The sequence below is a fragment of the Chiloscyllium plagiosum genome, unplaced genomic scaffold, assembly GCF_037043375.1.
Source record: "Chiloscyllium plagiosum isolate Xiang-an unplaced genomic scaffold, Cpla_swu_hap1 HiC_scaffold_13, whole genome shotgun sequence".
Classification (NCBI taxonomy): domain Eukaryota; kingdom Metazoa; phylum Chordata; class Chondrichthyes; order Orectolobiformes; family Hemiscylliidae; genus Chiloscyllium; species Chiloscyllium plagiosum.
The window spans coordinates 53,519,795-54,045,434 of NW_028270151.1; the positions used below are offsets into that span (position 1 = coordinate 53,519,795).

At 42.7% G+C, this 525,640-nt stretch overlaps 5 protein-coding genes across 19 annotated transcripts; 2 read left to right on the forward strand and 3 right to left on the reverse strand.

Moving 5' to 3' along the window:
- Window positions 1–9,129: 9,129 nt before the first annotated feature.
- ccnl1a (cyclin L1a) lies at window positions 9,130–30,982 on the reverse strand. The gene is made up of 11 exons (XM_087993602.1): window positions 30,482–30,982; window positions 30,284–30,358; window positions 29,008–29,117; window positions 21,870–21,990; window positions 21,699–21,763; window positions 17,629–17,728; window positions 17,124–17,228; window positions 16,856–16,997; window positions 16,058–16,169; window positions 15,649–15,741; window positions 9,130–9,825 (listed from the first exon to the last, which is right to left on the reverse strand). Exons 1-11 carry the CDS (start codon window positions 30,683–30,685, stop codon window positions 9,471–9,473), a joined length of 1,482 nt encoding a protein of 493 aa, XP_087849728.1. The 5' UTR covers window positions 30,686–30,982; the 3' UTR covers window positions 9,130–9,470.
- Window positions 30,983–36,894: 5,912 nt separating this feature from the next.
- On the reverse strand, window positions 36,895–89,201 carry ankrd67 (ankyrin repeat domain 67). The gene is made up of 4 exons (XM_087993603.1): window positions 89,109–89,201; window positions 75,768–76,014; window positions 73,158–73,734; window positions 36,895–40,251 (listed from the first exon to the last, which is right to left on the reverse strand). Exons 2-4 carry the CDS (start codon window positions 76,004–76,006, stop codon window positions 39,820–39,822), a joined length of 1,248 nt encoding a protein of 415 aa, XP_087849729.1. The 5' UTR covers window positions 76,007–76,014; window positions 89,109–89,201; the 3' UTR covers window positions 36,895–39,819.
- A 54,832-nt stretch (window positions 89,202–144,033) lies between these two features.
- On the reverse strand, window positions 144,034–459,296 carry veph1 (ventricular zone expressed PH domain-containing 1). 8 transcript variants are annotated; one of them, XR_015759192.1, is made up of 15 exons: window positions 435,700–435,996; window positions 430,939–431,245; window positions 419,505–419,720; window positions 408,415–408,610; window positions 349,528–349,691; window positions 334,204–334,413; window positions 280,946–281,166; window positions 248,732–248,941; window positions 246,575–246,966; window positions 230,980–231,119; window positions 200,247–200,378; window positions 173,413–173,530; window positions 154,244–154,380; window positions 151,720–152,011; window positions 144,034–144,191 (listed from the first exon to the last, which is right to left on the reverse strand). XR_015759192.1 is itself a non-coding variant. In XM_087993605.1 (15 exons), exons 3-15 carry the CDS (start codon window positions 431,074–431,076, stop codon window positions 151,775–151,777), a joined length of 2,511 nt encoding a protein of 836 aa, XP_087849731.1. In that variant the 5' UTR covers window positions 431,077–431,245; window positions 435,700–435,853; window positions 459,220–459,296; the 3' UTR covers window positions 144,034–151,774. The 8 variants fall into 8 exon arrangements, 7 of the variants coding, with proteins under 7 accessions (XP_087849731.1, XP_087849732.1, XP_087849733.1 ...); XM_087993605.1 differs by adding an exon at window positions 459,220–459,296 and having other exon boundaries at window positions 144,034–152,011; window positions 435,700–435,853; XM_087993606.1 differs by lacking the exon at window positions 435,700–435,996 and adding an exon at window positions 459,220–459,296 and having other exon boundaries at window positions 144,034–152,011.
- Window positions 353,005–365,522, forward strand: ptx3a (pentraxin 3, long a). Its single transcript, XM_043702175.2, has 3 exons — window positions 353,005–353,229; window positions 354,174–354,704; window positions 364,142–365,522. Exons 1-3 carry the CDS (start codon window positions 353,112–353,114, stop codon window positions 364,756–364,758), a joined length of 1,266 nt encoding a protein of 421 aa, XP_043558110.1. The 5' UTR covers window positions 353,005–353,111; the 3' UTR covers window positions 364,759–365,522.
- A 9,656-nt stretch (window positions 459,297–468,952) lies between the features above and the next one.
- LOC122555908 (lysosomal amino acid transporter 1 homolog) lies at window positions 468,953–517,914 on the forward strand. 8 transcript variants are annotated; one of them, XM_087993246.1, is made up of 11 exons: window positions 468,953–469,112; window positions 474,332–474,450; window positions 479,563–479,649; window positions 483,718–484,049; window positions 490,976–491,105; window positions 494,863–494,971; window positions 507,207–507,245; window positions 510,154–510,272; window positions 510,558–510,653; window positions 511,466–511,651; window positions 516,858–517,914. In XM_087993246.1, exons 4-11 carry the CDS (start codon window positions 483,859–483,861, stop codon window positions 516,987–516,989), a joined length of 1,002 nt encoding a protein of 333 aa, XP_087849372.1. In that variant the 5' UTR covers window positions 468,953–469,112; window positions 474,332–474,450; window positions 479,563–479,649; window positions 483,718–483,858; the 3' UTR covers window positions 516,990–517,914. The 8 variants fall into 8 exon arrangements, with proteins under 8 accessions (XP_087849372.1, XP_087849371.1, XP_087849370.1 ...); XM_087993245.1 differs by lacking the exon at window positions 474,332–474,450 and having other exon boundaries at window positions 479,563–479,676; XM_087993244.1 differs by lacking the exon at window positions 474,332–474,450.
- Window positions 517,915–525,640: the final 7,726 nt, after the last annotated feature.

Below are 525,640 nucleotides of genomic sequence, written 5' to 3' on the forward strand. Positions count from 1 at the left end.
CTATTTCACTCAACCTTACAGCATGATCCCTTTCTGAGTTTTCTGCCTCATTGATACAGTTGTCTTTCTCGACTTCCCTTGTTCTAACTTTCCCTTCAATTTCCTTCTTAAACATCCAGTTTGTCCCCTCCCCTGCTACTTAGTTTAAACGTAGCTGTGTTGCAGTAGCAAACCTGCCTGCCAGAATGCTGGTCCCTAACCTTTTAAGATGCAAACCGTCTCTCTTGTATAATTTATGCTTACCACAAAACATACCCCAGTGATTCAAGAATTTAAATCCTTGCTTCCTGCATCAGTTCCTCAGCCACATGTTCAAGTCCATTATCTCCCTGTTTCTGGCCTCACCAGCCCGAGGAACTGGAAGCAACCGGAGATAACCACCTTGGACGTCCTGCTTTTCAGCCTTCTTCCTAGTTCTCCGAAGTCCCGCTGTAGTATGTTCCTCTTCTTCTTCCCGACATCATTTGTGCCAACATGTACCACCACCTCTGGCTCTTCACCTTCGTCATTGAGGATGTCCTGCACTCTGTGATGTCTTTAACCCTGGCACCAGGAAGGCAACACACCATCCTTAAGTCCCGTCTGCTGCCACAAAAACCCCAATCAGTTCCTCTCACTATGGAGTCCCCTATTACCACGGCTCTGTGCGATGTCCGACTCTTCCGTTCTGCCTCCGCGCCAACCTTTGATTAACAGACCTGGCCGCCTCGCGGACTGGCAGTGTCATCTATCTCTACTGTTTCCAAAAGATTCAACTTGTTCCTGACAGGTACTTCCCCCGGGGTCTCTTGCAACTGTCTCCCCTCTGCCTTTCTCATTGTCTGCTCTCTTCTGGTATGATTGGTGTAGTAACCTCGCTGAAGGTCTTGTCCAGAAAGATCTCGTTCTCTCGGATGAGCCTCAGGTCCTCGAGTTCTTTCATCAGTGCTGCAATATGCTCTGTCAGTAGCTGAACGTGCACACACTTTCCACACTTATACGAGCCAGACACACCAGAGTCGTTGACCTCCCACATCAAGCACATAGCACACTGAACCAGCTTGGCAGTCATGTCTTCATCCTCTTCAACTGTGGCGTAATCACTTCACTCAACCTCCTTGTCAAAGACTCCTGAGCTAAAGCCTCACTCTTCAATCCACAGGAACTTCCTTGGACCCTCTTTTTGGGGCAAGTCTGTGGATTTTTAATTTAGGTTAGAGGAGGCCCTACTTTGTAGGACCTGGGGTCTAGAACACACCCACTCAAATAACAATCACTTACCTTCCCGACCAGCTTTGTGCTCTGCCTTCACTTCCGCCCAGCTCATATTCATATCAATAATTCTAAACAGAGGAGAGATTTGTAGCTCAGGTTGAGGTTCTGGATGTAAGTTTGCTCGCTGAGCTGGAATGTTCATTTTCAGACATTTCATCACCATACTAAGTAAAACATCAGTGAGCGTCCAGTGTAATGGCCTGCTTTCTCTTTATGTGTTTAGGTTTCCTTGGGCTGGGGATGTCATTTATTGTGATGATGCCATTTCCTGTGTTAGTGATGTCATTTCCTGTTCTTTCTCTCAGAGGGTGATAAATGGGATCCAAATTGATGTATTTGGTAATAGAGTTCCGGTTGGAATTCCATGCCTCTAGGAATTCTCGTGCGTGGCATCATCCTTGTAAATCTTTTCTGAAACGTTTCAAACTTCACACCATCCCTCTGATAGGAGGGAGATCAGAACTACACGCAATATTCCAAACATGGCCTACAATGTACTTTACAGCCACAACATAACCTCCCAACTCCTATACTCACTGCTCTGACCAATAGAGGAAAGCATACCAAAGGCCTTCTTCGCTATCTTATCTACCTGCAACTCCACTTTCATTGAATTATGAACCTATACTCTAAGATCTCTAGTTCAGCAACACTCCCAAGGACCTTATCATTAAGGATATACATCCTGCTCTGATTTGCTTTTTCAGAATGCAGTACCTTGCATTTTTCTAAATTAAACTCTATCAGCCACTCCTCAGCCCATTGGCCCATCTGATCAAAATCCCATTGTAGTCTGAGGTAACCTTCTTTGCTGTCCACTACACCTCCAATTTTGGTGGCATCTGCAAACTTACTAACAATACCTTCTATGTTCACATTCAAGTCATTTAAATAGCACTGATCTTTGTGGCACACCACTGGTCACAGGCCTCCAGTCTAAAAAGCAACCTTCCATCACCACTCTCTATCTTTTACTTTCAAACCAGTTCTGTTCTGTATCCAAATGGCTAGTTTTCTGTGTATTCCATGAGATTTAATCTTGCTAACCAGTCTTTCATGTCGAATGCCTTACTGAAGTCTATATAGATCATGTCCACTGCTCTGCCCTCATCAATCTTCTTCGCTACTTCTTCAAAAAACTCCCAGTCAACTTTGAGACACGATTTCCCACGCACAAAGCCATGCTGACTATCCTGAATCAGTCCTTGCCTTTCCAAATACATGTAAATCCTGTCCCTCAGGATTCCCTTCAATAATTTGCCCATCACCGATGTCACTGGTCTATATTTCTCTGGCTTTTCCTTACCATTTTTCTTAAATAGTGACACTATGTCAGCCAACCTCCAGTCTCCTGGCACCTCACCAAGGGGCCCAGTAATCACTTCTCTAGCTTCCCACAGAGATCACCTGATCAGATCCCAGACATTTATCCACTTTTATGTATTTCAAGATATCAAGCATCTCCTCCTCTGTAATATGGACATTTTTTTCAAGATGTCACCATTTATTCCCCCAAATTGACAAAAGGTTCCACTATATCGAGTTCAGGAGTGTTGACACAAAAGTCAACACCAAGTTATGTCCTTGACTTGATTACAGGCTCAAGAAAAAATGCTTAACCTATCTTGGTTGTGCTGTTCTGTCAAGTCTGGCAAGCTACTGAAAAACTTCATTGATATATAGGAAAGTTAGTTGTGAAGAATACATACATTGATATAGATAGGCTAAGTGTGTGGATAAATATATAGCATATGGAGTATCATGTGGGAAAATGTGAAATTATCAATTTTGGCAGAAAGAATAAAAAAAACATTATCTACTTGGTGAGAGGTCACAGCTCTCAGATGCAGAGATCTGGGTGTCCTAGCACATGAATCACTGTAGGTTCATTTTCAGGTTTTGATGTAGGTTTAACAGGGAAAGCTAATAGAACATTCTGTCTTATTGTGAGGGGAATTGAATATAAAAGTAGAGAAGTTATGCGTCAATTATACAGGGCATTGACAAGACTGCATCTGATATACTGTGTACAGTATTAGTTACCATACTTGTGGAAGAATGTTAATGCATTGGAAACAGTTCAGAAAAGGTTCACTAGACTAATGCCTGGAATAAACTGATTGACTAGCTAGGCCAGAACCCCTGGAGTTGAGAAGAGTCGGGGTGACTTAATTGAAATATATGAAATCCTGACAAGACTTGACTGGGAGAATGTAGAACTAGGGGGCCATGGTTTAAGGGGGTCACCTACTTAAGAGACGAGAAAATTGTTCTGTGGATGCAGAATTTTAAAATATTTTTAAACCAGAGGGAGATAGATTCTTAGCTACTAAGGGGTGAAAGTAAATGTGGACTATGCAGAAATGTAGAATTGAGGTTAAAATCAGATCTAATTAAACGGCAGAGCAAGTGACCTACTCTTGTTCCTTGTTTGTATGTTTTTAGACATTGAGAAATCTTTCCACAGAATTTAATAAGGTCATTAGACCATCATTTCTAAAAACCTGCACTCAAGTTGAAGTAACAGCAGGTTATCAGCGGGTTGCAGAGCCCTCTTCTCTGAGGGCTCCGCTTCAATTTTCTCAAATGCTACTTTTTAATTTCCAGGGTCTCAGTCTTCAGTCTCATTAATTAGGTAATACAGCCACTTAGTAACACTACATTATGTATTTGTGTCAATGCATGGGGAATTTGGTCATACACAAAAACAGAATTAGAACATTAGTATCCCAATAATCTTCATGGCTCTATCCAATATCTATCTACAGTATTTAAAAAAAAACACTCCCCCTTACTCACAGCACATTACTTCATCATCAAACTACTATGAACTTTCTAAAGGCACAGTATCCTCCTCCACAATAGACGGCAACATCTACATTGGATAAAAGATTTTTATTTCATACTCTCCGGTCTGATGAAACCTTTCCAGAATCTAGAGACTTCTTGATCAACTAGCTTATGAATCACATCTTTCAAGACCCTAAGATGATGTCCACCAGCACCTCAGGATTTGTCAGCTGCAACTGACATCAATTTGTATAGTACTACTTCTCTGGGGATTGTAATTTCAAGTTCCTCTCTCTACCACATGACTTTTAGCTATAAATGTTTTTTGCATCCTGCATAAGGAAAGCAAAAGCAAAATACTTTTTTCCCCTGTTAAACTCCTCAGTCTCCTGAAAGGATCAGCACACTAATTATTCTTCCTTTTTTAAAATGTTAATAGAAACTTGTTTTTACAAGTCTAGCTGGCTTCTTCTCATGCTCCCAATTTCTTTGATTGTCCTTTTTGCTTACATATATTCTTCTGAGTTATCTGATCTCACACTTAACTTCACGTGAATGTTTTTTCCTTATGCTTAATGTTTTCCTTAACTTTAGTCAAGCACAGATAGCAAGCCCATCCCTAGAATTTATTTTTATAGCAAGAAGATACTTAGCCTGAAATACACTCTTAAATCTACCTGATGCACTATCGAGTTTGCAGGGAGTTCAAAATACTATTTCACTGCAGCTAGTATTGCAGTTGCTGCTGTGTAGAGGTACCTTTACTGAGATAATTAATTCAATGTCATTACACAAGTCTAACATAACCCACTTTTCATAGTTTCTCATACACCTTCAGCAGGTGCACTATTCTGGCAACAATATGTGTAGCTAACTAGAACCTCCCACTCCTACTGCAAGTTTTGGTCCAGGGCAGACCTCCAAAACCCTTGCAACACAGTTGCCTGGATTCATGTCCAAAAACAGTGTCAATCCCAATCACCACATAATACCTTACCATGACATCCCTTTTTGCCTCTAATTTTATAGATGAGTTCCTTCACCATAGTACCAGTCAGTTAGCCCATTAATCCTATACCTTATATACATCCTTAAGCTGGAAAAACCACTAAATTGTTGAGACGATTCCAAAAGTCAAGACTCCTCCGCTCTCGGTCTCCTCATCTGCAGCTGCATCCTGTTTCTGGCCAATCAGATGACTTGAAGGGGTGTGAGCACATCCTGGTTTTAAGTGTTCAAGTAACTACGTCATAGAGGTGTACAGCATGAAAACAGACCCTGCCACCCAACCCGTCCATGCCGACCAGATATCCCAACCCAATCTAGTCCCACCTGCCAGTACCAGGCCCATACCCCTCCAAACCCTTCCTATTCATATACCCATCCAAATGCCTCTTAAATGTTGCAATTGTACCAGCCTCCACCACATCCTCTAGCAGCTCATTCCATACACGTACCACCCTCTGTTTGAAAAGGTTGCCCCTTAGGTCTCTCATATCTTTCTCTCTCACCCTAAACCTATGCCCACTATTCTGGACTCCCTGTCCCCAGGGAAAAGACTTTGCCTATTTACCCTATCGATGACCCTCATAATTTTGTAAACCTCTATAAGGTCATCCCTCAGCCTCTGATGCTCCAGGGAAAACAGCCCTAACCTGTTCAGCCTCTCCCTACAGCTCAAATCCTCCAACCCTGGCAACATCCATATAAATCTTTTCTGAACCCTTTCAAATTTCACAACATCTTTCCAATAGGAAGACCAGAATTGCACGCAATATTCTAACAGTGACCTCACCAATGTCCTGTACAGCCGCAACATGACCTCCAAACTCCCATACTCAGTACTCTGACCAATAAAGGAAAGCATACCAAATGCCTTCTCCACTATGCTATCTACCTGCGACTCCACTTTCAAGGAGCTATGAACCTGCACTCCAAGGTCTCTTTGTTCAGCAACACTCCCTAGGACCTTACCATTAAGTGTATAAGTCCTGTAGAAAGAACATTACAGCACAGCAACAGGCCCTTCAGCCCTCGAAGCCTGCATTGATCCATATAGTCATATAGATGTACAGCATGGAAACAGACCCTTCGGTCCAACTCGTCCATACCAACCAGATATCCCAAGACAATCTAGTCACACCTGCCAACACCCTGCCCATATGCCTCCAAACCTTTTCTATTCATATACCCATCCAAATACCTTTTAAATGTTGCAATTGTACTAGCCTCCATCACTTCCTCTAGCAGCTCACTCCATACATGTACCACCCCCTGTGAAACAGTTGCCCTTTGGGTCTCTTTTATATCTTTCCCCTCTCACCCGAAACCTATGCCCTCTAGTTCTGGACTCCCACCCCAGGGAAAATAATTTTATCCTATCAATCCTCTATCTAAATCTGCTACTTGGCGAGTTTTGAGATTTGCAGCTCAGGTTGAGGTTCTGGATGCAGGTTTGCTCGCTGAGCTGGAAAGTTCATTTCTAGATGTTTCGTCAGCTTACTCAGTAATATCTTCAGTAGGCCTCAGGCGAAGCACTGCTGATAAGTCCTGCTTTCTATTTATAGGTTTTGGTTTCTTTGAGTTGGTGATGTCATTTCCTGTGGAGGAGTCATTTCCTGTTCTTTTTCTCACGAGTGGTAGATGGGGTCTAACTCAATGTTTCATCTACCACTTGGGAAGAACTGGAAGTGACTTCACCACAGGAAATGACATCACCAACCCAAAAATATAAATAGAAAGCAGGATTTATCACCAGTACTTCACCTTAGGCCCACAGAAGATGTTATGTAGTCAGATGATGAAATATCTGGAAATGAACCTTCCAGCTCAGTGAGCAAACCCTACATCTAAAATCTGCTGCTTGTTTAAGGATTTGTATCCCTTCGCTCCCTACTCATTCATGGATCTGTCTAGATACATCTTAAATGAGACTTATCATTCCTGTCCCCACCATGTCCTTTGACAATGCATTCCAGGCACTCACCATCCTCTGTATAAGAACTTTCCATATATATCTCCCCTAAACAGTGGGTCTTCAGCCCAATGACTGAGCTAAAACTCATGCCTTCGGCGACAGTGATCATAATGGAATTTACTCTACGATTTGAAAGGGAGAAGATAAAATCATAGGTAATAGTATTTACAACTGAATAAAGGCAACTACAGAGGGATGAGGAGCTGGTTAGAATCAGGAAAGACAGTGGAACAGCAATGGCAGGAGCTTCTAAGATTAATTCAGGATACAGCAGAGATTCATCCCAAGTGAGGCTGAAGCAACCAGGGCTAGCAGAAAAGCAAAAGAGAAAGCATAGAATGTGGTGAAGGGCAGAGGATTGGGAAGCTTCACAAAGACCAACACAGGGCAAAAAAAAAAGAGGGAGAAGATTAAATCAGGGTAAGTTTGCCAGTAATATAAAGGAACACTAATTGTTTTTTAGATATATAAAAGGCAAAAGAGGCAAAAATGGACATTGGACCACTAGAAAATGACACTGGAGAGATAATAGCAGGAAACAAGAAAATGGCTGAGGAACTGAATAATTATTTTGTGTGAGTCTTCATGGTGGAAGACAAGTTATATCCCAAAATTAAAGAGTGAGAGTGAGGGGGCAAAGCTCAGTATGGTGGCCATCACTAAGGAGAAGGTACTGGATAAATCATCTCTATGAGATGGACTGCACCAGAGTCCCAAGCAACATAGCTAAAGAGATAGTGGAGACACTAGCAGTGATCTTTAAGCAATCACTAGAATCAGGGAGGGTCCCAGAGGACTAGAAAACCACTAACGTGGCATCCATTTAAAAAGGGAATAATGCAAAAGATGGAAAATCACAGATCTCTTAGCCTAACCTCAGTTGTGGATAAGATCCTAGAATCCATTGTGAAGGATGAGATTGCTGAATACTTGGAAGTGTATGGTAAAATAGGGCAAAGTCAGCATGGTTTCATCAAGGAGAGGTCATGTCTGACAAATCTGCTTGAATTCTTTGAGGAAGTAACGAGCAAGGTAGACCAAGGAAAGCCAATGGACATTATCTACCTGGGCTTCAAGAAGGCCTTTGACAGGGTGCTGCACAGGAGGCGACTTGAATAAGGTTCCATGGTGTCGGAGGCAAGGTGCTAGATTGAATAGATGCTTTTTGCCAAACAGCCAAGCTGAGTGTGGGGATAAAAGAGCCCTTCTCAAGACGGCAACAGTGACAAATGGTGTTCCACAAGGCTCAGTTTTAGGATGAGATTGAGATGAAGGAACTGAGGGCACTCTGAGGTAGCATTGTGGAGAAGGGAAGGTTGCAGGAGGATCTAGACAGGTTAGGAGAGTGGACATAAGTGACAGATAGAGTACAATATGGAAAAGTGAGAGTGTGCACTTTGGTAGGAAGAATAGGGACATGAGCTATTTTCTAAAAAGGGGAGAAAATTCAGAAGTCTGAAGTGCCATGGGAGTTGTAGTCCGAAATTGTCTCAATGTAAACTTGCAGGTTGAGTCGAGTTAGGAAGGCAAATGCAATGATGGCATTTATTTTGAGGACTTTAATATAAAAGCAGTCATGTACTTCTGAGACTCTAGTCAGAACACATGTAGAATACTGTGTCCAGTTTTAGGCCTCATTACCAAGGATGTACTGGCCCTGAAGCGTGTTCAGAGGAGGTTCATGAAAATTAACCCAGAAATGGAAAGACTAACATATGAGGAATGTTTGAGGACTCTGGGTTTACACTCGGAGTTCAGAAGGATTGGGGGGGACCTAATTGAAACATACAGAATACTAAATGGCCTGGACAGAGTAACTTTGGGAAGTTGTTGTTAAAATAAACTACTCCAAACAGAAGGTTTGATACAAAATTCAAAAGAATGCACAATTCTCAAAATTTAAAGAACGGGAGCAAGGAATTACATTTCAAAAGGGACCACGAAATTATAAGTTTTTGTTCTGTCAATTTGAGTGACTAAGTTAACCAAACTTGTTTAAACTAGTTTAGACTTCAACTAAATCCAAATAACACACAAGCTTTTCATTTTTTTTATTTTCTGTAAAAAAATGTATGACCACATGCAGACTAAAAACCAGTCTAACAAAGTAATCACCACAGTTTTAATAAATGAACTCATATTTAAATATACCCGGTGTCCATTTTCATTGTATAAAAATAAGGTATACATCTACAGCAAACTCCTTTCAAATTCTGTAGAATAGAGAAAAGCTCTGCATACATAAATTTGTCCATGGTTAATTATACAGTCAAATAAAGTATTTTTGAAAATATGCAAAAATTTTTCCATTTGTTTTCCCATTAATGATCTTTGCATAAACCAAGTAACCTTTTAAACAAACCACTTATAAAAAGCATCATTTACAAGTCAATATTCTATACACTGAAAGTAATTACATTTAGGTATTGTAATTAAATTAACTTAGTATTTACCGACGATGCCTGCTATGTCCTGAGTGACTACTGCTATGATGTTTACTTTTATGGGATCTTTCATAAGAATGCGACCGCTCATGTCTGTCCCTATGATGCTCTTTTTCATGACGTCGTTTCTTTACAAGATCACAACGCTCCCTGGACTTACTACGGCTATGGGATCTACTATGTGATTTCTTCCTCTTGTGACCATGCCTTATAGAAATTTTTGTTTCCTCACTGCGATGAGATTTTGATTTGATGTGTGGTGATACATGATTGTGACGTCGACGAGGGGACATGCTGTGACTATGGGATCTGCTCCTTGATCGGGAACTGTAAGTCCCAGATCTACTTCTTCTATTATAGCTAAAAGAAATTGGAAAAAAAATTAAGAACATTGCAAAACCATATAACCAGCGCCATTGAAAATATAGACTCAGCTTCATTAAGAGAAGAAAATATACTTCTAAATCCATCAAGAACAAGTGTAAACACACAACAACAGAATTTCTATTAGGTCTTCCGTAGCAATATATCTGGCCTCAACTAACTTAGACTTAAATAGGCAACAATCAAGAAAGGTTACAGATCACTACCATCTTCACACTTCAGATGCACATTAACTGGGTACTGACAAGGAGCTGTGATGCTCCTGCAAATCCTTTATCCGATGTTTCTATGAAAGTGATTTTAAATACTTAAGTATGAACACTGCCTGCTGAAAGTTATCCAAGCATGACACACAATACAAAAACGTGGATGACAGCCAAGAAGTGGGCGTGTTTTGGGAACGGGACCAGGAGGAATTATCCAGATTACTTAGTCAAAAAGGCATGGGATATTTGGTTACTACCACCACTGTTACTCCAACCTTTGTTTATAATTTGATAAAACAATTAAAAGAATATTGGGGGCAGAAGTTTAGAGATTAGATTCCCTACAGTATGGAAACAGACCTGTCGGCCCAACAAGTCCACACTGACCCTCCGAAGAATAACCCACCCAGACCCATTTCCCTACCCTATACTTATCCTGACTAATGCACCTAACATAATGGACAATTTAGAATGGACAATTTAGAATGGACAATTTAGAATGGACAATTTAGAATGGACAATTTAGAATGGACAATTTAGAATGGACAATTTAGAATGGACAATTTAGAATGGACAATTTAGAATGGACAATTTAGAATGGACAATTTAGAATGGACAATTTAGAATGGACAATTTAGAATGGACAATTTAGAATGGACAATTTAGAATGGACAATTTAGAATGGACAATTTAGAATGGACAATTTAGAATGGACAATTTAGAATGGACAATTTAGAATGGACAATTTAGAATGGACAATTTAGAATGGACAATTTAGAATGGACAATTTAGAATGGACAATTTAGAATGGACAATTTAGAATGGACAATTTAGAATGGACAATTTAGAATGGACAATTTAGAATGGACAATTTAGAATGGACAATTTAGAATGGACAATTTAGAATGGACAATTTAGAATGGACAATTTAGAATGGACAATTTAGAATGGACAATTTAGAATGGACAATTTAGAATGGACAATTTAGAATGGACAATTTAGAATGGACAATTTAGAATGGACAATTTAGAATGGACAATTTAGAATGGACAATTTAGAATGGACAATTTAGAATGGACAATTTAGAATGGACAATTTAGAATGGACAATTTAGAATGGACAATTTAGAATGGACAATTTAGAATGGACAATTTAGAATGGACAATTTAGAATGGACAATTTAGAATGGACAATTTAGAATGGACAATTTAGAATGGACAATTTAGAATGGACAATTTAGAATGGACAATTTAGAATGGACAATTTAGAATGGACAATTTAGAATGGACAATTTAGAATGGACAATTTAGAATGGACAATTTAGAATGGACAATTTAGAATGGACAATTTAGAATGGACAATTTAGAATGGACAATTTAGAATGGACAATTTAGAATGGACAATTTAGAATGGACAATTTAGAATGGACAATTTAGAATGGACAATTTAGAATGGACAATTTAGAATGGACAATTTAGAATGGACAATTTAGAATGGACAATTTAGAATGGACAATTTAGAATGGACAATTTAGAATGGACAGTTTAGAATGGACAGTTTAGAATGGACAGTTTAGAATGGACAGTTTAGAATGGACAGTTTAGAATGGACAGTTTAGAATGGACAGTTTAGAATGGACAGTTTAGAATGGACAGTTTAGAATGGACAGTTTAGAATGGACAGTTTAGAATGGACAGTTTAGAATGGACAGTTTAGAATGGACAGTTTAGAATGGACAGTTTAGAATGGACAATTTAGAATGGACAATTTAGAATGGACAATTTAGAATGGACAATTTAGAATGGACAATTTAGAATGGACAATTTAGAATGGACAATTCACCTGACCTGCACATCTTTGTGGGAGGAAATCGGAGCACCCAGAGGAAACCCACACAGACACGGGGAGAATGTGCAAACTCCACACAGACAGTTGCCCAAGGCTGGAATCAAACCCGGGTCCCTGGTGCTGTGTGGCAGTAGTGCTAACCACTGAGCCACCCCACAGATCTTGTACTAGATTTTTTTTTTAAAAAGAGGAAACAGGAAATAAAAAGAATAAGGCAGTGCTTTCCTTTACCTCGCACCCATAACTCGAATCTTTTCCCATCTCAATAACTCAGGATACTCAAGCCTCACTTTCGCCATAGCCTTGGAGAGGGCTAGGAACAGATAGTATGGGAAGGTATTTAATTGGGGGAGGGGAATTATACTTCCATTAGACATGAGCTGTGGAATATAAATTGGGAACAATTGTTCTACAGGAGGCGAACAAAAGCACAGAGGCTGTTTCAGGAGCACTTGTTGCGAATGTTGGATAGCTTTGTGCCACTGATTCAGGCAAGGAATGGTAACGTAAAGGAACCTTGGATGACAAGAGGAGCTTCTTTGGAAAAAGGAAGCTTACGAAGAAGGATCTGACACAGCTTTAGAGGATTACAGGGTAGCTAGGAAAGAACACAAAAATGGACTAATGAAAGCTGGGAAGGGCATTAAAAAGCCTTGGCAGAAAGAATTATGGAAAACCCAAAGGCATTCTACACTTATCTGAGGAATAAGAACGATCAGGGTAGGGTCCCTGGAGTCTTAAGAGGTAGGGGAGGTTCACTAGAAAGGGGGACCATGTTGATAGCGAGGACACAGTGGACCAGATTAATAGGCTTGAACAGATTGATATTAAAAAAGTGGATATGCTGGAAATTCTAGGAAGCTTAGGGTGTAGGTTTGATATCCAGACGTTTCATTACCTGGCTAGGTAACATCATCAGTGGCGACCTCCAAGTGAAGCAAAGCTGTTGTCTCCTGCTTTCTATTTATATATTTGTCCTGGATGGGGTTCCTGGGGTTTGTGGTGATATCATTTCCTGTTCGTTTTGAGGGGTTGATAGATGGCATCTAGATCTATCTGCTTGTTTATGGCGTTGTGGTTGGAGTGCCAGGCCTCCAGGAATTCTCTGGCATGTCTTTGCTTAGCCTGTCCCAGGATAGATGTGTTGTCCCAGTCGAAATGGTGTTTTTTCCATCTGTGTGTATGGCTACCAGGGAGAGGGTCGTGTCTTTTTGTGACTAGCTGGTGTTCGTGTATCTTGTTGGCTAACTTTCTTCCTGTTTGTCCTACGTAGTGTTTGTGGCAGCCCTTGCATGGAATTTTGTAGATGACGTTGGTTTTGTCCATGGGTTGTACTGGGTCTTTTAAGTTTGTTAGTTTTTGTTTGAGTGTTGGTGGGTTTGTGTGCTACTAGGATTCAGAGGGGTCTTAGTAGTCTGGCTGTCATTTCTGAAACTTCTTTGATGTATGGTAAGGTGGTTAGGGTTTCTGGTTGTGTTTGGTCTGCTTGTCGTGGTTTGTTCTTGAGAAATCTATGCACTGTATCTTTTGAGTATCCGTTCTTCTTGAATACGTTGTATAGGTGGTTCTCCTCTGTTTTCCAAAGTTCGTCTGTGCTGCAGTGTGTGGTGGCTCATTGGAATAGTGTTCTGATACAGTTTTGTTTGTGTGTGTGTGTTGGGATGGTTGCTGGTGTAGTTAAGTATTTGGTCAGTGTTGGTCCAACCTCAAACTGAGCTACAAACCTTCGCAAACCTTGCAATTCTAGGAAGCATCAAGCTAGATAAGCCCCCAGGACTGGACCAGATATATCCAAGAATACTAAGGCAAATGAGGAATGAGATTGCCGCGCCTCTGGTGATGATCTTTGCATCCTCACTCTCCACGGGAGTAGTACCGGATGACTGGAAGGAGGCGAATGTTCTCCCTCTGTTCAAGAAAGGGAATAGTGAAATCCCTGGGAGTGAGATACCAGTTAGTCTTATGTCTGTGGTAAGCAGTGTACTAGAAAGAATTCTGAGAGATAGGATTCATGACAATTTGGAAAAACATAGTTTGAATAAAGATAGTGAGCATGTCTTTGAAGGGGGCAGGTCGTGCCTCTCAAGCCTATTGAGTTCTTTGAGGGTGTGACGAGACAAGTTGATGAAAATCGAGCAGTGGAAAATCTTTATGGATTTCTGTAAGGTATTTGATAAGATTCCCCATGGTAGGCTCATTCGGAAAGTTAGGAGGTATGGGATATAGGGAAATTTTGGCTGTCTGGACACAGAATTGGCTGACCGCAAGACGATAGTGAGTGGTAGTGGATGGAAAGTATTCCACTTGGAGGTCAGTGACCAGTAGTGTCCCACAGGGATCTGTTCTTGGGCCTCTGCTTTTTGTAGTTTTTATACAGGAATTGGGATAATAGGTGGAAGGGTGGGTTAGTAAGTTTGCTGATGACACAAAGATTGGTAGTGTTGTAGATAGTGTCAAGGACGGTTGCAGACTTCAACTCGACAGTATGCAGAACTGGGCTGAGAAGTGGCAGATGGAATTCAATTTGGATAAATGCAAAGTGATTCATTTTGGAAGGTCGAATTTGAGTGCTGAATACAAGGTTAAAGACAGGATTCTTGGCAGCGTGGAGTAACAGCAGGATCTTGGGGTCCACGTCCATAGATTCCTGAAAAGTTGCCACCCAAGTTGAGAGGGTTGTTAAGAGTACATATGGTGTTTTAGCTTTCATTAACAGGGAATTGAGTTTAAGAACTGCAAGATTTTGCCGCAGCTCTTTTAAAACCCTGGTTAGACCACACTTGGAATATTGCATTCAGTTCTGGTCACCTCATTGTAGGAAGGATGTAGATGCTGTAGAGATGGTACAGGAGATTTACTAGGATGCTGCCTGGACTGGAGGGCTTGTGTTATGGAGACAGGTTGAATGAGCTAAGGCTTTTCACACTGGAGAGAAGGAAGAGAGGTGACTTAATAGAGATGTACAAGGTAATGAGAGGCATAGATAAAGTAGATAGCTGGAGACTTTTCCCCAGGGTAGAAATGGTTATCATGAGGGGCCATAATTTTAAGGTGATTGCAGGAAGGTAGAGGGGAGTAGTAGAGTCAGAAACATTAGGGACATTTAAACAAATGCTGGACAAGCACATGGACAGCAGCAAATTGAGGGGCATGTAGGTTAGGCTGACCTTAGATTAAGATAAATGGTCAGCACAACATCATGGGCCAAAGGGCCTGTACTGTTCTATGTTCTAAGCAATGTATCACGAGACTAACTCGTAATGCATTAAATTTCTGACATTCTACATTTCCTGTCAGTATTTTGTGCTACACAGCAGAAATGTAACAAGTAGCCCATAACTGTTATTACCACTACCAATATGTTTGTGTAAAAGAGTAACACTGGAGATTTTGACATTAGAGCACATTTACATGAATGATGGAAGCTTAATTAGGCAAGCAGAATACAACTTCAAAATAAGAAGCAAAATACATGAAGCAACTAGGTCCAATTATTCTCACTATCCCTGATTGGTTCTATATAAAATTATTTCCCTAGCACTGGATTACAGATTACTTTTCTATATAATGAATGCCAAAAAGTCATGGTATAACATATTAGCAATTAGATTCATACATTTTAGATTCCATTTCTTAATCGTTTATTTCCAGTAGAGTTATAAAATGCTAGCCTTGGATGAAGGATTCTGCCAATATTACAAGCTACAAATCACTTACATCCACTAAATCAGGTACAAGTACTTACTGCCTTCGTGGTGAACGGGACCTTGATCTTGTTCGTGACCTTGAACGACTGGCACTCCTACTGTTTCGGCTTGGTTTACTTTCTTTTCTCAGCCTATATATTTTAGGCAACAAGATTTTTGAAGTATTATGCTGACTTGATTGTGCTGATATCACATCTATAAATATGACAATTTTGAGTAACAGCACCTCAATAACCAAAATTTGCAATAGTATGTAAACAGTAGGGAGGAGTGACACTAATCAATTAGCTCCTTCAAAGAATTGGGACTTATCCTCCAAGTCCTCCACTTATCCTCCTCCACTTATCCTCCAAGATTGAGATTGAGAATCGATCTCTCTCACTTTGGTCAACTTTTAATATTTAAAACCCCATTTCTAAATAGAGAGTGAAATACTTGATTACTAACCCGTTGTATGGACTTTTAGAGTTCAACTGACGGTCTTCAGGCTCCTTTTTGATTGCTTTAGCATTCTGAATTCCAGGCGTCTTGTCTTCGGACTTAGCTTCTCTGGGTGAACCTAAACACAAAATCTGACTTCATTTGAAATTCTAAGCATTTTAGACAGCACATTAACTCTGAAGCATTTTTAGGACTATGAATAACTTCAAATGCAAAATAAAGTCTAAATATTTATTTGAAACTTAAAACAACAAATGGACACCCATGTAAGTAAACTGGAGCAACTGCAAGTCAGCAGATCCAACAGAAAAGCCTGGGACTAGACAATTAGCCTGCCAGAATTCATTAAACAATATTTGGATATTGCATCAATGCCCAGTATCTTAATACAGAAATCTGCCAGAGGGTCAACTGATCCAAGTCTCTCTCCTGTATGGTATTAACACTCTGCAATGTAACTAAAGTGCCCTCTCCAGGTCTCCCCATGAGGATGCACAGCCAATTGAAAGATGGTGTATTGTGTGGCAGGAAGAAGGGTTTGGAGGGATATGGGCCATGTGCCGGCAGGTGGGACTAGATTGCGTTGGGATAACTGGTCGGCATGGACCAAAGAGTCTGTTTCCGCGCTGTACATTTCTATGACTCTAAGAACGTATACATTCAGTTTACTTTGCTTCTCACGTTGCTCTAGCAAACTGAAAGTGAGAAGCAAACGGATACCAAAACAGCAAGCATGAAAAATTAGCATGTTTTGTATAAAAGACATACGACGCATAAACACTCCATTACATTTCATACACTTACAAGGTTTAGAACCTGGAGAGAAGCCTCCCAAAGTGGAAAGTGCAGGAGTTCCATCAGGGTTCAATCCTTTGGCTTTTAATTTAGCTTCCTGTAATGCAACTTTCCTCTTCTCTACTTCTTTCTCCACATGCTCATAGTTAGGCTGTGAAGACATAATTTGCCACATTTTGAGAGAAACTAAAAGCTATCAGATTCAACACTATACAATGGAGACCTCATTTTTACCAATTATACCATTTTCTCAATACTAAAGTAGTGTTTAACTGACCTTCTTTCGGGTATAAAGTTTCAAAGTCGTGATGCAAATATCCTGGATTTCCTCTTCTTTTGCACCAAAAAGCACAAACCAATGAGGGCGATTTGGTAAAACAATCTGAGTAAAGAAAAAAATAAACTCAGGAATATAAAATACATTAACACATACAACACTGAATTACAAGTGTCTACTAGTGAAATTATTTACTGCAAACCATGGAGATTCTAACCATCTTATAATTTCCTTTACCCCAGGGAAAAACATCAAAGAGAAACATTTAGATTTATCAAGTTCCCATCTGGAAAGTATTAAGACTGAAAATAGGTACTTCTTTGCCTTCAGATTAGTGTGCAAAGTATCAGTATTTCATCAGGCACTCATTCAATTGGGTGTTCGAACTAGAGAGCTCGGATTCAAAATACTGTAGGCTGATTAAGCTTTAACCATCTAAATAATTTGGAGAATAAAGTATGACTACTTCCAGATGCTCTCTTTTATTTAGTCTCTCTGCACTCACTTGTAAAGCTCTAGCTGCAAGGTAGATGCATGCACATGCTATGGTTTCTGGCTTAAACCGGACAAATACACTTGTGCGCAGACTGTCATTCATGTAATTCCTGAAAGACATTAGAGACAAAATTTATTAGAAATTAATCAACTCCAAGTTTATAGAAGAAAGGAGACTTGTGGCATTGTTCTTTTTTCTTAGTTGAAACAATATGCCCTCTGATATATTAGAAGTCTGCGCTGAAGGTATTGAAATATGAAATAAAACTAAACAAACATTAAAGGTATTATTTGAAATATAGAACATACAATATAGACCATTATAAAGCCACATTTTGATTCTGTAAATACAACTTGAACAAATATTGTATGGAATTTTCCAAAATAGTCGATTGACATTCTCTGGCAGCTATCAAGGAAGAGCAATATTTAAACTAAGGTGAACCTCAAGAATACAAGCATTCTGGAAATTGAACAATAAAAAAACATAAAATGTGCTCACACTCCATGGCTTCCCAGTGGAACAATGAATTATAACTACAAAATAAACCCCATGTTAAAAGGGACCAACTTGCACAACATTCACTACTTATTGAAGATGCATAATGGAACATCAAGATTAACTCACATTTTTCTCAAGTTTCTTCAGTGGTAAAATGCATGTGAGACAACAGGGCACCATGCAAAGCACAAACAATCAGTCAATCCTCAGTGTGGGGCTGTCAGAAGCAATTTAAGAAATGCAAAGAGCCTCTCCAACACAAAATTATGTTCAGTGCTCCTACTCCAATCCCTTACTGGAAAGATAAATAATTACAAAGCTCCATTGAGATTATGACCTTGATGTTTATAATATATACTGCACAAATTCAAATTTTCAAAAATGTTCACTGGCCTTCGTGCCTGCCACTTGAGACCAAAGGGGTTTTCAGTTAATCATGCACTACAGTTGTGGGTATTATACCAATCCAGAAAGGACTACAGAGTTCGAAAGGCCTTCACTTTATCTCCAAAAGCGTACTATTGTAAAAGATAAAAACGCCATCAAGACTCATCTAGCAGATCTATTGCAAGTATTCATTAGAAACTGTGGTATAACAAGACTTGTAAAGTGACCAGCTTTAACAAACTAGGCCATAAGCTTCGGTCATTGCAATTACCCAGAGTATACAATAAAAGCAGAGGGGATGAAGATGCTGACTACATCACAGCTATAGAACTGAAAGGCCTTGTTCTAAACATTTTAAAAGCAGAAGACAACTGCTAGCTTTGGTCTGATATGACAACACAGACAGGAAGCTCTCTGTTTCAATGTCCACAACTTTGTCCCACAATCTATGTTTAGCCTTATACTGCACAAGCCCATTTCTTACATTTCACATTGTCTAAGCACAGGTTGTCTTTTAAGACTACCACTTTACCTGCTACTCAATGCTCATGTTAACCATTGATCATGGCTGTGACCTGAACATGTATTGTTTGTTACATCGGTGCAATGTAAATCTGCAGTATGCATTCTGCCTACAGAAAGTTGACATGGCTTGATTAGCTTAAATTATGGATTGAGATTATCGTAATAATATTAAATTTAACTTTTAAATATTAATTAATTTGTATTGTTTACAATGATCATAATGGCAACACTTGCGACCTCAAGCAAAACTTTATTAATTGAAAATACACCTTCAATCAATTGGGATCAATCAAACCAAGGGAAAGGTTAAATCACAATTTATTACCTGAATTACCATTTAGGAAAGTGTAGCAGCAAAAACAAAAGGTCTGTTAAGATTGAGAGAATGCTGTTCACCAGCATACATTTTTTATACTACATTCAACACTAATGCTGGGCAAATTGTACATAATTGGGGGGGTAGGGGGAATTGATCACTTTGCTGCGCAGAACATGATTTTTGTCAGAAAGTCATGACCATAAAGCTTTTCATTTTGTATACATCAGGACAGATAAAATACCAACTGGAGTAACGATTTAAGGGTAGCACAAGTTTTAGTGGTTAGTAGTGCCTCAGTGCCAGGGATTCAGGTTCAATTCCAGCCTTGGGTGACCGTCTGAATGGAGTTTGTAAGCTTACCACACCTGCGTGGGCTTTTGCCAGTTGCTCTAGTTCCCTGACTGCCCAAAGTAGTGCAGATTAGGAAGACTGGACTGGGTAAATGCAGCATTGCCGGTATAGACCAGGGCACTGGGTTTGAAGGAGTACCATTCAGACGGTCAAATGGCCTTGTTCCACACTGCAGGGATTCTATGATACTGTCAAATAGGTTGTTAAGCAATTGGCAAATGAACCTATTGGTTGAGGTACTGCCCTGTAGAATGCACCAGGGGACTGTAATCATCACTTAGTTTACATTCAGATGGTCAAACCCTGCATATAAACTTATGTAGTTTCAAGCAAATATAGGTGAGCCATATTGCTTGTGGAATTCAATATGTAATTGGTTGTTAATGCAATTCTTGACACACTTAGGATTGATGTGTTGCCCAAATGGATAATCACATCTTAAGTTGGACACTATTCAGTTTTGCAAGCACACGCTGGTGGAGTATGGTCAATAGTCTACTGAAGGGGTGCGCTGCTTGATACGATCTACCTGTAATTGATATACCTGATCCATGTAACTGGCATCATACCGAAACTCAATTTTCCTTGTGCTAGGCAAAACATTTCTGACTTGACAGCAGTATGCTGTTAGAGAATATCACTCATATCGATATTACGTAAAATGACTAACATCACCTGTCAGTTACACCTGCTTCAAGTTTCTCATCCGCACAGAGTAATTTGACGTAGACTTGACAAGTCTAAAACACAGCAGCCAGAATCGCAGTCATTAACTTGCATGATACTCAGTGAGCAATTATCTCACTGTGATAAACGAAGACTGTTTTAAAGTATCCAAGTTTCAACATCAAATAATCATGGTAAGCAAATGGCTTATTCTCCATTTGGAAGGTTTTGATAAGGCCAACTTTACAACATATGCCATACGTTGTCTCACGGTGTAAATGGCTATTCCCTTTGAAATTTTGTTATCTTTTGTTGAATGCAAGACAAGTAGCTTCGATAGCACCTCCCATTTGTCAGACAAGGAAACTAGTGAAGAAATAATTTATCAACTTACAAACTATGTTAAATAATTAAAAGGTGACAGATGAATTAAAAACATTAGGAGCAATTGTATTAGAAATTTCATTTGTCAAACTCCCATAGCCATATGGGCTTCCCCTCCACCCAGACATAGCTCAAGCAGTGAGCTAAATTTACATTCATATAGGAAACAACCAGAATTCTTGGTTGGAAGGTCTAATCAAGTTTAGATTGCAGCCTGTAAACAGTTTAAAACTAGCAGTAATAAGAATGCGGTCAAATCTTTCTATCTGTACCAGTTAAATATTTTGAGTATGCTGTAGCATATAACGTGATTTAGGTCCTTCCCTTCAACATGCTTTAAAATTTCACATTCTAATACTCAAGACTAGAAACATTAGATATATAATCTAAATTACTGAAAGTACGTAATGAATATCCAGAAGTCAATACAAATCCTTCAAAACCCCGCCAGAACTAGAAGACGTTGCCAGATGTTTTGTGACTACTTCAGTGAATAGCTGTCTCGGATGAGAGCTTGCACTGGATTGGCTGAAGGGGTAGCCAATCAAAGGCCATCCTTAGGTCATGAAGTTGAGAAGCAGTTCAGAGGGCAGAGTTCTTTGAGTTCTATGACTTACCATCATGGACTACCCTTTAATTAAAAAGAGTAGAAAAAAGAACAAAGTTAAATTGAGCTCTCCTTTGTGACACTGAACAAACAAGCCATGAAAACAGTATGCAGAAATTATGGTACCATGTTCATAAATTTATAGTACAAATGTTCACCATTGAAAATATGATTCGTTACACTGAATTATGCACCCAGTTCTGTATAGATACAAAAGTTAGAATACCAACTGTAAACATTTTAGCTTTTTAAATTTGATATACATTACAAATCTTAAACACATTATTTCAATTCCACATACAGTTTCCATGGCTCTACAAAGTCAAAGAAGCAACTTACCAAGCTGTTTGCACAAGTGTTTGATTCCTTTCACACTCAAGCACTTGAAGATACATAAAGATTATCTAGAAAGAAGGGGAGGGGGGGGGGGGGGGGGGGAGAGAAGTTATTTTTTTTTAAATCTTACACTTCTAGTTGTATTAAAGAAAAATTAAATATCTACCAGTTTACCTTGTGTGGATGCTTTACATGAACGCAAAATCCCAATTCCTTTAGTACTCGTCTTTCTGCTTTGATCACTTGGTTTTTGGTGTTAATGTAGTTTTGGTCAAGTATCAGTGGTGTTGGAGTCCTGGTTTAAAAAAATTAAAACTATTTGCAGTCTAAAACAGAAACACTTGCAATTAGTTTGTACTTCTAATACTCCTTAAAAACAAAAGGGACTTTTTCCTTTCCAACCAACCATCAGAAGAAACTCCTGTAACTGCCTCCAAAGCCTTGGTCTTGTGCTGTCCATTTCAAACTGAAAATTACGCAGCAAATATGCTGAACAGCCTGATTTGCTGTTACCACCAGCAACGAGGGAAATAATATGCTCAAGTAGTAGGGCCTACCTAATAAAATAATACTATTAAAATTGATTGGTGGTTAGTAATTTTTGTAATCAATTACTGAGAATTACACAGTATATCTAAATAAATTCAAAACTAAACCACTTGCATTTTCTTAATTTTCATATTTTAATCAACACCATACTCTCATATGGTACAATAAATATCAAATCATTGAAGACCTGCCAATTAGAATGCAATTCAAGTGCACAATGCAGACGTCATCCTGATCATAATCTCTTTACTTAACTTTATGCTGCTGTTCTTTCTTCTGATGCCAATCTGCTCAAAAAATACACAACCAGAAATCTTTTTTTCCAATGTTGTCATCTTAAACAGCAGAAAATACATATTTGTAAAACACTTCAAATTGAGAATGCTGTTTTTATTTTGTTTGCACACGATGTGCTGCATCATTCACTCCATGGTTGCTCCCAAGAAAATCAACTGTGTATTTTTTGACCAAATGTTTCCAAGTCACTTTTTAAAAATGTATCTGTTCACCTACAAGCTGTACCTGCCTAACTTCAAATTTACATGATGTAGAGATGCATTTGTTGACTTTAAGGCTTATTGTCATACTATTATAAAGTTAGTTTAAAACAGTTAACAGCAAGTACCATTATACCAAATAGAGCTCCACACTGACGCAATACACTAGCCATGGGCCAAATAGCTTATGTTTGGTTTTTTAAGGAAGTTAACTTAAAACTGTGTTTGAATCAATTGAGTTTGCAGACAAGGCATGCTCAATTTAAGTACCATGGCAATTCAACATGTGGCTATGGTAAAGCTCAGGATTTATTCAAAGACTCAAATATATCTGCTCTGAGGTCAACATTCCAGGCCTTAAATTGCAACAACCACATTTTATACCCGTCTTAGCCCCACAGATCTATTAGGTGCATCACTACTTTGGATGTAATTTTAGCATCTTATTTCCTGCAGATTCTGTAACACTATCAGCCTTCTACCTCTAAACAAAGAATCTTCACAGTCTTGTGAGGAATTTTAATGCTAGGATGTATTCGTATGCACTAAAATCTTAAATCAGTACCAAACTAATTTTAAAGTTACAAGTTGAATGGTCAGTGAATCTAAACTGACTTTTCCAGGCTAGCATATTAGGAAGAATAATCAGCAGCCAAATAGCATTAGCAGATTTCAGAGAAGTCTCATTAATGCACTCTGTCCAAGCAGCAACATTTCGGTTGGTAACGAAATATTACAGGTCAGGAAAATTACATTTTATAAACTTATGCCCAAAATCTACATGAGGAGATAAAGTAAAAAGTATCAAGACACGACATTCAAAGGCACTCAGGAAAGTTATTAAACAGAAATAGCCACCAAAAAGATTACATACATTAGCAAGTTAGAAATCCAGGCCTTAGAAAGTTGTTCTCACTGAAACATTTGTTAATACTGAATTTTTTTTTAATGCTTATGATGTAATGACCCATACATTTCTACATTATATATAACTCCTCTGCAGGTTGCTTCTTCTATCCCTGAAATATGACTCAGTCTCTTCTGCCCCAGCTGAAATTATAAGGAGGCAGAGGTGAGTACTGCTATTAACACTTGTCAAAATGAGTTTCTAACCGCTATTTAGGGATACTCAGACTAGCTATTCTATTTAATTCTAAGCACTCCGAGTCAGTAACTTGTAAAAGAAATAATTCGGTGAAGAGCAATCTTAATAGAATATGCAGTTGGTCCCATTGACATTAGTTTGGACTTTTAGAAGTTTAACTTAGATTCACTTTCCAAATATTCACTTATCAATTATTTAAGTTCATAAAGACAAGTGTTTGAACAAGTTTCAGATACAAACTGTTAAACTGCAACAAAGTTTATCACAATTTAACTTTTCAAGATGAACAGTTTCACTACAGACTTGTTTCGAACAGTTCAACATTTACACAGGTCAATACGCAATTTTCCAAGTAGTACTGTCACTTAATTATTTCTCAGTCACCAATATGGAGCTGATATTCCAGATTTCCATAATCAATCTGCACCAGACTGATGAGTTTACATTATTTCTTCCTGACTAAATTAATGTGTCTAATGTTGAAGACAGATGAAAACTACTACGTGTGCGCAACATTGAGAAATACACACCAGCAGCCCTGTGGTGTAATTCTAGTCTGAGCTCAGTAAGACAGCATTTGCAACAAATAGATTTGGTAGAAAAGCAAGAGGAAAAACAAAAGTATCAGCTTGGTTGAGTTCCTTTTTCTGATTATAGATTAATGTTTACAAATGTCTCACTTGTCTCCATAGCCAATTCATCAAAAATCACTACCTGAAGATGATCTGGCTTGGAGATATTATTCACAGATTCACTCCCCAAAAACTGAAGTAAGAAAATGAAAAATTCACAGCAAATATGCAACAGAAAGCTTTAAAACCAACTTTAAATAACAGTTGCACATTCACCCATCTAATAGTCACTATCTTAACAGCTTGCTTTGTCTTGCCAGTGCAAAGTTTTCCATTTATACAAATTTGGAATGTGCAATCTATAATGGAAGCTAAGCTGCTGCACAGTAATTGCAACCTCCCACAATTGGTGGGACACGTGTAACTTTTAATTTCTGTGTGCTTTTAATGTACATTGCAAATGATTTCCAATATCGTGTCTTAAAACTGTTATACATTCAAGTAGATTTAAATACACCTAAAGAGCATGGAAAATACATCTATACATATACTTGTCTTATCCCCCAACCTTTTCCAAAACAGTCAGTTTGCCAAATGGTCCTGAGAAACCAACAGAAAAAATGCTGACACTTAAAATGCTGTTTACATTCTTGTGTTGGATTAGAAATATTAAGATTTTTTTTCTAAATCCATGCAACATGTCTGTGCTGATGTATAGACATTACTAAAATCCAAGTCTAAAGATAATGCATTTAAATAAAACTGGTAATGAAGGACACTACAAACTGACTCACCACAAATACTATTTTACCAATGAATACTGAGAATGTTAGATACTCTGGGAAAATAATCTTCCAAAATAGAGACAAGATTGGCATCATAGTTCATTAAATTTTGGTCGGAACTAGTTTAGTGACATTCCTATCTTCAGCCGTTTAAGTTTCTATACCATTACTTACCACCATTTTCAGGAGAATAGGTTAAGTTGTTCCCACAATACTAATATAGCACTTCATTGCTCCCACTCTACCTATCCTATTGATAGGATCTTCCATACACTGGCTTACCAATTTGAAATTAAGCACTGTTTGATTTAGCACCATTTCTTCATTGGCTCAGTTAAGATTTTATCAACAATCGGAGATGCAATACTAAGTACAAATCTTTAAGATAATACAATTCAGGTATTATTCAGCAAATTCTGGTATACCTCTCCACATTATGGGTTTTCATTGCTGGACAGCCTTTCTGCACTTCTGACACTTTGTAAATTTGGTGGCAGTGTAAGATAACTTAATTACTCACACATAGTAGGAAACATTTGTTCTACATCCACGATCAGGTCTATTTGGTACCTATATACCTCAAAGTTACTCCTCATACTTCTATATTCCAGTGAAAACAATGGATTTGGAGATACCGGTGTTGGACTGGAGTGTACAAAGTCAAAAATCACAACACCAGGTTAAACCTGTTGGACTATAACCGGATGTTGTGATTTTTAACCAGTGAAAACAAGGCTAGTTGCTTCAATCTTTTCCTGTAAGAGGGCCCACTACTTACAATATCAATCTGAACAAACTTCTTCTGAAGCACTACCGTGCATTCACACTTGCTCTTAAAAAGACCGAAATTCCATAATATGGATGTTGTGGTCTTATCAATGTCCTATACAACTGTAATATAACAGCCTTACTTTTACGCTCAATTGCTCTTGCAATAAAGAACAGCTTTTCACTCACCTTCTTTATCACATGCTGTACCTACAAACTAACTTTTGAGGTACTGCACCTCTGAATTCTGCAGTTATTCACTATTTAAGTAATGTCATGCTTTATTCTTCCTGCCAAACTACTTCACATTTTTCCAGATTATACCCCAACTGCTCACTCATTAAATCCTGGCCCACCTGCATCTTTCTGATGACCTCACAGCTGCTTAACTCAGTGCGTCACCTACTACTATCCCTTCACTTCCCTTATCCAAATCATTGATATCAATTGTAAAAACAGAGGCCCCTGCACAGATCCCTGCTGGACCCTCTCTACTTGTCAAAACTTGCCAGTTGGCATTAAATATACAAGCCAATTACAGTAAAGAATCTTCACAAGATTAACATTCCAAGCACAATCCACTTGCCATATTTTGGACACTTTTTGCTTCAATCATAAAGCAAGATGAACCCATCTACAGAAGTGCAAAAGCTAGAGCACATGTATGATGAATGACAGAACTGTCAAATTCTTATCTGTCTACAATTTCAATCTTTACTCTCAAAAGCAAGCACTAAAACCCTAGTGTGTAAAGCAAGCACATTGGTCTGACTTCACTAAATCAGTCTTTCATAGGCCATTTTAAGAAGTTAGTAGAAAAGGTGTTTCCAAGCTTTATATTTCTGAAGCATACTAACCTCCCTCTCATTCAGAATATATAACTAAAAAACCAAGGCAAAAATGTGATGGTACCACCTGGACAGCAAAGACAAAAAGCTGAGAACCAAGTACAGGAGTTCCTAGGTTTTAATGGTGTTGTGCCCAACCTTCCAAAGCCCCCGATTCCAGTGACCCGTTCAAAGAGCACTGGTTCTCCATCGGGACCAAACGGCACTTCTTATTTTCACTGTTGCCATGTCGACAGCTTCATCTTTACGTACCATTCCACATCACCCAGTCTTTGGTAAATGTAGTTGGTCGCTGTTAGGTTGGTTGCAAGGGAAAAAAGAATAAAAGTCAATATTGCATTTTAACTTCATGCACATTAGTAAAAACGATCACAGTAAGAAGTAATCCGAGAACAATTTTCACATTCATGTTACTCAAGACAAATTTTCTACAATAGCCTTTTGCTTAAAGCTACAGTGAAATTGTGGTTAATCACTTTTTTTGACTAAACGAAGAATTCATTCCGCTACATCACTTAGTCAATAAACGTGGTGAAAAGGGAATTCACTTTCCCATCCCCGCAAAGTGACATAACAGTTGTAAAATTTAAACTTCTGATCAAATGTAGCCTTTCAATTTCAACTATACAAGACATCACTTGTTCCATTTACACAGTGCTACAGAATTAAAAATGTGAGGAGAAAGTGAGGTCTGCAGATGCTGGAGATCAGAGCTGAAAATGTGTTGCTGGAAAAGCGCAGCAGGTCAGGCAGCATCCAGGGAACAGGAGAATCCTGAAGGGCTTATGCCCGAAACGTCGATTCTCCTGTTCCCTGGATGCTGCCTGACCTGCTGCGCTTTTCCATGAACACATTTTCAGAATTAAAAATGTCACTAGCTTCAATTATACAGATATACAAATTCGCACAATGCAGCATTATTTCTTACAGCTCTTCACACTTGAGAAAGTCAATATTTGTAAATTATTTTTTGTTTTTCTGATACATGGGCAGAGGAGTACAGTGGTAATGCATTCAGAGCAACTTTAAATAGACTCAAGTCTGATACCCTTCTGCACCCAGACTCATACTGCCCATTTTCTAGTTGTGCTCCTTTTTGCCAGTGTCTCCAGGCTGCCTTCTTCAGAGATGGGAAATAGCATCAGAATATTGCATCATGACTTATGAACACTTCAATGAAATCCAGACTTATCAGTTTGTTTCACTGGACTTCCTCTCATCTATTTGGCCAATTCTCAAAACGGTCATATTTCAGCCAGCAATTTTGCAAGCTAAGTGAAGGTACCTTTATATCTGGTGTTTCAGTCTCGGTTACAAAGAAACCAATGTCTGTCTGTTCCCTCCTTGCACTCACATTGTTATAACAAAATTCAAGGTCCCAGTGGCAGAACCCATACTTTAGATTTGGAACTGTTGATACTATACAAAAAGAGTGCAATCTTCAGAAGGAAACCCAGTCTCCCTCCAACAGCAACACTCCCATATAGTGCTAAAAGCAATTATACCTAATCACAATAGAACAAAGTTCAATTCACAACGATACATCATTCTTGCCCAACTTATTTCAGAATATTATGGCAAAAGATAAATATCCCCCTTTAACTTCAATTGATGTGCAGCAGCTATGAACTTAACATGCAGTACAAATGTAAAATCTATTATGACTTCCCAGCTTATACTTTCTCATTTGTACTAAATGTGCTAATATTTTATTCCCAATCCAAAATTACAAAATTTCCTTTGACCAGACAAACCATTGTTATTTTTGTTCTGAGTTCATGCTTGCTCCAATTTGTGTTCAAGGATTACAGAAATCACTTGCACTACACAAGTAACTATGCGTTACCCACAGCTCAGGTAACAATCATTAGCAAGCTACTTGCCCGTAATCTTAATGCCAGTCCCAAACATACTCCAACAGGAATAACTGGACAGTAATAAGTTCTTCCTGTTCATCCTTCCCCAAAACTTGTCACTGTGATCAAGTATAGTAACAATGACATAGGACCTGCTCTTTCAGCACCGACTCTGCTGATATGTATGACTGATTACATCACTACTTTCCCCACTTGGTCAACACTGAAGAAAATCAGATACAAAGTGATTAGGAGGTACCCTGAAAGCTTGGTTAAGCTAAGGAATGCTTTTTGAACATTAAAAAATACTGGACTTGAAGAAAAGGGCTTACCTTTTGCCTCTTAGCTGACGCAAATGGTGGAATACATTTATCACATCTCTCACACGACGAGGTGCTTCTTCTATTTTAGATGCAAGATTGATACAAGCCATTGCAACAATCTGAAAAGAAATCATTTTGCTTATCAGCTAAATTGTCCAGGATATTAATTTCTCAGTCAGTGGATTACTTTGCAATAGAAATTGCATATCACTGAAAATGATCCTTTTAGGCCATCTCTCAAAGGCAAATGGATGTTTAGGCATCCAGATATCAACTAGTACATTTTGCTCTCTTCACAACATAAGGCAATGTGAACCTTTTTCTTAAACCACAAAACTGGACGTTTGAGGAAGTGGACAAAGGCATCTATAAATACTCGTAGTTTACTGAAGCCAGTGCTTAGCTCAGCATCAGAAGAGTGAAGAACAAATTAGCCTCTTCCAATGAGAGGTAAAGTGCAGACAAACATTTTCTACTGTCTACATTGAGATTTTATGATTAAAATCAGAGGATCAATGATTAATGCAGAGATCATTAGCTCACTAACAGCAATTCAGCTTGTCTCATACCCTAGTTGTTACCTTTGGCATGAAAATTGAATCTATCCTCATCACCCCCTCAAGCAGAGTGCATTTTCCCCCTTTCAGCTCTATTCCTAACTTAGGTGTCCAGAAGTGAATTTAGGGCAGGAAAGCATGAGATTAGAAGCACCTCTTCACAAATTGTGATGGAAAATTTAAACTCAGTAAAACCCACTCCAAGTAACTAATGTAGACATCAATTGAAAATTGCAGAAACACAATTTGCCAGATAAGACCGCTGAGGTTACGTTATGAAGGCAATAAAGAGTTAAGCAAGCTCACAATCAAATTTAACTGCATCGCTAATAATCATTGCTGACGCTTAAAACAAGAGTAACAGAATTTGAAGCGTTAAACATATTTCACCTCAAGCCTAACCTTAACACAGAGTCCAACTCCACACATTTTCGGATAACGTTTGGAATTTGAAATAGTGATCCAATTGGGGGGGGGGGATGGTGCCTCTCCCCGTTGAACGGCAAATCACTTCCATTTTGGAGGAAATGACTGGCCTCCATTTCCCACAGGGTTCGCTCGGAGCTGGGCTGAAACGATCGAATTCAAACCAAAGAGCGGAAGTGATCGGAGCGGCCCGGCCTGGCCCGGCCCGGCCTGGCCCAGCCCGACCCGGCCCAGCCCGGCCCGAGCGGACCCCCCCCCCACCCACCCACCCACAGGCCAAGGGGCCCGCCCGCGGGACTCACCTCGAAACTGTGTTTGACGAAGGACTTGGAGAAGAAGAAACGCTGGAAGAGAACCTGAGCTGTCGCCATGGCCACCTGCGGGCGGGGAGAACACAGAAAACGGGAGAGCGTTAGCGACCGGAGACGGGGATAAAGCGCGGCCTCCGCGTCGCGGCCTGAGCCTGAGCCCGAGGCCGCATTACCCAGCCGGCCACCCACCTGCGGTAAACGCAGCAGGATCCCGGCCGACTGGATCAGTTCACAGCCCAGGATCCGCAGGTCAGTCTCCACCTCCAGGTCCAGGCCATCCTGCATAGACGGCGTGGGTGAGAGCTTCTCCTCGGGGATGAGGGAGTTGTCGATGGTGAGGAAGACGGCCGAATAAACCTTGTCTCCGATCAGAATCCCCTCACCCGCCGCCATCTTGTCTCGAACAAAAAAATAAAATGGGGAAGAAAAGGAGCAGGCGCAGTGCGCGGCGCCCAACACCACCTCCGGACAGGACAAAGTGCTGTATCAACGATCCTCGGAATATAGATCTCCACAAAACACCTAAAACCAACCAGGAAGACGCCTTGAAATCCACCTCATAGACGCCCAACTGACGGGATCGCGCTTCTGATTTGTTCCATTTATCACAAATTCCAACTACATGAGGTGACTCTCCAGGTTTCGCAATAGTGACGGGGAAATGCCGTGACGTAATTTCGGGAAAGTCTCTGATCACTTCACCACTGCGGAGGGAGCGAGGCCCGGGACTCATTTCGCCAGCGCGCGCCGCCGGGCTGACGTCAGCGACAGCTCCTCCATTGTGACGCACTGGTCGATGCGTATTGGCTGGCGCGCTGCGAAATGACACTAGCACGTGTTTTCCTGGAATCCAGAGACTGTTGCCCGCTGCCTGCGGGTGTATCAATGGAACTATATGGTCCTATAAATGAACGCCTAGTAATGCAGGCTAACTCCAGTCACTGAAAACAAGATCAAGCACAGTGTTAACAGTGCTTTAATTCATTTCCTGCATGAATGAATACGTTGCAAACCAAAATTTGAGACCCAACAGAAATCAAGACCCGTTGCAAATAATAGTGGAGTACCTTTTATTTGATTGGCTCTTTTTTCGATGAAAGTAAAACGAAACTGCTGGGAACACTGAAAAAGTCAGTCAACATCTGCACAGAATCTGCTCCTCATCTTCAGACAGCCAATGCAGAAGCGGCTGTAGGCCTTTTGCATGTGGTTTGCCTATGGTGCCCATCAACAAGCCCAGCTTTGGTATGGCCCAAGGGTGTACGAATTGTGCTTGCCTGCCTCACTTTTGCAGCTTAGTCTGTGCCCAAGGCACCGTGTGCAAGTGAGGCTTTTCACAAGTCGACACCTGTTCCCAGCATAGCAGCTGTCTGACTCCTAGAACAAATCAATTACACATTTGATTAATCAAACTCAAAATGCCAAAGTTCTCATATTTCAGCATTAGAATGGTCTGTTTCTAGTAAACAGTTGGGAAAATAGTTTACTAAATCAGATCAAGAATTTTATGTTTGTCTTCTCTCTGCTGGTTTGTCATAATTATGTATCATTTTCCAGTTTTACTGGGTTTTCCATCCAGGTAGGATCAAATATTCTAAGTTATAAAGATAGATTGATGAAACCTCAGCAATTTAATTTCAACAATATTCTTCATTGAACTATTCCATTGTCATGGATGCTTTCATACCTCTGTCACTTCTTTGTCAGATTGTAATGTGCAGGTGGGGAATGAGACATACTGGTCCAACTCACCTTGTATACTTAAAAATGGAGGACCGATATGGTTATGCTGATTTCCAAGTATTACTGTTTATTAACTGGTTTGCCCCTTGGTAGGGATCAGCCTTGTGGTTCTGCCAATCTGTAGGGCTTGAATGTCTCCTTTGTGCTCTGCAATTGATACTGGATGGCAATATAACAAATTGATATTATACAGTAATTTTAATATAATAAAACATCTCTTAAGTTCACAGGCTCTCTTCACTCCAAGTTGATGTTGTAGCCATTTTGCTTCAATCCCCAGACTCCTCTCAAAAAGCCACATTACAACAGAGAACATCTCCCCAAAAAGCTATAAATTAGAAATTTAATCTTAAAAGCAACCTCAAGTATACCTGAATATCAGTGTACTGATTTTAAATTTTTTCAAAGTCCCCATAGGAAACGATGACATGCACAGTATAGTCACTAAGGGAAAATGTTGTGACTTCAGACTGAAAAGTAGATCATTTCAAAGTAACTATGCTGGTTGTTTTTTGCTTGTTTCCTAACCATGTACCTAGCATTGGCCATTTTAGCAGGTGCTGTGTCCAACCTTTGTTGAGGACAGGTTAATGAGGCCAACAGGCATTTTCCCGTCTTTCTCCAGTGCAACCGAGGATAAATCAACAGATTTAAGGTGGGAACCCAGAAGCAGGCTGCAATAGCTGCTCCAGAGGGCTACACAGGCCCTCCTTTAATTCAAGTCATAGAGATGACTTGAAACTGGGGAGTTAAAACAGAAATATCCTGGTATTTTCCCAGATTGTGGTAACCATATCCCTCTATGATAAGTCACAGCGTGAAGTGAGAAATAAAGAGGAAATGAAGGAGTTAAGGTTCAGTTAGCAGATACTCTATTTGATGTAATGGATCAGGAAAAACCTGAACAGGCAGACAGTCAGACAAAAGTGTTCATTCCTGAAAGGCTAAGAGACTTGCAACAGCAAAACAAGACAATAAAATATATATATGCGGATGCGTACTCTAAAAAGGAGGCAGAGAATATTCCGGAGGGTTATCATCTGAAAGATAGAATTCTAAGACAGAAATGGAGACCATGGCAGATTAGTGCAGAGGAGAAATGGGCCAAAGTGCACCAGATTGTGTTGCCGCTAGCACACAGACAGAAGGTGTTATGGGTAGCACATGCACTACCTGTAGGAGGTCACCTTGGGGTATGAAAGACTCACGTAAGGTACAGAAACATTTTTGTTGGCCTGGAATGCACAAGGATGCTGTGCCGAATGTGTCATACATGCCAAATGATAGGTAAGCTAGAGGCAGTAATAAAACCAGCATCTTTGTTGCCAATTCCCTCATTTGAAGAACCTTTTATGCAGGTTATAATTGACTGTGTAGGTCCCCTCCTGAGAACTAAAAGTGGGAACCAGACTTGTTAACCATAATGGATATTTCTAGCAGATTTCCGGAGGCAATTCCATTCTGGAGTATCAAGGTAAAAAAAGTAGGAGAAAACTTAGTAGCTTTCTTCACTCAGTATGGGCTACCCAGAGAGATTCAGTCGGATCAAGGGTCAAATTTTACTGCTAGGCTGTTTAAGGAGGTGATGGATAGCTTAGGTATACAGCACTTTAAATCCAATCATCCCAGGCAGCTTTAGAGAGGTGGCATTAGACCTTGAAGACCACATTGAGAGCATACTGTCAGGATTACCTGAATGAGTGGAATAAATGTATTCCATTTGTATTGTTTGGGATTAGAGATGTCCCAAGTGAATCTATACAGTTCAGTCCCTTCGAGTTAATATTCAGGTATGAAGTGAGAGGCCATTTGAAATTAATTAAAGAAAAATTGACAGGACCAAAGTTGGAGATTTCACACTTAGATTATGTATCAGAGGTGAGGGAGAGATTGAATAGTGTAGGTGAGTTAGCTAAACAGCACCTAAAGAGGGCACAGTGTAGAATGAAGCAGATGGCAGGTAAAAACTCTGAGACTCGGATGTTTTCCTGAGGGGGATAACGTGTTAGTATTGTTACCAGTAATAGGAGATCCCTCCAAAGCCAGGTTTAGTAGTCCCTATCAAATTGAGAAAAAGTTGAGTCAGGTGAACTATCTAGTAAAGATACTAGATAGGAAAAAAGGTATCAGGTATATCATGTGCACATGTTGAAGCCATTTTATACTAGAGAGAAAGAACTGGAGAAACAGCTGTTAGTTACTGCCCTGCAGAGTGAGGAATCAAGTCCAGGTGATGTGGATTTTGAGGTACCTCAAAATAGATTAACAAAGTCCATGAGGAGTGGGATAGGTTAGTAAGCTATCTGTCTCAGCAGCAAAGAATGCAGTTGAAAGATTTTTTACTGCAGTATAAGGACATACATAAGAATCCGGATAGGGAGGACTAATGCTATTGTACATGAAGTAGATATAGGGAATACTGCTCCGATAAAACAATACCCCTATTGGCTTAATCATTTCAAAGCCAGACAGGTCCAGATGGAGCTGGAGGCCATGCATCATCGAACCAAACCAGAGTGAGTGAAGTTTGCCGATCATCTTAGTTCCCAAACCAGACGGGACTCAATGATTCTGTGTGGATTATTGAAAGATTAACGCTGTTACAAAATCAGACTCATATCCAGTTCCTAGATTGGAGGACCATATCGAGAAAGTCGGATAAGCTAGTTACATCACCAAGTCGACTTAATGTGTGGTTGCTGGCAGGCACCTTTATCAGAGATGGCAAAAGAAATTTCTGCATTTGTAACTCCAAATGGGTGATATCAGTTTAAAGTGATGCCCTTTGGAATGAAGAATACACCCACCACATGCCAAAGACTCATGAACAGAGTTTTGGCTGGATTAACAAACCGTGCAGTCAATTTGGACGATGTAGTGATCTTTAGTGAGTCCAGGAAAGATCACAAGGTACAGCTGGCAGAGCTCTTTGAATGACTACAAGAAGCAAACGTAAATAAAACTGAATTTGTGAAAGCAGAGGTGACGTTCTTAGGACATAACATCGGTCATGGAAGGATGACCCCACGGAATGCAAAGACTAAGGCCATCGAGGAATTTCCACCACCAACCTCAAAGAAAGAGGTGCTTCGATTCTTAGGACTCAGCGGATTTTATCGGAAGTTTGTTCCAAACTTCAGCAGTGTAGTGGCACTGTTAACTGATTTGCTGAAGAAGAACACAAAGTTTCATTGGATAGAACAATGCCAGGAGGCATTCGACCATTTGGAATCAATATTAACCACCAAACCAGTTTTAGCTACACCAAACTTTTCAAATCCTTTTAAAGTCACCATCAATGCTAGTGACATTGGGGTTGGAGCTGTACTCCGACAGGGAGATGAGGATGGGATTGAACTGCCAGTTGGTTACTTTTCAAAGAAGATCAACATCCACCAAAGGAAATACTCCACGATCGAAAAGGAACTATTGAGTTTGGTACTGGCCTTACAACATTGTACTGTGTATGTCACGAACAATGCGTCGGAGACGGTTGTGTACGCGGATCACAATCCTCTTACATTCTTAGAACGCTTTAAAGACAAGAATATGAGACTGTTTTGTTGGAGTCTTATGTTACAGACTTCTAATTTAAAAATCGTACATGTTACGGATCGTAAGAATGTAATCGCAGATGCATTATCGTGGATTTAATGGATAAAGTTTAGATGAGATTTATATTTAATGTTGTATAGATATATACAGTTAGATGGGACGAAGTTAAAGTGAACTTAGGTTAAAGTTATCGGTATATTAGGGTACTGTGTTTAAAGAATTGAAAAAAAAAGAAAGCTTTTCATTCTGATGGTTCATTTTTTTCTTAAGCAGGGAGGTGTTATGAAGATGTAAGGTGTACTGTACCTTTAAGAGAGTTAAAAGCTAGCAGAACTATCTGACAGTACCATGTGTTCTAAACAAGATACAATGAAACCTTTTAGACCAGCAGCTAGAGTAGCTGGTTGCCTGGAGACAAAAACAAATTTGAATGCGGCCAATCAGTTTAAATTATATCCCCCAAAAAATCTACTGACAATATTAAAAGCCAATAACACAATCCAATGCTTTGGGTATATATGACGGGGAAAATTGAATAGTTGAGGGAGGCCTGCCAAGCCACCAACATATGCAGACTGCCCAGAGAATATCTTTCTTAAAGGTACCTTTATCGATCAGTGACCTGTGAAACAGAAATCCCTAAGAAGAAGAAAAGAAGACAAAGGAAGATATAAAGAGAACATTCGACAGCTGGCCAGTTTTGAAATTTGAATTTTTGGTAAATCTTAATTGGGGGTTTTATTAGACTATTATTGTAGAAGGGGAAGATAAAAGATAGGTGAGAGAAAGGAGTTGTAAATAGTTGTTAGTTAATTATCCTTTGTTATTCCTTAAGAAACGAAGTTGTTAATTTTTTACTTTAAATAGTGACCTTTGGGATAGTTCTTGAGCTTGAATTTTCACAGATTACTGTATGGATAAATCTTTTTTGTGTTGCTGGTTTAAATTAAGTGGGGGCGGGTTTACCCGGTGTTGTAACACACAACCTAAACATTCATACCAATATTCAAATACTGTACATAGTTATTCTAATCTGACCACCAGGTGGCTCTCCCTCGTCACCAAAAATGCTTTCTGCAATTTGTTTTGTTTGAAATATTTTGATTCAATTTTTCTCTCAATAATTGATTTTTTTAATGAACACATTAAATGCTTAAATAAATGAGTATCTGTTGAAAATTACTGGAATTATTAGCTTCTGAGGAACCACTTTCGTAATCAGCACCACATCTATAGTAGGCAGGAAATGTGAAGCATGCAAGTCATGTGTGAAGAGCACACAGCTTTCCTGTGTGCTCTTTAGTAATTGAACTCCATACTGAAACTTTTTGGTCTCTCCTACTGAAAATGTCAAAGAAATGATCTTCTGTTGTGCAGGCCTTGGCATAACATTTACAGACTTTGTCTGTTTATAGACAAAACAATAAAACGCATGAAGTACAGGTTTGATATGGAAAAACATTGGTGTGAAGATATCTATAATTTTGAAATTATTTATTAATCTTATTAAAGTTCTATAGTCTCATTCTATATGTAAATACTTCACACATTTTTACCATTCTAAGCAAGTTACTGTAAATGAGACAGCATCTTTTGTATTTTGGTGTTCTTGACCAAACCCTCCATCACTTGTTCAGTTTCTGCCCTTGTTCCACAGGAAACTATCATCAGCAACACATGCAACCTTTACTTGTACATCTCCAAATGTAACCTGATGATACCTGTTACCTTGCTGAGATGAGTATTGGTTAAAACCCCTCTTAAAACTAGCAAAGCATGTTGGTAAATGGTAATATCATTGAATCTCAGGGGCAACCGTCTTAGGAGATGATCATTGCCTGACACCTACTCAGCAGTGGGATGGTTACGCTAATGTTAGCAATCAGATCCTGAAAACCTTAATAGATGGAAAGATGCACTTCAAATGCTAAAATAATCCAAGGGACTGTGGGAGCTGGAGATCTGAAACAAAACCAGAAATTGCTGCAAAACCTCCGCAGGTCTGGCAGCATTTGTGAGAAGAAAGCAGAGTTAACATTTTGGCTCCATTGATTCTTCACCAGAACCCAAATGCTAAGGCCTAGAAAATAGTCCATATTTATTCTATTTGTTTTATTTCATATTGCAGTCACAAGTACAATCTGGCTTTCCATCAAGGTGGGGACTTGAGTGATTCTTATTACTTGTCAGACAAGGATCTTCTGCAGATTGTAGTGAAGCTATTGTGAGCTTTAATGATAATTGCAGTGAAGCACATGATTGCTCATGCTGAAAATGAGGGCTGTTGACTTAAGCATCATACTTATTGGTTGCCACAAATGTACCTCGGGAGATAACAGGGGTCAAGGGGTTCTGGCTCCACATTGCTACAGCCATGTGAAGCCGTCACAGTTGGTTCTGTGGGAAATTAGCACCTTCTCACTCACTCTCCATTCCTTTATTTCTCTCACATACAGAAACAGAAATTGCTGGAGAAACTCAGCAGGCCTGCGAGCATTCAGAGAGAGAGAACAACAGTTGGACAGACAAAGGAATGGGTAAAGGTCAGCCTGGGAATATCAAATAGCTGCAAATGGGGACTCATTAGTGTTTGGCAATGGGTTGTTTGTGGGAGCAGCCTATGTGATGACAAGGCCTGTTATGTGGGGGACACTTGCTGGGGGTTAGAGCTGAAGAGCAGGAGATGGGTTGGACATAGCTGACGGTCCTGTCAATTACAGTGATGGGGAAGTTGAGGAAGAAAGTGGACATTTCAGAGGCCCCCTTATAGAAGCTGGCATCATCAGAACAGATGTAATAGAGATGGAGAAACTGGGAGAATGGAATAGAATCTTTACAGGGAGCAGGTTGTGAGGATCTAACTGTAGGAGTTAGTGGGTTTGTACTGATTATTGGTGGCCAACCTATGATTGGAACAGGAAACACATGTGGAGGAAGGGAAGGGAAGAGTCAGAGATGGACCACGTGAAGATGAGAATGGGTGAGAAAATTGGAAGCAAACTTGATAAACTTTTTCAATTCAGGATGAGAGAGGGAAACAGCACCAACGATGTCATCGATATACTGGAGTGAGATTTGTGGATGGGGACCAGAGTCCAACTGGAACAAGGAATGTTCCATGTATCCCACAAAGAGACAGGCAAAACCGGGGCCCATGTGGGTACTCATGGCCACTCCTTTGCCATGAAGAAAGTGAGGGGAATTAAAGACAAAGTTGTTCAAAATGACAAGTTTGGCCAGATGGAGGAGGGGGTGGGATGGAGTGGGATGGGGGAGGTGGATGGGCATGGTACAGGACTTTTTTTCCAGGAAGAAGCAGTGAGCCCTGAGACTATCCTGATGGGAGACAGATGTTTAAAGTGATTGCATGTTCATGGTAAAGAGGAAGCGCTGGAGTCTCAAACTGGAAATTCTGAAACTGGCATAAAGCGCCAGAAGACACATGGATGTAAGTGGGAAGGGACTGGACACGGGTGGGGGGTGAAAATTGAGTCGATGTGGCAAGAGATGGAGTTCTGTGGACCAGGAGCAGACAGAAGCAATGGGTCTGCCAATGCATTCGTATTTGTGGATTCTTGGAAAGAAGTAGAAGTGAGCTGTGCAGGATTGGGAGACTATAAATTTGGAGGCAATCGGGGGAGATGACCAGATGAGATGAGATTGGTGACTGTTGTGGACACAGTGGCCTGGTGTTCCATCGTAGGGTCATGGTCCAAAGGGAGATAGGAGGAAGTATCTGAGAGCTGGTGCTTAGCCTCCATAATGCAGAGGTCAGAATGCCAGACAACAACAGTACCACTCTTGTCAGAAGACTTAATAACAAGGTCAAGATTGGATCTGAGGGCATGGAGTTCACTCAATTCAGAGGAAAATAGAGGGATATTAGTTCATAAATTCAGGACTGGATTTTGCATTGACTTACTGACTATCTTCACTATCCTCTTTGCCTTTGCTATCCTCAGTCTCCAAAAGACAGAGGATCCATTTCCTTTCCCTTCATCAAGTTTGACCTTTTATTCTGACCCTTACTGTTGTGGATGGGTTTTACAGAAAGGACGAATAAAGTTAACATGACCCCCTCTCCCAGTAGCAACAAGACAGAGAGTGGGGTTTGAAAATTGTACAACATGCTGGTGTTGGGGATGCCACAGCAACTCTAAATATGAATATGCCATTTATTTCTATTTGTAAAAAATAGCCCATTCACTTCATAATCTAAATATGCATTCTTATTGTTTTATACTTTGTTGTCTCAGGACATTAACAACCTTTTGGTGATTTCTCTCCATGGCGAGATTGGCTGTTGTTTCATTCCACTTGGTTTTGGCTAGCATATCAGCCCCATTACTAATCAATAGCCGTACAATATGACAGTGGCCTTTCTCTGCAGCCAGATGTAAAGGAGTCTTATCCATCCAGTTTCTGGCATGGACATCAGCGCCATGTTCAATTAGAGCTCCAGCCACTGTCACATGACCTTGGAAAGCAGCATGATGCAGAGGGGTCATTTGTAGTAGATCTCTACTGTCAACGAAAGCACCAAACTGCAACAACAATTGAGCAGCAACTGTTCCACTATCTGCAGCTCTGTGCAAAGGTGTGAGCTGGTTTCTATCTGAAGCATCCACTGTGGCATTTTGGTTTAGTAGCAGCTGCAAGATCTAAATGAAGACAAGCAAAGAAATAATCGTTAAATGCACATAATGTTACCAGGTGTCTCTTAGAAAATACAGATCACAGATATTTTAACACTTGACATTCAAGTGTTGCTTCCTTATTCAAATAATCAAACAGAATTAAAACACTTCAGTATTTTTGAGCAGAGCACTGAAGAGCCAAGATATACTTAAACTTACATCTGAAATAAGTTGGGGTGTTTGGTGGAATTTTGTTTTCGTCTCCTTTGTATGGTAACTACTGCATAACATTTGGAATGCTGGTTTTGAAAAGAATCACAGACTATCTTGCAGAACATCGTTATGAGCTATCGAGACCATAATTTCCACACTTCACAAAAATGTTTTAAAACTTATCTTCTTATAAAGTATTTCTTTTGCTTATTATAGTGTATAATTGGAATCCACAGTACTATTTAAATAAAAGTGAAGATAGCAATCAATTTTCAGCATATTTTTAAGTATTAATCTCTCATAATTGATTACACAAAAGATTAATTTTTTTTGCAATGGAAATGCAGCAAATGCGATGTTGAACTGTCACGCTGCTTTTCAGCCTGCATACAGTATTTAACAGACATCGCTGTTGACAGGCATAGCAGCTGAATGGTGATTTTATATTCGTATAGATTCCCATAGAAACATTTGCAAGCAGTGAAGCAGGGAGATCAGTCCAGACACCATCACCACAGCTCTTGAATCAGGTTCTGTTCTATATCCATTTACAGCTGGTACAAGAGCATTAAATGTCTACGGTGAACTTTCAGCTTTGCACTGCCTCCTGACTATTATTGATCAACAATTAATATTGTGCTTTGATAGAAATCAAAAAAATCTGCATTTATAATTCCTGATTTAATTTACATTGAAAAGAGGGGTATTCAGTCAGATTTTCCGAGGAGTGGCAATCTCACATGGATTCATGTGAGAAGTGAGCTTACTATTTCTGTGAGGAGATTCTGATTGGGTATCCCTCAGAAGTGTGGAAGAGAGCCTTCATTCTGACAGTTCTCTTGTAACAGACTGTAAGAGGAAGGCACACCATGGCTCCTTCTGCAAGCAACCAGCTGCCATGGTTTTAAATTTGAAATTTGAAGATCCTGGTAGCAACATTGACAGCTGCTGTCAAAGGGTAAGTATATAAGAATGGAAGGGACCCTCATGGTTCAGTGGTAGTGTCCCTGTCTGTGACCAGGAGAGCTAGGTTCAAGTCCCATCTACTCCTGTGTTGTGTCATAACATGACTGAAAGGATTTGATTTTTTAAAAATCTAGAAGTCTATTTGGACGGAAGGGTCCGAGATGGGTCACACATAGGTGCCCAGAAGAGTAGGTTGACAGGTGGGTAGGGTGCCAGAGCACCTGGTAAGTAGGGTGCAGGCTGAGGTAGGGGAACTGTGCAGTGTGTCTGGGAGCAGGTAGGATGTGGTGGGCTGGAAAAATTGGGTCCTGGGCAGAATGGGTACAGGTCTAAGGTATTTGAATCCAGCCGAAAGGTTTGTTGGGTTTGGGTTTTATCATGTCAGGTCAGGGTCTGTTGTAGTTGGGTGTGTGTGAGTTAAGTATGGGGTTAATTGAATATATACTCAGGAGTTAGTCTATGCATCTAATGGTCAAACATTTTTTGAGTCAGTATTTTACTTTATTTCAACAGAGCCATCCAAAGTCTTTGATTTTTATGGAGACTTTCAGACAGTTCCAGGCATTGAGGAATTGTCCACAGGAAAAGTCAGTTTCCAGGGAAATTATTTTGGAATTTCCTATGATGGGAATTCCACAGGATCCCCATGTGCAGTATCTTAATGCACTTACGTGGTGACTTTTGGTACATTCTCATTATTGTACACTTTTCACAGACTGTGTATTTGAAGAGATGCACATTGCAATGAATATTCTGTTCCTGTAACAGTTACCAGACATTTTTTTTTGTGTAACTTTATATAAGCAATAATCATTATAAAAGAGTGGACTAGATTAAATTAGGTTATTTAATATTAGCTGCTGATACACAGTTTTGGAATGGTCAAAACCTCTACTTTTTGTCATTTACATAAATGATTTGGATGTGAGCATAAGAGGTACAGTTAGTAAGTTTGCAGATGACACCAAAATTGGAGGTGTAGTGGACAGCGAAGAAGGTTACCTCAGATTACAATAGGATCTTGATCAGATGGACCAATGGGCTGAGAAGTGACAGATGGAGTTTAATTCAAATAAATGCGAGGTGCTGCATTTTGGGAAAGCAAATCTTAGCAGGACTTATACACTTAATGGTAAGGTATAATGGGAGTGTTGCTGACAAAGAGACCTTGGAGTGCAGGTTCATAGCTCCTTGAAAGTGGAATCACAGGTAGATAGAATAGCGAAGAAGGTGTTTGGAATGCTTTCTTTTATTGGTCAGAGGATTGAATACAGGAGTTGGGAGGTCATGTTGCGGCTGTACAGGACATTGGTTAGGCTACTTTTCGAATATTGCATGCAATTCTGGTCTCCTTCCTATCGGAAAGATGTTGTGAAACTTGAAAGGGTTCAGAAAAGATTTACAAGGATGTTACCAGGGTTGGAGAATTTGAGCTATAGGGAGAGGCTGAACAAGCTGGGGCGGTTTTCCCTGGAACATCGGAGGTTGAGGGGTGACCTTATAGAGGTTTACAAAATCATGAGGGGCATGGATAGGATAAATAGACAAGGACTTTTCCCTGGGGTGGGGGAGTCCAGAACTGGAGGGCATAGGTTTAGGGTGAGAGGGGAAAGATATAAAAGAGACCTAAGGGGCAACTTTCACACAGAGGGTGGTACATATATGGAATGAGCTGCCAGAGGAAGTGGTGGAGGCTGGTACAGTTGCAACATTTAAGAGGCATTTGGTTGGGCATATGAATAGAAAGGGTTTGGAGGGATATGGGCCGGGTGCTGGCAGTTGGGACTAGATTGGGTTGGGATATCTGGTCGGCATGGATGTGTTGGACCGAAGGGTCTGTTTCCATGCTGTACATCTCTATGACTCTACGTAGATGTTCCAATTTCTTAAACTGCTGCATAAACAAAATAAATAATATAATTTGGAATTCGGGGAAGACTATAGAGTAAATACCTGGAAATCTATGCATATTGTCAGTACATATGGGTATAGATCAGCAGATCTAGACAATTCATTCCCTGTCTTTTTGAAGTCTGTTTTTTGACTTATCTAATTTCCAGGGATCAGAGTTGCTGAAGCCAAAAGAAGTCTGAAAATTATAGGACAAAGACATAAAGATCAGAAATATTTTGTGATCATTATAGCATGAAGAGCAAAGTGTAAAGAGCTGAAAATAATATCTACTATAATTGCAGTGAAATGCCAATCCTTAAAATTTTTAATAAAATTGGGTGTAACTATGAAACTTTAAATGATTAAAGAGATTAGAATAACTGTCTTTGTCTATTTTCTATTATTGTAAAGTCTGTAGTCCAATGCATTTGTAGAATGTCCTCAGCATTTCAACATTTCAACTTTTCACGCAAGGAGTATATTTAATATTGGATGAAGTCTGTTCTCACAGTAGAGCATAATCTTACTGGATTATCTACTTTAGACGCAGAGAAGTCTCCTTAGCAGGGCAGATGTCACCACTCATGAGTTAAGTTTGCTTTCAGAAGTTTCTGTTCATTACCTGTCCCAATCATTCTAAGCAGCTAACATCCCAGGATACACACTCTTCTTTAGTTCCTTCAAATTTTATCTTTAATTTTGATTCTGAAGACAACTTCCAATTTGCATTAATAAATTAAGATCAAATTTCAACTTTTTAGTACAATGAATCAGAAATCAGATTGTCAGACATGCATAAAAATAAGTTTATTTTGTGTATATAACAGGGCACATGAAGTCTGGACATTTGATCATCTTCATTGTTAAAAATCACACAACACCAGGTTATAGTCCAACAGGTTTATTTGAAGCATTAACTTTCAGAGTGCTGCTCCTTCATTAGGTGGTTGTCTTCTTCATACTTGTCATTGCATTCCCATCCACTACCATCACAACTTTATTTACTTCAAGGTAACAATCAACATCCCAAAGATTTCACAGTCTATTCACTAGTCTCACAAGACAGGACATTCCCAGGTTAAATTGTTGATCTCTGCTGAACTGATTGATCTTGGCTGATAATGACAGAATTATGCTGCAGCCCACGATCAGCACTTTCAAATGTTAGTTTGATGCAACCATAGAAATGACTAGAGTTATATCCCATATCATCCTACTTATAATTTTAAATATCATTAGGCACATGACAATCCAATGTTTTAAAGATTCCGAAACTGAGAAAGACATACATCAGGATGGTGCCTTGACACGTAAGAGTCATAGAGTCATGGAGTCATATAGATGTACAGCATGGAAACAGACCCTTCGGTCAAACCTGTCCATGCCGACCAGATATCCCAACCCAATCTAGTCCCACCTGCCAACACCCGGCCCATATCCTTCCAAACCCTTCCTATTCATATACCCATCCAAATGCCTCTTAAATGTGGGCGGCACAGTGGCGCAGTGGTTAGCACTGCTGCCTCACAGCGCCAGAGACCCGGGTTCAATTCCCGACTCAGGCGACTGACTGTTTGGAGTTTGCACATTCTCCCCGTGTCTGCGTGGGTTTCCTCCGGGTGCTCCGATGTGCGGGTTAGGTGAATTGGCCATGCTAAATTGCCTGTAGTGTTAGGTTAAAAAGGGTTAAATGTAGGGGTATGGGTGGGTTGCGCGTTCGGTGGGTCGGTGTGGACTCGTTGGGCCGAAGGGCGTGTTTCCACACTGTAAGTAATCTAATCTAATCTAAAAAAAATGTTGCAATTGTACCAGCCTCCACCACTTCCTCTGGCAGCTCATTCCATATATGTACCACCCTCTGTGTGAAATAATTGCCCCTTAGGTCTCTTTTATATCTTTCCCCTCTCACCCTAAACCTATGCCCTCTAGTTCTGGACTCTCCCACCCCAGGGAAAAGACTTTCTGATAGGAAGAAGACCAGAATTGCATGCAATATTCCAACAGTGGCCTAACCAATGTCCTGGATAGCTGCAACATGACCTCCCAACTCCTGTACTCAATACTCTGACCAATAAAGGAAAGCATACCAAACGCCTTCTTCACTATCCTATCTACCTGTGACTCCACTTTCAAGGAACTATGAACCTGCACACCAAGGTCTCTTTGTTCAGCAATACTCCTAGGACCTTACCATTAAGTGTATAAGTCCAGCTAAGATTTGCTTTTACAAAATGTAGTACCTCGCATTTATCTGAATTAAACACCATCTGCCACTTCACAGCCCATTGGCCCATCTGGTCAAGATTCTGTTGTAATCTGAGGTAACCTTCTTCGCTGTCTGGAGTGCCGGTTCATAGCTCCTTGAAAGTGGAGTCACAGGTAGATAGGACAGTGAAGAAGGCGTTTGGTATGCTTTCCTTTATTGGTCAGAGTATTGAGTACAGGAGTTGGGAGGTCATGTTGCGGCTGTACAGGACATTGGTTAGGCCACTGTTGGAATATTGCACACAATTCTGGTCTTCCTATTGGAAAGATGTGTCTGGACCACTTTCCCATTTCTGGGCCAAGAGCACCCAGCACATCTCAGAGTAAAGCAGTCCCAACACAGACCCATTTATTCCTAGTCCCAAAATCAACTGTCACCCACATCCCATCCCCATACTTACTCTAACCCACATCCCGTCCCCATACAGACTCTCACCCACACTCCATCCCCATACAGACTCTCACCCACACCCCGTCCCCATACAGACTCTCACCCACACCCCATCCCCATACAGGCTCTCACCCACACCCCGTCTCCATACAGACTCTCACCCACACCCTGCCCCCATATGGACTGTCACCCACACCCCATCCTCTTACAGATTCTCACCCACACTCCATTCCCATACAGACTCACACGCACACTCCGTCCCCATACAGACTCACACGCACACCCCGTCCCGATACAAATTCACACCCACACCCCATCCCCATAGAGACTCATACACACACCCCGTCCCCATACAGACTCTCACTCACACCGTGTTCCCATACAGACTCTCACCAACACCCCATCCCTATACAGACACTCACCCACACCACGTCCCCATACAGACTCGCACCCACACCACGACCCCATACAGACTCTCACCCACATCCCGTCCCCATGCTGACTCACACCCACACCCCATCTCCATACAGACTCTCACACACAGCTCGTCCCCATACGGACTCTCACCCACATCCCGTCCCCATACAGACTCTCACCCACACCCCACCCAATACAGACACTCACCCACACACCATCCCCATACAGACTCTTACCCCCCCACCTCCCTCCTCCATCTCGATATGGACCCTCACCCACACCCCATCAACTTACAGACTTTCACCCACACCCCAAGCCCATACAGACTCACAGCCATACCCTGTCCCGATACGGACTCACACCCACACCCCATCCCCAGACAGATTCTCACCCACACCTCGTCCCATACGGCTCTCACCCACAACCCACCCCACACAGTCTCTCACCCACACCCCGCCCCATATAGACTCTCACCCACACCCCGCCCCATAAAGACTCTCACCCACACCCCGTTCCCACACAAGCTCTCACCCACACCCAGTCCCCGTACGGACTCTCACCCACACCCAGTCCCCGTACGGACTCTCACCCACACCACGTCCCCAAGCGGACTCTCACCCACACCACGTCCCCAAGCGGACTCTCACCCACACCCCGTCCCCATACAGACTCTCAACCACACCCCATCCCCATACAGACTCACACCCACACTCCATCCCCAAACAGACTCTCACTCACACTCCGTCCCCATACAGACTCTCACCCACACGCCACCCCATACAAACTCTTACCCACAGACCATCCCCATACAGACTCTTACCACCCCACCCCCCCCAACTCGATATGGACTCTCACCCACACCCCATCCCCATACAGACTCTCACCCACACCACGTCCCCATACGGACTCTCACCCACACCACGTCCCCATACGGACTCTCACCCACACCCTGTCCCCATACTGATGCTCACCCACATCACGTCCCCTTACTGACTCACCCACACCCCGTCCCAATGCTGACTTACACCCACATCCCATCCCCATACAGACTCTCACCCACACCCCATCCCCATATGGACTCTCACCCACACCCCGTCACCACATGACTCTCACCCACACCCCATCCCCATACTGAATCTCACCCACACCACGTCTCTGTACAGACTCTCACCCACACCCCATCCCCATACAGACTCTCACACACACCTCGTCCCCATACGGACTCTCACCCACACCCCGTCACCATGCTGACTCACACTCACACCACATCCCCATACTGAATCTCACCCACACACCATCCCCATACAGACTCTCACTCACACCCCATCTCCATACGGACTCTTACCCACACCCCATCCCCATACTGAATCTCACCCACACCCCATCCCCATACAGACTCTCACCCACACCCCATCCCCATACAGACTCTCACCCACAGCCCATCCCCATACGGACTCACATCACACTCCGTCCCCATACTGACTCTCACACACACCACATCCCCATACAGACACTCACCCACACACCATCCCCATACAGACTCTTACCCCCCCCACCTCCCTCCCCCATCTCGATATGGACCCTCACCCACACCCCATCACCTTACAGACTTTCACCCACACCCCAAGCCCATACAGACTCACAGCCACACCCTGTCCCGATACGGACTCACACCCCCACCCCATCCCCAGACAGATTCTCACCCACACCTCGTCCCATACGGCTCTCACCCACAACCCACCCCACACAGTCTCTCACCCACACCACATCTCCATACAGACTCTCATCCACACCCCTTCCCCATACAAACTCTCACCCACACCCTGTCCCCATACAGACTCTCACCCACACCCCGTCCCCATACTGACTCTCAACCACACCCCATCCCCATACAGACTCACACCCACACCCCATCGCCATACAGACTCTCACTCACACTCCGTCCACAAACAGTCTCTCACCCACACCCGACCCCATACAAACTCTCACCCACACCCCATCCCCATACAGACTCTCACCCAAACCACGTCTCCATACGGACTCGTAACCTCACCCTGTCCCCATGTTGACTCACACCCACTCCCCATCCCCATACAGACTCTCACCCACACCACGTCCCCATACAGACTCTCAACCACACCCTGTCCCCATGTTGACTCACACCCACACCTCATCCCAATACAGACTCTCACCCACACCCCATCCCCATACAGACTCACACCCACACCCCAACCCTATACCGACTCACACCCACACTCCATTCCCATACTGACTCACACCCACAGTCCATCCCCATACAGACACTCACCCACACCCCGTCCCCATACAGACTCTCACTCACACCCCATCTCCATCGAGACTCTTACCCACACCCCATCCCCATACACACTCACACCCACACCCCATCCCCATACAGACTCTCACCCACACCCCGTCCCCATACAGACTCTCACTCACACCCCGTCCCCATACAGACTCTCACTTACACCCCGTCCCCATACAGACTCTCACCCACACCCTGTCCCCATACAGACTCTCACTCACACCCTGTCCCCATACTGACTCTCACCCACACCCCGTCCCCATACAGACTCTCACTTACACCCCGTCCCCATACAGACTTTCACCCACACTCCATTCCCATACTGACTCACACCCACATTCCATCCCCATACTGAATCTCACCCACACCACATCTCCATACGGACTCTCACCCACACGCCGTCCCCATACAGACTCTCACTCACACCCTGTCCCAATACAGACTCGCACCCACACCCCATCTCCATACAGACTCACACCCACACCTCATCCCCATACCGACTCTCACCCACACCCCATCCCCAGACAGACTCTCACACACACCTCGTCCCCATACGGACTCTCACCCACAACCCACCCCACACAGTCTCTCACCCACACCCCATCCCAATAAAGAATCTCACTCATACCCCGTCCCCACACAGACTCTCACCCACACCCTGTCCCCATAGAGACTCTCACTCACATTCCGTCCGCATACTGACTCACACCCACATTCCATCCCCATACAGAATCTCACCCACACCCCGTCCCCATACTAAATCTCACCCACACCACATCTCCATACAGACTCTCACCCACACCCTGTCCCCATACAGACTCTCTCCCACACCCCGTCCCCATACAGACTCTCACCGACACCCTGTCCCCATACTGATGCTCACCCACATCACGTCCCCTTACTGACTCACCCACACCCCATCCGTATGCTGACTCACGCCCACATCCCATCCCCATACAGACTCTCACCTACACCCCATCCCCATACGGATTCTCACCCACACCCCATCCCCTTACAGACTCTCACCCCCACCCAGTCCCCATATGACTCGCACCCACACCTCATCCCCATACTGAATCTCACCCACACCACATCTCCATTAAGAGTCACACCCCCACCCAGTCCCCATATGACTCGCACCCACACCTCATCCCCATACTGAATCTCACCATGTCTCCGTACAGACTCTCACCCACACCCCATCCCCATACAGACTCTCACCCACATCCCGTCCACATACAGACTCTCACTCACACCACATCTCCATATGGACTCTTACCCACACCGCATCCCCATACAGACTCTCACCCACAGAGCGTTCCCACACTGACTCTCACCCACAGCCCACCCCATACAGACTCTCACCCACACCCCATCCCCATACAGACTCTCACCCACACCCCATCCCCATACAGACTCTCACTCAAACCCAGTCCCCATACGGACTCTCACCCACACCACGTCTCCATACGGACTCTCACCCACACCCCGTCCCCATACAGACTCTCAACCACACCCCATCTCCATACGGACTCACACCCACACCACGTCCCCATATGGACTCTCAACCACATCCCATCCCCATACAGACTCACACCCACACCCCATCGCCATACAGACTCTCACTCACACTCCGTCCCCATACAGACTCTCACCCACACCCCACCCCATACAAACTCTTACCCACACACCATCCCCATACAGAATCTTACCACCCCCCCCCGCCCGTCTCGATATGGACTCTCACCCACACCCCATCCCCATACAGACTCTCACCCACATTCCGTCCCCAAAATGACTCTCACCCACAGTCCATCCCCATACAGAATCTCACTCACACCCCGTCCCCATACCGACTCACACCCACACTCCATTCCCATCCTGACTCACACCCACATTCCTTCCCCATACTGAATCTCACCCACACCCCGTCCCCATACTGAATCTCACCCACACCACATCTCCATACAGACTCTCACCCACACCACGTCTCCATACGGACTCTCACCCATACGCCGTCCCCATGCTGACTCACACTCACACCCCGTCCCAATACAGACTCTCACCCACACTCCATCCCCAAACTCACTCTCACCCACACGCCGTCCCCATACAGACTCGCACCCACATCCCATCCCCATACAGACTCATACCCACACCCCATCCCAATAAAGAATCTCACCCACACCTCGTCCACATATGACTCTCACCCAGACCCCATCCCCATACAGACTCTCACCCACACTCCATCCCCATACAGACTCTCACTCACACCCCATCTCCATACAGACTCTCACCCACACCCCGTCCCCATACGGACTCTCACCCACACCCCGTCCCCATACAGACTCTCACCCACACCCCATCCCCATACTGACTCTCACCCACACCCCGCCCCATACAGACTCTCACCCACACCCCACCCCATACAGACTCTCACCCACACCCCGCCCCATACAGACTCTCACCCACACCCCGCCCCATACAGACTCTCACCCACACCCCACCCCATACAGACTCTCACCCACACTCCGTCCCCATACTGACTCTCAACCCACCACCCATCGCCATACGGACTCTCAACCACACCCTGTCCCCATGCTGACTCACACCCACACCCAGTCCTCATACTGACTCTCATCCACACCACATCCCCATATAGATTCTCACCCACACCCCATCCCTTACACACACTCTCACCCCCACCCAGTCCCCATATGACTCTCACCCACACCCCATCCCCATACTGAATCTCACTCACACCACATCGCCATTAAGACTCTCACCCACATCCCGTCCCCATACAGACTCTCACACACACCCTGTCACCATACTGATGCTCACACACATCACGTCCGCTTACTGACTCACCCACAACCCGTCCCCATGCTGACTCACATCCACATCCCATCCCCATACAGACTCTCACCCACACCACGTCTCCGTACAGACTCTCACCCAGACCCCATCCCCATACAGACTCTCACCCACAGCCCATCCCCATACGGACTCACACCCACACCCTGTCACCATGCTGACTCACACCCACACCCCATCCCCATACAGACTCTCACCCACACCCCGTCTCCATACGGACTCTCACCCACAACACGTCCCCATACAGACTCTCACCCACACCCCATCCCCATACAGACACTCACCCACATCCCGTCCCCATACAGATTCTCACTCAGATCTCATCCCCACACAGAATCTCACCCACACCCCATACCCATACAGACTCTCACCCACACTCCATCCCCATATAGAATCTCACTCACACACCGTCCCCATACTGACTCACACCCACACCCCATCACCATACAGACTCTCACCCACACCCCGTCCCCATACGGACTCTTACCCACACCCCATCACCATACGGACTCTCACCACATCCCGTCTCCATACAGACTCTCACTCACACCCCATCCCCATACAGACTCACACCCACACCCCATCCCCATACAGACTCTCACCCACACCCCATCCCCATATGGACTCTCACCCACACCCCGTCACCATGCTGACTCACACCCACACCCCGTCCACATATGACTCTCACCTACACCCCATCCCCATACTGAATCTCACCCACACCACGTCTCCGTACAGACTCTCACCCAGACCCCATCCCCATACAGACACTCACCCACACCCGGTCCCCATACGGACTCTCACTCACACCCCATCTCTATACGGACTCTCACCCACACCCCATCCCCATACAGACTCTCACCCACACCCCATCCCCATACAGACTCTCACCCACACCCCATCCCCATACAGACTCTCACCCACACCCCATCCCCATACAGACTCTCACTCACACCCCATCTCTATACGGACTCTTACCCACACCCCATCCCCATACAGACTCACACCCACACCCCATCCCCATACAGACTCTCACCCACACCCCATCCCCATACAGACTCTCACCCACACCCCATCCCTATACTGAATCTCACCCACACCCCATCCCCATACAGACTCACACCCACACCCCATCCCCATACAGACTCACACCCACACCCTGTCACCATGCTGACTCACACCCACACCCCATCCCCATACTGAATCTCACCCACACCACGTCTCCGTACAGACTCTCACCCAGACCCCATCCCCATACAGACACTCACCCACACCCGGTCCCCATACAGACTCTCACTCACACCCCATCTCTATACGGACTCTTACCCACACCCCATCCCCATACAGACTCACACCCACACCCCATCCCCATACAGACTCTCACCCACACCCCATCCCCATACAGACTCTCACTCACACCCAGTCCCCATACGGACTCTCACCCACAACACGTCCCCATACAGACTCTCACCCACACCCCATCCCCATACAGACACTCACCCACATCCCGTCCCCATACAGATTCTCACTCAGATCTCATCCCCACACAGAATCTCACCCACACCCCATACCCATACAGACTCTCACCCACACTCCATCCCCATATAGAATCTCACTCACACACCGTCCCCATACTGACTCACACCCACACCCCATCACCATACAGACTCTCACCCACACCCCGTCCCCATACGGACTCTTACCCACACCCCATCACCATACGGACTCTCACCCACATCCCGTCTCCATACAGACTCTCACTCACACCCCATCCCCATACAGACTCACACCCACACCCCATCCCCATACAGACTCTCACCCACACCCCATCCCCATATGGACTCTCACCCACACCCCGTCACCATGCTGACTCACTCCCACACCCCGTCCACATATGACTCTCATCTACACCCCATCCCCATACTGAATCTCACCCACACCACGTCTCCGTACAGACTCTCACCCAGACCCCATCCCCATACAGACACTCACCCACACCCGGTCCCCATACGGACTCTCACTCACACCCCATCTCTATACGGACTCTTACCCACACCCCATCCCCATACAGACTCACACCCACACCCCATCCCCATACAGACTCTCACCTACACCCCATCCCCATACAGACTCTCACCCACACCCCATCCCCATACAGACTCTCACCCACACCCCATCCCCATACAGACTCTCACTCACACCCCATCTCTATACGGACTCTTACCCACACCCCATCCCCATACAGACTCACACCCACACCCCATCCCCATACAGACTCTCACCCACACCCCATCCCCATACAGACTCTCACCCACACCCCATCCCTATACTGAATCTCACCCACACCCCATCCCCATACAGACTCACACCCACACCCCATCCCCATACAGACTCACACCCACACCCTGTCACCATGCTGACTCACACCCACACCCCATCCCCATACTGAATCTCACCCACACCACGTCTCCGTACAGACTCTCACCCAGACCCCATCCCCATACAGACACTCACCCACACCCGGTCCCCATACAGACTCTCACTCACACCCCATCTCTATACGGACTCTTACCCACACCCCATCCCCATACAGACTCACACCCACACTCCATCCCCATACAGACTCTCACCCACACCCCATCCCCATACAGACTCTCACCCACATCCCGTCCCCATACAGACTCTCACTCACACCCAGTCCCCATACGGACTCTCACCCACACCACGTCCCCATACTGACTCTCACTCACACACTGGCCCCATACAGACTCTCACCCACACCCCGTCCCATACAGACTCTCAACCACACCTCATTCCCATACAGATTCTCACTCAGATCTCATCCCCACACAGAATCTCACCCACACCCCATACCCATACAGACTCTCACCCACACTCCATCCCCATATAGAATCTCACTCACACCCCGTCCCCATACTGACTCACACCCACACTCCATCCCCATACAGACTCACACCCACACCCCGTCCCCATACTGACTCACTCCCACAGGAGAAAGTGAGGGCTGCAGATGCTGGAGATCAGAGCTGAAAATGTGTTGCTGGAAAAGCGCAGCTGGTCAGGCAGCATCCAAGGAACAGGAGAATCGACATTTCGGGCATAAGCCCTTCTTCAGGAATCATTCCTGAAGAAGGGTTTATGCCTGAAACGTCGATTCAGTACCTTGGATGCTGCCTGACCAGCTGCGCTTTTCCAGCAACACATTTTCAGCTCTGACTCACACCCACACTCCATCCCCTACAGACTCTCATCCACAGAGCGTCCTATACTGACTCTCACCCACAGCCCACCCCATACAGACTCTCACCCACACCCAGTCCCCATGCGGACTCTCACCCACACCACGGCCCCATGCGGACTCTCACCCACACCACGGCCCCATGCGGACTCTCACCCACACCACGTCCCCATGCGGACTCTCACCCACACCCTGTTCCCATACCAACTCACACCCACACCCCATCCCCATATGGACTCACCCACACCCCATCCCCATACAGACTCTCACCCACACCCCGTCCCCATACGGACTCACACTCACACTCCGTCCAATACAGACTCTCACCCACACTCCGTCCCCATACTGACTCTCAACCCACACCCCGTCCCCATACAGACTCTCAGCCACACCACGTCCCCATACGGACTCGTAACCACACCCTGTCCCCATGTTGACTCTCACCCACATCTCATCCCCATATGGACTCTCACCCACATCCCGTCCCCATACAGACTCTCACTCACACCCCATCTCCATACGGACTCTTACCCACACCGCATCCCCATACAGACTCTCACCCACAGAGCGTTCCCATTCTGACTCTCACCCACAGCCCACCCCATACAGACTCTAACCCATACCCCACCCCATACAGAATCTCACCCACACCCCATCCCCACACAGACTCTCACTCACACTTCGTCCCAATACAGACTCACACCCATAATCCATCCCCATACGGACTCTCACCCACATCCTGTCCCCATACGGACTCACACCCACACCCCGTCCCCATACGGACTCTCACCCACACCCTGTCCCCATACGGACTCTCACCCACATCCCGTCCCCATATGACTCTCACCCACACCCCATCCCCATACAGACTCTCACCCACACCCCGTCCCCATACGGACTCTCACCCACACCCCGTCCCCATGCTGACTCACACTCACACCCCGTCCAATACAGACTCTCACCCACACTTCGCCCCCCATACTGACTCTCAACCCACACCCCGTCCCCATACAGACTCTCAACCACACCCTGTCCCCATATTGACTCACACCCACACCTCATCCCAATACAGACTCTCACCCACACCCCATCCCCATATGGACTCTCACCCACACCCCATCCCCATACAGACTGTAACCCACACCCCACCCCATACAGACTCTCACCCACACCCCACCCCATACAGACTCTCACCCACACCCCATCCCCATATGGACTCTCACCCACACCCCATCCCCATACAGACTGTAACCCACACCCCACCCCATACAGACTCTCACCCACACCCCACCCCATACAGACTCTCACCCACATCCCATCCCCATACGGACTCTCACTCACACCCTGTCACCATGCTGACTCTCACCCACACCCCATCCCCATACTGAATCTCACCCACATCACGCCTCCGTGCAGACTCTCACCCACACCCCATCCCCATACAGACTCTCACCCACAGAGCGTTACCATTCTGACTCTCACCCACAGCCCACCCCATACAGACTCTCACCCATACCCCATCCCCATACAGACTCTCACCCATACCCCATCCCATACAGACTCTCACCCACACCCCATCCCCATACAGACGCTCACTCACACCCCGTCCCCATACAGACTCTCACCCATACCCCATCCCCATACAGACTCTCACTCACACCCTGTCCCCATACAGACTCTCACCCACATCCCGTCCCCATACGGACTCTCACCCACACCCCGTCCCCATACTGACTCTCAACCACACCCCATCCCATACAGACTCTCACCCACACCCCATCCCCATACAGACTCTCACTCACACCCTGTCCCCATACAGACTCTCACCCACATCCCGTCCCCATACGTACTCTCACCCACACCCCGTCCCCATACTGACTCTCAACCACACCCCATCTCCATACGGACTCACACCCACACCACGTGCCCATATGGACTCTCAACCACATCCCCCATCCCCATACAGACTCACACCCACACCACATCTCCATACCGACTCTCACCCACACCCCATCCCCACACAGACTCTCACACAGACCTCGTCCCCATATGGACTCTCACCCACAACCCACCCCACACAGTCTCTCACCCACACCCCATCCCAATAAAGAATCTCACTCATACCCCGTCCCCATACTGACTCACACCCACACTCCATCCCCATACAGACTCTCACCCACACCCTGTCCCCATACAGACTCTCACCCACACCCTGTCCCCATGCTCACCCACATCACGTCCCCTTACTGACGCACACACACCCCGTCCCTATGCTGACTCACACCCACATCCCATCCCCATACGGACTCACACCCACACCCCGTCCCCATATGACTCTCACCCACATCCCATCCCCATACTGAATCTCACCCACACCACGTCTCTGTACAGACTCTCACCCACACCCCGTCCCCATACAGACTCTGACTCACACCCCATCTCTATACGGACTCTTACCCACACCCCATCCCCATACAGACTCTCACACACAGAGCGTTCCCATACTGACTCTCACCCACAGCCCACCCCATACAGACTCTCACCCACAGCCCACCCCATACAGACTCTCACCCACAGCCCACCCCGTACAGACTCTCACCCACACCCCATCCCCATACAGACTCTCACTCACACCCAGTCCCCATACAGACTCTCACCCACACCACGTCCGAATACAGACTCTCACTCACACCCAGTCCCCATACTGACTCTCACCCACACCATGTCCCCATACAGACTCTCACTCACACCCAGTCCCCATACAGACTCTCACCCACACCCCGTCCCCATACAGACTCTCACTCACACCCCATTCCCATACAGACTCTCAACCACACCCCATCCCCATACAGATTCTCACTCAGATCCCATCCCCATACAGACTCACACCCACACTCCATCCCCATACAGACTCTCACCCACACCCCGTCCCCATACTGACTCGCTCCCACAGGAGAAAGTGAGGGCTGCAGATTCTGAAGATCAGAGCTGAAAATGTGTTGCTGGAAAAGCGCAGCTGGTCAGGCAGTATCCAAGGAACAGGAGAATCGACGTTTCGGGCATAAGCCCTTCTTCAGGAATCATTCCTGAACAAGGGCTTATGCCCGAAACGTCGATTCTCCTGTACCTTGGATGTTGCCTGACCAGCTGCGCTTTTCCAGCAACACATTTTCAGCTCTGACTCACACCCACACCCCACCCCATACAAACTCTTACCCACACACCATCCCCATACAGACTCTTACCACTCCCCCTCCGCCCGTCTCGATATGGACTCTCACCCACACCCCATCCCCATAAAGACTCTCACCCACACCCCAAGCCCATACAGACTCACACCCACACACTGTCCAGATACGGACTCACACCCACACCCCATCCCCATGCGGACTCTCACCCACACCCTATCCCCATACCGAATCTCACTCATACCCCGTCCCCATACAGACTCTCACCCACACCCCGTCCCCATACAGACTCTCACCCACACCACGTCCCCATACAGACTCTCACCCACACCCCGTCCCCATACAGACTCTCACCCACACCACGTCCCCATACGGACTCTCACCCACACCCCGTCCCCATACAGACTCTCACCCACACCCCGTCCCCATACAGACTCTCACCCACACCCCATCACCATGCTGACTCACACCCACACCCCGTCCCATATGACTCTTACCCACACCCCATCCCCATACAGACTCTCACACACAGCCCACCCCATACAGACTCTCATTCACACCCAGTCCCCATACGGACTCTCACCCACACCACGTCCCCATACAGACTCTCACCCACACCCCATCCCCATACAGACTATCACCCACACCCAGTCCCCATACGGACTCTCACCCACACCCCATCCCCATACAGACTATCACCCACACCACGTCCCCATACGGACTCTCACCCACACCCCGTCCCCATACTGACTCTCACTCACACCCTGTCCCCATACAGACTCTCACCCACACCCTGTCCCCATACAGACTCTCACTCACACCCTGTCCCCATACAGACTCTCACTCACACCCTGTCCCCATACTGACTCTCACTCACACCCTGTCCCCATACAGACTCTCACTCACACCCTGTCCCCATACAGACTCTCACCCATACCCCACCCCATACAGACTCTTACCACTCCCCCTCCGCCCGTCTCGATATGGACTCTCACCCACACCCCATCCCCATACAGACTCTCACCCACACCCCAAGCCCATACAGACTCACACCCACACACTGTCCCAATACGGACTCACACCCACACCCCATCCCCATACAGGCACTCACCCACACCCCATCCCCATACAGACTCACACCCACACACTGTCCCGATACGGACTCACACTCACACCCCATCCCCAGACAGACTCTCACACACACCTCGTCCCCATACGGACTCTCACCCACAACCCACCCCATACAGTCTCTCACCCACACCCCATCCCAATAAAGAATCTCACTCATACCCCGTCCGCATACAGACTCTCACCCACACTCCATCCCCATACTAAATCTCACTCACACCACATCTCCATTAAGACTCTCACCCACACCCCGTCCCCATACAGACTCTCACCCACACCCCGTCCCCATACAGACTCTCACCCACACCCTGTCCCCATACTGATGCTCACCAATATCACGTCCCCTTACTGACTCATCCACACCCCGTCCCAATGCTGACTCACACCCACATCCCATCCCCATACAGACCCTCACCCACACCCCATCCCCATACGGACTCTCACCCACACCCCATCCCCTTACTGAATCTCACCCACACCCTGTCCCCATACTGAATCTCACCCACACCAAGTCTCCATACAGACTCTCACCCATACCCCATCCCCATACAGACTCTCACCCACATCCCGTCCCCATACAGACTCTCACTCACACCCCATCTCCATACGGACTCTTACCCACACCCCATCACCATACAGACTCTCACCCACAGAGCGTTCGCATACTGACTCTCACCCACAGCCCACCCCATACAGACTCTCACCCACACCCCATCCCCATACGGACTCTTACTCACACCCCATCCCCATACAGACTCTCACCCACACCCCATCCCCATACGGACTCTTACTCACACCCCATCCCCATACAGACTCTCACCCACATCCCGTCCCCATACAGACTCTCACTCACACCCCATCTCCATACGGACTCTTACCCACACCCCATCACCATACAGACTCTCACCCACAGAGCGTTCGCATACAGACTCTCACCCACACCCCACCCCATGCAGACTCTCACCCACACCCCATCCCCATACAGACTCTCACCCACACCCCGTCTCCATACGGACTCTTACTCACACCCCATCCCCATACAGACTCTCACCCACACCCCACCCCATATAGAATCTCACTCACACCCCATCCTCATACTGACACACACCCACACCCCGTCCCCATACAGACTCACACCCACACTCCATCCCCATACAGACTCTCACCCACACCCCGTCCCCATACAGACTCACTCCCACAGGAGAAGGTGAGGGCTGCAGATGCTGGAGATCAGAGCTGAAAATGTGTTGCTGGAAAAGCGCAGCTGGTCAGGCAGCATCCAAGGAACAGGAGAATCGACATTTCGGGCATAAGCCCTTCTTCAGCAACACATTTTCAGCTCTGACTCACACCCACACTCCATCCCCGTACAGACTCTCATCCACAGAGCGTTCCCATACTGACTCTCACCCACAGCCCACCCCATACAGACTCTCACCCACACCCCACCCCATACAGACTCTCACTCACACCCCGTCCCCATACAGACTCTCACTCACACCCCATCTCTATACGGACTCACACCCACACCCCATCCCCATACAGACTCTCACCCACACCCCATCCCCATACAGACTCTCACCCACACTCTGTCCCCATACTGAATCTCACCCACACCAAATCTCCATACAGACTCTCACACACACCCCATCACCATACAGACTCTCACCCACAGAGCATTCCCATACAGACTCTCACCCACACCCCATCCCCATACAGACTCTCACCCACACCCCATTCCCATACAGACTCTCACCCACACCCCATCCCCATACAGACTCTCATTCACACCACGTCCCCATACAGACTCTCACCCACACCCCATCCCCATACAGACTCTCACCCACACCCCATCCCCATACAGACTCTCACCCACACTCTGTCCCCATACTGAATCTCACCCACACCAAATCTCCATACAGACTCTCACACACACCCCATCCCCATACAGACTCTCACCCACACCCCATCCCCATACAGACTCTCACCCACACTCTGTCCCCATACTGAATCTCACCCACACCAAATCTCCATACTGACTCTCACCCACACCCCATTCCCATACAGACTCTCACCCACACCCCATCCCCATACAGACTCTCATTCACACCACGTCCCCATACAGACTCTCACTCACACCCTGTCCCCATACGGACTCTCACCCACACCACGTTCCCATGCCGACTCTCACCCACACCCCGTCCCCATACTGACTCTCACTCACACCCTGTCCCCAAACAGACTCTCACCCACACCACATCCCCATACAGACTCACACCCACACCCTGTCCCTATACCGACTCTCACCCACACCCTGTCCCCATACTGTCTCTCACCCACACCACTTCCCCATACAGACTCACACCCACACCACTTCCCCATACAGACTCACACCCACACTCCGTCCCCATACTGACTCTCACCCACACCACGTCCCTATACAGACTCTCACCCACACCCTGTTCCCATGCTGACTCTCACCCACAGCATGTCCCCATACAGACTCTCACTCACACCCCGTCCCCATACGGAGTCTCACTCACACCCTGTTGCAGTACAGACAGTACAGAGTCTCACCTACGCTCTGTTACATTAGAGGCAGTGCACGACTCTTCAGCCTGTCCACAATCTTATTTGATCTTGGGCTTTCAGTTGTCTCTTTGTTGCTCCTTTTTCTCAATCAGCTTCTTGGCTTTGGTGTTCTGGAGGTTGGCAAATCACTGGGACTGTTTATCAAGGGTTGGGTCAGAGTGAATGAATAGGGGCACAGTTGTCTTTTTCATGTCAAGTGGATCAGCCAGAGTAACTGCATCAGTCTCCAAAGATAAGTTCTCTCTCTCCTACCTTTGATACTCCTCCAATGAAAGAATCTTCACAGAATCTCATTATTTAACATTAACTGTGGAGGTGGACCTCAAATCCCAGGAGATGTTAGAGACCGGAACAAAAGCAGCACCATACTTCACCAAAGCTGTCTCGAAGCATAAGTTTAAGGTGAGAGGAGAAAGGTATAAAAGAAATCTGAGGGGCAACTTTTTCACACAGAGGGTGGTGCATGTACGGAATAAGCTGCCAGAGGAAATGGTAGAGGTAGGTCCAATTACATCATTTAAAAGTCATTTGGCTGTGTATATGAATAAGAAAGGTTTAGAGGGATATGGGTCAAATGCTGGCAAATGGGACTAGTTAAGTGTAAGCTACCTGGTTGGCATGGATGAGTTGGACTGAAGTGTCTGTTTCTATGCTGTATGACTGTGAGATCTATTGCAGGGTTTGTTTGAAAATAGACAATAGACAATAGACAATAGGTGCAGGAGTAGGCCATTCAGCCCTTCATGATTCATGGCTGATCATTCCTAATCAGTATCCTCTTCCTGCCTTATCTCCATAACCCTTGATTCCACTATCTTTGAGAGCTCTATCCAACTCCTTCTTAAATGAATCCAGAGACTGGGCTTCCACTGCCCTCTGGGGCAGAGCATTCCACACAGCCACCACTCTCTGGGTGAAGAAGTTTCTCTTCATCTCTGTCCTAAATGGTCTACCCCGTATTTTTAAGCTGTGTTCTCTGGTTCGGCACTCACCCATCAGCGGAAACATGTTTCCTGCTGCCAGAGTGTCCAATCCTTTCATAATCTTATATGTCTCAATCAGATCCCCGCTCAGTCTTCGAAACTCAAGGGTATACAAGCCCAGTCGCTTCAGTCTTTCAGTGGAAGGTAATCCCGCCATTCCAGGAATTGACCTCGTGAACCTACGCTGCACTCCCTCAATAGCCAGAACGTCTTTCCTCAAATTTGGAGACCAGAACTGCACATAGTACTCCAGGTGTGGTCTCACCAGGGCCCTGTACAGCTGCAGAAGCACCTCTTTGCTTCTATACTCAATTCCTCTTGTTATGAAGGCCAGTATGCTATTAGCCTTCTTCACTACCTGCTTTACCTGCATGCTTGCCTTCATTGACTGGTGTACAAGAACACCCAGATCTCTCTGTATTGTCCCTTTACCTAAATTGATTCCATTGTATTAACAATCTTGAAATAAAAGGAGTGGTTATGCAGGCTGCTTTTTAGCATGATGTGACAGTTGTCCAAGAGTGATCTGGGGATGTTAGCTTAGCAGTTCTAACAATAACAATAGAGGAAGGAGTTAAGGGGAAGTGAAAGCCAGTTAAGATAGTTGAGCCATGGGAACCAGCAGACCAGAAGTTGAAAGTTAGATAATATAGAACATCTGCTGTGCCTGGATAGTTCAGTTTACTTATCAGTTTGTAAAACTCACCATGTAGTGTCATGCTGGAATAATGTGGTCAATGATTCTGGCCTTGTAGTAAACTAGGAAGCTATGAACTACAAATAAATGTTGCAAATTCTGTATCAATATTCTTCAGGTGACTGAGATTGTGTCTGAATCTGGGTGTACACTCCATCATTAAAGTCATGGATACGTTTATTCACTGGCTAGATGAGAGACCAAAGAAACTTGACCTCCTCCAGGTGCCCCAACCCCTCAAGGGGTGAAGGGGTGTGCCATTGTGCACAGAAAGGGGATAGAAGTGATAGATAGGTATTGTGGGACTGTCATCTCAGGGCGGTCTAGGGGTGACCTACTATACCACCTCCCAACTGCTGGGGACGTGTGAGGTGGCACCTCCCAAATTTCTCCAACAGGGTGGCACAATGGCTCAGTAAAACCTAAGGAAGGGCTTATGCCTGAAACATCGATTCTCCTGCTCCTCAGATGCTGCCTGACCTGCTGTGCTTTTCCAGTTTTACACCCTTCACTCTGGCTCAGTGATTAGCATTGCTGCCTTGCAGCGCCAGGGTCCTGAGTTCAATTCTAGCCTTGGACGACTGTGTGGAGTTTGCACATTCTTCCTGTGCATACATGACTAGGCCAGTATATATTGCCCATTCCAGAAGGCAGCTAAGAGTCAACCACATTGCTGTGTAGGCTAGACCAGGTAGTAATGGTGAATTCTTTCCTTAAAGGACATCAGTGAACCAAATGGGTCTTTCCCAACAATCAGCGTTGGTTTCATGGTCATCATTAGACTCTTAATTCCACATTTTTAAACTGCGCTCAAATCCCACCATCTGCTGTGGCGGGATTCAAACCCAGGTCCCCAGAACATTACGTGGGGCTTCGGATTAATAGTTTAGCAATAATCCCTAGGCCATCACTTCCCTTTACTGAATATTTAACTTTTCATTGTAAACTACCAGAGGAGGGATAGATCATCCTACACACTCACACGTGGAGCAGTGCAAAGTGCATGGAGGTATCACTCTCTGGTGCATTCTTGGAGGAACATACCCTCTGGAAAGTGAGAAATTAAGCTAGAGGCTTAGATTGTGAGTCATATAAACACAACCTCCATGTAACCTGGCACAATTCTGTGCTGATGCTCTGACCAGAAAACTGAACAAGAGAATATTGATGCTAAGGGAACCAATTAAAATACAATTAATAGCAATCACAGTAACTTAGTGTTTTGATGGTAGAAAGCAAGCATTCCCTTGAGGGTAGAAACTCCTCTCCATTTTAATTGGCTCATAGTTCTAATTATCCACATTTAGAGTCAGAGAGGTCTGCAGCAGAGAAAAAGACCCTTCGGCCCATTTAGTTTGTGTCTGTCAAAACCAGCCATCTTATTATTCTAATCTCATTTCTCATTGGCCCACGGCTTTGGCATCACAAGTGCACACCTGAATACATCTTAACTGAAGATTTCTGCCCTTTATCACCCTTGCAGTGAGTCCCAGATTTCCACCACTGTCCGGGTGAATAAGATTGCTCTCACTTCACCTTTAAACCTTCTGCCCCTTAGTTTAAATCTATGTCCCTGGTCTATGATCCCACCCTTAAGGGGAAGAAATTTCTTCCTGTTTATCCCATCATTTAAATATCTCAACCATGTCCCTTCTTACCCTCCTCTGTTCCAAGGAAAACAATCTCAGCCTGTTCCCTTCATATCTAAAACTCTCCTGCCCTCTCACTATCCTGGTAAATCCCCTCTGCATCCTCTCCAGTGCTATCACATCCCTCCAATAATGTGGATTCCAGAACTACACACAATAATACAAAGTCATTTGCCCTCAAATCTAGCCACTACCAGGTTCTCCTGAGGTTGACTGTCTCATCTCAATACTGCTCAAGTTTCTTCAGTAACCTCTTAAATAATTCCACAGAGGCCAGTATCCTGTCACCAAGTGACCTTTTATTTACACATGAACAATCACTGGCTTTAGTACGGCTTCATTCATAGCCAGCTTTCAGAGTGCTGGTATCTCTGACAGAGCCAGGACTGCCTGATTGAACCAGATGAATAGTTCCAATCAGGGAACTCATATTCCATGAGATCTAGCTGGCTGACCTTGTTACAATCACTACATCATCATCGGCAATCATTCCCGCAGCACTGCATTTGACATCCCTTCTTTCTCACCTAAGAAAACAGATGACTCCTCAGCCATCTGTGGGCGGCACGGTGGCACAGTGGTTAGCACTGCTGCCTCACAGCGCCTGAGACCCGGGTTCAATTCCTGCCTCAGGCGTTTGACTGTGTGGAGTTTGCACGTTCTCCCCGTGTCTGCGTGGGTTTCCTCCGGGTGCTCCGGTTTCCTCCCACAGTCCAAAAGATGTGCAGGGTCAGGTGAATTGGCCATGCTAAATTGCCCGTAGTGTTAGGTAAGTGGTAAATGTAGGGGTATGGGTGGGCTTCGCTTCGGCAGGTCGGTGTGGACTTGTTGGGCCGAAGGGCCTGTTTCCACACTGTAATGTAATGTAATGTAATCTAATCCATTTTTAAGTTCTCACCTTGTCACTGAGCTAGTTGTGTCATCACAATAACTATTCCGGAGCCTGTGTTTAGTGAAAAAATGAAATGGATAAGTTACATGTTTACCAATAAAAATAGCAAGCATGACTTTGGCACTGTTATTTCTGACTAATAGCAAAACTAGGTGGCAAGTATTCTCAGAAGTAAAGATACAACAATTGGGTACTGAGGAATATTTGAAAATTCTATTAAAATTTATAGACAGAATTTATATGAAAGGTGACTTCTAAACTTACATGAGATATGGTCTGATTTTAAACATTTAGAAAGCTCGATGGACATTCTCTCGGAGAGTATTTGTGATGAAATTTAACAGACCATATGTAAGATTACAAAACTTCTATTATGAGATTCCTAATTCAGTGTTTCCCTTTAAATTGTTGAACTGTGCCAAGATGTTGAACACGGACAGACTCCTAATATTAACTTAAGTTTAACTTTCAGTAAGAAAAACTCTTGGAATATATATTAGAGGCTTATGGTAATGAGCATAGCAGCAGAAAATTCCTTTCATGATGGTGCGTGTAAAATAAACCATGCAGTAAGAGATGAAATGCTTCATAAAATCCGAGCAGACCAACCAAGTTGCAAATTAACATTTGCCCAGCATGATCCATACGAAGGACTCACTGCAAACTGTTGGAGGCTACAGACTGTATCAATTGCTTTTTTGGAAGAAATCCAAAAATTCCTTTGGTAATGAATGATCATTCCCTGGCTTGTGGAGTGACTACAATTAGCTCCATGGTTTTCAGCCCTTATAATGCCCAGCAAGCAGAAAATATGCACTCCCTAATGCTGAGGGTTAGGAGAAATTACACAGAGTCTTACAGCATTCTATAAGGCCATTGTAAATACATTTGAATCAGGGACCATGATATATATAAAAGAGAATGGTAGAAAAAGTGAAAAGAGCTGGGTAGGATTGTAGGCAGTGATGGAAAAACAGCAATTTCATAGCATGGCAACTGAACTCGAAGGGTGCATTCTTTGAGTTTAATTGGCCTTGATCACACACTTACAGAACTGGAACAAGTCATAGAAAGTAATGAGGCAAAATGCACTGCACATAAACATATTTTGGATAATTATGAAGACCAGATTATGGCAAATGAAAGGCTAACTGAATATTAATAACGTGATATAAAGTCACAGGACAAAGCTATTTGTCCCAACGATAAGCAACTGGAAATTGGCACCAAAATAACATGTACTATTGAAGGGACCAGTGAAAGGAGGAATGCCACTATCACAGGGAGAGCAGGGAAAGCCCCTGGCAAATACAAATATCAGTTAATTGTGCAAGGTGAGGGACAGGATCTATGAGATAAGCGATTTAGATTGGCAAAATGAGGTAAGGATGTGAAAGGCCAGAAAACGCAGTACAAGACCTGGAAGCGAGCATGGCCCTATGGGAGAAAGAAACCTATCCTACGCTAGTTGGTCTCACTCATCTCATGTAAATCAATTAATATAAAAATTACATTTCTGCAAAGTTTAAAGTTTGAAAGAGAAGTAATTTTGAAACCACCTAACAAAATATACGAAAGGAAGCTGTGGAAATTAAAACTTGTTCATGGGTTGAATAATGCAACTAGGGTATTTCTTCTAAATTAGGTCTATTTTGCTGAAAGTTGGTTGCATTCAACTTAAGGCGGACTGTGTAATGTTCGATATGTATCAGAAAGACTGGCAGCAACTTTCGTGATACATGTCAATGATTTTCTGTTGGAAGGTTCCACAGGCTTTGAGGGCCTCAGAATAAATAGGGTTAGATAGTAACTGGAATAAGTAAGAAGTAACTTTAAATCCACAGTCTTCCTTGGAAAGTATTAAACACATCTTGATAAATCATTTAGATTCTTACAGAAACATAATTTTGCATCCAGAGAAGAAACCAACCAGTTAAGAAGCTTGATTGGACAATTAAACAGGTTGTGCATCAAACTTCTCTTAATGACTATCGTTGCATTTTGGAACTGAGTACATGTCACTTTTGGGAAGGTCTTGAGAGCAAATAAAATATAAAAATATATTAAATTCAGAAAAAGTACACAGTCAAGTTTTTAGCTGTTGGTTATCCCGAAGATAGGCAGGGTGGTGAGGGAAACAACATGAGGGAAAAACAAACTTGATCTCATCCTCACAAATCTACTTGCCACTGATACATCTGACTATGACAGTATTGGGAAAAGTGATTAACACATAGATCCTGTGCAGATAAATTCTTATCTTCACATTGAGAATACATGTCATCTGTTGCAGGGCACTACCAGCATATTAAATAGACGAGACTGCAAACAGATATAGTAACTCAAAACTGGGCATCTGTGAAGTACTGTGGGTCAGCAGCAGTGGAATTGCACACCCACCCAATCTGCAGCCACATGACCCAAAAAGTCTGCAACTCTACCATTACCATCAAGCTAGGGACTCATCACTTATTCAATGAAGATTGCAGGAGGGTGTGCTAGGAGCAGCACCAGCCTTATCGAAAGATCAGATGTCAACCCAGTGAAGCTACAACACAGGCAAACAGCATTAACAGCAAGTGATAGACAGAACTAAGTGATTCCACAATCAATGAATCAGATCTAAGCTCTGCAGTCCTGCCACATCTGGTCATCATAGTGATGATCAATAAACAACTCATTGTGGAGCAGACTCCACAAATATCCCCATCATCAATGATGGGAGAGCCCAGCACAGGGTAAAAGGTAAGGCTGAAGCATTTGCAACAATCTTCTGTCGGAAGTGCAGATGGGATGGTCCATCTTGGTCTCCTCCAGAGGACCCCAGCATCACAGAAACCAGTCTCCAACTAATTCAATTCACTCCACTTGATATCAAGAAATGGCTGAAGAGTATGACCCTTGACAACATTTTGGCAATAGTACTGAAGACGTGTTCCAGAACTTGCCATATACCTGGCCAAACTCTTCCAGTATAGCTACAATATTGACATTTACACGATAATGTGGAAAAATGCCCAGGTATGTGCTGTACACAAAAGGAAGGACAAAGTTAACCTGGGAAATTGCTCCCCAACCCATGGTCTACTCTCGATCATCAGTAAAGTGATGGAGGATGTCATCTAAAATGTGATAAAGCAGCACTTGCTTAGCCATTACCTGTTCACTGACACTCAGTTTAGGTTCTGCCTGGGCCACGTAGTTCCTAACCTCATTACAGTCTTGGTTCATAATGTGAACAAAAGAGCTGAATTCCAGAGTTGAGGTGTGAGTGACAGCCCTTGACATCATGGCTGCATTCAACTTAGTGTGGCACCAAGCAGGTCAGTCATCTCAGCTCCAGGACATCTCCTCAGGGTAGTGTCCTGGGTCCAACCATCTTCAGCTACTTCATTAATGACATCCCTCCATCATTAGGTTAGAAGTGGGGATGTTTGCTCATGATTGCACAATGTTCAGCACCATTCGTGACTCCTTGGATCTTGAGGCATTCTGCGTTCAAATGCAGCAACATATGGACAATATCCAGGTTTGGGCTGACAAGTAGCAAGTAACATTAATGACACACAAGTGCCAGATAATGACCATAACCAAGAAGAGGGAATCTAATCATCACTCCTTAACATTCAACGACATTGCCATCATTATCAACATCCTGGGGTTACCATTGACAACAAACTGAATTGGACTATATAAACGCAGTGGCTATAAGAACAGGTCAGACGCTAGGAATACTGACTCTCCATAGCCTGTCCACTATCTACAAGGCACAAGTAGTGTGATGGAATACTCCCTACTTGTTTGACTGATTGCAGCTCCAACAAACTTCAAGATACTTGACACCATTCAGGACAAAACAGCCCACTTGTTTGGGACCACATCCACAAACGTTCATTCTCTTTACCATCAGCAGTCAACAGCAATAGTGAGTACTATCTACAAGATGCAGTGTAGAGATCCACCAAGGCTCCTAAGACAGCACCTTCTAAACCCATGAGCATTATAATCTAGAAGGACAAAAGTGTAATATGCATGAGAACACTACTAGTTGCAGGTTTCCAACCAAAACATTCTCCATCCTGACTTGGAAATATATCACTGTCTCTTAAGTTTCACTGGGTCAAAATCCAGTCTACCTACACCATATGGATTGCAGTGGTTCAGGAGTCTGGCTGAATGATGCCTTGGAGTCCTGAATGCCACATGCATGCAGTCAATGGCCCTTTGTGCCTGAAGGAATCCAGCAGTGGCTGCAAATCTGATGATTCCGGTACAGCGGTCAACTGGGTGAATGACAAACTGGTCAAATTGTATTGCTTTCCTGTAAAGGAACTCACATATACATCAGTGGACTGCTGATTGGGGGATGCCACACATCAAGCAAGGAAATACTGATCTGTGAAGATATGTCAGGATTTTGTTCCTTTATCAGGCTGCATGTGTTGGGTTAAAAACTGTCCAACAGCCACCTCTACAATGTGAGGTCCATCTTCCACCATTCATGGTTTTCCACTTCCTCATTCTGCTACGTGCAAGATTTTAACCTTGATCTTGACATTGCATTCCATGTATGTGACAATTAGTTCAAACAATTAGCTCTAATTCTTGGCAGCCTTCATTATCCTCTGTGATCCACCCCAACTTTGGAAACTACAGCTTGTGTAATGCTTTTATGAACAAAAATAGTATCTAATTCTCTTTTTCAAAGTTACTAGAATCTGCTTCCAGAAAATTTTCAGTCCAAACTCCAGCACAGAGACTACCTTTCTCTTTCTGTTTGTTTCTATACAATGATGTGGAAGTGCCGGTGTTGGACTGGAGTGGGCAAAGTTAAAAATCAACTAGGCAGAAGTTGGTACAGCAGATGCTGGAGATTAGAGTCAAAATTAGAATGATGCTGAAAAAGTGACTAACACATAGATTCTGTGCAGATAAATTCTTATCTTCACATTGAGAATACATGTCATCTGTTGCAGGGCACTACCAGTGTATTAAATAGACTAGACAAAATTAGAATGATGCTGAAAAAGCACAGCAGGTCAGGCAGCATCCGAGGAGCAGGAGAATCGACATTTCGGGCAAAAGCCCTTCATCAGGAAAGGGTTTCTTGAAAGTTAAAAATCACGCAATATCAGGTTATAGTCCAACAAGTTTATTTGGAAGTACAAGCTTTCAGAGCACTGGTCCTTCAGCAGCTACCTGACAAAGGAGCAGTGCTCTGAAAGCTTGCAGTTTCAATTAAACTTGTTGGACGATAACCTGGTGTTGTGTGATTTTTAATTTTCTATATAACAGCACCACCTTCAGGCAAACTCTGCTCACAGCAACCTTTCCAGAAGCTGTAAATTCACGTCAACACAAGACCATTTTTTAAATGGTTGTTCTGTACCTTAACCATATTCATTTGCTTTTGTTCTTTATCCCATGATAGATTTACTTAACAAAATCCGATTAATCTCATTCATGAAACTTTCAGTTGGCTCTGACACTTGGAGGACTGATATCCATGTTTGGGCTGATGAGCCATCAGCATCTCCACCAAAAGAGGTACATTGTACCTCAAGGTACATTGCATCTTGATATTCAATGGCATAACCATCACTGAATTTCCCACTGTCTAAATCCTGGGGGTTACCATTGGCCAGAAACTGAACTGGACAACAAATATAAATACTATGGCTACAATTCTCCAGTTTCCTCATTTCCCCTCCCCCCACCTTGTCTCAGTCAAATCCCTCGAACTCAGCACCGCCTTCCTAACCTGCAATCTTCTCCCTGATCTCTCTGCCCCACCCCCACTCCGGCCTATCACCCTCACCTTGACCTCCTTCCACCTATCGCATTTCCAACGCCCCTCCCCAAGTCCCTCCTCCCTACCTTTTATCTTAGCCTGCTGGACACACTTTCCTCATTCCTGAAGAAGGGCTTACGCCCGAAACGCGATTCTCCTGGTCCTTGGATGCTGCCTGACCTGCTGTGCTTTTCCAGCAACACATTATCAGCTCTGATCTACAGCATCTGCAGTCCTCACTTTCCCCTACAATTGCAGAGTAGACCAGAATCTGAGAATTCTGTAGCGAGGAACCCAACTCCCAAAGTATGTCCACTATCTACGAAGCACAAGTCAGGAGTGTGATGGAATACTCTCCACTTGCCTGTTTGAGAGCAGCTCCAACAACACCCATTCTGGATAAAGTGAGCTGCTTTACTGGCACTATGTCTCCAAACATCCACATTCTCCACCACTAAAGCTCAACAGCAGCAGTGTGTGCTATTTATAACATGTACTACTGAAATTCACAAAGATACCTTGGATAGAACCTTCCAAACCCAAGACCACTAAGATCTAGAAGAGCAAAGGCAGAAGATACATGGCAACACCACGAACACCTGTAAGTTCCCCTCCAAGGCATTCACATTCTGACTTGGAAATATGACACTGTCCTTTCAAAGTCACTTGGTCAAAATCCTGGAACATTCTTTTCAATGGCACTGTGAACCTATCTACATCGAATAGACTGCACCTCATCAACACCTTCTCTAGGGCCACAGCCCATGAGTGAATAAAATAAGTTAAATTGCTTTACAATGTTTTGAAAATGGATTACACCACTCCTCAATCTTTTGAGTACAGGGGAAAAAATCCATATTCATCCAATCTGTTTTTTAAACTCAACCCTTTGAGACATTGAGCAAAACTGCTAAAGTTGCGCTGCATGCCATTCTATTTCAATCTATCTTTCTCAATGCTTGGTGTCTTGTACCCATCATGTTCAAGAGCTCTTCACAAAATTTCCATTTTTACATAATTAAGCTTAATTATGTAAAAATGGGAAACATAAGAGTTTTTTTATTAGATTCTATTGAGTTTCAGATAAAGAAAACTCTATAAATAAATCAAAAAATATTTTCAGCAGGAATTATGTCTATCTTACTTACTTCAAGTTCAGAACATGAATTCATTTCTGGTCTAATTTATTGCAAGGTTGAATTGTACCTAGGAACAATTTGAGCTGCCCTTATCTTAATTAAGTAGACATTGTACTATTAACATGATATAGCTGTGTGAACAAGTACATTTTCTCCCTTCCTATTCTCTGTCCTAATACTTTTAATTCATTCTGCAGCATTGTCTACAGGTATAGAAGTCTCTTTTTCATTGCTCAACACTATCAGACTTATCCATCTGCCTCTTACCTCCTTATTTCCATTTGCAGCAGCTTTGTGCAGAGCGGTTTGATTATTTTCATCCTTGGCATCTATGTCGGCTCCTTTCTTCAGTAAATAGGCGGTGGCCTTGACATTTCCAGCCTCAACTGCTAGTTGTAGTGGAGTCATACCATAGTCTGTCTTCTCATCCACGGAAGATCCCTCCTTCAGTAGCAGTTCAATGAGGTCTATATGCCCATTCAAGCAGGCCCAGTGTAATGGGGTCCACTTATTGTTATCTTTAATGTCTGCAGAGGCTCCATATTTTATTAAGAGCTGAGCAGTGCTTAAGTGACCTGTAGCTGCACTGCAGTGAAGTGGGCTTGCTCCACAGCGAGTTTGGGGCTCAAGAAGGGCACCACGGTGTAAGAGGTAATCCACTGCTTCGGTGTGTCCATTATCAGCAGCCCGATGCAGTGCTGTATAATAATACTTACTCCTGCTATTGATAGCAGCACGTCTATGAAGAAGATACTCAATCAAAGAAATATTTCCACAGAATGCAGCATGATGTAGTGGAGTCCAGCCCGAATTATCCATGCAATCATCATTCAAAACAGTAGTCCTATGACAATTAAATTAATATCAGTATTTACTATGAAAGTCATTATACCCCCAAAAAACATGTGAATATTAACTTGAATGCATAAAAGGCTATAATCTGGAAGTAAAGATACCAAATAGATACCATAAACAATTAATATTAATCTATGAAAGTAAATCGAGGTAGTACATCCTGGCTAAATCACAATGAACTACAATTAGTATTCTCCATTATTACTAATATCAATCTCATGAACATACAAACATATGAATCTGCAGTAGGCCATTTGGCCCATTGAGGCTACTCCACCACTCAAATAGATCATGGCTGATCTGATTACTCCACACTCCCAGCTACCTATGGTCATCGTTCACCTCCCTGCCTATAAAAAGTCAAGTTGCCTCTGCCTTAAAAATAGTCTCTCTCCTGAGGAAACAATTTTTCCACATCGATGCTGACAAGACCTTAGATGTTTCAATCAAGACACCTCTTACCTTTCTAAACACCAGCTGATACAAGCCTAGCCTTCCCAATCTTTCCTCATACCATACCAGGTATTAATCTGGTGAACCTTCTCTAAATGTTTCCAACACATTTATATCCTTAGGTAAAGAGATCAATACTATACGCAGCATTCCAGACACCTTTTTTAAACTATGACCTCTAGTTCCAGCCTCTCACATAAGTGGAAACATGTTTACAACAGCCACCCAGTCAAGTTCCCGCAAGATCTTATATTTTTCAATTAAGTCACCTCTAACTCTTCTAAGCTTCAGACAATATGCACCTAGCCTGTCTAACCTTTCCTCAGAAAGCAATTTACCTGGTAAAACTCCTTTGAATTGCTTTCAAAGCATTAACATTCTTCTGCAAGTATGGTGACCAGTGCTTTACACAGGATTCCAGGTGTATCTCATCAATATCCTGAAGCATAACTTCCCTACTTTTGTATTCAATTGCTCCTGCAACAAGCAATAACATGCTAGTAGCCTTTTCTAATTACTTGTGGTAGCTACATAATAATCTTTTGCAATTCATGCACTAGGACACCCAGAAAACTGTATCTCAGAGCTCTGTTATCTCTCACTCTTTAGATATTATGCTTCTTTTTCATACTTCATGTCAGAAAAGAAAACTTTACATTTTCACACATTATATTCCATTTGCCAAATCTTTGCCCTATTACTTGACCAATCCTTTTGCAATCTAATGTCAATTCATGACTTACTTTCCTTTCTATTTTTGTGCTATCAGCAAATTTAGCAACCATACCTTGTATCCCTTTATTCAAGTTGTGAACATATATTGTATTAAGTTGAAGCCCCAGCACTGATCCCTGTTACAGACTACTTTGTTACATCTTGACAATCAGAAAATACCCATTTATGCCTCCTGTTTCTATTAGCTCGCCAAACTCCTAATCATGCCAAATATGTTACCCCACATCATGAGCTTTTATTTTCCACAATTCTCTTTGATGGGGATCCTTATCAATGCCTTCTGAAAGTTTGAATATAGGGCAACTCCCTTTAGCTACTTCTTCAAAGAACGCAAGTACACCAGTTAAACATGATTTTTCCTGGCAAAAACCTTGTTGACTCTGCTTGGGTTCCTTAACTTTCTCTAAGTGCCCTGCTACATCATGTATAGCTTTTAACATCCTCCTTATGACAGCTATTATGCTAAATGGCCTGCAGTTTCCTGCTTTCTATCTCCATGCCTTTTTTGAATAACACAATTACATGAACAGTTTTCCAATTGAATAGAAACTTTCCGAATCATGTTGATCAAGTAGAGTTGGAGAATTGCGATTACACATAATCAGAGCTTCCTTATATAGAATACAGAATAAAATTATGGTGATGGTTCAAAAAGTACCTTCCTACATTGGCCTGCGAATGAGCCACAATTAACAGGCAAGTTTCAGAAGGTTAACTGGAAATGGGACTCAGTTATCCTATTGGGAATCTAACGTCTGGTATGTTATTATTAAGAAAGTTAGATGCTGTGGTAATTCAGTGACACATTATCTGTTTGAAGAGAGTACAACATACTTAGCAGAAAGTTGACATTGAGCTGTTGTGTCATGTTCTTCTTCCTGGGTTGCAACAGAAGTTTCTGCTTTCTGCATAGACATTGGTGCCATGGTTGAGCAGGAAGGGATATATTGCTCCTGCTGAGGTTGATTCACATCTGCAGGTTTTACATTCATGTTCATCCTGACCGAGCTGCAGGAGGAAACTGAATCGTGTAACTCCATCCATTTCCACGTCATTTCTGAAAGGGCTGACATGGCAGATTCTGTAAAAAGAAATACTGCCTGATAATCAAGTATTAGCAAGAAAGCAAGTAAGCAATAAAATGATTAGATTTGGGTTGGTTTAAAGAGATTTAATGAAAAAAAGTCAGGTGGCCTGAAATGTAAAGTTAATTAATTGGAGTATAGTCTTTTAATGCCAATTAATCACTTCTTTTTTTTATATACTTCAATTTTTTACTCTTGTAAAAAAGAAAAGAAAAAGTTATAAAAGTACAAAAATACAGAAAACTAGAAATAATACCACATTATTTTAATTACAGCAATGTTCACAATAAACAACCTGCTACTCTTCAAGATACAATTGTCTCATATTTATTTAACTAAACCTGACTTAAAATAAACTCAACTTAAATGAAATAGTATTAAATTAAATTGCAGTTCAGTAAAATTAAATTACATTCCATTACACTCCACTACTCCACTCACTGCACCTCCACTGATGTTCCCAACCAAAGGAGTAACAGTTTCTTTACTTGCATTTACTAGGCCTCCTTCCCCCCGGAGTCCCCAGACCACCATGTACAGCCCTTGTAGCTATATAAAGACCCTAACCAGTACTGCCGATAGGTCTGTGTCTATGTAATTTATAAAATTGCTCTGTTCCATGGTGCACCACACTCGTCAAATAATCTTGGGGATGTGCTCCATCACAAATCTGTACCACCCTGCAACACCCAGAGGTTTTTCTGATATCCAATTGATAAGAATGGTTTTGCTCATACAGTGTGTAAGAATGTTAAATAACATCTTCCCGTGCTCATCCAGAGAGGGCATGTCCGGTAGGTCCAAAAGAATGGACGCTAGATCCGCCTTAACTTCAATTCCCAGGATCTTCTTCAGCTCATTCACTATGGCACCCCAATATCCTTGACTCTTGGCCAAAAGCAATGTGTGAGGGTGCCTATGCTGATTTTACATTTGGGACATTCCAGAGAAACTCCTTTGTTAAACTTTGCTAACCTCTCTGGTGCCATATGGGCCCTGTGAAGGATCTTCAATTGCATCGCTTGTGCTTTATTGCATATTGAAATTTCCTTCACATTTCCTCATTTGTTCTCCCATGTTTCCGATAATGTTTCTTCCCCTAACTCCTGAATCCATATCCCTTGAAGTCTCTCAATAACCCTCAAGGGTTCCCCTCTGCAGATGATATATGATACTAACCGAGAGAGCACTCCCACACCGAGCACTCTTCTTTCTATAACCAACTTGTAAGACTGAGCCAAGAGTGTGGTCTTCTTCTGTATATAATCCCTAACCTGGAAGTATTGGAAAAGATCCCTATTATGAATCCCGTATTTAATTGGTTGAAAGACATCAAGACCTCTCCCTCGAATAAATCTCCCAAACAGGAGATTCCCTTACTCTCACATGCTCTAAAGTTGGAGCTCATTGACCCCAGTCTAAATCCTGGGGTCTCCCACTAATGGGGTGAACAGCAAAGTCTTAAGCAAATTGCCTTCACCCTCCCATTATCCTCCATGCTTTCACTGTATTTAAGATAATTGGGTTCTCCCAGTACTCAGCTACAGATCTCACATTACCATAAACAGTAAGTTGATGACGGCACATCTCGCCTGTGAGGCCTCAACATCAAGCCACATCGATCTTGAGTCCTTATGCATCCATTCACCCACATAGCTAGCGGGGCATCTATTTGACATCTCTTCAGATCAGAGAAGTCCACCCCTCCATATCCTGTGGAATTTGCAACTTGGTAAATTTAATTAGGGGGCGCCTATGGCACCAAATAAAGGATCCAAGCCAACCGGTAAACCTCCCAGCACCTGTTTGGGTAATAACAATGGGAGCATCCTCATAGGGTATAATAACAGAGAAGGAACATTCATTTTAATCAAGGCTATAAGGCCTAACCATGATATTGGTTGCCCCTTTCACTGTTGCAAGTCCTGCTTTATTCTCTCAAACAATTGTACAAAGTTAGCTCTGTACAGCTGACGGAAGATTGGGATAATAAAAATTGCAAGGTAGAGAAAACCTTTCTGTGATCACCGAAAAGGAAACTGTGTTCCATCCTTCAGTTCCAGTATTTCTACCAATTCCTCTACGGGCATGACTTCCGACTTTGCAAGATTTATCCTGTATCCCGAGAAACTGCCGAATAATTTATTTTGTTGTATTAGCCGAGGTATGGACATTTCCAGGTTAGCCAAAAACAAAAGGACAACATCCACATAAAGAGTAATTTAGTGTTCCCCAATACCTTCCTTGGTGTCACTATTCCAGGGTCCTTTCGGATGGCTTCTGCCAACGGCTCAATTACCAAGGTAAATGGCAGTGGCGAGAGAAGACATCCCTTTCGACTGCCTCTCCCCACACGAAAATTGCTCGACTTGACACCATTCGTGATAACCACCATCTTGGGGTCTCTATATAACACTGCCACTCACCTGGCGAAGGGCCTCCCTAGACCAAAGCAATCCAGAACATCAAAGAGATATGACCATTCCACCGGTCAAAAGCCTTTTCTGCATCCAGGAAGACCACCAAGCCGGAATCAATCTCTGCTGACATACTTGCAGCCCTTGATAAAACCCAACTGGTCCTCTTTTATAATAATGGGCAACACCGTTTCCAACCTCAGAGCCAGAACCTTAGTTAAAATCTTGAATGAGATAGGTCTGCATGGCGTGCAATCCTTGGAGTCTTTCCCTTTCTTTATAATAAGGGAGATATTGGTCTCCCTGTGAGAGGGCAGAAGGCAGTCCTGGCTATACGAGTGATTATACATCTGCAGAAGTGGTTCAGCTAACATGTGTGTAAACCCCTGGTAAAATTCACTTGGGAGCCCATATGGACCGGGTGCCTTGCATCCTTGGAGCTGCCTTACTGCCTCTTGCACCTCCTATCGTTAAGGATGCATTTAAAAGGGAGGCCTGATCTGGGTTTATACTGGGGAGGTTCAGATTTTCAAAACAGGATCCCACTCTCACTACTCCATCCCCACATCCCTCTGACCGGTATCACTTTGCATAGAATTTCTGAAATCTGGCTTTAATTTTTTCCAACTCGTGAGTGATGTTGCCAGTTCTCTCCCTAATAGACGCAATGGACTGTGGAGCACTTTTCTTCCTAGCAAGACAAAACAGGTATCTACTTTGCTTATCCTTATATTTGAACAGCATTGGCTTTGCAAAGGAGATCCCTCTCTTCGCCGCTTGTGTGAGCACTGAGTCCAGAGCAGCCCAGAGATCCGTGACCCATTGTAATTTAACCACAGATGGCCTGGTATAATATGCCGACTCGGCTGCCTTCAGCTGGGCCTCAAGCATCCGCTACTGTTCTTCTCTCTGCCTCTTTCTCGTTGTAGGGTATGAAATAATCAGACCCCTTAAGTATGCCTTGCTGGTCTCCTAGAGCACCGATGGATTACTGGCCATATCCCAATTGATGTCCCAAGAAGTCCTGAACACCCTTGTAATATACTCTACAAAGTTGCCATCCCTGAGCAGAAATGGATCCATGAGCCGTGTGTCTGCTCCACTACCTTTCGTCTTAACATCCAAGTACACTGCTGCATGGTCTGAAATAATTGTGTTCCCAATCCTACATGCCAACACCAAGTCCAAATAAACTGACAGAACAAAGAACAAGTAAACTCTTGTGTGACACTTGTGCGGGTTACAGTAAAAGGTAAAATCCCTCCTGTTAGGTTGGAGACCCCTCCACTCATCCACTAGCCCCAACTCTTCACACAAGTCCTTTAACTGTCCAGACTGCAGAGGTGTACCAGACAGACCCCTTGGCATCCTGTCTACCCCAGGGTCCATGAGATGATTAAAGTTTCCTCCTATAAACATATGGCACACCTCAAAAGCCATTAATTTAGAGACTATGTCAACAGGATATTTGAGAGGGTTAAAATCAAAGATTCAAAAACACCAGCAACGGTTCTCCATCAAGATCCTCCGCTCCACGCTTGCAGCAATGCGCCGGTACCTAACCTCTCTACAGTCTGCCCTGCCTCAGCTGAGGGCCACACTCTCTCAGAATTGCAAAGGACCCACTCTGTACTACATCCTCAGGAGAATTCATACTCTCAACAAACAGTATTTCAATTCCATCTCAAACATCAAAAACTGTAAGTACAACAAACTTTTATCTATCCACCTCCATAACCAGCGCTCCTCGAACATTCCAGAAGATTCTCCTGGCCTCGGAAACACCATTAGCCATGTGGCTGATGCAGCTACCACCCCCACGCTGATTGATGATGTCACTTCTGCCCCCATCATGGCCACTCCCACAGCCACTTCCGCCCCTCACATCATCGCTGATGCCATACGCTCAGTGACTTCCGCCACCCCTACTGCCGTGTCTGCCACCACTTCCGCCCCCACCAATGCCACTCACCTGCATTCTGCTGACATGCCCCCCACAGACCCCACTGTCACTATCCCCACCCCCCAGAACCCCGAGGGGAACACTACCCCTGCTCATGACTCTACCCCCATTCCCCCCACCATCACACCCACTCCAGGTACTGGCTCCGACCCCACTCCCAGCTCGACACCCACACCAGCTCCCAGCTCCCAGCCCTGCCGAATTTTCACCATCCCCCCAGACCTCCCCCTCACTGAGGACGAACAATCAGTCCTCACCAAAGGACTCACCTTCGTCCCCCTCCATCCACGCATCAATGAATTTAATACACGCCGTGACATTGAACAATTCTTCCGTCGCCTCCGAGCTTACTTTCACAATCAGGACTCCTGCCCACCTTCCGAGGACCCCTTCGCCCACCTCAAACACACTGCATCCACCTGGACACCCCGCGCTGGCCTATTACCTGCCCTTGACCTCTTCATTTCCAACTGACGCCGGGACATTAACCGCCTCAACCTGTCGACCCCCCTCTCCCACTCCAACCTCTCACCCTCACAACGCGCAGCCCTCCAATCCCTCTGCTCCAATCCTGACCTCACCATCAAGCCAGCGGACAAAGGGGGTGCAGTGGTAGTCTGGCGCACTGACCTCTACATCGCTGAAGCCAAACACCAACTCGAGGACACCTCTTCCTACCACCCCCTTGACCATGACCCCACCCCCCATCACCAAACCATCATCTCCCAGACTATACAGAACCTCATCACCTCAGGAGATCTCCCACCCACAGCTTCCAACCTCATAGTCCGGGAACCCCGCACTGCCCGGTTCTACCTCCTTCCCAAGATCCACAAGCCTGACCACCCTGGCCGACCCATTGTCTCAGCATGCTTCTGCCCCACTGAACTCATCTCTACCTACCTCGACACTGTCCTATCCCCCCTAGTCCAGGAACTCCCCACATACGTTCGAGACACCACCCATGCCCTCCACCTCCTCCAAGACTTCCGTTTCCCCGGCCCCCAACGCCTCATCTTCACCATGGATATCCAATCCCTCTACACCTCCATCCGCCATGACCAGGGCCTCCAAGCCCTCAGTTTTTTCCTCTCCAGACGTTCCCAACAGTACCCCTCCACCGACACTCTCATTCGTTTGGCCGAACTGGTCCTCACCCTTAACAATTTCTCCTTTGAATCCTCCCACTTCCTCCAGACCAAAGGGGTAGCCATGGGCACACGTATGCGCCCCAGCTATGCCTGTCTCTTTGTTGGCTACGTAGAGCAGTTGATCTTCCGTAATTACACCGGCACCACTCCCCACCTCTTCCTCCGCTACATTGATGACTGCATTGGCGCCACCTCGTGCTCCCGCGAGGAGGTTGAGCAATTCATCAACTTCACCAACACATTCCACCCTGACCTTAAATTTACCTGGACCATCTCTGACACCTCCCTCCCCTTCCTGGACCTCTCCATCTCCATCAGTGACGACCGACTTGACACTGACATTTTCTACAAACCCACCGACTCCCACAGCTACCTGGATTACACCTCTTCCCACCCTACCTCTTGCAAAAATGCCATCCCAATTCCTCCGCCTACACCGTATCTGCTCCCAGGAGGAGCAGTTCCACCATAGAACACACCAGATGGCCTCCTTCTTTAGAGACTGCAATTTCCCTTCCCACGTGGTTAAAGATGCCCTCCAACGCATCTCGTCCACATCCCGCACCTCCGCCCTCAGACCCAACCCCTCCAACCGCAACAAGGACAGAACGCCCCTGGTGCTCACCTTCCACCCTACCAACCTTCGCATAAACCAAATCATCCGCCGACATTTCCGCCACCTCCAAACAGACCCCACCACCAGGGATATATTTCCCTCCCCACCCCTCTCCGCCTTCCGCAAAGACCGTTCCCTCCGTGACTACCTGGTCAGGTCCACGCCCCTCTACGATCCACCCTCCCATCCTGGCACTTTCCCCTGCCATCGCAGGAACTGTAAAACCTGGGCCCACACCTCCTCCCTCACCTCCATCCAAGGCCCTAAAGGAGCCTACCACATCCTTCAAAGTTTTACCTGCACATCCACTAATATCATTTATTGTATCCGTTGCTCCCGATGCGGTCTCCTCTACATTGGGGAGACTGGGCGCCTCCTAGCAGGGCACTTTAGGGAACATCTCCGAGACACCCGCACCAATCAACCAAACTGCCCGGTGGCTCAACATTTCAACTTCCCCTCCCACTCTGCCGAGGACATGGAGGTCCTGGGCCTCCTTCACCGCCGCTCCCTCACCACCAGACGCCTGGAGGAAGAACGCCTCATCTTCTGCCTCGGAACACTTCAACCCCAGGGCATCAATGTGGATTTCAACAGCTTCCTCATTTCCCCTTCCCCCACCTCATCCTAGTTTCTAACCTCCAGCAACACGATCCCCTTGACTTGTCCGGACTTGTCTGACCTGCCCAGCTCCTTTTCCACCTATCCACTCCATCCTCTCCTCCCTGACCTATCACCTTCATCTCCTCCCCCACTGACCTATTGTACTCTATGCTACTCTATCCCCACCCCCACCCTCCTCTAGCTTATCTCTCCACGCTTCAGGCTCTCTGCCTTTATTCCTGATGAAGGGCTTTTGCCCGAAACGTCGATTTTGCCTGTCCTCGGATGCTGCCTGAATTGCTGTGCTCTTCCAGCACCACTGATCCAGGATATTTGAGAGGATGAGCTGGGGGACAGTAAACGTTCAGGATGTCATATTCTTCTCCGTGTAGCAGAGCCTTGAGAATGATGAACTGCCCATACTCATCCTTGATTTGATCTATCACCTGAAATGGGAGGTTCCTTCATACCAGTATGGCCACTCTTCTGCTTTTGGAGTTGAAGCAGAAGAAGAATACCCTATCGTATTCCCCCCTGCTGTAACTTCAGATGTTCCTGATTGGTTAAATGCATCTCTTGCAATACAGCGATGTCAACACTTTCCTTCTTAAGATTTGCAAGCACCTTTTTCCTTTTAATGGGGGAATAGCTTCCCTTTGTATTCCAGGTGCATCACCTGAACAGATCACTAGCCATGACTGCACACTACAGCCTGCGGTCCCCCCGAGAGAAAGAAGCCCATTCAATGTGTGGCGAGTGGAAAAACACAAACTTTATCAAATCTGAAAACTATTCTTACAAACACTACTAAAACTATTAAAACTGAGCAACTAACCACTACTCCTAACTTGAACAAATAAACACAGAAACCACAAATCTCGAGAGATCTGTGGCAGCACAGTGGCTCAGTGGATAGCACTGCTGCCCTCACAGCACCAGGGCCCAGGTTCGATTGCAGCCTCGGGTGACTGGAAATTGAACATTCTCCCTGTGTCTGCGTCGGTTTCTTCCGGGTGCTCCGGTTTCATCCCACAATCCAAAGTGTGCAGGTTAGGTGAACTAGCCATGCTAAATTGCCCATAGTTTTCTGGGATGTGTAGGTTAGGGGTAAATGTAGACGAATGGGTTTTGGGTGGGTTACCTTTCAGAGGGTCAGTGTGGACTTGTAGGTCTGAAGGGCCTAGGGGGCATTCACTCCCAACCTTGTAGCCGTCCTGGCACCTTTCAGTTAAGGCCATGCCCCAAACCCAGGCAATGGAAAAAAACCCTGTTATTTACACTCCTGCAAGTTGGCAATGGATTCCCTCCCCTCCCCCACCATAGCTCAACCACCCCTCACCCAGAAAAACAGAACAGTAAAATAACAGATAACTAACAAACAGATAAAACATGAAACAAACCATGTTTTACACCAAGCCTATAAGGTCAGAAACTATGAAAGGGAAAGAACAAAGAAAGAGGAGATTAAAAAAGGATGGATCTTGGTACATGAAAACACTGGTGAATATATTCAGTAAATATGCTCATTCAGATGATCTACAAACATTTCTAACGAGGGTGACAAGAAGCATTTCAGAAAATGAGGAAGCTGAAGGTGTGTACAAGCAGATTCCTGGTTCCTTCAACTTCCTTTGCAAACAGTTTTACTTTTATAACAAGGAGAAGCAGTGACTTTTTTGGATTATAAACAAGTGAATATGTACTTTCATCTTGGCCTAATTCACTTTGAAAATTCTCAACTATCTCAGTGCCCTGGTTTGAAAAGGAATTAATTATCACTGAGTGCTGATCAATCGCTGTCATTCTAGTTGTATATTTGTATTACAGCTAATAGAATTTGTATCAGATTTGTGTAATTCAAGAAAAGGATTAGAAATTAATATCAAACATTCAATGATTGATTTATGTGTGGATGACATTGCACAATTGAGGTACTAACCAGCATTGACAAAATCTGTTCTTTGTGCTAACGTACATACAATGTAAAACTTTGCTTTGGATCAAATCACTCTGCTTGAAAGAATATTTAAATTATCTTAGAGACATCTTAATTGTTATTTTGGGGAGTGACAGAAAGCAAGATAGGTTTCAACATCTAAAAGTTACTTGTATCGATGAGAGAACAGTTGAATTCACATAAACAAATATTTCTGCTTCAAAACATCTGGGACAACTTAAGACCGTGGCATGAGGCTATGGTTTTTGATAAATTTTGCCCTATTCTAATCCTGTTGGATAATGAATGAAGAGAATTGCATTTAATTAGCACCTTTTGTCTACTATGTCCCATTCAAGATTTGGGAATTGTACAGAAACCATTTAGATGTGTCTGAGTTAGCTGATCGTAGCTAGAGTAGCAGGGTGCTACTTTTGGAATTAGCCTGAGGAGCGAACGTAGGAACTCTGTATTTATGTTCCCATCTCTGATTTCTAATGATGGTTCTTACTCGGAAGTTGAATGACGACATGATTGGGCTATTTGTGATGCCTTTCATGTTTGAGTAGCTTGCTGTCTACATTAGTCATTAAATAAGTCAGCTGGACAAGTTAACAGAATGTGATTGGCACCTAAGAAACTGTCCTAAGGAACTGTAGTCAATATAGAGTTAGTGCCCTCAGGAGGGGGAGAGAAAGGCACAATGCCAAAGTAAATCACTGTTGGTAACAATTGTCTGATATTTTAATCCCAGGCTTGTAAAATATTTAGTATTTCATAGCCTGAAAAGTTTGTTATTACATTATCGCAAATGCAATCATGAATGGTGTATTTTTATTTCAAAATAAAAATATGTCTTAAAAAATCAATAAAAAAGAATTTAAAAAAAAAAAATCATGTTGCAGTTGTATAGGACTCTGGTGCGGCCACATCTGGAGTATTGTGTGCAGTTTTGGTCGCCATACTATAGGAAGGATGTGGAGGCACTGGAACAAGTGCATAGGAGGTTTACCAGGATGTTGTCTGGTATGGTAGAAAGATCGTATGAGGAAAGGCTGAGGCACTTGGGGTTGTTTTCATTGGAGAAAAGAAGGTTTAGGGGTGACTTGATAGAAGTGTACAAGATGATTAGGGGTTTAGATAGGGTCGACAGTGAGAATCTTTTTCCACGTATGGAGTCAGCTATTACAAGGGGGCATAGCTTTAAATTAAGGGGGGGTAGGTGTAGGACAGATGTTAGGGGTAGGTTCTTTACTCAGCGAGTCGTGAGTTCATGGAATGCCCTGCCAGTAGCAGTGGTGGACTCTCCCTCATTATGGGCATTTAAGCGGGCATTGGATAGGCATATGGAGGATAGTGGGCTAGTGTAGGTTAGGTGGGCTTGGATCGGCGCAACATCGAGGGCCGAAGGGCCTGTACTGCGCTGTATTCTTCTATGTTCTATGTTCTAAAAAAATTATGCCATTGTTCACAAACATCTTTTCCCCTCGGTCCAAGTCTATTATTTCAGTGAGTTCACAAATTCTTTTACTTTTTCCGCTGAGTCAAAGTTATAGACAGACCCTCCATAATTAGAATGTAGTACTGCCGGGTACCTCAGAGAATATTGAATATTTAACTCTGGATGTAGGTTTGCTCACTGAGCTGAAGGACCGTTTCCAAAATGAACCTTCCAGCTCAGTGAGCAACTTACATCCAGAACCTCAACCTGAGCTAAAAATCTTCTCAAAACTCACTAATATTTAAGTGTCTTAATTTTTTCTTAACATCATCAAAAGCCTTCCTCTTCTTAATTATGGCCCCAGAAAAATCTTGAAAAAACATTATTCTCGAACCTTTATATATATACAGGTTTCTTCCCAGTCTTCTGAATGTTTCTATTATTAACTGCTTTTCTTTATAGAGCTGGAGTTGCACTGGGACGGGGTGTAGGCGCTGCTCCAACCCAGACTTGTGCATCGTGATCCAGTGGGCCCGCTCCACACTCACCAGGCCTGATTTGATTTCCAGGCCCAGCAACTCCGGGAGCCACTTCTCCAGGAACTCGGCCAGGTTCTCGCCTTCTTCGCACTCCAGAAGACTGACCACATGTAAGTTTTTTCTCCGACCTCGATTTACGAGGTCATCAACCTGCTCCAACAAGGCCTGAACCTGGTCCTCCAAGGTTTGGATCCGCCCTTCAGAGTTCTCCGTCACGGTCTTCGAAGCCGTGGTCCACTGCTTGACACCTTCCATGCGTCGATCCAATGACTGAATCTTCTCCTCGTGCTTTTTCAGCATGGCAGAGATTGGTTCCAGCACCATTTCAATTTTTTGACAGAGTTTTGTGACCTCAGGTAGTAGATGCTGCTGCTCCTCTGAGCTCAGAGGCACCGCCACGGGGGTCGAAGCAGCGGCTGCAGGTGTACCTCACACAGTATGGGAGTGCCCTTCCTGCTGTGCTCCTCTTGCTCCCTTTCCCTTATTTGTCTTCATGTCGACTCCAAAGTCTCCAAATCCAAATTAAAAAGTTTCTAGGTGTTCTGCCTACTTTACAGTGATAATGGTGGGGTGACAGAAGCCCACCTTGCCTCGGGTATGGCACAGAGCCCAATGCAGCAGGCTTTTCAGACAGCTACCATCTTGAATCTCCCAATCATTTCTTAAATATGTAGACTAATCATGTTGCTATGAGGTGAACACGTTATTGAACATTGAACGATAGATTTATGACAGATACTTAAAGATATACAATTACAATATATAGTTCATTCATGCTTGTCAAGAAAATATTTGCCTAGATAGTTAGCATCTTAAAAAAAGGAAATCTTGATAGTTTCTATATTGGAAGACCATGAATAATAATTGTGTTGTAATTCCCAGTTATTTCTGCAAGTTAGATCACTATCCATGAGGATTGTTGATAAATACATGATTTGAAAATAAGATGAACAATCACAAACCCCAACATAAATTGCGCTGTGCATTGTGTGAGTGTGCTCAACAATACTAGCTGAACCCAGAGATGTCTTTTGTGGAGGAGGAGCTGTTCAGCACATCATCATGCCTGGCCGAGTGCCATTCATTAATACTATCACTTCCCAGTACTTAACTGTTAATGACAGTAACTTTTTTTAAGTCTTTATTTCCGATATAGTGATAGAAGTGGGAAAAGGTGTCTAGGAGCTCTTGGTGCAGCACTAACGAATTGCATTTTAAGGAGCAGCAGCACAGGGCTGACTTCAATATTCCCTCTGAAGGCCATCAGAACAGCGAATGAGTGAGCCAGATGACTTATAGGGAATTGGTTAATCAACTCAATTCCTTCAACACTGGATATAATATCTGAAATATTAACTGACTCTACAGGAACAACAAGGTAGAATTACACAGCTCTGGCTTCCTTTGTTTCCAATATTTAACATTAATTTGATATTTTTACAAACCTTTCTTTCTGAAAAGAACCTACATCTTGAAACCCCTTTTATAAGCTTCTAAACTTTTGAATTTAAAAAATACCTAAAACAGACAGGTCGCCACTTTGGAATATTGTGTGCAATACTGGTCTCCTTCCTATTGGAAGGATATTGTGAAAATTGAAAGGGTTCAGAAAAGATTTACAAGGACGTTGCCAGTGTTGGAGGATTTGAGCTACAGGGAGAGGCCGAATAGGCTGAGGCTGTTTTCTCTGGACTGTCAGAGGCTGAGGGTGATCTTATAGAGGTTTATAAAATCATGAGTAGCACTGATAGTGTAAATATATGATGTATTTTCCCTAGGGTGGGGGAGTCCAGAACAAGAGGGCATAGGTTTAGGTTGAAAGGGGAAAAATTTAAAAGGGACCGAAAGGGCAACTTTTCTATGCCGAGGGTGGTACATGTATGGAATAAGCTGCCAGAAGAAGTGGTGGAGGCTGGTACAATTACAACATTTAAAAGGCATCTGGATGTGTTTATGAATAGGAAGGATTTATGGTCCAAGTGCTGACAAATGGGACTCCATTAGATGGGGATATCTGGTCGGTATGGAAGAGTTGGACCGAAAAGTCTGTTTCTGTGCTGTACATCTCTATTACGCTATGACTATTGTGAAGGGTGCTCTGAGGCCTTGCCTGTGGTTACATTGATGGGAGGCAGCTCAAGGCCTGCCCCCTGGAACTTTGGGCACCTGGTCAGCAGGAGGACACTTTTAGGCAGCTGCCCTAGCTCTGAGGCCTTCAAAGGCTTGCAGGCCAATTGGAAAGTTGCAGTCAGCCTCTGACATTTAGCTATAACTGGCCATTTACTCAGCTTAAGTGGCTACTAAACACTTGCAGGGTGATGCTGGCAAACCAGCTCACTAGCCAAATGTTTGCACCCACCCTGCTATGTGCTTGTCTCCATACGGGGATAATTATCCTGACCTTGGAATCATTTGGGAATATACCTTTTGTCTTCAATTGTTGCAAATTATGTCGAAGATCCTTTGGATACTGCAGTTTACCAAGTCAGGAGTGGAAACCAGCTCAACAGAATGTGGGAATTCCTGAAAATCATCAATGTTGGAACAATTGTAAACAAAGAAGCATCTTTAGTTAGGTTCGCTTGAGTTTAAAATCTCAGTATGAGAATTATGTGTAAACATCCTACAGTTTAAGGAGGAGGTTAACTAAATCTGGATAAAATATACTGAGGAAAAGAAATAGATGCTGTTTGTCAAGAGGAAATGATGATTCAAGTGCAGAAAAATCAAAAATTGCTGGAAAAACTGAGCAGGTCTGGCAGCATTTGTGGAGAGAAACCAGAGTTAACGTTTCCAGTCCAATAACCCTTCTTCAGAACTGGTGGTGGCTGGGAAAAGTCTGGTGTCTATGCAGAAGGTAGTGTGGGGGAGGAGTAAGCAATAGGTGGAGATAGAGCCCAAAGTGAGAGAAAAACAGTTGGACAGAAAAAGGAATGGGTAATCATCAGCCTAGGACAATCAATAGTTATTAATGGGGACCACTGGAGGCTGACAATGGATTATGTTTGATAGCAGCCCATATAATGACAAAGCCTGGTGTGTGGGGGTTGAGGTAAGGACATAGAAGAAGGTTCTCAAGCCCTAGAATTGTTGAACAATACTAAATCCTGAAGGCTACAGAGTTCCCAAACAGACAAAGAGGTGTTATTCTTCCAACTTGAGCAGAGCTTCACTGGAGCACTGCAGCAAGCCTAAGACAGACATGCTGGCCAGGGAACAGGATGGTGCATTGAAGTGGTAGGCAGCTCAGGGTCTTTTCTTTGCAGACAGATGTAAGTGTTCTGCAAAGTGGTCACCCAGTCTGTGCTTCATTTCCCCAATTTAGAGGAGATTACATTGTGAGCAGCGAATGCAGTCGACTAGATTGAGCGGTGCAGGTAAAATGCTGCTTCACCTGGAAGGTGTGTTTGGGGCTTTTGGTAGTGAGGAGGGAGGAAGATATTACACATTCTCCGATTGCAAGGGAAGGTGTCACGGGGGTTTTAGGAGTGAAGGAGGAGTGGACCAGGGTGTCCCGGGAGAATGGTCCCTGCGGATTCCTGATGAAGGGCTTATGCTAGAAATGTCGACTCTCCTGCTCCTCGGATGCTGGCTGACCGCTGTGCTTTTCCAGCACCACACTTTTTGACAAGGGAGGGAAGGGGAATGTGTGTCTGGTGGTGGCATCTTCCTGGACATTGTGGAAATGGCAGCTAATGATCCTCTGGATGTGGATGCTGGTGAGATGATAGATGAGGATAAGAAAGACCCTATTGCTGTTGTGGAAAGGAAGAGAGGGGGTGAGGACAGAAGTGTGAGAGATGGGTCAGACCCAGCTGAGATCCCTGTCAACTATGGTGCTAGGGAATCCAGAGGAAGAAGGTGGACATTTTGGAGGCCCCCTTGCCATGGGTTTTTAGTGGATAATGGGGGTAGGCTATTGTTTACTTCTGTCTCATCCCCCCACCCAATCTTCTGCATAAAACAAACCTTTTCCTAGCTACAATGTGAGGAGGGGTCATTGAGCCTGAAACAATAATGCTGATTTCTCTCCACAGATGCTGCCAGACTTACTGTGTTTTTCCAGCAATTTCTGTTTTTGTTTCTGATGTCCAGCATCCAGTTTTTTTGTTTTTTTGTTTAGTGCTGACTTTGTCTGGCAGGTACTAAAAAGCAGATATCTACATGTCAGCTAAAGATAGTGATACAGTGGTGAGAAATCTTGAACATCACACACCATTATAGGGCAGTGTTCACTTAATTAGAAAAAGTGTAACATAAGCCATTTTGAAAGAAGGCATTTGAGAAAAGCAGATAGAAGTCACAGTTCATATTGAAAGTAAGGGAAATATGAATTCTTGCAAAAGATTGGTTTAATGGTGTGCAATTCTTTAATTTAAGTAATCTTACGATTCACTTGGTACTATGTTGCAGGCCCATTAGTGAGGCAGACATGACACATCAACATTTGGATCAAGAACAAGTGCAGAAGGAAGGACATTATTTGTAGGACATCAGGAAGGTGGAAACAGTGCATAAGTCATGAAACTGAATTGGATCCATTGTCTCCATAGGGAATTACCTGGGATCTATTGAAGTAAGAAATGAGAGAGTTCAAGCTTAAGCTTTTACTTGCTTGAAGAAAAATCGTTGATATTTTATGGCAGAGATTCATTAAGAAAACTATAATGGAAAGTATAAATTGAAATCATTTTACACAAATTGTGAGACACAAATCAAATGTGTGAATCAATTTGTGATTTCTGAACACAAATCAAAATAAATGGTCATGGAACTCATAAATGGGCTGCAGTACTAAACTTGTTACCATGCAATAATTAGATTAACTCTGGTGAGTAACGTCAAAGTAAAAGGAAAACTAATGTAAAACCAGCCAAAATGCAAGGGATTTTCAAGTAATCCTCAATGATGGAAATAGAGAAAACTAAAAGTTTTAATTTCTGGATGGCAGATTTTGATGGGGATGGAACTAAGAAATATGCTTTAGCATTCATCATTAGATAGGAAGGTACAAATGGAATATAATTAAGGGCCTCACAGCGCCAGAGACCCGGGTCCAATTCCCTGTGTGTTTGTGTGGAGTTTGCACATTCTCCCCGTGTCTGCGTGGGTTTCCTCCGGGTGCTCCAGTTTCCTCCCGTAGTCCAAAAATGTGCAGGTTAGCTGAATTGGCCGTGCTAAATTGCCCGTAGTGTTAGATGAAGGGGCAAATGTAGGGGAATGGGTGGGTTGCTCTTCGGAGTGTCGGTGTGGACTTGTTGGGCCGAAGGTCCTGTTTCCACACTGTAAATAATCTAATCTAATCAAACTGCAGAACAAGCATTCCATCAGATATTAGATGAGCTAGTAAATGAGTTTGAGCAACAGAAAATGATGAGGCGAAAGGACTAAAATAATCCTTCATTAAGTTTAAAGGCACAGATACAATTAGAAACAACACCACCAGCATTTTATTTATATCGTGCTTTAAATGCAATAAAATGTCCCAAAGCACTTCACATTGTGATAACCCAATGTTGAACCCCATAAGGACATATTAGGTCAGGTGACCAAACGTTTGGTCAAACAGGCAAAAAAGTCTCTTAAAAGGTGGAAAGTGAGGTAAGGAGGCAGAGAGATGTAGGGAGAGAATTCCAGAGCTTGGCATGCCGGGCCAGCAATGGCAGAGAATTTAGAATTGGAAATGGGCATGAGGCCAGAATTAGTACAGATCCTAAACCCCCTCCTCCCTTCCCCTCCAATCCCACACCACACCCACACCATATTCACATTATTCTTATGAGGGCAAATTCCTCGATATAAGTTGTTTCAATATACATTGTACTTTTTACCAAGGGTCCTCTGTATATGCTATATTGAATGGGTCTGGAAGTGGAATTCATAACAAGTAGGATGAGTAGATTATGTGGCCCATTGACCTTGCTCTCCATTCACTGCAATTCAGGCTGATCCTAAGCTTCAACTCTATGTCTCCACATGTTCCACATGTCCCTTGATTCCCTGAGAGACCAAAAGTCTACTCATCTTAATTTTAAATATATTCAACAATTATATGTAACTCTCTTGGATAGAGAATTCCAAGGATTGGCAACAATTTCAGTGAAGAAGCCTCTAACATCTTGGTTCTAAACAAACAACCCTTTATACCGAAACTCTACCCTCATATTAATGATTCCTCAGCCAGGCTAAACTATCTCCCCCTGTCTAGTTGTCAAGTTCTTTCAGATCTTGTATGTTTTAATTAAATCATGTTTAATTCGTCTAAACTTCAGTTAATATGTATCCAATTTAGTCAGCTTCAAATCATTGGACAACTTTATCACCTCAAGGATCTACTGAAACATTGCTTTAAAACATCAAATGCAAATGTATCCTTCCTTTTAAACACCAAAACTGTTCACAGTATTCCAGTTGTGGTCAAAGCTCTATACAATTGTAACAAGACTTCTTTATTCCTACATTCCAATCTCCTTACAATGCAGAGCAACATACCTTTTGCCCTCCTAAGTGCGTGCTAACTTCTTGTGCTCCACATACGAGTACACCCAAGTTTCTTTGAACATCAATACTGACAAGTTTCACACCTTTAAAAAAAAGTATTCTGCTTTTCTATTCTTACAACCAAAGTGAATAACCTCACACTTAGTCATATACTCCAGCCGATAATTTGTATGGTTATTTTTGATATTTCTGTCATCTTATTTTCTTAGCAATCATTGTAAATAATTACTTATCTAATAATAGAACATTGCAAATTAATTTTTGAAACTTAAAGAACTAAAGATACAGTTCACTGTGTGTTTCTAGTAAAAGTATGCCATTTCCATTTTGTATATTGTACATTTCTTTTCCATTACATGGTTAAATTCAGTGGGAAATAATCAAGCTAATTTGTCCATTATGTCAACGTAAAATATCAGATCTCAGCTGGTATTATTACTTTCTGTCAATTGACTTCATCTTGTTTTCAGTTTTAGCACAATCGAGAAAGGAAGACGTAGTTTTGCAACTCTCGATATTTACCTACACTTATCCTTGTTCCAAAAATCCAATTTAACACACAGGGAACAAGTCAAATTGTAATGATACTAGTGAATGAACATTTACTTACCAATATATACGATTTTTCAAATAACAAGCTGTGCAAGTAAATTCTAGCTTCCTGTTACTAACACTTCCTTTTAAAAGAGATGGGTAACAAAACCTCAAAACATAATTGCAACACAAAAGAGCAGTCTAAATTGACACCAAACTTAAAAAAAAAATGAGCTTAGTACTTGGAGGGAGGCTGAAAATGTACTAAAAGTCTTTGACCTTTAGCACAAGGCTCGTGAACTTGGAAAGTGGATCAGTGCCCATTATGGTATATGAAATCAGTGGAACAATCATTGATACTTTCTGTAAAACAATGAACAGTGTGCTTCATTGGCTTACAGTCCAGGTAGTAAGGACAGAAATTTTCCCTCTCAAGTTCCCAGTCCAGAACTCTGCAACAGACAATTTTTCACTGCATTTATTTTCTGTAGTTCGAAGAGCATTTACGATGCAGTATTTCTTAAATTTTTTCCCACCGTGATCCTATTTCGATGCTTGAAAATTGTTGTAATCTTTTTTGAGAACTGTGAAAATGGGGCCAGATGTGTGGGTGGGGAGAACACCTGTGAGACCTGGATAGGGATGGGGCTGGACCTGATTGGGGGAAACAGAGTTCCATGGTGGCCATCGCTGCCTTGGGACCCTATAACTGCAACTCATAACCCCATTTGGTTTCCCAAGCTTCACTTTGGGAAGCTCTGTTTTGAGGTTCAAGCTTCTACTCTTAACTATAGTTGTCTCAATGTTTGTCTCTTGGAAAGTTGTATTTGAAATCAAGAAAGCATTCATTTTAGAATTATCCAATTGGCTTCCCTTCAACTTGAAATGTAAACATAGAGCATTGCTACCTTATATTTTGAAATGCCTTCAATACTAATACCTAATTTTGTGAACTAAAGTGTCCTCTAAATTGCTGAATGGCCTGAACAAAATGAATGGCAGGATTTTCCAATCTGTGCGATGGTTAGAGAATGGCGTGGTGGTGGTGGTGGGGGGTGCTTGGTGAACCTTATTGGGTGAGAAGCCACAAAGCAGATCCCCATTGTCGACATAAACCTTGTAGATTAGGTTTTCCCCTTTTAATGGTGGATTGAGGATGTCATCATGAGGCTAACTGTATGCACTTACAACTCATTCCTTCCACAACCTCCTGGAATTTGCTTCATTTTCCCAATAAATTTCAACCCATTCGAGAAACTCAGTGCTTCAGAGAACTGGCAGCAAAACACAGGGATGGAGCAGGTGAGTAGCACTTCATCCATCTCTGGGAATCCATTTGCTGCTTTCTTCCATATAGCAGTGTGACTTTAATTGATGCTTGTAGCCACTTGTATTCTCATTTCTCTAAGTACAATCAATGCATCTAAATGAATCCAGGCACACTGCCTACTTATCTGTAAGCCTTATTGGCTCATGGCAAATGGGGTACAATTTACAACTCAAGGGCAGACTTTAATATATAGCAAATGGGACTGCTTATAGCTGACAGCATGGAACCAAACAAGTTGTGAACAGGAAGTCCAAATGTCATCAAATTGAAAAAGAAGGGAAATGGAGGTAGGTTATGCTTCAGTGTCTCTGAGTGTTGTGTCATGCGGTGATTCTAGGGTGCTGCAGGGACTGTTGCCCATACTGAAGTTGACTTCTATCTGGAGATCAGTCTGAGGGCTGGGGAACTGGAGGGAATGATAACATATTTTACATGAAAGGTGAGGAACGAGGAGCATACAGTCATGTAAGAGGGGTTAAAGAATATGGAAACAGGCCCTTCGGCCCAACAAGTCCATACTGCTCTTCCCAAGAGCATCCCGCGCAGAGCCATTCCCCTCTATTTACCCCTGACTCATGCACCTAACCTGTACATCCCTGAACACTATGGAAAGTTTAATGTGGCTAGTTCACCTAACCTGCACATCTTTGGACGGTGGGAGGAAACCAGAGCACCCAAAGGAAACCCACTCAAACATAGAGAATGTGTAAACTCCACACAGACAGTCGCCTGAGGCTGGAATCGAACCTGGGTCCCTGCTGCTGTGAGGCAGTAGTGCTAACCACTGAGCCACTGTGAATACAGTATGCTCAGCAGAGGCATTAGGACTTCATTGTCTGGGGCTCCAGGGGAAAGGCTGGGGACATCATTGGTGACAATAAATGCTTTGCATTGAGGAGTGGAGGATGTTGGGTCTGAGGAGCAGGGTGGTACTTAAATGGCCCAATGAAGGAGGACAATGCTTTAATTTTTGCCAGAAAATAATGTAGATACATTGCAAGTAAATCAGGCTACATCAAACATCAGAACAGTGAAAGTATGCTGAGCTGTATGATATTTATTTCTTTAACTTAAACTCTTGTGCTTTCAAAAGGATTTCTTCCTCCATTGCCTACCACTCCATCGAGATCAGGCCTGACATCTGCAATGGGGTTGGGGCAGGCCTGATGACTGGTGTGCGCTGGTGACTGTAAAGAAATTGCTGGGCATCATCTTGGCATCAGGGCTCAGTCTCCTTGGCTTGATGTGTAGCTGATAATATGCTCACTGGCAGAAGGGAATTAGAGAGGCTGGGCATGGCTGGAATGTGCTGAGCTGAAGTTTCCCAGGGTGCCTGCTCATCACTTCTCCTCCAGCCTTCTAGCACCATCCTGCCTCCCTGAGAGGAAGGGGCAACTGGAGAAGTGAAGCTGAACAGTGAGAGCTAGAGCAATGGAGTACAGGTCTGTGCCTACACCTGGCAAGCACTGACTCCAAGGTAGCCACCACCCTTTCCATTGAGGAAGCCAAGCACTTGCAATCAAGAGCTACCACTCTCAACAGGAGATGGACAGATTCTTCTAACCTTTGCTTCAAATTAGCAAGAGCCTCTGGCATTCCTGCCTGATGATCCCCAGCCTGTCACTGCAGGTTGAGAATGTCAGTTATGGCAAGGGGAAGGGGCTGTGCAGGGGCCTGGTTTCTGGCAGACATTGAGTATCTGAAACCTTGAGTATTTCCTGCCCTTCTGGCTACAGACATACTCACCAGACAGTGCTAAAGGTACTCACAGAGGTGACCATCTCTGTGGTGATGGAGGGTGCAGCAGAACACCTTGCTGAGATGTCAAAGGCTTCATACGTGGAGGGGCTTGTGTCCCACAGTCCAAAGATGCGCAGGTTGGATGGACTGACCATGCTAAATTGCCACATTGTGTTAAGCGATGTACATGCTAGGGAGGTTAACTATGGTAAATGTGGGATTACGGGGATAGAGTGGGATCCTTTTCAGAGGGTCAGTGCAGACTTGATGGGGACGAATAGAGTCATAGTGTTTCTATGATTCTGATTCAAAGGACAAGGCTCCCAGCAGGAGATGAGCGGAGTTGGGTAGTATTATAAAAGGTGGATATAGGCAATCTTAATGATGGTTCAGAAATGTAGTCACAATGTAAATTGTGTGTCAAAAACTACATCCAGGTTATGAACAGTCTTTTTATGTTAATTGTTTTACAATCTTTCCTTCCTGGCAGGATACATTTCTTCAGTTGAATTTATCGTTAGGCTCAAACCTCAACAAGGAGAGATTTTAAAAGATTCCAGCGCCTATAGCTTAGACTTGGTCATAAAATGAAATGTCATTCTCCCTCAGAGTTTTCAAAATAAAATATATCTACAAAGGTATATTATAACAGAAACAACTCACTTGAATTAACCAATACAAAGAATCTGATTTACAATTGCAGAATATTTTTAGTTATTTGTTTTGTGGTTCAGATTTTGGGACACTGAATGTCAGCCAATAACATTTTAATAATTGCTTGGTATAATTTTATGCTAAGAATCCATTACCTGGATTACATTATAGTAATAGTTAAAATGTCATAAAGTACAGGCTAATTATAATCAATTCCTTAAGATTAACGATTATACTAATGAATCCACCCAGATAATGCTGATCATATACATTTCATCTGGAGAGAAATGTAAGGCAACAATTTCTATTTAGAAATGTAACACAATTTTCTAAGCCACACAGAAGTAGCTATTCAGAATATTCAATTTTACCTAGAAACACTGAAGTATTCAAATCCAACTAGAAATAGACTCAAAGAATATAAACAATCCTTTAAAAAACATATAATCCCAATATAAACTTAAAAACTGATACAAGACACAAAAAATCTATATGAAAAGATGGCCGATCAAGTAATAGAGTCTTAGAGATGTACAGCACAGAAGCAGACGCTTTGGTCCAACCCTTGCCGACCAGACATCCTAAATTAATCTAGTCCCATTTGCCAACATTTGGCCCATATCCCTCTACTCTTCCTATTCATATACCTATCCAGATGCCTTTTAAATGTAGTATTTGTACCAGCCTCCACCACTTCCTCTGGCAACTCATTCCATACATTCACCATCCTCTGCATGAAAAAAGTACCCTTTGGGTCCCTTTTAAATCTTACCCCTCTCACCTTAAACCTATGCCCTCTAGTTCTGGACTCCTCCACCCACGGAAAAGACCTTGGCTATTCACCCCATCCATGCCCCTCATGATTTTATAAACATCTATAAGGTCACCCCTCAGTTTCCGATGCTTCAGTGAAAACAGCCCCAACCTATTCAGCCTCACCCGATAGCTCAAATCCTCCAACTCTGGCAACATCATTGTATTCTTTTCTGAACCATTTCAAGTTTCACAACATCCTTCCTATAGGAGAGAGACCAGAACTGCTTGCAGTATTCCAAAAGTGGCCAAATCAATGCCATGTACAGCTGCAACATGACATCCAACTCCTATACTTAATGCAGTGACTAATAAAGGAAAGTATACCAAATGCTTTCTTCACTATCCTATCTACTTTCAAGGAACTATGAACCTGCATTCCAAGGTCTCTTTGTTCAGCAACACTCCCCAGAACCCTACCATTAAGTGTATGAGTCCTGCCCTGACTTGCCTTTCCAAAATGCAGCACTCACATTTATCTAAATTAAACTCCATCTGCCACTCCTTGGCCCATTGGTCCATCTGATCAAGATCCCATTGTACTCTGAGCTAACCTTCTTCGCTGTCTACTACACCTCCAATTTTGTTGTCATCTCCAAACTTACTAACTATACCTCTAATGTTCACATCCAAATAATTTATATAAACGATGAAAGGACCTGGCATCGATCCTTGTGGTACACCACTCAGCACAGGCCTCATGTCTGAAAAGCAACCCTCCATCACTACTGCCCTCTGTCTTCTACCTTTGAACCAGTTCTGAATCCAAATAGCTACCTCTCTCTCTATTCCATGAGATCTAACCTTGTTAACTAGTCTACCGTAAGGAATTTTGTCGAACGCCTTACTGAAGTCCATTTATGTCACATCCACTGCTCTGCCATCATCAATTCTCTTTGTTACTACTTCAAAAATCTCAATCAAGTTCATGACACATGATTTCCAACACACAAAGCCGTGTTGACTATCCTAATCAGTTGTTGCCTTTCCAAATATACGTAAATCCTGTCCTCAAGATTCCCTCCAACAACTTGACAGGCTCACCTAGTCTATAGTTCCCTGGCTTTTCCTTCCCACCTTTTTTAGATAGTGGCACCAATTTAACCAATCTCCAATCTTCAGGCATCTCGCCAGTGATTAATGATGCAAATATCTCAGCAAGAGGCCCAGCAATCACTTCCCAAGCTTCCCACAGAGTTCTAGGGTACGCCTGATCAGGTCCTGGGGATTTATCCACTTTTATGCATTTCTAATTTAAAAGCTGGCATTAATTAACTCCTATATCTTATGGTTTTGTGTCACTTTGAAAAGACATCAGAACGTTCCATCAGAATCACTCCAAAGAAGAGTCGCTGGACCTGAAATGTTAATTCTACTTTTTATCCTCAGAGGCTGCCAGACCTGTTGAGTTTCTCCAGCAATTTCTGTTTTTACATCAGATCTTTGTTTATTGTGAGTTATGTGTGAATAAATCCATTGAAGAACTAACATCTGCTGCTGTCTTATTTGTTCTCAAGGTTCTTCTATTTATCTTTCCTGCACTTGTTTCCAAGTTCTGGGTTTGGCAAAGATTCAAATTCTGTGTTTGCTGGGTTTTTTTCAAAGTGTGATCTCAATACTAATTTTCTTTAAGTTAACCACCTTTTACAAAAAAAATCACAAACAGATTAAAATTAATGTTGCTACACTTCGAAGTGCATCTTTAACGACTGTTGTAAAAGCACATTAAACTGCCCAGCGAAGTTGGCTGCTATGACCAGTGTCTGGACTTGGCAGTAACCTTCCAACATTTTCTCAAAAATCAAAGTCATAGAGTCATAGAAAGTTTTGATAAGATTTGTAGCTCAGGTTGAGGTTCTGGATGTAGGTTTGCTCGCTGAGCTGGAAGATTGATTTCCAGACGTTTCATCACCCTACTAGGTAACATCTTCAGTCTCCCATGGGGAACCTTGTCAAACGCCTTACTGAAGTCCATATAGTTGACATCTACCGCTCTGCCCTTATCAATCCTTTGTTACTTCTTCAAAAAACTCAATCAAGTTTGTGAGACATGATTTCCCACACATAAAGCCATGTTGACCAGCCCTAATCAGTCCTTGCCTTTCCAAATACATGTACAACAATCTGGAGGGTGGCATGGTGGCTCAGTGCGAGCACCGCAGCCTCACAGCACCATGGACCTAGGTTCAATTCCAGCCTTGGGCGACTGTTTGTGGAGTTTGCACATTCTCCCCGTGTCTGCATGGGTTTCCTCCGTGTGCTCTGGTTTCCTCCCACAATCCAAAGAAGTGCAGGTCAGGTGAATTGGCCGTGTTAAATTGCCCCAGTGTTCCATACATTAGTCAGATGGAAATGGGTCTGAGTGGGTTGCTTTTTCGAGGACTGGTTGTGCCAAAGGGCCTGTTTCCACACTGTAGGGAATCTAATTAAAAAAACTTACCCACCACCGACCTCCGGCTCTCTGATCTATAGTTCCCTAGCTTGTCCTTACCACCCTTCTTAAACAGTAGCATTGAGTCAGCCAAACTCCAGTGTTCTGGCACCTTAGCTGTGACTATAAATGATACAAATATCTCAGTAAGAGGCCCAGCAATCAGTTCCCTAGCTTCCTACAGAGTTCTAGTGTACACCTGATCAGGTCCTAGGGATTTATCCACTTTTATGCTTTTCAAGACATCCAGCACTTCCTCCTCTGTAATATGGACATTTTTCAAGATGTCACCATCTATTTCCCTACATTCTATATCTTCCAGGTCCTTTTCCACAGTAAATATTGATGCAAAATACTGATCTTTAAGGGGTCCTATTCTCTCCCTAGTTACCTTTTTATCCTTAATGTATTTGTAAAAAAAACCCTTTGGATCCTCCTTAACTGTACTTGCCAAAGCTATCTCATGTCCCCTTTTTGCCTTCCTGATTTCTCTCTTAATAATACTCCTACTGCCTTTATCCCTTTCTAAGGATTCACTCGATCTATGCTGTCTATACCTGGCATATGCTTCCTTCTTTTTCTTAACCAAACCCTCAATTTCTTTAGTCATCCAGCATTCCCTGTACCTACCAGCCTTTCCTTTCACCCTAACAGGAATATACTTTCTCTGGATTCCCGTTATCTCATTTCTAATGGCTTCCCATTTTCTAACCGCCCTTGTATCTGTGGACATCCGTCCCCAATCAGCTTTTGAAAGTTTTTGCTTAATACCGTGAAAATTGGCCTTCCTCCAATTTAGAACTTCAACTTTTAGATCTGGTCTATCCTTTTCCATCATTATTTTAAAACGAATAGAATTATGGTCGCTAGCCCCAAAGTGCTCCCCTACCGACACCTCAGTCACCTGCCCTGCCTTATTTCCCAAGAGTAGGTCAAGTTTTGCACCTTCTCTGGTAGGTACATCCACACAATCAATGCCTCCATGTAAACTGAGAATGGGACTGGAATGTCAGCTGTGGTGTTATAAACTTCCACAGAGACAGAATGTTTCTAAGGAAACTCTCTACTCCACCTCGCCCTCAAAATAAATTGCAACATTATTCCTATCCTGCAGGGAGGCAAGTTAATGGCTCCATTTAACCTCTAAGTTGCTTCATAGACAGTTGGTTATCTGCAATTCAAGCCTTGGTCTTAATGGTAACTTCCAAACCACCCCCCCCCGCCCCCCGCCTTGGAGGCTTAGTCACTGAGTGCTGAACTTGACTGTCTTTTATCCATACAACTTTTAAATAGTAGCAATCAGTTTAAGGGTCAGGGCTGCTTCACAGAACATCTACTGATGATACAAAAACCCCTATGTTAGGGTTGTAAAGGAAAAGCCTGTAAAAAAGCAGCAATCATCCTGCATTCTGCTCTCGGCAAGAAATCAACCTTCTTCTGTTGCAACAGGAAAGCAGAAGTGACATTTCAGCAATATTCTTCTGAGGAAATTTTAAAGAGAAGATACTATCTATGACCCTTGAATGGCTAGGCAGCCAACTAAACAGCTAACTACAATTTTTAACTTTTGGTCTCCATCTTAAAAGCAAGTACATTCATAAACTGGTATCCCTCAACAGTTTTGTACTTAAGTTGTTACGAATTGAATAATTTCTTTATTCTTATGGATTTGAACTCTCCTTAGTGCACCACTGTGTGTGAGATAAAGCCATGTCTAGTTTAACTTTATAACACCGTCATTGAGGTACTCACAAGGTCATAAACTGTGGAAAATACACCGTAATGTTTAGAAAGAGTAGAAATTAAATTCTTGATATGTTTTTAGGATAGATGGTGAAAATATGGAGGGAGATTAATTTTAAAACTCTCAAATCTGTCTGTAATGCATTAGCTGTTGCATTCAATTGATTTTCTACTTCACAGGGACAGCAATAGGGGGTAGAGGAAAATGGCTTTAGCTTTCTGAATATTTCATTGTGAGAAATTTCTTGGATGTTGGGAAAGTAATTTTGTAATCGTGGAGGAGTTGACAGAAGTGGTGATAAGGGAGAGCAAGGTGTCAGTTGTTTATACATGTCAACTAACATAGTCCTTTTCGGACGTGTTGCTTTGAATAGCAATGAAGGGATGGATGATTGACGGGCACCAAGGGAAATGGTGTGGGAGCTGGAAGTGAAATCATTGTCAGTTATTCTGTCTCCGATCAGATCAATAAGAATGGAACCTGGTGAATGCAATGCTATTTATCTCCTGGCATCAATCAGCAGCCATTGACACACATCAACCCTGGATCAATTGACAAACTCTATCACCGCTCCCCCTACTTCCCCCAATTACTGAGCCCACCCTCAATTACTGTCCTCTCTCCCTCAAACAGTTGCTGAACTATCCTTCTGATCAATAGACAGTTCCTCTGGTCCAGTGATAGCGTCCTTCTTTCTGAGCCAGGACACCTGGTTCAAGTAAGTGAAACAAAGACCTGTGAGTGGTGGAGATCTCAAAAACAAAACAAGGACAGAAATTGCCGGAGAAATTCAGCAGGCCTGGCAGCAACTCTGGAGAGAAAACAGAGTTAACATTTTGAGTCCAGTGAGCCTTCTTCAGAACTCGAAGCAGCTAGGAAAAGGCACTAATGACAGTGGAATGGTGGAGAAGAGGAGTGAGTGAAAAACTGGAGGCCCCACCTGCTTTAGAGGGGTTGATAACATCTCTAAGCAGATTGATTAGAAAGCCACTTCTTCTGATCAATAACTGGCCTCTCCCTGAGGTCAACTACATACCTCTTACCCAGAAGAGAAAGGGAGGTGGGGAGGGGGAAGGATGAGGGGACAAGTTTCTGTCAGAGCACATTGTATCTACTCAGCAAAACATGAATGTTGAATATACGAAAAAACATCAAGAATAAGCCACCCTGCCATTCAATAAGATCATGGCTGATCTGATTTAGGAGAAAGTGAGGACTGCAGATGCTGGAGATCAGAGCTGAAAATGTGTTGCTGGAAAAGCGCAGCAGATCAGGCAGCATCCAGGGAACAGGAGAATCGACGTTTCGGGCATGAGCCCTTCTTCAGGAATGAGAAAAGTGTGTCAAGCAGGCTAAGATAAAAAGGTAGGGAGGAGGGACTTTGGAGAGGGGCGTTGGAAGTGCGATAGGTGGAAGGAGGTTAAGGTGAGAATGATAGGCCGGAGTAGGGGTGGGAGCGGAGAGGTCAGGAAGAAGATTGCAGGTTAGGAAGGTGATGCTGAGTTCGAGGGTTGGGACTGAGACAAGGTGGGGGGAGGGGAAATGAGGAAACTGGAGAAATCTGAGTTCATCCCTTGTGGTTGGAGGGTTCCTAGGCAGAAGATGAGGCGTTCTTCCTCCAACTGTCGTGTTGCTATGGTCTGGCAATGGAGGAGTCCAAGGACCTGCATGTCCTTGGTGGAGTGGGAGGGGGAGTTGAAGTGTTGAGCCACGGGGTGGTTGGGTTGGTTGGTTGTGGCCTCCTCTATATTGGGGAGACAGGCCGCCTACTTGCGGAACGTTTCAGAGAACACCTCTGGGACACCCGGACCAACCAACGCATCCACCCCGTGGCTGAACACTTCAACTCCCCCTCCCACTTCACCAAGGACATGCAGGTCCTTGGACTCCTCCATCACCAGACCATAGCAACACGACAGCTGGAGGAAGAGTGCCTCATCTTCCACCTAGGAACCCTCCAACCACAAGGGATGAACTCAGATTTCTCCAGTTTCCTCATTTCCCCTCCCCCCACCTTGTCTCAGTCCCAACTCTCGAACTCAGCACCACCTTCCTAACCTGTAATCTTCTTCCTGACCTCTCCGCCCCCACCCCCACTCCGACCTATCATCCTCACCTTAACCTCCATCCACCTATCGCACTTCCAACGCCCCTCCCCCAAGTCCCTCCTCCCTACCTTTTATCTTAGTCTGCTTGGCACACTCTCCTCATTCCTGAAGAAGGGCTCATGCCTGGAGCGTTGATTCTCCTGCTCCTTGGATGCTGCCTGATCTGATTTAACCTCAGCTCTACATTCCTGCACAGCTCCAATAATTTTCATCCCCATGATTATCAAGAATCTACCCCTGCCTTAACAATATTTAATAATTCTCTATCCCTGCAATTTGAGGAAGGGAATTCCAAAGATTCACAACCCTCTGAGGAAAACAATGTTTTCTCATCTCTGTTTTAAATGAAAATCCCCTTATTTTTAAACTATGACCCCTACTTCTAGAACCTTGCACAAGAGGAAGCATTGATTTGACATCCACCTGGTCAAGTCTCCTGAGGATCTTATATGTTTCAATTAAGTCATTTCTGACATTTCTACATTCCATAGGATACAGGCCTAGCCTGTTTGGCCATTTCTCATGAGCCTTTGAGGTGGATGATGCACAAAGCCGACTACTCTTGAAGAGCAGAAAAAGGTGCTTTCAGCCTTTTGAATTGCATTGCACATGATTGGAAAGGAGATTGTAGGAGTTGATCTCTAATATGATGTCTCAGACCCATGGAAAGAAAGGACAACTGTATGAGCAGCAGGCTGAACAGTTGACTGAGTGAATGCTGGCTTTCATCAATGATCTGGATATTCTGAATGAAGTTTGAAGCAGGATTAAATACAGCCTCAGTTTGTCTGTTCAGCATCTTATGGATGTGGAGCAATACACTGCTTAGCTCTTTGATAGCCAGGAAAAAAGGCTTGGCCAGGAGAGTGAAGATTGATAAACTGCTCAAGGACATGGGATCACAGATACCACTTTTAAGTCCCCACTTTGTCCTCAATCAGAGCCTCACAGGTTGCCTCCTGTCCCATTGTCCATGTCTACCCCTGTGCAGGTAGTATTGACAGGCACATCATGGCTCCAAACTCCATAGGTGCCAGCCAACAGCATCTCAGCAGGCAAAGCAGGGGATTGAGAACCTTCTAAAGCCAATGTGGCTGCAGTACATTGGAGAATAAGGAGGGGGAAAGGAAGGACTTGCAGTTATGCAAGAGTGTCACATTTCTGTTTAATATTTATCAGCCATAAACTTGATTTCAAACCAGCATTGCTCCATTGTCTCCATTGTTGCTGTTTGTCTTGTAAAAGCATGGTATGACAAGAACAAAACAGAGAGTGATGGAGGTTAGTGAGAGGGATGAATTTGCTGACAGAGGGATTGCTTTGTGTTGTGGACTGGGAGACAAAGTGTGCTCAGAATTAGTGTGTATGATGGCTGTATTGTCTTAGATTAGCTGAAAGGTATCTGAATGAATCCATCTTGGGCATTCTAGGCATCTTAGTTAGAGCTAAAGGTACCCTTTCATCTGTCTCCTTTCCCTGCTCTTCCAAAGATGCAGAATGGTCATCCCCTTTCTTCTCTCACAGTTCCAGTGCTCATAGGTTAGCACAATTTGAGAAAATGTTGCTGGTGCATACTGAAAAACATCCCAGGTGTCTTCAGTTTAGGAAACTGAACTGCATTTGGCAGTATCCTGATGGCTTACTCAATGAACACTTATTTGCCCATTTAATTTACTTGTACCCTGTCTTCATGTCCTGCTTACTCTCCATAACCCTTTAGCCCATTACTAATTAAAAATCTATCTCATCCTTAATTTTACTCCATGGTCTAGCACCACGTCTGGATAGTGAATTCCATAGAGCCACAGTTCTTAAGACAAGTAATGTCTCCTCATCTCTGTTTTAAACCTACTACCCTAATCCTAAAACTATGACCATTCTTTATAGATTGCTACACAAGGAAACAGCCCTCTATGTCTACTTTGTCAAGCCCCTTTAACATCTTATATACCACAATTAAGTTTCCTTCTTCTAAGCTCGAGACTAATATAGAGTTGAAAAGCGTGGCGCTGAAAAAGCACAGCATGTCAGGCAGCATCTGAGGAGCAAGAGAGTTAACATTTTGGGCATAATCCCTTCATCACGAAGGGCATATGCCCGAAATGTTGACTGTCCTGCTCCTTGGATGCTGCCTGACCTGCTTTGCTTTTCCAGCACCACACTCTCGACTCTGATATCCAGCATCTGCAGTCCTCACTTTCTTCTGGACAATATACGCTGAAACTGTTCAATCTCTCTTCATAAGCCAAACTCATCTCTGGAATCAACCTCTGCTGATTTCTCCAATGCAACTACATCCCTCCTCAAGTAAAAGTGCTAAAACTGTATGCAACACTCCAAGTGCAGTCTCCGTAATGCCTTGTACAGTTGCAGCAACAATTCTCTACCTTTAAATCCTATTCCTTTAGCAATAAATGTCAAAATTCCATTTGCCGTCCTCATCATTTACTGTAACTGAAAATTAGTTTTCTACGATTCATACATGAGCGCACCCAGATTCTGCTGCGCTGAAGTACTCTGACGTTTCTCTCCATTGTGTTAGAAAATTATCCATGTATTCGTCTGACTGAATTGAGTATCTCACACTTAATCACGTTAAACTCAATTTGGCCTGTTCATCTAACCTATCCATATCCAGTTGTAAATTTCTTATTTCTTTACTGCAACTTACTTCCCCACCTATTTTGGCGTCATCTCCCAAATTGGCTTTGGCACCTTTTTATCCCTGCATCCAAGTAATTAATATAGATTGCAAATAGTTGGATTCTGAGGACTGAACTCCATCAGTCCTGCCATTGGAGAGTAGCTCTTGTCTTCAAGAGGTCATTGTTGACTCGGTGTTGACGTGCAAAGATCATTGTAGGTGTGGACTGATAGGCGGTGAAGGAATCTGGGTAATGGAGGATACCCAGGTCTTCCAGGCTCACCATCACCTTCCCATGGACAATTAAGAATGGCCTTATGAAGGAGTCTGATGAAAAAATACTAAAAGAGAATATTGCTGATGTGCGTGATGATGTTTTGTTGTTTGGATAGTAGCTGAACATAAATGGAGTGAAATCGCTATTGTTTTAAACACAGCTGGGCCATCAAGGAGGAGGAGGGGGGATTGCTTTGGTCATCACTTGTGTGCAGTCTATGACTCCCAGCAAATTCATTAACTGCAGCAAATACAAGGGTCCTCTCATTCTGACTGATCTCATCAGAGAATTTAAGTGAAAAGCCTGGCAAACATGGCATCCATCACCAAGGAGATGTAATTTGACACATCAGGTTGTGAGTAACTATAAATATACAACCACCTGATGAAGGCAGCACTCCTAAAGCTTGTGCTTCCAAATAAACCTGTTGGACTATCACCTGGTATTGTGTGATTTTTAACTTTGTCCACCGCAGTCCAACACCAGTACCTTCAAGTCATTATAAATATCAGATTCTTGGAAGGAGCCAGAGGCAAAGAAATTCAGGGCACACTGATCTTGACAGCAAGAGGCTGCAAATGTCAGCAAGCACCTGACAGAAACGTCTTCAGCTCCTGAGGGACTGCTGCTCAGCCATGTCTAGAAAGCTAATCCTCTGTCCTTATATCCTCTGTAAGGCACATCCTTCCTACAAACCTCAGCTCCGTGTTCATTTCCCAAGTCCAGTGGAACAGCAGGTATTTGTGGAGAAATCTGCTTGTGCTGTTCCTGTTGCTGTTACTGAGGCTTCTCCTCTTGTCCCCCATCTGAGTTTGAAGGTAGAGTGGCACATATGGTCCCATAGTGCTCTGAATGCTAACAACTAGGAAATGCAAATCTCTTCCAAACCAATTACAACACTTTCTCACAACAGATTTTGAATGATCTCAGGATAATGGTAACTGCACGTTTTTGGGGCTCCAAAATGCATGCCTAACTATTTGACAGAATTTTCCAGTTTGTGAGTCACACTGAAATCCATGAAGGGTGTATAGATCAGCTTTTCAGAAGGCCTGCCTTCATTCTCCAACACAGTTGGAATTTTCTAATCTTCCAGGACACCTCCATACTCTCACACATCTCTCATGCCATCCCATGCACCCTCTGACACTCCATGCTAACTCTATCCCTTCTAAGTATCATCTGTAGTCACTTAACAGTGTATACTTTTACATTGCTTTATCAATGGGACTTAGAATCATGGAATTACTACACTGTGGAAAGAGGCCATTTGGCCCATTGACTCAGTACTGATCCTCTAAAGAGCATCCCACCCAGATCCAGCCAACCACCCTGTGCCTGTAACCCCACATTTACTGTGGCTAACTCGCTTAACCTTCACATTCCTTGACACATTGGAACAATTTAGCATGGCCAATCCACCTAGCCTGCACATCTTTGGACTGTGGGAGGAAACTGGAACATCCCGTTGAAACCCACATGGACATGGGAAGAAAGTGCAGCCTCCAAACAGCCAATTGCCCCAGGTTGGGTTCGAACCAAGGTCTCTAACACTGTGAGGCATCTGTGCTAACCACTGAGATACCGCACTGTTTATTTAAAAATCATTTGAAAATAAAAATTAAATGTCTAAAAATGTAATAAGTCAAATACATGGTAAATGATACTACAAATAAATTACTCCAGTACATAATGAGGTAATTGTTTAAATGCCTATTTGTTTATAAACCTAATAAGAAACTAAATCAAACACACATTCTGTTATTGCAGCCTTATTAAAAGTTTCAATTGTTTTTGAATCAATAGACCACTTACAGAGCTGAAGCCATTATATTTATTTGAAACATTCATAATGGTGACAGCTGTCATAGCAAAAGCTTCCAGCTGCATTGCCGGAAACTGAGAGAATAGAATGATGTCACCTTCCACTTCTGAGCTAAGTGATCGTCAGTTAGTGGAGGGGATAAAGCACAGAGATTTTGTTCAACTTTCAAAAGCAGATTATTTTAGAATATTCAAAGCCAATCAATTTAAATCACATCACAACACAGCAGAGAACGACAGGACATTTCTTTCACTTATTTTAATACATTATGGAACTTTTGACAATTGAAATAGTACAGTAACGTATGACAATGGTTACATAATGTTAGTCCATGCAAGAGTCAGCTTATCTTTGCAGGACAGATCCATGATGAATCACTGCATTATAAAAACACTTACATTATAATAGCGATTAATAATAATATACAAAGTTGTTTAAACTTTTTATACTTATGTTTTGGAATGTTCTTGATTTCTCAGTCTGTTTCCCTTGTGGTCACACAGTCACCAGAAATGTGCAGTTGTAGGACTTACTAAAACCCACAGCAATACGTGAAAATAAAGTGTGGGAGGACACACAACTTTTCTGTGGTCCTTATAATGGGTAGGCTCCTGACTTTAGAAGAGGCTCATGTGCAGGTGTTCCCAATCTGCTTAAAGGCCTCATGAAAGCAGAACAGGGTTGGAAAGGCACAGGAAAATTGTTCTATCGGTGAAAACCAAAACTAATTTCTGTGTTTTGTGACTTTATGCACACCGTCACTGTGAAACAAACTGCAGTCTTAAGGTCCAGAGCAATGCTGTCTAATGTCAGAGTCTATCTACTCTGCATACTCTTTGTGCAGTCCTAATGTTTATGCTAACAGCTTCACTGAACTGACATCCATCTGAAGTGTTCATGTGATTCACAAATACCAATTTTCACCTAAAACTGCAACCAAATTGAATTTTGCATCCTAGATCTGTAATGGGTCTTATTTTGGCAGTGACATTTTGACCTCTTCTTCAAATGTAAATAAATTGGTCACAGTTGGAGAATGGAGATGGAGTGTAATGTGAAGATACAATGTTAAACTATAACTTGTGTCTGTGATCATATTATATTATGATAATTGGCAAGTGAGCCATTCCAGTTCAAGAAAGAGGTATGCCCGGAAGAGACAGGAAATTGCAGTAAGCTGAGACGCAAAGAACCTTGGCTGAACCCAATTATTTAAAAGGATGATATTTGTAGACATTTATATGCAAGTAACACTTGGTGCAATCTAAACAGCTGATGCTGCACATCTGACATTACTTTGTAAGAACTCACTGACAAAGATAAGTCTCATTCTCTTCAAATGACAGTGCAACTCTGAGGACGATATCAAAAGTTTATTTTTTAGCTGCTGATAGTCAAAAACATTTTCAGAAAATACATTATACATTTAAAAAATAATAAAACAAAAGACTTGCTGTTTGGAGTGTTTGCGCTAGATAGCATTTAGTCAATACTCATACTCCAACACAAACACTGCACAACAGGACCTTGCTGGAACTGTGCCTATTAATCTCTCTGTGCACACAGAATCTGGGAAACAGAATTTAAAAGTCTTTATGTTCACAAGGTTGTTGAGAAAATTGCTTTAACAAAAGTACACTTAAAAATTGCCTTACTCTAAAAGATTGAGTTTTTCATGTATCTTATAAAAAATTTCCTTTGCAATAAAATACCAAGCTTAGAAATGGAATGATGTTTACATCATATGTATATTGCACAGCATTATGCTGGCCACTAAGACTAATTCATTCAAAATGAAATGAAAGTTAAAAAACAATTCAAATTTTCAAAATGAAAGCAAATACCAGCACCATGAATAAAAGTAGTTTCTAAATTAGCAGTATTTTCTCTATTACTGCTGAAATAACTCAACACAATAATGGATATCACTTTTCCAATCTTGAATGTTACCAGCAAGTTTATATGCAAACAGAAAGCAAAGTATGTAAACAAAGTTTTTTCTAGAAACAATTTGTAATGGCACTTTTCTGTAATGTTATCCCTGTACCCTGACACTGTAATGCAGCTCAAATGGAGAAGAAACAAAATCCTCAGATGGCTATAAAGGTCAGGAGTTTCAGGGTATCACCATTCACTTAGTATGAGTCCATATTCTATTGCAAGCTGCTCATTTTATTAAAAATTCAACACCCAAAATAATCTGGCATATTGCAATGCATTGAAGACCTGATTATCTGGAATGATGTCAGCATATCCATCCTATGAGTTCTTCACAGCCCGGTTGTCTTTAAAATCTTTGCCCTCAATTCCACCTTAATGGTACGTGTGGAAGGAGATGCCAGAGGAAGTGGTGGAGGCTGGTACAATTGCAACATTTGGATGGGAATATGAGTAGGAAGGGTTTGGAGGGATATGGGCCGGGTACTGGCAGGTGGGACTATATTGGGTTGGGGTATCTGGTCAGCATGGACTGGTTGGTCCGAAGGGTCTGTTTCCATGCTGTACATTTCTATGACTCTAATTACTACCAGCAACATTTGATGCTCAAAGAGGCCAGCAAAACCAATGTGGAGATGTTGGCATGGTATCTTGGGCCAATCCCAGGGGTGTAACAGGGTCAATAGCTGATTGTTTCTGATTTTGGTACAAGTTGGCTTTTTCTTTGAATTGGGCATCCAGATATGGTCATCTCTGGTGAGCTCTTTCACCTTCCCCACTGCTGGAAGGCCCTGGTGCAATTACTCCAGCATCTAGCATTGTACCTTTCCCCATAACAGACAGTCAATCTGTACCAACCACTTCCACTTCTGGGACATGTATGGCTTGAGTTCCTGGTGGCTTCTGCTAGTCCTCCCTTTCAGAACCAAATCCACCACCTGGTTTAAAATGGGGCCATTTCTGGTGTCATTTTTCACTTGTGTTGCATCACCAGCATACTTTCTCATTGGGTGAATTATGAAACTTTTAACCCACTGCTGGATTGCCCTTCCCTCAAGGGCAGACGTAGGCCTATGTTTACGTGTTGCTCTGACTGCGTACAAGTGCGCCAAGAGGAGTGGGGCCCATGTCTGAAGCTGACTCACCACCATTGATGGGATCCCAGTGTATGGATTGAAAATTGATGCAAGGGGACAGTGGTCTGTTAGCAGAATGGAGTGGAAACTGTATTTGTAGTGATAACATTTCCTCACACTAAGAAGGCTGCTGATGATTCCTTCTTCAATTTTGATGGGTTACACATTCAATTTAGGCATAACCCAAAATCTATGCATTCACCCTGAACTGCTAGGACATTCAACATAAATTCCTCATCGGAGATGTTTGATTCACTAACAACATCCACATCTTCCCTGTGGCCTCCAGTATGGGCCTTCGACCTTGGGCTTAGTTGATCTTCCTTTGGCAGGGATTTTTGTATACTGTTCTGTTTCTCCAGCTGGCTGTAGCAATGTGGCCTGTTCACTTAGCGTTCTTGAAGTGGGCCTTCCTGACCAGTAGTCAGTCTCAGAGGTTCATGATCTGCCAGTCCTGTGGCATTCCTGCTGCTGCCGGAGTTTTTTTTTGTGTGGCTGCCATTTTATGTACTTGGGTGCTAGGCCATAGCTGTGTAGCTTCTTTGGCTGCTATCACCATTCACAGTAAAGAAGGCTTTTAGCATGCTTGCCTTCACACAGTACCATCATGTTATGGCTGTACAGGACATTGGTGAGGCTACTTTTGGAGTACTGTGTACAATTCACCCTTCTATAGAAAGGATATTATTAGATAGGGCAGTCGGTCGGCATGGTGGCTCAGCGGTTAACAATGCTGTCTCACAGCAGTGGAGTTCCAGGTTCAATTCCAGCCTCAGATGACTGTCTGTGTGGAGTTTGCACTTTCTCTCTGTATCTGCGAAGGTTTCGTCCGGATGCTCTGGTTTCCTCCCACAGTTCAAAGATGTGCAGGTCAGGTGATTTGGCCATGCTAAATTGCCCATAGAGTTATGTGCATTAGTGAGAGGGAAATGGGTCTGGGTGGGTTACTCTTCGGAAGGTTGGTGTTGACTTGTTGCGCCGAAGAGCTTGTTTCCACACTGTAGGGAATCTAATCGAGATTGGAAACAGTCCAGAAATGCTTCACAAGGATGTTACCAGGACAGGAGGGTTTGAGTTATAAGGAGAGGCTAGATAGGCTGGGACATTTCTTTTCCCTGGACAGTAAGAGGTTGAGGAGTGATCTTACAGAGATTTATATAATCATTAAGGGTATAGTTTAGGTGAATTGAAAAGGTATTTTCCCCAGGGTGGGGTAGTTCAAAACTAGAGTGCATAAGTTTAAAGTGAGAGGTGAAAGATTTGAAAGGGACCTGAGAGGCAATTTCTTTCACATAGAGGGTAGTGTGTATGGGCAATGAACTGCCGGAGAAAGTAGTAGACGCAGGTATAGTTACAACATTTAAAAGTCATTTGGACAGGTACATGAATAGGAAAGCTTTCAAGGGATATGGGTCAAATGCAGACAATTGGGATTAGTTTAGTTTGGGAAACCTGGTCAGCATTAATGAGTTGGGCTGTATGATTCTATTTAGAATTTTCTCAGTCAGTATGCATTATTGGATAGTGTTATTTTGTAGGCCTCATCTAAAACATTTCCAAACTCAGTGTTCTGTGAGGTGCTGAAGAGGCACGATGAATTGAGCCACTAATTCCGCTTCCAGTTGATTCCTCTTGTGAAATCTGAATCTTTCTGTGATTTGTAGGGGTTTTAGGGCATAGCGGTCCTCTAAAATATCAATTAACTCCTGGTGCATTTTGTTTCCAAGTTGGTCTAGCTAGCTGGGCAAAATAAATTGAAGGCTTTACTACCTACATCGCTGAGGAATACTGGTACTACCAATTCAACTGCAATTCTAGCCTATGGTGCAATTCCTTCTAGCCTTTAGTGTGAGTGAAAGAAAATTCAGTAAGAAACAAGAAACAAAAAACAAAGAACTGCAGATGGTGGAATTCTGAAACAAAAACAGAAATTGCTAGAGAAACTCAGCAGGTCTGGCAGCATCTTTGGCAAGAAAGCCAAGTTAATGTTTTGGGTTCAATGACCCTGATTGTAGCTAGGAAAAAGTGGTAAAAATGCTGAAGATGGAGTCAGGGGAGGGGGTGGGGGAATTAAACGATAGGTAGAAATGGAGCTCAGAGAGAGGGAACAGCAGTTGGGCAGGTAAAGGAATGGGTAAAGGTCAATCTGGGGGAATCAATAGCTGCTAATGGGGACCATCAATAGATGAAAGTGGGTTGGCTGTGCTGAAAGCAGCCCATGTGATGACAGGTCCTGGGGTGGATGGGTGGGTAAAGGATGTGGAAAGTGGTGTTTAGATTCTAAAATTATTGAACTTCATATTGAGTCTTGAAGGCTGCAGGGTCCCCGAGTGGACAATGAGATGTCGTTCTTCCAGCTTGCTCTGAGTTTTGCTGCAGCACTGCAGCAAGGCAGAAACAGAGATGTTAGCCAGGGAACATGGTGGTGTGTTGAAGTGGCAGACAAATGGAAGCTCGTGCTCATTTCTGCAGATGGAACATAGCTGTTCTCCAAAGCAGTCACCCAGTCTATGCTTCGTTTCCTCAAAGTAGAGGAGAACACATTGTGAGCAGCGAATACAGTAGACTAGATTGAATAAAGTGCAGGAAAAGTGCTGCTTCACCTGGAAGGTATGTCTGAGACCTTGGATAGTGAGAAGGGAGGAGGTAAACAGACAGGTGGTACACCACTTATGGCTGCAGGGTAAGGTGTCAAGGGGCAATGGGCGAGGGGTCGGGGCTTGTTGGGAATGGAGGAGGAGTGGACTAGGGTGTTCCAGAGGGAACATTCTTTGCAGAAGGCTCATAAGGGAGGAGAGGGGGATCTGAGTTTAGTGGTGGTATCCTGCTGGAAGTGACGGAAATGGTGGCTCATGATCCTTTGGAGGTGGACACTGGTGGGATGGTAGGTGAGGACCAGGGAGGCCCCTATTATTAATTTCCTTCAATAAACAATGGAACACAATTACCATGAATTGAAATTTGGGGCCCATCTGAAATGTACTCACTGTCCACAACAGAAAATCCACAGCATTGATATTTTTAGAGTACTATTGCAGTTTACTGCTTTTCTCTTGATTCAGTATCAAAACAAATCCTGTAACTCTGCAAAACCAGCCTACAACTTCTAATGGAAAAGAGGGGTCACCTATTAGGTTCTCTGAGATATCAGAACTTAAGAAGCGTTCTGCAGATCAAGACGTAAGGGCTGTAAAAATGTTTAAAATTACAACCTTTCTGTTCTATATAAGCATTATTCAAATCCAGCAGGGGGAAGCAAAACCTAAAAGATGCTTTCTGGAATTTTTCTGAATGTCAAAATATGGGTAACTGGAGCATTAGTTGATTAAAGTTTTATTTTGGCAGAATTTCATTCAGGGTTTGCATTGTTAAGGAAGTAAACAGGTTAAACTTTCTCAAACTTGAAGCAAACCCACTTTGAATTTGCCTTCTGTTAGTTTTGATGTAGACTGAAGAGGAGGACTGATTAGGATAGGTGCTGAGAAGTTGTTTCTCCTTGTGAGAGAGTCTAGGACCACAGGGCATAATCTCAGAATAAGGTACCACACATTTAAGACAGAGATGAGGAGACATTTCTTCTCTAACAGAGTTATAAATCTGTGGAATTCTTTCTTAGAGGGTTGTTAAGGGCAGGTCATTAAGTATTTACAAGGCTGAGGTAGTTTTTAGATTAGTAAGTAAATCAAGGGTTTTAGGAAAAAGGCAGGAAAGTTAAATTGACAATTATCAGACCAGCCCTGATCTCATTGAATAGCCTAGCAATGTCAATAGGCTGAATGGCCTCCATCTGCTCCTATAACTTATGGTTTATGGGAAAGAGAGACTGATGAGCCTGTTCCTTGGAAGTGGGTCAGTTATGCAGTCTTATAATTAAATGAATCATGTTGTATCTTTCTTCCAGCTTTAATCCTGATGGCCAATTCTCAGGCTTGGAAAATCTAGCAGCAAAATGCAAGTTAGGATACCCATATAGAATAACTCAGTGATTCTCCAGCACTGCTTCCCTCCAGACCCCTCAAACAAATCCATTCACCTCCCATGTGATTGGATCCAACCCTGCAATTCAATGCCCTCCTGCTTTAACTGACAGCTCACAATCTCCCTCTCTCTCTACCACATCCTTCACTATACCTATCAATCTTCCATTCTCCTCTGATCTCCTTCACCTTTTCCACAATTCTTTCCTTTTCTCCCCTTATTCCAAACCTTCCTTTCTGCTCCTCTTTACTCTTCACTGTGTTTTGATGCTAATGCCTTAACTAGTTTGGTTGGTTCTCATTGGGAAATACTTTCCAAAAGTGCTAAACAGCAGCTGCTGTTAAAATTATCAGGATCTGAGGAGATCCCATTTTTCTGAATTACCTTACTGCAGCTTCCTGCCTGTAGCCACCACCTCTTCCCCATCTTCTATGGGATCTTGGTGTCAGAGTATTTGATACTTTATGGTATTGTGATGTTGGCTGTGTAAGGGAATTGATCAAATTAATGTAAAAATTAAGGTGTTAACTAAATTAATAGAAGCTGATTTCAATTAACTGCGCCATATCCAGAATTTGAATAAGGAAAAAGAAGAATGATATGGAAAAGTACATAATGTCCAGAATCTTGGGGTGTGGGGAATGGGGCGGGGAAAGGACAGCCTAACACGTGTGATAGAAATCAGAGGGAGAGTGCAGAATTATTTGAACCTGAACAATTCATGAAATGCACTTTTATTGACCGAATTACATCTGAATGTTCTTACACATATTTGGTTACTTGTCAACTTGTTCAAATCAAAAATAAATTTTATTCATGAAGAAGTCATAAGTACATACAAATGTTCAAAATCAGTTCTGTACAGCGTTTGCAGAGAAAAACACAAACAAAACATTGGAATTTTGACATTTCTCAGAGCTTCTCTACAGTTGCAAAAACCAAAACCATCTTCTATTTATGCTTGAAACTTTTTTTGTTCACTCTGAGGCAACAAGAGAATCTGATAATTTATTGGGCTCCTGTTATACTTTGGCTGAAAGACCTGGGATAGTGGTCTTTCCCCACTGCACCTTGGTGGCAGCTGCCCTCAGCTTTAGTTCCTCAACACGTAGCCCTGGACCTTGGAATGTGCCAGTCCACAACACTTGGCTGAGGTTAACTCTTTGTGCTGGAAGACCAACAGGTTTTGGACAGACCAAAGAATGTTTTCCACAGAATTGATGGTCCTCCAGGCATAGTAAATGTTTGTTCGGTGTACATCTCAGGGAAAAGCAGTAGAGCACAATAGAGCTGCTGCGTCATCGAGCTGTTTGGCATGAAACTTGACAAAAACCACTGCGTCTCTCTTCAGACTTCCTTTGCAAAAGCACATTCCAGCAGGTGTTGTGTGACAGTCTGTCCTCCCCGCAGTCACTTCGAGGGCAGTGTGCGGTGGCGTAGAGAGTCCGGGCATACATGATGATCTGATGGCCCTTCTCATCAACAGCCAAGTGACATCTTACTGCCTGTTGCAAAGTTCTGGTGGAGGCATTCTGCCAAATGACTTTGACAGTCTGCAAAGGGAACAACCCCACTGAACTCACCATTTGTGTTTCCTCCAGGGTCTTGAGGATGCAATGGTGCTGACCACTACCTGACGGACATGTGGTCAAAGGTGTGTTTCTTTGCAAATTTCTCCTTGAAGGCCAGGTGAACAAAGTGAGTCTGCCTTTTTCTGCCATGGAGACATTACAAGGCAGCAACACAGATATGCTGACAGACCCTGTGACCTTAGGACACAGCAGGGTCCAGTTTTTACTAAAACTTCCCTTCAAGGAATTAAGAAGTCAATGTGAATCATTTATATTGCATGATGATTTTAGTTTTCTTCAAATGTATTTGATTGAATATCCAGTTATTTTTAAGATGCTTTCCAACACTGGATGAAACTTATTGATGAAAGTGAGGACTGCACATGCTGGAGATCAGAGTCGAGAGAGTGGTGCTGGAAAAGCACAACAGGTCAGGCAGCATCCGAGGAGCAGGAAAATCAACGTTTCGGGCATAAGCCCTTCATCAGGAATTTGAAACATCGATTTTCCTGCTTTTTGGATGCTGCCTGACCTGCTGTGCTTTTGATTCTGAAACTTATAGGTGCCTGAGTGAGGTGGGCTATGGCGAGATTCATAACAGAATCAGGCAAGAGCTGTATTGATGCTGGAAACAATTTTCTGCATCTTTAATGTAGATGCAGAACGTCAAGGCAATTTTCACAGTAGGCAACAGTGAGTTGCCATTTAAGCAGGATTAAGGCTGGTTATATACGTTATTAATACCACAACTTGCTTTAACAATATTCAGCTTCCTATCTTACAAGATGGATTTTAAGAGTTCTCGACATGAAGGTAAGATCAGGTTCCTGGTGATTTTAGCAGCCTCCATATTGATTAAACAGCATCTCAGGGACTCTCACAGTCACCAGTCACACACACCCCTTGTATGTAGATACTGGCATCTAACATTTGCCAATTCCTCATGACCATTATGGCATTTTTCTGACTTACAGGCCATTTAGGAAGCACACTTGCATTTCAGCCAACAGCCATTATAAGGCTACAACAAGGAAACTCTGCACAGACACAGACATGCAGTGGAAATATTAGAATGGGCTGCTCTCTTAATGCTTGATCACTTAGTGCCTACCTGCATGCTCACAGCATCCATACCATGCCTCACAATGCTGAGCTCAGCCATGCCTGTTAATGCTGTTACACAATCAAGACAGTTTTCCTTGCTGCTCCACAGTCCTCATTAAAGGGGGCATATATCTTGCTGTACGGCAATGTGTATGTCAATGTCACACCTACACCAAGTACCAGCAGGTTACACAGTATGCACATCAAGCAAGAAACTATGTCTCAAAGTATTAGTGGACTAGTCCTCACCAGAGTCCATGGAATAACTACTTGAGAAGGTCACTGGCACTGACCAGTGGAGTTACTGGGTACCAGGCTGGACATATCTGATGGGATGACCTCATGGTGCTATCCCCAGGGAAGAGAATATCCTTTCTATCAGTGACCCTATCCAAGCCCAGTTGTAATGGTTTACTGAATTGTGATCCCTGTTTTTGGTCCTTAGGGGGCATTTTTCTCTGTTAGGGGTGACAACCATTGGCTCCAGGGATGTTCTTGGGAAGATCCTGGCTTGCAGTGTCTGAAGTAGCTGGTCTTTAAATATGTGCCAGTGCCTTCAACCAGAGACAGTCCCGTCAGGAGCAAAAATGTCTTTCTCACTTGCTATGTGTGAGTTACTGTGTCATTGACACAACATCTTACTTGCATAGCCAATGAGTCACAAAGCATGTCATAGCACAAGATAACTCACTCCAGGTATTGGTGGGTATGATACCATCTAAGTATCTTGACATCATATTTTAACTCCATATGGAAACATTTTAGAATATTCACATTATATTCTATCTGCCATTTTGCTGCCTATTCTCTTTACCTGTTCAAGTTCCCCAGAAGACCCTTTGCATCTTGCTAAAAAATTAATGTTTACACCTAGCTGTGTGTATCGTCAGCAAGGTTGGAAATATTAGAATTAGTTGAATTAATTTTGTCAACACTGTCCTGTATAAATACTTGTTAATCTATATTAAGAAATGTTAAATATAATTAATGTTAAATGTTTGTCTTATGTTTAGGGCCATTCGGGTCTGATTGTTTGTTAAATGTATGAGGACATTTTAATTACAATCTTTTATATACAGGGTTACTATTCATTCATTCATGGATTTATACAAGCTGAGAGTCTTCTCCATGAGATCAGTCTCTAGACCTCTTGCCTTGTGACCGTATATCTAAATGACCTCATGAAGTTTTAGATTCATGCTGTTAACACATTACATCACAAAACAAAAATTCTACCATATCAAATAATATAAAAATTATTGACCAAAGCTCCTTAGGTGGCACCTTCTAAACCCATGACCACTACCACCTAGGATCCAAGGACATTGGAACACCACTATCTGCCAGTAACTCTCCAAACAACTCACCATCCTGACCTGGAAAAAGTTTGCCATTCCATCAATGTCACTGGATCAAATTCCTGGAGGTCCCTCTCTAACTGCATTTTCAGGATACCTATGCCAAATGGACTGCAGCAGTTCAAGAAGACAGCTCAACATCACAATTACAAATGGGTAATAAATGCTGGCTCAGCCAGTAAACCCACATTCTCTGAATGAATTTAAAAGATGCAGACAAAGAAAATGAAGCCAGCACTGCACCTAAATCAGAAGGATTTCAATAGTTTAAACTGTGGGGCCAATAGTTGACAGATGCATTTAATTGTGGCTACATGTTAAATAGCTGGAACCAAAAGAGGAAGTATGTGTTAAGTGGTACAACATGTTGATCTCAAAGGAGATCTTGGAGTTATGCAGAATAACTACAAAGCTGTCACTATAGCTCCCAGTTCCAGTTTTCTTTGAAAAAATTGCAAATGAAGTTTGAAATGAGATCTGGGTCATATTTGTAGGATAGAACATACATGTAAGGAATCTGTAATGATATTCTATATGGCACTGCTCAAGCTCCATCTAAAATAATATTATGTATTCTAGACAGCTCAGCCTGGGAAGGATATTACAACTTATTAGAGACTAGAAATGGATACAAAAAAGAATGTTCTGGATATCTGTAATTTAAGTAAAGAAGGAAAAATTAAGAAAGTTAAGCTTGCATTGTTTAATAAAAATCTGACATGGGTATTTTAAACAAAGTAAAGTTGCCATAGTCCCGGATGAACATGAGCTGTTCTCTCATTAGAGAGAGACAACTAATGATGAGCTTAACCTGAGAGTCACCAGGCCTCAGGCAAGGGGTGAGGTTGAGAAGGCAAGATGATCTCAGCCACACTGGCTGGAATGAGTTGTCTCATGCTATGACATGCCTTCTGACTAAGGGGCTGTGCAAGCAAGACGTGCCTGTAACTCAGTGACTCACATGTGGCAAGTGATAAGAACATTTTTGCTCCTGATGGGACCATTTGTGGTTGAAGGCACTGGCACATATTTAAAGGCCAGCTGGATCCTACTTCAGTCACTGCAAGCCAAGAACTTCCAATGAACGTTCTAAGAGTGTCTAGTTGTCACCCCTAACAAAATGAAGTGCCCCCTAAGAAGCAGAAACTTGGCTCCCAATTCAGTGATGCTTCATCATAACTGCTCTTGGATGGGGTCACTGATAGAAAGGATTACCTCTTCTCTGGGGATAGCACCAGAAGATTATCCCAACAAATATAACCAGCTGTTCGCTGTGTAAGTCAGTGGCAGTAGCCCTCACAAACAAATACCACCATGGATTTTGGTAAGGATGACTGTCCTCAAAGTTTGAGATGTAGCTGCTTGCTTGCTGCACATGCTGTGTGTTTCCTGTGTTATTGGTACAGCTGTGAGATTGACATAGCAAGACGTACACTGCTTTGATAGAGGACTACTGCCCACAAGGCAAGCTGTCTGATTGTGTGACTGCACTAAGGGGCATGGCCCAGCACTACAAGGCAAAACATGGCATGGATGCTGCAAACATGCACTAAGTGATTGAATATTAAGTGAAGAAGTGAGCAGCTCTAAGATGCACCTTGGTTTAATCTTTTCACGGGGAATTCAACCAGCAAGGTTGGGTGCTAATGTGCATCACAAACCAACTGTCCAACCAACTGAGCTAATTGACCCCCTTTACTGACACTAGCATTGATGGATATGTTGGATATGAGCAGTTGATCTATGAAAAGACCCAAATAATATGGCTCTGCTGCTCTTCTATTCATGAGGGTTGTTTAAATATAAGTTTTATCTGATAATGCAGAACTGGACAGATGAAAATGCTTTTTATATTTTAATCAGTCATAGAACTAGAATCTTGCAAATGTAGCACTGAAAACAACTCATGACAGAGTGAATAGAAGCTCCTGAAGTTGTCAGAGAAATAGACTCTGTGGATTCAAATCAAGCAGCCGATATGTTCTCAACCCTGCTTTCTGGGAATGTCCTCAGAAGTGTGAATGAGCTGGGGAGCCGGCTCAATGCCATATTGAGTCAGAACTTCATCAAAATCAGCTTGTAATGCTATGTTTGCTTGTTGCTGGTGTAAGGGAAGGAATGTTGGAGCTTGCAAATATCATGGAATATTGCATTCTTTTCATATTTAGTAATGCTAATCTTTAGTCTTTTCCTGGAGAAAGTGAGGTCTGCAGATGCTGGAGATCAGAGCTGAAAATGTGTTGCTGGAAAAGCGGGTGCAGAGGATGGGTGCACCTGGACACCCCGTGCTGGCCTCCTACCTGCCCTCGACCTCTTCATAGCCAACTGCCGCCGTGATATTAACCGCCACCTGAACTCCCCCACCCCTCTCACCCACTCCAACCTCTCACCCTCGGAACGCACAGCCCTCCACTCCCTCCGTTGCAACCCCAACCTCACTATCAAACAAGCAGACAAGGGAGGCGCGGTAGTAGTTTGGCGCACCGACCTTTACACCGCTAAGGCCAAACGCCAGCTCGCAGATACCTCCTCCTACTGCCCCCTTGACCATGGTCCCACCCCTCACCACCAAACCATCTTCTCCCAGACCACCCATAACATCATAACCTCGGGGGATCTCCCATCCACCGCCTCCAACCTCATAGTCCCACAACCCCGCACCGCCCGCTTCTACCTCCTGCCCAAAATCCGCAAACCTGACTGCCCCGGCCGACCCATTGTCTCAGCCTGCTCCTGCCCCACCGAACCCATCTCTGCATACCTCGACACGGTCCTGTCCCCCTTAGTCCAAGAACTCCCCACCTACGTTCGGGACACCACCCATGCCCTCCACCTCCTCCATGATTTTCGCTTCCCCGGTCCCCAACGCCTTATCTTCACCATGGACATCCAGTCCCTGTACACCTCCATCCCCCATCACGAAGGACTCAAAGCCCTCTGCTTCTTCCTTTCCCGCCGTACCAACCAGCACCCTTCCACTGACACCCTCCTTTGACTGACTGAACTGGTCCTCACCCTGAACAACAACTCTTTCCAATCCTCCCACTTCCTCCAAACCAAAGGAGTAGCCATGGGCACCCGCATGGGCCCCAGCTATGCCTGCCTCTTTGTAGGATATGTGGAACAATCCATCTTCCGCAACTACACTGGCCCCACCCCCCACCTTTTCCTCTGCTACATCGATGACTGTATTGGCGCCGCCTCGTGCTCCACGAGGAGGTTGAACAGTTCATCCACTTCACCAACACCTTCCACCCCGACCTCAAATTCACCTGGACAGTCTCAGATTCCTCCCTCCCCTTCCTCGACCTTTCTATTTCTATCTCAGGTGACCGAATCAACACGGACATCTACTACAAACCGACCGACTCCCACAGCTACCTGGACTACACCTCCTCCCACCCTGCCCCCTGTAAAAACGCCATCCCATTCTCCCAATTCTTTCGTCTCCGCCGCATCTGCTCCCAGGAGGACCAGTTCCAAAAACGTACAACCCAGATGGCCTCCTTCTTCAAGGACCGCAATTTCCCCCCCGACGTGGTCGACGATGCTCTCCACTGCATCTCTTCCACTTCCCGCTCCTCCGCCCTTGAGCCCCGCCCCTCCAACCGCCACCAGGACAGAACCCCACTGGTCCTCACCTACCACCCCACCAATCTCCATGTACAGCGTATCATCCGCCGTCATTTCCGCCACCTCCAAATGGACCCCACCACCAAGGATATATTTCCCTCCCCTCCCCTATCAGCATTCCGTAAAGACCCACTCCCTCCATGACTCCCTCATCAGATCCACACCTCCACCAACCCAACCTCCACTCCCGGCACCTTCCCCTGCAACCGCAGGAGGTGCAAGACTTGCGCCCACACCTCCCCCCTCACCTCCCTCCAAGGCCCCAAAGGAAACTTCCATATCCGCCACAAATTCACCTGCACCTCCACACACATCATCTATTGCATCCTCTGCACCTGATGTGGCCTCCTCTATATTGGGGAGACAGGCCGCCTACTTGCGGAGCATTTCAGAGAACACCTCTGGGACACCCGGACCAACCAACCCAACCAGCCTGTGGTTCAAAACTTCAACTCCCCCTCCCACTCCACCAAGGATATGCAGGTCTTTGGACTCCTCCATCGCCAGACCACAACAACACGACGGTTGGAGGAAGAGTGCCTCATCTTCCGCCTAGGAACCCTCCAACCACAAGGGATCAACTCAGATTCCAGTTTCCTCATTTCCCCTCCCCCCCACCTTGTCTCAGTCAAATCCATCGAACTCTCAGCACCACCTTCCTAACCTGCAATCTTCTTCCTGACCTCTCCGCCCCCACCCCAGTCTGACCTATCACCCTCATCTTGACCTCTTTCCACCTATCGCATTTCCAACGCCTCTCCCCCAAGTCCCTCCTCCCTACCTTTTATCTTAGCCTGCTGGACACATTTTCCTCATTCCTGAAGAAGGGCTTATGCCCGAAACGTCGATTCTCCTGTTCCCTGGATGCTGCCTGACCTGCTGCGCTGTTCCAGCAACACATTTCCAGCTTTAGTCTTTTCCTGTTGAGCAGAGATATAGGTCAATATAACTTACCAATGGCATTCGGTTAGGGCTGATGATCAGCAATGGTTAGCAGCTTCAGTATGAACAAATAAGAGGTTTAATTAAATGGTGTTGTACTTTGGTTCTTCAAGTTACAAAGAACTCTAATAATTTGATAGCAATGTGGGAAAACAGCTTTGTGAAGGAAAACATCTGGGTAAACATGTTTTTCAATTGGTATGAATTCCATAGGAACAAAGGTAGACTTAGTTAAAAGTCTAATTTAATAGAACCATAATTAACTGCAACAAAAATGAAACTATCAAAATGTTTGTAAACTACAGAAGTTATGGCTACACATTGGATAAAGCACTCAACGAGTAAGGAAAAGAGAAGCTATTTATCTTGCATAAGCCAACCAAATTCCCATTACATGGAGTTGTACTGAAATTTCTACACTATCTTATGAATTGTATGAATTAGTGCATGGGAGAGTATAAAAGAAAGACATGAAGCATTTGTATTGAGTATTTAGATTCATAATGGCCGAAGAAGCTGAGCTCAGAACTGAAGCACTTTTAACTTTATGTGTAAAGATCTAAGCTACACTGTACAATGTTGCTTTTCTTTGTATGTGAATTACTGAAGTTGTTGCATAGAAGTGTATTTGTTCACATCAAATACAAGTGCAGTTTCCCAAATTGTACATATCACAAAGATTCACTTGTATGTAGTCATATTATTTGAAGTTCATCCAAAAGCTGTGATGACTAAGCCACAAAGCTTATAAAGGAGATACACATTTCAGAAAGAATGGTGTGCCCCTTATGATATGACCTTTTCTGTTTTATTAGTTTTGGAGATGACAAGCAGGCTGTTGTTCAATAATTAGTTTTTTCCGATGTATGGATAGGAATTTAAGAAAATGATCCATTGAAAGAGAAAGAAAACATTCTTTGCAATGCCATCTGTTATGGCAATGTTAACTTTTCCACCACAGAGGTCAACTTTAAGAATGTGTGGTTTGTGAACTCCAGTCTTCAGCACTTGGTTCCAGTACATTGATTGGCAGGATCGTGGGTCTGCAAAGAGGTCAGTGTTACTAAAACACAGCCAAGATATTTGTGAAATTTAACCTCTTATCAAAATAATTTAACTATTTCCAAAACTGATGTCATGAGTAAGATCACTTGAAGAACAGGCTTCTTTAGCTCCTCATGGAGGACTACTAGAAAATGTACCAAAGAAAAGGAACAATTCTGCTTGAGGTTATTTGTTTTCAGTGAGAAAAGCTTGCATTTTCATAGGATTTTTAGTCAAGAACAATATTCCAAAGTGAACCCATAAATCCCATTATGTTATTAAAGAGAGGGAAAAAAAACAGATGTGTCAGTTTAACAACAGTTGTGGGGATGTTGCTGAAGCTATCATCTGTCAGAGTAATTGAGTGCATGGAGGAGTATCAGTTGTTTCAAAAGAGTCAGCATGGTGTCATGAAGAACGTAAGAAATATTGCGGAAGGAGGTCATTTGGACTGTTATGCCTGCTGTGGCATTCAATAAGATTAAGGCTGATCGGATTGTATCTATAAGACTATAAAATAAAGGAATAGAATCAGGCCATTCAGCCCATCAGGTCTGCTCAACCAGTCGATTCTGGCTGATATGTTTCTCATCCCCATTCTCCTGCCTTCTCCCATAACCTTTGATCCCCTTACCAATCAAGAACCTGTACATTTCTGTCTTAAACACACTCAATGACCTGATTGCCATAGACTGATGTGGTAATGAGTTTCACAGGTTCACGTCCCTCAGGTGGAAGAAATTCCTCCTTATCTCAGTTCTAAAGGGTCATCGCTTCACTCCAAGGTTGTGTCCTTCAGTGCTAGTCTCTCTTATTAGTGAAAATATCTCCTTCATGTCCACTCTATTCAGGCCTCTCAGTATTTTGTAAGTTTCAATCAGATTCCTTCATTCTTTTAAATTCCATCGAGTACAGACCCAGAGTCCTCATGTGACAAGACCTTCTTCCCTGGGATTATTCTTGTAAACCTCCTCTGGGCTCCCTCCAATGCCAGCACATCTTTCCTTAGGTACCTGGCCAAAAACTGCTCCGAATATTCCAAATGTGAGTCAAGATTAGAGTGGGTGCTAGAAAAGCACAGCAGGGCAGGCAGCATCCAAGGAGCAAGAAAATCGCCATTTCGGGCAAAAGCCCTTCATCAAGAATGAAGCAGGGAGCCTAAGAGGTGGAAAGATAAATGGGAAGGGGGTGGGGCTGAGGGAAAGGTAGCTGAGAGTGCAATAGGTGGATGGAGGTGGGGGTAAAGGTGATAGGTCAGAGAGGAGGGTGGAATGAATAGGTGGGAAGGAAGATTGACAGGTGGGACAGGTCATGAGGTCGGTGCTGAGCTGGAAGATTGGAACTGGGGTAAGGTCAGGGGAGGGGAAATGAGGAAACTGGTGAAGTCCACATTGATACCATGGGGTTGAAGGGTCCCTAGGTGGAAGATGAGGGGTTCTTCCTCCAGCCGTTGAGTGGTGAGGGAGTGGCGATGGAGGAGGCCCAGGACCTGCATGTCCTCAGCAGAATGGGAGAGGGAGTTGAAATGTTCGGCCATGGGCCAGTGGGTTTGATTGGCATGGGTGTCCTGGAGATGTTCTCTGAAGCACTCTGCGAGAAGGCGTCCAGTCTCCCCAAGGTAGAGGAGTCAGATGCCAACTCAAAGACAACTCCTCCTACAACCCTTTGACCATGACCTTACTCCCATCATTCAAAACATCATCTCCTAGACCATCCACAACCTCATCACCTCAGGGGATCTCCAACCCACCCACATCTCCCTTCCAACCTCAGAATTCAGGATCCCCGCACTGCCTGATTCTACCTCCTTCCCAAGATTCACAAGTCTAACTACCCCGCCGACCCATGCCTGAAACATCGATTCTCCTGCTCCTTGGATGCTGCCTGACCTGCTGCACTTTTCCAGCAACACATATTTTCAGCTCAGCCTACTCCTGCCCCAACGAATTCATCTCCACCTACCTCGATACTGTCCTATTCTCCCCTAGTCCAGGTACTCCCCACATACGTTCGGGACACCACCCTTGCCCTCCACTTCCTCCAAGACTTCCATTTCCCTGGCCCCCAACATCTCAAACTCACCATGGACATCCAATCCCTCTACACCTCCATCTGCCATGACCAGGGCCTCCAAGCCCTCCATTTCTTCCTCCCCCGACGTCCCCACCAGTACCCTTCCACTGACACTTTCATTCGTTTGTCTGAACTGGTCCTCACCCTTAACAATTTCTTCTGCGAATCCTCTCACTTCCTGCAGATGAAAGGGGTAGCCATGGCCACCCACATGGGCCCCAGCTATGCCTGTCTCTTTGTTGGCTGTGTAGAACAGTCCATCTTCCATAGTTACACTGGCACCACTCCCCACCTTTTCCTCCGCCACATTGATGACTGCATCGGCGGCACCTCTGCTCTCACGAGGAGGTTGAACAGTTCATCAGCTTCACCAACACATTCCACCTCAACCTTAAATTCACCTGGACCATCTCTGACACCTCCCTCCCCTTCCTGGACCTCTTCATCTCCATCAATGATGACTGACTCAACACTGACATCTTTTACAAACCCTCATCTTCTGCCTCGGGACCCTCAACCCCATGGCATCAATGTGGACTTCACCAGTTTCCTCATTTCCCCTCCCCACCTTACTCCAGTTCCAATCTTCCAGCTCGGCACCGACCTCATGACCTGTACCACCTGTCATTCTTCCTTCTCACCTATCCGCTCCACCCTCCTCTCCGACCTATCACCTTTACCCCCACCTCCATCCACCTATTGCACTCTCAGCAACCTTCCTCCCAGCCCCACTCCCTTCCCAATTATCTCTCCACCCCTTAAGCTCCCTGTTTCATTCCTGATGAAGGGCTTTTGCATGAAAAGTCGTTTCTCCTGCTCCTCGGATGCTGCCTGACCTGCTGTGCTTTTCCAGTATCACTCTAATCTTGACTCTAATTGTCAGCATCTGCAGTACCACATCTGCCTATATTTGAAATGTGGTCTGACCAGAGCCTTGAACCATCTCAATAGTACATCTCTGCTCTGTGATTCTAGCTCTCTTGAATTGAATGCTAATATCGTATTTGCCTTCCTACCTGCCAACTAAACCTACATATTAACCTTAAGAAAACCCTGAACTAAGACTTGTAAATTCCCTTGTGGTTTAGATTTTCAAATCTTTCCCTGTTTAAAAAATAGTCCGGCGCCTCTAATCTTTCAACCAAAGTGCGTAACCTCATACCTTCTGATATTGAATTCTATCTGCCATGTCTTTGCCTAACCTCCTAGCCTATCCAAATCCTTCTGCCTCCTTTCTTCCTCTAACAGTACTTGTCCCTCTACCTTTCTTTGTGTCAAACTTAACAACAATGCCCTCAGTTTCTTTATCCAGATTGTTAATATGTAAAGCAGTGGTGTGACCCCAACATGGACCTCAGTGGAACCCAACACGTCACCAGCTGCCATCCTGAAAAAGACCCCCTTCTCTCTAAACTCTACCTTTTGCCAGTCAGCCAATCAGCCAAACTGCAGAATAAATTCTATTATATCATAGTCAGTGCCCCCTAAGGACTCATTCACCTTAAGCTCCCTTATCAAGTCCACCTCATTACACATCACCAAATCCAGAATTATCTGCTCCATAGTGGACTCTGCCACAAACTGCTCCAAAATGTTTGCATAGAGATCCCACAAATTTAGTTTTGTGGGATCCGCTATCAACCTGATTTTCCTAGCCCACCTGCATATTGAAGTCCCCATGATTATTATAATAGACCCTTTCTTACATATGTTTTCTATCTCCTGATTTCATTTCTGCACCTCATCCTGACTGATACTAGGAGGCCTCTACTTAGATCCCATGGTCCTTTACCTTTGCAGTTCGGAGTTGAAAAGTGTGGCACTGGAAAAGCACAGCAGGTCAGGCAGCAGCTGGGCAGCAGGAGGATTGATGTTTCAGGCATGCGTCCTTCATCAGGAATGTGGGGATTCGAGAAATAGGGGGCTGAGAGATAAATACGATGGTGGGTGTGGGGCTGGGGGGAAAGTAGCTGTGAAGGTGAGAGGTAGGTGCAGGTGGGAGGTGATGGTGATAGGTAGGTGGGGAGGGTGGAGTGGATAGGTAGGAAGGAAGATGGACAGATAGGACAGTTCAAGTGGGTGGTGCAGAGTTGGAGAATTTGATCTGGGATACGGTGACAGGAAGAGAGATGAGGAAACTGGTGAAATCAACATTGATGCTATGTGTTTCGAGGGTCCCAAGGTGGAAAATGAGGCATTCTTCCTCCAGATGTCAGGTGGCTTGGATTTAGCAGTGGAGGAGACCCAGACCTTGCATGTCCTTGGTGGAGTGGGAGGGGGAGTTGAAGTGCGTAGGATTTATACCTCTTGCAGCGGTAAGGGAATATGCTGGGTGTGGAGGGTGAATTAGTGGGGGGGGATGTAAACCTAATGAGGGAGTTGCGGATGGAATGGTCTCTGCACAATGCTGAAGGCGTGAGGAGAGAAACATCTCTCTAGTGGTGGGGTCTGACTGTAGCTGGTGGAAATGACGGATAGATAATGCGCTATATCCAGAGATTAGTGGGGTGGAAGGTGAGGACTGAGGTGTAGTCCAGGTAGCTGTGGGAGTTGGTGGCTTTGAAGAAGATGTCCATGTTGAGTCGGTCGCTGGAGATGGAGACGGAGAGGTCCAGGAAGGGGAGGGAGGTGTCCGAGATGGTCCAGGTGAACTTAAGAACCTATGCGTTCTGCCTTTATATCACTTCTTGCTATTGACTTAATTTAATTTCTTTTAACAAGGCAAACCTACTCCCTCTGCCCATTTGCCTGTCCTATCAATAAGATGTGTAGCCTGGGATATGTGGTTCTCAGTCCTGATCCCCTTGCAGCTATGTCTCTGTGATGCTCACAACATCATTCCCACCAAGTTCAATCTGCGCTACAAGCTTGTTACCTTGTTTCGTATACTACATGCATTTAACTACAACACCCTCAGTCCTGTATTGACTACCCTATATTCTCATAGTTGTCTCCTTACCTGCTGTGCCTTAAGTTAGATTCCATTCTCTGTCCTCTAATTGTTCTAAAAACTTTAATAACCTCTGCTGAGCCCTTCCCCCCCTTAAGTTGTTTCCAGTATTTTCCATGTAACTGACTCCAACCTTACTTTCTAGTTTAAAACACGATTCACAGCCCTAGTTATGTGATTCACCAGAAATCTAGTCCCAGCATAATTCAGGTGGAGCCCAACACAAATAGGAAGAGCTCCCTCACTCTCCAGTGCTGGTGCCAACATCCCACTAATTCAAACCTGTTTCTCCAAAACCAATCTTTGAGCCAGGCATTTAACTCTATTAATCTCATTGATCCTATGCCATCCTTAGCTCATGGCTCAGGCAGTCTGGATATTATCACCTTTTTGGTTCTTTTTAAAAAAATTTTAACCCTTTGCTGTTCAAATTCCCTCAGCAGAATCTCTTTCCTCTTTCTGCCTATATTGTGGTACCTATGTGGATCATGAAGGGTATGTAAGTTAGTCGAAGACAGAAAGGCCTGTCTGTCCTATACTGCTCTATGTTCTATGATAACTGGATCTTCCATTCCGAGTTCCTCTGCAGCCCAGATGAGATATCTTGTTTCTGGGCATGAGGCAGGCAACACATTCTTCGAGACTCTCGATCCCTACAGAGAACAGAATCTATTCCCCTGATGAAGAGCTCATGCTCAAAATGTCGATTCTCCTGCTCCTTGGATGCTGCCTGACTGGCTGAGCTTTTCCAGCACCACACTTTTCAACTCTGATCTCTAGCATCTGCAATCCTCACTTTCTCCTCTTTGTTCCCCTGACCATATTATTAATGCACAATTTTCCTAACTACACCCCATAACCCTTTGCAAGCAGCTACCATACAACTGAGCCGACATGAACTGCATATGAAATGGCTTAAGGGATGGAAGTGGTGATGGTGTTGGGAGTAGCCCACAAAAGAAAACATGGAGGCTATAATCTAAAGGAAAACAGGATGTGTTGAATAAAAGCAATGTATAAATATGCAAAAACCTAAAAGGACAAGTACAAATCTTAGACCCTCAGGAGTCTGTAAGGCCAAGCTTCAAGAACTAATAAAAATGTTACAAACAATGTAATTGTGTACAAAATGTGACTAGTTGCTTGGAGACCTCAGATGTGTCAACTGAGATAATGTCTAATAGTCTTACCAAAAGACAGAAGACAAAGGAACTAGTTATCGCACATGGTCAAAATCGAGAGATAAGACCCTCCAAAACAAGCAGTGCCAACTGACCATGGGTGTTGTGATATAAACATGATGCCTACTAGTGGCTAAATGACCAAACACTGAGAACTGGACAATGAAGAGGTGCCATAAGCAGAAATAACACTTCATAATAGTGGAAGATTTATTGGCCCAGATTTTCCACTGGTCAGGTAGTCATTATTCCAACATAGATAGGAGGTGCAAATGGGGACCCTGTGAAATTCCCATTGTAAAACGTGCCAAAAAAAAGTGCCTGGGAAAATGAATTTTCTGTTTGGCGATTCCTCTATATCTGGAACCCTCTGAAAGGGTCTGTTTAAATCAGTGACTTTGGTAGGTCTGATAAAATTAAATAAGATAGTCATTAAACATTTAATAATATTAAATATGTAGTTTAACTGCTGGAATAACAACTAATGTGACCCCCAGACAGACCACACACACGCTCAACTATACCTTCCCAGAACCCTGCAAATTCTCTAGACCCTGACCTTATACCCACCCAGGGTCTCCCCAAAGTCAAAGCATCGAGATATCCTACAGAACTCCATGAGAGTCATCAATGTATTACAAATCCCAGAGCAAAGGGCACAACAATCAGTGTGATGGCCAATGGAAAGACATAGAGTGTTACATTTCATTTTGCCAAATGTGTATCGTAATGATTTCCTCAAGGTTTCTATGGGAAAGGCTTAAAATGGGTTCGTTCAATTTTAGAAGGAAACTGTATTTAATTCAAGTTAAGGTGGATTGAAGTGGCAGATTATCTTTTAATCACAGCTGACTCAATGGTCATGACCCTGAAAAAGGATTGCTGCGATACACAGTTTCCTGGAAGAATTAGCACTGGACTTCAGTTTGCGAATCTGGATTTCAGGGAGTTCTCTTTGGAGGTAGGCAACAACCAGTCATTGAGCAATGTGTGCACGCAAGGAATCGTTAATGTGGAGGGGGTTAAAAACAGATATATCAGTTTTAGAACACAACCACAGGCCATATCCAATCTCTCATGACTGGAAGGAGGTGGAACATCTTGAGCAAAACCACAGCAAAAAAGCAGCAAGAGGTGTTACATCTACAAAGATGGGGTATAAACTCAATAAACGTTACAGCCAGAAAGTCCAGTTAAGAAACAGGAAATCAGAGATCATGGTCATCAGAGAAACAGATCAACCAAGTTCGTTTATTGTCAGAAAACCTGAAGGGATTTCAGGACGAGTGGGATAGTGGCAATCTTACTCAAGCCAAGAAGTGAGGCAGAGCAAGGTTATCAAGGGAATTGGAACAGATTTGCCTGTACATCATTGGATAATACAACTATACCAGACATAGTACAACACCATCACCATGATTTTGAACTAAAAAAGAAAGAATTTAATGTTTGGTTAGAGTTCCTGACTGTCTCAACCTGTGAGATTTGAACTTTGGGGTTGGAAGGGAGGAAGTGATGGTGATAATAGTGATAATAATGATAATGGCGCCTATCATGATGTCAATATTTTTAAATACGCATGAAAATAAAAGTAAACTACTGGAATAATACAGCTCAATTAGATTGAAGCTTGAGGTGGTATGTGGTATTGTGGAATTCATGGCAATTACATTGATGCAACTGATCACATAATTCTGACATATGTAAGAGAAATGACACCATTCGAGAGTATGTGAAGAGAGATATTACACAAGAGGGCTGTATTTGATAGCCTATACGTACTGATGTAAGTAAAGGAATGTTACAGTACCTCAGGAGTTAAAGCATCTTACTTCAAAATAAAGGGCCAACTCCATCAGGAACAATGTATATGCTGGTGGCCTCATCCCAAAAACACCGCAGACTGTTATCTCAGTGTAGGCAACTGTATTAGTCTAAAGTACAGGATAAAGCAGTTTTGATTTCTATAGAGAAGGAAAGATATATTTAGCCTGAAGAGGATGGAAGGGCCACATGGAGTGTAACAAAGGCTCACATGCTGAACTCTTTAGAGAAATAAAAGTGATACTCATTGAAGCCCATAAGATTTTGAGAGCCTCAATGGCGTAAATAACTGAAAAGTTATTTTCTATGTCTGGGGAGTTTATAGGATAGATTGCATATCTTTGGTTATTTCAGACTAATGTTAGGAGAAAATTCTTCTCTCAAAAGATTGCGAATCTTTGGAATTCTATAACCCTAGAGAGTTGCGAATGCTTTGCTGTTGAGTATTCAGGAGAAAGTGAATATGCAGCTTGATTCAATTGGGAAGGTGGTGGTTTAATCGTAATGTCATTGGACTAGTAATCCAGAGCTCCACACTACTATCCTGGCCTCCTGGGTTTGAATCCAACTATAGCAGATTGTGAAATTTGAATTCAATAGAACCTGGAATTAAAGAAGCTAGTCTAATGGTGACAATGTAAGCTTTGTTTGCTATTTTTTAAAAGAAAAAAATGTCTTGTTCACTAATGTCCTGAGGGAAGGAAATCTTTGCTGCCCAGACTGGCCTACATCTGACTCCAGAGCCACAGAAATGTACTTGACTCTTGACTACCCTCTGTAGTGGCAGAGAGAGCCAATCAGCTCACAGCTCAAGTGCAGTTTAGGATCAGCAAAAAAATGCTGGTACTGTTTAATTGACAATCCACATAATGTACCTGTCAAATAAAAGCAAAATACCGTGGAAGCTGGAAATATGAAATAAAAACAAAGTGCTGGAGAAACTGAGCAGTCTGAAAGCATCCATTGAAAGAGGAACAGAGATAACGTTTCGAGTGGGCGGCACGGTGGCACAGTGGTTAGCACTGTTGCCTCACAGCGCCAGAGACCCGGGTTCAATTCCCGCCTCAGGCGACTGACTGTGTGGAGTTTGCACGTTCTCCCCGTGTCTGCGTGGGTTTCCTCCGCGTGCTCCGGTTTCCTCCCACAATCCAAAAAATGTGTGCAGGTTAGGCAAATTGGCCATGATAAATTGCCCATAGTGTTAGATGAAGGGGTAAATATAGGGGAATGGGTCTGGGTGGGTTACGCTTCGGCGGGTCGGTGTGGACTTGTTGGGCCGAAGGGCCTGTTTCCACACTGTAAGTAATCTAATCCAGTTTAAATTGGCTAAGGAAATGAAAGGAGCTGAATAATGACTTTTTTTGTGCTGTTAACAGAGGGAGAAGAGATTGAGTGGAATAGTTTGTGAGCATGCACAGAGCAAAAGGCAAAAGCAGTGATAATGGTGGTAAAAAAGAGTTAGAGATATATAATAGGTGTAAATATTAGTTGTGAGAAGGAGAAACGCATTCACTCTGCCAAGAGCAAAACCAACAAGATATAAACAAGATATGACTGGAGGTGAAGAGAGTGGGAAATGCAGAAAAATGGAGGACAGACACAGATACTGCCAGACCTGTTGAGTTTCTCCAGCACTTTGTTTTTATCTGTCCTTTAGCTGTACTTACCAACATCCCATCTTTCAACCCTCTCTAAGACTCTGCTATTCTTTCCCTACAGCCCCATGTAGCTTAGCGTTTTATCATTGTTCAGTGCAGGACCATCACGTACAGGAAAGAATTCAGTTGTCTCAAAAAATTCAGTTTTATTTACAAACACCAAAAGAGAACAATATTTTAGTAGCTGCTTTTGAGCAACAGAGCAAAGAGAAAGAACGAAAATTGGTTTCTGAACAAGAGCAGGAAATCTCTCTCTCCTGGCCCTGTCAGCCTCTCTGAAGATGGGATTCGGTGAAAAGTGAGTTCAGGAAACAACTTCAACAAGAACTCAAAGATATCTAAAAGCTTCACCACGTCTGAGGCTGCAAGTCCAGCATTAAAAAAAACTACTGTCTCAGCATAAATTAATGTCTCAGCATATATTAGATTAGATTACATTACAGTATGGAAACAGGCCCTTCGGCCCAACAAGTCCACACCGACCCGCCGAAGCGCAACCCACCCATACCCTTACATTTACCCCTATACCCAACACTACGAGCAATTTAGTATGGTCAATTCACCTGACCTGCACATCTTTGGACTGTGGGAGGAAACCGGAGCACCCGGAGGAAACCCACGCAGACACAGGGAGAACGTGCAAACTCCACACAGTCAGTCGCCTGAGGCGGGAATTGAACCCGGGTCTCTGGCGCTGTGAGGCAGCAGTGCTAGCCACTGTGCCACCGTGCCGCTCATCTGAAAGTCTCGAAGGATCTATAAACTACATAACCTTCATTCTTCCTGTCTGACCTACTTTCTCCATTTGAAACTTACTACTTATGATTCTGTGTGCAATTGATGCGATTTTATTAATTTTTGTGGGGTTAATTGGTAATAAATTTCCTTTTTCTTTCATTCAAGAAAATCTTGAAATTGAATCATTTATTTTAATCCAGTAACTTCATTTCTTATTGACACGTTAAATAGCTACTTGCTAAAAAGAAGTCAAAGTATTTGTTGTGACTGACCACGAGGAGATTAAAAAGGGAATCGAATCACCTTCCTCTCCTGCATGTAGCTAACGGCACAAATGATCCTTGTATACAATCTTGAAGAGATTGTCTGCTGGATACATTTGGAACACTTTTCCTTTTCCATTCTTCCAGGTTCTGCCAAATGTAACATTGACAATTTGTTCTACAGTTCTAATTAATTAATCGAGTCAGTTATCAAACCAAAACCTATTAAAAAACATGACTCATGTTCAAATACATGCTCTGTGTTCAGTTCAAGCTGCTGAGTTCCAAATTTTTGATTATTTCTTTAAAGTTGATAAACAAGCCAGCTTTAAAGTAATTAAAACAGACAACTTCACTGGAACACAGACTCTTTGGCACCTTTAAGACAACGTAGAACAGTAAAACCAATTCTGTTAAGTTAATCGGCTAGCAGGAATTCAAATTGAACTTCTATAAAGATAGCAAAAGCAAAATCTTAAATTGTTCCTTCAAACCAACATTGTACCTAAAAGTTAATTGCCTCATCAAAATCTAACAAGGTGCAAAAGCAGCTTGGCAGAACGCCTGTCTCAGTGCACCAACACTCTGTTCAAATAAAACAAAAGACAAAGAAACAGCTAGGGACTGGCAATAAATGCTGGCCCAAGGATATGCATGTCCCACAAGCGAATCAAGACAAAAATATGTAACTTCAGGTTTCAGATTTGTTTTTCAGCGCTTGGTTATTTGACTATTCACTAGGAGACTCTTAACCTCAGTTCAATCAAGATTTATTTTAAATTCGACCGCAAATTTGTTTTTTCACTTTTGTTTGAATTATTTCTGAAGAGTAGGAGTTGCACAATCAGGGAAAAGAGCTCTGCAAATGCAATGTCAGTCAGCTGCTATACCTCACTGGGACACACTCAAAATCAAGCTTAACTATGTTCCAGTAAAAAATCACACAACACCAGGTTATAGAGCAACAGGTTTATTTGGAAGCACTAGCTTTTGGAGTGCTGATTCTTAATCTTATTCTCCACAACCACCTGATGATGGAGCAGTGCTCAGAAAGGTAGTGCTTCCAAATAAACCTGTTGGACTATAACCTGGTGTTGTGTGATTTTTAGCTTTGTACACCCCAGTCCAACACTGACGTCTCCAAATCATAACTATTTCACAGTTGTCACAAATGTTAACAATATTAACAAAGTTTACATAATTCCTCAACTTACCTGTCTTTTAGATCCAGGTATCTGTACTTGATGAGAATGACAATTTATTACAAAATAATTCTAACTACAGAAAAAAAATTAACACAGAACTCTACCAGTAAGTTTCTAACTCACTTATAAAACTCTATACCACACACATACAGACAGACACAAAAAATGGCTGTTATTGGTAGAGGGAAAGATGTGGAAGGCAGTTAAGTGGGACATCCTTTTACTGATCAGAAGCAGCTTCTCCAGACACATTCACTTGCCTGCAGGTGAGATAAAGTGACTGACTGGTTCACTCTTATGATGATATCTGACTTATTAATTAAAAGTCATCATTTACTGTAACTTACTGAGATATTTGATAGTCACAGGTGAGGTGCCGGAAGACTGGAGGTTGGCAAACATGGTGCCACTGTTTAAGAAGGGCAGTAAAGACAAGCCAGGGAACTATAGACCGGTGAGCCTGATGTCGGTGGTGGGCAAGTTGTTGGAGGGAATCCTGAGGGACAGGATGTATATGTATTTGGAAAAGCAAGGAATGATTCGGTATAGTCAACATGGCTTTGTGCATGGGAAATCATGTCTCACAAACTTGATTGAGTTTTTTGAAGAAGTAACAAAGAAGATTGATGAGGGCAGAGCAGTAGATGTGATCTATATGGACTTCAGTAAGGCGTTCGACAAAGTTCCCCATGGGAGACTGATTAGCAAGGTTAGATCTCATGGAATACAGGGAGAACTAGCCATTTGGATACAGAACTGGCTCAAAGGTAGAAGACAGAGGGTGGTGGTGAAGGGTTGTTTTTCAGACTAGAGGCCTGTGACCAGTGGAGTGCCACAAGGATCGGTGCTGGGCCCTCTACTTTTTGTCATTTACATCAATGATTTGGATGCGAGCATAAGAGGTACAGTTAGTAAGTTTGCAGATGACACCAAAATTGGAGGTGTAGTGGACAGCGAAGACGGTTACCTCAGATTACAACAGGATCTGGACCAGATGGGCCAATGGGCTGAGAGATGGCAGATGGAGTTTAGTTCAGATAAATGAGAAGTGCTGCATTTTAGGAAAGCAAATCTTAGCAGAACTTATACACTTAATGGTAAGGTCCTAGGGACCTGAACAAAGAGACCTTGGAGTGCAGGTTCATAGCTCCTTGAAAATGGAATTGCAGGTGGATAGGATAGTGAAGAAGGTTTTTGGTATGCTTTCCTTTATTGGTCAGAGTATTGAGTACAGGAGTTGGGAGGTCATGTTGCGGCTGTACAGGACATTGGTTAGGCCACTGTTGGAATATTGCATGCAATTCTGGTCTCCTTCGTATCGGAAAGATGTTGTGAAACTTGAAAGGGTTCAGAAAAGATTGATAAGGATGATGCCAGGGTTGGAGGATCTGAGCTATAGGGAGAGGCTGAACAAGCTGGGGCTGTTTTCCCTGGAGCGTTGGAGGCTGACGGGTGACCTTATAGAGGATTACAAAATTATGAGGGGCATGGATAGGATAAATAGACAAAGTCTTTTCCCTGGGGTCAGGAAGTTCAGAACTAGAAGGCATAGGTTTAGGGTGAGAGGGGAAAGGTATAAAAGAGACCTCAGGGGCAACTTTTTCACGCAGAGGGTGGTACGTGTATGGGAATGAGTTGCAAGAGGAAGTGATGGAGGCTGGTAATTTGCAACATTTAAGAGGCATTTGGATGGGTATATGAATAGGAAGGGTTTGGAGGGATATGGTCTGGGTGCTGGTAGGTGGGACTAGATTGGGTTGGTATATCTGGTCGGTATGGATGTGTTGGATCAAAGGGTCTGTTTCCATGCTGTACATCTCTATGACTCTATGATGAGAGGAAACAAACTGGATATCTTCATTCTGCAGAAGAGTTTCTTTATTTCTGGAGGTCTAACTGGCTCTGGCCATTTTGTTCATACCTACAAGTTGTTCAGCTACCTGGGAGGTAATCACCTGACAGGTTAGAGACTTAAACAGTAGAGTTATATGTCAAGCTAGAATTTGTTTGTAATAGATAGTCATTCTTATTAATTACAGAAACCTGGTCTGTGCTTTCTGTCAAGGGGGTAGGGAGAAGGTCAGCACTCCACAGATCAATCAGCTATATGTTGCTGGTTGAACCTCCTTTGCATAAATTCCCTGGAGGCCAGTCTATCTGCAACTAAACATCTGCCACAACTGTTCAACCAATGACGTAAACAGAACTTAAATTAAATATTATCAGTTTGTTTTCAAGAAGTGCAGCAATCCTTCCACAATCTTTGGTTTTTAAAATACTCCCTTTTCTATTTCAGTCCACAGTGACTAATATATAAAAAGTAAAATCTTTATACGTCTTTACTGGAAATGGACCCGCAACTGCAAAATGTATCTACTATCAATCATGTTGATGAGGAAAAGACATACATTCTGTAATTTCTACAAGACCTTGCATTCCAAAAACATCCATTTGAGTCTGTCTATACCTCATTGATGGAGGAGGTTAAGAAAATGCTATCTAAATGCAAGCACTTCCTTCTTACAGACAAAAGGAGTGGATTGGAGGCAGAGGGAAGAAATTTACGTATTTTACCTGGGTGTAAACACTTTTGTCATGTTTCCATCTTGTCAGTCTAATCGGAGTTAGAGAATAGCGTATAATGGTTCTTTTCCTTCCATTCCCATGTCATTACATTTGCTGTCAGACCTTGGTCTATTGTTGACCCCTTCCTATTTCCCATCTACATGCTGTACCACAATGAAATCATCTGAAAGTTTCTATACATAAAAACATTAATGACAGCATTCAGTTCTCACAATTAACACTTTCAACCCAACTACTGTCTCTAAACTGTCTGACTGAAATTGCCTCCAACTAAGTAATAAAGGATCTGAACTATTGCCTTTAGACACCACCATACTCTCTGTTCTCCAGCCAAGCTCCATCATCTTCCTCGCAATTGCTCAGCCAGATTGTTTGCTGCCTTGTCAGTGAAATGACTGTTTGACCACTTATCTACAAAACCACTGATCTACAACACCACTGATCTACAACACCACTGACACCATCAATTTCCATTTCTCAAACATCATTTGACTCAACTCTGCCTCAGCCCACCTGCTGTTGCAAGCCCCTGGTCTTGCCTTTGTTACCTCAAATCTTGACTCTTCCAAGGCATTCCTGGCCAGCATTTCCTCTGATTTTCTAACCATCTGAATGAAGCCTGTCCATGGCAGTGACGTTTGGATCCATGTGCACAGAACATTGCAGCAACTGCACATGCATACTGCTTGGAGGGAATGTAGCTCCGAGCCGACCTCTCAAATTTTGTCTTATGTAACTTTGAGTTGATCCAATACTCCACAGCCTTTGTCCTAACTTACATCTACTCCTGCTCATCGATCACTTGTTTTTGCTAAATGCACATTGACTATTAAGCTGTGCCTCAATTTAAAAACTGAGTTGCGGATTCTAAGAGATTTTTGCACAATTATTATTATTACTTGGTGCTCTATTATTACTTAACTAATCCTTCTTGAATAAATGCTGTTATATTACCCACTTTCCCTCACATAATTTGCTTATTTAAGGACAGTCAAAAAACGTGCCAAAGCTTCTGTTAACTCTTTTTTGATTTCTTTCAGCAGCCTCAGGCTTAGTGACTTATCCACTAAGTCCCATTCATCTACATGCCTTTTGTTCATGTTATCATGTTAAGCTGTCCAGTGTAAGCCATTGAAGTACTGTTTATCAATCTAGTGTCGAACTCCTTAAATGCATGTTACAAAATCTTAAATACAATTCTATCTTTGTCAGAGAATATGAATGTTATTTTTGGCTCTTTTCCCAACCTTTCTTGAAGTTGTTCTACCCATTCTGTACAGTCGATCATCCTTATTCCAGCGAGCAAACACATTTGCAACTTACAATTATTGCTCAATGCTTCACTGTCCACCTCAGACCCGTCTAACATTATTTTATTTCTGCACCTGAGAACTCCATGTCCTCTGCTGCCAAGATTCTAAGCTTTGGAAATTCATCCACTTCTCTACCTGTCTTAAGCTACTCCTTGAAAATGATCTATGATCAAGTATTTGGTCATCCGACTTCTGGAAATTTGGCATGTCCATAAGGACCTTCACTAACTTTTACAGACGTACCATAGAAAACATTCTATTTGGGTGCATAATGGCCTGGTATGACAACTACTCTGCTCAGGACCATAAGAAACTACAGAAGGTTGTGTGCATAGCCCAGACCATCACAGAAGCCAACATCCCATCCATGGACTCTACTTACATTGCTCACTGCCACAGAAAGGCTGCCAACATCAAAGACCCCTCCAAGCCTGGTAACGCGGTCTTCCAACTTCTTCCATCAGGCGGACGATACAGAAGCTTGAACACATGCACCAAGAAGTACAGCTTCTTCCCTGATGTTATTAGACTGCTGAATGGATTCTCTAACTTTGAGTAATGCTAAAAATCACACAGCACCAAGTTATAATCCAACAGGTTTATTTGGAAGTACAAGCTTTTGAAGCACTGCTCCTTCATCAGGTAGCTGGGGGTGGGGTGGAGGGACAGGGCAGAATCATAGGACACAGAATTTATAGTAAAAAATTAAAGTGTCATATAACTGATGTGGTGCATTGAACAAACCTAAATTGCTGTTAAGTCTTAATCATTTACAATGGGTTGCAGGTTTCGATTCATTAATATGTAAATCCCAGAGCGTCTTTCAAGTCACATTCCTGAGATAACTTAAGGTTTTATTAAACAAAAGTGACATTTCAGGACAGACAATGTATTAAAGGTGTAAGGTTAGAGTCTGTCTGTAATCGAACCTTGAGTCGGACTTTGGTTCTATTTCCAAAGTAGGAATTTATAAAATGTCACATGGACTGACTGCCTACAGATTGTGTGCTTTTTGCACAAAATAGAATGTATCTGCAAATACAAATCTGCAAATGCAAATTCACCACATAGACTTGGGGGTGTGCGTGTGTGTGCACGCACATGCATGTATGTGGAAGAGAGGGAGTGTGTGTATACTTGATAGAGCGTGACGGAGTATATGCCTGTGAGAAGGTACATGCACACACACTCACTCCCTCCCTCACATGCTTGCATACATATACACACATTATATATATCTGTGGGTGAATTTGCATTGCAGATACATTCTATTTGACCTTGCTACTGCTGATCTTGCTTCTGTGCACCTCCTGTTCAGCCGTAACCTTGTATGTCTTTCACTCTGTCTAAGCATCCTATGATCTGTATGCCCTTGTTTGCTATGATTTGCCTATACTGCTCGTAAAACAAAGCTTTTCATTGTACTTAGTTACATGTAAATACAATAAATCAAATCAAATTATTTGACATTGAGATTTATGAAGAGGATGGATCTTGTGGAAATTTGGAGCTCAGCATATATGTGGAAGTTACCCATAACAATGTAAATAATCTCACTGAGGGGTGTTACGTAGGTCAGGAAGTGGAAAGAACCAAGGTTAAACACTTACTGACTCCAAGAGCTGCTTGTGTATAGGTGGTCAGAAAAGTCATTGGTGGAGTTGTGCTGGTTGTACATGATCAGGTGAGCTGGAATCACGTGGTGGACTTCCCAACAGCTGAACAATCAAAATAATTGTTGAAAGAAACTTGCTAAAAAGTAACGACGACATGACTTTAGCCATTTTCAGTCTTAGGCAGATGTCAGACTGAAACGACAGGAATGGCATCTCCCAGGAGAGATGGGCACTGAAGTGGACGGTGATAAAATATTCAAATACATCAGATGAAAAATAACCTCACTAAAAGTTGTGTTTATGTATTCATATTTGGTAGCAGTTACTTGAAAACAACATTAATTTTATCAACCATGTTTTAATCAAGTTATTTCTACTAGCTCTGAAGTGAAATTTACCAGCATTGTATTGAGATAGAAGTGAGAGTTCCTTTGACAAAGAAATGATTGTTCTTTCTTTAAGTAGGTCAGTGTGAAACATACCTCATCTCTGCCTGTTTCCCTTCATTCCAACTCAGAAGAGTGTTTTTATTATGTATGGCAGTAGTTTTAGAATTCCTTCTTTCATATAAAAGAATACATCACAAAGAGGAACTTGAGTCAATGATGTAAATAAACTCAAAACTCTGTTGTTTACCAAGTACAGCTACTGTAGTAATTTTTTTATTGAATTTCACAGTGAAAATGATGATCTTTGGGATCTGTTTGATAGACTTACAAATAATAGACCTTTAGAAGTTATACGTGCATTCCAGAGACTGTGCCACGCTGGGGGAGAAGGAATCTCTCTGGGGGTCTGAAGTAACAAATAAATTAGAACATTACAGCATTTATATTTTATTACTGTGCAGTTCCACAATTGCAAAACCAGGACAGTGTTGACCCATTTCAAATATAATTCATTACTGTAATATAAATATCAAGGGAACAATATTCAGTCCAATAAATGACTAAGTTGGCATTGATGTCAGAAAGTAAAAAGTGATCAACGTAGGAAAAGAACATTGGGGTATATTACTGGAGACAATCCGCTCCAAATCATTTGTTATTTGGCTGGATGACATACAACTAAAACATTAACTTCCTCATTTATTTCTTTCTGGAAATCTTGTGACTATATGAAATAGTACATTAGTACATTTGGGGAATTAAAAAGGCTGGCGAGTTATTCACGGATAAAAGGTTTTTGGTAGACAGTCGATGTCAGGATGCAATTAAGGCCCACAAGTTCTAAAAACCCTGGTCCCAACTGATAAATCTGGATGAATATTTTACTTCTTGTTAGATCTTTGTTCTACAAAGGATCTGAAATGAATTACTTCCAGTGTTCTGTTCTAAGAGGATATCATAATTACTGTTAATTTAAAAAATAGTTGACAGGGTGGTTTGTTTGAGAAATGGGGACCCGAAACAGTCCTTATTTCAGGTTTTAGTGTTAGTCTCAGGTTGACAGACGGAAATAATAAATATTTACCATCTTACTTGATGAACAGCTCATAACCAATATTTTCGAAAATATTCAATCTCTTTTCTGATAATGAACTGTCAAAACCTAAAACTGTTTCAGATGCCTAAAAAGGCACTGTAGCTTTTGCAACATAAGTTATGTTTAGATGTAGAGATTCCAAGGAGGGCAACATCAAAAATATTAGGTAGCATGCTTACATCATTGCACAACAACAAATTTTTTGAATTTGAATTAGGGAATTTTATTATAAGTATTACTCTGCACTTCCACCTTCCCAATGGAAAAAGCAGTTTAATAATTCGCACTGTATTTCACCTCATATAATGTTAATAGGATTCAAATAGGCTGAAGAAGTGAATGTGCAAACATTACATATATCTGGGTAGTCACAAATGAAAAATCTTCCATGAACCAGTATAATTGAACAATGTAACGGAGGGTACTCTTTCCTATGAAAAATGTACATTCATTTTAAGCTTGGAACCAAGTGCAGTATTATTAATAAAATTAAAAGTAAGCTTGTAACAAAAAGGCAATCCTCCACCTACAGTGTTCAGATATTAAAATATTCCATAAAAATAATTTATAAAGTATGGGAACAATTTCATAGTTTTTTAATAAGTAAAACATTTTTAAAATTAAATAACTTTTAAAACATGCCTTCTGATGTCTGTTTTCTGGAAAAAAAAATGAATGCAATTTGAAAAGCCTTTTGGAGCCAGAGCAATTAGAGAACTGCTAAATTTTCAGGTCTGCGTTAAACATTTCCCAATCTTTTCTGTTACTTCAACCAATTCCATTCAGATTCTATTGATATAACTTATGGCAACAAAGTGGAAACACAACCTCAAGATGTTTGGATTGCTTATGGGAGTGATTAATGTCATTGACCCCAGGACGATGTTTGGAACAGATTTGCATTTGTAACTCCCAACCAGTACAAATAAATCAATGACTTTAGACAATCTGTTGTCAGATGACTTTGGAATGATGGTTCTTTTTTTCCTATATTGATTTTAATGCATATTTAAGTTTTACATTTATAAAAACAAGTAAAGTCAATGATATAAGCAATATGGTTCATATTAAATTTGATACAATTGGTAATGAAGATTATTTTACTGACAGTCAATGTTCTGGCCAATTCATACCTGAGGCTGTTATCTTTCAGAGTCATGTAACAAACCGGCAATGGACTAAATTTTCTATTAAATCAATGAAATGCTTTATATGAAAAAAAAATTTAAAAGCCCTAGGGCATATTACATTATACTTTATCAATTGAGCAATGTATAACTAACTGGGCAAGAAATGTTATGGTTGAACTACAATATATTACTAACTGGCTTTGTAAACTCCAAATATAATTTATGAAATTCATAAATCTCTATAATGACAACCCATCAGTAATGCTAATAATACTTGTCCATAAGCATCTGTGAGTAGCACACTGGGGTAAATTCATGCAATTTGCCATTGATAGCAGTAAATTACAAAGAATTCTAAAATCCTGAATTATCAATGCAAATATATTTTAAAGTTAACATCCCTCAAAGACAGTGTGATAATTCCAACATGATCTTATTATGGTCAAGGATTTGATGCTGAGTTTTTTTTAAAGAGATGATTATATGTAAAGTTTTGAAAGGCAAATGCTTGTTGGGAAAGAACATTTACAAGCATGTTGCTAAGTGTATTTTCATATCCTGACCACAACACTGAAAGAACAGTATGTCATGAGGTAAGGAACCATTATTGAACCATGCCAATACTAACTTTCTTCAGTTATGACATTACTTTGTTTTGCACAGACACACACTATCAATCACACAGGCAGACATCACTGGTGTGATTCAAATTACAATCTTATTCAACCGCAAAAGTGACTTAAGTGAAGTTTAGCCAAGTACAATGTGGCTGTTAGAAAAACAAATGTTTGTATATAAATAAAATTTAAAAATCTACATTTACTTGACCTGTATTTTGTAAATCAAAGCACATGAGCACATTTCATCTAACATTTCTAAGATATTAAGCATAGCACTGATTTCTTATTAATCATACAATCCCGACAGTGCAGAAGCAGGCCATTCAGCCTATCAAGTGCACAATGATCCTGCAAAGAGCATCCCACCCAGAACCATCTACCCCACCAAACCTTATTTCTTGTAATCCTGCATTCCTCATGACTAATCCACCTAACCTATACTTCCCTGGGCACTATGGGAAACTTAGCATGGTCAATCCATCTAACCTGCATATCTTTGGACTGTGGGAGGAAACTGGATCACCCGGAAGGAACTCACACAGAAAGAAGGAGAACATGCAAACGCCACACAGATAGTCCCTCAAGGATGGAATTGAACCCAGATCCCTGATGCTGTCAGGCAGCAGAACTAACCACTGAGCCACCTCTGTGCTGCTTGGTTACTTCAATATTTCCTTCTTGGTTAGAAACATTGAAGAGAATGGGAGAACTTTAAGTACAAAAATATAATTTTTAGAAAACCTATTTTAAATTGGAAAATAAATGTTACAGAGCCTTGAAAACAAACAAACATCATCTAAGGGAAGAGGTTTTAGGAGAAAATGGATAGATACCACCTTGGTGGTGAATTAATTCATGAAGTCTACATAGAGGCATATAATGTAGAAAATAGGTGTTTAGGGAGACGATTTATAGCAGAAAAATTAGTATATTAATTTACTAGAATTGTTTTAGAAATGTGCATAGTTTGGTGGACCCATTTCCCTGCTTCCAACACTCCTCTTCCACTTGGACTCCATCTTCTAATCTCTTGTTTTCATTCGACCTGTTTATTGAGAACGGTCAACATTAAGGTTACCGTAATTTCTATATTTCTGCTCTATGTTTGCACAAGCGCCCTATCTTAGCCAAATCTTATCCATTATTCATGAGAGAAGTTGGAAAGACATTATCAGTAGTATATGGCTATATGATTTTAATCAATTCAGGTCCTGTGCTCACTCAAAATCCTCAGGCACATTTTCAGCAGAAGTCACTAGGGGCACTCTGGCTGAACTTCAATAGGGTTCAGCTTGCTCAGCCACATATGGCATAGCATTTTAGACTTTCTGATTAGTATAGCTCAATAATAAACAGGTAGTTCTCCTAGAGCACCATAGTTGCATTCCGGCAAAACTTCACTTCATAAAATATTGCTTAATAGAGAAAAATGGGGCTTATGGGAAAAATGGGGTTGGGACTGACCAGAAAAAAAATCACTCACAATCGCTCAAAATTCACCCAAAAGCCTAACGCAGCCTGGATGAAGGTTTAAATCATATTTATTAATTAAACAAAAGTAAATTTAAGACATTACATTGAAAAAATATTGCTAATGCAGGGACAGCGGGTCATCATCATCACTACCTTCAGGTGCAGTTTTGGTTGCAGAAGTGGATGGCTGTGGTTGATTGTCTTCTGACTGTCTTTTGGGGGTTAGTTTCAATTGTGAGATATGGAGGTACAAGAACAAATTAGAAAGGCAAATGGTATGTATAAGTGTAATGCAGTCCTACAGGAAGTATACAGGAATTATACAAGAATATTCTTGTCTCAGAGGGAGAGCAATAAACATTCATTAGTTTAATTTTGAGATGAAGTTGCTCAGTGTGCAGTACTGTACCTCTCACATGCTCTGACAACAGCTGACATCGGTACATGCGCAGAACAAAGCTTGTGAAGAGATCGCCGCTGGAATCGCGCTATTGAGAACAGAGGTAAGTGTTCTCTAAAATACCATTGCCTATTTCTTCAGTGATATTACAGCTAAACCGTGCTGCTGAAACATTCTTTATACGAGAACTACCTGTGCCAGGGGATGCATCCAACTATTAAGCCATTCAAAACACAGAATGGAAGTTATAGATAAAAATAAACTTACTTAAAATTAAGTGAAGGTGAAATACACATTTATTAATAACTTTTTAATTCTTCTTACCATAATATGATAATAATAAAAGTACTCAAGGTGTCCCAGTAGCTTTATATCAGGTGATTTTCAGCTTCACATGGTTTAAGCTGAAATGTTTTTAATAAATATTGTTAGCAGTTAGAGAAGATATTGAGTTCCTGGGAAACAGCAGGGTTATACTCTGCTATTTAATGAAACTGAATCAGACAACAAAATACAAGTTTATATCCTAACTTTGGCTGTTGACCTCTCCTTCATTATTAAGGATTTTGTTTTGCTCTCAGCTAGGCTTGTAGCTATGAGAATAGTGGACAACTATCAGGAATGAGAAAGAAAAAAAGACTTGTTTCAGTATATCAAAGATTTACATTTACTGCAACTATGGCACCACACCCAACTCTCTTGACAGAAATATAATTGCAATAAAACGTATCTGAACTATATACAATAGTGATCTTCTCTCCTTAAATTGTTTATCATATGTTTTTGAGAAGCCCATTTCAAATTCTACCATTTAAAGAAGAGAACCCTATTAGTTAGAACTTATCTACTACTATACCATAATTTCAATTTTCCCCAAATCATTTAGTAACTGGAGTACTATTTTGAAGTGAATCACATCTATTGTAGCCAATTTACATGGAATAAAAACTATCAACAAGAAAGCAATGGATGAATCACGAGATTTGCTTGGATAACTTCCCCTTTGGGATTATAATATTGTCATATTTCAGAAGTCAGACTTCTTCAAATTTGAACCCACCTGAGCGCAGACCTCACTTAACAACTTATGGAGAAGATTATATTTCAGTTCTCAAGTGGCAACACAAATTATCTGAATAACTCTTCAGTGAGTCTTCAATTCACAAATTTCTGAATTGTAGTTCATCAAATAAACTAAGCTGAAGTTGCTGGGGAATTTCCTTGGGGTTGATGCAGCTTAGTTCAGATACACTGCTGGATCTTGTTTACAATGTATTACTGGGGGATTCACTGCCTTTCAGGTGGATCAGGAAGATCTGATAAATCTGCAGTAGGGTTTCAGGAACATCTGGTAAATCTACAGGGGGAGAGATCCAGAACATCTGTTAAATCTACAGTGGAGGATCAGGAACGTCTGAGTAATCTACAGTGGGGGATTGGGAATGTCTAATAAATCTACTTTGGGGGATCTGGAGGAGCTCAAAAGAAATTCCTTATCAATATCATTGAGACGCAATAAGTTTCCTTGTTTTCTTCAAATCAACATTCATGGATGTAGTAAAAATTATGCCATTCAAGATAAAAATTGAGGAATTGTTATGGTGACAGTAGTTATTGTTAAATAGAAATAGTTAGCAGATATTACTCTAGAAAGTCTCATAAAAGAAAGTGGAACTTTCAGGTAATGGTAAATTTCTACAACAAAATTGAATAAAATCAAGGTAAAATACATAAAAGATTAATATAACATATACCTCCTTCATAGCTCCATTTTTTCCTGGAACTCAAATTCATCAATCTCTGATTATTTCAAATAATGTAACACTTGTGACATTGGATACTATCCATGCCATTTGACATGTCAACCTTTGTTAACCAAGGATTTCTTCAGGTCACCTGTAACCCATTTTGAGAGGAATCTATTCATACTTGTGTATTGCAATCAAAAAGTTGATTAGTTTATGTTATATATCATAGCTGAATTCCAGAAATGTAAAAGGAACCTTGTGCAGGTTTGGGGAACTATCACATTAATTCACTGAGCCAAAACAAACTGAGTATCATATCTATAACATAGCACACAAAAATCATGGCATATATTATTCTACAAATTGAAATTTTATTCCCGATTAGATAAATCTGTGAAAAAAATGTCTTATTTTATATGACAAATCCACAAAGGGCCAAGGAAAGTCTCTATTTGTTACTAAAACAAAACTAAACTAATGGTGAAATAAATGCTAGCTGTATTTTCTATACTTGTTTCCATTCTCTATTCTTCTACAATTATTCATCATTTTCCTCTATTACCTGAGGTTTATTCATCATGTGTAAATTCAGAGTGAACACCAATGATCTTTATGATCATGGGACCAACCTAACTGGATTTGAACCTGAAACTGTCCATACCCAGGTTCATTGAGTGGACAAGTACATAGCAGATGACGTATAATGTAGATAAATGTGAAATTATCCATATTGGTAGCAAAATAGGAAAGCAGGTTATTCTCTGAATGGTGATAGTTTGGGAAAGGGAGAGGTGCAATGAGATCTGGGTGTCATTGTACACTAGTCACTGACAGCATGTAAGTGCAGCAGGTGATGAAAACTTTAGATGATATGCTTGCCTTCACAACAAGAGGATTTGAGTCCATGAGCAGGGATGTCTTGTTGCAATTGTAAAGGACCTTGGTGAGACTAAACCTGGAGTATTGTGTTTTGGTCCTTTTATCTGAGGAAGGATGAAATCAAAATATTGAATGTTTTCAAGAAAGTGTTAGATATAATTCTTAGGGGTAAAGGTATCAAAGAGTATGGGGAGAAAACAGAAACAGAGTGCTGAGTTAGACGATGAGCCATGATTATACTGAATGATGGAGCAAGCTTTTAAGACTAAATGGCCTACTCATTCTCCTAGCTTTGATGTTTCTATAGTGTTATGTACATGCTTTGTGTTCAGTAATCACAAAGTCAAGCCTTGTAAAGGCATATTTGTTAACTCTTGTTTTTCTATTAACTTAATCATTACATTTTCCAGACTTTTTCTTTGACGCTTCAAATGGGTATGCTAATTTGATATATCCTACACTTACACAGAACACAGTTCCAAGTTTTTGTTGCATACTAGCACAAGTGCTATCTTTCAGATATCTCTTCAATGTAGATTCAGATGTTCTACATTGAAGTATGCCTGCAAGGCTGACGTAGTAATTCACCTTGATAGTTATTTCATTGCCAGCCATCCATTTGTCCAATGTGAGTCAGATTTGTTCATAGGTATGTTGTTGCCTCTCTGCTTTCTCTTTGTTTTGCCTGAGCCACTGCAACATTGATACACTGTAACCACTCCTCTGCATTCTTCTCATCTCTTGCTTTGAAGACATATGTCTTGTTGTCTGTGAAGATTTCAAAGGCTCGAGGAAGGCTACGGTCTCTCCGCTTTTTAGTGATAACCTTTACACTTTGTACCTTGCTCAGTTCAATTGGACAATCATCTGGATCATCTTTCTGAAAGGTGAAGACATATAGCATATAATGTGACACTTGGAAATCTCCAGTTAGTTCCATTGAAATTTATGTACAAGTAACAGTGATTGCCCATGACATCAAGACAACATAGGATAGAATGGCATCAAAGAGCACAAGCAAACTTCAGATCAATGGAAATCTGGGAAAAGTCTACACTGGTTGAAGTCATACCTAGAATGAAGAAAAATAGTTGTAATTACTAGAGACCAATCATCCCATGTCCAGGACATCACTGCAGGAGCTCCTCCAGGTAGTGCTCCAGCCAAATCATCTTCAGCTGCTTCACCAAAGATCATAAGATTTGAAATGGGGATGTTTTCTGATGAGTGCAATGATTGTTAACAATTGTGACCCCTCAAACATTGGTGGTTGGTGTCTTTGTGCAGTAGTCCTTGGACAACATTCAGCCTGGGACTAATAAGTGACAGTAAATTTTCATCCCTAAGTGCCAGGCAATTACTACTTCCATCAAGAGACAACCTAATGATCGTCTGACAGCCAATGGCATTACTGACATTGAATGCTGCAACATCAACAGACTAGATTATTTTTGACCAGAAATTGAATTGGATCAACCGTATTAATTATTGTGAGTGTAAGAGCAGTTCAAAGGCTGGACATTTTGGGGGGTGTAATTTACCTCCTGATTTCCTACAGCAGGTCCACCATCTATATCAGAAGTATGATGGAACACTCTCCACTTTCTTGGATGAACACAGTTCTAACAACACTGCAGAGGCTTACAACCATCCTTGATTCACCATGCCATTCACCACCATAACTGTTAATTTCCCCCACTAGCACACAATGTTAGCAATATGCATGATTTACAGGACGCATTGCAGTGACTTACCAAGACTCCTTTGACAACTGTTCCAAACCTAATATTACCACCTAGAAGGACAAGGACAGCAGATGTATGAACCTCCACCCCTCCAAGTGACATACTATCCTGACTTGGAACTACATCACCATGCCTTCACTGTTGTTTGGGTCAGAAGCCTGGAATTCCTTTACTAACAATGGGTGTACATAAACAGATGGAACTGCATAATTTCAAGTATGCGGCTCACTCCCACCTTCTCCAAGGCAGTTAAGGAAGGGCAGTGCCTTGCCATTGACACTCATATCGTATAAAGAATATATAAAAACAACAATTGTCTCCGAGTCATGCAGAGATTCTTGCATAGTGATAATGCCACTGGAGTATTAATAGAGAGACCCAGGTTAGTGCTCTGGGTCACATGTTCAAATCCTACTTCAGCAGCTGGAATTTGAACTTAATTAGTAAAACTTTATGTAAAAGCTAGACATAAGAACTATAATCAATTATTGTAAAACTCCATCTAGTTCTTGAAAGTTCTTTAGTGAAGGAAATTAGCTGTCCTTAATTGGTTTGGCCAACATATGACCTCAGATCCACAACAATGTGGTTGACTCTTAATTGCCCTCTGAAATGGCTTAACATGGCACTCAGGTTAAGGACAATTTATAATAAGCAAAAGATCAATTCTAACTGATCAGTGAAGCCCATATTCTGTGAAAGAATAAAGAAAAATTTCAAATAATTCCAGTGGCTCAGCTTATCTGCTTTAATACCCAATAACTCATTGTCATATTTTGAGGGATGTAAAAGTGTTCAGTAAAATTTCCCATATTGTTTGCATCCATAAAATGCAAATTTACCATTTTGTCCCTGTTGACTCCTTACAACTGCTCAGGCAGTTATCAAATCTGGGCGAAAGCAATGTAAATCAAGTAAGGCTCTTCGTTTTTTTCATCCAACCCGACCCTAGATGTTGCCACCAGTGCCTTGTGCTTTATGTTTTAGGTGAACATTCCAATATTCTCCTTTCTGGCTCAGTTTAGACCTTTTATTTGTTCCTTGATCTTATTTTCTTTTCTGTACCTGTATCTTATTTGCTTTAAATATTTTTCATGATTACTTTTCCATATTTACACTATACCAACTTAATTCCAGACACCTAAATATCCTGTTTGTGAATTCTTTTGATTATTGATCTGAAATGTTTAACTCAGTATATCTCTCCATAGATGCTGTCTGACTTGGAAGGCAAGTCCAGCTATTATTTTAGATTTCTAGCACCCACAGAAGGTCACTCACATTAAACAAAATACAAATCAATGTGCAACTACCTATGATGCTTAGTTCCATTGACTTCATCTAACAAATTTTAATCATCTACCTACTGATTTTCCTTTGCAAAATAGAAGCTGATTCCCAGCCAGTGTGAAATAGCGGGTCTTCCATCTCTTTATGAATTTCCATCTCACTTGTTTTTCTTTGAGCTTGCCTTCGATGAGTGGTTGACCATCCTGGTTTATACCTGTTAAAGGAATATTAAACTAGAATGACCAATTATTGACATACCAACAAGCAAATATCATCGGAATGTTAATCTGCATTATTAATATACATTAGTCTGGATTTTGGAGTTACAAGGAATGTATGAACTAACCATTTATTACATACATGACTGTTGGCAGGCCAGAGGGGTACTGGGACCTTGCTAAAAAGAGGAATCCATGGTATACTTGCCCAACCAGACTAAAGGATCTTCACTGAGACATATGGGGGTAAATTCTAACTGAAACACACAAACATAAATTCTAACTGAAATACACAAGCCTAAGTTCTAACTGAGACAGACAGGGGTAAATTCTAACTGAGACACAAGAGGTAAATTCTAACTGAGACACAAGAGGTAAATTTTAACTGAGACACACAGGGTAAATTTTAACTGAGACTCATAGGGTAAAGTTTAACTGAGACACACAGGGTAAATTTTAACTGAGACACATGGGGTAAATTTTAACTGAGACACATGGGGTAAATTTTAACTGAGACACGGGGTAAATTTTAACTGAGACACATAAGGATGAATTTCAACAGCCAAAGTCAGGTCAGATGCTACAATTTGATAAATATGAAACTTGTCTACTATTCACCCACTGAGGTGGAACAAGGGGCACCAAGGAGCTTCGAGAAGGAGTTAAGTGTCTTAACAGCATTGCTGGTCAGTCAGGAGCAAAAGTGCTTTCCCCCAAACAACACACACTCACCACTCCACATGCAACAAAACTTGAGGGTGGAATTTTCCCAGTCCCTGAAAGAACTTGGTTAATGGTGATTCAATTGGGAAAATATTGCAAGATCAGAAAAATGAGATTCCTGACATTAATAAAAGGTACAAATTTCCACCAAGGCTTGAATGAAGAGATGGCAATCTTGCTTGTGAGCAGGGAGGAGCTTATGTGCATGCATAAACAATTCCTAACCTATTCTTGCCTCATTAATATGCAGTCTGCTATTCTCCCATACCGTGGAGAGAAACCAGACAGTGACAATTCCCAACATCAAAGCAACAGTGGGTACTGGGTGCTCCAGATCACTGCTTGCTTCTCTGGGCTTCCCCTTTGGACAGCACTCCCCAACACCTCAGGACACACTCTATGGGCAGCGACCATCTGCATCCTTCATCCAGGAAGGTTGGCATTAGATCTACACCAGCCTCACTGCATCATCATTACACATCTCCACTTCAATACTGCAGTTTGGAGTGCACCAACACCTTGCTTTGTAATGCTGCTGTCAGATCACATTGCATACAGGGACAGGCACACATCACACAGATAGAGCTCAGGGATTCTCAATGCCCATTGCTATCTCCCTTCGTGCTCACTCAATTTGTGTCTACTCAAATGCTCACAACATCTCTACTTTGCCTTGCTGTGCTGTTTTGCATTTTACTGCTTCATTCAAAACATTGTTTCAAACAAATGGTCATGGCTTGAAGTTCAGTAGTCCTTAGTCATGTCAAGAGGGACTGTGTCCACTCAGGGGCTACCAGCAGAGAACATCAAGGGCATTAGCTGCTACCAGTTCAGGGGCTTGGATACATTATCGGGGGATCCATAGCACTAGGCTGGGGTATGGTCCACAGCCAGTCCTGCAGGTCCAGTGTAACTCTCCAAGGATTTATGAGAAGTCATTTGGGGAGTTAATGATTAAGCATGGATGTACATTTACAAGTCAAGGGTTTAGTTATTCAATTGTTGGAGTTGTCCTTCCAAGCCTATCTAGGGATTTGTCCATGTCAGTGCAAGGGCTCTGTCCATTGAAAGTTGAAGGCAGTTAACAGGATCCAGTGCTGTGATGGTGATGCTGGTGCAGAGAATTATGAGAATTGGAGGCAGAACGCTCGGATACAGAAGGGATAATAATTATGAAGGGGGTAAACTCAACATAGAAGAGTGGGAGATGATGGAGCAGGGTAAAGGGAGTTCACTGATGTTTATCACCTCTCAGGCTTTGACAGGGGAATACTGCATCAACTTTATTTAGAATGACGAAGATGTAAGCCTGGGGAGATGAGCAGTTAAATAAAATAGTTGGGTGGAAATATGGGGGAAGATCAAATCTGATGGGATTGATATGGAAGAGAGGACAGAAAGGTTCATGGAAGTCTGAAAGGCCACCGAGACTACCAGGCCTGAGACTTCGACTCACCCTGCATAGTGCAACCTGTGCTGCCTTTCATTCTCATCCCAAGTATGCAATGGAAATGGAAAATCGCCACTACCACAACCAGGGCAGACAGTGTAAGTCATTTTTTTCTCTGAGGGAGCGGGATTTACCTTTGTGCAATGTGAGCCCCTTAGGACAATGGTATTAAATGTACAATCACACAGTACAGGTTAAAGACATCAATATTCACAGAATTTTGTATGTGGACCTCATGCATTCATGGATGAGAAAATGACCCATGCCATTATTATGTATGAGATTCTGCATTTCTTGGGGAATGTGAGAAGAGAGGGGTCAGGTTCTCATTACTGCCAATGCACATACAGTCCAAAAGGCTTGAACAGCATCATTTGAATCAGGTCAATGATGTACAAGATCCATGTAGAGGTGTCCTGTTGTCCTTCTTGTCAGAGGTCTCCATAAGTTAAAACTGGAAAGCGAGCCCAAGAGGAAATTGGTCAAACTAAATTAACCAGCAGTCAGCAGGTCAAAGAAAACAGTGGAAACTAAGATCAAAGAGGTTACAAATATTCAGGGGAGCCAGTTAAAACCAGCCTGAGGGTTGTGTATTGGAGAAGCATTGATCAGACTTTCTGGCACCCTGACTTCCAACCAGTACCTGAAGAAGTACACTTTACACTTCCCCAGCATGGCAACAGTGAAGAGTAGTGGAGCGGCTTTGAATCCCACTCATGACCCCATTGGCCAAAGGCCACAGAATAGTCTGGAAGGTCTGGGGCAAGGACACACACCTGGAAGTCAGTGCTCAGTGAAAACTCACAGCAAGACTTATGGTGGAAGACTACGTGGCAACCCAAGAAGATTCACCCTGGCCTGTGACACCCACTTTTGTGGAAGACAGCCAGACATTGGAACTCCTACATTGGAGGGGAAAGAGATTCCAATTGGCCAAGCGCAATTGTGAGTAATAGCCTTTCTCAGATGGATACAGCTAGATAGAAAGTAAATGTTACAAGAACTTGGGAAATGCTCACATGGTGTTTTTAATAAGGAATATTTTGTTAATAAAATCAAGTTGAATGCAAACCGAATTCTGTGTCCTTTTGTCTGCTTTGCCGACAAGAGCGCTTGGGTAAAGTGTTTTGAATACATAAACAAGTCACGAAAAACACGTTGCCATTAAAGTTTGTGCTCAGACTATGACATGTAGGAGGGGAATGAGGCCATTTGGCCAATTGGGTATGCTCTGTCCTTCAATCAGATCATGGCTGATCTGATACTGTTCAACTCTACTTTCCTGCCTTTTCCACAAAACCCTTGTTTTCCTGATTCATTAAAATCTGGAGGAGTGAAAAAAATATTTTTAGTGGGCGGCACGGTGGCACAAGTGGGCGGCACGGTGGCACAGTGGTTAGCACTGCTGCCTCACAGCGCCAGAGACCCGGGTTCAATTCCCGCCTCAGGCGACTGACTGTGTGGAGTTTGCACGTTCTCCCCGTGTCTGCGTGGGTTTCCTCCGGGTGCTCCGGTTTCCTCCCACAGTCCAAAGATGTGCAGGGTCAGGTGAATTGGCCGTACTAAATTGCCCGTAGTGTCAGGTAAGGGGTAAATGTAGGGGTATGAGTGGGTTTCGCTTTGGCGGGTCGGTGTGGACTTGTTGGGCCGAAGGGCCTGTTTCCACACTGTAATCTAATCTAATCTAATCTAATCTAATCTAAAATGTTATTTAAATGCATGTGGTGCATCTGCTGAATGTTCATATTACTGAACAGGTACTTTGTTTCTGAAATAAAAATAAAAAATGGTGGAGATACTCGGCAGTTCTTTCGCAGCTGTGGACGGAGAAAAAGACTTAATGATTTGAGTCCCAGGACTCTTCTTTGGAAATGGTAGTGCCCACGTAAGCTGATTGGAACTGTCAACAGCGCATCCAGATGCAGAAGGTGTGACTGTTTGTGTGGTCTTTACACTAAGAGTATCCACACCAATGGATGGGAAACACATCCAGCTGGAAGCTCAGTGAGTCTCTATGCTGCACGATGAAGGTCAGAGAGAGCCACAGCATTGTGTCAAGTAAGAAGATGAGGACTCTCGCCAAAAGGGAACAGCAGTGACAGCCAGAACACTGCAGGCTGTACAACTTTCTGAACTTCATTCAATGGAACTGAGTTGTGAGAAGTCATCTTTCACTAACTGTAAATGTTTTGATGCTGCAGGATCCCCTGCGTAATCCTAATTGCAAATGCACCTTAACAGTTTAATCTTTCTACGATTTTCCTGTTGTTTTGTATAAATTAGGATTATCACCTGATGAAAACTTTCAAAACATCTCAAGCTCATTCATGACATTATTTCAGGCTAGTTTGGATCATATGAAAAGGACTGCTACCAATCAGACAGGATTAGAACATTGGGTAGCACTAATGATGGCTTTGCAACTTCATTGTTATAGCTGTAGCTAGAATAATAGCCAGACACAGCTGATGATAAAGTGTGAACATATATTTACAAACGTGTTCAAGGTATTTACAATGAAGTTCCACCCATTCTACCAAGGTTCCCTGGGAAGGCTTTTCTTTAGTCTTTCTCCCCCACTTTGACTAGGTACAGCTGGTGTGGAAGGAGCCTTCCCACATGGCCCTAACATGCAAGTATATTACTGCTGCGGTGCAAGTTCACCCTCTTCGGCTTGAATTCCCACAAGGGGGGGGGAGGAGAGTGGAGGAGGAGTGGGAGAGGGGGGGTGGGTTGGTGGGGTGGGGGTGGGGGGTTGGAGCTGACACATCCGCAGTGCCCTGACAGGAGACTTCTGATAGTGCTGGCAGCCGCTAACCTGTCCACTGAGGCAGACAGGTAATACACAACAGAGGCAGCACACTTGAGAATAGGGCCCCTCAAAGATCAGCAAGGCGGCCTTTGTGTGGAGCCGCAGAAAATGGGGGAGATACTAAATGAGTATTTTGCATCAGTATTTACTGTGGAAAAGAATATGGAAGATATCGACTGTAGGGAAATAAATGGTGACACCTTGCAAAATGTCCAAATTACAGAGGAGGAAGTGCTGGATGTCTTGAAATGGCTAAAGGTGGATAAATCCCCAGGACCTGATCAGGTGTACCCTAGAACTCTGTGGGAAGCTAGGGAAGTGATTGCTGGGCCTCTTGCTGAGATACTTGCATCATCGATAGTTGCAGGTGAGGTGCAGGAAGACGGGAGTTTGGCTAACGTGGTGCCACTATTTAAGAAGTGTTGTAAGGATAACCCAGGGAACTATAGACCAGTGAGCCTGACGTCAGTGGGTCCTCTACTTTTTGACTTGGATGCGAGCATGAGGAGAAAGTGAGGACTGCAGATGCTGGAGATCAGAGCTGAAAAATGTGTTGCTGGAAAAGCGCAGCAGGTTAGGCAGCATCCAAGGAACAGGAGCATCAGCGTTTCGGGCATAAGCCCTTCTTCAGGAATCTTTATCCTTGTAGAGGGAGGATGAGAGCTTCTTCAAAGAAGGCATCCTTGCAAGAGGATTCGCAGTAGGTTAAAATCAACTAGGAGAAAGTGAGGACTGCAGATGCTGGAGATCAGAGCTGAAGAATGTGTTGCTGGAAAAGCGCAGCAGGTCAGGCAGCATCCAAGGAGCAGGGGGTGAGAAGTTAACTGTCAGGCACACCTCCAACAGCCTCACCCCCATTATTGCAGGCAGTTTTATCATTGAATGAGAGAATGGGAGGGATAGATGAAAGTGGCTGGCATAACTGTTAGTGCTGTTGCAGGTGGGAGAAAGATGTGGAATATTCTGAGTGACTGAGCTGGAAACACCGAGGGGACACAGAATTAGTGGGAACGGTGGGGGTGTGTGGTTGGGGGTGTTGGTTAGAGTTTGAAGGAGGAAGAGAGGTGGGTGAGAGAAACTGAGGAAAGACACTGCAGTCAATAGTGAGAGTGGTGGAGCATGAGTCTTAGTGAGATGAGTGTGCAGTATAAAATTTGAGTGAGTGTGAGGTAGCAAAGAGAAGATAGTGGATATTGTGGACTGCAGAATGTAATTCAGCTTTTTGCAGCACTGCTGGGCAAATCTTTTAGACTATGGGCACTGGACTAAACAAGATAGAAATTTTGGACCATGCTGGCAGCATCTAATGCCACGGCTGCTTCTGGTGGTGCCAGGATAAGAGGATGGTTCACCATTATTCTGTCCAGCAGTACCTCACCAACCCCTTGGCAGTGATCCAAGGAGCGGCATGGTGGCTCAATGGTTAGCACTGCTGCCTCACAATACCAGGGACCCGGGTTCGATTCCACCCTCGGGTGACTGTCTTTGTGGAGTTTGCACATTCTCCCTGTGTCTGCATGGGTTTCCTCCCACAGTCCAAAGATGTGCAGGTCAGGTGAATTGGCCATGCTAAATTGCCCATTAGTCAGAGGGAAATGGGTCTGGGTGGGTTACTCTTCAGAGGGTCAGTGTGGACTTGTGGGGCCGAAGGGCCTGTTCCCACACTGTAGGGAATCTAATCTAAAACCTGCCTTTGTAGGTTATCTCTAGGATCATTCTTCCACAAGACAGTTGTGGCTTATAACAAGAACCTGATGCAGCACTTGTGCAGTCAGGCTTTAAGTAGAGTGTCAATGGGACAAATCTTGGAAATACTTTAACCGCTGTCCGAGCGCAAAGTAGCATTAGGATGGTACCACAGAGATAGTCGTGCAGACATTGTGAGGTGAGCAGCAAAGAAGTGTGTGAAATAACTCACTAGAGATCACAGACAGAAACCCTCCATGAAAGACCCTGAAACTGATATTTTGTCAGTTTTCAGGAAAATTCAGCCCTAGGACTCTTGCACTCTGAAATTTTGTCTATAAGAACTACCCCGGTGTAAGTAATATCCATTAATACTGAGACCATATGCTTGGAAACAACAAAGCATCACATCAAGCAAAATAGAAGATGCAAAATAATGAGATTGAGTGAGCTTAAAAGTCAAAATTGAATAAAATACTTTATACTTAAATTGCTATTGTTTTAAATCTCCAACAATAATTATAATGTCAAACAATGAAATTCCAAACTTAAATTCAGTTTTAAGCACCAAAGATTCTGTTTGATGGCAATTAGGACTTAAGATACCATTAAAATTTCATTTCTATTCAAAATGAAAAGGCTGAACTCTTTCAGAGGAGGTTTGAGGGAATTAGAAATTCATGATGTTCCATTCCAAACCTGTGTGATAAACCTTTGTAACAGAGTTCCTGAAGGAGCAGGGCAATTTGGCAAAATCTTCTCCATTTCTGAATTTAACCATGCAAAAGCATCTGTCTGAGGTTATGGATGGATTTACTCTTTAGTAATAGTGGACATGGATAAGCTTATTATTTATAACATACAATCTGAGCCAATATGTGCCCCACTGGAAACAAGTTTTTATAACTATTGCAGTATGTTAGAGCACGGAGTTGATGAACTGGAGATTTATTTCAACAGTCATATGGAAATTGTAACTAATTCCTTTCATGACCGTTGAGATTTATTTATCCTTAATGGAAACTCAAAGTTAAAAATCAAATGGTCATGGATTCTGCAATAATACAATAGGGAAATTCTGATTCCCAGAAACATTCTTAATTTGGAATATATTTAAGAAGCTAAAACAATTATGAAAGCTAAGGATGTTTTCAGTTAGGAATAGATGTGAAGTGTACTCTTTGAGTTGTAAGGATATCATAAAGTAAAACACACATTTACCAAAAACAACTGTTAATTTCCTTGGTCAGATGCAATTTTACCAAAATCAGCAAAGTGTTAAACTCAGGATGTTTCATCGAGGGTTTCTCTTTAGGAGCTCCAGTGAGTTTTCTCACACAATTCTCCACTGCTCACCTCATTATGTATGTATCATGTCTCTACGTTCATATTATCTTTTATGAGCAGCAGACGTAGTCACAACTACTGGGACCTAGTGGGATTTCTGCCATGGTGCCATATTTAAAGCCCAGCTATACACCAGTTCAATCACTGTCAGCCATGAATACTCTTTTACAGTGCACATAGTGGGAGAGTAATAATTAATAAAGACGTCTAAGGGCACATAGGTACATGGTAAGACTGAATTGGAAATGGAATATCATGTTCACAAATATATTGCTGCTTCATATTGTCATTAGTCTGGTGGTCTGTCATTGTCACTGCAGCTACAGAATGAAGCTACACAGAATACCCATCCTTTGTGCTATACCATATTTGAACCCTCTTTAAGGGAGCGCTACTGTTTTCCTATATACCCAGTGCAGCATAATATCTTGTCATTGGTCAGGACTGACCATGACCCAATCTCTAACCAACCTGAAAAGGCAGCCCCGAGAACTGAATGGGCAGATCCTGGTCTACTCTCTGCGTAGCTCCAAAATGACTTACTGCTAACTCCCTGTTTGACTGAACTGCACCTCCAGGACTAACAGTGGACCACTCCCACATGGTAATGACACTGAACTTCTGACTCTGACTGTCCCAAGCACCAACTAACCATGCGCAAGCCCCTAGACTGACATCAGATGATGTCTTATCTTACAGTGCCAATACCTCCAGACCAACAACAGTCTCCTTTGACTTGACTGAGGACTACTCTACTTACACTTGAGACATGGTCATCTGGTTGGAGTATATGAAATGTGTTTGTCAAGTATGCTGCTGGCATATGCTGTCGTCATAACATTGATGCAGTATATAGCAATATATCCATCTCCTTGACTGAACATTGCTCACTACTATGACAAGCTGTTTGCCTTTGTGTTTGTGCTAAAAGGCAAGGCAAGCCAGTACAGTGAGCTGTTAACCTCTGAATGATGCAACAATACACAGAAGGCTCAGCAAGGCAGAGATACAGTGAGAATTCAAGTTGGTGCAAAATGAGGGAGCACTGAGAGAGCAAGCAAAAAATCTTGAGATGCACCCAGCTCCGATTTATGAGAAATGTGCCTGTCCCTGCACACAAAAGGGTCTGGCAGCAGCATTACAAGGCAAGGTATTGGAATGAACAGGAAAACTGTTTTCAAAGAGAGTAGAAGACGGGCCATGATGGTATGGTCATGTCCTATGCCAACTCTCATGGGTGGGACAGTAGAATTGTTTGCTACCCATGGAGCTACCTGGAGGTATTTGGGGACTGATGGAGAAGATAGAGGCCAGCAGTGAGCTGGAGTCACCAGATAGCTACTTTGACTTTCATGTCAGAAATCATTGCCATCCAGTTTCCTTCTGGCTCATGGGAGAGTAGCAAACTGTGTATAAATGAGGCAACGATAGGTAATAATGAGCTGTTTGTGCATGCAAATAAGGTACTCTCTGCTCAGAAGTGAGATTATCTTCCCATTCTAATTTTGCACGCGAAATCAGAGTTTTTTGTCTTGAGGCTAAAGAGTAGTGTAACCTGCACATCGAAACACCTCATCTATTGTGTCCATTGATCTCAATATGGTCTCCTCTACATTGGGGAGACAAGAAACTAACTCGCGGAACGTTTCAGGGAACAACACCACTGCCCTCTGGCCGATCACTTCAACTGCCCCTCCTGCTAGTCCTGGGTCTCCTCCACCACTAAATCCAAGCTACCCGATGCCTGGAGGAATAATGCTTCATCTTCCGCCTTGGGACCCTCTACCCACATGGCATCAATGTCAATTTCACCAGTTTCCTCATCTCCCCTTAACTCCCCTCATCCCAGATCCAACCTTCCAACTCAGCACCGCAGTCTTAAACGGTCCTACCTGTCCATCTTCCTTCCCACCTATCAGCTTCATCCTCTCCTCTGACCTATCACCATCACCGTCCACCTCCATCTATCTATGGTCTTCCCAGTTACAATTGCCCCAGCCCCACCTCATCCCTCCTATTTATCTCTCAGCCTCCTTCCCATCCCCCCACATTCCTGATGAAGGACTCATGCCAAAAAAATAGATTCTCCTGCTCCTCGGATGCTGCCTGACGTGCTGTGCTTTTCCAGCATTACATTTTTCAGCTCAAGAGTAGTAGCCTTGTCTGACAGTCTGAGTACAATTGGCCAAATAACAGGACTGTGATAACTGCACAGTTGAAAAAATTCAGATTCAGATTCAGATTGACAAATCTTGTTTGTCAAGAATATAGTGCTGGAAAAGCACAGCAGGTCAAGCAGCATCTGAGATGCTAGAGAATCCACGTTTCGGCCATAAGCCCTTCATTAGGAAATTTGTTTGTTTGTTGGTGGAAGAGTAGTGGTTAAGATGGCGTGAGAGGAAGAAACGGAGGGAGTGGAGACTTTCGTCATGGTGGATCAATGTGTACTGGGATTGGATGTCCATGTTGGGGGCCAGGGAAACAAAAATCTGGACGTGGTGAAGAGCCTGGGTGGTGTCACAAACATAGGTGGGGACAACTTGCAGTTAGATTCTACAAGACAAAGAGTGGATTAATTTGCAGTTTATAAAATATAGCAAACTCCAAGTATAAACATCAAACTGAAATTGAGAAAAAGGCCTGTTCTTAAAAAGCCTTAAATATGATGAATACATTATATTGTGGACTTTAGACGTCAGACTACAGTTGAAATCATTGCATGTTTTATTAACTGGATGTGAAGTATTAAATTGGGATGTATATACTTCCATAAGTGGAGAATTCACAAATATGTAACTCTGCAATTTTCTAAACTTGGAGTGGAATTATTAAGGCTGAAAATGTGTTGCTGGAAAAGCGCAGCAGGTCAGGCAGCATCCAAGGAACAGGAGAATCGACGTTTCGGGCATGAGCCCTTCTTCAGGTTTATGCCCGAAACGTCGATTCTCCTGTTCCTTGGATGCTGCCTGACCTGCTGCGCTTTTCCAGCAACACATTTTCAGCTCTGATCTCCAGCATCTGCAGTCCTCACTTTCTCCTCGTGGAATTATTATGATTTGGTTGCGTACATTTTTTATCCAAATCATAATCAATGAGAACAATTCTCAAAATTTGGCTTGGTTTATCTTGTGTTTTCCCATATTCCTCTTTGCACAGTTTTCTGTTTGGTTGGTATTTTAAAATTCAGTTGCTTCCATCATTGCCAGATTATATTATAAACTGATGATTACAGCAAAGCACCCAATGTAACTAAACTATGTCAAATATAGAATATTCAACACACAAGCATCTGTTAAAATGAAAGGTTTCTTTTGTTGGACTATCGGGCAAAGTTTTACATGTCTCAAGTAGTGGCTTTGCAGATGGTAGGAGTCTGTAATACTCTCCAGGTGGCCTTCCAACTGCCAGCCCCTTAGCCCAAACCGATCTTTGATGTTATGAAGGACAGGAGGAGCCTTGACAATTAATAGGCACTTTGGAGGATGGTAGGAAGGAGTCAAGGACAGAGTTGATACTCCAAGTTGCAGGGGAAGTTGAGCATGACACCCTGCTCAAACCACAAAAGGGACAGAGGGGCCTTCCATTATTGGCTTCCTTTCCTGACTGAGAGCACCCACCCTCAAGTTCTGCACCCAGTGACTGTTTCTTATGATCTCTGACCTCTCCACCAAGACCCTCAACCCCAGTACAACACCCTTCCAATGATTTATCCTGCCCTTGGAGCTATTTCCACTGTGACACACCCCCTAGCATTCAGCTGCATCCTGGTTTGTGGTTACCCTGGGACTACAGCGCTGTCAGGCAAGCTCTATAAGGTGTGACTTTCTCATAAGTAAAGGGTCAAAGTCTCACCTACAGGAAATTATGTGCCTTGATGGGGCAGCCAGTATCAGTAATGATGTGGTTTCGTTATGTTTTGGAAGGCAAGGCAGGAAACTCTGCTAACTATTTCATTCTTCCCAGAATGTTTCTTTGTTAAGAGGGGACAGTTCTTTTCTTTCTTTGTCCTGAACCTACCATTGATTGAGATACAGTCAGAAGCCTATAAATGCTGGCAGGGGAACCAGATGGTTGTTGCAATTTGGAGTCCCTTTAAAACTGGAGTTCTTTCTAAAGGAGCAGGGATCTCATTTAACTTCTGTTACAGTTCCTTGCTTTTCCCCAAACGCAAACCATTTCTAATCATCAAGACAAAACAAAAAGGATGATAACAATCGAGGCCACAATGTACTATGAATTGATAGCAAAGAACTATACAGCAGTACATGTACCCTATTATCAATGTAGTGTTAAGGAAAATAGAAGGTTTGCTTCCAAAAAGAATGAAACCTAACATTTGGGTGAAGGTGGGGAAGTTGGGAACGGTTATCTCGATGCTATGTTTAGCTGTCCCATGTCCATTTGCTTGAAGGATTCAAATGGGTGATTATCACAGTGTAGAATATTGGCCCTTAGAAATAGGTTAAATTTACAAGTGCTCAGGATGAGAGGATAGTACTCATCAGATGGCTGCCTCCTTCAGATGGAAGATAGACCAGGAAGAGAGGAAGAAAAACTAATGAACCCTTCCACTGCCTTTAGTATTTCAATTTGTCATAGATTGTATACTCTTCTGTCTGATTAACTAATGTAGCTTATCTCATAATAATGCCTATCTGCTGCTTCATAATGAACTTAAACTATTTGAAAATTCCTTATGAATGGCCAATGGCCTATATTCACTAACTGTGATCATGAACCTTCAAATTCTAACAGGTGATTTTGGATGATGCTAGAGTCCATCGAATTGAGGACTACAGATGATTTACAAAGTCCAGAGGACCAACTGCAGACTGTCCAGTCATTATAAATTAGCAGCTCATTGTCAGAAGCTGAAACATCCAAGCAGGAGTGAGGGTGTCTCCATTGCTTGTTGATGGATAAAGAAGGGATAAGTAAGAGAACAACATGAGTTCAATCAGACACATGTGGGAAAGCTGTCTCTCAGAAATTCTATAGGGTTGTAGCTGACTTTTTAAGTAGTGCCTCTCATCCTGAACGAAGCCCCTAGCTCTGAAGCCACTGGGAGAACATTGCTGGTTCACCTTTGGTAACTCATCATGGATTGTGGGGGTGGGGTGGTGGTGAGGGGGGTTAACATTCCATCCTCAATTCAACTCATACATAAGCCTGTGGAGACCAGACCACATTATGGAACCAGCCTAATGGGATTTCCCTCCCCACCATCTGCATCCAGATGCAACACTAGCAACCATTGAACGTTCAACTCAGAAAGTTTCCCTGGACAACTTCACATAATTGGTTTACATTATTTTGATGTGGTTTATCTTTGAAATCTTAACTGTCTTCTTCCATTTACTGGCACACATATGGCTTTTGCTGCTTTTTGAAGGAATGTTATTAATGGCCTACAAATAACCCATTCACATAATTGACTTCATGTGTAACTTGGCCATGTTGTGGAGAAGAACCACAGGGACTGGGAATACAGTTTTCTACAACAGGCAAACAAATGGAATTTGAATTTGAAAAAAAAATGTGGATGACTTAACAAGTTAAATACATCAGACAAACCTCACAAATACAATGTAAAAGTATCTGTTGTTCATGTTTCCCTGACAATTTTGAACTAAATATTGTCTTCTACTTTAATAAATTTATTTTTGTCATTTAATTCACCAACGCTTGCTTTTTTAAAGCAAAAGGAGAAAATCTTATACAAACCACACAAAAATAATTTCTATAAACCTGTGCACACTTAATGCCTTAAATATTCCTTTGGATGTATTTAGCATTTCCTGAAGACAACATGACTAATTAGAACACTGAAACATGACATTTAGAACTATTTGGTGATACAAAGACCATTCTTCTGCATTGTTTAGCTTAGATAAATGTCAGAGAGCAAACTCAGATTTTTGTCTTCTTACTGCCGCATATGTGCCTAAAGTGAAGGTAGTAGGTATATTTAAACCACATTGTGTGTAAAATCAGCTTACTATGGTTGTTCGCTTTATAGATTTGACAGTGAGCTTTGATAGTTAAGTTTTCTTCAGCAAATTTTCTGATATTTTTAATTAAGCTATTCAGAGATGTTATCACTATCTGTGGAGCAAGTGGGACCTGAACTTGGGTCTCCTTGCCCAGAAGTTGAGGCACCACAAGTACCCTTTTCTCAGGAACCTTTTGATAAATAAATTCTAATGGGAATCAGATGACATAGTCAGTATTCTTCATGCCATGTCTATTTACCACTAATTCAAATGTTGGTAGAATGTTATAAGCTCTGAAATAGGGAAGAAAAAGTTAATATTGATAGAGTTAAAGATAAAGTGCATGATAGTCTTGAAGTAAGTGCATTTGCTCAATTTTTTCCTGGTAAGATGGGATACTTAACAGAATAGTTTTTGAGGTTGTTAATTCACCATTTAAACATAAACAGCCTGTGTAACCATATTGTTCATTGATACACAAACTGTAGATCAGGAGAACTGAAGGCCAGACAAGACAGTCGAGTCTAGATTAGAGTGGTGCTGGAAAAGCACAGCAGGTCAGGCAGCATCCGAGGAGCAGGAAAATCGACGTTTTGGGCAAAAGCCCTTCATCAGGAATAGAGGCAGGGTGCCTGCAGAGTGGAGGGATAAGTGAGAGGGGGGTGGGGGTGGGGAGAAAGTAGCATAGAGTACAATAGGTGAATGGGGGTAGGGATGGAGGTGATAGATCAGAGAGGAGGATGGAGTGGATAGGTGGAAAGGAAGATAGGCAGGTAGGACAGATCATGAGGGCAGTGCTGAGCTGGAAGGTTGGATCTGGGGTGAGGTGGGGAGGGGGAAATGAGGAAAGTGGTGAAATCCACATTGATGCCATGGGGTTGAAGTGTTCCGAGGAGGAAGATGAGGCGTTCTTCCTCCAGGCGTTGGGTGGTGAGGGAGCGGCGGTGGAGGAGGGTGGAGATGGGTTCGGTGGGGCAGGAGCATGCTGGTGACCGTTGAGTCACCAAGTAGATTAAGCTGAAGGTTATGATAACAAAGTTGAGAACTATGTGCTGTAAACTTCCATCATTAAGAATTTCTTTGGGTAACCAAGATCTTCCCCCTTCTGTGTTTGAATGAAAGTTTTGCTTCCTCTCCTCAGTCAGACCTGAGAGTGCTCACATTTTACTATAAAATCTCTTGAGAAGCTTCCAGCTATGTATTCTATGGGGTCAATCTTTTGGCAAGTCTACCCTAGCAGGAGCAACAATGGCACAAAGAAAGAGCAAACAAAGCTGCAAATAAAGGGAGGTAAGCTCAAAGGAAGATTTATCCTTCTGGCAGATTTTAACAGCCTTCACAGCACTCCTACAGATGTACGAGGATAGCACATCAGGGAGACTTTTTTCCAGAGACGCTATCATTGAGCTGTCCTTTGTTGCAACAATACCTGCAAGCAATTACCTTGACAGCCTGTGTGGTCCAAATCATTACAGTCCTGAATCTGCAGCAGTTAATCTGCGGTTTTTGTTAAGCACATAATGGGTGTCATGTTTGCTAGAACAAATGGTATTATCATTTTTCTCATGGATGTAGTCTTCAGCTCAGACATAACATTTCTCTCCCTGCGTGAGGAGTTGGTTGTTGAAACTCTGCTCAAAGAATCCCGGCAAGTGGGAACTGAAGCTTCAATTCTGAACTTTGGGTTGACATCTAGTTAGTGACTTGCACCCCCGGAGATGTGGATGGTCCCTCCTCATTGATTACCTGAGACCACACACGCACCAGTTGGACAGGACTAACCACACTATCTAATAAGTGAGTTATGGCCAAAGAATGAATTATGATGTTGCTGCCTGTCAAACTCTTAATTAGTCTGTGAATTTTTGTACTACTTTACATTATTCATCACAGTGTGACAAAGCTCTGATGAAGAGTCAACTAGATTCAAAACATTAGCTTGCTTTCTCTCCATGGATGCTGCCTGGCCCACAGTGATCTCCAACATTTTTTGTTTTCAATATAGATTCCAGAAATCTGCAGTAATTTGCTCCTTATTTCACACACTGTTGATTTTTGCTTGATTGGCTGTTAAGTCCAGTTATACCACAGAAACCACTTTGAAACTTGTTTACAGGGACAAAGGCGAACCAGATTAGTGACATACTGCTTTCACACATGGATTGTTCTACCTTTGGAAATGGAGATAAGCTCAGTCATTATGGAGCCAAAAACAAAGGGTCATAAGTACAATATTAAACACTAATATTATAGGTCAGAGACGAGGGGGACCTCTCATTTTACAGAGAGTCATCAAGGTGTGGAATACACTATTGGCAGCATTTGTTGATAAACTTGAGCAGTTAAGCTTTTTGAGGCTAACGTTCAATGAAAGGTAACAGAAATCCTACCAGCAGTGATGAACTAAATCTGATTATATCAATATTAAAAATGAATAAAATCTTTCACCATCAGAAAATTGATTTGTTATCTGAGGTGGGGGGGGTGGGGGGGGTGGGGGGGTGGGGGGGGGAGGGGAGGTAACTGAACCCAATATGTTAACTCTGATCTCTCTCCACAAATGCTGCCAGATGTGCTGAGTGTTACCAGCAATGTCCATTTTTGACTCTGACTTCCAGCATCCACAGTTATTTTTTGTGTTTTCAAAATTGACAAAATCCTATTCCTGCGATCAAAAGATGCTGATGTATCAAGTTTATCGCATGAAAATTATTCAGCAAAGTAAAAAGGATTCAATTCAGGGCTGAAAATATTTACCAATAGGAGCCTTAGAAATATTTAAAGTCAATAGAGGCAGGTATTCACAGTTTAGAACTTTTGAGGACAGCAAAAACATTTCTGCATCATATGTGAACTATATGTGCTTCTTATTAAACTCTCTGTGCATTACATTAATTCCTCAGCCCCTGGTTATTCAATAAAAGTTTACATACACAAGGACGTTTCTCCTACATGGTGATCAAGGATGTTCAACACCTAATCTTCCTTTCAACATAATTTGTATTTCAGGAAGTGAAATGTCACTATGTAAATTAACTTAGAGAATCTTAGAATTCTATCTACAGTAATAATGAAGATACTCAACTTTTCAAACCAATGCTAACAGTGTGAAAGGATTATGCACTCAATCCCATTACATTCCATTTTTTTAAAAAAATCTATTCCTTTTCCATTCAAAAGATATTATAGATTCTGTTTTCACCACTATTTTTGAGCAGACAAACTGTGTATCGAAAAACTCAGTTGTTCTTTATTCGTTTTGTGATAAACATATATTAACATTGATCAGTTTACTGATTAATTGACCAGTGCAAATAACTTTTCTCAACAAAGGCAGCATGGTGCTCAGTGGTTAGCACCGCTGTTTCACAGTGCTGGGAACTTGGGGTTGATTTCACCCTCAGATGACTTGTCTGCGTGAAGTTTGCATATTCTTCCTGCATCTGAGTGGGTTTTCTCTGGGTCCTTTGGTTCCCTCCCACAGTCCAAAGATGTACAGATTAGTTGGATTGGCCAGGCTAAATTGCCCTCAAGGTGCATGTGCAGGTTACATGGATTAAACATGGGAAATGTAGGGTTAAAGGGACAGAGTTTCCATCTTGAGCTATGATGGTTGAGTTTGCTCTGACACAGGTACATGGAGAGAGGTCTTTGGTGGGAGCCTCATGATATCCAAAACCAAGAGAAGGTCAGTCAAGGGCAGTAATCCCTTCACCATTGCTGATACCTCAATTTCAGTAAAGAGTAAAGTTTTGTCATTTGACAAGGTTTTGCATATGGGTATGTTGCACAGTGTTAGATCCCTATGCTTCTGCTTATTGTTCTGAGTCACAAATATTTTTCACTTACACCACTCTCCCATCTAGGCCATTTTACCTGTTGGGTAGGTGACCTTTTCAGTCATGACACATGGTAAGACAAGACTTAAAGCAGTCTTGTGAAAAATCTGTGAAACCGATGCAGCATTGATTTCAAGACTGCTTTGTGGTCTCTTGGTGGTTGGAAACAAGCTCCATTTGTTCGAAGGCCTGACAGATCACAAACTGAACTGAACTCCTTCACCTGTACAGTCAATGATGTCTGCACGACGGGAAGCCAACCCAAGCTGCAAACCTGAGACCAACATTGTGACTGGCCTCAGCTGTGAAGAAAGATGCACATTCGCTTGCCCCACCCTGGCAAACAATTTAGCTGGATTGATAACCACAAAGCAGATAGGCCCCACCTGCAACCTCCAAACCCCAAACTTAAAATGCAGCATGGTGAGTCAGGTTACCAATGCAACATCAACACAAGTGTCTCAAATATTACAAAACGAACAGACCCATAACTCTCGAAACCATCTGCCATCTGCAAATGATCACTTAACCAACAAAGGAATTGATTAAAAAAATGGAATGGAACTTTTCATTGTGATACCCTCGCTCATAGAAATCATCTCCAAAGGAGCAAATGGAAAGTTTTAGAACAAGATCTTTGAAAAAAAGCCTTTCACTTCAGCAAGAAAGCAGGTGAGAGTCTCACATTTAGATATTTTTGTCTCCTCAATTGCGGGTTTCACTGGCAAGTTCTAAGAAGCTTGGGATACCCGTGAACTCTCAAATTAAAGTAAAAACACCAGGTAAAATAGCTGCTAGCTGTTGATATATCTAAATTGTTAATTTCCTTGAGAAGTTTTTTTGCATGCAGCATACCATGCTGCTGTTAAACGTAGAACTACATGGCTTGGAGCTGGATTCCCACCAGTTTACCAATGTTAGTGCTTTTAACCATGACACATTTGGTTTTTGAAGTTAAAAGTATTCCCACCCCATATTTCCACCTTTTGTTTCCCCTTTTATTTTTTTTTGTCCAATTTGTCACTTTCCCCTACTCCATAACCCCTTAATGCTTTGAAAGTCTCCTTTCTGGTGCATTATTGAAAGCTTTCTGAAAATACGCTTCTTTTTAAAATGTAATTTTGCACATTTTTCAGGTAAGACTGAGGCACAACTGTCCATAATACTGATGTTCTTACCTGTTGCTTTCTCAGGATTGTTGCACATGAAGCACTGCCAGACTCCTGCTTTCTCACTGTAACCAAACAAGTCAAAAAACCTGACGTCCTCAAGATGCATCTGCAGTCTGTCCAGATCCTGTTTGAATATTTAATATTACAGTTTAGTATGTTAAATCCTTGTTTATAAAAATAACAAGGGCATCTTTAACAGTTTGCTTTCAGCTTAACTCAGGAATTACTTGAAGAATTTTCACAATTCTATTTCTTCTTTTTGAGGAAGAAAGAATCCATTCTTACTTACCACTTCATTTCTCACCAAAAGTTTACAAGGTAAGCGATCAGCTTCATGGGTTAAGCTGAAGCTCTGAATGGAAGATAAGCATCAATGGCCCAGACAAAAATCTGTGACATCATAAATCAAAACATCTTAAACTTTTTCCCACTGTGACCCCATTTCGAGACATGAAAATTCTGGTGACCCTTCAGTAAGAACTGGTAGAGTGAGGACCTGTTAGATTAGGTGCATTGCTGTTGTAAATTGATTTGAACTCTATGGCATGTTGTCTCAGATTGCATGACACCAACATCTCAGCTTGCGATCTCATATGGGGACATTTTGCCATAAACTGTGTTTTCCATCTGGGAAACATCTTCGTGCAAACCCGATTAAACTGGAACAGCATTTAGAGGATGAATTAATTTTAAGAGTCCCAAGTCTGATATAACACTAAACAACTCTGCTTAAGTTACTGTAAAAACATTAAAGACTAAAATTTTAAAATGCTGAACAATATTATATGGCAGCTGCACATTCACATAAAGTGACTAGAAGTAATAGCTTTTCTGAGATCCTTTACAATTCTATCTCAATTCATATGAATAGGAGGGTTGAGAGGGATATGGGTCAAGTGCTGGAAAATGGAACTAGATTAGGTTAGGATATCTGATTGGCATCGATGACTTGGACTGAAGAGTCTGTTTCCATGCTGTACATGTCTATGACTCTATGACAATTTAGATCATGCTCTCCTGCAGACTTCATACTTTTTTTGAATCAATAAATATTGTATAAACACTGGACCATTGGCAAAGTCTTTCAATGATCTTCCCTCATCCTTCTTGACTGATGGTGAAACCTTTGACAAATCAAATGAATTCCTTCTATTGGACCCACCTGTACAATCCTTGTTCTCAAACAGTAGACAGCAAACAAGCATATGCTACAACTTTGCAATAAAAGGAGATTTCAAGTATTTCCATTACGTGACAGTATCACCTCCAAGATATATTGCAGCAACCCATCACAGCTCCTTTGACAGCATTTTTAAAACCCACGAGGTTTACCGTTTAAAAAGGTAGGGATAGCAGATACGTGGGAACACCAACACCTAGTTCTACTACAAGCCATTCAGCATCCTGACTTGGAATATATCACTATTCCTTCACAGTCGCTGGATCAAAATCCTGGAATTCCCTCTCTAATGGTATTGTGGGCCAACCTACACCATGTTCACTGCTGTGGTTCAAGAAGGCAGCTCACCATCATCTTTTCAAGGGCAACTAGGGACAGGCAATAAATGCTGGCCAGCCAGCAATGCCCATGTTCCACTGTTGATTTAAAAATAATACAGAATCAAGAAAGCATATTGTATGTTAGCTTCTATGACAAAGGGATTTGAGTAAGCAAGTTTTGCTACAAATTTACAGGACTCAATAAATTACATTTAGAGTATTGTCTACAGTTTTGGTCTCCTTAACTAAGGGAGGATATATTTACTTTGACTGTTTAACAGTAAAAGAAGATTGCTGAATGCAGCAAAATTGAGTAGACTAGGGTTTATTCTCCATAGTTTTGAATAAAAGGCTTGACTGAGATGAAGCTGGGAGGATAGTCTTAGCAAGTTTTGAGAAGATTTGTAGCTCAGGTTGAGGTTCTGGATGTAGGTTTGCTCACTGAGCTGTAAGGTTCATTTTCAGATGTTTCACCACCATACTTGGTAACATCATCAGTAAGCCTCCAGATGAAGCGCTGGTGGCATGGCCCACTTTCTATTTATGTGTTTAGGTTTCATTTGTCATTTCCTGTGGTGACATCATTTCCTGTAGTGATGTCATTTCCTGTTTTTTTTCTCATGCAGTGATAAATAGGATCCAAGTCAATGTGTTTGTTGATAGAGTTCCAGTTGGAATGCCATGCTTCTAAAAATGTTCATGCATGTCTCTGTTTGGCTTGTCCTAGGATGGATGTGTCATCCCAGTTGAAGTGGTGTCCTTCCTTATCTGTATGTCAGACATAGGTGAAAGTGGGTCATGTCTTTTTGTGGCTAGTTGATGTTCATGTATGTTGGTGCCTAGTTTTCTGTCTGTTTGTCCAATAATGTTTGTTACAGTTCTTGCAAGGTATTTTGTAAATGACATAAGTTTTGTTTGTTGTCGGTATAGGGTTCTTCAAGTTCGTTAGCTGCTATTTTAGTGCGTTAGTGGGTTTGTGGGCTACCATGGTGCCAAGAGGTCTGAGTAGTCTGGCAGTCATTTCTGAGATGTCTTTGATGTAGGGGAGAGTCGCTAGGGTTTCTGGACGCGTTTTGTCTGTTTGTTTGTGTTTGTTGTTGCGAAATCGGCAGACTGTTCATTGGGTACTCGCTCTTTTTAAATACACTATATAGATGATTTTCCTCTGCTCTGCATAGTTCCTCTATGCTGCAGTATGTGGTGGCTTGTTGAAATAATATTCTAATGCAGTTTCATTTGTGGATGTTGGGATGATTGCTTCTGTAGTTCAGTATTTGGTCCGTATGTATTGTTTTTCTGTAGACGCCAATTTGAAGCTCCCCATTGGCTGTTTGCTCTACTGCGACATCTAGGAGTGGGAGTTTGTTGTTGCTTTCCTCCTCTTTAGTGAATTTTATGCCAGTAAGGTATTATTAATGGTCATGAAGGTTTCCTCTAATTTGATTCGTGTAGTGATGACAAAAGTGTCATCCATGTAGCGGACCCAAAGTTTGGGTTGGATGGTTGGCAGAGCTGTTTGTTCAAGTCTCTGCATTATTGCTTTTGCCATTAACTCTGATATCGGAGATCCCATGGGTGTTCTGTTGGTTTGTCTGTAAGTTTTGTTGTTGAAGATGAAGTGGGTGGTAAGGCATAGGCATACCAGCTTGACGATGTTGTCCTTACTAATGAGGTTGGTGGTGCTTGGTGTATGTGTCTTTGGTTCTTCTAATAATGTAGTCAGTGTTTCTTTGGCCAGGTTGATGTTGTTGGATGTGAACAGGGCTGTTATATCAAAGGATACCATTATTTTATCCTCTTCTATCTTGGTGTCTTTGATGGGTCTTCAGGAATTCTTGAGTGGAGTGGATGGAGTGGAGTGAGTCTTCTACTAAGTGTTTTCGTTTTTGGTGTAGCTCCTTGAACAATCCCTAAGTTGGTGTTCCAGGTAGTGAGACTACAGATCTGAGGGGGAGGGGGGCTCCTGGTTTGTGAACTTTTGGTAATCCGTAGAAGCATTGTATGTTGGATCCATCTGGTTTCATTTTTTGGAAGTCAGTCTTATTTATTTCTCCAGATTTCTGAAGTACCTTTGAGACCTGTGATTTGGTTCTCTAGTTGTGGATAGTCTCCCCTGGCTGAAGCAGGGATCAATCACGAACATCCTTAGCACTTACTACGAAAGGGAAATGAATTCATCCAAATGATGTGAATTTTTGGAATTCTCTACCTGAGAAGATTTTGGATCCTCAGTCATTGAGTCAAAGATTGATCGATGTTTAGATACTATAGCAGTGCCAGAGGATTCAGGGACAGGGCAGGAAGATGTAGCTGAGGTAGAAAACCACGAATGATCTTACTGAATAGAGAAGTAGGGATGAAGGACCAAATCCTATCCATGTTATTTATTGAATTTGGAGTTCAGTTTTCTCCCTGGATTTCAGGTCAGATGATCACTGCTATTCATGCTAAACTTAATCGTGAATCCTAAAATTTGAGATGGAATGGAAATTGGCAGCACATATAAAAGTTTGTTTTGACCACCAACTCCAAGTTTACAAAATAAACTCCTGCAGAAACTTTATTTGATAATTTCAATCTTGTTAAAGTGAATTAAGGTAAGCAGACATTACTGTTAATCTTGTTGCCGAATTCAACTTAAATGTTCTCATTACTGTCTGTCACTCATTTCAATAGGCGCAAAAGTTATGGTAGTATAGCAAATGATGAACAGTTTCTACAGTGAGCATGATTACACGCATTTGTATTTAATGCATAAGTCAAGAGACTTCATAATGCCTTTATAGCCTCTGGCATCATGTAACCAAAGAAATGTAACTGCCAATTCACGAGTTACTCCTATATATGACTGTAGAACAGTGTAGTCAACACTGTGGTCATTCAAAGTGTTGATAAATTAGTTATGACATCACACAGCTCTTGCTGGAGCATGATCAATCAGTGGTGCAGCTCTGACCATGGCTATTCGTAATCACAGTTCTTAATTTTTATGTTTTTATGCCCTTTCTAATTAGCCATGCAAAATTGACAGGAAGTAGCCTTTAAACTTGCAAAATGCTAAGTCTCTGCCAAGGTATGCACTGTACTATGTGAACTTTGGCACTGCGCAATATTGCAATGATCCAACCAACAAAGTTTATTTAATATTAACGATTTCCCAAGGGAACAGACATCATTGCACATACATCACCCATTTCTGCACTTGAGTCTGCCTCAGGCTATGTGGTTAATGTGAAGTCCGTACATGATGCCAACATGAGCATTCTCTAGTTGTTGTTGTCTGTTGGATGCTACAAGATCATATTAAATAGCTACTCCACAGAGATAGGGCTGAAATGGGAGTGAATGATTCTGGCTCTCCTCTTTGACCTTGCTCTGATAACCATTAGGCTTATGAAGCAATAAAATATGGCTAAATTTAAACCATAGTGACCACTTACTGTCGTGTTTAATGGCTTTTTAAAAAATCAGCATTTGAGAATGTTAGTTCTTAACCGATCCTTGTAAAATGCTTGATTACTTCAACTTGTGGGAGGAGCTAGGGAGGCAAGTGATTCTCATACACAGAAGGTTCTATAAAAGACCTGGAAGTCTGGCCCTGTAAAGATCCCAAGCATATTGTAACTTCTCAAATTTCTAAAGTGTTTAAAGTTCTGTAACTAAATAATTTGGATTTAAAACTACAGTCAGCACCAGCATGAGTTTGATTTAATCCCTGCCCTCCCCTTCACTGTTTGATCACACAGCATTGCCCTTTTGTGAAGGGCACTGCTTGTCACTGGCCACTCGGGTGTTTTCCTATCTTCCTGGTGGTGGAAATTGAATAAAGATTCGTGCACTTTGTGTCTCTCACTGTGTCTCACACCTGCACACACACACACACACACCATGGGTGCTGGGGAAAAAATACGCACTACCGCAGTTAGGTGGTAGTGTGGGGGTTAAATTTATAAAAAAAAGAAAAAAAAGAGAAAAAAATAAATAGGAGGAAAAGAAATGAAGAGGGATTTGATTATGTGGGCAACTTGCATTTGGTGTTGTTATCAGGTAGCCATCAATATTGAAGGGGCATGGGGTGCACACAGTGATTCTAGGCATAACTTTCCTTTTGGTTTGATGTTAAAGTTCAACATGTGGGAATGCTGAATGTATAAATTTAGGTTGGGTTTTTTTATCATATGGTTTTTACTGCTACATTATGAGTTTGGGTTCAAGACTGAATGGCTAATAAGAAGGCAATGTCAACAACTATCCTCAGGGTTTTAAATTTAAAAGTAACACTATTAATTATAAATTAATATGACTACTGCATGGTATGTTAAAATCTTTGATATACCAGGCTCTCATCTTATAGTTACATTAGCTACAAACTAGTTTATCTTCTTTGTGCTTTTGTGTCACTGCTATCAACTGGTCTGGTGCAGAATTTCAAACTAGATTGTTACATTCCTCTTCCAATCTTCTAACACAGTCCATTCTGTGTCCTTTATACTCTGTGATCTGTAACTCAATGATATCATTGGAGGATTACTCCAAGACCCTAATGCTCATACACAATATTGGGCAGTAGCGGACAATGATGGAGAGTGAACTGACACTTCTACCCGATTTTCTGGTGGTTAATTGATTGTTAATCATTTGTTGTTTCAGGTCGATAAGGTAATGGTTCTGTTGAAGAATGAATTTGGCTCCATGCAATCTGAATTGAGGTTTGAGTCATGTTGTTCTAGATCCTGATGGGGTTAGATGTATCATCTCAGTCTCTTTTTAGTTTTATTCATTACTAGCCAATTTATCTTGTACATATTTCTATCATGCAAAAAAATTATATGTTGTTAAGACATGTGTTTGTTCTTTTCAAGGTTCATTCAATGTTTGTTTTTCTAACACTGTTAACCACACAGGCCCTTAGACATAACATAGGAAGTAGGATTATGGCTCTTGTGGCACAGTGTTAGTATCCCTACCTTTGACTCAGAAGACCTGCTTCAGAGATGTGTCATAACATATCTGAAAGGGTTGGTTAAAAATATCTACAGGGATTAAGAATTTGTGACAGCACTCCACCCCCAACTTGAAGTTGGTAGTGGTTGACTCTGCAAATGTATGACATAACCAGATTTGCACTTCTTATGTCCAACCATACACAGCTTCTGTTCCTAATCCAATCAAAGATAAGCTTCTGAGATGTCAAAGGTCACCTGTCTCCTGCCTACTTGGCTGTGACTGTAAACACAATCATTTTCCTCCTCAATGAAACTGGCATACATAGCATTACAACTGATGAAACAGAAAAGTAGAGGTATTGGATTTTGTTTCAGCAGACAGGGAAGAAACACCAAATATTTAATGTTAACTACTTTTCATATATAGAATCACCCTTCACTCACTTTCTGTAGTATTTATTTCTTCTCACTGCTGCTTCAATTCTACTCATCCATTTCACTACTAATTTACCCAAGGTATTTCTGCAGCATCAGTGCTGAGTCATAGAGACAACTTGTTACATGTAAATAACTTGAATCATCCTGTACCAGCCTGGCCAGATGTTGCAGACTCATCTTTAAACACTTGAGTTAAATTAAACTAGTGCCCAGGAGTGCTATTTGTTAACAACCCATGGATCAAGACTGCACGGCAAACCAGAAGATAGCATCTCAACAGTATGTGAAGCCACATTAGCATGATGTTTGTAGTAGAACAGCCCCCTTCCTCCAAACAACTAGACAAGTCATTGATAATTTTTTGTGCTTTGGCATTCAATATGTCCAGAGAAACAGCACATGCAAGCGTTGTGCTTGAACACATTACCTATGCCCATCGAGATTGTGGGCACAACATCCATCATGTTAACATGAATTTGGAAAAAAACATTCTTTCACAAGTCCAGCCAGTTGGCCCTTGTTAATAGATGTTTTACTCCTGCATTACTCCTGAGCTGAATAACCTTCTCGTGTTCACTTCAAGTTGGAGCCACTAGTGCGCAGAAAGAGGCCATTTGGACCATCAAGCTCATGCCAGGTTTTAGTATCAAGTCCATAATTCATTAGTTTCTCTGAGCCAGGAGGCCTGAGTTCAAGTTCCTCCTGCTCCAGTGGCGTATAGCAACGTCTGTGAACAGGTTGATTAAAACGTCTTATTTTTCATCACTATATTTTCCAAACCTAAGCATCACACATTTGACAAATTGTTTAAATCTCTGTTGCCCTCTTTACAATTTTTTATTTATTGATTCATGGGATGTGAGTGTCACTGGTTGGACATCATTTACTGCCTGTCCCTAGCTGCCCCAGAGAAGGTGGCAGTAAGCTACCTTCTTGAACTGCTGTATTGTCCCTGTATCTAGCTTTGATCTATGGTTTTCTACTATCATTGAACAAAGAGCGTTCTCACTGAGAAAGTAAGGTGATGGTGTTTCTTGCACTATGAGATACATTTTGATTTGATTTATTATTGTCACATGTACTGAGGTGCAATGAAAAGACTTGTTTTGTGTGCAGTACAGATCATACCATACAAAATGCATAGTGTAATAGAACAAAGCAAAGGATACAATGTTACGACATCAAAGAAGCTACTAAAGTTTCCAGAGCAAGTAATAGGACAGAGAATATGGAAAGGGTTAGGAATCTAACTTCAAGCACAGCAGATAAGGGGACTACTGTGAGAAGCATGGCAGTTGACTCAAGACTGAGATTGCTGTACTTAAATGTGCACAGTAAATGAAACAAGGTATATTATTTGGTGTACAGATTTAAATTGGTAGATATGTTGTTGTGGGCATCACAGAGACATAGCTGCACAGGAATTTTGGCTGGGAACTAAATATCCAAAGATACACTTTCTAGAGAAAGAACAGGCAGATGGAAAGAGGATGCGAAGTTGCCTTGTTAGTAAGAAGTACAATTAAAAGAAGCAATACTGAGTTGGAAAGTGTAGGATCTGTGTTGGTAGAGTTGAGGAACTGCAAAGGAGAAAAAATCTGATGGGAGTTATGTACAAGTCAGGCTGTGGGGAAGAACATAAATCAGGAGATATAAAAGGCATGCCAGAAAGATGCTATTACAATAATCATGCGGGACTTCAATATGCAAGTGAGCTGGGAAAATCAAGTCGGTAGCGGATCCCAAATCTGAATTTAGTGATATGTAATGATGCACACTTGATTAGGGAACATCTTGGAGGCCATGACCATAAAACGATAGAATTTACTCTGCAGTTTGAGAGGGAGACACTGAAATCAGATGTAATAGTATCACATTTGAGTAAAGATAACTATAAAGACATGAGGGAAGAGCTGGCCAGAGTTGATTGAAAGGGAGCCTAGCAGGGAAGATGATGAAGCAGCAATGGCAGGGGTTTGTGGGGATAATTCAGGAAGCAGAGCAGAAATTTATTCCAAGGAAGAAGAAACATACTAAGGGAGGAGTGATGCAACAATGGTGACAAGGGAAGCCAGGGCCAGCATAAAAGCAAAAGATAAAGCATACAATTTGGAATTAGTGGGAAGCCAGAGGATTGCAAAACCTTGAAAAGAGTGAGCAGAGGACAGCTCAATAAACAAAGGTGGGGGGAAGGAGAAGAAGATGAAATATGAGGGTAAGCTAGCTAGTAATACAAAGAAGATTGCAAGAGATCTTTTAGATATCTAAGAGGCAAGAGGGAGGCAAGAGTGAACATTGGACCATTGAAAATGTGGCTGAAGAGGTAGTAATGGGGAACAAGGAAAAGGCAGAGGAATTGAACAGGTACTTTGCATCAGTTTTCATGGTGGAAGACACCAGTAGCATAACAGAATGTTAAGACACTCGGGGGAAGAGGACAGTATAATGACCATCACTAAAGAGAAGTTGCTGGGGAAGCTAAAGGGGGTGAAGATTGATAAATCACTCAGGCAGACGGACTATACTATGGGTTTCTGAAGGAGATAGGTGAGGAGATTGAAGAGGCATTGGTGGTGATGTTTCAGGAATCAGTGAAGACAGGGAGGGTCCCAGATGACTGGAAATGGCTAACATAACAATGATGTTTAAGAAGGGAGGGAGGCAGAAGACGGAAATTATAGGCTGGTAGACCTGACCTCGGCATGATTTGATAAGATTTTAGAGTCCATTATTAAGGATGAGATTAATGAGTACATGGAAATATGTGGTACAATATGGCTGAATTAGCATGGCTTTATCAAGGGGACGTCATGCTTGATAAGTAACGTTTGTACTATACAAAGACCAGGCAATAACCATCTGCAATAACAGACAATCTAAACACTGACCCTTGACTTTCAATAGAGCTACCATAATACCCCACTATCAACATCCTTGGGGTTACCATTGACGAGCAACTCAACTGGACTCGCCAAATAAACACAGTGGCTACTAGAATACTGTAACAAGTAACTCACCTCCTGATTCCCCAAAGTCAATTCATCATCTAAAGGCATAAGTCAGATGCACGATGGAACAATCCCCACTTGCTTGAAGAGTGCAGTTCCAACAACACTCAAGAAGCTTGACACTTTCCAGGACAAAGTAGTTCACTTGATTGGCACCATATCCACAAGCACCCATTCCCTCTACCACTGACACTCAGTTACAGCAGTGTGTACTGTCTTCCACTCTGGACTAGTGGGTCCTGAGGTGACTGAACAGGCTGCAGCTGGAACTGCACATCCTTCCACAAAGGAGTCATTTGGAGTTTAGAAAGGGAGTTGGGTGGGACTGGAATGCTCAGAGTTTCACCCACTCCTTCCACTGTTTGGTAATCTCCTAGGCTTTTTGGAGATCTTGAAATACATGACACTTTTACAGTGGCTTTTTCTGTAGTTTGGAAGGTCTTGAGTAGGATATTTCCCTGAGTTGATGGGATATATACCATTTTTTTCAGGGAGGCTTTGACCATGTCCTTGAAGTATATCCTTCCCCTCCTGGAAAGTGTTGCCATGACAAAGCTTGATGGAAATCTTGTATCAGATAAATGGATGATGGGCCCACCCACTGCAGCCAATTGACAGTAACCAACACCTGGATGCTGGCCTGAAAGAGGACACTGATATTGGGAGTGCCTTTCCTGTCACCATTGCTGCAGAGATCTGAGGTGTCTGCTGTACATTGTTCAGGCCTACAGTGTGTACATAGGGGTAGGTAACTTATTGTTTTTTTAGACCATGAGCTTTGTACTGGTTTGAAGGTCTACATCATCAAGCACACTGTTTGTCAGGTGTTGTACTGTGTTGCCTGGCACATTGATGATTAAATTCAACATTAGGAACAATGTCTACAATCACCGAAAGGAGGTTCCAGGGGTATAAGAATTCATCCATCTGGTCCGAAGCTTGCTGTAGATGATGATAGTCTGCAGTCAGTGTTGCAAGTTGGTTACAGAATGGTAGAAGACCTTTGTCTCCCAGATGTTTATCAAAGGCCCAGTCTCTCATACATGTGAATGTGAAGAAGACAATTTGGAGCTCAGACTTAGTGTATATATACACATACATACACATGTGCACACACACAAATATCATCTGTGTACTGCAGCATAATAAGCAGTTGGAATAGTCTTGATTTTGAACTGGAGCTGATACATACTGAGCAATTTCTTACCTATCCTGTAGAGAAGCTTCGTCCAGCAGGAAGATTCAAGGATATGGGCTGCAGTAATGCACTGAGGAGGAGGAAAAAGAGGAGCATTGGTGGGAAGACACAGCTTTAATTGGCTCCAGTTTGTACAATACATCAGGTCTGTAGTGAATCTATCCAGGAGGATCATAGTTTACATGTTACTGTGCAGCAGACAGGACAGTAATGAATTTCTGTAAATAGCCAAACTTGAGGAGGATGCCCCATAATCCGTCTGGGTTGACAGTGTCAGAGGACATTATGAAATTGAAGGTGGCCATGGTCAAAGATTGTTGTCGCTGTCTGCACCTTTGGATTGTCTTGCTCTGAAGATCACGTGCATTGTATCTTTTCATGGCTGGAAATGCAATCTGACTCTGGAAGGAGCTCCTCAGCCATTGGGAGAAGGTGATTGAGGAGGACTTTTGCAAGAATCTTCTACATGGCATACAGTAGGGAGATCCCTTTGTAGTTAGCATAATCAATTATCCATTTTCTTGAAGATGGCCACACTCACAGCAGTTTGGAGATCTGATGCATGTTTTTCTCCCTCCAGATGAAAGAAATGAGGTTGAGTAATTGTGTCAAAAGTGCTTCTCTGTTGCATTTCAGTACTTCTGTAGGGATTCCAGCTGTGCCACTGGGTTATTCAGTCTGAGCTGTTGGATGGTTGCTTCAACTTCCTGTCTGGTTGAGGTTTTGCTGAGATGGTGGAAAGTGCTTGAAAACACCCGCATCAGAGTGAAGCTCAGTTGTGAATCAGAGATCCACAAATTGTTCCTTCCAAATAATGCTGACTGCCTCTCAGTCTTTGATGACTTCTACAGTGTACTTAGCATTCAGAGTAATAGATCATCAAGTGCTCAGGCTTGTCTGCACTGAAGAATCTATGCATATGTTGGTGATTTGCTGCATTTCCTGCGTGCTTTCCATCCACCATCTTTTCTTTAGGCTATGGTTTATTTGGTTTGACCTTGGCCTTCTCATGTTTTGCAGGCCTGCTTTCTTTCCTTTGGGTTTTGATGATGTTCCCAGTTCAAGAATGTCTTGTCAATGCAATTCAGTAGCTCCTGGATCTCTTATTTGTTTCTAATAAACCAGTGTTGATGTTTTCTGGTAGAGAAAACCAAAGTCTAGTGCTAATTGCAATAGATTGAAGGGCAGACCAGGTACTGTGGACAATCTGTGGTTCCCGAAGAGGCCATGCTCTCCTCATTTTGTCAGAAGGATGATGACATTGCTGTTTGTCTTCCTTACACCTTCTTTGCCAAATCATCCATTGGTGCTTCAATGTTGCACTGACCTGTGGAACCAATCTGAAGCTTATCTAACCTACATTATTCCATTTTCATCCATATGTTTATCCAATAACCATTTGAATGCCCTTAAAGTTGGCGAGCCTACTATTGTTGCAGGCCCCTACTACTCTCTGAGTAAAGAGATTGACTAGCATTGAAATCACCAACAGTATCAGTTTGTTTCCCTATGGGACCAGGGATAATAATTGATCAAGGTTGGAGTAGAATTCCTCTTTAGTCTCATCCATTGCTTCTAATGAGTGGCATATGCACTGATGACTGTGGCATGCAGCTTCTGGATTATGGTAAGCCAAAGTGTCATGAGTCACTTGGTTATCCCACATGGAAGGCTCATTGAGATGATTAACTGGTTTCTTTTTTTGAAACAGCAAAATCAAAGCCATGGAGTCATCAACCTTCTACAGATTTATTTCCTCTTCAGGAAAGTGCATCCACTGCCACGCTGCTCTTTGAGCTGACCTTGTGCCCACTACATTTTGCTGTAGGCAGCAATGGTAACGTCACAGCCTGGCATTTCCTGGCAGATGATAGTTGCAATGTTCAGGTGTGTGACTGCTGGGGCTGCCTATCAGACCTGTTCCTAGTACATGTATATTTTCACAAACTTTACAGAATTCATTAAGTTTAACCTAACAAGTACAAAATAAATGATACTTAATAAAAATGATTTTCAACCAATCCACTTTGGAATACCAGCTTGCATTTCAGGTTGACTAGGCACATGTCTCTTGTTCTTTTCTGTTAACTTCTGTCTTTTCCGCTGCCCACTAACTCAAGGAGAAGCACTGTTAACCCTTGCTCATCATTATTCCTGTGTATGATTCACTAAGTAGCTTTTCAATCCATGACCTCGCAAAATAGTATATATTCAATTCCTAACTGGTTTCTCTCAAAGTGATAATGATCCATTGATTTCACTTCCTTTTAGCCCAATTGATCCTTGAAATGACAATCACATCTCTTTTATCACAGTTTGTCTCTATTAACGTAATAACATCAATCTCTACTAAGTCGAACAATTTATATGCCTGCTTAGAGTATGATGTGCCACCCATTAGTTTCTTCATATCATCCCAAATACTCCAATTGACATATATAACTATTCTCTAAAATCCAATGGTGGCCTTTAATAATAGAACCAGTGATGACCTCTCAAGAACTGTTGTCAACTAAAGCAAATTAGAGTTCAAAACAGCCACACAAACTGACATAAATAGGTCTGTTACACAGTGTTACAAAACAAAACAATTTTATAATTTGTCTGTGCCTTTGAGTAAAAATGTTTTACATCAAAGCATTTTCATATTTGTTAGCTGATGTTTACACTAGAGATATAAAAACAATAATAAACTATAAATTAATGATATTACTTTGGACATGGGTGATTGTCTTGACTTTCTTACAACTAGCCACAACCAATCAAAAATAATCAAATTCTTCACCTGATTCAGTAAGGGGGTGGTAGATGATAGCTGAGTGGTATTAGCAATAGATTATTAATCCTGAGAACCAGGTTTGAATCCTGCCAAGGCAGATGGCGGAGTTTTAATTCCATTTTAAAAATCTGAAACTCACAGTCTAATAATGACCATGCAACAGTTGTCAACTGTCAGAAAAATCCATCTAGTTCACTAATGTCCTTTTGGAAGAAAAATCTACCATCCTCACTGGTAGGGCCTACATGTAACTCAAGACCGACAGCAATCTAATTGACTCATAATTATTGCCTGGGCAACTAGGGATGGGGAATAAATGCTGGCCTAGTCAGTGACACCCTCATCCCATGAAGGAATTTAAAAAAAGACAATATTACTGAAAGCTCAATCAATCTTATAATGTCACGATGGTTCAGGACCCACCCAAACTTCATATTGAGGGGACATAGATGCCAGTGCACACTCCACTGCACAGACTGGGATTGACACACACATGTTATTGTCCCTAACTCAACCTCTATCCTAGCTGCTAGCAGTCTGACTTACTTGTTGATTGGCGCTGAAGCGGAGTGGGTGATCCATATCAAGCAGCCTCTGCATGATCAAGAAAAACTCATTGCTACCATAGCAAGAGGCTGCAAATCTATAGAATTTTCAAATCCTCTCCTTGTGCTGATGACACCATCTATAATTTCCTGACATAAAATTTCAAGTTCTGGGTTTCCCTTTCCTTCCTGTCCTCTCCTCTCTGCCACTGCTTGATGTATAATTCTACATGTCAAGTAAAAATGCAAAGCTAAACTGACCTTTACTAATTTGTTAAATCTGGCTCAGCGTATAGTGTGTCCTATCTTAAGGCAAACAAGCTGTGGGTGCAACAAAGAATGTTAACCTACTGCCTGAAGAAAACTAAAAGCTGCAGTGAAATGATACGGGTTCCATTGCATCCATTTGCCTGGGTAATTTGCTCAATGTCAGCAAATTTCTTCTGCATTCTGACTTCACTTCTCATTACAGACACAGGAGTGACACATCAATCTGGATTTCTGCTCCAAGATCCTCATACTAGATGTATAAGTCAGTGAGCTGACAGAAGAAAATGTCTGGGTATTTGTTCTTGTAGAACACTGTGCAGTTTCAATAACTGTGTACATTCAGAAAACATTTATTAACAGTGTTTTATTTTGTTCCTGCTGGCAGTTTGATTCCAATAACCCCTTGGGCAAATTCTTCACCCACAGAGTGGCATCAATGCTGGTACCAATGAAATTCCGAGAGGGCATTTAGGAGACGAGAAGGAGCTAATCATAAAAGGATGCCAGGGTGCACAACCATCTCATCTCATCCATGGAGTTCAGGTCTTTTGTCCACATTTGGATGCTGTCGTTTTCCATGTACAAAGACAGCAGGTTTTAGTGTCGTACAATATGCCAAGCTGAATATCAGCTGTTGCATGAACAAATATTATTTAAAAGTTTTTTTGTTCAAACAGTGAATAAAATGTGTTTTCTTGATAAGGGCTGCAATCCTTGCCCCCCATCCCAACCTTCCATTCTCCAAATTTGTTTTACTCGCTACAGCTGCCTCACTGGGATTGTAAAGGAATTTACTAGAATTTTGGTTTCCCTCACCATTGATGGAAGTGACACAGGGAGGTAATTTCATATTATGGAAGAGAAAGACCATAACACATGCTGCTAGCAGTGATTGTCATTTGTCTTAACAATAACATTATTTGGAACAACACAGAGTGAAGGAATTAGTTCATCAAAGAAACTGACAAGACATTTTTCTCCTGTAATAACATCTTAATTATCTGATTTATTCACATAGTTCTGCCTTTAAGTATGAAATATAACCAAATTACTTGATCCTAATAGAGGAATTACAGAGTCTCAGTGTACAGAACATGTGCAAATTCTTGCCTCAAGAAAGTCTTAACTGTCTTTGTAAATTACACAAAGATGATAAAATAATATATGGTTGAGATTCCAGCATCTGCAGTAATTTGCTTTTATTATGGTTGAGATGAATTTATTTTTGCATCATTATGGATCTTTAAAAAACTTCATGCATGACTATATAAGTTTATGCCATGAGATATTTGAATTGTTCACTTATTCATAACTTTTTTTAAAAATTCAGTTTCCTGAACTGGGAAACCTATTGGCAGTTGATATTAAAGAGCTGGCTGCTAAAGAACCCCTGGAGATAATACTGATGTAATCCAATATAAGCATTCGCTGAGTATCATCTGGAAATGTTCTAGGAACTGGCATAGATTCAAGAACATGGTGAAATGTTGCAAAATCAATAGTACTCAAAAGTTACCTTGTCCTTAAAAAGCAATTTGTGTTATGCAATCACTACATCTTTTAGAAGAAAAATCCCATTTTAGCACAATACAAACTGTAATTTGTAAAATACAGGAAAAATATGAATCCACTAATATAGCCATCTGTTTGCGTGCAGTTTTGTACAGTTCTTTTGTTAAATTTTCACTGCAAAAATAGGTTTTTTTCCCTGAGTGAATTAGGACTCTCATTTAATGCTTACATTTAATACTTTTGAATACTGTGACATTTTCAACCATAAAGAAGATAGAAGCTCTTCAATTGCTTGAAGCAATATCACAAGCATCTGATTATAAGTTGCACCACCTCTTATAATTTCTAAAATTAATCAAAATTTATGCAAATAAATTAGTTCCCTATATCAAATGCTTTACTTTCTCTTATCTCTGGACTGAGTGGATGCAAACTCAAGTTCTGAACATTAACCTTGTAAACAAATTAGTGAATTTGAAATGGGCTGGGAGATAAAGTCTGAAATATATATTTGCGGACCCAAACCTGCCTTCCAATCATCACCTCCAGCTTAAACTGAGGCTGGAAACTGGGTAGCTACCAACCCATTCCAAGCAGGCAGATTGAAGCTTCAAGTATGATGATACGACTGTGAACTTCATTGTCTTCAGGCTTGTAGCTTTGCTGTCAGCCAGATTTCCTGGATGGCAGGTAACTTAGCAGCTTTATCTACACAGAATCAATGGATTTGGGAAATTAATGCCTTCACACGTACCTCTGGGTGTTTGCTGGAAAATCCCAATATTAGGGCAATGGCAATAAGATGTTCTCTAAGGCCTCTGGATTTGATTCCCCATCCTACTCCTTGAGGCATCTGATTCCCCCTTGGCCTCCAATTTTCTCCCAGCTTTTAAATACCAATGCCCCTCAAGGACAAGACCAACAATGAATTAAGAACATAGAGTAAATTGGTTTGATCTAACAGCCACTACCACTTCAAAAGCAAAATACTGTGGATGCTGGAAATCTAACACAGAAACAGAATGTTGGAGAATCTCAGCAGATCTCATAGAATCTGTGGAGAGAGGAACAGATTTAATGTTTTGAGTCTGATATGACTCTTTTTCAGAACATTGAGAGATGCAGCTGACACTTCAATGGTCTGTGGGAGCAAGTCCAGAGTGGAAAGCTGGGTCAGGAAAATGGAAATAAAATCATGTCAGCTGCTCACATGACTGTCTTCATAGAATATCCAGCATGTTGGGGTGAAGACAAAAATGGATATGTGCTTGCACAAGGTGGGTGAACAATGGAACCCATCAAGGGTACTATCCTGACAAATGGACTTTCCAGCTGGCATACCCTCTAGTGATCATCTGCAAAAGAGTGGTGGCTTTCAGTGGCAGGTTTTGTAGACATCAGTGTCTCTCGTCAATGTGGATGGTAACAGTCCAAAGCTCACCCACAAATGTCTTAGTGCCCATTACTGTGGGGTCGTTCCTCATATCTGAAGGCCCGCACGCTATAGCCCTCTTATTTACCTCTTCTGTGACTGGAAAAGGGGATGGTAGGTGCCTTCTCACCTCCTCATACTTCATCAGTGTCCACCTCAGGTGATGAGGTTGGCAACCTAAGACAGTTGAATACCATCCTATTGGATCCCAGCTACGAGTCCATTCACCTCAATTGGACAGAGTTCCAAGAGGTAGCCACTTTCTTGACCACATGGAGAACATCCATCCTTTTCAGATAACAACCTAATTCCAATTTGAATGCATCAGTTGATCTGCCTCACTACACACTCAGGCAGAGCATTCCAGACCTGAATGACTCATTGAATGAAAAATAAATTTTTTCATATTGCTTTCACTCCTTTTGTCTTTATATTTGCACCCCCTGGTTCTCAATCATTTCATGAATGGGAACAGTTTCATCCCATTTTTTCTGTACAGAACCCTCATGATTTTGAAGTTTAAGCTGAGAGGAGAAAGATTTAAGAGGGATCTGGGTTTTTTTTTTGCATGAGGTGATGCATTTATAGATTGACCTGCCAGAAGAAGTGGGAGAGACCGGTACCATTATGACAGTTAAAAGACATTTAGATAGGTACAGGAACAGGAAAGCTTTAGAGGGATATAGGCCAAACACAGGCAAATGGGATTAGCTCAGTTTAGAATACCTGGCTGGCATGGATGAGTCAGACCGAAGGGTCTGTTTCCATGCTGTATGGCTCAATGACTACATCGAACAAATCTCTTCTCAGCCATCTCGTTTTCAAGGTAAACAATCCCAACTTCATAAGTCAAGTTCCTCATCCATTCTCGTGAATCTTTTCTGCACTCCTTCACATGCTTCCTCAAGTGTGGCACCCAGAACTAGATGCAATATTTCAGCAAGGCAGAACCAATGCTACATATAAGTCCATCTTGCAACCCTTGCATTTGTACTCAATGTCCCAATTAACAATGCCTCGGATAATGTGTGCTTTGTTTACTATTCTGTCAGCCTGTTCAGTCACCTTCAATGATTTAGGTACATATGCATCCAGGACATAGAGTCATAGAATCATAGAGATGTACAGCATGGAAACAGACCCTTTGGTCCAACCTGTCCACACCGACCAGATATCCCAACCCAATCTAGTCCCACCTGCCAGTATCCGGCCCATATCCCTCCAAATCCTTCCTATTCATATACCCATCCAAATGCCTTTTAAATGTTGCAATTGTACTAGCCTCCACTACTTCCTCTGGCAGCTCATTCCATACACGTACCACCCTCTGCGTGAAAAAGTTGCCCCTTAAGTCTATTTTATATCTTTCCCCTCTCACCCTGTACCTATGCCCTCTAGTTCTGGACTCCCCCACTCCAGGGAAAAGACTTTGTCTATTTATCCTATCCATGCCCCTCATAATTTTGTAAACCTCTATAAGATCACCCCCCCAGCCTCCAACGTTCCAAGGAAAGCAGCCCCAGCCTGTTCAGCGTCTCCCCATAGCTCAAATCCTCCAACCCTCGCAATATTCTTGTAAATCTTTTCTGAACCCATTCAAGTTCACAACATCTTTCCGATAGGGAGGAGACCAAAATTGCATGCAATATCCCAAGAGTGGCCTAACCAATGTCCTGTACAGCCGCAACATGACCTCCAAACTCCTGTACTCAATACTCTGACCGATAAAGGAAAGCATACCAAACACCTTCTTCACTATCCTATCTATCTGCAACTCCACTTTCAAGGAGCTATGAACCTGCACTCCAAGGTCTCTTTGTTCAGCAGCACTCCTTAGCATCTTACCATTAAGTGTATAAGTCCTGCTAAGATTTGCTTTCCCAAAATGCAGCATCTCGCATCTATCTGAATTGAACTCCATCTGCCACTTCTCAGCCCATTGGCCCATCTGATCAAGATCCTGTAGTAATCTGAGGTAACCCTCTTTGCTGTCCACTACACCTCCAATTTTGATGTCATCTGCAAACTTACTAACTATACCTCTTACGCTTGCATCCAAATCATTTATATAAATGACAAAAAGTAGAAGACCCAGCACCGATCCTTGTGGCACTCCACTGGTCACAGGCCTCCAGTCTGGAAAAAAAACCCTCCACTACCACCCTCTGTCTTCTACCTTTGAGTTAGTTCTGTAGCCAAATGGCTAGTTCTCCCTGTATTCCGTGAGATTTAACCTTGCTAATCAGTCTCCCGTGGGGAACCTTGTTGAACGACTTACTGAAGTTCATATAGATCACATCTACCACTCTGCCCTCATCAATGCTCTTTGTTACTTCTTCAAAAAACTCAATTAAGTTTGTGAGACATGATTTCCCACGCATAAAGCCATGTTAACTCTCCCGAATCAGTCCTTGTCTTTCCAAATACATGTACATCCTGTACCTCAGGATTCCCTCCAACAACTTGCCCACCACCGACATCAGGTTCACTGGTCTATAGTTCCCTGGCTTGTCCTTACCACCCTTCTTAAACAGTGGCACCATGTTAGCCAACCTCTAGTTTTCCGGCACCTCACCTGTGACTATCAATGATACAAATATCTCAGCAAGAAGCCCAGCAATCACTTCCCTAGCTTCCCACAGAGTTCTAGGGTACACCTGATCAGGTCTTGGGATTTATCCACCTTTATGTGTTTCAAGACATCCAGCACTTCTACCTCTGTAATATGGACATTTTGCAAGGTGTCACCATCTATTTCCCTACATTCAAAACTTCCATATCCTTTTCCACAGTAAATACTGATGCAAAATACTCATTTAGTATCTCCCCCATTTTACATGCTGCCCTTGCACCCACTTTTGATTTAAAGTCTTTACTTTAGATTTGTCCACATATTGCACTAACTTGTTTATGTCCTCCTGAAGTTGTACAGTCGCCTCCTCACAGTTCATTGTATCTCCCAAGGTTTATATCTTCCAGAAACTTCACAATAATGGATTCTACACTGAAGTCTGGGTTACTAATATACATTAGGAAAAACAATGGTCCCAATACAGACTGATAAAGAACTCCATTACAACTCACTAAATAACAACTAGGCCCATCTTGTGGCACAGTGGCTGTTTCTCTACCCCTATACTGGGAGAACCTGGGTTCAAATCCTAACTGCTCCAGAGGTGTGTAATAACATCTTTAAAAAGTTTGATTAGAAAATTGACTAAATTAAAAAAAAACATTAATCACTACTCTGTTTCCTGTCCCTCTGCCAGCTTTACATCCATGTTTCTACTGTTATTTTTATTTCAAGAGCTATAACTTTGCTCACAAATCTACTGCATGGTACTGTATCAAACACATTTTAGAAACATGTATCATGATATAAACTGCATTGCTCTCATTAATTATCTTTATTTCCCTTCCAAACAACTCCTGTAAGTTAGTTGTTATACAGGCCATGGTGAGGCCATACCTAGAATATTGTGTGCAGTTTTGGTCTCCTTTTCTGAGGGAGGATGCTCGTTCTCCTGAGGGAGTGCAGCGAAGGTTTACCAGGTTGATTCCAAGGTTGGCAAGACTCACGTATGAGGAGTGATCGACTAGGTTAGGATTATTTTCGCTGGAGTTTGGATGAATCGGGGGAATCTCATAGAAACTTATAAAATTCTAACAGGACTAGACAGGTTAGATGCCAGGAGGATGTTCCCGATGATGGGTGTGACCAGAACCGGGGTCACAGTCTGAGGATTCGGGGTAGACCATTCAGGATGGAGATGAGGAGACAATTCTTCACCCAAAGAGTGATGAGCCTGTGGAATTCATTACCACAGGAAGTAGTTGATGCCAAAGCATTGAATATATTCAAGAGACAGCTAGATATAGCACTTGGTGCGAGTGGGATTAAAGGTTATGGGAGAAAGCAGGATTAGGTTATTGAGTTAGATGATCAATCATGATTGTGATGAATGGTGGAGCAGGCTTAAAGGGCCAAATGGCTTCCTCCAGCTCCTATCTTCTATGTTTCTATGTTTCTACTTTAAACTAGATTTCCTATTCAGAAATGCCTGCTGGCTTTCTTTAATTAACTTGCAGCAGTCCGTTTAACTATTAATATTTTCCTGAATTACTGTTTCTCATGAGAAAGGACAATCCCTTAGAAGATAAAGATGGAAATTTAGTTTAAGTAGAGCTAAGAAATAACTGATGGAAGAGTTTACAGACTTTAACAGTATTTATTGTTTGGAACAAAACATATATCAATTAAAGGAGCATGTAACATGCATAATGCCATAATTGTGCGGGCCGTGAAACAGAATATAGATTGGGAGAACCAAACTGCAAAAGCAACTTACAATGCACTGGGACAGTTTTCCAAAATAATTTATTGAAGCATCGGCTAGGAAACTTTAATTAAACCTGTTTTCTTATGTAAAATTATATATAATTTTCTTTATAGAAAAAGATTCTCAGGGAAAGAGTGGCCACAATTTTAATGAGGTTCTCAATCCACAAAATTACCCCTTTATTCCTACTGTTTTTAAATCTACAAATCAATATTCAATTCATGCTCATCTATTATCTCCAATCTCATGAACTTTAATCTTTTCTAATGACTTTGAAAATCCAAATATATTACATACATTGGTTTTTCATCATTTATCTGTCAGTTACATCCTCAAAAAGCCTGAGCAGCTTTCCCTTCAGAAAACTGCGTCAATACTACCAAATCTAATCTGTTATCATAAACTTAATAACAAATTCAAATGTCTTCCCCACTACCGTTCTGTCTATGGACATTAAGGGATATAGGGATCAGCTGGGAAATTGCAGTTGACATAAAAGATTAGAGCAGATTCCAGGTGCCTCGTACCCTCCTCCTGCTCTTATTTTGTAATTTCATATTGTTAAGGCAGCTTCATATTTAAGAATTTTTGTGGACTTGAGTTTGAAAGATTGCAGATACTTGAATCAGTGTTTTGTCTGAAAGAGGTTACCGAAAGGATATTGAAAAAAAGGCATTTTTTAGTAGTCGCATGTGTTGTGATAATTTTCTGTAACTGGTACCTTCTGCCTGGTCTATGGCGCAAAGGATCTAGTTTCTCCTTTTGATATGGTTTCAAGTAGTTGGGAAGAAGCCTTCTGAGAGAAAGAATCTTCTCAGCTCAGTTCTCCTGTTCTGAAAAACAGTTCTTGCCGTGGGCCTAGCGTGGTATCTGGAGGCCTGGTCTACTTGCTCCTTCACCTTGGAGTTTATTGATATTTCCTGAATGAATACAAATGCATTTGTTCAGCAGCAAGAATTTTTTGCACCAGAATGTCAAACTACCAGCCATCTAAACAGCTTGAATCTTATCATTCTTGCTTTTGAGAATTAAAACTTATCAACTAAAAGGTTTTGTAATTTAAGTGAATCTGTACAGAAATAAAATAAACAATGAGCGGTGAATACTGGAGATCTGAAACAAAAACAAAACAGATTTGATAAAGAAACAATGGACCCAAAATATTAACTCTGGTTTTCTCCCCAAAGATGCTGCCAGATCTGCTGAGTTTCTCCAGCAACTTCTGGTTTTGTCTGCAGAAATAAATCGTGTGTGTGTGTGTCTGCACGTGTGTGTGTGCGTGCATGTGCGTGTGGAGGGGCGAGCTGGGGATTAAATATTTGGAAAGGAAACAGGTTATAAATTTAATATTGCCAAACTGTTTGTTAACCAATCCTCCATCTTTGTGGAATATGTTTTTTTAAGAATAAATCAAGAATTTGGCTATTTATTAAAGAAACCTGGTTGATGGATCTTTTTATTTTAAGTCTAATATATAGAAAGCATATGATTGCCCATATCCGAGAGCTGGGTAAAACAATTAATGTTATAATGTGATGAGAAATGTTATGACTAGAAAATTCAGTGCACTCTTCCCATCACAGTCATAACATTATGCTCAGTTGTAAACGTTTTTGTCAAAAATTTGGTGCAATCCATAAGATTTTAGCAGAAAGAAGAACAACAATGTGATTAAAACCAAACATGCAGTGGGATGTTCATCATACAATGGAAAATAAATTACACAGATTGAACCAAACTTAGGAAACGTGGTAGTGGAGAAGGGGCTTTCAGATGCCTAGCTATAGAGAATTTGTATTTGCATGCAAGGTTCACAAGATACCATTTAATTGTCTGGAAATCTGCTGTTCTCCATAATATGTTTTCAAAGCATAGATACAGGGTGGATTCCAACAGGATCACTAATCGAGCTGATAGTCAGCATCTTTGCCTTACAGGAATTAAGAAGAATTACGTCACCGAATACGATCTAAATCATGGCCAGTTATGGAAATCAAACGTCTTGTTTAACTTATCTGGAGTGAGTCAGTTGGTGAAGCATAAAGTACAAATAATCCTGAGAAGAGCCAGGCATGTCAATGATGAGCGAGAGAAATAGAGCAGACTCACAACACAAATTACTCCAGTAGTATTCAAGATCATAGTTGCACATAAATATTCTTTGAGGAACTGCCAGCTAGGCAATAACTGAATCCATTAAAATATAAAGCTGAATGTGTTTGTTACTTTTCTGTAAATAAAGAACTGTAGATGCTGGAGATCTGAAACAAACATAAACAGAAATTACTGGAGAAATTCAGTAGGTCTGGTAACATCTGTGCAGAGAAAAGAGAATTAACATTTTGAGTCCAGGGACCCTTCTTCAGAAGGAGCTTCTTCTTCAGAGTTCTGAAGAAGGGATATGGGACTTGAAATGTTAACCCTCATTAGAAGGTTCATTAGGATCATCCCCATCTGGAGGGATTGTCTTCTGAGCAAAGACCAAACATTCTATTCACTGGAGTTTAGAAGATTGAGATATGATCTCATTGAAACGAAAGAATTCTTAAGAGGGCAAATGTTGAGAGTATGTTTTGCCTCACACGATAGTCTGGGAACAGATGGCCTAGCATCAGAATAAAGAGGTGCAAGTTTAAGAATGAGATGATGAGGAATTTCTTCACTCAGACGGTTGAGAGACTTTGGAATCGTTTACTACAGAGCTGTGGGGGCAGAATCCTCATGTATATTTAAGGCTGTGGAAGATCGTTTCTTGATCAGTTAGGGAATCAATGGTCACTGAAATATTGGATCAACCATGATCCTATTGAATGGCAGAGCAGGCTCATGGAGCCATGTGGCCTAATTCTGTTCCTATTTCTTATGGTCTTATTGTAGAAAATCAGAATTATACTTTGTATCATTTTTAACACTGTTCAATCGCCTCATATATCAGTTTTGAGAAGAATTGAGGGCTTTGGCACGGGAGCTAAGAGCACAAGAATTAGGAGCAGGAATATCCTTTGAGCCTGCTCTGTCATTCAGTGCTCTGATGGCTGATCTTGGGCTTCAGCTCCTGTTTTCATTCTGTTCCCCATATCCCTTGATTCTGAGAAACTGCACATTGGACTAACACAGCTTTAAACATATTAACAATGGAGCATTCACAACATTATAGGATGAGAATTCCAAACACTCACAACTGTGCGAAGAAATTACTCCTCATATTAATCCTAAATGATCATCTCCTTCCCTAAGACTGTGCCCAATGTTTTACATTCATTAGCAGCAGAAACAACCTCTCAATGGTAACACTGTCGAGCCCTATCGGAATTTTCTATGTTTCAATGAAATAACCTATCATTCTTCCAAATTCCAGAGACTAAAGCCTCAATTTACACAGTTCTTCAACACTGCTGGGTGCTGGCAGGTGGGACTAGATTGGGTTGGGATAGCTGGTCGGCATGGATGAGTTGAACCGAAAGGTCTGTGTCCGTGCTGTACACCTCTATGACTCTATTAATCAACTCTCTCATTTTTCTTGACTAATTTGATGAACCTTTGCTGTACTGCCTCCAATACAATTATATTCTTCCTTAAACTTGGAGACTAAAACTGCACACGGTATTCCAGGTATACCTAAATCTCTACAATTCAAACTGAACTTCCCCAATTCTCTACAGTAAAGGCCAAAACAACCTGTGGTTCCCAATTGTTTGCTGTGATGCCGCATGCTAACATTGACAGCCTTACATGAGCACATCCAGGTCTCTCTGAACGTTAACATTCATAGGCTTCACACCTTTTGCAGATATTCTGCTCTTCTAGTCTTCTCACCAATGTGAGTTACCTCACACTTTCCTCCATTACACTCCCTCTGCCATCATGCTGCCTACTCACTTAACCTGTCCATATCTCCTTGCAGAATCTGTGTCCTCCTTGCAATTTGCATTTCCTCCTGAATAGGTATTGCCAATACAGCCAAATTCTTCAATTTTACCTCACAGTTAAACAGTGGTGGATCAGAGTTGAGGGCTTTGGTTTATTTTTCCCAAGTGATTAACCCAAGCTGGAGAACAATATGAATTATTTGTTTTTGCTTAACTGGTCCCTGTCCATGTCAATCCCAACAAGTTCAGTCTGCCCAAATTCAGAACAAATTCCCTGCTCAGAAAGAAAATGAATAATTTTTGGAATTTAAGGTACTCTTTCACATAAAAATTTATACTGAGGAAATTGGGGGATGTTCAAACGTTTTGCAGTAATTTTCTGTTTATGAAAATTCATCTTTCTTGAAGATTACTGCAGGATCTCTCGACGAGGGATCTTTCAACCATTCTCCAAATTTGATGGAAAACTGGCAGAAATCCTGCAAACATCATGCCAACCAATTGGTAGAACACCCAAAGAATTTCCTGGTTTCTATATTGACAATTATGTAAACCATACCAAATGTTTTAATTCCAAAGCTGACAATAGAGAATGGGGTGGCAGAGTAAAAAGGCAACTGTAAAGTCGCTAGAGTCTCAGAGGACCATAGGGCTGCTCTCTCATTAGGCAGAGAAGACTGCTGGTCATTTAACCTGAGGGTCATCACATTTCAAGAGAAAGGAGAGGTTAGGAAGGAGAATTCTTCATGATAACCTCAGCCTGGGTGGGAATTGAACCCACGGTGTGGATATCACTCTACATCCCAAACTAGCTGTCCAGCCAACCGAGTTAATGATATGGCGGAGTATCATTGACTATGTGTCCAATTCTGTAGCATTCGAGCTATTAGGAAGAATTCAGAATTAAACAAACTTCTATGTTTTAGTTACATTTTAAAATGTAAAAACATATAACTATTATTTTAAAATCTGAAATCATAACATATTATAAATTCATATTCACCTTTTTATAATTAATTGCCTGAATCATCGCTGTTTCAAAGCTGTGTGTGCCCTTCAGCTGTGTCTTCTCCCACAGTGCTTTAAGAATTTGTACTGATTCATCATGGGAGGACAAAGGATTTGCTGAACAGCTCTGCAACAGACAAGAAACCATAGGCACTGACTGACCATTGAGACTCACACATTCAAAACTTTAGTTCAGTTTTAGATAGATGTGCTTGATTCTTATCAAAATGATTGTAGTCAGTTTTAAGCAAATAAATGGGAAGGTAATGTCATTTTTTTTGGTAAATATTACATGCTTGGAAGAGTTATGTCTATTGCTGGCAAAAGAAAATTCTAATCAAAAAACATTGTTTACTGCCATTAGCCTGGGCAGAGTCTGTCATTAATAATTTCTTAAGAAAATGGGTATAGAAATGTTCAAATAAATAAATAATTTAGAAATTCAAACTACCATTTGAATTACTTTGCTTTTTCTAAATTTACTTTGCAGAGAGCTAAAGGAGCGAAAGTGAATAGCAAAATATGGAAAGGAGTACAGTGTACATTTTAGGGCAACAGTTTTCAAGTCATTAATGACAATTGTATTATGTTTGTGTGTTATGGAGTGAAGGGAAAAGAAAATAAAAACAAGAAAAGCTTCTTTTCAAAATTTGTCATATTGTCATCCTAGTTTTAGACTTGAGTCACTTTGAACTGATTAATTTTAATGAACTGATGCTTAGACAAAAAAGATTAGGTTTTGCCATGTTTTGATGGGAAACATACCAGCGTAATACTTCAATGTGTAATTATTTTCATTTTAACGATTTACTAGCAGGATCTATTGCTTGACTCATAATAAATTAGAGCCATAGAATCATGAGATCGACAGCACAGAAAAAGGCCCTTCGGCCTATCGTGTTCACGCCAGTCAAAAACAACCAGACAATTACCCTAATCCCATTTTCCAGCACTTCATTGATAGGCTTCAATGCCTGGCTTTGTATGTGCACATCGAAATATTTCTTAAATGTCGTAAGGGTTCTGTGTCTACTACCCTTACAAGCAGTGAGTTCCAAATTCCCACCACCCTCTGGGTGAAAATGACTTTCTTCACATTTCCTCGAATTCCTCTATACCTTGCCTTAAATCTATGTCCCTTGATCATTGATCCCTTCACTAAGGGGAAAGATTTCTTCCTGTCTACCCTGTTTATGCCCCTCAATTTTATACAACTCAATCATCTCCCTGTTTGCCCATTAGTGGTGTGTGATGTCCCTCAGGGATCAGTGTTGGGACCACAATTGTTTGCAATTTACATAGATGTTTAAAGCTGTGGACCAAGTGTTGGCTGTCAAAGTTCACAGATGACACTAAAATGAGTGGTAGAACAAAGTGTGCAGAGGACACCGAAAGTCTGCAGAGGGATATAGACAGGTTAACTGAGTGGACAAGGGTCGGGCAGATGGAGTACAATATTGGTAAATGTGAAGTCATCTATTTTGGTAGGAATAAAAATGAAATGGACTATTATGTAAATGCTGAAAACTTGCAGTGTGCTGCTGTGCAGAGGGATCTGGGTGACCTTGTGCATGAATCACAAAAAGTTGGTATGCAGGTACAGCAGGTAATTAAGAAGGCAAATGGTTTCTTTCATCACAAAAGGGATGGAATTTAAAAACACAGACCTTATGCTGCAGCTGGATAAGGTGCTGGTGAGGCCAAACCTGGAGTACTGTGTACAATTTTGTCTCCTTACTTAAGAAAGGATGTACTAACACACGAGGCGTTACAGAGGAGGTTCACCAGGTTAATTCTGGAATTGAGATGATTGGCTTATGAGAAGAGATTGAGTCGACTGAGACTATACTCATTCGAGTTAGAAGAATGAGGGGATCTGATAAAAACATATAAAATTATGAAGGGAATAGATAAGATAGAAGCAGGGAGGTTGTTTCCACTGGCGGGTGAAACTAGAATTTGGAAGCATAGCCTCACAATAAGGGGGAGCAGATTTAGGACTGAGTTGAGGAGGAACTTCTTCATGCAAAGAGTTGTCAATCTGTGGAACTCCTTGACCAGTAGAGCAGTTGAGGCTACCTCAATGAATGTTTTTAAGGCAAAGATAGATTTTTGAACAGTAAAGGAATTAAGGGTTATGCTGAACGGGCAGGTAAGTGGAGCTGAGCCCAATAAAAGGTCAGCCATGATTGCATTGTAAGGAGTGGTACAGTGGCTCAGTGGTTAGCACCACTGCCTCACAGTGCCAGGGTCCCGGCCTTGATTTCAGCCTCGGGTGCACGTCTGTGTGGAGTTTGCACATTCTCCCTGTGTCTGCCTGGGTTCCGTCCGGGTGCTCCAGATTCCTCCCACAGTCCAAAGATGTTCAGGTTAGGTGAATTGGCCATGCTAAATTGCCCATAATGTTCAGGGGTGTGAAGGTTAGGTGTACCAGTCGTGGGTAAATATAGAGTAATAGGGCAGGGGAATGTGTCTGGGTGGGTTACTCTTCAGAGGGTTGGTGTGGACTTGTTGGGCCAAAGGGCCTGTTTTCTCACTGTATGATTCTATAAATGGTGGAACAGTTTCATTGGGCCAAATGGCCTACTCCTGCTTCTATTTCTTACATTCTCTCAATCTCCTCTGCTTGAAAGAAATCAATCCCAGTCTGTCCACAGTCTCTTCATAACTGAAACTCTCCATCCTTTGTAACATCCTGGTAAATCTGCTCTGAACCCTCTCTATTATATCCCTCTTATAATGTTGATTCCAGAACTACACATAATACTCTGGCTGTGACCTAATCAATGTTTTATACAGTGCCAGGGTTAACCCCCTGCTCTTAAACTCTATACCTCCATGAATAAAGGCAAGCTTACCAAATGCTGCCTTAACTATTTTGGCCAACTTTCCTGATACCTTAAATGACTGGTGTACATGCATACTAAGGTATCGCTGATCCTTGGTACTTTCAAGTGTCCTACCATGAATCACATATTCTCTTGCCTTGTTTGTGCTGACCAAGTGCATTACTTCACCAAACTGCAACCAAGTGCATTTTCCAAACTGAATTCTATTTGTCACTGATCAGCCTATCTGACCAGCCCATTTGTATGCTTTTGTAGTCTAAGGCTATCCATTTCATTATTTACCACTCACCAAATGTTTGTAAGTGTGGAGAGTGTCTTTTAAATTCCTGGGTCTGAGGCAGAAGAGAATGGAATCACATGAAGTGAAAGCCAAGTTGAATAATACATTGCAGAAATACAGTGTAATGTATCAGTGTTATTTTCTTGCTAAAATGTCCGCAAGGTCTTAACATAGAATAGTGTCTAAGTAAATGGAAGTAGAGGTAAAATCAAATTTAATGTGGAAGATCATCTTTTATTCTGGTCGTCAAGCTGCAGTTGAGAGTTTACGATGATGAAATGATAGTCCTTCTCTTCTTTACAACTGTGATAGCTAAGGTTATTTTCTCATGCTATAGGTTTCATACATGCTCACTCAGTGCCAAGGTATTTTCTGTAGTTGGGGCAATTTCTATCAACACACAATTGGCTTACATTCTCTTCCTTAAATAGTGGAGCAGATTTTCAAATAGATTATTTAGTGTTGAGGAAAGAGTATGGAATCAGTTTGACTACAATTAATCATGACTATAAATGTAAGGGTGGCATGATGGTCAGAAAATTTGCACACAAATATAATTTTTATTGCATAATTAGCAAACTTCCCATTGTATTGTTCATCATAGGCAAAAAACAATGATTTTTTACAAAGACAGAACATTAGAACTCGGAGGTGCCAATGTTGGACTTGGGGTGGACAAAGTTAAATATGACACAATACCAGGTTGTAGTCCAACAGGTTTATTTGGAAGCACTAACTTTTGGAGCACAGCTCCTTCATCAGGTGGTTGTTTCTGGAGAGTTCCTTCCAGGATAGTATGTAAAAAAAAACATGCTGGCACAGGCAAACTTCATCATTTGCTAATTATCATACAGAGTAACATTGAAAGCAGAGAACTAGTGAGGGGGATAAACTGAATTATCCTGTGACACAAAACAGGCTACTTCAGTAAGAACACAAACAAAAGCTACTTGCCTTGTTGCAATTAATCACAAGACTGGTAAAGTTAATTACAGATGAGTTGGAATACTAAGATTACATGGAATTTATGTCATTTAACTATGACAATATACAGGATAAAGAAATGCCATGGATATAGGAACTGGTTCTGGTAATAATAACTAAGAGAAGCAGGAGTTCACACGGAAACAGATCATGATAGGAATGGCATTTTCAAAAAATATCATATGATGATAAAGGACCTGCAAGTTAAAACTAGTTAATTATCAATTACAATAAAAATGAGATCTGATTAAAAGTTAAGAATATGATCGGCATGATAAACGAGCCTGAACATGTAGCTCCAGGCTAGGATAACTGGTTCAATCAGGTTTAGACAAATGAGGAAATCCAACATTTATGAGTAGCTGATATAATGTAAGAGCTGAAGTCCAGAAGCAAGGTCAGAGTGGCTGCCTTTGACATCAAGGCAGCATTTTACCAAGCATGGCGTCAATGTGTCCAAACAAAACTGAAGTCAGTGGGAATCTGCTTGCTGGAATATCCAAAGGAAGAAGGTTATGACTATTGGAGGTCAATCATCTGGGACTGAGGATATCACTGCATCTATTCTTCAGCACAGTGTCCTACTGCCCAACCACCTTTGGTTGCTGCATCAATGACCCGTCCTTCAATAGAAGATCAAATGTCTAGTTGTTCGCTGATGACCGCATTATATTCAGCACCATTCATGATTCTTTAGACACTGAAGATGTCCTGCCAATATGTAGCAAGACCAGAATATAGGTCTAAGCATAGGCTGATAAGTGGGAAGTAACACTAATGCCATCATTTCAAATAATAGAAAATTTATTCAACATCTCTTCACATTCAATAGCATTATTATTGTTGAATCCTGCATTATCAACATTGTAGAGGTTATCATTGATGAACCAGTGAAGTGGACCAGCTGTCAAATGACTGCATCTATGAGAGCCAGTCCGAGGGTAGAATGTGGTGAGTAACTCACCTCATGTCTACCCAGTGCCTGTCCATCTCTGCAAGGTTGAGATCAGAGGTGTCATAAAATACCATCCACTTGTTTGGATGAATGCAGCCAAAACAATAATCAAGAAATTCCACATATCCAGGCTGAAATAATACACTTGATTAGCACCCCATCCACTACTGACACAGTGGCAGTAATGTGTACGAACAGAAGATGCACTGCAGCAACTCACCAAGGCACCAACAGCACCTTCCAACCCTACAACCTTTACCCCCTGAAAGGGGAAAGGGTAATAGGTGGATAGGAACCTCGCTACCTGCATGTTTTCCTCCAAGTTACATACTATCCCGACTTGGAATTTTATTCCTTTTCCTTCACTGTTGCTGGATCATAATCCTGGCACTCCCTCCTTCAGAACAGCATAGATGTTCCTCCACCGCAAGGAATACAGCTGTTCAGGAAGATTGCTCACCAGCACCAGCATGGTGGCTCAGTGGTTAGCACTGTTGCATCACAACACCAGGGTCCCACCTTTGATATCAGCCTCGGGTGACTGTGTGGAATATGCACATTCCCCCTGTGTCTGCGTGGATTTCCTCCCACAGTTCAAAGATGTGCAGGTCAGGTGAATTGGACATGCTAAATTGCCTGTAATGTTAGGTGCATTAGTCAGAGGGAAATAGGTCTGGGTGGGTTACTCTTCGCAGGGTTGGTGTGGACTACTTTCTAAACGGTGAGAAAATTCGGAAAGCCAAAGTACAGAGGGATCTGGGAGTGCTAGTTGAGGATTCTCTAAAGGTAAACATGCAGGTTGAGTCCGTGATTAAGAAAGCAAATGCAACATTGTCAATTATCTCAAGAGGGTTGGAATATAAAAGCACTGTTGTGCTACTGAGACTTTATAAAGCTCTGGTTAGGCCCCATTTGGAGTACTGTTTCCAGTTTTGGTCCCCACACCTCAGGAAGTACATACTGGCATTGGAGCGTGTCCAGCAGAGATTCACACGGATGATCCCTGAAATGGTAAGTCTAACATATGAGGAATGGCTGAGGATCCTGGGATTGTATTCATTGGAGTTCAGAAGATTAAGGGGAGATCTAATAGAAACTTACAAGATAATACATGGCTTGGAGAGGGTGGACGCTAGGAAATTGTTTCCGTTAGGCGAGGAGACTAGGACCCGTGGACACAGCCTTAGAATTAGAGGGGGTAAATTCAGAACAGAAATGCGGAGACATTTCTTCAGCCAGAGAGTGGTGGGCCTGTGGAATTCATTGCCACAGAGTGCAGTGGAGGCTGGGACGCTAAATGTCTTTAAGGCAGAAATTGATAAATTCTTGATGTCACAAGGAATTAAGGGCTATGGGGAGAATGCGGGTAAGTGGTGTTGAAATGCCCATCAGCCATGATTGAATGGCGGAGTGGACTCGATGGGCCGAATGGCCTTACTTCCGCTCCTATGTCTTATGGACTTGTTGGGCTGAAGGGCCTGTTTTCACACTGTAGGGAATCTAATTTAATCTTTCCTTGGGAAATTAGGAAAATTCTAGCCAGTGACACCTATATACCATAAACAAATTTAAAAGGCAATGATAGTTAAAATTAATGAAAAAAAGTTTTCATTACAGGTGATGTTGGAATGGAGGCTTTTAGAATGCATATAGTTCCTTTGTAATATTTTTATTTTAATTGCAAAGAGCTAAGAACTAATTGTTAAGTAAATATCTCAGGAACCAATGACATTTGCAGCTGTACCACAGTCATACGCTGAGTAAGAATGTATTTAAACTACTGGTCACACACTGCAACAAGAAATACATTTTAGACTCAAAATGTTGGCAAGGCATCAAGTATGAATATATCTAACTTATGGGAAGCTGAAGATCCTCCTGAGCATATGCTGTCAGGAAAAACATCAGGTGGTGAGGTATATCCCTGGAAGTGGAGAATTGTTTTATAATCCACTCAGGGTGAATTTCATACAGTCTGGGAATTGTATGCAGCGTGAGGAATTTGGGGAAAACAGAAGATGAGACAATTATATTGGATCAGCTGGAATTCACAGCATAGAAAGAGCAAAGTTGTGTTCATCTTCCACTGGAGCCTCCTCTCAAACTCTGAATTTTTGAAATTCCTTTCTCCATCTTGTACTGGTCTACCATTCCTTTAAAGGCATCTTATTTACCCCACCTACAACTCAACATACCAATCTCTGTCCAGGGTACTATGTTCTTCTGAATTCATTACTCAGTTCATAAATGACTGCATTATTTATAGACCCCGTTTTTTGACTCCATTGGGAAATGCCTTCTCTGTATTAGCCTTTATCCTTTTCATAATTTTAAAGCTCTCAGACAATTTTAGAGGAAAGAGTCCAGTTTGTGCAGCTTGGTTTCACTACTTTAGTTTTGATATCATCTTTGTAGATCCTTTCTACGTTTTCTTCAGTGACTCTATTTTAATATGCAAATTTATTCTATCACACTTCTGGTTGGTGCCTTGCGAATGGTGGATCTGCAAATTTTGAGATAGCAATTTGATGCTGGATCATTCCTATCTACATATACCTGTAGATTATGCAATCCGTTGACTGTATAACATTACTTTCCACTGTTTTTTTTATTAATGAAACTTGAAAGGGTTCAGAAATAATTTATAAGGATGTTGCCAGGGTTGGAAGATTTGAGCTTTAGGGAGAGGCTGAATAGGCTGGGGCTTCATCCCTGGAGCGATGGAGCTGAGGGGTGACATTATAGAGGTTATATAAAATCATGAGGGGCATGGATAGGTTAAATAGACAAGGTCTTTTTCCTGGCATGGGGGAATCCAGAACTAGTGGGCATAGGTTTAGGGAGAGAGGGGTAAGATTTAAAAGGGACCTAAATCATGCAGAGGGTGGTGTGTGTATGGAATGAGCTGCCAGAGGAAATAGTGGAGGCTGGTACAATTTCAACATTTAAAAGGCATTTAGATAGGTACATGAATAGGAAGGGTTTAGAGGGATATGGGCCTAATGCTCACAAATGGGACGAGATTAATTTAGCATATCTGGTTGGCATGGACAAGTTGGATTGAAGGGTCTGTTTCCATGCTGTACACCTCTATGACTATCTAGTTCTAACTGTGTTCCCTCTGTTCCTTCACATGCCAAGAATCCTGCCTTTAACTCTGTAGTCTGCATTCAAATTTCACCTTTCAAAATGAATGACTTCACACTTTTCCAGGTTGGATTCCATATGCCGCTTCTCAGCCCAGTTCTGCATCCTGTCAGTCCCATTGCAACAACTTCAGCCCTCCATACTATCCACTACTCCACCAACCTTTGTATCATCAACAAACTTACTAACTGAAGATGGACGAGGGAGATCCAGTAGATGTAGTGTACCTGAACTTGCAGAAAGCTTTTGATAAAGTCCCACATAGGAGGTTAGTGAGCAAAATTAGGGTGCATGGTATTGGGGGCAAAGTACTAACTTGGATTGAAAGTTGGTTGGCTTATAGGAAACAAAGAGTAGTGATAAACGGCTCCATTTCGGAATGGCAGGCAGTGACCAGTGGGGTACCACAGGGATCAGTGCTGGGACCACAACCTTTTACAATATATGTTAATGATATAGAAGAATGTATTAGTAATAACATTAGCAAATTTGCTGATGATACTAAGCTGGGTGGCAGGGTGAAATGTGAGGAAGATGTTAGGAGATTACAAGGTGACCTGGACAGGTTAGGTGAATGGTCAGATGTATGGCAGATGCAGTTTAATGTGGATAAATGTATGGTTATCCACTTTGGTAGCAAGAACAGGAAGGCAGATTACTACGTAAATGGAATCAATTTAGGTAAAGGGTCAGTACAAAGAGATCTGGGTGTTCTTGTGCACCAGTCAATGAAGGTAAGCATGCAGATACAGCAGGTAGTGGAGAAGGCTAATAGCATGCTGGCCTTCATAACAAGAGGGATTAACTATAGAAGCAAAGAGGTTCTTCTGCAGCTGTACAGGGCCCTGGTGAGACCACACCTGGAGTACTGTGTGCAGTTCTGGTCTCCAAATTTGAGGAAAGACATTCCGGCTATTGAAGGAGTGCTGCGTAGGTTCACGAGGTTAATTCCTGGAATGGCGGGACAACCTTACGCTGAAAGACTGGAGCTACTGGGCTTGTATACCCTTGAGTTTCGAAGTCTGAGAGGGGATCTGATTGAGACATATAAGATTATTAAAGGATTGGACACTCTGAAGGCAGGAAACATGTTTCCTCTGATGGGTGAGTGCTGAACCAGAGGACACAGCTTAAAAATACAGGGTAGACCATTTAGGACAGAGATGAGGAGAAACGTCTTCACCCAGAGAGTGGTAGCTGTGTGGAATGCTCTGCCCCAGAGGGCAGAAGAGGCCCAGTCCCTGATCAGTGCTACCCTCACTTTGGCCATCCTCTTGTTTCTCACGTCAGTGTAGAATGCCTTGGAGCTTTCCTTATTCCCATCTGCCAAGGCTTTCTCATGCCCCCTTCTAGCCCTCCTAAGTTCATTCATCAGTTCCTTCCTGGCTACCTTGTAACCCTCTAGAGCCCTGTATGATCCTTGCTTCCTCAAACTCAAGTAGGCTTCTTTTTATGTCTTGACAAAATATTCCACATCTCTTGTCTTTCAAGGTTCCTTCACCCTACCATCCCTTCCTTGCCTCAGTGGGACAAGCCTATCCAGCACTCTCAGCAAGTGCTCCCTAAACAACCTCCACATTTCTGTCATGCGTTTCCCTGAGAATGTCTGTTCTCAATTTTTGCTCCACAGTTCCTGTAATTCCCCTTGCCCCAATTAAATACTTTCCCATACCATCTGCTCCTAACCCTATCTATGACTATAGTAAAGACCAAAGCGTTGTGATCACTATCACCAAAATACTTTCTTACCGAGAGATCTGACACCTGATCTCATTCATTGCCAAGCACCAAATCCAATATGGCCTCCGCTCTAATCGGCCTTTCTACATATTGAGTCAGGAATTCTTCCTGGACACACTTAACAAAATATGCTCTATCCAAACTATTTGCAATAATGACAACCCATGACAACATCCCTGGTACTTCTGCACCTTTCCAAAATCTGTCTCCCAATCTGCTCCTCTGTGTCTCTGTAGCTATTGGAGTGGGGGGGGGGGGTCGTCTGTGGAATACCCGCAATAAAGTGACTGCTCCTTTCCTGTTTCTGACTTCTACCCATAATCACTCAGTAGGCAAATCCTCCTCAATGACCTCCCTTTCTGCAGCTGTGATACTATCCCTGATTAGTAATGCCACTCCCCCACCTCTTTTACCTCCCTCCCTATTCCTTTTGAAACATCTAAACCCCAGGAAATTCAACAACCATTCCTGTCCCTGTGATATCCAAGTCTCCGTAATGGCCACAACAGCATAGCTCCAAGTACTGATTCATGCTCTAATTTCATCACCCTTATTCCTGATATTTCTTGCGTTAAAATAGACATACTTTAACCCATCACACTGACTGCAACTTTACTCACTCAACTGTCTACCCTTCCTCGTAGACTCTCTGCATGCTGTATCTGCCTGCTAGCCCATCCTCTGATCAGTAGCTCTGGTTCCCATACCCATGCCACACTAGTTTCCAAAGATCCGTAGTTAACCTCCTATCCAGGATATTGATGCCCCTCCAGTTCAGATGCAACCTGACCTCCTTGTACAGGTCCCACCTTCCTCAGAAGATGTTCCAATGATCTACCTTTAGCCCTCCCTCCTACACCAGCTCTGAAGCCATGAGTTCAGTGCACTCAATATCTGTTCCTAGCTTCACTATCCTGTGACACTGGTAGCAATCCTGAGATTACTACTCCGCATATCCTGCCTTTTAGCTTCCAACCTCGTGAGCTTAAGGTGTAGTAGTCAGCGAAGGTTACCTTGGATTACAATGGGATCTTGATCAGATGAGCCAATGGGCTGAGAAGTGGCAGATGGAGTTTAATTCAGATAAATGCGAGGTGCTGCATTTTGGGAAAGCAAATCTAATCAGGACTTATGCACTTAATAATAAGGTCCTAGGCATTGGTGCTGACAAAGAGACCTTGGAGTACAGGTTGGGAGTGGACTGGGGGGTGGTGTTGGACAGGGTTGGGAGTAGACGGGGGTGTGGTGTTGGACAGGGTTGGGAGTGGACTGGGGGGTGGTGTTGGACAAGTTTGGGAGTGGACGGGAGTTCGTGTTGAACAGGGTTGGGAGTGGACGGGGAGGCAGTGTTGGACAGGGTTGGGAGTGGACGGGTGGGCGGTGTTGGACAGGGTTGGGAGTGGACGGGGGTGTGGTGTTGGACAGGGTTGGGTGTGAACGGGGGTTGGTGCACAGGGTTGGGTGTGGACGGGGAGGCAGTGTTGGACAGGGTTAGGAGTGGACGGGTGGGCGGTTTTGGACAGGGTTGGGAGTGGACGGGGGAGTGGTGTTGAACAGGGTTGGGTGTGGACTGGTGGGCGGTGTTGGACAGGGTTGGTTTTGGACGGGTGGGCGGTGTTGGATAGGGTTGGGAGGGGATGGGGGAGTGGTGTTGAACAGGACTGGGTGTGGACGGGGGTGTTGGACACGGTTGGGAGTGGACGGGGGCGGTGTTGGACAGGGTTGAGATTGGACGGGGGGGCGGTGTTGAACAGGGTAGGGAGTGGACGGGGGGGGGCGGTGTTGGACAGGGTTGGGAGTGGATGGGGGGGGGAGTGTTGAACAGGGTAGGGAGTAGACGGGGTTGGTGTTGGACAGGGTTGGGGGTGGACGGGGGTGATTGTGTTGGGCAGGGTTGAGAGTGGACGGTGGGCGTTGTTGGACACAGTTGGGTGTGGACTGGGGTGGTGTTGAACAGGGTTAGGAGTGGATGGGGGGGCGGTGTTGGACAGGGTTGGGAGTGGATGGGGGGTTGGTCTTGGACAGGGTTGGGAGAGGACGGAGGGAGGTGTTGGACAGAGTTGGGAGAGGACGGGGAATGGTGTTGGAAGGGGTTGGGAGTGGACAGGGGGCATGTTGGACAGGGTTGGGAGTGGAAGGGGGGTTGGTGTTGGACAGTGCTGGGTGTGAACGGGGGGGTGGTGGACAGGGTTGGGAGAGGTCGGGGGGTGGTGTTGAACAGGGTTGGGTGTGGACGGGGTGAGCGGTGTTGGACAGGGTTGGGAGTGGACGTGGGGAGTGGTGTTGAACATGGTTGGGTGTGGACTGTTGGCGGTGTTGGACAGGGTTGGGTGTGGATGGGTGGGCGGAGTTGGACAGGGTTGGGAGTGGTCGGTGGGGTGGTGTTGGACAGGGTTGGGAGTGGACGGGGGGTGGTGTTGGACATTGTTGGGAGTGGATGGGGTAGTGTTGGACAGGTTTGGGAGTGGACCTAGGGTGGTGTTGAACAGGGTAGGGAGTGGACTGGAGGGCATTGATGAACAGGGTTACGAGTGGACCGGGGGGCAGTGTTGGACAGGGTTTGGAGTGGACCAGGGGGCGGTGTTGGACATGGTTGGGAGTGGACGGGGGGCGGTGTTGGACAGAGTTGGGAGTGGACGGGGGTAGTGTTGAACAGGGTTGGGAGTGGACGGGGGGGTGGTGTTGGACTGGGTTGGGAGTGGATGGTGGGGTGGTGTTGGATAGGGTTTGGAGTGGACGGGGGTGTGGTGTTGGACTGGGTTGGGAGTGGACGGGCGGCGGTGTTCAACAGGGTTGGGTGTGAACGGGGTGGTGGTGTTGAACAGGGTTGGGAGTGGACGGGTGGGCGGTGTTGGACAGGGTTGGGAGTGGATGGTGGGGTGGTGTTGGACAGAGTTGGGAGTGGACGGGGGGGTGGTGTTGGGCAGGGTTGGGAGTGGACGGGGGGGTGGTGTTGGACTGGGTTGGGTGTGGATGGGAGCGGTGTTGAACAGGGTTGAGTGTGGACGGGCGGGGCGGTGTTGAACAGGGTTGGGAGAGGATGGGGGATGGTGTTGGAAGGGGTTGGGAGTGGACAGGGGGGATGTTGGACAGGTTTGGGAGTGGAAGGGGGGTTGGTGTTGGACAGTGTTGGGTGTGAACGGTGGGTGGGTGGTGGACAGGGTTGGGAGAGGTCGGGGGGTGGTGTTGAACAGGGTTGGGTGTGGACGGGGTGGGCGGTGTTGGACAGGGTTGGGAGTGGACGTGGGGAGTGGTGTTGAACAGGGTTGGGTGTGGACTGGTGGGCGGTGTTGGACAGGGTTGGGAGTGGACGTGGGGAGTGGTGTTGAACATGGTTGGGTGTGGACTGGTGGGCGGTGTTGGACAGGGTTGGTTGTGGATGGGTGGGCGGAGTTGGACAGGGTTGGGAGTGGTCGGTGGGGTGGTGTTGGACAGGGTTGGGAGTGGACGGGGGGTGGTATTGGACATTGTTGGGAGTGAATGGGGTAGTGTTGGACAGGTTTGGGTGTGGACGTAGGGTGGTGTTGAACAGGGTAGGGAGTGGACTGGAGGGCGTTGATGAACAGGGTTACGAGTGGACGGGGGGGGGCAGTGTTGGACAGGGTTGGGAGTGGACCAGGGGGCGATGTTGGACAGGGTTGGGAGTGGAAGGGGGGCGGTGTTGGACAGGGTTGGGAGTGGACGGGAGGGTGGTGTTGGACAGGGTTGGGAGTGGAAGGGGGGCGGTGTTGGACAGGGTTGGGAGTGAACGGGGAGGCAGTGTTGGACAGGATTGGGAGTGGACGGGGACGGTGTTGGACAGGGTTGGGAGTGGACGGGGAGCGGTGTTGGACAGGGTTGGGAGTGGACGGGGGTCGGTTTTGCACATTGTTGGAGGTGGATGGGGGTTGGTGTTGAACAGGATTGGGAGTGGATGGGGGGTGGTATTGGACAGGGTTGGGAGTGGACGGGAGGATGGTGTTGGACAGGGTTGGGAGTGGTCGGTGGGGTGGTGTTGGACAGGGTTGGGAGTGGATGGTGGGTGTTGTTGAACAAGGTTGGGTGTGGACGGGGGTCAGTGTTGGACAGGTTTGGGAGTGGACGGGGGGTGGTATTGGACATTGTTGGGAGTGGATGGGGTAGTGTTGGACAGGTTTGGGAGTGGACGTAGGGTGATGTTGAACAGGGTAGGGAGTGGACTGGAGGGCGTTGATGAACAGGGTTTGGAGTGGACGGGGGTGTGGTGTTGGACAGGGTTGGGAGTGGACCAGGGGGCGGTGTTGGACAGGGTTGGGAGTGGACGGGGGGGCGGTGTTGGACAGAGTTGGGAGTGGATGGGGGTGGTGTTGAACAGGGTTGGGAGTGGACGGGGCGGGTGGTGTTGGACTGGGTTGGGAATGGATGGTGGGGTGGTGTTGGATAGTGTTTGGAGTGGACGGGGGTGGTGTTGGACAGGGTTGGGAGTGGACGGGGTTTGGCTTAGGACAGGGTTGGGAGCGGAAGGGGCGGTGTTGAACAGGATTGGGAGTGGACGGGTGGTGGTGTTGGACAGGGTGGGGAATGGACGGAGGGGTGGTGTTGGACAGGGTTGGGAGTGGACCGGGGGGTGGTGTTGAACAGGGTTGGTGAGTGGACCGGGGGGCAGTGTTGGACAGGGTTGGGAGTGGAAGGGGGGCGGTGTTGGACAGGGTTGGGAGTGGACGGGAGGGTGGTGTTGGACAGGGTTGGGAGTGGAAGGGGGGCGGTGTTGGACAGGGTTGGGAGTGAACGGGGAGGGTGGTGTTGGACAGGGTTGGGAGTGGTCGGGGACGGTGTTGGACAGGATTGGGAGTGGACGGAGGGGTGGTGTTGGACACGGTTGGGAGTGGAAGGGGGGCGGTGTTGGACAGGGTTGGGAGTGGACGGGGAGCGGTGTTGGACAGGGTTGGGAGTGGACGGGGGTCGGTTTTGCACATTGTTGGGAGTGGATGGGGGTTGGTGTTGAACAGGATTGGGAGTGGGTGGGGGGTGGTATTGGACAGGGTTGGGAGTGGACGGGAGGATGGTGTTGGACAGGGTTGGGAGTATACGAGCTGGTGGTGTTGGACAGGGTTGGGAGTGGATGGTGGGTGTTGTTGAACAAGGTTGGGTGTGGACGGGGGGGCAGTGTTGGACAGGTTTGGGAGTGGACGTAGGGTGATGTTGAACAGGGTAGGGAGTGGACTGGAGGGCGTTGATGAACAGGGTTACGAGTGGACGGGGGGGCAGTGTTGGACAGGGTTGGGAGTGGACCAGGGGGCGGTGTTGGACAGGGTTGGGAGTGGACGGGGGGGCGGTGTTGGACAGAGTTGGGAGTGGACGGGGGTGGTGTTGAACAGGGTTGGGAGTGGACGGGGCGGGTGGTGTTGGACTGGGTTGGGAATGGATGGTGGGGTGGTGTTGGATAGGGTTTGGAGTGGACGGGGGTGTGGTGTTGGACTGGGTTGGGAGTGGACAGGCGGCGGTGTTCAACAGGGTTGGGTGTGAACGGGGTGGTGGTGTTTAACAGGATTGGGAGTGGACGGGGTGTGGTGTTGGACAGGGTTGGGAGTCGATGGGGGGTGATGTTGGACAGGGTTGGGAGTGGACGGGGTGTGGTGTTGGACAGGGTTGGGAGTCGATGGTGGGTGGTGTTGTACAGGTTTGGGAGTGGACGGGGATGCGGTGTTGAACAGGGTTGGGAGTGGACGGGTGGGCAGTGTTGGACAGGGTTGGGAGTTAATGGGGAGGTGGTGTTGAACAGGGTTGGGAGTGGACGGGGTGTTGGTGTTGGACAGGGTTGGGAGTCGATGGGGGGTGATGTTGGACAGGGTTGGGAGTGGATAAGGTGGTGGTGTTGTACAGGTTTGGGAGTGGACGGGGAGGCGGTGTTGAACAGGGTTGGGAGTGGACGGGTGGGCAGTGTTGGACAGGGTTGGGAGTTAATGGGGAGGTGGTGTTGAACATGGTTGGGTGTGGACGGGGTTTGGCTTAGGACAGGGTTGGGAGCGGAAGGGGGGGGTGTTGAACAGGATTGGGAGTGGACGGGTGGTGGTGTTGGACAGGGTGGGGAATGGACGGAGGGGTGGTGTTGGACAGGGTTGGGAGTGGACGGGGGGGTGGTGTTGAACAGGGTTGGTGAGTGGACCGGGGGGCGGTGTTGGACAGGGTTGGGAGTGGAAGGGGGGCGGTGTTGGACAGGGTTGGGAGTGGACGGGAGGGTGGTGTTGGACAGGGTTGGGAGTGGAAGGGGGGCGGTGTTGGACAGGGTTGGGAGTGAACGGGGAGGCAGTGTTGGACAGGGTTGGGAGTGGACGGGTACGGTGTTGGACAGGATTGGGAGTGGACGGAGGGGTGGTGTTGGACACGGTTGGGAGTGGACGGGGGTGCGGTGTTGAACAGGGTTGGGAGTCGACGGGGAGGTGGTGTTGAACAGGGTTGGGAGTGGATGGGTGGTGGTGTTGGACAGGGTTGGGAGTGGATGGTGGGGTGGTGTTGAAAAGGGTTCGGCGTGGATAGGGGGGTGGTGTTGGACAGGGTTGGGTGTGGACGGGCAGGGCGGTGTTGAACAGGGTTGGGAGTGGACGGGGGGTTGGTGTTGGACAGGGTTAGGAGTGGACAGGGGGGTGGTGTTGCACAGGGTTAGGTGTTGACGGGGAGGCGGTGTTGAACAGGGTTGGGAGTGGACGGGTGGGCGGTGTTGGACAGGGTTGGGAGTGGACAGGGGGGTGGGTTAGACTGCGTTGGGAGTGGATGGTGGAGTGGTGTTGGGCAGGGTTGGGAGTGGAAGGCGGGTGGTGTTGGACTGGGTTGGGAGTGGACGGGGGTGGTGTTGAACAGGGTTGAGTGTGGACGGGCGGAGCGCTGTTGAACAGGGTTGGGAGTGGACAGGGTGGTGGTGTTGGACAGGGTTGGGAGTTGACGGGGGGGTGATGTTGGACAGGGTTGGGTGTGGACGGGGGGGCATTGTTGAACAGGGTTGTGTGTGGACGGGGGGTGGTGTTGGACAAGGTTGGGAGTGGATGGGGGGTGTTGTTGAAGAGGGTTGGGAGTGGACGGGGGTGGTGTTGGACAGGGTTGGGAGTGGACGGGGTTTGGCTTTGGACAGGGTTGGGAGCGGGAAGGGGGGGTGTTGAACAGGGTTGGGAGTGGACGGGTTGGTGTTGGACAGGGTGGGGAGTGGACCAGGGGGTGTTGTTGGACAGGGTTGGGAGTGGATGGGGGTGGTATTGGACAGGGTTGGGAGTGGACAGGAGGGTGTGTTGGACAGGGTTGGGAGTGGACGAGCTGGTGGTGTTGAACAGGGTTGGGAATGGACGGGGGTGGTGTTGGACTGGGTTGGGAGTGGATGGTGGGGTGGTGTTGGACAGGGTTGGGAGTGGCTGGTGGAGTGTTGTTAGACTGGGTTGGGAGTGGACAGGGGGTGGTGTTGAACAGTGTTGGGAGTGGACGGGCGTGGTGTTGGACAGGGTTGGGAGTGGACGTGTGTTGGCTTTGGACAGGGTTAGGAGCGGAAGGGGGGGTGTTGAACAGGGTTGGGAGTGGACGGGTGGTGGTGTTGGACAGGGTGGGGAATGGACGGAGTGGTGGTGTTGGACAGGGTTAGGAGTAGATGGAGGGGTGGTGTTGAACAGGGTTGGTGAGTGGACTGGGGGGCGGTGTTGGACAGGGTTGGGAGTGGATGGGGAGGGAGTGTTGAACAGGGTTGGGAGTGGACAGGATGGTGGTGTTGGACAGGGATGAAAGTGGACGGGATGGTGGTTTTGGACAGGGTTGGGAGTAGACGGGGAGGCAGTGTTGGACAGGGTTGGGAGTGGACAGGGGGGAGGTGATGGGCAGGGTTGGGAGTGGGTGGGTGGGTGGTGTTGAACAGGGTTGGGTGTGGATGGGGTACAGTGTTGGACAGTGTTGGGAGTGGACGGGTGGGTGGTGTTGGACAGGGTTGGGAGCGGACGGGGAGGCAGTGTTGAACAGGGTTGGGAGTTGAAGGGGGGCGGTGTTGGACCGGGTTGGGAGTGGATGGGGCGGCGGTGTTGGACAGGGTTGGGAGTGGATGGGGAGGCAGTGTTGGACAGGGTTGGGAGTGGACACGGGGGTGGTGATGGGCAGCGTTGGGAGTGGGCGGGTGGGTGGTGTTGAACAGGGTTGGGTGTGGACGGGGTACGGTGTTGGACAGGGTTGGGAGTGGACGGGGTGGGGAGTGTTGGACAGGGTTGGGAGTGGAAGTGGGGAGTTGTTGGACAGGGTTGGGAGTGGATGGGGAGGCAGTGTTGGACAGGGTTGGGAGTGGACACGGGGGTGGTGATGGGCAGCGTTGGGAGTGGGCGGGTGGGTGGTGTTGAACAGGGTTGGGTGTGGACGGGGTACGGTGTTGGACAGGGTTGGGAGTGGACGGGGTGGGGAGTGTTGGACAGGGTTGGGAGTGGAAGTGGGGAGTTGTTGGACAGGATTGGGAGTGGACAGTGGGGGTGGTTTTGAACAGGGGTGGGAGTGGACGGTGGGTCGTGTTGAACAGGGTTGGGAGTGGACGGGGGGGCGGTGTTGCACCGGGTTGTGTGTGGATGGGGGGGTGGAGTTCGTCAGGGTGGGGAGTGGACCGGGGGGTGATGTTGGACAGAGTTGGGAGTGGATGGGGGTGGTATTGGACAGGGTTGGGAGTGGACAGGAGGGTGTGTTGGACAGGGTTGGGAGTGGACGAGCTGGTGGTGTTGAACAGGGTTGGGAATGGACGGGGGGTGGTGTTGGACTGGGTTGGGAGTGGATGGTGGGGTGGTGTTGGACAGGGTTGGGAGTGGATGGTGGGGTGGTGTTGGACAGGGTTGGGAGTGGACGGCCGTGGTGTTGGACAGGGTTGGGAGTGGACGGGGGGTGGTGTTGAACAGGGTTGGGAGTGGACGGCCGTGGTGTTGGACAGGGTTGGGAGTGGACGTGTGTTGGCTTTGGACAGGGTTAGGAGCGGAAGGGGGGGTGTTGAACTGAGTTGGGAGTGGACGGGTGGTGGTGTTGGACAGGGTGGGCAATGGACGGAGTGGTGGTGTTGGACAGGGTTAGGAGTAGATGGAGGGGTGGTGTTGAACAGGGTTGGTGAGTGGACTGGGGGGCGGTGTTGGACAGGGTTGGGAGTGGACGGGGAGGGAGTGTTGAACAGGGTTGGGAGTGGACAGGATGGTGGTGTTGGACAGGGTTGAGAGTGGACGGGGTGGTGGTGTTGGACAGGGATGGGAGTGGACAGGGGGGAGGTGATGGGCAGGGTTGGGAGTGGGCGGGTGGGTGGTGTTGAACAGGGTTGGGTGTGGATGGGGTACAGTGTTGGACAGTGTTGGGAGTGGACGGGTGGGTGGTGTTGGACAGGGTTGGGTGTTGAAGGGGGCGGTGTTGGACAGGGTTGGGAGTGGACGGGGGGCGGTGTTGGACAGGGTTGGGAGCGGACGGGGAGGCAGTGTTGGACAGGGATGGGAGTGGACAGGGGGGAGGTGATGGGCAGGGTTGGGAGTGGGCGGGTGGGTGGTGTTGAACAGGGTTGGGTGTGGACGGGGTACGGTGGTGGACAGGGTTGGGAGTGGACGGGGGGTGTGTTGGACAGGGTTGGGAGTGGAAGTGGGGAGGTGTTGGACAGTGTTGGGAGTGGACGGTGGGGGTGGTGTTGAACAGGGTTGGGAGAGGACGAGGGGGTGGTGTTGGACAGGGTTGGGAGTGGACAGTGGGTGGTGTTGAACAGGGTTGGGAGAGGACGAGGGGGCGGTGTTGGACAGGGTTGGGAGTGGACAGTGGGTCGTGTTGAACAGGGTTGTGAGTGGACGGGGGGGCAGTGTTGGACAGGGTTGGGAGTGGACGGGGAGGCGGTGTTGGACCGGGTTGTGTGTGGACGGGGGGGTGGAGTTCGACAGGGTGGGGAGTGGACGGGGCGGCGTTGTTGAACAGGGTTGTGAGTGGACAGGGTGGCAGTGTTGGACAGGTTTGGGCGTGGACGAGGGTTGGCGTTGGACAGGGTTAGGAGTGGACGGGGGTTGGCGTTGGACAGGGTTGGGAGTGGACGGGGGTTGGCGTTGGACAGGGTTGGGAGCGGACGGGGGTTGGCGTTGGACAGGGTTGGGAGTGGACGGGAGTTGGTGTTGGACAGGGTTGGGAGCGGACGGTGGGGTGTTGAACAGGGTTGGGAGTGTACGGGGGACAGTGTTGAACAGGGTTGGGTGTGGACGGGGGTTGGCGTTGGACGGGATTGGCAGCGGACAGGGGGTGTTGAACAGGGTTGGGAGTGGACGGGGGGTTGTGTTGCACAGGTGTGGGAGTGGACGGGCTGGGCGTTGTTGAACAGGGTTGGGTGTGGACGGGCAGGGCGATGTTGAACAGGGTTGGGAATGGACGGGGGGTGGTGTTGGACAAGGTTGGGATTGAATGGGGGGGTGGTGTTGAACAGGGTTGGATGTGGACGGGGGGTGGTGTTGGACAAGGTTGGGAGTGGATAGGGGGGTGTTGTTGAAGAGGGTTGGGAGTGGACGGGGGTGGTGTTGGACAGGGTTGGGAGTGGACGGGGTTTGGCTTTGGACAGGGTTGGGAGCGGAAGGGGGGGGTGTTGAACAGGATTGGGAGTGGACGGGTTGGTGTTGGACAGGGTGGGGAGTGGACCAGGGGGTGTTGTTGGACAGGGTTGGGAGTGGATGGGGGTGGTATTGGACAGGGTTGGGAGTGGACAGGAGGGTGTGTTGGACAGGGTTGGGAGTGGACGAGCTGGTGGTGTTGAACAGGGTTGGGAATTGACGGGGGGTGGTGTTGGACTGGGTTGGGAGTGAATGGTGGGGTGGTGTTGGACAGGGTTGGGAGTGGATGGTGGGGTGGTGATGGACAGGGTTAGGAGTGGATGTTGGAGTGTTGTTGGACTGGGTTGGGAGTGGACGGTGGGTGTTGTTGAACAAGGTTGGGTGTGGACGGGGGGGTGGTGTTAGACAGCGTTGGGAGTGGACGGGGGGTGGTGTTGAACAGGGTTGGGAGTGGACGGGCGTGGTGTTGGACAGGGTTGGGAGTGGACGTGTGTTGGCTTTGGACAGGGTTAGGAGCGGAAGGGGGGGTGTTGAACAGGATTGGGAGTGGACGGGTGGTGGTGTTGGACAGGGTGGGCAATGGACGGAGTGGTGGTGTTGGACAGGGTTAGGAGTAGATGGAGGGGTGGTGTTGAACAGGGTTGGTGAGTGGACAGGATGGTGGTGTTGGACAGGGTTGAGAGTGGACGGGATGGTGGTGTTGGACAGGGTTGGGAGTGGACGGGGAGGCAGTGTTGGACAGGGTTGGGAGTGGACAGGGGGGAGGTGATGGGCAGGGTTGGGAGTGGGCGGGTGGGTGGTGTTGAACAGGGTTGGGTGTGGATGGGGTACAGTGTTGGACAGTGTTGGGAGTGGACGGGTGGGTGGTGTTGGACAGGGTTGGGAGTTGAAGGGGGCGGTGTTGGACAGGGTTGGGAGTGGACGGGGGGCGGTGTTGGACAGGATTGGGAGTGGACGGGTGGGTGGTGTTTGACAGGGTTGGGAGTTGAAGGGGGGGGTGTTGGACAGGGTTGGGAGTTGAAGGGGGGCGGTGTTGGACAGGGTTGGGAGTGGATGGGGCGGCGGTGTTGGACAGGGTTGGGAGTGGATGGGGAGGCAGTGTTGGACAGGGTTGGGAGTGGACACGGGGGTGGTGATGGGCAGGGTTGGGAGTGGGCGGGTGGGTGGTGTTGAACAGGGTTGGGTGTGGACGGGGTACGGTGTTGGACAGGGTTGGGAGTGGACGGGGGGGGTGTTGGACAGGGTTGGGAGTGGAAGTGGGGAGGTGTTGGACAGTGTTGGGAGTGGACGGTGGGGGTGGTGTTGAACAGGGTTGGGAGAGGACGAGGGGGCGGTGTTGGACAGGGTTGGGAGTGGACAGTGGGTCGTGTTGAACAGGGTTGGGAGTGGACGGGGGGGCGGTGTTGCACCGGGTTGTGTGTGGACGGGGGGGTGGAGTTCGTCAGGGTGGGGAGTGGACCGGGGGGTGTTGTTGGACAGGGTTGGGAGTGGATGGGGGTGGTATTGGACAGGGTTGGGAGTGGACAGGAGGGTGTGTTGGACAGGGTTGGGAGTGGACGAGCTGGTGGTGTTGAACAGGGTTGGGAATGGACGGGGGGTGGTGTTGGACTGGGTTGGGAGTAGATGGTGGGGTGGTGTTGGACAGGGTTGGGAGTGGATGGTGGGGTGGTGTTGGACAGGGTTGGGAGTGGACGGTGGGTGTTGTTGAACAAGGTTGGGTGTGGACGGGGGGGTGGTGTTGGACAGCGTTGGGAGTGGACGGGGGGTGGTGTTGAACAGGGTTGGGAGTGGACGGGCGTGGTGTTGGACAGGGTGGGGAATGGACGGAGTGGTGGTATTGGACAGGGTTAGGGGTAGATGGAGGGGTGGTGTTGAACAGGGTTGGTGAGTGGACTGGGGGGCGGTGTTGGACAGGGTTGGGAGTGGACGGGGAGGGAGTGTTGAACAGGGTTGGGAGTGGACAGGATGGTGGTGTTGGACCGGGTTGAGAGTGGACGGGGTGGTGGTGTTGGACAGGGTTGGGAGTGAACGCGGAGGCAGTGTTGGACAGGGTTGGGAGTGGACAGGGGGGAGGTGATGGGCAGGGTTGGGAGTGGGCGGGTGGGTGGTGTTGAACAGGGTTGGGTGTGGATGGGGTACAATGTTGGACAGTGTTGGGAGTGGACGGGTGGGTGGTGTTGGACAGGGTTGGGAGTTGAAGGGGGCGGTGTTGGACAGGGTTGGGAGTGGACGGGGGGCGGTGTTGGACAGGGTTGGGAGTTGAAGGGGGGCGGTGTTGGACAGGGTTGGGAGTGGATGGGGCGGCGGTGTTGGACAGGGTTGGGAGTGGATGGGGAGGCAGTGTTGGACAGGGTTGAGAGTGGACACGGGTGTGGTGATGGACAGGGTTGGGAGTGGGCGGGCGGGTGGTGTTGAACAGGGTTGGGTGTGGACGGGGTACGGTGTTGGACAGGGTTGGGAGTGGACGGGGGGGTGTATGACAGGGTTGGGAGTGGAAGTGGGGAGGTGTTGGACAGGGTTGGGAGTGGACGGTGGGGGTGGTGTTGAACAGGGTTGGGAGAGGACGAGTGGGCGGTGTTGGACAGGGTTGGGAGTGGACGGTGGGGGTGGTGTTGAACAGGGTTGGGAGAGGACGAGGGGGTGGTGTTGGACAGGGTTGGGAGTGGACAGTGGGTGGTGTTGAACAGGGTTGGGAGAGGACGAGGGGGCGGTGTTGGACAGGGTTGGGAGTGGACAGTGGGTCGTGTTGAACAGGGTTGTGAGTGGACGGGGGGGCGGTGTTGGACAGGGTTGGGAGTGGACGGGGAGGCGGTGTTGGACCGGGTTGTGTGTGGACGGGGGGGTGGAGTTCGACAGGGTGGGGAGTGGACGGGGCGGCGTTGTTGAACAGGGTTGTGAGTGGACAGGGTGGCAGTGTTGGACAGGTTTGGGCGTGGACGAGGGTTGGCGTTGGACAGGGTTAGGAGTGGACAGGGGTTGACGTTGGACAGGGTTGGGAGTGGACGGGGGTTGGCGTTGGACAGGGTTGGGAGCGGACGGGGGTTGGCGTTGGACAGGGTTGGGAGTGGACGGGAGTTGGTGTTGGACAGGGTTGGGAGCGGACGGTGGGGTGTTGAACAGGGTTGGGAGTGTACGGGGGGCAGTGTTGAACAGGGTTGGGTGTGGACGGGGGTTGGCGTTGGACGGGATTGGCAGCGGACAGGGGGTGTTGAACAGGGTTGGGAGTGGACGGGGGGTTGTGTTGCACAGGTGTGGGAGTGGACGGGCTGGGCGTTGTTGAACAGGGTTGGGTGTGGACGGGCAGGGCGATGTTGAACAGGGTTGGGAATGGACGGGGGGTGGTGTTGGACAAGGTTGGGATTGAATGGGGGGGTGGTGTTGAACAGGGTTGGATGTGGACGGGGGGTGGTGTTGGACAAGGTTGGGAGTGGATAGGGGGGTGTTGTTGAAGAGGGTTGGGAGTGGACGGGGGTGGTGTTGGACAGGGTTGGGAGTGGACGGGGTTTGGCTTTGGACAGGGTTGGGAGCGGAAGGGGGGGGTGTTGAACAGGATTGGGAGTGGACGGGTTGGTGTTGGACAGGGTGGGGAGTGGACCAGGGGGTGTTGTTGGACAGGGTTGGGAGTGGATGGGGGTGGTATTGGACAGGGTTGGGAGTGGACAGGAGGGTGTGTTGGACAGGGTTGGGAGTGGACGAGCTGGTGGTGTTGAACAGGGTTGGGAATTGACGGGGGGTGGTGTTGGACTGGGTTGGGAGTGGATGGTGGGGTGGTGTTGGACAGGGTTGGGAGTGGATGGTGGGGTGGTGATGGACAGGGTTAGGAGTGGATGTTGGAGTGTTGTTGGACTGGGTTGGGAGTGGACGGTGGGTGTTGTTGAACAAGGTTGGGTGTGGATGGGGGGGTGGTGTTAGACAGCGTTGGGAGTGGACGGGGGGTGGTGTTGAACAGGGTTGGGAGTGGACGGGCGTGGTGTTGGACAGGGTTGGGAGTGGACGTGTGTTGGCTTTGGACAGGGTTAGGAGCGGAAGGGGGGGTGTTGAACAGGATTGGGAGTGGACGGGTGGTGGTGTTGGACAGGGTGGGCAATGGACGGAGTGGTGGTGTTGGACAGGGTTAGGAGTAGATGGAGGGGTGGTGTTGAACAGGGTTGGTGAGTGGACTGGGGGGCGGTGTTGGACAGGGTTGGGAGTGGATGGGGAGGGAGTGTTGAACAGGGTTGGGAGTGGACAGGATGGTGGTGTTGGACAGGGTTGAGAGTGGACGGGATGGTGGTGTTGGACAGGGTTGGGAGTGGACGGGGAGGCAGTGTTGGACAGGGTTGGGAGTGGACAGGGGGGAGGTGATGGGCAGGGTTGGGAGTGGGCGGGTGGGTGGTGTTGAACAGGGTTGGGTGTGGATGGGGTACAGTGTTGGACAGTGTTGGGAGTGGACGGGTGGGTGGTGTTGGACAGGGTTGGGAGTTGAAGGGGGCGGTGTTGGACAGGGTTGGGAGTGGACGGGGGGCGGTGTTGGACAGGGTTGGGAGTGGACGGGTGGGTGGTGTTGGACAGGGTTGGGAGTTGAAGGGGGCGGTGTTGGACAGGGTTGGGAGTTGAAGGGGGGCGGTGTTGGACAGGGTTGGGAGTGGATGGGGCGGCGGTGTTGGACAGGGTTGGGAGTGGATGGGGAGGCAGTGTTGGACAGGGTTGGGAGTGGACACGGGGGTGGTGATGGGCAGGGTTGGGAGTGGGCGGGTGGGTGGTGTTGAACAGGGTTGGGTGTGGACGGGGTACGGTGTTGGACAGGGTTGGGAGTGGACGGGGGGGTGTTGGACAGGGTTGAGAGTGGAAGTGGGGAGGTGTTGGACAGTGCTGGGAGTGGACGGTGGGGGTGGTGTTGAACAGGGTTGGGAGAGGACGAGGGGGCGGTGTTGGACAGGGTTGGGAGTGGACGGTGGGTCGTGTTGAACAGGGTTGGGAGTGGACGGTGGGGGCGGTGTTGCACCGGGTTGTGTGTGGACGGGGGGGTGGAGTTCGTCAGGGTGGGGAGTGGACCGGGGGGTGTTGTTGGACAGGGTTGGGAGTGGATGGGGGTGGTATTGGACAGGGTTGGGAGTGGACAGGAGGGTGTGTTGGACAGGGTTGGGAGTGGACGAGCTGGTGGTGTTGAACAGGGTTGGGAATGGACGGGGGGTGGTGTTGGACTGGGTTGGGAGTAGATGGTGGGGTGGTGTTGGACAGGGTTGGGAGTGGATGGTGGGGTGGTGTTGGACAGGGTTGGGAGTGGACGGTTGGTGTTGTTGAACAAGGTTGGGTGTGGACGGGGGATGGTGTTGGACAGCGTTGGGAGTGGACGGGGGGTGGTGTTGAACAGGGTTGGGAGTGGACGGGCGTAGTGTTGGACAGGGTGGGGAATGGACGGAGTGGTGGTGTTGGACAGGGTTAGGAGTAGATGGAGGGGTGGTGTTGAACAGGGTTGGTGAGTGGACGGGGAGGGAGTGTTGAACAGGGTTGGGAGTGGACAGGATGGTGGTGTTGGACCGGGTTGAGAGTGGACGGGGTGGTGGTGTTGGACAGGGTTGGGAGTGGACGCGGAGGCAGTGTTGGACAGGGTTGGGAGTGGACAGGGGGGAGGTGATGGGCAGGGTTGGGAGTGGGCGGGTGGGTGGTGTTGAACAGGGTTGGGTGTGGATGGGGTACAGTGTTGGACAGTGTTGGGAGTGGACGGGTGGGTGGTGTTGGACAGGGTTGGGAGTTGAAGGGGGCGGTGTTGGACAGGGTTGGGAGTGGGCGGGTGAGTGGTGTTGAACAGGGTTGGGTGTGGACGGGGTACGGTGTTGGACAGGGTTGGGAGTGGACGGGGGGGTGTTTGACAGGGTTGGGAGTGGAAGTGGGGAGGTGTTGGACAGGGTTGGGAGTGGACGGTGGGGGTGGTGTTGAACAGGGTTGGGAGAGGACGAGGGGGCGGTGTTGGACAGGGTTGGGAGTGGACAGTGGGTGGTGTTGAACAGGGTTGGGAGAGGACGAGGGGGCGGTGTTGGACAGGGTTGGGAGTTGAAGGGGGCGGTGTTGGACAGGGTTGGGAGTGGACGGGGGGCGGTGTTGGACAGGGTTGGGAGCGGACGGGGAGGCAGTGTTGAACAGGGTTGGGAGTTGAAGGGGGGCGGTGTTGGACAGGGTTGGGAGTGGATGGGGCGGCGGTGTTGGACAGGGTTGGGAGTGGATGGGGAGGCAGTGTTGGACAGGGTTGGGAGTGGACACGGGTGTGGTGATGGACAGGGTTGGGAGTGGACAGTGGGTCGTGTTGAACAGGGTTGGCAGTGGACGAGGGGGGGCGGTGTTGGACAGGGTTGGGAGTGGACGGGGAGGCGGTGTTGGACCGGGTTGTGTGTGGACGGGGGGGTGGAGTTCGACAGGGTGGGGAGTGGACGGGGCGGCGTTGTTGAACAGGGTTGTGAGTGGACAGGGTGGCAGTGTTGGACAGGTTTGGGCGTGGACGGGGGTTGGCGTTGGACAGGGTTAGGAGTGGACGGGGGTTGGCGTTGGACAGGGTTGGGAGTGGACGGGGGTTGGCGTTGGACAGGGTTGGGAGCGGACGGGGGTTGGCGTTGGACAGGTTTAGGAGTGGACGGGGGTTGGCGTTGGACAGGGCTGGGAGTGGACGGGGGTTGGTGTTGGACAGGGTTGGGAGCGGATGGTGGGGTGTTGAACAGGGTTGGGAGTGTACAGGGGTCAGTGTTGAACAGGGTTGGGTGTGGACGGGGGTTGGCGTTGGACGGGATTGGCAGCGGACAGGGGGTGTTGAACAGGGTTGGGAGTGGACGGGGGGTTGTGTTGCACAGGTGTGGGAGTGGACGGGCTGGGCGGTGTTGAACAGGGTTGGGAGTAGACGGGGTGTTGTGTTGCACAGGTGTGGGAGTGGACGGGCTGGGCGGTGTTGAACAGGGTTGGGAGTTTATCGGGGGGCGGTGTTGAATAGGGTTGGGAGTGGACGGGATGGTGGTGTTGGACAGGGTTGGGAGTGGACAGGGGGGTGGTGTTGGACAGGGTTGGGAGTGGACAGGGGGGTGTTGTTGAACAGGGTTGGGAGTGGACAGGGGGGTGGTGTTGGACAGGGTTGTGTGTGGACAAGGGTTGGCTTTGGACAGGGTTGGGAGCGGAAGGGCCGATGTTCAACAGGATTGGGAGTGGACGGGGGTGTTGTTGGACAGGGTGGGGAGTGGACCGGGGGGTGGTGTTGGATAGGGTTGGGAGTGGATGGGGGGTGGAATTGGACAGGGTTGGGAGTGGACGGGAGGGTGGTGTTGGACTGGGTTGGGAGTGGATGGTGGGGTGGTGTTGGACAAGGTTGGGAGTGGATGGTGGGGTGGTGTTGGACAGGGTTGGGAGTGGACGGGGGGGCGGTGTTGAACAGGGTTGGGAGTTGATGGGGTGGTGGTGTTGGACAGGGTTGTGAGTGGATGGGGGGTGGTGTTGGACAGGGTTGGGAGTTAATGGGGGGGTGGTGTTGAAAAGGGTTCGGCGTGGACGGGGTGTGGTGTTGGACAGGGTTGGGAGTCAACGGGGTGGTGGTGTTGAACAGGGTTGGGAGTTGACGGGTGGTGGTGTTGGACAGGGTTGGCTGTGGACGGGGAGGCGGGGTTGGATCGGGTTGAGAGTGGATGGGGAGGCAGTGTTGGACAGGGTTGGGAGTATCCGGGGGTCGGTGTTGAACAGGGTTGCGAGTGGACGGGGAGGCACTGTTGGATTGGGTTGGGAGTGGAGGGGGGCGGTGTTGGATGGGGTTGGGGGTTGGGCGTGGAAGAGTGAATGAGGTTGGATGTGGTTGGGTGGTGGGCATGGACAGCGGAAGGGGCGCAGATGGTGGGCGGGGGCAGTGTTGGACGGGATTGGGGGATGGATGGAGGACGGGTGGACCTGTGGGCGGGGCTGAAGGGCGGACGGGGTGGGGCAGCAGTTCATGCACGATGTGTTAATACCTAGTCCCCTGAACGAGGAGTGGACTTATCAGAAAACTCCGAGCCCCAGAGGAAAGGCAATTAACCAAATAATCAGTTAACCGAATGATATAGTGCCCACCCATCTTGTTTGGATAATCAAGGTTTCTTTGTGCTACCTGTAATTCTGGTCTCCTTCCTATTGGAAAGATGTTGTGAAACTTGAATGGGTTCAGAAAAGATTTACAAGGATGTTGCGAGGGTTGGAGGATTTGAGCTATGGGAGAGGATGTGGCTGTTTTCCCTGGAGCATCAGAGGCTGAGGGATGACCTTATAGAGGTTTATAAAAATCATGAGGGTCATGGATAGGATAAGTAGATAAAGTCTTTTCCATGGGGTGTGGGAGTACAGAACTAGAGGGCCTAGTTTTAGGGTGAGAGGGGAAAGATATAAAAGAGACCTAAGGGGCAACATTTTCACACAGAGAGTGGTGCGTGTATGAAATGAGCTACCAGAGGAGGTGGTGGAGGCTGGTACAATTGCAACATTTAAAAGACATCTGGATAGGTATATGAATAGGAAGGGTTTGAAGGGATATGGGTTGGGTGCTGGCAGGTGGGACTAGATTGGGTTGGGATATCAGGTCGGCATGGATGGGTTGGATTGGAGGGTCTGTTTCTGTGCTGTACATGTCTACGACTCTCTGATTCTAACATCCTAGATTCACTTTTCAGGTCCTCATCCCTTTTCCTAGCTATGTCATTGGTATCAATGTGTACCACAACTTCTGGCTGCTCACCCTTCCCCTTAAGAATCCTGTCGACTCGATATGAGACATACCTACCCTGGCACCCGAGAGACACCATCTCACCAGAAGTCTCATTTGCGACCACAGAATCTCCTATCTATTCTCTAACCATTGAATCCCCTGTCACTATCGCTTTTCTATTCTCCCCCCCTTCCTTTTTGAGCCACAGGGCCAGGCTCAGTGCCAGAGACCTGACCGCTGTGGCTTTCCCCTGGTAGGTCACATATCCCCCTCCCCTTCCCCCTACACACCACCCCAACACCACCACCCAACAGTATCCAAAGCAGTGTACTTATTATTGAGGAAATAGCCACAGTGGGTCCCTGCACTCTCTGCCTATTACCTTTCGCTCTCCTGACAGTTACCCAGCTCCCTTTATCCTGTAACCTATCCTGTGACTACCTCCCTATAATTCCTCTCTATCACCCCCCTCAGCCTCACGAGTGATCCAGCTCCAGCTCAAATTCCCTGAGGCGGTCTATGAGGAGCAGGAGTTGGGTGCACTTCTTGAAGGTGAAGTCATCAGGGACACTAGTGGTGACCCTTACCTCCCACATACTGCAAGAGGAGCATGCAGCTGCTGTAACTTCCATTCCCTCTGCTCTAAGTTGCCAAAAGAGATAAAAACGAAAACCTTACCAATCCTCCACACAGTCTTTTTTATTTGGCTACAGGAGAAGGACAGGTGGGAGATACTGCATGTATAGTGTTTCGGGTTTAGCCACTACCTGAATATATTAATTTACTTACCCAGCAGTTAATGTTAATATGGTGATTAGTCAGTGATAGGTCACAAGACTGCAGATTATCAATAACAACAGAACAGAAATGTACTGCACACAAGAAAAACAACAAACAAAATTATCTAATTACAAAAAAAAGCAAGATTTTTAAAACACACAGCAAAACAATGTTTCAACCTGTTTCCCAGCATTATCCTTTAGACACTCAATTCTAGAGAAATCACATTCCTATTTCAACTTTAACTTAGTTAAACCTGACAGTTTCATAGCTGAGGACTGTGGAAACATTTTGATGACTCCTTTCTCATGGACTTCTCACAAATCTGAGAGTCTGAAACTTTTTCAACTTTAATAACCTGCAGATTTCCAACCAACTCCCCTATCTTGGAAGTTTCACAGACTAAACCTTTCTGCTAGGTGATTGTTCGTTGAAACCTTCCAGGAGAGAAACTCAACTTGCTTCTAAACTGAACTTAATGTGTTCTGAAATAAATTTAAAAAGCAAAGAACTTGCTCAATCCCAGGTTTTTTAACAAAGCGAATCTATGTTACTGCACCTCTTATAAATGTAATAGTTTACATCTTTCCATTAACACCACAGTTACCTGCTTTCTGACAAATTACGAATCTAGTCATGGTTTGGAAGAACTCTCTGATCTTGATTTTTTTATTAAAAAAAGAAAGCCCTTCATATTAGCAATCTGCACCCATCTGTCTGTATTTTGAAATTAAATTGCAAAAATTAATATATAAATTATGCACACTTTGTTACACTTGAAAATGGCTCTCACCTGTTGGAACAGGAACATAATGTAGATCCAGAGTTGGGGCTGTTCACTGTTGAGGGTGAAACTGGATTTGCTGTACAGGCAGTAAAAACCTTTTTGCGGGCAACTGAACAGCAATTTAGCTACACATCTCCGAATGGAATCTGGGTAACAAGTTGAACATGTTGGTGAGCAGAAAATTGTTAGAGTGCCACAAAACAAGAAAGTTTCAGGTCATTATGGTACTTAGAATGCAACTGAAATCGTAGTATTAACTTGAATTACACTGAAGGTATGTAGCTTTTTAAATGATTACTTTCTTTCTTGTTCCAATTCCAGAGATAAAAATCACACAACAGCTGGTTATAGTACAACAGGTTTATTTGGAAGTACAAGCTTTCAGAGCGTTGCTTCTTTGCCAGGTAGCTAGTGGGGCAAGACCATAGGACACAGAATTTATAGTAAATGATCAAAGGGTCATACAACTGGGATGTATTGTACAAATCTAGATTGCTGTTTAGTCTTTAATCACTTAGATCAGGTTGCAGGTTTTGTTTCATTAAAATATAAATCCCAGAACTTCTTTCAGGTCACATTCCCAAGATAACTTATGGTTTTATAAAAATAGGTGACATCTCAGCTCAAACTTTGCATTAAAGGTGTGAGGTTACAGTCTGTTTGTATTCCAACCTGGAGTCTGACTTGTTCTATTTCCAAAGTAGAAATTTATAAAATGTCACATTGACTGACTGCCTACAGCCATCAAGGACATTCGGCCTCGCACCTTTGGATGACTGTCCTCCAAGGCGGACTTCAAGATAGGCAACAACGCAGAGTCGCCAAGCAGAGGCTGATAGCCAAGTTCGGTACTCATGAAGATGGCCTCAACTAGGACCTTGGGTTCATGTCACACTACAGGTGACCCCACTACACTATACACACACATACACACATTGTCTTACACATGATCACACTCTGACACTCACGCAGACCCTCTCTCAGACACACACACCCTCACACTTGCGCACACATATTCTCGCTCTCTTACATGCACGCATGTCTATAGGGTGAATTTACATTTGAAGATTTGTACTTGCCTTCTATTTTGTTCAAAAGCACACAATCTGTAGGCAGTCAGTCCATGTGACATTTCCTAAATTGTTTGATTTTAACTTTGCCTACAGATTGTGTGCTTTTTGAACAAAATTGATTGTATCAACAAAGACAAATCTGCAAATGCAAATCACCCTATAGACTTCCAGGGATACCCTGAAAATGCTAAAAGACAAATGGTAATTCTTCCACTGTTCAGCATTATCTTTCTGAACTGAAATTTTAAAACACTTCAAATTACCTTGAATAGTTGTCATCTTTAGACTTTGGGGTTAGTATTTGGTACGATCATCTGTAAGCTTGTCTTCCTATTAGTCTCAGTTTTAATTTTATTTTCCAAGGTGCATTTAAGGAAATTGACCAGTCTGCTCTTCACTCACTTTGGTTCATGTTCAAAATCCAAATTCATTCACTGAAACCTTTTTATCAAGATTACTAATTTTAAATGACATTTTGTATTTACAGATAGATTTAGCCTTCATGCCCAATTGCATTGCACAATCCTCCACTTTTGATTTCAACATTTTCTATTCTCATAGGTCTGATCATTTAGTGCTACGAGATCCTTTAAATGTTTCCATACTGCTAAAACGTTAGTTCCATAATCTCTCAGTCTCTCGCAAAGCTCTTAGCTCATAGGGATCTGGAACATTATTAGTTCCTCTGTAACAGAAGAAAAGGTCTAATGAATCAGTTATTTGTTCCACTGTAGAATTTGTGCCAATAATTGCAAAATAGCTGCTCATGATACTTTGATACGCTTATTTTGCAAGTCATCTGCCTAAGATCATATAGATTAGAATTGCCTTCTTGGAACAGAGTCAGAACGTGATGGGTTTAAATTTCACTCTAGAGACATCAGTACATAACTCAGCCTGATAATTCAGTGCTGCAATGTTGGTTGTGCCATTATTTCAGTGAGACATTGAACCAAGAGGCTGTGGTGGTGATGGTGGTGGTGGGGGGGGTCGGGGTGGGGTACGGTGGAGTTCCATGTGTGGAAAAGCACCCAAGACAATAAGTTGAAGACGAATAGAGGACCTTCACCCGTGTCCTGTCAAATATTCACACCTTCACCAACATCAATAAGGACAGGTCATCAGCACATTATCGTTTTTTCTTATTAGAAAAGATTACTTAGTGTGGAAACAGGCCCTTCAGCCCAACAAGTCCACACCGATCTGCCGAAGCGCAACCCACCCCTCTACATTTACCCCTTCACCTAACACTACGGGCAATTTAGTACAGCCAATTCACCTAACCTGCACAACTTTTGGACTGTGGGAGGAAACCGGAGCACCCGGAGGAAACCCACGCAGACACAGGGAGAATGTGCATACTCCACACAGTCAGTCATCTGAGGCGGGAATTGAACCTGGGTCTCTGGCGCTGTGAGGCAGCAGTGCTAACCACTGTGCCACCATGCTGCCATGGGAGTTTGCTGTACATACATTGACTGTTATACTTCATCCATTACAACAGTGATTTCAAAAGTACTGTTGGTTGTAAAGTATTTTCAGACGTCCCGAGGTCATGACAGGCTCTGGAAAAATCCAAGTTCTTTTTTATTCTTACCTACGACAGCACTTTCCAAATCCACAAGCTTAACTATACAGAAGGCTAAGAACAGCAGATTCACGAGAACAGAATCACCCACCTGAAAGGTTTCCTCTGAGAAATACAGCACCCTGTCTTGGAACTTTATCACAATTCTTTCACTGATAAGAGGTCAAAATCCTTCAATTCTCTTCTTACCAGTATCATGGGTGAATCTATCTACCAGGGACTGCAGTGTCATAGAGTCATAGAGCTGTACAGCGTGGAAACTGACCCTTCCATCCAACTTGTCCATGTTGACCAGATATCCTAAATTAATCTAGTCTCATTTGCCAGTATCTAGCCCATATCCTTCTAAACTCTTTCTATCATATACCCGTCCAGATTACTTGGTAAATGTTGTAATTGTACCAGCCTCCATCACTTCGTAAGAATCAATAAGTTTGCAGATGACACCAAAATTGGAGGTGTAGTGGACAGTGAAGAAGGTTACCTCAGATTACAACATGATCTTGATCAGATGGGTCAATGAGCTGAGGAGTGGCAGATGGAGTTTAATTCAGATAAATGTGAGGTGCTGCATTTTGGGAAAGAAAACCTTAGCAGGACTTATACACTTAATGGTAAGGTCCTCGGGATGTTGCTGAACAAAGAGACCTTGGAGTACAGGTTCATAGCTCCTTGAAAGTGGAGTCACAAGTAGATAGGATAGTGAAGGTGGTGTTTGGTGTGCTTTCCTTTATTGGTCAGAGTATTGAGTACAGGAGTTGGGAGGTCATATTGTGGCTGTACAGGACATTGTTTAGGCCACTTTTGGAATATTGCATGCAATTCTGGGTGTTGTGAAATTTGAACGCGTTCAGAAAAGATTTACAAGGATATTGCCAGGGTTCGAGGATATGAGCTATAGTTGAATAGGCTGAGGCTGTTTTCCCTGGAGCGTTGGAGGCTGAGGGGTGATCTTTTTTTTTAGATTTGATTCCCTACAGTATGGAAACAGGCCCTTCAACCCCACCAGTCCACACCGACCTTCCGAAGAGTAACCCACCCAGACCCATTTCCCCCTCTAACTCATGCACCTATCACTATGGGCAATTTAGCATGGCCAATCACCTGATTTGCACATCTTTGGACTGTGGGAGGAAATCAGAGCACCCAGAGGAAACCCACGCAGACACGGCAAGAATGTGCAAACTCTACACAGACAGTCGCCCGAGGCTGGAATCAAACCTGTGACCCTGGTTCTCGTGAGGCAGCAGTGCGAACACTGAGCCACCGTGCTGCCCCAGACATTTATAAAATCATGAGGGGCATGGATAGGATAAACCACCTAGGGACGGCGTGGTGGCTCAGTGATTAGCACTGCTGCCTCACAGCACCAGTGTCCCAGGTTCGATTCCAGCCTCGGGCGACTGTCTGTGTGGAGTTTGCACATTCTCCCCGTGTCTGCGTGGGTTTCCTCTGGGTGCTCCGGTTTCCTCCCACAGTCCAAAGATGTGCAGGTCAGATGAACTGGCCTTGCTAAATTGCCCATAGGTGCATTAGTCAGAGGGAAATGGGTCTGGGTGGGTTACTCTTCGGAGTGTTGATGTGGACTGGTTGGACTGAACGGTCTGTTTCCACACTGTAGGGAATCTAATCTAAACAGACAAAGTCTTTTCCCTGGGGTGGGTGAGTACAGAAATAGAGGGCATAGGTTTCGGGTGAGAGGGGAAAGATATAAAAGAGACCTAAGGGGCAACTTTTTTATGCAGAGGGTGGTGTGCATGTGGAATGAGCTGCCATTGGAAGTGGTGCAGGCTATGACAATTGAAACATTTAAAATGCATCTGGATGTATAAATGAATAGGAAGGGTTTAGAGGGAAATGGGCCCAAAGTGCTGTTAGGTGGGACTAGACTGGGTTGGGATATCTGGTTGGCATGGATGAATTGAACCGAAGGGTCTGAATCTGTGATGTACATCTCTATGACTCAATGACTCTGGAGATTTCATTCACAGACCAAATTGTCCCTTAAGTCCCTTTTAAATCTTTCTCCTCTCACCTTAAACCTATGCCCTCTAGTTTTGGACTCCCGTGCCCTAGGAAAAAGACTTTGGCTTTTCACCCTATCCATACCTGTCATGCTTATAAGTCACCCCTCAGCCTCTGCTTAATTCACCTCGCCCTATAGCTCAAACCCTCCAAACCCAACAACACACTTGTAGATCTTTTCTGCACCTTCTCAAGTTTAACAACATCTTTCCTATGGCAGAGAGAGCAGAATTAACTGCAGTATTCCGAAAGTGACCTAACCAATGGCCTGTACAGCTACAACATGACATTCCAACTCCGATACTCAATGCACTGACAAGTAAGGATAAGTGTACCAAATGCCTTCTTCACTACCCTGTTTACTTGTAACTCCGCTTCAAGGAACAATGAACCTGTACCCCAAGGTCTGTTTGTTTGGCAACACTCCCCAGCACCCTACGATTTAATGTATAAGTCCTTCCAGAAGGCAGCCCACTACCACTTTCTCAAGGTTAATTTGAGATGGACAATAGGTCCTGACCCAGCCAGCAACACTCAAATATCATGGATGAGTGTATAAAATTACACAGACTGACTAAACACACTGCTATTTTAGAAGTCTGGTAAAGCAATATTCTAAAATATTGTTCCTAGCAATATGTCTCTCAGTATAGCAAGAAACTGCATTCTGGTGGATGATTTCCATTCAAAATGCACAATTATTTTTCTCTTCACAGATGTTATCCCACATTTCCAACTTGCGGCTATATTCCCATTGTTTTCTTTTCCACCATATTTCAAATGGATGTATTACACAAATGGTTCAAAAAACAATACTTCCAAATTATCTTGTAATCTAAATATGTAATCTTTGCCAGTTTACTTCTGGTTGAATAAGTGATTTAAAATTAATTTGTAAAGTTTATTTGTCTGGGAAAACACAGGAATGCAGTTGTTGAAATGTGACCACACTTCTTAAGATATAACTTTTAAAAAATGGTGAATGCAGTGAAAGAAAAAACTGCTCAAATAAGGGTTCAAACTTAATGAATGCATGTATTGTTTGGATGCTCAGGAATGATGCCTGGCTAATCTGAGTTTGGAGCCAATATTAGTAATTCTCCCTTGAGTAGATCCATATTTACATGTAGACTTCGTGCTTCCCAAAAGTCAAGAGAAATTTCCATGAAAACAAAAATGAATTGTGTTGATTTCACATTTCTATTATTAGAATATGTGCAAAATGGACTTGAGGGACACTTTTCAGAAGAGTCATTTTTAAAAAATGGATTAAACAGGTTGCATAAAACACTTTACTGGAAATAACACAATGCAACTCAACTCCATACCATTTCTGTTGGTGATCAGAATGTTTAAATTTATAGAAAGCAATTCCAGATTTATTTCATTCAAAATAAACTTTTTCACTAAATATTTTTAAAAATTGAATACTTCTTTTACTTCATTACTGTGCTTATGTTTCACAAAAGGGAAAAAAAAAGATGGGAAATGTTCATCCTGGAGTTCAGTTACTAGTGGTTTACCCCAAGGATCTGTTTCAGGGCCACTGCTGTTTGTCATTTTTATAAAAGATTTAGATGAGGGCGTAGAAAGATGGGTAAGTAAATTTGTGGATGACACTAAGATCGGTGGAGTTGTGGATAGTACTGAAGGATGTTGCAGGTTACAGTGGACATAGATAAACTGCAGAGCTGCGCTGAGAGGTGGCAAATGGAGTTTAATGCAGAAAAGTGTGAGGTGACTCACTCTGGAAGGAGCAACAAGGATAAAGAGTACTGGGCAAATGGTCAGATTCTTGGTAGTGTAGATGGGCAGAGAAATATCAGTGTCAATTTACATTAATCCTTGAAAGTTGCCAAGAAAGTCGATAGGGTTGTTAAGAAGGCATATGGTGTGTTAGCTTTTATTGGTAGAGGGAATGAGTTTTGGAGCCACGAGGTTTAGCTGCAGCTGTACAAAACTCTGGTGTGGCTGCACTTGGATTATTGTGTACAGTTCCAGTCATTGCATTATAGGAAGTAGGTGGAAACTTTGGAAAGGGTTCAGAGGAGATTTACTAGGATGTTGCCTGGTATGGAGGAAAGGTCTTGTGAGGAATGGCTGACGGACTTGAGGCTGTTTTCATTAGAGAGAAGAAGGGTGAGAGGTGACTTAATTGAGAGATATAAGATAATCAGAGGGTTAGATAGGTAGAGAGTGAGAGTTGTTTTCCTCAGATGGTGAGGGCTAAACTTTAAATTGAGAGGTGATAGATATAGGACAGATGTCAGAGATAGTTTCTTTACTCAGAGAGTAGTAAGGGTGTGGAATGCACTGCCTGCAACTATAGTAGACTCACCACTTTAAGGGCATTTAAATTGTCCTTGAATAAACATATGGATGAAAATGATACAGTGTAGGATAGATAGGTTTCACAGGTTGGTACAACATTGAGGGCTGAAGGGCCTGTACTGTGCTGTAATGTTCTATGATCTATGTTCCATGTACTCATTCGGGTTAGTGGGGAGTATTCCATCACACTCCTTGTGAGTTGTGGACAGACTTTGGGAAGTCACGAGGTGAGTTACTTTCTCTTGTTGTATACTACTTGTCCTAATTCAATTTCTGGACCACCAGGACAGTGATAGTGGGGATTTAACCACGGTGATATCGTATACCAAGGGAAGATCGATAGATTGTCTTTTGTTGGAGATGATTGTTGCCTGGTACTTGTGTGGCACAAATGTTACTTGCCATTTATCAGCAAAAGATTTAAATGTTTTCCAATTCTTTCTACAGAAGGTTGAAAGTCTACTTCAGTATCCAATTCCTTGCAAATGGAACATTCCTCACGAATAATCACATATCTCCACTTCTGAAGATAGTTAAGCCCAGGATATTGTTTTGAGGAACACCTCCACCTCCAATGATACTCTCAGACTGAAGTGACTGGCCTCCAACAACCAGTGGAAAGATATCCCTCCCCTGTACTCCCAATTTCCACTGCCTCCAGTTTTCCTCAAGCTCCTAAATGCCACCTCTGATTAACAACTATCTTGATCCCAAAGACTCGTCAGTCTTGCCTCACCTCACAGGAATCATAAGATCTCTACAGTGTGGAAGCAGGTTATTTGGCCCATTAGGTCCACACCGATTGCCCAAAGACCATCCCGCTCAGATCTACCGTCCTCTCCCCACCACCCTATCCTGTATCCCTGCATTTCCCATGGCTAACCCATCTAGCCTGCACATTCCTGGATGCTACGGGTAATTTAGCATGGCCAATCCATCTAACCTACATATCTTTGGACTGTGAGAGGAAACCCACGCAGACACAGGAAGAATGGGCGGCACGGTGGCTCAGTGGCTACTGTTGCCTCACAGCACCAACGTCCCAGGTTCGATTCCAACCTTGGGTGACTGTCTGTGTGGAGTTTGCACATTCTCCCCGTGTCTGCGTGGGTTTCCTCTGGGTGCTCCGGTTTCCCTTCACAGTCCAAAGATGTGCAGGTTAGGGTGGATTGGCCATGCTAAATTGCCCATAGTGTTAGGTGCATTAGTCAGGGGTAAATGTAAAGGAATGGGTCTGGGTGGGTTGCTCTTCAGAGGATCAGTGTGGACTTGTTGGGCTGAAGGACCCGTTTCCACATGTACAGAATATAATCTAATCTACACACACAAGACACCCAAGGGTGGAATCAAACACAGGTCGCTGGCAACATTTTGAATTCAGTTCTTTATTCTATGCTCGAACTAGGGTTGTCAAGGGGTTAGGAGTTAAATGGCCCTGGAGGAACCCAAACTAGGAATGACTGAGCAGTTTATTACTCAGTAATTGCTACTTGACAGCACTGTTGATGACAGCTTCCACCATTTTGCTGATGATTGGGAATATTTTGTGGACAGGTTATGCCTAGGGAATATTCTACATTGTTAGGTTGATATTAGAATTGTACCCTTGCTCGGACTTTTGTCAAGAGTTGTGGCTAGTTTTGGAACAGAGGTTTTCAATATTACTGCAGTGATATTGTCAGGGTCCATAGTTGCTGCTTTATTCAGTATCTTAAACCACTTCTTGACATCAAGTGGAGTAAACTGAATTGGCTGAACTCTAACATCTATGTTGCTGGGGATCTCATGATCATGCTTAAATAACTCCACTGAGAGTGGTATCCTGTCACTAAGTCACCCCTTATTTACATGCGGAGAGTCCTTGATACTCATCCAGCTCCCTCAGAGCGAGTTCTCAAGACTGTCAGGATGTCTGACACACTATTTTTATCTAAAGACAAAAAAAATTGCAGATGCTGGGATCCAAGGGAGACAAGCAGGAGACTAGAGGAACACAGCAAGCCAGGCAGCATCAGGAGGTGGAGAAGTGTAATCGGGTGTAATCCTCCTTCAGGATGTCTCCACCTCCTGATGCTGCCTGGCTTGCTGTGTTCTTCCAGCCTCCTGCTTGTCTACACTATTTTTATCCAGTCAGGACTCTCTGATTGGACCATATTAACAGCCCCAATCAGGTAACTCATACTCTATGTAGTCCATCATGCTGACCTCGTTATAATCACTACATATGCCAGAATGGTTAATCTACTCAGTGCTGTTGGCTGAAGAATTTTGCAGATGCTTCAGTCTTCTCTTTTGCAGGCATGCATCAGCTGCCTTATCCTTCTAAGTGATTGAGATTGTTGCTTTTTTTCTGATATGTTGGTCTCTCCCATCATTAAGAATGGAGATACTTGTGGAACCTGCTCCTCAAGGTAGATGTTTAATCATTCACTACCATTCATGGATATGACAGAAATGCACTGCTTATTTCTGAAAAGTTTGTTGTGGGATCACGTAGCTCTGGCGAAAGTGAGGACTGCAGATGCTGGAGATTAGAGTCGAGAGTGTGGTGCTGGAAAAGCACAGCAGGTCAGGCAGTATCCGAGAAGCATGAAAATCGACGATTCAGGCAAAAGCCCTTCATCAGGAATGAGACTGGGAGCCGGGGGGTTGGTGAAATAAACGGGAGGAGCTGGGGAGAAGGCAGCTGAGTGTGCAATAAGTGGATGTAGGCGGAGGTAAAGGTGATAGGTCAGAGGGGAGGGTGGAGCGGATTGGTGGGAAGGCAGATGGACAGGTGGGACGTCACGAGGGTGGTGCTGAGCTGGAAGGTTGGAACTGGGATAAGGTGGGGGGAGGGGAAACGAGGAAACTGGTGAAGGCCTCATTGATGCCATGGGGTTGAAGGGTCCTGGGGCGGAAGATGAGACATTCTTTCTCCAGGCGTCAGGTGGTAGGGGAGTGGCGGTGAAGGAGGCCCAGGATCTGCACGTCCTTGGTGGAGTGGGTGAGGGAGTTGTTCGGCCATGGGGTGGTCGGGTTGGTTGGTGCGGGTGCCCTGGAGATGTTCTCTGAAGTGCTCTGTGATGCGGTCTCCTCTACATTAGGGAGACAGGACTCCTACTCGCAGAGCGCTTCAACTCCCGCTCCACTCCAATCCCATGGCATCAATGTGGACTTCACCAGTTTCCTCATTTCCCCTCTTCCCACCTTACCCCAGTTCCAACCTTCCAGCTCAGCACCGTCCTCATGACCTGTCCCTCCTGTCCATCTTCTTTCCTATCCGCTCCACCCTCCCCTCCAACCTATCACCTTTATCTCCCCACCTCTATCCACCTAATGCACTCTCAGCTACCTTCCCACAAGCCCAGCGCCCCCACCCCCCCACAATCACTTATCTCTATCACATGCTACTTCCACTATTTTGCATGTAAGTAGATGTGCTTCAACTTCACCTGTTTGGTACCTCATTTTTAGTTATACCTGATGGGTAGATCAGACAGCACATGGTTCAGTTGACTCTTTCATCTCATTGGCTCCCTCACACCTGCAGCTAGCCCAGTCTGGCAGCTATGTTCTTCAGGGTAGGTGCTATAAATCCACTCAGTAACAGATGTTGAAGTCCTCCACCCAGAGTACATTCATGTCCTTACTATCCTCGGTGCTTCTCCATGTGATGTTCAACATGGGGAGCACTGGTACATTAGCTGAGGTAGGGCAATCGTTGGTTACCAGCAACCAGCAAGATATTTGATTGCTGATATTTGACCCATTTCCTTGAGTCTCTATGCAGTCTAGAATCAATGAGGAGGACTTCCAGACCCATTCTCTCCTGATAGTATGCCAATGTGTTACCACCTCTGGTAGGTCTGTTGTTAGGCCATTCAGCCCCTGGGGCCTGTTCCACCATTCAATGAGATCATGGCTGATCTGTGGCCGAAATCCACATACTTGCCTTTGGCTTATATTCCTTTATTCCATCGATCAAAAAAAATCTCAGATTTAAAATTAACAACTGATCTAGCATCAACTGCCATTTCTGGAAGAGAGTACCAAACCTCTACCACCTTTTGTCTGCAGAAGTAGTTCCAAGATCTCTCCAGAATGGTCTGGCCTTAATTCTCAGACTATGTTCCGAGTTCTAAAATCCCAACAAGTGGAAATAGTTTATCATTATCTACCCTGTCTTTTCCTATTAGTATCTTGAAGGCTTTGATCAGAAGTCTTTAACTTTCTAAATTCAAGAGAAAACAGGCCTAATCGTATACTCTCTCCTCATGACTTAATCCCTTAAGTCCAGGTATCCTTCTGATTGGACAGCACATACCCAGGATACTTTCTGTAAGGTATGATTCTGAGATTGTCAAGCTATGCTTTCTTTGGTCTTTCAGATAGCTCTCCCAATTTTGGAAATATCCTTAGATGTTAGCAAGGAAGACTTTGCAGGATCAAGAGGGTTGCAAGCATTACCATTATTTCTAGTGCAGAGTTGGGTGGTCCTTCTGGGTTTACTTGGGCTTTGAACCCAATTCTGGATTACTAGTCCAATGACACTAGCACTGTGCCAATCTTCCCAGAGGAACATAAAGAAGCTGTTAGCATCAATGAAGTTTAGATCATTGAAGGCTAATTATTAACCTGGTTAGGAGATTGGCAGAGTGAAAGGGGTCAGAAAATAGAGATAATTGACAGGTACACTAAATGGCAGAGTGTGATTTGTGGTATCCCACAAATACAGTTGGAACTGTATTCATTAATGACTGAGAGACCAGGAAAGATAGATTCCTATTCAGGTTTGTTGATGACATGGTACAATCTGCAGTATGGACCAAAGTATAAATTACAAACACATCAAAAATTGGATATGTGGATAAAAGAAGCAAAGACATTTCTATGAAGTAAGAAAATAGATCAGTGTACTTTTTTAAAATAGTGAAAAGCTAGAAATAATGAAGGTCCAAAGAGACTTTTGAGTCGATGTACATGGTTAAAATGTCATGGACAAATACAAAATTTAATCAAACTCACTGGGTTTCTTTGAAGACACCCTCCAAGCCCCAATCTCCTTATTGGAAGGAAAAGACAACATGGGAACTTATCACACTATCCAGATCTTGAACATAATATTGCCATTCCTTCACTACCACTACCACTCAAATTCCTGGAACTCTCTGCTCAACAGAACCGTGGATAAATTAATTCCAACTGGACAGCAGCAATTTTAGTCAGTGGTTCATTATTTTATAAGTGGCAATCAGCAATGGTTAACAAATTCTAGCCTCAACCAGTGACACTCACATTTCATTGTTGAAATTTGGAATTCTCTTCAGAAAACAGCAGTTGACACGAGAACAATTATTAATTTTAAATCTGCGGTTGATTTATTTTTGTTAACGGATGTTCTTGAGGAATATGGTCAAAACAGATAAGTGGAAGTAAGGCGCTGATCAATCTTTTTCTTACTGAAGTTTGATTGGGGAAATGTCTTATCCCTTTTCTGACATATATTTCAAAAATGGCTCAAATTGTATCCTTTCGTGGCAAAAAGTAGTGCTTTTTGGCAAGAATTTATTCCAACAGCAAAATACAATTACAGCAAATGTCAAACGTTATATGGTACTTATTTTGATATGGTACACAGTACATGTAGCATATCCAGTTCATTTGTCATTTGCAGTCAAGTAAATATAAATTGAGTCCAGACCTACATCATTCATAACTAAATGAAAAGATCTATGATCACAAGTTTCTGATCAGAGAATGACAAAAATTCTTTCATAGCATTGGAAAAGTAGAACCTTACATTGGAGAGAGAAAGGCTGCTGAAAATGCAGACAATTTAACAAATTGTGCAAATTGCTTGTTTTGTCATTTTTAACACCATTTCCCTCTCACTATGCCCCTGTCTGATATCTCATGGACTGAAAAGCTATAGTCGATATTTGACTGACTAGGCAACATAGAAGACTAAACAAGTAAACTGTTTTTCCTTTTGTACTGAAATGTTCAGTGTGTGCCTGGCAAAATCAGGAACTACCTCTGTGGAATAATGGGTAAAAACCTGCATTCTATCATCAAAAAAAGCATTTCAGAAAACTTTTAAAATGAAGCATGTAACAGGCTGGAGTTAAATTGACTTTTGCATGAAGCAATAGATTATCATGTTGGTATCATGTCCAATGTTATGTGTGATTATAATTGGGAGGAAGAAACCATTGATAGAAACAAGTATCAACAGTTCTTTTCTTGTTTGAAACAATTTAGTCAATTGTCTAAGCTCATCTACTTCTAAGATTGGATTTAAATTTATGTAGTATACTTCACAGCCTGATGCAGTCCCAAAGTACTGTCTCTCATTTACTTATGAAGTGGAGAGTTTGGATAGAGACAGAAAACAGGAAACTTCCAACTAGCTAGCTCTACATCTGTCATTAGGAAGAATCTGGAATCTCTTATTAAGGTAGATATTAATAGGGCATTTAGAAAATCTCTACATAATCAGACAGTCAAAATAGTTTTTTGAAAGGGAAACCATGTTTGACTAACTAATCTGAGGAAATAACAGGCAGTGTGATTAAAGGTGAACCTGTTGGAAGGCTGCACTTGGATCTCCAGAAGAATTTGACAAAATGACACATCAAAGGTTATTGCAATAAACAAGAGCCCATTGTGGAGGGGGTAACCTAAGAGTTGGATTATTTGAGGATTATTTAGCTTGCAGGAAGCAGAGTTTAAGGAAAAATGGCCCAGTTTCAAACTGACAAGATGTGATGATGGAATACCATATTGTTTAAAGATGGAACTACTCACTTACATTACTGACTTGATGAAGGAACCAAATGTATGATTGCAAAATGTGCTGATGACACAAAATAATGGGAAAGTAAATTATGAAGAGGACATAAAGGGTCTGAAAAGAGATATAAATAGGTAAAATATGTTGGCAGAAATTTGGCAGATGGTATAACATTTCAACTTGTATACTTTGTCAGGAAAAACTAGGAAGTAGTAAGTTATTTAAATTAATAATCCACAGATCTCTGAGTTTAAAGCAATCTAGGTATCTTCGTACATAAATCCATAATGTTAGTATTCAGTTGTAGCATGTGATTAAGACAACAAATAGAGTGTTGTTGCTTATTGCAAGAGAAATAAAACATAAAAGGAAGGATGGTTTTGCTGCAGTTTAGAGCGTATTGGTGAAACCACATCTGGAGTACAAAGAAAGGATGTGAATGCTTGACAGAGACAGAGGGAGAGAGAGAGAGAGAGAGAGAGACAGACAGAGGGAGAGAGAGAAAAGCTTTTATTTGTCATTTTTACCATATACAATTATTACAGTAAAAACAAGACAGCATTTCTCCAGGACCGAGGGTGCTACAGCAGAAACTACTCACTCGTACACAGCATAAAATGCATAAGAAGTGCAAAATACACAAGTTACAGTGTAGTAGAAGAATGATAAATAATTTACATTCAAAGTCGTGCAAAAAATTTTAGATGGGAAAGAGTCCATTCATACTGTGTTAAGGAGCCTGATGGCTTGGGGGAAGAAACTGTTACACAGTCTGGCCATGAGAGACTGAATGCTCAGGTATCTTCTATCAGAGGCAGTTCGGTCAAGTGATACTTGGAACAGGGGATTAAATTTTGAGGAAGGGATTGAAAAACTGTACCTCTTTTCATTAGACTTGAGAAGCATAAAAGGCAATCTTATTGAGACATGCAAGGTTCTGCATGAACTTGACAAGATGGCTACGAAAAGGATGTTTCACCTTGCAGGAGAGACTGGAACTAAAGGACACCGTTTAAAAATTACATGTCTTTCACTTAAGATGGAGCTAAGGGAAAGCTTCTTTTCCTCACAGAGGGTCATGGTTCTTTGTAGGTGTCTTTGACAGTGTGTTTGAGGCAAAGTTATTGAATCCCTGTCAGGTAAACATTGCTAGACTCTTGACTGATGAGTGGTCAGTAGTAATCAGAGGTACGTGGGAATATGCAGTTGAGGTCAGCCATGATCCTATTGGATGGTGGAGCAGGCATGAGTGGCCAAATGGTCTGTCCCTGTTCCTAATTCACATATTAATATAAAGTCATTGGTTATTGACAAACAATCAAGACCCATAGATAATAATGTGATGAACTCCTTTTATTTTGATATTTTGCTTACTGGAATAAACATTAGCCAGGAAGAAGCCTTAGGTTCTTCAAATAGTACTGTGGCATCCTTATAGTCCATTGGAGAGATAGAAATGAGATATAAACCGAAGAATCAGAATCTAGAGCTAGCAATTATTTTTTAAAAAGTTATGTAATTGACATCTGCAAATATTTCAAAATAGAAGTGCAACCATGAAGTATGTGTTACATTTAAAAGAAGATAAATTAGAGATATTTATTTATTTCACACCTCATCGTGTCTCAAAGCTCTCAATCCAAATGACAGCAGTCCTGAAAACCCAGCCACATTTCAAAGTTGACATGTCAGTTTAATCTTGGATTGATGCTTGAACTACCACATCTAATCTAAACGCAGGAGTGCTACCATTTGAGTTACACTGACATAAATGTGATTAAAAGGAAGACTATTATTTGATTGGCTTACCTTCAATAATACATTGATCTGGGACAGGGATCCTCTTCACTATTTCAAAATAAAATGCCTTCACTTCATCAATACAAGCTTTCAAACGCATATAGAGCTGATCCTGTTCTTCCATGCTACGTTTTAGACTTTCCGTATTAGTTTTCTGATAGGTACCATTGAAGATACCACAGGAATTTCTCGTTTCCTTTGCAGTAATATCAAAATCAGAAAGAGAGAGTAACCGATGTTTATGTTCATCAAGTTCTGGACCCAAAAGTTGTTTAACGCTTCCTTCACTGAGTGATCTGTCTGAAAATGTGATGTCAGTCTTAATGTTTCCATTCTCACCTTCCTCATTTTCAGAGCTTATTGACTTTGTATACATTACATGAAGAGCAAGACTTTTCGACCTGCACTTTGAAGAGATTAAAGAAAGCACTGACTTTAACATGAACATTTTACTAGAAAGACTCCAAAACATAAAATACAAAATTTCAGATTTCTCAATAAACTAACAGTAATTACAACACAACAAGTAGCCTATGTATGTATATATATGAGTGTGCGTATAACTCTTTTGGTGCATTCCTATCCTAACTTAATGCTGGGAAGGACCGACTTGGTCTAACATCTAGACTTCATGACTCTGTGAAAATATTTTGTTGTTTGGTTCCAGAAAATTTGAAATTTAGAATGTGCAATGTGAAAATGAGAGGAATATGGCAGGGTGTCCTCATTCTTTTCTTACTATTGTACTGACTCCCACTCATTCTTCAATGTTACCAAGTTGATGTTATGACTATGTTATGACTACCTTCTAGAAAACAAAATCTCAATTTTTAACTGGATACTGGTGATGGATTATTTTCATTAATTAAATTTATACAACTTCCACTCATCGTAAGCAAATCCATTAACTGCTGGTTGCCAGACAGTTGTGTACAGATCCATAGCATTTTTCAACAAAAAATATTCAGAATAAAGGCTGACAGGTCTCTAGGACTTGATGGGCTACATCCTAGGATTTTGAAAGAAATAGCTATAGAGATGATGAAAGCCCTGGCAGAAATTTTCCAATAATCCTTAGGATCTGGAAAAGTCCCAGAGGATTAACAAACTGAAGTAACACACTTATTCAAAAAGGTGAGGGAGACAAAACAAGCAACTGTAGGTTTGTTATCCCATAGTTATAGGTTAACATCAGTCAGTGGGAAAATGTTAGTCTGTTATAGAGGATATAAAGCAGAGCATTTAGGAACACTTGATAAAATCAAGCAGAGTTAGCAAGGCTTCATGAAGTGGAAATCATGCCTGATAAGTTAAATTAGCATTCTTTAAGCAAGTTGCAACCAGAATAGATAAAGGAGAACCAGCAGATGTACTATTTACATTTCCAAAATGCATTCAATGTGGCGACTTAATAAGATCAGATCACATAATGTTGGGGATAGTGTATTAAAATGGACAGGGAATTCTCTAATAATAGAAGACATTGCTGGAATTAAGTCAGCATTTTCAGGATAGCAACCTGTGACCATCAAAGTGCCACAGGCACAATCAATTATATACAATATAAACGAATGATTTGGATGATGAATGCGAATGGACTATCACTAAGTTTTCAGATCGGATAAAAATAAATGGGAAGGCAAGTAGTGTAGTTATGAAGCTGTTCATCACATGGGTGATGATGTAAAATAGCAACATTTTTAGGAATGTGAGCTTGTATTTGCAACAAAGTGTCACACATGCCACATATCTGCCCTTAGAAGGTTTTTAAAAAAAATTTCCTCTTGTTATGGATGAAGGATGGTTCCAGCCTGCAGGACTTGACCTTGCAGAGCAAGGTCCTTAAATATGCCATGGCGGTGGAAATTGTGGAAGGTACCAGCAATGTAGATAGTATGACAATAGTGTTATGGAAGTGTGGTGCATACCTAATGAGATGAGCAGCTAAAAATTGCATGGAAAAACTTACAAGGGCTCATGGAAAGAAACATTCCATGAAACCCCCTGAAATTGTCACTCAGTCAAGTATTGGTAAAATTCAGCCCGGAGTTAACATTGTTAATGCATTACAGCTCTTCCTTACTTCCAAAGTTCTGTTTCTATTACTGTTAATGTTGGATAATAGAACGTTTTTTTCAGAAATGCTATTTCTAATGGGACTTTCACCTGTTAAATCGCATTGCTTTCCATTCTTCTCTTGATGCTTGTCCTAAGCTATGCCGGCGAACACGGCTGGCATTAGTGCCCTCATGAGTCATCTTTCGCTCAAATGCCTGTCTTTTTATCTGGAGTGTCTGAGCTCCTGGATTTTCATTGATCATAGCTTCATTATTGTAGCAGTCTGCAGCAGCTTCCTTCTCCGTATGGGTCTCTGTTCTGTAGGAATACCAACCGTACTCTAAATTAGCAGTGGTGAAATTAGCCTTGAGACATTTTACTTTGCTGTGCAGACACAATGCTTCAATAAATAAAACATTAGAAACCTGGATTAATTGATTATCTCTCAGCACTAAAATTTGAAGCCACAGTACAATTGATTAGTAAAAGTGTTGCATCATATGGATTAAAAGACTGCTCAACTTCACTTTAAAGTGTTGGTGCTTGTTAAAATAGATGGGGCTGAATTTTCAATCTATTGTCCAGAACAGGACACTTGGACTTTTTCCAGGTCCTGGCTCAGATCTAGTTGTATCAGAAGCAATTCGGGCTTGGGTGATTATCCCAGGCAGATGGCAGCCAATCTCAGACCTGTCGTTGCCTGGACAAATGGAGCAGGCAAAAGAGCATAGGGTTAGCAGCTCCATGATCTGAACAAGTGCTCAAACGCTCTGATGTCAACTTTGTGTTACCAAGTGAGCTTTCCCATTTTGTTTTGAAGTTTTTTTAAAATTCAGAGACAATGATTATTGATTTACTGCTATATTCCTGAAAAGCTATCCAATAATGTGCCCTAGACTGCTTGCATGTCCCAGTGAGGGTTTCAATCTACCCTCTCCAGCCCCTCAAAACAAACCATCAACAAGCCAAACAGCACATTCATTGCAGAGGTGTGGGTGTTGCTGATTCCACCAACAAATCAACCCCATCCTCTCACTTGTTTATGTCAGGGCACTGGAATACAAAGGCTGGGAGCTTTGAAGTGAGGCAGTTATTTTCTTTAAAACCACTGCCGTATTGTAGGAAATGTGACAACCAAATTGCATGTAATAATTTGTCACCAACATCATGATGATAATGACCGGATTTTGTTTATTTTAGGGCAACAAATAAGACACCAGACAGAATTCCACTATTTTCTTCAAATGCCATCTTTTATGTCCACTTCAATGGGCAAACGAGGTCTTATTTTAGCATCTCAACCATAATATGGCACCTTTTATTAGAGCTATCTTTCTTCAGTGCTGCATTGCAGTATTGGGCTTAGATTACATGCTCAAGTCTCTAATTTGGGAAATGAAATTACAACCTATTGACTTAGAGGTGAAGGTTCTGTTACTGAGTCAAATCTAACATACATTAAAATTCTCCTGAAAAGTAATTTTCCATGAATCTGATGAGAATTGCGTGTGCATTTGACAAGAAATATAAAACCACCACAAATATGTGTGCCAATTTCTCCTACAATTCTTACATGTGATGATTGTACATTTCCTCCTGTGTTTGTAGAAAGCCAAAGGTTATCCAACCGGGGAAGTGACTAACTGATGTGTTCTTAAACCACGATAAAACTTGGTGTTTTTTTTTCATGACATAATCTATGGCTTAATTGTGTCTGCCAGTTAATTCCCAACTGAAAACAGCAAAATGGATAATTAGGGTGTTCAGATTAAACATATTTAAATGGAGAGTTACTGCTTAGGACTGAGGGAAATAAATAACAGCAACATTAAAGGCACTCCATAATTTATATAATGTCTGCTATATCTTCAGATGCTACAATGAACAAGTAGAACATAAAAGAAACAGAAGTATGATGAAACAGAGAAATTTCTGTTTTCAGCTGCATCATTTTTAGTGCTGGACAGGTCTAGAGACAGAGGATCAGATTTTGTTTATTTTGTATTTGCGCATATTCTGTCTTCCAGTTTACCTGCTTTCGCTCCATAATTGCTTAATATTTGGGCCAAACTAGAATCTTTTACTTTGAAAATTAGGAGAACTTGGATGGGTGGTGAGATTTCCAGTTGTGAATGGCATCGAATTAAGGTAGATAGGATAGTGAAGAAGGCGTTTGGTATGCTTTCTTTATTGGTTAGAGTATTGAGTACAGGAGTTGGGAGGTTATGGTGTGGCTGTACAGGACATTGGTTAGGCCACTGTTGGAATATTGTGTGCAATTCTGGTCTCCTTCCTATTGGAAAGATGTTGTGAAAGGGTTCAGAAAAGATTTACAAGGATGTTGCCAGGGTTGGAGGTTTTGAGCTAAAGGGAGAGACTGAACAGGCTGTGGCTGTTTTCCTGGAGCGTCGGAGGCTGAGGGGTGACTGCATAGAGGTTTATACAATCATGAGGGGCATTAATAGGATAAATAGACAAAGTCTTTTCCCTGGGGTCAGGGAGTCCAGAAGGAGAGGGCATAGGTTTAGGGTGAGAGGGGAAAGATATAAAAGAGACCTAAGTGGCAACATTTTCATGCAGAGGGTGGTACGTGTATGGAATGACCTGCCAGAGGAAATGGTGGAGGCTAGTACAATTGCAACATTTAAAAGGCATCTGGATGGGTACATGAATAGGAAGGGTTTGGAGGCTAGGTGCTGGCAGGTTGGACTAGATTGGGTTGGGATATCTGGTCAGCATGGACAAATTGGACTGAAGGGTCTGTTTCTGTGCTGTACATCCCTATGACTCTGTGACTCGTAGACACAGACAGCAGTGTTTTGAATGACCTCAGGTTTATGGAAGGTAGAATCAGGGAGACCAACCAGGCCTGTGCCAAGCCTCAAGGAAGCAGGGTTTCAACAGCAGATTAGCGGAGGCAAGGAGGAAGTTGAAAGGGTGAAGTAGATGATCTTAGATGATACAATTATGAAGTTGCAAGCTCATCTCAAGATCAAATATAATACCAAGGCAGTAAACAGATTGGCTTAATATCAGCCAGCTGCCATGTAAAGGGTTGGAGCCAGTAGCTAGGGAAAGAAAGTTACAAGTGGAGATTGAAAACAATGGTTTCAGAATTCTCAACAGTTAACTGGGACAATTTTCTGCTCATCCAGCACTAGATGTCAGCTTTGCAGTCTGTTAATTTAGCAATAGTAGCGAAGAGAAGCAGTGAGCATACATGTAAAAGCCCAAACTATACCTTCAGTTAATGTTACCAGGGGGCAGATCATAGAATCCCTAGTGTGGAAACAGGCCCTTCACCCCAACAAGTCCACACCGACCCTCCGAAGAGTAACCCACCCAGACTCAATCTCCGACCCTATATTTACCCCTGACTAATGTACCTAACCTACACATCCATGAACACGATGGGCAAATTAGCACGGCCAATCCACCTAACCCGCACATCATATTTGGATTGTGGGAGGAAACTGGAGCACCCAAAGGAAACCCACGCAGACATGGGGAGAATGTGCAAACTCCATACAGACAGTCACCCGAGGTTGGATTCGAACCCGGGTCCCTGGAGTTCTGAGTGAGCAGTGCTAACCACTGCTGCCTCCAGATGGGAAACAAAAGAGGGCAAGGCATAGATTCTTGGGAGACATCAGAAGTAATGGGTTGGAAGCAGGCTTTGCTAGTAAGTATTTAATCCTGATGACATAGAAAGAATAGAACCAGGTGCAGACGGCAGGTTTAGAGGAGACATGGACAAATCTGCAGAGAGAAAACTGAACAATATTCGATTTCAAGGGGCCCAGACAATATTTTTGGTGGTCAGGAGCTTAGTGGGAAAAAGATTGAAGGTCTCAAAGACATGATGCCCTCAGAGAGGGCACAATGGGATGATAGAAGAGGAAAATAAATATGCAAGTTCAGGACTAGACCTGGGTATACATTAAGGAAAAAGTGAGGACTGCAGATGCTGGAGATCAGAGCTGAAAATGTGTTGCTGGAAAAGCGCAGCAGGTCAGGCAGCATCCAAGGAGCAGGAGAATCAATGTTTCGGGCATGAGCCCTTCTTCAGGAATCCTGCTCCTTGGATGCTGCCTGACCTGCTGCGCTTTTCCAGCAACACATTTTCAGCTCTGTACATTAAGGAAACCTGGTACTCTCATAGAAGGGAATGAAATGGTATTGGCAGCTGAATGGATCATCACAATATTAGTCAAAGTCACTTGTTGTTAAAGATGTAGGTGGATGGGATAAGGGAGATAGTTTTAAAAAGATGGCTTGTTATAGATGGAAAGAAACCTCAGAGGATCGATGAGGCAGAGCAGTGGATGTGATCTAATATGAACTTCAGTAAGGCATTCAACAAGGTTCCTCATGGTAGACTGGTTAGCAAGGTTAGATCACATGGAATAGAGGGAGAACTAGCCATTTGGATACAGAACTAGCTCAAAGGAAGAAAGCAGATGGAGTTTAATTTAGATAACTGTGAGGTGTTGTATTTTGGAAAGGCAAATCAGCACAGGACTTATATACTTAATGGTAAGGTGCTGGGGAGTGTTGCTGAAAAAAGTACACCTAGTTTCTTGAAAGTGGAGTAGCAGGTAGATAGGATCGTGAAAAAGACATTTGGTCTGCTTTCCTTTATTGGTCAGAGTATTGAGTAAGGAGTTGGAGGTCATGTTGCTGCTGTACAGGACATTGGTTCGGCCTTTTGGAATACTGCATTCAATTCTAGTCTCCCTCCTATAGGAAGGATGTTGTGAAACTTGGAAGGGTTCAGAAAAGATTTACAAGGATGCTGCCAGGGTTGGAGGGTTTGAGCTATAGGGAGAGGCTGAACAGGCTGGGGCTGTTTTTCTTGGAGCATTGGAGCCTGAAGGGTGGCCTTATAAAATGATGAGGGCCATGGATAGGATAAATAAACAAGGTCTTTCCACTGCGATGGAGTCCAGTCCTAGAGGACATAAGATTCGGGTGAGAGGGAAAAGATATTAAGGGACATTTTCTCATGGAAAGGGTGGTGCGTCTCTGGAATGAGCTGCCAAAGGAAGTCGTGGAGGCTGGTATAATTACATTTAAAAAGCTATTGGATGGGTACATGAAAAGGAAAGGTTTAGTGGGATATGGGCCAAGTTCTGGCAAATGTGACTTGATTAATTTAGGATATCTGGTCGGCATGGGCGAGTTGGACTGAAGAGTCTATTTCTGTGCTTGTACATCTTTATGACTCTAATCTTAGAATAGTGAGCAGTTTATTCAACAACGTCTTAAATGCTCTCGATCTGGCAATGGATGACTGTCCTACTTGTGCACCATATCTATTCAAGTACTGAGATCTGAATGAGTGAGGTTGAGGGCTGTACCAAGGCTGCATGGGGATGTGGGTGATCAATGACCTTATTCGTAATTAGAGTTATGGGAAAAATGTGACCACATGATCATTGCAAACTCAATGGGATGGTTATAGATCTGGGTTGAAAATGTACATAGAGGGAAAAACTTGAGGAACATAAGAAGGAAGTGTGCTCAGAAGAGAGATATGAACTCTTGTGATAAAGGATGCAATAATTGAGGATGAGACGTTGTTTAATGCAGAAGTTGAGGGAGAAAATTACAATGAGTGATAATCAATATTTTTGAGTATTGTTGAAAAAAGATACGTTTTGTCAAAGCTCAGAGGAAGTGGTGGAGGCTGGTAGAATTGCAACATTTAAGAGGCATTTGGATGGGTATACGAATAGGAAGGGTTTGGAGGGATATGGGCCGAGTGCTGGCAGGTGGGACTAGATTGGGTTGGGATATCTGGTCGGCATGGACGGGTTGGACAAAAGGGTCTGTTTCCATGCTGTACATCTCTATGACTCTAAATACAAATTCTGGATTAGAGTGGTGCTGGAAAAGCACAGCAGTTCAGGCAGCATCCGAGGAGCAGGAAAATCGACATTTTGGGCAAAAGCCCTTCATTGGGAATAGAGGCAGAGAGCCTGAAAGATGGAGAGATAAATGAGGGGAGGTTGGGGGTGGGGAGAAAGTAGCATAGAGTACAATAGGTGAATTGGTGTGGGGGTGGAGGTGATAGGTCAGGGAGGAGGGTGGGGGAAGGTAGCAAAGAGTACAAGGGGGTGAATGGGGTGGGATGAAGATGATAGGTCAGAGAGGAGGGTGGAGTGGATAGATGGAAAGGAAGATAGGCAGGTAGGGCAAGTCATGGGAACAGTTAGAGCTGGAAGTTTAGAACTGGTGTGAGGTGGGGGAAGGAGAAATAAGGAAACTGGTGAAGTCCACATTGATGCCCTGGGGTTGAAGTGTTCCGAGACAGAAGATGAGGCTTTCTTCCTCCAGGCATCTGGTGGTGAGGGAGCGGCGGTGAAGGAGGCCCAGGACCTCCATGTCCTTGGCTGAGTGGGAGGGGGAGTTGAAATGTTGGGTCACAGGACGGTGTGGTTGATTGGTGCGGGTGTCCCAGAGATGTTCCCCAAAGCGCTCTGCTAGGAGGCGTCCAGTCTCCCCAGTGTAGAGGAGACCGCATCGGGAGCAACGGATACAATAAATGATATTGGTGGATGTGTAGGTAAAACTTTGATGGATGTGGAAGGCTCCTTTGGGGCCTTGGATGGAGGTGAGGGAGAAGGTGTGGGCACAGGTTTTGCAATTCCTGCGGTGGCAGGGTGCCAGGATGGGAGGGTGGGTTGTTGGGGGACGTGGACCTGACCAGGTAGTCATGGAGGGAATGGTCTTTGCAGAAGGCGGAAAGGGGTGGGGAGGGAAATATACCCCTGGTGGTGGGGTCCGTTTGGAGGTGGCGGAAATGTCATCGGATGATTTGGTTTATGCGAAGGGTGGTAGGGTGGAAGGTGAGCACCGGGGGGGTTCTGTCCTTGTTACGGTTGGAGGGGTGGGGTCTGAGGGTGGAGGTATGGGATGTGCTCGAGATGCATTGGAGGGCACTTTCAACCACGTGGGAAGGGAAATTGCAGTCTCCAAAGAAGGAGGTCATCTGGTGTGTTTTGTGGTGGAACTGGTCCTCCTGTGAGCAGATACGGCGGAGGCGGAGGAATTGGGAATACGGGATGGCATTTTTGCAGGAGGTAGGGTGGGAAGAGGTGTAATCCAGGTAGCTGTGGGAGTCAGTGGGTTTGTAAAAAATGTCGGTGTCAAGTCGGTCATCACTAATGGAGATGGAGAGGTCCAGGAAGGGGAGGGAGGTGTCAGAGATGGTCCAGGTAAATGTAAGGTCAGGGTGGAATGTGTTGGTGAAGTTGATGAATTGCTCAACCTCCTCGCGGGAGCACGAGGTGGCACCAATGCAGTCATCAATGTAGCGGAAGAAGAGGTGGGGAGTGGTGCCGGTGTAATTACGGAAGATCAACTGCTCTACGTAGCCAACAAAGAGACAGGCATAGCTGGGGCCCATATGGGTGCCCTTTGGTCTGGAGGAAGTGGGAGGATTCGACAGAGAAATTTTTAAGGGTGAGGACCAGTTCGGCCAAACGAATGAGAGTGTCGGTGGATGGGTACTGTTGGGACGTCTGGGGAGGAAGAAACGGAGGGCTTGGAAGCCCTGGTCATGGTGGATGGAAGTGTAGAGGGATTGGATATCCATGGTGGAGATGAGGCATTGGGGGCTGGGGAAACGTAAGTCTTGGAGGAGGTGGAGGGCTTGGGTGGTGTCTTGAACGTATGTGGGGAGTTCCTGGATGTGGGGGGATAGGACAGTGTCGAAGTAGGTAGAGGTGAGTTCAGTGGGGCAGGAGCATGCTGAGACAATGGGTCGGCCAAAGTGGTCAAGCTTGTGGATCTTGGGAAGGAGGTAGAACCGGGCAGTGCGGGCTTCCCAGACTATGAGGTTGGAAGCTGTGGGTGGGAAATCTCCTGAGGTGATGAGGTTCTCTATGGTCTAGGAGGTGATGGCTTGGTGATGGGGGGTGGGGTCATGGTTGAGGGGGCAGTAGGAAGACGTGTCCTCGAGTTGGCATCTGGCTTCAGCAGTGTAGAGGTCAGTGCGCCAGACTACCACTGCACCCCCTTAATTTGCTGGCATGATGGTGAGGTCGGGATTGGAGCAGAGGGTGTGGAGGGCAGCGTGTTGTGAGGGTGAGAGGTTGGAGTGGGGAAGGGGGTAGACAGGTTGAGGTGGTTAATGTCCCGGCGGCAGTTGGAAATGAAGAGGTCAAGGGCAGGTAATAGGGCAGCGCGGGGTGTCCAGGTGGATGGAGTGTGTTGGAGGCAGGCGAAGAGGTCCTCGGAAGGTGGGCGGGAGTCCTGATTGTAAAAGTAAGCTCGGAGGCGGAGGCAGCGGAAGAAGTGTTCGACGTCAAGGCGTGTATTAAATTCATTGATGCGTGGGCGGAGGGGGATGAAGGTGAGTCCTTTGCTGAGTACTGATCATTCATCCTCAGTGAGGGGGAGGTCTGGAGGGATGGTGAAAACTCGGCAGGGCTGGGAGCTAGGGCCTGGTGTAGATGTGGAGCTGGGAGAGGGGGCAGAGCCTGTAACTGGAGTGGGTGTGGTGGTGGGGGAATTGGGGCTGGAGTAATGAGCAGGGGTGGTGTTCCCCTCAGGGTTCTGGCGGACGGGGATGGAAGTGGTGGCAAACAAGGCAGTGGGGGGGAGGCGGAAGTCACTGAGCGTGTGACATGAGCGATGATGTGAGGGGCGGAAGTGATGTCATATGTGGTGCATGAGGAATTGTGAGTGGCGGAATGTCAAGGGAAACAAACTTTCTATACCATGAGGTCTGAATGTTGATTGGATGGCAAGTGGACTCTGATTGATATCCATTGGGTATGCACCAGTTGCATGATTCCTGTCAGGTACCTGCTCTTACATTTTATTCTGACAGGTTGACTCTGGTCAGGGCATCGCCTGAGAAATGAACCAGAAAATGGTATCCCTATTTTGTTGAATTATAGAGTCATAGAGTTATACAGCATGGAAACTGACTCTTCTGTCCACCTCATCTGTGCCGACCAGATATCCTAAACTAATCTAGTAGAAGTGCAATGTGTATGCATGCTCTTTCTGCATAAAAAGGAGCAGAGCCCTGTACATTAATGTTGCTTGATCAGCTTGGATTTATGAACTACCAGCAACATGTTACTAGCACAATGGCAGGCAGATCAATCAGTACAATAACCCTGTGGAGCATCAGACATCAATGGAATGTGTAATGGAGATGATAATAATGAAGATAATAGTTAAGATGCAATGTTGATGTCAGAATTGGAAGGGAGCAGAAGGTCTACCTGGGTCTTGAGCAAATGTGTGTAAATAGAAAGTATGTGAACTCAAGAAGCAGTCCTTGGGAAACTAACTCAAGTTAGGCCTCATACAACAAAACACACCTAACTAGTTGTCTGTGTTGGCAACATGACTTGGTGAGGAGAAAACACGCTGCACCCAGCATAGCATCTTGACTGGATCCAGGAAGGTTGGCTGCAGTCAGAAAAACTGAGAAAGAAACCAAGTCGTACTGGTTGTCTGTATTATAATATCAGGCAATTTATCATTTGGTTTGCCTGTAAATTGAGAGTTAGCAACTATTCTCATCTATTGCCCACATGAACATTCAAATGCAAAATCAGTGAATACTGAAGCCAATTGCAGTTAGAGTCATAGAGTCTTTTATTTAATTCCATTTCAGATCAGCAAATGACGTAGAACAGGGATTAACCTTGGGGCCCATTTGCATGGTATGATATTTAACTAATAAAGCATCTAACCAGCTCTTGTTCTAATGTAAGAAGGCCTAATAAACATGAATATTTCCATATCAAAGAAGGCCCATTGTTTTAAATAACATAGTCAACTTTAAACCAGAATCACTGAAGTCAAACCTTCCTCTTGTCAGAAACGGTAACACTGATATTTTGTTTGAGGCAAATTCCTGGTTTTAAATGTAAAAGTGCATTAAAACATACAGCAAAATGCGTTTCCTCAACACTATTGTTGAATTTGGCATTCCCATCTCTTTTATTGTGGAAAGGATTTGAATTTATCCTTCACCACATTTATATTCTGCACAAAACTGGGTGAAAACATGTAAGCAAAATGCCACAAAAAAAAACCAAAATCCATTTAAAGAAATACCAAAAATGGATTGATAAAAATACTTGCTTAGCATGTGAAAGACCACATTAAGAAAATGAGGAGTCAGGAGTACTAGCCTAGTGACTATGCTACTGAACTAATGATCCAGAGATTGGAGATAAATCCCACCACAACAGCTATGGAATTTAACTTCAATTAATTAAGTAAGTCTGGAAGAAAAGATTAGTGTTGGTGAGGGTGATAATTAAATGACTAGAATGTTGTTTGTTCATTAACATGTTCAAGGGAATAGAAAGGGTGGTTGCCTCCCCAGTTTGGTCCATATGTGACGGCAGACTCACAGCATTATGGCTGGCTCTTAATAGCCCACTGAAATTGAGTCTCAAGCCACTCATTTGGGGAAGTGATAATCAAGTGCCATTAATGCTAGACTATTAATCCAGTGATTATTGTTGTGGGGACCAGGGTTTCAGTCCTGTCATGGCAGGTGGTGGAATTTGAATTCAATAAAACCTGGGATTAAGTGTCTGACGTTTACTGTGAAATCATTGTCGATTGCCAGAAAAAAACCCATCTATTTCACTAATAGCATTTATGGAAGAAAACTGCCATCCTACCAGAGTCGAAAAGTGTGGCACTGGAAATGCACAGGAGGTCAGACAGCATCTGAGGAGCAGGAGAGTCAATGTTTTGGGCATGAGCCAATCCTGGATGCTGCCTGACCTGCTGTGCTTTTCCAACACCACACTTTTCAACTCTGGCTCTCCAGCATCTGCTATCCTCACTTTCTGCTAGTTGTCATTCTTACCAGGTCTAGCCTACATGTGACTCCAGAATCACAGCAATGTGGTTCACTCTGAACTGCCCTCTGAACAGTTAAGGATGGACAATAAATTCTGGCCTACCTAGTGATACCCATATGGTGCGAATGAGTAGAAAAATAGTTCCAGCAACACACTGAACAAAACACAATAGGAATAAAACCATCTGGCATCATTTGAGGTGCCAGATTTGGATACAACAATAATTCATGAACCCAGATGACACTGCTGTGACTAAATAGTACATGAAGACTTGTGTCAAAATTTGAAGTGTTTCACCGAATCACATTTTTGAGTTAACTTCTCACTCTCATCCACCACCATTCCTGGATATGTCCTTTCCCAACAAATGGGATAAATCTGTCCCATTGGCAACACAACTGTACATAATTGAAAGGGAACTCTGGAAGCCCTCAACATTAACTCCAGCACCATAAAGCTTCATGCATCAAGTCAAACGTGGCCAAAGAATGCTCATGTTGATTACAACGTACCACCCTCCCTCAGCTGATATGTCAATACTCCTTCATGTTGAACAACACCACTCTAAAGAAGTATTGGGGGAAGCAAAAGCACAGAATGTACTCTGGGTGAGAGACTTTTCAATCCTCATTGCTAACAGTGATTCAGCAGCATAACTAATGTCTAAGCTGGTTGAGTCCTCTAGGACATATTGGGCATGTGGTGGGAGAACTAATAGGAGGGAAAAAACTTGTATTTGACTTTGTTCTCACAAATATTCCCGCTTCACTTTCATTTCTCTGTGGTAATACTGGTAAGAGTGACTATTGCAAAGTGCTGATGAAAATGAAGTCTCACCTTGACAGGGTGGACATACTCTCTCATGTTGTGCAACACTACACCCATGCTGAATGAAATAGTTTCAGAAAAATACAAAATTGGCAACTGTGCAGCACTTTGGTCTAATAGCTACAGCTGAGTTATTATTATGTTCCAATCTGTAACCCAGCACCCATTTCTCACTCTAGTTGTCAGCAAGTCAGATGATAAATCCTGGTTCACTGAGGAATGGAGAACACTATGTCAAGAACAGTACTGGGAACATCTAAAAAGAGTGGTATCCGCATAATGAAGATACACCATCATATGACATGCATGTTAAACACAGCAAGCAGCATGCTACATACAGAGTTAGGCAATCAATGTTTCAGGTCAAAGTTTTGCAGTTCTGGTACATCCAGTAATGAATGGTGGTGGACAATTAAATAATGAACTGGACAAGAAGGCTCTAGAAACTTAACAGAGAAGTGCAGCATATCAGTGCAAAAGAAAAAGTTGAAGCATTTGCAACTGTTTTCAGCCAGAAGCACAGAACTGATGATTCATCTTGGCTTATCCTGAGGTGCCAACCATCATAGAAGTCAAACTTTAGTAGATTCAATTCACTCTATATGTTAGCTAGAAATAACAGATTACAAAAGCAATTCATTTTATCTAGCTGTCATATTAAATATACATTCAAATTATGAGGTACCCTTTAATTCTGCTCCATTGCTCAATAATATTATGGTAGATCTGTTCATGTTCCAAATTTCATATTCCTATAATTCTCAATAATCTTTGATTCCCTTTTCTAACAGGAATCTATTCACCTTTACTTTGAACATTTTCAGTAACCCTGCCTCCATGCCTTCTGAGGCAGAGTTCCAAAGACACACAACCTTTAGAGAAACAAATTCTGCCTCAACTATTTCTGAAAAGGTCACCCCACATGTTAAAATAGCACCCTCAGTTCTGGACACAGCCACACGAGTAAACATTGTAAAAATAGTCATTCAGGATCTTAAAACCTTGGAAGAACAAATAACGTACCATATAGGAACAGGCCCTTTGGCCCATCAATACTAGACCAGCATATGATGCCTTTCTAAACTAAAAACCTTTCGCTTCTATGGTGTCCATGTCCAATTCCCTGCCTATTCATATCTGTAGAGTTGCTTCTTAAATGTTGCAATTGTATCTATCTCCACCACCTCCTCTGGCAGCACATTCCAGGCACTTTCCCACCATCTGTGTAAAAGAAAACTGTCTCTACCATCTCCTTTAAACTTTTTCCCTTTTACCTTAAACCTATGTCCCCTAATAATTGACACTTCTACCCTGCGAAAATGACTCCGACTTCCATTCTATTGACACCTCTCATAATTATGTAAACTTCTACCAGGTTACCTCTCATCCTTTCTCATTCAAGTGAAAACAAACCAGGTTAATTCAATCCATGCCATAAGGATCAGTGCTACTTTTCATCATTTATATAAATGATTTGGATGAAAGTATAAGAGGTAAAGTTAGTAAGTTTGCAGATGACACCAAAATTGGAGATGTAGTGGACAGCAAAGAAGGTTACCTCAGATTACAACAGGATCTTGGTCAGATGGGCCAATGGGCTGAGAAGTGGCAGATGGAATTTAATTCAGATAAATGCGAGGTGCTGCATTTTGGGAAAGCAAATCTTAGCAGGGCCATTACCTTAATGGTAAGGTCCTAGGGAATGTTGATGAACAAATTGACCTTGGAGTGCAGGTTCATAACTCCTTGAAAATGGAGTCACAGGTAGATCGCATAGTGAAGAAGACATTTGGTATACTTTCCTTTATTGGTCAGAGTATTGAGTACAGGAGTGGGGAGGTCATGTTGTGGCTGTACAGGACATTGGTTAGGCCACTGTTGGAATATTGCATGCAATTGTGTCTCCTTCCTATTGGAAGGATGTTATGAAATGTGAAAAAAAGATTTACAAGGATGTTGCCAGGATTGGAGGTTTTGAGCTATAGGGAGTAGCTGAACAGGCTGGGGCTGTTTTCCCTGGAGTGTCAGAGGCTGAGGGGTGACCTTATAGAGGTATATAAAATCATGAGGGGCATGAATAGTATAAATAGACAAAGTATTTTCCCTGGGTTGGGGGAGTCCAGAACTAGAGGACATAGGTTTAGGGTGAGAGGGGAAAGATGTAAAAAGGACCTAAGGGGCAACATTTTCATGCAGAGAGTGGTATGTGTATGGAATGAGTTGCCAGAGGAAGTGGTGGAGGCTGGTACAATTGCCACATTTGAAAGGCATCTGGATGGGTACATGAATAGGAAGGGTTTAGAGGGATATGGGCCACGTGCTAGCAAGTGGGACGAGATTGGATTGGGATATTTGATCAGCATGGACAAGTTGGACTATAGGGCCTGTTTCCGTGCTGTACATCTCTATGACTCTATGACTCTCCTCACAGCTAACACTCTCCAAACCAGGCAACATCCTGGTAAACCAATTATGTTCCCTGCCCAAACCCTCCACATCCTTCTCGTAGTCTGGTCACCAGAACTGTACACAATATTCCAAGTGTAACCTAACTAAAGCGGTATATAGCTGCAACATGACTTGTCAGCATGCCATATGCCTTCTTGACTATCTTATCCATTTATATTGCCACTTTCAGGGAACTGTAGACCTGTGCACCTAGATCTCTCTGTATACCGATGCTAAGGGTTCTCTCATTTAATTTCCTTCCTGCATTAGATCTTCCAAGATGCGTCTCATTGCATTTGTCCAAATTAACTCCATCTGCCATTTCTCTGCTCAAGTCTCCAGCCTATATATATCCGGCTGTATCACTCCCATAGTCCAAAGATATGCAGCTCAGGTGAATTGGCCATGCTAAATTGCCAGTGTTAGGTGCATTAGTCAGAGGGGAAATGGGTCTGGGTGGGTTACTCTTTGGAGGGTCGGTGTGGACTTTTTGGGTTGAAGGACCTGTTTCCACACTGTAGGGAATCTAATCTAATCAATTCTCCTCACTATCTGCAGCTCTCCCCATCTTTGTGTCATCTGCAAACTTTCTAATCAAACCACCTATGTTCTCCTCCAAATCAGTGATATATATTACAAATAAAAATCAAATCGACCTTCACTCTTCTAAACGTTAGTGGAAACAAGCCAAGCCTGTCCAAGCCTCCCTCATAAGACCACCCCTTATTCTCCATATCAAACTCGTCAACCTCCACTCAACCTCCTTCAACGCATTTATATCATTCCTTAAATAAGGAGACCAAAATTGCACACAGCATTCGCAATGTGGTATCACCAATTCTCTTTATCATGGAAGAATAAAATTATTACCATAATATTAAGTTTGTCTGATAATAAAGATAGATTTCCGTTAGGCTTTTTAATCATGTGCTGTAACTCTCCTCGAACTTTTGATAACTCATTCACTAGAATGCGTAGATCCAGCTGCACCTCAGAATTCCCGCCTCAGGCGACTGACTGTGTGGAGTTTGCACGTTCTCCCAGTGTCTGCGTGGGTTTCCTCCGGGTGCTCCGGTTTCCTCCCACAGTCCAAAGATGTGCAGGTCAGGTGAATTGGCCATGCTAAATTGCCCGTAGTGTTAAGTAAGGGGTAAATGTAGGGGTATGGGTGGGTTGCGCTTCGGCGGGTCGGTGTGGACTTTTTGGGCCGAAGGGCCTGTTTCCACACTGTAATGTAATGTAATCTAATCTAATTCTACAGCTGTTCACCATTTAAATAGTATACTGCTTCTTGAATTCTTCCTGCAAAAGTGAATAATTTCATATTTCCCCCATTATGCTTCTACTACCAGGTTTTTGCCCATACATATAACCTAGCCACATCTGTCTGCATCCATGTTATGCTAACTTCACAATATATCATCCTGTCTTTCTTTGTATCATCTCCAAATTTAGCTGCCGTGCCTTTGATCCCTTTATCTAAGTCACTGATATAAACTGACAAAAGTTAACAGCCCAGCACAGACTGTAATGGGACTCCATTTGTCACATTATGCCAATTATGGAAAAATTCCAATTTATACAGATTCTTTCTCCTAACCAGCCAACCTTTTATCCATGCAAATATGTCACCCTGATACCAAGCTCCTACCATGCACAATAACCTTTTATGTGGAATCTTCTGGAAGTCCAAGTACAGAACATCAATGAATTATCTCTTAGCATGTTACTTCTTCAAAATTGTTTAAACATGATTTCCTTTTCACATGCTGATTTTTTCTGATTAACCTGAGCTTTTCCAATTTATTCATCTCCATGCAGTAGAAATTGGATCATATTGAATCACCTTAAAACAGAGACATTAACAAAGGGTGGCATGGTGGCTCAGTGGTTAGCACTGCTGCCTCACAACACCAGGGACCCAGACTCAATTCCAGCCTTGGGTGACCATCTGTGTGGAGTTTGCACATTCTCCCTGTGTCTGTGTAGGTTTCCTCTGGGTGCTCCGGTTACCTCCCACAATCCAAAATATGTGCAGGTCAGGTGAATTGGCCATGCTAAATTGCCCATTGTTAGGTGCATTTGTCAGAGGGAAATGGGTCTGGGTGGGTTACCCTTCAGAGGGTCGGTATGGACTTGTTGGGCTGAAGGGTCTGTTTCCACACTGTTGGGAGTCTAATCTCAAGCCTCTTCTCACAAACTGGTTAATAGTAATTCACTTCAATTCATTTTAGCACATCAGATAGAAACTATTTCCAGCAACTTCTGTTTTTGTTTCTGACATAACATGGAGTTGTGTGTGATTTTACTGCAACACCTCTGTTTTCATATGAATCAAGCCTTGATTTCTGAATTTCTTTTCAAAAAGAAAGAATTACAAGTATCTGCTAAAGAAGTGTATATAGAATACAAGAATTAGGAGCAAGAGTAGACCATTTTACCTCTCAAGCCACTTTCTGCCAACATATCTAGCACACAGGAAAGCGATTATGGTTGTTGAATACCAGTCATCTCAGCCCCGAGAACCAGGATTTCATATTTCTCCCATTATGCTTTTACTATCAGATTTTTGCCCATACATGTAACCTATCTACATCTGTCTGCATCCATGTTATGTTAACTTCACAACATACCTTCCTGTCTTTCTTTGTATCATCTCCAAATTTAGCTGCTGTGCCTTTGATCCCTTCATCTAAGTCACTGATATAAACTGACAAAAGTTGACAGCCCAGCATAAACTGTAGTGGGACTCCATTTGTCACATTATGCCAATTATTCAGGAATTTGGAGGGCAATGTCCAAGTGCCCAACTACCTTCAACTATGTCATCATTGACCTAGCCTGAACCATAACGGTGAAATATTTGTTCATTATTTAGAATGGTCAGAAATAAAAACAAATTATGAGCAAGCCCAGTAACTCTATCCATGACGTGTGTTGGTTATGGGAAGATCTTAGAATCAAATTAAGATCCTGCCAAAAGTAGCACAGCAGGAGCTGTTTCCACTACCCCCAGCATCTCGGAATGTCAAAAAAGCAATGACAAAGTTTTGGGAGAGAAAACAACAGTTCATTACTTACACATTTCTCTCTGCAAAATGGGGAGGGACTTTCCTTAACTGTTCAGTAACTCTACTTGGCCATAGTATTTGCGATCTAATTAAAAGAGATAGTGGTTAACTGTGGAGAGGATGGTAAGCAACTACAGGAGGACACAGACTTTTCAGATGAACTTCAAGTATTTGCCCATGCAGGAGAACTAAGTGATTAATATGAAGACACAGGAAAAAAAAGAAAAGAAATATATACTAAATTGTTAGAATTTTCAAAAAAAGAGGAGCAGGCAGCAATTTTAAATTCAAAGAGTGTAGTGCTGGAAAAGCACTGCCAGTCAGACAGCATCCAAGGAGCAGGGTAATTGATGTTTTGGGCAGAAGCCCTTCATCAGGAATTCCTAATGAAGGACTTATGCCTGAAACATCAATTCTCCTGCTCCTCAGATGCTCCCTGACTGGCTGTGCTTTTCCAGCACCCCACACTTTGACTGTGATCTCCAGCATCTGCAGTCCTCACTTTCTCCTCGCAATTTTAAAATCAAATGTACAAATTTATAAAAGCGGAATGAAGCGATCAAGGTGATCACAAATCAAAAAATCTGTGATCCCAAGTTTTAGAAATAGCGACACTGAATGCAAAATAAGGAGATAATGTTAAACTTGAATAAACAATTGGTCAGGCTGCATTAGAATATTCTGTCCAGTTTTGGGCATTGTCTTTCAGGGTGTCAAGGCCATGGTAATGCTGCATGAGGAATTTGAGAGTTCGGACCAGCAATGACAGGTTTAGTTATGAAATAAAAAGGTGAACTGGATTGTCCATGAGAACAAGAATTAGTAAGAGATCATCAGGCTGAAATTCTCAAATTTCAATGAATTTTGATAATAAATGAAAAATTATATCTATTGCACTGTAAATTGGTAATAACGTTGAAGTATGCAGGAAGAGGTTAGATTATTTTTTTTCTGCACAGATAACCATTAGGATATGGGATGATCTAGAAGACGCTGTGGCTGATACAGAATGTATAATACTTTTGAGCAAGGGATTTGATAAAAAAAGAAAATTGAGAGTATATTGAGAAAAAGTGTGCACAACTGGGACTGTGAACAGCTCTTTAAACTAGTGAGCATGATAGAATATCAGTTTCATCTTTTGTTGTAAATGATTCATGCTTTTTGATAAATAAATAGAAAATGAATTGAAACCTATTAGTTACTATAAGATTACAATTAAGTATGGGGCTGTCAGGTATCCTTTCAATCATCTCATATGGTGATTATGGTTTGTCTTTCTTTCCAAGTCCCATTTTCTTCTGGAGTGAGAATACTTCAATGACAATCACACTGGCACTATAGCCCCTCCATGGAGGTGATGAGAAAGGTGGCAAGAAGGGCAAATAATTGGGCAAATTGATCCCAGAGAGATACTTGTCTCTTTTCAATTAAGCTCCAGATGTCCATGGGCAACCTTCAACATACCACCAAATAACGCCCTTAAATAGTTAACTAAACCTTCTTAAGGGTCTCAACCTGCCACCATCCCATTCACCTGCCTTGACCGCAGATAAAGATGAAGGTTTGTTTCAGCCGGGCAACCTATCTGGTGGTGGGGAGGGGGGGCACCATTTGCCCTCATTTCAGGTAATTTGTCATCTACTTGCAGCCCCCTCTCTGTAATTCTCCAGGTCCCACACTTCCCCTCCACCAGAAAAGCTTAACTTTCTCACCATTTCAGTTTCTTATGGCTTCACACCCCAGGCATCTAGTAATGAGCTCTATGACACAGCAGCTACCAGCCTCAGACTGGCCATCAGTCTCAGTGGAGCAGGACATCAATGGCCAGACTCTTGAAGCTCACCGGTTATGTACCTAATCAGTGCTTAACCCACCAAAGCCTTCTCACTGATAGGAATGGGGACTTAGTCACCTTTACAGCCACCTGACCCTCACTTTGTGCATAAAATAAATATCAGGTTATATCTTCAGACAAGGAATATTTTAAATGCAGACAGAAGAAAACAAATGCTGTCATGATATAATCGCATGCAGTAACAAATCACTCATCATCCTGACTTGGAAATACATTGCTGTACCTTCAGTGTTACTGGGCCAAACTCCGAGCGCTCCCTTCCTAATAGCACTGGGTGCTGTGGAATCTCGGTTCACCCAATGGACTGCAGTGATTCAAGAAGGCAGCTCACCACCATCGTCTCAACAGCAATTAGGGATGGACAATAAATACTGGTCCATCAGTGGCAACCACAACCTCTGGATGAATAAAAGGCAACAACTATCTGGGAAAAAGACAAGAGTATGCATAAATGCCCCCTTTTCTGATTAGGAAGATGTGACAAATGGCGTCCTTCAGGAGTCTCTATTGGGGCCTCAGCTTTTTATAACTTGTATAAATTACTTAGATGTTGGGAGTTACTTATAGAGAAAGGTGGTTACTGCAGATTTTAGTGTTTTATCACCCCTTCCAATTCCATTTTGATTTTGTCTTTTTCCTCTCTCTCACCTTTGATGTCTTTGCATTGCCATTAATGGGCTCTGCATGTAAATTGAAGAACTGGAAACAGATGATTCGATAGTCACGGTTCATGGATGAAAACTGTTGAGTTGGTGGTGGAAATGCCTTTTGGTTGTGATTTACAGTACTTCTGGTTATTAAAAAAATGCAGGGATTGTCTCTGCCTCTGAGCCAGTTGGTCCAGGTTCATGTTCCACTTGCTCCAGAGATGTGTTATAAAATTGCTGAACCAGTTGGTTAGAAAATACCTAAATGTGGTTAGTGAAGGCATCGTAGCTAAATTTGCAGATGACAAATAAAGGTCAGAAAGTGTGTTATGAAGAGAACATAAAGAGTGAAGACTGATATAAATAGGTTGAGTGAATGGGCAAACATCTGGCAGATGGTGTTTAAAGTGGCAAAATGTGAAATTGTTCACTTTGGCAGGAAGAGTGAAAAAGCAGAGTATTACCTAAACAAAGAACAACTGCAGAATTCCAAAGTGCAGAGTGATCTCGGTGTTCCAGTACATGAATCACATTAATACGCAAATACAACATTCAGTTAAGAATGTTATCTTTTATTCTGAGCAGGTAGTACCCTATGACATGAAATGGTAAACATGTACTTATTGAAAGTGAGAACTGCAGATGCTGGAGAATCAGAGTTAAAAAGTGTGGCACAGCAGGTCATGCAGCATCCGAGGAGCAGGAGAGTCCATGTTTCTATGCCCAAAATGTTGACTCTCCTGCTCCTCGGATGCTGCCTCATCTGCTGTGCTTTTCCAGCACCACACTTTTCAGCCCATGTACGTATTGAAAGATGAGCAGGCACTTTCCTAGCAACCTGGCAATATTTATCCTTCAAGCATTATCATGAGCACTTTAATGTTTTGGATTGTAGTCCCTTTTATAATGTTGGAAATACAGCAGCTAATTTTCATACAGCTTTCACCAAGGCCCCAAACACTTCAAGGTGAATGAATATTGGCTAATACACCTGAAGAACCATTCTGCTCTTTTCAAATATGTACACCTGAGAGGACAGTGTGCCTCTCATGTGAAAGTCGTTACTCTTACAATGCAACATTTACGCTGTACCAACAAGTTGTTAGCTTTTGCAACAGTGCGCTGAAGTATTAGCCAAGGCTACATAGAAATGCACCCAAGTGAGGCTCAACTTCATGACCTTCTAACTCAGTTATGGGTATATTAACAAAATTAACAAATATATGAGCCAAAGTTGACACCTGAGAAAGTATAAGTGACCAATGTGCAAAAGCATAGAAAACACCCTGTCTGCAGATTAAGGAAAGCATGAAACACGGTTGCCAAAGCTTTGTGTTAAACATCTGTATGACTCGTGCAAATCACGCAAGTCAAAATGATTCTCAAAGGAGTCATTATACTCCATTGTTTAACTGAAAAACAAATTAAAAACATATTTCAACTTCTGGTGGGGTTTGGTAAATATTATTAAAACCATTCGGAAAGGTCTGCAAGGATTGCTTTGAAGAAACTTGGGCGCTGTGAAATGTCAAATGCCAGGTTCCAACATGGAAGAAACTAACACACTTGCATTTAATTAGCACCTTATCACAGTTCAGAATGTCTCAAACAGCTTTACAGAAATTATTTCTGGAGCATAATGATTATCCTGTAGGCTAAGATGAACAACACAAAAAAGGATTGAGTTCTTAAACGATGCCAAATCCAAATCTTCGTGGAGGCAAAAGACGACTGGTGTCTTTAAAAAAAGAAATACCCCTTTTCTGGCATCCTCAATTTTTGCCAGCATGGGAAAGGGGACAGCTGCATTTTTGTGGGGATGGTTCGTGGATCTGATAAGGGTTGTTCTCTTGTTAGAAAGAAATAGTGAGAGTTTAACCTGAGAGTCACCATGCATCAGGTGAGGGCAAGGTTGAGAAGGTAGGAAAGACATGGTAACCTCATATGTGCACGAATTGAATCTGTGCTATGGGCGTTATTTTACATCAAAAACAAGCCATCCAGCCAATTGAGCTAACCGACTCTAGAGGGTCATAGTCTGAATTCTATAAGGGTACATTCAGGAGATCTTACCAAATTCCCACAGCCATTCAGGCAGCTTCTGAGCAGCAGGAGAGTTGATGTTTCAGACATAAGCCCTTCATCAGGAACATTGTGCACGAAATGTTGACTCTCCTGCTCCTCGGATGTTGCCTGACCTGCTGTGCTTTTCCAGTATCATACTTTTTGATTGAGAGGTGAGTGACTGTTAAATTCTCTTCTCTCTGTCTTACTCACAAACCCCATGTAGCCTCACACATCCTCCATGCCAACTCATGGTCTTTCCATATCCATCCATCAAGTATATGTTACGTACAGAACCAACAAATACCATGGTAACAATAGTATGCATAACACTGATCAGAAAAAGATACACATTCATAATGAATAAAGGAATTGGTGTCACTAAAAACTTACAAATGTGTCAAACAGAACTAAATAACAGAAGCATTAAGTACTTCATGCCTCTTAAAATTATGCATATATTTAGTCATTGACAAAATAGATCTCAGTATAATAAATTTTAACCTCAGAAGATGTTAAAACAATGTCAAGAGCGCTCTTCAGCAGCATAAAAAAGATTCTCAGGGGACGTATTTTTATGACAGCTCATTAAGCATGATTGCCCAGACTCAACAATAACCTGATGGTCAGTTTAAACACTAGCAGGGCAGCTCCAGACCTCATTCATCCATTTGCAGTCAAGAGATTAATTCTAGAGATGAGGAGATGTGAGACTGCCTCAGACATCAAGGAAGCAAAGGAATAAATATGACTTAAGTGTAAAATTGAAGTCAATGAGAATCAAGAAAAATCACTGGTTAGAGTCATACCTGACACATGGGAAGATGGTTGTGGTTGTGAGCAGCCAATTATCTCAGCTCCAGGACATCACTACAAAAGTTCTTTAACTTTTGCACATTCTGCTGCTTCATACTCTATCATGAGGTGAGAAATGGGAGGTTTGACAATGACTGCACAGTAGTCAGTACCATTCCTAACTCCTCAGAACCCGAAACAGTCAGCGCCTATGTGCAACAAGATATGGACATCAACATTCAGACTTTGGCTGATAAGTTAGAAGTGAACACAAGGATCAGGCAATGATTGTGTCTGTTGTAGGTGAGCGTAAGACAGAGAGAAGAGAATTTAACAGTCACTCACCTCTCAATCAAAAAGTATGATACTGGAAAAGCACAGCAGGTCAGGCAACATCCGAGGAGCAGGAGAGTCAACATTTCGTGCACAATGTTCCTGATGAAGGGCTTATGTCTGAAACATCAACTCTCCTGCTGCTCAGAAGCTGCCTGAATGGCTGTGCTTTTCCAACACCACACTTTTTGACTCTGATCTCCAGCATCTGCAGTCCTCACTTTCTCCTACTCACCTCTTAAGGTCCATTGGCATTACCATAACTCAATACTCCATCATCAATATTGTACAGGTTACCATTGATCAGAAATTTAACAACTATCCATTTCAGCTTTGGTTAAAAGAGCAGGCTGGAGGCTAAGGATTCTGCAGAGAGCAACTCATTTTTTAAATTCTCAAAGGCTGACCCCATTTCAAAGATACAGCTCAGGTCTGTGAGGAAATTTTTTTCTATGTGCCTGGAAGGCCGCCATTCTAATAACATCCAAGAAGGACACCACTTTGCCTGGGACAACATACATATCCTGGGACAGGCAAAACAAAGACACGCATGAGAATTCTTAGCAGCATGACATTCTAACCAGAACTCCATCAATAAACACATCGATTTAGACCCTATTTACCTTCCCTTGAAAAAATGAACTGGAAATTACAACACCCGCCTTAAGAAACCAAGGCCTATGTATAGACAGGCAGGACATACCATCACCAGTGCTTCACCAGAGGCTCTCACTGATGATGTTACCTAGTATGGTGACAAAAAATCTGAGATCAGACCTTCAAACTCAGCAAGCTAACTTATACACTTATCATCAACCTGAGCTACAAATCTTCTCAAAAATCGCTAACATCCAAGAAGTTTGACACCATCCAGGACAAATCAACCAACTGAGTGATGTTCCATTCACCATGTTAAAGTTACATTTCCTTCACCACCAGTCCTTATTCTTAGCAGTGAGTACCATCTACATTGCACTGCAGCAATTTGTTAATCCTCCTTTGAAAGCACCTTCCAAAGCCACAACCCCTACCATCCGAAGGACAAAGCCAACAGCTGCATGGGAGCAACACAAACTGCAACCCAAACAAAGTCATACACTATCCTGACTTGAAAATATCTTGTTGAGCTTTCACAGTTACTAGATGAGAAAAACTTAGAACTCCCATTGTAAAAATTGTTGCAAACTGCCAAAACATTTTGATAGGAATTGGCTTACCACAGACTTAACTTTAAGCTGCTGTTTCTTTACATGTAGCATGAAACTGGAATCGATTATTACACTGTTCAGAATTTCAATGATCTCCAGAGCAAGCTATTAAATTTGGCAAACATTTACTTTCATACAATACTTACAGTGAAAGTAAAATGGTTGTTGGCCATATTCAGAGATTTATATCAAAGCCAAAATACTCTGAACAATACTCTCCAAATAGAACTATTGCATTTAGCCTTTTGATTAGATTAGATTCCCTACAGTGTGGAAACAGGCCGTTTGGCCCAACAAGTCCACACCAACCCTCTGAAGAGTAACCCACCCAGACACATTTCCCTCTGACTAATACACCTAACACAATGGGCAATTTAGAATGGCCAATTCACCTAACCTGCACACCTTTGGACTATGGGACGAAACCAGAACACCCGGAGGAAACCCACACAGACACAGGGAGAATTTGCAAACTCCACACAGACAGTCATCCAAGGCTGGAATTGAACTGCGTCCCTGGTGCTGTGAGGCAGCATTGCTAACCACTGAGCCACCATGCCGCCAGTGTAATTAATTTCTGTCTGTCTCTATTGGCAAATTTAATATCTTTATAACGAGAAACCCGCTGCTATGTCACTTTAATTTTGCTTTCTGTTGTTTATCACAGAAAGAGCCAGGATTGTTCATAATTAAAGGCTGATAACATACCTACAATAATGGATAACAAATTCTCAGAGAATACAAAGATCTGTGTAAAATTAAACAGTTTCCAATAAACTAACTTCCATAGTGTTTCAATTCCAGTTTGCTTAATAAATCACGCTTAGTTGCTTAAAAATCTGTAAACCAATAGTCAGTGCACTTATCTGACTATGATGGATCAAAGAAAATGATAGATAGTATAATGGAAGTTAACCAGCCCATTACACTGATCAATCTACTAGAATTTCTAACACTCCTGAACCTTGATGATTCCTATGCATGCTCCACCGTAGACAAAAGTGCAGCTGTTTCTTGATCCTTTGAGGCATATATTAAAGATTTACTGACCAGAAGCCCACAGAGTATTCAGAAATAGTATAAATGGGGTCTGCAAGTTGCTGATAAACAAGCATGTCACAGCCCAAGAGTTATGAGGTCTAATTTACAAGCAATTTATTTTTTAGCATCCCCACCAGGCATGAGTCATGGATCTGTTAAATACAAAAGCCATGTTTTTCTTGAAAAAAATCAAAAACAATATAGAAGTTGTTTTATTTAAGTTAAACTTCCTGTTGTACAGACTGGAATGTTGCTGTGGTGCTAGATTCAATGGACCTGTGATTAATTAATCTAGCTGACCTGAACGTGTCTATTCGGATAATGTGTACTTGACATATAATAGAAATTAGTGCTGCAAATTTAAGTTCTTATTTAAGTGCAGAAGGTAATAGTTTTGGATATGTTAGAGAGTGACACTTTTGCTGTAAAGTTTGTTTCATTGTATTTGATGTTAAATCCATAAATGGCACCAAAAGTATAAACTTTAATTGATTTGATAAGGTAGCACTGTGAAGTAAAATGACAAAATGATTTCCAAAATGATTTGTGATTCTCTATGTTATTATCAGGCTATGAGAAAACCTTATTTCTACTGAAATCTTATGGTTGTATCCTGCTGGTGAGCTTTAACACTCCAGCTCCACTTTACCTAACAAAGAGGCAGTGCTCCGAAAGCTTGAGATTTCAAATAAACCTGTTGGACTATAACCTGGTGTTGTGTGACCTCTGACTTTGTCCACCCCGGTCCATCACCAGCACTTTCTCATCATTTCAAAAGAGGATTCTTTATAAGTTATCTTCTCAAAGAAATATGGGTAATGATTATAAAGTTGTCATTTGTACGGATGAAACTTTCCAGGTTCTGATCAGTGCTGGTTAAGAAACTTCAAAGAGTCATCAGAGATATTGAGGGAGGCCTTTCTTGACATCAAGACCTCAGATACAATTTCTAACTAAGTCTCGGATGTCAAGATGTGATTCTCAATAATGAGTGTCAAAATACCTATAAATGAGGATTAATATTCATTATCACCTTCACTACTACCAAATTTTGCCTCATTAAAATGCACTCTCTCAGTATCCCACCTGCCGGACAGAACCAGACACTGGGAATTCTCCGCATTACAGAAGCAGCAGTTACCTGGTGACAGATTGGTCTTCTGGGCCTGTGTCTCGGACTCTTGGCATCAATGTCTGAGACTATCCTCCACAGGCTTTATCTGCAGGCATTCCACAGTCATTGATACTGGCATTCAACACATGCTAACCTCACTGCATCATCATGGCACTCCTCCGCTTACAATATGCTGCTGCACTTTAATGAGACATTGTGTAAGTGCACTGGTACCTGCTGCACAGACACTTTGCACCAAGAGACAGGCACCCAGCTCTTGGATCAAGCCAAGCTGCATCTTAGGCCCACTTATTCACTCTCTTTGTGCTCACTCACTTTGTGTATACCTGAATGCTCACAGTATATCTTTCTTGAGAGTAGTGCTCCACCCCCTTAGCTGAACTTTAACTGCTTATATGTACTTCTGCCATGCATGCAGTTTAAATAAAGCCAGACAGCTTGTCATCTGTCAAGGGGGTGGACACCTTTGTTAAATGCCACAGTCCTACATCAATCTCTCACCTGCAGCATACACACCAATACACTGTGTGTGCTTCAACCTAGTGGCTACATTTCCAGGTCAAAGAGGAGTAGTCTTCAGTGCAGAGAGACACCCATCAGCCAGGGGCCCAGCACAGTAAGTCAGGGGAAGATAGGTTGGGAAGCTGCAGAGTTATCATTCAGGGAGCTGGTCAATCATCATTTGGAGCTGTCAAGTTGCTCAAGGGGTTGGGCCATGATCAGTCCCGGAAGTCCATTTATAAAAAGTTAAGGAGTGTTAGTCAGAGAACACTACTGCAGCACAGAGGCTGTAGAACCTAGCTGAGAGATTAGAGTCAGAATTTTGGGATGCATATGAGATTACAATATTGAAATGGGTACCTTAATATATATGCGAGGGGGAGACAGTAATATAAGAGGGAAAAGGATCACATGGGAAGTGGAGTGGGGGGTGTTTATTGATTGTAAGCAGCACCCTGGCTTTGATGGTGGGACAGTACATGAACAGAACTAGCATGTGGCCAGTTGAAAACATTGATAGATGTATTGCTCTGGGCATTCAGAAAGTGCAAATTCCAAGGGGTTGATAGAGAAGGCCGCCAGGAAAGAAATTTTTCTGTTGAGGGTTCACCAGATAGAGAGGGGGAGGCTGGAATTGAAATTCAGTCTTTGAGAAACAACTGTTGTTGCTTTCCATCGTGCTATAACTAACAAGTATACATGTGGAGATTAAAAGGACTACAATCACATCTGGAGTGAGCAGTGTAAGTGCTTTGTTCTGTGAGAAAGTGCAACTAATGCAAGTCCCTTCAAAGGGCCACAACATCACACAAACACTTGTACACTGTAAAAGACACATCTAAATACTACCTGCTTTGTGAACCTTTGGCATCAGGCTTCTGGATGCAGTGCATAAGATGTCGGTGCAAGACTAAAAAAAAATTCCATAATCCCCGTGATGAAGTAGTAATGTTTGTCTAACTGGAAAGATTCTGCTGAGTTGCCAAAGTAGCAGTCATTTGCCATTTACCCATTAGATCCCAGTTGCTCACTTCACACCTCAGGCCATGAGGCATCTGGTGGCATTAAAGATGGTAGGCTCCATATCTTCAATGTTCCAGTTGTTGCTAGACAGAGACCCCTACTCAGTTTGTGGGGAGAAGTGAACATTTGTTTATCAAAGTAGAAACTTATTTCCATTGCCATGTCACCCATGCAATCAATGTGCCCACAGGTTCTCCTCCTTCTCCCTCTTCCATTCTGCCTCAATGCATTTCTGGGTTTCACAACTGGGTGGAGGAAGCCTGGCTTACAGTGGAGTCCATTGGCTATGGAGGTTTGGTTGGACAGCTCCAGAAAAATGGCTGAATGTACCCTGACCAGATAAAAGTGCTTGCTCCTCAGCTTGAACATCCACGGGGCTCAGCCCCAGCCACTTTGGCAGTGTCCAGTTGGGAGACTTCTGTAGGGCTCCTCCTCTAGCTGGATACCTACTGGACCAACATCATCTTCTTATGAGCAAGGTGTATCTAGAGTTAGGGCACAGTCCCTCACATCCCTGTTGCCTTGCCATTGGCGCTGAGCACCTGTGACTAGAGTGATGGAGCGCAGGTCTGTGTGCATATTAGAGTATTCTGGACATGCCTGCCCAAGCCAGCTGTCAACCTGACCATGAAGGCAACAGAATCCCAAATGTGTTGCTGCAGTCCTGCAGCCTGTGTCAGAGTGCCCAGTGCCCTTCTCAAAGTAGCCAGTTACTCCAGTGTCTGCTTGTGCTTTTCAACACCATGGGTCTTCCCTTTCCTGAAGGGGAGCAGGTATCTGGTCTCTGACATGCCTCCGAGTGACCAGCAGCATTTCTTCCTCGAGCAGCTGCAGAGATCTTGCACTGATGCTTTCACTGGAAGGGGCTGTGACTCTCATCGAGAGAAAATACCCACCAAGGTGTCAGTGCCTGAGCTGGTGGAGATAGCTTGCAGTGCTTCCTCTGTAAAATTAGTCTCCCCTTTCTCAGAGATGGAGGACGGTGTGTCTGGTGGGACAGTTCTTTTGACCCTGACTACCATGAATATCCTACTGGTGCATGCAGTAGACAAAACAGTGGAAATGTCAAGACCATGCGTTAGACATTGTGACATGTAAACAATATATTATCAGTGGGGGTGTTGGGATGGACAATACTTCTTACTGGGGTGCAGGATATAGAGTTTTCTACATTTCCACAGGTATTCGTCAGTGAGAACCAGAATCATCTCCTTGTTGAGGGTGAAGAGGTGAATAATTGGCACCCCACCATCTTTCCTGGCTCTCTCTGACCAATTATGGTCCATCTTTCCTTGTAATAAGACAAAGGAAAAGATTGACTGAGAAAGAAGTGACTGGCATGTGTATTAGTCCTAGTGCCAATGAAGGAATTGGTGAGGTGCCCTGAGTGAGTATGCATTTCCATTGCCATGTCACCCATGCCATCAATGTGCCCACAGGTTCTCCTCCTTCTCCCTCTTCCATTCTGCCTCAATGCATTTCTGGGTTTCACAACTGGGTGGAGGAAGCCAGATGGGACCATGCAGGATTGGTGGTGTGTAGGTGGAGTGGATGGTAGGGAGTGCGGTGGGTGAGAACTAGTGAGGGAAGATGTTGCACGCAGCAGTGGTAGAGCAGTGGTGGGACATGTATGGGAAAGAATCAGGGAGGGTCAGGTTTCAGAAAGCAGATGGTGCCACTTACCCTGGTGGAGGGGTGAAGGTCTTTGTCCTTGCTGCACTGCTGGTGTAGTGGCCTCGTCTGCTAGTCGTGAGGTAAGAATGCAACCTTCCTGTTCATCACCCCATTCAGGTTACTGTTCATGGAAGGGGCTGCCAATGTCCCCTAGTCTGCCAAGTTCAGGGTGAATGTCTGCAACTATGTGGGTCAAACCCAGACTGTCAGTGCTCGACCGAGTGCTTTAAATATGACATGAGCTTTTCCTGGCAATGCACGAATTTCCAGCTCCAGTATATGAGAAATTCAAGCCAGTATTGGAAGAGAGAGGTGCCTTGAGGGCAGTTATTAGTGAGGTGAGTTTTGGATGGTGGTGCAAGAAAATACACTCGGCTTCTCAGTCAGAAACTTCCTGTGAAACTCTATGCAGATCAAACTTTGCCAAAACATGAAAAGATTCAGCACAAAATTATTTGCTAATACAACTATAACCACCATTATGGTAAAAGGAAAACAAATGTTAACATTTTCAAATAATATGTATTTCCTCAGGTTCCACTTTATCCGTACTTCAATGATACTTGTATGTTTCCCAGTTAAAATGGGAACATCAACACCCATCTGGCGACTTAAGTGTTTATAATTATGTGTAAAAGTTGCAAAGAAACCACACGGCATGGAAATGAAAACTGATGAACAGTGGGGCGGCACGGTGGCTCAGCGGTTAGCACTGCTGCCTCACAGCGCCAGGGACCTGGGTTCAATTCCCGCCTCAGGCAACTGTCTGTGTGGAGTTTGAACATTCTCCCCGTGTCTGTGCGGGTTTCCTCCAGGTGCTCCGGTTTCCTCCTGCCACCCAAAGATGTGTAGGTTAGGTGAATTGGCCATGCTAAATTGTCCGTAGTGTTAGGTGGATTAGTCATGGGTAAATATAGGGAGGTGGGTTTCTCTTTGGAGGGTCGGTGTGGACTTGTTGGGCCAAAGGGCCTGCTTCCACACTATAGGTAATCTAAATAGTGATCTTAAGTGCACGGTGGCTCCATGGGTAGCACTGCTACCTCACAGCGCCAGGGACCTGGGTTCGATTCCAGCCTTGAGTGACTCTCTGGGTGGAATTTGCACAGTCTCCCCGTGTCTGCATGGGTTTTCTCCCACAGTCCAAAGATGTGCAGGTTAGGTGAATTGGCCATGCTGAATTGCCCAGAATGTTCAGGGATGTGTAGTGTAGGTACATTAGTCTGAGGAAATGTAAAGTAATAGGGTAGGGGAATGGATCTAGGCGGGTTACTCTGCGGAGGGTCGGTGTGGACTTGTTGCGTCAAAGACCTGTTTCCACACTGTAGGGATTCTAATCAATGCTGCAAGATTTGATCAGAATTAATGATACAAAATCAGTAAAACATAGTTTTAATTTTGTTTTATCAATATTTCTTTCTTCTAGTAATACACCAATTGACCTTTTTCAACTTGCTAGCTTGATAGGGAATTGTGTTCATCTTCCAATAAATACAGGTTTATCTTTACTTTCAATGGGACACTATATAGTCCTCATTATAAAGAAAGATCTTTATTGGGTAACCATTCAGTATTGCCTTTTCAAGATAACAGAGACCCATGCAGTTTATGCCTTTTTGATAAATATAACCTTGTAGTTTGATATCATCTATGCAATTTAATTTAACAAAATGCTTAAATATCTTCAAATTAACATTTTCTTCATTTAAGTATTTTAGAAAATAACTCATGCATTTTCTTTCTAACAGACTTGAACTTTGGCAGAATAATTTTCAATTAGAAAATCTGAGGGAACTCAAATAAGTCATCAGGTTCTCAAGAGCAAATCCAAATTGCTGTTTTGTTTGTCTTCTAAATGTCAGACTGAAACTATACATCTCTATGTAGCTATGTTTTCTTCAATAGTTCAACAGTTACTGAATTATTCAGCATCAGGCAGGTATTGAAACTGATGACTGTTTGCTTTGTTTAATTTGTTGAAAGTAGCTGTTGAAATAGTCATTGATGTATAGGATAGCTAGGACTAATAACTGAAATAAACACCAACTTTACTGACTTATAAATCTGCTGTGACCACCAGGAACAATCTAAATATAACAAAACCAAAACATATTCATACTTCTAAATTGCGCCATAATTTGCTCTGGCAGGGAACTAACTGCATCTGACATTAGTTGGTTGCGCCCTTGTAAAATGAAAGTTATTTTTCTTTTACGACAAATTACCAAAGGTATAAACTAATAAACATGCAGCAAGGGAAAAGACACCTTGGACCTGAATGAATGGGAAAGCAACTGTACATTTCCTTAATTAATCAGATTGAAAGATGTGATATCAAATTAGTACAGAAAGAGAAGAGAGGGAGAGAAAATTTGGATTGAGAGAAAATGAGTTTTTATTCTAAACTGTGAACTAAATTCATCAACAACGACAAGCTGAAGGAACGAGACTCCACATTTTTTTGTGCCAGGACTGACAGTAATTAAGATATCATCAGTAAAAAGACTAAGACTAAGACAGAAATGAATTAGTCATCTTTCTATTACAGATTTGTTCATAACTATTGTGAAAATGCAGAAACTTCACTCCCTTCAATACACTGCAATAGTGAGGCAGATATAAAGATGTTGCCGTTTTCAAGAAGCTAATGATGGACAGTGTAGTTTAGACAACAGCTTTTGAATTTCCTTACTTACACTAACTGAATGTTGCTGTAATGAGTATTATTGACCTTGCTTATTTTGACAGCAAATTATGACTCATTATGATGCAAATTTAATTTGACAAATAAATCTAGAAAAAAAAACAGATAAAGAAACACTGGCAATATTTAGGAGAATAGAAGTTACCTCACTGTTGCAGCAATGTCTTTCTCAAGATGTTTGACAAGAAGTTTGGCAATTGCAGTAAAACTGTTACTCATGCAATAAATGTCCTTGCTCTGAGCACCTAGAATGTTGCCAAATGTGTCAGTGATGTTTTTAATCTCCAGGAGCAAGATGTGATGAAAACAGTGTTCCATATTTGCTAGCTGGGTCACCAGATAAACCAGACAGCTCCTTGCCTTTTCCTGAGGAAAATCAGAGATACAATTTAACATGTGAGTTACAACATTTATAAACTAATAAGCATTAAAAAAAATAAAAATAAGCAAAGCAAACAGTCCCCAGGTTCAATACATGGTTGATGCTGAACGATTCTACCTTAGCGAAGGTACCAGAATTGGCCTCAAAACTACATGATAATGAGCAGAATAGGGAATCAAAAAGGTTAGTTATTACCCAATGACCCAGCAGAACATAATACAATTCAAAAGGACCTGGTTAAATTTTAAAAAGGACAAAGAAATGTCAGATTGAATACAACCCAGTTACATCTAAGATAACACACTACAACGTTAGAATAATAAAATAGTTGTATGTTATAGATGTTGCCTGAGCGTGGCAGTCGGTTTATGGGCTGTCACGAATCCGAGGGGTCGGAGATGTCTGGCTGTCAGTTCCGAGACATTTTTTACGTGAGGTAATGTGGCTAGTGAATTAGGTTGTGGCACGTCCTCCTTGCATTGTTTGTCTGCTAGGCATCTGCGGATGAAGTTATGTGGATATCCTTTCTTGGCAAAGACTTTGTAGAGGTCTTTATTTTCTTCTCTTTGCAGGTCAGGAGCTTGTAGTGTGTTGTAGTCCTTTTGAACATGGTCCTAATGCAGCTTCTCTTGTGTGTGTTCGGGTGGCTGCTGTTGTAGTTCAGGATCTGCTCAGTGTGTGGGGCTTTTTCTGTACACTCTTGTCATGTATTCAATGTTCTTCACAGAACAATGTGAGGAGGATGTGTCACGATCTAACTCACTAACCACACTACCTTAAATAACAAACCTCTCGGAACTGACAGCTAAACTTCTCCGACCACTCGGGTTCATGACAGCCCATAAACCGACAGCCACGTTCAGACAACTCCTCACCAAGATAAAAGGCCCTCTACCCATCATGTACAAGACAAACGTAGTTTACAAGATTCCATGCAAAGACCGCAAGAAACACTAATATAGGACAAACCAGCAGATAACTAGCAATCCGTATCCATGAACACCATCTAGCCATTAAACGCCATGACCAGCTGTCCCTAGCAGCCATACACACAGAGGACAAGGATCATAAGTATGACTGGGATAACACAACGATGATAGGACGAGTTACACAGAGGGCATCCAGAGAATTTCTAGAAGCATAACACTCATCCATGGGCTCCACTATTACACACATTGATCTAGACCCAATAGACAGACCACTACAACGAACAACCAGAACTGGCAACCAGAAACAACAGCAATGGAATCAAATAAATTCCAGAAGACACAGTATAGCAGCGCTTAACCAGGGGTTCCAAAGCACTGAAGATGTCACCTAGACAGGGGACAAAGTGTCTGCAAATCAACTTCTCAGCTCGGCAAAGGTATCCACAACCATGTCAAGAGTTGAGTGGAGTACTCTCCACTTGTGGCTCCAATAACACTCAAAAAGTTTGACACCATTCACAGCAAAGCAATCTGCTTGATTGGCATCACAAGCACAAACCTAACCAGTCATTCCTTCTAATCATGCACAGTTGCACTGTGTGCGCCATCTACAGACATACCAAAACTTTTCAACAGCACCTTCCAAACCTGCAACCTCTACACCTCTGAGGACAAGGCAAACAGAAAATTAAGGACACCAAGCACGTGCAAGTTTTCCTCCAAGTCACACAACATCCTGTCGTGGATCTATAAATTGCTTTGCTTTCAGTGTCATGGGATCAAAGCCTAGGAACTCTCCTCTAAGCAGCACTATGCATTTAAGTGCACCAAATGGACGGAAGTGGTTTATGATGGGGGTCAGTATGTGGATGTATCTACTAGGGAAGGTGCAAATCTTGACCTATTCTTGGGAAATAAGTCAGCGCAGATGACTGAGGTGTCAGTGGAAGAGCACTTTGGTGCTGTACTATTTTTAAAATAATAGTAATGGAAAAAGCTAGACCAGATCTGAAAGTTGAAGTTTTAAATTCGAGGAAGGCCAATTTTGATGGCATCAGGCAAGAACTTTGCAGGTAAAGGGACAGCAAGAAAATGGGAAGCCTTCAAAAATGAGATAACGAGAGCTCAGAGACAATATATTCCTGTTACGGTGAAAGGCAAGGCTGGTAGATGTCGGGAATGTTGGATGACGATAGAATTTGAGGTTTCGGTCAAGGAAAAGAAGGAAGCATATGTCACGTAGATACAACAGAGATCCAGTGAATCCTTAGAAGAGTATAAAGGCTGTAGGTGTATACTTAGAGGGAAATCATGAGGGCAAAAGGGGGACATGAGATAGCTTTGGCAAATAGGGTTAAAGAGAATCCAAAGGGTTTTTACAAATACATTAAGTACAAAAGGGTAACTAGGGAGAGAATAGGACCCCTCAAAGATCAGCAAGGCGGCCTTTGTGTGGAGCTGCAGGAAGTGGGGGAGATACTAAATGAGTACTTTTCATCAGTGTTTACTGTGGAGAAGCACGTGGAAGATACAGATAGTGGGGAAACAGATGGTGCATCTTGAAAATGTCCATATTACAGAGGAGCAGGTGCTGGATATCGTACAACACATGAAGGTGGATAAATCCCCAGGACCTGATCAGGTATACCCTAGTACTCTGTGGGAAGCTAGGGAAGTGATTGTTGGGCCCCTTGCTGAGGTATTTGTATCATCGATAGTCCCAGATGAGATACCAGAAGACTGGAGGTTGGCTAACATGGTGCCACTATTTAAGAAAGGTGGTAAGGAAAAGCCATGGAACTACAGACCAGTGAACTTGATGTCGGTGGTGGGCAAGTTGTTGGAGGGAATCCTGAGGACAGGTTTTACATGTATTTGGAAAGACAAGGACTGATTAGGGATAGTCAACGTGGCGTTTTGCATGGGAAATCATGTCTCACTAACTTGGTTGAGTTTTTTGAAGAAGTAACAAAGAGGATTGATGAGGGCATAGCAGTGGACATGATCTATATGGACTCCAGTAAGGCATTCAACAGAGTTCCTCATGGTAGTCTGGTTAGCAAGGTTAGATCTCTTGGAATACAGGGAGAATTAGCCATTTGGATACAGAACTGGCTCAAAGGTGGTGGTGGAGGGCTGTTTTTCAGACTGGAGGCCTGTGACCAGTGGAGTGCCACAAGGATTGGTGCTGGGTCCATTAATTTTTGTCATTTATATAAATGATTTTGATGTGAATATAGGAGATATAAGTAAATTTGCAGATGACATGAAAATTGGAGGTGTATTGGACAGTGAAGAAGGTTACCTCAGAGTACAACAGGATCTTGATCAGATTGGTCAAAGGGCTGAGGAGTAGCAGATGGAGTTTAATTTAGATAAACGCAAGGTGCTGCATTTTGGAAAGGCAAATCAGGGCAGGCCTTATATACTTAATGGTAAGGGGCTGGGGAGTGTTGCTGAACAAAGACACTTTGGAGTGCAGATTCATAGTTACTTGAAAGTGGAGTCGCAGGTAGAAAGGATAGCGATGAAGGTATTTGGTATGTTTTCCTTTATTGGTCAGAGCTTTGAGTATAGAGTTGGAGGTCATGTTGCAGCTGCACAGCACATTGGTTAGGTCACTTTTGGAATATTGCGTGCAATTTCTGTCTCCCTCCTATTGGAAGGATATTGTGAAACTTGAAAGGTTTCAGAAAATATTTACAAAGATTTTGCCAAGGTTGGAAGTTTTGAGTTATTGGGAGAGGTTGAATAGGCTGCGGCTGTTTTCCCTGGAGTGTTGGAGGCTGAGGGGTGACCTTATAGAGGTTTATAAAGTCATGAGGGGTATGGATAGGGTAAATCGACAAAGTCTTTTTCCTGGGTTGGGGGAATCCAGAACTAGGGTGAGAGGGGAAAAATTTAAAATGGCTCCCCAGTCCCACCCCTCTCCCATTTATCTCTCCACCCCCCAGGCTCCCAGCCTCATTCCTGATGAAGGGTTTTTGCCCGAAAAGTTGATTTTCCTGCTCCTGAGCTGCTGCCTGACCTGCTGTGCTTTTCCAGCACAATTCTAATCTTGACTCTAATCTTCAGCATCTGTAGTACCCACGTCTGTCTAAGGAGCAATTTTGTCATGCAGAGGGTGGTACGAGTATGGAATGAGCTGCTAGAGGAAGTGGGAGAGGCTGGTACAATTACAACATTTAAAAGGCATCTGGATGGGTACATGAATAAGAAGGGTTTAGAGGGATATGGGCCAAGTGCTGGGAAATGGGACTGGATTAATTTAGGATATCTGGTCAGCATGAACAAGTTGGACTGAAGGTTTTGTTTTCATGCAGTACATCTCTATGACTAACTACTATCTTGGCAAGGGCAATTGGGATGTGCAATACATATTCAACCAGTGTGTGATGTCCAAATCCCATGGATGAACTTAAAAAAAAATCTAAGACTTGAACTTTAAAATTTCAAATCTGCTAATCACAGACTTCCTCCAAATTTTCTCTGCTACATATTCTGTCTAATATTTAAATAGATCATGCTGGGAACTGCTGCAGTTCTTCCAGATGGAAAAATGATACAATCAAACAGATAATCTAAGTAAGCTGCAACCAATTTGGATTCATCTCCAACTGAAAGTTTCAAAGACATACGTCTTTTTAAAGGATACGATTGAATGCTGTACACTTAATTAGATTAAGCTTTTGCTGAAAGTACTCAAATTGTTTCGGAAAAATCCAAAGCATGTTTTTCAATTGCTATTTACGTTCCAATAAAATTGCTTGGACTTCTGCATGAAAAAAAACATAAATTGAATAATATGCAAAGGGTAGAAGTTGAACATTTAAACAAAGTTAATAAAAGGCGATTTTAACTGCATATTTTTGCCCCACCCTCCAGATAAGAAAATAGGTGCAGCCAAAGTGTCAACTGGAGCTGCACGTTGCAGCCATGAGGACATCTTAACCAATGCAGCTGACTCCCCAGAAACGGCCCAAAACATTGAAATGCCTGATGGGCAATTACCTGACATCTGGAACCCTCCAATAAAGTCCCAAACTCTGAGTTAGAGTCAGAGGCTTCAGAGAGTTATATCTTGCTGATCTTAATAGTTAGAAAAGTTAGAGGAATTAAAATCTGCTGTAACTCCTGGCAAACTATAAATCTTACTCCCAACAACCACTGACTACCACATCTATCAAAATCCTTTCCCCTAGCATCAACATCTGACCAATCCGTTACCTCTAACCTGATCTGACCAGACTTGTCCCCTGAACCCCATGGACCCGACCACCTGCCCCTGACCTGACTGGACTCACTGCAACCCCCCAACTCCCCCTATTCCCCCAGCTTATCCAAATCCCTGACCCACACCTCAACATTATAGCCATTTACCACCCAATCCACCGACTAATCTGTCACCATCCACCATTACCTACTCAATCCCTTGATTCACTTAGCTCTGTCATCCATTAACACTTAATAAGTTACACAAACGTAACTGGTTACATTTTGACTCATTAAATAAGTGGCATTTAATCTTAAATGAAATAAATATCCTTACAATGAAGCAGTAAACAAAATTTTCTTTTTTCAGAAAACAATTAATGAAGAGACATACAATACCTACAAATGCTACAATGTTCCTTTACATTTATCCTGCAGGGATCATCACTATTGTGCCTGCCGATCCCTTACAAGACAGTCTCAGGTCTCTGGCATCATGCAGCTGTGACTTCACCTCCCTTGTACTCTGTCAAGGCCCACACAGTAACGTGTGATGGGGCCATCCCAGAACTGCCCAAAGCTAAGGGGCATTGTTTGACAGATCTATTCCAGTGGACATTTTGGGAAACCATTTCTTCATGCACCCATTTTAAAAGTGCCCTGATGTTTTAGTCACTGTGTAGATATTGTCAATAATACTCTTGTGTATATTGAGAGCCACTGTCATTGCCTGGGATTAAAAGTGACTCACTGAGGGGGAGGAGGCAGGGCAAGAAGAGAGTGGAACAAAAATAGAAATTCCTGGAAGAGCTCAGCATCTGTGGAGAGAAGTCAGAGTTAATGTTTCGGATTGAGGGACCCTTCCTCAGAACTGATAGAGTGACCAGAAGAGAGTGGCAATGGTGTTCATTCTCAGATCCCATGTTCTCAATGTGTTGTGTTGGTCGACCAATTAATAACAGGCAGTGGGATAGTTGACCCATTCACCAGCCAAGCACGGGGACTGAGGCAGTGTGTGGATCCTCACCGGGTATGATCAAATGTGCTGGCATCATCTTAAAGACTCCAGAATGAAAATACATCTTAGGTCCTGCTTATCCACCAGCTTTAGGACCACCTCCAGAGCTGCCTCAGAGACGCCATTTCTCTTGCAGCTGGTCTCCTCCAGAGCTGCCTCAGAGACGCCATTTCTCTTGCGGCTGGTCTCCTCCAGAGCTGCCTCAGAGATGCCTTTCCTCTTGTGGCTGGTCTCCTCCAGAGCTGCCTCAGAGACGCCATTCCTCTTGTAGCTGGTTTCCTCCAGAGCTGTCTCAGAGATGCTTGTGCAGCTGCTTCCACGCTGCCTCAGAGCTTTCCCTTTGGGATCTCTAGCCAGGAGTGGGAGAAAACCAAGAGATCAGTAAGGCAGGATGGGTCAAAGCTTCAAGAAGCAGTCACTTGCCATCATTGCGAGGGCAAGATCTGAAGTGGCCCCACATTTTAGTGATGGCTTACTCCATGTCCTCTTCCAAGTTACTCGGCAAGATGGGTCCTTATCCCCAAGGCCAGAAGGAAACCTCCCTCTCTAGTCAAGTAAATCTGGACAGAGGTCACAACGAAGGTCAGCAGTCATGGGATTGATGTGGAGAACCTGGTTGCAATGCCACAGGTGAACAATACCTTCTCCACTTGGCTATGGTGAGTCCAAGCCTGTATTCTCTTCCTGGTCAGCAACTGGGTAAGTGCGAGTGTGCAACTGGGGTTCCCCTAATGTCATGACTATGGAGTGAGGTTGCAGCATTTTCCCTGGAAATATTGGATGGAGCCCTGTCAAGGGGTGGCGATCAATCATGATAAATTTTGCAAAGTCACCCCAGAGTAGCCCAATGACACATACATGCTTGTAGGCACAAAGGCTGCAGCCAACATGCCAGGTGCTTAGGCTTCTGTCTGTTTTTATCAGAGACTAATATTTCTTTTCAGTTTCTCCAAAGGGGAGACGGGCCAATAATGTAAAAGAAAGGGCTTGGAGTGGTGCTGGAATCCCTCTTTGAGACATCCATGGAGCAGAGACTCTCAGGCAGGCAGAACAACTCTCTCATTGTTGCTGAAGCTGGAGTACATTTTCAGAAGAGAGTGAGTGATCCCAGGGGCATACCTGAAGTGATGCCCCTTTATCCTCTCGTGTACAGATAGGAATCTCAACATCAGCCAAGTCTGGAGACCAACAACTGGAAAGGACCCATCAGTTCTCTTACAGGTCAACCACAGAAACATGAAAGCTATCATCTGCAAGGAACACACATGCTCCTCTGAGGAGGGAGGAGGCAGGCATATCTGAGGAGCAGTGTCACATCATACTTCTGAAACCTTTACTAGCACAGATATCTTCATTTCAGTGCAGACACATTCACATTGAGTTTCAGGCTACAGCCCAGTGAGTGCACAACACACAGGCCTGACCAGCTGTGGGATACTGTGACAGCCAAGGTCACTGGGAGACAGAAACATGTGCACGTTGTGGCTCATGCTAAACTCTTGAAGTCATCCATAAGGCAACAGTTGCTGGACATTCCAAAGTTAATCCAAATGTTCCCCAAGCGGAAACCATGGATAAACCGGGAGATCTATTGCCTACTGAAGTCCAAGTGCATGGTATTCAAGTCAGATGACCCTGGCCTTTACAGGAAATCCAGATACACCTCGATAAGGCTGTTAGAGACAAAATGCGACTAAACTTAAGACCCAGATTAACCACACTGACACTGCCATTTGTGGCAAAGCCTACATGACATAACTAGCTACAAAGCAAAGCAGAATAGGATAGTGCACAGAACTACATTCCTTCCTGACGCGCTTAGTGCATTTTACACTCATTTTGAATGCAAGGTCAATGAAATGCTGTTACCTGCCCTAACAGCCTTGGATGGTTCTGTTCCCTCAGTCACTGCTACAGCCATCAGCTTGGACATTTTGAGAAGGAATCCATGGAAAGCGACAGGCCCAGATGGAGTCCCCAACGATGCACTCAGATCTTGCATGTACCAACTGGCCGGAGTATTTGCTATCATCTTTAGCCTCTCCTTACTACGATCTGAAGTGCTACAAGAAAACCACCATCATTCCTACACCAAAGAAAAATCATGCAGTGTCCCTCAACCACTACCACCCGATGGCTCTGATCTCCATCATTATGAAGTAGTTCGAGAGGTTAGTTACGGCTCACATCATCTCCAGCCTATCACATTGCCTTAATCCTTTGCAATTCATCTACCGGCACAACAGGTCCATGGCAGATGCTATCTCCCTGGCCCTAAACTCATCCCTGGAATATCTGGATAATAAGGATATTTATGTCAGGCTCCTATTTATTGACTACGGCTCCGCCTTCAACACTTTAATTCCAACTAAGTTACTCTTCAAACTCTGAGACCTAGGTCTCTGCTTCTCCCACTGCAACTGGATTCTTACTTCCTGACCCACAGACCGCAAGCAATAGGGAAAGGCAACAGTACCTCCACCACAACAATCCTGAACACTGGCTGCATACTCAGCTCCTTACTATACTCCCTATACACTCATAACTATGTGGCCAAATCTCATCCGAACTCCAACTACACATTCACTGAAAACACTACCATTATAGGCCAGATCGCAAACAATGACAAGACAGAATACAGGAAAGAGATAGAGTGCTTGGTGACGTGGTGTAAAGATAACGCTCTCTCCCTCAACGTCAGCAAAATGAAAGAGCTGGTCTTCGACTTCAGGAAGCAAAGTGGAGGGCACACCCCTGTCTGCATCAATGGTGCTGAGGTGGAGATGGTCAAGAACGTCAATCTCTGAGGAGTGATAATCTCCAACAACTGTCCTGGTCCACCCACATTGATGTGATGGTCAAGAAGGCACAACAATGCCTCTACTTCCTCAGGAGGTTAAGGAAATTTGGCATGTCCATAAAGATTCTTCCCATTTTTATGGATGCACCATAGAAAGCATTCTGTCCAGATAATTCATGACTTGAAATGGCAATCGCTCTGCCCAAGACTGTAAGAAACTACAGAGAGAGTTGTGAACACAGCCCAGTTCATCACGCAAGCCAACCTTTCATCCATTGAATCCATCTATACTTGCCGCCACCTCTGCAAGGCAGCCAACATCATCCAAAATGCCTCCCTGCCCTGTTACAATTTCTTCCAACCTCTTCCATCAGGCAGTAGGTACAAAAGTTGAAACATACGTACCAACAGGATCAAGACCTGCTTCTTCTTTACTGTTATTAGACATCTGAATGGACCTCTCAAACTTTAAATTTAATGTTGATCTTGCTTTTTATGCACCTCTCTGCAGCCGTAACATTGTATTCCTCGCGCTGTTCTATTATCCTGAAGCACTTGGTATGGCATGTTCTGCTTGTACTGCTCGCAAAACAGAAGGTGCATGTGACAATAATAAATCAGCCAAATCAAAAACATTCACGTGAGGTCAATGACGATCTGATCAAGGTACTAGAAGATATGCACAGTCTGGCTTGGACAGTAGAGGAGCCCACCCAGGCCCCAGGTTCTGCATTCTATCTCTTTTATACACATTGGCCTCCTCCACTGAGAGACCGGTGACTCTCTTGGAGAGCTAGATCCAGTAGGCCATCAGTGGCTGCTGGAAATATGCACAGACCCTTGTAATTATTGTCTTGTTGATAACCTCAAGGGAGTAGTCGCAATGGCAAGTCAATATGTAGAGATTCCAGCAAGTCCATATGCATCTCAGGTCGGCAGGGAGGGATAACTATGCCTGACAAAAAGAGCAGGAGTGACTGCCTTGTGCTTTGGAGGATACTACCCGAGGTGCTTCTACTGTGAACAGTGACTCGTCAGCCCCTCTTGAACTTTAAATTGTCACGACAGAGGGAGCTCCTGCATATGTATAGAAATCCCTGATCATGCTGGGCTCAAGAGTGGAAACAAAGCAAGATGAAAGAGAAAAACAGGGATGAGAGTTTAGGCAACATGCAGATGGGACTGTTGGGTGATGATTGGCTTGGTGGGCAAGGAGAGAGGGAATGTGACAAGGGAAAATAAATGGACATCTTAAATTTTATTGATAATGAAGTCCTGACTCTTATCACACAGCTTGGAGGTTTGAAGATGTACATGGACTGGACTGACATATTCACTGAGGAAAAAAACATCTCTCGAGTTTGTCTCTTGATAATGAAAGGTCTTTTGCTTGTGCAGGTAACTCTTTATATCATTACAAATGATGCCAAACCTAAGTATTTTCAGTATTTTCTGGTACTTCAAATTCCCAAAATCTACAAAATAACATGTGATCTGGGGAATTCGGTCTGGGCTTGACAGAAAGTACTGGAGGAACTGGATGATGAGACTATGAATGAGATGTGGGATGAGATCAGAGAGTACCAAGGTGGACTGAGGCAGCACTTGATGTGTTTAAAAGAAAGGTAAATGTATATAAAGGAGCGCTAGAACACCAGAATGATTCAGGAAGTTGGGCACGTGGAAAACTGAGAACTAAAGATTGATTTGGAAGCATTGGGTTGGGGGTGGGGATGCTGCAAACATATAGGAATGCTGTAGGAGACTGGATTGTGGAATCAGTGAAAAAGGCTTGGGCATGGGACAAAAATCAATGTGGACTGTTGTGTGAAAGCACTGGGATCACTTACTGCAGGAGGACTGATCTTTAAGACCACAATGGAAGAAGAGGAGGAAATAAAACATTATGGGGTTTGGTAGCACTGAAAGAAATCTCAGATTACTGTATATATTCGATATCCAAATATATATTTGTGATTAACTGATTTGGCACAGCCGTTATAATAAAAAGACTAAGTCACTCAAGGTAATATGCAATGAGCATATATTCCAAAATGAAGCAATAAACCTGGGAAAATACATAAAACAAATAAAAGAAACTTATGTGGCTGCCCGCATACCTTCATTCCAATGCAGCTACTTATGCCCCTGGCTGAATACTAGGTTTAAGTTGATACAAATCACCATCTGGAAGCAGTACATGAACTTGCAAACTCTAAACAACCAAAGCTTTAATTCAGCCCCTGAACCCATTCAATCCCAGGTCCTAAAATGCAGCAGTGCATAAATCCTTAGCACAAACTAGCACATGTAACAAGAAATGCAAACTTTCACTGTTTAGTTTATAATATTTCCAACTGAATTCAGCAAGAATCTAAGGATTACTTTACCCTGCTAAAGCCTTTCTGCTGTGCTCCAATGCTACAATGACACTGTAACTCTAATCTGACTCTGGTAAGAAGTGGAATAATCATTTTTGGAGCAGGTAGTTTTACCAGTTCTCAGTTGTGATGGTGCATGAAAAATTCTCTTCAGTCCAGAATTAAACTATCTTTCAAAGTGGTCAGCTGATCCCTCAGTCTCAAACCTCCCTGGAAATGATAGCTGTGTTGACAGTATGGCTTTTCCCACTTGCACTCTAAACATTCCAGAAAGATCAACATGTAAATACAGATCAAGAAAGGCATTTGACTCAATAACTCCATGCTTTCACAGAAACAGACAAAACGTTCAAATGCCGCTAAAATAATTCCAAAGGTTTTACCTCCTTTACACTACCCAAGAGACTAATCTCCTCATTAATCATTCTTTATAGGAGGAAGTCTTCCATTACATCAATCTGGAATTTGCATTTTACAAGTTGGTATTTATAACCCCTCATTCTACAGTGATGGTTTCAAGTCGATAGAGCTCGACATGATTTCTCCACACCCCCCCCCACCCCCCCACCACCTGACTTCATATCTTAAATATTTATCCTTTCAAGCTGAAGAGTCTGAATTTTTCAACATACCTGTGTTACACAGTAACTGACTCTGATTTTAACTAGTAAAAGAACAAAAATTTGTGAATTCACTTTACTGCAGGAAAACTGAGGCTTGAAATCATTTTATGAAGGAAGGATAATTAAGTGTACATTAAAGCTGAAACCATAGTTGAAACGTTTTCACAAATCAGCATCCGAATATTTATTATATTTGTTACTGTTCATGAATTTAAGCAAGAATAGTAATTTGTTATGCAGAATTTTCAAGGGTTACCCATGTAATTGCTTTGTTTTATGGGCTTCTAGGATGAAGGGCACTGCCTCATATTTCCATAGTTCTTAGAAAGCACTTTGTATCATGCTTTTGGATGGGAATACAGGGCTTACTATACTTACTTAACCACGCAATTTCTGAACATGCATCCCGCAGGTATAGAGGAAGAGAGATGGCTCTTGTTCCTCCAGTGACTCAGTAGTGTCAAATTAGGTCTGGGAAGAATGGCAAACCTACCACAGCCATTTCCAGGAGCTCTACCTAGATTAAATGCCAATCAGGACTCAGGTATCCCCCTCAGAGTTGCCAGCCAATTAGGCATTGGTTCCAGCATCACCACCAGGATCAGTGCCTCTATTGGAACAACAGATGACCTTATGAGGAGAATTGTCACTGGACCCAGAATATAGGTAAGTTAAGGAGAATGAGGGAGAAAGGAGTCTTCATTTTAAACAGTGCAGGCTAGGTATGCCTTTTTATGAATCTCTCCCTTGGTGATGTGATCATTAAGCATAAGAGACTGAGGATGTGGGATTTCACCTCACACCCCAACCCCACTACAGTTCATATGCATGCCTGCCAGGCTTTCACCTGTTAGTGTCAAAGAAAACACAGATGCTGGAATCCAAGGTAGACAAGCAAGAGGCTGGAAGAACAGAGCAAGCTAGGTAGCATCAGGAGATAGACAAGTCAGCGTTTCAGATATAGCCGTGGACGAAACGTTGATTTCTTCACCACTGATGCTGCCTGGCTTGCTGTGTTCTTCCAGCCTCCTGCTTGTCTACCCAAGCTTTCACCTGGGGCTTTTCACTGTTCCCCCCACAACACTTGTCTGCCAGCTGAATATCAAGGACTTCAACTGGCCTCCAGGTGTAAAGTCTATTCCTAACCCTTCCTACCCTGGGCTTAATTTGGGGATAGTAGAGACTTTCCACTACAATTCTTCTTCCCTCATGACAGGTTCCATCTCCATTCCTGGGGAAGTATTAAATTGTGCCCAATAAACCACCTACTCATTGACAGATACTTTATGACCAACAAATGTAATTGTTTAATACTTACGTTTAAAATCAAAATTTAAGCATTAATTCCACAAAGAAGTTTATATCTTTAAAAAGTTTAGCATTTTGTATTGGAAAGACAGACTTGTTACTTAGTACCTTTTCATGACCTCTGGATGTCCCAAAGTAAAATGCAGCTAATCATATACTTTGGTAATCATTTGACAGTACAGAATTCAAACATTGTTAAACAAAATCACAGTTCATCAAAGCATACTGCTGAAAATAGACAAACTTTGCTGAAGCTTTTCAGCTTGAATTCATCTGTATGATTTGCAAGAAAACAAAGTCAATGGAAAGAAATACCTTGATACAGTATGAGAGGACTGTGCTGATTGGTTGGCAAGTGAACTCTGATTAGCTAAGACTTTGCTATGAAGAATACACTAATTAATGATGATTGGCAGTTAACTGACAGGTTTTAATTAGTTTATAAACCAGGCAGGTTGAATGGGATTAGTCAGGGTATAGCCCTGACAAATACTTCAGCCAGTGGCCATCACCTATTTGGTTGAGTTAAAACAAGCAGTGTGTGTGTGTGCATATGTATATGTTCATTCTGTCAGCAAATTTCTGGGCCTTGTATACCAAAATGTGAAACTTCTAGTACACACACGTGCATCACACTGTGAGCCCAACTGACAATCATAAATTGGTTGATAGCATAATTCTTTGCATGCTCAAGACTATCAAGAAGTATTGTCCAATTGCTTAATCACATCTGATGTTGGACATTATATTTTGAATTTACTAAGTGTGGGCTGTTTGGGCATAGTCAATACCTAGCTTGTTGTGAGCAGTCAAAGGGATGTGCTAATTATTGCAATCCACCAATCATTGGTGCTGAAAAGTTCCCAGTTCACCTTAGATTACCCTGGAAGGATAAGATATCTCAATGGTTTGAACGACTGGTGAAACTAACTGTTCATATTGCTATATGTAGAATGAGGGGTATTTACCACTAACAGGATGCTGCCATCTAACCAAAAGGCTGTTTTACACATCACACAAACGAGTCGTGTGGTAAAGGTGTTTAAATGCTTGTGTGATGTCAGGTATGACCCAAAGACCAGCATATTGTATCAAACAGCGTATTTCTTTGGTTGGTCACAACAAGCAAGTTGCTGACTTTACCTCACTAGCTCACACTTGCATAAATCTAAGTTCCAATATTTGTAACAATTCTGCAATTGGTCAATATTTGCTAGATAATCCTGACTGTTTGAAGAATTATGCCGACAACAGGTTTACTAATATCTGATATAACTCCACAGAGGCTGGTATCCTGTTAACAACGTCTTCCTTTATTTACACATGAACAGTCTTTGACTTATTATAGCCTCATTTTGAGTTTGGTACCTGAGTGTCAGTATCTCTGATACTCACCCTTTTTATCTGACAACCAGGACCCCCTGAGTGGACCAGATGAACAGGCCTAATCAGAGAGCTCATTCTATGATGTCCACCTGGCTTACCTCATTACAATTACAATATCCCTCCCCCTCTGTATCCGAGACATAGTTAAAAATCACACAACACCAGGTTTATTTGGAAGTATTAGCTTTCAGAGCGCTGCAATTCTGAGAACATAGGCTGCTCCTTTTTCTTGGAGAGCCTCCTGGGGCATTGTAGGACTGGGTTAGTTTCTTCTGACTCTGCATTGGATATGAGCAGCATGTAACACACAGGAACCTGCCTCTTGTGCTAGGAACATCTTGATAGAACTTCACTCTTTTCTTCTAGTGGCAAAGGCATCGAGATGGCTACTTCTGTCATATCCATCTTGTAATTTGAGGACTCGACAATGCTTGATGGAGAGGGTGAATCCATGGGTTCCAACAACATTTCCTGCTATTCCAAGGAGCAGGGCAGGGTTTGCTGCCACACTGTGTGTAAATTTGTGGCTTTCTTATTGTCCACATGTTTGTTCGGGATTGTCACACCTATCTGAAATTTAGACACCACTGATCCTCATGTTGACCATGCCATTTGTGTGATTATTATATCAAACCTTGTTCTCTGTATCAAACTGGCTCTCTTAAATGATGGAGTATTGTGTCTGCCATGTTCCTGATGATGTTTCACCTGCTTCCCACAGTCTGGGAAGATCAGATTTAACCAGAGTCTTCTAACCATTAGCAACTCTGCTGGTGCTATCCCTGTAGTTTCCTATGAGGTGGTCCTATCATCAGATAAGAATGGTGGCAGTTTGGTATCTAGTGAGACTGTCGGCCCTACATGCTACCAAGCCCATGGTTTACCCTGACATTCCCACGGATGTGGGGAGCTGCTGGCAGTAATTTTGTCTGGGCACTGCCCCTATGGCCACATCCAAGTTTGGCTGCCAGACATAACCTCTCACCAACATCTTCATTTTGGAGACCCCTGGATGGCCCAGGTGTAGTTCAGCCAATATTTGATAGTGGCCTTTGCTTGGGACAATCACTCTTGCTCTGCATAACAATATGCCATCCTCTACTCTGATCTGTTCTCGCCGGACCCTGAAAGGTTTTAATTTTAGTTGTGATGATATTTTGGTTTCTTCCACTTCCGAAGGAATACCCTGCAACTCATATGCTCCACTTGCCCAATTTTCTAATGATAAAACCAATTTTAGTGTCTGTTTGAAGTCAATTAGGCATCAGCTAGGAAGCATTTTTGCATGGCTACATCATTAATCTCACGCTCACTGCCACTGAAGTATCTCATTTCCAAGTCTCCCTTTAGTTACACTTGAACAGTCCTTGACTTCAACACTGTCTCATTCAGGGTCATGTATCAGAGTGTCAATATCTCTGACACTCACCCTTTTTAAACGACAGCCAGGGCTCCCTGACTGGACCAGATTAACAGCCCTGTTCAGGGAACTCATATTCTAGCAGGACCAGCTGGCTGACCTCATTACAATCACTACAACATCAGTTGGGCTCACAGTGTGGTGCACTTGTGCATATTGGAAACTATGTATATTATGTCCTGTTTTCTGTGCAGAGAAGGAACATGTACACACACTGCACCTAGAGTCAGAGTGTTTATTTTACAGCATGGCAAAAGGCACTTCAAACCTTTCAAGTCTGCACCAGTCATCAAAGCTATCTATTCTAATCTTATTTTCTAGTACTTGATTGGTAGCTACATTTCAGATGCTCATCCAAACAGTTCTTAAATGTCTTGATGGTTTGGGCAGTGAGTTCCAGAAATCCATCACCCTCTCAGTGAAAAACATTTTCCTTAAATCCTTATGAAACTTTCTGCTCCTAATCTTAACTGTGCCCCCTGGTTTTTTACCCCTCTACAAAGAGGAAATGTTTCTCCCCAACTACCCTATCTATGCCTCTTAGTCAGGTCCCCCTCAAACTTCCCTGCTGTAAGGAAACCAACCCGAGATTATCTGGGATCTGAAGAAGGGTCCCTGGGTGAGAAATGTTGATTCTGTTTTCTCTCGACAGATGCTGCCAGATCTGCTAAGGTTCTTGTGCAATTTCTGTTTTTGTTTCAGGTTTCAGATTTCCAATATCAACAGTTCTTTGTGTTTTGCTCAGCCTATCTTATCTCTCTTCATAGCTGAATCACTCTCGCCAGGCAACATTCTGGTAAATCTCTTCTGTAACCTCTTTTATGCAATCACCACCTTCCTACAGTGTGGTGACCAGAACTACACACAGTACTCCTGCTGTGGCCTAACTAACATTGTCCACAGTTCTATCTTAACTTCCTTGCTCTTGTTTTCAATACCTCAGCTAACAAAAGCAGTATTCTATATGCCTTCTTAACTACCTTATTTACCTGTCCTAATGCGATCACTGATTTATGATCCCTCTGAACCTCTGTACTTTCTGGTGTCCTACTGTAGTAGTCCATTGCCTCATCATTCCACTCAAAAGGCATCACTTCACACCTTTAAGGATTAAGTTCCATTTGCCACTGTTCAGACCATCTGACAACCATTAATATTGTCCTGCAGTAGTAGGCTTTCCTCCTTGCTATTGGCCAATCCTCTAATTTTGATGATATCTGAAAACTTACTAATCATTCCACCCTCTTTCATGTTTAGATTACTAACGTACTCAACAACGGCACTGGGACTCATCTCTGAACTTTGTAGTACACCACTGGACACAGCTTTCTAGTCACTAAGCACCTTTTGATTATCACTCTGTTTCCTGCCTCTATATCAATTTTGGATTCAATTTGCCAAATTATTCTGGACTCCATGGCTTTTTAGCTTCTTAACCAGCCTGCCATGTGAGACCTTGTCAAAAGCCTTACTGATGTCCATGTACATCAAATGTACACCCCTCATCGATGCACCTAATCACCTCCTTGGAAAAGACAATCAAATTTGTTAAACATGAACACACACCCCCACCCCACAATCAACCCCGACAAAGCTATGCTGACTATCCTTGATTAATCAATGTGCTCCAAGTGGAGATTAATTCTGTCCGTTAGAGATTTATTTTTCTAATAGTTTTCCTGCCACAGATATTAGACTCACTGGCCTGTAATTTCCCAGCTTAACTCTAGCATCCTTCTTGAACAATCGGAGCACATTAGGTGTCCTTCAGTTTCAACTCATCAAAATAGGTGACAGCCATTTCTTAGGGTGATGCCCTGACTACAGTCAAAGTGCCTGGTGTAAAATCTAAACAAATCTTGGCAGTTAACCAATCGCTACCATTTTCCATAGCATTGCCTCCACTAATGAAAATCCACTTGTCAACCAGTCAGCACTCTCATCTCATATAATATAAATTTTTAGTTAAAAATCACACAACACCAGGTTATAGTCCAACAGGTTTAATTGGAAGCACTAGCTTTCAGAGCGCTGCTCCTTCACCAGGTGGTGAAGGAGCAGTGCTCCGAAAGCTAGTGCTTCCAATTAAACCTGTTGGATTATAACCTGGTGTTGTGTGATTTTTAACTTTGTATACCCCAGTCCAACACCGGCATCTCCATAGTATAAATTTTGATTTTCTCCTTGAATTGGTATTCTGGTGAATTGTCCCTGATGAGTGCAAAATGAAAAATTTCAATAAAATGTGTCTTTTTTCAGGCAAAACTAAAATACAATACTTTGAAGTATGGCCACTCTTGGAAGTGTAGCAGTTAACTTGTATACAAAGTCTCACGTGAAATAATGGCCACATAAGCTATTGTAGGTTTTAATCGAGGGACTGTTTTAAAAAATTCTCAAGGTCAAGGACCAGGCTCGCAGGAAAGTAGTCTGACACAGAACAAACAGCCAAGAGGCGAGTCTGCTAGAATATAGTTTTATTCCCCGCAGTGTCCCCACAACCAGTCTCGTACTTACAACGGGTCTGGCTTATACTCACTCTACATGTTACCAAAACTGGGAGCCGTCAGTTCTCGTAGAGCGGTTGCCAACAACCCACGCTCGGCGGTTAAACGTAACCCCGGAGCAGACTCTACCGAACTGGAGACTTCTCCAGCTGATATACCCTTTTCCAGATATAAACATTCATGTGAACAGCAGAGCAAGGCTAAAAAACACATTCCATTCTGGTTACATACAGATAAGAAGATTCACACGGGAAGGTGTATAACAAGATTCACACGGGACTAAGCGACACCTTCCATTTTCGGTTAGATTCACACATGTATTGGGACACAATTTTAACCCTTTCACCACATTCCACTGCTTGGCCCAATACATGTGTTGCATAATGATTCACACATGTATTGGGACATAATTTTACACCACATTCCACTGCTTGACCCAATACATGTGTTACATTATGCCCATATGTATTCTTTCTAACAAGCGCCTACGTACACGCCAAATATACAAGCAAGTCAGGACATTACAGCATGTTAAAATCACCAGGACCGCTACCAGGATCGACAAGGGTGGGAACAGGAATGTCCCCGCAGTGGAGGACATACCACTCAATATGTCCCACCAATGATGAGCTGACTCCACGTCCACTACACGGGCAGCATGTACTACCTCCTGTCCATGTATAAAGGTAGACACCGTAACCTTGGTGACATTGGTTTGATGCTTTCGTAATATCTGCTTAAGCTCCTCGGATCGGTCCAATGCCCGCTTAAACCGATCCAGGGAAATGTTCCAGGGATTCCTCAGCACTTTCCACTGCACCTTGGTAAAGTGGCGAGCACTGCTATAAGTGGTCAACAAATAGGTGTGATTCTGCCAGTGCCACTGATAGACATTTGAGAGGCATCCCGAGAACGGTGCTGAGGGAAGCATAGGATGTGGATTATTGGTAGCCACACAGAGCGTGTGTGGCCCAATCTGCCACATCATGTCCCTTGGAGTCTCAACAGTCCATTCGCACAGGGCCGTTCCCTTAGTCAAGCAAGGGTCCCGATACCTGTCCATCAGTAGGCAAGTTTTCCCCTGATCAGTCTGTTCACAAGCGGACAGATCATAGGTAATATTGGTATCTGGGCTAAACCACTGTCCCCTTGTCTTCAGAAAATAATATCCAGAAGATGTAATCACTGGTAATACATAATATCGACAGACCGTAACAGTGTGGGTTACATTCATGGTAACAAAGTATCCGTTACACATAGTTGCGTTACACCATGTTCGCTCTGGATGGGTTATCATCCACAATTTCTCAGATACATTCCATATTCCCCTCCACGCTTGTACATTGGGGGATGTTACCACACGCAAAAAGCGTTCTTTCTGTATTTGAGCATGCAACATTTGAATATGACAGGCAGTCCAATTTAACTGAGCCGTAATGTTCTCAAACAGTTCCTGAGTGGCGCCCCAGACATCCAGTTCCCATTGCAGAGATCGTATCATTATTTCAGCTGTCTCTCCTTGAGTCATCATTACGGATGGCATCCACCTTCCAATAGTATGTAGTCCTTGTGAGGTGGCCTGTCCCGTGTTAGATAATTTAGTACGGGTTACCTCAGAGTCAATGGCATTCGAGATACCCATAACAGTTCCTGCGCCTCCCAGCAGGGTGTCGTACCACGCTCGTCGCCGCCTCTTGGTATGACACTCGGGTATGAGGGGCAACTGTACCCGCCAATGAACATCAGTGTGCAGTACCGCCCGGGCCATCTGTTGACAAGTTGACATAATAGGGGCCAACTGTGTTCGATGCGACCGCACGCCCCCCGTGGCACCCCTCTTCGGTGCTGGCCCGCCCCGCGTGGGGTTTAATAACGCCTCAGACGGGGCGTTCGTCGAGGGCAGTACCATTATTAACCACATGAATCGATGACGATTCCGAATATCGGTGGCATTGCGCAGCCACAGATCTTCCCCCCGAGCTGTGACGCTCCAATGAGTCCCCGTTGTCCCGCATGTCTGAGTGCATCGGTCCCACAAACACGTCTTGACTTGGGCATTTACCACCAGGGTGCAATTAGGCGGTATGAACGATATGTCATATTTTTCCCCATCCCGGCGCATGTAGCACTGTGCACACGTGTACAATTGACAGTCGCTGGTGAGAGTCAGAACAACGCACTGCTGACCGGGTTCACATGTAAAGTCGTCCTGCGTCCGTCGCTGGCTACTGGCCTCCCACCGCACCTCATGGCGGGCGACCGGTACCAGCGTCCAGGCCGTGATACCGATGCCCTGGAGTGGCCATCCGATCGCGAACATCACCAATAGGAGTCGCAATCCCCATGACCACCCCATGTTCAAGGCGGAGGGCCAGCCTGCGGGTGCATAGCAATTACAACATTATTTAGGTCTCACGTAAGTAGCACTGGTTCGCCGGGACGTTTGCCCAGGTCGGGTCTCCGGGGTACATAATGGTGACCAGACTGTCCTTCCCCTGTGCTATGATTTCGGCCGGCCTGGGGGGGCCGGTCGTCTGGCGCACCCATACCTTGGCCCCCTTAGTGTCAGTAGACCCAAATCCCCCCGTCCCACGCTCAGTAACCGTAACGGGAGCTCCCATCTCTTCCACCGTTGTAAGGTTACATGGCTTAATGACCAATTGCGCTATTCTGTCCCCCTTCTGTATCACGTAAGGTTCAGCGGTGATGTTGACCAGGATCACCCCCAACTCCCCTTGGTAGTCTGCGTCAATTACGCCTGCCATCACATCAATCCCCTTTAGTGACAGTCCCGACCGCGGGAGGATATGCCCATAGGTTCCAGGGGGACAAATCAACCCTAACCCGGTCTTAATCACCGTAGGTTTCTGTTGGATCAAAGTCTGGGCAGTTAGTGCTCGTAGGTCCGGTCCAGCCGAAGCCGGCGTGGCCCTTACGGGAATATCAGCTTCCTCAGCGAACTTCCACATTTTAATAGGCTGAGTCTTTGGGGTATCACATACTTGTATCATCCTATTCAAGGGTGTTACCCCATTTCCTAATGGGCGGTTATTAATTTGTTTCACCACCCGAATTAGTTGCTTCCTCCAACCCGTTAAGTCATTGCAACCTCCTGCTTTTCGTAGTGAGGGCTTCAGAAGCCCATTCATTCGTTCTATAAGTCCCGCAGCTTGTGGGTGATAGGGTACATGATAAACCCATTCCACGTGGTTATCGTGACACCACTGCTTTACCGCCCTTCCTGTGAAATGGGAGCCATTGTCACTCTGGACCTGTATGGGCAATCCATAAAATTGTTCAATCAAATCTAAACATCGCAAGGTAGCCTGTTGATTGTTGTGACGACAGGGATGGGCTACCAAAACCCCAGACATAGTGTCCACAGCTGTACATATGTGGTTACATCCTTGTGAGGAGGGTAGGGACCCACAAAGTCCATTTGCCAGCTCTGTCCCGGACCATCCCCCCGATGGATATGTCCCATCATGTGTTGGGGCACTCCCTGCCGCTGATGTTGACACTGCTCACACTGGTTTACTGCAGTCTTAACATCATCTACCATAAGATCTATTCCTCGGTCTCGAGCCCAGTGCAAGGTTCCTTGCACTCCCCAGTGCCCAGCCTTAAGGTGTGCCCATCTAGCTAGGTCCACTGAGGTGCCCCTTTGCACCATCATGGTTCGGACGATACCATCCACATATCGGTTATGTAGAGCTTCCACATCATTTCGAGAGGTATGGGCATCTACGTGGGTGATGTATATGACCAGGTATTGAGCTTTCTCCCATATATCCTCCCATAACTGTTTACCCCACACTTCCCTATTCTGGATCATCCACTGATTGGCCTGCCAAGTTGGCATCCATTGTGTCATGCCGTTAACCACTGACCACGAGTCAGAGAACAAACAAACTCCCATGACCCCTGCTTGCATGACTACCATATGCACTGCCTTTAATTCTGCCCACTGACTACTTTTTCCCTCCCCTAATTCTTCTAGGGTAGTGCCTTGTTTTGGGTTAAAGGCGGCAGCTTTCCATCTACGCTGTCCCGCTTTCCATTGGGCTGACCCATCTACGAACCAAGCCGTGGCTTGTTCATCCGGGGTCAGTTCATCATACCGTTTTCCCATCTTAACGGGTGATTCCTTGTATTCAATCACCTCAAACCGCTTTTCCCCTTCCTCAGGGGCCTCCGCCACTTGCTCATGTAGGACTGACACTCCTTTCTGTCCAGTCCGCACTCTCTCCGACACATACCATTTCCATTTAATGATGCTGCTCTCTTGGGCAGTTCCTATTCGGTGGGTAGTGGGGTCACTAAGTACCCACGGAAGAATAGGGATAGCTGTTCTCATGATCACTTCATGTCCAATGGTCAGGGCTTCGGTTTCCACCAAGCCCCAGTAGCATGCTAATAACTGTTTCTCAAAGGGGGTATACCGTTCCCCTGCCGGGGGTAATTTTCGGGACCAAAATCCCAGTGGCTTACGGGTCCTTTCCTGTTTTTGCCATAAGCTCCAATTGGCATAATCCCCCTGTGCTGAGACTTGCAGTTCTACAGGTCCTGACTGTATCTTTCCCAAGGATACAGCTTGCTGTATCGCTTGCTTGGCCATTTCAAATGCAGTTTGATGGACCTCCGTCCATTCGAACGCTGCCTTTTTCCTCGTAACTCGATACAAAGGTTTTAAAATTTGTCCTAAATGGGGAATATGCTGTCTCCAGAATCCGAATAACCCAATAAATTGCTGCACGTCCTTCTGGGTGTGAGGGACGGCAAAGACCTGAATCTTATTTTTAGCTTTCGCAGTGATTTCCCTTTCCCCCTTGTTCCACACGATTCCTAAGAATTTTACCGTTTGTGAGGGACCCTGGATTTTGGCTGGGTTGATCTCCCACCCATATCCTCGCATATGTTGAACCAGTTGGTCCAGCAATTCCTGAACCTGCTTCTGACTTGTCCCCTGTATCATCATATCGTCAATATAGTGCGAGATCATCACTTCGTCAGGCACTTTAAAGGCAGCCAAGTGTTCTGCAACTATCCGGTGGCAGATAGTAGGGCTATGCAGATATCCTTGGGGCAATCGCGTGAACGTGAATTGTCTACCCTCCCAAGTGAATGCGAACTGTTCCTGCCTATCTTCGGGAATAGGAATTGTGAAGAAGGCATTAGCCAAATCAATTACTCCGTACCACACCCCTGGATGATGTTGGATTCGTCCTGTAATAGTGACGGCATCCGGGACCGCTGCCGTCAAGGCCGGAGTGTGACGGTTTAGTTGCCGATAATCTACCGTCATCCGCCATGACCCATCGGCTTTATGTACGGGCCATAAGGGGTTATTCCACGCCGTGGTGCATGTCCTAAGCACTCCCGCTTCCAAATAATCCTTAATTGTGGCGGATATTTCTTTATGTCCGCCGGGAATCCTATACTGTCTAAGACTTATTACGCGATCGGCGATCGGGATGGGGAAGGGGTCCATCTTAACCTTTCCTACTAACACCGTCCTACAGCGCAAAGCCATTTTCGTGATTCCAAATTCAAACTTCCCTTGTTGGAGGTGAAGTGTTAAACCGGCCAGAATGTCCATTCCCAGGATCCATTCTCTAACCGGTGTAATGATAATTGAATAAGTTTTAATGGGCATTGTACCTATCTTTAGGGGCAATTGTACTGTTCTTCCTTCAATCAGATTACCTCCCAGCCCAACCAGCGTGACTGGGGTTCCTTTAAACTTATGGGGCGTCCCATAGATTAAGGTGGCCTCCGCCCCTGTGTCCACTAGAGCCATAACGGTTTGGACGGATTTGCGCCAATAGATAGTCAATGATACATGAGGTCGAATGTCGTCTGCTGACCATTGGCTCGTTCGTGGGCAAACCCTTGGGGCTTGGCCCGATTCCTATTGTTCCTCCCATTCATCTTCCCCAGACAGCACTGGGTAAAGACGTTTGCCTCGCCCTTCTTTGTTCTTGCCTTTCTTACTAGGTTTCCGGCCACGCCTATCCACTTTATAACACTCTCGGAGGGGAGGCCGTACCTCCTCCTCCTCCTCGTCCTCCGAGGATTCCCACCGCTGGGAAGTGGAAGTTCTACCCCTTCGAGGCTCATTAACAACCGGACCCCGTGTCTGACATTTTTGTGTTAGTAATTCCACTAGGTCTTCCATAGTGGGTCGGGACTCCGTCTCTACCCGGGACACCTTCAGTCCCTTTCGTCTGCATAAGTCTTTTAATTCCGGTGTAGGTAGGCCATCAATCTCCGATGCTGGGACCTGCGCCCGTATCAAAGCTTGCCACAAAGCACGCCGTGAGGGGCCTTGGTTACTTCCTTGATTAGGGTTTACTTTTCCCCCTGCTCGAGCCTCAGGGCGACGCCCCTCCGTGCCCCCCTGAGAAGCACGGGTTGTGGGTCCCCAATCCCCCAAACCACCCATCTCCCTCATCATACTACGGGCATCTCCTAGGGTTTCTCCCCGTCCACTCAACATTATGGTTAATAACAGTGGTTTATAATGGGGGGGGGCAGTCTTCACTAGGTGGTCTCTAGTCTGTCTACTAACATTTGTGTTATCTACCTCGTCCAGCACTCCCAGCAACAGGGCATCCCGCACACACAAACGGGTTAGCCTCTGAACCCCTTCCTTAATCGTTGTCCAAGTTCCTTCCAAGGGGGGCCAATCGGACGGGAAGGGATACTGTTCGGCCACTGCCCTGGCATACATCCCAAATAGGGTCCCCATACTGCGATCTATTACCATATCCTTGGCTTGGTTGCGGTACCCCAGGTCTATGGCAGCATCCTTTGCTAATCCACCAAACTTGGGAGCATCCTGATAGTCTACCTGCACTTGTTGCCCCCCTTCCTCGAGGAGCCGAATTAGCCATAGCTCTAACGGCTCCCCAGGATTACGTCGGGTTTTCTGGGTGATAAACAGCACCTCATCGGTAGTGAAGTCTTCCGTTAATTCAGAGAATTCTGCGGGAGGCTGAGCCCGCGGTAATTCATGCATAATTGCCTCCCCTTGTTCATTCCGTATAGGGTTTCCTTTCTCATCTAACATTACCTCCCGTTGCACTGGGAGACGTCTCTGAACCTGCTTTCTCCTAACCACTGGTTTAGCTTGGAGTACGGGTGGGTCCTCTTCGTACTGATCATCTAAATCTCCCCAAATGTTCCCATCCCAATGATCGATATCCCACCGATCCCCGTTATTTAACTGGGCTACAAACGCCCGTACTTGTACCGGGTCCGGGGTTCGAGGGACCTTCCTTTTCTCTTTCCGTTTCTTAGCAGACAAATACATAATAGTTCGTCCTGCTAGTTCAGTTAATGCTGTCAATTCAGCTTTTAACTTCATAATTTCCTGCCTCAACATAGAGGCATCTCCCGAACTGAGTCCCTGCTCATGTTTCAGGAGAGCTAATTCTGCTTCAGCTTTTTGGCGCTTGTCTGACTGTTGTCTACAAGCCGCCGCACAGGCCCACATCCTCCGCTGTACCCCAGGCAATGGGTTCTTCGGCAGGACTGGGATCCTCTCAAGGGTGGACAGCAGCGACCCTGGGGTTCCTACGCCCTCGGCCTCCCAGTCCTCCGGTCGCCCCCCACCATTTCTCAAACAAACTGCCACGCCATGCCACGGCCCATGCCATCCCGGGACGGTCAGGACCTCCACAGTTTGTTCCTCTGGTTTCTTAGCCTTTTTCCAAAACATTGTTCTGTATCAAAATCTTTCCTCAATTGCGATTGATCCTGCCGGCTACGCCAAAATGTTTTAAAAAATTCTCAAGGTCAAGGACCAGGCTCGCAGGAAAGTAGTCTGACACAGAACAAACAGCCAAGAGGCGAGTCTGCTAGAATATAGTTTTATTCCCCGCAGTGTCCCCACAACCAGTCTCGTACTTACAACGGGTCTGGCTTATACTCACTCTACATGTTACCAAAACTGGGAGCCGTCAGTTCTCGTAGAGCGGTTGCCAACAACCCACGCTCGGCGGTTAAACGTAACCCCGGAGCAGACTCTACCGAACTGGAGACTTCTCCAGCTGATATACCCTTTTCCAGATATAAACATTCATGTGAACAGCAGAGCAAGGCTAAAAAACACATTCCATTCTGGTTACATACAGATAAGAAGATTCACACGGGAAGGTGTATAACAAGATTCACACGGGACTAAGCGACACCTTCCATTTTCGGTTAGATTCACACATGTATTGGGACACAATTTTAACCCTTTCACCACATTCCACTGCTTGGCCCAATACATGTGTTGCATAATGATTCACACATGTATTGGGACATAATTTTACACCACAGGGACAAATGTTGGCCAAGGGACCGAGAGTTACTTTCCCTTTGGATGCATTAAAAACTGCCAACGGCAACTGCAGTGAGTGCAGGAATTTCATGAATTTGGCCAGTCAATGCTGCTAATGACCTGAGAATATTGGAAAATGCAGTCTATGTTCATTCACTAGCCATAGCAACACACAAGAATTAAACCTGTGACATGTAATTTAAAAATGTAGCATTATTTGCCAAAATTACAAATAATGAATGTCTAACAGATAAAAAGTAGTTTTTCTTCCGCGATACAAGAAAATTATATGTAACAATCTTTCACTGCTTCTTTATTATCCTTTCCCATGAACACAAAGTTAAATGTTTGTTGCATTAAGTTTGACAGGACTTTTGTGTGAAGCTAAACAGCAGTCCACCACTTTGTACAAACTATTTGCTGTGAGATTCAGATCGTCATCTGTTTCTAATATAGCTGCAAAATTGTGAAGGAGGATTGCATCCATTGCTAAGTGCTTTTGATGGCACAGAAAAGAATATTTTAATATAATTATATTGCATGAACTATGTCATAAGAGGCATCTGACTGGTGAGATTTTTTAAAAATCCAAGATAATGTAAGGCATGTGGTTCTGTGTGCCACTGAGGGGAACACTTACTCAACTCCATCTCTTACTGTCAGCACTACATTAACTTCAGCACCTAAAAGCCAGCCTGGTGCTAGGCTGCAGAGTTACCTATTCACCAAATCATTCCTCAGATTAAAGTTCTATTCTTTATGTCTTTGTCCATCTCATTTTAATTCCTTCTTCCATTAGCTATGGTAAGGGCTGCTAAAGGGTTGAGATACCTTCTGAGTCTCGATAAAACCACTCTTCATTTTTTCACTTCAGTATTTTGCTTTAAATCATCTTGATATTTTTAAGACATGCGTTTTCTTTTAAACAACCTCACCATTAGTTTGAGCTTTAGGTTTATGCAGATTTCTATTTAATATTATTCCAATGAGTCGGGAGAGGAAAATGTCTGTTTATTTCAATCTGTGTAAAACCAAATAGTAAGCATTATGTAAATTATTTAATAAGAAGAAAAATCTAAATTAAAATCTCTCCACTTGTATTTGACCAGATGTTATGAAAACCATCAGCACAGGATTCTAATTAATCAGATAGAGTTTAACCAGATCAATTGTATTGTACTTTTTCAAAGGAAAGGTTAACTGTAGTCTTTTCTCTGCAGTCTTTTCACTAGGTACAGTATATATACAGTCACTACAGTATTCACCAAGATGTATGAGACATAAACAATCCGGTTGAGTACTATTGGAGAAAAATACCCCAATATGATAAATAAGTTTCTTTGTGACTTAAAAACAATTAACTAAAACCAACCAATCAACTGATTGAAAGGTTTGATCATTTACTAATCACTTCAAGAACTTCTTTGAAACTAGAGATCAGGAAATTGTGTAAACTGTTAGGTATTCACAGAGTTCTGTCTTACTCAGCTTCATGGGATGGAAGACAAAGGGACAAAATGGCTTCTTGCTCACATATTTCTGCTACACTACAGTCTCCATTTTATTTTATCTGTACTCAAAAATAATCTTAAACCAATATTTTAGAACGCTTGAACAGCAGCCTGCATTTAATTACAAAATTGCATAAAAACACCCACCAGCAAACACAGAATTCCAATCGGAATTTGTTCAAAGTGCCCACGGATGAGTTAAAAGGAGAATTGCATAGTTCACTAACAATTAACTGAGAGAAAGTAAAAAAAAACACAATGTGGCATTCAGGATTTACAATGATTAGAATCTCAACAAACTTCTTTATAACTTGGAACCGTACTTAAAAGATTAAAAATTTAAACTTCTAAAGGAAGAAAACAAATTCAAAAAAGTTTCCAGCAACACACTTATTGTGAGCATACTGTACTGTGTGGAGTCTGTACATTCTCTCCGTGTCTGTGTGGGTTTCTTCTGGGTGCTCCAGATTCCTCCGGGTGCTCCAGTTTCCTCCTGCAGTCTGAAGATGAACAGGTTAGGTAGATTGGCCATGCTAAAATTTCTTGTAGTGTCCAGAGATGTGCAAGCTATATGGATTAGCCAGAGTAAATGCGGGGGTGGGTTTGGGTGGGATGCTGTTTGGAGGGTCAGTGCAGATATGATGGGCCAAATGTCTCTTTTCTGAACTGTAGGAATTCTATGATTCAACAATGGGACCACTTCCAATGTACCTCAAAGAGAATGACTCCAGATATTGCATCAACCAGTGACTGAAGGCGGATATATTTTTTTGTACCATCAAGCTTTCACATGGAAAACAAAGTCAAAGATAAAACTAGTATCGACAGGTAAAATTTTGACATAATTTAAAACTATGAAAATAACCCCTCTTTTTAACTAAAGGTCTGGTTAAAACTGTTCCAACATACTTTAAAAGTGCTATCTGTTAATCAGAGTCTTAGTTCAAATCACAAGTCTTTATGTTCTTTGTTGCAATATTTGAGTATCAAATCTCGAGTGGACTAGAGATTTTTAATCAATGTGTTCAGCTGTGTTGTGATACCATTGGAGCAGGTGGGATCTGAACCAAAGCCTATGGTTCAAAAGTACAGGTACTACCACTACATCTAAAGGACCTCAGACTAGAGGTTTTAAAGGTTTTTTCCAATCAATCTGTTCAAACATATTACAACACACCTCGGGAGCAGATGAGTCTTGAACCTAGCCTTCTTAGCTCAGAGTTAGGACTATCACTACACCACAAGAACCCTCACTATAGGTTTTACAGATATTTCTCACCAACCTGTTCAGAGATGTCACGAAACACCTCTGTTGCAGGTGAGCCTTGAACCTACTCTTCCTGGTTCAGACACTACCGTTATCCCAAAAAGAACCTCTATAGATTTTAGAGAAATTGCAAGATAATTGAGAAGTTTTAGTTTTCTGTCCTTCAGCCAATTTTTCAGACGCATGCTGTTACATTCCAGCCTCCTGAAGTTGTGTAACTGGTGTCGTGAAGAGAAATTGTGAAACCCCTATTGTCATTTATCTATCCAATTGGCCACATATACAAAATATTTCTGGCTGGATTTCTCTTACTGAAATAATTTGCTTGTGTTGAACACCTGATTTCAATGACTGGACAGACTTCTTCCTCTTGTGGATGGGAAATCAGCAATTGCCATGTTAACAAAGACCAGCTGTTACAATCGGCCAAATCTGCCTGCTGCTGTTCCACATGGATACACAGTCCACTTTACAACATATCAGGAGTTAGAATCAAGCTCTGTCTCAGATATTTTTCATTTGTTTAAGATGTGTGGCAACATGTCCTGGAGATTTATCTACCTTGAGAATCACTAATTTTTATTAAGAATCACCGCCTTATCCATCATTATCCCATAACTTCCTTCATTACTGATTCCATTTTCATTTACAATAGCTGCATGAAGTGGTTAATATTTCCACCATTTAACAGCACACAAAAATAGAAGCAGGACTAGACTATATGACCTGTCAAATCTGCTCCAACATTCAAAATGATCATAATAACCTTAGGGTTAACATCCATTTTCCACCCACTGTGTGATGAAAAATCATACAACATTTTTGAAAACTTGGGTCTGAATTTTAACAAGTGTCAGATAAATATCAATTTTGTGGAACTTCATGGAGGGTTTCTCCCTGGGATCCCTAACATGTCACTTCATTATAGAAATACAATGCTTCTTCAGTGCTGTGGGTGTGCTATTATGTGCTCACTAGTGACAGAAGTGTTTCCCAGTGCTGAGATCTGCTGGGATTTGTGCCACAGCCACCATATTTAAAGCTGGACTGTACACCAGTTCAAATGCTACACGCCAAGAGTGAACAGCTTGGATAGATTGCCCCAGCAATGGCTGACAGAAACAAGTTGGTATCCTGATTTGCTGACAGTGACCTGATGTCCTGATGGATGCCATCCTCTTTCCTGTCTATCGGCAAAGGAGGCCACACCACCACCCAAATAGTCTGATCTGATAACCATCTGACTCAGCAAGAGTACATGCCACACTCCTCTCTCTGCTACCTTTACCGTCACTCACTTTATACTACACATACCTCCTACCCAAGCTCATGGTGTACCACTTTCACTATTGGATGCAGCATCCTCCTTCAAAGGCACTCACCCTCCCTATTCCCTCAGACTACTAACCCCTTCCTGGCCTCTGCACTTCCCACTCACTCACGTGGCACACCGTCACCATCTTTCAACTTGCACCAACACTAACAGCTGTGCCGGTCACTGTGATCTCACTCAATCCCTCCCTTCGTCTTGCTGCAAGAGGAATGTCTCTTCTTCCTCAGGCAGCTGAGGAAATTTGGCATGATAGTGAATACCCTTGCCAACTTTTTTTGGTGCGCCATCGAGAGCATTATGTCTGGATGGATCACGACCTGGTATGGAAATCGTACCATTCAAGATCCAAGACAGTCACGTCTCCATAGCTGGCAGGATAGAAATCCTCTGGTTCTCTGGCACTTAGTGGAAACCAGGCAGATGGCAATAGAAGGCCCCATGGTGTTGACCATTAATAACATCAACAAAATATGCAAGCTGATTCAGGAGCAGGTTTGCTGAAAATATTCAGGAATCAGGATCAGAAGTTAGAGGAGTCCACTGACATTGTCAGTAGGGTGCTGGTTCTGACATCTCTCTCCTTGGACAGGTTGGTGCCTGAAATAGCGACCCTGGTTCTGCACGCTCAATGTCTCCCAGATTTTTTTTTTTATTATGACTTCACAGGATGAGGTCATCACTATCAAGGCCAGCATTTATTAACCCTCCCTAATTGCCCAGAGAGTAGTTAAGAGTCAACCACATTGCAGTCTCTATTTGTCCAGACACAAGCATCCAAGCATTCAACGGCATCTTCTGTTTGCGCTGTACCACAACAAACTCCCAGACCTTACCTGCCATGGGAGCCTTACATAAAGGGGATATCTGACAGCCTTGGTCAGTCTCAGTGGAAGAAGCTGTTGCTTTGTAGATACAGTAGGCTTCATGACGTGGTATTCAGACCATCACTTCTAAACAAAGTATAGTGCCACTTCCATCTGCACAGCATTCAAGGGAGGAATGAGCGACTGCGGCTCTCCAGATCTTTCTCTGCATTATAACGGCACATTTGGCTGGAAACTCTGCATTAGGAGACTGTATCACTTGCATTGGAAGGTGATGGTGCTCCTGTGCTGTCAGACACATATATTCATCATCAATACCTGGGGATATCCATGCCAACCATTGAGCTGTATCATCCCCCCCACCACCATCAAAGTTAAGGTGGTTGTGACCATTGATCACCCCTGCTCTCACACTAACCTACATCTCTCCCCTTTTGTTGTTGAGTTACCTCTCTTTGCAATTATTATCCTGACTGCATCCCCACACTGACTTCCCCAGCTTCTCTCTCACACAAGCCATCCCTTATAATCCTCTTTGACCTTCAGTAACAGACTCCCAAAGATTATTCCCCTTTCAACTTGGAAGGATAGCCTAGCTTGAGTGATAACTGATCAGATCCATGATACTTGTGCAGCTCCCCAACAGACTTTCTGCTACTCCTTGGATAGGTTGTGCCTAACCTGTAGGACTGACTGCAGCCCACTCCCTGGACTAAATTAGTACAGAACCCCTGACTTGTTCAAGCCTCTGAACGGAGATTGGACAATACCCTCGACTGACTGTGCCCGTGCTCCCATAATGTTAACTACTCCCCTTTGATTTTAAGACCATTTAATTATAGCACAAATCAATGTGCTTGGTGCATAGGCTGCTGGCACCTGGTACAGGTATGGCATTGATGTCACGTGATGCCATAAACCTTTATGTTTGCCACCTTGAGTGACCACTGCTGACAACCATGACAAACTGCCCCGCTTTGTGCCTGTGCTTAAAGGCAAGGCAAGACTCAGCACTGAGTCAGGTGCCTACATGCAAAATTACATGGCAAGGTAAGGTTGAGGAGCTGTGAGCATCTAGGTCAGCACAAAGTGAGTGAATGCTAAGGAAGCAAGTGAAGGGCCCATTCCAATGAATGAGAAGGGCATCTGGCCCAGTGTAAAACGTGGCCTAGCAGCAGCATTACAATGAAAAGTGTTGGTGAGGTCCAAAGTGCAGTTTTGATGCAGTGAACTGTGTTGCCAGTGAGTTGGAGATGTGCTGTGATGACTGGTGAGGCTGATGCTTGTCCAATTCCCACCGACTTGGACAAAGGATGCAGGCAGTCAGTGTCCATGGAGCAATACCTGAAATGTAGTGGAATTCTGACCAAATGGAGACCTAGAGGAGCAAAGAGTAAGCTGGAGACACCAAGTACCCATTCAAACCTTCATGATGAGAATTGTTGCTGTTTAGTTTCTCTCCACTACCTGGGAAAATAGTATACTGCTATAAATGAAGCACTCAAGACTTTTACCTCAGCCATGACGGTTTTGTATACTGTTATACTAACATCGTCGTTTTGCTCTGACTGAACTTGCACACACTGTCTGCCTTCAAGATTGTACTGTCTCACTGTGATATTGACTGTCTCACTGTGATATTGAGTGTCTGTCATTAAGCAACAGCAGTTTTATTTCTACCTTTATTTCTAATGTACCAGACAACTCTGTACTACTCTCAGACTCAAATATAAAACTAAAACAATGTCCTTCCCTTCTTAAAATACACCATTTGGAAATCCAAATCAAACTTGAAGCTATACACACTTTCTTCACTTTAGAATACTTGGGTGGAGACTCTCCCAGTCCCTTAAAGACATGGTGAAAGCAGACAAAGGCAAAATGTTGCTTCGATGAAAAATGCAGAAGCAGAAAAACAGCTGAAAGCGGAGTATATAGAAAACCCATGTGTCTGCTCTGAAAGTATTTAGAAGTTGCTAAGAAGATCCAGAAACCAATTACATATCAACTGAGCAAGAAACTTCGACGTGGAGACAGATTGACTCTTCACTAAGGCTTGCATATTTGTAGGGTTTTCACTGAGGGTAAAAGGGTTTAATATTTTTTTCAGTATCTTTATTAAGACTGTTCCAAATAATTGTTGTGTAACATAGTCACTGTTTTATTTTCCTTTTGCAAATAATATACTTCACTTTTATTTTAAAAAGTTCATCGATAGCCTCTTGTGGATATTTTCAGTTTCACCACATGATAAACAAATTTAAAGCTTTTTACGAGCCAGACTTCACTCAAGAATCTGATGAGTCCAGTATTACTGGCAGCTGAGATCATGACACATAAAGGCCCAAACATTTGTCAATCCCAAACCTTGAACATATTCAATGGTGGTGCATTCACAACCCTCTGGGGTAGAAAATTCCAAGGATTCATGACCCTTTGAGTGAAGTAATTTCTCCTCATCTCAGTCTTAATCATCATTTATCCTCTATAAATGCATTCCATCCTTCATCGGTGAGTAGTCATACCTTCTTCCTCTGTGCAGCTCCTCTATTATTTATCCAATGCTTACAAAAGATCCATTTCATTTTATATGATCTGCTAGATTTTTCAAGTTCAGTTTTAAATTTCCTGCATATTTGCAGATATTACAAGATTTTGTTTGGCATCATTAGTCTCATTTGATAAATTCCTTTTTGGTTTCAGGTTATTATTATTATTTACTGTTCTTCACTTGTTATTGTTAAACTCAGATGAGCTGAAAATTACGATTAATCAAGCAACTAAAACATTTACTTAATAATAGTTGAAGCTTAACACTGCTTAACACTGAATTTTGTTGAGCTCTTCCTTTTAAACCATTCAGTTGTGAAATCTAAGTTCTTCATTCTTTTCTCAAAGATTCACTTTAGTTTTTTTCTTTTAAATTAATAAACACAAAATAAAAACTACACTGCACGATAAATACTGCAGACAGCTAAATACTATTCGGTTCCTTTTCAAATGTATGTTGAATCCAGGTAAACTTTTACACAGCATATGCACTGAAGCCTGCTTATTGTATTGAAATTTTGGATGTGTGATTCAATGAAAGACTCTGAAGAAGAAATAGTTTGGAAATGTTCAGAGAAGTTCAAATATCTTGAATCCATTTGAGAGTAAGTTATGGGTTTTCTACTTGTTCACCACAGAGAAAATCTAAAGTTCTATAAGTTCATGTAAGGTCTCACGTGTATGTTGACAGAAATATGCTCAAGGGAGCCGAACATTTAATTGTGTCAGATTGCTATTTTCCACGTTACATTTTTCTGCAGGGCAATGAAATAGCAGCTGTTCAGTGGGGCAAGGGAGGCATTACTTTTGCACTGGAATGAGATTTTGCACGAATGAAAAAAATCCTGTTTGTGATTGAAGTTGAACAAGAGACGTTATAATGGTTATTGACAAATTTATATTTTCATATGTAAAAGGATTTCCTAAATATTTACTGAGATAATTATCTTTAAACATCGCAGCACAAGTAGCAACATGAACAATCCAGTTTGGAAACAAAGCATTTCATTTGTCCAATCCAACAAATGAACTAAGGGGTTGAAGAAGTAAGGATCATAACTGGATGAAATACAATTGCTAACATAAATTTAAAAGAATCATCAATGACTTGTATTTACATTGTGTCTTTAATATAGTAACATGTCCCAACATTGTTCTGACGGTCGAAAATAAAGCAAAGAACTGCGGATGCTGGAGATCTGGAAAAAAAAACAAAAACACAAGAAACCCTGCAGGTCTGCCAGCACCTGAGAAGCTAATGTTTCAAGTCCAGTGACCCTTCTTCAGAACTACATAGAGAAGGAAAGGTGGTATTTATGTGGATGGAGTGGAAAAGGAGTGAGAAGATAAGTGGAGAGCAAGACCGGAGAGAGAAAAAAAAGAATAGGCAGACAAAGAGATTGTTGATCGTAAGCCAGGAAGAGGAGAAGCTAGATAGGTGATAATGGCGACTATGAGAAATTGAAAACGAGTTGACTATACTCAAAGCAACCAATTTCATGATAGGACCTAGGGTTGTGGGGTAAACAGTTTGCAGAACACCTATATTCTGTCTGTAAAAATGATCCCAAGCTTTCAGTTGCTTGCCGTATTCACCACCATGTTACCAAACCAACATTTCTGTGTCGGGCTTGCTACAGGTCTCCAGCAAGGTTCAACAAAAGCTGGAGGAAGAATTCCTGATCTTCCATCGAGATTCTTATAGTCTTCAGGACTCAACACTGAGTTTAATCATTTCAGAGCATGAAAACCCCATTCCTGGTCTCTTATCTACCCCACAATTTTCTAATGTGTGAATTTATTATACAAGTCTGAATTTCTGGATGCTGACTCAATTGTTTAGTTTCACTGCATTTGGATGAAATGATAATTCCACATTGAACACTTCTTGGATATCACAATGGTTTCCCCAAACTTGCCTCAATCTGTCATCACAGCAGCCATTGTAGGTCTGTATTTACCTTTTTTTTAAATGCCATTTTAGCCTACTTGGTGGAAGTTAAATATCAATAGTCTGGCATGTTTGTGAAGGGCGGTGGTACTGGTAATATCACTGGAGTAGTATTCCAGAGCTCCAGGTTAATGGTGGATTTTGAATACAAGCATTCAAAATCCACCATGAAATCTGAATTCATTAAAATCTAGAATGAAAAGTTAGTCCAAAGATGACCGTGTAACCATTGTTAATTGTTGTAGAAGTTCATCTGGCTTACTAATGCCCCTTAAGAAAGGAAATCCGCCGTCCTTACTTGACTTGGCCTACACGTGAGTCCAGCTGCTCCAGACTTCATGCTGCAGCTGTAAAAGACTCTGGTGCGGCCGCACTTGGAGTATTACAAACAGTTCTGGTCACCGCATTATAGGAAGGATGTGGAAGCTTTGGAAAGTGTTCAGAAGAGATTTACTAGGATGTTGCCTGGTATGGAGGGAAGGTCTTACAGGAACGGCTGAGGGGCTTGAGGCTGTTTTCATTAGCGAGATGAAGTTGAAAGGTGACTTAATTGAGACGTATAGAATCAGAGGGTTCCATAGGTTGGACAGTGGGAGCCTTTTTTCCTTGGATGGCGATGGCTAGCATGAGGATTCATACCTTTAAATTGAGGGTGATGGATATAGGACAGATGTCAGAAGTAGTTTCTTTACTCAGAGAGTAGTAGGAGCGTGGAAAGCACGGCCTGCAACAGTAGTAGACTCACCAACTTTAAGGGCATTTAAATGGCCATTGGATAGGCATATGGACAAGAATGGAATAGTGTAGGTTAGATGGGCTTCAGATTAGTTCCACAGATCAGTGCTGTAGTGTTCTATGTTCTAAGTTCTAGATCCACCACACTGTGAACTGGTGCACAGAGCCAATCAGTTCTAGAGCATTTAAGGAGGGACAACAGATGCTGACCTGGCCAGTGATGACAACATCTCATGCCAGAATAAAAATAAGTTATGGTTTATGGGGAAAAAAATAATAGTTTCTAGTTACCGAGAAGCTTGGAATCATACCATTGGGGGATGTATGACTAGATTAATAATTGAAAGAACTGAGTTCACCTCTCAGCATGGTGGTTAGAGGATTCAAATTCAATTTAAAAAGCCAAAAAACATTTTAAAATGAACAGATACTGAAATGAAATTGGCGATGAAATAGTAAGACTGTCATACAAACCAAATATTTCACTGACATTTTTGGTGTATTGATCTGTTCCATGAATGGGTGAAACTTTGGTAATTAAATAAAGTTATTTAATGGTCTTCATCTCAAGGAGGGAGCAACAATAAAAATGACATCGAAGTTTTGTGAGAGCTGTACAGAGTCCTAGTTCGATTCCATTAGGTCTACTATATTCAGTTCTGGGCACCATACGTCAGAAAGGATAGTTTGGGATATAATGCAGAATTACCAGAATTATACCAGGGATAAAAAGGGATAAATTATGAGGGTCGTTTCAACCTAAGTTGCATTTGCTTCAATATATAAAGTATTGTGCTCTCATTGAGCTGTTTATGTTGTCAAAGGATTGAAGAGGAGGAAACTATTTCCTCTGGAGGTAGAATCCAGTACAATGGGGTGAAGCTTTAAAAACTAGGCAGGGATGCAAACACTAGTGGGATAATCCCACAGCCAGGCTGGGATAATAAAGCAGTCAAAAACAGAGATTGTCAGCAGGTCTGACAGCATCTGTGGAGAGAAAGCAGAGTCAAATTGCACAAACCTTTTATATGTTTTTCACCAGCAGCCTGCTAAAATTCTCACAAGGCAGTGGCAAGATGCCGATTGATGGAGATTAATGCTTGATAAACTCCATAGCTCCACTATTCAAATGGATCATGGTTGATCCGACATTGCTCACATCTTCTTTCTGGCTCTTTTCCCATAATCCTTGATTCCTTTACAGATTAAGAATTCATCTATCTCAGCCTTAAATATACACAAGGACTCTGCCCCCATAGCTCTCTGTGACAAGGAGTTCCAAAGACTCAGTCCTCAGAGAAGAAATTCCTCCTCATCTCAGTCTTAAATTGGTATCCTTTTACTCTGAGGCTATGCTCTCTGGTCCTAGCCTCTCCCATGAGGGGAAACAATGTCTCAGCAAGTACCATGCCAACCCTCTGAAGAACCCTTTCTCTTTGCAAAGAGATCACCTCTTATTCTTCTAAACTCCAGCCAGTAGAATCACAAACTATGTGCCTTTCAATCTCTCCCTTCCAGGGATTATCCTCGTGAACCTTCTCTGAACTGCCTCCAATGAAATATTTCCTTAAATTAGGGGACCAAAACTGCTCACAGTCCTCCAGAAATGGCCCCACCAGCACTTTGTACAATAGCAGTAAGACTTCCCTACTCTTAAAGTGAAAACCCCTTGAAATAATGGCCAGCATTCCATTCACCTTCCTGATTACCTGCTGTCCCTGCGTGCAAACTTTCCCAAGTTCCTTTCCGTTGCTGCTTTCTGCAGTTCTCTCCACTTAAATAACGCAATTCTATCTTCTAAAATGAACAACTTCACATTTTGTCGCATTATGATCTAGTTGTCAATTTAACGCCCACTCACTTAACATATGAACATCTCTCTGTAAACCATTTGTATCCTTCTCATAACTTTCCCTTCCACTATTGTTTGTGTCATTTGCAAATTACAGTACGTTCAAGTCATGAATATATTTTGTAAACAGTTGCGGTCCCAGCACTGATCTCAGTGGAACTCCAGTGGACATGGGTCACTAACCTGAAAAAGAACCCTTTCTCCCCATTTGCTGTTTCCTGCATGAGTCAATTCTCTAATTCATGTCAATATACTACTTTGGGCTCCTACTTTATGACTTAACCTTTGAGGTACCTTGTCGACCATCTTTTGGAATTCCAAATGCAAACATCTACTGGTTCCCCTATATTCACTCTGGTTGAGATGTCAATGAAAAACTTGAATAAATTAGTCAGACTTGATTTCCCTTTCATGAAGCCAGGCAAACACTGTTTGATTAGATTATGATTTTCCAAATATTCTGTAATTACCTCCTTAATACTTGATTCCAATATTTTTCCAATAATAGATGTGGCTAATCACTCTATAATTACCAACTTCTTGCCACCCTCCTTTTTTGAATAGGGCTGTCACATTAACAGTTTTACAATCCTCTGGTACTTCTCCAGAATCCAATACTTTTGGAAAATCCACTATTTCCATAGCTTCTTCTTTTGGGATACAAACCATCAGGATCTTATCTGCTTTTAGCCATTAGTTTGTCTGATATTACTTCTCCAGTAAGGGTTGAAAGTGCAACATACCTCATTTATACTCAGTCACTCATGATACCAAACTTGCCAAACAAGCTCGACATTTGGAATATTTGTCAAGGACACCAGGATGAGCACCCATCAGATTCACCTCGCTGCTTGCTCCAAATGACAACCATGTTAGAAACTGAAGACTAAAATGTTCCATGGGCAGTGGCCACATGCACCCCACATTCAAGGACATTGGCATCTGACATGTGCCAGTCTCTAAGAGCCCTCATGACAGATTTCAGACCCACTTAGAGGACTCTTCTGCATTTCAATGCTTCATCTCAGGCTGCACTGGCAACTATCATTGTTATGTTGCAAGAAACTCACTGTGTGGGCACACACCCAGCTCATAAACCATGTCTGGACCACAGTTGATGCCTGAGTTCTTCATTTGCTCTCAGTGTTCACTCACTTTGAACCTACCTCAATACCTGCCTTAAATAGTCTTGCCTTGCTTCTTTGTGTTTTGCCCCCTCAACCAGATAAACCAGACTCATATTACTGTTGTCTTGCCATGCCATTTAGCACAGATCCAAAGCTCATCACGATTGTCAGCGAGACTTAGTCAAATCAAAGACTTCACTCACGCTCCCAGTATAGTGAGTCAATGGCAGCTTCTGTTACCAGTCCAAGTCCTGCTCAGGGTAGTCAGAGCCAGGATCTTCTCCTAAGAGGAGAGGGGACAGGTGATGGACAACATACCACATATTTTGACTATTTCTGGACTCTTTATGGACTGTTATCCTCATGGAATAAGAGAGGCGCAGATATTATGGAAGATAAAAGTGGATGGCGCCGTTATTACTATTGGTATAAGTGAGGTGGTGCTCCAAGAGAGTGAGTAAGCAGTGCAGAAGGCATGCCATGATAGTGTGGTCAGAGTTTGGGGTCAGTGAGGGTGAGTTGGGAAGATGCTGCAGGCAATAGAATGGTAGAACAGGAGTCTTGCTGGAAAGTGGCTACAATAGCAGAAATAAAATTGACCAGAGATTATGTGTCACCAGAAAGATGGTGACACTTAAGTTAGGGGAGTGGAGGAGACATTGACCTGCTTCCTACATTCATTCCTCCAGAATGTTTAGAGTGCTTTAACATTGGTGGTAACGTGAGACCAGGCTAGCATGGACTAATGTCATGTCCTCCACTGCTGGTCCTGGGGCTGGCTATAGGATGACCATTAGGACCACATCTGCCGTGCCCAGAGCAAATATATCAGCAACCAGGCAGGGGAGTTTTGGACTGGTCACACATGTCCAGCTGCACAATGGTCTTCTAAAGATGGTGCGAGTAAATTCCGGTACATCCATTGAGTGACTGTTTGTTTCAGGATTGGCAGATGGTAAGATGGAGTGGAAATCAGATGTGAGAGACGCCATGGTGTGGCATAGGTAGATAGTCAGGTGTGTTTGGAAGAATACAGGAAGAAATTCACTCGGCCTCACTGTAAGAAACCCTCCAAAACAAATCTCAACACAAACTGAACTTAGTCAAAAAAGTAAGATTGATCCTTATAGTTACAATAGTTCTCTCAGGTGGCCCACAGAAAAATACTCAGTTCTTGAGTTTCTTGGTACTTTGAAAATGTAAATTTTTCTACAAATCATGTACAAGGTGCTGAAGGGGTAGGCCAAGCTAGCATTTACTGACCATCCCTAAAGGCCATAAATTGTGTTATTTTGCAGTGGATTTCAGAGGGATGTTAAGCAACAGCTACACCATTGAATCTGGATTTACAAATGGGTCAGACTGAGTAATGGCGACCAATCTCCTTCCCTGCAGGATATCAGCAATCAAAGACAGGTTTGAAATTTCATGGTCACCATTACAGAGGTTACATTTTTTTCTATTCAGACTGATTTAATCAACTAAATATAAATTCACCAGCTGCTGTAGTGGGATTTGAACTTATATTTCCAGATCATTAGTCCAGGCCTCTGAAACACTGGTCCAGTACCATAACTACTTTGCTACTGCTTCCTATTAATCATTCCATCAAGCCTTGGCAAATGGAAAACTACTTCATTACTGGCTGTACTAAAGAACAGGAAATATTCTTAATTCAACTCCATGTTATATTTAAAGAAACATATCAATGTCTTCATACAACACTGCTAAAGAGCATATGATACACCCGTATAAATGCCAATTTTAAAAAAACATTACAAACAGATGTTTGATTTGCACATGGATTTCACTGATAGTTATTTGGAGTTAATTATTCTCAATAAACTTAACCGAACCTTGAGCTTACTGATATTCAGTTTACTAAACTGATGTATTTTTCTGTTGATATATTCCTGTCCATCAGCTATAAATAATCTTTCATAATCAGTTTAGACTCCTGAACAGTATTTCTCCTCCAGATCACCTCAGTTATATAAGGGCTGATAAAACAAAGACACAGTTTCAAAAATGAATAGGTAAGTATTAATTGCACAATATTGGCAACTGAATGGGAGATTTGAGCACAAAGCTTAGGTCCTTGATAGCATGGCACCAATAGTGGAATTATTGCACAAGGGTAGGAAGGGAAGGCAGAATACAGTACATAAATACTAGCTTCAGTGGAACAGGGAGGTTAGGAAGTGAGGGATGGTGGTGAGACGGAGGGTTGGGCTGGAGGAGGTTCCAAAACTATAGCAGTGTATGTCCATGGAGGGATTTAAATTCAAAAATGGGGCTATGATGTTATTAATCACGGTGATGTAAATGTTCAAAGTCAAAGGATCCACTACCATACAGCTTTATGTTGTTTCAAATTCTGCAACAGATAGATACACAACCAAAGCTGTGTGTTCATCATAAAAGCAACTTCAGTGGGAATTTTATTGGAACAAAAATATTATTTATAGTTTATAATTTTTTTTTGTCTATTACTAGCGCATGCGCAATACGTGTGGGATATGGTGAGACATAAATATCCTTGTTCACAGCATTAGGATGGGAAACATTGCAGCAAAGGAGTAAGAAAAATAGGTGAACCATATTATGTAAAATACAAAATAGATTGGTGGAAGTTGACAGAATGAAATCCCCGGCAATAACAAATCAGGAGTTGGTCATCTCCACAAACTACAAAGAATGTTTGTTTCAAGACAATGTATCAACATTCCTTTTTCACATGGACAATCTAGCAATGGCACAAACTGCCAAGGGAAATACTCTCAGTTCGATTTGGAACATTTGAGAATCTTCTTTAGATTATTTCCATTTATGAGATTTCATTATTAGGACGACAATTTCAGAAGGTCATGACTGGTTTAGCTAGTGTTACCCACAGTAATGTTGGCCAGGTACAGATATTCATTTATAAAGCAGATACAGTTTGGATGTGCTCTTACATGCAGATACACTAAGCAATTGGAAGACAAATGCATGTTAGTCATTACTGAAATGGGAAAAAAAAAAGTCTTGTGCCAATTGTACAGGATTTTGACGAAACTATACCTAAAGTCTCTTTATATAAGAAAGAATATGATTGCATTGGAGGTGGTACAACAGAAGTTCACTAAATTATTCAAAACAGATTCCTAATGACTAAATGCTGAGTAAATTACACAGTGACTCTGTGGTGTTTAGAAGAATGAGAGTTGATCTAATTGAGAATATAAGAATTCTGAAGAGCCTTGATAGGATAAGTGTTGTGAGACTGCTTCTACTGTTTGAAGAACCTAAAACACAGGACCACAGTCTCAGGATGAGGAGCCTATCATTCAGGACTGAGATGAGCAGAAATTGGTTAAGTGATAACCATTTTACTGTTGATCTGGAATCATGTGGTAGGGAGTCACAGGTCAGGATCACAGATTTCCATTTAAAAAGGACGTTAGTGAACCAGTTGGCTTATTATGACAATCAATTATTGTTTTATGATCACCATGACTGAGAACAGTTTTACATTTCAGATTTAATTATTGAATTTAAATGTCACCAGCTGCTACAGTGAGATTTGAATCCATGTCTTTAAGTTACTAGCCCATTGTCATCCCCATCAATGAAATGGAATTGGTCTGAGCAAAACACACAACAATTTTGAATGAGTCAAAGTTCAGAATAAGCTGTGAGGCTGAACAGAAAAGAGCTTTAGAATAGTCAAATCTGGAGGAGACAAAGACAAAGGGCTGGGTTTTCATGAAGTTGAAAAGACTCCATGGAAGCATAAACATGCTGGCCAGGCCAAATTACTGCATTTCCCAATTGTGGCATCCTTAATTCTCACCAGTACAGGTTGAGGGTACAGATTGGTCCAGGATGTGAGATGGTACCCTGCACTGTCCACCTGGCAGGCTCCACAACAGAGGTATGCACATCCTAGTTCCACACAGTTTTCATCAAGTTGAGTGAGCTTTTAAAGGTCTTGACGCTCACAACTCCTCAGAACTATAGTGAACCACAGACTGGATGAGAGAAACTTTTGATTAATGAGCTCAGAAGTCTTACTAATGGCTTCCTCCATTCAAGTCTATGTCCCTCCACTCAACTTCATTGTCCTGTTATAAATGAGGCTGAGTGGGTGGACCATGACTCTAATTCCATCACTCCACAGCTCTCCATCACAAAATAAAACACTTTTCCCAGTTACCAAGATGATCAATTAAATATCTTGTCCTTCTTAAGTTTTAAACTAAAAGATCTATCAACAAGTTTTCTTAATAAACCTTGTTATTTACTATCAAAACAAAATATAGTCAATACATTTGCAATAACTGGTTAAAATAAAGTTAGTAATATAGACATGTCAATGCTTATCCATTCAAATATCTTGGAAACATACACACCTTCTCCTCAGTAAGAGACAGGAAAAGAAAGATTTTTCGCAGACACCGGTCAGTAGTTTACTCTTGAAGGGTCTGAAGGGAATAACATTGCAGAATGCCTTAAGGACCACTCACATGATGCCACTTTAACACATCACCCTGTTCCCTTGCCAACATCTCTGCCTTAGGCTTGCTGCAGTGCTCCAGCAAGCTCAGCACAAGCTGGAAGAACAATACCTTATTTTCTGCTTGGGAACTCAACAGCCTTCTGGATTCAATACTGAGTTCAACCACTTTAGGGCTTTAGCTTCTCCCATGTCCTGACCCAAACCCTCACACTCCAGGCCTTGTGATCACATTGTCTATTATCACACACAACCCATTGTTAGCCACTAACAGTCCCTATTAATAGCGATTTATCCTTCTAGTCTGACCGTTATCCACTCCTTTTCTGTCCAACTGTTCTTGTCTTTCTTTGAGCTCTATTTCCACCTATCATTTATTCCTTACCCCATACCCCACCCATTTATTCTGCATAAAATATAACATTTTCCTGGCTACCATTAGTTCTGAGGAAGGGTGACTGGACCTGAAATGTTAACGCTGCTTTCTCTCCACAGATGCTGCCAGACCTGCTGAGCTTTTCCAGCACTTTTTGTTTCTGTTTTTGATTTCCAGCATCTGCAGTTCTTTATGTTTATATTAAATATAACCTGTACCTAGCCACTATCAGGCAAATGGACTTAGAAAAGTATGAAATAGGAACATGAATAATCAATTTGGTTCTTTTCTGCTATTCAATAATATCATGGTTGATCCACGTGTGTTTTAGATTCCTCATTCTCATCCACTCCGGAGAACCCTTGATTCCCCTGCCCAACAAGAATCTATACAGCTTGGTCTTAAACTACTCCATGACCACACTTTCACTGCCTTCTGAGGCAGGGTTCATCTGGATTTGGTGACTTGACAGCACACAGCTCGAGCATTTTGCTCAGTACCACTTCCATCGTGATTGTAATTTTGCTAAATTCCCTTCTTCCTTCTACTTCCTGATTTACTGAAATGTTTTTGTATCCTCTATAGTGAAGCCAGAGGCAAACTATTAGTTCATTTCATCTGCTACTTCTTCATTATCTAACATTAACTGTCCATTCGCACTCTTTAGAGAACCAAAACTCACTTTATTTCTTGTTTTCCTTTTTAAATACCTGTTGAAACTCTTGCTATCCAGTTTTCCATTTACATTCATCTAGCTTCCTCTCATTTTAAGCTTCCTCTCATTTTAAAATGCCTTCTCTTCTTAATTAACCCTTTAATCGTTCTCTGCTGTTCTTTAATATTCTGACCAATTATCTGATCTGCCATTCACCTTTGCAGAGTAATATTCTCTTTCCTTAAGTTTAATGCTTTACCTGTCTTCATTAGTTAGAGATGGATGCTTCTTATAAGAATTTTTTTTATAGTAGGATTACGCTTATTCTGGGTATTCTGAAATAGCCTCTTGTGTCGCAATGGGGTGAAACTTTTGTTTTGGCTAACTGTCAGTTGTGTCAAGTTTTTGGAGGGCTTTTCATTACAAGAATGAGAGAGATTTCTCTCCCTATCTTACCAAAATCAGTGCACGGACTACCTACTACACCCCTATGGATTCTCTTACATCCAATTTCAGCCCCATTTATCCCACCCCATTCCCAGAACACCTCTTCACTCAGAGATATCCACCAAAACACCAGTCTTCCTTGAGCCCATGTCATTATTGAAAAGCTGCTATGTTACAAGCATTGGCAATCTGGTGTTACCCTTCACCAGCAAGGCATATCTTAATCACGATTGATACGCCTTCACACACACAACCCATTATTTCACTCTAGTCATTTTTTGACAACCATGCCATACTACCTTACCTGCCCCTAGCTACAACCCATCTAAACAGATTGCTACTCTGTCCCCAGTAGCCCACTGTAGACCCACATCATGTCATTGTTCAAAAGAACATCACAAATAGGCAACCAATCAGAAAAATGCAGATGTGGACTTTTGTTGACAGAATGCAAAAGGAACAAAAACACAGCCAAACAGAAGCTGAACATTTCCCCCACAATATCAACAGATTTAAGTATTTTTTGCCAAAAAAAATAACAGTCAATGATTTTCTGCTGCACCCTACTCTCTTTTACTGGATCTGGGTATCAATGATGTTCTGTTAGGTTTATAGTACCCGATATAGTTTAGCTCTGTCAGAGACAATTTTGGCATCATCCACCCCAATGTCCTCATCCTCTCTGGAAGACTGCTCCCATTACCCCAGTTCTTCTGCATCCAGGATAACATCTCGCCACAGTCCAATTGAAGACAGCACACCAAGATGTCCCTTCCATCATACTGTGACCTTTATTTCCTATAATACTATTTTCCTCTCTTACTTTGTCTCTACATGTTTATATCTCACATTTTTTCCACATTTTATCCATGACACACAATATTGGTTAAGATCCTCTCTCCTAGTTATGCAGATCATAAAAACACTGGCCGCAGATTGGTTCAGGTGTACATTATCCAAATGGTACATTCCCACTGGTGCCATTGGCCCACAAACAGGAACCCAGTTCTCCCACAAGAGTCTTTGAGCCACATATTTTTCTAATTTTATGAGTCTTTTGTCAATTTACATGCAGCCCAGGTAATAATCCAGAGATTATAACTTTTGAGGTTCTACTTTTCAATTTAGTGCCTAGCTCCTCAAACTTTCTGTACACAATCACTTTCCAAGGTCTATCTATGTTGATACCTACATGGACTATAAACATGGGATCATGTTCCACCCACTACAAGTTCCATTCCAGCCCTGAATAGAGGGCCTGAACCCTTGCACTGAACAGGCAATGCACCTCTTTGCTGCAGAGAATGGTGTCAATCCCTCTCACTATAATATCACCTATGACTAGAACAGCAGCAAAAACATTCCTTGTTGCTTCCCCCACTTGAATAGCTTCTTGTGTCACTGTGACATGGTCAGTTTGCCGATCCATCCTGCAGTTCCCAGCCTAATCCAAAGAGCCCACGAACCTCAAGCCCATTGGTCAATTGCTGATGATGACATTCCTGCACTCCTGCCCTCTGGGCCCCCTTACTTGCCTCATTCATAGTCACATCATCTTGTCCCTGATCAAATAAGTTCAATTAGAAGATCTTTTCCAAAATGGTGTGAGTTCCTCTTAGTACAATGAACCCAGGTAATGCTACCCCTCCCTGATATGTACCTTCTAATGGTATGTACTTAAATACAGCAGTTGTTTAAAGAGAGTTTGTATTTCAGGTGCATGGATCTTTAAAATGTCATGAACAGGTCCAGAAATAATCAAGAAAACTAATGGAACGTTGACATTTATATCTAAAGGATTGGCCTATAAGAATGCAAAAGTTATGCTGCAATTATACAAAACCCTGGTTTTGGAGTGCTGTGAGTAGATTTGGGCACCATACCTTAGGAAGGATATACTGGTTTTGGAGAGAGTATAATGTAGATTTACAAGATTGATACCTGGACTTCAGGAGTTAAGTTATGAGTAAAGATTACAAAAATTAGGCTTATTTTCTCTAGAATTTAGAAGGTTGAGGGATGATCTGATCAAAGTCTTCAAGATATTAACAGGAAAAGACAGGGTAGATAATGATAAACTATTTCCACTGGCTGTGCATTCTAGACCTAGGAGGCATAGTCTGAGAACTAGTGGCAGATCATTCATGAGAGGTGTCGCAAAGCATTTCGACACAGAAAGGGTGATACAGGTTTGGAACTCTCCTCCACAAATGGCAGTGGATGCTGAATCAGTTGCTAATTTTAAGTTTGAAATTTCATTAAGAAAAGCTATTAAGGGATATGAGCCAAAGGTAGGTATATGGATTTAGACCACAGATCAGCCATGATCTCAAATGAATGGTGGAACATGGTCTAAGGGCTGAATTGCCTACTTCAGTTCCTAAGTTCTTGTCTAAACATTTAAGGGGTGTAAAATATTCACCACTTACCAATGACTCATCATATAGTTAGTTCCTTTCTCTGCAGTAGAGCAAGGATCAAGTGTAATCACTTCCATTAATCTAGCAGTAAACTGTGTCTTAATATAGAGAGAGGTGCCTCTTCTCATTGGATTAACAGTTGGTTTTCCTCTACTGTCGCAGATCAAGCATGCTTTGTAAGTTACTACTCCAAGAGGGGAGAACTACCCCACAGTTGTAAGCAATAGTGCAGACAGCCTCATATAATAAGATGGTTAGAAGTAAAGATTATTCAGATGACAATTACTTTGCTTGCATTTTTACAACTGGGACCAAGTTCAGAAGATCCATTTTCAGTACTCATCAGCCCTTTTGACTCTTATTATTTGCACCCTACCCCCAGAACAAAAACTCAAATTTGTTGCCAATTTTGCCTGGAGAATTTGGGTTGAAGTGGGAAATTTCTCAATTCCCACCACACACCTTGATGAAAATATAGTTCATAATGAAGGTTTCAGTATTAGCTAAGTTGAGGGATATCTGGACATGGACAATGCAATCAGGCAGAAGTAAGCAGTCTTTGTGAAGGAAAGAATATGAAGTCAAAACATCATCTCGGAGTTGAATAAGACTGAGGTTCTGAGTACTCTGGTCTAGCTCAAGAATGTTGCTAGGGAATAAACTGGAATCAATGGTAAGGATACTAGATTTGCAGCAAGGGTCAAAAATAATGGCTAAGTCTTCGCAATTCTGAACTTGAGGAGATTACATTCAAGTTTGGCTGTTGAACAAACAACCGAACACCTTGACCAGCTGGGGAAGCGGGCTAAGAAATGGCAGAGACGTTTCAGAGATCAAACCAGAGAAATGCTGAAACGGTGGATGCTGGATGCCTTCATTTTACAAACGGAAGCTGAGCCCATGACTGCCAATTATTTTATTCAGTGAGCAGCATATAGATGAACAAAAAGGAAGTGTCAAGGATAATCCTAGAATGATGTAAGGTGAGCATCAGGGAGCAGGGAGAAAACCCATTGCTGGAAATGAAGGCATGAAATTATCTGCCATGCCTTTATCCATTGTACTAAAGTAAAAGGGGCTGAGCAGGTGAAAGAATTTACATGTAATTGTGCCTGAAAGTAACATGACTCTGATCAACAGTTCAGCATCATTAATTATAAAACATACACAGGATGATGATCCATCAGCTTCAATTAGAAGATTACTCATATCGAAACCTTAGACACACTGCAAACGCTGAGATTTGGAAATATTAACCTCATTATGAAAATGATTTCCGACATGCAAACATAAATTGGATTATTGACAATAACAGTTGGCTTGTTAGCAAACTACTCAAAGCTGTATTAGCTTCCAACACATAAAATATCCTTAAATGGTCTGAGTCATGATCAAAAAACATTGCAGCAGATTATATTCTTGAGGGGAGAAAATGAAAATACTACAAGCTGGATAGAGGCCAGGTGGCTCCAACAAAGTTCCTGTCTTAAATCAAAGTGAGATTGCATTCCATCTACAGAATTCTCAGAAACCATTGACGTACAACAAACTATTTTTCTGTATTTTGGCAGTTTTTTTCTGAGCTAAATAATCATCAGTATGAAATAATCATTATGAATGAATTATGCGATTAAACCTAAGAGCATAAAGCATGTCGTAGAATCATGGGGTCATAACCACAGAATGTTTTATTCTAGGTTAAGGCAAAATAGCCAACATTTCATAGAAATAATTTAAATTACATCCATACAACCACAAGTGTAGAATGTAACAAAAATATGTAAAAGATTTCACTTACATTTAATACACCAAAAATAACTGGTTTGCTACATACATCTATTAACACTTTCATTGGTTCATAACCATGTTTCAACAAAATCTTTAACTAAGATTCCTAATCCATCAAAATTCTCATGATTTAAATGTCGTATATTAATGTGGAAAAACATACAACCTTGTAACAAATTGTAACATTTGTCCTGTCATGTATATGTATTAAATATGATACTCAATCATTTTCATTTTACTGTTAGGGTAACCCTCACCTGTATTTTTTTCTTTCTTTGGTCCTCCAATTACTCTTAATATGTTCCAGTTTTTTCATACATTTATCCCTGTAGGCCTATGCGTCTCTGCCAAGATTTTCTATAGGCTGTTCTTCCTTTCTATTTTACTAATAATTTGCTTATTAATCCACTTGGGGTCACCTTTGTTTGGTCTGAGGTTCTTGGTTTTGGGAAAGCATTTATTCTCCATGCTCAACATTATAATAACAAACATTTCATTTGTCTGGATTAGTGGTGCTGGAAGAGCACAGCAGTTCAGGCAGCATCTGAGGAGCAGTAAAATCGACGTTTCGGGCAAAAGCCCTTCATCAGGAATAAAGGCAGAGAGTCTGAAGCATGGAGAGATAAGCTAGAGGAGGGTGGGGGTGGGGAGAAAGTAGCATAGAGTACAATAGGTGAGTGGGGGAGGGGTTGAAGGTGAGCTTCAGGGCAGAGGAAATGACTGGGAGTTGCAGTAGGAGAGGGACTCCCTGAGATTCTTGTAGAGAGAGGAAGAAAACTTCTTCAAAACAGGCATCCTTGCAAGAGGATTCGCAGTAGGGTTAAAATCAACTAGGTAAAAACAATGACTGCAGATGCTGGAAACCAGATTCTGGATCAGTGGTGCTGGAAGAGCACAGCAGTTCAGGCAGCATCCGAGGAGCAGTAAAATCGACGTTTCGAGCAAAAGCCCTTCATCAGGAATAAAAGCAGAGAGCCTGAAGCGTGTCTTCTTCTGAATTGTTATTCAACCACCACCAGTAATCTGCTTCCTCAAATTTAATATTATTTGTCCTTTTTCATGTATGTACTTAACTCCTTGCCTTGGGTATATTTGTTTCTCAGATCACATTAAACTTTATCATTTCATAGTTGATGTTCCTCAAGGGTGCTATGATTTGTACTGCATGTATATTTGTTCAGTATTTTACCATTGCCACGTTGTGATATGCATTGCCTCTTGTGGTTGGGTTGAAAGGAGATCATGCATTACATTTGGCAACTCTGTCTTTACTCCCTGACACCACTGATGTCTTATTATTATACATTGGTTGATTTTGGTATTCTAATAAAGTAAATTTTCCTGTTCTCATATGCCTTTTCTATTGCTTCATACAGCAAATGGTCTTCCTTCTTAAGCTGGCCTGAGGCTTTATAGTGAGGCCTGCCTTTCCCTAATTGGATCCTTCGTATTTGTATGCCTCAACCCTATAACTTGAAATTCCACACGCCCTCCAACTTGATTTCACTTACAAAGTCTGCTTTACTTCTGTGCCCAGCTCTAAATCATTTAACACATGCTATAATCAGCAATGACTCCAGTGTCTGTGGAACATTGCCATGTCACTGCAACTGCACAATCACAACCATATCTTATTTTCTCTACTTCAACTAATTTTTCAGTTCACCACAATGCCTTGTTTTTTATTTGATGCTTTCCTGACGTGCAGACTATAGATTGTATATTAAAAAATATAAAGAGGTCTGTTGAAAATTACGTATATATTATCCAGAGGGTCCATCGTTGCTCTTCTGACCTATATCTGATCGTGGAATTTGACACTAATACTAAATGATTTAAAAAGGTGGTTAAATAAGTATTCAATTCCATAGTATTGATATTCTTTAAATTAATCGGTAAAGGATGTAAAGTAAAAATGTTTTGTAACTTGTATGAACCATAAGTTAATTCTACAAATCATCATACTTTGGTTCTGATTGCTGGACCAATTCAGACAGCTGACTTCATTCGTAGCTATTGTTGATCTTTCAAAGTTCCCTATAATATAAACATGTAACTTTTACATGCTGCTTACAATACCCTTCCAAAAACATGTTAGAATTTAGTATATTCAGCACATGTATCCCCCTTTTGGAAGCAGCTTTCTTGTATTCAAGTTCTTTACCCCAAATGGATAAATTAATCGATATAATTCTTAGGATATGTTATGTTTGAATGAGATCATTATCCAATACAGCGCAGAATGGATCCAATCATCGTCAAAGGCAACTCATCTATCATTTGTTATGAGAATAAGAAACTACCCTGAGGTTATGTATTTAAAGCCATTGTACAGAAGTAGTATTTTATGAACAGGGTAGGCTTACCCTAAAATTCAATTTAAATATTGAATTTAGTTAAAACAAATTCTTCAGAATTACCTAATTTAAAATAGATTTTCTAAACTTCTACACAATATTGTGCCTCTATGCTTATTAAATGTTACTTGTACATTATTTTGACACTTTAAAGGTTGAATGTCTGAAATTCAGTATATACTGAATTTTGTCGACCGAGCAGAATGCATGTATTTGTACCTTTAAAGATGTATGTCATGCAGAATAGATAAATTAACAAATGATCAATTTTAACTTTCACAATTTCTATTAGTAAATAAATTTAGGTACACTGGCACTCATGTCGTACTTTACATATATATTAAAAAAACTGTTTTCATGGGCAGAATCAGACTGCACATTGCTAAAAGCAAAATAAAATTTTTCACATGGACTTACCTCATTAATACAGCCAATGATCCCAAAAATCTTGGCAATTTGACCCAACAGATTTGGGTAATTTTTGGCAATTTCCTTCAGATTTTCAATGGAATTATCAAGGATAGATTGATTGAAAGCCACAAGGTCCACCAACATACTTATGACGTAGTCACTATAAATGGGTTCTTTCAGCTGTGTAATCAAGGTTGGAATGGATTCATTTAAGACCTAAGGAACAGGAGAAAAATAGAATAATAATACATTTCCATCACAGTTTTCTGATGTATCAAAAAAGTAACTAATTCTATTTGCAACTATATAAGAGGAGTAGCTTTTGGGCAGTTATTCAGGATTTGTCATCCTGATAACTGTAACGTTGCTCTGATACTGATAAAGGCCACAGGAAACCATTAAAGTACCTGTCTAGCAGAAAGACCAGCAGGATGGAGGGAAGACAAATATTTAGGTCGACCTCAAAGGTCACTCAAACATAAGACTAGATTCTTGACAACCTCTTCCTGTCCTGCCTACAACTTAGTTTCCCAACTACATTCGTATTGTCAAGAAGTGTGGACAATTTAGAATGGGGAACAATGAGTAAGCCATTGCTAGGGACCATAATAAAGCTGAAACTTTATTGCTGATTCTTCCAGTGGCAAACTACTTAGAATTGTTTCAGAAGTTGCAATAAAAATATGTTAATGTATAACAATTAATTATGTTAATTATGTTAATTGTTATGATTAGATTAGATTAGATTCCCTACAGTGTGGAAACAGGCCGTTCGGCTCAACAAGTCCACACTGACGCTCCAAAGAGTAACCCACCACGACACATTTCCCTCTGACTAATGCACCTAACACTATGGGCAGTTTAGCATGGCCAGTTCACCTGACCTGCATATCTTTGGACTGTGGGAGGAAACCGGAGCACTTGGAGGAAACCCATGCAGACATGGGGAGAATGTGCAAACTCCACACAGACAGTTGCCTAAGGCTGGAATCAAACCTGGGACCATGGCGCTGTGAGGCTGCAGTGCTAACCACTGAGGCACCATGCTGCCCCATTATGTTATGTAATATATGTTGAAAATTAATTCTCAAAAATTAAAATTTTGTCTCCCCGGTTTACATTTATTCTTCAATTGTCTCCGTTAATACTGTCACTAAAGCTGCTTTAATATCTGACTCAAATATGCATTTGTGCAGATATAAAGGACATTGCTCAGCTATTCCAATTTACTTCGGACATAGTACAAAAAGCAAGGCATTCTCTGGAATTTGTATGGACAATCAGATGAAAGATGTTAGCTGTTGCAGTTCCGGATCCATCTAATAAGGTTAGATTTGGTTTAAACTTTTATTCCTTACAACTCATAGTTCCAAAAATAATACAATTTACTTTTCACTAACTGTTTAATAGTGATGATCAACCAACTATTCCACACTTGTGTAAATTAATTTTAAAAAAAAGAAAACACATCTGAGAATATTTTGGCAATCACATAAAAAAAATCATAGTGCCAAAGATTCCTGAAGTTCAAACAACCGGAATATGTCTGAAAAGACAATGTAATTATTTTCTCTCACAGTCAGCATGATTACTAATGAAATTCTGGAATGTAGAATTGGAATGCAACCTTTACAAAGAATTTGTTATCTGGAATTGAAATAGTACATACCAAAACAATGACCAGAGTCACAACCTCATCTGGAATGCAGAGACCAAAGTGCAAGAGGATATAAAATTAATCAATATTCCTCCAACATGTGGATTCAACATCCTGTTTCAGAGATTAAAAAGATTGCTTCCAGTTGTTCACAACTCGTTAAATTTTTTTTCAATGTTTTGCCACTTGGAAAGAAGTGGATAGGCTGCTAGGATCTGCTGGTTTAATTATATACAGTGGCACTCTGGTCCAGATATTTGTGGGTGAGCAGATTCTACAGGGCTGGTAGAAACCGGAGGTACATCCCTGAGATGTTCCAATGCAGCCTATATCTGGTCTTTGTACAGAATAAAAACTAGAGGGCATAATTTTAAGCTGAAAGGAGAAAGATTTTAAAATGACCTGAGGGGCACCTTTTTTCACACAGAGGGTGGTTCACATGTGGGATGAACTGCCAGAGGAAGTGGTAGATGCAGGTACAGTGACAAACATTTAATACAATGTTAATAAGTGTGAAGTAACTGTAAAAAGGATTATTACCTGAATGCAGAGGGACCTAGGTGTCCTTGTACATGAATCAAGGAAAGTTGGTGTGCACGTACAACAGGTAATTAGGAAGGCAAATGGAATTTCGTCCTTCACTGTTAAAAGGATTGAGTTTAAAAGCAGCTTATGTTACAGAGGTCATGTTGCAGCTGTGTAGGTTGAGGGACCGAAGTATCCTTTTGCATGAATCACAGAAGATTGGTGTGCAGGTACAACAGATAATTAGGAAGGCAAATGGAATTTTGGCCTTCATTGCCAAAGGGATTGAGTTTAAGAACAAGGAGGTTATGTTGCAGCTGTACAGGGTGCTGGTGAGGCCACACCGAGAGTACTGCGTGCAGTTTTGGTCTCCCAACTTGAGAAAGGATGTGTTGGCACTGGAGGGGGTGCAGAAGAGGAGGTTTACTAGGTTGATTCAGGAGTTGAAGGGCTGGCTTATCAGGAGAGACTGAATTGATGGGGATTATATTCATTGGAATTTTGAAGAATGAGGGGAATATATAGAAACATATAAAATTATGAAGGGAATAGATAAGACAGAAGTAGAGAGGATGTTTCCACTGGCAGGTGAAACTGGGACAAGAGGGCATAGCCTCAAAATTTCGGGGAGCAGACAGAGGACTGAATTGAGAAGAAATTTCTTCACCCAGAGGGTTGTGATTCTATGGAATTCTTGCTGACGCTACTTCAGTAAAGATTTTTAAAGCTAAGATAGTTTTTATTAACAATAAAGGAATTAAGGGTTATGGTGAGAGGGCGGGTAAGTGGAGCTGAGGCCATGGAAAGATCAGCCATGAAAAGATCTTATTGAATGGCGGAACAGGCTTGAAGGGCCAGATGGCCTACTCCTGCTCTTAGTTCATATGTTGACCTGAACATCATTGAGGTAGCAGCATTTCCAGGACAATAATTGGTAGGTACAAACACTTGTTGACCAATCAGTCAAACAGCATTTATAGAAAATGTCATTGGGCTTCTTAAACTCATAGTAGAGCCAAAAATAATTTAATAATCTATTGATACGACCTATGTTGACACAAAAGAATTGTTTTATACTGTTAACATCAAGGAAGTCTGCAAATTTACAGGAGTCATGGAAATGTTTTCCATTCGTACCATCACAAAAAAGGAACTTCAGATGTAAAAAAAAATCTGCAGCTTTCCAAAAGTTGCAAATACTGACAACAAGAATGAGTGGTACAACTACTTGAGCCCTTTGAGGAGGTATCAAGTGAAGTTATTCACACAGCAAAACAGCCTGATGAAAAAATTAATGTAGCAGATTTGACTTTGATGCAAAGTGATGAGCCAACACAAACTCAAGAACAACATTTCAATTCTTTGTTTTTCAAAGAGGAATGCTCAGTCCCAGGTGACAGGAATAATGTAATGTAAACCAAATTCCTCTCATACTGCGATTTGAAAATGTGAGAATACCTACTTCACCAGAAAAATATCCACAGAGAGGAAATAAAGATGTCCAACCTTCTCATCAAGTTGAAGTAAATAATTTATTTTTTCAACTTAGATGTAACAAATTGCCTTTTTGGAAATTATGAACTTGAGTATTGTTGGAAAATATCACATTTGATAAAACTTTTCATCTTGCACTTATCAGGACATTTTCGATAATAGTCAAGAGTGTGGTGCTGGGTGGCACGGTGGCACAGTGGTTAGCACTGCTGCCTCACAGCGCCAGAGACCCGGGTTCAATTCCCGCCTCAGGCGACTGACTGTGTGGAGTTTGCACGTTCTCCCCGTGTCTGCGTGGGTTTCCTCCGGGTGCTCCGGTTTCCTCCCACAGTCCAAAGATGTGCAGGGTCAGGTGAATTGGCCATGCTAAATTGCCCGTAGTGTTAGGTAAGGGGTAAATGTAGGGGTATGGGTGGGTTTCGCTTCGGCGGGTCGGTGTGGACTTGTTGGGCCGAAGAGCCTGTTTCCACACTGTAATGTAATCTAATCTAATGTAATCTAATCTAAAAAGCACAGCAGGTCAGGCAGCATCCAAGAAGCTGGAGAATCGATGTTTCAAGCACAAGCCCTTCATCAGGCTTAAGCCCTACTGTGCTTTTCCACCAGAACACTCTCGACTCTGATCTCCAGCATCAGCATGTCCTCACTTTCTCCCATTTTCAACAATACCAATGTAAAGGGGAACCACATGTTGTACTGCATGAGAAGATAATGGTGATTGATTGGAAAGTGCACTCTGGATGGTGATGGAGCTGCCAAGAAGAATGAACAGTTAGATAATGACTGCCAGTTAACTGCCAGCTTTTGTTAAAATTTCCATCAGGCAGGTAGACATTTATTGAGCAAGGCACAACCCTGAGGATTGAACTAGAAAATAGCTGTCATCTACTTTGTTAAGTTGATGCAGGCACATGTTTTTATGGGTTCTTTGTTTACATTAGCCCTGTGCATTAATTTTTGGAGTTTTCAGTACATATCAGTGTATACCGCAAGCGCAAGTGACAATCTTAAATGTCTCTCAGTGGTATTCGTAATGCACTCAGTTTTATATAGTAGATGTTACCTAATTGCAGAATAACATAGATCACTGTATTCTGAGTTTTCAATCACAGGCTAGTTTTGTACAGTCAATATCTTGCCTGTTGCAAGCAGCCAAAAGGATATGCCCCACCAGTCTTTGGGATGTCTGGCCTACATATTAGCAACACATCAGCACTGAAATTCATATATCACAATACTCATTTAAGTGATAGGCAGCACATCTCTTTAGCTTGAAACTGGATATTGTTAGTGGTGAACATAGCAGAAACATATAACAGCTAGCTATGGCTATAATCCTGAGCTTTGTGCATGGGAAGTCATGTCTCATAAGTTTGATTGAGTTTTTTGAAGAAATAACAGAGAGGATTGATGAGGGCACAGCGGAAGACATGATCTATATGGACTTTAGTAAGGGCGTTCGACAAGGTTCCCCATGGGACACTGGCTAGCAAGGTTAGATCTCATGGAATATAGGGTGTATTAACCATTTGGATACAGAACTGGCTCAAAGGTAGAAGATACAGGGTGGGGGTGCAGGGTTGTTTTTCAGACTGGAGGCCTGTGAACAGTGGAGTGCCACAAGGATCAGTGCTGGGACCACTACTTTTCATCATTTATATAAATGATTTGGATGTGAGCAAAGGAGGGATAGTTAGTAAGTTTGTCGATGACACCAAAATTAGTGGTGTAGTGGACAGCAAAGATGGTTACCTCAGATTACAGTGGGATATTGATCAGATGGGCCAATGCGCTGAGGAGTGGCAGATGGAGTTTAATTCAAATAAATGCGAGGTGCTGCATTTTGGAAAAGCAAATCAGAGCAGGACTTATACACTTAATGGTAAGGTCCTAGGGAGTCTTGCTGAACAAAGGGACCTTGGAGTGCAGGTTCATAGCTCCTTGAAAGAAGAGTTGCAGGTAGACAGGATAGTGAAGAAGGCGTTTGGTATGCTTTCTTTTATTGGTCAGAGTATTGAGTACAGGAGTTGGGAGGTCATGTTGCAGCTGTACAGGACATTGATTAGGCCACTTCTGGAATATTGCGTGTAATGCTTCCTATTGGAAGGATGTTGTGAAACTTGAAATGGTTCAGAAAAGATCTACAAGGATGTTTCCAGGGTTGGAGGATTTGAGCTATAAGGAGAGGCTGAACAGGCTAGGGCTCTTTTCCCTGGAGCATAGGAGGCTGAGGGGTGACCTTACAGGAGTTTATAAAATCATGAGGGGCATGGATAGGATAAATAGACAAGGTATTTTCCCTGGGGTGTGGGAGTCCAGAACTAGAGGGTACAGGTTTAGGGAGAGAGGGGAAAGATATAAAAGAGACCTAAGGAGCAACTTTTTCACGCAGAGGGTGGTACTTGTATGGAATGAGCTGTCAGTGGAAGTGGTGCAGCATAGTACAATTGCAACATTTAAAAGGCATCTGGATGGGTATATGAATAGGAAGGGTTTGGAGGGAAATGGGCCAAGTACTGACAGGTGGGACTAGATTGGGTTGGGATATCTGGTCGGCATGAATGAGTTGAACCGAAGGGTCTGTTTCCGTGCTATACATCTCTATGACTCTCTGACAAAGACATATAAATGCTAACTATCAAATGATTCTGAATGGATTAATGTTGGAAGTTACATTTACAGTCTTTGATAGGGGAAAGACGATTTGGCTTGGGATTCTGATGGGTTCAGATATGTCATCCATGGTTCCTGATAGTGCCTTTTTTTGAAATCCAGAGATATTCTTGCACATCACTGAACGGGTTTCCCCACCACCAAATTGTCTGTTACTTTTTAAAGTAATTAAGACTAACTAGCTAATATAATGTGTATCTATTATTATCATGCAATAAATTACATCCTGTTGTTAATACAACTGCCTGTTCTCGTTAAGATCGTTAGGGGTTCATCCTCTACCGCTGCAAACCCATTCTACCGCAGCGTTCTACTGCAAACCTCAGCTGGTAGTGGTTGTTTTGTAATACATTTAACAAAGATGGCAAAGATGATTTTGTAGCACTCCTTCATGATGCTGGAGCTCCTGAATTAAGAGCATTCATTTTTTTCTTAACAGAAAATCATTAAAACAGAAGGCAAATAGTTAAATCTCAATGCACTTAAACTGCATAGTCTCAATTTCCAATATCTCTATCCAAACACCAAAACTAAAATAAAATCCTCCTTCGAGATCTCTTCTGACTTCTGTTTAATATTTAAACATACACATTAGCAGCTAATAACTAAATCACATTAGACCCCTTCTCCTCGGTTCTCTACATCTTTGTATATAAGTTCACTCTTCACAATTTCCATTTCAGAGTCATAGTCATAGAGATGTACAGCATGGAAACAGACCCTTCGATCCAACACATCCATACCGACCAGATATCCCAACCCAATCTGTCCCACCTGCCAGCATCCGGTCCATATCCCTCCAAACCCTTTCTATTCATATACCCATCCAGATGCCTTTTAAATGTTGCAATTGTACCAGCCTCCACCACTTCCTCTGGCAGCTCATTCCATCCATGTACCACCCTCTGCATGAAAATGTTGCCCCTTAGGTGTCTTTTATATCTTTCCCCTCTCACCCTAAACCTATGCCCTCTAGTTCTGGACTCCCCCACCCCAGGGAAAAGACTTTGTCTATTTATCCTATCCAGGCCCCTCATGATTTTATAAACTCTATAATGTCACCCCTCACCCTCCGATGTGCCAGAGAAAACAGCCCTAGCCTATTCAATCTCTCCCTGTAGCTCAAATCCTCCAACCCTGGCAACATCCTTGTAAGTCTTTTCTGAACCCTTTCAAGCTTCACAACATCTTTCCAATAGGAAGGAGACCGGAATTGCACACAATATTCCAACAGTGGCCTAACCAATATCCTGTACAGCCGCAACATGACCTCCCAACTCCTGGACTCAATAGTCTGACCAATAAAGTAAAGCATACCAAACGCCTTCTTCACTATCCTCTCTACCTGCAACTTTACTTTCAAGGAGCTATGAATCTGCACTCGAAGGTCTCTTTGTTCAGCAACACCCCTGAGAATCTTACCATTAAGTGTATAAGTCCTGCTAAGATTTGCTTTCCCAAAATGCAGCACCTTGCATTTATCTAAATTAAACTCCAACTGTGACTTCTCAGCCCATTGGCCCATCTGATCAATATCCCGTCTGAGGTAACCATCTTTGCTGTCCACTACACCTCCAATTTTGGTGTCATCTGCAAACTTACTAGCTATACCTCTTCTGCTCACATCCAAATCATTTATATAATGATGAAAAGTAGTGGACCCAGCACCGATCCTCGCGGCACTCCACTGGTCACAGGCCTCCAGTCTGAAAAGCATCCTTTCACCACCACCCTCTGTCTTCTATCTTTGAGCCAGTTCTGTATCCAAATGACTCGTTGTCCTTGTATTCCATGAAATCCAACTTTGATAACCAGTTTCCCAAGGAGAACCTTGTTGAATGCCTGATTGAAGTCCATATAGATCACATCTACCGCTCTGCCCTCATCAATCCTCTTTGTTACTTCTTCAAAAAACTCAGTCAAATTTGTGAGACATGATTTCCCATGCATAAAGTCATGTTAACTATCCCTAATCAGTCCTTACCTTTCCAAATACATGTACATCTTGTCCCTCAGGATTCCCTCCAACAACTTGTCTACCACCGACATCAGGCTCACTGGACTATAGTTCCCTGGCTTTTCCTTACCACCTTTCTTAAACAATGGCACCACGTTAGTCAGCCTCCAGTCTGCTGGCACCTCATCTGGGACAATCGATGATACAAATATCTCAGCAAGAGGCCCAGCAATCGCTTCTCTAGTTTTCCACAGAGTTCTAGGGTACACCTGATGAGGGTCTGGGGACTTATCCACTTTTAGGCATGTCAAGACATCCAGCACTTCCTCCTCTGTAATATGGACATTTTTCAAGGTGTCACCATCCATTTCCCTACATTCTATATCTTCCATGTCCTTTTCCATCGTAAATACTGATGCAAAATACTCGTTTAATATCTCCCCCATCTCATGCGGCTCCACACAAAGGCCACCTTTCTGATCTTTGAGGTGCCCTATTTTCTCCCTGGTTACCCTTTTGTCCTTAATGTATTTGTAAAAACCCTTTGGATTCTCCTTAATTCTATTTGCCAAAGCTATCTCATGTCCCCGTTTTGCCCTCCTGATTTCCCTCTTAAGTACACTCCTACTCCCTTTATACTCTTCGAAGGATTCACTCGATCTATCCTGCCTATACCTTACATAGGCTTTCTTCTTTTTCTTGACCAAAACCTCAATTTCTTTCGTCATCCAGCATTCCCTATACCTACCAGCCTTTCCTTTCACCCTGACAGGAATATACTTTCTCTGGAACTCTCGTTATCTCATTTCTGAAGGCTTCCCATTTTCCAGCCGTCCTTTTACCTGTGAACATCTGCCCCCAATCAGCTTTTGAAAGCTCTTGCCTTATACCGTCAAAATTGGCCTTTCTCCAATTTATAACTTCAACTGTTAGATTTGGTCCAGCCTTTTCCATCACTATTTTAAAACTAATAGAATTATGGTCACTGCCCCAAAGTGCTCCCTCACTGACTCCTCAGTCACCTGCCCTGCCTTATTTCCCAAGAGTAGGTCAAGTTTTGCACCTTCTCTAGTACGTACATCCACATACTGAATCAGAAAATTTTCTTGTACACGCTTGACAAATTCCTCTCCATCTAAACCCTTAACAGTATCCCAATAACTACTAGAAAGCTATTTTATTTTTTGCTTTTAATCTAATTATCAGCTGTACAAAATGCTGGCCACAGCTTTGAAAATTCTTTTAAATATTTTTAAAAATTATTATCATTCTTAGACAGTTATAAGTCAATATATTTCCTTTTCATTGCAGACTTGACATTACTTTTACCTATTTTTCTGCAACAGTAGAAACATGTCCAACCATACATATCTAATTTCACCATTAAGAGTCCTTTCTAAACTGCATCATTCCAATCATTTCCCTATAAACAATGTTTTGCTGCAACATTCTTTTTGGACATGATTTGGAGATGTCGGTGTTGGACTGGGGTGTACAAAGTTAAAAATCACACAACACCAGGTTATAGTCCAACAGGTTTAACTGGAAGCACACTCGCTTTCGGAGCGGGATCGAGCCCTCCACTATCACCTGATGAAGGAGCGTCGCTCCGAAAGCTAGTGTGCTTCCAATTAAACCTGTTGGACTATAACCTGGTGTTGTGTGATTCTTTTTGGAACGAGTGTTATTTCATCGGATAAAACTGTCCAGACCAGAGCATGAATTGATTGATTAATTCTATGCTATTTTTGATGTAGATTTGCAAATTGGCACTGTGATGTAGATTCTACATTTTAGAAATGCTCAATTTCCACTCATTTTAACTTGTTGATGGCCATAAACTCTACATTAGAGCTGATCAACTACTTATAAATCTATTTTAATATTTTAATGTCAGACATGTGTGAGCTCTCATTATATTGTCACACCGTTGATTCCGCTTTCTAATAAAGTCTCCACATGAATGCCAATCTTAATTCTTCCATCTTTCTTTGATAAACAGCTCCTAAAATTCTATTGGCAGCTGAGCATTTTTCAAAGTAATAGTCAAAGATATTCTCTTCATTCAGGAGGATAATTGCACTGTTGTTTTCAATAGTATTTTCAATCATGTGGACTGAAACAGAGTCTCTCTGGAGAAGCTGCTTATTGAAATCAAACCTGACAAGTCTTTTTTATTTTTTCCTTCCTTTCTTAATAAATTCCTACCTTGATAATGGGCTAACTTTTCTCTCTACTTTCTGGAAGCCTTCTCTGGCAATGGATACCCCCGATCTACCACAGTAACAAAGGTTTATTGCATCTTCTGATAAAGGATCAGAATTATCAATGACAGCAATCCAGAACTAAACTTTGCAACTTACTTAATGAAATTTCCATGTCACTGGCAAGGCCAGCATTTTATTTTTGTCCACCTTCCCACAAACTAACTAGACATGAACATACCAGAATAGTTTTCATGATAATTGATTATAGTTTCATTGCCACCATTACCGAGGCTAGCTTTCAATTCCAGATTTTATCCAAAGAATTTAACTTCCACCAGCTGCTTTGGTGGTATATCGAACCCACATTTCTCAGGCATTAAACTGAGCCTCTGGATTGCTAGTTCAATGACATCACCATCACCAAACACCCCATACTCATCACACGAAAATGTGAGTCCTTTTGAATCCTATATTCTAAGCTCATCCCTATTTCCATTTCTCCCAGTCCTGGGTTGGATGTTGGAAGGTACTGTGATCTCCCTGCTCCGTATTTGCCCATCAACACCAACTCCCTGCCCAATCCATCCACAACGCAAACACCAGATTGACAGTCCACCCATGACAAAACCAGCGAGCTGCTCTACAGCTATTTTACCCACCCGTTCTCCTAAATTAGCTCATGACAATGCAAAGTGAGGAGGAAACTTTAGAGATCTGTCAGCCAATCTGACTATAGGTAGCAACCACACCAACACCTCCCCCCGCCTTCACCCCAGCGCCCCCCTCCCCAACCAAACAACCACACCAAAAGCAGCAGCATTTGTGGAATGCAAGTGCAAAGGAATAATCATTTTTAATAACAAAGAATCTAACATTGCCCCTTGACATTCAATGGCATGATCATTACTCAATACCCACTACCAATAGTTAAAAACAATGACTGCAGATCCTGGAAACCAGATCTGGATTAGTGGTGCTGGAAGAGTACAACAGTTCAGGCAGCATCCAAGGAGCAGTAAAATCGACGTTTCGGGCAAAAGCCCTTCATCGGGAATAAAGGCAGAGAGCCTGAAGGGTGGAGAGATAAGCTAGAGGAGGGTGGGGGTGGGGAGAAAGTAGCATAGAGTACAATAGGTGAGTGGGGGAGGGGATGAAGGTGATAGGTTGGGGGAGGGGGGGGGGAGGGTGGAGTGGATAGGTGGAAAAGAAGATAGGCAGGTAGGACAAGTCATGGGGACAGTGCTGAGCTGGAAGTTTGGAACTAAGGTGAGGTGGGGGAAAGAGAAATGAGGAAACTGTTGAAGCCCACATTGATGCCCTGGGGTTGAAGTGTTCCGAAGCGGAAGATGAGGCGTTCTTCCTCCAGGCATCTGGTGGTGAGGGAGCAGCAGTGAAGGAGGCCCAGGACCTCCATGTCCTCGGCAGAGTGGGAGGGGGAGTTGAAATGTTGGGCCATGGGGCGGTGTGGTTGATTGGGGCGGGTGTCCCGGAGATGTTCCCTAAAGCGCTCTGTTAGGAGGCGCCCAGTCTCCCCAATGTAGAGGAGACCGCATCGGGAGCAACGGATACAATAAATGATACTAGTGGATGTGCAGGAAAAACTTTGATGGATGTGGAAGGCTCCTTTAGGGCCTTGGATGGAAGTGAGGGAGGAGGTGTGGGCACAGGTTTTGCAGTTCCTGCGGTGGCAGGGGAAGGTGCCAGGACGGGAGGGTGGGTTGTAGGGGGGCGTGGACCTGACCAGGTAGTCACGGAGGGAATGGTCTTTACGGAAGGCGGAAAGGGGTGGGGAGGGAAATATATCCCTGGTGGTGGGATCTGTTTGGAGGTGGCAGAAATGTCGGTGGATAATTTGGTTTATGTGAAGGTTGGTAGGGTGGAAGGTGAGCACCAGGTTGGAGGGGTGGGGTCTGAGGGCGGAGGTATGGGATATGGACGAGATGCGTTGGAGGGCATCTTTAACCACGTGGGAAGGGAAATTGCGGTCTCAGAAGAAGGCCATCTGGTGTGTTCTGTGGTGGAACTGGTCCTCCTGGGAGCAGATACGGCGGAGGCGGAGGAATTGGAATACGGGATGGCATTTTTGCAGGAGGTAGGGTGGGAAGAGGTGTAATCCAGGTAGCTGTGGGAGTCGGTGGGTTTGTAAAAGATGTCAGTGTCAGGTCGGTCGTCACTAATGGAGATGGAGAGGTCCAGGAAGGGGAGGGAGGTATCAGAGATGGTCCAGGTAAATTTAAGGTCAGGGTGGAATGTGTTGGTGAAGTTGATGAATTGCTCAACATCCTCGCGGGAGCACGAGGTGGCGCCAATGTAGTCATCAATGTAGCGGAGGAAGAGGTGGGGAGTGGTGCCGGTGTAATTACGGAAGATCAACTGCTCTACGTAGCCAACAAAGAGACAGGCATAGCTGGGGCCCATACGTGTGCCCATGACTACCCCTTTGGTCTGGAGGAAGTGGGAGGATTCGACGGAGAAATTGTTAAGGGTGAGGACCAGTTCGGCCAAACGAATGAGAGTGTCGGTGAAATGGTACTGTTGGGGACGTCGGGAGAGGAAAGAACAGAGGGCTTGGAGGCCCTGGTCATGGCGGATGGAGGTGTAGAGGGATTGGATATCCATGGTGAAGATGAGGTATTGGGGGCTGGGGAAACTGAAGTCTTGGAGGAGGTGGAGGGCGTGGGTGGTGTCTTGAACGTATGTGGGGAGTTCCTAGACTAGGGGGGATAGGACAGTATCGAGGTAGGTAGAGATGAGTTCAGTGGGGCAGGAGCATGCTGAGACAATGGTCGGCCAGGGTGGTCAGGCTTGTGGATCTTGGGAAGGAGGTTCCCGGACTATGAGGTTGGAAGATGTGGGTGGGAGATCTCCTGAGGTGATGAGGTTCTGTATGGTCTGGGAGATGATGGTTTGGTGATGGAGGTGTCCTCGAGTTGGCGTTTGGCTTCAGAGGTGTAGAGGTCAGTGCGCCAGACTACCACTGCGCCCCCTTTATCTGCTGGCTTGATGGTGAGGTTAGGATTAGAGTAGAGGGATTGGAGGACTGTGCATTGTGAGGGTGAGAGGTTGGAGTGGGGGAGGGTGGGTAGACAGGTTGAGGCAGTTAATGTCCCGGCGGCAGTTGGAAATGAAGTAGTCGAGGGCGGGTAATAGGCCAGTGCGGGGTGTCCAGGTGGATGCAGTGTGTTGGAGGTGGGTGAAGACGTCCTTGGAAGGTGGGCGGGAGTCCTGATTGTGAAAGTAAGCTCGGAGGCGGAGGAAGAAGTGTTCGACGTCACGGCGTGTATTAAATTCATTGATGCGTGGACAGAGGGGGATGAAGGTGAGTCCTTTGCTGAGGACTGCATTGATTGGGGGACGGAGGGGGATGGAGGGAGATGATGGTGAGTCCTTTGCTGAGGACTGGATGAAGGTGAGTCCTTTGCTGAGGACTGGATGAAGGTGAGTCCTTTGCTGAGGACTGGATGAAGGTGAGTCCTTTGCTGAGGACTGGATGAAGGGGAGTCCGCCTCCCCCACTCACCTATTGTACTCTAAGCTACTTTGTCCCCAACCCCACCCTCCTCTAGCTCATCTCTCCACTGTTCAGGCTCTCTGCCTTTATTCCTGATGACGGGCTTTTGCCCGAAACGTCGTCTGGAAATGATTTTACTGCTCCTCGGATGCTGCCTGAACTGCTGTGCTCTTCCAGCACCACTAATCCAGAACCCACTACCAATATCCTGGGGCTACCATTGACCAGAAAGTGGGGAGAATATGACCTTGTGGTGCCTTCGACTGAGAGCCTCAAAGAAGAATTCCTCCTATTTCCCAATAACAGTCAATCCAACAAAAGTTTTCAGTCCACTCACTTGGTCTGGGCCTCTTCCTATCATGCGTAAAACACGAGTTGAGGGTGGGGCAGATATAAGCATATTAAGTGGCAGTTGTGAACATTTAAGAACCTCAACATGTTGGCAAATAGTTGGGCACCTCCATGGCTGTCATAAAGTTGGGGACAGGCAGCAGGAAAGTCACACTTTGCATTTTACAATCCCCTTCAATCACACTAGCAGTGGAGTACAAAATCCAGTTAGACAACAATAGACTAGGGGGGAAGGCTTTGAGACTGAAGTTCAAATAAAGAACTTTCTTCAAATTTCCAGATGCTTGTCGTACATCATATGGGACTTTTAGAAGGTATTTTAAAATTTATTCACAATTATGGTGTTTGCTAGCTATGCCAGGAATTATTGCCCATCCCTAGTTTTGTTTTTGAGAAGATGCTGGTGAGCTATCTTTTTGAAGTACTGACATCCCTGTGGTGTCCCACAGTGCTATCAGGCGTAATTGTTGAAAAATAAAGAAACATGGCAGCCAAGTTGGGGGACAACAACGTCCTGAAAACAGGAATGAGATAAATCATTAGAAGATGTGCACATGTCAACCGCTGTTCAATCGGTAGTATTCTTACCGCTGAACCAGATTTGTTGGTTCAAGTTCCACTCCAGAATGAAAATCAAGGCTAACATTCCAATGAAGTAAATGTTGCACTGTCAGAGATTCAGTCTTTTTGGGTAAGATGGTAAATGAGTACCCACTACCCTCTCAGGTGAGCGGTAGAGATTCTTTGGCATAATCCCCTGGTGTCCTGGCCCAATATTTTATCCTAAAATCAACATCACAAAAAAAGCAATGTTCTGGGAATCATCACATTCCTGTGTGAGACACTTTGTGCAATCTTGGTTACCTTGTTTCTAACAGTTTGAAAGTATTTCATCAGCAGTTTGGACCATTCAGGGATCTTAAAAGAATGAATTGAGCAGTTTAGGAGAGTTTTACCTGAGGACATTGCTTGGTAATTACTTGTAGAAGGCGGAGAAGGTGCTGCTGCTCAGATGGCTCCAGTTGCGACATCAGTTGGATGAGCTCTGTAATGTGGCAGTTAATTGGCTCAGGCTGCTTCTCGTATACTGAAGGTAAAACACGGAGCAACAGAGAATTCCCTGTAAGCACAACGTGAAAATAAAGGATTCAACAGTTTGTAAATCATCTGGAAATGATTCCTCAGTGTGCTTAAAGGAATTTGTGTTAAGTAACCAAAAGGTGATACTACTGTCAGCATGTAAGGTATTACAGCCATGTTTAAGGAATCAAGGAACAGTTAATTTAGTTCTTTCTTTACTGAAAATAAATGTCTGAAAATCCTGAACCTAGCAAGAATACAGCACAACAGGTGATCTCCAATTACAAGCAACATACCATTCATAAATTTAAACCATAACATAAGGAAATAATTACTGAACTAAATAGCGGGGCTTGCTTTATAACCATTTAACTCTTTCATAACAGAGATTGAATACTTGCTACAAACAGTTTTTAAAACAAATTTGCTGTTTGACAGAATGTTATATGATAACATCACCCCAACCATCTCTCTGTTTGCCTGTAGCAATTCAGATCCATGTCTTTGTTAAGTCTAAAGTTAACTGTTTCTCACTCACGTGGTCAGTCTCCTATATTCCATCTTTCATGAACCTCAGTTCATCCAAACCTCTGCTGCCCATATTTTAAGACACATCAAGTCCCATCTGCTTATCACTCGTGCTCATGACCCATGTTAGCTCCTAGCTAATCAATGCCTTGGTTTTCACATTTTCATACTTATTTTCGAGCCGTTACATGGCTTTGACCCTTATTTGTATACTCTCCATTCTGACAATTCTCAGATATCTGCACCCTTCTCATTCTAGCTTCATGACCAACACTGATTTTAATGGCTCCATAGAACATAGAAAAGTACAACACAGAACAGGCCCTTCGGCCCACGATGTTGTGCTGTAATTGATCCCAACATAAATAACCTAACCTATGCACCCCTCAATTCACTGGTGTCCATGTGCATGTCCAGCAGTCACTTAAATGTCCCTAATAACTCTGCTTCCACCACCACCGCTGGCAACACATTCCATGCATTCACAACTCTTTGGTTAAGAACCTACCCCTGAAGTCTCCTCTATACCTTTCTTCTAATATTCCAAAACTATGACCTCCCCCCCCCCCCCCCCCCCCCCCCCCCCGTGCCAGTCAATCCTGTCTCTGGCTATTGACTCCATTCACGCCTCGATGAATACCTTGATCAGGTCACTTCTCTTCCTCCTTCTCTCCAAAGAGAAAAGTCCCAGCCCAGTCAACCTCCCTTCCTCAGACAAGCCCTTCAGTCCCTGCAGCATCCCGACAAATCTTCCCTGCACCCTCTCCAAAACCTCTGTATTTTTCCTATAGTAGGGTGACCAGAACTGGACACAATATCCCAAGTGTGGTCTCGTCAGGAACTTATAGAGCTGTAGCAAAACCTCGCAACTCTTAAACTCGATCCCCCATTAATGAAAGCCAAAACATCATATGCTTTCTTAACATCCCTATCCACTTGCGTGGCAAATTTGAGGGATCTATGTACTTGAACACCAAGATCCCTGTGTTCCTCCACACTGCCAAGAATCCGATCTTTAATCCTACATTAAGCATTCAAGTTTGACCTTCCAAAATGCATCACTTCGCATTTATCCAGGTTCAACTCAATCTGTCATTTCTCAGCGCAGATTAGAGTGGTTCTGGAAAAGCACAGCAGGTCAGGCAGCATCTGAGGAGCAGGAAAATCGATGTTTTAGGCAAAGCCTTAATCAGGAATGAATCCAGCACCATTCTAATCTAGACTCTTATCTCTAGCATCTGCAGTTCTCACTTTTGCCAATTTCTCAGTCCAGCACTGCATCTTGTCTCTGTTGTGCTGCAGCCTGCAATAGCCCTCAATACTATCAACGGTACCTCCAACTCTTGTGCCATCTGCAAATTTACTAACCCACCTCTCAACCTCCTCATTCAAGGCAGAATACTTTCCATCTGCAACCACTCTCTGCCTTCTGTCAGCCAACCAATTCTGAATCCAGACTGCCAAATCTCCCTGTATCCCATACTCCCTGACTTTATGAATGGGCCTACCATGGGGAAACTTATCAAATGCCTTGCTGAAGTCCACATACACCACATCCACTGCTCGACCTTCGTCAACCTGTCTCGTTACCTCCTCAAAGAACTCAATAAGATTAGTTAGGCATGACCTGTCCCTCACAAAGCCATGCTGACTGCCTTTAATCACACTATGCTTTGCCAAATAGTCATAAATCCTATCCCTCAGAATTCTTTCCAAAACCTTGCTGACCATAGACGTAAGACTGACTGGTCTGTAATTGCCAGGAATTTCCCTATTCCCTTTCTTGAAAAGAGGAACACCATTCGCCTCCTTCCAATCCTCCGGTACGACTCCCGTGGAGAGTGAGGAAGCAAACATCTTCGCCAGCGGCTTAGCAACTTCCTTTCTCGCTTCCCAGAGCAGCCTAGGATAAATGTAGTCTGGCGCTGGGGACTTATCAATCCACTGTTCAGGGCTGCTCCTTCAGCTGTTTGGCCCTAAGGTTTGGCATTCCCTCACTAAACAATATTATCTTGATATCTTTTTCCTATTTAGGAACTCCTTAAAAGCTCACATTAGCTGAGCTTTTTAATTGCTTGCCTTAAAGCTAATCATTCTATTTGATGCAGTGTCAAATTTTGTTTTATAACATTCTTATGAAGCTACTTTGGATCTCTTATTATGTTAAAGGTGCTATATCAATCCAAGTTATTCCTGTTGCTATTGGGTTAAGGTCGTCAACTTGAATTCAAATACTTGGTCATTTCATCCAGTATCCAGAACGTAAGTCTGCATCCACATGCACGTCTAACCTCATGCAATCTCTTTGAATACTTTCAATCTTCAGTCCGCTCCTCCTAAATTTTTTACCTCCAACTGAGTTAGCAGATAAAATATATCTTAAAAATCGCTAAACATATTTGAGCTCTTTTTTTCATTAAACCTTTCAAAGCTACTTTAGAAATTGTACCTAACTACTTTCACATGGAAAAACTGTTTTAAAAAGATCTAATGAAATGCAGAAATAAATGCCCTTGCATTTTTGCACAGTCCTTCGGGACTTGCCCTGCTCTGCCTTCATACACATTCGTCACTTATTGCTACCACTTTATATTACAAAAATGCATTCCCTAGTGGTAGATCATTACATCTGGCTTGCAATCTCTACTTACCCCAGTGCTGGGCCCTTTCTTATATTCACCTACCCACATGTGCTCTTAAACCACAAGTTTAAAGGTTGTGTAATTCAACCTCTTTGTTGCGAAAGCAGAACTCTAGCTCATATCATTGGTATAAAGCACATACAGCAAGGCTCTTGCATCACTCCTCACTCACTATTTATTAGGAACTTTTGGAGACTTGTGTTCAGTATCCTTTAGAGCTTGTACTGAAGGAGCCAAACCAATAGAACAGTGCCCTCATACTGCTAAATACTGAAAAGAACTTGGAAGAAATGGCTGCACTTAAAATAGTTCTTTGGATTCTACTCAGCTTGTCCCATACTTTGGCAGAGGATTATGAAGATTTACAATATATTCATGGAATGGAAAACACAATCTCTGTTTTACCAGGTAAGAAATCTTTATAAGTGAATTGCAGAATTAAATAAATGATACTTTTCAATATTGATTACATTGTGTTTAATATTGCTTTCTGCAGTTCTGCAGCATTATTTTACCTGGTGAAATGGGAAGTTTGAAAGTAGATTACATTTAGCTTTTAGAGCAACATTTCACAAATAAAAACACTTGATGGTTGAACGATTTCCTTGTTTAAAATTGTAGGAATATGTTACTGATTATTAGAAAGATACCATGTGTAACAGCATGCAGTTTTATTTCTACTAACTCCTACATGTTAGGCCATTGCTGCTAATGTCAGAATGAACTATTATAAAAATCCTTTTTAAAATCATTGAAAGATTATTAATATACTTGTTCTAGCTTTTTGGATGTGATTTTTGATGTGTAAATATTATTTTAATTCAAATTACTATCCAAGTGAATTCAACGATAAAGCATCTGTGTACACAAAATTCAATAAACTACTGAGAGACTGTTGCTTCAGCAAAGATGCCATATTTCAGGCAGATGTTAAACCAAGTAATTGACGGCCTTCCATGGTGGATGCAAATATCAATATCTGGTCAATATCACATTGTAGATCTGAGCTGTATGCATATTGCCTGCAGCAGTATGTGCAATATAGCAATAGCCACACTTTAAAAGTATATAGCTGACTGTGAAAAATTTAGGATGTCTTGAGATTGTAAAAGGTGCTATATAAATTCAGATCGTTTCTTCCTGTCTCCAATTGATTAAAAGACAATCAATTTAATTTTACTTGATATTTATTAGCGTTGAAATAAAGCTCCAACGGGATTCTTATGCCAATTATCAAATTTAGCATAATTTCACAAAAAAATGCAATATCTAATTCAGTATGCATCTAGTGATATGAGACCTTCTGTGATTAATTACCAAATACTTATTTAATCTAAACTTATCTTCCCCAGATGGTTCCTGTAAATGCCAGAAAGAACTCACTAAATGGGATAAGCTATTTGTAATGCTGGAGGATTCCCAAATGAAACAGAACATCCTACAACAATCCATTGGAGAAGTGTGTGAGACAGAGTTGCAAAGTATACGTTCAGAAATGCATCAATTCATAGCTAATTTTGCAGGGACTTCCACAAATGCCATAGATAATGCAATTTTGCGTATTACAACAGAAATGGACAAGAAATTGGCATACACATTGAAAGAAGTCAGCGAAACCAATGTAGAGATTGAGTCAGAGAAGAAAGATATACTTCATCAGCTTTTGTTGGTGAGTCAGGATCTGTCCAACAGACTCAAAAAGCTAGAGATGACTTGGCAAAAGGCAGTGGACATAAAGGATCAACGGCTGTCACTTGATATCAAGAGGAGAGTTCCTGTAAAGTTGGACACCACTCTGAATTTCTTGGCAACTGAACAGCGACAATCTAAAACTGAACTGACAGGATGTCCAAATTGGTCAGCTAAACACGTCTTACCATCAGGTATTCTTGCTCACTATTCCTTAATTCTCTGTTTTCTTTCTCTTTTCATTCACAACAATTATTCAGTCACTAGCATATTTAATACCTAAGAAACCGAAGCACAATCCTTCCTATCTTCCAATATCTATGATTTTTTTGTGGAAAAAAGACTTATCTATTCAGTAACTTGTGCTTCATAAATGTTACTGCAGAATTAAAAATCTAATTCCACCTTGTTTGCTAGTTAAGCATTGAAAATAAGAGAAATTATAGAATCACATTTATCTTGTTGGAAAGACTAAAGCACTCATACATTGTACAGCTTAAATCCTTTCTACTTTACCCCCCTTTAAATAAATGCTGGCATTGTATTTGCCTTAGATGAAGGAACTGAACATATGGTTACTAATTCTGCTGATAATACAAAGATACGTAAGAAAATAAGTTTTGAAGAGGACATAAGGAGTCAGCAAGTAGATACAGATAAATGTGTGGACAAAATTTAGCAGATGGAATATAATGTTGAAGAATGAGAAACAGAAGAATAAATAGAAAGGCATGATATTATTTAAATGGTGAGAAGTTGAAGAAGTCTTCAGCACAGAGGGATCTATGCATTGTAGCACATGATTTCCAAAAAACTACTTTGCAAGTGCAGCCAGTTGTTAGGAAGCTAATGGAACATTTTTACTTATTGCAAGGAGCATGAAATATAATATCAGCATACTTGGCTGCTGTTGTACACTTCTTTGATGTAATTGCAGCTAAAGTACTGTGTACAGTTTCCCTCTCCTTATTTGTTTTTAAAAAGGAAATGATTGCATTAGAAGCAGTTCAGATTAGATTAAGTCAACTGATTTCTGTAATGAAGGGCTTATTTATGAGGAATGGTGGACAGATCTGTCCTGGCTTTGAAAAATGCAGGGTGAATTTATTGAAAAATGCAATATGCTGGGAAACTTGACAGACAGGAGCCTGAGGGTATACAGTTTTAAAATAAAGGAATTCCCATTTAAGGCATACAGAGGAGGAGTACAGAGGAACCTTGATTACCCAGATGACACGGGCAGGGAGTATTTTGCTCAGATAATCAAACATTTGGATAATTGAATGTTCGGATAATTGAATGTTCGGATAATTGAATGCCAGATAACAAAGTTCAGCCAAGCATCAGGACCTTGCGATCTTGTCCGAATAATCCGAAATGTGGATAATTGAATGTCGGATAATCCAGATTCCTCTGTATTTCTTTTCTTTCAGATAGTCATTGGTCGATGGAAGTCTCTCCAGTCAAGAGCACTGGAGACAGAGCCATCAAATATTTTTAAGGCTGAGTTAGAGTTTTGATAGACCAAGAGAGTCAAGGAGTTTAAAAGATAGATTGTAAAGCAGAGTTGAGTCCGCAATCAGATCAGTGATGATCTCGTCAAATGGTTGAGCAGATTCGAAGGGCTGAATGGCTTACTCCTTCTCCTTGTTTGTATACTGGTATGCCTCACTGGTTGTACCTGCATGTGAATGTTTTGTGATTCACAGACAAAGATACACCCATGTTCTTTTATACAGCAGCATTTTGCTGTATCATTTAAATAAATAACCTGTTTCTCTATTCTTCCACCAAAGTTCAGTTTCCTGTATTGCACTCAGTTTGCCAATATTTTGTACACTCATTTCTCTCTCTGAATCACTTTCCAGACTCTTTGTATCTTCCTCACAACTTTCTTTCCAATCTATTTTTGTATCATTAGCAAATGTGGCTATAGCACAGTGTATCCTTTCATTCAGGTCATTAATATAGGTTAGAAATAGTTGAGGCCATGACACTGATACTTGCAGCACTCCAATAGTCAGTTTGCCAACTTGAAAATGATCTTATCTAATGCAGTAACCTTTATGTGGTACCTTATCAAATATCCTTTAGAAAGTTAAATGTACTGGGTCCGCTTTATCTACACTGCTTATTACATCCTCAAAGAACTCCAATACATTTGGTTGACCATGATTTTCTTTTCACAAAACTACACCGATTCTGCTGGATTAAAAGTGATTTTCTACGTGCCACGCTACTACCTCTAAAAAGGATTAAAGCAGTTTCCTAATGACAGATGTTAGAATAAAGGGCCAATAATTTCCTGATTCCTATCTCCATCCTTCTTTAAATTGTTCTCTTAGGTCTGTGGGTTTTTAATCTGCTTTCTAGAATCCAAGAAATTTTGGATTATAATCAATGCATCTACAATCTCCGCAATCATGTTTTTTTAAGACCCTAGTTTGCAATAATAGCGATTGCTTTCAGATTCTTTCTGCTCTTTGCCTCTTGATTTTCAAATTCTCATGGGATGGTAACCATGTCTCCTACTGTGAAAACAAATACTAACTATTTGCTCAAAAATCTCTACCATTTCCTTGTTAACCATTATTAATTCCTACGGAGGTGATTGCTAGGCCCCTTGCTGAGACATTTCTATCATCGATAGTCACAGGTGAGGTGCCAGAAGACTGGAGGTTGGCTAACGTGGTGCTACTATTCAATAAAGGTAGTAAGGAAAAGCCAGGGAACCATATACCGGTGAGCCTGATGTCGGGAGTGGGCAAGTTGTTGGGGGGAATCCTGAGGGACAGGATTTACATATATTTGGAAAGGCAAGCACTAATTAAGGATTGTCAGTATGGCTTTGTGCGTGGGAAATCATGTCTCACGAACTTGAGTGAGTTTTTTGAAGAAATAACAAAGAGGATTGATGAGGGCAGAGCAGTAGATGTGATCTATATGGACTTCAGTAAGGCATTCGACAAGTTTCCTCATGGAAGACTGGTTCGCAAGGTTAGATCTCATGGAATACAGGGAGAACTAGCCATTTGGATACAGAACTGGCTCAACTGTAGAAGACAGAGGGTGGGGTGGAGGGTTGTTTTTCTGACTGGAGGCCTGTGACCAGTGGAGTGCCACAAGAGTTGGGGCTGGGTCCACGACTTTCCATTATTTATATAAATGATTTGGATGCGAACATAGGAGGTATAGTTAGTAAATTTGCAGATGACACCAACATTTGAGGTGTAGTGGACAGCGAAGAGGGTTACCTCAGATTAAAATAGGATCTTGATTAGATGGGCCAATGGGCTGAGGAGTGACAGATGGAGTTTAATTCAGTTAAATGCAAGGTGCTGCATTTTGGGAAAGCAAACCTTAGCAGGACTTACACACTTAATGGTAGGGAGTGTTGCTGAACAAAGACACCTTGGAGTGCAGGTTCATAGTTCCTTGAAAATAGAGTTGCAGGTAGATAGGATAGTGAAGGAGGCGTTTGGTATGCTTTCCTTTATTGGTCAGAGCATTGAGTATAGGAGTTGGGAGGTCATGTTGCGGCTGTACAGGACATTGGTTAGTCCACTGTTGGAATATTGCATGCAATTCTGGTCTCCTTCCTCTCGGAAGGATGTTGTGAAACTTGAAAGGGTTCAGAAACGATTTATAAGGATGTTGCCAGGGTTGGAGGATTTGAGCTATAGGAAGAGCTGAAAAGACTTGGGCTGTTTTCTCTCGACTGTCAGAGACTGAGGGGTGATCTTATAAGGTTTATAAAATCATGAGGAGAATGGATAGGATAAACAGGTCTTTTCCCTGAGATGGGGAAATCCAGAACTAGAGGGCATAGGTTTAGGGTGAGAGGGGAAAGATAAAAAAGGGATCTAAGGGGCAACTTTTTCATGCAGAGGGTGGTGTGTATGGAATGAGCTGCCAGAAGAAATGGTGGCAGCTGGTGCAATTACAGCATTTAAAAGGCATCTGGATGGGTATATGAATAGGAAGGGTTTAGTGCTGGCAAATGGGACAAGATTAGATTTGGGTATCTGGTAGGCATGGATGAGTTGGATTGATGGATCTGTTTCCATGCTGTACTTCTCTATGACTCTATCTAAGGAGGAACCAGTGCTAACTTTAGCTACTCACTTGCTTTTTTTCTGTACTTGTAGAACATTCAATGTCTGTTGATTTTTCTAGCTAGTTTCCTCTCATTCCCTATTTTATAACACTACATTCTTTTTAATTAAATCATCCTTTGTTGGTTTTTAAACTTGTACAATCTTCTGATCTACTGCTCATAGTTCCAAATATGTACATCTTTACTTCGAATTTGATATAATTTTTACTTCTTAGTTCACCATAGATGATGCATCTTTCTCAAAGTATGTTTCTTTCTCAATGAAGTAAATGTTTGAGAGTTGTAGAATATATCCTAGAATTCTCTCTTCCAGCTTCTCTACCTCTCACTTTTAAGATTATTTTCCAATTTCACTTTAGCTAACTCTGGCTTAATACTTTTCCAGTTGTTTTGATTAGAGTTTAAGACACCAGCTTCAAAACCAATTTTCCCAGCCTCAAACTGAATGATAAATCCTACCATGTTATGATCACTCTGATCCAAATGATTTCTTTATACTATGAGGTCATTAATTAATCCTGACTTAATACACATTCTTAGATTTAATGTAGCATGCTCCCTGATTGGTTTCAGAACAGATTGTTCTAAAAAAACTGTCCTAAATTCAGTCCGCTAACTCATCCTTCTTTTGCCAGTTCAATTTATCCAATCTATACGAAGATTAAGATCACCTTCAATTATTGGAGTAACTTCCTTACAAGCCCCCATTATTCCTTAATGTATACTTTGGCCTACAATGTCAACTATTATTAGAGGGGTTATAAATCAATACTAGTGGCTTTTGTTCACCATTTCTCATCCTCAACTAAACCAATTCTACACTTTGATCAAAGCTCATTTCTCAGTACTGTACTAACCTCATCCTTTATTAACAAAGCTACCTCATCTCCTTTTCCTCTTTTGTTGTCCTTGGAAAACATGAACTACTATTGAATATTAAGGCCCTAATAATGATCACTTTGCATTCATGGGTGAAATCTTCCCAGACACAAACTGACTGGGATGATAGCAAGAAATTTGGAAGAAGCAGGTCAGAAATGAAGCAAGGTCTCCCTTCACATTCATTGCTACAGGTAGCACCTTCATCCATAGTTCTAGATGTCTAGCCAAGATTCTAGCTCAGAAGCAGCATGAATTATTAATGGGAATTAGTGCTTGTCATCTCCCTCATTATTATATATTCTCACCTCATTATTACGCAGACTGACATCCTCTCGCCTGCCCAATACAAGCTCAATACCTGGATCCTGGACACTCCAGTTTGCCCACTTGCTCTTCTGGTTCTCCTGGACACATGGCACCCTTGCCTTAAACCATGCACCATGGGCAGCAGTTGCATGCATCCTGTGTCCATGGAAGCTGGCATCCAATAAGTGTCAGCCTCTCCACATCATCATCGCATATCTCTGATCCACTTATAGTATGCTTCTGCACTGCGTGCTGCACCCTTAGTGCACAGAGTTGGAATGCTGCTACAAGGACAGTCATACAACTCATGGACTGTACCAGGCTGCATCTCAGGGCTCCTTTCTTGCATCTTAGCATTCACTTGTGCATACCTGGACACTCATAATATCTGCGTCTTGCCTTTTAATGCGTTGCCCCCTCAGCTGCACTTTAAAGCCTTTCAGTACTTCTGTATTGCCCTTTCAGTTTGGTACAGACACAGTCAGGAAATTTTTCATGCTTGTCCACAGTGACAGTCATCAGTCAAGAGGGTCGATGTACTTCTGAGGAGCACAGTGCTGCACTAATCATGCAGCTGCACCATGTGGCAGTCACATATACAGCAAACAGACTGCATGTGATGCAAGTAAACGGCAGTCTGAAAGTCTAAGGGGGCAGTCCCCAGTCTGATCCAGGAAGACTACCTTGATTCAGGGGGTCCTGATGCAGTGAATCAAGGGAAGCCTTTCATATCAGTCCACAGGCTTGGGCATGGTTAGCAGACCAGTCAGGGGAGAGACAGTGAGGGGTCTGTACCTCTCCAGTCTTGAGGGTTCAGTACAACCAGCACGGAGAGTCACAGTCAGAAAGCTGTTCAGGTATTAAGCAGGCAGCTGGTCACTGTCATTCAGGGTAGTCCCACCAAGTTACTCAAGGGGATCAGTCACGTTCAGTCCTGGAGGTTTGTCACTATCATGGGCCACTATTGCAGTAGGGAAGATGGAGAAATTCATTGTGGGAATGGAATCATAATTCTGAGATGCAGAAGGGATTACCATACTGAAGGTACAACCTATATATAAGGGGAATATAATTGAGCATAGGAGGGAAATCAGTCATGTAGGGAGTAGCTATCATTGACGGTAGGCAGCATCCTGACTTCCAAGGGGGAGCAGTGAGCAATTGCATGACCTCCAGTCTGCAAAACAGAATTTCCCTTTCTCAGCCTTGCTAGGAGAAAATATCTACAAATATGCAGGTCAGCCATTGCCTAACAGGCCTGACATGGTAATTTGATAAGTCTGGGGCTCTTGGGGGCGGGAGTGAGGATTGGGGTAAAGTGGGCAAATGAAACCTCACATTGATTGGTTGGGTAAGGACTTGGGAAAGTGCAACTTGGATTGATAGGGAGGAATATCAGAGAGGGGATGTTCACCTATCAGTTCATTAAGACTAAGTGGTGGAGCCTGAGGCTCACTGAAAGTGTGACCACTCTTGCTTTTGATTGTACTACGAGTAACACCTATGCAACAGAGATGAAAATGGTTGTGATCACAGCCAGAATGGGCAGGGTAAGTGTTTTGTTCTGTGAGGGAGGAGTCCTCTATTTTGAGCAATGTGAGGCTTTTAAAAAGGGCAACACCATTCCCCAGACACCCAAGGACTGAAGCTGAAACATACTGTGTGGATTAACACATACTATGCAAACCTAAGACATTGACCTACTGAATGCAGTGCAAATACTTGTCTCAAGCATTCCTGACCATACCATATCAGATGATGATGAATTCCCACTAGTGCCTGTGATGAAATAACAACGTTTAACTACCAAAAAAGATGGAGCACAATTACCAAGCTGGTAACCATCTGCCTGCTACTCACTTCACACTTCCAGGATCTCAGTCTGCAAAACAGGGCAAGAACTTCCCTTTGTCAGCCATGCCAAGGGAAAATACCTGCAAATATGCAGGCTAGCTCTGACTGCCATTGCTTGGCTTGTTGTGTGAACATGATGCCAATGTCAGGGATATCAGTATATTCCAGGATAGCCCAGTCATGGTGAATGAGAGAATCAGGCTATCATCAGACAAGAGGGGTGCAGAAAATAGTTAATAACTCAAGCTTGGGATGAGAGCATGAGAAAACTCACTAGGCTAACAGAGAGAAACCTTCAATGAAACATGTGGAAAATGGCATTTTGCCAAAATATGGAAACATTCAGTCCCAAATCCTTATACTGTTTATCATATCACCTTCATTTATTTCAATTTATGCTGTCAGTTCATGCATCATGAAATTAATGCTGTGTGCATTAAAATAAGGAGCCCTTTCATTTTGCCTTTTTACTGCTTCCCTATGCTGAGTTTATTTCCTGGTGTTATGATCCCAGCTGATTATAACACAAAACATGTGAAAATAGGCTTGATTGAGGTTTTTTTGCTGTTTTGTTATCAATGGGGTTAGTCACTGAACGTATGCACATGAGGCTGTCAAAATTATTTTAACGTAGCAAAAAATCTTTAGAAAGGTTTTTATAAAACAAACATTTACAACAAAATAGAGCCAACTCTTTTCTGAACAATATCCCTTTATAGTCACTCAATCCCAGGGAATTACTCTCCTATCTTAATCCAATAATTTCCTACTCAAATGACTGGTCAAATCAAAAATTATTATATTTGTTGTTCTACTTTATTAATTATTCCGAGCTACTCTGACTTTCTCAGTAGCAACTCTTTCTTAGTCCACCTGCATCATTAGCGCCTGTGTATTAGATTAGATTACTTACTGTGTGGAAACAGGCCCTTCAGCCCAACAAGTCCACACCGAACCTCCGAAGAGTAACCCACCCAGACCCACATCCCTACATTTACTCCTTTGCCTAAGGCTAGAGGCAATTTAACATGGCCAATTCATCTACCCTGCACATTTTTTGGACTGTGGGAGGAAACCGGAGCACTCGGAGGAAACCCACGCAGGCACAGGGAGAATGTGCAAACTCCACACAGACAGTTGCCCGAGGTCTGTGAACCTGGGTCTCTGGCGCTGTGAGCCAGCAGTGCTAACCACTGTGCCACCGTGCCGTCCGTGGACCATATTAATTTGATCTTTCTCCTTTCCACTCCAAATCATTTGCTAGCATGAGGGCAGGCAACACCACCTTCAGAAGTCATACTTTTGGCTGCAGAGAACAGCATCTACCCCCTAGCTACACTGTTGTGTGCTACAACTACACACCTTTTAATTTCTTCACTTGAATGTGTCCCTGCACCACAGTGGTTGGATCACTAAGATAATCCTCCATGCAATCTCTGTTCTCATACACATAAGTTGCAAAAATCTTATACCTGCTGGACATTTGCAAGAACTGAGGCTCAATGTTACTTTCTGGATGCACATGCCTGCCTCACTTGTAGTCCCACCTTCCTGTCCCTGATTGCAGATCAATTCTGAAGTACCTAGCTGAAGGGATGTGATTGTCTCCTGTAAACAACGTGCCCAAGTAAGTTTTCTCCTCTCTGATGCTTTGCAGTGGCGTAAGCTCTGACTCTAGTGCAAAACCTTGGAGCCAAAGTTTCTCAAGCTGTAGATATATATTGTAGATGTCTTTGAAGTGTCTTTTAGCACCCATAAACTACAATTGCAACACACCACCTGCCCTGCTATCTTTATTCTGATTCTCTTAACTAATTAGTTTTGAAGTTTAGAAATATCACAACTGTATAGTTATATGAAGTAGTTTAAATATAAATTTAGTACAATATCTGTATCTCCCCAGTACCAATTTAAACTTTTGTCTGAGTTTTAGGTGAAAAATATCTTGTATCTGATGAAATACTTATCTGCTCACATAAGCAAGTCCTTGAACACTTATCATATTATGGAGGGTTTAAAACAATGTCAGAAAGAATTTCTGAACAAGAGTCATACTGTATTCAAATCATTACCTCTGTTTCTCTTTCCAAGATGCTATCAGGCTTGCTGAGGTTTTCTAGCATTGTGTTTGTTTCAAATTTCCAGCATTGACATTTTGACTTTAATTAAAGGAAGCACCTTCTCTTCCCTCTGTCCCATTGCCACCTGCACCAAATATCCATGTTAGTTCATGTATATCACTAAGCCTATGCTCATTCATTGATTAAACTAAAATCATCTCCAATGTCTCAAATTTTGATCTTTTAAATATGTTTTTATATTTTATAACTTTTGAACATCAGTCAGAAAAAACTTTGGTGTTTGATCCTTCCATAAAATGTATTTGATCTTTGTTTAAAAGAATAGTACTCTGTAGCATAATACATGAGCAAACACTGAAAGTATGTAATATTTTCTGCTATTGTCCTGCAGGTTGTGATATGGCACTAATCTTCCCTATGCGCTCAAAGAAGATTTATGCAAGTGTTCATGCTGATGATATGAGTCTAAGCTCATTTACAGCTTGCATATGGATAAAAGCTACTCATCTTTTGGACAAAACAATCGTGTTCTCCTATGGAACAAAGAGAAATCCCTATCAAATTCAGCTATACTTCAATCAGTCCTCTGCTGTGTTCTCTGTGCACAGTGACACAAGTAAAACTGTTGCTGACGATGTTGTCTCCCTTGGTGAGTGGGCACACTTCTGTACAACATGGAGTGCTGAAGATGGAAATGCAACACTTTGGGTGAATGGAAAACTTGCAGCTGCTTCTTCAGGAATAGCTGTTGGCTACAATATCCCAAATGGAGGGCTACTGCAACTGGGTCAAGAAAGCAATGGTTGCTGCACTGGAGGCGGCTTTGACAAAAGCTTAGCCTTTACAGGAAAGTTGACTGGGTTCAATATCTGGGACAGAATCATTTCCAAACATGAAATACAAGCCTTGACAAGTAGGGATGATTCGTGTAGCATTGGAGGGAATGTTGTTGGCTGGAGTGTCACAGAAATTCTGCCACATGGAGGAGCTGAATTTATTTACTATTAATTGAAATTGATTTTTATTCCAAATTAACATGCTCAAAAAATGGATTCCAAATTGTTAACACTAATTCTATGATGTTTAATCAAACCAAAAAAAAACAGATTTATATTACAAAGTCCTCTAGAGTGAACTCCAGGGTGAACTTTGTAATAAAAATCGCCAACATTAGCATGCTTGGATGGAAATTTCAATCACCTATTTACAATGGCATTAAGACATCTATGCCAGTCTGTTATCATTGATTCGATTTGCTTCATAATTCTTGCTTATATGCATCAATAGCGATGATACAATATTGTCATCCCTAAAACCTGGACACCTGGGTTTTAAGATCCGATATTTATGACGCTTAAAAAAAAAGTTTCTTCTTGATACCCGGAGAAGTGTGAAGAGACTCACTTGAGGAACAAGGACAAATACAGTTTTCATAAAATTTAAATGAAAAACTACATTGAGACAGTTAACATGCTCAAATTCTTCTTCTTTACAATGTTGATTTAACTGTAATGCAAGTGTGTGTATGGTTACATTCATTTAATGACAAATAATTGGATAGCAAGACATATTAAAGGAAGAACCATTCTATAAAGGAAGGATATTGCTCAACAGATGCTAAACATGCAAGACATAATAACTTTCTAAACTAAGTTACATTGCTTTACTATCATACCAATTCTGTATTATACAGTAAAAGTCCTCTGATATCAGTCATCTAATTATTCTATCATAAAGAGTCTAATTTTATAATAAACTGCTGTTAAACAATACACCAGATTGTCTTGTGTATCTTTTCTTTGTGTTTTTGCAAAACCATGTTGGCTGGTGGAGTATTTAAATGGACCTTCAAGTGAAAAAGTTAAGACGTTTTGTGGCAGCACAGACAATCATAAATTAATACAGCATAGATAGAAGCCATTCAGTCTATTACACCTTTGCCAGTTCTTTGAATTCATTGTGTAATTAGTGCCATGCCTCTCCACTTTCCCCACAACCTAGCATTTTTATTTTCAGTTATTTAATCAATTTCAAGTTGAAAATTAATATTGAATCAATTTCCACTTGCTTTCACAGGCAGTACATACTTGACAATGACAATTCATTGCATGGAAAATGTTTTCTTTATCACCTTTAACTCTTTAGTCAATAACTTTGTATCTTTGTCCTCCACTTACTGATAATTTTGTCAGTGGAAACTATTTCTGTCTATATACTCCATTGAAGCCATTAATTAATCTAAATATCTTTATCAAATATTTCCTTAAAGTTCTTTGGCCTAAAGAGAATAATCTCAGGCCAGAGTAGTTCAGCAGTAACTGAAGACTTTCATCTCTGGGACTACTCTAACAAAATCCCTTCATATTCCTGAGTCTTTGATATACTTCCTAAAGTACAATGTCCAAAAATGATACAATATTTAAATCAAGATCCTAATCATTAAATGCCTCTATTTATAAAGTCTATGTGTCTTTTTCAGAGTTTTCAACCTCTCGTGCCATCTTTAAGGTCTCTGAGCTCCTGCATATCCTTCAAGTCTAACAAACTGTACATGTATGTAGTAGTCACTTGCAATGAAGGTGACACTTGCTCACGGCAAAAATCAGCACGTGGAGTCATTTAACATGGAGAAACTGTTCTGCTGCAAGTACCACATGGTTCTGACTGAACAAATATCTCTCCCACTCTTGCTGTCTGACATAGAATTGCTCAACAGCTGCATAACCAATGAAAAGCAGTAATTTTGTAGCCTAAGTTACATTACTTTAATTTTCATACAAAGCCTGCATTATTGAGTAAGAGTCACATATCATTATTCCATCATAGAGAGTATAATTTTATAATAAACTACTGTTACACTATACACCAGAATCTGAGGTAGGATTTACAGGTTGACAATCCACATGTCTGGTCATATTATAACACATCAGCCTTGGCCATTGAGCCCTGAGGAGGGACTTCAACTCAGAGCATCTGGTCCAGAGGGAGGACACAATCACAGGCCAACTAGGCTGCCTGAACAGAAGGTGCAGTCATTTCTTTTAACTGCAGTAAGTTCTAAGTCTATGGATAACAGTTTGTACCATTGACCTTTGACACTGAGTTAACAAATGTGTCACTACTGAAAAGCACTAAGTGCTAGCCATAAATCTCTTCATGATGGGGAGCAGAAAGCCAAAGACAAAATCACTACTTTGTGGCCATTTTCAGAGAAAAGATCTGATAGTGTTTGGCTATGGATGCTACATAAAAAGAGCAAACAAGAAATAACATAATTTATGATGAGAATTCAAACCCTCAGAACAGCAATGTAATGTATGTTCCTAACAACTTGCATTGTTGGATATTTGATAGCTTTAAGCATTCTAGAAATGGTGAGCAGGATTAATGTGGTCTTGTCCATTGGCTCGAGAACTGGTGGGAGACGTCTTCACTTCTGTGAGGGAGGCATAACCAAGTGACGTGCCTGCCAGCAGTCAACTGGTCAGTGATGGGCTTTTCTTGGAAATAAAAATCTTCGGGATGGAAATCTCAACCTTCAAGCAGTGCCACCAAGAATGATGGCTACTCCCAGCAATGCTACAAGGACAGCACTAGGGATCGTCATTGGTTTCTTTACACAGGTCAGTGAGGGTGGGATGGGGTCTGTAGCCTCAGAATCCCCCTCCAAATGGAATTCATGAAATATGAAAATAAAGACATTAAACCCATGGACAAGTGCTACAAATAAATGTCAACCTTTTGCAGAAATACACAGGAATTAAATTCAAACTGTGGCTCAGCATGAGGGATTCAACATTATTTGAGTACTATCATGGGATAATGGTGTAGGGAAATGCCATAACCTGACACAGCCATGAGACTGATCACCTAATATCATAGGATTGGAACTTAGCCATTGTTATTATGAAAAGTTCCCATTAAGGAGGGAAATGGATAATTCATACCTTCGCCAATCTGGGTGGTGTGTCATTTCCAAACAGCAGGAGAGTTGTTTAGAATCATTGTGAACTGATCATGTCATCCAGACTGTTTCTTTCATGGAAAAGCACTGCTTTGATTTACTGTTCATACTTGGCTGAATCATGTGTGAAATCCAACAAGGATGATTAGCTCTCAAAGATTCTGAACATTAGGAAAATGTTTGATTTTGCTGTGATATGTTTGATATGAATCACTATTAAGAGGGGAAAAATTGAAGGAACTTTGCTCCAGTTGGAAGAAGGGTCAGCATTGGTCAGTCTGACTGAACACTTGATAGATCAGCCATATTGGACATTGTAAGTATTCGGATAAATCATAGTGATCTTGGTTTGGAGGGATCTAAAGTCAGAATGAGGCATAAGGATCATCAACCTAATCTGTATACCAATAGTTTTCATTGGGAGGACCAACCACATAGAGGATTGTCAGTTATCAGCCAAATCAGAGATGTGCGGGGGCTAAGAGTTTAAGGTAACCCGAGGGTTACCAGCAAATCTAGGGAATTTGGGTCTAGATTAAGTAAGATTTAGGACAGAAAGATGGGTTTTGCCTGTGGTTTTTCTGGTTTTTCATGCTGAGCCACAGTTTGAATTTAATTCCTGTGTATTTCTGCAAAAGGTTGACATTTATTTGTAGCACTTGTCCATGGGTTTAATGTCTTTATTTTCATATTTCATGAAGTCCATTTGGAGGGGGATTCTGAGGCTACAGACCCCATCCCACCCTCACTGACCTGTGTAAAGAAACCAATGACGGTCCCTAGTAAAGGGTTTATTTTCTTAAAAGGTCATGGTGACCTTGTGTGTTTCAGATGTAAGCAAGGTTGAGTCATGGAGAGTTTAAAATCAGACAGGCATATCAAGATGCCGTATCATTTGGACCATTTTACAGGTTTTGCATCAGGGCATGAGGAAGTTATTTTAGTAAAACAACATTTGTGGCTAGTCAAACCCTATGCAATCTTGTTTTTTTCACATAAATGCTGAAGTTGAAGAATTATTGTAAGGGAGGAATGGGAATGGAAAGCATTTATAAGGCACAGAAGGGGAGGGGCAGACAGGTCAGAAGCATGGTAGGGGCTGTATTTTAAAGGGTCCCACATCTTCAGGCCCTGTCTTTCCGAGTGCCTGAGAGCAGCACGAGCAGGCAGCAAGTAAACCTGCTCAGGAGGCACTGGAAAGCCATGTAGTTCCAACTTAATCCAAGAGTCAATGGGAAACAATGATGTACATTGTGGACGTGGGTTCCACACCAGCACTCACAATGAAACAAAGAATCTGAGATCTCCAAACTCAACATGAATTGGCAGCTCATTATGCTCTCAAAGCAATTGATCCAGTAGACACATTGAATAATGCAGATAAGCACCGTGATCAAATCAAGCAATCCACCCAACAAGCTCCAACTATTCAAGTATTGCGGGTAGTACTGATTCTTATGGTCTGAGAGCCTCAAGGATATTCCTGTGGCATAAGAGAACATTACACAGATGGGGATAAACTGACAACCCGAGATAGCATACTGTACAAGGGAAATCGAGTCGTTATCCCAAACGGGTTGAGAGGAGAGATGCTAAAGCACATATATGTAAACCTCTAAGCACTGGGTCAAGTCTGAGGAAGCAAGATATATGCTCTATTGGCCAAACATAAGCAATGAAATCAAGGAGCCAGTGCAGTGCTTCGAATGAGTACCAAGTTAGAGAAACCACTGATGACACATGCCATCCCAAACAGACCATGAATGAAGTTGAGAGTAGCACTCTTTACACTTTCAGGAACTTATTATCTTGTCACTGTAGACCATTATTCCGATTACTGGGAGGCGAAGCAGATGACCTCAATGAATAATGTCGAGATTGTTGAATGCCGTAAAGCACACTTCAGCCCTTTCAGCATTCTTGATATTGTCACCAGTGACAATGGCATCAGTTTACAAGTTGAGTTGCTTTATAGGCAATTGCAAAATTCAATTCCACAGATCATCTCGACACTAGTCCTCGCCAAATGGAAAAGCCAAAGAGGCAGTGAATATTGCCAAGGAATCAAAGAAATTGAGAAAAATCTCACACTCATGTATGTAAGGCAATCACTGAAGGGAGAATTACATCTACTGAAGGTATCGAATGAAATGCAGTCCAAAGACGAGTGATTTGTTGCACATAAACAACTCTTTCAACTGAAGAAAAAGGCCACTACAGCTATAATGTAGCAACACTGTGGGATAAAATTAAGGTGAAACAGCAGAAAGCCAAATTTCCTTTCTTTCAAAACTGCTAAGCCAGTGCAGGTTTAAGCATTGGAGAACTGATCAGAGTTCAAACCTTCAATGCTCTCAATAAAAGCCAGTCCAAATGGCACTTGGCAACCTATTTAAAGCAGTTGTTCTCAATCTTATACAGTTGAACTAATCAATCAGACATACTGTTACTCAACAGGTACATATGCCCCTCTAGAGAAGCTGTTCCTCAGAAAAAGACAGCTGAACAGGAAGAGGCAAATGCACCAGCTGCATACATCTGATCCAGTAATCCACAACAATAAAATAGCAGAAACAGAAAAACAAATACTACAGCAACAATTAATAGCACAGGTACCACAGCCCTGGGGTAACAACAACATTCAGATCAACAACAGCACATACATGTGCCATGAATAGACCAACATGATTTAACAACCATGTATGCAATGCACATGCACCAGTTTAAATAATGCACTATAAAGGCATGAAAACATTTGTGTATATATTTGATAGCTTGATTAACTCAAAACGTACATGTTAATACATTTATTCTTTTTCTCATTTTGTCAGTAAAGGGGGATTAGATTAGATTAGATTAGATTCCCTACAGTGTGGAAACAGGCCCTTCGGCCCAACAAGTCCACACCGACCCTCCGAAGAGCAACCCATCCAGACCGATTCCCCTACACCTAACACTACGGGCAATTTATCATGGTCAATTCACCTAACCTGCATATCTTTGGACTGAGAGAGGAAACCGGAGCACCCAGAGGAATCCTACACAGACACGGGGAGAATGTGCAAACTTCACACAGACAGTTGCCCAAAACAGGAATTGAACCCAGGCCCTGGCGCTGTGAGGCAGCTGTGCTAACCACTGAGCCACCATGCTGCCCTTTTGGATTTCTATGATATTTCTTATTAACACGTACAATTAGATTTATGTGGATTAGTTTTGTTAGCATTTCTTCTGGGTCACTTTATTTTCTCCCTCGTTACTAAGGATTTATAAATAGGTAATGTGAATGGAAGAAATAAAGTAAGAAACGAAGATGATAAAATCTATAAAGAAATCTATAATGAAAGTAAACCGCTAATTACAGTCAAAGCTCTAAAGATGACTTATTGGCCTCACTTGATGATTAGATGTCTATGAATCTATGAGATTGGAATGTTGAAAATTTAAACGTTTACAAAATTTGTGGTTTCTGCTGCAAGGATGTTTGGATTGAAATGCAGTCATTGAGAAATGTCCCTACTAGTCTGCAGTCATGTGACCTCTACAATAAGGCACACGTGTGGTAAGCAGACATTTTAACCTCATGTCAATAAAGTCATGATGAGTCATGATGAATACAAGGCTATGTTGAGTCCTTGAAACCATTTCAACATTTAAGAGCAATTTACTGCAATGTCTGAACTCACATTAAAATGCAATTTTGCAAACTGTGAATTGAAGGACAACACTGACTTTTCTAACCACTCATTAATGCCTTGCATTCAATGTCAATGATCTCGGCATTGATTGAACTCTCGTTTTTTGTCTTAACTAAATATAGATCCTTCAAAACCAATTGTGAATTATATTGGTTAACTTTTATTAAATCAGCTGGATATATCACAGGACTTATACACTTAATGGTAAGGACCTAAGGAGTGTTGCTGAACAAAGAGACCTTGGAGTGCAGGTTCATAGCTACTTGAAAGTAGAGTTGCAGGTAGATAGGATAGTGAAGAAGGTGTTTGGTATGCTTTCCTTTATTGGTCAGAGTATTGAGTGTATGAGTTGGGAGGTCACATTGCGGCTGTACAGGACATTGGTTAGGCCACTGTTGGAATATTGCATGCAATTCTGGTCTCCTTCCTATCAGAAAGTTGTGAAACTTGAAAGGGTTTAAAAAGATTTACAAGGATGTTGCCAGGGTTGGAGGATTTGAGTTACACGAAGATGCTGAACAGGCTGGGGCTTGTTTCCCTGGAGTGTCAGAGGCTGAGGGGTGACCTTATAGAGGTTTACAAAATTATGAGGGACACGGATAGGATAAATAGACAAAGTCTTTCCCTGGGGTCGGGGAGTCCAGAATTAGCGGGCATAGGTTTAGAGTGAGAGGGGAAAGATATAAAAGAGACCTAAGGGGCAACGTTTTCACACAGAGGGTGGTTCGTATATGGAATGAGCTGCCAGAGGAAGTGGTGAAGGCTGGTACAATTGCAACATTTAAAAGGCATTTGGATGGGTATATGAATAGGAAGGGTTTGGAGGGATATGGGCCGGGTGCTGACAGGTGGTACTAGATTGGGTTGGGATAGCTGGTCGGCATGGACGAGTTGGACCGAAGGGTCTGTTTCCATGCTGTACATCTCTATTATTCCATGACTCTATTGATAAAATCTAGACAGCAAGTACTATTAGCATGTCAATTATTGTTTCATATATTTTATTGAAATGGAATCTAATTTTATTTGTCCCACAAAAATTTAGTTTAACACGCTGATTCAGCATCTTGACAAAACAGAAACAGATCTTTCCATTCCTGTGAATCACTATGCAATTAGAAAGGGGAAATGAGCATCCTGAAGTCAGACGTCAGTTAAGTGTAATGATTTAAATGTGTTCTCTGCGATGCTTCTATTCGTGTCATTAATGCAAGAGGAGGAAGATTCCTGATCAAGAGCTGTAATTGTGGAATAGGATCATGACTGGATTGTTCCAAAATGTACTCCACACCCATGTTAGTGTATTTCCCACAATTTTATATCCTTGCACTTATCTGACTGCCACCATGATCTACAAACTTTGCTGACCCTACAATTATGCTCACAAACTAGATTGTTGAGTCTCTGCCTACCACAGATTTTTGCATTGAACAACCACCTAGCTGCTGAGCAGGTAACCACAATTTTCAATAATATTAATCATGTTGAAGTTCCTGCCATTGTGTTTGATAGCGTCTTCTGGTCCCCAGTACTTTCAGTAACCTCTCAACAATACATTTCTCCCCTACCTTACTGCAAATATTAAGGTCATTGTACAAGATCTTCGTATCCATAGCATTTAAACTGCTAAGGTTTAAATTCTAAATACATACATAAAGGAAGATATATTACGAGTAAACCCACTCTTTTTTAGTTTTCACAGAATATTGGAGTTGCCCTCAAAATGTGGCCCCTACAACACCAAAATACTAAAATATTAACTCAAAATGCCAATGAATGAAGATGAAATTTAACTTTGTCACTGGTTGGGCAAATCACATGAAGTATATTTTGTCACTGTGACCATCATTAAGGATTGAGATAAGGTTGACTGCGATAAATACAGATGGGTTTTCCTTTTGTCCTTCTCAGGGAAGGGCACTGTAAAGCTCCTTCTCAATTCCCTCCTTCCCATGATGTAATTTAAAATTGTCTTTAGCGTGCTAGCACAGTCCTCAGCCATCTGAGGAGCAGTGTGTTTGATGACATTGACCTCAAACTTGGCATCAATTTCATGATCTATAGGACAGCAATGTTACCAGCCCTTTTGTATGAGTCAGACACCATGGACAATTTACAGCAGAACCCTTTGAGAAATATTACCTGCAATGTTTGTGTAAAATCCTGTAAACCTACTGGTATGAAGTACACTCCATTATCCTTTTTCAGGCTAACATCCCCAGTACGAAAGCATTGATCACTGTCAATCACCTGAATTGGGTAAGCCACATTGTCGGCATGTCTGAAACAAGACATCAAATACAAATGCTCTATTCCAAACTTAATCACGACAACCAGTTACAAGCAGGACAGAGAAAACACTTCAAGAACATCCTTAAAGTTGTCCTGAAAAAGTTCAACATCTCCACAAACTCATGAGAATTTCTTGCCCAAGACCATACAAACTGGGAAAGTAGCATCTACAAAAGTATCAACCATCTTAAGTATCTCAGTCAGGTCCAAATGGAGGTCAAGTGCAAACAGGGCGAGGAGCTTGTGCAAAATCTGAACAGGTGAAGTTCAATGCACAGGGGAGGTGTAGTGATTGGGACCTAGCTGACCTTGTTAATTATGAGGTTCTTGATTGAGATTGTTAACCTGGGCCAATCAGGAAAGTCTTGTCATGCATGTATAACCAGGACATTAAGCCGGAAGGTGGGTAGGCCGTCCTGACTGCTGTCACCCTGGGCGGGTACCGGGGCGGGCTGTCCTAGAGGTGGTCGAAAGGTGTGTCAGGGCGGACCGAGAACTGGAAGGGGCATGGGGTGGACCGAGAACCGGAAGGTGGGTAGGGGCGGGCTGCCTTAGAGTGGTCGGAAGGTGGGAGGGGCGGGGGCTTGCTGGGCTTGTATTGTCTGCACTTTTGTATGTAACGGTATTGTCTAATGTATAAATGTCATTGTCACTGTCTTGTCATATGTGGAACTGGGATTTGAGGTTTGTCCTCCTCTCCCTGTGAAATGGTTGAACAGTAGGGTTCGGGGCCTAGCTTTGCTGCTCCTCTCCCTTGTAAAATTGCTGTCTTTTGTGTACAGCTGTCAATGTTTTTTGTAAACTGGTTTGTAATTTGTTTAATAAAATAATATAACCAGGACATTCTGTGTCTCACACCTGCACACACACACCATGGGTGCTGGGGATAAAATAAGCACTACCGCACTTAGGTGGTAGTGTGGGGGTTAAAGGGGAAAAAAAAAGAAGAAGAAAAAAAAGAAAAAAAGAAAAAAAAAAAAAATATATATAACCAGGACATTCTGTGTCTCACACCTGCACACACACACCATGGGTGCTGGGGATAAAATAAGCACTACCGCACTTAGGTGGTAGTGTGGGGGTTAAAGGGGAAAAAAAAAGAAGAAAAAAAAAGAAAAAAAGAAAAAAAAAATATATATATAACCAGGACATTCTGTGTCTCACACCTGCACACACACACCATGGGTGCTGGGGATAAAATAAGCACTACCGCACTTAGGTGGTAGTGTGGGGGTTAAAGAAGAAAAAAAAAAAAGAAAACAAAAAAAAAAAACTAAAAAAAAGAAAAAAAAAATATAACCAGGACATTTAGTCCCTACCCTCCCCCTCACTGTTTGATCACACAGCACTGTCCTTTGATGTGAAGGGCAGCGCTTGTCACTGGCCACCCGGGTGTTTTCCTATCTTCCTGGTGGTGGAAATTGAATAAAGATTGGTGCACTTTGTGTCTTTCACTGTGTCTCACACCTGCACACACACACCATGGGTGCTGGGGATAAAATAAGCACTACCGCACTTAGGTGGTAGTGTGGAGGTTAAATTTAAAAAAAAAGAAGAAAAAAAAGAAAAGAAAAAAAAATAAAAAAATAAAATAAACAGGAGTATTGGGCGGGGGCTTGCTGGAAAAAAAAAAGAAAAAAAAACAAAAGAAAAAAAAGAATATAGACTGCTGCTGCACACCAAAAAAAAGAAAAAAAAAAAAAAAAGAAAAAAAAATATATAACCAGGACATTGCTGTCACCCTGGGCGGGTACCGGGGCGGGCTGTCCTAGAGGTGGTCGAAAGGTGTGTCAGGGCGGACCGAGAACTGGAAGGGGCATGGGGTGGACCGAGAACCGGAAGGTGGGTAGGGGCGGGCTGCCTTAGAGTGGTCGGAAGGTGGGAGGGGCGGGGGCTTGCTGGGCTTGTATTGTCTGCACTTTTGTATGTAACGGTATTGTCTAATGTATAAATGTCATTGTCACTGTCTTGTCATATGTGGAACTGGGATTTGAGGTTTGTCCTCCTCTCCCTGTGAAATGGTTGAACAGTAGGGTTCGGGGCCTAGCTTTGCTGCTCCTCTCCCTTGTAAAATTGCTGTCTTTTGTGTACAGCTGTCAATGTTTTTTGTAAACTGGTTTGTAATTTGTTTAATAAAATAATATAACCAGGACATTCTGTGTCTCACACCTGCACACACACACCATGGGTGCTGGGGATAAAATAAGCACTACCGCACTTAGGTGGTAGTGTGGGGGTTAAAGGGGAAAAAAAAAGAAGAAGAAAAAAAAGAAAAAAAGAAAAAAAATATATATATATAACCAGGACATTCTGTGTCTCACACCTGCACACACACACCATGGGTGCTGGGGATAAAATAAGCACTACCGCACTTAGGTGGTAGTGTGGGGGTTAAAGGGGAAAAAAAAAGAAGAAAAAAAAAAAGAAAAAAAGAAAAAAAAATATATATATATAACCAGGACATTCTGTGTCTCACACCTGCACACACACACCATGGGTGCTGGGGATAAAATAAGCACTACCGCACTTAGGTGGTAGTGTGGGGGTTAAAGAAGAAAAAAAAAAAAGAAAACAAAAAAAAAAAACTAAAAAAAAGAAAAAAAAATATAACCAGGACATTTAGTCCCTACCCTCCCCCTCACTGTTTGATCACACAGCACTGTCCTTTGATGTGAAGGGCAGCGCTTGTCACTGGCCACCCGGGTGTTTTCCTATCTTCCTGGTGGTGGAAATTGAATAAAGATTGGTGCACTTTGTGTCTTTCACTGTGTCTCACACCTGCACACACACACCATGGGTGCTGGGGATAAAATAAGCACTACCGCACTTAGGTGGTAGTGTGGAGGTTAAATTTAAAAAAAAAGAAGAAAAAAAAGAAAAGAAAAAAAAATAAAAAAATAAAATAAACAGGAGTATTGGGCGGGGGCTTGCTGGAAAAAAAAAAGAAAAAAAAACAAAAGAAAAAAAAGAATATAGACTGCTGCTGCACACCAAAAAAAAAGAAAAAAAAAAAAAAAAGAAAAAAAAATATATAACCAGGACATTGCTGTCACCCTGGGCGGGTACCGGGGCGGGCTGTCCTAGAGGTGGTCGAAAGGTGTGTCAGGGCGGACCGAGAACTGGAAGGGACATTGGGTGGACCGAGAACCGGAAGGTGGGTAGGGGCGGGCTGCCTTAGAGTGGTCGGAAGGTGGGAGGGGCGGGGGCTTGTTGGGTCTGTATTGTCTGCACTTTTGTATGTAATGGTATTGTCTAATGTACAAATGTCATTGTCACTGTCTTGTCATATGTGGAACTGGGATTTGAGGTTTGTCCTCCTCTCCCTGTAAAATGGTTGAATGGTAGGGTTCGGGGCCTAGCTTTGCTGCTCCTCTCCCTTGTAAAACTGCTATCTTTTGTGTACAGCTGTCAATGTTTTTTATAAACTGTTTTGTAATTTGTTTAATAAAATAAAAAAAAATATAAACAGAAAAAAAAAAAAAAATATATATAACCAGGACATTGCTGTCACCCTGGGCGGGTACCGGGGACGGGCTGTCCTAGAGGTGGTCGAAAGGTGTCAGAGCAGCCGAGAGCCAGAAGGCACGTAGGGGCGGGCTGAGATCCGGAAGGCTTGTGGGCTACCCTACACGCTGTCGTCCCAGGGAAGGGGACGGGCTGTCCTAGAGGTGGCCGAAAGGTGTGCCAGGATAGCCCACTGGTCGGAGGTGCAACGGGGTGGGTGAGAGCCCAATGGTACCTAGGGGCAGACCGAGAGCCAGAAGGCGGGTAGCCGTCCTCGGCGCTGTCACCCCGGGCAGGTACCGGGGCGGGCTGCCCCAGAGGTGGTCGAAAGGTGCTGAGGGTGGTTAGTGAAGCCGGAAGGTGGGTAGGCTGTCCTGACTGCTGTCACCCTGGGCGGGTACCAGGGCGGGCTGTCCTAGAGGTGGTCGAAAGGTGTGTCAGGGCGGACCGAGAACTGGAAGGGGCATGGGGTGGACCGAGAACCGGAAGGTGGGTAGGGGCGGGCTGCCTTAGTGGTCGGAAGGTGGGAGGGGCGGGGGCTTGCTGGGTCTGTATTGTCTGCACTTTTGTATGTAACGGTATTGTCTAATGTACAAATGTCATTGTCACTGTCTTATATGTGGAACTGGGATTTGAGGTTTGTCCTCCTCTCCCTGTAAATTGGTTGAACGGTAGGGTTCAGGGCCCAGCTTTGCTGCTCCTCTCCCTTGTAAAATTGCTGTCTTTTGTGTACAGCTGTCAATGTTTTTTTGTAAACTGTTTTGTAATTTGTTTAATAAAATAAAAAAAAAAAATATAACCAGGACATTGCTGTCACCCTGGGCGGGTACCGGGGACGGGCTGTCCTAGAGGTGGCCGAAAGGTGTGCCAGGATAGCCCACTGGTCGGAGGTGCAACGGGGTGGGTGAGAGCCCAATGGTACCTAGGGGCAGACCGAGAGCCAGAAGGCGGGTAGCCGTCCTCGGCGCTGTCACCCCGGGCAGGTACTGGGGCGGGCTGCCCCAGAGGTGGTCGAAAGGTGCTGAGGGTGGTTAGTGAAGCCGGAAGGTGGGTAGGCCGTCCTGACTGCTGTCACCCTGGGCGGGTACCGGGGCGGGCTGTCCTAGAGGTGGTCGAAAGGTGTGTCAGGGTGGACCGAGAACTGGAAGGGGCATGGGGTGGACCGAGAACCGGAAGGTGGGTAGGGGCGGGCTGCCTTAGAGCGGTCGGAAGGTGGGAGGGGCGGGGGCTTGCTGGGTCTGTATTGTCTGCACTTTTGTATGTAACGGTATTGTCTAATGTATAAATGTCATTGTCACTGTCTTGTCACATGTGGAACTGGGATTTGAGGTTTGTCCTCCTCTCCCTGTAAAATGGTTGAACGGTAGGGTTCGGGGCCTAGCTTTGCTGCTCCTCTCCCTTGTAAAACTGCTGTCTTTTGTGTACAGCTGTCAATGTTTTTTGTAAACTGTTTTGTAATTTGTTTAATAAAATAAAAAAAATATATATATATAACCAGGACATTGTAACGGTATTGTCTAATGTACAAATGTCATTGTCACTGTCTTGTCACATGTGGAACTGGGATTTGAGGTTTGTCCTCCTCTCCCTGTAAAATGGTTGAACGGTAGGGTTTGGGGCCTAGCTTTGCTGCTCCTCTCCCTTGTAAAATTGCTGTCTCTTATGTACAGCTGTTAATGTTTTTTGTAAACTGTTTTGTAATTTGTTTAATAAAATAATATAACCAGGACATCTGTCCCTTGATGTGAAAGGCAGTGCTTGTCACTGGCCACCTGGGTGTTTTCTTATCTTCCTGGTGGTGGAAATTGAATAAAAAGAATAAATATTTAAATAAATAAATAAATAAAAAATAAACAGGAGTGTCCCCCTCCAATTCTATTTTGATTTAGTCCCTACCCTCCCCTTCACTGTTTTGATCACACAGCACTGTCCCTTGATGTGAAGGGCAGTGCTTGTCACTGGCCACCCGGGTGTTTTCCTATCTTCCTGGTGGTGGAAATTGAATAAAGATTGGTGCAAAAAATAAAATATATAACCAGGACATCTGTCCCTTGATGTGAAGGGCAGTGCTTGTCACTGGCCACCCGGGTGTTTTCCTATCTTCCTGGTGGTGGAATTTGAATAAAGATTCGTGCACTTTGTGTCTTTCACTGTGTCTCACACCTGCACACACACACACCATGGGTGCTGGGGATAAAATAAGCACTACCGCACTTAGGTGGTAGTGTGGGGGTTAAAAAAGAAAGGGGAAAAAAATAAAAAGAAAAAAAAAGAATGTAACTGTTTGTTGTAAACTGTTTTTGTAATTTGTTTAATTAAAAAAAAATATAACCAGGACATTCATGCCTTGGCGTGCCCATTTGCCACCGGGCGGTGGGGATCCCCAGTGGAGGGCTCTCTACGCGGGAGTCCTCCCCCTTTCTCTCGGGGATCTGGGGTGGAGGGTGCTGCACGCAGCAGTCCCCTGCAACCGCAGATTGCGGTGGTTCACGGACTCCCAGCCCAACTGCTTGTTCTGTGACGCTGTGGAGTCCGTGGACCATGTATATATTGGGTGTGGGCGTTTGCACTCCCTTTTTGATTTCCTTAAAAACCTTCTCCTCTGCTTTTGGCTGCACTTCAGTCCCACGCTCCTGATCTTTGAGCACCCGGTACGGAGGAAGGAGGGCAGGTCTGAAGACCTCCTCGTGGGTCTGCTCCTGGGCCTGGCCAAACTGGCCATCAACAGGTCCAGGCAGCGGGCCGTGGAGGGGGGCGTTAGGGCCGACTGCCTGCCCCTCTTCCGCGGTTACGTTAGAGCCCGGGTGTCCTTGGAGAAGGAGCACGCGGTGTCGACCAACACCCTGGAGTTGTTCAGGGAGAGGTGGGCGCCGCAGGGAGTGGAGTGCATCATTTCTCCCTCCAACTCTATTTTGATTTAGTCCCTACCCTCCCCTTCACTGTTTTGATCACACAGCACTGCCCTTTGATGTGAAGGGCAGTGTTTGTCACTGGCCACCCGGGTGTTTTCCTATCTTCCTGGTAGTGGAATTTGAATAAAGATTTGTGCACTTTGTGTCTTTCACTGTGTCTCACACCTGCACACACACACACCATGGGTGCTGGGGGAAAAAAAAGAAAAAACAAAAAAATATAACCAAGATATTCCGACTGCCGGCCCCTTTTCCGCGGTTACGTTAGAGCCCAGGTGTCCTTGGAGAAGGAGCACGCGGTGTCGACCAACACCCTGGAGTTGTTCAGGGAGAGGTGGGCGCCGCAGGGAGTGGAGTGCATCATTTCTCCCTCCAACTCTATTTTGATTTAGTCCCTACCCTCCCCCTCACTGTTTTGATCATACAGCACTGCCCTTTGATGTGAAGGGCAGTGTTTGTCACTGGCCACCCGGGTGTTTTCCTGTCTTCCTGGTGGTGGAAATTGAATAAAGATTGGTGCACTTTGTGACTTTCACTGTGTCTCACACCTACACACACACAACATAGAAAAAAAAATAAAATAAACAGGAGTCCTTCCCTACCCTCCCCCTCACTGTTTTGATAACACACCACTGCAAAAAAAACAAAAAAAAATGGAGATCAGTTTGAAAAAAAAAGAAAAAAAAAACAGGTGTGCTTGCCCTTTGAGGTGAAGGGCAGTGTTTGTCACTGGCCACTCGGGTGTTTGCCTATTGTGAGCGTATGTGCAAGGACTCTCCTTGAAGGGGACTATCCCTGGACTAGCTGCCCTACAGAGAGAAAAAAAAACAATATAACCAGGACATTCATGCACTTTGTGTCTTTCACGGTGTCTCACACCTGCACACACACACCATGGGTGCTGGGGAAAAAATAAGCACTACCGCACTTAGGTGGTAGTGTGGGGGTTAAAAAAAATAAAAAAAATAAACAGGAAGGTCCGAGGTTAAAAAAAATATAACCAGGACATTTCTATTTTAATTTAATCCCTGCCCTCCCCTTCACTTTTTTGATCACTTAAGCATTGCCTGTTGTTGAGTAGGGCACTGCTTACCACTGGCCACTCGGGTGTTACTTTTCCTCTGGTGGTGGAATATGAATAGGGATTTCTGCATTTGTTGTTCTTCACTGTGTCCTTCACCTGCACACACACGAACATGGATGCTGGAAAATAAATAAGCATTACTGCTCTTTGGCAGTAATGTCGGAGTTAGGGAAAAAAAAGAAAAAAGAAAAGACAAAAATGTATAACCATGAGAAATAAAAATGAGGAGATTACTTTGTTGGTTCTGTGTACTGCTTTTCCTGTTGGTTAAAGGAGGCTTTTGTTTTTGGGACCCTGTTTCTTTGTAGTTTTTTTCTATTTTTAACTGTTAATGTGCCATGTGTTTGTCAATTTGTATAACATCGAATTAACAAAGGTAATAACTAGGAGATTACAATATCCTCAGTTGAGGACTGACTATGAGCTGGATGGCCACAGACAGTGTACTGTGCATTAGTAAATAAAGGATAACTTGCTGACAGCATCCGGCTTCTGTGCAGTTACTTCGGGGGTAATGACTTTATAGTATTATTGCTGGACTGTTAAACCAGAGACCCAGATTATGATTTGGAAACCAGGGTTTGAATCCAGACATGATGGACGAGGAAATTTGAATTCACTAAAAATCTGCAATTAAAAGTCTAATGATGACCATAAAAGCACTGATTGCCAGGAGAAACACTTCCGATTCACTGATGTCCTTTAAGGAAGGAAACTGCTGTCCTTACCTGCTCTGATCTACATGTGATGTGTGATAGCAAGGTTACTGACAGTTAACTGCCCTCTGCAATAATTAGGAATGGGCTATGAATGCTGGTCAAGTCAGTGATGCCCACATCCTGTGAATGAAGAAAAACAAAGTAGCGATGCATTTTGTTGAAAGTACATGGACAGACAGTATAAAGAATACTATTCTCAATGGGTGTAGGAGCAGAGAGACCTGTGTGTATATGTGCATATATCATTGAATATGGTGAGAAGGTGGAGAGAGTAGTTAATAAAGCATAAAAGTATTATGGGCTTTATTAACAGGGACAAAGAGTTAAAGAGCAAGTAGGTGACATTGAACTTGTACCAGACACTTATAGAACATAGATCATTACAGGGCCTGCACTGGACTTCCGCCCTCGATGTTGCGCCAACCTGTGGAATCAATCTGAAGCCTATGTACCTTACACTATTCCATTTTCATCCATATGTTTATCCAATGACCATTTAAATGCCCTTAAAGTTGGCGAGTCTACTACTGTTGCAGGCAATGCGTTCCATGCCCTTCCTACCCTCTGAGTAAAAAACTTGTCAGACACCAGCTGCAGTACTGTATACAATTCTGCACAGCACATTATAGGAAAGAAACATTTGTAATATCATTATAGAATTTATAGAAATGGAATGTTAATTATTTATACTGGAATTAAAAGGCTTGTATGAGTTACTGTATAGAAAAGAATGCACATAGGAGTGATGAAATGAGTAGTAATTTAATCAAGTAGTTCCGATGGCAATCTCCCAAGTCTGATACTTGATCAGTTCATAGGCATAATTTGAGATCAAAATGCATTTTTTTAAAAAGTCACTTCACATTGTAATTTTGGTTTTAGGCAATATGCAAAAGCAGCAGCAAATACTTTTCACAAACTGGTAAAGTTTCAATAAAGACAATGGAAAAAGGGGCTGTCTGTTTTTAATGACCAAAGTCTAATTGCAGTCCTGAGATGTTTTCATCAAAAACAGTTTATTTTATAGGGTCATCTTGTTGTTTTGGAGTCAATTTTGGATTGACAGTCTTTCATTGCTTCATTTTTGCTGCTCTATTTCTTGAGTATCTTGACGGTGAAGATTTAAAACAATTAAAAATCCTGCATCAGTTGAACAAATCTAAATCACTGAGTCGATAACCGATGATGTCTATTGCCAGCACAACATAAACTTGAGATGAACATGTGCTGGAGGTTTAGAATCACAAATTAACAACCTTCTCAGGAGAGAATATAAGGTTAAATGGTTTGGGAACAGATTCAAGAGCAATAACAAATTAAAAATGCTTAAGTGGAAAAAGAAGGACCTTTACTCTTAATCCAGCTAGTACTTGACCTGACTTTGGTCTGGCACAGAGACAAATATATAAACTGATCCATCTTAATACATCTACTTAGAAAGCTAAAATAAACTGATGTCAGCTATTAAAAAAAGCTGAAATTCAAGAACAGCTCTGACTTACGTTGCCAAGCAGTTACATGGTATAGAGAACATGCCTTCATGAAAAGAAACACAAGAATGTGAAACTCTTAAATATAAATAGTAATATCCAAAGCACAAAATTGGCCAGGCATTTTGGATCTTCAATACCACAAAAAAGTGACATTTGAATTTTTAAAAGGGTTAGAATATTTTTAAAGAAATGTTATTTCAATGGTTTGCTCCCAAAACTAGTTACTACTGCTTAATTTCACAAGACAGCCTTCACTCACAGAAAGACATTTCAGCTTTTGCCTTGTCGATGTGACCAGGTATTTTCCTCCTCACTAAACCCAATTTTATTGGTGCTCTTCTCACCTTGTCAGTCTTACATATTGTTAAATATTGTTACTTACCTCATCTTAAAGTTCATGCAGATGCTCTTTGTTCAGGAGAGGACATAAACTCCTCAACATCCATTTCTACTGTTTCCCTGCTTCAGATTCTTTCACTGTTTTCCTTCACTGTGTATATTTTCTTTTTCTTCAATCATCCACTCGAAGTTTTAATTGCCATTCACTTTCTTTTCTCTCATTATTATGTACTTCAGTCACTATCACCTATTCTACTATCATTTGCTATCATTAATTTTGCTCAATTCCTGCCCCATACCCAGCTACTTTTCTCTTTCTTATACCATTCTCTTGTTTTCCATTGATTTGCCAACTGATTTCTTCTGGATTATTACACTCCATTTTTCAACATTAGTCATTAATTTTATCTTGTTGCCTATCCTCATGTCCATTCAACAATGCTTCCTTTGACAGTATCTTACAAAATTGTGAGAAGGATAAGAATAGCAAATGCATGAAAACAACAGCGCCTACAAAATCTTTCCCAATACTTACTTTGAACAATATTGCCACATCTTCACTGTCACTGGGTTAAACTCCTGAAAATTCCTCACCAACAGCACTCTGGGCACACCAATTTCACAAGAGCTGCATCAATTCAAGAAGTCAGCTCATCACTTCCTTCTCAAGAGAAATGCTGGTCTAGACAGCAGCACTGTCAGCCAATGAACATATTTAAAAAAAACACTCCTTCTACAGCCACCTCTGCCTTACCATCGAATTTAAATCAGGCTCTGCTCAGTGCCTAATGCAACAGAAAGATCCTGCTCTACTTCTCAGTTTCATTCCAGCACCATTGTCTAATATTACTGCCTCTGCATATTGTAGGTGTAAATGCCTGTGAGATTCGAAGAATGTATACACACGTAAATCCAACTATGTGTGCAAGGCATTTGCTGAGAGGAATAGTGAGCTTGGTTGACACATTAATGATCATATTCAGCAGAAGTGGGAGACCAGTTAGGTAGCTTCACCACTTGCATGAATAGCCGAGGAAGCCTAGTGATGCAAAATGTTGTTGATTAGCATGAAAAATACAAAAATAATTCATTAAACCAATTTTTAAAATATTACTCTATAAAAATTTGTTCACCATTTAACTTTGACATACAACATCTCTCATGCTTTCGCCTTTAATTCTATGGAGTTCTATGGTCACATGTCCAATAAACTCTCATTTACAGTTCATCACCTGACTCCAGAAATTCATCTGAATATTGCATTCTGTCTCATAGTTCATTACACAATACAACTTACTGGATTGAAGAGACAAACAGAAAGTGACCAATTAAACCAAAAAAAATGGAAGTAACAAAGTGAAGTAGAAACAATAAAGAATAATGCATTCCAATAATGAAGACTTAAGGCGAACAAAAAGCACCACAGATCAACCATAATTGATATAACTTTATACCATCAACTAGAAGGTATATAAACCTAAGCATTCAGAACTGCTTAACCAGTGTTTTTGAGATTGCTTCAATCATTGTAAAAGGCCACATTTAACATTATTGTATACTGAGTTACAGAACACATTCTAGTTACAAGTGGCATTCAGATACCATTACGTTTGAGGATTTCCAGCAGCACTCAAATTACAGACCGCCCTAAAAGGAGTTTTGTTATTCATTCATGAGATATGGGTGTCAGTGGTTGGGTGAATATTTGTTGCTCTTCCCTAGTGACCCTCGAGAAGGTGGTGAAGAGCTCTCTTTTTAAACCGTTACAGTCCTGTTGGTTTAGGTTCACCCACAATGACATGAGGGAGTGAATTTGGGTTTTGACTGAACAATACTGAAGAAACACTGTACATTTCCAAGCTAGGATGGTGAGTGGCTGGAATACGCTACACTCTGCTCCAACTTCCCCCTCAGTTCATTTATATATATACTACTTCTTTCAATGCCAGCTCCTCCTAGCCCTCATTACCTCAATATTTCAGATATCAATCTACCTCCTGATTAAACATTTTCAGGGATCCAGCCTCAACAACCCTCGGGGATAGAGAATTACAGACATTCACCATCCTCTGAGTGAAGAAATTCCTTCACTTCTCAGTATTAAATAAGTGTCCATTTATTAGAGTCATAGAGATGTATAGCATGGAAACAGACCCTTTGTTCCAGCCCGTCCATGCCAACCCAATATCCCAACCCAATCTAATTCCACCTGCCAGCACCCGGCCTATATCCCTCCAAACTCTTCCTATTCATGTACCCATCCAAATGCCTCTTAAATGTTGCAATTGTACCAGCCTCCACCACTTCCTCTGCTGAAAATGTGTTGCTGGAAAAACGCAGCAGGTCAGGCAGCATCCAAGGAACAGGAGAATCGACGCTTCGGGTATGAGCCCTTCTTCAGGCTCATGCCTGAAACGTCGATTCTCCTGCCCCTTGGATGCTGCCTGACCTGCTGTGCTTTTCCAGCAACACATTTTCAGCTCTGATCTCCAGCATCTGCAGCCCTCACTTTCTCCACCACTTCCTCTGGCAGCTCATTACATACTAGTAACACCCTCAATATGAAAACTTTGCCCCTTAGGTCTCTTTTATATCTTTCCCCTCTCACTCTAAACCTATGCTCTCTAGTTCTGGACTCCCCGACCCCAGGGAAAAGACTTTATCTATTTATCCTATCCATGTCCCTCATGATTTTGTAAACCTCTATAAGGTCCCCCTCAGCCTCCGATGCTCCAGTGAAAACAGCCCCAGCTTGTTCAGCCTCTCCCTATAGCTCAAATCCTCTAACCCTGGCAACATCCTTGTAAATCTTTTCTGAACCCTTTCAAGTTTCACAACATCTTTCCGATAGGAAGGAGACCGGAATTGCACGCAATATTCCAAAAGTGTCCTAACCAATGTCCTGTCTAGCTGCAACATGACCTCCCAACTCCTGTACTCAATTCTCTGACCAATAAAGGAAAGCATACCAAACGCCTTCTTCACTATCCTATCTACCTGCGATTCCACTTTCAAGGAGCTATGAACCTGCACTCCAAGGTCTCTTTGTTCAGCAACACTCTCTGGGACCTTACCATTAAGTGTATAAGTCCTGCTAAGATTTGCTTTCCCAAAATGCAGCACCTCGCATTTATCTGAATTGAACTTCATCTGCCACTTCTCAGCCCATTGGCCCATCTGGTCAAGATTCTGTTGTAATCTGAGGTTATCTTCTTCGCTGTCCACTACACCTCCAATTTTGGTATCAACTGCAAACTTACTAACTGTATCTCTTATGCTTGCATCCAAATCATTGACGTAAATGACAAAAATAGAGGACCCACTGTGGCACTCCACTGGTCACAGCCCTCCAGTCTGAAAAGCAACCCTCCACCACCACCCTCTGTCTTCTACCTTTGAGTCAATTCTGTATCCAAATGGCTAGTTCTCCCTGTATCCTGTGAGATCTAACCTTGCTAATCAGTCTCCCATGGGGAGCCTTGTCGAATGCCTTACTGAAGTCTGTATAGATCACATCTATCGCTCTGCCCTCATCAATCCTCTTTGTTACTTTTTCAAAATACTCAATCAAGTTTGTGAGACATGATTGCCTACGCACAAACCATGTTGACTATAAGAAGGGCTTATGCCCGAGGCGTCGATTCTCCTGTTCCCTGGATGCTGCCTGGCCTGCTGCGCTTTTCCAGCAGCACGTTTTCAGCTCTGATCTCCAGCATCTGCAGACCTCACTTTCTCCTCAAAGATTATCCATAATCAGTCCTTGCCTTTCCAAATACATCCTGTCCCTCAGGATTCAACCCTCTGTGTTGCACTTTTTTTAAGTCTCTCTCCATTTAAATAATAGTCTTTCTTTTAATTCTTCCTACCAAAGTGCATGGCCTCAAGCCTTCCTACATTAAGCCTCATCTGCCAAATTTCTGCCAACTTATGGAATCTCTCTCTGTCCCTTGCAGATCACAACATGCCCTCTCTTCCTATTTTTGCCTTGTCAGCAAATTTGAATACATTACACTCTGCCTGCACCCTCCCCCTCCAGTTCACTTATTTGGGAAATACTTGAGACTCAAGGATTGATCCTTGTCACACTCCTTAGTTACATCTTTCTAATCTGAAAAAGACCCATTAATCCAGACTAAAACAAAACCAAGAACCCTGGATGCTAGAAACCTGAAACAAAAAGTGAAATTGCTGGAGAAACTCAGCCAGTCAGGCAGCCCTTTTTTGGAGGAGAAAGTAAGTACTGCAGATACTGGAGATCAGAGTTGAAGAGTGTGGAAAAGCACAGCCAGTCAGGCAGCAACCAAGGAGCAGGAGAATCAATGTTTCGAGCATAAACTCTTCATCAGGAAAGAGGTTAAGTGATAAATTGGAGGGGGTGGGGCTTGAGGGAAGGTAGCTGGGAATGTGATAGGTATATGAAGGTAGAGGTGAAGCCGATAGGTCAGAGAGGAGGGTGGAGCGGATAGGTGGGAATGAAGGTATATATGTAAGACAGTTCAAGAGAGCTCTGCCGAGTTGCGAGGTTGAATCTATGATAAGGTGGGAGGAGGGGAAATGAGGAAACTGTTGAAATCCACATTGATCCCATGCGGTTGGAGGATCCCACAGCTGAAGATGAGGCATTCTTCCTCTCGGCATTGGGTAGCTAGAGTTTGGTGGTGGAAGAGGGCCAGGACATGCATGTCCTTGGCAGAATGGGAGGGGGAGTTGAAGTGCTCTGCTACAGGGTGGTGGGTTTGTTTAGTGTGTGTGCCCCAGAAATTTTCTCTGAAACATTTAGCAAGTTGGCGTCCTGTCCCTCAAAGTAGAGGAGACCACATCAAAAGCAACAGACACAGTAGATTCCAACGCAGGAAGTTCAAAACCTGCCCCAGCACCTTCCCCCCTCACCTCCATCCAAGGCACCAAAGGATCCTTCCACATCTGTACTTCCACACGTCATCTACTGTGTCCATTGCTCTCGCTGTGGTCTCATTGGGGAAACAGGATGCCAACTTGCAGAATGTTTCAGAGAACATCTCTGGCACACATGCAATCAACTACCCCTCTGCCCTGTGGCAGAACACTAACTCACCCTCCCACTCTGCCAAGTCTGGGGCCTCTTCCACCACCAAGCCCTCGACACCCGAAGCCTGAAGGAAGACCCCTGCTTCGAGCCTTTTTTGGAGAGAAAGCAGTTAATGTTTCAGGTTCAGTGACCCTTCTGCAGAATTCAGACTTTTTGATTTGTTTTATTCACCAATCCTTAATCCATGCTAACACACCATCCTGACAAGGTGAGCCCCTGTGTTGTGCAATAATTTTTTATTTGACACTTGATCGAGTGTCTTCTGAAATCCAAACATGCTACAGCTACCAGGTGCCCTTTGTCACCTTCACTTATTCTAAACTTAAAGAGCTGTAGCAAATTTATCAAATACAATTTCCCTTTCACAAAACCACATTGATTGTATGTGACGATGTTAAATGTTCGGCTTTTTTTTTCTTAACAATAGACTTCAGCATTGAATAGCTTTTCCAGCCACTAATCTGGCTTAGTGGGTAGTGAGAGAGGCACGAGACTAACATGAAACCTGGTAGGCCTTTCCCTGCAGTCTGGTGGCCTTGGAAAGGGGATGGGGGGAGGGAGAGGTGCCTCCATTCTGGGTTCCATTGCCAATTGAAGGACCTCAATACATTCATTCCTCACCATTGCCACTAACCCTCCTGCCCTGCCAACATTCAGACCTCTACTCCAATTGCCTGGATCTGACTAGATCCTGCATTACCTCGACTGTGTTGCATCCACAATTGTTCATCTTCCCTGGTGTATTAGCAGTGGCCGCTACTCCAAGTGGCACTGTGGGCACTCCAGAGCAGCCAGGGTTACAATTGACCAATAGCTCTATGAGGTAGAACTTCCTCCTGGAAAGGTTGAAAAATTAAAGTGGGCCAACCAACGGCAGGTTCAAACCTGACATTAAGCCTGTGGTACAGGGTACCTATCCTTAACATATAATCCGGCCTCGAATCTTGAAAATTCTCTATGTTCAAATAGATTGAATAGGAGGAAGTGCTGAACATATCTCATAGGTATTCATAGAATCCCTACAGTGTGGAAGCAGGCCATTCAGCCCATCTCAAGAACATCCCACGCCCTCATCCAAGCCCTACACCACTGCATTTCCCAATACTAATTCAACTAGTCTGCAGATCTTCAGACTGTGGAAGGAAACCCAGGGAAAATGTGCCTGATGCTGGAATCAAACCCTGGTCCCTGGTGCTGTGAGGCAGCAGTGCTAACTTCTGAGCTACCATGCCACACTACGTGCAAACTCCACACATGAAATACATTGATAATCAAAAAATTAAAGCCTGTCCATTCAATGTCAATGTCTCTTTACTGGTGAAATGTGTCTTATGTTACTTGTCCCAAATAACCTCCCTGGTACTGAAAATTAACCCTTACAAATACAGAGATGCTTTCCTTCAGATTGTTATAAAGTCATAGTAGAGTCGTAGATTCAGACAGCACGGAAACAGACCCTTTGGTCTAACCAGATTCTGGATTAGTGGTGCTGGAAGAGCACAGCAATTCAGGCAGCATCCGAGGACAGGCAAAATCGACGTTTTGGGCAAAAGCCCTTCATCAGGAATAAAGGCAGAGAGCCTGAAGCGTGGAGAGATAAGCTAGAGGAGGGTGGGGGTGGGGAGAGAGTGGCATAGAGTACAATAGGTCAGTGGGGAAGGAGATGAAGGTGATAGGTCAGGGAGGAGAGGGTGGAGTGGATAGGTGGAAAAGGAGCTGGGCAGGTCGGACAAGTCCGGACAGGTCAGGGGATCGAGTTTCTGGAGGTTAGAAGCTAGGATGAGGTGGGGGAAGGGGAAATGAGGAAACTGTTGAAATCCACATTGATGCCCTGGGGTTGAAGTGTTCCGAGGCGGAAGATGAAGCGTTCTTCCTCCAGGCGTCTGGTGGTGAGGGAGCGGCGGTGGAGGAGGCCCAGCACCTCCATATCCTCGGCAGAGTGGGAGGGGGAGTTGAAATGTTGAGCCACTGGGCGATTTGGTTGATTGGTGCGGGTGTCTCGGAGATGTTCCCTAAAGCGCTCTGCTAGGAGGCGCCCAGTCTCCCCAATGTAGAGGAGACCGCATCGGGAGCAACGGATACAATAGATGATATTAGTGGATGCGCAGGTAAAACTTTGATGGATGTGGAAACCTCCTTTGGGGCCTTGGATAGAGGTGAGGGAGGAGGTGTGGGCGCAGGTTTTACAGTTCCTGCGGTGGCAGGGGAAAGTGCCAGGATGGGAGGGTGGGTCGTAGGGGGGCGTGGACCTGACCAGGTAGTCACGGAGGGAACGGTCTTTGCGGAAGGCGGAGAGGGGTGGGGAGGGAAATATATTCCTGGTGGTGGGGTCTGTTTGGAGGTGGCGGAAATGTCGGCGGATGATTTGGTTTATGCAAAGGTTGGTAGGGTGGAAGGTGAGCACCAGGGGCGTTCTGTCCTTGTTGCGGTTGGAGGGGTTGGGTCTGAGGGCGGAGGTGCGGGATGTGGATGAGATGCGTTGGAGGGCATCGTGGGAAGGGAAATTGCGGTCTCTAAAGAAGGAGGCCATCTGGTGTGTTCTATGGTGGAACCGCTCCTCCTGGGAGCAGATACGGCGGAGGCGGAGGAATTGGGAATACGGGATGGCATTTTTGCAAGAGGTAGGGTGGGAAGAGGTGTAATCCAGGTAGCTGTGGGAGTCAGTGGGTTTGTAGAAGATGTCAGTGTCAAGTCGGTCGTATCCAAGGCCTCAAAGGAGCTTTCCACATCCATCAAAGTTTTACCTGCACATCCACTAATATCTTTGAGGAGAAAGTGAGGTCTGCAGATGCTGGAGATCAGAGATGGAAATGTGTTGCTGGAAAAGCGCAGCAGGTCAGGCAGCATCTAGGGAACAGGAGAATCGACGTTTCGGGCATTAGCCCTTCTTCAGGAATGAGGAAAGTTGGTTCAGCAGGCTAAGATAAAAGATAGGGAGGAGGGACTTGGGGGAGGGGCGTCAGAAATGTGATAGGTGGAAAGAGGTCAAGGTGAGGGTGATAGGTCAGACTGGGGTGGGGGCGGAGAGGTCGGGAAGAAGATTGCAGGTTAGGAAGGCGGTGCTGAATTTGATGGATTTGACTGAGACAGGCTGGGGGGAGGGGAAATGAGGAAACTGGTGAAATCAGAGTTCATCCCTTGTGGTTGGAGGGTTCCTAGCCGGAAGATGAGGCGTTCTTCCTCCAACCGTCGTTTCGCTGTGGTCTGACGATGGAGGAGTCCAAAGACCTGCATATCCTTAGTGGAGTGGGAGGAGGAATTGAAATGTTGAGCTACAGGGTGGTTGGGTTGGTTGGTCCGGGTGTCCCAGAAGTGTTCCCTGAAACGCTCCGCAAGTATCCACTAATATCATCTATTGTATCCGTTGCTCCCGATGCGGTCTCCTCTACATTGGGGAGACTGGGCGCCTCCTAGCAGAGCGTTTTAGGGAACATCTCCGAGACACCCGCACCAATCAACCAAATCGCCCAGTGGCTCAACATTTCAACTCCCCCTCCAACTCTGCCGAGGATATGGAGGTGCTGGGCCTCCTCCACCGCCGCTCCCTCACCACCAGACGCCTGGAGGAAGAACGCCTCATCTTCCGCCTCGGAACACTTCAACCCCAGGGCATCAATGTGGATTTCAACAGTTTCCTCATTTCCCCTTCCCCCACCTCATCCTAGCTTCTAACCTCCAGAAACTCGATCCCCTGACCTGTCCGGACTTGTCCGACCTGCCCAGCTCCTTTTCTACCTATCCACTCCACCCTCTCCTCCCTGACCTATCACCTTCATCTCCTTCCCCACTGACCTATTGTACTCTATGCCACTCTCTCCCCACCCCACCCTCCTCTAGCTTATCTCTCCACGCTTCAGGCTCTCTGCCTTTATTCCTGATGAAGGGCTTTTGCCCGAAACGTCGATTTTGCCTGTCCTCGGATGCTGCCTGAATTGCTGTGCTCTTCCAGCACCACTGATCCAGAATCTGGTTTCCAGCATCTGCAGTCATTGTTTTTACCTTTGGTCTAACCAGTCCATGTCGACCATAAACCCAAACTGTACTAGCCCCACCTGCTTGTGCTTGGCTCATATCCCGCCAGACATTTCTTATTCATGTAGTTATCCAAATATCTTTTAAGCACTGTAACTGTACTTACACCTACCACTTCCTCTGGAAGTTCATTCTATATATAAACCACCCTCTACGTAAAACAGTTGCCTCTCATGTTTTTTTAAAATCTTTTTCCTCTCACCTTAAAAATATGCCGTCTTGTCTTCAAATGCACCACCCTAGGGAAAAGACACTTCTGTTCACCTTATCTATGCCCCTCATGGTTTTATAAACTTCTATAACATCACCCCTCAACCTCCTATGCTCCAGTGCAAAAAGTCCCAGCCTATCCAGCCTCTCCTTATAACTCAAACCCTCCATTGCCCACAACTTGCTGGTCAATCTCTTCTGAACCCTCTCCAGTTTAACAATATTCTTCCTATAATAGGGCAACCAGAACTGGACACAGGATTTGAGAAGAGGTCTCACCAACATCCTGTACAGCCTCAACATAACATCCCAACTCTTATGCTCAAAAGTTTTAGCAATGAAGACAAACATGCTAAAAATGTTGAACGTTTATTTTGAAATCACTATGTTGCTGATTGAATATTAAGTTTGATGTTCGACTCAACACTTTCTTGCTCAGAGAATGTACTTCACATTAACAATTTTGGAATTTGATTGGTTCAGGAGATCCATAGTCATTTGTCTCCCTCACACAGGACCTAGGTGCCCCAATATTGAGCATTGCACATTTTTAATAACTGGTTCCGGGAACTTTTACAGAGCCTGTGGGCAAGTAATATCAACATAGAGTCTCTTCAGTGTGGAAGCAGGGCATTCAGCCCATTAAGTCCACACAGTACCTCGAAAGGGCATCCCATCCAGACCAACCCCCTACCATCTCCCTGAAACCCTGCATTTCCCATGGCTAATCCACCTAGTCTACATATCCCTGGACACTATGGGCAATTTAGCATGGCCAATCAGCCTAACCTGCACATCTTTGGACTGTGGGAGGAAATCCATGCAGACAAGGGGAGAACTTACAAACTCCATACAGTCACTTGAGGGGTGGTATCAAACCTGGGTCCCTGACACTGTGAGGCAGCAGTGCTAACAACTGAGCCACAGTGCCACTCTGAAGTATTTGTGTATTAAACATTGTTTGTCGCTAACGGTAAAGTTTAGCCCATTGGAATAATAGAAATGATTATCTGAGGCCAAATTCTTTCAAGTTTTGTTAAAACACAAGATTTAACAGTTCAACACTGTTCTTTTTTGAATGTAATTTTCTATAATGACTATTCCTCTGCAGTACTAATTGTAATCCAAATCCTCTTGAGAAATCTGGAGATTTATGTTTAACGCCAGAAGCACAGTCTAACAAATAAACAAAATAAATCATTTTAATTTATGTAATGTCCTTCACATTCTCAGGAGGCCTAATAGTGGTCTCAGCTAATATGACAGAATATCTACAGTGTGGAAACAGGCCATTCGGCACAACAAGTCCACACTGACCCAATGAAGAGCATCCCACCCAGACCCACACTCTACCCTATCCCTGTGTCCTTGCATTTCCCGTGGCTAATACATCCATTCTGCATATTCTGGGTAATTTAGTATGGCCAATCCACACATCTCGTGCATGTTCGGACTTTGGGAGGACCGGAGCACCCAGAGGAAACCCACCTAGACACTGGGAGTGTGTGTAAACTCCACACACACAGTCGCCCGAGGGTGGAATCAAACCCAGTCCCTGGCGCTGTGAGGCAGCAATGCTAACCACTGAGCCACCGTGCTGCTCGTGCCACTGTCAAAAGCACAACAATGTTAGGTAGGCAACACAACGACCAATCGCACACCCGAAAGGTTTCACAAACAGCAAGAAAATAAACAACCAGTCAGTGAGGTTGATTGAAATTAGTTGAGACACACCTTTATAAACCCTTGTTTTAAGGAGCACGGAGTTTCAGGAAAGAGAGTGATGGGTAGGTAAAGAGGAGAAAGAATTCCAGGAAAAAGGGAAAAAACAGAGGAGGGATTAATTCCAACCCTTAAGGGGCTGACTGGAGTTTGATCTGGCTGACTTTCTCACCACTGTAGACCACCACCATGTTAGTGCTGGGCGCACAAAATTCAGCCCAATACTCAGGTAGTGTATTAAAATTCCTGAAGCATAATGAGCAGATGCTGGTGAAGATCCAAACATGACAGATGACAAAGAACTGGAATTCAGAGGGAGGCCCTGGGATTTATAATTACAGATGCCCTCCTTGGGGCCAGATCCCAATACTAAAAGAGGTTTAATTCTAATTGTCACTAAAGAAAAAAAAAGTCTGTTACAATTGCTGCAGCTGGAATTATTTTGAAGATTGATGTGCATTTGGCTAAACGAATGTCTCTTTTGTGAATGCAAAATTGGAACATAATGCTTTTGTATTTCATTTTGCCTGGCAAAATGGTATGTTTAAAATCAAAATATGACACTTTTATAGGGTTGAAACCATCAGATATATACAAAGATTGAACAGCAGCATTTAAAAAAAAAATCACTTCAGCAGCATTTTCTAATATGGTGTGGTGAAAGGGTTAAAATTGTGTCCCAATACATGTGTGAATCTAACCGAAAATGGAAGGTGTCGCTTAGTCCCGTGTGAATCTTGTTATACACCTTCCCGTGTGAATCTTCTTATCTGTATGTAACCAGAATGGAATGTGTTTTTTAGCCTTGCTCTGCTGTTCACATGAATGTTTATATCTGGAAAAGGGTATATCAGCTGGAAAAGTCTCCAGTTCGGTAGAGTCTGCTCCGGGGTTACGTTTAACCGCCGAGCGTGGGTTGTTGGCAACCGCTCTACGAGAACTGACGGCTCCCAGTTTTGGTAACATGTAGAGTGAGTATAAGCCAGACCCGTTGTAAGTACGAGACTGGTTGTGGGGACACTGCGGGGAATAAAACTATATTCTAGCAGACTCGCCTCTTGGCTGTTTGTTCTGTGTCAGACTACTTTCCTGCGAGCCTGGTCCTTGACCTTGAGAATTTTTAAAACATTTTGGCGTAGCCGGCAGGATCAATCGCAATTGAGGAAAGATTTTGATACAGAACAATGTTTTGGAAAAAGGCTAAGAAACCAGAGGAACAAACTGTGGAGGTCCTGACCGTCCCGGGATGGCATGGGCCGTGGCATGGCGTGGCAGTTTGTTTGAGAAATGGTGGGGGGCGACCGGAGGACTGGGAGGCCGAGGGCGTAGGAACCCCAGGGTCGCTGCTGTCCACCCTTGAGAGGATCCCAGTCCTGCCGAAGAACCCATTGCCTGGGGTACAGCGGAGGATGTGGGCCTGTGCGGCGGCTTGTAGACAACAGTCAGACAAGCGCCAAAAAGCTGAAGCAGAATTAGCCCTCCTGAAACATGAGCAGGGACTCAGTTCGGGAGATGCCTCTATGTTGAGGCAGGAAATTATGAAGTTAAAAGCTGAATTGACAGCATTAACTGAACTAGCAGGACGAACTATTATGTATCTGTCTGCTAAGAAACGGAAAGAGAAAAGGAAGGTCCCTCGAACCCCGGACCCGGTACAAGTACGGGCGTTTGTAGCCCAGTTAAATAACGGGGATCGGTGGGATATCGATCATTGGGATGGGAACATTTGGGGAGATTTAGATGATCAGTACGAAGAGGACCCACCCGTACTCCAAGCTAAACCAGTGGTTAGGAGAAAGCAGGTTCAGAGACGTCTCCCAGTGCAACGGGAGGTAATGTTAGATGAGGAAGGAAACCCTATACGGAATGAACAAGGGGAGGCAATTATGCATGAATTACCGCGGGCTCAGCCTCCCGCAGAATTCTCTGAATTAACGGAAGACTTCACTACCGATGAGGTGCTGTTTATCACCCAGAAAACCCGACGTAATCCTGGGGAGCCGTTAGAGCTATGGCTAATTCGGCTCCTCGAGGAAGGGGGGCAACAAGTGCAGGTAGACTATCAGGATGCTCCCAAGTTTGGTGGATTAGCAAAGGATGCTGCCATAGACCTGGGGTACCGCAACCAAGCCAAGGATATGGTAATAGATCGCAGTATGGGGACCCTATTTGGGATGTATGCCAGGGCAGTGGCCGAACAGTATCCCTTCCCGTCCGATTGGCCCCCCTTGGAAGGAACTTGGACAACGATTAAGGAAGGGGTTCAGAGGCTAACCCGTTTGTGTGTGCGGGATGCCCTGTTGCTGGGAGTGCTGGACGAGGTAGATAACACAAATGTTAGTAGACAGACTAGAGACCATCTAGTGAAGACTGCCCCCCCCCATTATAAACCACTGTTATTAACCATAATGTTGAGTGGACGGGGAGAAACCCTAGGAGATGCCCGTAGTATGATGAGGGAGATGGGTGGTTTGGGGGATTGGGGACCCACAACCCGTGCTTCTCAGGGGGGCACGGAGGGGCGTCGCCCTGAGGCTCGGGCAGGGGGAAAAGTAAACCCTAATCAAGGAAGTAACCAAGGCCCCTCACGGCGTGCTTTGTGGCAAGCTTTGATACGGGCGCAGGTCCCAGCATCGGAGATTGATGGCCTACCTACACCGGAATTAAAAGACTTATGCAGACGAAAGGGACTGAAGGTGTCCCGGGTAGAGACGGAGTCCCGACCCACTATGGAAGACCTAGTGGAATTACTAACACAAAAATGTCAGACACGGGGTCCGGTTGTTAATGAGCCTCGAAGGGGTAGAACTTCCACTTCCCAGCGGTGGGAATCCTCGGAGGACGAGGAGGTACGGCCTCCCCTCCGAGAGTGTTATAAAGTGGATAGGCGTGGCCGGAAACCTAGTAAGAAAGGCAAGAACAAAGAAGGGCGAGGCAAACGTCTTTACCCAGTGCTGTCTGGGGAAGATGAATGGGAGGAACAATAGGAATCGGGCCAAGCCCCAAGGGTTTGCCCACGAACGAGCCAATGGTCAGCAGACGACATTCGACCTCATGTATCATTGACTATCTATTGGCGCAAATCCGTCCAAACCGTTATGGCTCTAGTGGACACAGGGGCGGAGGCCACCTTAATCTATGGGACGCCCCATAAGTTTAAAGGAACCCCAGTCACGCTGGTTGGGCTGGGAGGTAATCTGATTGAAGGAAGAACAGTACAATTGCCCCTAAAGATAGGTACAATGCCCATTAAAACTTATTCAATTATCATTACACCGGTTAGAGAATGGATCCTGGGAATGGACATTCTGGCCGGTTTAACACTTCACCTCCAACAAGGGAAGTTTGAATTTGGAATCACGAAAATGGCTTTGCGCTGTAGGACGGTGTTAGTGGGAAAGGTTAAGATGGACCCCTTCCCCATCCCGATCGCCGATCGCGTAATAAGTCTTAGACAGTATAGGATTCCCGGCGGACATAAAGAAATATCCGCCACAATTAAGGATTATTTGGAAGCGGGAGTGCTTAGGACATGCACCACGGCGTGGAATAACCCCTTATGGCCCGTACATAAAGCCGATGGGTCATGGCGGATGACGGCAGATTATCGGCAACTAAACCGTCACACTCCGGCCTTGACGGCAGCGGTCCCGGATGCCGTCACTATTATAGGACGAATCCAACATCATCCAGGGGTGTGGTACGGAGTAATTGATTTGGCTAATGCCTTCTTCACAATTCCTATTCCCGAAGATAGGCAGGAACAGTTCGCATTCACTTGGGAGGGTAGACAATTCACGTTCACACGACTGCCCCAAGGATATCTGCATAGCCCTACTATCTGCCACCGGATAGTTGCAGAACACTTGGCTGCCTTTAAAGTGCCTGACGAAGTGATGATCTCGCACTATATTGACGATATGATGATACAGGGGACAAGTCAGAAGCAGGTTCAGGAATTGCTGGACCAACTGGTTCAACATATGCGAGGATATGGGTGGGAGATCAACCCAGCCAAAATCCAGGGTCCCTTACAAACGGTAAAATTCTTAGGAATCGTGTGGAACAAGGGGGAAAGGGAAATCACTGCGAAAGCTAAAAATAAGATTCAGGTCTTTGCCGTCCCTCACACCCAGAAGGACGTGCAGCAATTTATTGGGTTATTCGGATTCTGGAGACAGCATATTCCCCATTTAGGACAAATTTTAAAACCTTTGTATCGAGTTACGAGGAAAAAGGCAGCGTTCGAATGGACGGAGGTCCATCAAACTGCATTTGAAATGGCCAAGCAAGCGATACAGCAAGCTGTATCCTTGGGAAAGATACAGTCAGGACCTGTAGAACTGCAAGTCTCAGCACAGGGGGATTATGCCAATTGGAGCTTATGGCAAAAACAGGAAAGGACCCGTAAGCCACTGGGATTTTGGTCCCGAAAATTACCCCCGGCAGGGGAACGGTATACCCCCTTTGAGAAACAGTTATTAGCATGCTACTGGGGCTTGGTGGAAACCGAAGCCCTGACCATTGGACATGAAGTGATCATGAGAACAGTTATCCCTATTCTTCCGTGGGTACTTAGTGACCCCACTACCCACCGAATAGGAACTGCCCAAGAGAGCAGCATCATTAAATGGAAATGGTATGTGTCGGAGAGAGTGCGGACTGGACAGAAAGGAGTGTCAGTCCTACATGAGCAAGTGGCGGAGGCCCCTGAGGAAGGGGAAAAACGGTTTGAGGTGATTGAATACAAGGAATCACCCGTTAAGATGGGAAAACGGTATGATGAACTGACCCCGGATGAACAAGCCACGGCTTGGTTCGTAGATGGGTCAGCCCAATGGAAAGCGGGACAGCGTAGATGGAAAGCTGCCGCCTTTAACCCAAAACAAGGCACTACCCTAGAAGAATTAGGGGAGGGAAAAAGTAGTCAGTGGGCAGAATTAAAGGCAGTGCATATGGTAGTCATGCAAGCAGGGGTCATGGGAGTTTGTTTGTTCTCTGACTCGTGGTCAGTGGTTAACGGCATGACACAATGGATGCCAACTTGGCAGGCCAATCAGTGGATGATCCAGAATAGGGAAGTGTGGGGTAAACAGTTATGGGAAGATATATGGGAGAAAGCTCAATACCTGGTCATATACATCACCCACGTAGATGCCCATACCTCTCGAAATGATGTGGAAGCTCTACATAACCGATATGTGGATGGTATCGTCCGAACCATGATGGTGCAAAGGGGCACCTCAGTGGACCTAGCTAGATGGGCACACCTTAAGGCTGGGCACTGGGGAGTGCAAGGAACCTTGCACTGGGCTCGAGACCGAGGAATAGATCTTATGGTAGATGATGTTAAGACTGCAGTAAACCAGTGTGAGCAGTGTCAACATCAGCGGCAGGGAGTGCCCCAACACATGATGGGACATATCCATCGGGGGGATGGTCCGGGACAGAGCTGGCAAATGGACTTTGTGGGTCCCTTACCCTCCTCACAAGGATGTAACCACATATGTACAGCTGTGGACACTATGTCTGGGGTTTTGGTAGCCCATCCCTGTCGTCACAACAATCAACAGGCTACCTTGCGATGTTTAGATTTGATTGAACAATTTTATGGATTGCCCATACAGGTCCAGAGTGACAATGGCTCCCATTTCACAGGAAGGGCGGTAAAGCAGTGGTGTCACGATAACCACGTGGAATGGGTTTATCATGTACCCTATCACCCACAAGCTGCGGGACTTATAGAACGAATGAATGGGCTTCTGAAGTCCTCACTACGAAAAGCAGGAGGTTGCAATGACTTAACGGGTTGGAGGAAGCAACTAATTCGGGTGGTGAAACAAATTAATAACCGCCCATTAGGAAATGGGGTAACACCCTTGAATAGGATGATACGAGTATGTGATACCCCAAAGACTCAGCCTATTAAAATGTGGAAGTTCGCTGAGGAAGCTGATATTCCCGTAAGGGCCACGCCGGCTTCGGCTGGACTGGACCTACGAGCACTAACTGCCCAGACTTTGATCCAACAGAAACCTACGGTGATTAAGACCGGGTTAGGGTTGATTTGTCCCCCTGGAACCTATGGGCATATCCTCCCGCGGTCGGGACTGTCACTAAAGGGGATTGATGTGATGGCAGGCGTAATTGACGCAGACTACCAAGGGGAGTTGGGGGTGATCCTGGTCAACATCACCGCTGAACCTTACGTGATACAGAAGGGGGACAGAATAGCGCAATTGGTCATTAAGCCATGTAACCTTACAACGGTGGAAGAGATGGGAGCTCCCGTTACGGTTACTGAGCGTGGGACGGGGGGATTTGGGTCTACTGACACTAAGGGGGCCAAGGTATGGGTGCGCCAGACGACCGGCCCCCCCAGGCCGGCCGAAATCATAGCACAGGGGAAGGACAGTCTGGTCACCATTATGTACCCCGGGGACCCGACCTGGGCAAACGTCCCGGCGAACCAGTGCTACTTACGTGAGACCTAAATAATGTTGTAATTGCTATGCACCCGCAGGCTGACCCTCCGCCTTGAACATGGGGTGGTCATGGGGATTGCGACTCCTATTGGCGATGTTCGCGATCGGATGGCCACTCCAGGGCATCGGTATCACGGCCTGGACGCTGGTACCGGTCGCCCGCCATGAGGTGCGGTGGGAGGCCAGTAGCCAGCGACGGACGCAGGACAATTTTACATGTGAACCCGGTCAGCAGTGCGTTGTTCTGACTCTCACCAGCGACTGTCAATTGTACACGTGTGCACAGTGCTACATGCGCCGGGATGGGGAAAAATATGACATATCGTTCATACCGCCTAATTGCACCCTGGTGGTAAATGCCCAAGTCAAGACGTGTTTGTGGGACCGACGCACCCAGACATGCGGGACAACGGGGACTCATTGGAGCGTCACAGCTCGGGGGGAAGATCTGTGGCTGCGCAATGCCACCGATATTCGGAATCGTCATCGATTCATGTGGTTAATAATGGTACTGCCCTCGACGAACGCCCCGTCTGAGGCGTTATTAAACCCCACGCGGGGCGGGCCAGCACCGAAGAGGGGTGCCACGGGGGGCGTGCGGTCGCATCGAACACAGTTGGCCCCTATTATGTCAACTTGTCAACAGATGGCCCGGGCGGTACTGCACACTGATGTTCATTGGCGGGTACAGTTGCCCCTCATACCCGAGTGTCATACCAAGAGGCGGCGACGAGCGTGGTACGACACCCTGCTGGGAGGCGCAGGAACTGTTATGGGTATCTCGAATGCCATTGACTCTGAGGTAACCCGTACTAAATTATCTAACACGGGACAGGCCACCTCACAAGGACTACATACTATTGGAAGGTGGATGCCATCCGTAATGATGACTCAAGGAGAGACAGCTGAAATAATGATACGATCTCTGCAATGGGAACTGGATGTCTGGGGTGCCACTCAGGAACTGTTTGAGAACATTACGGCTCAGTTAAATTGGACTGCCTGTCATATTCAAATGTTGCATGCTCAAATACAGAAAGAACGCTTTTTGTGTGTGGTAACATCCCCCAATGTACAGGCGTGGAGGGGAATATGGAATGTATCTGAGAAATTGCGGATGATAACCCATCCAGAACGAACATGGTGTAACGCAACTATGTGTAGAGGATACTTTGTTACCATGAATGTAACCCACACTGTTACGGTCTGTCGATATTATGTATTACCAGTGATTACATCTTCTGGATATTATTTTCTGAAGACAAGGGGACAGTGGTTTAGCCCAGATACCAATATTACCTATGATCTGTCCGCTTGTGAACAGACTGATCAGGGGAAAACTTGCCTACTGATGGACAGGTATCGGGACCCTTGCTTGACTAAGGGAACGGCCCTGTGCGAATGGACTGTTGAGGCTCCAAGGGACATGATGTGGCAGATTGGGCCACACACGCTCTGTGTGGCTACCAATAATCCACATCCTATGCTTCCCTCAGCACCGTTCTCGGGATGCCTCTCAAATGTCTATCAGTGGCACTGGCAGAATCACACCTATTTGTTGACCACTTATAGCAGTGCTCGCCACTTTACCAAGGTGCAGTGGAAAGTGCTGAGGAATCCCTGGAACATTTCCCTGGATCGGTTTAAGCGAGCATTGGACCGATCCGAGGAGCTTAAGCAGATATTACGAAAGCATCAAACCAATGTCACCAAGGTTACGGTGTCTACCTTTATACATGGACAGGAGGTAGTACATGCTGCCCGTGTAGTGGACGTGGAGTCAGCTCATCATTGGTGGGACATATTGAGTGGTATGTCCTCCACTGCGGGGACATTCCTGTTCCCACCCTTGTCGATCCTGGTAGCGGTCCTGGTGATTTTAACATGCTGTAATGTCCTGACTTGCTTGTATATTTGGCGTGTACGTAGGCGCTTGTTAGAAAGAATACATATGGGCATAATGTAACACATGTATTGGGCCAAGCAGTGGAATGTGGTGTAAAATTATGTCCCAATACATGTGTGAATCATTATGCAACACATGTATTGGGCCAAGCAGTGGAATGTGGTGAAAGGGTTAAAATTGTGTCCCAATACATGTGTGAATCTAACCGAAAATGGAAGGTGTCGCTTAGTCCCGTGTGAATCTTGTTATACACCTTCCCGTGTGAATCTTCTTATCTGTATGTAACCAGAATGGAATGTGTTTTTTAGCCTTGCTCTGCTGTTCACATGAATGTTTATATCTGGAAAAGGGTATATCAGCTGGAAAAGTCTCCAGTTCGGTAGAGTCTGCTCCGGGGTTACGTTTAACCGCCGAGCGTGGGTTGTTGGCAACCGCTCTACGAGAACTGACGGCTCCCAGTTTTGGTAACATGTAGAGTGAGTATAAGCCAGACCCGTTGTAAGTACGAGACTGGTTGTGGGGACACTGCGGGGAATAAAACTATATTCTAGCAGACTCGCCTCTTGGCTGTTTGTTCTGTGTCAGACTACTTTCCTGCGAGCCTGGTCCTTGACCTTGAGAATTTTTAAAACATATGGCTAAGCATTTACATAACTACAGCCATTAAAATCAAGTCAGGCCGTCCAACAGAACACAATTTTGCCCAACAGGATTGTGAATGGCCTTTTCCCTGACGGTCTCAAAAAACATCCGCCAGTATGCAAGGAAGAAACCATTATTCACAATCACTTTGGACAATAGACTCTCGCTAAGGAAGGAACACCTTAAGTAACAATCAAATTGTATCAAAACTCTAGGCCTGCGATCAACTTGCTATCACCATACTTGGTTAACTAATCAGTTTGAGAGGAGAGATCATTAGCTGAGCAAACTAACCCTTTTTTATGTTTTAAGAAACTGGTTTTCCATCAGCCCAGTGGAACAGGATGTGGCAAATGAAGAAGGTGCATCATAAGTGAGATCTGCTCTCTCTGTCCACTCTGCAAACCCGAGTCCAGCATGCTATCGATTAGTTATATACCTTGGTCAGCATCTAAAAAATTAGCAGCTGCTAACTTCAGGAAACTAAACAAAATATTGACCAGCAAAATGTTTAAATCATCCTGTCACTGAGTTCAAGAAGACAATTAATCCTGTCTGAAACTATCCAATCTATTAATCTAAAGAATCTGCATATAATTGACTTGTTTTGATTTTTAAACTACTTTACCTATGCCGCCCTCAACCCTCACATTGTAAATTAATGCATGGAGTCTGAAATGCATTTTTATGAGAAATTGGAGTATATTTATTATGTTTACCAGATAAGGTGATAAGTTCAATAAATATTATTCTCTTAAAGTCATAGAGTCATAGAGATGTACATCATGGAAACAGACCCTTCAGTCCAACATGTCCATGCCGGCCCGATATTCCAACCCAATCTAGCCCCACCTGCCAGCACCGGCCCATATTCCTCCAAACCGTTCCTTTTCAAAGACCCATCCAAATGCCTCTTAAATGTTGCAATTGTACCAGCCCCCGCCACTTCCTCCGGCAGCTCATTACATACTAGTAATACCCTCTGTGTGAAAAAGTTGCCCCTTAGGTCTCTTTTATATCTTTCCCCTCTCACCCTAAACCTAATCCCTCTAGTTCTGGACTCGCTGACCCCTGGGAAAAGACTTTGTCAATAATCCTATCCATGCCCCTCCTGATTTTGTAAACCTCTATAAGGTCACCCCTCAATCGCTGATGCTCCAGGGAAAACAAAACAGCCCCAGCCTGTTCAGTCTCTCCCTATTTTGGTATCATCTGCAAACTTACTAACTGTAACTCTTATGCTCACATCCAAATCATTTATATAAATGACAAAACGTAGAGGACCCAGCACCAATTCTTGTGGCACACCACTGGTCACAGGCCTCCAGTCTGAAAAACAGCCCTCCACCACCACCTTCTGCCTTTGACCTTTGAGCCAGTTCTGTATCCAAATGGCTAGTTCTTCCTGTATTCCGTGAGATCTAACCTTGCTGACATGTCTCCCATGGGGAACCTTGTCAAATGCCTTACTTAAGTCCATGTGGATCACATCTACCACTCTGCCCTCATCAATCTTCTTTGTTACTTCTTCAACAAACTCAATCAAGTTTGTGAGACATGACTTCCCATGCACAAAGCCACGTTGACTATCCCTAATCAATCTTTGCCTTTCCAAATACATGTACATCCTGTCCCTCAGGATTCCCTTCAACAACTTGCCCACCACCAATGTCAGGCTCACAGGTCTATAGTTCCCTGGTTTGTCCTTACCACCCTTCTTAAACAGTGGCACCACGTTAGCCAACTTCCAGTCTTCCGGCACCTCACCTGCGACTATCAATGATACAATATCTTAGCAAGAGGCCCAGCAATCACTTCTCTAGTTTCCCACAGAGTTCTAGGGTACATCTGATCAGGTCCTGGGGATTTATCCACTTTTATGCATTTCAAGACATCCAGCACTTCCTCCTCTGTAATATAGACATTTTGCAAGGTGTCACCATCCACTTCCCTACATTCTATACCTTCCATATCCTTTTCCACAGTAAATGTTGATGCAAAATACTCATTTAGTATCTCCCCCATTTTCTGCGGCTCCACACAAAGGCCGCCTTGCTGATCTTTGAGGGGCCCTATTCTCTCCATCGTTACCCTTTTGTCCTTAATGATTCTCCTTAATTCTATTTGCCAAAGCTATTTCATGTCCCCTTTTTGCCCTCCTGATTTCCCTCTTAAGTATACTCCTACTGCGTTTATACTCTTCTAAGGTTTCACTCGATCTATCCTGTCTATACCTTACATTTGCTTCCTTCTTTTGATTAACCAAACCCTCAATTTCTTCAGTCATCCAGCATTCCCTATACCTACCAGCCTTTCCTTTCACCCTAACAGGTATATGGATTCTCGTTATCTCATTCCTGAAGGCTTCCCATTTTCCAGTCGGCCCTTTCCCTGCGAACATTTGCCCCCAATCAGCTTTTGAACGTTCTTGCCTATTAAGTCAAAATTGGCCTTTCTCCAATTTAGAACTTCAACTTTTAGAACTGGTCTATCCTTTTCCATCATTATTTTAAATCTAATTGAATTATGGTCGCTGGCCCCAAAGTGCTCCCCCACTGACACCAGTCACCTGCCCTACCTTATTTCCCAAGAGTAGGTCAAGTTTTGCACCTTCTCCAGTAGGTACATCCACATACTGAATCAGGAAATTTTCTTGTACACAAATTCCTCTCCATCCAAACCCTTAACACCATGGCAGTCCCAATCTATGTTTGGAAAGTTAAAATCCCCTACCATAACCACCCTATTATTCTTACAGATAGCTGAGATCTCCTGACAAATTTGTTTCTCAATTTTCCTCTGACTATTAGTGGGTCTACAATACAATCCCAATAAGGTGATCATCCCTTTCTCATTTCTCAGTTCCACCTAAATAACTCCCTTGGATGTATTTCTGGGAATATCCTCCCTCAGTACAGCTATAATGCTATCCCTTATCAAAAACGCCAATCCTCCCGCTCTCTTGCCTCCCTTTCTATCCTTCCTATAGCATTTGTATCCTGGAATATTAAGCTGCCAAACCCGCCCATCCCTGAGCCATATGTCTGTAATTGCTATGATATCCCAGTCCCATGTTCCTAACCATGTCCTTAGTTCATCTGCCTTCCCCGATATTCCCCTTGCATTGAAATAAATAGTTTAATTTATTAGTCCAACCTTGTCCCTGCCTGCCCTGACTGTTTGACACTCTTCTGGTCTCAACTGTACCTGTCTCAGATTGACCACTGTCTCCCTGGGTTTCACCACCCCCCCCCCCACCTTACTAGTTTAAATCCTCCCGAGCAGCTCCAGCAAATTTCCCTGCCAGTATATTAGTCCCCTTCCAATTTAGGTGCAATCTGTTCTTCTTGTACATGTCACTTTTACCCCAAAAGAGATTCCAAATATCCAAAAATATGAATCCTTCTCCCATACACCAGCTCCTCAGTCATGCATTCATCTGCTCTATCCTCCTATTCCTGCCCTCACTAGCTCGTAGCACCGGGACTATTCCAGATATTACTACTCTCGAGGACCTCCTTTTTAAACTGCTGCCTAACTCTCTGTAATCACCCTTCAGAATCTCAACCTTTTCCCTTCCTATGTCATTGGTTCAAATGTGGACAATGACCTCTTGCTGGCCCTTCTCCCCCTTGAGAACATTCTGCACCCTCTCTGAGATCCTGGCGCCAGGGAAGCAATACACCATTCTGATTTTTCACTGCTGGCCACAGAAACATCTGTCTGTACCTCGGATTAGAGAATCTCCTAACACAATTGTTCTCATGGAACCCAATATACCCCTCGTTGCAATAGAGCCAGTCTCAATACCAGAAACTTGGCTGATCATGCGACATTCCCCTGAGAATCCATCACCCCCCTATATTTTCCAAAACAGCATACTTGTTTGAAAATGGTTATAGCCACACAACACACCTGCACTAGGTGCCTACCTCTCTTACCTTTCCTGGAGTTAACCTGTCTATATAACTGTATCTGAGACTTTTCCCCCTTCCTATAATTGCCATCCATCACATACTGTTGCTGATGCAAATTCCTCATTGCTTCTAATTGTCTCTCCAACTGATCCATTCGATCTGATAAGATTCGCAACCAACAGCATTTATTGCAGATATAATCCGCAGTAATGCTTAAATTCTGTTCAAACTCCCAAATCTGACAAGAAGCATTGTCTTTTAAGAAAATCATAAGCAAATCTGATTGTTTGTGCATCTTTTACAGCACTTAAACAGTTAAACGCTCACTGAACTGGCAAATGTATTCTAAAGAACAGTTACCATCATAATGAGAATGGGATCAGATAGGGAGCTATTCAATCCATTCTCACCCGATCATATCTCTATATATTCTCTAGAACACTGGGAGAACTCCCTTGCTCATCTTTAAATGGTGCTATTGAGATTTTTAAGTCTCTGAGCAGGAAGAATAGGACACTATTCCAATAACTTATGAAAATTGACAGTTCCAATTTTGCAACACTGTCTCAGTGCTGCATTGATAACCTGTCTAGTTCATGCAGTCAAATTCTCAAGGAACTTATACTTTACACTTTGATTCTGAGGTATTCCCAGTAGCCCATATTGTTTTACCTTACCTTGAAGAATACTGTTTACAATGGTCACTGTGTGCTTTGCAAGAATTTCTGGTTTGCCAATAGCTGCAAGTGCTAAGTAGTTTGACATGTTTCGGGCGAGTTCCTTGTTGTCCATCTGCAGGAACTTTACTGCTACAGGAACAGCAAGAGCCATTACAGCTGGATTACTGTAATTCTGCTGAAACAAACAAAATATCTGAGTGGGAAATCATAGGATGATTAAAACTTAAATATTTTTATCAATTATAAAACAAGACACAGAGTAATTGTCTCATGAAATAAATCAAAGTTTGGGAGCTAACAGTACAAATGATACTTCCACTTTCATAAACAGATACAGTTGGTTATAGCTTAATAAGTTTGCTAGTTTAAACAATTCAAAACAGTTATTTTGAACTACCTTGAATCTACTAAAACTATTTGTAAATGATGAAATAAAATATCTGATCTAAATGGTGATTTCATAAATTTAGTGATGTCAACAAGTAGTGTATTAAAACTGCACACAAGACAGTCAAACTGCTGAATAAAGGGTTGCAGTTGTAGCTTTCAATTAGTTAATTTCATAGATGCAATATGGTTTCCACTTCATGAATCAGAGTTTTGACATATTTTGAGCTCATAGGCATGTAACTTCTGAGGAAGGGTCACCCGATCCGAAATTTTAACTTTGATTTCTCTCCACAGATGCTGCCACACCCGCTGAGCTTTTCGAGCAATTTCTGTTTTCATAACTAAGCTTGGAGTTGCTTACTGTTCTGGTGTGTCAAGCAAACTAGCCAACAAAAGTCAAAATTCTATAATTAAAAAAGGTAGTTCAAATAAACTAGTGGTTTTGGAGAAGTGGTTGTGACTTCAGGTTATGAAATTCAGCTAATGAGGTAGTTTTAATGTTCCCTCATCAGAACCCATTGTGTTTTTACTGTCAACAGATCTGAATCATTTGCACCAAGTCAAGTCATAGTAGCTTCCAATAGTCTCCTTTGTTCAGAACTAGTGAAGTTGGTGCCTTGTCTACTGGTCCTTTGTGTCATCTTGCCTAGAATGTTCATACAATACAAGTAGTGTTACATTCCAGGAGGTAATGAGTTCATGTTTATTGTGATAACTACTGGACATTCAGCAGTCAATTCACTCATTTATTATTTGATAGTGGCTTTTTTAAAGAATCCAGCAAAAAATTATTTAATAAGATATAATTTTGGGATTTCTCTGCTTCAATACTCGGTGATGTGCAATGTTGTGCGGGAATAAATTAAAGGAAACAACAGTAAAGTAATTAGAAAACAGGCCTTTCGGCCCAGCAAGTCCACACCAACCCTCCGAAGAGTAACCCACTCAGACCCATTCCCCTAGCCTATTATCCTAATTTACCCATGACTAGTGCACCTAACCTACACATCCCTGAATACTATGGGCAATTTAACATGGTCAATTCACCTAACCTGCACATCCTTTGGATTGTGGGACGAAACCGGAGCAAACCCAGACAAACGTGGGGAGAATGTGCAAACTCCACACAGACAGTCAGCAGAGGGTGGAATCAAACCCAGGTTCCTGCTGCTATGAGGCAATAGTTGCTACCCACTGAGCCACCGTGCTGCCCCATGGTGGCTCATTGGTTAGTGATGAGAAAGAAAACATAGAGAGAATGATAGGCATTTTAGAGACAGCTTTCACATCTTGTGAGGAGTACAGTCAATCATTTCCCCAGTCTATCGCACTCAGACCTAGGATTTAATAATATCATAGCACATTTTAAAAGACCTACTACCAAGTATTTCTATAATCTGTTCCAAGCATGTTGTAGACTCCTTGCTATTGGAATATGTCCAGGCAGTCAATGAATGTCCCACATGTGTTTGGGAACGCATGGTTTATTTTCAATTTTCTTAAAAGTCAAAGCTCTAATCTAAAGCTGCATACTCTTCACTTCCCAATAGACACATCATTCTTCTTTGAAATTTGTTTGCCTTAAATATAGCTCTGGCTGGAGCAAAAGATGCTTCTTCAACACTTTGGAAGTACATAACAAACTCATCACTGAGATGCCCAACTTTAAGTGTTAAATCAAGATTGCTTGTGGATACCTTTAATCACTCCATCTTGGGATTCTCTGTGGATTAACAGCATTTGCATTTCGATATTTTAAACATTTGTCCACCAGCAGAATAATAGATCACTTTTTTGCTGAGTCTACAAATCTTAAGTCTGATTCATTTGTCAATTAGTTTAATTGTGTGTCCTCTCATTACCGACTTTCAGTATCAGAAAGTTTCTCCTTAAGCAATTAACCAATATACTTCAAGATCCCAGATACCTCCATTAAATCTCCATTCCCCTACCCTATTACTCAACACTTACCCGCTAACAGTGGGAAGAAGCCAGAGCAAACCCACACAGAGATGGGGAAACTTCACACAGACAGTCACCCAAGGCAGGAACTGAACCCAGGTCCCTGAGGCCGTAAGCCACCATGCCACCCACTGAATTGCTGAAGTGTCACAAGACTCAAAATGTTAACTCTGTTTTCTCTCCAGAAATGCTGACAAACCTGCTGAGTTTCTCCAGCAATTTCTGTTTTTGTTACACCACAAAATATTCGAATTAAGTTTCAAATTTTTAATAAAATAAACTAGTGGAAAAGCCAATTTATGGCATTATCGCTTGACACAACGGACACAATTAAAAATTACCACTTTTATTTCTGCTTGTTGTCAGTGCCAGAACAATGTTAGGAAAGCACCAGGATAAAGTGGAGAAATAAGGTATTAATTGGCAAATTATTTCAGAAAGCCATATTTTAGAAGTAAACTGAAGAAAAATTAGGAGATAGCGCCCTCGAGGGGTAATTGTTAGAATTATCCACAAACATTGGCTTTATATGAATAACTATAAAATAAAACAAACAAATCATGCATCAATATAATAAGAGCTCAACAATAGAATATCACCAGTTATATTATGATTTTTGATGGAAGGAGTATACATAGAAGGCTGCAAGCTGCCACTGAAGGAAAAGTACCTCCATTGAATTATTTGCTCAGGGAGATTAAAAAAATGAGTTCAAGGCACATTTTCACATAAAGGCAATTTCCCTCTCAATCACAAATTTAGTACAAAGAATGTAACCAATCTTAACTCTTAAAGACATCAATTAAAGAAAAATCAGTAGCTGGCTCAAATGTCCCTGTCAAGAACATTATTCGCAATGAACGCAGATTAAGCACATCAAGTTAACCATATTCCATCTATGTCTCCAATTAGGTAAGCTCTATATAAGGTCTGTCATGTGGATTAACGTCATGGTAAGTTTTCTCACTCTACTGGGGAAGAGCTTAAGTGAACTCTGCAGGAGAATGGGAACTGAGAGTGTGCTGCTGGAAAAGCACAGCAGGTCAGACAGCGTCCGAGGAGCAGGAGAATTGATGTTTTGGGCATAAGTCCTTCATCAGGAATCCTCTCGACTCTGATCTCCAGCATCTTCAGTCCTCACTTTCTCCCAAGGATTCAGAAAGGAGTAAGGTGGATGTGGAAGAGTGGAAGTGGGGGTAAACAAAGGCTATAAAATATACAGTAAATGAGTTTGGCTATGCTTACTAATTATACATATCTTAACCTCTGAATATATTGAAGAAGGCAAATGAGCTAAGGATACAAAGAGACACTTGGAAGTGTGACAACATGGGCATTTCTGAAGCATGGCTTAAAGCAAGGTAGAATCCTCTTTCAAGGATCTTTAGATGAGAGAACTGAGGAACGATGATATACCAGAAATATTATTGACATGAACCACTAGGGGAGATGTTGCTACATTGGCATGATCTCTGGATGATCACAGGCCTGGATAACGCCTTTGGATAATGAGTTCAAATCTCACTATGTGAGCAGCTGGTGGAAATTACATTAAATTTATAAATAAAACTTTTTTTTTAACAAATTGAAAACTAATATCAATATATTTATGGAAGAAAATATCCTGCCTTTACCTGGACTGTGACTATATGAAATCTTGTGATTCCAGGCCCACAACAATACGTTTGACTCTTAATGGTCCGCAACAATGGATTAACAAGTGACTCAGTTGCTCTAAAATGCTGCAGAAAAGTTAACAAAAGGAGATGCACTAATTCTGACAAATGGAGAGTATTCAATCACTGTTCTAACTTGTAGATGGCAGACAGGTTTTGGGAAGTCAGGGGATGACTTGCTTTCTGCAGCCTTCCCAGTCACTGACCTGCTCTTGAAACTACAAAATTTATACAGCTAGCTGAGTAAAGTTTCTGGTCAATAGTAACCCACAGAATGTTCAAGCAGCATTCAACAACAGTAATGCATCATGTCAAATGGAGATTGTTAGGTTTTCTCTTGTTGAAAATGGTCTTTGCCTCGTACACGTGTGCCATGAAGATTATTTGCCCGAGCCTGAATGATGTCCAGGTCATCAGCAAATATCATCACCTCTTAATTTAAGATGGAGAATGCTGCTGATGTAGCATGTCAAGATGGTTGGAGCTTGACATTGTTGCAGGAACTCCAAAGGGCAATGTCCTGGGGATGAGATGCCTGGCCCCTGACAACTACAGCACAATCTTCCTTTTTGCTGGGTATGGCTGTTAACAGTGGATTTGTGGTTGAGAAGGAAACTGCCTTGATGTGAAAATGTGACTTGAACACTTATTTTAATCTATCTGAGCAGATAATTCAATGGAGACACTTCTCCTTGAATTGACTTCAATTTTACTACATTGGACCAAGATTGAAATGTAGTTTGGAACTGAGTGATGCTGGCGGAATCCAAACTGAGCATTGGTCAATGGGTTACTGCTGTGTACATATAAATTGGTAACTTTCCCTACTTTTTTTTGAGGATAGAAGATAGCCGGATTATACTCCACATTTTCAGATTGATGCCAGCATTGCCACCGTATGCACACAGTTAGTCTTAGATCACAAGTCTTCTGTAGTACTAAATGTTGTCAGGACCTAGAACCTTTGTTATATTCAATGCCAAGAGGCATTTCTTTGTTTCATGCAAATTGAATTAAATTGGTGTAAGCCTGGAGCCTTTGACCCTCCAGTGGAGGCTGATGTAGATCACTTCTGATCGAACATTCTTGCAAATGTTACAACCTTGACAGCAAAGGTTAGAAGCCATCAAAAATGGTCATATCTATGGATTTGGGTGAAGGAGATTATATGAACATTGGAATTGAATAAAAAAAAGGATGGATAGAATAGTTTACTTGTAAACTAATTATAGAAAATAAGGATTAATATAAAATTGAGATGAACAGAAGATATGTCATTGAAAAAGTTGTTTCGTCCAGTTTTTAAGAGAGCATTTTGTGGCATTGAATGAGGGATGAAAGTGGCTTGGAGGAAGAGAAAGTGTCAAGGTCTGAATTGAACTATCAAGCCTTGACTTGATCTCCCTCAGTGTGCTGTTGCAAACCCATATTATTCTGGAGGAGAAAGTGAGGTCTGCAGATGCTGGAGATCAGAGCTGAAAATGTGTTGCTGGAAAAGCGCAGCAGGTCAGGCAGCATCCAGGGAACAGGAGAATCGATGTTTCGGGCATTAGCCCTTCTTCAGGAATGAGGAAAGGGTGTCCAGCAGGCTAAGATAAAAGATAGGGAGGAGGGACTTGGGGGAGGGGCGTCAGAAATGCGATAGGTGGAAAGAAGTCAAGGTGAGGGTGATAGGTCAGACTGGGGTGGGAGCGGAGAGGTCAGGAAGAAGATTGCAGGTTAGGAAGGCGGTGCTGAGTTCGATGGATTTGACTGAGACAAGGTGGGGGGAGGGGAAATGAGGAAACTGGTGAAATCCGAGTTCATCCCTTGTGGTTGGAGGGTTCCTAGGCAGAAGATGAGGCGCTCTTCCTCCAACCGTCGTGTTGTTGTGGTCTGGCGATGGAGGAGTCCAAAGACCTACATATCCTTGGTGGAGTGGGAGGGGGAGTTGAAGTGTTGAGCCACAGGGTGGTTGGGTTGGTTGGTCCGGGTGTTGAGCCACAGGGTGGTTGGGTTGGTTGGTCCGGGTGGCCACAGGGTGGTTGGGTTGGTTGGTCCGGGTGACAGGCCGCCTACTTGTGGAGCGTTTCAGAGAACACCTCTGGGACACCCGGACCAACCAACCCAACCACCCTGTGGCTCAACACATCAACTCCCCCTCCCACTCCACCAAAGATATGCAGGTCTTTGGACTCCTCCATCGCCAGACCACAACAACACGACGGTTGGAGGAAGAGCGCCTCATCTTCCGTGTAGGAACCCTCCAACCACAAGGGGCTTATGCCCGAAACGTCGATTCTCCTGTATTCTGGAGTAGAGGCTTGCCCACCACATAGCATTCTTCTGGGGTCAAGTAATGAATGTAAATTCTGGATGTAGGTTTGCTCATTGAGCTGGAAGGTTCATTTTCAGACTTTTCATCACCATACTAGGTAACATCATCTATGATCCTCCGGATGAGGCGCTGGTGGTATGGCCCACTTTTTATTTATGTGTTTAGGTTTCCTTGGGTGGGGGATGTCATTTCCGGTGGTGACATCATTTCCTGTTCTTTATCGCAGGGGTGGTAAATGGGATCCAAGTCAATGTGTTTGTTGATAGCGTTCCGGTTGGAATGCCATGCTTCTAGGAATTCTTGTGCGTGTCTCTGTTTGGCTTGTCCTAGGATGGATGTGTTCTCCCAACTGAAGTGGTGTCCTGCTTCACCTGTATGTAAGGATATTAGTGAGAGTGGGTCATGTCATTTTGTGGCCTTTTTGACGTTCATGTATCCTGGTGGCTGGTTTTCTGCCTGTTTGTCCAATGCAGTGTTTGTTACAGTTCTTGCAAGGTAGTTTGGCATCTGTGCCTAAATTACAAAATACAAACACTACACTGGACAAACATGCAGAAAACTAGCCACCAGGATACATGAACATCAATTAGTCACAAAAAGACATGACCCACTCTCACTAGTACCCTTACCTACAGGTGAGGCAGGACCACACTTTGGCTGGGAGAATATATCCATCCTAGGACAAGCCAAACAGAGACACACACGAGAATTCCTAAAAGCGTGAAATTCCAACCAAAACTCTATCAACAAACACATTGACTTGGATCCCATTTACCACCGCCTGAGAAAAAGAACCAGAAATGGCATTACCACAGGGGATGACATCACCACAGGAAATGACATCACCAACCAAAGGAAACCTAAACACGTAAATAGAAAGTGCCATATCACCAATGCTTCATCCAGAGACTCTCTGATGATGTTACCTAGTATAGTGACGAAACATCTGAAAATGAACCTTCCAGCTCAGCGAGCAAACCTACATCCAGAAGCTCTACCTGAGCTACAAATCTTTTCAAAGCACGAATGCAAATGTTAACAATTACCAATTTTTTCAAATCCATTTTTTAATCTGGTTCTGCCAAACTAAGTACAACATTGTAGAAAAATGCTCCCTATTCCTAAATACACATGTTCAAATAGCTACAGAGAGAATGGAGATCTGGTTATTAAATCTCTAAATGTTCTTAGAAAAAAATCATTAATGGAAATGCAGCAAAGCAAGGAGATAAATAAGGAAGTATACTGAGGGAATAATATTAACTACAGTGAAAGCTTTCTTAGATTTCCTGTGTTTAAAAGCACGATTGCTGCTAGGCAACAGGGGATTAGGATAATATGTTGTTTTAGGGACAAGCATTTAGATCAATTAGCGCTTGAGTTTTCGAAGCTTTCAATAATAAGGTTAGTGTAAAAATTTGGAGACGCCAGCAATCCAGAAGAAACTCAAAAATATTACCTCTGTTTAAACAAAATGAACTAAGAAATCTCTCACCACTGGGAGCCAAGAATGAAAAGTATTATCCATGGGAAAAACAGACTCAATGGGATCAGAGTCTCAAATTACACTTTACTGGACTGTTTGAACCAGTTGTACTTGTGTCATAATGTTTGCTGAAGTTTAATGTAATAATAATTTAACAAATCCGTCTAAAGTGATATGCAGTGACGGATATGGGCAAAATCTGTGGCTCTATTAACATGCTGAGATTGTACCTTAATTCAACATTGAGGCAAAGGCTGAGAAAGCAGAACTATTGTTTTTGTTCTGTTTGTTCAGTTCATAAAACTGATTCCAAAAGGCAAAATTTAAGATTTATTGAATAGTTTTATATAAACATTTGGAAACTGCTTAAGGAATGATTGAGCACTATTGAGGTATTTTTGTTTATGGTAATATATACATTAGTTTATAACAGATTCTAAATACCTCAGTAATGTGGATAAGAAACAAATAAATGATTAATCAGCTGAAGGCATCGGAGATGTGGATATATAAGAGGTTGTTCCACTAACCTGTTCCTACTGCTCAGTTCATAACAAAGAGAGAAAGTTACAACATTTTGGTCACGTCATTAGACCAGACATTAAACAGACACAATTATTGGATGGAAAATGTGGGAGCCAGAAGCCAAAGAGAAAATAGATGATTATCTGAAGGTACAAAGATCCTTCGCAGAACTTTTTTAAATACAATCCCTACAGTGTGGAAACAGGCCGTTAGGCTCAACAAGTCCACGTTGACCCTCCAAACAGTAACCCACCCAAATCCATTCCCCATTACTCTACATTTATTCCTGACTAATGCACCTAACCTATATATCCCTAAACATTATGGACAATTTGGCATTATGGGAATGTTCAAGAACAGCAGAGGACAGGCAGAGCCATGTCAGTCAACCTTCGGGGAAGATAACATCGTGAAGGAACAAAGCAATTTATCCAAGTCAGAAAACTTATTAATACACTGATGAGATGGTTTGCCTTTCTATTTAAGAAAGGAAGAAGAGAGAATGGTCAGCTATCCTAACTTCAGTAGCAGACGTAATGGTGAATCTATTATTAGAGACAATGCAACAGGCCACATTGAAAATCATATGATGAAGTAGAGCTTCCTCAAACAGCCCTTCCAAACCTGCAACTCCTACCAACTGGAAGGACAAAGGCAGCAGATGCATGGGAACACCTGTAAGTTCTCCTCTACGCCAAATGCCTAAAACTGGGTCACTATTCCTTTGCTGTCAGTGGTAGAAAATCCTAGAACTCCCCTCCTAACAGCATAAGATGCATCGTCCATTCATGTATTACAAGAAGTCAGTTCTGAAGGGCAAGTGGGATGCGTAGAAAAGCTGGCAAAGCCAACACTTACATCCCATGAACAAATTTAAAAAAGACATACATTTATAGAAGGGAAATCATATTTGACAAAACTGTTAGAATTTATGGGGAAATAACAAAGAAAAGTAATTTTAATTTACATTCTAAAAAGCATTCAACACAAATTGCTGTTAAGCAAGATTAGCATTAATGGGACTGTGTTGAGGGTGGTTGAATGTTGAATGGATGGAAATATTTGGGTTGGGAGCCTGTAACAGATAAGGTATCATAAGGATCTGTACTTGGACCTTGGTTATGGACAGCCTGTTTTGTTGACTTTAATGAATGCACAAATTCACATTTCTTGATGATACATGATAGGGTGGGTAAGTAAGTGATGAGAGAGTGGATGAGCCTGCAGAGGGATATGGACAGTTTAGGTGCATGTTTAAAAACATTTTTGTTAGAATACAACATGGCAAAGGGCGAGCTTACCCTTTTTGGTAGGAAAAGCAAAGAAGCTGAAGTATTTTTTTGAATGCTAACAGCCTGGGAAATCTGAGGGACCTGAGGTCCTTGTACTTTCATCACAGAAAATGAATATACAGGTGCAGAAAGCAATTAGGAAGGAAACTGATTTTTAGCTTCTTTTTCAAAGAGATTGGAGTACAACATGAAGAAGTTTCATGACAATAATCAGCGCATTTCGTGAGACCACTTGAGCATGGTGGCTCTCAGCCTGGTCTCTTGGTGATCTTTCGGCCAGTCTCTCGGCAGTTCATGGTGGTGTCTTGGCTCAGCGTGCGAGTGAAACCTGCCCAGGCATGTTCCCGAGGCACTCACGGAGATCAGAGAAGCCTAGGTTTCAGCACCAGTAATGGCATTTGTGCAGCGGCATCAAGAACATGTAGTTGAAGTCTCCCGGAGAGTGAGATAAGCGGACAACTCATCAAAGACTGTTGAACTTCTAACTTATTCCTTTATTTTCCTAGTATCAACTATAGAAAAAATCTTTAATGTTAACTATGACCTTTTTTTTTATTTTTCTACTTATTCAATGAAGTAACTTTTTAATTCTCATTTCTCTTACTACTTTGTACCCAAACTTGTTTGGTACCTGGGTACATTGGTACCTAAGATGGCACTAAGTGTGGCAAAATTATACACTTTTCACTGTACTCCTGTACTTGAGTACAGATAACAATAAAATATAAATCTAAAATCTAAATCTAAACCATATCTTGAGTACTGTGTGTAGCTTTGGACTTCTTACTTAAGGAAGCATTTTCTCATCCTTTACAAATTCATTCAACCAATTCCTGGGATGTGGGGATTGTCCAATGGCAAGAGATTGGGCAGCCTATGCTTTAAGGCAGAAACAAATACAGAAATGGACTATGAATAGAAAAAGGATGTGGGGAGGTCCTTAAGGAGCGAAATAGACAATAGATGAGCATAGAGAGAAGCTGACGGGTTGCAACATCGTAGGGTGGGGATTAAAGTGTTGGAAACTGACTTTGAAAAGGCTCAAGGCAATTTTAAGGCCATTCTCCTGAGCTGCCCTTCCTCACAAGCCTGCTGGACTGATGAGTCACTGTCATTGCTGGAACACAGTTCAACTGCTGGAATTTGGCATCACTTAATGCAAACTTTCTTAGGTGGTTTTGCAGAACCACCTAAGAATGCCCAATCTGCATTTCTAATCCCCATCCTACAATCCCAGGTCCCAGACTAGGAGATAAACTAGTTTATGTTAATCTATATTAAAATGGAATATAATTTTTTTTAATTAGAGGCATCTAGTATTCAATACAGTGGTCAGAAAAAAATTCCATCAAACATTACTGTACTTTCAATATTATTATTTTCACTTAATTCAATGTATTCCTACCACATATCATTAAGTGATTGTGCACACAACTTACTTGAAAGATGCAACTCATTATATCAGAAACAATTTTAGCATGCGGAGTATCTTCATCCTTGCTGACTGGTTTCAGATTATGTTCTAAGCATGATTCCCACAATGTTACAAGAGCCTTCCCATGCTTCTCAATAGATTTTGTTTTCCTTATTGCAGTGGTGATTCGAGTAATGCAGATTTCTACCACTGCCTGATCATTGACATTCTTTAGATAGTCCTAAAAAAGTGGAAAAACAAAATATTATATCATTTACATGAACTGCAAAATCTATTCATATTATTCTTTATCTGAATAATGCTGATATTAAATCAGACAACACCAGCCTGGATACAAACTATAGCCCTGGCCAGTGCTGTGGCGATAGGGTTAGCCCAGTGCAGGTGAAGACAGATGCCCAACAGTTCAGGAAGAAGGTCAATGATCTTTGTGGTCCATAAGGAGAAGTGTTACAATCTTCTCTTTACTACCTTAGGCTCAGGACCACCACTCACTTTAATTCTGCCACATACACCTTATCAGGGCTAGTGGACTATAACTCTCACTATTACATGGATCATACACACTCAAGCACACACAGCCATCTCATGCTCCCAAACAGTTAACTCTTTCTGTCTTCTGTGCTTCCTACTCACACTCTGGTGGCATGTCACCACCTCTCCTGCCCCCAAGTCATCACTAACTTCTCCTCTATCCACTTACCTCCTACTCTCTCATTTTTTTTACTTCTATCAAGGAAAACTGGCCCACACCCATAGCCTGATGTCTCCATGGTACCCCAACTGACAGACCTATAATCACCAAACTGTTTGCACTTGACCTATAGGACTGACTTTGGCCCAAACCCTGGACTGCGTGGATGCTAACATGATGATGGATCAAAACTCCAGAGCATTCAGACAGTTTTTATTTTTAATCCCAAAGTACAATGTTTTAAAAGGGGTCTGCTATCGGAAAAAACAGTGGATTTAAATGCAGTAACTGTCGAGCAAAGTCCTGTGTGAAGTCAATGAAATGTCACACATGTGAATTGTGATGGAAACTTCAAATAGGAAGGAACTTGTTAAGAGATAACAAGAGGGCTAATTACAACTTTCCCTCCCCCAGAAAGCCACTTCTTGCAGACATGTTTGATTTATCCTCCAGGAATATACAAAACAAAAGTGTTAAAAGGCCAGCTCCAACTCTGGGGTAGCGGATTGGTGAGATTCACGTGTGTATCAGCTGTTAGCGTGTTGTGAAAATCACGTAGTTACCCCAATGCAAGGAAAAGAACGACCTTCCTCTTACTCAGAGTGCAGCAAGCTCCCAGTTAAACTGAGAGTCATGCCAGAGAAATTCTAATCATTTTACAAAATCAAGAATTGGCTGTTCAACCATTAAATTCAATGCTACCAATAACTTCTACTGTCACTGAGGCAAACTCACTCTTTGTAAAGATTTCAAAGCCTGTATGTCCGTTATTTTTAAAGCATTTTCCTCTTTTAGACTCAGCCTTATTTCTAATCTGTATTTTAGAAAAGTGCATTGTTAATTCTTCTCAGGTTTAATTATTCATAACGTCACTTTTTTGTTAACACAAGTAAGACTGGTTAGATGGCTTCTTTTAAAAGGCAAATTAATGTTGTTTTGGGAGAAAGGTATCCACCAGGGAATGAATCCTTTTTTAAATTAAACTTGTTGCAACCAAACAAGAGGATAGGTGAATAAAAAAAAACAGGAGTTAGTTCATCCCTCTCACACAGGAGCTTAACAGCTTAAGGAAGGCAGTCCAGAACAAAAATGAATTGGGGAACCTTGGAATAACACTTAGCCTTGGACTATGGTAGGACCAAGCACTTGATTGATTGTGGCCATCTTCCTGGACTGCAATTGAATGAAGTCAGAAGTTACACAACAGCAGACACTTCACCTGATGAAAGTTAAAAATCACACAACACCAGGTTATAGTCCAACAGGTTTAATTGGAAGCACACTAGCTTCCAATTAAACCTGTTGGACTATAACCTGGTGTTGTGTGATTTTTAACTTTGTACACCCCAGTCCAACACCGGCATCTCCAAATCACACCTGATGAAAGAGCAGCATCCTGAAAGCGTGATCTTAGATAAACCTGTTGAACTACAACCTGGTGTCCTGTGATTTCCAACACCAGCATCTCCATATCATGCAATTGAATGAACCTTTTAACTATAAGCTGAAAAATCCCCTAATTGACTGTAGTCCCCTCACAGCCCACTAATAACTGCTAATGAGGCCATTTGCCTGAAGCACATGCAGTGTCTTTGTGGTGTTAACTACTGGCACATGTGTGACAATGACATAGCATAATGCCATACAGCAACACACTCAGCCCCAGTGCTCCCACCAGGACAAGTTGCCTGTTTTTCCATCTGTGCTAAAAGGCAATGCAAGCCTCAGAAGCTAGCAGCCTGTATCTGAGCATTAATGACCCTGTTTTGTTATGAAAATACCGTGACCTCGAGACATAGGTTGAGAGCCAGTCAGTGAGTGTGCACTATGAAAACATTGGAAGTATATAAAGGCAAACAGCCTCTGACAAAGCACAATGCGAGTGCTAAGAAAGCAAGCTGAAGGTGATAAGATGTGTCTTGTGCAGATCTTTAAGATACATGTGTGTTCTTGCGCACAAAGTGACCAGGCAGGACAAAGGTCATAGGTGTCCCTCCTTTCTGATGCATAGTACTGAGAGTCTGAAGTGATGTCCGAGTTAATCCAGGAATAGGCATAATGATGTGGTGAGCTCGGTGGTTCACCAATACTAACTTTCATAAAGGAAAGGTCAAGGATGGTGGTCATGGAAAATGCAGGGCTGCTGTTGTGAAGAAGCAGCTGTAGAATGGTTGGTATGGGCACTTGGAGCTGCAGACACCAGCTATTTATCCCTAAATGCCCCTGGAACTAAGTGGCTCACTAGAGGTTGCTGTGGGTCTGGAGTTATATGTAGGCCAGATTAGGTAAGGATAACAGATTTCCTTCCTAAAGGGAAGTGAACCAGATGGATTTTTATGATTTGTGACATAGTTTCCATTAGTGTAGCTTTCAATTCCAGAATTTAATTGAATTCAAATTTCAGTATTTACCATGTTGGGATTCAAACCGATGTCCCAAGTGCATTAGCCTTGAGGTTTGAATGGCTAATCTAGTACCACTATGACACTAAAATAAACCCAAGAACTGTGCATGCTAGAAATCTGAAACAAAAACAGAAACTGCTGGAAAAACTCAGCAGGTTCTGGCAACATCTGTGAAGAAAAAGCAAATTTAATATTTCGAGTCCTGTGACCTTTCTTCTGGAAGAAGCGTTGGTAGTACTATTACCCTGGTATCTGGTGCTGAGGAGGTCAAGCTGAAAAAGGTAGAGCAAGTAAAAATATGGAAGCTACAACAGTGAATGACAGGAGCATGACCATGCTAAGCAGAGTATTGATATTTACAGATGTGAGTGAAAGCTGCAAAGGAATAGAGTTGATACGTAATACATTATCATCTTGTTTGATCTGTAACAAGATTACTGTGTGTTCATGACTTACCTCCTCAAATCCTACTATAGTTTCCTCACTATGTTTTACTGGATTCTTTATAGTGAGCAAATAAGGTTTAAGCATGACAGCCTTTCAGACCTGGAACTTTACAAAATACAGTGAGAATTGTATTTTGAATAGGTCAGTCAGAAACATTGGGCTGAATATTTCTTTTTTTTTGGCTAAATCTGAGTATTTTTAAAGCATTTGTCACTACAAGCCCTAGAGAGTCCTTTTACACTTTCTTACTAAATTCGCCTCTTTAGTTATCCACCATTACCCTGTGGTAACTTTCACATCTGATTTCCACCCCAGCTTACCACACACAATTCTTTGCAAGTAGTCCTGTTTTCCAGCAATTCAGGCAGCATCCGAGGACAGGCAAAATCGACGTTTCGGGCAAAAGCCCTTCCTGATGAAGGGCTTTTGCCCGAAACGTCGATTTTGCCTGTCCTCGGATGCTGCCTGAATTGCTGTGCTCTTCCAGCACCACTGATCCAGAATCTGGTTTCCAGCATCTGCAGTCATTGTTTTTACCTCTGTCCTGTTTTCCAGGTTCATTTTTATTTTAGCTGTGTCCATGACTGCCTGGCATGCCCTCCTGTACTCTTCATTGAAACGGGATTAATTCCCAGGCTTGATGACATATGCTGCGCCATGAGGTTACAGTTTGTGTCTGAGTACGATTCTATACTGCTGATAGTTCACAGCATCTCAAGGATGGCCAGACTCGAGTTGCTAGAAATGTTCGAAGTCTGTCCCATTTGTTACAGCGACAGTGCCACACAACATGAGGGGTATTCTCAATTTGAAGAGTATCCTTTTTCTCCAAAAGGACTGCTTGGATCTTCAAACAGACTGGACTATGATCTCTTGCAAATACAAAGAAAACAAGGGACTGATGACCACCATTCCCTTTAAGCCACACCACCACTGGAGGTTTCCACATACACCGATCCGTATGCCATGGCATTGGCTTCTGCTTCTACAAACCACCGTTACTGAAGGATCTTGGAAAAGTGAAGTTGCTTATGAATCCTCACTCCACCACTGTCTTAGAATTATGTCCCAAACTACAGACACATTTTATGGTTTTGCTTCTAAAGAACTCATAAGGACAATGGTTAAAAAAAATCAGTTTTGATTCTCCTGCAGCATGTTTGTGGGAGAGAATGTCTTTGTGTATAGCAGCTTAGGTTCAACCATTAGCATGCCATGGAGGTCACAGCTGAAAAATGATCCCTTGGTCACCCCTGTGTTACAGGTGAAGAATCTCTTGCACTGAGTGCTAAAGGTCAGTTAGCCTACAGCCAGATTAAAGGGAAACAGGACAACAAAATGACTGTTTTTTACCCTGAATGTTGAAATTCAATTACTGTCAAAAGGATCATAAATACAGAATCTCAACAAATCTGCAAAAACAACAACCATGAAACTGACAGCTTTTACAATTCATTCATAGGATGTGGGCAACACTGGCTGGGTCAGTATTTATTGCCCATCCCTAACTGGCTTTGAGAAGGTGGTGGTGAGCTACCAACTTCAATGCGACTTGTAACTTCCAGTGTAATGGCCGCCCCATTCAACTATCTGCTTTGTAAGTAGTTGAAACTGACCTTTTGTTTTAGGACTCACCTCTTATTTCTAATCTTGGAACAAACAGGGATGGTGATGATGTGGTCTGGGACATTATATATAAAGTTAAAATTCTGTATGTCTATGTCAGGTTATTGCTTGAATAGTCTGAGACAGCTTTCCCAATTTTGACACTTCCTCCCAGACATTAGTATGGAGGAATTTGCAGGTTGGGTTTGACTTTGTCCTTTCTATTGCCTATGCTTTTGCCAGATGATCCATCTGTTTCACTCCTTGGAGACGTTTTAGCAGTTGACACAGCTATGCGGTTATTATGCCATTTCAGAGGGCAGTTAAATGTCAACCACTTTGCTAAAAATCTTCAGACGCATGTAGGTCAGGGAAAAACAGCAGATTTCACTCTCAAAAGGATATTAGTGAACTAGATGAGTTTTTACAACAACTGTTTCATAAATTCACATTCTGAAGCAGCTGGAATTTTTCACCCACGACCTTAGGACCATTGCTACTCATCATGATGTCTGGAATGCCATCACAACCAAAGTATGCTTTCAGTGACAGTTGAAGTTAGCTGGTCTATCTCCCAATACCAGGTTATAGTCCAACAGGTTTATTTGGAAGTACAAGCTTTCATCAGCTACCTAACAAAGGAACAGTGCGCCAAAAGCTTGTACTTCCAAATAAACCTTTTGGATTATAACCTGGTGTTGTATGATTTTTAACTGTGTCCACCTCAGTTCAACACCGGCACCTCTACATCATATCTCCCAATAGTCTGAATATATATCACTGGTGACAAAATAACCAGATTCTGCGAGAGGGAGGAGGTCTGTTCCCGGCTTTATCCATCATCTGTCTGGGATGTCTTGTGCCATCAATGGCTAACTTGTTTAACTTGGTACTCATTCAAAGCACTGCACTGGCTGATGTGGTCCTTGACTTCCTTGCCTAGGTTTGAACAGTACAGCACTTCTATTGCCTCCCTCATGCTCTATACTTTGTCCATTTGTCGCTGTCTGGACGTATCATATGCTTCCTTTTTCCTTTTGACTAAACTTACAATTTCCCTTGTCATCCGCGGTTCCTGAAGCCTGCCATTCATCTCCTTCAGTTTTGCGAGGTAAAAACAATAACTGCAGATGCTGGAAACCAAATTCTGGATTAGTGGTGCTGGACGAGCACATCAATTCAGGCAGCATCCAAGGAGCTTCAAAAACGATGTTTCGGGCAAAAGCCCTTCATCAGGAATAAAGGCAGTGAGTCTGAAGCGTGGAGACATAAGCTAGAGGAGGGTGGGGTTGGGGAGAAAGTAGCATAGAGTACAATGGGTGAGTGGGGGAGGGGATGAAGGTGATAGGTCTGGGAAGAGAGGGTGGAGTGGATAGGTGGAAAGGGAGATAGGCAGGTAGAACAAGTCCAGACAAGTCATGGGGACAGTGCTGAGCTGGAAGTTTGGAACTAAGGTGAGGTGGGGGAAAGGGAAATGAGGAAACTGTTGAAGTCCACATTGATGCCCTGGGGTTGAAGTATTCCGAGGCGGAAGATGAGGCGTTCTTCCTCCAGGCGTCTGGTGGTGAGGGAGCGGCGGTGAAGGAGGCCCAGGACCTCCATGTCCTCGGCAGAGTGGGAGGGGGAGTTGAAATGTTGGGCCATGGGGCAGTGTGGTTGATTGGTGCGGGTGTCCCGGAGATGTTCCCTAAAGCGCTCTGCTAGGAGGCGCCCAGTCCCCCTAATGTAGGGGAGACCGCATCGGGAGCAACGGATACAATAAATGATATTAGTGGATGTGCAAGTAAAACTTTGATGGATGTGGAAGGCTCCTTTGGGGCCTTGGATGGAGGTGAGGGAGGAGGTGTGGGCTCAAGTTTTGCAATTCCTGCGGTGGCAGGGGAAGGTGCCAGGATTGGAGGCTGGGTTGTTGGTGGGGGGGCGTGGACCTGACCAGGTAGTCACGGAGGGAATGGTCTTTGCAGAAGGCGGAAAGGGGTGGGGAGGGAAATATACCCCTGGTGGTGGGGTCCGTTTGGAAGTGGTGGAAATGTTGTTGGATGATTTGGTTTATGCGAAGGGTGGTAGGGTGGAAGGTGAGCACCGGGGGGTTCTGTCCTTGTTACGGTTGGAGGGCTGGGGTCTGAGGGCAGAGGTGCGGGATGTGCTTGAGATGCGTTGGAGGGCACCTTCAACAACGTGGGAAGGGAAATTGCGGTCTCTAAAGAAGGAGGTCATCTGGTCTGTTCTGTGGTGGAACTGGTCCTCCTGGGAGCAGATACGGTGGAGGCGGAGGAATTGGGAATACGGGATGGCATTTTTGCAGGAGGTAGGGTGGGAAGTGGTGTAATCCAGGTAGCTGTGGGAGTCGGTGGGTTTGGAAAAAAAGTCGGTGTCAAGTCGGTCATCACTAATGGAGATGGAGAGGTCCAGGAAGGGGAGGGAGGTGTCAGAGATGATCCAGGTAAATTTAAGGTCAGGGTGGAATGTGTTGGTGAAGTTGATGAATTGCTCAACCTCCTCGCAGGAGCACGAGGTGGCGCCAATGCAGTCACCAATGTAGCGGAGGATGAGGTGGGGAGTGCTGCCAGTGTAATTACGGAAGATCAATTGCTCTACGTAGCCAACAAAGAGACAGACATAGCTGGGGCCCATACGTGTGTCCATGGCTACCCCTTTGGTCTGGAGGAAGTGGGAGGATTCAAAGGAGAAATTGTTAAGGGTGAGGACCAGTTCAGCCAAACGAATGAGAGTGTCGGTGGAAGGGTACTGTTGGGGACATCTGGAGAGGAAAAAACAGAGGGCTTGGAGGCCCTGGTCATGGCGGATGGAGGTGTAGAGGGATTGGATATCCATGGTGAAGATGAGGCATTGGGGGCCGGGGAAACTGAAGTCTTGGAGGAGGTGGAGGGCGTGGGTGGTGTCTCAAACGTATGTGGGGAGTTCCTGGACTAGGGGGATAGGACAGTGTCGAGGTAGGTAGAGATGAGTTCAATGGGGCAGGAGCATGCTGAGACAATGGGTCGGCCAGGATGGTCAGGCTTGTGGATCTTGGGAAGGAGGTAGGACCGGGCAGTGCGGGGTTCCCGGACTATGAGGTTGGAAGATGTGGGTGGGAGATCTCCTGAGGTGATGAGGTTCTGCATGGTCTGGGAGATGATGGTTTGGTGATGGGGGGTGGGGTCATGGTCTAGGGGGCAGTAGGAAGAGGTGTCCTCGAGTTGGCGTGTGGCTTCAGCGGTGTAGAGGTCAGTGCGCCAGACTACCACTGCGCCCCCTTTGTCCGCTGGCTTGATGGTGAGGTCAGGATTGGAGCAGAGGGATTGGAGGGCTGCGCGTTGTGAGGGTGAGAGGTTGGAGTGGGGGAGGGAGGTAGACAGGTTGAGGCGGTTATTGTCCTGGCGGCAGTTGGAAATGAAGAGGTCGAGGGCAGGTAATAGGCCAGCGCGGGGTGTCCAGGTGGATGCAGTGTGTTGGAGGTGGGCGAAGGGGTCCTCGGAAGGTGGGCGGGAGTCCTGATTGTGGAAGTAAGCTCGGAGGCGGAGGCGACGGAAGAATTGTCGACGTCATGGCGTGTATTAAATTCATTGATGCGTGGACGGAGGGGGATGAAGGTGAGTCCTTTGCTGAGGACTGATCGTTTGTCCTCAGTGAGGGGGAGGTCTTGGGGGATGGTGAAAACTCGGCAGGGCTGGGAGCTGGGATCTGGTGTGGGTGTCGAGCTGGGAGTGGGGGCGGAACCTGTAACTGGAGTGGGGGTGATGGTGGGGGGAATGGGGGTGGAGTCATGAGCAGGGATAGTGTTCTTCTCGGGGTTCTGGGGGGGTGGGGATAGTGACAGTGGGGTCTGTGGGAGGCATGTCAGCAGAATGCAGGTGAGTGGTGCTGGTGGGGGCGGAAGTGGTGGTGACCATGGCAGTAGGGGTGGCGGAAGTCACTGAGCATGTGGCATCAGCGATGATGTGAAGGGCGGAAGTGATGTCATGTGTGATGCATGAGGAATTGTGAGGGGTGGAAGTGGTTGTGTGAGTGGACATGATGGGGGCGGAAGTGACATCATCAATCAGCGTGGGGGTGGCAGCTGCATCAGCCACATGGCTAATGGCGTCTGAGTAGATTCCGAAGCCAGGGGAATCTTCTGGAATGGTTGAGGACTGCTGGTTATGGAGGTGGGTAGATAAAAGTATGTTGTACTTACAGTTTTTGATGTTTGAGATGGAATTGAAATACTGTTTGTTGAGAGTATGAATTCTCCTGAGGATGTAGTACAGAGTGGGTCCTTTGCACAGAACGCCCCTGGTGCTCACCTTCCACCCTACCACCCTTCGCATAAACCAAATCATCCGACAACATTTCTGCCACCTCCAAACAGACCCCACCACCAGGAATATATTTCCCTCCCCACTCCTTTCCGCCTTCCGCAAAGACCGTTCCCTCCGTGACTACCTGGTCAGGTCCACGCCCCCCTACAACCCACCCTCCCATCCTGGCACTTTCCCCTGCCACCGCAGGAACTGTAAAACCTGCGCCCACACCTCCTCCCTCACCTCTATCCAAGGCCCTAAAGGAGCCTTCCACATCCATCAAAGTTTTACTTGCACATCCACTAGTATCATTTATTGTATCCGTTGCTCCCGATGTGGTCTCCTCTACATTGGGGAGACTGGGCGCCTCCTAGCAGAGTGCTTTAGGGAACATCTCCGGGACACCTGCACCAATCAACCACACCGCCCTGTGGCCCAACATTTCAACTCCCCCTCCCACTCTGCCGAGGACATGGAGGTCCTGGGCCTCCTTCACCGCCGCTCCCTCACCACCAGACGCCTGGAGGAAGAACGCCTCATCTTCTGCCTCAGAACACTTCAACCCCAGGGCATCAATGTGGACTTCAACAGTTTCTTCATTTTCCCTTCCCCCACCTCACCCTAGTTCCAAACTTCCAGCTCAGCACTGTCCCCATGACTTGTCCTACCTGCCTATTTCCTTTACCACCTATCCACTCCACCCTCTCCTCCCTGACCTATCACCTTCATTCCCTCCCCCACTCACCCATTGTACTCTATGCTACTTTCTCCACACCTCCACCCTCCTCTAGCTTATCTCTCCACGCTTCAGACTCACTGCCTTTATTCCTGATGAAGGGCTTTTGCCAGAAACATCGATTTCGAAGCTCCTTGGATGCTGCCTGAACTGCTGTGCTCTTCCAGTACCACTAATCCTTCAGTTTTGCAGAGACATGCATGCCCTGCACTTTAATCAACTGGTCTTCAAAAGCCTCCCACATGCCAGTTGTAGGTTTTCCTCAGATAACTGCTCCCAATCCACATTCCTCAGTTCCTGTCGAATTTGGATGTATTTGACCCTTGTTTAGATTAGAGTGTTGCTGGAAAAGCACAGCAGTTCACGTAGCATCCGAGGAGCAGTAAAATCGATGTTTCGGGCAAAAGCCCTTCATCAGGAATTACTTGGATGAGGAAGTGGAAGGGTGGGTTAGTAAGTTTGCTAATGACATGAAGCTTGGTAGAGTGGTAGATTGCGAGGAATGCTGTTGTAGGTTGCAACAGGACATTGACGGGATACAGAACTGGGCTGATAATTGGCATATAGAATTCAACCTAGAAAAGTGTGAAGTGATTCACTTTGGAAGGTCAAATTTGAATGCAGAATCCGGTGTTAAACACAGGATTCTTGGCAGTGTGGAGGAACAGAGAGATCTTGGGGTCCATTTCCATAGATCCCTCAAAGTTGCCACCCAGAGAGATTTACCAGGTTGCTGCCTGGACTGGAGGGCATATCTTATGAACAAAGGTTGAGGAAACTAGGGTTTTTCTCATTGGAGCAAAGAATGATAAGAGGTGACTTGATAGAATTGTACAAGGTGATGAGGCACAGATGGAGTTGATAGCCAGAGACTTTTTCCCAGAGTGGAAATGGCTATCACGTGGGGGCATAATTTTAAGGTGATTGATAGAAGGTTTAGGGGAGATGTCAGAGGTAGGTTCTTTACACAGAGAGTGGTGGATGGGTGGAATGCCACTGCCAGCAGTGGTAGTAGCGTCAAATATATTAGGGGCATTTAAGCGACTCTTGGATAGACACATGGAAGATAGGTTAGTCTGATCTTAGTGTAGGGTAAAAGGTCGGCACAACAATGAGGGCCAAAGGTCCTGTACTGTGCTGTACTCTTATATGTTCTATGTTCTAGCTGAAAAGCTGTGCTGTTGCGTCAGCTAGTTGTTGTAAATTAAATCAATATATAAACAGATAGGTTCTAATATTGCATTTATGGTCTGTTTACTGACACTTACTGGTGAAGAAGATATTTCCTTTATTTGCTCAAGAGCTTCTGACAGACAATCTTCAATTTCAGTATCTTCCAGCGAGAAAAGATCTCCTGCACGAGATAAATCCCTCTGCCCTAGCACCACGATAAATAGTTGATGCATAGTGTGCAATTCCAATGTAGCGTAAAAGCTACATTCACGTGTATTCGACTGTTCAATTCATCAACAGCATGGACAAATTCTTCAAAGTTTAAGAGTGTGGACCAAATGCTTAAACCACTCGGTGCTCATATCTGCAAAGGTGACATCACTCCACTGTCCCATGCCCTATCTGAAAAAAAAATGAATGACAGAATCAGATATCTGTTTTCATACACATAGTATATTCAGTTTGAATGCAAGCATTGAAGATTGCAATGAAAGTTTGACAATTTGCTCAACCATATTATGAATCTTTTGAAACATAGATATTGCTGTAACTTAAAGAGAAACAGTAACTGAATTAATAGAGCAAGTTCTATAAGCAAAGTGATAAATGACCAGATATCTATGTCAAAGGTGTTGACTGGAATAACAGGAATTTCTTTTTGTTCTTGATCAAATAGTGCCATAGAATTTTTCACTTGTCAAAGATGGTAGGTGGACACTCAATAAACATCCCATGTGCATGTTCAATTCCATGACAGAACCATCTGGTGAATGAAAGGTTCGACTTAGGTTTCATTTCAAACCAAATCAAAAAGCCATAGGCAAGAGGCAAAGTTCATGCAGGAATTATTTAAATTCAGTGACTTAATTATAGTTCGAAATGTGATATTAGACTTGATTTGAGCAGCATCTTCAAAATGCCAGAGATGCCAGAACATTACAGTATAGTTGTGGTCAAAATTATCATCTGAATACCAACATCCAAATCTCATATAGTTAGCACTGTACACCTATCACTCACTATTTAAAGAACAAACAAACCGTTTGGTTCCCAAATGCTAATTTGATAAAACAAGCTCTGCAAGATCTTACATCATATTGGTCCCTCCACATTTTCCAGTATTTGCTGTCTGATGTATCCAAGCAGACTAGTTGCTACTGAGAAGAGACAAACAAATGAAAATCCTCTCTGACACCGAAGTTAGTTATATTACAAGTACCAGTCTTAGAAAGATACTGAGGCTAACTGGATTGTTAACTGCACTTCGCACAGAGTGTGGTGAGACAGGAAAAACATGCATGTCTCCTTTTGGACAATTGGTACAAAGACATTTGATGAACTATAACTAAAGGAGTTATGTGGCAATGATTCAAAAAACTGAAACCTATTTGAAAAATGAATGTATACTAATTATAATTTGGCCTTGAACACAAGGATGGGCCAAAATGTCTTACTGCAAACTGTGATGCTCAAAGAGGCAAAGGTTTCACTGTATCTTATAACTGGGTTTATGTCAGTCTCTTCACTGAACATGGGACTGAACAAGTCAGGAAGATGACCAAATGTTTAACATAACTCTAGTCATTTTGTTTTAAACCCCTAAAATACTCATTTTTTCTTTAACAGTGCTACACACATTTGATACAATCATAGACAATACCACTTTTCTTTTTTCATATGGTCACTAAAATTTCAATACAAATTTCATTAAAGTCAACATAACTATCATTTATGCTTGATCAATGAGATTATGTTTTACCTATTAAAAGAAAAATGGGCAATATTTGTTTTTCCCACCATGAACCATTGTTCATTGCACAGCTATTCAAATGATTTTGGATACAGGAATTCTCTTATGAAAGCCCACCTCATCTGATATGTAAATTTCACCAAATAGAAAAGGTAATTATTGAATCTTAAAAGTTCATGTCGTGACAGTGTAAATTGTGTTTCATTCAAATTCTCTGCTGAAAGTATGTGAGTATATTAGCACTTGTTATTGGCACATTATTGAAAAATAAGAACAGCTTTATAAAATGGAGTAACTGATACCATTATATATCACCAAAAGAATCTTGAGATTACAGTAAATTTTATCCAGTTTCCAAATCACTGTTAACCCATTATTGATTAGTGTATCAGTATCATATAAAATACTTAGCTTTAAGGAAGGAAACTCCAGTTTTGGAGCATGTCAGGTCCATCTGAACTAATCTTTCAATTCAATAGCTTTCACTAAACAAATCACCTATTACCAAATTTGATATATCCCATTTATTGATTCTTAATTAGTTGGAAATAAATTGGAAAAAATAAATTATTGTAACCCCAAAGCATTATGCTCAGTGTTTGTCCTAACCATTATACACGTAGGGCATGTTATTGAAAAGCAGCCTATGAGCATCAGCTAAACATAAGTTAATTGTCATATGAATATTTGTGAAGCTTAAATTACACATATTCCTGATTTATCCTCACAGCAAATTTAAAGGGTTTCTGAATAGTGATCTTTTTTTGTTTCGCTAAAGAACAATTCCAACACAAGAGTAAGAGACATGCAGATACCAAGTTATAAAGCCTGTGTTGTCTTTCATCACATTTGATAGAATTTCAAACTGTTTCAAATATCCCTGAAGCTTTGCTGGAATCCATTATGAGAATTCTAAAGTAAATTCAAAGCATTGGATTCCCAGGACTGTTACAATGGACCAACACTACAATTACTATTCAACCCACCAGCATTAAACTGGCGAACTCAGCAGGTAGGCATTTGAAAGCTGCATCCTCTACACACAATGGTTCAACTGATATCATAAAATTCACCAGTGAGCTTGACCTTCATAATCATTAACTATACCTAACAGAGTTAGAACAAAAAACCTAGTGAAATTAGTGCAGCAAAGTTTTTTTATGAGAAAAAAAAATCACCTCATGAAAAGACACATGGAATGTTTTCAATAAGGAGTCATGGTAGATAACAGAATTACTATTCAATATTCACTTGAAATGTTAAGTTACAAACAACATGCAAATATAAATTATATATTATTGTTTTCTTTGCCGGCTTAGAGTGTGAAGTAGTTGCACCTTAATAGAAAGTTAATTTTTTTTAATAAAGGCAAATAGAGAAGATCAATTTTATGGCATAAGATTCAATACAGTGTTGCAACAATACTGGGCTTGTGCTGTGTGTTTCGACTGGAGATGAAATATTTTAGAAAGAAGCCGTTGGCCTAAGAATTTTCCATAAACACAGAATTCTTAAATGAAAGGTTATACCAGTCAGGTTACGTTACCTGCTTATTAATTTTAAGGTTTATAAATATTATTATTTTAATCTGAATCAATAAACAAGGGACGCTGAACTGAATTATTACAGAAAAAGGAAGGAAGCCTAACCTATTGGTGGGTTATACAATGTTAGCTAATTAAAATTCAACAATACTCATGTATATATTTGGAAGTCTCCTGGGATGGAATTATCTTAGGCAGCGGTAGCAGCAGTCCATTTTACATACTATTGACTATTCTTTTCCACCCTGTGAAGTCATGAACATACAAACGTCTGTCCATATTCTCTGTTTATGGCTAAGCAGGTTTGCTTGCAATGGAGAGAAATTTATGTTTGATGGGATGCTAGAAAATCTATTTTGTTTTAATGGAATAAACCCTAAACTTCTCACGGTGCCCTGGTTTTTCTGATGTTCTATAGAGATTATCATTAGATTGCAACTTTTACAGACTTGTTTTCTTTACAAATTTATTTTTTTCTGGACCTGTCAGTCTCATTCTCTCTGCTCTTCTACATTACTTTTGCCAGTGTTCTTTTCATATAACATAATCATTAGCCTCTCGCCTCTGTAATAGTATGTAGTATTACAGTCCACATCAAACCGTACACTCTTCTGATTCTACTTAAGCATTTCATTCTTCCTTTGCCCTTGGGTTGGTGGTCATGCCTCACTTTCTGAAATTTCCTCCATAAACTCCTTAGTTTTGCCACCTTAAAGAAACTTTTTAAAATTCAACTTTTTGACCAAGCTTTTGGTCACCCCTAATAGCTCCTTCAATTCGGTCTCCACATTTTAAACTTTCCTTCAAGGTACTTTATGAATGCACCTTGCTGTCATTTTATTTCATACATAAAGATATACAGCAAAGTTATGCCCACACAGGCTGAGATAGCGTTCATTCAAAATAGATTGGAAAAATTGAAAATTAAGCAAATCGAACAAATTAGCAGATTCCACTTAAATACAGCCATGCATAATTATCTTGTTGATGTGTTCCCTGTAAAATCAAATTCAGCACATCTACTAATATTACACCAATATGAAAAAACAAGACACATTTTTGACAAATTTTTTCATTATTTATACTTGAATCAGTTTTTTAAATTCCCATTTTCCTCTTCCATTTTGTAATCTAATTTATTTGTAATGATTAATTGCTTGAAATATTTTATGAAATAAGTTAAAAATTTAAGTGCAAGATCAAGTATTAAAACACGCACAAAGTTAGTTGTGATCACAGCTAACTCAGAACTGATCCTCAATTTAGAAAAGTTAATTTTTTGCAACCCAAAGGATTGTTCATTGTCATGCTAAACTGTGAAGCTCATGTGAGCTTGCAATGGCTGGTTAACATTCTTTTAGAAAAGCTAAAGTGACTACATTTTGATTGACTCTTCTATTTATTTGTCTTTTACATTCAAGCCAAGCAATGTCAATGGAAGTTAGATACAGTATCTAAGCAGAATGAAGTAAATTAAAGTTTGCAACTACTGAAAATTCAAATTCCCTATTGCTATTCTTTGCACCAAAAGAAACATGAGTAAGATAGAGATTTTGCTTTACCTGCATACTAGTCCCTGTAGGCGTACTTGTGATCCACTTACTCTGAAGGTTCCTGCTGTCTTTGTAACACTGTAGTCATGGTTATGAAGTAAAAAGCAATGGAAACTTTCTGTTGAAACCATGCACTTCCAGCAATCTATTTAACTGTTGTGAGCTAGGAATGCAAAGAATGCATGCTGTAAAATGTGCCTAAAATTGAGTCTTAAGTGGCACAGTCAGCTGGTTAGGCTTGATCCGAACAGAAACAACAACTGATCAGAATGAAGTTCTAATCAGGTTGTTGCGCAAAGCAGAGGGACAGTTTAGTCATCTGTGATACTGACAGTCCCTGTTCTGTATATGGCACTCCCCTTTAAAATGAGGCCAGTGAAAGAAACAGGACTCTTTTGTATCACGAAGGATCTATTAATTCCATGGAACAGAGACAGATGAAGGAAAAGCCACTCAGAGAATCTGCATTTGCAATAATTTGAAAACGTTTCTATAAACTCTGAGCAGTGATAAATTTTAATGATGACTAGTTGCACTTTTCTATTAAATAAGAAACATGTTATTAAATTCCTTTCAACTTAGCGTACTATTCGTGGAAAATACTAATAAACTATTCTATGATATGGATTACAAAAACAAAATAATTATTTTATGCAACTATAACCACGAGAACGCTACCATCATGAGAGGCTATGCTGTTTAATGTAACTATTTTAGTCATTTAAATTTAGCTGAATAATTTTATGAATGTATTCCTTTCAAAAATTGTGAAATTTAGGACCATATGTGAAGTGAAATAATCCTAGGAATAAAACTAGTAGCTATGTTAGGTACAGAGTGTAGAGATCATGCTTTTTGACATACTTTGAAGAGGATAGATAGAATAGAGATACCATCCAGATCCGGCTGCATGATGGGTGCTCTATGCTCAACTTCTAGGTCATATATAGTTATCCATGGGGCAGTGTAATGGAAGGGGTTGCTGACAATCCTGTGAAATAGCACTTACAAATCAATAGCCTGCTCTCTGACATTCAGTTTGGATTTCCCCAGGGCCATTTAGCTCCTGACCTAATGACAGCTTTGGTGCAAATATGGACAAAGGACCTGCATTCCAGAGGTGAGGTGAGGGTGACTGCCAGTGGCATCAAGGCTATTTCTGACCGAATAAAGCATTAAGGATTTCTTGTAAAACTGAGATCAATGAGAATCCAGAGGTAAACCCGACACTGGTTGGAGTAATACCTAGCACAAAAAATGGCTGGGAGACAATCCTGGACATCATTGTAGCAGTTCCTTATGCCAGTACCTTAGGTCAAACCAACTTTAGCTGCTTTATCAATTATCTTCCTTTTCACAAAATCAGAAGTGCAGAGGTTCACTGAACCCCCCCCCCACCATTAACATCTGTCAAGTCACTATTGACCAGAAATTTAAATAGACCAGCTGCATAAATACTAAGGATACAAGAGGAGACTGAAGGCTGGGTACGCTGTGGTATATAACTGACCTTCTGACTTCACAAGCTGTTCCACCATCTAGAAAGCACAGGTCAAGAATCTGACAGAATACCAAATGTGCTCCACCCCCACCACCAAGCACATATAAAAAAAAATCACATGGACCACACCACTGCATATTACCATCAAATGTTTATCTTTGATGGGGGTGGGGGGTGGAAACAGCCAACACAACTTCACCCTAAAGCAAGTTCTAACCTACTGCAAGTGCCTGACCAAATACCTTCTTTAGTGTAGCGTATCTCATGAAAACTGCAGCTCCTGGCTTTCTGTCCAATCTGCCACATCACATGAACCATGCCTATTCTCCCACCTCAATTTTTTTTAAAAATTGACTTTTCCTTGTTCTCAAAGATTCTCCTCTTTCTAATTCCTTTCACCATTTTCCATCAGTTTTTCTTTGTTCCCGTGTTTCTGTCCTCTTTTGTTAGCTTCCTGTGCTTTCTCAGGATGCTCCTTTGTTTCTGTTTGCTGACTAAACCATTTATCGTGTGTTGACTCCTCTCTTTGTCTTGGCCTTTGGGTCAATGGGCTTGTTAAAAGAATTTGGTTCTTAACACATGCCCTTGCAAATAGCACAATTGTGGAAGTAATTTATTGGCTTCTTAACAGGAATGACACTTTAGGGAAGACTATGCAAAAAATAATAATGTTAGCTTGTGTGGAAAGTATGCTGACAATCCATAGATGATTTTATCCTAGGTATAGATCGGATGAACCAAATTAGCAAAGGTAGCCGAGAAGATGAATGCATAGCAATTTTTGGAATGATTTCTTGGAGCAATACATTCTAGAGGCAAACAAAGAGCAAGTTATTTCAGACCTGGCAATTTGCAATTTACATTTAATAACGTAGAACATATGGGCATTGCTGGCTGGGCCAGCCTTATGACCCATCCAGAATTGCCCTTCAGAGGTGGTGGAGAACAACCTTCTTCATACACTGCAGTCTATTTGATATAGGTATCGTCAATACTGATAGGAAGAAAATTCCAGGATTTGGCCCAGGGACACTGAAGTAATACAATGTAAATTCCAAGTCAGGATAGTAAGCGGTTGAATGGGAAGTTTCAGGTGGCAGTTTTCCCATATATCTATTGATCGTGTCTTTCTAAACAGAAGTAGTTGTGAGTTTGGAAGATGTGTGACGGTGCCTTGGCTAAGTTCTGCAGTGAACCTTTTAGATGGTAAACACTAGTGATGAAGGGAGTGAATGTGTTTGGATATGGTGCCATTCAAGTGGGCTGATTTCTCCTGGATGGTGACAAACTTCTAAAGCATTATGGAGCTGCAGTGATCTAAGTGAGGAGTACAGTATTCCATCACACTCCTAACTTGTGCCTCTTAAATAGTGGACAGGCTTTGAGGAGAGAGAGGTGAGTTAATTGGTATAAAATTCTTAGCCTCTGACCTGCTCTTGTATTGATATAGGTAGTCAAGTCCAGGTTTTGGTCAATGATAACTCCCAGGGTGTTGATAATAAAGGCATTCAGCAATGGTGGCTGCTAATTAAATGTCAAGGTGCTATGGTTATTTTCTCTCTTATTGCATGTGGTCACTGGTTGGTTCTTGTGTGATAGTAATGTTACTTGCCACTTGTCAGCCTAAACCTGGCTATAATCCAGATCTTGCTGCTCCTGCACATGGACTACTTCAGTATCTCATGAGTTAGGAATGGTGGTATACATTGTGTAGTCATCAGTGCACATTCATCTCCACTTCTGATCTAATGCCAAAGAGAAGGTCAATAACAAAATAGCTGACTATGTTTGGGGCTCGGACAGTACCCTGGTGATCTCCGACTGAGATAACTGACTTTCAACAACTACCGTCTTCCTTTGAGCTAGATATAACTAAAACTATAGAACATAGAACATTATAGTGCGGTACAGGCCCTTCGGCCCTCGATGTTGCGCCAACCTGTGGAACCAATCTGAAGCCCATTAAACCTACACTATTCCATTCTCATCCATATGTCTATTCAATGACCACTTAAATGCCCTTAAAGTTGGCAAGTTTACTACTGTTGCAGGCAGTGCATTCCACACCCCTACTACTTTCTGAGTAAAGAAGCTACTTCTGAGATCTGTCCTATATCTATCACCCCTCAATTTAAAGCTATGCCCCCTCGTGCTAGCCAGTGCCATTCAAGGAAAAAGGCTCTTATTGTCCAACCTATCTAACCCTCTGATTAGCTTATATATCTCAATTAAGTCACCTCTCAATTTTCTTCTCTCTAATGTAAACAGCCGTAAGTCCTTCAGCCATTCCTCGTAAGACCTTCCTTCTATACCAAGCAACATCTCCTCTGAACCCTTTCCAAAGCTTTCACATCCTTCCTATAGTGCTGTGACCAGAACTGTATGCAATACTCCAAAATGTAGCCGCACCAGAGTTTTGAATGGCTGCAGCATGATCTCATGGTTCCTAAACTCAATCCCTCTACCAATAAAAGCTAACACACCATATGTCTTTTTAACAATCCTATCAACTTTCAAGAATCTATGTACCTGGACACTGAATCTTACCATTAGCCCAGTAATCTGCATTCCTGTTACAGCGTCCAAAGTGAATCACCTCACGCTTTTCTGTATTAAATTCCATTTGCCACCTCTCGGCCCAGCTCTGCAGCTTATCTATGTCTGTCTGTAACCTACAACATCCTTTGTTACTATCCATAACTCTGCTGACCTTAGTGTCATCTGCAAATTTACTAACCCATCCTTCAAGCCCTCATCCAGGTCATTTATATAAATGAAAAACAGTGGACACAAAAACAGATCCTTGCGTTACCCCACTATAAGTGAACTCCAGGATGAATATTTCTCATCAACCACCATCCTCTGTCTTCTTTCAGCTAGCCAATTTCTGATCCAAACTGCTTTTTCACCTTTAATCCCATGCCTCTGTATTTTGTGTGATAGCCTCCCATAGGAAACCTTATCAAACGCCTTACTGAAGTCCATATACACATCAACTGCTTTTCCTTCATCTCTCTGTTTGGTCACCTTTTCCAAAATAACTCAATAAGGTTGTGAGACATGCCCTACCCTTCAGAAAACCATGTTCACTGTCCCTAATCAACTTATTCCTCTCTAGATGATTATGAATCCTACCTCTTATAATCCTTTCCAATACTTTACCCACAGCTGAAGTAAGACTCACAGGTCTATAATTACCAGGGTTGTCTCTACTCCCTGTCTTGAAAAAGGGAACAACATTTGCTATCCTCCAGACTTCTGGCACTATTCCTGTAGACAATGACGACATAAAGATCAAAGCCAAATGCTCGGCAATCTCCTCCCTGGCTTCCCAAAGAATCCTAGGATAAATCCCATCCAGCCCAGGGGATTTATCTATTTTTACACTTTCCACATTTGCTAACACCTTCTCCTAATGCACCTTAATCTCATCTAGTCTACTAGCCTGTATCTCAGTATTCTCCTCGACTACATTGTCTTTTACTAGTGTGAATACTGATGAAAAGTATTCATTTAGTGCTTCTCCTACCTTCTCTGACTCCACGCACAATGTCTCACTACTATGCTTGATTGGCCCTAATCTTACTCTAGTCATTCTTTTATTCCTGATATAGCTATAGCAAGCCTTAGGGGTTTTCTTGATCCTATCCACCAATGAATTCTCATGTCCCCTCCTGGCACTTCTTAGCTCTTTATTTAGGTTTTTCCTGGCTAACTTGTAACTCTCAAGCACCCTAACTGAGCCATCACATCTCTTCCTAACATAAGCTGCCTTCTTCCTCTTGACAAGAGATTCAATTTTCTTAGTAAACCACGGCTCCCACACTCGACAACTTCCTCCCTGCCTGACCTGTACATACTTATCAAGGACCTGCAGTAGCTGATCCTTGAATAAGCTCTACATTTCAATTGTGCCCATCCCCTGCAGTTTCCTTCCCCATCCTATGTACCCTAAATCTTGCCTAATCGAATTGTAATTGCCTTTCCCCCAGCTATAACTCTTGCCCTGCAGTATATATCTATGCCTTTCCATCACTAAACATAACCGAATTGTGATCACTATCATCAAAATGCTCACCTTCCTCCAAATCTAACAACTGTCCGGGTTCATTACTCAGTACCAAATCTAACTTGGCCTCGCTCATTGTTGGCCTGTCTACATCCTGTGTCAGGAAACCTTCCTGCACACATTGGACAAAACTGACCCATCTAAAGTACTTGAACTATAGTATTCCCAGTCAATATTTGGAGAGTTAAAGCCCCCATAACAACTACCCTGTCACTCTCGCTCCTATTGAGGATCATCTTTGCTATCCTAGCCTTGCATCTCTGGAACTATTTGGAGGTCTATACAAAACTCCCAACAGGGTAACCTCTCCTTTCCTGTTTTTAATCTCAGCCCATACTATCTTAGTAGACAAGTCCTCAAATGTCCTTTCTGCAACCGTAATACTGTCCTTGACTAACAGTGCCACACCACCTCCTCTTTTATTATTTTCTCTGTTCTTACTGAAACATCTAAATCCTGGAATAACCATCCCTATCCCTGCTCTATCCATGTCTTTGAAATGGCCACAACATTGAAATCCCAGGTACAAACCCATGCTGCAAGGTCACCCACCTTATTCCGGATGCTCCTGGCATTGAAGTATACACACTTCAAACCAATGTCTTGCCTGCCAGTGGCTTCTTGCGATCTTGAAATCTTAGTTCTCACTACTCTCATCCTCCCATATACTTGAACTACAGTTTTAGTTCCCATTCCCCTGCTGAATTAGTTTAAACCCACCTGAAGAGCATTAGCAAGTCTCCCCCCCACCCCCAAGTATATTGGTACTCCTCTGGTTCAGGTGTAGACCATTCTGTTTGTAAAGGTCCCACAAATTCCAGAAACAGCCCCAATTATCCAGGAATCTAAAACCATCCCTCCTGCACCATCCCTGTAGCCACATGTTCAACTCCTCTCTCTCCCTATTCCTCACCTTACTAGCACGTGACACAGGTAGCAAACCAGAGGTAACAACTCTGTTTGTTCTAGCTCTAAGCTTCCAGAATTTCTGCTTTAAATCCCAATCCCTCTCCCTCCCTGTGCCTATATGTACCAAGACTTGGGGCTGCTCGCCCTCCCCTGCAGGGATCCCAAAAACACAATTAGAGACATCATGAACCCTGGCACCTGGGAGGCAACACATCAACCATGACTCTCTCTCGTTCCCATAGAACCTCCTTTCTGTTTCCCTAACTATGGAGTGCCCAATGAATAATGCTCTGTTCCTCTTCCCCCTTCCCTTCTGAGCAACAGGGACAGACTCTGTGCCAGAGACCTGTGCCCCATTGCTTATACCTGGTAAATCATCTCCCCCAACAGTATCCAAACAGTATACTTGTTGTTGAGGGGAATGGCCACAGGGGATCCCTGCACTGCCTGCTGGTTCCCTTTCCCTACTGATTCCCATTGCCTCTAATTTTTAGAGAGGTCCTTGACCCCACACTGAATCAAATGCCACTTTAATGTCAAGGCTCGGCTTGATTGGATTTGTCCTCCCTCCTTTGTACAGGAATATACCTGAGCAATTTTCTATATTTTCAGGTAGATGCCAGTGTTGCAGCTGTTTTGGAACAGCTTGGTTTAAAGGCACAGTCAGTTCTGGAACATAAGTCTTCAATACTAATGCCAAAATGTTGTCAGGGTCTGTAATCTTTGCTGTATCTAGTGCCTCCAGCCATTTCTCAATACCACATCGAATTAATCAAATTGGCTGAAGGCTAGCATCTGGGATATTGAGGAACCGTGAAGGATGTTGACATTTATTTCCACTCCATACTTTTGACTGAACTTTGCTGCAAATGCTTCAATATTATCATCTTTTGTAGTGATGCGCTGGGCTCCCCTATCATTGAGGATTGGGATATTTGTGGAGCTTTCTGCTTCAGTAAGTTCTTTAATTACAGAATACAGAAATGATCCAGAAAACTGAACAGATACATAAAAGAGCATAAAAGTATATAGCAGGCTGAGAGATTGGTGTGGCAATATCGTGGATGAGATTTTAAGGGTTAAAAGAAAACATATCGAATGCAAGCTCAATTCAGAACTGGACAGACAAAGGAAACATGAACTATTTAAATACACAAAGAGACAGAGCCATAATAACATATGTCGAGCAGAAACTCATTAATGTTGCAGAGATATAATTGCTGCGAATGGGGACGTGTTTGTATTTTCAGGGGACATGGTCACTGCACATGGGCACAACAGGAGTTTGATTAAACTACAATGGAAACCGGTTCTTTTAACTGGCCCAGCCTTCTAATGGAACATTGATACTACAATTGTCTTGAAATGTTTATGATCATGTGACAAGGGTCACACTGCAATTTTATTCAAGATCCTGGCTGGCGAGCCACTGTAGCTGCTGCTGGTTTGCAGACTCAAGACAGCAAAGAATCCTACTTGACCTAAATTGAGCAAGAAAACTCAGAGGCCAGTATCTAGGAGAGTGCTGACCCTGAAAAAGCCCACCTACATCCGGTTTGGAACAGTTAAATTGTTTAGCATCATTCAAATCTAAACCAATCAAAATAAACGTCTGGTTAAATGGTCACCCAGTTGTAATGGAGGTTGATACCAGTGTGGCTGTATCAGTGACTGCAGAACAAGCATTTTACAAAATTCTTTCAGGATGCAACCCTTAAGTTTGCACAAGATGTCAGCCAGGCTGAGAACCTATCGTGGGGAACCTTTACAGATTAGGGAGTCCAATTTCGAATCCAGTCTCTTACAAGAAGCAGGTCATTCAATTGCCATTGATTGATGTAAAAGTAAAATTGGTTGAGGGAAATTCACCTCGACTGGCTGAACATTTTTCGATTAGAAAATGGCTGCCTGAGTGAGCTCCCATTTAAATACCAGTTTTTTTTCAGGGAGGCCTAGGGACTATCAAAGGAGCTAAGGTCACCTTGCATGTTGACTAGGAAGCAATTCCATGATTCTGCAAGGCCAACGCAGTGTCATTTGCCTTATGGCCCGAAGTAGAGGCAGAAATCAGAAGGCTGGAAAGTGAAGGAATCATTAAACCAATCCAGTTTGCAGAACGGGCAGCACTGATCAGACTGATTTTGAAACTCGACGGGTTGGTTTCCCTTTGTGGTGATTTTACACAGCTGGATAAATACCCAATCCCGAACATAGAGGATTTATATGCAAAGCTAGCATGGGGTGTAGTCTTTCACAAAGCTGAACATGAGCCACACGTACCTGCAAGTGCAATTCGGTGAGGATCCCCAGAACAATGGTGCAATTAATACCCATTAGAGTTTGTACCAATGCACGAGTCTGCCATTTGGGGTAATATCAGCGTATGGCCTTTTTCAACGAATGACGGAGAACATTTTACAATCCCCATTTATTGAGATCACATGCTAATAACAGGGGAGACCAATAAGGGGCACTTAGAGAACTTGGACATAGAAATTTGGCAGTTCTCCCAGAAGGCCATATGCCTCAGAAGAGAAAGATGTATGTTCCATGCTTCCTAAGTGATCTACTTGGGGTGCAGAGTCAAGAAGATGTTATCTATCATTGGAAGATCATGTAAGAGTGATCAAATGTGCCCTGGCATCCACGCCTGTACCGGAGCCTAGATGTTTCCTTGGGCTGGTGCATTATTACGGGAAGTTCATACCTAACCTCGCCTCCATCCTGGCACCTTTGCATTAACTCCTAAAAAATGGGTCAGCATTAGAAATAATCACACAGCCAGGCCATAGCTTTCAGGGAATTGAAGAAATTGACATCATCCTGTAAGGTTTTGGCACACAATGATTCCAAGCGAGATCTCGTGTTGACATGTGATGTCGCACCATATGACATTGAAGTAGTATGAGCTCACAGGTGGCCCAATGAAGTGGAATTCCCAAGGTGTATGCATTCAGGACTTTGGCAAAGGCAGAGAGTAAATACGCTTAGATCGAGAAGGAAGGTTTGGTGGTCATATTTGGACTCAGGAAGGTCCACTAATAACTTTATGGAAGTAAATTTGTCATAACAACAGACCACAAACCCCTGCTAGGTCTACTTAAAAAGGACATATGTGACCCATAGCTTCAGGCCAAATTCAATGGTGGGCTCTAATATTAAGTGTGTATAATTACATGTTGGAACACTGTCCAGGAGGTCAAGTAACAAATGTAGACGCATTGATCTGCCTCTCAGAAGCAGCTACATCACCAGTGGTATTGCCACTGGATGAATCTGTTTTGGTTTTAAATTTTCTGGATACATGTCCAGTCAACAATATACAACTTTGGAGCAGAAAGATGTGGTCCTGGCAAAAGTGAAACACCTCGTGGTGATGTAGGTAACCAAAGGACAGTCACAATCAGAATTGAAACCTGTGTGGACCCAGAGACACCAGACCACAGTGGGGAACAGCATATTATTATGGGGAGCAAGGGAGATTGTCTTGAGCAAAGGGTGCCACTATATACTGGTTGAACTCCACCAGGGGTCTCCAAAAAGAAGATGTTGGTGAGAAATTATGTCGAGTGGCCAAGCTTTGATATAGATATAGCCATTTTGTTGGAGCTATGCCCAGAGTGGGAACAAGGACAAAAATTACAGGTAGCAGCTCCCCACATTTGGGGGAATGGCTGGGTAAACTTTGGACTTGGTTACATGTCAACTATGCAGATCTTTCACGGGTGCAATGTTCTTAGTCATTTCAGACATTCACTCCAACTGGTTAGATGTGCATAGAGTTTATTCGTGAAACACTGGGATGATGATTGAAAAGCTGCAAACATCTTTCACAAGACACAATTTCCGGGCCATGATTTACCAGCAAGAAATTCAAGTATTTCCTCAAGTTGAATGGGATTTGACATATAAGGACAGCTCCACATAATCCAACATCCAATGGCCTGGCAGAAAGAGCAGTCCAAACTTTGAAAACAGGCTTGAAGAAACAGTCTACAGCTTCACTTGATACCAAACTGTCCCGGTTCCTCTTTGATTATAGGACCACCCTTCATGCAAATACAGGGATAGCTCCAGCACAATTGCTCATGGGAAGAAGATTCTGCACCAGTTTATATCTGATCTTCTGGGACCTGCATGTAGAGGGTGAAACAGCATCAGGAATGCCAATGCCAGACACAAGACTCTGCAGTTTACTGCAGGGGACAAAGTTTGGCATAGGAATCACGGGAATGGCCCTGCATGGTTAAAAGGCATGATCAACACGAGGTCAGGACCGTGATGTAAAAAGTTCGATTAGGATTGATGGTCCTGGACAAGCATGTGGACTGTATGGAAGTTGCAAACTCACAAATGGAGCGACAGCAAAATGTGCCCTGCTCCTCAGAACAGTTGGAAAGGCTGTTGGAACCCATGGGTTCTCCCACTCCATCAAGCAGTGAAGACAGCTCGAATCTGAGATGGATATGGCAGATTTCACCGCATTGATGCCTATGCCGTTAAGAAGAGAGTGAATTTCTCCCAAGATGCTCCGGGGTGCAAAAGACGAGTTCCTGTTCATTGCACACTGCCTCAGGACTCAGAGGGAGAGGGATGTAGTGACCATAACAAGATCAGCCAGGTTGACCTCACAGAACAGAGGGCCTTGATTGGGGCTGCTAACCTGGACCAATCAGGGAGCCCTGTCTGACACAAATAAACAGGGATGTCAGAGGTCCTGTCACTCTGAAAGGTGGCTCTGAGCGAGCTGGACCAGTGTCAAGGACTTCCCATGTGTAAATAAACAACGATTTGGTTATGGGATACCAGCCTCTGTAGAGTTATTTCAGTTTGCGACTTTAAAATAATATTTATCAACCAGTTTTAAGACTGCTCATGTTCCTTTTCCTCTGCTGTTCTAGTCTAAGTATCAACAATGCCAATATAATGCTCAAAGTTTCTTCCCAACCATGTAATGAAAAGTCCTGCAAGATAAGGAGGCATAAATGAACAAACCTTCTCCATGGGAGAATAGCAGTGTGGTGCAGAGAGGTACAGCTTTTGTTTCATTAATGATGTCTAACAGAATAATACTCGTTATAGTTGGTAGGGTGGAAAGATTTTGACAAAATTAGCCCCGTTCGGGCACCTAAAATGAGAAGGTTAGCAAGAGAGGAAAATGGAATAGTTGGAACTGCTGCTTATAAAGAATTTGTTACTGGTGTCTTGAGAACACAGTAAGAGACATGGAAGGTAGTTCTGAAATTTTAAGGAGGATTCAAGATTGGAATGAAAGCAGGAATAGACGAAGACAGAAGAATAGTGACGTTCTGAGTAGAAATTCGGACAAAGTATCCAAGAGAGGAGATATGAAATGTAACATGACTGAGCAACCAAAAGGGGGAAGAGAGGGGAGGGAAGGTGCTTCATGCACGCACAAATAGCAGGTTTCATTCATGACAATATTACATCAAGGTGAGCAGTATGATATAATCCTTTACTAAGACAATACTGAAATGCACACAACATCTGTGAACTGTGATCAAAACAAAAACCTGAACATTAAAACTTTGAGGATTCTCCAAGGCCACCATTTGCCAAGTATTTTTTAATTCATGCCTAGGGGATGTGGGCATGTTGGCTGCACCATTGCTAACTGCCCTTGAGAGGTGACTGAGAGCTGCCTTCTGGAACCATTGCAACCCTTGGGATGTGGGGACACCTACAATGCTGTTAGAGATTTCCACTATTTCATCCAGCAGCAGTGAAGGAATGGAGATTAGTTGTAAGTTAGGATGGTGTGTGGCTTGCAGATGAACTTGCAGCTAGTGGTGTTTCAATGCATAAGCTGTCCTTATTCTTGCAAGTGGTAGAGGCCACAGGGTTGGCAGATGCTGTAACACACCTTATAGATGGTACACCATGTCTTGGTGGTGAAGGGAATGAATGTTGAAAAGTGGTGAATGGGGTCCAATCAATCAAGCTGCTTTAGCCTGGATGGTTTTGAGCTTTACCAGTGGTGTTTGAGTTGCTTTCATCTGGGAAAGCTGAGTGTATTCCAGCACATCCTGACTTGTACCTTGTAGATGGTGGATAGACTTTGGGGAGTCAGGAGATGAGTAAATTGCTGTAGGATTCCGAGTGTCTGATATCCTCTCGTAGTCACATTATATACACGATATGGACCAGGATAGGAGTTGTGAATGCAATCATCAATAAACGTTTACCTCAACTTCAGACCATATGAAGAGGGGAAGGTAATTGATGAAGCAACTGAAGATTGTTGGGCCTGGACACAACCTTGAAAAACAACTGCAATAACATCCTTGATTCTGAAATGGACAACCTCCCCGATTCCCAGTGACTTGAGGAAAGAAATCTGGCTATTGAGGGAGTGCAGCGTAGGTTCACGAGGTCAATTCCTGGAATGGCGGGATTACCTTACACTGAAAGACTGAAGCAACTGGGCTTGTATACCCTTGAGTTTAGAAGACTGAGAGGGGATCTGATTGAGACGTATAAGATTATGAAAGGATTGGACACTCTGGCAGCAGGAAACATGTTTCCGCTGATGGGTGAGTGCCGAACCAGAGGACACAGCTTAAAAATACGGGGTAGACCATTTAGGACAGAGATGAGGAGAAACTTCTTCACCCAGAGAGTGGTGGCTGTGTGGAATGCTCTGCCCCAGAGGGCAGTGGAGGCCCAGTCTCTGGATTCATTTAAGAAACAGTTGGATAGAGCTCTCAAAGATAGTGGAATCAAGGGTTATGGAAATAAGGCAGGAACAGGATACTGATTAGGAATGATTAGCCATGATCATATTGAATGGCGGTGCAGGCTCGAAGGGCTGAATGGCCTACTCCTACACCTATTGTCTATTGTCTATTGACTCCAGTTTTGCCACCCGCAGTGCTTCTTTGAAGTGGTTGTCAACATGGAAGAGTAACGATTGAGAGTAGTGGGGGCAGTGGGGTTGAGGTGCAATTGATGATAACCAGCAAGAGGTTTCCTTGCCCATGTTTGATCTCACGCCCTGAAATTTCATGAGATCCAGAATCAATGTTGAGTATTCCAAGGACAACACGTTCCCAAATGCATACCACTGCACTACCACCTCTGGAAGTGCTCGTTCTACTTGTGGGACAAAACATATCCAGAGACGGTGATGGTCATGCCTGAGGAAGTAGTATGGCAGGCTGTTCCTTCATTAGTTTTAACATATCCCGTTTGTTGTTGGTAAAGAGGACTTTGCAGGATTGACATTTTGCCATTATTGTTTCTGGTGCCTACATCAATGCCCAGTGATGTGACCAGTCACATTCTTTCCTTTAGACTTTGTAGCAGTATGATACAACTGACTGGCTTGCTAGGCCGTTTCAGAGGGCAGGTAAATGTCAACCACTTTAATGGGACCAAGCCAGTTAAGAATAGTGGATTTTTTTCCTTAAAAAGGACAATAATAAACCAGGTAGCTTTTTATGATGATCGACAGCTTTTACATTTTCATACTGAATTCAAGTTTCACTATCTGCTATAGGGGAATTGAACTCATGACCCCCGAATGTTATCCTGGGGTCAATATGGATGTGTGCTCAGGATTCCATGCAAAATAATTGCTGAAGACCAAACAAGCAATATAATCCATCAATGACTTAAACAGGGCCTATGTGGCTAGGATGAGATAGTATCAACAGAATAAAAACAAAATTCCCTTCAAAGTGATACCACAATATTTGCAACAACCGGAACTCTATCAACAAACACAGCGAGTTAAACCCCATCTACCACCCCCTGAGAAAAAGTACAGAAAATGACATCGCCACAGGAAATGACATCACCAACCCAAAGAAACTCAAAAGTATAAATAGAAAGCAGGAATCATCAGCAGTACTTTGCCCGGAGGCCCACTGAAGATGTTACCTAATGGGTGACGATACATGTAGAAATGAACCTTCCAGCTAAGCGAGATAACCTACATCCAGAACCTCAACCTGAGCTACAAGTCTTCTCAAAAATTTGGAACACTTATCTTCCTGTCCTTTAAAGATTAAAACTTCACACAGTAATGACCTTTAATTGCTCTGAACAAAACGTGAACATATTTGAAACTTTTCCCATGCTGCAGACAGATGACATCAAAAGCAAAGCAAAGACAATTCAAAGAGAACCCTCAATTTAGCAGAAGTGACCAGTCCAGCTCTCCTTAGTAAGACCAAGGCATAGTAGGGAGGTCAGGCCACTTTATCAAGGGTACAACCCTTCTAAGAAGCAAGGAAACATGCATTGATGGAGGTGGCTAAGGCACTCTGGCAAATTCATAGCCCCGGGTAGCAGAACAGAGCTGCAAGATGTTCAGCTCTGACTCGATCAGAGGAAAAAAAGTATTGATGTCTAATACTGAAAACAACCACAGAATCAATCAAATCAGTCAGAGGAGCCAGAACCTATCATCTGAAAGATGCATACTTCTGCATCTTTTTCTTCCTCCTGCAGCACAACAAAGATGAATGGAGCAATAACAAAATTATCAAGATAAATTTTTTGTTTTAAATACAAAGTGGTTTTTGTGTTATATGTGCAGGTCCACTAGCTTCAATTAATTCTTGTCAACAGATTAATTCTGGATTTGCATGGCCACAAGTGCCTCTATGTCTGAGCTTCTGGGTGCAAATTAACAGAACCTCCAAAATAAATTCAGTTGGAAGAAAATCTCCTTTTGCATCTGGGAATTTCAGTTTTGTGGGCAAAGACTCATTCAAGCAAAGTTAAAATGAATGGACTTAAATGTTCATGGATATTTGGCAGTGCTGAAGATCTTTTATGGTCCAAAATTTGACTCTTTCATTAGCATTAAGCTGCTATCTGGATGGCAATCAGGTGGAAACTCAAAACCTGCTTCAAAAATAGAAACACAAATCTAGCAAATGACAGGGTGAACTAATACAGCATTATCTACAATTCCACAGGTACAATAAAACCTTTCAAATGAAAATCACCACACAGAATTTGTTCCATCACTCAACTTATCCCTGTTGTGTTTTTCTCACATTAATTAAATATTTTGCTTTAAGAAATAGGCAAATAAACCATGAGTTATTACAGCAGTCACAACACAAACAACAAATTCCAAAAAAACTGTCTAAAATTTTTGTAAAATATTACTTTTAGAACAATTTACCATAATTGTTTTCACATACTTTCACCTGGTCACAAGGGTTTTATTTTATCTTTATTTTCAAATATTTCTTTATGCTAATAGAATTATTTGTAGTCATTTATGATTGAAAGCAGATTGCAGACTTGATACATTAGGTCCCAAAACAGTCTGAAGGTCTAATGCTATATTTTGAAAATACCATAATTACGTTAAGCCTTGTTGTGTGGAGACAATGTACTCAATGTTTAGGCAGCCACTTTGTCAATTAGAATATCACCAAATATACAGGAAAAGTATTTTTGCTGGAGCAAAAAAATGTTTTTTAAAAATCAAATCACTGAGTACAGTTTCTGCTCAACAATAAGATGACCATCTCTTAAACTCTTTAATTTATAATTGGCCTGACCCAAACAGTATTGTCTGAAGCCTGTAATGTTACCAACGTGCAGCGTACAGAATTCCAATCTTACCCCAGAAATAATAATTAACCATTGTGCTGTGCAATAATCTATTATTCTGCAATATAGTTTTTTTTAAGCATTCAAATATCACACAGATTGTTTTATGCAACGTTTTTATAACATTTCGGTTTTTAATCAGAAAGGAAATGGAATGATACTGAATTTTAATAGGTCATTCAGTGGAATATTTTAAGTTGCTGCAAACATTTTGCTTAACAGACAGGAGGCTGGAAGAACACAGCAAGCCAGGCAGCATCAGGATGTGGAGAAGTTGATGTTTCAGGTGTAATCCTTCTTCAGCACTGAATATAGGGGGAGCTGCAGATAAAGGGGTTGGCGGGGACAGGGTGGTGAAGTGGGAATAGGTGAAGACAGTTAGAGGGTACGACCTGATTGGTCAATGGGAGGAATGAATCTGGTTGGTGGCAAGGAAGAGTGGAAGGGAGGTGTAGGGTCTGGGAAGTTAGATTATTTGAAATTGGAGAACTCAATTTTGAGACCTTCAGGCTGTAGGCTGCACACGCGGAAGATGAGGTGTTGTTCCTCCAATCTGCTGCATGGTTTGTTGTGACAATGGAGGAGGCCAAGGATGGTCATGTCGGAAAGGGAGTGGAAAGGGGAATTGAAATGGATGGTGACTGGGAGGTCCGGTTAGTCCCTGTGGACCTGGCTGAGATGCTCGGTGAACCATTCCCTAAGTTTATGTTCGGTCTCCCCTATGTAGAGAAGACCACATGAGGAGCACATGATGCAGTAAGCTAGGTTGGAACCACCTGATGAAGGAGCAGCACTCCAAAATGTAGTGCTTCCAAATAAACCTGGTTAGACTATAACCTAGTGTTGTGTGGTTTTTAACTAGGTTGGAGGTGAGGCAGGTGAACCTCTGTCTCACCTGGAAGGACTCTTTGGGGCCCTGGTTGGAGGTGAGGGAGGTGGTGTACCAGCAGGTTTTGCATCTTTTCAGGTTGCAGGGGGAGGTACCTGGGGTTGCGGAGGGGTTGGTGGGGAGAGTGGCGCAAACCAAGGACTGCCAAAGGGAACAGTCCTTGCGGAAGGCAGAGAGAGGTGGTGAGGGGAAGATGTCCTTGGTGGTGGGTTCTAGTTGGAGTTGGCGGAAGTGTTTAAGGATGATGAGTTGGATGCGGAGACTGGTGAGATGGTTGGTGAGAACAAGGGGCCAATATTTTTCTTGCGATTTATACCTCTAAAGCACCCCTCTACCCATTTAATTGTTCAAAGGGAAGGTAATCAAAGTAGCTTTATACAATCATACTGTATTGAGAAAATATCACACTTTATAAGAAATTTAACTTTTCAATGAGCTAGTCAACCTGTCAAAATATTTTGATCTATCTATACTGATGTACATAGTTAAAAATCACACAACACCAGGTTATAGTACAACAGGTTTAATTGGAAGCACACCAGCTTTCGGAGCGACGCTCCTTCATCAGGTGATAGTGGAGGGCTCGATCGTAACACAGAATTTATAGCAAACATTTACAGTGTGATGTAACTGAAATTATACATTGAAAAATTGATTGTCTGTTAAGCCTTTCATCTGTTAGAATACAGTGATAGTTTCACTTCTTTCATGTCTAAATCACAAAATCTTTTTAAAAATGGTGATTGCTAGACAATATGTTGAAGGTGCTGTCCCCCTGTGTTCTTTGTCTATGCCATGATGTTTAGATTGATTCTAATCTAAAAAGTGAGATAACGGAGTTTTACATAAATTCATGCCGTTTTTGAGCTCAGAGTTCTACATGAATGCATGCAGTTTTTGAGCAAAGTACAATGTAACCTTACAAGTACAAATTCACCCCACAAACTATATGTGTGCATGTGGATCTTTGTCTGTCTGTGTGTGTGTCTGTTTGGGTTGGGGGTTGTGAGTGTGAGAAAGTGTATGTGTGCGTGTAGTCAGTGCAGAGTGTCTTAAGGGGTGCATGTGTGAGTGTGGGAGCGTGTGTGTCTGTAAGGGTGTGTGTGGGTGTTGGAATATCTGTGTGTGTGTGTATAGTGCAATGGTGGTCACCTGTAATGTGACATGTACCCAAGGTCCTGGTTGAGGCCCTCCCTATGGGTACCGAACTTAGCTATCAGCCTCTGCTCAGCCACTTTTCTCTGCTGCCTGTCCCGAAGTCCACCTTGGAGGATGGTCACCTGAAGGTCCGAGGTTGAATGTCCTGGACCACTGAAGTGTTCCCCAACTGGGAGGGAACCCTCCTGTCTGTTGATTGTTGTGCGGTGCCCATTCATCCATTGTCGTAGCCTTTGCTCGGTTTCCCCAATGTACCATGCCTCCGGGCATCCTTGCCTGCAATGTATAAGATAGACAACGTTGGCTGAGTCACATGAGTACCTGCCATGTACAAGTTAGGAGCTGTCCCCACGCGTAATGGTAGTATCTATGTCCACACTCTGACACGTCTTGCAGCGTCTACCATGACAGGGTTGTATGGAGTTGTCCTGAGAGCTGGGCAGCTTGCTACGAACAACCATCTGTTTGAGGTTTGGCAGTTGTTTCAAGGCAAGTAGTGGAGGTGTGGAGAAAGTCTTGGTGAGGTGCTCATCCTCATTGATAATGTGTTGCAGATCACGAAGAACATGGCGTAATTTTTCAGCTCCTGGGAAGTACTGTACAACGAAGGGTACCCTGTCGGTTGCAGCACGTGTCTGTCTCCTGAGGAGGTCATTATGGTTCCTTGCTGTTGCACGTCGGAACTGGCGGTCAATGAGTTGAGCATCATACCCCGTTCTTGTGAGGGTACGATGCTCAACTCATCGGCCGCCAGTTCCGACGTGCCACAGCAAGGAACCGTAATGACCTCCTCAGGAGACAGACATGTGCTGCAACCGACAGGGTACCCTTCGTTGTTCAGTACTTCCCAGGAGCTGAAAAATTACGCCATGTTCTTCATGACCTGCAACACATTATCAATGAGGATGAGCACCTCACCAAGACTTTCCCCACACCTCCACTACTTGCCTTTAAACAACCGCCAAACCTCAAATAGATCGTTGTTCGTAGCAAGCTGCCCAGCTCTCAGGACAACTCCATACAAACCTGTCACGGTAGACGCTGCAAGACGTGTCAGAGTGTGGACATAGATACCACCATTACGCGGGGGGACACCTCCCAACTTGTACATGGCAGGTACTCATGTGACTCAGCCAACGTTGTCTATCTTATACGTTGCAGGAGAAAGTGAGGGCTGCAGATGCTGGAGATCAGAGCTGAAAATGTGTTGCTAGAAAAGCGCAGCAGGTCAGGCAGCATCCAAGGAACAGGAGAATCGACGTTTTGGGCACAGGCCCTTCTTCAGGAATGAGGAAAGTGTGTCCAGCAGGCTAAGATAAAAGGTAGGGAGGAGGGACTTGGGGGAGGGGCTTTGGAAATGCGATAGGTGGAGGGAGGTCAAGGTGAGGGTGATAGGCCGGAGTGGGTTGGGGGCGGAGAGGTCAGGAAGAAGATTGCAGGTTAGGAAGGCGGTGCTGAGTTCGAGGGATTTGAATGAGACAAGGTGGGGGGAGGGGAAATGAGGAAACTGGAGAAATCTGAGTTCATCCCTTGTGGTTGGAGGGTTCCTAGGCAGAAGATGAGGCGCTCTTCCTCCAACCGTCCTGTTGCCATGGTCTGGCGTTGGAGGAGTCCAAGGACCTGCATGTCCTTGATGGAGTGGGAGGGGGAGTTAAAGTGTTGGGCTACGGGGTGATTGGGTTGGTTGGTCCGGGTGTCCCAGAGGTGTTCTCTGAAACGTTCCGCAAGTAGGCGGCCTGTCTCACCAATATAGAGGAGGCCACATCGGGTGCAGTGGATGCAATACATGATTTGTGTGGAGGTGCAGGCGAATTTGTGGCGGATATGGAAATGTCCCTTGGGGTCTTGGAGGGAAGTAAGGGGGGAGGTGTGGACGCAAGTTTTGCATTTCTTGCGGTTGCAGGGGAAGGTGCCGGGAGTGGAGGTTGGGTTGGTGACGAGGGAGTCACGGAGGGAGTGGTCTTTTCGGAACGCTGATAGGGGAGGGGAGGGAAATATATCACTGGTGGTGGGGTCCGTTTGGAGGTGGCAGAAATGACGGCGATGATACATTGTACATGGAGGTTGGTGGGGTGGTAGGTGAGGACCAGTGGGGTTCTGTCCTGGTGGTGGTTGGAGGGGCGGGGCTCAAGGGCGGTGTAGCGGGAAGTGGAAGAGATGCGGTGGAGGGCATCGTCGACTACGTCTGGCGGGAAATTGCGATCCTTGAAGAAGGAGGCCATCTGGGTTGTATGGTTTTGGAACTGGTCCTCCTGGGAGCAGATGCGATGGAGACGAAGGAATTGGGAAATGGGATGGCATTTTTACAGAGGGCAGGGTGGGAGGAGGTGTAGTCCAGGTAGCTGTGGGAGTCGGTCGGTTTATAGTAAATGTCAGTGTCGATTTGGTCGCCCGAGATAGAAATGGAAAGGTCTAGGAAGGGAAGGGAGGAGTCTGAGACGGTCCAGGTGAATTTGAGGTCGGGGTGGAAGGTGTTGGTAAAGTGGATGAACTGTTCAACCTCCTCATGGGAGCACGAGGCAGCGTCGATACAGTCATCGATGTAGCGGAGGAAAAGGTGGGGGGTGGTGCCAGTGTAGCTGCGGAAGATGGACTGTTCCACATATCCTACGAAGAGGCAGGCATAGCTGGGGCCCATGCGGGTGCCCATGGCTACTCCTTTGGTTTGGAGGAAGTGGGAGGATTGGAAAGAGGAGTTGTTCAGGGTGAGTTGTTCAGTCAGTCGAAGGAGGGTGTCAGTAGAAGTGTACTGGTTGGTACGGCGGGAAAGGAAGAAGCGAAGGGCTTTAAGTCCTTCGTGATGGGGGATGGAGGTGTACAGGGACTGGATGTCCATGGTGAAGATAAGGCGTTGGGGACCGGGGAAGCGAAAATCATGGAAGAGGTGGAGGGCGTGGGTGGTGTCCCAAACGTAGATGGGGATCTTATCTTATACGTTGCAGGCAAGGAAGCCCGGAGGCATGGTACATTGGGGAAACCGAGCAAAGGCTACGACAACGGATGAATGGGCACCGCACAACAATCAACAGGCAGGAGGGTTCCCTCCCAGTTCGGGAACACTTCAATGGTCCAAGACATTCAGCCTCGGACCTTCGGGTGATGATCCTCCAAGGTGGACTTTGGGACAGGCAGCAGAGAAAAGTGGCTGAGCAGAGGCTGATAGCTAAGTTCGGTACCCATAGGGAGGGCCTCAACCGGGACCTTGTCACATTACAGGTGACCACCATTGCACTATAAACACACACAGATACTCCTCCACACACACACACACACACACACACACACACACACAGGCACTCCTATCCACACATACACACGGACACACATACACACAGACGCCCACACATACCCTTATAGACACACACACTCCCACACTCACACATGCACCCCCTCACAGACTTAAGACACTCTGCACTCACTACACACACACAGATACACTTTCTCACACTCCCAACCCCCACCCCAGACAGGCACACACACAGACAGACAAAGACCCACATGCATACATATTTTGTGGGGTGAATTTGTACTTGCAAGCTTATATTGTACTTTGCTCAAAAACTGTACGCACTCATGTAGAACTCCGTTATCTCACTTTTTAGATTAGAATCAATCTAAACATCATGGCATAGACAGAGAACACAGGGGGCCAACACCTTCAACATATTGTCTAGCTATCACCATTGTTAACAGCTAACCCGAGAATGCAACCTTTTTTAAAAAAAGGTTTTGTGATTTACACATGAAAGAAGTGAAACTATCACTGTATTCTAACAGATGAAAGGCTTAACAGGCAATCAACTTTTCAATGTATAATTTCAGTTACATCACACTGTAAATTTTTGCTATAAATTCTGTGTTAGGATTGAGCCCTCCACTATCACCTGATGAAGGAACGTTGCTCCAAAGGCTAGTGTGCTTCCAATTAAACCTGTTGGACTATAACCTGGTGTTGTGTGATTTTTAACTTTATACACCCCAGTCCAACAATGGCATCTCCAAATCATGTATACTGACGTATTAACACTACTGGAATGGTTTAGTAAATGCTGTCAGTTAACAATCATAGAATCTCTACAGTTCAAAGCAGGCCATTCAGCCTATTGACTCCACACTGACCCTCTGAAGAGCATCCCACACAGACCCACCCCACTACCTTAGTCCTGTAACCCTGTATTTCCATAAACTAATGCATCTAGTCTGCTCACCGCAAGCAATTTAGCATGGCCAATCTACCTAATCCGTACGTCTTGGGCCGTGGGAGTATGTGCAAACTTGCATCCTTTGGGGTGGGATCAAACCTGGATCCCTCATGCTGTGAGACAGCAGTGCTAACGACGGAGTCATCATGCAACTCAATAATGCTAGCATTCTGCAGAGAATAAAACAAGGATCATTGATAAATAAGTTTTATTTTGCAAAATTATAAATAAAAACAGCCTCCGACAGCCATGGTGAGGTAGCATGGAGTATCTGCTGTTGAGATCAATGTAACCAACGGACTCCACAAGGGCGAGGGAGCGGGGCTACGGGCATTCCGAGGATTTTTTTTTAAACTTAGAATGTCAACCCTTTTTTCTGCTTTACAAAGAGGCGGCCCTTCTACTTAAGTTAATTCCGGCTTCAGAGCAACTCAAATTTATCAATTAAAGGGTACAGTTTTCGTTTTTTTCTTCCCTTTCAAAGCACAACATTTAAAAAGTAATGATCAGACATACACACAGAGCACTGACGCGCAATTTCCCCATCTTATCCCAGGCTTTTTGATGTCTGTATTTGTGATATAATCTGTCAATGGGATGAAGGTCCACTCCCCAAACCGAATATCTGCTTTTATTCGGCACTTAGTAAGACAGAGATAGTCAAAGTGACTTTTCAGTTCAAGAACAGGTCGCTCTGGTATAACCGGTGTTTCGTCAACGCGAATTGGCTATAACACGATTGACGAATCGTGGACAGTGTTTGGATAACGCGAACTTTCTCCCAAACGAGCACAGCGATCTCCTACAGCACGAGTTTCCCGAGCGGTTTTCCACGGCGCGACGTTGCAAGAGCTGCTGTCGCATTATAGCAGAACGCCCTGAACTTAACTTGGGCATCTTACGTTTCACACATTGATATAAAACCGGGAGAAAGAGAAAGAAAAAAAGTCACGAATAGACAATTCGGATGAACAGTATTTGAGAATCTGTAACACAGCCAAATCCTTGTGAACATTGCAAGGGTCACTGCATCCAGTGTGACCCACCGGGAAACAGTGTGATCTTAAATTATCACTTTCTATTTTAAAATAATACTTCCCCAGTCCATACTGTTTACTGGTCCGTAAGTTTTGAACAGGATATTTTACTAAAATACTAAAACAGGTGAAATGCTCTCGGAAAGCATTTGACTTTCAAGACTTACCTTCTCTTTTCGAAAACTATAACATTTCGTGATTTTCTTTTTGTTTCCACTCAGCAGTAAAACAGAATGGTCTGTCTATCTCAGTGTTTAATCTCCTCTGAATGGTGAAAGGTCCCAATTGATTCGGGACTGTCCCTAAAACAGCAGCGCCCCCGAGCGCCGCGTTTCCCATTCACAGCTCGACAGCGGCACACTCACTTTCCCACTTGGCTCCCGAGGCAAGCAACGCTGCCGCCTCGGAGAGAATTAACATTACTATTTCAGGAAAAAAAGGAACGAAACAGAATGGGTTTAAAGTTGAAAATCACACAACACCAGGTTATAGTCCAACAGGTTTAATTGGAAGCACACTAGCTTTCAGAGCGACGCTCCTTCATCAGGTGATAGTGGAGGGCTCGATTGTAACAGAATTTATAGCAAACGTTTACAGTGTGATGTAACTGAAATTATACATTGAAAAATTGATTGTCTGTTAAGCCTTTCATCTGTTAGAATACAGTGATAGTTTCACTTCTTTCAGGTGTAAATCACAAAACCTTTTTTTAAAAGTTGCATTGGAGGAGAAAGTGAGGTCTGCAGATGCTGGAGATCAAAGTTGAAACTTTATTGCTGGAACAGCACAGCAGGTCAGGCAGCATCCAGGGAACAGGAGATTCGACGTTTCGGGCACAGGCCCTTCTTCAGGAATGAGCAGAGAGTGTTCAGCAGGAGAAGATAAAAGGTAGGGAGGAGGGACTTGGAGGAGGGGCGTTGGAAATTTGATAGGTGGAAAGAGGTCAAGGTGAGGGTGATAGGTCGGAGTAGGATGGAGGCGGAGAGGTCAAGAAGAAGACTGCAGGTCAGGAAGGCGGTGCCGGGCTGGAGGGATCCGGCTGAGACAAGGTGGGGGGAGGGGGGATGAAGAAACTGGTGAAGTCCAAGTTCATCCCCTGCGGTTGGAGGGTTCCCAGTCGGAAGATAAGACGCTCCTCCTCCGACCGTCGGGTTGTTGTGGTTTGGCGGTGGATGAGTCCAATGACCTGCATATCCTCGGTGGAGTGGGAGGGGGAGTTGAAATGCTGTGCTACAGGTTGGTTGGGTTGGTTCGTCCGGGTGGCCCAGAAGTGCTCTCTGAATCGCTCCGCAAGTAGGCGGCCTGTCTCCCCAATATAGAGGAGGCCACACCGGCTGCAGCGGATGCAGTAGATGATGTGGGTGGAGGTGCAGGTGAATCTGTGGCGGATATGGAAGTTTCCTTTGGGGCCTTGGAGAGAAGTGAGGGGGGAGGTGTGGGCGCAAGTGTTGCACCTCCTGCGGTTGCAAGGGAAGGTGCCGGGAGTGGAGGTTGGGTCGGTGGGGGGTGTGGATCTGACAAGGGAGTCGCGGAGGGAGTGGTCTCTACGGAAAGCTGATAGGGGAGGGGAGGGAAATATATCCTTGGTGCTGGGGTCTGTTTGGAGGTGGCGGAAGTGACGGCGGATGATGCGCTGTACATGGAGATTGGTGGGGTGGTAGGTGAGGACCAGTGGGGTTCTGTCCTGGTGGCGGTTGGAGGGGCGGGGCTCAAGGGCGGAGGAGCGGGAAGTGGAGGAGATGCGGTGGAGGGCACCGTCGACCACGTCGGGGGGGAAATTGCGGTCCTTGAAGAAGGAGGCCATCTCTGTTGTATGTATTTTGAACTGGTCCTCCTGGGAGCAGATGCGGCGGAGACGAAGGAATTGGGAGAATGGGATGGCGTTTTTACAGGGGGCAGGATGGGAGGAGGTGTAGTCCAGGTAGACGTGGTCGACGGTGCCCTCCACCGCATCTCCTCCACTTCCCGCTCCTCCGCCCTTGAGCCCCGCCCCTCCAACCGCCACCAGGACAGAACCCCACTGGTCCTCACCTACCACCCCACCAATCTCCATGTACAGTGCATCATCCGCCGTCACTTCCGCCACCTCCAAACAGACCCCAGCACCAAGGATATATTTCCCTCCCCTCCCCTATCAGCTTTCCGTAGAGACCACTCCCTCCGCGACTCCCTTGTCAGATCCACACCCCCCACCGACCCAACCTCCACTCCCGGCACCTTCCCTTGCAACCGCAGGAGGTGCAACACTTGCGCCCACACCTCCCCCCTCACTTCTCTCCAAGGCCCCAAAGGAAACTTCCATATCCGCCACAGATTCACCTGCACCTCCACCCACATCATCTACTGCATCCGCTGCAGCCGGTGTGGCCTCCTCTATATTGGGGAGACAGGCCGCCTACTTGCGGAGCGATTCAGAGAGCACCTCTGGGCCACCCGGACGAACCAACCCAACCAACCTGTAGAACAGCATTTCAACTCCCCCTCCCACTCCACCGAGGATATGCAGGTCATTGGACTCATCCACCGCCAAACCACAACAACCCGACGGTCGGAGGAGGAGCGTCTTATCTTCCGACTGGGAACCCTCCAACCGCAGGGGATGAACTTGGACTTCACCAGTTTCTTCATCCCCCCTCCCCCCACCTTGTCTCAGCTGGATCCCTCCAGCCCGGCACCGCCTTCCTGACCTGCAGTCTTCTTCTTGACCTCTCCGCCTCCATCCTACTCCGACCTATCACCCTCACCTTGACCTCTTTCCACCTATCAAATTTCCAACGCCCCTCCTCCAAGTCCCTCCTCCCTACCTTTTATCTTCTCCTGCTGAACACTCTCTGCTCATTCCTGAGGAAGGGCCTGTGCCCGAAACGTCGAATCTCCTGTTCCCTGGATGCTGCCTGACCTGCTGTGCTGTTCCAGCAATAAAGTTTCAACTTCTCTGGTTAGCTGTTAACAATGGTGATAGCTAGACAATATGTTGAAGGTGTTAGCCCCCTGTGTTCTCTGTCTATGCCATGATGTTTAGATTGATTCTAATCTAAAAAGTGAGATAACAGAGTTCTACATGAATGCATGCAGTTTTTGAGCAAAGTACAATGTAACTCTGCAAGTATAAATTCACCCAACAAAATATATGTGTGCATGTGGGTCTTTGTCTGTGTGTGTGTCTGTCTGGGGTGGGGGTTGTGAGTGTGAGAAAGTGTGTGTGTGTGTAGTGAGTGCAGAGTGTCTTAGGTCTGTGAGGGGGTGCATGTGTGAGTGTGGGAGTGTGTCTCTCTACAAGGGTGTGTGTGGGTGTCTGTGTGCGCGTTTGTGTGTACCTGTGTCCGTGTGTATGTGAATCTGTGTGTGTGTATAGTGCAATGGTGATCACCTGTAATGTGACATGAACCCAAGGTCCCGGTTGAAGCCCTCCCTATGGGTACCTATCAGCCTCTGCTCGGCCACTTTCCTCTGCTGCCTGTCCCGAAGTCCACCTTGGAGGATGGTCACCCGAAGGTCCGAGACTGAATGTCCTGGACCACTGAAGTGTTCCCCAACTGGTAGGGAACCCTCCTGTCTGTTGATTGTTGTGCGGTGCCCATTCATCCGTTGTCGTAGCCTTTGCTCGGTTTCCCCAATGTACCATGCCTCCGGACATCCTTGTACTTTGCTCAAAAACTGCATGCATTCATGTAGAACTCTGAGCTCAAAAACTGCATGAATTTATGTAAAACTCTGTTATCTCACTTTTTAGATTAGAATCAATCTAAACCTCAAGACATAGACAGAGAACACAGGGGGCCAGCACCTTCAACATATTGTCTAGCTATCACCATTGTTAACAGCTAACCTGAGAATGCAACTTTAAAAAAAAGGTTTTGTGATTTATACATGAAAGAAGTGAAACTATACTGTATTCTAACAGATGAAAAGCTTAACAGACAATCAATTTTTCAATGTATAATTTCAGTTACATCACACTGTAAATGTTTGTTATAAATTCTGTGTTACGATCGAGCCCTCCATTATCACCTGATGAAGGAGCGTCGCTCTGAAAGCTAGTGTGCTTCCAATTAAGCTTGTTGGTCTATAACCTGGTGTTGTGTGATTTTTAACTTTGTACACCCTAGTCCAACACCGGCATCTCCAAAGAATGGATTTAGGTGATTACACTGAACTTAGAATGATGCGATGGAATGTTATACGCCCAAGTTTATCAATGCCACAAAGGTAGGTATGATGTGGAGGTGCCAGTGTTGGACTGGGATGGACAAAATTACAAATCAAGGAACGCCAGGTTATTTGGAAATACAAACTTCCAGAACCCTGCTCCTCCGTCAGGTACTCGTGCGGCAGGACCATAGGACGGAAAATTTGTGTTTCTTCAATACATGGCATCAGTTGTATGACACTTTGATCTTTTACTATAAATTCTGTGTCCTATGATCCTGCCCCACTAGCTACCTGACGAACGAGCAGCTCTCTGAATGCTTGTATTTTCAAGTAAACCTGTTGGATGATAACCAGGCGTTGTGTGACTTTTAACAAAAATAGGTGCAATTTTAAACAGTGAAATGGTGTGTAACATTGAAAACGTTTTCTTGGATTAAGTGAATGGGCATGGCAAATGTGAGATCAACCACTTTGGATCTTAGGGAATGGATCAGGTTACTTCCTAACTGGAAATAGAAGATGTAATGTTCAGATCACAAAGGTAAGTAAGATCATGAACAGGTGCAGAAGGTAGCAGGAAAATCAAAGAGAATATGGACTTCATATCGAAAGTGCTAGAATATAGCAGCATGCTTATGCTATAAATGCCATGGTTAGACCTTATCCTGTGAGTAGTTCTGGGCACCTGATCTCTGGACTGCAAGGTTACATTATGAGGAAAAATTAAATAAATTGTGATTATATTCTTTGGGATTTAAAACAATGAAGAGTGATATGAATAACAATTTCTAGGTACCTAGGAGTACAGTTAAAGCAGATTGAGACAAATTGTTTCTGCTGATTGTGAAGTCTAGAACAAGGCAGCAGAGTTTAAAATATGAATAAGACCTTTCAGGAGTGAAATAACGAATCATATCCACATTGAAAGCATTGCAGAAGCTTGGAATCATCTCCTGCAAAGATTGTTGGATCAACTGTAAATTGAAAACTGAGATTGATGGTATTTTGTTATCTAGAGATATTGGGGCAAATGTAGAGTTAGCCATGATCTTACTGATTGATGAACAGATACAAGGGAGTACATGATCTATTCCTGGTTCCAACATGTGTATTTTTTTCTGGGGGCTGAATGACCACTATTTGTGCTGTGATTTCTATCATCCTATGGAAATTCTCAGAGTGGCTTGGAGTTTGGAATAACGTGCACTGTCAAAACTAGCATGAGTACCAAGCCCATTTTCCCTTACAAAACCATTTGATTAATTTACATCATTCATGACAGCTGTATTAGTATATAAACTCCATGTAATGATCTGTTTTGACTCATTTGCGAGTTCAGAGTTCTCATTCTCACAAGATGCTTGTTCAAACCAGAGACTAAGGGAAGTTTGGGCTTATTAAAGATGGGAGCAACTGGGAAGCTTGGCTCGATCCTGTTCAGTATAGGTGATTCTGATTGTAGTTTCAGGGTGAATATCGGTGGTTATAGGATTATTGCTAGTGAGACGTAGGATTTTGTTGTGTTCCATCTATTTGTGCCTGTTAACTATTATAAATCATTTAGATTGAGAAAAATCTGAATGTTACCAATATTATTTTTTGTTGTCATTTTGACAAGTGGAAAATGTTTGTTCATGATTCTTTTAAAAATGTGGGATAGCTGTCATATTGATTACAACATAGTCTTGACAAAGCTGTCATGATTTGGAGATGCCGGTGTTGGACTGGGGTGTACAAAGTTAAAAATCACACACCACCAGGTTATAGTCCAACAGGTTTAATTAGAAGCACAGTAGCTTTCAGAGCGACGCTCCTTCATCAGGTAATGAAGGAGTGGCGCTCCGAAAGCTAGTGTGCTTCCAATTAAACTTGTTGGATTATAACCTGGTGTTGTGTGATTTTTAACTTGACAAAGCTGGGCCTTGGTCCAAAGGCAGTGGGGCTCCAGGATGATTAGGGGCCAGACTCTGCTGTGAAACATTTTATATGACCATACAGAGATATACATCAGTGCGATCCCCAGCCACCACCATTCACAAGTGCAATGACGGCCTTTACTTTCTCCAGATTGTTTCCTAAATTTACAAAGGATGAAAGGGGTTGATTTTCTCAACCGAAGACATTTGAAAATTTTAATTTTTTTTTCCCAACAAACTTTGCAATCTTTCACCTCCAAATGGCATTTTCTTAAGCAGACAGAAGTCTAAAATGCAGATCCTTATATGAAGTGAATCGATTAGGATGCAGCAGTGTTGCCAAATTATTTTACACTGGAGTCCATATAGGGGTTCACTATGTGCTCTTGCAACTAAAATAGTTGGAAGACCACAAGCAATGAACATGTATAGTTGAATCATCAGTCTGGTTTATTACAAAAAGAAATTCATACTGAACCAAGTATGGGTTAAATGGCAATGCATTTCTTAACGTAATGCTGATAATTAAACTTGATAACTTCAAACAAAAGTTAATGCAGCACAGTAGGCAAATGTCTTACAAGAAATCTTAAATCCTTTCTCTACAGCCTAATTATCTGTATTAATTAATTTTATTACCTGGGTGAATGGAAAGTGGAGGCGACAGAGTTGTTCATTAGTTCATGAATTAAACAAAACCTATTGCAATTCTATTTCATTGCTAACACTCGAGGCTATAATGACTTTTACAACAGAATATCCCACTGGATCAGCCATTACAGCCAACAGCTCTGCCATCTTTCCAAAAATGGCAAGCTTATCTGTGTTATCAAATACTTTTGAGTTGATGAGTGCCACACTGTAATAGTGAAAACAAACATTGACTTCCTCTTTGAATTTCATACTCCCTTCAATAAGTAGATAAGAATTGTGGACACTGATTGCCTCAAGACATAGGAAATTATTTTAGAAACAGCAAATATGGCTCTATTTAAACAAAACAGAGAATTGATCCAACAATAGTTTCACTTAATGATAAGCAACTGAAATATTTTATAAGTTAAATTAAGGCTTAGGTTAAGTAGAACATAACAAATACAATTATCAGAAGTAGACAGAGGTTGCCACGAGTCAGTAAGAATTTTATCACCATTATACACAGGTAAGGGAGAAAGCACAATTTATTTTAAATTCAAATTGTCAAAACGTACTCAGACAAACTGCACAGCAGAGTTGGACCTCACATGAATACGGACTAATGCTGACATCAACAGCAAAAACCTTTTTTTTAAGAACTGGAAGAATACAGTCTGGTGTGTTGAAACAGTATGATACTGTAATTCAAATTGACAAGATGCAGCATAATGTTTTAAAGGCAATGATGGGATTCACATAATGTAGGTAGCTATCAGTGCATTATAAATCATAATTATTGACAGACTGTTTAATGCAATAATATATGAGAAACAAAATATTCATGTAGATCAATTCACAAAACCTTAAAGAATAATAATTAGTCCTGCAAAAAATATCACATTCCTGTGAAACATTACCTTATTGGTCATGACAGTAATGGTAAGAGTGATCATAATTCTACTGCCTTAACTGTAGTTAAATATATGTAAACTAGTCAGGGATAATTCCTCCATCTGTCAGACAGCTTTCAGCCTTCTAATACCATTCTGCTTTTATAATGTGCAAAACATGATACCTTTCCTACCAACCTTTGCAATTAGTATTACTCCATGTTCAGTTTCCTAACATCCACATCAAAGATCCTGGACAAGCCCCCAAACCATGCTATGGGAGCAATGTATTGGTAATAAAGCCCTTTAATCCACCAGCCATACCATTAGTATACATTTGTTGATTTAATCACCAGAATGACCAATTGATTCCCTATTTACACTATTATTGTGGTGTAAGATGTCCATTATTGTATATATTTTTATAGAATACATTTTAAAATAGTGATATATGGGGTTAGTTATTTTTCTTAGGGTTTTAAATAAATGGTTAGACATTCCTTCTGTAATAGTTAATTCAATATGTGTCAAAGAACACAGACTCATTGGAGTGTTAATGGAAGATTGTTTTTATTGTGGTTGTTTATGACAGGTGGGGTTAATATTGGAGGATATTAGTTTGTTTTTTTATTCAGGAGAATCAAGGGTTGATTTTAGCTGAGAAAATGCTAAGATTGCAAGTTTTGGAGGTGGTTTTGGAAAAGAACTGATTGGGTTCTCTCCTGAAAAGGAGTATAAGACAGTTCTGGGGAAATACAGTTATCTCAATGTAGAAGTTTAATTTGTGAATTACCAGGGATGTTTGATTAGAAATTTGAAGTTTATTAAACCTGATAAAGTCTACGCTATCAGCTTTGTGTGCATTTATGCAAGAGGATTTGACAGTTTAGATGAAATAACTGATGAGAAATCAGTTAAATTGAACTCAAAGATTTGATATGGTGAGGTAATTTCACCAGATTTGAGTTTCTGTAATAGATAGTGTCAGGAAACAAGATGAGACTTGGTTTTGCTTGTTTTAAGATTTTTAAACTGTTTATCATTACATCAAGCTAGATTGTTCTCTTAATTTTCTTTTAAGCTTTTATACAATAAACCTATGTTATGTTTAAAAGAAAATCTGCAGTCTTTTATGACTATATTTTAGTGAATGACCACAGTAGTGCATTATGTTTTTAAAATATATGATCTGTCAGACCAGATTTTATTTCGGTCTGCCTTTGTCCAGTTACACATTACGTGCGATCATAGCACTGTCTAGAATGAAAGAAACTTCCCTCAGATCTCTTCTAATGAACTTAAAATAATCCATTAATTTAAGACAAAATTTATTCTTAGACAAATGGCAAACATCTAGACTACAGTCTGGGAGTGAAGCTTAATCCCAAAGATAAATACCCTCATGTGAGGCAAAAGACAGCTTGCTCTCCAGAAAGAATCTGTAAATAAAAGATAGAATTTTGTGATTTGAAATTTTGTGCTCTTTCACGGTGGCTCAGTGGTTAGTGCTACCCACAGCGCTAGGGACCCAGGTTTGAGTCCAGCCTCAACTGACTGTGTGCAGTTTGCACATTCACCCTCTGTCTGTGAGAGTTTCCTCCGGGTGCTTCGGTTTCCTCTCACAGTCCAAAGCTGTGCGGGTTAGGTGAATTGGCCAGACTAAATTGCCCATAGTCTTCCAGGATGTGTAGGTTAGGTGCATTAGTCAGGGGTAAAAATAGGATAGGGGAATGGGTCCAGGTGGATTACTCTTCAGAGGTTCAGTGTGGATGTATTGGGGTGAAGGGCCTGTTTCCACTCATGATTCTTTCACCATGTAAAAATCCTGGAATTCCCATCCTAAAGTCAAAAATCACACAAAACCAGGTTATAATCCAACAGGTTTAATTGGAAGCACTATCTTTCGGAGTGCTGCTCCTTTGTGAGCAGCGGTCTGAAAGCTAGTGCTTCCAATAAACCTGTTGGACTATAAGCTAGTGTTGTGAGATTTTTAACGTTGTACACCCCAGTCCAACACTGACATCCCCATATCACCCTAAAGTCATTATTGTACCCAAACCAGATGGACTATGCATACACCAACGTGAAGTGTAAAGGCTCAACGCTCACCATCACGTGCTCAAGGACAGTTAAAGATGAGTAATGAATGATGGCCAAAAACATTTAAAAAAAAATTCTTTAGTTAATTCTTCCCGTTAATGTGTAAACGGTTTAGACTCGTGCTTCATTGCAGATAAGCTAAGGCAGGTTGAAGCTCCCAGTCTGCCAATGCAGTGGCGCTGTTAATGGAGCACACTAATATTGCGTGAGTGTTTTCCCAGCTTCTCTGTACAGGTTCAGTGACTTCCCGAGGCTGTGTTTTATTTTAGAATTGTTAGTGTCAAATTAAATGGTGATTTCAGAGTTTCCAGGTTTGGGAAAAACACACTATCTTTAGCAGGAACAAGGGATGTAAAATGCCAAAAGGTGAGTAGAACGTGTCGTGATGGGAGCGATAAAAAGTGTATTTGTGAATGGATACAATTCACAATGAACAAGTGCAGAATCAATGGGCGGTCACCCATGAAAATTATTTTACTTATTTCCAATTATTCATTAAGTTATTTCCAATTAGATATATATATCATCTCATATCACATACAAATAAATATAGTTTCAAGTATCCCTTGTAACATTAATTGAATTATGAAAACAAAAAAAAATGTTGTTTGTGTAGTTAGTATGTTTAATGATTTTAAAACAATTTTTAATGGTTGTTTCGGAGTGGGAAATTGAGCTGGACAAGATTTGGCCACACCTTTAAAAGTGATAAACTTTCCCAGCTGGCAATACTATTTTATGAAGGTCTAACTCAGTATTGTTTATACGTATACCGTAAAGCACAGTCGTGAATCATTGCCTTACAGTCTGTTTCTGATTATTCAGTTCAAGAAAGGCTAGAACAATCGCACAACTTGGAAATCCAGTTTGAGTAGCGCTGATAATTGACTCGTGCTCAAAATAGCCACTTAAAAAAAAAGTGTAATTCTACCGTCTCGACCTCCACCCTCAGGCATCAGAATGAACTCGGTAAAAACAAGGGCTGCAGATGCTGGAAACCAGAGTCTAGATTAGAGTGGTGCTGGAAAAGCACAGCAGGTCAGGCAGGGAAATCGACGTTTCGGGCAAAAGTCCTTCATCAGGAATTGAGGCAGGAAACCTGCAGAGTGGAGAGATAAATGAGATGGGGGTGGGGAGAAAGTAGCAAAGAGTACAATGGGGGTGGTGATGGAGTTGATAGGTCAGAGAGGAGGAAGTGGATAGGTGGAAAGGAAGATTGGCAGATAGGACAGATCATGGAGAAGGTGCTGAGCTGGAAGGTTGGAACTGGAGTGAGGTGGGGGAAGGGGGAATGAGGAAACTGGTGAAGTCCACATTGATGCCATGGGGTTGAAGTGTTCTGAGGCAGAAGATGAAGCATTCTTCCTCCACGCGTTGGTTGATGAGGGAACGGCGGTGGAGGAGGACCAGGACCTGCATGTCCTCGGCAGAGTGGGAGGAGGAGTTAAAATGTTGGGCCACAGGGTGGTGGGGTTGATTGGTGCGGGTGTCCCGGAGATGTTCCCTAAAGTGCTCTGCTAGGAGCCATCTAGTCTCCCCAATGTAGAATAGACTGCATCAGGAGTAACAAATACAATAAATGACATTGGTGGATGTGCAGGTAAAACTTTTTGATGGATGTGGAAGACTCCTTTGGGGCCTTGGATGGAGGCGAGGGAGGCCAATTCCTGCGTTGGCAGAGGAAGGTGCCAGGAAGGGAGGGTGGGTTGTAGGGGGGCGTGGATCTGACCAGGTAGTCACGTACGGAACGGACTTTGCGGAAAGCGGAAATGGGTGGGGAGGGAAATATATACTGGTGGTGGGGTCCGTTTGGAGGTGGCAGAAATGTCTTCGGGTGATGTGGTTTATGTGAAGGTTGGTAGGGTGGAAGGGGAGCACCAGGGGGGTTCTGTCCTTGTTACGGTTGGAGGAGTAGGGTTTGAGGGCGGAGGTGCGGGATGTGGACAAGATGCGTTGGAGGGCACCTTTAACAACATGGGAAGGGAAATTGCAGTCTCTAAAGAAGGAGGCCATCTGGTGTGTTCTGTGGTGGAACTGGTCCTCCTGGGAGCAGATACGGTGGAGGTGGAGGAATTAGAAATTACCTCTTGCAAAAATGCCATCCCGTATTCCCAATTCCTCTGCCTCCGCTGTATCATGACCTGTCCTACCTGCCTATCTTCCTTTCCACCTATCCATTCCACCCTTCTCTCTGACCTATCACCTCCATCCCCCCCCCATTCGCCTATTGTACTCTATGCTACTTTGTCCCCACCCCCATCCCCCTCTCATTTATCTCTCCAGTCTGCAGGCACCCTGCCTCTATTCCTGATGAAGGGCTTTTGCCCGAAACGTCGATTTTCCTGCTCCTTGGATGCTGCCTGACCTGCTGTGCTTTTCCAGCATCACTCTAATCTAAAGACAGTCAGCTCCTGATGGAGGGACTGGACCGGGGCAGGAGTTTGCCTGCTGGGAGCTTAATGCTTTACTCTTGCATCTAACCCCCACCTCCTCGATTCCCAACTTGAGAAAATCATTCTCCATAAATTAGTTATCCCTGTTCTGGGTCCTCAGTGACCCTGGGATTGTGGATGTACTTTTCCACCAGCATCCCTCTGTGCTGGTGCTGCTAAGTATAAGAGTTATCCAGTCTCTGATTGGCAGTGTTCATTGGATGGGGCTTCTACCCAGGATTTTGATTCCAGGGATTGCCCACTGGTGAACTGGTCTCTGCTTGATTAGTGTGGTTCCCTGGGCTTTCTGTATGAAAGGTAGCATGTCTCTCTCTCTCTCCTGTCTCAACAAGATTCCACTGCCTATCTTGTTGGTGTTCTCCAGCCCTGTGTGCCATCCTAACCACTATGTCTGACCAAGAACTGTTGATGCCCCTGGCTCCCCTTCGCTCCAGTATTGATCATGCTGTCAACTGCTTGAATCCTACAGAGTTTCTTCTATGATATAAACCTCACCACCTTGCAACCTGTCTTCCATCTTCATAAAACTTTCACAATCCTTTACTTTGATCAAGTTTTTGATTCCCCTTTCTCGTCAAATCTATAACTGACCCTCCAAATAGCATTCCACCCAGACACACTACATCCCTTTAACCCTGCATTTCCCATGGCTAATCCATGTAACCTACATGTCCCTGGTCACGATGAGCAATTTTAGCATGTCCAATCCACCTAACCTGCACACCTTTGGACTGTGGGAGGAAACCAGAGGGAACCTATGCAGAGACAGGGAAAATATACAAACTTCATATAGACAGTCACCCGAGGCTAGAATTGAACCCGGGTCCCTTGCATTGTGAGGCAGCAGTGCTAAACACTGAGCCATTATGCTGTTCTTTAAAGTTTCAGCCTCTTTGGTCTGTCTGAGATGCTAATATTTGGATCGAACATTAAATTGAGATCTCATCAACCATTTCAAGTCAATATTTTTTTAAAAGCTATAATTTGTAGCAGAGCAGCTGATTCTCTTTATGTAATCTATTTTTGTGATATATAGTTTATTACTGATTGTGGGGCATGCTGTATGCAGATTTGCTGCATGTATCCTGAATCACAATAATGACTACACTTCAAAAACTTCATTACTTGTAAAATACTTTAGCATGCCCCAAGGTTGTGAGAGGTAATGTAGAAATACAAATTGTGCTAAATCATAAACTTGTAATTTTGAGAAAAGAGTGCTACTACGGGACGGAAGTTGACATCCGGAGCAGTTGTTCGGACAGATGAAGAAATAGGCCTTCATCTATCTGATTTAATATTACTGTCACATATCACTTGCACATTGTTGGGCTTAAGTCAGTCCCAATCTTGTAGTCTGTTGTATGCTGTAAATGATGTAACTCCTGATGCCAATCAACCAGGAATCGGTGTGCATGTGTGTTTGTCCCGCAGTGGGGCACTGACATACATGGGAATCATCTGCTATGTGTCAAAATAATTGATAATTCTCAAGCTCCCATTCCCTCTGCTGAGTCCTTTGTTACACAATTCCTCCTAACAGAAAACTAGCTCATTGCCCCAAACTTATTTGTAGCATCTGTTTTAATGCCTTTTATACTGGTTTGGTTCTTCAATTTTGTTAATTTTGGAATACTTTAGTCGTTCACCATACTTCAAATTTCTTAAGTTTAGTGTACAGCATTTAATACTGATTTGCTCATGATCGAGTTGGCAATGAATCCATTTTGTCAATTTGCTCTTTAAGATTGAAAACTTGATGTCTTATGTTTTCCAAAGAAAAATTCCATTGCATTCAGTAAGATTTATGAACTGATTTTCATTGGTGAAGAACATGCAATTCATTTATTTTAGAATCTATTTAAAATGATTAATTTCAAATTTTGACCATTCTTATAATGGATATGCTGTCCTGCTCAGACTGTTGTGACTTGTTCAATACAATTGTGCAAAATGAATTGACTGATCTTGAAATAAAACCTCCAGATACTATCTAAAAAGAGCTTGTCACATTAACGTTCAGTGTTACTAACTGTTGACTGCATCTGCACTTGTGTTGGAAGTTCTCCCTCTGTTGTAGCATCAAGAATACAGCCTTGTACTGAACTGCTTAAACATAACCTGCATTTATTTATTGACTCGCTGTATTCTTGAAAAGCAAGTGTGTTGTTTATGCTGTTGAGTTGGAAAAACAGTTGAACAATTGGCTTTGTAGAATAAGATGTTGCGGGTTGTTCCAAGTCATCAGCTGCCTAACTAGTCAGGAATGACATCTGCTTGGTAACATAGTTTATGCCAGAAGACTTCATGTGAATGAACATGCTGCCTCTTGACCCGCATAACTTTGGGCACATGAGGCAGGACCTCCCGTGCAATAGTGGGAACCATTGGGCAGATTTTGCTTCATTTACTTTCCGTTTCTGCACCTATTCTGCCTCATTATTAAGATGTTGGGTCTCAAAGCATGATGCAACTCAATGGATAAGTTGTTGTCATTCTGAATGATTGGGAGGAGCTTATTAGCAATCACTAAAGTTAGTGTTACTGCATATCAATGAGAGATTCACAGTGTTTTAGAAGCACTTTCCTTGATCTCCCCAGTTATGTTGACTATTTGAGAGTTGATAAATCAAGAGCTTTTGAGGGAGATGGTTTTAGTTTTCTGGACAATCCATCATAGTTTGTAATGCCTGATTACTTGTGAGCTAGCTTCAAGGACAGTAGGTTTTGTTGAACAATTCTCCAACTGAAACTTGAGAATCTAGCAGAAACATTGCTGATGGAATTTCTCTTATGCTGTTACGTGTCACGACACGGAGTGTAGTCTCACTGCAGTGCAGATGTAAAATCGCAACAACTACCCTGATAACTATGACTTTTTTTGTGACTTGTAGAGGTCCTTCTTGTCAAATACCTAATAGTTCCTCTAGTTTGAAGAAAGTTGAACAGACAAAGCTGATCTGTTGTTGGATCTCCTCAGTAGTGGCATTTTCATAGTGGAGGCTGCCAAATTATGCAAAGTACTCAAAAATATATGGGAGGAACTTCACAGAATCTTATCTAATTGAATTTGCAGAGTATAATCCATGGAAATTTATAAACATAACTACATCAGAATTTCTTTTTAAACAGCCGTTATTTCATTTTGGATTCATCTGTGACAGAAATTTCCAGCACATCTGCAAACTTATTCATTTCTGAACCACAACATTGAACATCTGATTGCACTCAGGATCTGCTATATTGGACTTGTGAGTCCTCATATTACCAATAGAATAATTTATTGTGTATTTCATGAGTATGCTTGTCTAATCTGTTACCAAACATTATTATCCTGTAAAATGTGGTGGAATATTGTGCACAAAAATCAGATTGTATTAAAAATAGGCTATATGACTGTCATAACATGACCAACTCTTCAACGAGCTATATGATCAATCAAAATTGATTCAACCAATATGATGCTTACATTGATTTTCGTCAGAGTTTGAGAGGATAAGTTGGGCATATTTGGAATGCAGAACAAAAGCATACAGCTATGACAGACGGACAGTGCCAGCCCAGATCAGATCAGGCAGAGCCACTGGCAAATGCAGTCACTTTTGCTTTTCCTTTTTTGTTGTTGTTGGTGCATCACATCTGCACAATTTCTGAAACTATGCAGGAGTGTTGGTGTGGATGTACAGTTAAGAATTTCTCCACCGCCTACTGCACTTAGGTCTCCTGAAGTGTCTAATTTTATATCTTTTCTGAATCTGGTTAGAATATTAACAAGACCATCCGGCTCCCCTGTTTCATTACACACACTGCATGCATTGCTATACAGATGGTTCAAATAATTTTTGAGAGTATTTCCTCTCACCTTTTATATTTATCCATCTGTTTAGGGCCTGTTCTATAATTCTATTTACTCCCTTGCCATCAATATCCAATTTTATTTTATTCATTCTTATGTTTTTTTTGTCTTGTTAACATTAGACTAATTATGTTTCCTGTAGAGCCCTCGCACCATCTTATGAGCTTAAAACTCTTCCCGCCTCCTTATTAATGCTTTCTGTTTGGACAGGGGTTCCATTGGTCCATTGCCCCCACCTCCCAGAATTGTTGCTAGTGTTCCCCGAAATGGAAACTTGCTTTCTCTCAATAGTCTGTTAGCCCTGTGTTAATTCTCCTGTTCTGTCTGCTCCTGTGCCAATTTGCTTATAACTTGAACTAATCTAAAGATTATACTCTTGATTTCCTGCTTCATGTTTAGAGCCAAACTCCTGATAGTCTTTCAGAAGAAAGCCCTCTATTTTCATCGATATTGTTTGTTCTAACATGGACCATAGCAATGGGGTTTGCCCCTGCCCTTCCAAGTTCCTCTTTAGCCACCCTCAGATCCAACCATGACAGATGGTGGAATTTGAATTCAATAAATATCTGGAATTAAGAATCTAATGATGACTTCAAATCCATTGCCAATTGTTGGACAAACCCATCTGGTTCACTAATGTCATTTAAGAAAGGAAAATGCCATCCTTACTTAGTCTGGCCTACATGTGACTCTAGACCCACAGCAATGTGGTTGACTCTCAACTGCCCTGTAGGCATTTAACACCCTCATCCCGTTAAAGAATAAAGATCTGTACCTTGAGCACTGTGAGGAATTTTGCTAATCAAAATATAAGGGAAATTTTCAGTGATCCACAAGATAAAACATGATCTTTTTAGAATTATGCTCGAAACTAACTGATACAAATGAAGTAAGTCCACAGGAATTAAGATGGACTAAAATATTCAAATATTCATAACATTTAGATTTGGGTGAAATGAGTGGCTGCACTTGGAATGGTTTTCTGGATTGAATATTGAAGACAAATAATGGGATGACTGCTACTTTTTTCATTTGTTAAGCTCAGCAAAAAGTTAGCAGCTTCTTTTATCTCTTTTTTTAAAGAAAACTAACTGCTTCATTCTGTTTACAATAAGTAATCCTTAATCTGTCCGTTGGTCCATATGTTTTTAGTCCAGGAGAAACCAAGATTAGATTGTTTTTCTTCCATGGCAGAAATTGCAGTAATAATTATTACAGCAGATCTCCACATTGTAGAAATATTTCCTGTTGAGATTTCCTATATTTCCATCTTTAAACATTTACTACTGCTTTTTTTCCATATACATTGTATGTAATTCAGAGACTTCACAATTTTTTTTAAAGTAGTGGTAATCTGCATGTTTTCACAATAAATTTTTCTTCTTAGTATTTTTCACCCAGTGTCTAATTTAGTCAACACTTGCTTTTCAAATAAACTTGGATTCAACTGCATGCAATATGATTAATTGCTTAAAAATGAATCACTTGAAACACTGAAGAATTGGTTAGTCTTTCATTGTCAGCTGCACAATGGGCATTGATGTTATTACTCAGCACATTATACAATGTTCTGTACCTGAGTACTGGTTTCTATTTGTTTTTATTGCCCACAGTTTAGCTGTCATTATTAACATTCAGTGTTCTTCAAATAAAATATATTGTTTAAAATGAAAATGAAAAACACCTTAAAATGACAGGAAATGTCAAGTAAAGTTTGAATTTATATTCATAAAAATAAAGATCTGTTCAGCTTTACAGTTGAAACTATTAGGAGCTTCTGTCAGGTCTTTGAAAATTGAGGATGCAGTCTATCCATTCAACATTATACAGCCTGCATTATGCTATCATTCATCACATCTTAAAATATTACAGCACTTTTTAGACCACTTGTCTCTGATCATTTGATGTGAGGTTTATAATTCTACCTTTTGTGCAAATATTCTATACGGTTGATTGAGGAAAGTAGATTAATAGTTAATAGCCAATTTCAGTTCTGTAGATTAAAATTCCAATGCTAATTCAGTAATTTTACATCATGTTCAGGTGTTTCTCTTTATTATATTTTCCATATCTGTTCTTAGTTAATGATAGTAGTTAGGCTAACTAATGTTACTATGCAAATATCGAAGGTGTATGAAAACCTCACATCAAAAGAAGAAATACAAACCAAAAAGGATAAGAAACAGGATTTTATAAGAATATTTGAATGCTTGAGTTGAAGTCTTTGTGATTTAAAATTGCAAATTTTAAGGATGCAGTGTTTTGCCAAGAAGCACTTTGATATGGATTGGTCCCCAGGCACTGTAGGACCGACTGCCTGTTGTATACATCTTGTGACTTTTCCAAACAGTTTGAGACACTTTTGACAAGCAGACAATCCAATCCCATATTGCTAGTTTTAGATCCACAGTGTATTTCTGGGCTATTTTGTGCAGCTTGGAGAAGGGAGCAACAGTAGAATTTTCATAAGAAAGTAAAATTGGCCACTCTGATTATTCTAATCACTCCCTGTGGCTTGTCACTGAGTAGCATCAGCAGGTATGATGGGATGAGATACACATAGGAGAGTAAATGTTAGGATCTGATCTCTCATGAGTAGTTTAGGTTTGAATTTTAAGTTAATGCAGACGTCATGTAGTAATGAATAATCATGGAATATGTTGCAGTTGTGCTCAGAGTGTTCGTAACCAGAACTGTTTAGTGAATTATGTTCATTACAGATAATAGGAGAAATCACTCCATGACCATCTTATAGTAAGTTAAAAAGCACACAACACCAGGTTACAGTCCGACAGGTTTATTTGTAAGTACAAGCTTTTGGAGCACTGTTCCCTCATCAGGTTGCTAGTGGGACAGCATCATAGGACACAGAATTTATAGCACAAGATCATAGTGTCATACAACTGATGTGATGTATGGAAAGAAAACCTAGATTGCTGTATGCAATCAGTTCATGTGACATTTTAGTAATTCCTACTTTGGAAATATTTTGGTCTTTTACTATAAATTCTGTGTCCCGACAATCCTGCCCCACTTGTCACTTGATGAAGGAGCAGCTCTCCAAAAGTTTGTGCTTCAAAATAAATGTTTTGGACTATAACCTGGTGTTGTGTGATTTTTAACTTTTTCCACCCCAGTTCATCTCCACATTGTCTTACAGTAGACATTCTGAACACTTGCTATCATATGACTTGATACCACTGCTAGTAATGTAATCAGGTATCCTATTTGATTGATGTTTTCCTTATACTACAAAATGATGAGTGAATTACTCTGATCTAACCCACTTGCAGAAATGATTTCAGCCTTTAGCTTCCTCCTTTGTTATTGAAAATATCTGGCATCTTTCATGCTGTAACAAATTTCAGGTCCTCTGATGGTCCAGTCAGTCACAATAATGATAGTGATCCAACAGAATAGAATTCCCAGGGAAACTGTACAAATGTTGATGGATGAAGCTTAGCTTGTTTGAATTGAACAGCCTGTCTATACTTATTATCTTGTCACACAATATAATGAAAGAAAGCTGAGTACATATTTGGATCTATACCCATTTGAGAAAGACGGAGGAGAGGAAAGAAATAACATAAGAAAAAAATCAGCATGTTGTATTAGCTTGTTTTACATCTAGCAACTGTAAACTTGGCAAGCCAAGCCATTGTATACATGTGATAATTGCTGTTGCATATTGATTTCCAACATAATGGCCTTGATTTTTGTTTATGGATGCTAAACAGTATATAGAAGAAAGCTTAGAAACATCAGGAAAAATAAACAGCATTTCTAGCCCTTTCCAGTCTATCCTTTCTAGCTCATCTTAGGATAAATAAATGGGCATATATTTTTTCATCCTTCAAATATATGAAAGGGCAAATTTCTTTTACGACATTCAAAAATCTGATTGTATTTTCAAATAACTTTATTGTAAAGTAGAGCAGCAAAAGATGTTTTTGCATTCTTTGAAACCATCAACCATTTCTAGAAGATTAACAAAGTCACTCTTCAGAACTGGAGTACAAAAATTCAATAATTGAAAATAACTGTGGTTGCTGGAAATATAAAACGAAAACAGAAATTTCTGGAGAAACCCAGCAGGTCTGGCAACAACTGTGGAGCGAAAGCAGAGTTAATGTTTTGGGTCCAGTGACCCTTCTTTGGAAAACTAAGGCTGAGAGTAATGCTGAAAAGTTGGAGTTGATGTCTTTTAGATGAATTAAGGTCACTCTAAGGTTATAAAGGTCCCATGGTGTTATTTTAATGAGAAACACGGACTTGATTCCCCAGTGTGCTTGCCAATATTGATCCTTCAGTCAATGTTACAAAATCCAATGAACTGATCATTGCCATAACTATTTGTTTGTTGGAACCTTCTGTGTGCTAATTGGCTATCATTTTTCTTAAATTACAACGGAGAGATGACAAAAGTAGTTGATTTACCACTAATCACTTTAGGATGTCTGATGGTTATGGAAGAAGTAATATAAAATCTTCTTATTTCCACACTTAGGAGACCTTGTCTAGGCTGATGAGACTTTAAGCACCTGCAAAAAAACTGAAGACAAAGGATACCCAATATACAGGAGTGAGCCTGCAGGTCAGTCCTGGAACAACTGAATTGGAGGTTTGTTTTTTGAGTTGGTTGCAAAGAGGATTACTCACTGTGACACTACCCCATAAACTATGCATAGTAGAAGCAGGCAAAGGCAGCAGCTGACTAGTATTGTCCCTTGCTATTATCCTTTCTAGGATCATAGTATTACACAGGATTTCAGGGGCTCCAGTCAGCCTTTGGCATCTTACATAAATCTTCTTCCATTCAGGCAAAAGCACAGTTGAGCTCAATTCTATATTCACAGTTTTATTTTCAACAAAATTAACTAAATAGTGCTGCCGTCTTCACCCGTCCCATTCCTCCTAATCCATGATATTCAGTCATATGTACTTCTATCAGCATCTGGTTGAGATTGACTGACTCAATGAAGCATTTTCACAAAGAAAATGTGCAGAAGAAAAGGAATGCTCCACAGTCATTACTATGCAAGATGTTGTTTGTAATTTTTATTAGAATGTTACTATCTCTCTAAATCTATGCTGTGTGTTATCAATTAGCCAAGTGTAGTAAATGGAACCAGATTGATCTTGTTAACTATGAGGTTCTTAATTGGGGTTGTTAGCCTGAGCCAATGAGGGAAGCCATGGTTGACCAAAACCAGAAGATTAGTATCTCCTCAGGGAAAAAAGTGATAACCCGATTAGACTCTCCTCAGTTGAGGACTGACTGAGCTGGCTGGCCACAGAGAGTACACTAGTAAATAAAGGGTGACTTAGTGATGGGACACCCCGTGCAATCCCCCCCCCCCCCCCCCACCCCCCACACACACACCAGTGTCAAATTTGAGCCAAGTTCTGTTTAAATACTGGCATTTTCAAACAGGATTTATCTGATAGCAATCAGGAACGGGACCACATGTTCTGATGTGTACTTTGAGCTAAATCCTTATGCCAACTCATGATCTTGCACAGTCCATAAAAAAAACTTACCCCCTTCCTGATTTATAGGCCTTAAGGCTGCCTTTAATTTAGAATTATAATACTAATACAATAGGAAAATAAAAGCCTGCTTTTTGTGCAGCAGAGGATTTCACAGAGTGAGTTACTAGCTGTTTAAAACGATGATGTGATGGGAGAGGTCAAAGTAACAAGACATGGGAGTACTCAATGAATGGAAGAACACTAGGAAGCTCAGAGGAACAGAGTGATCTTTAGAGTTTTCTCATTCACAGTATGAGGTCATCACTGGCTATACCAGCACTTATTGCCCATCCCTAATTGCCCAGACCATGTAAGGATGGCTGTTTCCTTCCAGAAGGGACATTAGTGAATGAGATGGGTTTTCCTGACAATTGAGTCATGATCATCATTAGACTCTTTAATTCCAGATTTTTTTTTATTGAATCCAGATTTCACCATCTACCATGGTGAGATTTGAATCTGGATCTTCAGAGCATTACATGGCTCCTGGATTAGTAGTCCAGTAATTGTCCCACTAGGCCATTGCCTCCCCAATTGTCCTCCACCTGAAAGTGAAGGTAGATAGGACACTTGCCTTTATCAGTTGTGACGTTAGATTAGAGTCAATTTCTGACGGGATGGAAACAGAGCCTTTGGCCCAAAAAGTCCACAACAACCCTCTGAAGAGGAAACCACCAGACACATTTCGATACCCTATAATTGCCACGACTTGGCAATTTAGCACGGCCAATCCACCTGGCCTGCGCATCTTTGGATTGTGGGAAGAAACCCATGCAGACACAGGAAGAATGTGCAAACTACACGCAGATAGTTGCCTGAGGCAGAAATTGAACCCAGGTCCCTGGTGCTGTAAGGCAGCAGTGCTAACCACTGAGCCACCATGCTGCCTGTTAAGATTATATGAGCAGGGAGGTTATAGTGGAGCTGTACAAAATTGGTTGGCCACAGTTGGAGTACCGTCTGTAGTGATGGTACTGGAAGGGGTGGAGAGGAAATTCACATGGATGTTGTCTTGTATGAAGAGGGGGTGAATAAGACCACGCTGTTTTCTTTGGAGCACAGAAGGTCCAATTGAGAGCAAAATATCAGTATGAATTGGAAATTGGTTGAGTGGCAGGAAACAGAGTTGGCATAATGGGTATGTACTTAAAATGGCAGGACAAGACTAGTGGTATCCTACAGGGATCTGTGTTGTGGCCTCAACTTATTCACAATATCTGTTAATGCTTTGGACAATGGCATAAAAAGTTAAATATCCAAACTTGCTGATGACACATAATTGGGTAGACTTGTAGACAGTGTTGGCGACAACATAGAATGATATCAGGATATTAATAGATGAGGTGAATGGCAAACCTGTGGTGGATGAATTTTAATACAATAACATTTGAGGTTATCCATTTCAGACAGATATAGATCAGGATAGTTTTTTGGATGGCACAAGGTTAAATATAGGGAATGTCTACCGAGATTTGGGGGTTCAGGTACATATCTCATTTAAAATGTCACACCGACAAGTGCAGAAAATAGTCAGCAAGGCCTATATCTAAAGGGCTGGAGTACAAGTATGCAGATGTAATGCTGCAGTTATAAAAATCTTTGGCTAGACCATATTTAGAGGACTGCATCACACCTTAGGAATGATGTTTTGGTCCTGGAGGGAGTTCAATGCCGGTTAACAAGGATGATATCTGGATTTCAGGAGTTAAGTTGTGAAAATAGATTAGACACCATAAGGCCTCTATTCTTGAGAATTTAGAAGGTTAAGGGGTGATCTAATTGAGGTCTTCGGGATATTATCAGGGAAATACATGATGGATAAAAATAAATTATTTCCGCAGGTTGCAGATCCTAGAACCAGGTGGCACAGACTAAGAATTAGGGGCCAGGCCATTCAGGCAAGAAATTAGAAAGCACTTCTACATGCAAAGAGCAGGAAAGGTTTGGAACTCCCTTTCTTAAAAGGCAGTCAATGCTAATTCTTTTGTTAAATTTAAATCTGAATCAATTTTTTATTAAGCAGGGGTATCAAGAGGAATGGGCTCAAGGCAAGCATATGGAGTTAGGTCACAGATCAGCCATGATCTTAGTGAATGATAGAACAGACACAGGGGCTGAACAGCCTAATCTTGTTCTTATCAGGAGAGTCACGTTTCAGGCAAAAGCCCTTCAACAGGAAGGGTTTTTGCCCTAATCGTTGACTGTCCTGCTCCTCGGATGGTGCTGACCTGTTGTGCTTTCCAGCACCACACTCTCGACTCTAATCTCCAGCATCTGCAGTCCTCACTTTTGGCTACTCTAGTTCTTATGTCAGCTGGAGGGGGGGATCTGATAGAGTTGTGTAAAATTGTGAGGGTCATGCACAGAGTGGATAGAAAATCACTGCTCTTCTGAGTTGAAGGGTCAATAACAATGAAGAATCATTTCAAGAGGAAAGATTTAGAGGGGATTTGAAGAAAAATCATTTCATTAACAAGATAGTGGGAATCTGGAATAAACTGCTGGGAAGGTAGTTGAGGTGGGAATCTCACAACCTTTTAAAAAGTACTTGGAAGAGCACTTAAATGCCATAAACATTCAAGGCAATGGGCCAAGTGCTGGAATGTGGGACCATTGTAGAATTAGAGTGCTTTTTGTTAGTCCAGACTTGATGAATTGAAAGCCCTCATCTGTACTCTGTGATTCAACAATTCAGTATTAGGTAAATAGAAATGCAGTGTTTCCAGTGACAGATGGTGTAAAATTATACAACTTAATATAAGACATATAAGAAATTGCAGTGAAGGAATATTTTTAGACACAGTATTGAGGTGCTCTGGAACCTACAATCAAAGTTATTGAATGAGTCAGCCGTGGGAAGGAAAACAATATCAGAACATAGCAGCTATAAAGGAGTCAACCACATTAGAGTGAAAAATAAAAATTTAAGTACAGACTAGTTGGGCCAATGTCCATTTTTTGTTATTGCTATCTATGTAATTTTAAATTCTTCAAGAGGGGCTTTTACACATTGGTGTTCATATCTGTGAGGTTAAACATCCTTTTATGAATTTATGGTGATTTTTCATGGAAATGATTCAAGTCCAAGTTAAATTTTAGATCTGAACTAATGCAAAGGCGTTTTTTACAGGGTGACTCATGTTGAAACTGCAACAGGATCTGTTCAGCTGATAAGATCTCAGTGACTAACTATAAAGAGACCAGTTCCTCGAGCAAGGTTCAGGTTAAGGATAGTGCAGTCACCTATCTCCAGTTTACCTGTGTTTGTAGCATGAGAGGTTTACTCCAATTTTCAAGGAATTACCATGAATCCAATGTCACTGTGGGAAAGAATGGTATGTTATGTGGAAATGAAAGTTGGATATCTTCTATGATGGAAGAATGTGTGCAGAATCTTTGGGAACTCTGGAGTGCAGTTCTTGGACTTGCCTCGATTTGCTGTTTTCTTTTTGCTTCTTTACCGTAAGTTTTAAAATAAATCCATACTTCTTTTAACCCTGCTGTACATTTTTATGATTTCTATTGTGTTGATTTTACTTTGTACTCCAAAAGCACGTTAGATTTATTGTACTCTGTGATTTAACTATAAAATTTGAAACATAAATTTCATGGAAAAGTAATCTGATTCGACAGTAACAATGGTTAGTATACAATAATAAATAGTTTCCAAAACAATAAAAGGTACCATGAATCTTATATGTGCTTTATGCCTGAATGAGTTTTGAAGGATCTGAAAGAGTTTTTACAAATGTACCTCTGAACCGATGTCTGTAATTGTTACTTTATGAGTTAAGTATTTTTAATGGTTTTAATTATTATGTAATAAGCATTGAGTTAGTTAAGTGTAGTTTGGGCCTTAATTATCATATAATAACTATGATGTTTACTTAAGTGTAATTTACTTCGTGTACCTTTAGGAATAGATTTTGTGAGGTGTCTGGTCCTCAAAAGGTGGGCAACCATTTCCCACTTTAACCCCAGCCTGGTGATATCAGTGGCATGTATACACATGGAGACTGCCCGTGGTCTGTTGTGGACAGCGGGCATCAAGGGTAGCCGGAGCCATTTTCCTATTATGACTAAAAAACTCCATATTTAAAACAAAAGAGAAGGCAGAAATTTGTGGGACAAATGGATCTGGAAGTCCTGGTATATGAATCACTAAAAGCTATCTTGCAGGTATGGTGACCTGATTGGGGAAGCAAATAGAGTGTTGACCTTTAATGCAAAGAGAGGGAAGAATAAAAGCAGGAAAGAGTTGCTTTAACTAGACAGGGTTTGAACTAATTGCATCTGGAGTGCTGTGTACAGTTTGATCTCCTTACGAAAGGAAGGTATGTGGAAGCAGTTCAGGGAATGTTCATTATGCTGATTCCTGAAATAATGCGGAGTTCAATGATGCAAGGTGGAGCAGATTGGCCCTACACTCATAGAGGTTTAGAAGAATGAGAAGCAATTTTATTGAAACACAGCTGATTCTGAGAGCTTGTCAGATTAGTTGCTGGGATGATATCTTCTTCCCTTGTGGAGAATTCTGGAGCTTGGGGGCTGGGCACTGTTTGAAAATAGGGGCATCCTATTTTCAAAGATGGAAATGAAGAACAATATTCCGAGAGTCAGTAGACTTTAGAATTCTCCTACCCTGAGAGCAGTGGCGGCTGCAACATTGAATATATTCAACGCTAGGTGAGACAAACTTTTGATTGACAAGAAAGTTGAGAGTTATTTGAGACAATGAAGAAGGTGGAGTGAAGTCACAGTCATATCGAAGATTTTATCAAATTTTGGAGTTGGTTGAAGGAGCCAAATGGCCTATTGCTGCTCCTGTTTCTTATGATCCTTTTGTGCTGTATTTCAATGTAGCTCTGTAAGCATGAGGCACAATACTTAATCTTTTATTTAGATACTTAACAACCTTCAGGATTATGCATTGACATCAACAATCTCAGAATGTAACTTCTTCCATCAATTTGTCTTGCATTATTTGCAGGTTGATTTTTATTGCTTTTTCTTTCTTTGCTATCAGATGGTTACAGTTCATCCTTCGGCCTTTCACACCTCCACAGATACTTTGTTTTCTCCTTTCATTTCATTACAACTCCCTTTGACCTTGTAACACCAATTCGAACATTGTTTAATCTCTTCTCTTTTCCAACCCTTTTCCTATTTCTGATTGAAGTTCCCAGACTTGCATGTGTGTGAAGCAGCTGTAAATAGTGACACAAGAATCATTATCAACAACTACTACCTCCGATAAGAGATCTTTATTATGCCCTCTGATATCTACAGCTATTTTAACTCTATTTCCATCCAGTTCCTGTGATTTGCAGAGCCCTCTACCCATAAGTTACATTGTTCTCCTGGATCAATTAGAATACTGGAGCAGTGAATCAAAGACACAGAATTGCATTGGATAACAACTCTTCCAGGAACCTAATAGTCATAAGCATGCAACTCAGACAAGTAAATCTTTTGGATACTCAAAAGCTGACATTTAGTTGTTGTATGAGTCAGTCAGAATCCGACAGATTAAAGAACATGACAAGGTAAGCTTTGCCCATCAGAATATAAAGGACTGCACATGGAAGGACAGATCAGCCTATTAGGATTGATTTAGCTCAGTTGGCTGGGCAACTAGTTTCTGAGACAGTGTGATGCCAACAACTGAGTTAAATTCCCATACCAGCTGAGGCTACCATAAAGGATTTTCCTGCTCAACCTCTCCCCTCACCTTAGACACCATGAACCTCAGTTGAAACCACCACCAAATGTTTCTCTCTAATGAGAGTACAGTCCTAGATCTGGTAAGAATATGGCAACGGATGTAGTAAGCTCAGTTGGCTAGATGGCTGGTTTGTAATGCAGAGTAATACAAACCGTGTGTGGGTTCAATTCCTGCACTAGCTGAGGTTCCCATGAAGAACTCCCCTTCTTGATCTCTCCTCTCACCTGGGGCGGAGTGACTCTCCCGTTAAACCACCACCAGTTGTCTTTCTCTCTCTCTCTCTCTCTCTCCTGTCTCTCTCTCTCTCTCGTTCTGTGATGAAAAGTTGGACTATAGTGACTTTATCAGTTCTCCCATCTCCAGTGTATGCTTCAGTGATTGTTCTCCCTTCAAACAGCATATCGTTAAAATAGACTCAGTTTTAAGTTAGGCCTGATTGTCTCTTATGATATAGTCGTGTACCTTAGCTCCTAAGGAATATTTAATAAATTTATGTTTTGTTCATTAGGAATGAGCCTTACTACCAAAGAGTTTGTGTGGTCATCCTTCCCCATTTGTTATCAGTAGCTCAGGCTGATATCAGCAGGAAGGATTGATGGAAACAAATTCAGACAAGGCATCACAGATGATTTCAGCAGGGGGTTCATGTCCAGTGCTGGCCCTGTTGGTACCATGTTTTGAAGACTAGCAGCGATGTGTGTCCCATGTATGCCACAGAAATGCATAGAATTGGCAAATTGTGATGCCCATCAGTGTTTGATGGTGATTCGGCACCCTCTTCCTACTTTGGCCCCGTCTGGTCCAGTTAATGTCCTCCTTTTAGCCATGTGCAGCTTACCATATTTCAGCTACATCAAGAGCACACTCCCATCCCATTCCTGTCCCATCCACCTCTCCCACCAGCGCTATTTAACAGCATCACCTATCTACTTTTATTAGACCTTTGACTACATTGCTTTACCTAGAGTTGGTTGCAATATTGTGACATTGGAGAAGTTGGCAAAAGCTCTTTCAGTTAGTAGGGAGTACTGTGTCTTTGGAAGACCTTTGACCTCTGAGTGGCACTATTTGTTCCTTACGTTGTGGCTGTAGTTACAGTTCTTATCATGCTGCAACATCACAAGGAGATGGAGCAGAGGCAGCAAGGCAAAGAAGGTCTTTGTAGTAGGAGAAGAAGGGAGAATCCATCTGACATATCATTACTCAGGATAGGATGTCAGCGAGTAGCTTATCAGTCTCCACTCCCCTAAAAAGAAAACATAGGGCTATCATTGCTCCATATTGCCAATCCCTGAATACAAATAGCAATGGTGAAGTGAAAGCTTTGAGCTACCTTTTGCAGTATTCAATACACAAAGTTATAATGAAATTATCCAATGAGACTAACTCAGACAAATTTTGTTTAAATAACCCGAGGTAATGATGAGTGTTCTATAATGAGCATTACTGTCCTGTTGGGCAAAGAAGTACAAAATCAGAAAGGATTTCACTTCTAATTTTCACTGAGCTTCGACTGACATGTAGTTGTGTAATTGAATGGAGAAGCAATTGGGTTTGGTTGTAACGGCTTCTTTGATTTAGCGGTTTCTTGACCTTCAGTGTACAAGCTGGCATGTGAAGACCAATCATGCAGTGAAGCGTAAGGCTACCAGTGTAGGTGGAGCTGTACTGCAGCCTGAATTGTAACCTTCAGAAAATGAGAGCATAAAAGGGAATGGAAAAAAAATGGAAAAAAGATCAAACTTTTGGCTCAAGGAATTTTGTGTTACAGATCTCAAGAATATTCAAAACGACTAATGTTGTGCAAGAGAGCTTTTAGAATAACACTGCATATAGTTCTTAACGTAAAGCTTACTGACAAGGTTATCACCAAAACATCAGTTTGCTTAACTTGTTTCAAACACAGATGGAAGTGCCATCATTAGAGCAGATACAAAATATTTCAAAGTTTAGTATCACGGCTGAGTCATGAAGTAAGATCTGTCTATCCATGCCACCTAACTCTGTGATCTTGTTCTGAAAGTGTATATGATGCTCTTTACCTTTTTTTTAACAGTGCTGACATTATTGTTAATGGATCTTATATGTGAAGTAATGATATTTACTTCAAATGTTGTCTTGTTACTTCTTTGTGTTCAATGCCTGTTTAAATGTCAAATGTCGTGAAACAGATTTTGCAACTGTGCAAAATCACCTATGTGCCTTGGAATATGTTTTACTTTTTGTATATTTTAGTTTTGTTACTATTTGTGGGAGCTTGGTATGTACATTTTTTTTCATTTATTTGCGGGATATGGTTTCACCGGTTGGATCAGCAGTTATCACCCAGCCTTAGTTGCCCTCAAGAAAGTAATGATGAGCTGCCATCTTGAACTACTGCAATCCATGTGGAATAAGTTGAAGCACAATGCCATTAGGGAGGGAATTCCATGAATTGTAACTTATGAAAGACTTTTTCTTATGAGGTGTGAAAAGAGACTTTTTTAAATATGAATTTAATGTACAAGTAGTGCAACAAATTCAAATCAAGTAACTTGAACACTTTTTAAAATCTTTTTTGTTCCGGGAAGATGAGAAATATACAAATTGTATTGTGTAAATACCAGCTTTTGTCATAAATGCTTATCTCTATTTATATTGATTGCTCCCTTGGCTGATTTGAGTTTCCCATCACCAGAGAGGGTCAGAATAATTAATTATAATCCTGTTGAAGACATAGCATACAAGTTGTAGTTTAAGTCACCTTCTATCAACTACTTCACCAGAACAGCTATTCCTCATCCCATCACAGACAGACATAGCTGTCACTCTGATGGATTTATCTGATTAATCAGACAGCGTTGTGGCCAAATCTGACGCTATTGTCAGTGTATTCTTGAATATCAAGTCTCTAGTCTTCTGAAATATATTTGCTTTGTCCTGATGTTGCAAGGGTCTGTACCCAGTTTAATTTGATTCAGACTTTGCTTCTAGAAGTAATGCAGACTCAGAATAATGTATCAATGATAATATCCAAGTTATCCAATGATAATATCCAAGTTAACAATGAGCCAGAACTCCAACTTAATTAACGAGTACTGAGTCAAATCAATATTATTGAAAAATACCATCCTACATATAAATAACTGGACCCAAGAAAATTCCAATCTTCTTGCTGCCTGAACTGCTGTGCTCTTCCAGTACCACTAATCCAGAGTCAGGTTTCCAGAATCTACAGTCATTGTTTTTACCCTTTATTCCAGGAAAAGGCTGTGGTAATATTTTCATTGTCAAGACCATTAAATTCTACCCTTTGACTAATTTTTTTGGGGGCAGATGGAGAGGCTCTACACATCTATAGAGGCATCTATTATGTGTCTCTGATCTCAGACCTGCCATTTTGCAGCGAAGGGAATGGGGTTGAGTTCAAACTTATACATCCATGGTTCACTGAGGTAACTATATATGCTAAAGTACATTTGCCTGTGTCAGATAAGATTTTAATCAGTGGGAAGTCCACACAATTTGCAGACTCTATAGCTTTAGGAGAAAGATGAGAGATTTCCTTGGGGAGGCAGAGGACCCTTTTGGAGAGGTGCAATACATTTTTGTATATCATTCCAGCACACCTTTTGGAGCAGGGATTTAGGTCACAAGATTATGAGGGACGTAATTGGGTTGATAGGACTAAAAGGGATCAATTACTGATGGGCATACATTTAAGTTAAGGAGTGGATGGTTTAAAGAGGATTTAAGGAGAAATTGTTTCACCCAGAGGATGGTTGGCATCTGGAACTTGCCATCTGAAAGGGTGCTAGAGATGGGAAACATCGCAACATTTAAGATATATTTAGATTGGCATTTGAAATGTCATAGCACACAAGGCTACATGCCAGGAGCTGGGATTAGAGTAGGCAGGTGCTTGATGGGCAATATTGTCAATGGTGGGCCAAAGAGCTTGTTTCTGTGCTGCTCTGATATTCTGACTCAAGGATTTTATAACCTTTGGGAGAGGTAAGGTGCCTTTGGGATTGTTAAAAGTGAATGTTAATCTGTGTTTTAAAAAACAATTGGAACAGTTGAGAAATCTGTCACAAGAGCTGTCAAAACTGTCCCAGAATTGAAAATTCCTGACATTTAACTATATCAGGAAAATAACTTGTTGCAGCATTTTTTTTTAAGTGAGATAGCGCTAGCAATTTAATTCTGTCTATTGACATAAGCATGAGGGCTGTCATTACTGAATGAATGCTGCATGAGAGAATTCATAACTTTTCATTATCACAAAGGGGTGACTGTCAGTTTATGGTTTGATTGACAGCTCCAAGTGGTTATAAACTCTTTGAAGATATTTGTTTTTATAAGGGGTTAAGGGACCTTAAATATAATGACTTTTTTCAAGCCAAGTGTTGTTTTTAGTAGTGAATTTAACAAAAGATGCAACATTATTTAATTTCATATATGTTTCCTGAATTTTATCCATGATGATTTGGAATGGTAGATAGATATAAGGTCAAGGAGTAATGAAACAGTATTGCATACTTCCTTTAAGAAGCAGTTCAGAGTCTGTTTATGAGCATTGTCAACAACTTAGCAATGGAAGATTTATATATATTTTTAAAATGTCACAAAGTTTTATTCTATAAAAATAAAATTGTACTGTGCTAATTTCATTGCTATTTAGGCAAATGTATGTGGCTTACAAGAATGAGAAGGTGGATCACGCACTGTCAGTGGGATTTCTGCTTTGTTGGGTCTGTGGTGACATTACCAATTTTATTGGCTGCTATTTGACCAATCAGCTGCTTATCCAGGTAAATAAATTTGTGCTATTTGATAGAACCATAGATATTGCATAAATTTTTAGATTAGATTAGATGAGATAATTTACAGTGTGGAAACAGGCCCTTCGGCCCAACAAGTCCACACCGACCCGCCGAAGCGCACCCACCCAGACCCATTCGCCTACATTTACCCCTGCACCTAACACTACGGGCAATTTAGCGTGGCCAATTCACCTAACCTACACATTTTTGGATTGTAGGAGGAAACCAGAGCACCCAGAGGAAACCCACGCAGACACGGGGAGAATGTGCAAACTCCATACAGTCAGTCGCCTGAGGCGGGAATTGAACCCAGGTCTCTGGCGCTGTGAGGCAGCAGTGCTAACCATTGTGCCACCGTGCTGCCCAATAGATTTCCTATTATGCATTTTGAATATGTTAATCATAGAATCCCTATGGAATGGAAGCAGGCATTCCCTACCTGATCCCTATAACCCTGCATTCCCATGGCTAATCCACCTAAGCTATACATCTCTGAACACTACGGGCAATTTAGCGTGGCTAATCCACCTAACCTCCACATCTTTGGACTGTGGGAGGAAACCGGAGCAACACAGTGGTTCAGTGGTTAGCACTGCTGCCTCATAACACCAGGGTCCCAGGTTCGATTCCAGCCTTGGGCAACTGTGTGTGTGGAGTTTGCACATTCTCCCCGTGTCTACGTGGGTTTCCTCTGGGTGCCCCGGTTTCTTCCCACATTCCAAAGATGTGCAGGTCCGGTGAATTGGCCGTGCCAAATTGTCCATAGTGTTGGATGCATTAGTCAGAGGGAGATGGGTCTGGCTGGGTTACTCTTCGGAGGGTCAGTGTGAACTTGTTAGGCCGAAGGGCCTGTTTCCACACTGCAGTGAACCTAATCACCTAGAGCAAACCTACACAGACTCAGGGAGAATATGCAAACTCCACCCAGACTGTATGATTAAAGAATGTTCAAGGAGGGGAGACAGTATTCTGATTTTGTTCATTTTTTTCTCAACACCCCAAAATGAATCGATGGTAGCTTAGTTCTGCAATTTCAGCAAACTAGCCATAAAATTGAATTAAAATGTTTTTTGCCAATTGGTAAGTAAACTTGCATTGAACAAATCTGATTGCAAGTTGTTTTTTTTTCCAAACCTCCCTTGTTTTAACCATTTTGTCACTGGCAAAACATTCAACCATAGATTCATAGCCAAGATTGTGGCGCTGGAAAAGCACAGCAGGTCAGGCAACATCCGAGAAGCAGGAGAATCGATGTTTCGTGCATAAGCCTTTCATCATTCCTAATGTAAAATTTCTTTGGCTTAGTCTTGGCAGATAAGGATAAGGATCTCACGTATCCCATTTTTGCCCTCCTGATTTTCCGCTTAAGAATGCCCCTACACCCTTTATAATCTTCAAGAGATTTGTTTGATCCCAGTTGTCTAGGTCTAAAGTATGACTTTTTCTTCTTCTTGACCAAAACCTCAATATCTTTATTCATCCATTATTCTCTACTCTTACAGCCTTACTCTTCAGTCTAACAGGAACATAATGCCTCTGAACTCTCATTATCACACTTTTGAAAGCCTTCAACTTGTCAGTCATCCCTTTACCTGTGAACAGTCTACTCCAATCAACTTTTGAAGATTCCTTTCTCATACCATTAACATTTGTCTTACTCCAATTAAGAGCATTAATGGCCTATCCATTTCTATAACTATTTTAAAACTAATAGAATTCTGATCATTAGTCCCAAAGTGATCCCAAAGTAACACTTCAGTCTCTTGCACTGCCTTGTTTCCCTCAAGGTCAAGGTTTGCTCCTTCCCTAGTAGGTATATTTAAATATGAAAATTATCTTGAATTATCCAGTCCTATGTTTCCATGTATACCCTGAGTTCATCAGCCCTACATGCAAGACACCTTGCATTGAAAAAAATGTAGTTACCTCGTTCATTGACTTCCTCTCTGTCTTTACTAATTAATGTGTTCTTTTTTGATTCAGAACCATCCTCATCTGCCTTTGCATTTTCATTGTTACTTAGGATCTCCCTTCCCCACCCACTAGTTTACAGGCTCCCAAAATAGAACTAACAAATCTCCCCTCCTGGATATTGGCCTCTTTCTATTTGAGGTGAAGCCCATCCCTTTTGAGCAGGCCTTTTCAGTCCCAGAAGAGATCCCAATGATCCAAAAATCTGAATCCTTGCACGTTGCACCATCTCTTCAGCTATTGATTTATCTGCTCTATCTTTTTATTCCTACTCGGATTGGACTGTGACGCTAGGAGTAACCAGAGATTACTACCTTTTTGAGGTTCTGCTTTTTAACCCACTAAGTGTATTCACTCTGCAAAGCCTCAACCTACACATTTTACCAATGTGTAGAACCACTTCTGGCTTCTCACGATAACATTTGACAACATGCTTCAATTGTTTTGAGACATCCTTGACTCTAACACCTGGAAGGCGATGTACTATCCTGGTTTCATGGTCATGGCTGCAAAATCTCCTGTCTGTGCCCAATCAGGAGAGTCTTGACAAATACTGCTTAACATAAGATTCATTCTTAGTGACCAAGATCTGACTGCCACTTGTACTTTCCTCAGAGAAACTATCTGCTTCAATAGTACCCAAAGCAGAAAGAGGAATAGCCACAGGAGACATCTGAACAACATTCTTATTTTTCCTGACAGCTACCCATCTATCTGACTGACCCTGCAGTGTAACCATCTCTCTAAATCTACTAACCATCACACCCTATGTCCCCTGTATGCCCCCAGTGACATTAAACCTCTAAAGAAACAGCTCTTAAAAGAACCTTAGATATTAAAAAAACTACACTTCCTTACCCACAGACTTTAATATTAACCAAGTAAAAGAGAAAACAAAATAAAAATGTAAAACTTTTTTTAAAAAAAGCACAAAGCCTCCTCTTCAAATCTTCTATCAAACAGCTTTCAAATGTCTGGGTCTGAGAAAAGAAATACTGATCCCTGTCGTTAATCAAGCAGCTACAACGGCACTTTTTTCCCCACATATTTTTGAACTATTAAAGTTGCAACAAAAAACAACTCTCCAGAGCCACCAACACTTGACAAACACGTGGACAGGCCTCTCCCTAAACTCCTTATGAAAAGCAATTAATTCTTTTTTTTTCTTTGCAAGATATTTTGGACTATAAAAGTTCCAAAAATAATTTTAAATGAAAAGTTTTTGCTTCCGTTACATAAAAAACCAGGGCAAATGACCAATTTCCTTCTGCAGGAATAATCTCGTGACTTATTCCTAGTAATTATCTGTTTGGTCACTGCTCAAGAGCAATGACAGAACACCTTAGCTAACTATTGCAACTGAGAAACTGTGAAAAACTCAATCTAAAATGGCTGGAGAAATCATTAAATATATTATCACTATTCAAATAAGAGATCCAGCAGTGAAACACAAAATATAGCCATGTTCAAGATAGGATACCTCAATGCTTACATTCTAAACTTACAATAGATCCTTGATGCTGACAAAGATTGATGAAATTTCAGAAAATATGATACTTCATATGCTATGCATCATATTATAAGCATGTTTAAATATGGTGAGCTAAAACCACAAACTTTCTTTTTGTAATGCTCGCTTACATTACGTGATAGCATAATAAGTTATTTAATGGTAATGGATGTTCTAATTTCACTTTCTACAACTTATTTACATATGGATCCTTCTACTGGGAATTTGTAACAATTAACTTATAATGTGTTGTTTTCATTACAGACTGTTACAGCTAATTTTTATGTTACCCTTGACAATATGATGATCTCACAATTTGTCTATTATAAGCTGAAGAATAGGAAAAGCAGAAGCAAGCAATATTTTATTCGGTGTAAGTGTTATTATTTGGGTTCATATTGTTTAATTTACTTAAATAGGTATTTGTTGCATCTTTTTCCAACAATGTAGGCAGTTTTTGTGGATAGTGTTTCTGTTTGAATCCAAATGCCAACTCCAGGTGGAATTTTAAATAGTGTCCTCTCCCTTCTGAGTTACTGGTTCTTGGCATATCGCCAAGTGCAAAATCTGCAATGCGAAGTAATTGGACATCTAACTTTATAGAAACCTCAGAATGTGTAAAAGAGGCATTTGATGAAGTTAGGTTTAAAACCATTGAAAGTAAATTTATCATATAAGATATTTCTAACCAATGTCAATCCACCTCTGAGTAATCTGAAAATGCTGAAATATGAACAGATGAATGAGGAACAGGAGCAGGTCCTATGTCCCCTCAAGCCCCCTTCACTATTCAATAAGATTATGGCTGATTTGATTTCTCCACATTCCCACCCATCCCCATAACTTTTCACATTCTTGTTTATCAAGGATGCATCAGAAGACCTGTACATCATAAGTGGCCTCTTGCCGTAATTATTTCTCATCTCCACATAAACTGAACCTATGCCCTCATTTCCAGAACATAGTTCATCCCTTTCTATTGTGCTAGGACTATTGCTAATTAACTGAGCCACCCTTCATGTTTTCCTAGCTTCCCATTCTTCATAAATGTCCTGTACCCTTCAATACTCAAGACCCAATCTAAGTCACTCTGTAGCCATGTCTATGTAATGGGTATCAGATCATACTTATTTTTATTTATATAACAAAGATATTGGAACACTGGAGGAAAGACAGAAATGAGTTACAAAGATGCAATCAAAATTGAAAGGATCACAGTGGATTGAGCAAAGGCCATTATAACATAAGAAATGGGAGCACAGAAAAATGCTATTGCGCCCATTGTTACTGAGCCAATCTTTGAAAAACAACTATCAAATTAATTCAACTATTTGCTTCTCTTCTGTAGCTCTGCAAAATGTTCCCCTTTGTACATCTAACTCCCTTACAAAAGTAATGATTGAATCTGACTAGGTCTGTACTCGTTTGAGTTTAGAAGGATGTAGAGAGATCTCATTGAAACATACAAAGCTTTGATGGGCTAGAGAGACTGGAGGCAGGAAGGAAGTTTCCCCTGGCTGAGGCCTGAAGAACAAGGGATTGCAGTCTCAGGATAGGCAGCAATCCATTTTGGACAGATATAAAGGAGGAATTTCTTTGCTCAGAGGGTGGTCAATTTGTGAAGTTCTCCACCACAGAAGACTGTGGAGTTGAAGTGGCTAAATATGTTTAAGAAATAAATAGATTTCAAGAAGGACAGGGAGAAAAAGAGAGTATGGCATTATAATAGAAGATCAGCCGTTGATCATGTTGAATGGAGCTGGCTTCATGGGCTGATTGGCCAACGCCTGTTCCTAGTTTCTATCACCCCTGAAGGAATTGCATTCCAGAAAGAAAGAAATTTTTCTCAAATCTGCTGTGCTTTTTTTCAGTTGTCTTCAGTTTGTATATCAGTCACTGAAAACCAAGTTCTCATAATTTACTTGGTCAAATTCCCTCAGTTAGTAGTTTCATTCAGATTTGGGAGTTACTTTCTCTGTAAAAGAGAAGGCTAAAAATGAATCTGATAAATGTCTTCAAAATAATCAAAGAGTTTGATAGGCTGAATGTAATAAAGGATTTCCATGCTTTGGTGAGTCCAAGACAAGATGCATAAATATATGGTAAGTACAATTATGACATAGGATAAACCCCGCTGCTAATTTAAAACCCGCCACACAGAAAAGATTTGTCCCGTGCGGTAATCTGTGAAAATTCGAGAGATCAAGAACTATTTAAAGTAAAAATTAACAACTTTTATTTCTTAAAATATAACAGAGAATGATTAACTAACAACTATTTACAACTCCTTCCTCTATCTTTTACCTTCCCCTTCTACAATACTAGTTTGATAAAATCCTCAATTAAGATATACAAAACAAAACTTCTTATCTCAAAACCAGGCAGCTTTCAGTTTTCTCTGAATTCCTGTCGTCTTTTCTTCTTGGGGATTCTGCTTCACTGGTCACTGATTGATAATGGTATCTTTAAGAGAGCTATTTGTCAGGCTGTCTTTACATGCCAGTAGCTTGTCAGTTCTCCTCTCAACTGTTCAATTTTCCCCAGTCTTATACACCCATAAGACCATAAGACATAGGAGCGGAAGTAAGGCCATTCGGCCCATCGAGTCCACTCCGCCGTTCAATCATGGCTGATGAGCATTTCAACTCCACTTACCCGCATTCTCCCCGTAGCCCTTAATTCCTTGTGACATCAAGAATTTATCAATTTCTGCCTTGAAGACATTTAGCGTCCCAGCCTCCACTGCACTCTGTGGCAATGAATTCCACAGGCCCACCACTCTCTGGCTGAAGAAATGTCTCCGCATTTCTGTTCTGAATTTACCCCCTCTAATTCTAAGGCTGTATCCACGGGTCCTAGTCTCCTCGCCTAACGGAAACAATTTCCTAGCGTCCACCCTCTCCAAGCCACGTATTATCTTGTAAGTTTCTATTAGATCTCCCCTTAATCTTCTAAACTCCAATGAATACAATCCCAGGATCCTCAGCTGTTCCTCATATGTTAGACCTACCATTCCAGGGATCATCCGTGTGAATCTCCGCTGGACATGCTCCAGTGCCAGTATGTCCTTCCTGAGGTGTGGGGACCAAAACTGGACACAGTACTCCAAATGGGGCCTAACCAGAGCTTTATAAAGTGTCAGTAGCACAACAGTGCTTTTATATTCCAACCCCCTTGAGATAATTGACAACATTGCATTCGCTTTCTTAATCACGGACTCAACCTGCGTGTTTACCTTTAGAGAATCCTCAACTAGCACTCCCAGATCCCTCTGTACTTTGGCTTTACGAATTTTCTCACCGTTTAGAAAGTAATCCATGCTTCTATTCTTTTTCCTAAAGTGCAAGACCTCGCATTTGCTTATATTGAATTCCATCAACCATTTCCTGGACCACTCCTCCAAACTGTCTAGACCCTTCTGCAGCCTCCCCACTTCCTCAGTACTACCTACCTGTCCACTTAATTTTGTATCATCGGCAAACTTCGCTAGAATGCCCCCAGTCCCTTCATCCAAATCATTAATATATAATGTGAACAGCTGCGGCCCCAACACTGAACCCTGCGGGACACTGCTTGTCACCGGCTGCCATTCCGAAAAAGAACCTTTTATCCCAACTCTCTGCCTTCTGTCAGACAGCCAATCCTCAATCCATACCAGTAGCTCACCTCGAACACCATGGGCCCTCACCTTGCTCAGCAGCCTCCCGTGTGGCACCTTATCAAAGGCCTTTTGGAAGTCTAGGTAGACCACATCCACTGGGTTTCCCCGGTCTAACCTACTTGTCACCTCTTCAAAGAACTCCAACAGGTTTGTCAGGCACGATCTCCCCTTACTAAATCCATGTTGACTTGTTCTAATCCGACCCTGCTCTTCCAAGAATTTAGAAACCTCATCCTTAATGATGGATTCTAGAATTTTACTAAGAACCGAGGTTAGGCTAATTGGCCTATAATTTTCCATCTTTTGCCTTGATCCTTTCTTGATCAAGGGGGTTACAACAGCGATCTTCCAATCATCTGGGACTTTCCCTGACTCCAGTGACTTTTGAAAGATCTCAACCAATGCCTCCGCTATTTCCTCAGCCACCTCCCTCAGAACTCTAGGATGTAACCCGTCAGGGCCAGGAGATTTATCAATTTTAAGACCTTTTAGCTTTTCTAGCACTTTCTCTTTTGTAATGGCAACCATACTCAACTCAGCCCCCTGACTCCCTTTAATTGTTGGGATATTACTCATGTCTTCCACTGTGAAGACTGATGCAAAGTACTTATTAAGTTCTCCTGCTATTTCCTTATCTCCATCACTAGGCTTCCAGCATCAGTTTGAAGTGGCCCAATGTCTACTCTTGCCTGCCGTTTGTTTCTTATGTATTGAAAGAAACTTTTACTATCATTTCTAATATTACTGGCTAGCCTACCTTCATATTTGATCCTCTCCTTCCTTATTTCTCTCTTTGTTATCCTCTGTTTGTTTTTGTAGCCTTCCCAATCTTCTGATTTCCCAGTGCTCTTGGCCACTTTATAGGCTCTCTCTTTTTCTTTGATAGATTTCCTGACTTCCTTCGTCAGCCAATGCTGTCTAATCCCTCCCCGGATAATCTTTCTCTTCTTGGGGATGAACCTCTGTACAGTATCCTCAATTTTACCCACAAACTCCTGCCATTTTTGCTCTACTGTCTTCCCTGCTAGGCTCTGCTTCCAGTCTATTTTCGTCAGTTCCTCTCTCATGCCCTCATAGTTACCTTTATTTAACTGTAACACCATTACATCCGATTTTGCCTTCTCTCTTTCAAACTGCAGACTGAACTCTACCATATTATGATCGCTGCTTCCTAAGTATTCCCTTACTTTAAGATTTTTTATAAAGTCTGGTTCATTACATAGCACTAGGTCCAGAATAGCCTGCTCCCTTGTGGGTTCCATGACAAGCTGTTCCAAAAAGCCATCCTGTAAGCATTCCATGAATTCCCTTTCTTTGGATCCACTGGCAACATTATTTACCCAGTCCACCTGCATATTGAAGTCTCCCATGATCACTGTGACCTTGCCTTTCTGACATGCCTTCTCTATTTCCCGGTACATGTTGCGCCCCTGGTCCTGACCACTGTTAGGAGGTCTGTACATAACTCCCACTATGGTTTTTTTGCCTTCGTGGTTCCTCAATTCCACCCACACAGACTCCACATCATCCGACGCTATGTCATTCAGCACCATAGATTTAATTTTGTTCTTAACTAACAAGGCAACCCCGCCCCCTCTGCCCACCTCCCTGTCTTTTCGATAAGTTGAAAACCCTTGGATGTTTAACTGCCAGTCCTGACCCCCCTGTAACCACGTCTGTATGATGCCTACCCCATCATAATCATTCACGATGATCTGTGCGATTAGTTCGTCTGCTTTGTTACGAATGCTACGAGCATTCAGGTAAAGTGCCTTAATATTAACTTTCTTATCATTAGAGATATTGGAAGTCATAAGATGTCCTAAGTTATCCTTCCTTTTTGCTGCATTCCCAGTCTGTCTCAAGTTTAAATCTGCCTGCACATGTGCTATCCAAAGCATTGGATTGCGCCACTGGCTTTTAAGATTGTCAATATACTAAATTCAAACTGGATTAGAGTTTGGTATTTGTTGGAGTTAATTTTAAACTGATTGGCCTAATTCGAATCTGTTTTGTTGTTTCCAGGCAACCCAGCTAATCTAGCTTTCGACCCAGTGTTACATTGTTTCTTATTCAGAACACATGGTGCTGTCACTGCTAGCTTTTAACTCTCTTTAAGGTACAGTACACCCACATCCTCATAACAGTACCAACAAATAAAGTAAAAAACAACAAAATAATTTCTCTGTGTAGGGAGAATTGGGAGCTCCCCACTACCTGGAATTATTTAAAATAGCATTCGTGCATTTAGAGTTGATGCATAATAAGGGAGAAGTGAATTGAGAGTTTGGAAGGCAGGATGGAAGAGGTGATTGGAGTGGGTATAGGTTTTATAAGGATGTAAAACGTAGGCGATTCAGCCCCTCAATCTTGTCCTGCTGTTCAACAAGATCATTGCTGATCTGCTCCAGGTCTCAACTCCTCTTCCATTCTAGCTCATTACAGCTCTTAGTTTTTGAAGTATTCAGAAATTATCTCCTCCCTCTTTAAATCCTTTCAGTGATCTAGCTTCCACAACACTCTGAGGTAAAGAATTCACCATCTTCTGGGAGAATAAATCCCCTTGCATCTCACTTTTAAAAGGGTGTCCCCTTATTCTGTCACTATATCCATTAGTTCAAGATCCCTCTACTTGTGGAAAATCTTCTCAATGTCTACCCTGTCAAGCCACTCAGAATCTTGTATGTTTCAATAAGGTCATTCTTCTAAACTCTGATGAATAGAGACCTAACTTGTTTAGCCTTTCTTGATAAATTAATCCCTTCATCCCAGGAATCAGCCTAGTGAACCTCTTTTGAACCTCCTCCAATCCGTTCTTAAATAGACAGACCAAAATTGTACACAGAATTGCATCTGGCCTTACCAACAGCCAGTTCAATTAATTCACATGGAGCACAGATGCAGCACAAACAAGGTGTTGAACAGCATATATTTTATGTAGTTCAATGTATTGAACCTTGGCTTTCTTTGCACTTTATCGTTACTTGGAAATAATCATTAGCAATTCCTTGTGTCAAGGGTGATTCTCATTGTCACTGGTTGGGCTTAAAGTTCAGAAATATATCACCACCTGCAAGTTCCCCTCTAAGTCTCACATCACATTAATTTTGAAAGATATCTGAGTTCATTGTTACAAGACCAAAATCCTAACAGCACTGCAAATACATCAACAGTGTATAAAATGTAGCAGTTCAAGAAGTAATCTAACCACCACTTTCAGAAGGGCAGTTAGAGATGGGCAATAGATACAGGCTTTACCAGTGACACCCTCTTTCTATTTAAAAAATACTGTTTAAAAATAAACACTGATTAGAGTTTCATTATGACTTGACTATGTTTCTGTTTTATTAACTATTAACTGTTAAATATTAACTGAATTTCTATATACTTCAATGTTCAAATACATTGTTAAAAGTTTAATGCTGAATTTAACAAAAGGTTAGGGAAATATTTTTTCTGAGGGTGGATCATTATGTTTTGCATGTATCATGTTATGTAACAACATAGTGAATGTTACCAGCATGATGTGCCACAGAATGCTGTGCTACATCTAGGTCAGGCATTTTTGTGTTGCGTTTAAAAATTCAGAATGCAGTGCAGATGGAGAATTTCTGGGTATGATGATCTTTTGGGTGGAAGCATTATTCAAGCATCTTGCAATTGGAAATGTTTCCAATATATTTTATGCTGATAGAGCAAGACCCAACTGAAGTGCTGCATGGTGTCTAAGAAAAATACAATGACCCTGATTTTCCTATGGCCAGACAATTAGTTCTGTAGCAAACGTGATAATTGTGCCTATGGATCTTAAGGCAGATTCTTAAGGTCCATAGCAGATTCTGGAGGAATTGCCTATGAAATTGAAGATTTCACTAATAGGCCAATTCCCCAAACCGAGAGTCCTCTGAATGTCTCTATTTAATTTGGAGAATTCAGAGAGTTTTGTTACTGTTAATCAAAATCATTACTCCGAAAAAGTTAAATTGTTAAAAACCTAGCCAAACTCCTGAGTAACCACTTAACCAGCTGCCAGCCTTCCTTTTACACCCCAAAGACTCAGACCCCACACTCCTCAGACTCTGTGACCCACACACTGTTCCCAGTCTTCCAAGACCCCATAGCCCTTTGTTGTGGGCCTGACCCCTCATGCGACTGGATCTCTGTTCCCCTGGCCACCAGACCTAACAATGCCTGCTCCATCTCCCTAGCACACAACACACCCCCAGCTTCCCCAACTTCATCACCATTTTGCATGCATTGGACTTGATGCCCATATCCCCATTCACCTGACACCGCTCACTCCCCCTCACCCCACAGGACAAATTGCCAAACTCAATACCTTCCACTCAGACCTAAATTAAAGACAGCATCACCTACCTGGTCACTTGCCACCTTACCCCTTAGCACCCTTGCTTACCAAAACCCTATCCCATTGCACGTATCCTCGACCCACATGGCTCTCTATTTAGAATCAGAAAATTGTTGAAGTATGGAAAAAAGGCCATTTGGCCCACTGAGTCTGCATCCACCTCTGAAGAGCATCTCATCCTATCCCCGTAACCCTGCGTTTACTGTGGATATTCTGCCTATCATGCACATCTCTGGAAACTATGGGTAATTTACCATGGCCAGTCCACCTAATCTGGACATCTTTGGACTGTGGAAGGAAACCGAGGCACGCGGAGGAAATCCATGCAAACATGAGGAGAATGTGCATACTCCACACAGACAGTCACCTGAGGTTGGAATCAAACTTGGGTTCCTAACTCTGTCAGGCAGCAATGCTAACCATTGAGCCGTTGTACCACCCTGCCAACTACCCCTTACCAACTTGCACGGTGATCCCCTGACATCCTACCCCTACCCACCTGGTATTCAACCCTCTCAGCACCCTACCCTCAGACTTACCTTATATACATACCTTTTCATCAGAGCTGTCAATGTGGCTGGACCTTGAAGTGACAGGATATGGTAATTGACTGCTGTGAGAGTGTGTGGTTTCCCTTCTGATTGTTCTATGCTCCAGGGACCTTTTAGAATGGTAGTATAACTCTGCATTTCAGAAGGAACTGTAATTAAAATCTCCTGTCAAAAAGGCAGTGCTGTTTCCTTTCATTTTAAAGACAAGGAGCAAAGTGTCAAGCTGCTTATGCTTGCTATTCAGAAAATTTAGCCCAATATTACAGACAAATCCAAATACCTCATGGTAATTAAATCTCATTGTTAAGTCTTGTTTATTCAACATTCTATACTGATTATCAGGTGAATGTGTGGTTATCCTCACACATGGGTTAAATTTTTGGCTTAAATGAATTGCTTGGCTAGAACTGATGAAACAAATTAAATTCCAGAAGTAAATTATCATAAGGAACAACAGGGACATTGCAGCAAGAGCTATTTGTCTCAGGGCAGAAATTCTGCACTGAATTTTACTTATATCAGCTCAGTGTCAGTTTAGGAGAGTTTCATAGAATGTTTCTCTCTGTGAGCTGTCTCACAAAATTCTCTGCTACTCAGTTCATACATCTCCATGGTAAAGCGCTCCCGCTATTGTGAACTGACCAGCAATGGAAGTCCTTGCTGCTGGGATTTGAACCACCAACACCATATTTGAAACCAAGCTGTGAACCATGTCCAAAGCCAACAGTGAATAATAACTTTTTACATCGTTTGTGGGAAATGAAAAAGTAAAGCAAGTATGGCACTGGTAACACTTATACAAAAATCAAAGATCACTGTCATAAATATATTTCCTCATTCCATCTGACCAACTGCTTGCTACAAGAATGAAGCTAGAGGCTAAAAATTCTTGATGCTGCACCATGTCAAAACTCTGACTGAAACAGCCACTCTTTCCCTAACACCAAGGACAACATAACATGTTGTTATTTTTCAACATATGTTGGAAAGCTTTCAAGATGGATATTCCAATTCACATTCGACCATTATGGACTTGAAGGAACCCACACACAACATGGTGGCAACAGTAGACTACTACCTCAACATACTGAGCAGTTTAAATCAACACTATTTCTCAAGGGTGACAACTGGAATAAATTAGAACATACTGTTTCAAGGGAAAGCGAAGAAAAATCCATGCTAGTGATCTGGTAAGCTTCTAGAGAAAAACATGCTGCTGATTGCTGACAAAAGCAAATACAATAAACAATCCCTGAAAGAAGATCTTTTTTATTGTCTCCATGGGATGTGAGCATTGTTAGCTGGGTCATCATTTATTGTCCATCCCTAATTGCCCTTAAGGTGGTGGTGAATTGCCTTCTTGAACCGCTGCAGTCCATGTACTGTAGGCTCACCATGCTGTTACATGGGGAATTCCAGGAGTTTGACCCAACAACATGAAGGAACAGTGATATATGTTCAATTCAGGATGGTGACGGGGAGGGGGGGAATGTACAGGTAATAATACTCCAACGTGTCTACTGCCCTTGTCTTTCTGTATGAAAATGGTTGTGGGTTTGGAATGTGCTGTCAGGGGAGCTTTGGTGATTTTATGCAGTCCATCTTTTTGATGGTATACACTGCTGCTACTGAGCAAGTCAGTGGTGGAGAGAGTGGATGCTTGTGGTGCAAATCAAGCGCACAGCTTTGGCCTGGCTAGTGTCAAATATCATGAGTGTTGCTGGAGCTACAATCATCCAGGCATTTGGGGAGTATGCCATCATCCTCCAGACTTGAGCTTTCCAGATGGTGGCCAGGCTTTAGAGCTCAGAAGGTCAGTTACTCACTGCAGTATTCCAAGCCTCTGACATGTGCTTGCAGCAACTCTATTTGTATGGTTAGTCTAGTTCAGTTTCTGGCCAATGCCAACCCCAACAATGTTGATAGTGAGTGTTTCAGTGAAGACAGTGCTATTGAGTGTCAAGGGACAGTCGTTAGATTCTCTCAATGGAAATAATCATTGCATTTGTGTGGTGCAAATGTCACTCTTACCTCTTTTCAGCCCAAGCTTGGATATTGTCCAAGTCTTTCTGTATTTGGACATGGAGTTCTTCAGTATCTGAGGAGTTGCAAGTGGTGTTGAAAGATATCCAATATTGGTGAACACCCCCACTTCTGACCTTATGTGGAGCAGGAACAGGAACAGAAGAAACCTGCAGTTACATACTGGCTACATTACAAGGTCATGGTCTGTAGGATTCTAGATTTGAGCTGCCCAAACATTATGGAGTCAAATCCAAAATTCCTCGTACAACACAGAAACCTTAACTATGCAATAATTCAGGCTGAAAGGGCAGTAAATAACAGCTACATTTGGGTGTTGCCATCATAGCACACAAAAGGCAGGACTGGAAAACGTACACCAAGAAGGGAATGAAAGAAAAGTCTGCATATATTCTGGGAGAGGAGAGCTTTGGAAAACTTTAACCAAGCCACCTATAGCAGATAAGCATTGGGGGCTTTATAAACAAATTAGGATGCGGCTGGAGTCCAAGTGAGCTTCCAAAGAATCGGAAATCTTCCTTCCACCATCAAAGGTGGGAAAGCCTCTGTTACAGTCACAAGGTCTGGGAAAATGTTCCAGTACAGCAGCAAAGCTCAGGGGAATTGCTCTTACTATGGATTTTAAAAAATCTTTAGGGAAGATAAAATACCTGACCACATTAAGAAGCAATTTCAGATCTGGGTAGAACACAAAATTGAATTTCTGAAGAAGAGGATAACATAGAAATTCAAAGAGATTTTGAACACCTTTGACAATTATTTCAACATAAGTAATAAAATTCTGAAACAAGTTAGATCCATTAAAAGACTGCCACATTCAGGTGAATCCATACATTATTAATGAAATCATCAATAATTAATAATACTGACACCAAAATAGGAGGTATAATGGACAGTGGAAAAGATTATCTCAGAATAAAATTGGACCTTGATCAGGTAGGCCAAAGAGTGGCAGATGCAGTTTAATTTAGATAAATGTGGGGTGTTTCATTTTGGTAAGGCAAACCAGGGTAGGACTTCTACAGTTAATGGCAAGCCCTGAGGAGTGTTGCTGAATAAAGAGACCTAGGGGTGTAGGTGCACAGTTCCTTGGAAGTGGTGTTACAGATAGACAGGGTGGTGAAGAAAGCATTTGACACACTTGTCAAGAGTGTGGTGCTGGAACAGGACATCAGGTCAGGCAGCATTCGAGGAACAGGAGAATCGACGTTTCGGCCATAAGCCTTTCATCCCGATGAAGGGCTTATGCCCGAAACATCGATTCTCCTGCTCCTCAGATGCTGCCTGAACTGCTGTGCTTTTCCAGCACCACACTCTCGAGTCTGATCTCCAGCATCTGTAGTCCCCACTTTCTCCTACGTGGCACGCTTGGCTTCATTGGTCAGTGCATTGAGTTTTGGAGTTGAGATGTTATTTGGTGAATGTATAGGACATTGGTGAGATCACTTTTTAGAATACTGCATGCATTTCTGGTCACCCCCTTCTATCAGAAGGATGTTGTTAAACTTGAGACAGTATAGAAAAAAATTTACAAGGATGTTGTCGGGGTTGGAGGATTAGAGTTATGGGGAGAGGCTGAATAGGCTGAGCATATTTTCCCTGGAGCATCAGAGGATGAGGGGTGGCCTTATAAAGGTTAATAAGATCATGAGGGCTGTGAATAAAGTGAATAGCCAAGGTCTTTTTCCTAGCATAGAGGAGTCCAAAACTAGAGGGCATGATTTAAGTTGAGAGGGAAAAGATTTAAAAAGGACCTGAGAGGTAACTTTTTCATGCATGAATAGAGAAGGTTTAGAGCAATATGGGCCAAATGCTGGCAAAATAGGACAGATTGGAACAGCTGATCAGTATGGGGCCAAAGGGTTTGTTTCCGTGTTGTATGACTCTATAGGTTAGTGGAGAGATGTGGTTATAGTTACTTGAATTCATAAGAAACCAAATTATTGTTTGGTTTATTGATGAGCCTTTCTCAAATTTATTCTAGTTCAAAGAAGACCTAATTTTAGAGAAAGCCATTCAGATGGTAAGTGAAGAAGAGGTGCAGAAGCAAAACAGCTCACTCCGAAGAAGAGAAGATAAAAATTTGGTACAGGAGATCATTGGAATCTATTTATTTAAGATACAAACTCAAATCAGCTAGTGCAGCAGATAGGATGGACACCAATCAAGGAAAGTTTGATTCAATGCAGTGGAAGAAAGAAACCTCATGGGCATAATGAGCACCCAGCTTTTCACACCAGTTGCTTTTCTTACAAGAAAGTTGGTCACTTTCAGCAATCTGCCTTAAACAGGACACAGTCTCAGTAGAGCAAAAGACAGAAGAGCTATCCAATGAAAACTTTAATTGGAGTAAAATTAGTTTCCAGTAGAAGTTAAATTCAAAATTTCCCAAGGGATATTAGTGACCTAGACCAAATGTTTTTGGCATACAAACATATATATCTATGGCCATCTCACAAATTCCAAGTTAGACATGAGAGAAAGTGTTACATAGCCTTCATTGACAAAACTCTGCTTACAACAAGCAACAATCCAGCTACATGGTCTGGGGGTATCTCCAACATAAGAAATCCAAGTACTAGAAAGGGGTTATGGACTTCACAGTCAAAACTTTTTACTCAGAGGTTAAGATCTCATAGTCTCATTCAAAAGGTAAAAGAGGTTAAACAACAAAAGATTAAGAAAAAGCTGGCAGTAACTTTCACTAGACTGTGTAAGCTCATGGTAGAATCCAAGCAAAAAAAAATATAGAATGTCCTAAAGTTATACTGTAATTAAACGTTTTCTACCATAAATGGGATGGGCAGAGGTAATTGGCTGATATGTTTTCCATTGCATTCAAAACTGAAGAAATTTCAGATTCCAAATTGCAACTAAGTTCATAATTAAGTGCAAACAAAGAGGCAATATTTACACCACCTACATGACACAAATCAATAGAAGCTTTTGGAACTAAATGGAGTCAGATTGCAACACAGCACAATGGACAATTATTTATGATAATGTCAAGTCTGACATTAGGTGCTAATGTGGTTAAGAAGGAATCCGTTCATATCTGACATCCCCACCTTGCAAAAAAGACTTCCCAACAATGAAGGTTATCACATCAAACAAGAATGAATCTCCACGTAAGTAAACTAGCTGGTTTCAGCAATATTTCAATCACTGAATGGACAGGAGAAAACTCAAAAATGATGAAGAAGTTGAACTGTTAACTTCACCTACTTCAACTCAGCTCTGTAGTTGGAATTAGAACCAAATTCCATTGACACAAATTGAAGATGTGGTACAAAGAGTTTCATGGAAGATACCATTAAGAAAGGATTAACAATGAGCAAATATTGAAGTTTTTTTTTAAATGTCTGCTACAGCAAGGAGCAAAAATGACAGCTATAAAGAATATAGGTACACCACTGAAATGTGATGAAAAGTGGAATGTATGTTTACATAGTACTTCTGAATTTGAATTTCAAAATAATGTGGACGTGTGGATCATATCAGTCAAGTTTTTTGTAAAAGGTCGCATTTGGATAGCGACCTAAATATGTTTGTTCCAAGAAGGCATGTGAATGAAGTGAATGCCTGGGCGAGCCCCTGCAACGGATAAAATGTTTACACCTTTGGGTTTATGAAAGGCAGAATAAACACATTAAGGCTATTAACTTAGTTTTGGCTTCAAAACAAATGATTCAAAGTTTTAGTTCAGAATGTAGGACAGTGTCTCCTAGCAGTCTCTTCAGGAGAACCTGTCATCTCAGCATAAGTGTTTTACTGTGGAGCTTCCAACTTGGGAGAGTTTGTATCAAATTCTTCAAGTTGTTTTATAACTGAGAATGTTTAGGCTATCAGAATTATGAGAGATTCATGCCAGTGAACCTGGAAAGGAATCTTAAAAACCAAATCTTAACAGCCCTGAAGGAGAGAAACTGGAAAGTGTTAAGTAGAGACTTAATAAAAAACTGAGCCAAGAGTGTTTATTTTTGTCGGATTTAGTTTAATGGATGGTGTTGGGAAGCATATTGAAACTTTAGTTTTGATTTTCGTGGGTACCGTCGTTCTATTTTCTATATGTACATAACTTTATTTCACAAAAAATAGTTAAGTTCTGATATTAAAGAACATCTGTATCCTCACGTGAATATGTTTCAGTGACTAACCGCCAGAATAGCCAACTGCAAAAATAAAAAAAATCAATAAAGTCAGGTTTCATGTTTGGATCTGATTTGTCCAATATTACTATCAGTTATGATCATAACCAGAGTCTTCCATGTAACAAATGTAAGGGATTAAAGTCTCTTTAGTCCAAGAGGGACCACAGGCCTGAGACCGTCAGAAACACCAAGTTAATGTATTCCCACTCTTCCGATTCCAAAGGGAACATGTTTTAAAGTAAAAGGTGTGTGGAGAGATGAGGTGGTGGTAGATGTAAACAATATAATAACGACCAATATAATAATGATAACAATCAATTGTTTTGGGGGAAATGTTATAACAGGGTCTAAAAGGTTCTGTAAGGGTTAGTCCTTGGAACTCAGTAAGCACCATCCACTATGATGCTGTCATGGGGACTGGATGAAAGTGGAGTTTGTGGGAGATAGAGCTAGGGCTAGTGTACTGTTAACAGTCTCAGTAGCAGTGTAGTTCATGCTCATGTAACCTGAGACTGCATTCATACTGTATCTTAGGACATAGTGTCTGCCTTAGTACAAGAGTGTTTTGATCAATGGAACATGTACTTTTTTTCAATGGCCATCAAGTTATTTTACCTCCCACATTCTATATATTAATAGCTTTTTTTTTCCCTCCAACAGAGCAACAATACCACATTCATGTTTTTTGCCATGTGTATATATTTTACATCTATTCAACTGCTATGTTATGGAGATCTTTGTTTTCAACTTTTATAAGCCCTGGTATATTTTGTCTTTCAGCGATTTCCCTGTTGAAGTGGTTCTGTGTTTGCTGGGTTCTGTTATGTGCGATTGCAATGGTGACTATATTACATTTATTGAGAATATCTCACCATAATAGGAGTCATCCAGGACAAAGGGTTTGTGTTAACACTGGCATTGTTTTAATTCCATTCATTTGTTTTTAATGTACTCCTGAAAGAAAATGCTATTTACTTAAAATTTCAAAAACTCAAACAAGTCTTTAACATTGTCAAAATCTTGCTTGTCATCTGCATATCTTTTGTATTTTATTCCTGGAAATTTAAAAACATTAACTGTGAACAAATATTATGTTTTGTAGCTTCTAGTTTATTTAGATTTATAATATTCATTTAATTTTGACACAGATTATGTGTGAATTGTTTTGTTTTCCTGTTTTCCAGGGTACTTTTGACATTGTTGAATTCATGGGTTACATCAGTGGCTACATGTCCTGCATATTTTATCTTGGCTCTCGTTTTCCACAGCTGTACAAAAATGTAAGAAATTTATTGAGTCTTGGCTTTTTGGTTTGTTCAGAATCAGAAAAAAACACTATTTCCTTCGTTTTCATTCTTCCTGTATTGTCATCATGGTGTTACCAAAGAATACAACATTTATTTACTTATTACTTCCCTTCGGTGAGAAGCACAAGAATTCAAACTGCAACCCTGGAATTTGCTAACACAAAAATAATATCCTCATAGTCCATGCAGTCAGCACATTGTGAATTATGAACCTTTCCATTTAGGGACTGAACTTCACAGAATCCCTAGTGTGGAAGCAGGCCATTCGGCCCATTACGTTCACACTGACCTTCTGATCAGCATCCAAACCTATCCCTGTAATCCTGCATTTCCCTTGGCTAACCCATCTCATCTATGTGTCACTTAGCATGGTCAATCCACCTAACCTACACATGTTCGGACAGCAGGAGGAAACCAGAGCACCCAGAGGGAATCCATGCAGGCACAGAAAGAATGCACAAACTCCACATAGACAGGCACTCAAGGCTGGAATTGAACCCAGGTCCCTGACATTGTGAGGCAGCAGTGCTAACCACTGAGCCACTGTGCCGTTTCTTGTTGAAATCCATGTTACTGTAATTGGTCAAAAATCAGTTGTCTTGATCTGATGGTGATATTATACAATAATTTATTTTGCAATATGCAAATGTGGCTTGCCAGAAGGGTTCAATAATAACAATTTTATTGTTTAATATTTAAAGGAGCCTTTATTTCCTTATGAATGGCTAGACTACAAGTTCACTGTATTAAACAAAGGCATGGTTTATATATTCTGATCATTGCAGTTCCAAAGGAAATCCACAGAAGGTACATCCTATTTGCTGTTTGCACTGGCAATGTTGGGTAATACAACTTACGGACTGAGTGTGGCAGTGAAAGTACCCGAAAACAAAGTATCAGCCAAAAAATACATCCTCCATCATCTGGCCTGGCTATTAGGTAGCTTTGGAGTACTGTTGGTGGATTTCTTTGTATCCTTTTCAATGTTAACCATTGCAATATACAGATAACATTTGTGTTAGTTATACCAGGGGCTAGCTTAAATGTCAATGAAAGAGAAAATCAATATTTTTTTGAAGTGTTTTCAATTTTGATGACCAAATGTTCAGATTGTTGAGAGATGTTAAGCTTTTTGAAGATTCCAGAGGTTTTTACTTCTATGTGATGCACTATTGAAATAGATTCGGAATTTGCAAAAAATCGGGGTGAAATTGATACAAAGTTTAGATGACATAGAGGTGCAGGTTAGAATGTAAAAGAGCTGAGAAGCAGATGCTGATTTGGGAGTGAGGTTAAGAAAACATCTCTCTGTAATTCCATCTGCAGTATGCTCAAATTACTCAACCTACCTAAACCTTTTGCATGTCACTCCATCCTCCTCTTGGTATGCTTTCCCGCCTAAGTTTATATCCTCATCAGAAAATGGACACTTATATGCCTAGTCCCCAGTCTAAATCATTTATCTCAGTTATAAAGTGTAAGCCCAAGCTCTGACATTGGCAATAGCTCACTGGTTAATGTCTCTTAAACTGATTATTACCCACTTATTTTGATTCAGTTTTCTATTTGTTAATTAATCCTTGATCCAATATATTACCCCAATTTGATGAACATTAATTTTATGTTATTACCTCTTACATGGTACCTTATGGAATTTATTTTGCAAATTTAAATATGTATCTATTAGATCCCCTTATCTATCCTATTAGTTGCAACCTCAAAACATTCTAACAGATTTGTTAAGCATGATGTCCCTTTCATAAATCCATGTTAACTGTGCCTAATAATGTTACATTTTTTAGGTACACTGATACCAATTCCAGCTTTATCTGTTCCCCAATTAATGCTACTAAGTTAACCAATTTATATTTCTATATTTATCTTCTCCCTCCTTACAATCCTTTGATTCATGATAAAGCCAGAATGCCTTTGTGTTTTTACGTGTAACAAAGTCACAAAGGGATCTTGACTCCCACCTGGAGAGCTGGCAGTACGTTGTGTTGTCTCCTCCTCGCAGTGCTATTAAGCACCAATCAGATAGTTGAGAGTTTGCTGCTGGGTCTTCCACTGGTTTCCAACCATGGGTGTAGGATGTCCCACTTACTAACAGCTACCCGCCATTTAGTGACTGAGTGTTGTTTTGCTTAGCAACACCATTGGAGAGGGAGTGGCGGATGAGGAAAAGACACTCACATGGTGTTCAAATCTCCATGGAATCCTGGATTCCGCTGATTTGTGGAGGGAAGCAGTTTACACTATTGGGGTTGCAATAAATAGGAGGCAAGGAAGTCAGCAGCATGTGCAAAGTGTAGCTCTCAGTGGAGCCCTTACCCAATGCTGATTCCCTGGATCAAGGGAAGGCCTTTGAATAAGGGATCCTCCTTAGAGACCACAAACAACCCTTGTAACATCAGCCTTGGTAGGATTAGGCATTAATTGACCACTTAAGGGCCTTAATTGACACAAGGTCAAAATACATTTGTGGGTCTTCTGGCCACAGGTTTACTTGGAAGGATTGGGGCTGACAGGGTCCCCACATGCCACAGGCCGTCCCAATTTAGTAACATCCTCACTTCCAATTTCACCCTTAGGCAGGTTTAATGCTCTCCCTAAGTATCTGTTTAATGGGTAGAATGTTCCCAGCCTCTAAATGCCATGTGAAATAGTGAGCAAGTTAGAAAAATTCAGCACAAGTGAGAAATTAGATTCTCCACGTCAAGAAATAAAAGCTCAACATTTCCACTTAAGGTTTTAATGGCTAGGTGAGAATCTCACGAGTGAGTGGTAAGGGGCCAATTTGCATGAATTAACATATTATTCTTGCCTCACCTCATTTATGTGCAAGTTGCTGTATACTCAGGCAAAGGACAGAAACTAGCAGGTGCTAATTCCAACTTCAAAGTCAGATTTAGAAAACTAAATTAAATGCATTCCATAAGCTTGCCCATTACACTATTACCGCAAACTTGGTTTTCCTCGTCGATGGCATTGAGGGTGAGTTGGAGGTTTGGATTAGGAGTTGGCTGGCTGGAAGAAGACAGAGGGTAGTAGTTGATGGCAAAGGTTCATCTTGGAGTGCCGTCACTAGCGGTGTTCCGCAAGGATCTGTTTTGGGACCATTGCTGTTTGTCATTTTATAAATGACCTGGAGGAGGGGTTAGAAGGTTGGGTGAGCAAGTTTGCGGATGATACGAAAGTCGGAGGAGTTGTAGACAGTGAGGAAGGATGTGGCAGGTTACAGCGGGATATAGATAAGCTGCAGAACTGGGCAGAAAGGTGGCAAATGGAGTTCAATGTAGCTAAGTGTGAGGTGATTCACTTTGGTAAGAGTAATAAAAAGATGGGGTACTGGGCTAATGGACGGATACTTGGTAGTGTGGATGAGCAGAGGGATCTTGGTGTCCATGTACACAGATCTTTGAAAGTTGCCATCCAGGTGAATAGTGCGGTGAAGAAGGCATATGGCGTACTGGCTTTTATTGGTAGAGGAATTGAGTTCCGGAGTACTGAGGTCATGCTGCAGTTGTATAAGACTCTGGTGCGGCCACATCTGGAGTATTGTGTGCAGTTTTGGTTGCCATACTATAGGAAGGATGTGGAGGCACTGGAACGGGTGCAGAGGAGGTTTACCAGGATGTTGCCTGGTATGGTAGAAAGATCGTATGAGGAAAGGCTGAGGCACTTGGGGTTGTTTTCATTGGAGAAAAGAAGGTTTAGGGGTGACTTGATAGAAGTGTACAAGATGATTAGGGGTTTAGATAGGGTCGACAGTGAGAATCTTTTTCCACGTATGGAGTCAGCTATTACAAGGGGGCATAGCTTTAAATTAAGGGGGGGTAGGTATAGGACAGATGTTAGGGGTAGGTTCTTTACTCAGCGAGTCGTGAGTTCATGGAATGCCCTGCCAGTAGCAGTGGTGGACTCTCCCTCATTATGGACATTTAAGCGGGCATTGGATAGGCATATGGAGGATAGTGGGCTAATGTAGGTTAGGTGGGCTTGGATCGGCGCAACATCGAGGGCCGAAGGGCCTGTACTGCGCTGTAGTCTTCTATGTTCTATGTTCTATGATTAAAAAAAAGTCGTCCCCTGTGATCACTGTTTTATAATTGCTACTTGAGCCTCTAACCTCTTGATTTATAATATGTCTTACATTACAATACTGTTAGGAACTTGTTATTTATTCCCACCATTGATTTCTGTCCCTTATTGTTTCATTAGTTCCACCTAAACTGATTCTCCACATTGATGTTTGGTGTTATTTTCTCCCTTTCTCATCTTTATCCCATGCTTTACTTTCAGGGCTGCCACTGCTTTATTTCTATGTGGTCTGATTCTTCTAAAGATCGAATATTCTGCAATATTTACTTAGTGATAACCTTAGTGTTTCTTCACCCAGATGGCTGTTAGTTCAAAGTTCTCAATTTCTTTATGTGCTATTATGAATACAATTGGTTTCAAATGTTTTGTACATAGAGATGTAATTCGTTTAGCTTTAACTGTTTTCTACTCTTTCCTTCTACCATCTTAATCACAAATGCATTATTCTAATTTTTCGCTCTGTCTTTTCTTGACCTGCTGTGCTTACTTTTAGCCAAATCACTACTCAGTTGTACAGTCTTATCAAATCTTGACATTTATGATTTTATCCTTTCCCAAATCCTTCTAACCTTTCCTCTGTGCTGATCGTTCTTTTGTTTAATGCCCAAAATGGATCACAATAAATGGATCCTTCCCTCTCACAGCTAGAATCTTCTCCACATGCAAGGAGGTATCCATAATCTAACACTCTGCAGGCAACACAACCTATGCAACTTCTTTCACAACTACAGAGAACTGTTGCCATTCCCTGTGACTTCCTATACCTCAGTTTGAATGGCCTCTTGAACCAAAGCCATAGTCACTACCTTTCAGACATTTCCCTCATTAATACAGGCAGAAGGAATTTTGTGTTTGTTTGAGAAGGATAAAGGTTAAGGTTCCTTCGCTACTGTTCCTGGGCTTCCCTTACCTGCTTACAATGTTCCTGACCACTAGCCAGAATTGTACCACTGTCTCATTGAAGGAGTGTGATTTGCTTGAATGTCCTGACGTTCTGTGATGTCTGCACATCAGACTCCAGTGAGGTAATTCTGAATTGAAGTTAATCACAATTTTACTTCAAAACTAATCATCTCAGATTGCACTGCCCTTCATAATCTCCCAGCAACTTGTTGGGTCGAAGGGCCTGTTTCCATACTGTAAGTAATCTAACCTAATCTAAAAACTGTCGCACACCATGTACTGTAGAATCCCCATGTAACCTTGTTTTTCATTTTGTTAAAGTTTATTTGTTTACTCAATATAGCTTCTATGTTTTAGTCTTCAAACTAATTGTTTGTTCTAATTTAAGTAATAGCTAGTTAATATTTACCTTATTTATTAACTTAACCCTGCTGCCTTTTCTTGTGCTATGACCTAATTTAGTGATTTTTTTTCTTCCTTGTCACAGACATAGTGTCCTTTTCAAAGCGTCATGCTCAATTTTGGCCAATCCCATGTCATATGCTCTCAGCCTCACATTTTTCCAAATACAGGTAACCCCTGGATTGTGAATGGATACCATTCATGAGTGTGTTTGCAAGTTGGTATGAACACAATGGAAGATAATAAAGAATAGTTGTTTGTAAATACAGGAAATGTTCATCAGATCATCAAAATTAAGGTGAATACATTCCTGAATTGAATCTCAGGAATCAATCAGATGTCCATAAATTGGGGGATACCTAAATATATACTATTTCCATGCACATTGCAATATCCTTTCTTTATACAGGTCATTAATGTACCTAGGGCATTTATTAACTTTCTTGGATAATGGCATAACTATAGTGGAACTGCTTGACCTTTTGTACATCCCACATAGTTGACATAATCACTACATGCATCATGAGGAAAATGTAAAATCAAAATGCAATCATTGATGAAAACAGTAAAGTTTTGAAGTAGAGTTTCTGTGATCAACATTTTAATTTCTACAATAATTTGCTTTATATCATTCTGTGTGGAGTGGGTGTGTTTTATACAGTACGTAGTTCTGATCATATCTTTTTATGATCTGTTTCAAAATATTTTATACAAGTTTATAGGTTGCTGATCATAGATCTTCCAATTATATCCTTAATAAACATCCTACAGATTACTGCACAGTTTATTAGATATCGTAAACGAAGCAACTTCTCTCTCCATTCAATTCCAGAGGTGGCACCACTCCTTGATGAAGATGAAGAACAGCTGAACAACTTTTTCCAATTGCGCCAGTTTAAATAAAATAATTTCTGAATGATTACTTGTGAAATTGTTCTAGAACTTGCCTCTATTACTTTAGACTTTAATTGAAAGATAATTTGTTTTAATATTTAATTATCCTACATTTGTAATCCAAATCAGTATTATTAAAAACATTAGATCTCATTGATTTCATTGGTTCAGCATGTACCTTGTGATGAAGTCAAGTCTCAATCTAATGATCTAATTGCCTGGACTTTATTGCTTTCCTGACAAGATCCCTATTGGTCAGTTCCAAGCGAAAGGTCACATGTTTTTCTTCTCTTGACCATATTGTTCACTTTCCACCATCCCCACACCACCCACCCATTAGCACCCCTCTACCCCTGTCCCATTCCCTCACCAAAAGTGAAGAGAAAATTGCCCAATATCCCTTCCAATGTCCTGCCTGTCATTTTCAACAGAGCAGCTTGCATCAGTGTCTGTCTTGCAGGCATTTCGCTGCCACCTGTATAAATTCTTATTAAATACCTTTCCCTTCTTGCTGATCTAAAACACTATTTGATGCAGAAAAAACACTCCTGATATTCAGAGACATACTGATAAAGTTAGAGCATTCATCAATTTCACAGGTTACTGTTTAAAATAGTTATCTGCATTTCTGCAAAGATGGGTATAGGGAGGCTTCAACTTTGAGAAATAAATGCTTACTGTTTATCACTAAGTAATGTCAAGGGACATCCTGGGGTGTCCACAGGCTATAGCATGGAAATAGTACCATGATAGCTCTAATTTGTCTTCTAAATAATTTGTGACTTCACATTTGTCATTATTATTTAGGAATTTGTTTCTTTTAAATGTGTATTCATATGGTCAAGTACTACCCATGTTTATAGATTATAAAACTATACAAGCATGCATTTTTCATAAATCATATTGCAACAATTAAACCTCCGTATGTACAGGATGTTTACATGTGCTCCAGCTGATTGACAGATTTAAAGTTGTATTTCTAGATTCTTATTAGGTTTCATATAAATGTTCTCTGCAGTTTGCTTTCTGTACTGGTCAGTCACAATTTATTTTTCATTAATTCTTATATTTTGCACAGCACTTCCAACTAATCCAGAATCCAATTACGCATTTCAGGGAACACTTTTCAGTAGATTTAGACTTGCATGTAATGTGTGCTTTGCCACAGGATCATCTATAATATTAACTGGCTATTTTAATACCAAGTCTTAAATCTTTATTTAACTTTTCTCAATAACCTATTCCAGAATCAAAATCAAACAACACAGTTCTAAATACAACTTCTATGTTGAATATCATAGAATATAAAGTCTACGGAAATCAAAAATGCCAAAGGCTCCATACCATGATCGTTAAACAGCAAAACATATTTTGAAAAACTCTCATTATATTATTCTGAGATGTTTATTTTTACATTGAGACTTTCTATTTAACTGAAAATTTAGATTCACATGTATATTGCAGGTTTATGATTTCTGGAAAGTGTGAAAGATTCTTGCTTATTTGCAGTGTTATCTATCATTTTCAAATTGAACAATTAAAAATTAGCAGCATTCAGTCCATTGCAGCTGTATGGATTGAATCATATGTTTTTGTTCTGGCTAAGTCCAAATTGTATTGAGTATTTTGGAGGATTTCTCACCCAATCTTATCCAGTGTGCCTCATTAATAACCTACTCCACCTATGCTGTCCCTTATACCCGATTTCCACCCATCTTATCACACGTCATTCCAGGGACAACTTGTCACTTAGTGGATATCATGGAGTTCACTGGCATCCCTTGCACTTGCACCATTTATCTTGAGTGGTGCACTCAAGCAAGTGCAGTGAGTCTGCTATCCTGCATAGTTGCTGTTGTTTGCTCTGGATGTGCAGGGTCCTGAAGCTGTTGCACAATAGGAGTGATGCCTATGTGGGACATTGTCCTTCCCTCAGATCATTAGTAGAGGACACCACCAGACCATGCCAGGATGCCACCCGCATTAAAGCTATCTCAGTTCTAGAGAAGTGTCCAGCACTATCAGAAAAAAGGTAAATACCTTCTTCTCTGCTCCACCAGGGTTAGTTCCATCATCTTCTCTCTATTACCTCAAATTATTTCTGCCATTGCATCCACCTCTCACCAAAGCCCATGCTCTACTACTCTCATTATTGCCTGCAACATCTTTCCTACTTGGTCTCATCCACTCCAACCCCAGATGCCACTAACTCTGTATGCCCCCTGCAATATCTACTCGCTCACTCAGGAAACCTCATCACTCACACCATCAGTGATAGCTGTACAATCTACTTTCATTTCCCATAATGCCTGTTCCTTGTTCCAAGAGGAAGGCAGCCCAGAATAGTGCAGACAGAATCAAAAAGGGTAGCGTGCTGCCTGTTCTTTGGCTTCTCAGCTCTTAGGAAAATATTCTGACTCCGACTACCCAGGGCAGGACATGGACTGTTATTTAGGCTGACTTTTTGTGCAGGAAATCCCAGAGTGAAAGATATTCCTCTTAACTTTACTGAGGCCTGTTGACAACTATGACAAGTTTCCTGGTTTTGTGTCTGCGTTAAACAGCAGAGCGACACAGCAGTCATACGAATAATATGAACCTGGTATCTCTGGCTAAAGGGGCAAAACACAAAAAGACAAGGGAATGCAAGGCAGCGAAACTGTGAGAATCGAGGTAGGCTTTGAATGAGTGAGTACTATGAGTGAATAACCCGGAGATATAATCTGATCCACCTGTAGTTGGCTGCATTACCCTGAGTTTGTAAGTGTTCTTTCTGCAGAGTTACAATGATAGCAAGGTGTAGAAACATCCTGTCGGTGGATCGGAATTGTGCCATGAAGATTGTTATAGGCTGCCATATTTTGAATTTTGATGCTGGTGGATATTGGGTTGTGTATGGTTGGTGCCCATGGAGCATTCCATGAGATGGTGGTGCCCAGTCTCCAACATAGAGGTCAACTGGAGCAAGCAGCGAGCTGAATTCGATAGGTACGCACTTGTTTCATTCGTTGTCAGGTTTTCTTGACATGGAACCTGTTTACTAAGTTTGGTAAGGTGGAAGGCAGAAAATTAATGAGGTGAGTTGTGGCATTCATGAGGTGTTTATGCAGCATTAACCCCTATTAATTGGCATCTTGCTATTGCCTAGTGAGAATCTCCTTGTGGAAAGCATATCAAGGTGGAATGATATGATTGCAGCAAGATTAGCCTCACTACACTCATCAGTTGGTTCTGCCACACATCTCACTGCAGCCCACGTTGCTCTATCCCTCTAAGATTCCAGTTTAAGAATTTTTTTTTTGTGAGGGAAAGCTATAACTAATCCCACCAATGCGTTCTCCCTCTCTGTAGCTATATATCTTCCTGGACTTTGATATTTCTAAGGAAAAGATGCATTGGCCTTATATCAACTAATACTTGAAGCAAAGCATTTTGGTCTGTAATCTACTGTGTGCTGAGCTTTTGGAGCATGATGACTGTGATTTGTGAGCTGCCAAGATCCATTGAAATAGCGATTAGCAGCACACAAAATAGGTACTAACTGTCTCTCACTTACTTGAATACTTCAGCCAGTGACTCCTGTGCTCTCCTGGTTGCCACAGCACACAAAAGGAAACTAAGCAACTTATACCAACAGCATATGGGGGAACAACTCTTCTGTTTTTAAAGATAGTCTGCCCCTCTTAAAGGGAAACAACACCGAATTAAAGGAGGCTGTTACAAAATAATATTGCTGCAATTGTAAATAAATAAAATGGAATGTCTGGGAAGAGGATTCTTTAGGATGAGTGAATCAGTGTTGAAGACCTTAGTACTGGAGCTCGACAGGAAATGCAATCCTATGTTTCTGCAGGGCAGCTGCGGCATTCCCAAAAGGAATTGGTGACCCCTAAACATGTCTGGGTGGCAATTTCAGGGTGTTTCATACAGCATTTCTCTCTGAGCTCGAATGAGCTATCTCATGCAATTCTCCACTGCTCGTCTCACTATGTACATTGTGATTTTGCAGGGCATGCTTGTGCTACAGTATGCTCACCAGCAGTAAAGTACACATCACCAACAGCACCTCTGGTATTTCTGCCAATGCCATATTTAAAGCACAAAATAGCCAGACAGGCGGCTGGGTGAATACAGCAGGCCAGGCAGCATCAGGTGGTGGAGAAATCGATGTTTCATGTGTAACCCTTCTTCAGGACTGGGGGCATCAGGTCAATCATGGTCAGCCATGAATAGCCCTTTCACTGTGCATGTGGTAGGAGAGAAAGGAAAAAGAACAATACCTAGGAGTACGTAGCATGGACGATTCTTCACTGGAAATAAAATATCACTTCACTTTCATAAATGTTGCACTGCTTTGTAACATCACCTATCTGGTTAACTGCGGTCATAACTGTAACAGCATGCACCTAGTTATATAGGCTCCCTGTTCCTAGCACCATGCCATGTTAGAACCCTGTTCAAGGGAGTGTTACTGTTTCTTTAATAGTGGGCATCATGTTTTGTAAAACATTTAACTATTGAAAACATGACCTTTTATTGAACAACTGGAAAAAGAACGAGAAAACAAACCTAAAAAGAAGCTGCATTTCCTTCTGTGAAAGATAAAGGGACCAAGGCAGCTCCCAGGGTACCTGGCACAGACTTCTGAGGTGTGGTACTGATAATCACAGAAAACTTGTACATTCATTGAATGGAACTCTTTTGTTGATGAGATCAGCTGTGTTATGTTATGGTACTCTTGTCAAGACGTAAATATAGTCTATAGCACTCTACACCTAGAGATTATTAATAAAATCTGCTGTTCAGGCTGCAGCATTGAATATGTCATAGAAACAAGATTAAACAATATAATCTGGCTTCTACATCAGGGACAGTCTTAATACATCTGAGGTTTGAGAGAGATCGCACAGGTCTGAGTGACTCCTTGGAAGTAGCCAGTTGCATAAACATTTAAGGCAGATGTCACCAGGATAGGATGGCCAGCTGCCCCTTCAGGTTATAGATCCAGCTCCAGCAGGTCCTGGAATACCCCTAGTCTGTGGCAGCAATGTGCCTTACTTTTCGCGAGGAAGTAGCATTGAGAAAATTAGTCCGTGGGCACCATTACCTCTGCATCCTGATAGAACCTGCATCTGGAGCTGCTCAGCAGAGGTTGCTGCTGGTCCTGCACATTTGTTCCAATTCAGTTTCTCTGTGACTTCACTGCACCAAGGCCAGAATGACATTAATCTCTTCTGTGGTTTGATCCATTGGTAACAGATCCAAGAACCTGTGTTGGGGTTATTAGATACAGAACAGTTCCTTGGTAGTATGATCTTCTAGCATTTGCATGACACTTAGACAGTATAGTCCTCTGTACTGTGGGACATGAAAGACTCCATAGAAGGAGGAATATGGAATGCCTGTTCTTTGGACCTTTTCTATAGTGGATCATATTCTGATATACGCAGCCCAATTCATGCTATGCAAATACTGTAGGAAATTGTAAATGCTGCATGATTGTTGAAACCTTGTTCCCCAACACAATCAATCTTTATTTCATAAGAAAGGCAATATTATACTTAAGAGCATATTGGCAAATACATTACAGTTCAGGGTGAGAAGAATCCAGTTCCTTGCTCTTGTGCAGCCCATGAGACTCTGGATTGTTTAGTGAAGTATGGTCTGCAGATGACACTTTTAAGTTTGTTAATTAATTATTTTTAATTAAGATTAAAATCTTAGTTAAAAAACTTAAAAGTGATCTTAATCTTAATCTTTTAAAATTACTTTCCAGAGATGGCTGTGATCAATGAGTAATGACCAATGTTATGGTCAAGGTTGCTTGAGATAGAAGAAGGAGTAGGCCATTTGGCCCCTCAAGCCTATCCTGCCATTCAACAAGATCATGACTGTTCTGTCCATGCCTCAACTCCTCTTTCGTGCCATTTCAGCATAGACATTAACTCCCTGATATTTCAAAAAGCTATCTACTTCCTTTTGAAACATCTTCAGTGATCCAGCCCCCACAACTCTCTGGGAGAGAATTCCCAACTTTCCCTATCCTCTGAGAGAAGAAATTCCTTCACATTTCAGTTTTAAACAAGTGTCCCCTTATTCTGTTACTGTGTTTCCCAGTTCAAGATTCTCCCACGAGTGGAAAGCCTCCTTAGAATTTTGTATGCTTCAGTAAGATCACCCCTCATTCTTATAAACTCTAATGAATAAAGACTGAACCTTTTTAGCTGTTCTTGATAAGTCAACTCTTTCAGCCCAGTAATCATCCTAGTGAATCTCTTCTGACGAGCCTCCAATGTCAACACATCCTTTCTTAAATATGGGGACCAAAACTGTACAGAGCAATGCCACCAACAGCCTGTGTAGTTGTAACATTAGTAGTTGTAGTTGTAAGCTCCCTGTTGACCTCATCAGTTCTGAGTTTCCACATGTTCCCACCCAACTCTTTCATTTAAGTCTTTATCTCCCAACATTGCCCGTTGAGCTCCAGGCCTTCAACTTACTTATGCCAACATTGATGCCAGAGCGGTGATAATCTGTTATCATCTTTTGACCATTGATTTGGTCTCATCATAATTATCATCCCGTCTGTATCCCAGCATATTGCCTCCAATCACCACAAATGACTTCCCAACTTCCCTACCGACAACCTCCTCTCCACTCGCTTCCCACTGGCTTTCAGTGAAGAGACACCAAGGATAGACAATGGTGTACCCCTGTGACTGATTCGAAGGATAATGCTGATTAGTGAGTGACCAGACCTCTGACTGAGTTCTGTGCAGCTCCTTAATTGACTTTAACTTAATCCCCCTAATTGTATTGTACCTGCAGACTGACCGTGGCCCATTCCCCAAACCTTGACTGCTCAGAGTGATTGATTGAGTCCACATTCCTAGTACACCACTCTTGACTGGTGTGGGCTGCCTGACATGACAAAGGACTACTCCCTTTAGACTTTGAGATACCCATTTGTCCAAAGCACATACAGTGTTTTTGTCACCTAAGCTTTTGTGTAATTGTAACATTGACATAGCACAGTGCCTTACAGCAACATGTCCAATCCCTTGACTGATCACTACTAGCAGCCATGACATCCGCCAGGCTTTGTGTCTGTGCTAAAAGGCAAGGAAAGACAAAAGTATCATGAGCCTGTAGGTTCTGAATGAGGTAGCAAAGTGCAAAAAGGCAAGGCAATGCAGAGATGCTCACGCATTTAAGTAGGTATGAAGTGAGTAAGCAATGCAAAGGCAACTGAAGAGCACTGAGGTACACTGCCTGAGATACAAAGTGGCTTGGCAACAGCATATCAGTGAAAGGTGTTGATGGACTCCAAAGTAAAGCATTAAAGTGAATGAAAAGTGACTTAAACTGAATTAAGTACATATTAATGCGTTATAAGTACCTGATGCTGTGGGGAGGCTGGTATGTATCGAATACTAATCGTGAATGGGAGTGCAGGTACTTGCTGGATCACACCCTGAGAAGTTGGCCAACATGGAGGCCTGGGCTAGCAAGTGGAGAGCTGCAGCTGCCAGGTTCACGTTCAGACTTCCATGTTAGGGAATATCACTGTCAAGTTTTTCCCTCTACTGTGCGAGAGGATGGCAAACTGAGGTATAAATTAGCATAAAAATGAGGTGAGAATAGGTAATAATGAAACATAAATGTAGTCATGTACGTATCTCAGCACTCACTAGCAAGATTCTTAATTCACTGTTCAAACTTTCGGTGGAAAATTGGACTTTTTGATTCTTGACACCAAGTATCTAGTTTTACCAATCCCAACATATTTTCCCAATGGACTCGCCATTGGCTAAATTATTCAGGGACTGGGAGAATTCTGCTCATTCTCTTGATGGGCTCTTACAACTCTCAGCACCAGCTTTAAGGGGCAACAGTGAAATGTGGTCCTGCTTGCTAAGTCGTGATTCTAATGTTGCAGATTTTGCAAAGTCATCGACCTAAAATGCTAACTCTGTTTCTCTATTTGCTGCTTCTGTCTAAAGTGCTGATTATTCTTGCTGCTGTTTCTTGAACTGCTTAAGTGCCTTTCCGTACAGCACCTAAAGTTTTATCATGGAAGTGTCTCTGTAATAACTTGAGCTGAAATAGATGGACATGCATTGTCATGCCCACTCCCACTGAATGGTTTGAAAGCCTGGAAATCAGATGCTAGTGCAGTGGCAGGTTAAAGAAAAACTGCTGACAAGTCAACAGCTGAAACTCTTGGTTCCTCACTCTGTGACCATTCTCTAACTACCAACACATTGGACAGTTAAAATCCAGCCCATTGGTTTCATTTGAATTTGTTCTGCCAAACTGTTCCATTTACCTTGACTCCATTTTCACTTTTATTTGTGTAATTATCAGCAGTGAGTCAGTTGGTAGCACTTCGATTCAGAAGATTGTGGACTCAAATCTGGTTCCAGTGACCATGGAGCAAAAGTCTAGGCTGATGCTCCAATACAATACCGAAAGAGTGTTGCACAGAGATAAACAATATTTTCCTTAAAATCCCATCAGTATGAGCACCATATGTTATGCTTTCTTGTCCTTTTATGATAGCCACATGAATACACATATGTGCACCTTAAAGGGACCATTTCTTGTGGTTAGCCAGTTTTGTTACCTGGGTATAAGTTTTAACTGCACCTGTACAACTT

Bases quoted from the DNA above. Each gene is read 5' to 3' on its own strand.
- ankrd67 (XM_087993603.1), bottom strand. From the start codon at position 76,006: ATGTCAGCCCTTTCAGAAATGACGTGGAAATGGATGGAGTTACACGAT. The intron at 73,735-75,767 runs GTATGTTGTACT...TAATTGTCATAG, and splicing joins CAATGTCAACTTTCTGCTAA to GACTACTGTTTTGAATGATG. The intron at 40,252-73,157 runs GTAAGAGGCAGA...GTCTTCATTTAG, and splicing joins CTGCAAATGGAAATAAGGAG to ATCTTGCAGCTGCTACTAAA.
- veph1 (XM_087993606.1), bottom strand. From the start codon at position 431,076: ATGCATCAACTATTTATCGTGGTGCTAGGGCAGAGGGATTTATCTCGT. The intron at 419,721-430,938 runs GTAAGTGTCAGT...CCACTTTTTTAG, and splicing joins AGGAAATATCTTCTTCACCA to GACTATCTAAAGAATGTCAA. The intron at 281,167-334,203 runs GTAAGTCCATGT...GATTTTCCTCAG, and splicing joins TCATTGGCTGTATTAATGAG to GAAAAGGCAAGGAGCTGTCT.
- LOC122555908 (XM_087993246.1), top strand. From the start codon at position 483,859: ATGAGAGGTTTACTCCAATTTTCAAGGAATTACCATGAATCCAATGTC. The intron at 494,972-507,206 runs GTAAGTGTTATT...AATTTATTCTAG, and splicing joins CAAGCAATATTTTATTCGGT to TTCAAAGAAGACCTAATTTT. The intron at 510,654-511,465 runs GTAAGAAATTTA...TGATCATTGCAG, and splicing joins TTCCACAGCTGTACAAAAAT to TTCCAAAGGAAATCCACAGA.
- ptx3a (XM_043702175.2), top strand. From the start codon at position 353,112: ATGGCTGCACTTAAAATAGTTCTTTGGATTCTACTCAGCTTGTCCCAT. The intron at 353,230-354,173 runs GTAAGAAATCTT...TATCTTCCCCAG, and splicing joins CACAATCTCTGTTTTACCAG to ATGGTTCCTGTAAATGCCAG. The intron at 354,705-364,141 runs GTATTCTTGCTC...ATTGTCCTGCAG, and splicing joins TAAACACGTCTTACCATCAG to GTTGTGATATGGCACTAATC.
- ccnl1a (XM_087993602.1), bottom strand. From the start codon at position 30,685: ATGGCGGCGGGTGAGGGGATTCTGATCGGAGACAAGGTTTATTCGGCC. The intron at 30,359-30,481 runs GTGGGTGGCCGG...CCCCGCCCGCAG, and splicing joins TCCTGCTGCGTTTACCGCAG to GTGGCCATGGCGACAGCTCA. The intron at 17,229-17,628 runs GTGAGTGCAGAG...TTCTTTACTCAG, and splicing joins TTGCAGCTAGAGCTTTACAA to ATTGTTTTACCAAATCGCCC.